Raw genomic sequence first — 572,024 nt, forward strand, 5'->3', positions numbered from 1 at the left:
AAATGTGCTCATTTCCTTGACTGCAGCATTGGTTTTAGGTGGGATTTTATACCTCCAGAGCTTTCCTCCTTCTCGCAGGTCACTATTTGCTGTTTCTGAATGTTGTCTTCTCTCAACATTGTTTACTTTTAGTTTGAGGAGTCTCAGTGTTGAATTCCTATCTATGCAGTATTCAAATAATGGCAAACATCTGAAACTCTCCATCTGGATTTTCAGACATTATTGAAGCCTTACCACCCTTTTCTTCAGTCTATTCTATCAATTGCCAATTACCTCTGCAATTTTTCTAGTTTGTTTGGGTCTTTACTGTCTATAGGGTGATTGCTATAAATTAGTTATTGCTTGTGCAATATTTTAAGATCAGCCCATACACATAGGCCATATGCAGGCTGCATATGATGGCACCTAAGATAAATGGAGGCATGTAACTTCATGAGCACAATGACCAATTGAGAGCACTAATGATATAGTTAGTGGATCTTGCTGGAAGACAGGAAAGCAGGAAAGTATAACATGATCAGGTGGTCTGGATATGGCTCTGGGTATGCACCCTCACCCACAGAAACTGATACTGCCATATAGCAGGGCTGACATCAAGGCTGAAGATCAGCAGGCATAGTATAGTTTCATGTTACTGAAGTGTGCTGCCAGATGATGGCCAGAATCTTCACAGCCTTGGAGACTTAATGTATAGAGCAGATAACATCCTACTACAACTAGGCACCCTGCCCAACCATGGCAACTTAATTCTTTCCTGGATAGGCAAATCCACGACAGAATAGCCTAGACTTTTTCATAAGCAAGCCATGGGTTTTGTACAGTTATTGACCTTTTTATAGCAAGCAATACAGCTTGCTTTCAAGCCAGGCCCCAGGAATCACTTGTTGAGACTGTCTGAGGCCACAGGACGCATCCTGCTGTTCTCCTCCTGCAGAGCTTTTACCTCACTTCTGTCACATCGACAATTCCCTGGCATATTTTGAAGGAAAATATGTTTCTGACCCAAAGCTATGTGGACTTTCAATGCTTCTTCCAAATCACAGAAAAACAAACTGCTTGAATGAAAGAGTTCCTACCAATAGCAAATAACCAGGACAGAAGCTAAGATCTCACAGCAATCCTTTCTTACATTAAATGCCCTACAATAGCACCTAATCTTGAAATATCAGTCAGCAAAAGTCAATTGAGAGGCTGTTGACAAGTCCCTCCACAGTCCTGTTGTCTATGCCAGCTTCTGTGTAATGCTGGAAAGAGTTCAGTTCTAATAAATCCTTTGTTCACATAAGCAAAGTTTTTATTAGGCCAGTGAAGCATGCATTCTGCAATGTTGTAGTGTACAGCACTGTCTGTTGTGGAGGGGCAAGTGCAGCTGAAGACAGAGGCAGAAATGAAACATGTGAGGGGGACACAGCCCACACTCACCTGATGGCCTTAAAACCACTACAGTTCTACAGCAGCTCACTACAGCTCTTGGTTCTCAGGACAGTAATTATTTCAAATGTTAGTGAGCAAAATCTGGCAATTCAATGTTTTCCACTCAAATCCTTTCCTGAACATCTAACTCCAGTGCTTTTCTGCCCTCCCTTAATAAAAACATCAATTTCTGATGCTGGGCAGCTTCACCTCAGTGTTGTGCTCCACCTCAAGCTGGCTGCATTTAAGGGAGAGCGGCACGTAGCATTCTTGGTCTGTGAGGTGTTCTGAATCCTTCAGGATAGAGAACACTACACATTTTACACATCACCCCCAACCCCCCATCTTACACAAGCCAATAACCTACCTTTTTTTTCCCCTGCAGTTTTCAATACCTTGCAAGACACTGTTATTTTATGGAGAGCTGACAAATACTCATAAGTAAGTTAGAGGCAAATAATAATCCCCAATCAGTTCACCACTAGAAACCCTATGAAGATTTTCTCTTTCCACAAGACCCAGCAATATCCTGTGCAAGAGAGATGGCCTGCTGCTACCATTTTAGAGGTGCAATCTCTTCTCTTTTTTTCATCCTTCCTGCTGCAGAAAATTCTTCATCAGCTCCTGGTAAACACTATTTCTGTTTTACCCTGTTGTGCTGCATGGGGAAACACACTGCTGGGTGCAGGATCTTCCTGCCATCTATTTTACGCCTCTGGGAGTTTTCCAGCAGCTGGCAATAATATAAAAAAGATCACCATGGACTGTGATGTGACCAATTACAGCAGACAGCAGTTATTTATAGAAAAGTCAGCAGCACTGAAGCTTTAACACCAGCCAGCAGACCCCTCTGCTTCCCATCACTTAGTGTGTGTGCTGGCATCCTGCAACACCCTGTGTAGCAAGGAGTTTTAAGGCAATTACCTTGGTACCTCACAAAACTGTAGAGACACATGGCATATGCCCACAGGACAACGAAGGACTAGCACTTTACATACACCGTATCTTCGAACTGCCACAGCATATTTCATTTTCATAAATGGCTGACCTCAGATGTCACTTTCATTCTAAAATCCTTGTCCACCTACTCAGCGGCATAGCACATTAGGGCACAGCACAGTCAATGTGTGTAAGAACCTGTAACACACACCTTCCCGATTCCTGGCTCTTTGCAAAGTATCTCTTCTCATCTTCTCCAGGACCTGCTATAAGGTCTGTCCAAATATTACAGTACAAAGAAAGACAACATGTTACCCAGCTACCTTTCTGAACTTCCTCAGTCATGATATAAACTAAACTAGTTGATACAGCTTTCAGTCTCTTGATGCAAAGATGGAAAATCCACCAGAAAGCTGGACAAATCACAGTAACCAAGGGGCAAATGTTACTTCCAAGGGTCATACATTGCCTCATTGAATCCCTGTTATGAGACAGACAATGCTGATGGTCCCTAACATGCAAATGCTCATTCTCAGAGCTGACATGCAGGATCAGGACCGGTTTGATGCTGCAGTTTGTAACTTGGGCACCTGCCACCAGTCACTGCAAAAATTTGGATTCAAAATGAAATTGCGAATTATTTTGCTTCTGGAATATTTAATACACTATGTAAGTGCAAACCCACTCTTGGAAGCTGAGGGAAAAAGTTCATGGCCCCTTTCTGAGGTGAGCATTTATAGCAGAGCACACTGCAGAATGAAATGCAATATTGCCATCTATTGCCCAGACCTGGAACCAGCCCCTCGCTGTCTGACACATTCAGCTGAAGATGAGATCAATGTTTCAGGACAAGGAATCTTTTAATCATAATGAAAATGTGACCTTGACTGATCCGAGGTCACGTTACATTAATGCAGTCTTCAAAGCTTTTTTTAATAATACAATTAACGATTTCTGCCATGCCAGGAAGAGAATTAAAGACCAAAACTCTTAAGGAGTATTGACCTATTCAGTTTCAGTTTTTAAAATAACCTCAAAGCAACATGGACTTTTTTGCTTTTTTTACCCCCCCACCCCCCTTTAAATTCCCAGATACATAACTGTTAGATATTTTGTTCTATTTGTGTTCATGGGTATCACACTTCTAGTAAAGATGTGGATAAGACAGTAGGAGGGATCTCCACTCCGAGTAGCTAACCCTGTCTTGAGAACCAATAGGTCAGGCTAGGACACCTTGCACTACACTAAGAACAAAACCAACAACATTAATTAGGAAGGTTGCAACTACAGTTTGATGCAGAAAGAGACTTACTTCCACAAAGGCGCTTTAATTCATCACTCCCTTTCTCCATACCAATAGTCGCATTCTCTTCCTTAACGTACCATGTCAAGAAAGGTCTCATCTGCGCTTTTGCAAATGACTTGGAAATCTTTAAAGGAATTTAATAAGCCCAAAATATATCCTGTCTAATTTTTGCTCAAAATGCATTCACTTCTCAGCACCAGAAGCCACAGATTCAAATGGCATTTCTCAACAAGTAGTGCTATTAGTTAGCTACTAACTTTAGTCTGAGCATCCTTGGTTCAAACTAGCGGCAGTGCACAGCATGTGACGCTGGCTCCCATGAAGATCCACTATCAGGACACAGTGGGGCCCAAACTACCCAGAAGCTGTGGTCAGAAAGGCGGGACTGATGTGCATCAATATGATTGTGTTTCACCCTGGATGAGTTGTAGCATTCAGGAAAGATTTTAGCTAAACTGGCATTATATCATGTAGAATCATAGAATCATAGAATTGTTTGGGTTGTAAAAGACCTTTAAGATATCAAGTCCAACCATTAACCCAGCACTGCCAAATAAATGCCTCTGTATCAACTGTTCTGTTCTGTGCTTGGTCGCTTTCTTTTTTATTATTATGATGATGTATTCATTTTCAGGCATTATATATAAAACCTGGCAGTTCATGTCTATTTTTAAGGATGGATGAGTGAATCCAGGGTAAGTCATTTTGAATCAATTGAAGACACTGGCAGGGTTTTGTGAGGGAAAGCAGACTCATCTGAGACTCCATGCAGGGTACAAGAGGAGAGAAGCAGAACTGCGCCTGTGCATGAAAAATTTCAGATGAAACCAGGGGACTGTGAAAAATCTGTAACAACAATGAAGAATACAACTCGGCCCATGTCATCACCATATGAGCTTATTGTCCCGGGCAGGGGTTCAACTATGGGATTTGTCAAAGATGATCCTTTCTGATCAGTTACACCACTCCACTGCTACAAATATAAAGAATACTCTATCATCAAAGCTGCCAGGGTTGTATTTCCCTGCATTTCTAGGTCCTCAGCAGCAGAATACTGGCTGCCTCCCAGATTTCTAATACCAGTGGCTTTTTCCCTTGGCTAGGGCAGGCAATATTGTTTGTCCTGACCCTGCTAAGTTTAGAGGTGAATTATCAGAGTGTGTCTTACCTCCTGCTCCAGATACCATTGCTGGAATGGGAGGGGACAGGGAATCATCTCTGTCATTGTAATTATACTGCATCAAAGAGACTGGCTGGTCTGAGAGTAAGCCACTGGAAGGCTGTGACCAGGCAGAAATACAGAAGCAAAAATCAAGCACTGCCATTGCTTGTAACTGATATCAGCTCTTTTTGGTAGAAACCTGCCTTCCCATTCCTCTGCACGACCACAGCACCACTCCGTAAGCTTAGGCCTGTAAGTCAAAAGCCAGGCAAGGACATCGCACAGCATGGTATATCCATCTGTTGGAAGCAAAGGCTCTCTGAAGCTCTCAGTCTCAGTTACCTCAATGAGAGAAAGACGTAAGGTCCTTCCCTCCCATCCACAGCATGGCCGAGCAACGTGCTTTGCGATCTATTTGACGACTCACAAGGATATTACCTATCGAAGTGCTAGTGGCTTTGATGCCTTAACTGTTCAGGCAGGACATGCTAAATATCATTTTGCAGAAACTTCTGATGTCTACAGGGAGCAAGACCCCTTCTTGACCTTTTCTCTTGCTATTTTTCTGGTTTTGTTCTGTGCTTCTCGGAGCTGCTCCTCCATTCCAGATGCACAAAAGAGGTCAAACTAGCAGAGGTGGCTTGTGCCAAAGGCTTTGGCTTCTACCAAGAGACACTTTAAAAGGAAGATATTTGTGCTTGTGACATAGAGCAAAGAGGAACAATATGTCTTTCACTCCAATTGATTTACCCACCAACCTTCTACGCAAACAAGGATAAAAGCAGCATTTCAGTCTGTATTACAGCAGATGGGCTCTGCATGCAGCACAAGAGAAATAGCTTTAAAAAAGATTGAACCAGCCCCAAGATCTGGAAAGGGTGGGGGAATCAGAAGGCTCTTTTATATCATGCAGCTTGAACACAGCATTTACCTAAAATGCATCTTAGTTAAGATACTTATGAAAGGCTTGGAGGAGAGGGGACATGCCAAGCAAGGAGAAACTTCGAAAATTAATCAGCTGAACTAATCCTTTTAGGAAGGGTTTTTCCCTTCTCCCCCCTCCCCAGCTCCTTGCAGACAGCTGGGATGAGATTACTTGTTCCAGGTAGGACTGAAGGTATGCTGCACATCGGTATCTTTTAAAAGCAGCATGAAATTAATTCCATTAAGCCAAGGCCACTCCAGTTGACCAGAGGGCACCCATAGCTCTGAAGTGTTTCTTCTCTCATGGTCACTGACCTTTAACATACCACAGCCCAGAGAGTCTGAGCTATTAATTTACAAATCAGATGTTAGTGAATGAATACCGACATCCCCAAATGTACTCATCATGGTGAATGCAACCTCTGATCTCCTCCCCTGAGAATTAAAAATAAAATAAATTAAAAAAACAACTTCATCTAAATGTCAGGTGGCTGGGAGAAAAGAATTCTTCCAGATGGAGTTTATTGATCTTCCAAAAATGGAGCCTTCAGTTTAAATTAAAACCAAAAAGATTCCTTTAAAAAAAAAACAAAAACACACACACAAAAAAAAGACAAACCAACAACCTTCAAGCCAGAAAAATTCAATAAAGCAAGGATAAAGTCTAAGGCAAACAGAGAAGATTAAACTGAGACTTTACCATCAAGTTGGATTGCAAGAGGAAACAAATTGAAAACCAGGCTAATTACAAACTCCTAATTTTGTCTCCTGTGTACTTAAACTTTATTGCATGCTCATCTGTAACAAGAAATATATAAAGGAAGGCCTAAGTCAATACTAAACAACTAACTATAGCTGGATGCATTCTTTGTTTATACAATTGAGAAATAAATTAACAAAAGAGAAATTCTATTTGGACATGTTAATTTCACCTTTTTTCTGCAACACCCTTGATAGGGAAATGTTAAGAAGTATCACGCTAGGTACTGAAGTTTAGCCTGTTCCCTCCCTTCTTCATCTGTAGGAAAGGACACTAAAATGTGCATTTGAACACCCCTGTGACTCCAAATTGACTGCTGTGTTTTACTGACCTGCCAAGGCTTTCTTTAGGAACATGGGTCACTCAATCAAACCCAATTATATCAGCTAGGCACTCAGCTCTAAGGACGTCACTGAGCCTTTGTTTGGACACAGTCAACACAAAGGTGCCAAGTTAGTCTGGTTTTCAAACTAATGAGTTCAGACACGTTAACTGTTTTTTCCTCCTTTGGCACCTACTTATAAGGCAGCCTTCTGGATGGCCCAGCTCTCATAATCAAGCAATACAAGTGAAAAGTGGTTATTTAGAGTGTTTAATTTGTATTTCTAAACCTCTAAAAATTTTCCACAAAAACCATAGCAGAAAGAAGGCACCAGAAGTTTCTATAAGTTGACTTCTAGCTGATCCTTGAGGAGCAGTCCGTGAGTGTCCAAACAAATCCCATAATACATTAATGTCATCACAGAGGTGGGAGGGATGGATATTGGCCCAAGTTACTGATGTGATGAACTCTTACGAGTTGCACAGTGCTGCTGCCATTCAGCAGACAGATGTATCATGCCACACTAATCATGGAGAGTGATATTGTAGCCTGGAAGACTGGGAAATCACCCCAAAAATAGACTTAGCATTGGACTTTCTAGAACCAAGTGAAAGAACAGAGAACGAGTTGCTTTGAAATGTTTGCATTACAGTCTTTGATTAGGATGGAGAGCTGCCTTTAATGTACAATTTTATCTTTGCACTGAAGTTTTTATTTTATCAGTGAAATGAAACATTAAACATTTCAAAAAAATTAAGAAGAAAAATTAGATTAAATTGTCTGCTTACTAAATCTGCTCTTCTCTCCTTTGGAATGGTCACATATAAACCACTTAGCCTTTAGGGGCAAATATAGACCACCCCTGCTTTTCTAATGCTGAGAATATTAACAGCGTATTACATGGTAGCTGCTGTCACAGGAAAAGAAGTCAAAGAAAGTGCTCAGTGGTACTCTGATGCAAAGTACATAGTAGACAGAGAAGGGACAGAACTGGAAAATTAGATGTTCAATTTAACCTTCAAACAACTGAGACAGAACCATCTTGCGATAGGAAACCATGAAATACAACATGGAAAAGTCCCACCCAGGCTTCCTGATGAGACAAGAGTACAAAGGGACACAACCTGGGAGCAGTTTGCATTTTGTGCTACTCTTTGACTTTATCTTGGCTTCATGAATATTTGAAAACATCAACCCAGGCCCACCCGAGATAAACTCCACACATACAATGAGACTGGATGGCAAACACAAGCCAAGCCTTACCACAACCTCACCTTGCTTTCTCTGAACTGGTAACCTTTCTCTGAAGAAGTCAAGCCAACCAGTGATGTATTTAAATCTTGGGCACCATCCCAAGCGCCCAAGAGATGACAACGACGTTACGCTATGTCATGGTGCCACCTCGTGGTAACAATAAAGATGACGCTGGACAGACCGTTTTCAGTAGTATGCTGCAGCCATTGTGGGCACTAAAGACAACGCGTTAAGATAGATACCTCTTAATTCCTCCGCGTCATCTAAGTTTTACAGTGCATGCTCACTATTAAGACACCCACAAGGTCAAAAGAATCCCATGAAGATTACAACCACGGGTCATAGCAGCTGGGAAGTGCTAAACCATAATGGCCAGCGTGATTGTAAATGGAATTTGGTCTCTGATGATGTCCAGGCTTCTAAGAGGAATTTGAAAAATTGAAAATCTCTCTTGGAGGACAAGAAGAATTAATCAAGGTCAGGAAAATCTGCCTCACAGAGATAGATCCAAAAACCAGTGCTGTTCACTGATGCTATGATGGACCACAAGGTATCCATCCCCACACTGAAAGAATCTTGGTAGTACCAGAGCCATAGCTCAGCATTGAACAGAAAAGCAAAATCCATCTTAGGAGACTAAACCAAAATAAATTCAGACTGAAAAAATCAGGTGCACCTGTAAACACAAAACTTGAGAACAACTTGCCAACGGATGTGGCAGATTTCCCACTGCTCAACACCTGAAAATCAAAACTATCAAATCAAAATAATCTTTCTAAAAAATGGGTTGTTTCAACCAAAACCAATGATTTTTGATACAGCAGCCATACATGAAATTTTCTGGCTTACATTATGTGAAACATCATGACAGATTAATGCAATGAAATTTCTGGCCTTAAAATCCGTATGTTTACTTGTCATGAGAGCAATTAAATACCTCATTTAGTTGGCACACACACACACACAGATCACGGCTAACACTAATGCTGATGTCTAACATCTTACTTATAGGCCACACTTAAGTGTCTATGCTTATATGAACAATAGGTACAAATTTCCTTTCAGCAGGTCTGCCATCTCTCTCACACGCACACACTTACCTTGTCTCCTCAGCAGAAACAACATTGCGTCAAGCCAGAACCATCTGAGTGTAGATTCAGAAAGGGATTAAATCCAAGGTTTTGAAAAATTAACTCCAAACACTGGAATGCTCTTTTAAGCCTTTGCCAACTTTTCCAGCACTCTGAAACCATCCTATCCTTGAGTCATCGCAGATTTCTTTTAAATAAAAACTTCCCCTGTGAGAAAAAGGTGATTGTGCTGTTTTTTTGGGTGGGGTTGGTGTTTTTTTCTGTTATGTTCTATTAGACAGTGAAGATACTGGATCTGTTTCTGCTTCAGACCCTCTTAGGCTTCTTGTGATCTCACTAAGAAGCGCTTCAGATTGCCAAGAACAAGTTGCAGGTCTAAGCTTCTAAATTAATCAGATACCTTAAATCAGTAATACATCAAACAAACAAAAAAAAACCCCAAAATCAATATTCAGTCTAATTGTTCTGTAAGTCAGCATTACTGAAATAATATGGAACAAGTCATGTATCCTCATGTAGCCCATGAGCTTAGTACTAGGTAGGACCTCAGAACTCCTGAGTCTAGCTCTGTACTGGATATAGATAGTGGGCAAATGTCTGTAACCTCTTACTCTACTGCTTCTGCTCTGTGTGTTTCATTTATCAGGGAGGGCGGGTGAACTGAATGTAGAACATCCCTAACTGTCTTAAGTTTTGATTAGAAGGATGATGTGATCACTTTCTTTGATTAGGAAGTACTGAGCCACTTGCCAACACCACCTCATCAAATGTACCTTTGCTTACTTCTATAATATGCCCAGTTGCCATCATGAGAGTTTTTGATGAAAAAGCTTTACTTAGAAAACAAAAAGCTAAACATGATCAAGGAAGACAATGGTTGCACAGAGGAAAGAAGCAACTTTTCTGTGAGAACAGCCAGTAAAGTAACTGTGGAGCAGCCACTGGATCACTGGGTAAGAGAGGTGAAAAAGAAATTCATTTTGAGGATATTGAAAAATTGCTGTTTTTTTCTGTGGCTCAAAGTGTCCCCAGATACAGAATGAATTTAATCTGCTTAGGTGTCTGCCCATTCCACACACAGTACCCTATCCATCTTCTTTATTCTATTACAAATTCATATAGAGTTTCCCGGAGCCTTCTTAGAAAAAGTTTTTTTGAAAGACTTAAACCAGATTAAACTTCTTTAGTGCCCACTTGCTAGAACAACTCCAGTTTACTTCACCCTGGCAATTATAATACAGGCTGTTAAGTGCAAACTAGACATGAGGCTAGTTAACCAGGCTACTGCAACTCCAGAATGAGCTTTCATGACAAGAGATGTAATCATTTTCTAATCATACGTAGAAGCAACTGGTATTGCAGCTTTTCACAAACATTGTATTTAAAAAATAAATAAATATAAAGGTATATACTTAACCATACATTAAGTAAGAATATAGGCTGCTGCACAGGAGGGCACACAGCTTTTAGCAGTCTTTATAGCACACCCTTTGCAACATGATGAATTAACAACCTGAAGATCAACTGATTATAAACTTAGTCCTAAATGCATTCTCTTTGAGACAAGAGAACCATAGCAACACGATTAAGGTTGGCACACAATTCAGTGTTTTAATTCTCTTGGCAAAAACTTGTAAGTTCCAATTATAGCATTTTTTAATTATTTTTTTTAAAAAAAAGATGCCTAGAAAGGTCTGATTTTGACGTGTCTGAGGCATATGGTTTACTGAGCGGCTCAACCAAGGAGGAGTTACTTGGATACACGAATAAATGCTATGTTAAATCACGACCTTAAACAAAAACCGGGGGACAGGGCTATGTGTGAGCGACTATCCCATACAGGGGGAGGAAATATACATCCCTACAGTGTATCGATAATGCCTGCCCACGGAACTGTCTCCCTGGAAATGCTGGATTAGTTTCCTGGGGGGAGGGAAGCTACCTCTCCCTGTTTCAAGTCACCCGCTTAAGAATTACAGGCTGCTGGATCTGCTCAGGTTCATCAAGACCCTACCGCTGGTCACCACTGAGCCCACCTTTTTGCAAAGCCTTCTCTGCCACTGGACTAACGATCTGATCCTTAAGAGCTTCACCTGTAATCATTAATACAACATTGAAAAAGTAAAAAAAAAAAAAAAATAGCTAATATAGAAACAGCTTGTGGTGACAGAACAAAATTTCTTTACCAAACCATAACATGAGTAACCTAGTGACATATGTTATACTTCCAATTGAATTAAATGTAAAACATTAGGAAAGAGCCTACAGGAAAGAAAACATGTAATATGTAATCTACACAAAGTTCTACACTCTGAATTTACACATAGCATGATCACAGAGCCTGAATTTAAAGGCAGTTTAAAGCCTGTAGCTCGCTCACTGTTTTTTCTGCACCAAACTTTTTCTGCGTTAATGGAGTTTGTATGCCATCCTGTCCACCACAGGGTTTACGGCAGATTTTTCTGCTAGAAAAGATCAAATGAAAGCAATTCAGGATCAAATGTTCACTTTGAAAGGAAGGTTACAGCTGTCATTCTGATAGCGATGTGTGTTGTGGTATCTCTCTTCCATAATGCAAGATCTGGTTTCCATAGAAATATCTTCTTATATCAGTATCTACAAGCCCTCCAATTATCCCCTTTTGGACATCTCATGCAATCCAATAAAATATTTTCAGAGCAGGGAAATAACTAGGCTCAACTACTACTTAATTACTTGGTGAGAAGAAAAAGAAAAGGACAATTAGCAAAGAAAAGCTTTATTTAAAACAAAACACAAGATGGAGAACGTGTCTTGCAAAAAAAAAAGAAGTATCTTACCTGAAGAAATCTCTCCAATGTTACAAATTATGAACAGCCAATTACATTCTTAAGACTATACTGAGATTTTTCTCATTTTTCAAAGTGCAATTATGCCATAATTCTAAATTATTTGGTGGCCTTGTCTCCAGCTAAGCCCTCAGGGTCTGCTCTGCTCATTTTCTGAATCCTTTGCATTGCTAAGTATTGCCTGCACCTTGTTCCAAGTCCTCTTGTTCAGGATCCTGTGAGTTTAGAGTCCTTGCTGCTGCTGTGTCATCTTATTTTTCTGTGGCATCTCCTGCCACTTGCGCATCACCAGGAATGTATTCAACACCCTGAAATTAGAAACAAGACAGAGGGAACACCAAATTACACACAAACAACATAAACAGTGTGTTGATCCTAATACAAAATGCCTCTGTCAACCAAGGCCACCATAAACATGCCAGGCAAGAAACTTAGCTGCATTGCTTGTATAGAACAGCTTCATTCCTGCTGCTCTGCCTGAGTTCCCAGAAGTGTCAGCACAAAGAAAACTGGGAATACACGGAGCCTTGATCTGGCTGGGTGGGCTCCGCAGCCATGACCACAGCACATAACGCAAGAGTGTGCACCACAGGGGCCAGTGCTGTCATAGTTCCCCCAGGAGACCCATGTCTGAAGAAAACAAACTGATTTAATTGTGTGGCAACCAAAGTGTGCTGGGGAAACAACCCCTACAGCTCTTTGTTTTGCTTCCACTCGTCTCTCCTTTTTCTTTATTACTTGAAAAAGCTTAATTACTGTGATTTGTTTTCTCACATACATGTACCCCTAACTAGGTTTAAGCTTTATTCAAACCTCTCAGTCTGTTTTAGGCCTTCGTCCTGCAAAAAGCTAACCATAGTCAGATCTGCAGCTCAGTAGCGAGATAAAGTAATTAGGACTGTAAAGAGCTTGGCTTACTCATTCTAAAGGTGTCAGACTCAAGCCCCTGTACAGGCACAGGAAAAATCACAGTTCTGTTCAGAAAGCCATTGCATACGTATCCTAAAAACCCATATCCCTTCCTCTCTTTCAGAAAATGCAGATCTCTGACCAATTCAGATACAGGATTATAAGTAATCATTTGAAATTGATTTTAATTCTTGCTCAGTCTGCTTATTTTTTGCATTAGCTTCACAGTTACATGCTTTGTGTATATTACTAAACTACTTTAAACACCTCAGTCCACTGCCTGGTAGATTTAGCCACTAGGATCAAATCATGTTCAATGATTTCAGCTCCTCCAGTTCACCCCAGAAGAGAAACATCACTGTGTTCCTATTACTGAGACTATTTGCTGTAAATAAATATCTCCATTTTTCAAACAATAAGAATTAATTTGAATGAATTATTGCAGCTCTGTGTGACAACATGCTAAAGAGCTTTCTTTTTATAGATATATGTATACATGCAGGCAGAAATACGTGTATGTATATGTATGTCTATGTACCTGTGCACATCCACATTGAACTATCAGTTGCAGTAAACAGAGTGCTGCAGTTTATCTGTACTGCCACTAGATGCAGCCACATAACCTTGCAAAATTTAAAATTCTGACCTCAGGGTTATAGAAACCTTTTTTGGAATATCTATGATTGCAGAATTCTTACAACAACGTTAATAATATTCAATCCTGTGTACTGGTGGGAAAAAATGTAATATGATCAGAATTTTCAATTTTTCTTCTCAATAATTTTGTTCCAAAGCATAGCATTGCAAAAGTCAATGGAGATCTAAGGAAACAGAGCAGAGTAAGACTCGTCTGTTTTCATGGTTGTTGCCATAGATCCAGATTGGAGCTGACAATATTGAATTACATTGTGTTTTGCTTTCTACATAACAGAGCAAGTAGGAATGAAGCACTATGTTCCCAAGTGACCCCCTAAAGATAGAATCATAGAATCATAGAATAGTTTGGGTTGGAAGGGACCTTTAAAGGTCATCTAGTCCAACCCTCCTGCCATGAGCAGGGAAATTTTCAACTAGATCAGGTTGCTCAGAGCCTTGTCCAACCTGACCTTGAATGTTTCCAGGAATGGGGCATCTACCACCTATCTGGGCAACCTGTTCCAATGTTTCACCACCCTAACTGTAATTTTTTTTCCCTTATATCTAGTCTAAATCTACCCTCTCTTAGTTTAAAACCATTATTCCTTGTTCTATTGCAACAGGCCCTGCTACAGGATTTGTTCCCATCATTCTTATCGGCCACATTTAAGTACTGAAAGGCCACAATAAGGTCTCCCCAGAGCCTTGTCTTCTCCAGGCTGGACAACCCCAACTCTCTCAGCTTTTTGTTATAGGAGAGGTGCTCCAACCCTCTGATCATTTTTGTGGCCTCCTCTGGAATCGCTCCAACAGGTCCATGTCCTTCTTATGTTGAGGGCCCCAGAGCTGAATGTGGTATTCCAGGCAGAGCCTCACTAGCGCAGAGTAGAGGGGAAGAATCACCTCCTTTGACCAACACTCTTTTGAAGTAGTCCAGGATATGGCTGGCCTTCTGGGCATGGCCCTGGCTCATGACCAGCTTTTCATTCACCAGTATCCTCAAGCCCTTCTCAGCAGGGCTGCTCTCAGTCCCTTCATCCCCTGCCTGTATTGATACAGGCCATTGCCCCAGCCCAAGCGCAGGACCTTGCGCTTGGCCTTCTTGAACCTCATGAGGCTCATACAGGCCCTCTTCTTAAGCTTATCCAGATCCCTCAGGTATGTCAACCGCACCATTTAGCCTGGTGTCATCTGCAAACTTGCAGAAGATCTAAAGGACTGTGCATGTATGGAACACATAAGCATATAACTCAGTAGCTTCTATTCTATGCCACCTCACTTTCCTCTCTGCATCCCTATACCACAACTCTGGAAGCACAAGCAGCACACTAGGTCAGATGACAAAGTATTCCTGCACACAGAAAATGCTTCTGCTTTATCTACTATTAAGAGACAGCATGAAGCCCTGGAAAATTCTCTTGTTATTTCCTCACCAGCTATCAGACAGAGCTACGCAGGAGTAATCCTGCCTTTAGGACAAAGCAAAACCAGGGAAACTCTCCCCTAGTTTTAGCAGGCATTCTCTGTCCCGTACTCTCCCTTGGTATTTTCCTGGGTGCATAATATGCACGGTACTGTGATAATACAAGCACAAGAAGAACACAAGTAGATTTCATATGTAAAACATATATAGTAAACGTATTACACACTGGTTTAAATACTGTTTATACAGTGGGTTGATTTTCCACTGAAGATAGATGAAATAAAGCCTGTTCAGCACATTCAGTGTAAAGGAAAGTGATGCCCAGTGAGCTGTGCACCAGAGTGGAGAATATAATTTAAAACACAGATTTTTATTACATATTTTAGTGCCAAATTCACTTGCTTCTGCTCCCTTCCACTATAAAGATCACATTGTAATTCACGATCCATATAAATATATATACAACATACCTCTCCCCACCCCACCCCCATTTCTGGTTTATACTTTCCCTCCTTCCTCTTTTTGTAGATATATCTCATTTACGTGCATAACTGGCTAAGGCAGCTCCAGGCCTTACACCTATTTTTTACTGACAGCCACTCTGGTGGAATTATATTTGCCCATGTTTTGGCTCATTTCTCTTTGTTTGTTTATTTGTTTTTGTAGAAGACAGCAAAAAGAAGAAAGAAAAAAAGAAAGTATACTGTCCTCCAGGAGCTGCTTTCTCTTTGCTGATCTGATCATAGCTCTCTTCAACTGCCATTAATAAACTGAACTTAGCAAGATGGATTAAAAGGAAAGAGCAACACCAGTTTTTGTTGGTTTAAAGCATGAAGGAACATAAATATAATGGCTTCAGAGGAGCCCAGCCTAGGGCTAAATTCTGACTTAACTCTCCTGTGGGGTGCTGCAGACAAGATGAAACGCAATGTCTCAACTGAAGGTCCCCATGCCAATACAAAGCAGGATAGATGTGGGAAGGCATGGGAGCAATTTGCTCTGCAGCACTCCTTGCTGCACTTCCAGAAAGAGACAATGTGTGCCCTTCTTTTGGAGCCTAGTGTTTATCACAGCTTGTGTGCATGCAGCAGAGGGGCCTGTCTGGATGCCCGAGTCAGCTGAACAGATTACATCAACAAGATCCCCATATGAACTGTCAAATGGTTTTCCCACTCTGTCACTATCTTTTGTGAAGTAGGCAAAAAATTCTCCCAGCATGAAGGAATTACCCTGTAGAAGAGTACTTGGAATCTTCGAAAAGCCATAATGAAAATGTTTGTGTTTCCATCCGAGAGTGGTATTGGCAGAAAATTGAAGGTAATTAAACACATTGCCTGGTGGCCATACAAATTTCTTCTTTGTAGCAATTTCGGAGAAACAAACCCCTCTCTATAACCCACACATTGTGTTGTGCAACAGGAATTTTTTGGGCTAACATCTACCCTGCTGTAAGTGCACTGCAATGGGAGTTACAGCCACTTTATGCCAAGACTGTGCTTTGTTCAGTACCTCTCAGATGCTCTGTAGTTCAATTTCATTACTTCAAAATTTGTAAGAATTGTCCTGTTTACTGGGAAAAGACCAGTGAACTAGACTGCACACTCAGTAGTTCCGCCATGTGCAAACAACAGAGAAACCACCTATCTATTATCGCTACCTAACCCTTGATTTTCTTTCTTATCTTTATATAACTAACATGGCCAATTTCACACTGTTTATTTTTACTCACTTCCTGAAGGGGATGACTCCATCTGAATTTTTAACCAGATATTCACTCGTTGGCTCCAATCTCCTGGTGCTTCCACCTCCCACAGTCGCTTCTGCTCCTCAGGATAAGTCTGCAAGAATTTCTGGCAAACTGAATAGGAGAAACAAAGGGGTAAAAGCATGAATGAGTGGAAAGTACAGTTGAAGAGGGAGTGTATTCTACCCCAGAAATGCTCTCAGACCTACTTTCATTAGTTCCTTTGGAAATCTTTTCTTCTCTCTTCTCACCTTCCTTTTCTTTCTTTTAGCTGGGGTTTTTAGGAGAAGTCTATGTGGAAACAACCTAAACAGGCACAAGTGAATCCTGTCCATCTGCTTCAGTCTAGATTGCTTCCTTGTGAGCACAGAAATACAGGGCTTGAAATTACTTACTGATCCACCTTCTTCTGGCATTGCATCACAGAACTGTCTCCAGGCACTTAGGTTTTAGACGAACAGAAATGCAGGTTTTTTCACCCTCACCACTCTGCGATGAAAGGTGTTTCAGTATCTTCCAGCTTTAACCATTAAGAATGCTACTCTAATTTCTATTTATAAACAAAAGCTTTGTATCGGTTTGTTCTTGGACCAATAACACCCTCCATTTTACTACTTCTACCCTGTACTCCATCGCTGAAGTTCACTTACTTCTTTGGGTGTGGAAAACAGGAAGAGCTGACAGAGGAGTAATAGGGGTACCTGTATCAGATGTACAATTGCCTTTAGAAACCATATACCCACAGACTCCTACCATTGTCAGTACACACTTAATGCTAATACAATTTGGATAAACAATCAAATTTATGATTGCTTATGTTGTCAAACTGAAATCTGTCTTATTTAGAGGTTTCTTTAGAATGTCTGCAGAGCCAAGAGGAGGCATATGTTGTAGAACAAACAGTTCAAAAAATTTAAAGGGCATTTTGAAACTCCTTAACCACCATTCTATCAGTTCCATCAACTGTACTCTGACAGCAATCTGTAAACAACAGAATTATTTTCATGCTCTCTTCTGTCCATTATATTTCATCATACTACAGAATGGGTAATTTATCTTCAACATTCCGTTGACTTTAACAATGGGTTATTGAAACAAAAACCCTAATTCTGGTATGTAAACATTTGCCTTACAGTAATGAGCAGATCATCATTAATTTTATTCAAGGATATCCAAACTATAGTAACCATTTCAATAGAAGCTACTGAAAGTAACGTATATACCAAAACAGAGATATCTGATAAATGTCTTTTTACTTCCTTTTAGGCCTCTGTAGTGCATTAAATAAGATACTAGTGAAAACTGTATTTAGTACAGAGATTTAGACTAAAAGGTTGCACTTAAAAGGTTTGTTAAAAGTATGAGATTGTGGTTCAAATGAAATTAAAAACAGGCAGTGACTTCACTATACTCAAAATTTAACTTACAGCATTAGTATAAAAGCAGGACCCAGAAAATCTAATTAAAACACGATACAAGTGAAATTTATTCACTCTTAGCTTTAAACTTCATTGAGATGAAAGCAGAGTCTTGCAGTATATTGGCTAGCATTAACACAAGAACAATGCAGCTTTCTCATCTATAGTGTCTGAATCATTAATGCCTGGTGTAGGAAAAATGAACATTACTGGGAGAAGAGAAAGAATGTTGTCAATACTATTCCTTCCTGAATTTAGAAGTAGCAGTATCTAAGAAACTCCTAGAGTACATTTGTATGCATTCAATGGCACATACTGACCAAGAGAAAGAACAGATACAGTCAAAATGTTGTTGCCACTTACTAGGAAATGGCTGTAAAGCCATAAGTTAAGAGAAACATCTCCCAGAAAATTATAGTAAAGACTGTATACCATACAGAGAGCAACTTTAGGAAAAAATGCTTTCCTGAAGAAAACAGTTTTATAAATAATGTGAGCACAGATATTTTGTGTAAATTTTACTAGCAAAACCAGAACTTCAACCTGAACACAGAGAAGATATATAACTACTCGGTGATCTTTTAAAAGCACCAAATGTTCAAAGACAGTCAATACAAAACAAGTACTGATGTGACTAGATGAATGAGCAGAGTCTAGGTATATGGCTCATTAAATCTAATTTCTTATAAATGCAGTATCTACAAGAGCATTATGTGCACAGTGTAGGCTTGACAAACATCTTACGATTCTTTTCCCTCGTGTCAAATAAAATGGGTACGTCTGTCTAGGGCAATGACACAGTTCTATTTCTAAGAGACAGTGAGATAAGTGAGATGAAAATGTCAAACAGGCAGTATAAGTTTTATGCTTCCCATTGTTTTACACAAATATTGGCCTACGGGAAATTCGTGATGTCTTAAGAAAAGTAACTAGTTGCACACTAACAACAGTTCAGTTCAGTTCAGACAAGTGCACTGAACTCTTACACAGTTAAGAAAATCCTGCCCAAGACCATATTGAAATTTATACATTATACATGACCCTTACCTAACATTTCCACATCAAATGATTTACCTTGATACATGGCAGCAGAAATAGGGCAGCTGATCCCCAAGGCATCCTCAGCCACGAAAGACTGACAGAAATCATGCAGCATTTTCATCCCTAGGCCACCTCTTCTGTACCTTCTCCGGACAAAAATAGTATCCAAAACCGGCAGCAAGTAACAATGATGGGTTGTACCATGACATAGGCTCCCTGAAAGCAGGCAGTAAAAAACACATGAATTTGAAATCAAAATCTGTATTGCTACACTAACTGCTGTGTGATTCTAGCCACAAATATTGCTCTGATACTTTTCCAGAGGCTACGAGGACCCTAACTGAAGTATATTTGCATAGACAGTAGAACACTTTCCAAGAGGAAGATTTGTGCCATCAAACTGAGAGGCCTGCTTAACACGTGGTTGACAGGTCTCACCCTAGTATTTTCCAGACTGATTCTTCATAATCAGACTATCTAGGTACACAGCTAACGTACAGAAGAAAGTTCACCAAAAAGATGTAACTGGGCTGCAGCCCAAGAGGTATAAATATTCTGAATGTAAACTCAGTATATTCCTTAAGCTTTTTGCTATTCTGGTAAATCATCCCAAACCCTCTTTTTATGAAATACACTGAACCACACAATGCAGCATGATCTAAATGCTCAGAAGGTCCATCCTGCCTGATGCAGCTGGACAGTGGAGAAGGCCTCCAGAAAAAACTCCTAATACTGTTTAAGCTATAGTGACCGCAGGGAGGGAAGAGAGGCTCTTTTTGGCCTCTGCATACATTGCTGTTGTGTCTTCCCAAATGGTATAATAATACTCCTAAAGTATGAAATTTGACTAGCCCCATCATGTACATCTCTTTCTGACTTTTAGGGGTCAGAATGTTATACAACCCCTTTACTGCATATTCAGTCTTTGATCCAGTCCTAGTTGACTAAATTCCGTGCAAAAGAATATTTCTCTCTTTCAGTTAACTGTCAGCACATACCCAGGAGTCGTCTTCAAGCCTTTGTTGGTAAAAGAACCACACAATAAGCATTGAGGTTGCTCCACCTGAAACTGGAAACAGACCCCTAACTGCTCATGCGCACAGTGACTCCAGGCCAGAAGGGAAGTCCATCACTCGCCTCCTTCAGAAAACAGAGCAGGGGCCAGGCAGCCCCAACAACCCAGGACATAACAGGAAGGCAAATGACTTTCCAAAGAGGAAGAATCATGTCTGAGAAAGCAGCAAGTAGAATCCAAGTGACAGCTAAACTCACAGCAGCAGCTTAGGTTCAACCTTACACTGCAGCACACAAAAGTCACATCTCTGTAGGAAGATGAGTACAGACACTAATCAAGGCATTTGGGTACAAAGCCATAAACAACTGAGTGGTGCATTGTAAAAAAGTACTGTAAGTGCTCCTTTGTAAGTCACTTGATTTCTACCAAGTAGTAATTTATCACACATGCATGTGCTTCTAGTCCATCACCTGAATTACTACTTTCAGTGTTAAACTAGGGTTTTCACTCAAGGACAGTCCTTGCTAATAAACATATTAAGTCAGTCACTTGAAATCATGGGGACATGACATAATGCTCTACATTGGGACAAAATACAGAGTCCAGTATAAGCCTCCAAACTATTAAAACTCAGTTCTCAGCGAAAACTGTCAAAACCAATTAGAACCAAGGGATTTATTTTGCAATCATGTATAGTAAACTCAAACTGGAGTCAAGAGAAAGTAGATTAAAGACAGACATTCAGGGTCCACAATTTTAATGTTCACCCTAAAGAACTTTGGGTCCTATTGCAGAGATACATTAGCAATTCACTGTTCAACCTCCATTGATTGCAGAATACCATAAAAACAGAACCTCAAACTACTTGACAGCCTAAGCCATTCAACCCTAAAATGAATGACCAACATCAGTTCACCAATTACCTACATACAGGATAAGGTCACCACAGAAACATCTCACTGATTTATTTTCACTTGAAAAAAATATATTTACAAAGATTTTACACTGCTTCTATCTGGGTCCATGGCAGTTTAAACAGAAACGGGTATCATGCCTTTGTAACAAAAAAATTTACATTTTCTTACTTTGTTGCTTAAATCTCACCAAGACCACCTCAGTTTTCTTTCTTACCACTTACAAGTGTACCACTCAATCTAGTTTTCAGTGTCTTGAGACATGAAACTTCCATCACTTCATTAAGTCACAGATCTCCTATTGAATGGCTGTTCCTAAATGCCAGTATAAACTTTTTACTTAATAGATCCCTTTTTTCTTTATCACATCCCCATAGCTATCTTAAACTAAGGTCTACTTCTCTTCCTTGAGTTGGTGTTTAGCACCTTTTGCTGATAGTCACCAGGCCTGACTGAGTACTTCTTTTCTAGGATGCCGATTCAGCAAAGGATGCATGACTATATTTAATTCTAGACCCTGATTTGTCAAGGCTGTAGCTCTTCATTTAGCAAGAATCCACCATCATACATACGCAGCCATACAACAAGAGTACGTAGCTACATAACCAATCCATTCACATCCAGGCTTGGTCCACCCCTCTTAATCAAAGTGCATGCTTAACTTCAAACACATGTTCAAGCACATTGTTGGAAAAGGATGGTTTGTGGTGGCGTTTATAACCTTTCAATATTTGTAACACATGATGAGTAGTCACTCTTTTTTCATGAGCCAAAAAATTGAGTATATCCCCAGTCCCATTGTTAGCTGCCAGCCCAACAGAGATGTTGGATTCCAGCAGTATTGCACCATACATTCTAAGAAAGGGACAAACTCTTCCTCATGAAGTCAACAGCTTTAAGAATTCCGGCATGTTCTAAGGGTCCTTATAAGTTTATTATTATCTCATATAGTCTGTCTCCTATAAATCCTGATGAGACTGCGGTGCAGCAATCCCAGGAGCTGAGTGATTTATGTCTGCGCTCCTAATTTTGTGTTGAGGACAAAAACTTGCAATGTCTAAAGGCACTGTAAATAAAGAAACCATGAAGCCATTCTTCACCTTGTCTCTGGGAAACATATTAGAAGAGTCATAACCCACAGCCATTTGAAATAAAATAAACCATCCAACCTTTGGAACAAAGGCCACTTTGTCTCTAGTTCCCATCCAATGGCACAGAGGTTACCGTAAGCTAATGGTGGCCTAGAGGTGACCACTAGGTTCTCAAACATTTGGTTCAGAGGTTTGTTTCATTGTTGAATCACACAAATAGACTAAGTTTTGGGGTGAGGGAGGAGACAGGGAAAATAAGGGCATTGGCAATGAAGATGGAAGTATTCATACAGTCTGCCCTTTGAAAGCCTTTGATCTGTTTGGTTAGGTCACGGGTGCCAAACGACCAACTTATGAGCCAGCAAAATGGTAAACAGATATTACAAGGGCAGGAAAGCAGACAGCCATTAGCATTCCCAAAGAGCCACAAACTAGAAAAAACCCAATCCAGTCCCCACATCCAACAGACCCAAACAAAACAAGGTTGTGCATACTGACTATTTCCCTGCTGAACAAGTTGGCTTGGCACACACATGTTTGGACAGGCCTTAAGCAAGCTGAGTGCTTGTGTAAAGGGTGGGGAATATTTCTGCTGAATAGAACTCAAGGTCAACCCATTGTGTGAGTTTGTATGTGAGAAGGGGAACAAAGGTTCTGGCTTCAATAAAATTAAATTAATTCATGTCTTGACTGGTATGTAGTCATTTAATTTTTATTACAGCCAGGACCTTCAGTCTGTCTCAGAAATGCACATTAAAAATATTATTGCTAGAAAACAGAGGGAGACAAAAGCAATTATCCAACAAGATTTCAGCTAATTGTCAGGTTAACTTTAATTTTGATTTCATTTTTCCCCCCCCTAAAAGAAATGTATGTAATCAGTGAAAAAAAAAATACTCTATTTTCTTTTTAGGGATCTATTTCTAGAGAATACCACCTGGGCCACCAAAGTATTAAAAGAAATTTGTGAAGACATGTATGAAGAAAGTTGTTAGCTTTGGTAGCCACTTCCAAAGACCATCTCTAAGGCTTTGGGGTAGGAAAAAACAGAGACTGGGCCAGGGTTGCTTTGCTGCCTACTTTGTATCATCTTAGAGTTTCTGCAGTCAGGTGTTCCCAAACTGTGATTTGTGGAGCATCTCTGAGGAATGAATGGTAAGCCAACAATGCATTTACTCTTGATTCAACTGCATGTTTTACAGTCTTCTCAGAGGACCAAATTTTTTAAGGCTGGTTTGACTCACATCACAGAGAACACCATTTTTCTCCACAGTTTTACTACTAAGGTTTGACAAAAGGGACACAGCAAGCTTGCGAGCCTGGGAAGGGACAAGCTTTGACAACCTGACTCCTTTGCTTTTTGTACCGCAGGCAGCTTGGTCTGCAACTGGGCAGCTCCTCTGTGTTATAGAAACAGTAATACATAATAGTAGGAAAAAAGCTGTACATAAAAAAGGGGGTTTGTTCTGTTTTGTTCTTGAAGGGACTAAGACACTCCTGGCTCATGGTATCCTCCAACTTCCTTACTGATTTATTTGTGTTATGAATCTTCTACATTCTCCTGACATTTATGTGAAGGTGGTAAAAGCCCATTTTCAGTAATTACTAGTCCTCAGTAAATAAAAAATAAAAAACTTTCAGGGAGTTATATGGTCTCATTACACAAAAAAAAATAGTGTCAGTAACCATGGTCATTAATCCTACATCACTACACAAAACACATTCTTTCTGAGGTTTTCACACAGATTTAGGGCATGCCAAGAAAAAAAAATCTGAAAGAAATAATTAAAAGAATATAAAACAGATCTCAAAACCAAAGAATCTATATGAAGGCTTGCTGCAAAATATTTCATTTTCATGTTGCTGTCTGCAAAGAAATGCACTGGGACAGGGAAATATCATTTCCCATTGTACCTTTAAGTAGTTACATTTGGTGAGGTCTAACTCCTCAGCTGTCTAATATGGAAGCTGCTGACATCGATAAAATTGGAGACATTTATCTTGGCACGTGACAAAGTGTCTTATCAGCCTCATTAGTGGCTTAGTACGTCTCATCAATCTTTAGTACACCCAGTGGTAAATGCTGCATGCCTGTCATTGGACAGGAATAGGCACATACCAGAGAAGCTAGGTTGATGATCTGTGTAGTCATGAATAAATTTTGTTTTAATAAAGGTGTTTAATGCTCACGAAAAGCGATAGCCTTGAAGAATGAGTCTTCTGTTTATCTACACAACAGGTGCAGGACGGCCAGTGTCAGTAGTTGCCAACTTGTCTCAAAACCTTGACTTGCAGTTACTGTGTCTCTGAGCAAGGCGGGTGCTCAAGACCATCTGTCCCTCTTCAGCTAGACTATCAAAAGAGATCCAGTTAAGGATGTTTATAAGATGGATGGATGTGTGGAACTGGACCAAAATTACCAAGTTCACTTTGCACAGGCCACCTAGGAACTGGCACATGGAAATGACTTTACAATATTGCCAAGACAGTTAATTGGAGTCACTGAAGTACATTGAAAATTTGGTTTGCATAGCAGCATACTAAATCTGTAGCAAAGACAGAACAGACTCCCTCCTCCTTGGTCACCAATTCTATGATTCACGCAGATGACTTAGGTTTGAAAGAGCCATGCTCTACAGCTCTGTTCTGGCTTTTTTGACTCCACTGATGCATGTTTTTTGTCATACTGTAGGTAATGGAAAATTCACAGATGAGAAATACAGTTGAATATAACATCAGCATGAGAGTCTCAATTACCTAATGAAGGAAATATAACTATAAAGAATGGCCAGGTAATTGCAGAGTATGGAAATAAAGGGAACCAGAATCACATGGTGGGCACACAGGAAAAAAATTTCTTTGTCAGACCAGAAGCTGTAACAGAGGTCCAGCACAACATGAAGTCCTGCACTTAAAGCTGCCCCTACTAAATGTTCTGACCAGGACAGTAAAAGGAAAAAGATCTTACATTATAATAAAAAAAAAGGACAAGTTAAAAAGATAATATCTAAAACAACCATGTGAAATACAACTTCTAAGACAGTATATTTATCTTAGCCTGTTTTGGACCTAATAAATCCATGGCTCTTCTAGAAAGTAGAGAGAATAGGATCAGCCAGAGCATGGCTGGTATGAAATTGAAATCACAGAACTTCAGAAAGCGGAATTATTTTCTAAATGCATACAGCAAATAGCAAAAAGGGGCAAAACCAATTGGTTTCAAGCTTCCCGAAAAGGCTTTGGCAAAAGACTGCAGTAATTTGTGAAACAGGCCAAAACCTAACAAATATAGCTGCCCAGAGAAAAAAAAACAAAACACACTGGCAACAAAAGACAGATGCTGACAAAGCTGGACTTGAAGAATTTGTATTTTATGTGGACCTGGTTTAAAACCAAACTGTGACTCTCAGCTTACTCAGAAATGGTTTCAACTTGGCTAATACTCCACCCATAACAGACTACTGTGCAAATTTATTTTACTGGAGCATGAATCATTACAGCCTATACAAGTGTTTCTTTCCAAAAGCTTTGCTCAGAAATATTTATGGACTTAAAGGAAAATGTACTATGGCAATTGAAGTGTTTGCCAATTACAAACCAGTTAATCAGCATATTCACAGATACATACAAGATTCCTTTATCATAGCCTGTGACTTAAGTCATCACTGATACTACGGTAGTGCTGTACCTGCACAGTGGTGTACAAGCTACACCTCAGTCTAAGTATTTTGCACATCCCAAGGCAGAGTAAGAGTAGAGCATCTCTTATTGTTGCTGGCCTTTGAGACTCCATCAGACAAGGCACCTTCAGACTGTCCTCTGGAATCCAAAGCAATCCATATTTGTACAGGTGTCCAGCTGTTTCTTACTCTCCTCTTTTGGACAGATAGCTACTGATTGCTGATTGAACAATACATTTATCTCCAAAGATACCAACTTCTTTAGGTTTAAGCTGATGGTATCAAGGTGACACCCATGAATCTTAAACACAGACGGGTAACCAGCTCCTACATGGGGATACATACTCAGCTGCATACCTGGAGTTATTCTAATGAAACATTTTCCACTCTAGACTTAGAGTTAATAGCAATGTACCTGCATTAAAACAAACGCTATTTGATAAAAGACTTTCACTAAAGCTTATACCGGTGCAAGTATCCCTAAAAATCAAATGCATTTTGTTTCTTTTCTACGCTAGTTCATCAATTAATGATTAAATCAATTAAACATCCTTTAAACTGGGAGTACCACAACTGAACAAAGCATTCCAGGATGGAACTAGTGCATACACCACCTTCCTTTACACATCCCAGCCACTGCCCCTTATGCATCCAAGGACATTGCTACTTTTTGACACCATCCATTCCTGATACACTGGTTTTCCACTGTGAACTGTACTCCTTTCTTCAGATATCATTCTTTCCAGGATGCAGCCCTCCTTTCTGTGGGTAGGCCCTACATTCTTTGTTCCTAGATGTACAACCTTCTGTTTGGCTGCATTAAAGCGTATTTCATTGGAATAAGCTAGTACCTCAGATCACTCAGTGTAACTGAGAATAGAGTTTGGAACCATAGTGTTTAAATGAAAGTAATATGGATGGATTCCAAATTCTGGGAAGGTTTGTTCCCCAGATTCATTCTGAGAGAGATTTGATATAAAAATGTAAATGAGAGCCAGGGTTATTTATACTGAAAGATAAACAAAAGGATTACATTTCTAGCTATTAGGAACCAATGGAAACGTGTCTCTAAAATGACCTTACCTTTCATCTTGACCGAGTAAAATGCAACAGCCTCGCCATTTCTCCAGAGTATCTTGGCACACTCAGTGGCAGAGTGAGGTAGAAAGAATGCATCATTAGCCGAACTCCCTTCCAGCATTCCAAAAATAATGTAGTTCAGAACAAAGAGGACAATCCTTTCTCCAAATGTCTGGACCTTAGAGAAAAAACAAAAACAGACCAAGGAAAAATGAAGCAGAGAATAGTATTTTGTGTTTCATAAAAGGCTTTAAAATTAAAAGGGGCTGGGAATGAGGAGGTCAGTAAACATGTGCACTTAATGTGGTGAAAATACCTCATGAACTGGTTCAGATGGAATAGCAAAAACAGTTTCTCCCAGTGTTCCACCCTATATCCAGAGGGCATAGAATAATTTAGTAACAATTTATAAAGCTTGACATATATCTTCTTGTCACAGAGAGGAATTCTAAAGCAGCAGGAAAAGAAGTATCTCGACTGTAGTCACAGTGAACTAGTCACAGATTTTGAAACAGGATCAAGGCAATCTAATCCTACCCAAATGTGAAACAAAGACAGGATTCACTGTGCTACCCTGGTCACCTCTCCCCTACTACCTGTCTTGCCACAGCATCAAAGAACTTTAGTGGGCCAGGACCTTACTGAGGTAGACACTATACAAAACAGAATAAATACAGGCTGTCCCAAACAGCTTAGAATCTAGGTGTAACATGAACAATTAGTTTTTATGCCATGCTTCTTACTAGACAACCAACAAGACAGGGAGATGAAGAAATATAAAGGAACAAGATTGTATTGATAATCAAGGTTAAAAGTAGTGCCAACATGCTTTATATGAATGCTGAAAAAGAAAATGTGTTTCTACAAATAATGATAACCTACATCTTGGCAATGAGCTAGAAGGGGCAAGTTGTCTATTTTCAGATATTTTTTCATTCTCTGTTGATTCAGCAGATGCTTGAACGCCTGAAGGCCTGTGTTTCTGCTCCTAAGTTCTATCTTGCAAGGATTTGTATCTCAAAATCCCTCCAGTTCAGTTACCCACAAAAAAGCCTACTTAATTCTGTGAATAATTAAGCAGATACTAGGGAAAGATGATAAAGGAACAGAGTCGTTAAGGACCAAAGCTGGACACAGAGGGTTGGATAGGAAACAGAACTGACTTAATATTGTCATGGCAACAAAAAGCTCACATGCAATAGGCATCAGACTTCTTAGTTGAAAAGAGACTATAGGCTACCCAAATCTCTCAAATTATGAAAAAGTAGTTGTATCCTACTAAGATAATTTATTTGGGAAAAGGATTACAGATATAGAAACTGTTAAATAACAACCATTTCATAAAATTAACACAGCATAAACATTATCCAAGGCAAAAAAAGAAATTGTAAAAGAAATCATAACTAGCTAGTAAGACATTGTTCCAAGCGGTAGTAACATCTCCCATCAGTCAGTCAAGCAACACTGACATGAAGAGTTATTACTAATGTAGTTCATTCAGTTTTTCTGATTATTCCTTTATTAAGCAGTAAGGGTAAACTAAAACCAAAGCAAAATCAATCCCACAGATTAATCAAACTGCATGCAGAAAATTGTTTGGAGAGGGTTAATGCGCATGTCACTGTGCAACGGGAGACCTGAAGTACTTGGTGAACCACATAGCCCAAATCCCACAGGTTATAAAGCATTTGCTGTAGGAGACCACAGACAACTACATACAATTGTTCTAGCTGGGAAGTTCCAGGATAAAGGCAACTATTTAAAATAGCATCCTTACCAAAATCAGCCCATCTCTAGAAGGATCAGCTGTCTTGACTACTTCTTCAACAGGCCACCAACACTGGTTCAAATAAACTGCCAAAACTACAAAAAAGAAAAAGACAAAGGAACATGTTACCAGCAAATAAATACAAAGTTGGTTCTGAACCTCTCCACAAGCAGCCTCAGATCTACTTCTCCCCACAGCTGACTCCAGTTTGATGTGCTGCAAGACAGCAGAACAACAATTGTATTTCAATTTCATCTCCACGTCCCTTGACATCCAATTTTCAGTACTGCACAAGGCATCAAGTAAAGGTAACTTTTCTCATGAATTGATGTGACTTTGCTGTGACAACCTGTGCGCCATATGAATAAAGCATTTCCTGCGTAACACCTGTTCAGTAGCACAGTAACTTGAGTGGCATTTAGGACAGAGGGAGTACCTACTCAAAGGTTACATTTTTGAAGTTTTTTTCAGACTTTCCCCTGTCCACATGCATACATGCCCGTATTTGTACCCACACAAGTCAAACGCAAAAGTTTTCATATGTGCTTTATCAAATAGCTTTTCAGCTGCCTATGTGATTGGATTTCTATATACCTGTACCTTTACAGTACAGACTCCTAAATCTCTGCATAGATAAATATTCACAGAAGTTCAAATCATATAGAGAGGTTTCTATCACCACAAGACAGACATATACATGTAAGAAAGATACACTTTGCCCTGAAGCAAAAGTGTATGACCAACCTACACGTAAGTCAAGTCCTTGTGTGGATGTTATACAAAACTTGCACCCCACTTCTTCCCATCCTTCCTGAACTTTTCACATATGCAGAAATAAGTATTTAAACCCTACTTCTATGTGTTCATCTACAGAATTCATTGCCTGCCGTTAGATTTACAAGAGAAAGACTGAAGTAGCAACAGTGACACTGAAATTGCTCCCAAGCCCTGTTCAGAAAGAAAAGGTTTAACACAGGGTCATTTCAAAGCATATAGACGAGATTTGAAGAGTTCACATCACATTTTAGAATAATCACAGAAATATGATAATTTATGACCACGAACACATCAAGCAGCAAATATTTCAGCAAAAAGAGCTTTTATTATCTATACAGTGGTGAAATCCAACTAAAGAAAGTACATGGCCACAATTCCAGGACTGCTCAAGAACACCACTATCTTTACTATCTTCCAACAGGACAGCTAGCATCCCTATTTTTAGACAAAAAGATAAATTATTATATAGGAATTATGTTGCAAGGAACAGCATGGAGTTCACATCTCTTGAGTCCTAAAAGAGCGTGCTGTCTACTGGTTTTCTAAGCTACCCAACTAGGGACAAACAAAAGAAAATTTTAAAACCATCTATGAGTGAGAGACAAATTCAAACACAAGGAAGTGAAATCACTTTAACAGGATTTACCTGTTTTAGCCTCAGGTTATACAAATCACACTGATGCACACAGGTTAGCTTCCCTTTTTGCTTCAGCCTCCACCAGTTCCCACTGGCTTTAAGGGTGGACATTCTGCTTAGCTAACTTATATTTAAAATAAATTATTAAAGCATATGCCAAAAAGCATTACAATTTGTATACTGGGTTAACAATGAAGCAAGTATTACACGCAAGGGCAGATGCCTGTTTATAGCACCAGATTCAATTCATTAAATATTATGCACTTACTTGCATGGGAGTTTCATACTCCTTCTATGATGGATTCAGTCTGTTCCCTCAGTCCCTTCACTCTGCTTTCAAATGCAAGCAGCCACTGCTCCATTACATACCCATGAAACATGCAGCTACAAGGGGAGCTGAGTCAGACAAAGGGGACATAATGCGCCAAATGCTGACTTTAATGGGAGCTGCACAGAGGTTTGGCACATAGTTCAGACACATACAAGACACACAGTAAAGGTCAGAAAAGTTTATAAAAGCTTTGAGGAAAACAGAAAGATAAATAACCGTGTTATAAGGAGCTACTTTTATGAACATTTACTCTGCTATTCAATAATTTAAATGTGTGAAAGGGAACACTAGTTGACATAGCAACTGTCACATCACATTACTTGAGCAACCTTATCTATATGGATGCCTTCCTTGAAGGAAAAACATTTCTCCAGATTTCACACAAAGATATGTACTTTGCTTTTTGTTATCATTTTTCAAGTCAACATCTGGTCTGCTGTTAAATCCATCCATGCTTCCCCATATTCTCATTTTCATTTTATAATCAACTTTGAGGAACACTATTTCAAATGCAAACATGTTTTGTGAGACCACATGTTCCTTCACTCTCCTTTCCCAGTCTTGCTGTTCTTTCCAAGACATTTGGTTATGTTCACTTGATCATAAGAGATCAAGCTATTGTGAACAGTAAGATAACACACATCGGCTGAACCCTGTGAATCGTGATGCATACAATTACAATGATCTTGCAATTGCAAGACTTGATGTGCTTGATCTTGCAATTGCAAGGCTAGGTGAAATGGATTAAGCCCAATCATTTCAGTTCACTATTAATGGAGTATATACATGCTCACTTAGGTGGCTTGCCCTGTAAGCACTAGCTTGCTAAACCTCAGTACTTTCATCACTTGCAGTCAAACAAACATATTCAGAGTGTTGCAAGAAGCTGAGAGCCCATGAAGCACACAATTCCACACCACTACGGGTATCTGGAATACAGTACTGAAAAACACTGAGTTGAATTAGGCACTAAGCAAAATGCAATTGTGATTATAAAATGTATGAAATGGCTCCTTTTGCTAGGCAAACATGGATCCCTTCCCAATCCAGGTCTGGATTATATTTTTACTTTCTAGGCTATGCTGGCCAAATGTTCCCACACTGGTGTGCAAGTATTTGAATGAAATGTGCACATCCCAGGACTCTACACACAAAGTAAAGCAGAAAAATTAAAGCAACATCCAGCTTGGTACTTCTTTTTCCCCAGCCTTCATCTGAATTGCTGAAATGCATTCCTCGGTCACAAACTAAATTAAAGGCAATGCTCTATCTGAGATGTAATTTGAGTTTGTTTAATAAAAATAGAATGTACCAGTTCTTTATCTTAAAGTCATCTTGACTTTAATTTTGGCAGTATTTCAGATTAATGACACCCTTACAGAGGCTGTTTTTACCAAACTTCCACCTTGGAAGGAGAATGGTAAATTACCCCAAAAAGTAGTTGCATGCAACCAAGCCTAAGTCAGCTCTGATACTGCAGCAAGCTCAGAGATCCTATATTAAACAGCATCCTGCAACACTGACATACCCTGAATAGCTGTGTCCCTCAGTTCCCTGTCTTTAAGATGGAATAAGAGCATTTCTCTCTCTTTTCCTAAGAGTCTTATCAAAATAAATACATTACATCTTGGGAGGCATGCAGATGCTGCAGTAATTGCAGCCATTCAAGTATCTAAGATAGATATCTTTCCTGCAACCAATTACATTTCCTTCTATAATTTGAGCTTTACTCAGTGATTTGTTGCAAATGTCTTGTGATAAATGTTCCATGGCATCTAACAGTTATTGTAAATTATTATATACAGCATACAGAAAATGCCACAATAGGGTATGTTTATTTAGTGTTATAAAGATGTTAATCACCCATGCTATGCTCTGGAAGCCCTTACAACACAATTTACATTCTCATAAAAATATCTGTGCAGATATACTAACAGAACAGAACACTCAGCCCATCAAAAATAAATTAAAAATGCTCCCAACCAAGACCAAGTCCTGTGGAAAAGCTGCCATACCCATCTTCTCTTTGAAATATGCAGGTCATTTCAGACCACAAGCTATGCATCACTTCTGGACAACCCATCTGATCAAGATGTTGTTGGAATCAACCCTCTTTAACTTACGTTCAAGAATTAAATGCCATCAAACTTTACAGCTCTTCACAGGCAAACTTATAGCTAGACTGCTAAACCCGGTATTTTTCCTGAGTCTATATTATTTTTCAAACATAAATTATTAGACTTACAATATTTTCTTTGGGAACTGGGGGGAAATAAGTATGAAATAATATCCACTGCAAAATAAGAATTATATACATCATTTTATCTATGCAATGCTTAACCATTATAGAGGTAAACACATATGAAGCTAAAGAGGAAATCCCATCACATATGAACTTAAGACATAGAAGGTATACAGCTTTCTCAGGGAGATTACAGTACTACCTAGGTGTGTGGCTACCCCCAGCAACTGTCAAGGCATTGTAAAAGTTCATTTTAGGGGGGTGAGGGATGGTGGGGAGCTACCAGAAACAAAGCTGAAGGAACTGATGGTGTCAGGGATACAGCTAGAGAGGAGAACTAAATCAAAAAAGGCCACCAGGGTTTTGGCAGTCACCAGTCAGCAGAACCACTGGAGCAGAGGAAGGTTGTGGTTCACAGGAGCAATATGATATGGTCTTAGAGCATCATGTGAGCTGTGGCAGAACAAAGCAATGAGGATTCTAACACTTGTTGCTGCTTCACTATCCACACTAGGACCTGAGAAATATACAATTAAACATGCCCTACACCCTCACTAGCTGCACCTTCTACTCTGTTTCCAATAGCTTCTCAGTAAAGCACATCTGCCCCAGCATATCCTGGGACACCCTTGGCTGCATTCCCCCACTGGACTTTGGAAATGTCCAAATGCATCGCAAGAGGAAAAAATCAGTGGGCCATGTCTGCATTAGCAAGACTGAATTCACAGAGCAAAATAATTTGGTGCAGAGAACCTGATGTTCACAAATTCTACCCTAATGCTGGAAACTAAAAGCCCATCAGTGTGCTTCTGGAATGCATCCTCTCATTCCATTTCAGCCAAAAGTAACCCAGTTCATGCACTCTGAGACAGCCCCTTGATATGAAATAAAGCACAGTACAAGGGACAACTGGGAAATCTGCTTCTAAGAGCACTCCTGGTGTGAAGTAAAACTAAAATGCAGACACATCGGACAGCACACGAGAAAGAGAAGAGATCAGCTATAGCAAGACTGTTTGCCTGTCCCATATGAATGAAACTCAAGTTCACAAGAAAAGTGTAAAGCTCAAGGGAAGAAAAAAAAAAAAAAAAAGAAGTCATGCAACCTGCTTAGTGTTTCAACTTTCTGCCCATGTCCTTGAGTAACAATGACTGAGTTAATAAATACTGCTTTTCTGTGAAGGAATTAGTTTTGAAACAATTTGATCTGTTTACTGGTCAGAACAAAAGGTCATATAGGCAAGCAAATCCACATGGACTTTGCCACATTAACAGTCTCCTGCCTTAAGAGTCAATTCCAAATCTGTGGGAAAAATATTTGGACAAAATACTTCAAACGTATATGCCCATATGTATAGGTATGTATACACACCAGCAGACTTTAGATAAGTAATGAAAATTTATTAAAACTCTAGATCTAAAGAAAAAAATCACATCAGTCAAATTTGATGTGTGTAGGAAGGCTGGCCACATGTTTATAGCATATAAAATCCACAAACAAAGAACTTTTAGTAAAATCTTTTAAATCATGCTTTTTAAAGGAAATACTAAAAGCCAGTGGATGTAGGCCTTACTTAAATAACTAGATTTACTGATCCGTGTGAGACTGTTTCTGTGACTATGAGCTGGTGACTCAAGCTGAAGTTTTGCGAGGGGGTCACAGTAGTCAGTCAGTCTGTTATAATATAAATTATATTATTTATAATATAATAAGATGTTTATTCTGCTAGCTTTAAGCTTTTAATGTAGATAGCTATCATATAATTTAGGCTCCAATGTGGACTTGTTTGACTTGTTCCTGTGGGAAATCATTTTCTCCTTGTGAACATGTATCTCATTAATACTTGTTGTTCCTAATACTATTAGATCATTTAACTGAAGATTTGTGCTAAATGCACTTTCACCTGCATTTATTTAATAATTCTTAATTTTTGCATTTGCATTTTGAAGTTGCTGCAGATCCCCATTCCTCTTGCGCAGTCTAAACTAAATGCAGTTTTCCACTACATTCCTGTGAACATACAACTGCATTCATAGACGCTTCCCTCCTTTATCACACTGTACCTATCTCTCTTCAGAAAAAATGTTAATGGAATATATAAATTAATGTCAGGAAAGTAATGCTACATTAATAGTTTTAGACAGACCAGAAAGTCTTGACTACACTTGTAACTTGGAAAGGTCTCCTACCTTCAACTATGTGAATCACAACCCGCTAACAAACATCCAATTGAAACTGTATGTAAAAGGAGCTGGAAAACCGCAGAGTTCACCTCTAACCACAGATTATTTTAATCTGTTTTTTGTTCTCAAAAGAAATTGCCTCATTACAGGGTTTGTACTGAACAATGAACATTACTTACACTAGGAGTGTAACATCGGTACCTGACACACTTTAGAACCAAACACAGAGTGCTAAACTTCTTTCCTTGCCTTTGTTGTATTGTTAAGAATATTGGCTATTAAAGCCTTTCAGGCATAATTTATAGCTTATCCTTTAAAAAAAAAAATTAAGTTTTTAATGACAGATGTCATTAATTTGCTGCCTCATTTGGAAGCTGAAAGTTTAAAAGGTTTTGTGTATTCTGTATTCCCTGACACAATGGGTCAATGCATAGGTTCATGTCTTTGTCATAGATGTTCCAAAAATTCTGTAACTCATTGCTTCACAACAGTTCCAACACACCTCACTGAATTTAGGTGGGTCACAATGTGGGCTTTTAGTACTATGCAACATGGAGTCAAGTCTCCTGTCAATGACAGGGCTATCAAGAATTATTACTTGTTTTACATTGCATTTTTTCACATTCCATAGTCAAAGACACTGGAAGAGTCTTTGCCTAAGAGTGTAAGTAGGAAGAAATCAGGCTGTGTCTGAAGATCCTGATTGATAGCAGTAAGATAAAACTTAGGCACAATTATTGATCAAATCTTTAAAACGTGTTGATACTCTAAGCAATGACTCGTGAAACAGAAACAAAAGTAAGCACATGCTGACTTCTACTGCCAGTAACACAATTGTAGTGTATCCCTGTCAGGCTGACACAAGGCTGTAATAGGAAAAAACCAGCATTACTAGCAGTAAGCAAGGCAAAGCTGGTGGAGTTTAAAGAATATATTGGGAAAACTGCCAAACAAAATGGATTTAACTCAATTGCTGGGTAGGGTATCACTCCAAATTTACCCCTCACACACCAGTACTGGAAATAGGAGGCAACTAAACCTGGGACTGAAGAAGATATCAAAAAGTAAAAATAATATGAATAAGAATCAGTAAGACCTAATACAATTTCACATATATATTTCCTCTTGTTTAAGGATTTCAGAATTCTGTCCAAATTATAATGCATTAAATTTCTCATCATCCCGAACTAGCAAAATACTACCCCATTGAACAAACTCAGAAAGAATAGCTGATTTACCCAAGGTGATTTTTCAGCTACCAGCAGAGAATTATGCACAGAATTTAAAAGCCCTGATTGTCGATCCTCCCTTCCAATCAGTAACCCACCAACACAAATCCTGACAGGTAAACTGAATCCACTTCATACTCAATACAAAACCCAAAATATTTAAATACAAACAAGCAGACCATCTTAAAAGTAAACAAAGTACAACTACTCAAATTTCAAAATGTTTTGATCAATTCTAACCTGTCTTCTTATCCTTTGGATCAGTTAACAGCAACAGTTTGCGAGTAGGATTATTTCGGTAGAGGGGGACAAAACACACACAGGAATCTTCAAGTTTAACCTAGAAAACAAATAAGCTGTTTTGTACTGCAGAGCACATGAGAAGTATTTCATGTATTACACGCACTTATGATGTGTTTTACTAACATACATGGTGTAAGCTTAGCACAACACCCTCTCAGTCCTGGACTTTGAGGCACTGAAACATACCTAATATTCTAATATTATCAGTAAGTAATGTTATTTTAAAAGAAATCAAGCTACCGTAGTGAAGACCTTAATGCCAACTTACTATGATTAGTACATAACCTAGCTTTGAACACTGTTACACGCAGACAAATGGTGTTACGAAAGAGGAGACACATCAAATAAAAACAAATACAACTTGCACTTCTTACAGCATTGTCCAGCTGAGTACTTGTGGTGTTTTGCAAACAATGAATTAAGCCTCAGGGTACAGGGAGTATCAAAGCATTAGGGCAGTGCCTGGGCAGTTTATCTGTGAGGCACAGGGAGGGTAGATAATTGGCACAAGGTGGTTAATGTTGAAGGCAAAGCTAAAATCAAAATGCAGCTCTCATGCTCTGTCTTAGACTAAACTTCTAAATGATGTGACACATAAACACAAAATTACTGTGCTCAAACAGTTCTATATGCATAGAGATTACGATTTCCATATGAATATTGCAAATGCTCTCATGTAAGTTTAGGTACAGGCAAAGAGCGTGCATAATTTAGCACAGTATGTACTGTACTTTCAAAAATCTGGTCCATTGTATATGTGTGGGTGTGCCTCTCTCTCTAATTGCACCCATTTGTCAGTTTGCTATGAAACTCAAATCAGTCATGTGATACATTTAATATTTCTTGGTGCATGGAAGGAGTAGTATGAATATGGATTATACAAGATAACAACTTTAAGTTGAAAACAGTGTTCACTAGTTTGAGTGCCAGAATCCTGGGATCATCTATGCAAACACTGGACTGCAGGAAAAAAAGCTGAAAACTGCCTGAAATCTGTATTCATGAGCTTTCCGAAATCTCAGTATGTTCTAGGGATCCAGTCATTCTTTGCATGCTTCAAATATAACAGCACTGATGTCATCACGTCACCTGGGAGCATTACTGTAATGAAAAGGGCAGTACTATTTCCAATACTGCTATGGTTGTTACTTTGTTTTATAAGGTAATGTGCACTTTCACAGGTGCTAACAACAAGCCAAGTATAGCTTTCTGTGTATGAATGCTGCCAATGTGCTTCCATCCCGACTTGCAATAATCCTTGCTATTTGTGTACTGAAGGCTTGACCAAGAAGAAGTTCTGTGACTGGAGCAAGTGGGATGACAGCCACTTAACACTTGCTAAATAATTATTCACGGCTGCTGATCCTGCCACTTGAAACCTCCTTTAATTCAGATGCACAGAGAAAAAAAAAAAAAAAAAAAAAAAAAAGCCTGGTAACCACAGCGGTTATTCAAACACCAAAATCCTCATCCTTCAGGGTGTGGGCATACAATAGAGATTATTAGCTGAGATGTTCACTGTGGATGGGAGCTCTATCTTATTTTATTTTTAATTACAAAATATCAACATTCTTTGAACTACTTATTATAGAGCATAAGGAAAAAAACAATACAGCAAGAACATTACCATTACTTATGTCCTTGACTAGCTGTCTGACTGCAGATTAGATTAGCCCTGAATTAAATGAATGCAAAGGGAAACGTGTTGCTATGAGACTCAAATCAGTCATGTGATATATTTAAGGTCTGATGACAAGCCACAAAAGACAGTTCTGAATCAAAAGGCAGAAGTCCACCTTGAACGGATCTCACTATGTCTAGCTATTGCAGAAATACGCATAGGACTGCTTGGGATTTTAACTTACTCTCCCTTCTAAAGGAACAGTAAATGAGCCTCTAAAAGTACAACCAAGCCTGAAAGGCTGAGGTAAGGGCACAGAAGCCCTAAACTGGGGGGACCTCTGCATTTTCAGGTTTGTTCGTATTTAACCCTACCTGGCCCACTAGAGGGCATTAAAAGAGTATTTAAAGCTGGTTACATTCATGGCTCAAAGATTAAGCTACCCACCTGAAACACATTTTTCTGGAAACTACTGCATATTATTTTCCTAAATTGTAGAAAAGCCACCATATTCCAACTAATTAACTTACTGGTTTGATAGTACAGTAACAGTTAGCCCAGTACACGTTTTATGATCTAGAAAATGCCCAGAATGCAAAGTTTCATTGGTTGACTGAAGTTAGAATTTTTAATAGGCCTGCTCAGTCATCTCCAATGCATTCCACCCAGGTGGCTTAGGAATGGATCCTAAAGCTTTGGCACCTACAGTATCTATACCATCTATTAATCACATCTGATCAGAATTCCTTTGGGAGAACCCATATTCAAAATTGTCAGCATAAGTATTGGAAAGAATGGAAACAAAAGATAAACTATATCATAATACCTGTGTGTAAACTGTGCAGTAGAGGCAGAATATAGAGCTGCACCATGGTATAAAGGTCTATCAAATTCATTCTTGATCCAGTCCTATAAGGAAGCAGATCAAGATGCGAAGTTCAGCTAAGTACTTCAAACCCTCATCCACACTCAGAAGGTTTTAGACTTGTAGTTTAAGCTTATCTCTCATTTGTAGAATGCAAACTATTGGAAATAATGCAGAATTTGCTGATTTTAGGAGATTTCTAATCTGGCCACACCAGTTTACCCCTATTCACAGACAGACTTATGAACACAACCAACAAACTAGTTGGCAAGTATCTAACTTGCGGTATGAAAAACATCAGCCTACTACCTTTTCTCCTCCAGGGCTCAAAAAAACATCATGAATGGACAATGATTTCTTCAAGAGTTTTTCATAGTACGTTTCAGCATCTACTTGCAGAACCTCTGGATCTCCCGCTAACGTATCTACCAAGTAAAGGCAACCTGTAGTTAAAACAAAACACAAGATAGATTTACTTTTTGAATGAACTAAGAAAACATAAGCTTTAAAACCTCTATTTCCCCAGCAGATGCTTGGTGTAGTTGGGCCCTTATTGTTCCCATTAGATCCTTTTGTATAATCCTAGTTTAAAATAGTAAGGCTGCTAAAAAGTCATCTATATGTTATTTACCTCTTGCAATGCAATTTTACAAAGTAGAACCATGACAACATCAAATCACATTTGTGTCCTTCGAATTGAACAAGGACAGTCTCAAATTTCTTTAGGTGTAAGTAAATTGCTTTAAAGCTGCAAGAGTAAAAATGCTTCTTCAAAACAGAGCCCGAGTTTTAGTACTGTCCAGAAAGATAACAGGAAAAGAATTCCAAAGCTTCCACTCTTACTTGGAAGACTGCCCTTTCATGGGTCAGTCCGCAATCTGTTGTATATCATTAGTTTTTTCTTTTTTAAGTAACTTCAATTGGGCACTTTCAAAACAATGAAATAATACAAAAAATATTAAAATATTTACCTACATAAGAGTTCCCAAAATAGTAATCATCATCTTTTATGCAACCTAACTTTTAATCCATGTGACTCTATGCTGAAGGGTATTCACGCAAGCTATTTGTTAATTGCATGGAAACAAAAATTACATACATCTGATGCCTGTTACCTAAACGCAAAGTCCAACTTGGTGCTCATGAGGAACCAAGCAACCTCCTTCCGATATAACAACCCAGATTCATTGGTGGTTCATCACCAGCTCAAGGTAAAGAACATCTGAAGAAATGGGTTCACAGTCTAAATACGCTTCTGCCAGTCTTCTATCATAGGAAAGAAACAGTTTCAATTTAAGAGGCTTTCAATCAACAAGCTACACTTGGAACGCTTGTGAGGCCGGAACTGAGGACTAAATCTGCTACCACATTGCTACAGTTGGAATCTTATTCTGAATGCTCAATTTTTAATCATAGCTTGCTCTCACATGGCTGCTCCTGTGACCCAAGTTTAATGTGAGATAACTGCATTGATACTAAGTGCCAAGTAAACAGCTGAGACAATGAACAGTCCTATGAGGGCCATTTCAAGAACTGTCTGTATTAAGATTCAGAAACTATGAATCATAAAAGTACCATATTGAAAATGATACCTTACCATGTAAAAGTAGCATGGGATTTGCAGTACCAGGTCAGAATATTCACCCACGGTGCCACCATTTCTCTGGCTGTGATCGGTATCTGATTCCTCAGCAAAAGGGTAAGAAACTAGAACTGATAATTCACCACCACCCAGCACTGCTTAAAATGCTTTAAACACTCTTTTCCTGCCCTTTGCAGGCAATCAGCTCACATCCTGAGGCTTGACAGCAAAGCTATGTACTCAGAATGCTGAACAGAAGTTACTCTCTAAATGGTTTTCATAGTGTGTTTGCATGTGACAAAATGGGAGAGAAAACAGCATTGCAACACTGGCAAGTTGAGTCACACAATAAAATCCCAGCCAGTACTTAGCAGTGGCAGTTTTCTTCTGCAGCAGCCTTCCCGAGCGTGCTATGTAACACCACCAAGCAAAGAAGCCATATAAGGGAAAGAAAGTAAAGATTATTATTAAAAACTTCAGTAGTTTACTGCAGTAAATTTACTAGTAAATTAATTCTTTGCAAAAGAGCAGCATGTAAGACTTAAGTTTAGCACAAAGAAAAACATTTGCCATGCTAATAAATACTATTCATGAGATGGCTGTTTACAAGGCTGCTTACAAGGCTGCATCCTGCCACTGTTAAGCCAAAGCAACTTAATAAGCACAATCATGTTTTCTCCTCACTGAACAAAACAACTAGTGCCTTCAAAGTTACACTAACTTTCTGGTACATAATATGCTTGTCTTCTAAGGTAACAGTGACCATTTGAAGGATGAAATAACATTACAGATTAAATAAAGAACCATTAAGAGAAAACTTCTGATCAACTTTCCATTAATACAGCTTTCCACAGAAGTAATTTTTTCTCTACAAAATGCTTTTAGACTTTCAGTTAACTTGTTTTTCCTGTGTAACACTCTGAAATGTGAGCTAGGAGCACATATCCCAAACCTGTCTTGGCTTCTATACATAAGGGAGGCGGGGAAAAGTGTGAGAGTGAGGTTCTTTTAGGGACAATACAGAGAAGAAGCCTAACTTTAGGTGTCCTGGAGTGTCCTCAAGAAGTCAGTTGTGCTAAGGCTAGCTTTTGGGAACATCCCTCCAAAACTTGCACCCACATGCACGTAAGACTAATACTGTTCTGCTGCCATAAGCAGGAGAAAAATCACTTCGAAATTTTTTTGACGTTAACTAATGTGTTTCCGAGTTTTCCCCAGTACAAAGTGACGAAATTATATTTGCCCTCCTGTATATGCCCTTTTATCTTTTTTGTGTATACAGAAACAAACAAACAAACAAACCCCTCGACAAAGTCTACCCGTAACTATTGTTACTAGGCATTTGACTACAATGATAATTATTGCTGGCTAACAGGATGTTTTAAAGGTTCCAAAATCAAATGCAAAATAATCTGTTAACTTCACTTTAAAAGACAAGCAGTGCTATTCTTCTGTGAGTGCTGTAGTCCGAGGCCCCTGTCAGCATCTTGTGATACCAAAACTGCAAACTTTCAAGAACAGCCTTTTAACCTCATTTGAATTACAGCATTTCATTCAAATTTCATCTTACCTAGCGGCAACAAAAGAGCACATTGTGGCAGCCAATCTGCTAGACACCCAGCGAGCACTTCTTTCAAACAGGCGATGTGCACAAAGGGTTACCGTCTGCGGGAGGGAGGGAGGGAGGGTGGGAGCAAAGGGGAGCAGGAGGGGGGAGTCATAAAAAGGGGGCCTCTTGCTGCAGCCACAGAGGAGGGGCCATAAACCCTAAGGAGAGTAAATTTAGAACGGGAGGCCTACTGCATTAGAGGGATTCCTGACATTCGTGCTGAAGTGGCTGACATCTTAAATAGCCAAAGCTGGGAAACAAGGTCAAGACATCATCTAGGTGGATTCTACAGCAGCAGTGACAATGAAGACAGGCACCAGAAGGTCTTTCACTGGGCACCAGCATCCAGGGCAAAGGAGGAGGATTTGTATGCAATTCCAGTGAAAAAAACTTACCTAGAGATAAATAAAGGAGAAATCTTACTGGGCATATTTCTATTTCAAGCATAGAGAATAGATTTTAAAGCAAAAACTAACACTGCTTCTGCTTCTCCTCTCTTTTGTTTCCATGGAGCAGTCTGGGCCACATTCTCAAGCAAGGATGTGTTAGTGCGTCTCCTCTCACTCTCGTGATCTGTCATCAATTTGCACTAAGAATCTGATTTCTCAAATGAAATGTGACAGCTAAAACTAGCTATACAAACAAGCAGCCACTGCCCATACAATTCAGTCATCTTTATGAGGTACTACCCTCCAGCACCTATAGGTACCTCATAGAACATCACGCAGCTCTGCCAAGAAGGCATACACCAAGGCCCCTGTGTCAGTCCAGATCCCTAAAGTCAGCTTTTTTTAAACCCACTGCTATTCCACTTCTGATCTTCTCTAGAAGAGAGAGATGAGTTTTATGGTGGTTTCATGAAGGGGACAAATATTCCTCTTGAGAGGTAAAAGTCAGACAAAGTTTACTTCACTTAAGGTCCAAAAAGATCAGTATGTGGGAATCCAGATAGATCTGATTAACATACTTATGTTCTGCATCAGGTAGATAAAGAACAAATGCAATCACAAAATAGAAGACAATATTCTACCTTAAACTAGAAACTAATTTTTGTAGATTAGAGACAGACCCACATCATTACAGATTCAGCAAGAATTTCATTCTATCAGTTATAGCGAGCAGGAAATATTTTTCTGTGGGCAAAAGAATTTATTCTCAATACAACAGAAAACACATGGTGGACACACTTGTATGTGAAATTCCACAAGTGAAACTACAGACTGCTGTAAAGGCCAAAGGCAAACGACATGCTTCAATCTAATCAGATATTCTGAAGGTTCTTTTTGGTGATCTTTCTATAGCCTCTGCAACTAAACCCTGTGCCATAATAGAAATAATTTACCAGCTTATGGATAGCCACACTTATTAATATAATGCTACAGCAATTCAAATAGTCATTATATCCCCCCCAGCTCTCTTTCACTAGACTAATCATTTTAGTACCTATGTATTAGTTTTACTATTTTGCCATTATCTAACAAACCAGTTACAACCTGGGACAATCAACTCTGTCTCTTTGTAAAGATGGTTTAAATGCTCATTTAAGTTTCAAATGAGTATGTACCGCCAATATACTTAAGTTCTTTATGACCATGAAGCCAATGCACAATTTATTAAACAAGTGATACCTGCTTTCACTGTCAAGATTTTCTATTCCTGCATTCATGTGTAGCTTATTAATACTATTTCCTTTAACCATCAAAGTTGGTGATGCAGTTTTTTCAGACTAGATACACCACTGGGTTGATTAAGATGCATTGAGGTATTCCTGGTACTCCCAGGAAAGACTTGTTGAAAAGCCCATTTCAGAGATTTGTAAGGACGTTTAGAATGCAGCCAGATTGCAAAGCAAAATACATCAACCTCACCACAGATGAAGCATGAAAAGTGTTACGTCTGAAGTGAATTAATCATTTATCCTACAACTACTTTTTCATGTTCTACAAACACAGAGAATGATACTACACACATCCATTAAGAATTGTATGTTTACAGAAGAGACATCAGTCACCACAGGATTTGTATCTGGAATGTGTATCGTTGTACATTTGTGTAAATCTGTGTATAATTTTACATGTAAAAATATGAAAAATACTTAAGCCTGATTTCTAGTGGTCCAGAAACAAGGTAGATAAAAAGAAATTAACATTTCTAACTTTCAAATTTCATTACTTCTTATTGTTTTGCCATTTCTAATGCTTGCAAATAGCAGTACTAGTTTTATTTACTTTTATTTTCATGCCAATATATTTCACAATTTAAAACAAACAAACAAAATTTCAGCAGGTTTTAAGTGTTTCTTACAGCATTGTGAGGTTTTTTTGTCCAAGAACTACTCCCCTTCCCCCCCGCCCCCCCCCCCCCTTTTTTTTTTTAAATCAAAACCCACTTTGCAATATGAGACAAGCAGGTACCAAAACAAAATGACAGTATATCATGTCAATATTTAGGAAGGAGCATTTTTGTAACCAAACCAGGCAACTGAGACCAGAACTCCTAAGATTTATTCTCAACACAGGTGTGCTTTTGTGGCTCCCAACAAATCACTTCATCTTCTGTCTGGTTTCTTATCAGTTAAGCGTATGCCTTATCTACCACTTCAAAAGGGTGTGATGTTTTTTTCCTTATCAGTGCCTCTGAAGTCACAACATAAAAAGACAAAGAAGTCATAAAACACGAATCGTTCTCTGTTCCCCTGTGGAATTCACTGCCACACTATGGCAGCACAACCACGACAGTGCCTAGGATCTAAAGACAACTTCTTCTGCCCTTCTAAATCGTGCACATACAACAAAAGTGCTTTCCATTACCCTCTCACAGGAATGGAAGCTCTGTGTTTAACAGCAGTGCTTTACATCAACTCTTCTTTCCTTCCAATGAGCTTGAACAACTCTATGCATGTGGTTATCATTAGGCAACCATATTTGTTTAACCTTTCAAAGGAAGGAAGAGGTCTTTGGCACGTTCCTGGGAGTACATGCAGAACCCGTCTCTCATGTCCTGAATTTAATTGAGCAAGTACATGTTAAAACCCCAGGTTCTAGTGTAAGTGAAACTTCAGTATCATAATGTGTGGTGGCAATGGAACTAGTGGGCAAATGCTGTGGTGTGGTGTCTGTCCAACGCAACAAGGCAGCTCTTAACCACAAGCTGTACAACATTAATGAAAACAATGTTCTTCCCCACTGCATTGCTTTTCACCATTACTAATAGAGCAATCACTCTTGAAATAAAGGACAAAAACAATGCATTAGTGTTAACAGGTTTCTACGTTTCAATCCAAAGATGCCATTTGTGTACCATTTACTATTCTATCTATCACTTATACTATCACAATTCAAACGGCAATAAGAGTTTTAGAAGACAAACTAAATACAAGTTTCTGCCTGTAAATAATTTTCTGCTGTGGAATCAATAAATGAAGGCAGAAGGCAAATAAATAATCCTAATCCCATTCCCAATTAAGAAACCAAACAGATTAAACAGATGAGTTTAGCTGTAGCTATACATGTCATCACTACAAATTCTGTCACTCGAATGAAGGGCAGACCAAATGTCAGGCATCTCAAATGCAGGATGCTACCATATTAGCCATCCCATTCCCCCTAACACATTTTTTCTACTCATTTCAGAAAAGGGAAGAAAAAAGCTTGAGGTATACGTATATATTTAGAAGAACATAGATGAGCAAAGGCAGAGACTAGACAAGCCTAACTCTGAAAAATGTCAAACACCTTCAATTTCCACTTGCTTCAATGAGCTCTGAAGGCCCTCAGAATCTCCTATGACCAGGGTCTATAAAACACGTTACTTGTTTTCCAAAACTTAAAATAATCCACACCTTATGAAATGGGGGGGGGGAACTAAAACAAAAATGGGAGTTAATTTATTTAATGATTTAGCTCTTTTTGGAAAAATACCTAGATGAAACCACATTATTTAAAGTGTTTTCAAAGCTAGAAAAGCAAGTGCATATTGAAAGAATCACATAATGGCAAGTGCATATTGAAGGGATATTTCCCCCACTCTATCCTGCAGTACTCCTGTACTGAAAGTTTCAGCAAACAGGTTCCAACTATACCCACTTTGCCTCCGTCACTTACAAAAATAAAGCCACACCCAACTCATAGTACAGATAAATTAAAATACATCAGTGTAAACAGGCTATCCCCTGTCCTATTATACACAGAACGCACATCTGGACTGGCATGTTTTGCATAGAACTTTGCAAAGTTCTAATCTAATGTAATTGAAAAAAGCTGAGGTATTATGGCCCGGAAACAGACTTTATAAATAAAAACTGTAGCATACTGTTAAACCATGGAAGTGCTACCAGCTGTAACTATGACATACCAGGAATTCATACTTCCGCACATTTAACCCTCTTTTTCACAGAGCTTAGATATAAAAAAGGAGGACACTTACACCATAATTAAGAGAAGATATAGTCCTAAAGAAAAGGGATATTCAGGTTTGTAATTAATTAAGGCTTTAAGGTTCCTGTTCACATCAGGTTTTCATCAAAGAAATTCCATTGATTCAGTGGGATTGCTGCTATTACCTCTGAACCTGTGAACATCAGAATTGAGTTCTTAACGTGTACTGGTTTTCATACAACCAAGAAATGGGTAGAAATGTTCCTGGAAAAGTCCAACATCAACTACTGGAGGCAGCGGTAAGGATTTTCTTGATTAGGTAAGACAAAAATCTAAATTTGACAGCTTAATTATTTGTCTACCCCCTAAACAAAATAAAATATACAAGAGAAATATGCAAGTTTTCCAGAACAACTGTGTCCATATCAGGGGCTTTTTCCAACAGTTAGTTATGTCAGTGCTACATCTCACTTCATCATATCCATAGCCAAAATAGCTATGCCAGAAGAAGTTCATAGTCCAGGTGCGACCTCAAATTAAAGTCTGACTCTTCAAATTTAAGCAAAGAAGAAATGGGAGGCCCTGAATGACACTGAAATACATCACAGAAGTTTCTCATTATTCAAAGAGACTGATTTGAAAGGAAATTGACAGAAAAGATTCTGTGAACAGCAGCTGAGCTTTTACGAATCACAAGTTCAAATGCAGATAGTGGTAATTCAATCCTTTATAAAGACGGAAGACAGAAAGGAGGATGCACTGGTCAGAAGTCATCCTACAACTTAAGGGAAAAGAGGAAGACAATATCACTCACAGCAACAGACAAGGAATAGTGAAATGGCAGGAAATGACAACTGAGTTTGGCAAATGGTCTAGCATAAAGATGATTTCACTCCATAGGGAGAAGCCAGACAGACTGACAGGACAGTTTCAGAAAACAGCTGTATTTTAAGATCAAGGAGCATTTGAAATTATTACTGAAACATCCGCTGTCACAATCTGGCACCAGGGCCAGTATTTAAGTACCACAAGAAATACATTTCCTTGTTACTACCATATTCAAAAGGTGGAGAAACCTAAGGCCGCACTAAACACGGCCTTTATCTTCATGTCATACAAACTACAGCAGTGTGTGGCATACCAAGAGTACCTGAAAGCCCTGGTTTCCTGCCAGAAAAGACAATATTCCCCAGACAAATGAAGTAGTGATGAAAATACGAGACAACTGTCTAGATTTTCAGGGATACCAGTTTCAGATACCACATAATTTGAGTTGCAAATGCTCCCACCAGCAGAGTGCATAAGTCTGCCTAAAAAAGCCCAGCAGCCTTTCTCCAAATTACTTGCAAGAAGCAATTTGTACAGCCAGAATAATCTCCAAATAAAGCAACTAGTTTGAGAAAAAAAAGGAAAAAAAAGAAACAACAACAAAAAAATCCCTTCCCCCAGTAATTTCAACTTTGCTAAGTTTATTATGTGGCTGCAAATTAATACATCACCTGCACTAGCTATCAGAAGTCTCTTAGCCTGTCTCAGACCTCACTTTAATAAAAGGCTGCAAGTAGTGGAGGAAGTATGTAAACATCTCTTGTTTGTGCTGTTGTGTCAGCTATTCTACATGTCTTTGAGGGTGCTCCAAAATCAGCATGGCTTTGCTTTTCCCTTTTTCTCCTTTGGGGAGAAAGAAGAAGCAGAGAAGGAAGGACAGGCTGGCAACAGAAGACTAACTCTTTGCTTGTTGTGCTCTTGACAGTAAGAGCTGAGAGTGTTCAAATTCAGCTTACACAGGTTCTTCTGTAAGGACAAAAGAAACCACTGGTGGTGGTTAAAAATGCAAAAGATTTTGATTGTAATGGCTTGACAATCAGCCAAAGATTTGACCAGGGAGAAAAACACAGCAAGGCAGCTATGACCAGAATGGAAGAAACAAGGAAAAACACATGGCTTGACTTCAGAGCAGAAAATTGACTTAGGCTTTGCATAAACGACAGCATACCTCCAAGCTTGCCTGATCCACAGTCTGCCTGGAATGAGAACATGCAGTCTAAAAGCAGAACCTATTAAAAGGCATAATGTTTCTAAACGGCATCTGTTACGTACTAATAAGCATTACTTAAAGGACACAGGCCTTAAATTGCTACCAAACGTGCACTTATCTAAAACTGCTGCAAGGCAATCATTACAAAAATGTCACATGACACCATGGGAATTTGAATAATATAAAATGTTTTTATTTAGTTTGGCTTGAAATCATTATGCAGAAAAAATATGGAGGCACCTTCTGAGATTTTGAAACTCTGCAACTTCACAGGAATGAAACACTAGCAAGAATTACATCAGCGGAGCCATTTGCCATCTGTTGTCAGTAATACTATAAAGACCAGCCACCAGACAGCAGTTTCAAAGGTTACGAACACAACGTTTTTAAGCATCCACAGACCTCTCAGTAGCTGAGCGGGACATGGTTTACTTCAGATACGTGCAACCTGAGGGTCTGCCAATCACTTTGCAAAGACAACACACCAGAATTGTGAATTGCCGTGCAAAGCGTTCGGGAGTCTCTCAGTATGCAACCATTATACAACGTGGAAAATACATACCAGGCTGCTCTATATAGGTTCTTATAACATACAAGCATAATGTCTGCACACCTCCCACTTGCAAATTTAAACTGGCTAGACTTTCTCTTGTGGTGTTTGTTTTCTCGTACTTTCCCCCAAGGGAAGGAGTGTATTCACTGCAATGCTGTTATGCAAAAAGACTCAGGTTTGTTTGCTGGGTTTTGGACTGTATTTTTCCTTTGAGGGAAGTAGTTAGGATTTTGTTTCCTGTTTTCTTTCCTTCTAGAACCTAACTACTTATGTTAAAAAAAGCAAGGTTTCAATAACTTGCCTTACCTGGAACATGGAAAGCAAGGAGGTTATAACTCCTCAGCGTGAGTAAAATTCTACCTGTTCCATACAGGATATTTTAGTTATACTGAAGCAGTATGCTTGTTGATAAGCCCCATCTCAGATGAGTAGCTTTTCCAGATGTGGGGACCATATTCATGATACATAGCTCCTACATGCTACCTGAATTTTGTGGTTCTACCTTCCAGGCTGCTGACCCCATGCCTGTAAATTGATTTAACATGGATTCCACAGAGGGCAGGGAGATTTCCATCTTCCTAGAGAGACAGATGGAAATTTAAGGCTTCATTAATGCAATTTTTAAACTAGACATACAGGTTTCTCATCTGGTAACTATTTCTCAGGCTCCAGAAGTCACACATACGTTTGTTACTCACTGAACGTCCTTCACATACAAATCTGACTTTCAGAGTGTTCTTAAGAGAAAAAGAACTTGTGACAAGGTGGAATTGAAAACAAGAACCTCAAGTTCTAGGTCAACAGCTGGCCTGCTTCTTAATGGTAACATTTGCCTAGGCCTATTAAGGGGCTTAGAAACCTGGAAGTATAAGCAATCTTGCCCTGTGAGAAACAGTTACAGGAAAAGACCTCAAGATCTAGTTGTAGCATCTCAATTACAACATAAACTGAAAAGCATCATTTGCACAAGAAGAGCTAATGGTGGACACTCATATGCTCTTAAAGTGTGGTGTATACTCAGCCTTTTGCCAACTGTTCCATAATTATTTTAAACATAAGTATATACAATTAAACAACTAAGCCAAAACTTGGACAATACCTAAAAACAACAGCAGCTGTCCTAAAAGAGGAAGGGGATAGAAGAACTGTCCTAAACATTCAATGTCAGAGTAATGAAAAACTCAGGGGAAAACCACAGACATTAACTGAAGTGCCCAACAGTACAACATTTGCTTGGACATGAAAAACCAAGGCCCATTCATCTAGAGATATTTTATTTAAAAACATCAGCAGAATTCAGAGTCTTCCAAAAAAAATCCAATAGCATTATTACAAATGTTTGACTTTCCAAAGTGGCTGATAGGAAGGCAAAAATAGAGCAATCTGACTATGGCACATTTAGCCATGAGCAGCTAGAGGAACTAATGAACAACATCATTATTTTACTGAAGGGGATGAAGTAGGTGCTTTAGATAAATGGCAGCAACTTGAAATGTGTTTCAGAAGATAAATTCACTTTCTCTCCATTTACCTGCTAGCGTGACAAATTAAGAAAGAAGAGTATAAAAACAGAGCAGGAGGGAAAGCAGTGCAAAAGCTAACTGAGGTGATGCAATGGGCCCTTATCCAAACAAGTGCGTGAACAAGAGATTCTTGGAAGTGCTCCTAGTCAAATATAAACCAGGAACACTACACACGCCAGACTCCCTTGGAAATCCATGGCGGAGCATGTGCAGAAGATCCACCTGTCTTAAAATCAGCTCCCTTCCCAAGCACTAAGAGTGTTGCCATTTGGGAAACTAACAACGTTTGCTCATTTCAAAGCAGTGTAAGTCCAGCACTTACTGAATGGCTGAGCTCTCTTTATTGGCCTCTGCTGGGCAGCAGCCCTTTGCCTACTGTCAGAAACACCAGCAAACTAACTTCTGCCGAAAGGAGATGAGGAGCGAGTGGCTTCTTTCCCAAAAAATTCATCACTGAAGACCATGTATTTCCCTGTTCCGCAGTCAGCTCATGATCAACAAATTTTACTGAATGCTTTTTAAAGAAAGGGTAGTATAGAAAGTCTTTTACATCTCATCTGTACACCACAATAATCCAACTAATTATTTGTCTGTGGTAAAGAAGCAACGTTTACTGCTTCTGCCCGTTAAACTACGCTGCTTTCGTCAAACCATGTTCTTGCTCAGTTTGGGTAAACACTCGCTGACACTGCCTGAGATGGTAGCCTTTAAAAAAAAAATAATTTTTTACACAGTATTGCCTCAGCTCATTAGTCGTTCTCAAGTACTTGGCCATTAAAGTGCCAAAGCTGTGCACCTGTACTGTGAGACCTCTGAAGATGCCCTGGTAGCGGGCACTCCGAGATAGGCCTTTCACCGGCATCACCTGCTGAGCCAAAGCTGATGGAAATCATCAGGCCAGGCCCCCTCTACTTCAGGACAGGTTTGGACTAGTCTAAAATCTGGGAAAGTTACCCGTAGTGTGCCTTGGGAAGAATGCAAAAACCCCGGTGGCGGCCAGCTCTGGTTGACCCTGCCTTGTGCAGGGGGTCGGGGCTAGACCGTCTGCCCCTGGCGACCCCATGAAAGCAGGGCGCTGGGAGCACGGCAGTGCAGAGCCCGCTCAGCGCCGCAAGCCACCGAGCAAAGTTCTCCTGGAAGGGCCCGAGCGTGCTGCGGCGTTCTGGCCGCCCCTGGCAAGCCCGGCGGCGGGGAGCCCGCCATTTCGGGGCGGCGGGCGGGCACAGGAGGCGCCCCCGGACAGCCCGGGCGGGCGGTGCGTCAGCCCAGCAGCGTGTCCAGCCTCTGCGGGCAGGCGGCCGGCCCGGCGTGAGGGCCGGAGCAGGAGGGAGGCGAAGCGACCGCCGTGAGGAGAGAGACGGGGCAGGGCCGGCGCGGGGGGAGAAGAGGAGGCCTGGCCGCGGGAGAGCTCCCGAGCGCGCTCCTTCCCCTCTTACCAGCGGCGGCTCTTCCTCCTCCCTCGGTCTCCATCACTTCCTCTGAGGCGGGCTCCCGCCGCCGCGGCCCGCCCCCGCCCGGACGGGCTGGCGGTGGGGCCCGGGCCCGGGGCAGCCGCTGAGGGCGGGCCGGGGCTCGGTTGACTGGAAAAGTGGCCGTCGGAAGGCCGGGATGGCGGTCGGGGGCCGGCTAGGGAAACCAAAGGACGGGGGAGGCGCTGGTGAAGTCTGGCGAAGTTTCCGTGGGGGCGAAGGCCGGAGGGCGAGGGAGGGCGGCGGCAGGCTGAGGGGCGGCCCGCGCCTGCCGCCACCGGGGCCCAGCCGTCGGCAGGTGCTTAACTTACAGAACTCCCACCACCAGTTCCAGGTTCTTCAGAAATCTGGAGACATAGAAAACATAGATTGTGACAAACAATCTATGTTTGTCACAGAATAACAAATCATAGAGCTGAAGCCAGTGTCTTTTAACTCGGGTGGCACAAGGCAAAAGGTCTGTGAGGGAAAGCAAGTCCAAAAATGGCATTTTTATAGCATCGTTCAGCCACATACTTCAGTGATCGCTGTAAATGTGAAAGAGGCTTTTGGAAAACCTAGGTGAGCAGCCTGCCGTTCATTACTACAAATGGTAAAATTGAAGTGCAGAGATTAAAACGAACACACAGTTGCCCAAATTAGAAAGTAGAACCCAGGTGTTGACTCCTGGGAGCCTTCCTATCCTAAGTGTTCCAGGGCTTAATTATTTTTAAAAAAGGAGATACAAGTATCAAAGTCAAAGAGGTGAAAAGTACATGGAAATGACAGGATGTTTGCAAAGAAACAGACTGACCTTTGTACTTCAGTCAGCTGGGAACATGGCTGCGACGTGGTGACAGGGTTTGAAGAGAGCGTCCCCAGTGCCTCACATAAGTAGGCGCTCCATTGCCTGTCAGCACAGCCACCAAAAACTCCATAAGGTTGCCTCTCCTTTCGAATGGTTTTAAACACATACTAAAGTAGATTTGTACTTTCTTTACTCAACAGGACAAAGTGATCTCAGCCCATACAATGACACTCCCAAAACGCAGATGTCACACAACCGCACTGCACATCATTGGATTTCAGCACATTGTCACGATCAGCTGAAGCTGTGCACTTTCCCCGACTCCCCATGTCACACACAGACCAGAGGTCTGGCTGTACCATGCTCCAGGGCCTAGTCTGATGCAGCACTGCTGTGTGACCTTGCCAGTGTTTTACTGAGAAAATTCTTAAGCTATGAGAAAGTATCCAAGCTAAAGTCATGAAAGATAAGAAGCTAAAGACACAGAAGTGCTGTTGTTGGGATGACAGTAATTAGCTGGTGAAAGATTCAAGAGAAAAGATATATAAGGAAAGAAAAGCAGAAATGCTAAGATAGCTCAGTAATGCTGAGGATCAGCTCATACCAACAAATGGCAGAGACCAGCTTTCCCCAGTGTATTGGAAACTTCCTGGCCAGGTAAGACTCATCAGTTTTCTTAGCAAGAATGGTAAACATATTACTGTTTGGCCCAGTAATCTGTTAGCCCTAGCTATCTATTTTGCATATTGGCTGATAAATAATTACTTAAATTGTGTGTATCCTGCTTGCAGAGTCTCTTTGTGCATGATAAATGACACCTGAACAAAAGCTACCCATTGATCGTGAGTTGCATGCTCTCTTGCTAATGTACTTTCTCCCTGCATTAAACTATTATAAACAATTAAAAATAAAATTTAAAAGTCTGTTCATGCACAGCAGTTAGTTTTTGCTAATACTGCAAGAAGACCAGAATAGAAATTATAACAGTCACCCAACAGCTTGACTACAATGAAATGATATACAATTTCAAATTTTTCATTATTGCTAAGCACTGGGTATACACCAATGGTATCAATTGCAGAAGAACTAATACAAATAAGGCAACAACATAAAATATATAACATTTTCTATCCAAAAAAAAAAAGGTAAACGAAATTGCCATTACATTTTTTCATTCACATAGAGTTTGTTATAGAAGAGGCATTGGTCCACAGGGAATAGCAAGTTTTACACAAAAATCCTGTCTCCTCTCTCTTTTTGTGACATTGCATTCCATCTACCTAAAGACCAGCGCTAGTCTTTCCTGAGGATCATTTATTTTTATTAGAAAAGAAATATAGGATGTTAGATCCCAAAAACTCTATTTAAAGTCCCATTACAGTATAATGTTAAATAGCCTCTCCCTCCTCTCATTAAATGTTGAGCAGCTGAGATAAAAATTGGAATATATTAAACACTCCCACTTAACAGTTTGAAACACTGGTCAGTGCCTGTCAATAACAAGAAATTAAACAATCTATACGTAAGTAATAATAAAAGAGATAAAAATTAAAGAGCTGTTTCTAAATGAAAGGCCATATTCAGTTCCTGTTACCATCAGCACTAAAAAGCTCTTCAAGCAGTATTCTGGCAGGTCTGCAATGTGGTCAGAATGCATTTGCAGAAAATAGGTCTTTCTCTTACTCGGCAGTTGAAATAATTTTTAAATGTATCAGACAGCTGTACAGAAAAATACTCAAGGTGATAACCAGGGCTTTCATAGTTGAGTTGCTTCCATTTCTTCTTTACCTCAAGATGAGTGCCTTGCCAATCACATTTGTCTATAGCAAGAAGAAAAACAACCAGTGTTCAGCTGAGTCAGCTGTGTCTCTGACTTGCCTTCAAATACCCAGGGCTTGGTTTCTTAATTATGGATGGGGAGATGAATTCGCACAGACCTCAAATATCCAGTGACCTGGGTGACTATTGTTACAGTCAATATATGCATATGACTGCTAATATTAAAGCTACAATCATACTTTCACAAAAATTTCAAGCATAGCTTTGACTTCAGCTGAAGAAATGGTAAAGCAAAAAAAGGTTTAATTTCTGAATAAAATTCTCAGTAGAACTTAGGCCTAACCATAAGATTTTTAAATTCTTTTTTGAACTACCATATCCTTTATTTTCTGCTTGCTACAGAAATTTAATGCAGCTGCAATACATGCATTATTCCTCCAAGTATACTACCATGCACATAAAGCATGAGAACAAAGCAATCAATTAAATCAGTGCAAACACTAATTTCAGTGCACTCTGTCAAATTCCTGGTTTACTCAAACCACCAGCATTCCTCCCACATTTCAACAAGTATATAACAACACTGGAAAGGTCTTGGAATCTCTACTACCATATCACCAAACCTCTAATTTTGGAAAGGGACTAAACTGTTGGAAGACAATGCTTAAATGAAAGTCATTAAAGTGTCAGGGTGTGTGGGGGTGTGTGTGGATGTCCCCCCAATTTTCTGCTATCAGCTTCTTCATGAAGGATTACTGAAATAATCTTCCTTGGTTTATATTTTTTCTACTCTCTTTAGAGTAGATAACAGTTGTTTCAGAGTGCATGGATCTAACGGACATATCTATGCTACACAAGAGTATCTAATAAAATACCTAGTACTTTACAGCATTCAAGCAATACCCTTCATATATATCTACAAAGCAGCTATAATGTCCCAAGCAAACCACATAATTTCTCATGCAGGAAATTAATTAAGCAACTATAGACCTTAAATCTTGCTTTATTCCTTGCATGTGCTTTGTTCATTAGACCACCCTGTACTTAGATTTAATCACCGAAAAAAAAAAAAAAAAAAAGGCAGCACAAATCAGAAATAACTAGGAGAAGACTGGTATGTCATTGTCCTGTTCAGTGTCACAGGAAGAGTTCTACTAACTGGTCACACAGAAAAATTATTTGGTACAAACTGACACGGGAGAATGAAAGATGAATTTTTAGATGTAATTCACAGATGTCAGTGGCAGATTTTGCCTTATTTAAAACTGCAGAAGAGTCTGTGTTTATTGTATTAGCTGCTCCTTCAGCCTCAGTAGCTAGCAAAAGTTACTTTTGCAACTTGTGTTAGTCAGGGAAAGAAATGGATGGAGGAATCAGGGTCTTTATATTTAAAAGAATACACCAGTTCCTTTGTGTCTCAGAATAGGAGGATTTAAATGACCCACAGCTCATAGCTCCAAACCTCATTCAGCCACCAATCAATCCCAGAGGTTTCTTCAGAGATTTTTTTTTTTTTTTTTTCTTTCCTAAGGTCTCACAATTACCAGCTCTCTTGAGATTATATAGTGGCTTTCTATTCTTAGCTTCCCTTCCCTCTCTCTCTCTCTCACATGCACACACATACACTTCCTACTCAAAACAAGACCCAGCGAAACCCTCTGCCCACATAGTTATAATTCCCAAGAGAACTTTCATATGCTTTTGTTTTGGGCAGTGACAATGTGCATATGTTTTGATTTCAGGCCCCCCCATTGGTTCTCATGCTTCAGTTTAATGAAGACAGACCAGCTATTAAACTCGCTAGTTTCAGCAAGCTATAACCCAGCTTCTGGAGTTCCTTTGACCTTGTGAGACTTTTGAACACATAGCTTATTCAAGGATATTACCAAGTAAATATTTTGGTTTAGCAAATATACATGTTTTCCTATTGGTGTTTGGTTTTAAAAGTGTAAGGTGCTAGAACTCTCTTACAAAAAGCATAAGATAAAGATCAAGATTAGTAAATTAGATAACTGGTATAAGAACGAACAGCAAAGTTACCCCTGAGTTTTTTAAGTAATAAAAAGTTTAAGAACAGTGCAAATAGACAGATATGTTTTTGTAGTTGTCATTCCTCATTATTAAAGTGAATTACAACTGTGTTAAAAATAGAATATCCACAGAGATATAATAAAATTGATTCAATTTTCTGTTTACTTGTACATAAATAGGTTTCTAATGAAAAATATTGCTGAATATTTTGCAAGAAGTTTCTTTAAGCCTTTCCTCCTCTTGCTAAATACAGTTGCATGCCTGAAGAAAGGAAAAGAAGTTTGGGGCAGTCCCAGTCAGTCAGCCGGTCAGTCAGCCTTCTATCTTTAATACAGAGCCGTAACAATTTTTGCTTTGAAAGTTACATGAATCAGAAATCATCCCTTTCATTTGAATCCAGACACATCACAGCTTGGAGAAAACAAGGTGCCCCAAATGAAGAAGTTTGCCACAGACACATGAATTATAATACTGTTTGGAACTGAAAGACAACAAGATTTCACCTTCTGAAGCATAGATTTAATGGATTCAAATTCCAGCACTGTGGTTGTAACTGGTAAGATTTTTATTTTTATTAATCTTTTAGCTAGCTACAGTATGCACACATGCTTGAACTTTGTTGTAAACAGTTCCCTGGAGGGAAAAACAGTAGCAAATGGTCATACTAACAACTCCAAATGGAAAATAACTTGCTGCTGTGCCTTCCTCAGAAAAATCAGATGCATGTCAGAGGAAACAGACTGCAGTCTGCCCTCTTTACTGCCATCCAGTTTGGTTTGTTGTTCATTCTCCCCATGTTTTAATCTTTGTTGACATTCTCTCTGATCCAAACCACATAGCTCAAGGCAGTGCAGGCTAGTATTAGATAAAGCTTACCCAAAAGGAGCTCTGAAGCAAGAAAACCGGGTTGCATCACAAAGTCACATAGTCAGTGTCCAGAATTAGAGCAACACATGGCAAGTTTCAGGGTCTCAGTTTCATGCCAAGGTAAGGCAGTTTTAAACAGGAGATGCTGCCTCATCACTGCTAGATCATTAAATTTAAATATACCGAAGGAGCATGCCTGAACATGCAGCACACACACAAGGGACCAGATTTGGCATTTCTCTTGCTGGCTATAACTAGTGCTGAATCACAGTGGCAGAACCACCAGCTAGAAACTTCTGAGCTTTAAAATGTTAAAGCTCTTAAGGAATGCTGCAACTCGCTGTTCCTCTTGTTGCCACTGGCTCATCTAAAAGCAATCATTACACATTTCTTGACATGTGAGTTGCTGGATAATTTTCCACTGCAGGTCATCTGAGGACATAGGAATGAGGTTGAAGCTACATCAAAGAGATTCGCATCTTGCTGTTTTCAATTAAACACTTTTTTTTTTTTTAATAGCTGCAAGATGGGCAGAACTAGTTTGGCTTGCTCTAGACATAACTGGCATTGAGCTGAATGGGAGTGCAGGAGACAGCAAGAGGTATTTGCTAACCTCTTAAAAGGTTGATAATCTGGTTCTATCCCATGATATTTACGGCACGTACCCTTGATGTGCACACTTCTTAGCATCCTATTAGTTTTTTTCCCCCCCTTAGATAGTGATTTAGGTGCAGAAATATACTTGTTCAAATAATTGTAGACTAGTGTGTTCCATTAAAGACACAGGTGCATCTTTAAGAGATTAATTACAGAGATCATCACAGCATGCCTCTTGTCACATTTTCACCTGCCCATAATATAAACCTGCTGGCAGTGAGCCCAGTTTTTTATATAGTGCCTGATACTGTTCACTCAATTAGGTCTCCAAGTTGTTGCAGGTATTTCAGTACTGTACAACTCTTACATTTAGTGATTTCTTTTCATAGAACAATTTTATCCTAAGCAGTAGTTTCTTACGGCCACCAGTGAGATGCATGTGTTTAATTGTGACCTTTATTGTTATAATTCTACAGTTCTGCACACACAGGTACAGAAACACGCACAACAACTACAGCTTCAAAATGGAGTAGGCATCACCCTCATTTTGCGCTGAAAGCAGAGTGGGACCAGTGAGGCTGTGAGGTTTTATGTTCCCTGTTAATGTGAAATGAGTCTTGTTTCCCCGATTCCCTCTCCATAGTACCAACTCGAACCTGGGGAAAACACCGTCAAAAATATCAGCACCATCAGGCTTTTCATAATATAAAAAAAGAAAAGACTGAGCAGTTATGATATAAGTATTAACAAATTGAGAAATGCTTAAAGCCTAGCATTAATTTTCCTGCCACCCAGCCTTGGCAATACTCTGCATTAAGAACAGTCATAGAGATTAATAAAGATAGTGGGAGATTACCATCAAACTTTTTCATGACAAAATACCCATCTAGCTCTAAATGAGATGTTTTGCCTTTTTATTTAAAAAAAGCATTTCACCAAAAAAAAAAGAATGCATAAAATTAAGTGTAGTACTTTGGACTCAAAGAGTCCTTTTACCTTTCCTCCTCTCTTTTCCTGTGGGAAAAAAGTGAAGGAAGAGATTTTGCCCCGCACCACAAAAAGCCCATTTTCCCTGACAGAAAAGTTAAGTTTCCATTACTTGGGGTTAAAAAAAAAAAAAAAAATCACAAACGAAATAGTATTTTACTCTTTCAGAAATCTTCATTAAATATGCATATCTTCATCTTCATGAGCTTTAACAATAAGAATGGTACATTGACTGTGATCTGGGAGTATTTAACACCAGATCTTTTAGTAGCAGTATTTCTATGGATGATTATCCTTGCCCAAAATAATCATTTACATGGTCTGTCCTATTGGCTCCAGTGTATTTGCCAGCTTCAGTTAAGGTTATCTCATAAGAAAGCCTTGACATGAAGGAAGATTGCAGGATTAGTTCTTATGTTAGCGCATATAAAAAATGAAAATACTATTCCCTGAAGTGTTATAAAGGCTAAATCACTCCATCTCCATAACCAAAAAATACGAAGATAAAGAACAAATATGTGTGCGCACACATGCCGGCACCTAAGCTACAATTGCAAAGCACACATGGGTTAAAATCACCTTTCTTTCTTTTCAGGTTTTGGTCCATTTAGACAATACCTGGTTAATTCTAGCTGGGAAGCTGTGAAGGTAAGCATAAAAAAGCGGAGGGAGGGATTTCATGAAGATCCCAATGCAAACTGTTTTCAGGCTTTCCATTTCCTTCAAAAAAGTCAATTTTCATGACTCGTTAAACAGAATTGTGCCTTATGGAGAACACTCCCAACATGGAAGAAAAAGGATAATTAAGAAGTGAAATGTAATTTTATTTGCAAGATTTTTTTTTTTGTGCTATTTAAGCACTTTTCAAAATATTATCTTTGATTTTTAAAAAAAGGGTATTTTTTTAACCCGGGTGCCTTCTCTGCAGTTAATGCGTATGCCACAGGTTATCTCTCTCTTTAGTAAACACATCATCTCATACCACAACGCATTGTATCATGCCTGTGCAAGGTGATTTCTTTCTCATACAAGTGTAACCTATTGAGTTCTTACTGCCTACTTCAGGAACACAAAACCTAAAGCATGACAATTCTAAGTATGTGTTCACATTTCCGTGTAGTCTTCCACTTTCAAATGACAGTGAAGTCTGTAGTTAAAACTGAAAACAAGGTGATTTGGATTCCTTCCCCCTCCATACAGCTTGAAAAGCAGTTACAGGTCTAAGAGTCTTGAAAGTTCCTGCGTATTTCCTAAATATATGTATTAGAACAAATTTAGCTGGGTGATACAAAGACGTGGCTTGGATACTTGGCTTTCAGCATAAACTTTTCTGTATAGAATTGTTTATTTTTAAATTATTCTTTGTGTGAACCCACATTTTGTGGGACACACCAGAAGTTTCTATAGATAGATGGATTTTTCAGGAACAACGTTACTTGTCTTTTAAAGTATTATCTAAGTTTTAACAGTAACGTAACTTCTGTCTTTAAATATGTCTCACAAAATAATACATACAACCATTGTACGTAAGAGTATGTCTGCTGCAATTAAATAGTTTACTAGTTTGCTATTTTAGTACTCTAGCTCAATATAAAGTACGAAAGGTCATATCATTGCATGTATGTTCAGACAGTTAGGAAGAGCTGCAGAGATTTGCTGAGTATGCATACAAGTCACATGTAAGGTTAATTCATTCTCCCTAGCCCAGACAATGGCCTTTCCTTGAGTTCAGTTACTCTCATAAGGTATTTATGAACAGAGTTATTTTGAGAGGGTCTTTCACACAAGTTCTCAGCAATTCCAAGGTAGGAAGAAGGTTAACACAATGAAATCTGAAACTAGTTGCAGAGTAGTCAAGATAGTAAAACTGAATTAGAACATTGGTCCAATATCTGCAAGAAACAATAGATACTACTGGTAAAAATAGAAAGTAAGACATTTAAAACAAACTGAGGGGACTATGTTCTATTACAGAGACTGAAATTAGCCCATAAATATTTAAATTCTTCTGGACACTGAAACGAAAAAGGTAGCTGTAAGAAAGCATTAATAGTGATAGAAAGATAATCATATTACAAGTTTTGGTGACAGCTACTGAAGATCTGTCTTGAAAATTAAGTGCAGTCGCAGCAAGAAGATTGAAAAACAAGGAGCTAGTACATTTTTCCAAAGACCAAAGCTATAGCAACTCTACCAAACCATACATATTTTTGATTCTAATTTTGTTGGGTGAAGACCACTGCGTGCAACTTGGTGTTTGGTAGAAGAAATCTATTACCCACTCAAAGTCATGAGGGACGTTATCTTTGCAGGCTAACAAGAAACAAAAATACTTCTGTGATACCTTTCCATACCCCAGTCATCACAGGAGACCCATAAATTATCTTAACTCCAACTTAACATGTGCCCTAAACCGCAAATATTGGTCAGTTGACAATGTTCTCACTCATTATTTCCTGATCCCTATTGGTTTTAATTTTGGGTGCAAGATCATCCTCTTCCGGCTGAAAATAAAAATCGTTCTTTATCTGCAAGCAAAACAGCCTAAAGTGAAAACACAGGATGAGATGAGTTTTCTGTAACAATGCCATGTGCTGGCTACACCAGGAAGTTAAATATCAAGGGCTACAGCATTCCATAACGACACAGATGTCAGTCCTTGCGTACGGAGGAGAACAAACCCTTTTCCCTCTGATGCGATACCCTCTGTGTGGAATTAAGTTGCATTCATACTAGGGATTCTGCTTTAGTTTCCTATTCCCTGGCAAAGGTGGTTAATCCAGACAATTCAGAGAAATTTGCTGCAAATCTGGAAGTACTTTGAATTTTGATAGGCTTCCCCACGCTAAACAGCAATCTCACGGTATTGTTCCATTGGCCTTGTTCATAAGAGTAGCCCTATGGTCTTTGGGAAGCTTATGCACATCTATTAAAGATAGCAAAATTTAGTATTTACAGCTGGAAGTAATCCTGTCTTGGCTTGGGGTTCCTGCATGGATCACTAAATTGACATAAAGCCCTCCTGCCGAGGATCTTTTCTGAGAACCAAGCAAAAGTGCACTCAGACTCATCCTTGAGAAAGTACTGAGCAGCCAGAGCTCAGCTACTAAACATGATTGCTCAGGCTTAATGCCTTTGTAGCATTACCCAGAGCTATCTTAATTAGAACCTCAAAATGAACTGGTTCCTTATCAAAAGCTTGGATACTGTGGCACACTCAGTGATGTTGTAACGCTGATACATGTAATTCAAGGGTTCACATCCCAGAAGGGTCATACCAGAAACATCCAAAACCCTGTAAAAATACATGTAACAGGAGTTCCCGGGCCCTAATTCTCAAAGCATAGCCTTGCTTCCCGTGGTTTTTTGCAGCCTTTGCCAAAGAGCAATAGCTTCCCTTCTGTGAGCAACACTTAATGCACAACTGCTTCTTTAAAATCCCCATTAGCAGCTTCCCTGCAAGATGCTGTGGCACTCTGCCTTGCCTATGGATCAGCTGTTTTCCTGAACCTCTTTTCTTGCCGTAGGGAGGATCAGAGGTCGATCCAGAGAGCACACAGACCATTCCAATGGTTGCGTCCCTTCTATGACCTCCTTGGGCGCTCAGAAAAATACTTGTGTGATATTATTTCTCTTACAAAGTAACTATTCACTACTACTGTTTTTGGTGAATAAGCCAATTTCCATTTTCTGAAATCCCCGGGAATCAGATGATAAATGTTAATCTCTATTTCTGTTGTTTTAGACAGCGTATTTGTTCTGCATTCTTGGATTTCTTACCAATACTGTGTAGCAGTGCATTGTCCCACATTGCCCGTTTTATCATATGAAAAAATAATTGTCCAAGAACGTGAGGAGCACCCTGGTTTTGCATGAACCCAAGTTCTCATCACAGCACCACCCAGTACACACAAGGCATTCACGAGCATGGCATCCACGGAGTTGGAGTCCTCATTCCTCAGCAAGTACCCCTCCAGTGTTCAGGGAAAAGAGGATAGTCCGATGGCTCTGAAAGTACAGGTGAACGTGTCAGTTCAGGGTGATCGAGAAAAGCTTCAGAGCTTTTATAGACACTGTCACATGGCCCAATATGGTTGTCTAGCACTAGTAAGACAGCTTCTCCTTCAGAAACCTGTCTCACTAAGTTCTTCATGGTTCTCAAACTCCATTCACCTCCTAAAACACGCAGGAAGGCTCCACCACCAGCAGCCTTAACTGTGGAAGTGCAGGACATTCTCTCTTAAACGAAAACACCACCAAGTATTTACTTCACTTTTGCTGACAGATCACATTGAGTTACCATGATGCGTTAGTTCTTCAGCACCATACAGGACCCTCAGAATCCCACATCCCCCGAATTATTTATTCCACATTCCACATTGATGGGGTCATCTAATAACCCTTGATCTGACCCTGCTTCTGTGTAGCCTGCAGAAACTCCTGTCTGTGACTTGGCAGCTACATAACCTATCAGGGCAGCCTACCATCAAGGTCAGAGTCCCCAGTTAATAGGGCACAAATGTAAGTTGAGTGACAACATTCATAGTAATTAAACTGTTAGTGCAAAGAACAGGTCACATTTCCAACTGCTTCTGGGAACTGTGTTTGCTATCGGGAGATGAGGATCAGATCTCTGAGTGCAGTTTTTCATCCTGCCACTAACCATGTGGTCTTTGGAGATTTGTCATTTAATCTGTCTGTCTCTCCCTCTCCGCTTTAGTTTCATCACCTGTGAAACTAAGGAGACATTGCTATTTAGTGCCTTCATTTCTGTTCTGGAACTGTCTGACATCCCTAAAGCTTTAAAAAAAGGTTTCTGCAGGATTAAAAAAAAAAAAGAAAGAAAACAAAAAAAGGGAATAAAACCACTGAACAAACAAACAAAGAAACTTTGTTAGCAACATACTTGCAGACTGACTGGGTCAACTGGTAACTTCCGGTTTTCTTTCTGCACCAAGGCAAGCCTTTTTGAATGAGGTTCACAAAATTAACACAGGCAGCCCCCTGCGCCCCTCCCCAGCAACCCAAACTGATGAAAACTCAGGCAAACTCAGTAAAATTTTCTAGAAGTTGAAGTTGCTTCTAACACCCTGTGTGACACAAACCCACTGCATCTGAGCACTGTTCTGTGCAAATCACTTCTCTTTGGGGAGGGCCGTGTAACAACGTGGGCCAGAAGTCCAGTAAACTGAGCCTATGACCACAACTCAGCAGCAACTCAAGGTCATCAGCTGATAATGCTGGATTTGATTTCCCTTTTAGAAGAAATTACCGAAGAATCTTCATGCTTTCTTTTGAACCACTTTTCATACAAAAAGGTCCTCCAAAACTTTTGTCCTCCTTTGAAGTTTCCTTTGCTGTTTCAACTACAAGACAAGCACTGGTTTACTGAACTAACTGACCAGTTCTCATTTCCAGATGCAGTTATTCTCCTTTAACCATCTCCAGTCTCTCACCTTAAACACAAAAATGGTTTTGGTTAAGGCTGAGACTTGGCCAAGTCAAGGAACAACCCTTGTTTTTTCTTCCACATTTGCACAACATCTGGTTTAATGGGGTGTAAGCCCATAGTTAGGATTCTTAGACAACAAAGTAATACACATTATTGGCAACATGCTGAAAGCGCTTAGGACATAGTGAACTATCTTCCTTTGACATAAATTCTCAGCCCTTTGCTATTAGCCAGCTTCTGGTTTTGTCCTGCACAGAAGTATTTCTGCATGTTTCTCCCATGACAAATGGTGACAAGAGAACCTGAGTCCAGAGAGCACAAGGAGAACATCCTAACAACTTACTGCAGCTCTCCACATTCTGTACCAAAGTTATGGGTAGTCGAGTCCTCTAGGCCTTACATTTAAAAAGGAAGAATCTCATTAAAATTAATTTTAAGAATCTCATTAAAATTAAAGATGCTTTAGAAAAGAAAATGCTAATTGTGAGCCAGCTGGGGTTTTCTTTTTTGGATGCTAAGACACAGTACATCATTCTTAGGCAAGATGATGCAATGGTCTCTTAAAGACTGTCAGCGCCCAGAGGAAAAAAGGCTGGCACTGTTCTCTAAATGTGTTTACTTCCCTGCAGGCATTGTTTCCTTGCTTGTGTCAAATAGTGTATTGAGCATAGCTAATCAATGCTTCCGCTGACAAGAACATTGGAACAGTTTATATAGGAAGCCAGCGTTGAAGGGCAAATTTCCCAGTTAGCACAGCTTAGAACTGTGGGCCTCATCCACATGAGTATCCATAGTGAGTAATGAAAATTGAAGACAACAACAGCATTCAGTGAGAAGTTACGGGTTTCTTGGGCTAACCAGGTACCTCTGCTGCTGACGTTTTGCCTACACCCCCCTCAGAAACTTCATCTGTACCCTCCTTTGGTAGTGATCTACTCAAACGCAACTGGGATTTTCAGCCATCATTTTACTTCTGTGGGACCAAGCTTTCTACCTCAGATGCATTCCTTCTGCATCCTGCCATTGCAGCTGCCAGTCTTCTATTTAGAGGCTTATGCCTTGTTAGCCCTGTTCCACCAACAAAATAAATTCCAAGTCATTTCCACATGACATTTATTCTTCAGAACATCTTCCAACAATGTGGGCAGTCTGCTGCTCTGAAGGGTGCCTTAGTTCCTTTCACTTCAATTCTGGGCATAATTTTTTGTTTTCTTTAGGAAAATGACAAAGAAAAAGAAAATGACAGAGAAATAACATCCCAGTACGTAACATTTCCTTTTACTAGAGAAACATATTCTAGACCAAAAAAGAAATTAAACTCATTCTAAATATGACTCTCCTTGGCAAGTCACCACCAGCACAGCTTACCTGAACCAGTTCAAGCCAGCAGGTCACGTGTCACTGGAGCAGACAGCTCCTTCGTCTCTTGATAGTGCAGGTTTACCTACTAGAACTTTCAGAGGAACATCTCATACCTGTATCAAAGCCTATTTAGATGCTTTCAAGCATGGACCTTTTCTGAGAGATTTGGTATTTCATGGCTCCCCAGGCAATACCACTCCCACCCATTGGAGACCAAGTATCCCTTTGGAAAACACAACAATGGCTCCACATGGATATAACATTAGGAAATTGTTTTGCATATTTTAGTCTCTTCCAGCTAAAAAAGGGGGAGCTAGCACAAAACAAATGACTCTCACTGCAGACCAATGTTTAGAAGCACAGGTTTAGACAACATTACATTGCTCTTTCAGATGTTTTCTTAGTTGGATCAGCCTCATTTCTTTACCACAGTCTGAGAAATCCAATGCTCCTGTAAGTCCATGGTGGCTTTTTTGTACACACAGGAGCTGTCCAAGAGAGGCCTTGGTAAAAACATCAGTCTCCATATCATGCAGCTACCGGTGGTTTACCAAAAAGCAAAGGAGCAAGTCTTCAAGATATGGACAACTCTTCAGCCACTGGTAAGTAATTGGAAAGTTACAGAAATTGTTCCCTTCATGAACATTACTGTTCTCTGTGGATCTTTAAAAAGATCTCCGAGAGAGTACCGCACAGTATGTGCATCAGACAACTCTGAAAAGCAACTATTAAAACTGTGATAAAGGTTTCAAACTGAAATTTGGAGCACACAATAATTAGCATGCTGGTTTAACCCCATGCCATTTAAACAACATAACCACATGCTGAAAACGGGAGGGGGGGGGAATCCACCGTAAACTGCAAAAACAATACCGCAGCTCTGAAGTCCTGAGCTGACTAGACACAACAAAAACAAACTACAGCATAATTTTGTTCTCATTTATAATCTCTTATCGAAGATTTCTTTAGGCATCAGCTACAGCAAGACTCCCTACCTTGAAGCTTGGCACTATTGCATTACATGTTTTTAAAAACAGGTCTCATTTTTAATTTCCTGTTATTCACTCTGGTGGGAAAAAAACAGCTTACTGTTCACGTCGGGCTGGCTTCATCTGCCAAAGCACTCATCATCCTTGAGCAGTGTGGGAAGAACAAAGGCTACCAAGAGAGAGATGCTTGTGGTTTTCACCCAGAAGGTGCCTGTTGCATGGTAGATGGCCCAGAAAAGATTGAATCTACAATTAATATGAAGACTCTCTGGAAAAACATTTCAGTGGAAGGCATTGATATCACCTTTTCCAGAGATGCGGGAAGGTAAACCTTGCGTATCGGGGTCTCACAGTAAAAGCAGAAGTAACTCGATCAGCCCATTTAACCTCAAAGAATCTTTGCAATGACTTTTCCTCCAACCAAAATCACTTTGAAAGCAAGGTCTTCAGAAAGGTAGAAGTATGAAATTGGGATACATTTAAATGTTATGTAAAGCAGCCTTCATGAAAAACTACAGCCAGTAGATTATTTTTCCATGGATTTGTAAATTCCAAAAGAAACAAGTTTCAACACAGCATACCCTGTGATTAACAACCCCAGTAAGCCTGAGCTATTAAGAAAGTCTGAAAGCAATACTGACTAGTAGCAGATTTTAATCTATTTTTCCCAACTGGGAGGGATACCAAATGTAAATACATACACTGAAGAACAGAGCAATTACATGCACCTTTAGAACGATGTCTGTGATCTCATTATGTGTTTCAGTAGTACTGAGGCAATTTTCTATTATGCTGGCCTTCATTTAAAAGGAAAACAAAGAAAACAGTAAGTGATCTCATTTAAAAAAATCAGCTAAATCTCGGCCCTTAATTTCAGGATTTGCACCTGCTAGTTAGAAGGTAGGGTGATAAGAAAAAAACCCTCCAGATGGTGAGACTGTATGACTTACACAAAAAACTGTATTACTAGGCTGTAGTTTCCAGTGGGCTGTGTTACCTTTCCCATCTCACATAGCTTACAGAAGCTTGTAAAAGAATGGATGTCTTGTGATTTTTTTATTTAAAGTTCCTTCTGGGTGGGTGTCTGAGAAACCAAACCATCAGATAAGGAACATTTGTTTCTCAAACAAGGTTTATTTCAGCATTTCTTTTATTTGCATGTTTTTAGTAATTTAATAAACCAGATCTGATTTGGCTACTTAATGAATATTTAAATTTAATCAAAGTTTACTGTTCCTTAATTCAGGTTTCTGGTTTTGTTTTGTTCATAATATTGCAGGTATATCTGTGATTACACCTACTACACTTCCCTGTATTATGGCAATGGAAGAGCAGCTTTCATCCATGTGCCTCCATTATCCAGATCAGTAACAGCAGACTTTCTAGGAAAAGCATTACAGACAATTATCTTAGAGATGTTAAAACAGTGTGCAGAAGAAAGAGAGTAAGATGGATGATGTAAGAAAGAAAGAACAAAACCCCGAAAGATTTCTTAGAATGCAATTCCTTACCTTTTAAATGAAGTGAATCCCAAAATTTTGTAAACCCCTACATCAAGGATTTTACATTCTGTGTTATTTTCAGTGAAATTTCCTTACAAAAACCAAACAAGTGCTTACAGCTCTTGCTGGTGTAAAAAGCTTGAGAGAAAAAGCAAATGATTAGCAGTCTGTATTGCTAACAATGGTAAAGTTGCTTCAGATTTAAGATAGCGTGAAACTGGATTGAAAACATTTTAGATGCTTAATCCCAGTTCTGATAGAAACATTATTAAAGACCTGCTGAACCAAGCTGGCTACTTACAGCCGTAAGGACCTTCAGCACCGGATGGATGGAACAGAGGTTCCCCTCAGCCCCTGTCCAAATCCAGAGACACAGGCCAGCCATATGAAGTGCCTACATTAAAAAAAAAAACTTAAATATGGGGGAAAACAAAACACATGTAGGGATCCTCTTATGAAGTTTTACAGTTATCTTCGTGACCTGCTGTAAATGCTTGTTTCCGCATCAAAAACGGGCTGGGAACCCAGGGCAACTTAAAAAAAAAAAAAAAAAGTAAAGAAAAAGCTGGAACCCGGTAAAAGCTAAAAAGCTATTAGTAACTCGGGCTTCAACTGCTTGAAAACACCACTTACCCCAAATTCTCAGTGCCTGTCCCAAAGGAGAACACCATCGTCCTTCCACAGAGCACAGCACAAAGACAAGTCTTTCAGGAGAACGGGTCATGGCTATTCATGGACCTGCGCGTCAAAATCGGAAAGCTACCTTCTCCCAGGAAAGGCAACTGCTGAAGGCCGGTGCTGTGGGAAGCGTTACGGCATGCAATGCTACTGACAAAACAGGAACCACATGAGACCTCAAATTGTAAGACGTGGAATGGGTCAGGGACAGACCACTGCTGTGCCTCCCGCGCCAGGCCGGGCTCCTCCCTGCCCACGCACAGCTCTGTACAGGAGCCCCGCGCCCTGGAAGCTGGGCACGGCACAGGAGTGCTGCACCGCCCCTTCGGTGCACCGGGAATGTCAACGCACGCTCTCTTTGCTGATCTTGCTAGCACCGTGACAAGGCAAGGACGAGATAAAATGGGCAGGTAATTTTCAAAAACGGTCACTGCAACAGGACAGCAGCAGCTTGATCTGGACACCTGGGATTTCTCCAGGGAAACAAAAGCCCGTTCCTCAGGCATCATGTCAGCAAAACGGACAACCAACAAACCCGACAGCGCCGACAGCTGATGAAGCTCTGGGCTACCACTGTACCTTATTTCAGTCAACACTTTGATGGCAAGAGTCAGAGGAACCAGAAACGCCAAGATAATGCTCATTTTCTTGCCACTTGCCTTTTCCAATGACTGTTACAGAAAGCTGACAACCACATGCTGGATGGCTGAATGCCTCATCTAGGGATTGCTGTAAGTGTAAATAAATAGGTTTTCTTCAAATAAATAAAAAATAATGCAAATGCTTACCTTATCAAAGGGAAGTACCTACTGCAAAACACTACTCCAAGTCCCATGGAAAAAGCGCCCACAAGCTTGGTCTCACTGGACAAAAATACTTTTGATTTCAACACAACATAATGGAAGTACTGACCTCTACAAGATTTATTCAGAGTAGCTCAATTAAATGTAACTAGAAAGGGTAGAAGAAAACCAGAGAAGATTTACTCTGAATTTTCTAACCTGTACTTGCTTTGGTTAAGGAGCAACAAATTCAGAAACGGGCAAATGCATACAGAATTCTTTTATTTAACTTAAATCATGTAGTACTGAAACTACTAGAAAAAAGCAGAGTAAGAGAAACTAAAGGAGCCTTAGCTTCAGCCATTCAAAATAGACAAAGTTTCTTCTTTTCATAATGTAAAGAATCCCGAGTATATCGCAATAACAGGAATAAATTCTTACAACAGAATATACAAAAACATTTTGAAATTTTTTTTTTATCTACTGATTCATTTTAATATAAACACAGGAATTTCTTTAGGAATAATTTATACACAGCAAGTCTTTTCATGTAATAAATTGGCCATGTTATTGTTTAATTTTCTCTTAAAAAAATTTAAACAAGAAAAATCGGAAAATGTATTTGCAACTGCATCCATTCCTTAGCACTTTCTAGTTTTGTTTTTGTCCCAGAGGTAGACAACTCTGGCCAATCCTTTCATCTCAAACCTCACTGGTTCAGAAAACAGAAGAGCTGATTTTTAAACAGTATCTAAATCATCAGAACCCTTCAGCAATGTGGTTAGTCAAATTTGGGAGGGTGAAGGTGAAGGGATCTTCAATATTCTTAAATAAAAATAAATAGGGACCCTGCCCTGCTCATTTCAACAGAGCTTCAAATGGTGCTCAACATCTTTAGAGGCTGCACACAAACTCTTAAAGTGATATCTGCAAATAGTTCTTCAATAGTAATTATGAAAACTGTCTTCCCTCTTTCTCTTATGCAGTCACATCCTTCAAACCACATGGCCACCGTGAAGCAGGTGCTGAACAGCACAAGTGAGACTGGGTAGCAGCAAACCCCGTTCTGTTTCCCTGACCAGTGAGGTTCTTGTAATCCATTAAGTTAACTGCCCTAGACAGTAAAGTGAAATGACCAGTTAAGATGATCCCACCCCAACCAGAGGGCTCTGGAAGACCAGGATACTGAAGATACAGAACATTTCCCCAACTCCTTTATATTCGTTCGCTGTATACTGGGACACAAAGCTTGGGCGGGTAGGGGGAGAAGGACAAGCCATGAATTGGACAAGTTAGCGATCCTTTTTGGCATATTGTAAAGCTAGCTAGTAAACTGGTACCATGAAAAAAAACCTGATAACAGACAGACACACCCATACACAGACACAGAAAAGTGCCCTTAAATTATATTTTAGGCATTTATAAACTACAAACATTTTATAAAATTATTCTACGTACTTACAAAATGCAATGAAACATTTAATTAGTTCTTGTAAACCAGATCTTCGTCAACTGACTACCCGTAATCTACTGGACTTAAAGCCCTATTGAAAATGCTAATGGATTACTAATCAACGAAACGCATACAACAACAACAAAAAAAAAAAAAAAAAAAAAGATGAGCACACACGCATATGCACACACACAAACTACACAAACTAGTGATAGTCTTAAGGTACTTGCAAAACAGACCAACTGCAAGTCGAGACCGATTCATACAGACTGATGGCAACAACCATCACACTCCTGGTAATGAATTCAGCGCTCCAGCTGGGAAGTCAGAGGTTTATTTACAAGTACCAACGATCAGAATTGTGATACCTGAGCTCTGACACTGTCCCACATATTAAGCTCAGGAAACTACCTCCAACTCCTGCCAAGCCCTGTGTCTCTGTAAATACCCATCTCCATCTCTTTGTGTTCGCGTGTCTCCACGCAAACACTTCTCAATTCTGATTTACCTGGCTGGGCCCTATTTCAGGGGCCATCCACCGGCCCTGAGCACCCAGCGCCTGAACTGAGGCATCCTTCAAAGCCCTCCTACCTATTTACAGTTCTGTATCTTCAGCACCCCTGGCCACTAGTGTTGTTTCTACACATCATTCTTAAATTCTTGTCTGCACAGCTACTCATGGGTTAAGTTGCAACATCTGGCTTTTATCACTGGTTAGTAAGGAGTGGATCCCTTGCACCTTCCTCCACTGTTGTTCAGCCCAGTGATTAAATACATGGTTGACAAACAACATAAGAATAACAGGAAACAAGTGTTACTTATCCTAATGGAATGAAAAGGGTTTCAATATATATCTATATTATAGATATACATATGCAGATATATATATGTATATATAGATATATATGTATGGAGTTATACCAACAATAGGAGTGTCATTCACTTAGACTCAGCTTGTACCGAACACCCCTCAGCAGTTCCCAAGGACCCGGCAACAGTTCCACCTGGTGACCAGTTGTCCTGGGCATACTGGGCTTGCTTTCCTTTGTTTTTAAAGGCCAAGAGGAGCATCAGTGCGAACAGGCCTAGAATCATCCATCACTTAGAACCAGCTTTAAAGAGCAGAGGCATCACGCCGAGAAAGGCTTGGTGCCCATGGGCTGGCCTCGCTTTCCATCGCGCTCGGCTTGTGTGTCTAGTTTAGCGCTCCCCCAAAAGAGCACCTTATTTAGTACCACGCAGCTGACACTTCTGTGTTTACATGGGAGCCACATTCCTTTGCAACCAAACTACCTTCTGTGCCACCGAGCAGCTTTTAAATGCGAGTCAGGTGAAAGCAATGGCCGAGCACTAAAACCAAAGCTGCCTGCTCCCCACAGTGACGCCAATTTGTTATCCTACTTCATTAAAACATCTTGGTACCATTTGTCACAATGCTGGTTTTCAGGGCTGGGTGGGCTTTTGTTTTCAATTTACAAACAAACTGGATTACTTTAACTTTATTCAAACATAGCTGAAGTTCTAAATAAATTTTCCATACCAGACAAGCCAGTGGTCTCAGGGAAGAACAACATTACAAACCATATTATGACTCTATCAAGCCAACATTAATTCTCAGTTGTTCACATGCACAAACAACTTGATTTACTGTCCAAGGGAAGGCTGCATGAAAAACCCATGTGAATAAAGCTATTCAAAATGCACAAAACACAACAACGACGACAAAAAAAAGCTATGGAAACAAACAGAACAAAAAAGGAATTAAGCTTGAATTGCAAACACAGAACGCAATGGTATCATGAAGGTGGTTTGGTCCAGGAGAGCTGACTGCCATCACGCGTGCGTATGTGATGCCACGTGACTGTCTTCTACTGAAGTGCTTTTTGAAAAGTTTACCATGATGGGTGCTAAGTCATTAGTGTTTCTTCCTAATGCATTTTAAAACCACCTACATACAATTATAAAAACCAGTAACTCGGACAGTTTTAACAAAACCCTCCTAGCCAGCTGAAAGATCTGAGGATCTCCAGTTGTGGTAATCAGTATGTGCAAGAGAGGGGAAGAGCCACTGCACCAAAGGGTCACCGGAACTGAATATAACATGGCAAACCAAAACAACCTAGGAAAAACTTTAAATTTTGCCGGGTTCTCGGGGCTGGAGAGAAATGCTCCCTCTGAAAACTCTGTAGTCCTTAACCACAGCACTGTGCATGCACGAGGCCTCATACAACCCGAAGTAGCCAAGCACCGCATTATTCAGATACCACAAGCAACACCTGCACGAACAGCTGCCAGAGCTGGAAAAAGAGAAACATTATACATCAAGTTGATGGCAAGCTCGTGTTAGTCCTGTGTGCTTGTAAACCAGTTACACGCTGTCAGAGGGCAGTTAAAATGCAATGGCTGGTCCATCAGAATCCACAGTTATGAAGCATATAAACGGGGGAAGAAAAGAGAACTGGATTTTTACTGGCACGTTAAAAGAAATCAATTCAATGTTAGTTGTGGAAAAAAAAAAAAAAATCAGTGCTCTCATCAAACAGAAGCAGCAAAGATCCAAAGCTGTAAACTCGATGTAGTAGTATCAACAGGCAGCCTGTGACAGGTTTTTTCACTGTTTTTTCGGTCAGGAAAGCAATGCTGTTGCTGTACGAGCCAATTTATTTTTAGGTGCTGATTCAGCCAAATGTCTTTTTGGTGCTTGTGGCATCTGAGGAAAAACTGGCAGGAATGACTTAGCCCATTCTACAGGCCAAACAGGAAGACCATTCCCTTTACTCCAGTACTTCTTCTGGACCTTCAAACATTGTAGACAATAGATTTCTGTAAAAGATTTCATCAAACGATCTGAAGTCCTCTTATCAGGTCAGCTACGCCTCCGGCTCATCTAAACACACAGCATTTTGTTGCTGACCTGAGGACTGCCGTGACAGCACATTAAAAAGCCTTCGTGTTTCCTTAACAGAATGGTCACCCTAAGTCAGACAGCTCTTGGATTTCTCCACACAATGATGAATCTGAACCAAAAAGTTGGGAGAAACTCCTTGGAATTGAGGCAAATATCCTGAAGTGACCCTTTGTGACAGGCAGTGACTGTTCCCCTCCAGAACCTAGAGCATGTGGTATATGGAGTGAGAGGTTACCAGTATCAACGGCATTTATTGGCTGCTGAGAGATGTGAGATGTATTTTTTTTATATACACACATATAAAAAAAATAAGAGTGAGGTAGATAAATGTTTGAAAAAAATCAAAAACTGTCCCCTGTCATACTCAAAAACCCTTATCTCAGTATTTAGATTTATTATGGGGCATCTCTACAGTGATTTAAACTGATATCACAAAAATAAATAAAAAATCCTACATAGAATACCTTCTTAATTAACTTTTTTGTCTTTTTCATTTTTAAAAGGGAAAAATAACTATGGGACAGAGGCAAGAGAAGATAATGGGACCTAAACTACACAAGCAAAAAGCACTACAAACTTTTTAAAATCTCCAGTCAAAACTAGCAATCAGTATATTTTAATTCTTTGTTCTTACTCAAAAGATTTAAACATTTCCATCCCAGAACCACCTCTTCACTGCCATCATTTGGTTGGATCAGTGCTAAACAAAGGCTTCGATGCTGTAACTAACGTAAGATGAGCAACTGGTATGGCTCCTTGGTTGTAGACTGTCTGATGGCCCCCTCCTTCCCCTTTCACCAAGGCTTCTGCAACTGAACAAACAAGCTTACTCATTTTCTTTTGTTCTGAGGTTTGGTCTATGATTTAAGCAACGAGCTTGCACTTGTACAGGTTTCCATAGCTGCCAACACTTAACCGTTTGCCAGCCAAGCCACTGGCCCCAGCTCCATGCTTTCTACCCAGCCCCATGGAAATGGCATGGTGGGTTTGGTTTGGTTTTGGTGGCGGGTTTATTTTGGTGGCTTGTTTTTGTCACCAAGGGCATGAAGTGCAGCCCAGGGTGCCCTCCGTGAGGGCTTCCTCATTAGGAAGGTGAGGAGCTGGGTTTTCTGGAGCCAAGCGTTCAATGGCCACCCTAAGAATGCCTGGCATCACCAGCTGCAACTGGTATAGCTCTTGTCCACAGGGTGGAAGGGTTAAAATAGTCTTCTGAAAAAAATCAATGACCCAAAAGCCTGGTGTCTGCTGTTGTACCCAACAATTTTTTTTTTTTTAAAAAAAAAACCAACAAAAAAAAAACCAACAACAAACAACATATACTTGTGTGTGTGTGTCTGTGTGGGGAGTGTGTGTGGGGATGGGTGGGTGGATGTGTGCCACAACCAAAACAAGCGGGGAGGGAAGGAGGGGTAGGACCCTTGTACAACAATGAATATAAACACTGAACAAGAATGTACTAAATATTTAACCTTTTTTTTCTGACCTGAGTTTGTATCATGCCTTGCACTGTAAGAGACTCGCATGCTGTCTGGGCAGAGGTTAGTGGGAAGGAAGGAAAACCAGGGTTTAAAAACACCACAGCACAGCACAGCTTGTGTTTCTGCGTGGGGTGTCCCTTCTTTCTCCATGTCCCCCTCAAAAGCCCTGTAGCCCACACAGCCAAGATGTTGTAAAACAACTAAGGGGGGGGTGGGGTGGGGAAGAGGAAACATATTTATAAAAAGGCATTAAACAGTTCATGGCAAATCATATGAAAGGTATCAGTTACTGGGAAGGAGGAAGTAAAAGTTACACACTATAGTAACAAAGCATAAGAAAATTTGTTGAAGTGGGAGGGAAGGGAAGGAGGGCAGACCTGAAGGTTTTCATAGATTAAATCCACAAAGATAAAGAACAAAAAAAATAGCAGCTTTTTTCTGTACAGACATATAGATGAGTATCTGAACCGTAAAAAAGTTATAAAAGTGACACAAAAGACAATGTGTATGCAAATGATCCATGGTCTAACATAGAACTGCAAGACCCTTCGAGAAGTCTTAATAATAAAGAGAAAAGGTCAACAAAGCATCATATACTTGAATCCGGTTACTGCTTTTTTTGTCTTCTCCAATTTATGTTTCTAGGTGTTTTTTTCCTTGCAAGCCTGTGAAGGAAGGCAGGCTGCAACGATGGAGATCTCTGCCGGTTATTTTCGTGTTTCATTTTTGGCGTGCAGTTAATTTTTTTTTTTTTGTAGGTAATGTACATGTTTATTTAGCTCACCACTGCCAGTTTTGTCCAGAATTCATTGGGATGGGGACAGGAGTGGAGGGAGGGCTGTTTCTTAACCCCATCCCTTTTATCTTCTCCATCACAAGAAAAAAAAATAATCACATTTTGTCCAGTTTAGAAAAAAGATTTAGACAATTTGATTTTTTTTTTTTTTAAATACCAGTGTATGATTGAATAGAATGTATTGGTCAGGATCTCTTTTAAACAGAGCAGTTGATTACTGTGCTCCTTCTATGCCTACAAAAAAAAAAAAAAACAACAAAAAAAACAACAAAAAACCCAAAGAGTTCAGTTTTTTGGCAAAATTTGGCAGCGTTGAAAATGTTAACAACCTTGGACGAATGATGGCCCTTTTTATTCTTTTACATGTTCCTAAAAAGATTAAAGAGCAACATTAAAAATCCAGTCTTTTTTAGTTTGTGGTGGGTTTTTTTTCTTTTTTTTTTTGTATTTTTTTTTGTTTGGTTTTTTTTGTTTTTTGTTTTTTGTTTTTTGTTTTTTTTTTATATAAAGACCTACAGTGTTAGGCAGGTGCTTGCAAGGGTACCAGGGAGCCACCTGGCCTGCGATATCTTTGATCTGATAAAAGTGCTGTACGGTTGAACTTGCACGCAGATATGTTTCCCATTACGAAGCAAAGAGAGAGAGAGAGAGAAAGAAAGAGAAAGAAGAGAGAGGAGAGAGAGACATCAGATCTCAAGTTTTCTGTTGCTATTAAGTGTTAACATTAGAGTTTTAAAAGGCCAACTGTGCGCCCCATGAATGGAGTCCTTTACTGAAACAAACATCTGCTTGCATATTGAAAAAAGAAAAATACGATAACTTGTTTACTGAAAAAAGGGTTCTCCCAAGTGCAGCTATGGCAGTTCTGAAGATCCACTGAGGTACAGTAGGCTTTTGAATATATTGTATTTTTCTTTCTTTCTTCCCCCAATGCACGTGTTTTTCTGTGTTTTATTTCTGTGAGATTCTGGTTCTAAGGATCAGCAGGCCGAAGACTGGGGCAACGGTAAGGCCCTCTCATTCTTGCGTCCCCCGTTCATGTGTGCGTACGGCTGTCTCTCCTCGAAGCTGGCCCGAAGGACCACCACACCTGGGCCGTTCTCGGCTTTGTGTCCTGAGTGCTTGTCAGTGGGTTGGAGGGTGGAGGAGGGATCTAAAGGAATGCTCTCCATGTTTTCAGTCTCCAGGTCAAGCTCCTCTGTATCCGGAGGCTTGTTCTCTTCACTGTAGAAGAAGGAGACCTCTTTGAATGCTGGATCCAGCTCGTCTTTAATGCTACCGATGATCTCCAGGAAGGAGGGCCTCATCTTCGGATTGTACTGCCAGCACATGCGCATCAGTTCAAACCTGCACAGGAAACACACAGCAAAGCCCGTTACTGAGGTGTTTTACGAGCCCTGGCTGGAGCCTAACCATCCGTGACCCAATCGGACCACGCAGTTTAGAAAATTGTTCAATTCTGATGGAAGACGAAGTGACAGAATTTTTACAGGCTGAGAACCCTGTGTCACATCTCGACCTCCTTTCCAATCACTGATTTACTTCTATAGCTCCTAGCGCAACCTCCTCTGCTCCCGTCCACACGCTCGCCCATGAACAGTCTTGTGGGTGCCTGACATCCAGAAGCATTTTGTACTTTTATTCTGAATTGACATTTCTCTCTTTTTCCTCCAAAATATCCTGTGCTTACTCAGCCATACAGCTACATGAGAGTGCCTCTCAGAGTATCTTTTTCAAACTACCAGTCCCTCTCCTATCAGTGTTGTCTTGGAGAGAATTAAAATAGGAAACACACAAAGTAAAGCACTGCTTTTTTTCCTCCTGAAGAACAAAAAATTACATTAAAATTAATTGTAATCCCCAAAAGACATTTGCCAATCTCAAAGACATTCTCTAATCTTTTATTTGAAAATTATGTTGTTTTCATTTATGGCCAGGGATGCATTAATATTTTAGGGAGTGTGAGATCATCTGTTTAAGCACATCCATGATTAGATCAGTACAACGTCCCATGCTGGCAAAACAAAACCACAAAATGAAACAGTAATACATACATAATGAAAACAGCATTTTCATGACACAGCAAAATTGGATATTCCTGAGAGATCACCCTGAGCTTTGAACACAACACAAGAAAGGATTTCACTGTTTGTGAAGGTGGAATAAGGATGACTTCTGTTAAGGCAGCACAAGTAATAAGACAAATTTAAATAAGAAAAGGAAGATTAACATTAATTCTTCGAGCCAATCCTCTGTGTAAACGGTACTCAGAGGAACATGCCGTGTGTAGGAAGTCGCCACTGGCCAAAACTACTACCTTCTGTAGTAGAATAAGAAAGGCTCTGAAAAAAACCACCGAAGACAACTCTTTCAGTTAAGGGAATGTACTGGAGAATCCTTCACGTACCCTCCAGCACTGCGACCTGCAGTCCCAGTACAGCCCCTTTCCTTGCCCGGCCAGCAGCCTGGTCCAGCGGCCAGCCTGGGTGCCTTTCCCCATCCCTGCCAGCCTTCCCGTCTAAGGTCACCCAGGGTCACCTAAGCCTTTAAGTTTGATTCTATAAAACAACAATACCATTTTCCTACCTGCCACAGATTTTCATAAAGCAAGCAAGCAATTCGATTTTATGCTTTCATTATCCCTCACTGCCTTATGCCCCAGCAGCAGTTTACTAGATCTCTGCATCAGTGCACGGAATGGTTTTATTTCTTAATAAAAAGACAAAAACAAATGAACAAAAAAATCACTCCTTTTTTTGAGTAACACTTCAGTCCACCACAGAGTAACGTCTTACACAGTCTCCACAGTCCCTGTCTAGAACAAACCTTTTGACAGAACTGTCATCGAGCTGGAAAACCCTGGACTCTGAAGCCTGTTGCTGTGCACCACTGCCCACCCACAGTGGGTCCGGAGCGTCTGGGAACCCTGGCCTGAAAAAAACCCAAAGGAAAACAATCCCCTCCCGCCAGAAACTCACTCCTTGGGCAATAGCGTTGCATTTCCTCACAGGGTGCACTGTTCTCAGCTGCTGCATTCGGGATGCAAACACTGCTGAGAGCTCGTAACCAAAACAAAGGCAATCTCATTTGAAGTGCATTTAAAGTCACAAATATTCCTGTTGGAGCTCAGCTGGCACAACTGTGCATGAACAAAAGTCAGCCACCTGAGCACAGCCTTGTGTCACCAAAAAAGAAGCTGGCAAAACCAGTCTGTGCTGGGCGAACTCCCCAGGTACTCAATCCTGTATTGTAACAGGCACGTAGACACGTAAACACTGCTAAACCAACCGCTTGTTTTTGAGTCTTTAATAAGTCTTTCATAGCGAAAGTGAAGCCGAACTATAAAACCGCACTATACCCTCACCCACAAACGAGGAGGAAAGCTCGAGACATAAATATATAAAATCCATTTCTGTTACTTCATGGCTGTTTCCTTTCCAGCTGACTGCTGCGTCCCTGAATAGAAGCCTTAGCGGGAGCCAAGAACACTGGGTATTCGCTGGCGCTTCGCCCTGAGGCCTAAGGGCAATGCTAAGGAGATACCACAAGCAGCGGAGTAATGCATGTGACATCAGCACAAACAAGGACACGTGATGTTTCTTGTAAGCCATTCCAGATTTAAAAACCCTACAGAGTTCCCATAAAAGGATTTTTTTTTTCTTTCTAACTCTGTGGGTTCAAAGGCCTTGTTTACGTTATCTTAAACAAAAAAAACCCCAACTTTCCAGTAGACAATGGAAGAATTTACAGGCTGTTAATACGACCTGAGCGGTTTTAACAAGTATGTTTCTGACTGGTGGCAAGCGAGCTCAAGGAAGCTGGAAGCATCATCATGAGATACAGGAATAGCCAGGGTCTCTCTCATGCATCTTTTGCTCAAAGAACTGAGCAGAAACAGAGTTACTTTTTGTACCGAGAAAACAAAAAAACAGAAAATGCAAAGTTACTATAGAAGCTGCATTCCATTTGAGTGTGGTGTTCGTACTTTGCATCAGAACCAATTTGGCGGGGGAAAGTGAAAGGATCTCTCCCATTCTGCTGTTGCTACATGCTGACATTACCTCTGCACAGCAGACCCTGCTTTCTAACAGAGTGCTCACCAGAACAAAGGGAAAATCAGCAATGCGTAAATAGTCTAGTCATCTACAATACATGTGGGGGAAGCAATTTTTGCTTCAAAAACAGAGTGGAATTCCAGCCTCCACAACTTTTAAAAGCCCCATGGGAACACACTGTCTGAGAGCTTCAGCTGTAACAAACCTTCTTGCCACACAGCCATCACCTGATGAACACTGCCATAACAATGGTAGTACATAAAAACAGAATTTATTACACAGGAAGAGAAGAAAAACAGCAAAGCTTCTCCTGGCACTGTCTTATTGAACCATCTGTCTTACTGCATGGTTCTGTCTGTAAAACCATGCAAACTATGCCAAGAGGGTGTAGCATAAACAGAACTGAGTCTTGTTTCACCCTGTGCAAGAATAAAAAGCCTCTCGAAATACCGTCCCCCCTGTGCTTAGCCCTTTGACAGGGATTTACCACCTCTCTGAACTGCGAGACAATTGTGCCGTAAAATCCCCCTTTGCACAAGCCCCCGATACAACCAGGCTGCAGAACAGAACCCCTCCAGTTCTTCAAGTTCCTTGGTCTCTAATCCAGCTAGAAGCTACCGACGCGCTGCTGCCAGGGGCTAGGAAAGCACAGCCGCTAACAAGCGTTACTAACATCGCAGTCCTAGGAGAGATGGAACATCCAAGACTGCTTGCACCACCTAGCAGTTATGTGGGGTGTGGGGGGGGGTGGGGGCAACACGAGGCCCGTACGAAAACCGCTGCGCTGGATGGAGCGTGCACGGCTGTGTCCCCACTCATGTGATCGTCGAGGTTAAAACCAGTAGATTGTTCTCTCTCTCATCTCTCCGTTCTCATCTACGCTTCCCCACAGCAGCCCACCTCCTCCAACCGCTCTGGAGGTTTTTGTCTGTCAGTGTACCCCCCTCTCTACAGAAAGGTAAATTTGTGTTCTGCCCATAATTTTAGTTGTTTCCCAGGCAAACCGATTTAAAGAAAAAAATAATCTCTACATTTGTAGCCTACCACATGAGATATTTGGAATTGCGGCTCCTGGCCCCCTTTCTCACTTGCTTGCACACAGTACCAAGCACAAGAAGCATACTGACTTCCCTGCAGCAGGTGGGCTTCGCTTTCCTGAATTAATGAACTATCACAGACCAGTCAGCCTCCAACAGTAAGGATCTGTGCTAAGAAATACCTTCCACTGGCACAGACATGCCCAAGAAACCTGTCTTTCAACAGAATTTTTTAGCAGCCTCCAAAAAAAACCCCACCAAGAGGACCCCCTATTTTACGAAGGGTTTCATAAAGTGCTTGACAAAGCCGTTGCCTGAAACATGCTGGGGATGCACGGCAAGATCCACACGCCATTTCAGGGCTCTTGGCAACTCTGTTCCAAGCACCCTTCTGTCCGTTCAGTAGTTTTCCTGTTACCTGAGGTGCTGAGAAGCCGGTTATCAGACAGCTGGAGAGGAACTCTGCCTACAGACCAGGTCTCCGGGCCTGCCAGCAGCGACACGCGCCAGGCTCAAGACTGGCAGCAGTTGTCAGGTTACCGAGTGTTGCACAGCATCTTAACAGCATCTTGGGAAAACGGGATGGAAGACAGGGAAAGAGGCAAAAACATGCAAAGAAAAAAGCACCATAGTAACGCAAAAGCCGTTCTTTGAGTGCCGAATGCATGTGCATAGAACAAAGGTGAAGATTATTCCTGGAGCTCCCTACTGTTATTCCTACAACTGCCTATTTGAATTTCAGCAGGCTTAGGGGTCTGTCCTAATACATAAGACCAAACAAGCTGAAAGGGAGCTAAAGCAAGTCGCAATAAGCTTCTAAGCTCAATATGTTCAAATGTTTTTGTTTTGGTTTTTTTTTTTTTGCATTTTTGACAGAGTCAGGACATTTTATACACAGCTATATCACCAAAGAAAGATGCCACACGCCACTGGATGTGCCTTAGTTCCGAATTCAGCACTGTTCCTTGCTCTGATGGAAAGAAGTGGCTAAATCCAAAGGAAGATTCTATTTCTTTTACTCTGTATCTCTGCGATGTCAGGGTAACGTCTTGGTAGACACAACTAACATGTGAAGAGCTTCTTCATTAAAATCAGCACAAAAAAGGCCTTTGCTCTTAAACACTGGTGCAAAGATTTGCCCTGCCAGACATTAACCAAATTCTCCCGCTTGCAAGCCGGTTTCCCTGGAAGTGGGTTCGTCCAGAAGCAACACCCAGCGGGCAGGGGGGTGTCTCTGAGGAGGAAAGAGAGCGGCCGGTGGGCTGCAGTAAAGAGAGCTTCTCGCGGTGACTCCCCGCCGTCGCCCTGCTCATACCACACACACCCCAGGTTAACGGGGAATTTCTAACGCTGAATCTCTTGCTGAGTTCGTTCTCACCGTAGACTTGTGTGTTTTTTCCTGCGGGCTCGGGGAGCTGACCCCCTTCACACCCCCTGTTGTTCCCCCATTTCTGCCTGCTCCCCCCCTCCACTACACCGCTCTGTGTTAAACAATCCCCAGTCAATCCGACTGCCAGAAATTCTCCACAGCGTAGTGGAAGGGAAAGAATGTGAAACTGAGGAATCACATGGCAGCTACACCTCCCCCTGCATATACCACCCACCCCCCTCAAACAACAAAACAACGCTGCCTGTCATCTGAAACCAAAGCCAGCGCTCCAGCCAAAAAAGCTCTTTTCCTAAGAATCCCAAGCAGCTGAGGCCCTTAAGTGATTGTATCCCTTCTGTGGGCCTCCAACAAATTTCAATAACTGCAAGACGCAGTATTTCCTCCCCAAAAGCCAGTTTGGGAAGTATATCAAAGTAATAAAGTCTGAACAACCGAAACGGCTGTACACAAAAGCCAGCAGAAGTATTTCAACAATGTAAAGCTAAAAACCGAAGCCCGCTGCATCACACCCCTCCCCGGCCGCAAGGCTTTCTATCGATTCCAGGGGCAGGCAAAGGTTTTTCTGTGCGCTGCTCTCTGCGTTTACGGGAAAGGGAACTGTTACCAGGGGAGATTTGTTTATCTCCATGTGATGAGCACTGTGACTGAAATAGCAGATCCAGCGCTGCTTCAGACAAAGGAACGATACATTCATTTATCTGTGTGCTGAACTAAAAAGTTGAATTCCACAGCATTTATGCACAATGCATTCCCCTTGTCCTATGCTCTTTTTTCTCTTCACACTTGACAGAATTACTTTAAGCAGAAGAGACAAGATTGAGACACAAAGTCTTCTGCTGTGCAAACGTCGCTTATGAACTTGTATTAAGTCTAATTTTATTCAGGAACATAAAAATTAGGTTTTGTTTCCTTATTAGAGGAGATAGCCCAAAGCGAGATTCTGGCCACAAGCAAAATTGTTTGCCAGTATGTCTAACTACTATAAAGTACTAGATTGACGGAGACTGTTCAAGCAGCACCTCACATTATGATCACTCTTCAATAACCCCTCCTGTGGTAGACAGGGCAGAAGAGGACATCGAAGGGATCAGGAAGAACAAACGGCACTGAGCACAGCAGTAACTGGTGACACTTACAGCATATCAGGGCAATTGTCTGGCTTTTCCAGCAGACCTCCTTCCATCACAAAGCGGAGCACTTGTTCATTGGTCATGCCTTGGTACGGCTGCTCCGCTAACGTTGCGATCTCCCAAAGTACAACACCGAAAGACCTGGAAAACAAATCAGACCTTTAGAAAGCCAAGCAATCTTTACAAGGATATTTTTCCTAGATGATGCTGAGCAAGTAGGTGTCCATGGGTATTTTCTTTTACCAAAAAATTCCAACTGCTCAAAAATATGCAACTATGGTGACAGCCACATCACCTAGCGTAAGAGACTGTTGACTTCAAACACCTCTAGCTGATGGTGAGAAACAGGCTTCCAGTTCTGAATGACTCTTCAGAATGACCTCTGTAAGAAAAGACTGGTAATACTATATCTCCATTTTTCACACCATACAGCTCAGAGCTGGCCATGATTACGATCGCTCAGTGGTCCAACACCATTTGGTTACACTGGTTCTGTACAGGTCAATCCCTGAAAACAGCTCACTGCACTGACCAGAAGCCTCCTAACCCAGAGGAGGTTTAAGCTGTGAGCTTGACAAGAATCAGCTTGCATCTCGCCTCCCTCTCCCATGGCTTTGAGTTCAGACTTCAGGCATACCGCGAGGTGGGAAGAACAGTGGAGAGGGGAAAAGGAAAAATGCAGGTATGGGGCGAAGAAAAAGAATTTAAAACCTCTGTTCCTATCTCTGTGCTTCCTGTACAGAGGACCTCAGACTGGATAGACATCTGATTGTTAAAGTCCGCAAAAAGATCCCTGTGTGGCTGGGTGCAGGGAATCAAACCTTCCAAGCAGGTAGAGAAGCTGCAAAGACTGGTTATTGAAAGGTAGCTCAACAAGCCCTGCTCCCCCAAGCCCAGAGATAGCAAGAAAAAAATCAATATATTAAAAAACCTAAACTCAAATTCTTCATGTAACATATCTCAGGTACTCCTGATAGCCGTTGAGAAGGCAATAAACACAGAACTGTAAGCTCTCATTCCAGTGGAAGCTGCTTTTCATCTGAAATACTTGAGTCACACAAATCCGATTTGAAAGCTGCGTCTTTTCCCCTACCGCTCAAGCAAGCCGAGAGCTAGACAGCAAATGCACGCCACACACCTGTGCATCCCGCCGCCCTGGCCACTAAAAGCAAGCAAACCAACCAACCTCTGCTCCCCAGACACAAACCCACTTCCTTGGGTAATACTTTCCACTTATCCCTCTGCTTTGGTTTCTTCCACACTCTAAGTCAAAGGTGCAAAGTAAGGATCAAGGCATTTGGCACAGCAGCAAGCAACAAAGCCAATTTTTGAAAAACACATGGAAGAAATGTGAACGTTCTCTGGCTTCTTGTACCAAGGGCCTAAATTTGCTGCTTCAGCAGCAAAACATGTAAGCCTCCAGGAGAAACTCAGTTATCCCTTTTGCAACATGTATGTAACTGCTCCTGAAAGGGAGCCTTCTGGCTCCTTCCACTAACTACAAAGGACCGCAGAAGTGAAAAAAGAAGCTTGTCTAATAATAGCAATTGATTACTGGTGAAGAAAGATAAACACAGTTATGTAATTGGGTAGTTTGAACTTACGTATTGACACTTTCTAAAAATATCTCCATTTAAAATTAGTTTATTGAGCAGACATGGCTCAAATTGTCTGTCCTGCACTGAAGAGTCATCTACTTTTAGAGCTGCTGCGTGTGCAAAGAAAATCTAGATGCAGTCTTGCCTTCTGTGGCTAAAATGCTGAGTCAAGTTTAGAGAAAAAAAAAGCGTAGTTTCAATGGGGTATTGTTATGAAAACAGGAGTCCAGTATTATTAGCTGGCAGTTACGGTAGAGTGGTTTTATCTTTCAGTTATCCACTGTATCTAAAATGGTTTGTATTTGGAGCCAGAAGCCACAGACAGGCTTGCAATTGTTTGCCTTCCAGGGGAGGGAGGGACAGAGGGTCAACTCAACATTCTGGTGCCTTTGAAGCTGCTTTGATCACTGCAGGAATAATGAGACCAAGCCTTGCACACCTACTAGTCATATTATCATAACAAACAAACATGTTGCTCCTTCAAGATAACTACCAGCCCTGAAAGAATGCAAGGCGCTGAAGACTTATAGAAATACACCCTCACCCTGAACAGTATTACCTCAATTTTAAAATGTTCTCCTTCCCTAACTACAACAGAAACAGTCTTGTTTAATTACCTCATTCTTCAGTCTGAAAAGCAATAAAAGAATGAATTGCTAAAATAAAGTTCCACCATTCAAAACCTCCAGATATTCCTTTTGCAGTTTGCATTTTCACCTTACGGCTAGTAAATACCGGGCTCTGACCACTCGCGCAGTTTTGTCTTTTTGACATTCTGTTTCCTAAAACTGATCTTGAAGAACATAGAACCAGATGTCAAAATAACCTACCAAAAAGGCAGGAAAAAACAATCTCAACATTTTTTACTGTTTGATGAAAAAAAATGGCCCCCAAAACGGCCAAGCTACACAGTTTACATGAAGCAGCTTCAAAACCTGAACCAATACCAGCAGTCAGGTGATTTTTCCTGGCACGAAGAGACCTTCAAGGTACAGTGTTTGGTCAAAAAGTTATCGAGAAGTAAACTGGAATGATCGCTTTGGGCATAAGCAAATCAGGTAAATAGACACTACTTCATGAGAGTGATGAGTCAAGCTCCATTACATTGCAAATTCAGATGGAAAACTCTGAATCTATAGCTGTAGATACCCACGGCAAACGCAAATGTATTTGTGTTCTAAACAAGCAGCATATTCCTCACGCTGAACCAGGGGTTTTTTGTACCTTAAGATACTACACCTATGTAAACCAAATTTCAGAATAAGTCACTTCCAACAATTAAGCTGACAAACCATCCCAAGGGGTAGCTGTCTGAAATACTGATGAGAGCTGTGGAGCTAGTCTTCATAGAACATTTTCTTCCTCTCGGTGCTTTCAAGTCAGATTTTACTCCTCCTCCTCCTAAGTTTTCCAGCCTTATAATCAGTAAGCTACTTTCCTTGGTGTGATTCTGGCTAGAATATTTCGCACAGACTGTCCCACTGATAAACTGCCATACTGTTTGCTCAACCCTGCTTTGGACCGATGAATGCCAAATCTTGTTCGCACTGCAAGGAGAGCTCATGTACTTCCTGCAACAGCTAAAGCACTAATTTAACTCCTGATGCTTGATTTGGCATCATATCTGGGTGGGGGGGTGTGCGTGTGTGTGTCTAGAATTTGAGTTATGTTTAAACAATAACGTCACTTAATATTTAGAGGTTAAAAGGAAAGCATGTATGGAACAAGTGCAGTACGTCAAAGCTGAACACCTGACCCGCTGCAGTCCCACTTTTGATACAATGGCTGGAGATGACGGCTGGACTTGAAAAGTTATGGTTGTGCGGTAAGAACGGGCAGGTCTGCCAGCTCTTCAACTCCAGGCTCACTCAGCTTTACATCTGCAGATTTTCTAGCAATATATTCCAAATTTACGTCTGCTTTGTGAAGCCATTACAAGTCCCAAAATTCTTCTACTGCAGGGGGACTGCCAAAAGCATGCCTGCACTGTTCCATTAGATAAATGGCCGATACAGGGCTTCCCCCCTTCAACTCCAAGTGGTTATTTTCATCTATTTCCAAGTTTGAGGGTTACTGGATTCATAAATAAGTTACTAGCCGTACACAAAAAAATTAAAGTAATGTTCTGGTGCTGTGTTTTTTCATGTGCTATATTAATTCCTCTTATGACCCTTTCACTTGAAGCTAGTGCTGTGGACGACAGTCCACTGACTCCCAAATCCTCCAGCTGTTAAAGAAAATGCAGTTTACTACTAAAATACCATTCCTACTGACTTCTAGCCATTTGGAGGCAATCAGCTGCCAATTCTGTAACAGATCAGCAGTAAAAAGATCTTGTTAGGAAGGCAGAGAAACCATAAAAGACAGAGCAGAGGTTTTGCCAGTACACGTTCATCTTCTGCCAAGTTCTCCCTACCTATCTGCAGAATTTTGGGGGTGTGTGTGGAGGGGGAATTGTTCCAGAGTATTATTTCTTCTAAGAAGAATATTTTGAAAGCTCCTGAATGCCTCTATTAATAACTTCACAAATACAGCAACTAGGCAATGTGCTTTTAAAGAAAAAAACCAATTTCTGCATTTTGCGGTATATAAAACAAGCAAACAAAGCTCCAAATGGATATACGCAAGGGAGAACTCCCAAGAAAAAACCTGCTAGTGTACACAAACCATCTGCGGGAAAGCGGAGTTATTTACACAGAAGGTTTTGATAGAAAAGCAGGTCAGCACTATGAACCTTTCTATATTCTTGGCAACTTTTAATGCTTTTCTTGAAGGAGGGCAATTTGAAAAATGACAACTTGCTCTTCCAGGTGAAGGTAATGTTTTTCACTGCACAACTGATTTTACAACCCACAGCAGGAAACAGGCCGCCACTTCCAGTTTTGGAAATCCATGTAATTCTGCTCTCTCCGAGAGCAGAATTTAACCTCACAAGTTTTTGATTTTTGCAATGTAAACACAAGATATAAAGCAGAAAGCTTCACAGTGGAAAAAAGTTACCTTTGAAGAGACAGGAGAAGCAGTATAGTTAAGTCTACTACAACAAGAGAAGAGGCTAGAAAGAAGAGGGACTAAAACAGTTTTTCGAGGCCCTTTTTTTGTTACCAGACATCGGAGTGCGTTGTGAAGACTCCATCTTTCAGTGATTCAGGGGACATCCAGCGGACAGGCAGCAAACCTTTCCCTCCTTTACGATAATAATCTGTCTCGTAGATATCTCTTGTCATGCCAAAATCTAGAAGGTATAAATGTTTTGAGTTTGCATAATAACACGATGAACATTTCCGCTTATTACAAGCCACTGTGGCCAGCAGAGAATCACAATTTTGTGCAAACAATCTGCAATCCGTTACCACAACACTTTACTTTGCAGGCACTTTAGATGCTGCCTTAGGGCTGGTTAGCTTCCCTCCCAACAAAACCAACAGATGTTTTTACCGCTGACTTCAGGGGGTGAGAAGTTGGAACGACATAAATGTATTAATATTAAAAGTTCCAGGATTTATGCTCAAGCTTTGCAGTAAGCTAAATCTTCTGAAGGCCATGTAATTCACTACTCTGTTCCCAACATTCAGTGACTGACTCTCCTTTTCGAAGAGTGTAAAGAGCTCCTTTAGCACTTAATACTATTGTCTTTAACTGAAGAATCTCACCTAAAGTAGTAAATGCTTCTCTCCCATTTTTTTCCTCTCCCCAAAGGTAATTTCCAGTTCCCATGTAATACACCGTTCCAAATACTACAGAGGATTAGGCTATTCATTCGTGACTAACACAGACGATTATTAAAGACATACTTCGGGTTATAAGCATGTCCTTATCTGTAAATGCATAAGCATTTGCAAGACTTGGATGTAACAATGCTCATCTCCTGATGGTAACAGACTCATTCCAGCATTTTCTGTCTGTACAATCAGTTTGATGCACACATAACTGCTGGGTCTTGGACTAGCTTATTGAAACCAGTTACTAAGTTTTTGGACACGAATGAAAAAGTTAATAAATCAGGTGGCATCACATCTCTTGCTATTATTAAATGCTGTATGCTAACATAACAGAGCTAGGGCAAAATTCATTTTATCAATAGACCTGTAGGTGCCCGTTTTTTTCCTGGGAAAAGTGGAGTGGAAAGAGGACAGGACCCCTCCAGTTCTCAGTCATTATTACCACTGCATGGATGTCATTGTTACCAGGCTTGGATGAGTGATCCAACACTGATCCTCCTCATTCCTGGTCTGCTACGGACACCGGTACCCTCAGTGATTATGACTAAAAAGCCCATCTGTGCAGCTATTCCATCACTCCCACATACCAGGGTGACTATCCTGGCTGAATGGAAAATTCTTTAAAAATGTAATGCAAATAAGAAAAAGATACACAACGAGCATAGGATAGTGTAGCATAAAGCTCCTCTTCTGAGATAGAAACACTCTGAGTTGGCGTGTTCTAGTCAAGATGCTGCTAAACTGTTTCTATACGAAGGGATTTTCAATACTAGTACACAAATGAGAGCAGTGCAGCATATTTCATGAAATGCTTTCGGGGTAACCATGTACCATATTAAAGGGAAGAAATACACCATCTTCAGTTCGAAGAATTGTAAAACATGCTGGGGAGGGGAGGAGTGGAATGGGAAGGATTCAGGCTGACTTCCCTCAAACCTGCAGAAAATGCACAAAATCCCCCAAAGACCTTATTTCCTAATTAACTGACTCAAAATGAAATCATTTTTTCTTTTTCCCAAATGACAGGATTACTTACACAAATTATCAAAATAGCTGAGTTAAGCTTAGAGAAAAAGAATTAGTTTCCTACAGCAGAAGGCTGTTGCTATACATGTTATTTTAATATGCACAACTCGAAAACAGCCAAAAGCTTAAAATCACCCTCTCTGGAGAGAATTCTGAAAAAACTCATCTGACACTATTTTGGAGGGGTGGTGAAGGGAAAAAAAAGTGGTGTTCTAACAGCAGAGCAGAAGAAAAGCCATTCTGTTGCCCGGAAAGCAGAACTTCCAGTTCAGACTGGAAAGCACCCAGCTGAAGTCAAGCCTTACATTCCACTTCCAAATCAGATATGCTTTAAAATACTCCTAAAATTCTTATTCCTGTATCAACAAACAGGAGGTGGAATTATTTTTGCACACAAACAAAAAAAGCAAATGACACACCAGTGGCAACTACGCCATCCACCCAGATGTCTGCAGCATCTGCACCTCAAATCACTGCTGCACTAGCTCTTTTTAAACCCCCACACTATACTACTTCCTCACTGGAACGTAGAGGTATTCCAAGAGCTTCAACTCAGTGTTGACTGCTCACAGGTCTTAAATCACAGCAACCCTTCATAAGGAACACATTTCGTTCTGCAGAAATTTGAAATAGAGCTAAGTTGTAAAAGCTCTTTCAAGCAGCTTTCAAAAAATTAAAATGCCTTCTAAGATACTGATTTTTCAGGATGATGCTTTTAGTTTGCGTAAAAGTCACCAAAGCCCACCTCCAATTTTCACTGTGAAGTCTTCTGCCACCATGCAGTTTCTCGCAGCAAGGTCTCTGTGAACAAATTTGTTGGCGTTGAGGTATGCCATCCCATCAGCAATCTCTCCTGCCATCTGAATCATCTTCTTCAGAGTTGGAGGTGTCTGGCCAGGATTATTCTGAGCAAGATTAAGAAGATAAAACAGGTGGGGTGAAAGAAAAAGTGACTATACTATTTCTACATCAAACTGTAACGTATTATTTTTTAAAATTTTTACTTACCCTTACCCCCCTTGCAAAAAAAAAAAAAAAAAATTCACATTATCACAATTCAGCCTGCCACGATCCAGGCTGAAGAGAAACTCATGATTACATACACTATAGCATCTGCTTAGTGGGAAAACTGGCCATACCAAGCTGGGTTACAAACTGAACTCCTAAACAGCTATTTTATTACAGGACATTCTGTTTCAGGGAATACAAGCCAGAAAGACTTTTTGGTATAAGGGTGTTATCTTACGCCTATGAAATGTCCGTCCTTCTGCCACACAAGTTCTGAGACACAAAGCAGAGCGCTTATTTTAGAGACTTCTGCTGTTCTACCATCTTCACAAACAACCAGATAATGTTAAATGATTTCATTACTTGCTCCCCATTTCTCCATAACCAGATGTCTCTTGAATTGTTTCTATTTGTAAATAGGAGAAAAAGCTTATGGGATAATTTCTTCTGAAGCCAATTCGCTCTTTAGTACCATGGATACATGGCTTCTGCCATTCTCATCTCATGGATGAAGGAGTTCAGGTACTTATACGCAATCAGTTAAGTCCCACCATCCTTACCAGTATGAATTTGCCTAAGCCTTACACCCTCTGAATAACTATCGCTGACGGAGTAAACCGCAACCATGGCGTTACATACTAAATGCTGCTAATGACAAAGATCCTAAAGCGCACAGATCGAGTCACTGAACTTCTTCACATTCCCACCCAGAGATTAAACAGTCCCTTACCCAGCCTTCCACGGAAAGTGTTCGTGTCCAGTCCCGCAACCACTTTCAAACTGTGTTACTTTGTGTTGCGATAACAAGACATACCCACTACTTCCAGGCTCCCAAGAGCTGAGTGCAACATACCTCATGGGAGCCCAGAAGATCCAACCAAGAAAGCCCAGATGGACCACCATGAGTTGAATCCCCAGGGGGCATAGGTATGGAAGCTGCATGGTTAAATTATCAGTAATGCCAGCGGTCAGGCAAGTCCTCCATCCACACCTTGTCGAAGCATCATGCCTTCCTCCTCATACAGGTCCTCAGATGACTTTATTCCATGCTTTACATGCATATCAAGGAAGGCAAGGAATTTAGGCACAGGCCTAAATTCAGACTGCTTTGGAGAGCATCAGCATACAAGACAGAAAAGCCAGGTACAGAGCTCTTCGTTTTGGTAATTTCTATATAATACCACTGTCTTTTTTATCAACTTTGTTGAATTCAACCAAAACTATTTCGTATAAGCTGAAACATTAATAATAATAAATGCTAGTTGTTTACTTTGGCATTTTCTGAATCCTGTACTCAGTATGGTTATTTTCTGTATCCAATCTCTCAAGCAACTGTTCTTGCTACGTGCAGTGCCCTCATTCTCTTGTGCACATATAATGCTCGTGTTCTGTTCCTTTAAGTTACTCACATCAGAATTTCTAGACCAAGGACAAAAGCTGCTGAGCTAATTTCCTATATAGTCTACACTATGATTTCAGTGGCAAGTGACCTATGCGTCATCTATATTCTTCAGACCCTGTATCATATGTGGCAATTGTAGCTGTTACACTGATGGTCAATGTGTTAGACTAGACATATTAGCTAAGATACTAGATTTTTACTTTCCAGCAGAGACAGTAGGCAGGGTATACAACATGAAACAACTACCCAAACATGCACCCTTCATATAGCCAATTTTTTGTTTAACATCTTGACAAGAAATTAAATTAGACAAGAGACTTAATCCAAATCTGGAAAACAGGACGCAGTAACACAGGAAGGGACCTACTCCATGCAGTACATGACTGTTTGCAATGGCTACCTCATGAAACAAAGGTGTTGCAAATCAGAGCAGCCCATGTTTTGTTATTAAAGCTTAAGGAGAAGGACAAGAAAGGGTAATTGCCTGCTGCTTCCAACGTGATGCTGTTTCATTCAAGACGATTCTAACTGAAGAAAGAAAAAAACATCCAGCGGCTCACGACTCACCTCTGTGTCTGGCCTCAATGATCTCAAGTAACTTTTGAGGTCTCCACGTGTCATCAGCTCCATAATAACCAGCGTAGGCTGGCCCTGAGAAACAACGCCAAGCAGCCGAACCTGGAAGAGAAAAACAAATGTTCAGTTACAAATACAGCTAATTAAACTGCAGTAATCGTTACTCATGTTGATATGTAGCCCCAAATACCTGTGAACCTGTGGGAAAGGTTTGAAAGTAGATTCGATTCCACCTTCTGACTCCTGTTTCACAATATTATCAAGTAGCGCAGAGCTGAAGCTAGAATTCCAAGTTCCCACTTCAGTGAGCGAAGACATGCCCTGGCCGCCCTCACGCCAATAAGCACCACAGCCTCGTTACATTTTCATGACTTACCACGTGGTGACAGTTGAACTCCTTCATTACCGAGGCCTCGTTTAAGAACTCTATCCTCTCACGCATGCTTGCGGACTCATTGACGGTCTTGATGGCCACCCGGGTCTCCGGCTCGTCCTTCACCACTCCCTTGGCTATCCCCTCGTACACCATTCCAAAGGAGCCCTGCCCAAGCTCCCGACACATGGTGATCTTCTCACGGGGCACCTCCCATTCATCTGGAACATACACTAAGGAGAGAAAAAACAGGCCACGTGTTTCACTTCTGCGAGTGGTGCGATCACTCACTGCTTTACGATACCAACTGCCCAAACAATTTTACTGTAAAAAACGCTACGCACAATGCTGAGACCTTGCACCATACATGTAAATAGTCCGTGGTCTTTCCCAGACATAGGTAAGTAGATGCTTGGCACGCCAACAATCTTGAAGAAATGTGTAGATGGACCTGAAGTGGCCTCACTAGGCTACTGATGCAAGGGGACAAAAATAAGGAACCTCAAAGCACAAAACAAGGGTGGGAAAGAGGCCTGAATCAATACTTCAGGCCTGAGCTTTTCTTGGGATCCTTGATTTTCTAATTCCTCCAGACAGCATCAAAGATACTTGATCATCTGTATCAGTTCAGTGCCTGCTGTATTCTCCATTAAACAGATTGATTTTATGACTAGAGGGAAACAGACTCTCTGATCTAGTAGGCTCTTCGCATGAAACTATTCTAATCACTTGCACACACACTGTTGCACCAGTAAAGGCAGAACTTGCTGCCGCTGCAAGTCTTTGATCTGAGGCAGAAGAGAGATCTCAGAAGGTGACTGCCACGAGGGAGGACTGCCTCAGGCAAGAAGACATCCGAGTAGTCACTGATGCTGCTGCCTATCAGTCACTGAAGGAGGGGACAGTTGTGTCACATGCTCTGGATGGGTGAAATGACAGGATGCAAAAATAGAGGATTATAGCATGAACACTGACAGACCTTTAACCCTAACGGTGCTGCTATAAAAAAATAACCATAAAGTCTTCCACTGCTACTCCAGCTCAACCCATGAGCCTCCTGGGGGCTTTTGGAAACACTGTTCTGGCAAGAAGCCTACAGCAGTAGCACCAAACTAAACCATAAGCAGAAGAAATGATGCCTCAAGGAAATTAATCTAATATTCCAATTTCCTCCTGCGCTCGAAGAGCTCCACAGGCACATAATCCATACAGTACAGGCCCATGCTCATTACAGACAACCACACCTCAAGGTGGGGGTGGGGATTAATTATCTAACAAGCAAGGGTTCCAGTAAGAACACAGTTGCTTTTTGTATTATTTTTTTACTTCATTCATTTAGCCAGAAAGCTGAATTTCCAGAGTTCTCCATTCTACAACAATCACAGCACAAGGGCTTTCTGGAGACGCCGAGGATCCCTGGACTGCCAAGCTATTCAGGTCCTGCTGCTGCTCAGGGACAGCAAGACAAGAACTGGCAAGCTCATCTACACCATCAGCAGGCACAGCTTCCTGCAGTGGTGAAGTACAGGAAAGTAACACAGACATACGGAAAGCAAAACTAAGAAAGCACACTGTTCTAGCAACAGCAATTTTGCTTTAAAGAATTTTTATTTCCTGGATGGTTTTAAACACTTGAGCATGATCCACATTGTGTCTCTCACAGAAAACTTTAAGAAATTAAAGATGCCCCCCAACCCCCCACATCTGATTTTAGAACTACAGTTATTTCGCTCTTTTAGCGGAGCACTCAGCACCAATACACCAGCTGGGATCTAAACACTGCCACAGTCTAAAACCTCTGAATACTGTCATTGCCAAATATATACATCAGTCACAAATACATTAGGGCAGTCTGAAACTAGCTTTAAAGAAAACAGTTTGCCAGCTAGAGACAAACAGGGTTATCTATACTCCAGATAAGAGAAACAAATATGAATTACACTAAACATCCGAGTTCATTTTACGACAAAATTTCTGCATGTGGTGTGTCTAGAAGCCCAGAATATTGCTTTTCTCTTTCTCTAACTGTGAAAGGTTGTTGGAGAGCTTTATTGACATGGGAAGTAAGGAGAAAGTATTTTTTAAGCGCTACCCTTTTCCACATGAGCAGTACCCAGAAACAAGCAGCGGGTTTGTTCCAATAGGTCAAAACAGGGCTTAAAAGGGCAAACATTAAAGATTAATTCATGAATTCCTCCTTCACTCCAGTGAAAACACCACTGGATGAGTAGATAATCTGACAGTGAAACTAATGCATCCAAATTAGCCTCAGCTGAATAATCTACAGAAAAAAACCCTCAGAAACTCCCCAGTTTCAATAGACAGGTGACATTCACTTATTATCAGTGATGGATTCCATGGCTATGCTAATAAAACAAAGAGAGAAAGGTGTTTTACAACATCCCTTTCAGAGTTTCATACCTTTCAAAGTCAGATACAGACTATGCGAAAGTAAAAGCATCACAAGCGTATGGCCACACTTACCATCTGAAGCGCTGAAGTACTCGGGGTTCACAGAAGCATAAAGTACTCCATTGCCCAGTCTGTCACTGTTCCTGTTGAAATATATTTTTTCTTTTTTAATCTTTAAGCCTAAGTAAATTTCAGACCACCTCTTCTACAGCTTTTCCACCATTTGCTCAACCACAGAGTATTATGTACTGTATGTGGAGAGCTTTTCAGACAAAGGGGACAACCCGATTTCTTATTTTACCTCACATAATCAATGGGAAAACATCCCAGAATAGCTTTCCCAGGAAAACTGCAGCCTTCTCTACGCCAAACCAGTACCAGAAAAACGTAAACACAAGGTACTTTGAGCTGCTGAGTAAACTTCGTTTAAGAAAGGCTGCTGTACAGTAATACAACCCAGGAGACTTGGGGCTGCGAACACACTTTGACATCATCTGCTCTACTGTGGGAGAGAGGTGATCTAGCAAAGTGCAAGGCTGTTTTCAATGTGAAATCCCATTCAACTATTTTATAAGTGTTTCTATTTTATTTTACAAACACACGCATACTGTCCCTAGCTGTGTCCTTCCCCGCCCAGTTTTACTGGGGTAATGCGGGGTGATTTTCAGAATAAGATTTATTAATTCAGTGTGAGAGCTCTTGCAGAAGGCAGGCTGTAGAAATCACATTATCAACCAGCTGTCAAAAAATCAAAGACAAAACTTTCTTGTGGGTTAGAACAACAGTTTGAAGAAGTAGTTATCAGGCATTTCACCTAGGAGAGCCCAAGGGAAGGCCAAGCAGCTATTGTACTTCACTAGATATAAAGCCCTTTCTAGAGTACTTGAGAAGAACTGGTACTACTGTCTGCGATACTACAAGTGACTTAAAGCTGGAAATAACAGGATACTCAACGAGCATAATTTATGAGTGTAATAAAAAATCTCCATACCTAGAAAGTTGCAAGGCTGAACATTTGCACTGACTTCTATTAAGTTATCATTATTTATTTCAATTAAATAGATTAAAAAAGAAACAAACTAGTTACAAAAAAGAAAACTGAGGAAAACAGATTAATAGAACTGCTCCCAAGACTGCTCTGTCCAGAAAGTAATTTTTCAAGTGGATATAAAGACTTCAAAAAACCTCTAGAATTTGCAAGAAATCAAATTAGCCTAAACAGAACTAAGTTTCTGTGATTTATACTGACTCATACTTCAGTCAAATCTTCTGATGATATAGGTTCAGTGTCTGCCATCATTGTCCCAGTAGATATGTTCCTGACAAGCCCTCCTCTTCCCTCTCAAACATGATACTGTAATAAAAAGCCTCTTCATATCTCAAGCAGCAGCCAGATGCTCACTGGTAACTCTAAACCACCCCCTTTTACACACCAACAAGGCAGAATCTACTTCAGCTTCTCGAGTCCTCTGAATGCCATTTCTCTTTTTAATTTGTAACTTGCTCTACGAGCACAGATTTGAAAATAAGCATTCCTCTCCTGCAGTTGTAATGTAGAGCATATACAACTCACCTCTTTTTGTTAAAGACATACAGCATTATCAGCAGTCCCCCAATGATGAGCAGGAAAGCAATAGGGAGCACTATTATCAAGTGCAGGAAGTTCCCATAGTTTGCTGCTGCAACCAACAAGAAAACAATTGTATTAGGGTTTGTATAAAATCTCCATTAACAAAGAAACATTCAAAACCCACTCAGTGTATTTCCATACAGGGAAGAAATCAAAGTACTCATTTCCTTGTCTGATGTGGAAAAATGTACTCAGAAACGCTCCCTGACTGCAGATGAGTAGAACAAGGAAACAGACAGTAAAAAGCATCAATTTTGTACAGAACAGCATCTGTCTGGGGTTTCACAAGTTATGCTTAAGGACTTAGATTCCTCAGTGAACAATATGTAATTATTTACTTGCATATTCACCTTTTTTCCACCTTTTGTTCAACTTGCAAACACTGATACTTATATTCAGAATATACACACACTGCTCTTAACTTCAAGTTCTTCCAAGTCCAGCAATTCGAAATCCAAAAAGGAACAGAAGATGGGGGTTTCAGTTTTCTGTGGGTACATCTGCTCTACAACTAAATACGGAAGTTCTTGATGGGGTCTCTGTGGACACTACGGTGGTGTTCTTCCAAAGTATAAACCATTCCCACTGCCAGGACCAGCATCAGGATGTTATCTTTATGTAACATCACTCGGAGTAGGTCATATGAAAAAGCGTTTTGATATTCAAAAAAAATCTGCCAGCCAAAAATCTAAACAAATGATTTGCTTCTTGAATTATTTTGCAATTTAAAGCAGGTGTGCCTTATTGCCAGGGTTTTGTACAATCCAGCTCCATGTTATGGCTAACATTACATTCCCAACATAGCTGCACATCACAGGAAGCTACAACAGTGTGGAAATGCATGCATTTTGCACAAAAGAAAAGGACCACACCTCAGATACACCTCCTGGATTGTCAACACTTGCCAAAAAAAAAAATGGAACAGGAAAGAGTTCCCAAAGAACCATCAGTAAATAAGAGGAGTATTCAGAGTATAGGCAAGAGGCTCATGCACCCAGCTACATACGTAAACATCAGGAATTATTAAAAAAAGACAGTAGTCCCCCAGTTTGACACAGCCAAAACCCATTTTTGTCTTACATTTGGGTTGCACATAGAAAGAGACTGGCTCAGTCCATGACCCATTTCCAGCCAACGAAGTGGCCTGAACTCTAGCAGAATAGTTTCCAGGGTTCAGATGAGTGAGTTTAGCTCCTCCAAGCTTCTTGTATTCCTGCCTGGAAACACATTCCCGCTTTTCCTAAAACAAAAAAAGCAGTTTACAGTTCATGTTAGTATCTTCACATTCCTTCACTCTTGAGAAAACAATACAGCTGCAGGCTAAGCTAGTTTTTCTAAGTAAAAGCCCCATCTGATTAGCTGTTCTTCACGCACCTTAAGGAGGTAAGTGGAATTAAAAAACCATCAAAATAAACAAAATGAAGGGCACGCTGGTTGATGCTGGGTGTTTGAAATCACAGTTTCTATCTTTGGTCTGCTGCACTGCACAGAAGCATGTTAAGAAAGATCCCACCTTGTGTATAAATTATGAGTTACAAGACGTAACTCTTAACAGACACATGTCAAATCCTCACCTCTCCATGCTGACCATATTTGATTTCATACATTAGTATCAGCCCATTTGGATTCACAGGCTCTAACCACTTCAGGTAGACAGTGTTTTCTTCTTTTGCTTCCCATGCTACTGTTCCTGGAATGTTATCTGCTCCCTCTGTAAAATATTTACAAGCAATGTGAGAAGAATACCTATGTCTGAAACAGGAACTTCGGCAACAGCTGAGGAAAATAAGAGGTTCTTAGTACTCTGTAGGCATCAAAGCATTGCAGTGGGCACTATTCAAAGATGCAGAGAACAAAACACATTGGGCTAGGGGCCCACTGGAGAGATTAGCCGTCCCTGAACTGCTGGTGGCCAGAAAAACAGCGCAGCATACACAGCTTCACCAGGTATGGGCTCTGTGTTAGTCACTGCGCTCAGGGTGCCAAAAAACCCCTGTTTATCAGCATCTGATTCTTTCTTCCAAACTTTGCACCACACCAAAACGGTGCTGGTGGCCGTTCCCACCAAATGTGGGATACCTGTCTGCAAGCAGCTATGAACGCACCAGGTCTGCCCCACTGACATCCCTTTCCTAAAACACTCCATCTTAGGAAACTTAGCACAGCTTGAAGCCAAGTCTCATCGCAATTCAGGAACTGCTTTATCCCTATTTAATTCCTGATAATTTTATGTGGTTTATTCAAAATTTAACAGAAATATAAAGACCATTTCAGTCTAAGAAAAAAAGACCAATTCTTAAAAAATACAGTTGATAAGTTTAGAAGAAAACAGAATTGTTTAGCCTTTAATTTTCAGAGCCATGCGCTAAAAATCTGGGAACACTTATTTCCTTTTCCCTGATCTCACAGATTTCCTTATTTCCTTGAAATAAGCAATACTTTTTGCTTTTTTACAGGCACAGCTGGATCTGGATTATGATACTCTTTCCTTCCAGAAACAAAACAAAATTGCTACCATTCTGCATCAAATATTCCCAGACATCTGCTAGAGTCAGAAGCTCTTTGCTGGATGCAATGAGCTTACACTAAAATCATCTCTATTCTTCTCAGAAGAAGTACAATCTGTAGAAGTCCCAAACACGAGTAGAGCATTCAATGCCTCCTATTTGAAATACTCTAGATGCCAGCGATTGGGCACAAAGCAACACAGTAGCCCTCCTGTTTCCAGGCTGGACAAATGCATGGTCATTCTGTGACGGAAGAAACATTTGGCAAACATTCCCACCAGCAAAACTAACATCTGCAAACAGTTCAGAGTGAACACAGCAAAACTAAACATTAGCTGAGAAATGTTCCCCTGTCTCCATTCAGCGTACAGGGAACTGCAGGATAAAACCTTTGAACCCACCATGTCTGTGGGTCTCACCTGTATATCTGGGAAACAGATTCTCTCATAATTGTCTCAGTAGTCAATGCACGCACTTCTACCCTTCTCCCGATCACAGGACAGGCTCAGTATGTCTCGCTCAGTACACACAAGAGACCAGTCAAGGACATTAAACTACTGTAACAAAGTTTTATATAGTTCCAGTTTATCTTCTTGCATAGAATTTTTTTATTATACCCCAATGTTTTCGTACAGTACATCCTCCCCGAGATGGATCTCTCCCCAGAAAATAAAACGAAGCTGTATACTTGTGAGAGCGTACCTGAAGGCATGGTTCTTGCAAAGACAAAGTTGGAAGCACTACAACCAAGCGTGTCAGCTTCATGGTTGCAGCTGTGAATATCAATGCGGTAAAGAGTAAAAGGCTGGAGATGGGAGATCACAGTTCTCTCCTTGCCATCCACTTTGGTCTCAAAGAACGGGTATTCCACCTCACTCTCCTCTGTGTCAGAAGCGTTGGTGAAGTGATCTGTCCCAGTCGCATTCCTGTTTCGAGCAGCCAAAGTGGCATTTGCGATTCGGAACACGTCCCTCCGCTTCCGATCGGGTCTGTGAAGCAGACAGGTAGGTACAGAAAAGGTCTCTTTAGAGAGAATCTGGTTTTTCGCCAGCTCCAGGGAAACTGTGCAAAAAGACCCGGTAAAACGGGTAACTCTGCTATTAAAAAAGATAAATAAAGGAAACTGCAAAAGAAGATGAAAGCTTTCTCTCAACCTGAACCTGCAGGACGTCAGTACATCCCATTACCCTCTCGTCTGGTCAGAAACCAACCAAAACTCTGAAGCTCACACTGTGCCCCAAGATTCACACACAAACTTCTGACCTCACACAATAAACCAGATAGCAAAAATAGCTTCACTGTTGCCTAGATTAGTATTTAATGACAGTTATGTTGATGCTAAAGGTTGAAAAGGTTTGAAGAAAAAATTGATTTGAGGTTTGCTGGACAAGCAAAGCTAACTCTCAATAGGTTGAACTTTCTTTTCAGTTGCAATGAAATTACAGACCTTTGAATGTATTGTGCTGAGAAACGAAACTTTGGAAGGCGGCTGAAGACTGCGAATGTTAACCACTGCTAACGTGTGGTAATCTGTATCTACTTCTCTCACCCAAAAGCTCTGCAAAGGAACAATCTTCTTATATGAGAAAATACAGCACTAATACTGTGTATAGCAAAGAGTTCACCGAGCAGTTTGCTTTGCTTTACTGGCATCCGTATGAAATTTAGGCAGAGTTAAAAATTTGAGGATTTACAGCAACACTACTACTTTGTCATTCTAAGAAACTGTTGCAGTGGACAGGCCTGACGATCAGCGCAAGCGTCAATATGAAAATACTCTTACAATCATCTGGATGGTATTAGCTAACCAACACATGACTGCCACACGTTTGACTTGTCACTTGGTCTTGTGTCAGATCCAAGGCTGTTTTGCACAGGGGCACTAACTACAGAGGGCAAGCTGGCTTCTCCAGCTCCTGCTCTTTCAGTCTCCGTGGTCTGCAGGACTGCTCACACCTGGAAAGCAATGCACCTGGGGAGTTAAAGAAGAATGTAAGAGTCACACTACAAAAACAGCTCTGGCTTGAATCCTAGCCCACCTGAAATCCCTTAGCCAGTGCCCCTGTAGCACCAGGTCAGTGCAAGGTTATCAGGGACAGAGGTGAAGTCTAACACATTTCTATGAGAGAGCGAGTTACAAACCAGGCAGCTAGGGCCTCCCTCACACAACAGGAAGATGACTCAACAGGAGAAGTTCATTCACTGTCAAATATACTGTCTTAGTACACTCAGCCACAAAACAGCATGCTGCAGACAGAGCCAAAACCAGGCTGACTTGGTTTTGAAATCTTCTGGCAGAGGTTGGATGAAATTTTTTTTTAGGACTTCACTACAAAATTTTCCAAAATCCTTTTACTATGTCTTCGGTAGTCGTTTTGACACTCTCAGATGCCATGTAAACCACAGCACAGAAATAAACGAAGAGAAGGAAAAAAAGCTTCCTAAGTTACGAAGAAATTGTTTTTTAGCAACATACAAGCAAATGTCTTAACTTGTCTGTGGGGTATGGGGGAATTTCATAGGAGAGGTAAGCACTTGCACCTCCTTTACACTGGTATTTATGGACATTACTAAACCTATTCACCTTGCTGAAGATGAGTATTCATTTACTGCTTTAACTCAGTGAAAAAGAACTTCTGAACCACTAAAAGCGCATGGGATGCCAACAACAAAAGCATATGCCAATGCAAGAACCCAAAAAGCATGACTTAACCTATTACTGCTTTTATGGGATGCATGAAGTTTCAACTCTTTGGTGGTATCTGGGTGGAAGAGGAAAAAAACCCAGAAGTATTACAGGCCTACCTTGCCTTTGGGGGAAAAGATAAAGCAACACAAAACTTGCTGAGAAAACTACAGTTCTATCAGAAAGAAAAAAAGACCTGCAGGATAACCACAAGGCAAACATGATTAAAACATCAAGAGATTTGACACCACTGCTTTTTGGTCAAGCAGCTTCCTGCTTTCATGAAAGGCACAGATAAAGACAAAAAACAAGCATCCAAGGAAATAAGAAAAAGTCTAGAGATAAAAACATGAGAATTCATCTATACTGTTAAGGGAGAGGAAGGAAGAGAAATGCAAGACAAAAACTAAAAATAACACTATAAAAAACAAAATCAAATTGAAAAAAAAAAGGTGGGTCATTAACATAAAACTAGGACTTCTCATACTTTATGGCAATTTTTACGTTACTTCTCAAATACCTTCTGCTACACACAGAGGCCGTCTCATCCTGCTCATTAGAGAACCAAAAAACTTGAAGAATAACTCCTCCTCCTGTGGTTGTGAATTTTCAAGACTAACCAGTCCTAATGTTTGAAAGCTACCTCACCACTGCAGTAATACACTTGGGGTCATCCAGAAGTTGCACACAAGATTAGATCAACAGGTTTTTTGAACAACCTTAAAGCCATTCAGTCAAATATTTTCATGCTGTATTATATGCTGCATCTCTTTCATAATTTCCTGGAGACAGGTACAACACTGGAAACAAATACCACTATTGAGGCTTGCATTAACACATCAATTACAATCTCCCTTGGGAAAGAAAGTGAAAAGAACAGAAAAAAAAAAAAGGCATCAGCAAGTAATGAACTGCTTAGATTTGTCCCATGGAGATGTCTCACTAGCTCATAATCTTTAATTTCCCTGACATACAGCCTCTTTAAAGTTGCTTGGCTATGCAGCTATTTTCTCAGCATTGTACTTTCCTTATCTGCCCTTGCTCTTGACAAAACATACCCTTATGACAGTAAGTTAAGAAAAAAGGGAAACAGACAAGTTATCAGGAAATTCTTTGTGAATTGGACAGTTTGTTTGTTACCGAGTTCAAGGTTCTATGAATTTCCTTTGGGAGGGGGGGAATGCAAGAGAATTTGAGCGTAGGTAACATTTTAAATGACAAAGCTTTGGTGAAATAGAAAAATTCCTTTGCAACAGACTTGCAAATAGTTTAGACCCAATATGTGCCTTTCAAAACTCCTTGCAGTGCTATTTCATGAAGTTCAAAATCAGATCACATTTACAAACTTTTCACTTTGCTCAGGAATTACACCCTGGCCAGTTACGGTGGCTGTTACTTCTCTGTACCTCATCTTTGCTGCTGGTTCTCAACATCAGTAGGGAAACGCTGCAGAAGTTCAACCACAAATGCTACGTGTGACTCAAACCCAGCTCAGACAGAACACGTACCACTTCCAAAGAGAGACAGTACTTAGTTCCTAATTTTCTGGATAATGCCAAGAAGCACTGCACATATCACAGTCCCGACCCCAAACAAGTCAACCCAACACATCCTTGAATAAAGGTCCAAAAAACCACAACAGAGTGTAGCATCAACCATTTTTAATGAGCAGCAACCATACACTTTCGAGTTCTCAAACACAACACTACACCATACACTTCACCTGCCAACAAAGACAACAAGATAACATACACGACTAAAATCTGATTGCTTATAGACTGTAACATAACAGCTACGCACTGTGTGCTAGGCCCCAGGATCCAATTATCTAAAGCAAGAACAGCTTACATGAAGGATAAATTGGAAACTCAAGGATCAAAATCGCCAATTAATTCAGTAGTAACTACTCTATGTTGCAGCATAAAATCATTACTATTCCACTTAATGTGTAAGCGGTCGTGTTTATCATGGAGGAGTGGGCGTATTTAATACTTCTCTGCAGCACAGACCCAGGAAACCAATACGCCCTTTGCAATTAGTGCAGTGAGAAAGGAAGACCAGTTTCAATTCTGTGAGGTGACTATGCCCTCCATTTCAAAGCCAAATAAATCTTCAGATTAGGAACACAAGCACTTAAATGGCTATTCAGAGAAAGATCACATTTGAAACATTTTGTCTGCCACATGTTGCTCACCTCCGAAATCCTTATAGACAAAGAGCTCCTCAAGTGACTCTTGACTTGGAAAAGAAAGCATCACTAAAGTCCTTCAATGACACAGCTAAGAACACTCACTATTAGCTAAAACTGAGAAAGATACAAAAATAATAAAAAGAAACTGCAAAGTAAGGCTGCGGATTGTATCGCATAAAAGGAAAGGTGATGTCTATGTGTTTCAGGTGTTATCTATGTATACTTTCATGTCCAGGAAGCCTCAGCTCTAGGAAATTCTCATTATTAGCCCCACTTGCAAAGAGAAAGTGTCCAAAGTCCATTACCTGGGGACAAAGATGGAGTTGTGAAGGAAGTTCTCAAAGACTTTCCGGTACTCTGCTTCTTCCTTCTCAGCTTGCTTTTCTGCCTCTGTCTTGGGACAAGCACAACAAGGTCCTTTTTCTCCACCACATCCCTCTGGCTTGGTGGGTTCAGTAGCTTCTTCTGTATCAATGGTCCCATCAGCATATCTTCGAATTGGGACTTTATCTTAAAAGAGAAGAACAGAGGCAGCTCGTTTCTTTTCTCTCTGTATTACAAATACAGCAATAATCCCATGTTTACCCATTCCTTTCTACTTGCTGTTACACACAAAAGAGTTGCAAAGCAGGGTACAGGCTTTAGCTCTGGTCAGTAAAAGCGCACCGGCAGGCTGAGTCACAGGCATTTCAACACAAGCGTGTTTTGTTTTCCTACCTTTGGAGCAGTAATTGTGTCTGTAAAGGTAACTGTCCTGAGGCTGCTGCTGCCATCGCACGATGTAGTATGAAAGGTTGCCATTGGGAAGAGAGGGAGGATTCCATTTCACAATCAGTTGGGATGAGGAGTTGGATGCTGAAATAACATCCAAGGGAATGGAGGGCACTGGAGGACGAAAAAGAAAAAGGGAAGTATTTACATCTACGGCATCTCCAGTGTATTTCGATGCAAGCTTTTGAAGTGAATCCCAATCCATTTCTAGACTGCAAGAAAAAAAACACTATCCTATTTCAAAGAAAAGATTTTCTACTTATGACCCACTAACAACACTTACTAAGGGTTCGACTGCAACCACATACAGCTGCAATCCCAAGCCGTACTTCAGTTTACCTTGACCAGCAGAACAAAGTCTGGAATCCTAACTCCAAAACACTCACACAGTTCCCAATGAAAATAAAGTATAAACCACCACAGTTCTAATTCAAATCTTAATGCTGCTTTCATAATTACTGAAACCTTCTAGCATTATGCATGTCATCTGCACATAAATTAAACTTCTGTATTAACAATAGAACTTGCATAATAATACAATAAGCAAACTTGCAGCATTACCAACCTCTTACCCAAGAGCCCAAGATCTCACCTGCAGCATTGGTTCGGATATATACAATTTCACTTTTTGCTCCATGAATATGGTGGTTTTCCATCATTGTGAGGGTAACAGCCTTGACATAAATGGCATATTGAGTCCAAGGTTTCAATCCCTGCAGTAGAATTCCAGGGTTGTTCTCTTTGTTTGGTGGCAGGTCAACATCGACCATGTTCCAGCTATTAGAGCCACACGCATCTTGCCCATCGTACTCTGTCACATTTTTGAATGGTCTGAAACATTAAAGGTAAAAAATAGTACAAGATATTTATTTTTTCTTTAAAATTGTCATATATTTTTAAGTGTGCCTCACTACAATGTTGCTCAATAAAACAAATAAAGCTTACTAGCCTTCCATAGCAGAATAAAACAGAATAAAATCTGTATTTATTTCCAGGCAATACAAAATCAGAGTTCAGCTTTAGCTGCTTATTGCAATAAGGTAAAGTTCTCCATGAAAAGGCTGAATTTACCTTTTTTTATCCAAACAGACAGTGAAACGCTTCAGACATATTTAGACTTCAGCTAAGCATATATGAAACAGAAGCAGCTCAGAACAGTTATTGATGGTGGGTGAGCTTTTTACCATAAACAACGCTAACTTCCATGACTGGACTTGACTAGTCCATCCAACAGGCTTTTTTCCCCCCCTTTTATTTCCACACAATACAAGCACATTATAGTAGTCATGCAGTCCTGCTTTTCCTACCTTGCAACACTGCTGCAAGAGGACATAAAGTACTAATCTTGTCATTAGTTACTATAGACTCATCAGCACTAAGTTTACTGCACCACAGTACACCATCACAATGACATTCTTTTTCAAGCCACGCTGGACATAACGATCTGTGCTTCTGTGTCTCGCAGCCTTGCTCCGTATGTCATTACCAGCATTCTGAACCTCCCTTTTCACACCTCCATACTGCTTGGAGAGTATTAGTGTGCTCATTTTTATTTTTTACTACTTTAAATTTGAGACACTACGAGCATGTGCAAAGGCAGAGAGACACCTCCCAAGAAATCGGGCTCTCTCCATTAACCACCTCGCTCCTTCATTATCAGGAGACAGTAATACAGAAAACTACCAAAGCTAGATAATCTAAATAACCCCAAACCCTGAGCAGACATGTCGTCAAGATGATTGGGCAAACTCCTGACCTGTGGTACTCTCTAGTCAGTACTACAACTTGAGAAGGAAATATCTCAGTGAACATGACTTAGAAGAGCTCCGCATTAGACCCCTGGATTTGGAATCCATTTGTAAGCTTCAATCAAAGCCATCCTCTCTTGCTCCACCAAGAAAAGCACTTGAACAAAAGCAGGACTTGAGGGTGAAATATGCAAACTGGACGAGCTATCCAACAGTCAGAACAGAACTGTCTACTACCTCTCAGACTGCCCCAGTTAGCCTCTGACGACGTCTACTTACGCTTCTTTGTAGTAAACAGTGAAACTAATGAGATCTCTATAATCTGGAGGGCGATACCGTTCCCATGTTAGTTTAATCCGATTCTTGAGCGTAGTGTTGGAAACGAAACGCAGAATGTGGCTTTCACCTGCAATACAGAAGGACAGGACAGGACAGAGCATCACATCACCCGTCAGTTTTTCCTGTTTCTTAGGTATCAGTTTTAGCTAATTAGCCTTTCCAGTAACGCCTGTGATACCACAGTATACAGCAGCCTTTGTCTCTGTAGAGCTTCATATTTCATCCTACTACATTTGAGTGCTTAAGGGTAAGCAGTGACCTGGGCAATCATTTCAGAATGTGCTGGAGCTACTTGTTACTTTCTCTGAAGTAGATTTTCTTTCAATGCATCATCAGAAAGCTCTTGAAAACTACTTCAGACTCTCCCCGAGTGAGGAGTGGAAGTCCTGTATATTCACACGACTGATTTAAAAGCACTGAATTCATCACTGAACTCCAAGGCACATGCAGAACTGTACCTGGCCTCTACATTCTCACTTTCCGGGACAACTTTTGACAACTACAATTTGTTTTGCTGGGGAATGGACAACATGGAAAGGACAAAGGAGTTCACATTCCCACTCATGAGGCCGGACCAAGAACTCCAAAACTCAGTTCATATACGGCACAACCATTTGATGGCAGCAGCTTCCAGCTACTCTTCTGAACAGAGCTGGATGGAAGCCGGCAAGCTTTGAAATGAATGGCTTCCCACTACCAACTCACTGAGCTTTCCAATTCAAAACAAAATAGCATTTTAAAAACTAATTCTTGGATGAAGAAATAGTGTTCTAAGTGTCAACTGTGAGTTAGTTTCTTATGTTCCACAGAAACCTCTGAAAATAAAGGGGTTTTCACCCTCATGTACACTGGCACTATTGGTGCTATCTTTTCAAAGGCAGTTTAGCTTTTGTTGATTCTTTTCCCCTTCTCAGAGTCAGAAAGCTTTCTGTAATGTTTTTTTAAAAAAAAACAGGCAGCGGCTGGCACTAGCCTCAGTGATAGTAAGGACTGGCTGTGTGTCTGTAACTCCTCCAGGACTGCAAGCCTTTGCTCTATTGAATGTGCAAAGAATGGAGTGTGCTTACAACAAGGATCCATGCCATCTGCATTTATGCATCAGGCCTAAAGAGACATTCAGCAGAGTACGTGTCCTAGTTTTGTAAACACCATCCAGGACAAGGGGACTTGACTTATACACAAGACCCATTTTAATTTACTCGGCTCCAAGAACACCACAAATAGACCAAAGAAAAATGCACCGTCAGTTCTAACAGTTTGATCATGAGGTCAAGTCTGTAAGCATTCTGTCATCTTAATTCCTAGATGAGCGACTGCTTTTAAATGTGTTGGTTACACCTGGAGACCTGATGTGCAGACCACCAAAGCCAAAAGAGGACTTTCCAATAGCTTTAACCGTTGCAGAATCCAAAATTAAATGCAGAGACACCGAAGTTTAGGAATAGTGCAGAGCACTAAAAAGTGTTACCAATTCAAAAGCAAATAATTTGAAAATAAAGCACAGAAAACAGTTTACAAGCATTTCTAGCAATCAGGTACAATATTTGGCAGGAGCTGAAATTAAGCTTGAACATAACAGAAACAGTTTGTTTTGGTGTCTATGCAATCGTTATTCAGCACCCTCATTAGTATCAAGAAACAGTAGATATCAGAGAGTAAAATAGCTATAATGATGTACATTTGTGATGGAAACTGAGAAACTGTTCCTCCTTGGATATACCAAAACACTAGATTTTATTTCTCGTTTCCCAGGTATGTTCCTGTTGTTATAGGATGCTGCTGCCACAAAAAAAAAGGTGTTTGGAAAGCAGTCATCTTCATTGAATGGTTTTTATAGATGAATTGGTGACTACGTAACCACCTCATTTTCACGCATGCAAACAGACTCTCACAGCTACATTTTAAAAACTGAAAAAGTAGAACAACTGAAAGTCTACTGTAATTTCTAAACTTTAACTATTGCAATGGTCAGCAACATGGCAGTGTGTTTGGGTGTTTTTTTGTGACACCCTCCTATGCAGTTAACCTTGAGATTTTTTTTTTTTGGTTTTTTTACTTACAAGATGCTCTCTCTCCATTGTTCCTTGGATTTATATCTCCTTTGCTTTGTCGTCCCTTGGTTCCTGAAACTTCCTCCATACGGTAAATCTCAGAAACACACAGTTTAGGATTAAATGCAAAGTACATTTTCCCCTCCTTGATCGTCAAGTTATGATGGTTCCAGTCCCACAGCTGCTGAAGATTGTGGTTGTCAAGCACATAGAAAGAATAATTCCTAGAAGGAAATTTTTGAAGAAAAAATACTGGTTTTAATTCATAGCAAATTCCAATGAAGAATACCTTAAAATAAGAAAATTTTAAAACACTGTTTCCTTTTAATAACCAAGAGTTAAATCAGTGTTTAGCAGAATACAGGATTTTCTTCTCCCATGTAGCAAGTTTTCCCTGAGTGCTTACTTTGGTCAGAGCGCAGGGAAATGACTGTAACACAGGACTCCAAGGCTGGCACCACACCATGTAAAGCCCGCTCCAACATGCGTTTTAATAATTGTATAGAAGCTACTATGAGAAATATAAATTCATGTCCTCTGAACAGCAGATCTCTACACTGGATTTTCCATGTTGTGGCAAACGGGAAACAATAACCTCACATACCTTATGGGAGGAAACAAATGGTGCAGTTCTGCAAATACAATTGTGAACACAGCTGTCTTGCTTACATTTACAAAAGCAACTATACGAGTTTGCATAGTGACATTTCTTTGCCTGTCTTAGCTTACCTCTTGGCTCAATGAAAATTTCCTACAATGTGTCAAGTACAATTGCACCTACACATCAAAACCTGACAGTAAACAGTTGCGCTGACTGCACAGCACAGGATCCATGCTTCAAAGTACAGAACTAACAGCGCAGGCAGCAGCATGTGCTGAGCCTAGCCCCTGAGCACAACAGTGGAATAACACGAACATCCTCTATTTCCACAGATACTAAATGCAAAGTTATGTGTGTAATCCTAGTATATATTAAGAAGAAATTCCTGGTACCACTCAATTGTGCTGAATTAGAAAAAAAAAAAAAAACACCAACCAACAAAAACCAAACAACCCACAACCAAAAAACAGCAGGTGCAGCAGAAGATTATAAGCTCTGTATCAGCAGCAAGGCAACACCTACAAAGACACTTCGATTTTGGAATAGTAGGAACAGGAATGCACAATTGCAAAATGAGTTAAAGGTCTGTGCAGCTGATGAATCTAAATCAAACCAACCCATCACACAGCATTTATTATACTTTTGTAGAAAGTCCCACCAACGTTAAGTACATCAACATAAAAACCATTATTAACACAATAAAGCCTTGCAACTTCTGCAAGCCACTTTGCATTGGTAAGCCCACATCAACATAGTTAAACTAGGCTTTCTACAAATCCTTTTAACCACAGTTACTGCATAACATGTTGGAAAACCCATGAGGCTCAAAAGAAGCTGACATACTACTCATTTATCATTTTCCTTCAACTACTTGATTTGAAATTTTTCATTAATTCCTCCCTCACCCAACCTCAAGTGAAAATTGTACATTCTGGTTGCAATCTGTGTAGACACAGTTGCAGCTTCTCATAACATACCAAAATGTTGACTGTGTTTTCAGAATAGTGTGAAAAAGATTTTTTTTTTCTATTTCTAACTGTCCCCTAACTATCTGGGACTTGATTGTTAATGAAGTTGATATACCTGGTACTGCTTCAGATGGATGCTGAGAATAACATGCTCACAGCTGACAAGGGAGCACACGCATACTTGTGCTTTAAATGCATCTTGCCAGGAGAGAACAAGGATGCTAAACTGCATGTGGAATTTGACAGACATCACCAAAACCTGTGTTTGAGACACATACTACTCTTGTTACAGCTGACTAAAATCCCTGCAGCTCCCTGTGCACTGCTGAAAAGATGACACTTCACCATAATTAACTGCATGATTAAGCGATGGCAACTAAGCTTTCCAGGGAAGACCCAAAAAGCTGGACTCAGATTGAACACAATAAACAGAGGTGTGTATAAAAACCACCTCAGATGTTTACTGACAGCCTAGCCTGTCTCCTGCTCACAACTGTGGCAATTATGCTTTAGACAGTAGAGATAAATCTTATATTTAAGCAATGTGACTAAGCTTTCAAGAGTGTGAATAAACGAGGCAAATGAAGCACGTAGCGATTTACACAAGTGGGCCAGAGTTGGGAGCTGCTGCAGCTCATACTTTAAAGCCATCTACACAAGTCTGAGCAGCCATCTGAGACAAAGAAAACAGGTCCTAAGGCTTCATACATACACTGAAAATATCAATTAGTGGAAGTTATTCCAGCACCATTCAAAGCACCAGGGAAACCACATTTAGAGGGCTATACACAGTCTCAGTCACAGGAGAGGTGCAGCGCTGCATGGCTTGAAAGGTGGAGCAAAGGGCAACTGGAGTGCACTTAGGGCTTAGGTTATAAATAAAGATTATATCAGACTTCGGCTCTAACAGCTGCGGAAAAAATCAGGATGCCAAGGAAGATAGCATGGAAAGAATAAAAGATTCACTGTAGGAAAACAAAGCGCTGCCAATCAAACCCTGGAGACAGTAACTAAGGCAATGACTGGAGATTATGGCCTGAAGGACGGGCAAAACCTCTGAGCAGGAACAGGAGGCACATCTGGTCCCAGGCTTGCCATAAAAAGCCTCAAGGCAACCTGCATAACCCATGTGCGCCCACAGGAGAGAATTCCCACAACACGATGCGTATCCCCCACTGCACAACACCCGCAGTGACTTCATTACTGACTGGATACATTAAAAACCTGCTCACACTGTATCTGCACACAATGCTACACCTGTGCACGTTCACCCACTGTAAAGCTATGAGGCAGAACATGAGAGCCAAACCAAAAGGAGATCTAGGTGATGAAAACACTTCAACAAGCTTTCAATCATCCCTTATCCCCCTCCACAGTGTACAGGACACAAAAAGCTCCTGAAAGGGGTAATGACCAGGTAGGTACACTGTTAGCAAGAGAGCAATGTGTAAAGACAAGTGACTTGCACCAAAAAGGGAATGAGAACTGACAGAGGACTGTGAATGAGAGTGGTGGATAAGCTGGCTACAGAAGATGACCAGGCAGTAGAGGTTTATGGCGGACTGACCACTGTGGGACAAGGTGAGCAACCCTACAGGACACACAGACCAGAAAATGTTCGCCTCTCAGTGCCACAGTGATGAGAAAGACAGAACATCCCACTAGAGTGAAGAGCTGGGACATCAATCAGTAAGGGACAGGAGAAAAGGAAAACCCTTATTGCTTTACATACATGCAACATGCCACATGTTGGCTAGAAACTGTCTATTAACATGGCACATGTTCTACACCTGCATCACGGGGTGACCCTGATCCTTCACGAGGACGTGACAACAGAATCAAACATATAGAACACACCACCACAATGGAGAACAGTGCAGAGGACAATACGTGAACAAAACGCTCCATTTCAAGGTCTCTCTAAAACTGGTCTGTTCTTCAGCATTTCTTTATAAGCCTGAAATTTATCAAATTTCCAAAACATTGCGGATGTTTTAATAATGGTGGTATATTCTTTTGCTTGTGCTTGCCCACCAGCACTTCAAACAGAACCACTGAGGTTACTAACAGAATACCTGTCTCTAACAGATACATACGCACACCCTGCTAACGTAAATTTTAAGCAACTTAGAAACAGCTGGTTTTGGCCAAGGATCGCCATCTCCACCGGCAAATAAATGGGTAGGAAACTAGAGGCTTTTATATTAACCCATGGATTTGGAAGCAATGCCCCTTACTGAAGTTCTGTGTTTTCTTGTCCAGTTCGAAAAGGTAAACTGACGAGTTTCTTAAACCCCCACACAAACCCAGCCTCACACCGCAGTGTGCAAACTTCCCAATTCCCTTTTTGAAACTTCACATACACATCGACAGGTGAGAAAGTGTCTACACAGCCTCCTGTAAAACAGAAACAAAGACAAGGAGCATTCCCCCTGGGACCCTGCCACTGCACACATACCTTCCACCACATTTACTACCAGTCCAGAGGGCGTCACTCATTCCTAAAACACTCTCACACACAGGGTGACTGCTTTGTTGAAATGCTGCGGCTAGAACAAGCCTTGCTGCTCTCGTGCTGACTGTCTGAATCCACCATAATCAGGAAAACAAACCGTGAAGTCTTCAGTGAGGAGCCATACAACAGCTACAGAACCTACTCACACCTTCCCACAAGCCTGACAGCTACTGATGCCTCTGCTTCAAAATGATGTAGAAAATGGGTGGGGGGGTGGTGTGTGTTTGAGACTGTCCCAAATTTGCTGCAGAACTTGAAACACAACATCAGCAGCTGGTCAGTGTCACAACAGGAACTCTTCCACAGTCACCATCACCTCACTTGCTCTTGAAGGCCACAAATTACTCATTTTCCAGATACCCAACCTGGAGATGCTTTGAGAAGTGCCTCACAGCAGCCACAGTTGATGACAGCAATGCACACACAGCAGCCCAGCAGAGGACAGAGGAGTCCAGCAGCATGAATGCCAGACTAGGAACCAAACTCCTGCATCAGACACTGAGACCCCTCCAGCACATCTCCATTTCTGGTTCCCTACCACAGAGAGAATTTTTTTCCTTGTTGCGAGAGCACATGCACTACAGACAGGGTGTTCAAAAGAGGCGATGAACACTCTGAAAACAAAGTAAATCCCCTCTAAATTTTCCATTTTCTGTGATAACCAAGACAGGCACCAGCAACTGAATAAGGAAGGAAGAAACTGTTTTGTTAGCCCAGTTCAATTAAAAAAAAAAAAAAAAAAAAAAAAAAAAGAAGAAAAAAGGACAGAGGTGGTGGGGTCAGTCGTGTAATGAACAACTATCATAATGGACCTTAAGTTAAACTCCCTCTCATCCCCGAGGCAATGCTGGCATAAACAGCTACTATTCCAGCAGCCCAGTACTTCCCAGGTTAAGACCCCCTCCCTGTGGTTCATAACTCTGCCAACGGAACTGTTCAAGCTCAGTCCTTCCTTGCCAGGTGCCTACTTCCACCTAGTATTTTTGGAAACTCTGTTTAGACCGTGGCAATGCCTAAATCACATTAGGCATTTTCCAAGTAAAAAGACTGCCCCCGACCCAAAATATGCAACTGCAGTAATTCCCTAGCATGGGTGAATTTCAGCACAAGTAGCTCTTTAGTATAATCTATTTTACCTCCCGCAGCCCGCCCTGCTTCCCTCGTCAAAGCTGCACCTATTTACTTCTCTATTTGGGAATCTGACCGAAGAACTTGCCACTTCCCTTCATATCAGCTCTGCCTGCTGACATACAAGGTACCATAAATGTAATTACTACTTGAAACACAAAGCTAAACTCCAATTTGAAGAGAGCAAAGGAGAGAGGGGGAGAGAATAAAAGACAAATCGGTAACTGGAGTATCTGTGAGAGCATGCCGCATCCTAAGTGGGCTGAATGAGCCTTGTGCTCAGCAGCGACAAGCCTCTAGGATTTGCAAATAGAAAACAAGCTTTTCTGCAGAGCCAGTGTTCTTACTGAAAAAGACAGCGTGCTGTTCAAGTGCAGGATGAAGAGCTGCCCTTTGACTTGCTCTGTCAGATGGTGGAATTTGAAGAATTTAAGGCTGACCAAAGACCAGCCTGAGAGAACGACAGAGGTTGTGAAGAATCCCTCGCGCTGTAACTTTACCCTGTCAGGGCAGATAAATCAGACAACAAGTAGCCTTTCCCAGGACCCTCCCACCACTTTTTCTTACAAGATTGCCCCAAATTGTTCATTTAACAGTTCTGTCATTACTGAGGGAGGCTTAATTCTCCCAGAGAACACTGGTTTAAACCTGGGATGACTATTTGATTCAGGAAGAGGAAGAGCAAGGCAGGTTGCTGGAGAATCATCACCACACCTAAGCACTTCAAGTTTTGCAGAGATAAGAACTTTTGTCCCTACTATCTCCTAGCATCATAGGAAAACAGGAGTTAGATACAGCAAAACATATCACGCACTGTAATTATACGAACATATAACCCACAGATCAACTTTACTTTTCCTGACCAGTCTTTTTTCTGCTTGACAGATAATTCATTTAATATCAGCATTTCAAGGAGCTGCAAACAATTGCAACTTGTAAACTATTGGGCTACTTCCAGTTGCACTCCCTGGTAAGTAAAGTTCAAGTTTCCTTCCAGCAGACATTCTCCATAAAACTCTGATAAAAGCCAACAGTAAAAAACTGCAAGGAAATCCAACAGTTTCTGAACAAACTCTTTTCGCAAACAGAGCAAAAAGAACAAACGATAGAAAGATGCTTTCTAGAAAAACCTAAAGTGAAAAGCAACAGCAAAGTTTCCACAAAAATACTTTTAACATACTGAATTTAACATTTTAATTTGGATAGTAATCCAAATGAGCGATGACTGCACAATGGTATTCATTAGGAGAAAAACACTGCATATTAGTGGAAGAAAAGATTCTATAAATGGTATGTGAATATTTTTTAGGAGACTTATTCTCTCTGGCTTTCTATTAAAGTGAAATTGCCTCTACAAATGTCTGAACACTTACCCGTCCACCTGTTCCTCTCCCAGAATATACCGCAGGTTCTTCAAGAAAGACAGGGAGACTAATGCATGGGAATGACGAATTTTCACATACCCTGTTACTGTCTCAATCAGACCCATAAAATTCTCCAGTTCTGAGGCGATGTTATCTACAGCAAGAAAAACACAATTTTATTATTGTAGAATTCACAGCTTTAGCTGCTGTTCTGATAAATGCAGTATTAGCTCAGTAAGAGAAAATTTATTTGTTGCTTTTGAAAACGTGAGACACTGGTATTCCCTCCCCCAGTAACAGTTGCCTGTGTGGACAGATGGTTGGAGGGCAAACTAAAGCCACAGAGCAACAGTGGAAAACCAGTCTTGCTTTTCCATACTGGTATACCTGCTTTTTCCATGGACATTGCACTTTGAAGCCAGCACCAAATGTTGAGCCAGCGTTCTGGCAGGGATGAAAAGACCCTTGTATAAGTGTACACATCCATGAGACTGGAATTGCTCTTCGGCTCAGGCAGAAAGTTCCATTGGAAAACAGAGATGGAGACTGAAGATGAAGAGGTGGAAGTATACTACCGCTCTTCTCTGGGACATAAAGCATCGCTTTCAGTGACCCTTAAAAAGCTTTGGCTATAAAACCGAGGGGCTCTTGATCAAACAGCAAAGATAAAACCGAAAGGATGTCCTCAAGCCACGGAGCATGTTCCACATAGCTCGCTAAAGGTGACCTTCTATAATAAATTATTATAACAACTGCAGACCAAGCTCTACTTTTTAATGCTGCCCCCTCCGTAGGAACTGTTCTGTTCCTGCCTAGGTCAGCAACACCCCATCCTTCACAAGGCTCAAGCTTTGCAGTCTTTAGCACCCAGCAAACCCTGGCCCATGCCCACTGCCTGGTGTCATTCTCCTGTGAGGTTACACGGCAGTTGTGAGGGTAAGTTTTTAAGCACTCGGGATGGGAGAAGCTGCTATGGGGTATGCTGCCATAAAACCCCCGGGGTCCTAACTGATGGCTGGGAAGCCCCATTACCGAATGCCAGTGGTTGGTGCCTGTACCAAATAAGCTGGGAGGAAGCTGATGCTCTTCAGTAGTCTAAGGTAACACTTCAAAAATTAATAAAAAATATCCCACACTTGCCCCAGGTAACTGAACATCTCTCATAAGGGGAGACTGTACCTGTAGCAGTGGGACCATGAGTGAAATAATCCACGTGCTGCTGTTTCTAAACCCTGAAATTTTCATTCAGCAGGAGAAAAGGAATCAAATATATCTCAATCTTTCAACCTTATTCATGAAACCAAAAGGGACGTTCCATAGGGAGATACATTTCCAATAAAAACTAACAGTGATTTTCACTCTGCTTTTAAGAGCTCATCAGCTGTCAACACTTCCCTGACTGATGAATCACTACTCTGACAAATTTAATCCAGAGCTTGTTCAAGACATGTGACAAAGGTAGCCTGCTCGCCAACGATGACCATCCAGAGGCACAGTGCTAGGCTTTATATGAGCTCTCAACACTCTGGATTCCATGTTTTAGCAAGACACCGCACCTTGCCTTGGAAGGGGAGGATATGCAGTCTTACAGTGCCCTGCCCTACTTGCAGCCGAGTTATTTACCTACCCAGATGCAAGGATTTTCAACTTTTCCACCTTCTTAGGCCTTTATTATTCCTTTGGGACTACTGCTCATCTCACTGCCTAATCCTGGTTCCCTGTCCTGCCAAAACTCCCAACAAAAATACTTTCACTGCCTTATAACTTGGTAGCTGAATACCTATTCCATCCGCACGTTGGAGAATGGTGCTACAGTCAGCGGGCCAAACCAAACAGGAGTACTGCATGGGGCTGGACAGCAGTTTGCTGAGTTTTTAATGTTCTTATCACTATGCTGACAGACAAAAAGAAAAATATTAAAAGCAGCCTTATCAGAGGTTCATAAAGAGAGGGTAACCACTTACTTCCACGACGGATGTTAATCAGCAGATTTCCCTTCAGAATTGTGCATCCCTGCAACATTTGTGCTGATGTGACGGAGTCAATCGTCTTTGTTTTCCCATCCTCACATATTTTGGGGCAAGGCCCCTCACAAGGGCTGCAGAACATGCTGTTAGGAGAAAAAGGGAGACTGAAAATATGCAATGATATCCAACTCTAAGTCCACAGACTGCTTTGAGTTAAATTTTGAAAGACATTTCCCTCTAAACCTTAAGACAAATCCTTCAAGCTAGAATTAAAGTTACCATACTTCTCCAGAGGGCTGCAGGTAACATAGTACACGTGGCTGATCGACTCCAGAGAGGCTGGTGCATCACAGCTCCTGTTTACAGCACCACAGGAGTGAACGAATGGACCCATACCCACCATCTGCCAGCTTCTGAAAGGCTCTGTGGTCCTTCCAAAGTTGAAGGCACTTCAGGTAAAACCCAGCACCTTTGCATCTGTGCATTTACTCTAACTTCATTATACCCAGAAAGACCTCCCTTCTCATTTTCATTTATACAGACAGCCTCAGAGTGCTGCGAAATTTCGTGCTAATCCAGGCTCAGTCTCCAAAAAACAGGCCAGCCAGGAATCGGAGATGGGAAAATACTCTTCAAGTTCTTATGACGCTTGTCTCCGTGCCCTTAAACCAACATCTGAAGCTCAGCACAAGGGAATTCCATACTCCTGGTCATTTTAACTTGGGAAAGAAAACTGTGGGAGCACAACACGTTCATTCATGAATGACGTGGAAAAAGGGAGCTGTGATTTAGTCACTATTTCTTATAACTTAAGAGGTATTAAAGCAGCAAGTTTAAACAAACAGAAGGATGCATCTTGATGCAAGGCAAAAGTAATTTTCAACAGGAATTGGGAGAAACAGGCTGGAAGTCTAAGCAGGTTCAAAATGGATTATACAGATGGCAGCAAGAGAACATGTCCACTAGTGACTACAAAACACGACGACAGACACAGCCCCGAACTCAGAAATCAGATCGCCAGAAGCTGGAAGGAAACACTGAAGCACAGGATCACTTCCCCTGCTTCTATACTTACAAGCATTCTTAAGTATTTTTTAATGGTCAAACCTAAGGAACAAGAACTCAAGCCAGCCTAGACTTTGGCTACAACACGTTTTTAAAGGCTCAATATTATACTGTCTGCATACCCACCTCAAAACTGAACACTTCATGTGTGCACAAAACATGCCCTCTGATCACCCCTCCTGGTAGATGTCTTTCCCGATTTAAGATAACTTTTATTTTCCAATTTATTCTAGTACTGTCCTTTGTATTTCATTATTACTTACTCCACCTTATCACTTCAGAGGGGAGAAATGAACAAGAAAACAACCCAAACCCAGCTCCAAAGACAACAATAATGAACATGGACTTACTATTTATTCTTTTAAAAAGAAACTGAACCCACTTTCTTCTGAGGCTTAAAGAAACATGTAAATTGATAACAAGTTTTTAATGCATAAACAATACAAGAAAGATGCCTCCTTTTCTTAGTAGTAAGCTCCTATTTCAAAATCCTGCACTATAACGTGCCATAAACCACTAAAAGCTGCAGACACAAGCAAAAGGCATTCAGCTAAATGTACAAAGAATGCTGGAAATGCTTTCCATTCACAACTATTTGTTAGCATCACCTCTGGGAACAAAACATTCACTGGCCTTGAGTTACAGCTCCTTTCAATCTTTGCAGCAGAGCACACCACACCACCGAGACAGGATGGCCATGCGTTTCAGCGTAAGCGGTTCAAACAGCTGGTACTACAACCTCAAGTAGATGACAACAGAAAAATTCCTCAGGTGAATATCTGCGTTTGAGCAAAGGCAATGTTAAGGTGCTTACATTCAAATATCCACCAGAGATTGCCTTACTATTTGACCAAAATGACTGATGACACACAAGCGGTGCTGGTTATCATCACAACGGCCTATCCAAAAAACCCCAGCATCTTAGAACAGCCTACAAAGACATCTTTTTAGCGCAGTACTGAAGCACTGTGAATCTTAGCACACTACCCTTTACTCAAAGTCTATGACTTCCAAGGGTCAATAGGCAACTAAGGCTGCTTGCTTAAACCACTGACAAAAGAAGAAAATCATAAGCATGCATCACTCCAACTGCTAGAATTAAGAGCAGATGAGTGACAGTCTCACAAGAAATTATGCTGTATAATGTTGTCAGCTGCTGCATTATTTTTGTCACCATCTACATGATTGCTCCCTTTTAAAACAGCATTGTTATCTTCTGAAAACAGTGAGAAAAGGGAAGTAAAATTAAATACGCTGAAGAATAGATGTGTCTAAAATGCAAGCATACATAAAACAAATAATATGCGAAGCTAGATAACTCCTTATGGTTTGTTCTGTGTGATAATGGTCATCAGCCAACCTCCAACCTTGTGTTCCTGGGCTTTCGCCGTGATTTTGCTATTGTCTACTTGAAGATCTGGTTCCGCATTGCACTGACCTTCGCAAGTCCTTCAGAAGAATCAGGGGCAACTGCTAACGCACAGGACCACACGCAATCAGACCTTTCAACAGTGAATTCGCCTAAGTAAGCCTTTACCAGGAAATCATGCAATTCTCCATCATATGTTCTCATATCTACGCAATAATTTGCATCATAAGCTGCCACAGAACAAGGGGTGGAAAAACCCAAACGTGACAACTTTCCCAAAACCCAATGGACTTTCCAGAAGCTGCATTACCTTTGGCTCCCATTGCGTATGAATCCGGAGGGGCATTCTGCCATGCACTCATCGTTGTGAATCACAAATCTCTCATATTCACTTGTTTCGGTGGCAGGGACTTTGGAGCAAAACTCTTTAGTCACGCAGCGCCAGCCCTCGAACTTGTAGGTGTTGGGAGGGCAGGTGGGCATGCAGACTCCTTCGTAGTAGTAATTGCGGCAGGCCACGCAAGCGGTGTTGTTGTCGGGTGCCGTGCAGCTCCCCAAGCATTCGGGATGGCAACACTCATTTTGGTCTGTGCAGGCTCGCTTGCCACATGAGCTGGGGCACACTACAAGACAGAAGGCAAGGTAGCATGAACAACAGCTATTAAACAAAGTGAACGGCATTAAAGCGAACACCCTGACCCATACAACTCTATGCTTTCATTCCCTGGGCTCTAGAGTATCTCTGCAAAAGAACAGCTCCTGTAAAAATGACAAATTAAATTCTCTTTTTCTCAGTTTTAGTAGCCTGAAAATAATTTTTCCTCAAATCAAATTTATAACATAAAACAATTAAATAATAAGGAAAACTGCTGGAAGCAAGACCAATATAAGGATAATGGAAACAGGCAAGTACTGGAATCTTCTCCATAGCCCTAGTATTATGGGAGGTTTTTTTGTTTGGGTTGGTGGCTGGTTTTTGGTGGGATTTTTTGTGGGTGGGTTTTTTGGGGGGTTTTTTTTTTGGTTGGGTTTTTTTTGTTTTTAGTGCTGACTTACTGTCTTTCTAAGCGTTTCTTGTCTTTCCTATTTGTACTTCAAATTGGTCTTTTACTGGCAAGAAAACAAGCTCCCTTTAAACTACTTAATTACACTTGTACAATAAAGCACTGCTATACTGTAGCACACATGGTTAGGTTGACCCCAATGTAGCATCCCAATGTTGCTTAAGTATGCAAAATGAGGTTTAACAAAGTACAGATGGTACACATCAAATACTGTGGAATCATGGAGCTACTATTTTCCCTTGAAGAGTGTAACAGAATTCTGCCTTATCCCCAGTTTCTGGGTTCAGAGAACAAAATATGAAAGGAAGAAAAAAAAAAAATGGGGTGCAAACTTATGGAGACATTCGTTTCACGTGAAAGCATTTCAGCTTGGAAGACATGAACAAAGAGCAGAACTGTCAGCAGACAAGCTAACCACCACTACATCAAAAGAAGTGGCAGCATTATATTTATGTAACAACAACATTTTGATTACAGCATTGTATGGCCTTTTAGCCATGTGAGTTTGTGTGCCAGAGGCTCTGTAAACAAACACAGATAGGAAATCTGGTTTGCATTAAGTAACTGTTTTCCACTTTCTTACTTAGCTAAAACACAGTACCAGTAATAACAGCATAAAACAAAATTTCAGTAGTACAACTATAGTGAGATCCAAGCAAAGCACCACAAGACATTTAAACTGAACAATTTGAGCAAAAAGCATACAACCAGCAAAGAAGTTAACATTGCAGCAAAGAAGTTAATAGCCCAAAATGAACACAGAAGCAGCAGAGCCCAGCCTGTAGAGAAAGACAATGTTTATGAAAAGTTCTGCACTGCAATTTATCGCTCAGTTTGCAACTAACTACAGTGTCGTTCTAACGCAGGGCTAAACACCCTAAAATCTTGAACCCCTCCTCTTCCCATAACTAAGATCTAGGCTTTCCAGTATGTTTTTACAGTGCTGTTGAGCAGAGCACCACAATCATGAGACAGGACCAAAAAAGCCTGACAGTGCTATTAAGTAGTAATTTAAAAAAATAACACAAAACCCCCAAACTCTGCTCTGCGTCAGGACCTAGACATCCTACACCACGTTTTGATTGTAAGAAGCCATTTTCTGCCAGCTTTAAGGTAGTGCCCATGTTGAAAAGGACTCGTAAAACTGCCATCGGAGAAGTTTGACCCTCTCCCATCAAAATGGTTCTACATTAATCTTGCTTAATTTTATTCATTTTGTTTTTGTTTTTTTTTAAAACCCTAACTGCCAACCTTGCAAGTTTAAGCTTCTGGGTAGGAAGCTGGGTTCTCCTTACACAACCAAGGCTAAGAAAAGCTTTGTGGAAGAAATTCCACCTGCACACAGTCTCCAAGTAACCCAAGAGCCTGTATTAGCAGGTAGCTATGAAGTACCGTCAGCAGACCTGCTTACAACATCTGACAGTGCTATTACTTGTATATATGTAGCTGCACATCGCTAACACAAGAGGCTTGCATTAAAGACAGCTTGGATACACTGGATTGAATGCAGCAGGTCTACTGCGTGAGAAGATACTACTGAAGTTGCCCAAGAGCTCATCTGTCTTTTCCAACTAGACAAGAACCATTACTTATCCCTGCAGCCCTCTCCTTGCACATACTGCTATTATAACCCAACAGCTGTGCTCTTACCACTACTGCTCCGTACCTGTACAGTCATTTTTTCAGAGTGAAACCAGGCAGAATAGCACAGAGGGGCGGAGGGGGGAGACTATGGAAACAAGAAGGTGGCAGCATGAGGATGGCTGGGGTTTGCCCAGGTAGCACATGTATCACACGCAGGCCAAATTAAAGAGAATTCTTGCAGACCCAGTTACTTCTAAGACTACTGAGAGCAGGAATGCAGAGGAAATCACTGCTAAATAATGATTGTGTAAAGATGCTGCATTTTTTTTTTCATGAAAATGAAAACAACATATGCACCAAACTGTTACCCGAGAACAAACAAGCATGTTAAGTGAATAATCTTTTCTCAATGGTAACCTGCAATGGAGCAAAGCCTGCCCCAATGCACCTTAGTAAGGCTTCATCAATTGCCTTTCACCTTAAGATATACAGTACTACTTGCATTTGCGACTACAAAGGGATTAAAAATAAAATAAATAAATCAGTGTGCCTTGCTAGCAGATGGACTGGTGTTCTGAGTGGGTGCCAGAACTCGGATTTCACATGGTAGCTACATTCCCAGTTCAAAGCCCTAAGAAAAATAATACAAACACATCCCTGATGCCTCCACAAAGTTCATTGCTAGATGCATTGATTAATGACATAATTTTTTTTGTTTTCGTCTAGACAATGTGCTAAAAAACAAATGCTGCTACACTAAGTATTGAGATAAATACAGTAGAAAAAGACTGAGTTTATTTCATTCTTAGAAAAAACTTTTGTATTCCCTTGAAGTCTCTGCCATTCATGAACAGTCCGCTACATAAATAGGATTCCCTGCATCTCCTGGTAAATCTGCTGACTCTCGTCTACAGTAATATAAATTGAAGTACAGAAGGATACACAGGTTCACAAGAAAAAGGCAATCAGTGAAACAGGTTTTCCAAACCACAGTGATATTTTAATCACAACCATTTTAAAAAGAACTGTTGAAAACTTTTTAAAGATAATTTTTTAAAAGCTCAGCAAACCTTGCTTTTCACTCAGTCCTATTTTTTGCCTGTTCTTGCTAACGTTGGCATAGTTTTCAGCCTGGAGACAATACGGGTATCCCGTTTCTTTGAAGAGGCAGAACAAGAACTTTTGTGCATGTAGGATACGTTGTGAACAACAAAAAGTCTCACCTGCCTTACACCCAGCTTCCCTCAGATATTCCTGTCACAAAAATCTTACTAAACAACACTGGCTGGCCCTACAATCCCATGGGCCCCATCCACTCTCCCAGCCTGTGCTACTTGGGCTGCTAGATTTGTACCAAAGCATTTCAAATGCATGTTCCAAAACACTGTTGCCAAAGAAAACCCTGAAATACGCTCGGTAACTTGTTGACTTTAGTCCACAAGAACATTAGAGACACAAACATGAGCAAACAGTGGGCTGACATTTGGGGACAGAAATTATCAGCCAGGTACAACAGTGCCCTGGATCATGAAGGCTGATGACTGCATACAAAAAATACCCCAACCCCCTGAACAAATCCTTGCTGACAAGTACAAGGGCAAAAAATGCTTAATTGTCATCACATGGAGCTAACCAAGATAATGGAAAATTTCAGAGACCCTGGAGGGCAGCCATGGAAGAAGTCAAAGCAAGACCTGGAGAAGGGCAGACCTAAAGCAGCTTCATGACTTTAATAAAGAGATGATAGAGGCTTGACTAGACCTGAGTGTCCACTTACATTTAGGCAGTGAAAGTACTGAAAAATCATCAGATCTTCAGAGAAGGACATTACAAGAGTAGCAGTGGCTAAAAAAATCCAATTTACTGGAGCAACACCAGCAGCAGTAGTTTCTTTGATCATCCGTGCTTCACCTTCTGATTCCTTCAAATAAGCTTGCCTCATCAACAAAATTCAGATATTCCAAATATTATTAAAAGACTATGATCACACACAAAAAAAGGCAACACATTTCATTCCAAGGTGCCCACTTAGCAAATTAGATTCAGACCTCACACACAGAAAGGAGATACTTTAAAACCAAATGTAAAGATCTTACAAACAAGAGGAGCTCCAAGAGAATCTGACTCAGAAACTCATTATTCTCAATTAAAATCCCCAAGATGCTAAACCAAAATTGCAAACACAAAGCAAGGTTGGGACACCCTCAAACGCAACTCTCCAAAAAAAAAAAAGCTAGAAACAAATCATCTCTTTGTATTGACGGCAGTTCCTTTTTGGACAGCCTCGCACTAAGGAGGTGGCAGTTCATCTGACATCTAATACCTCCCTGCTATTGGAAATGCGCACAAAGCTAAAGCTTGCTGCAAACACTCTGCATTGACATCACGGCTACTGTACAGTTTGGACAGACCAAGTGTTCTTATCTCCAAGATGCCATGACTTCAGCAATGCTGAAACAGAAGAATCAGGTGAATAAACAATCAGTCACAGGGAGTGAAAACGCAGCCAGAAGAGGAAGACTTCTGGCAAGCTGAGGCACCAGCCGCTGCCAAGGATGGCACTGTGCCAGTCACATGCGGGCAAGCAAAAGGTTGCCAAGTGTGGGATAAATATTTTTTAAAAATACTTTCTCTCCTTGTAAAACGATATTTGATCCTTCCTTTTTTTATACTGTTTCTGCTTTTTTAGAGCATCCTTCACATAAAATAATGTTTCAGAAAGAAAAGGGGGGAAGAAAAGCCTAGTTTTGAGCAGAAACCAGGGGAGGAAGGGAGTGTTTTCTCCTAGCCAACTACCAAAACAATCAGCGGTCTAAATTTATCCACAAAGACAGAAAAAAAAAGGTCATTTTTGGAATGTTAATCCCTCTACAGGACAGAATTTTAAAAATATTGCATTTCAACGGCCTAAACTTTGGTACGATCCTTCAAACAGCTGACTTCAAATGCTCAAACAGCCTATACAGGACCCGATCTCTTTTGCCCAGTGTACTGTGAGAACAGGGAGACTGCAGATACGTTACTTAGAAAATCCAGTTCCAGTGATTCATGGCCAGGACTGGAATCGAGTAACTACAGAATAAAAGCTGCAATAAGGTAATATATGTATTAAATACATGCAGAAATGTGTTCCAATCACAGAAATGTGGGTACAAGTCATCTCCAAAGAACTGAAGAGGACCACTTAAAGCAGTTGTATAAAATCTTTATATTGCCACAGAAACACACATTAGCTACATAGTAACAACTGTACATTTCTTGCCTTTTCTGTTTCCCCCCAGCACTCAAACTTGGTCTCTCACATTCAGTGAAATTCTGAAGGAAAAAAAACACCGCTGTATCGAACTGCTTTCTAGTAGTTTATGCATAAACTTTGGGAGATTTTGAGATTAACTGCCAGATCTCAAAGGTTCAGTCCAACCCAGCACCGATACTAGGACCTGGAAGTGATCATCTCCTTCCTCTTTAAACCCCTAGTACGTAACAACCATGCCCACCAGTGAATTGTTTGGACAGGTCTATACAAACTTCCACCAAGAAGCAAGAAGGCGGCATGAAGTCTACAGCCTACAAGCTACTTCTGACTTGAGATCATCGCACTAGTCACGTGTTTCTGTGTTTACATCCTAATCACTACCATCCCATTTTTGTCTGGCAGATCTTTCCAAGGACCTTGAAATTATTCCGAAATTGTTTTGTGAATTACTTTCTTGCCACAATACAAATACAGCTGAAGTTTAACTGTATGTGGTTGGCTTCCACAGAAAGCTCTTTGGCCTTTTGCTTCCTGGTATTTCAGTTTGTCACAGATACCGTACACCACATCCCATAAGTGAAGGGGTAGGTGTGATGGAACATCCACAGCCTCAAAAAAACCTCAGAAGATTTGCCCAACCTGACATCAGTCCACTAACTGCTCAACTTATGAAAAATCGATAAAGGAATCTACTCTTGCATCTCTTTCTTCAGGACTTTATGACTGAAAAACACCACCGCACTAAATGCCTGCATAGCGAGCTGTGCAGCAGTTGGATCAAACTGCTCAGATCGAAGCACCTGTAGATGAGTCCCAAGCAAAGGAAGCAGAAGAAAGGAGGGGAGGCAGGTTAGGAGAAGAAAGCCCAGCACCACTCAGGACCTGGAGACCCTCAAGATGCCACCAGATGTGGTACGGTCTACGCAACGGAGAGAAATCGTTCATCGTTCAACGAAACACTTTGCTAGGACATACGTCGTGGTGAGGTACTCCATGCCCTCCAGTTTTACAATTTCTTTCCTTCTCCGTTACTATTTTCCCTTCCCCTCATAACAGTTTCAGTACATAACGCATTTCAGACTAGCACACCCATCAGCACAGCCCCGAGGAGCCAGAGCCCGTGGCATGGTTTGTAACCCCTCAAACACACAAATGCCTCAGCGTAACATACCTGCAGCTCTCCTTCCCTACTGAAAACAACAGAACAGCCCATTAAAACATGGATGAAAGCAACCCAAAGCATGTTTCAGTTGGATACACGGGAGTTTGATCACACAACCCCCCCTCTTTTGGCCACCTATCGTTCATTCCTTCCCCTAGAAGTTACCTCAAAACAGCTTCCGGGCTTCCCAGATGAGACAGATAACAACATGTGTACTAAAACCATTTTCTTGAAAGTAACTAGAGGACGTGGGGACACTATTTGGCACTGTATAACCTCCCATCCCTTCAGGTTTTCTGCAACTGAAGCAATCAACCCTGCTAAAAGCTCCAGCAGCGTTACAGCTATTCACATTGCACCAAAATTAGAGCAAATGGAAACCCAAGTGAAGAAAACAACTACCTTAAGACCACAGTCAACAGGAACCGATAGATAGCACAGTCACTCCATTTGCTCCAAAATGCGTAATACTAACGACCAGCAAGGTGCAAATAAACATGACTTATTGACAAACCTAGGCAGCACAAATTGCATTCTCTTTCAAAGCAGTTTATTGCTCAGCACAACCCAGACTGGCATCATTGCAGCTGGCACTGGAGAGAAAGAGGAAAAAAACAAGTCCATTTTGTCCCTTCCCCACCAGTATGAATTCAGTACATAAACAAACCCAACTGAGGCATATACACAAGCATCTATCAGGCCTTCAGGCCAGTTTTACTCTATCTTCAACGCTAGGTAAACAAACCAGTTGGGAATGTTTTACCATCAGTACTGCACTGTTCTAGAAATATTTCCTCTACAAAAAGGGAAATTTCCCACTGGAAGTTGCAAATCAGAACAGTAATGTCGATGCCAGTGGGGGTGAAAGCAGGAATGCAAGGGTGACCCCACAGCAGTGAAAGCTGCTCCCCATCCACTGCACTGACCCACCACGAACGCTCACAAATTTGTTCACATTTCTGAAAGGGCAAGTAAAGTTCCTGAACTCTTCAGTAACACCCAAGGAAAGAAAAGAGCTGCTGCAGAATAGCTCTGAAGCAAATGACTTTTCTTTTTGCTTCAGATTATGAGCAATATACTGGGGCTTTGCTGCTTGTCGCTTAAAGCTAGATTTAATCTACCTGTCTTCCAAGTGCTGCAAGTGTAAGGAAATAAGCTTTAGAGGATTTAATTAATATACTGCAAGCAAGGAGTGCTGGTCAGTCACCTCCTGGCAAAACTCCAGCTGGAGGAAGAATACTGTTCACATTTCCAGATTTATTCTGAAGGAGGAAGACAGTTTGATAACATTTATCGTGCTGGCCTAAATTCCGTAGTTCTCTTAATGCTGAAGAATAACAGCAGTTTAATCTTGGGCAAAAAAACATTCCGCAGTTCAGAGGGATTCAACTCCTGCTTCACTTCAGGAATGCCCTTTGCATTTATGCATTAAGCCCATCAATAGGCTTAACCATGCTGGCACAAGCAATGAAACATAATGCTCGTCTTAGAGGCAGACATCAACACTGCCCCAGCCGAAGGCTAATTACTCTAAAAATGAAGAGAGAAGAGGGGCTGGAAGCACTTTGGTAAAACTACTGTTTACAATATATACAGTAGGGAAAATGTAAAAAGATTTTGCTCATCTCCAACTAGGATACCCCTGTTAACAACAAACAACAAAACCTGTTAAGTTTTCATCATCAAAATGATTAAAACTGAAGGGAACAGCCAGAGAGAACAAGAACATGGAAAATATTTCACTACAGAGTAAGTTTTTTTCAAGCTGTTCACCTGCTAGTGGGATAGCCCACTAAAAAAAAGATTAAGATCTACATACCCAGGAACCTGAGAAAAGAAAAGAATTACAATGGAAGGGCAAAACAAGATACCAGAACACTGATGGTTTGGACAGTTACCAGTCACACCTGGGTGCATTTTTTTTAAATTACAGACTAGTAAGTCTGGGAGTACGTCATCACTTACGATGTTTGCACATTGCAAGTGAAGGCATCCTGCTAAGATCAACATCACCTCAAATAATATTCAGGCAATTATGTTCAAAACAATTAAACAAAGTATTTCCTTCATGACTTCCAGAAATACAAGAGACTGTAAACAAATCTGACAGCTACTGAAGGTTGTGCTCTTCAGATCCACAACAAAAGGTGAGCTCTTTCCTTGGTTTTCATAATCATGAAATAATTTTTTCATTCTAAATCATTCCTTAATTATAAACACAGAGGGAATACAGGTGCCTGAGTTTGGAGGACCCAAAAGCAGACTGGAAGATTGCGCATTAATCCACCTCTTAATGCATTTTAACAAATTTACAGGCAACACGGACAGCAGAAGGAATGCAACTGACCTGAAATCTGTATTACAATTAGTTTCTACTCATACAACACAACTGTGGATGGAAGTGTTTCAGAGGGACACGGGAAAACATCGAGTATCTTTTCAGACTCGATGCAAATTGCTTTCATAGTCTGTAAATCATCAACTGCCTGTACAGGAATTTGTAACTCCATCCTAAACGGTTCAGTCTCCAACAAACAAGAACTGCTGCAATGGCTGCCTGTTTGCTTGTGGGTTACTGAACAGCTCTGTGGCTAGAAAAGGCTGAGCCGAGTCGCAGAGCCTGCTTTGAAAGTCACAAGGATGCTCCTGCTCCGAAGGCACTGGACATTTCTGCAGCCCCAATGAAAGCCCCAAGTGAACTGCTGCACATCCAGCAGCTCCGAATCCTCAGCTTGCTCAAGCCAAGCAAAGGACTGACTGGAGCAACTGAAGTAGAAGACACTGGAAAGAAGTGACTTGGGTCAGTGAGATGCACTTGATGGGAAAAGGACATAGGCTTGCTCAGTACTTTCTTCTAACCTCAGTGGATGATACTATGTTGTCCAGACTGCACTTAGTCCACTGTCTTTACAAACATCCTCCTTTATGAGATGGAACTATTTCAGTTCTTCCAACACATTTATAAAATAAACTGAACGAGGAAAACCATGCTTGACTATGCCACCTCCCAGAAACTGCACACAGCACGATATACTCGGGGGACAAATGGCATAGACATCACTGCTGGCCATGTACTCAAACACACGGAGTTAATAGTTAGATACGTGAATTGTCTCTGCTCATACACATGCTTTTGAGGAATTCCTGTTAGTATGACTGGGAAAAAAATAACAACATTGCTGCGAACTTTCTAAATCCTTTCCCATAGTAAGGATTTGTGATCAGATTAGGGAGTATCAAGCATTTTTATTTATTTATTTATTTATTTATAGGAAGGACAGTCAAGGTGAGCTGTATCACTGGATCCGATGGGCTCCAGCCTGCAGCAAAACCAGCTCAGCAATACTGCCCAGCTGCTCTGAAGTTGGAGACGGCATCAGATGGCACTTATTAAAGAAAAAGAGGGGATACACGTTTGTGATACTGGCACAAAGTGGAAAGCACGCTGCTTCCCACTCTGTTTCTGCTAGAGTTTGGCACGTTTGAGCTACACTTTTCTCCTCCGGTACCTTTTTTTGTCATCTCAAGTCACATTCACATGAACATATAAATACACAGATCCTTACACTCTGTGTATAGCAGATACTTACATGGATGGTCTCAAAAAAGAATATTCTTTTCACACACTAAAAAAATTATACAGAGTTATTTTAAATTCAGAACTGTTTGTATATTCCTTATAAGTTTATAAAACTCTCACTGTCCTCCCATGACTAACGAAACTGGAATTGAGAGAGTATTCTATATTTATAACTCGTCTGGTTGCTCATGCCTATGGCCCTATTTCCACCCTCCGTTACTGTACACAGAGCTATGTGAGGTATTGTGGGTTCCCAAACTTCACCGATTTCCTAACAAGGCAGGCCTGTGTCCCGGAGGAACAAGCTGGGGGCTGTTTTGCTCCGGCATTGGCCGAACTCAGAGGGAGAGGCCTTGAGCGCTGTGGTTTTGGCAGCTCTTCTTGAAACTGGTATTAGAGGCCATTTCTGTGCAATTACATGCCTAACTGGCACCGGATTGTGTATCGATGCTCCTGATACACCATCTACAGCCCAGGTCCATTTACAGCCCAAACCGTACAGCTACTGCTCCACACCCTATTTATTTCAGCAGCGCCCGCAAGCCAAGGCACTTGGATGCTTAGCTGAGTAGCTCCAGTCACCTACGTTACAGACACACCAGAAGTACCAGGCAAACCCAAACCACTGCAGCAAAGTCCAACAGATCGTTCGTCGCTCTCTCAAAAACAAAAGGAGACAAAACCCTCAAACTTTATACAAAATCCACCCGAGACCACGCAGTGTTCAGTGATGCTGGTACACCACAGGCCTCAAACGGGCAGCAGAGAAAGAGACCATATCAGGTATCTACAAATGCAGCAAAATGAGGAAAAAGATGGATTTCATACAAACGAGGGCTGGGTGACACTTATAATTTGTATGGATATCTTAAGGTCTGCCCAAGAATCACACAACTACATCTCAACTTCTAAACAAAAATGCCTCGCCGGGTAGTAAAGAAAAGTCTAAGACTTCGTCATAAAAAGAGGCACCTTGTAATCAATGGATTTTTAAGATGTGCTGGGCACCTGTGAGGCACAGAAACTCTTTCTCATTTGCAGGTCCTAGGTATGTTCAATATAAATAAATATTCATACAGAAAGCAGATAGACATAGGCAGATTTTTTCAAATTCAGAGTATGTTGTGGTGGCTGGGATTAGGGTCTAACTCTCATGGAGTCAGATTAATTACGGTATTTGAGCTATCAGGGAAAAAAAAAATATCAAAAAAGCCACAACTCTTCCTATGAAGCTTTGCAAAGTCCAGAGACTCTGTCAAACCAGGAATTGAAAGAAAGCAGAAAGAGTACTGGCCAGCACTGAAAGGGAAAGGAAGCACGGAGAACATTTTTCTCTTTCCATATCATTGCCTTGTACTCTAGCCTCCACCTAACAACTCAGGTCATTTCCACAACCCCCTCGCCCAGTGCAGAGCGGGAGTCAGACCACATTCAAGTTCAGGACAATGCATCTGGGAATCTCCGCACATCACATACAGAAGCGTAGAAAGGTCTGAATTATGTGTAAGATGATAAAGCCTCCATACCTACTAACCAAAAAAAAAAACAACATTGCCAGGAAACAAGTGGCCACAATGGCTAAATTTATTCAACTCAACTGAAAAAGTTTTGCTCTAGCAAAATGAATTTGTCTTTAGAAAATTCTAGGTGAGAGAGAGACAAGTCACCTAAATCACCCTATAAAGTAAAATGAGATTTCAAAAGAAAAAAAAAATGGCACAGGTCAACAAAGAGACATTTTGGTTCAGCCAAAATAGCTGCTGCTTTGAAAGCTCAGCAGAGTAACACACCGCACCTGAAGACACAGATACTTGCAACATGGAAACATTACCTTAAACCCTCATGGCACGCGGTGTCTGGTTTGTTTGCACATTATACCTATGCTCAGAACAAGTGCTGGCATGGGGAGAGCCGCCAAACACATTTTGCAAACAATTACAACAACCTGAAACAACATGCTGCGGCGGAAGTCATCTCGGCAAAGGCCCCAGCCTCCCGAAGTGGCACCATTTGCAAATCCAGTTCTCAAAGGCACGTAATGGGAACACCCGCCTCTCCTTCCCTCTTATCCCAGAGTCACAATCTTTGCTGCAGGTAGGCAGTAGTGCTGCAATTTTTTTCCCAGTTTATTCAGCCGCTTTCTTTGCTTTGCAATAAAGCTGTCAAGATTAACGGACAACTCTGGTGAGTCAGATGTTCAAAGAAAAAAACATAACCCGTACTCTCACCATCTAAACAGTAATGCTACTGGTGTAATTGCTTTCCGTCACTTTGCATACCCGTAACACAAGACAAACTTTTAAAAGCTATTAAAAAGTCCTCCTACTTTACAAGAAGAAAAATGATCTAAATTTATCCCAAGAAGCTAAAGTTCACTTCACTTTGAGGGAAGGATTTAAATATGGAATATTTTTTCTTCAATCAAAATCTGGGAGGAAAATTATAAAAAGGTCTTTGAAGAACTAAATACAGTAAAGCTTAGTATTATCTTCTGAAATTGTGAGAAAAACAGGTTCCAAATATTTATACTTTTTTTAAAAAATAACGTTTATGTTCCAGTAATTAAAGTACAGATGTTCTTCCACAAAAGCATTCAAATTTGACTGACCCTTTTCTAGAGTTCCCAAAACAAATATGTACTATACAATTCAGTAATGAAAGTTCTTACAGCTTCTTCGTGCAGAATGTGCAGACTCCAAACAGACTGTAAAGACTTCTCACAACCTCATTTACCCTAGAAATTATTAGATTTATAGGACACCTACACACAGAAAATTTAACGAATTTAAGCTTTATTTCTCAATAATACTGCAATAAACAAGATGGCAATTACCTTTTCTTCCAGTTACAGGTCTCCTTGAGCCAATATCTGCAGATATCTCTGGTTATAGAGGTCAAGTGGGTGAAAGCAGCATCATCCTTTCCATCTTCAAACTGCTCATGATGCTACGCTGTCTTTTTACTACACAAAAGTGCATCCTTCTCCTTTTACCGAACTATTCTGAACACACCAGCCATGCCATTCAGTAAGCTCTCTAGATGTATACTTACAACACACAAAGCAGACCAAGAACAAAATATTTCTGGCTGTGCTAAGAGTTATCAATACGGTATCATCCCAGAAACATTTAATGCTAACACTGAAAAGTATTGTGACAAAGTTAACTGCCACCTCTGGTCCAGATACTTGTTGTTACAGAACGAGCCCAGCAGTGGCTGGGTTTGGGCAGCCGCGGGGGGACAACGCAGTATTGCCATCAGATCACACTCGGAATTGGAAATTGTTTCTCAAATTATGATTAAGAAAAAAAGATTTCTCTTTCAATGTTTACAACTGCAAAATGAAACAATGCATCTGTGTCTACTTCAGGCAGGGAAGACTCTGCCCCCTCTGCAGTTATATCAGCCTAAACTTCCATACGCATTAAATACTAAGTTTTCTGTAATTATGCAAACACTAACCTGAACAAACTTTACAAATCACACTGATATAAAAAAAATAAAAATCACAGAAATCCAAATTTACAGACAGAATCTTCATTGAAAAAACAGTAAAAGGGAAGTACCAAATAATAGCAAATCCTGCTTGTTGATAGTTATGAAACAAGAAAGAGGGAGGGGGAAAAATAATTAGTATTCCAGGATGTCCCCCACACACACCCCAAAACTAAAAGCGTTACATTGGATGGGAATAGAACAGCCGATTTTGCCTGCAGTCAAATCCATAGAAATATCATTTAAATTGCAAATTATAGAGCAACAGATAATTGCACAAAGTTCAAGGGTTTTCAGTGGTTTAGTTTTTATGAATTAGGAATGACATGGGGAAAAATAAGGGGGTCGGGCTAGCTACTACCCTTAGTACATATTTCAGCTTAAATATTTCTCAGATTCATTTGATGCACTTGGCACTGCAGCTTGTTAAAGTGATAGAAAGTAAAGCAGCTTCTCAGAGATCATCCCTAAGGATGTAGTATCAGCTGGTGGCCACGCTGGCGCTGGAGGATTAACTGCTACAGATGGATCTCCAAACTGACTAATTACTCCCTCCTCCCCACATCATGTCTTTCCCCACAAGGGAAACTTTTAATCCATTTATACCTTTCCTGGGAAGTGCTTTTCAACCAATAGTTCCTTTGACAAACCTTCCATTTCCCCTTCCTAGGTTTTAAATAGCTCCTACCTACTAATACCAGCTTCTTGGCTGTGGTTCCTAAAAATTAAACTTCACAAATGCATAGTGACAGAAAAACATATACTTCACATTTGTACGGTGTTTGTTAATCAGCAGTTCTCAAAATGCTTTACAAAGCATGAAATCTAATAGAGTGGTTGTTTTCGACACCCATTTTAAAGCAGGGGGGAAACAGATGCAGTAAAAAATGACCAGTTACTCAAAGCTACAGCAAAAGATTTACTAACACAGGCAGCTGTTAAGTCTTAATATGCAAAAGCCCCTGACACTACATGACTGTAATAATTTTCTTTTAAAATATAACAAGTCCTGAATTACAGACTTCAGTACATGATTATAGAACACTATTCAGGGGGCCAGGGGCTCACATATTTCCTTGCCAGGCTGTTAGTACATAACAGACAAAAGACAAAGCAGAAGTCAGATTACCTTTTAAAAATTGTTTTCAAAATCGGCTTGTTTGGGGGATATTTGCAAAAAAAAAAATCTACCAGTGGATACGGCAGTAACTACCAACAGTGGACCACAGCCTAGCCTGATACGTAAAATACCTTTACAGTATCGGAGTTGGGTCCTCTGTGACAAACTATTAAGATATTCCAGTGAAGCTTCCACAGACTTTAAAGGGTGACAACAAATTATCAACATCTTCAGCATGGAAAGAAGTGACACTTGTCTGACAAAACAGTACTGAGCCAACGGCTTTACAGTGATACATGACAGATCCATACAAGCCAGCACCATGCCACTTAACTGTGAGATTTCGCTGGACTGAGTATTATAAACTGCATTAGTGAAAGGGATGTAAAACAGAATCTTGGGATTCTTATAAGAAAATGTACACAAGGTATCTCTTCCAAAAGTTTCTATCTTTTATATTTTGACTCAAGGGCTTTTGGGTTTTGGAGGGTTTTTTATATAGTAAGCCAAATGGCTTAACAACTTATTTTCACTTTTTGAACAACATTGTTTCATTTGTTTTGTTCTCCTGGTTTAAGTCATTGATGCAGATGATGCCACCTGGGCAAGTTTACATGCTTACCCCATAGAGTGTCTTCAAATTAACTTCATGCCAATAATTGTTTTTAAGAGGTATCACTGCCGAATTCGGCACTTGGGGAAAAAAAAAAGGTTAATCTAATCCTGCTTTTTGTGCTCACTGGAGAGAGATGGTGGCCTCTTCCATCGTGGGATGGACACACGTATGCACAGCGTTAGTTTAGCCACCTTCAGACACACATGACTCCCATCATCTCAGTCCCATCCTTTTACCTCTGGTCCCCACTTAACTCCGCTGATCAATGTCTGATACAACCTCTACTACACAACCAGTGTCAATCACTATCAGATTTTCTCAGCCACGGCATTAAAGTACCCTGCAGTCACTGGCAGATTCATCTGCCTTACTCTACACACTAGTGGTGAAGTGACAGGATTTCACCCACGGCATAAATAAGGAACCTGGATTCTATGTGACCTGCCCACAGCTGCACAGCTTTGGACACAGTCCAAACCATCTGCATCATTAACTGGGAAGATTTCTCCAAACAGCCTTTTTTAAGATTAATGAATGTATCTGGCTTGAAAATTATCATTTAGGGAAAGACACTACCAGGTCAATGTGTTCCTGAGCATTAAGTACCTCCGAGAAAAGACAATTTTAAAAAGCATCTTCTGGTTCTTGGTGCAACGGATAACAAAAAAAGAATAGGCTCAGCACAAATAACTTCATAGCAATGTCTCTGGAAACCAAAATCTTTTTAAATGTAGTGTGAAATCTGCCAAGCTAAACTTGAAAGAAACCTCCAAGTCCACAAGCCCCTTGGACAGCTTCTCATTCCCTCAGATTTCATCTTGTTTGTGCAGCAGTGTATAGCTTTGCTCACATCTGTCTCATCTCTGGATAAATGAGGACCGTATGCTGTTTACTCCACCATCTCCTGCTGTACATGAGCTTTTCCCCTGCTCCCCTGTTGGCCTAAATTATCCTTCAGGAGCTTGTACACTTTGCAGTCTCTTCCTTGAGCTCTTAAATCACTCCTCAAGCCTCCTCCCTACTCCAGACTCCTAAAAATCCAACCTCATGAGTTATTCCCTACAAACCACTAATAAAGTGAACCTGGTACTTCCCAAATGTCAATGCAGTCTACTGGCAACCCTATCAATAACCAGAAGCTACAAAGTTCACACAAGTGCGCATCTAGTTTTTGCTGGTTTAGATCAGGCTTAGCTTGGCCAATCAGCAATGTTGACACACACCCAATAAACTAAAGGATTGCTGAGCTCCAGTATCTGAAGATGAAGTTTACAGCTAAGAAGTATTCAGCTGTAAGTCTGATCTCATGATCTAAGTTACGCTCTTAGTGAATTACTACAGCCTATATTGTTTTATGGGCAGTATGCTACTCATTTGTAATATGTAAATCAAAAGACTTCACACAGAAACTGAGCTATAATTACATTTTCAGATAAATGCTTGTGAAGTCCAATCCTTCACAGACAAAGGTTAGCAGACTGGTCCAAAGAATCACCTCGCACCCAGAGTGCTGCGGCTTCCACCAAGTAGACAGCGGGTCTAATGAACTACATGCCAGCAAACAGAGAAATCCATTTTTAATAAAACCTCTGCTAATGCGAAAGAAATGGGTTAAATAGGAAGAAAAAAAATGAGACGCATGGAACAAAACTCTTTAAAATCTCAAGTATAATAACTATTTCATGTGCACCTGCATACTACCCCATGTGACTGTAAGCGTACAGTGCTTGCTCATGCTAACGTATTTTTGTCACAAAAGAAAAGCAGGCTGCAGTGCAAGTACCTGCATTTAAGAAGCTTCTTACAGGTTCAGTGACTCTTTGCGCATCCTAAACCCCACAAGTGAGAAGGGAAAATAAAAAGAAAAGGAAAAAAAAAAAACAGGAAAAGGCTGGGGGGAGGAGGCACCTTGTGTTGTTTCATTCACCGCTCTGTCCAAAACATTCAAATCAGCACCAGCTCGGAGAGGAAATCCAATAAGGATAATGCTCTCGCTGTCTATCCCTGCCCGCACGCCGCTCTGCAGGGCTGTGCAGCCACGTGATGGTTTGTTTATGAGTCTGAAGCAGCATCACATGAGGCACATCCCTGCTGCACCCCACGGGGACCTGCTCTGCGGGCAGGGGACAGCCACCGCCCCCACACCAAATCAAACCAAGGTGGCACAGCAGATCTTCATTAAAAATATCCATTCAAAACTTGGCGCATCTACCCAGTACATTATTACATAGGACGGAACGTTTTTATAGTGTTAACTTTTCAGCACACATTTCTTGATTTCGGACTTAAAATGAAAAGGAAGCAGAAGCAGCCATTCAAGGCACGGGGGGGGGGGGGGGGAAGTGCTTTTAAAAAGCACACATGCACAAAACAAAGCAAAATTTAAAGGCAAATCTTACCATAACTTCAGTTAGATTCTGCAGGTACAGATTTCTCTCCATAAAAAAAATCAATAAAAGATTCTTTTAAGCCATTTGATTTCATTACCCTGTATCAAATCTCTGCTCTGAATGGAACATCTGAATCAATCTGTAAAGCTCCTACAGGCTATGCTGTTGTAGGCTTTCGAGTGTCTTTACCTCTCTCACCACAAAGGCAGCAAGATAAAATTTCCAACTGGAGATTATTTGCTATTTCTAAACAAGTACCAGCAGATTATTATTTTTTTTTCTCTCTTTAGCCCTCCCACTCTTTACACTGACGTTTCAGGAGGCAATGAAAAACCAACCACAAACTGTACAGAAGAGAGGGCCGGTTCAAAACTGCAGAAATCAGCTTCCTTGGGTGTGATTTCTTCAAGACGCACCTAGCTGTGAGAGCTGCTCACAAAAAGCTAAGGGGCTTTGCGTGTGTAAGAGATGCAAAAGGCGCACCTGTGAGCAATGCACCGTGTGCCTTTCCTGCCCTTTCCTATCGCCCCGCGCGCTCTCAGAAATGCAGCGCTTTGCTGCAGTGGTGGCTGAAGAACTAAAATGTCCTATTTCCAGTACTGAAAGAGGGAAACATGCTGAATTAAACAAAGGCACATGTACGCTGTGCGCTCCTCATGCTGAAGCAATGAGGTTTCACCACAAAAGAAACACACTGTAGATCATTTAATGCATTAAAAAAAGATGGCACAGCGGAGTTCTGTGCAGTGCTCTGAATAACAACGAGAGGCTTACCAAAAACTGAGCACACACAAAACCAAGTGTCACAGTAATAGGTTTATTTTTTATCTGTTTTAGTCAGTATGTTACAACATAAAACCCCTAGAGTTTCAGTCTCTGGGATTCTCTGATTCCCTCCCCCATCCCTAAATTATGTCCCTTTAGTTAAATTGCTGCCTTCATAATCCAGTCCCAAGCTCCACATTCAGAAAGGTTATGATCCCATTTGTTTCCCATTCTAAGATTGCCAGCAAGAGGGAGTGCACAGCGTAGCACAGCCTCCACATGCACCCCAAACTCTCCAGATCCACGCAGGAGTCACCCCACTACCCAGCTCCGCACCACAAAAGGCTGCACTTGTAGGAAAGTCAAACAAGCTTCTCATTCCTCTTTCTTGCATTGTCGTCAGAATCACTTAAAAGGATGAAAAATGTGAAGCATTCGCCTCTTTGGTACACAGACACCTCCTGATACAATCAGTATGAACAATTTGCAATGTTGAGAAAAAAATAAAACAATTCAAATAAACCTACATGACTAAAGTCAGACATAATCTGTTAAGTAACTGCTATGAAATCTATTACTGGGGATGGGGGGTGGTTTGGGTTTTTTTTTTTTTGGGGGGGGGGGGGGGAGGTTGGTTGGTTGGTTGTTGGGGGGTTGATTTTTGTTTTGGTTTGGTTTTAATATGGCTGTTCCAGATTACTGGAAAACTGCATTGTTTTACAGAATAGGGACACTTCTGTTACCTGTTACACCGTTCTGGTGAGCTGATGCATGTAACACACCACTAGTAAATACTCTAAATCATGTATCGGCACATGTATTTACATTTCAGGGGAGGCAGGACTCAGTGGGGCTGTAGGGGGGGTATTTGTTTTTTGTATTCAGAATAAGAAAGTGAAAATGAATGCAAATACCTCCTTTCTTGGCAGCAGGCAGTGCATTGTTAGCTTCTAAGCCTACTAGTCTGAGCACTGCAGCTGCCGAGAGGAAGAAATAAATAAATAAGAGCCCAACCCTAACAGCAAGGCATTTCAAAGGACAAAGGATATAAAAAGAGCAGCTGCAATAGAGATTTCAGTACAGCCACAAGTGAGATATCCTGAATTCCTGCAAGTTACAGCCACTCTCAGGTTATTCCTTTTTTTAAAGCTCCTTACCTTAAGTGCTACTTATCAGCCATATGCTATCCACCCCTCATTTTCCACCCTGTTTTCATTTGCTGCAAAGGCCATCAACCATCCATCAACTCTCAGCAGATATTTCTCTTTCTCTGAGAAGTCATCCAATGAATCCAGAGATCCAGGTAGCAAACCCAGCGGGCTTTAGATGCACTCTTATTTTAAGTGCACTGAACAACAATTTACACCAATGCTTTTCAGGGCTGATGTTGTGGTGATGGACTTCAAGGCTTTGGCTTTGTTTTTTTACAACATCCGAGGAGCCCAGGTCCCTCTCTAAGCCAGGTGAGCGATGCAGGAGCATTGGGCACCATGGCCTCCTGCTCTGGGTTAGAAAAGCCAGACAAGAACCAGATGAGACCCAGACAGAACCCGCTCCAGTACTTCTGATGTCTGCATTTGTTTTACTTGGGTTGTCTCATCACCTAGAAATGTACACATTAGCTGGAAGACTGATAGGACTTTATCCCTTTCTGACGCAGTGAGGAAATGACAACCTTGAAGATACAGGTCACAGCCTGGAGCCTTCACAGGAGCAGGGACTCCTTTCCAAATGAAAGCTTAACAAACACTGCTCGCAGAAACCCACGTGTGCTGAGCTCTGAACACAACGCGAAGCCCATCAGCCCACATTGCCTGGAGCACCCCAACACAAAGGCAAAGTGGCATTGGGTACAGTCACACAAGTCAAGCATAGGAAACTGCCACAGAGGCGATGCCCAGTGCGGACAAGGGGCAGGGAGACACACCACACGGAGAGCTTCACACCAGCGATTCGCTCCACTTTACATCATGTAGCCTCGAGTGGTACAATTTGAGGGGGAATTACAGAAAGGAGACCAGTTAGTAGCATATACTCACATTTAAAAGCTTTTTAAGAATCCACCTATCACATTTTTGAAATACCACAGAAATAGTGCTGGCCCACAAGGTGGGAGATCAATTAATTGTAACAAAAACCACATTGCCAAGGCTTTCACTTATCTAAATTTTACATAACCTGGACAAGTCCAAATGAAAAGTACGTATCTTATTAAATACTGGCAGAAATTTAGTAACACAAGGCAGAAAACATTTTTAAGGGTTTTTTTTTTTTTTTTTGGGGGGGGGGGGAGGTTAAACTTTTTTTTTTAAAGCAGTACTTAATTCATGACTTCTCAAAAGTCAATACAGTTTGATACTGAAAACATGATGATTAGGATGATCACCTAGGGTAGAAATGCTCTGTCTAGTCTTGCACAGCATGAAGAATAGGAATGGAGTAGAAATTATTTTCTGAAGAATTTTTGCTGATTATTTTGAAAGCCAGAAATATGATCACAGACAAATACTATTTGTGTCCCTTCACTATCAATGCAAAGATGCGATACTTTACATACATGCACCATACAGTACACGAAAAACATTTTTTTTCTTGTAAAAGAAGAAATGACATACCTGTAATTTTTACCTAGAAAAGAGGGGTGTGTGTGTGTGTGTGTGTGTGTTTGTGGGTAACAAAAAAAAGTTAGGAGAGTAACCTCAGTGATTTAATACTGCTCGAAAAATTCACTAAGTAGAAATATTAACTGCTACCCTAGTCATACAGATCTTAACTTCCCAGAAGTTGGGCCTAATTCCTTACAAGTGATTTTATCGGATCCACAATACTCCACACATTTTAGGAGGGCTGCTACAAAATATTAGACCACAAGTCAAAGGGATAAACACTAACATAATTCTTCAGCTTCTACCTAAAGACCTGTCAGGTTTGTTCATTGATAAATATGTGAAGTAACTCCTCATACTCTGGGGCTCAAAGCAGCACGTTTCACTTCTCACAGAAAAACACATTTCAAAAGCCACTGGTAAACTACCACCTGTCACTACCAATAATTTGCATTTAATTAAAAATTAGTTAAGTACATCTGTCCTAGAAACGAGTGCTATCACAACAGAGCAAGATTCTTCCATACACATATTGCCTCCGGAATCTGCTGCTTCCTCTGGAACACGTGCATCATTTATGCAACACACTGAAATTCATATCGAACAAATAATTCCTGCAAAAACTCCACAGAAGTTTCACAAAAGGCAAGTAAGTTTTATGCAAAGCAAATCCTAGTAACGAAGCTAACCTTCACTACAGAAAGCTACTAGAAATGAAAACAGAAAAAAATCCCCACTTATTTCAGCATATACGGACAGAAGGGTAGCTAAGCTGTAGGGTTTAGTAACTGGAATGGTCTAATGACATAAGCAAGGAATTTTTACAACAGAAAAATCTTTTATCAGATGCTGTTGGAGAAGTTGTGGTGGTGAGGGGAAGTAAATTTTGGAACATACAAGTAATTTTTCAGGTCAGATGCATCTGTTCTATTAAGGGATTTCACTGGTACTGGTTTTCAGCACAGTTTCTCTTTAGCCAGAAGATAATGCTTGTCCCATTTGACCCTGGAATGGAGCAGAGTAAAATATTTAGAAGACTTGACAAAACTGGTAACAAGAAGAAGGTGTTCAAAATGACAGTGGAATTAAAACACCAGTAAACTAGGTCAAATTACTGGAGGGGAGAGTATCCTGAAATACAGCAAAAAGTAACTATTATAATTGTAATTTCCATCTCAGATAATTTAAATTATTAATAGCAGGAGTTAGCAAAAATGAATTAATTCCTGCAACTAATTCAATTTTCTGTATTTCCTTAGGGTGTCTGGATTTTTAAGCCTAGTACCCAAAGTCCTTTATGCTTTTACGGCAATACCCTAATGGACTCATATTTTTACTTTTTCTTTTTTTCTTTTTTTTTTTTTTTTTTTGGCCTAAATCTCTTTCACATTGTTTGTATTTATTAGCATTTTCTCTGAAACTTTACTTCCGTGAGGACCTGCACAGTGGTACCTAAAGGATCCAGCCATGCTCCATATGCTGCTGTAACTGGAAGTAATTACTGCAAATCATCAGTTGCACAGATGCAAAGGTCTCTGCCGGTCATTACATCAAAGCTGGATGTGTGCAGCAGCCCAGGTCACTAGGACACCACCAGCAGATGAAACCACCAGGCCCTTCAGCCTCCCCGATGGGTACAGCAATGTTCAAATCCGGTCCACTGCCACCCGTATCCCAAGTGTAACCCTGCCACAGAAGTGAGCCGATTTAGAAACACACCCCTGGCACTCGAAATCTATTTGAGCACTGAACCCAGCAAAAGCAGCGCAACAGAGCACAGCACAGCTCCACTCCACACGTTCCCAACCGCCCCTACGCAAGGAATTCGTGTCCACTGCTCCCCTCCATCACACCCACTGCAAGCACATCACGCTGCTGCAAAGGGGGAAACCCGATTCAGGCCATGGCAAACGGTAAAACCTTCTTCAAAAAGGTAAAAAATTATTTTAACATGACGCCGCCACGCTTCCTTCCCGACGCTCCGCCGGTGCGGGGACAATCGCTTCCCTGCGGAAAGCCCCAAGGCTGCCTTTGCCCTGGGAAGGGGAGACAGAGATACCAAGGTACAGATCCCCCTCCCACCACACCGCCATTCCTCACGTCTCCGCAGCCATCTCTGCCTCAACACCTTTACCAGTGAGCAGAGGAGCTGCCCCCCGTTCCATGCCCCCCTCGGCAGGCAGAGGGGAGGTGAAGGGACGCACGGGGCTCTGTGCCACACAAAGGAGCTCAGAAGAGCAGACCCTCCCTCCCAGCCTCCACCCTTTCCCTCGCCTCCAGTCCTCTAAAACAGACCTTGGCCTTTTATAAAAGGTGGAAAAAAACCACCCAAAATAACCCACCCTACAGCAAGCCCATGTTTTTCCCTACAGGGCGATTAAAACAAGCTCCTGTATTAATGAGGAGAAACCAAATTTAGAAGAGGCGCAACATCCAAATATAGGCTTAAACACACCTCACTCCTGAAAAGGGTCTCACTGTTTTCTCCCCCCTCGCCCGCCCCTGAGAGGAGATGCGGGCTGAACTCACACTGCCGGGGCTCTGCTTCCCCTGCTGCTCAGCAGCATCCCGCATCCCACTGGCAGCGTCCCGGTGGGCAACATCCTGCTGCCCCATGAGCACCAGACCCATGCCCAGCATCCCGCTACCCCCTCAACAACATCCCAAGGGCAGCACCCTGCCACCACCAGCCGGCAGCCAGGCCCGGCACAGAGGTGGTATTTTGGGAGAAGCCAATAATCCTGCTCCTCAGGGAGGATCCCTGGGACTCGCCTGTTATTCCAGGCAGAAAGCAGTAAACAACCTCCTAGGGGCTGGAGACAGAGGTAAACCCCAAAGATGTCATGTCCTTGCTCAGGCGAGTGTTATTACAGGACAAATACAACACCGAGCTTTTCTGAGGCTGTGCTAAAAAATTGTAAGGCAAAAGTTAAGAATGCTGCTCCCTTAAGAGGGAAAAAAAAAATAATATCCAAGTAATCTGTTTCTCCAGAAGGACTTTATGAATTTGTTTACAACAAACTATGTTCACAAACACTCTGAAATTCAGAAAGTAATTTAACTTATTTTCCATGCAGGTAAATTTTTAGAAAGATCTTACTCTCCCATCTTACCAACAGCATTTGCTTTTGTTCTGAGAAAGAAAAGAGGGGAGGAAAAATATCAACACAATGAAATCAGCAGTGGGTTTTTTTCTATGTATATAGAAACATTCTAGCAAAACCAAGACGTGGTATTTAGCTTGATAACATACAGATGAAGGAAGAACATTCCCAACAAATCCACCCCACAGGGGAGGATTTTAAAATTTGTTTAAAATGGTATTTGACCACATTATGTTGCTATATTTGTGTGATGTCACGCTTGTTGCAAGACAGACAATGTGCTGCTCAGACTAACATCTAAAGCAGCTCTAACCAGGATGGGAGGATTAGTTTGGCCTCTTTCAAGAGAATAAATTATTGCTGAAGATGTTTACACAATGCAGCTTCATGAGCCTGAAAGGTTGCTTTCAAGAGGCCCGGGCCCCGGCTGGAGGAATGCAAGCGCAGCCCCTGTGGGGAGACAGCCCAGCAGGGCAGCCCGAAACCCAGCAGCTCCGTTTCATCCTCTGCGTTCCACTCCAGGTGACTATTTCTGGGAAGCACAGCGTTGTGAGCGTTGGTGCTCCAAGTAGCTAGCTTTGAAAACATCTGGAATGTTTTAGACGTGAATAGCGTCCATATCATGTTTTAAGACCAATTTGCATTGTAGGAAATGTTGAATAAGGAAAAAAAAAAAAAAAAAAAAAAAAAAAAGAAGTCCACCAGTGGCAGCCTGAAAATAAATAAATAGTTTCAAAAAATCAGATCACCAAGAAAAATGCTGTCCTCCCTTATACCACTACACAACTATACAAAGGCAAAAAAGCCTAGCTGTTCTGAAGTCGATGGCAACACACAGAGTATCATAAGGGAGCACAAATTTGGCCTCAATTTATTCCTCAAGTGCTCTAAAAGAACACAGCATTTCCTAATTTTTGCACAGCTGTATGCAGACATCACTACCACCACTGCCTACATATCACACATCAAGAAACACTAAATTAAACACAAATCTAAATGAAACATCATTGACATTTCACTTCCATCGTCTCAAAACAGAGAAGCACACTTTTGTAACACTCAAAATCAGTGTACTTAAAAAAAGGTGTGGGTGTGTGCGGGAAAGGAGAAAAAGGTGCTCTCAAGTTTGTCCCTAGCTCCCTCACTACCTATTCTTTTGTTCAAATACACAGTGTTAGACAGCATCCTGACAATCCCACATCTCCCCGAGATTCAAAACAGAAGGGCTTACAAGGAGGTCTGAAGAAACCTGCTGTAAAGCACCTGCAAAGTAAGTAGGGACTGAAATTAAAGTGAGTAAGTACTAGGTTGAAATCTTGCCCAATAAATTCCTGATACAGTGAAGACCAGAAAACCCCTGACCGACTTCAAGGCTACAAAGAACCTCTATTACATCTCACGGCATTACTTGTGCTTAAAATTAAGAAGTCACTTCAGGACCTTGGCAAACAAGAGCCCAAGCCACCAGGCCTGCTGCGCTCACCACCAGCTGATGCCTAAAACCCCCCAGAGCAGGGAACCTCAACCTGGGCTGCACAGGCTCCAGGGAAAAATAAAGTCTTAAGAACGTAACAGTTAACAAAAGTAAGCTTATTGTCTGTAGGCTTAGTGAAGTTTGCACTTCCACTGTTTTGTGGGGGTTTTGTGTTTGTTTTGTTTTTTTAAGGAGGACAGTGCCACAAAGAAGGCTGAAGCTATTCCACATGCACTGCAACAACCGCACTGGGAAAGAGAAACAGATGTCAGCATACCTTTTTCTGTATCCGATAATAAAACATTTATAAATCATTCTCCTTTCCTCCCTCTCCCAATTCCCTTTGCTCTCCTGGACATACATAGCCTCTCAAAACTTACTCTTTCAGCTACTTAAGCCTGAGTTTACAGTTTACAGTTGGACTCTATGATCTTTAAAGGTCTTTTCCAACCTAAATGATTCCATGACTCTGGTATCACTTGCTTCCTAGAGACGCTCTCCTGAGTCCCCACACAACACTGCCTGTGTGAGCTGTTGCCTTCCATCCCCAAAGGCCAAAGCTATTGTAACCGCTGTCCTAACAGGTTCTTTGACAAGGAAGCTTGGGAAAGTGGTATGATAATCTCTGGGGATCAGGCAAGGTTCGACATGCCGAGCTACTCGGAAGGAATGACACTATATCAAGTAACAAAATACCTGCAAAGCCGTATTTCATGCATCCACCTAGTCGCGAGGAGAGCAGCAACATACAGCACCTGACTTTATGGTGTAACCTTCCATTATCCATCTCACACCAAACACTGCGGTCCCCTCATTCCCACACTTCCTTCTTTCACTCCTCAAAAAAGGGGTGAACAGGGGGGATGAAGGAAGGTAAGTCTCCTTTTGTAAGAGGAAAACTTTTTAAAAAGAAATTAAAACATTAAACCTTCATCTAGCAAGAGAATATTCTGAATTTATGGCTTAAATTTGTAAGCCTGCAGGCAAATCAGAGGCAAGACACCTCTGATTAACTATGCAATTCTTACCTCCCTTAAACAAAGAAACACCTCCATCAAGCATATGGATCATCAGTGTGCCTTTTGGAAGGACAAGAGAGATTAGCTATCACCAGTTACACAAGCTGCACTTCACAAATCCCGTGTCAATTAAAAGATGCTGTGTATTCTGAAACTCCCACACTCCTCATGCCTACACATCTTCTGTAGGCTTTATTGGCAGCAAAAGTAGCGGCATTTGGCCCAAAAACTGAGCGGATGCTAAAGCTTAATTCAATCCTCTTCCCTGCACTCTGGGTGCAAACAAAACTAACAAACAGAACAAGTCAAAGCTGGCCAAAAAGTTTTCTCAACTACTACTACATCATTTGTGCACAACAAATGGTCCAGCATTTTTTATCACATAACAGAAAGCCACAGTGCCCGAGCCCACCAGAATACATATCTTTATTCTTACCACAGTTGCATCCTACCTTTGGGACCCAGAGGTGTGACCTCACCAAAATCCACACCAGTGAGGACTTTGCATTGCAGACACTACTAAAAAATTTGTTGAAACAGTGGGAAAAGAAATTCAATTATAACACTAAATGTGCAGGTTGCTCATATCTCAAATACAGACTGCAACTCTGATCCCTTCAGCTCAAAAACGGATGGAATAAAACTAGAAAGGGTACAAAGAAACATAACAAAGACCCCAAACTGTTTGCATGAAAACAAAGACTTTTTCTTCAGTACTTCAGCCTGAAGAAAAAAGCCAAAGAGAATTAAAATTCACAATTACTGACAGACTAATTGCAAGTAAAATGCTTAAACGCACATTTAATTCTTAGGAATGACCGGACTGTAGCTCCACAATTCCTTCTACTGCCCAGAGATACTGTTAGCGTACAGAAATTAATTTTGCTTTTTATAAGCTTTTCCAAAACGTATTATTTTCTAGACCAAGGGGGGAAAAGAAAGCATACCATACTCCAGTTTTGTGTTTAGGGTTTTTTGTTGTTTTGTTTGTTTGTTTGGGGGGTGGGGGGGTGGGTTTGGTTTTTTGGGGTTTGTTTTGTTTTGGTTTTTTTCTATGCCAGCTTTGAGTAAAAATGAAGTCTGAGAGCCAACAGGTCTCCTGGCAAGTCCTATTGTCAAGTGGTGTAAATTCACATCACTGTACCAGAATCAACTACAGCTCCCAAAAGCTTACAAGAAAGCTGTAAGGCAACATTCATAGCATGGAAGGCCCTAAAATTGTTGCATGGCTCGTTTCAAATAAAAGTAATACAATTATATTAATCAATGTTCTTATAAGCCAGCTGTCTTTATTACCATTTAAACACTGCGTTTGATTAATATACAGATCAGCATTTCACTTCAGCTTTATCACACAACCAGCAGGTATGCTGCAATTGGGACGGCAGAACTCACTGCTTCACACAGCAGTGAGCTTTTAACTGTACACATAATGAACGGCACATCAGCTTTCCCACTGTAAAATTTAGCAGCATTACCCTGACAGTCTAACGGGCATCTAGATCCAAATGGCAACTCTGGTATCTCAATCCCTTTTTCCCTACAAAAACAGACTAAAACATGAAAAAGGAATCCAAGTCAGAAGCAAAGCCCAGCAGGTACATCATTACACTGACTAGCTTTTAATAATCCTGTACAATACTCAACAGCAGCATTTCTTTTCCCATTTCCTAATGTCATCTGGAGCTGGACTCTGAATAACAGGGGGACACACAAACACGTTGGAAGGTGCAGTCACTGCCACTTACGCTCCCCTCTGCTCTGAGAAGCTGAATGAACCCGAGATGCAGCTGCTCTCTCTGCCCAGCCTTGAAACAACCACTCCATACTGGCTCTTATTGCAGGCTTACAGTTCGGTATCTCACTGCTCTGTACTTCAGCCTCAAACATCAAGAGATTGCGTTTGGTATTGTAATGACCACCAAAGTATTAGTACTTCCATAATAAGCAACCACTGGCAAAACTGGTTTGGCAATTCAGTCTAACAGGAAAACAGCCTCCCCAGCTACCCTCAAGCCAGCAGCTGTACTTGAAATTAATTTGTATTTGTTTGTTAGAGTTCTCAAGGGTAGGTGTTCAGTTCACCTTTGAAGTGAGAATCAGAGCATTCAGACCCAAAATCCTGTGGCCTGACCAAACTGTCCATCATCCTCAAGGTTACACTTCACATACTCAGTCCTATCTCCTCCTCACTCACAAAACAAGAGGATTTTTTTCTATTGAAAAGTCTCTCAAGTCTTATTTTTATGCTCTTTTGCATAACATGTAGATGTTCAGTTCCATTAAGATTTTTATCCTGCTACAGTTAAACTAAATATTCTCATAAAATAAGAACACATTCAACTATGAAATCTGCAATTTTAATTACAATTTTCTCTTCCAATCTACTTTTAAACTCAAACCAAGCCAATACTGTTGTTTGTTCATGTTTGAACAATGTTTTTATTTACCATGGATAAAAGGAGAATTATCCAATACCACTTACACAGAGTCATAATTGATTTTTGATTAATGTTTAATCAAAACCAAAGAGACTCATCTGTGAAAAAAAGAAAAATGCAGGGAAGCAAAGCCCTGTTCATGGGAATGTCTTCTGTGTCAGCTCTCTCTAGCTCTGGGTGACAACACTAGATCCTTCCTCTTCTGCTGCTATGAGGATAAAGTACTGTTGACAGAACACTTTACAATAGCCATAGCTTCCTCTGGGAAACACTAATTTAAAACAAGGTTATTTATTTTCAATACAAAGACTCTACCGCTGAAAACATGGAGTAAACATTTTAAATCTCAAGCGCTCATAAAAATTAAAAGCATCAATGACCACCTTCCCTATTCCTGGCAGGCAACCAGCCGTCAAGTTGAAGGTGAACAAGCCTGAGGTACCTTCAGCTGCCTCCATCCCCAGCACCATCACCTGACAGGGTCACATGTAAAAACAGCATTAAAATTCGATGCCTCACCAAGAATGAAGTCACTTGAAATGAAAACGGAGTATTAAAGCCTTCATTGGAGTGCATGTGACTTCTCCATCAGGAGACTCAAAGAATCAGGGAAGCATCAGCATTTAGAAGCAGTCAGCATTCAAGATCAATACTGTGTATGAAAAAATACCCAAGAAAAATGAACACTTCTAATCGTAATCAAAATAATAAGAGACTATTTAACCTCAAAAGGAGGCGCTCTCCTTCAAAGCAGAAGCATATATACTACTTGGTGGTTTAAATGCCTTGTCAGCACGCCCTCGGGAGGGATGCAGGGGGGCGTGTGTGTGCACACACGTGTGATCCCAAAGCAATCCGGCATATTTGGGGTGATCCAAAAGCAATGGGTGAGCAGAAAATTTTTAAGAAGCTAGTAGTCAAATGGTCCCTTCCACTTCTGGATGGAGCCTGAGCAACACTTGAGTTAATCCACAGGATCTTTTCAATCCTTTCTCAATTTCTCTCTCTCATATTGATTTAAGAGTCCAGGAAAGCCAATGGTGCTGCTTTAAAACATTCGGTCCCCAAGCCTCTTTTTGCCAAATGTAAGTACACGGTAATTTTTTTTTCAATAATTAAGGTCTCCCAGAAGAAGATGGTATATTAAAAAAGTGACAAGAACAATCTTAATTATAGCTGTGTTAACACATTATGATAATGAGTACTTGTTCTTTATCAGACTTTTTAAAAAAATTATTATTGTTCTGAATTATACAAAGGCTGGTCTAAAGAACAAGGATCTTTGTCTCTTCTGTCAGAAGAAATGGCAGCTTCTGAGGCCTGTTTCTGCCTTCAACTAACAGTTTTGATTTTGGCTTCAGAAAAATAACTGCATGTCCTCAGCGGGAGAGGAAAAAAAGTTCCCTCCTTCCCCCTTTCCCAGATGCTCACAGGAGAGAGGCATCACCATTTGTAATAACACTGTGTTTCATTAGCCTTGGGGAGGGGGGAGAAAAGACTAAACCTCTGGCTTGTTCAGGTAAACAATGGGAGCTTATTACAGAGTTAATACTTTGGTTTGTTCATCATCATCTTCCTTTTCACCTCCCGTTGGAGCCCCAGACTAGAATTACAGCCCAAGAATAGCCCAATTGTCGCCCCCGGCAGCAACTTCAAACAATAGATCCTTCCCTCTTTTCTCCACCCAAAGTAAAATTAATACGGAAAAAAATTCTCTGATTACAGGGTAAAGAAAAACATTTTTAAGGCGGAAGACAGAGAGACCCATGTATACCAGGGGATTCTGAGCTTCCTTTGTACAGAAGAATGTGTGCTCCCTTTCCCAGGCTCCTTTGTATCCCACAGCCGCTCCTATGCAGGGGAAGAGATGGGGAGGAAGGTTATGTGCTCTGGCACGAATGGCATTTCCTAAGAAGGTCATTTTAACCACTACACTGGGGTCCTTCCCTTAAGAAGTCTCACCTGTTCTTACAAATATGTGGGGGAGAGCTGGGAGCCCACTTTATTTCGGCACCACGATAACCTGGAAGTGCACGTGCACTGCCTCCGAAAGGGAGCTCACAGGAATTCACGCTACCAGGAGAAAACCAGACTGGATTTACAAAGCAAACATTTTTTTGTGGGAAAAGAGTATTTACATATAGGAACAAATATGGTTTTTTTCCCACTTTTAAGATGAAAAAATACACGTTACTACACTGCAAATATTTTGGTAACATGTGCCAAAAGCCAAAAATGAGGAGAGAAGCCCCTCCTTTCAAGTAGAAAAAAAATCTCCACCTACTATAGCCATAGCTGCAAAAAGTCCAGCATCAGGTTCATTTGGTTTTGTCTGCTGAAGAGCCCAACATTTATTTCGGAAACAAAGCGATAACAAACAGTCAAATCTGCTTTCCAAAGAAGTTCTCAAGTATTCCAAGAATTTTCTTGTGCTCTGCCAATTACCAGTCTGCTCCTCACAGGGCTCTACCGCTGCAACCAGGGCAACATCTGTTGGTTGTGGGCTGACAAGAGAAGGGAACTGGATAGTTTGTGATTTCGCAGTAACTGCAGAAGCTGCCCAACATGAAATTCACATTGATATTAATTTCAGCTTCTGCCTGCGTAGTATTTACTCATGCAACAGCTAGTTAAAAGTTCTGTCCAAGTGCCTTTAAGTATTTGAGATTTGTCTCCGCTAATCAAGGTTTATTCTCCTTTAGGTTTAAGAACTTACTAAATCACTGCTCTCAGTAGTTCTGACATCTGATTTCTCCCTACTAAAACTATTAAAAGAGGTTCTGTCATTTGGCTATTGCAACTGGGAATATTTACAAAAGAAGGTTTGCTATCTTACTGATTTCAGTAAAAAAAATCTTGTTGATTGCCAGTAAGAAAATACGCATAGAAAAACCCAGTACTACAAATGCGCGCAGAGGCTGCCTCACCAGCGGGGCTCCAATGTTCGCTGAAATCCCCATGCCAGTCCAAGGTAGCATGTTCTAACAACTACAAAGTTTAATAGAAGCTTGCAGCTCACCAGGAACATCTCCACCTGCGCCTAAGGGAACCTCCAGGAACCACCCGAGGGGGTCGGGCCAGAATTTTTGAGTCTTGCTCAGGACACCCCTGCAGCCGCGCAGGAGCTGGGCACCAGCAGCGTGCAGCTCTCAGGCAACACTGCACAAATCCCATTTAGTATCCCATACAGCATCCCAGATCCTCCACAGGTGTTTGGGTGAATGTGCCCAGTGCCATAATCGGTAATGATAGTCTAAGGGAAAACGCATAATAGATAATGTGCTTGTAAGATGTAAAGTAACTGAAGAGAAACCTACCCCTTGCTGATACAGTCTCCTTTACTGCTTTGAATGCCAAACCAGTCAGAGAAGGAAATGTGGGGAGATGGAGGACGGAAGAGGTTCTTGCTTGGGATATCCCACCTGGACTGTCCCTGTACTGAACCAACTATTAATATGGTAAGGTAGTCCCCATTTCACACAGACAACAGTAACAGACCTACAACACAGTTTACTACAGAAGCTGTGCTTACGCTATGTAAGGAAATAGAACCCAGCATATAACATCAATTGTTTCAACAGAACACAAGATCCTTCCCTGCCTAGAAAAGCTGTTTGGCTATTATCCTTGCACATGTGTAGGAAACAAAGTAAACACATTAGAGGACAGACCAATGCTGAATTCACTGTATGTTTGACAAAAGGATCTGCAGTACAAGAAAGTCAGGGGCTTAGCACTGTCCCATACGCAGACGTTACTGGGTTTGCTGCTGATAAAACCATTTTTCACTGTGGTTCCTCATTCTGTCCTCCATACAACAGAATCCAGCTGCTTTCTCCTAGTGCCACAAGCTCACGAGGGGAAATACTTCCATCAGCAGGTGCCCGTGCACCAGAGCAGAGCAGCTCCTGCGCAGAGTTGACTGACACAAGGCATGGCTTCCCAACTGCCTGTTAACCTCCAGTAACAGTTACAAGTCCAGAGGTTTTGGCAATTAAAGGAGGGAGCAAGGAGGCACAGGGTATACAGTTGCTGTCCATAAAGTTTCACAAAGCTACCTGAGCCTCACAGTGTCAAAAGGCTGTGCTTGTATCACTTTCCAAGCATGCTTTACCTGCTCTTCAAGCAATTTCTCAGCGATATGTAGATCCTGAAGCTGTGATTTAGGTCCTAAATTTTGAGGAAAGGGCCCATTTTAAAAATTCCAAAGCAATGCCATACCAACGATCAGCAGGCATCACGTTCTGCCACGTTCACGAAAACTCTACGTCCACCAGAAAAACAACATTTTAACAGATGTCATGGTGTATTTTTTAAAGAATCAACACTGACATTGTTACTTACACTCCTTAAGGGGGATTACTAACATTTCCTTGCTTCATTTCCTTTTTGGTTTACATTTAAAGACAAGTATTTTGTTTATAGCTAACTGAGCACAGCTCCAGCTGATCTGTCTCAAGAGTACTTCCTGCAAGTTCACTGGGCAAAAGTCTCCAGACTGCCAAACACTGCCACACAGTCAAGTCAGATAACCAGGGAGTTGGCGGATTGGAAAATGAAACACGCCAGCTATTCTTCTTTCTCCAGCAAGGCATTTAATGAGGTGAAGATGTCATGCAGAAGTCCAGTATCTGCAACAGCTCATAAATAATGTGAAGTTTGACACTTCTCTCACAGACACAGTAAAAAAAAAAACACCCTACCACCAGTGGTTTGTTTATATAGGTAATTTTAAAATTAAATTCTAACTCCATTTCATTTTATGGTTGTGAATAATCCTCACTTCTGTCTGTCCTTTCCATACTTGCGACTATAAAGGAAGACACATGAGGAAACTATTCCTAGAGCTTAAGCTTCATCGCCAGCTTCTCTAATCTACCAAGAAAGGAACACACAGGTAAATGAAATTATTAGACTACACAGTGTTTCTCAAATTCAGAATATTTGTCCACGAGAAAGGGATTTTGCTTACAATTCAGCCCTCTACTTTCTGGAGTAGTTTAAACTCAGTTGCTACAATAGTTAGCTACGGTATCTCTCAAGAAGTTGTTTGAGTCTTTTAGATAGCTGAGGCCATTAGAAGACCATCCAGTGCATTTTTCAACTAATATCTGCAATTCTATAGTCAAGAAAAACACATTGACTTTTCCAGCAGATCTTTATAACGGTGGTTTAGAAAAGGAAATTGAAGCACCAAAATAGAGGGACTTGACCAAGATCCCCACAGTCCCCATGGTCTTCCCAATGCCTTGCATCCATTCCACAGAATGTCTGCAGGGTCCCAAAAAACTGACTATAAACCACATGTGGGCCATGCCTTCAGCAGACAGGGTATCTTTTAACTGTCTGAAGTTTCACTTAATCTTCTACCGTCTAATAGAGCCACCCTAAGCTCACAGAGCATGCGGAAATCAAAAACACAAAGCAAGGTAGAACAAGGGAACGCGACTTATGACAAACCTTGAGAAGCCTCAGACTGAGTCTCACGAGAGGGAGAAAAGACAGAAACAACCGTATCCTCTTCTATACAGTATCATTAATATTCTGGAAGGTGATATGGGAAGGTTGCTTTTAAAAGTACTGAAAATGATGTGTTCTGATTCTATCTTGCAGCCATTAAGTGCTCAGAGTAAAGACACAGCAAGGTCCTCCCTGCCTTTACTGATAACCCTTTACAAGCAAAAGTTTCCAGGTAGCCCTCAGCATCTTAGAGGCATTCCTCAACAAATATCTGTTTGACTCCAAAGGTCACCAATAACAGTGACATTTTCCTACAAGGCTTAACAGGTCTCAACCCAACCGGACAGAGGCCAGGACGCTGACCTGAGACACACATGCTGCACGTACAGAAGAGCCGCCTTTGACAGGGGGTGTTGCAGAAGAAAAAAGGGAGAGATAGTAAAGACAGCAAATAAAAATATCCACCACAGTGGTATGTTTGGCTCACATGCAACAGTCTATATTGGCCACCTTTCGACTTCTGTCAAGTTACAGCTACCTTGGTTTCTAGACTAGAGCAGACCACCTTTAAATCTCACTGCTAAAGCACCTTTCTTATACACCTCCAAGAAAAGTAACACTGAGAAGTAAGTGACCAGGAAACCCTGAACACCACCCAAGTCCCCACTCCTGAACTTCCCAACTCACACTTAGCTGCACTTACAGTTTTTAGCAGTCTGCTAGGGTAGCTATGATTCCTCACTTCAGTTCATTTAAGGACCTTCATTGTTTGTTTTGGCTCCAACTAGCAACCATGTTTATGAAAAACAGGTTAAGGTTTTGGCACCAAAATGTTTTCAAAAAGCCTCAGCCTTTGAAATAGTGCCTTCTTCAAAAAAAATTGCTTTTCTACCTTCAGACACTGCCATTTTCTCTTCAGAGAGACATACACCTCCACTTCTCACCATATTGGCGTTAGCTTTTTGTGTTCCCATTAATAACTCATTTTCCTCAACAGTTCATAACTCAATCCAAAAGATTCTAAGCTAAGATGCAACACATGACATTTCAGGGAAACCTGGAGTTATTATTTCTTAATAAAAATAGATAACACTCCTACCCCATGTGACTATTAATGGATTTCAAATTTTCACAGTAGGTTTGTATCAACTGGGTGGACTTGTACACTGTGGGTACCTCTAAATGGAGGTTAGCCTTTATAATTTATTCCTTTCATTCAAAGACACCCTCCTGATGCCTCATTGCATCTAGTGTATTGCTACTAAACACTGTATGAGACAGCTGTGTGTAACAAAAATCTCACCAGTCCAAAACTGGCCACGGGAGTTTACGCTCACATTGGAGTTTATAAAAGCAGATTTCACTCTACACTCAACAGCTTCTAGTGCCAGGGGAAAAAAAAAAACAAAAAACAAAACCACCCACAAAAAAACCCACACAGAAATCATGTCCCAGAATCATGTCCCAGAGTGAGAACCCATCATCCAAGGGCAGATCACGCTCCTGACGAAGGTCCATGTACAAAACGCATTAGGAAATTCTGAGTACAGGTCAGTCACTTTCTTAACTCATTAAAATGCTATTTTCATTATGTTTTGATATTAGTTTAATAACTTTCTAGAGTATTTTGTTAGTCTCAGTACTTGGAAGACTCATTTGGATGTAAAGGAAGGGCATCAGCTGTGACTCTTTTCTCCAGAAGGTATAGTCAGAAATGGAAGTCTCATGCTGGAAGTCTCAGCACTGTGAAAACACCAAAAGCCTCTATTAAAACAAGAACCACCAACCTTTCCACCAAAAAACAGGGTGAAAACAAATATCAACATGGAGCCTCACTGAGCCATACTATGATGTTAAGTGGCCTGATGTCATTTCTTGTCCATTTGAAATAATTTCTGTCTCCAGCATGAACATATCTAGGAAAAAATTTCCAATAGACTAATGCCAACACAATCACCCTCCTTCAGGACCATAATTGGTACACATGAGATTTAAAAGCTATAGCGTGTTCCCAAACAGCCTGAAGCCACTAGGACAATGCTCTCTTGGGACAAAAAAGAAAAACTTCCAATATTCTTCAGAGTCTACTTACTAGAGAAACAAAATTAATTAAAGCAGTCATCGTCCCTCTACAGGCAAGCATCTCAAAGTGCAACAAAGAATGAAATGCAGGCTAGAAAGGAGTACACACTTTCAAAAGGAACTGCCTGTCTCTCATCCGCACTGAAGGATTTGCATTAATTACGTTTTTGCACAGCACTGAAAGAATTAAAAGTATTTCGGGGGAAGGCAGGAAAGGCAGAGTGGGAATCAACAACCAGCACCTCACAGATAGCCATTTAAAAAACTTCTCCCATCACGCAGAGGTGTCAGGCAGCAACACCAACAGGAAGGATGCTCAGGCTGCTTCCAAGTAAGCATCCACTACGGATTTGAACCCTGGACCACATAAGCTGCATGTCCTGTGTCCTACCTTGCTCACTGCTCTTCCCATCTGTTTTGAAGCAATCAGAACTTATTCTGAGACCGCAAGGCTTCCTGCAGAGCATTTATATACCCCAGGGAAAGGCAAACTTTAGTGAGAGCGTAGCCAAGCTATCTTGTAGCACTCAGCTAAGACATCGAGCGCTTGGGGAACCGCCAGCTGTGCCACTTGTGACAGCTCTGCAGACACCTCCGCTTCAGCTGCCAACCACAGTGAAGTGGAAATGAGGAAGGAGAGAACAGAAAGCACAAATAGATCCAAGCCCTTTTAGTAACTCTGTCTATCAATTTAAATTTAGTATCAGCTTACTCAAAAGTGAAGTCCAACCTCAGAATACAGCTTTGGTCAAATTACTGACATTTAAATTAAAGCTCATGCAGAATGTTAGAAGACTCTGATGGAAACAGAAGCCGTATGGTTTCAACTCCCACACTAGCGTCAGCCTATGTTTTCTAACCAACTGCCTACAGTTAAGATCCCCAGCTCCTTTATATGCCCTCTTAAACAATGCCAGCCCATGTCTTACAAGGAGAATAACCTCACTACCACCCCGTTCTTCTACTGAAGCACCCTTGCTGTGAAAAGAAGGGTCTGCTCAAGGTGTAGTGCACAAGCTGAAAGTAGTATGGATGTCCAAACCATCTGGCAAAACCGGAGTCATCTCCACCTACCATTTGGGTGATCACCGCATCGCCTAACCCTGATGCTACAGCAGGAAATCTTCACTCCACAAATCACCACATTTAACTATTAAAAGAGAACCAGGCCATCAAGCACATGAGCAAAGTAAAACACATCAGTAATAGTTCAAAAATTCCTGACACACAACCCAAAAAGCAGAACCAGCATTCAAACGTGGACTTAAGAGCACTGCTGACACGCTTTCCAATTCATGCCACTCACAAATCCAACACAGTAACATAAAACTGGATTAAAGAACCTCAAAACTCAGTTTTGCAAAAGTTCAGCATATTAACATTTCAACAGTTTTACTTCACAAATAAGCCATTTCCTATGTCAGATTATTAATTCTATTACCACAATCAGAAAAACTGTTGACTGCTTACAATCGCCAAATACAAGTAAGGAGCAAGGACGCACATGCACTTAGCCACCGCGCTTGTGCCACACTGGATGGTGCAACTTTCTATGGTGCCTTTTCAAATACCCTTATCTACAGTCTTTGTGTTGGCAAACTCAGACCCACAACATCGCCAATTTGTGTTACAACACAAAAATTACCATTTTAATGCTTCAGGAATGACTTTGAGTCACAGTTGCGTGTAGCAAAAAGATCACTATGTCTAGTCTTCGGTTTTCAACTCAGCTATGTAAGACTTTCCCAGAATTAGATAGGCTAAAAAGGGAAACACTTAAAATGTATTGGTTTTGCTTTCAACTAACAAGTGTTCCTCCAGGAAACCGTAAGAGATACCCTATAAATTAAGATTTAAAAACCAACCAGTTGTTGATTTTCAACAATGCCCTAGCTCCTCTGTTTAAAGGAGACTCGAGATCTGTTTGGGCTTCACCTTGCTTGTTACAGAAGCCCTAAAGCATCCATCTAAGCTTGCCACAAGCAGAGGAAACAGCCAACAGCACAGTAGTAATGGTTCCTCTCAAAGCATTTTCCCCTGCTTATCCCACGTGAAACACTTCCTGTGCCTTTGGCTCATTTCATTTTCCTAGGAATGTGAAATCCATGCTCCATGTCTCTATAGACACACACACTTACATACAAGTATTCACACCGACAGCTGGAATATTTCACAGTCTTTTTAAGTGTTTTGAGCTGTTTTGGTACATAGTTGATAGTTTGACAGTTGTAAAATACGGTAAACTACTTCCTACCCTCAGCAACAATGCTGCTAAACCACCCAAGATGAACTTAAACGCATCACGTTATTTTAATTATTTTTCTAAAGCATTTTATTCTGATGTCAGTACTTGTCATTACAGCAGGATTCTTTACAACAAAGAAGAAAACTATGAAAAGGACCAAAACCTTAAATCTTCTCTCCTGTTAGCCTAACGATACAGGAGATGTCCATACACCTGGCAGCGAATTAAAAAAATAAATTCAGAGGTGCCTTTTGATTTATAGGTCCAGTGTGGTTTCTTAATAATACAGCTATCCTAAGCTGTTGCATACATTTAAAAAATAGTCCAACTTCTTCAGAGATGAATTACAGTAGCTGCATCTTTAACTGAAGCTCACATAAATCTCTTCTTTTTTCCTCCAAGAAAACAATTACAAACCATTAAATCACTTTTATATTGCACTATGAAAACAAAAACCTTTAATTTGGGTCATGACATGAATGGTTTTCCACGCCCACCAGAGGACATGCAGGCTGCTTCCCGGCTTCGCTTCCTGCCTGCAGCAACTCTGACTTACCAGCCACTTGCCACAGGTCAGGAGGAATCAGCTGCTCACAGCCTTTCACCTTGCAATTTCTGTTTCTAGAGACAATACGTCTCTTTTTATCTTCTCACTCCTCACAAAAGTCATCTGAAGCACAACCCTTAATACCACCTTTGTACTGTTTCCCAGGCCTCACGCTTAACTCTCATTCCAACAACAGTTTTAGGTATCCCAAATTGGGTTGCATGTCCATCCATAAAGCTGATCAAACATCTCCTGTACACGCCACGTGAAATCCAATCTAGACTAAAATAGGAAAGAGACTCCAGTACCTGGACTGGAGAAGATCATCTTACCCCTGAAAACCTGGAACTATCAATGCCCTCAACACTACTTCTCCTTATCCCAAATGCAGACAACACCTATATGACAAAACCTATAGCCTTCCTTCCTCCTTCTCACTGTTTACATTTCTGCAGGGAAAAAGAAAAAAAATAGGAGTAGCAGAAACAACAACACAGCACCCTACCTACCCTCTAAGACTAACTTTTTGTTCTAGGTCTGTTTGCCCACATCTTTCTGCTCTGGCTGGTGCCAGCAGTGCCCTCACACAGTATAGTATTTTCTTATTTTTTTTTAGCCTACCTCAAATTGTACATACAATGACTGTTTGGAGTATCAGAAAGGGTGCCTCAGCTCTCTGATTTGAAAACCTATTACATTTCACTCAATAAACATCTCTTAGAGCCTCCAACAGCTTGAACCGCCAAGATGTTCAATTCAACCTCCGCTAACACAGGTGGAAACAGAAATCCTGTGAATAACGCAGAGCTTATCTATCGGATTTGCTAACGAAAAAATAAAACTCAAACGTCTAGCACAAAATAAATAAGGAAAAAAGAATAGTGCACCATACATACCAAAGGTAGGAAACATATATCCTACCCAGCATGCAAAGTGCAGAAGAGCAAGCGCTGGAAAAAAAAAATAATTAGTTTGCCTGCTCATCATGTGTTTCATGAAAGAGCTGTAAGAGCTCCCACACAGCTCCACAGTCTGGGAAACTTCTGAATCTCTTGAACTGCAGCAGTGATGAATCACGTTTTATGTGCACTTAACTCCCAAATAATAAACTTCAAAAGGTTTGATCCTCAGCAGTTCCTGGTGGTGAGAAAGGGACAACTGGTGGGAAGGGGCTGCTGCTCTTGTCCTGCGGGCACGGGGGCTGCCATTGGCTGCCAGTGACATCATTTTATTATTCCGCCTGGTGTCTGCATTTGAGCTTCCCCCTTTCGGGGACCTCCAGACCTCCCACCGCTCTGCCAAGCCGAGAGGAGCCAGGCAGCATGCCCCAAGCAGCACACCAGAGCCCGGACCTGCCCTCCCCACCTTGGGGCTTCCCCGCACAAAAGCCACAGCAACACGGAGGGGCCTGCTGCTTCTGTTACACTGGTTTTCTGAACTGGAGAAAGGGGGATAGCGCTGGAAGGCTGACCAGGGGTCACCAGCTCATAGCAAGGCAGCAAGAGTTAAAGCAAAACTCTTGAAGGTATTTGTTGCAGAAAAAGACCTGAAGAGTGGAAAATGGAAACCATACGCAACGTAACAATGGAGACCCCGTTAACAACACCCATGCACACGCGGAATTATACACAGATATGCAACATGTGTGAGGAGCGTACAAGCAGGGCGAGTTCCCGCAGACTGCTCAAGAGCACCCCAGTATCCACCCTGCTGTCAGCATCCCTAAGGGATCTAACACGAAGCAGTCCCACCTCCTGTTTACCCCTCCGCAAGCCAGGCTGCCTTTGTTCCGACTGAACATCCTGCTTCCCCCTACCCGCTCGCCCCTTCTGAACTCCGATGCCTGTAACCTGATACAAAAGAATGTTAATTTCTCAAGTGATTTTATAAAAGCACAGAATGAAAGTAACTCGATATTTTCCCCATCTTGAAAAATATTATTTTATAGCACATACAACCATAGGAAAATATATCTGGTCTACAACAAAGCTTTGGAAAAATAAACTGAAAAATGGGCTGCTCTGCCTCTGTGTACCTACTAAACCGTATGTTTTCTATTTAGCACACACACGCACTAGGATGTGGGTGCATGCATATATACAAATGCATATATGTATGAATTATTCATGTGCACATGAACACAGATCAATGAGGCACAGTACAAAAATATGTTAACGCTGAGCTTGAGTTCATAACACGGCATGGAGAGCAAGTCATCTCAGACACAGCTTACTGTACTTGCCTAATAATGTATTAAAATGTTTAGACAACACCCACAATTTAAACATGTTTTATGAACACTTTAAGCAAAAATGATTAAGCAAATACAATCGTGCTCCCAGTAGCTCCTGGATTTACAAAATGCATTTTCTGCACACTTCTAGCACCATGCATTCGAAATGTATTTCCCGTAAAGCATGCAATCCATGTGTCCTGTGGAAAGAGTGCAACCCTAAAGGACAGCCAGTCTACAAATCCTGAGCCTATGACCTACTCCCATGCAGGTCAGACAGGCCAGCATCATGCCACACGGGAGCGTAACTTTCAGACAGGCTGCACTGCTATCCTAACACATCCTATGAAGAAAAGCTTTCAGAGAACTGCTTACACATGAAAGGTAGTACGATATGCCACTATATAAATTCGAGCCAACGTAACTTTAGTTCTACCTAAATTCATGCACAGAATCACTAGCCTAATCATCTTCACATTATGATGCCACTATTTCTTCTACATTAAGAGAGTATATTTCAAGACACTAAATTAATGTGTTTGGTTTTATTTTAAGAAGTAGCCCCAAAACCCCAGAACTACTTTTAAGACTGTGTCCTAATAGTTTAAGTTTTAATACATACTGCTTCCTACCTCAGCGCATTTTACCAGGACAGTAATTCAGCCCTCCTTAACGGCAAGGAAACTGAATGCTTTTATCTGCAAATGAAATAACAATGCTATAAAACTGTTCTGCCTTAAACTTCCAGCCAGTCACAAGGTGGGGGGAAAAACGCTGGTGAAATTAAACAAATACAGAAGTGAGATCTTCTGTTTACCTTGTGTGGTTTGGAATATGGTAGCTCATAGGGGTATTTTCCACCAACTGTGACCTCAGAAATCAAAGTTTCCTTGCTGCCATGTGAGAAATGACTTGCAAACGCAGAATCTGTTCTCATCAATGCATGTCAGTAGGGGTTAACAGAGTAAACTCCACATGCATCAGGGACAACACAGGTACAGCTCAGTCTGTCTGATCTTCTGCAGCCGACACCAGACAGCTGCCAGAAGATAGATACACTCTTTGCTACTACCGCAAGGGAGTAGGGTCACAGAGCACCGCAGCGAGCCTTCTGGCTCGGCAGGCTTTTCCTGACTTCAGCAAAACAGGCTGCAAACATTAAGCAGGACCTGAAACATAACAACCTCTTCATTTATCACACACTTTCCAGAATGCTCTAGAAGTCTAAGTGGTCCATTTTGCACAAAGCAATGCATTTTCATCACTCACAAAAACACACATTCTTCCCCCACATGTCTCACAAAGAGCAACCCCAGCAACATCCAGCACTGCACCTGAGCACACCCTGTAGCAGGAACGGCCTTGGAGAGCTGTTCTACAGTTTCCAGTGCAACGGCACTTCTTTAGCTCCTTTGGCAATGAGAAAATGTTTGCTTCATGATCTGATATAATTATTTTCAAAGAATTATGAAGTTGAGCTGCTCTCGCTTTGATTTTGGCTATAAGGCTGTACATGTTTCCAAACCTTTCCTACTAACCACCACAATTTACGATGAGCCTTCATGACATTCCCACAGCCGATCAATTACAAGTGTCAGCCTAAAAGTGATTCAAGGAGGAGGACTGGAGGAGTCACAGCTGCAGGAGGACTCCTCCATCACATGCCAGAGGCAGGAACAGGCAAGACAAGGCATCATGAGCCAGGTCCTATAGAGAGGTCAAACACCACAAGCACGGAAGTTTGCAAATCCACCAGCTAAAATGTAGTTTCTCCACGAAGTACACATGAAGCAAGCTCCCACAATTTATGTGATGAAGTTATACCAGCGAACATCAGTCTCAGGTAGGTTTCTTTTGGAAACCATGCCATAGCAGCCCATCAGTCATCTGTAACTGAGTTTTTTGATTTCAATTAAAAAAAAAAAACCTAGAAGGACCACTTGGCCTTTAGGAAAATGGTTCTGAGACTTGTTTTGCGCAGTACTGCCACAAAGTGAAAGGTATTGGAAGCGCTGGGCATTTACTCCCTACTTTAATGTTTTATAGTTTAGTTCTCTTTTGCAAGTGTGTAAAGACTTGTAATTATTAGTATCACTTTTAACCTGCACATCTTCTATGTCACCTGCAAAGAGGGACTCAAGCTGAGAAAAACGTGTTCAAATTTTGTCATTTATTTAGACCCTCTCCATCAGGATCATCTTCTGGATCCTCCCTAGCTCCTTCCTTCTCTCACTACACCTACAAGGAAAACCAACGAAGATCACGATGCAGCGCATAGAGACATGGTTTAGCGGTGCACTTCGACTGCTGGGTTAATGGTTGGACCTGGTTATCTTAAAGGTCTTTTCCAACCTCTATGACTCTGATTCTGTAAGATGTAACATTTCCAAATGCTACCACTGTAAACCATACTAGACAAAAGCATAAAGGACATGAACGAAACCCCTAGAAGGGGCTTGTGGGTAGCTCTATTTACAATACCAAATGAAGTTCTGTAGAACTGGGGTGTGCGCATTTGTTTTAATAGCAAGACTTTCACCGTAGCACAGGCTACAGGCAGGGGCACCCTTTGCTCTTTAGAAAAGTTTTGGAACAACTGGACAGGAAGAACAAAAGGAAAAAAATACTAACTTCCAAATAAGAAGAGAGGTAAATTCAGTCTCCCCCACCCACTTCCACAAAAACATCAAATATTTTCTTTCATAAATAATTGCAATAGGATGCCGTAGACTTTTCCAAGCAAACAATAGCTAGATTGTGTAATGTTTTGCCCTAGGCAGGGCCTGGGGGGAGGGGGACACAAAGGCTGGCTTTCAGGGCTTGGGGCCTCTCGCTCCTGCTCCATCAGCGTTGCTCCCTTCCTATTCCTTCGCCTTCCCATGGCATCCCTCTGCTGGGACTTTGAAGTGGCAGCCATCTCAGGCTTCTGCTACCAAAAAAAAAAAAAAAAAAAAGAAGGGGGGCAGAAAAACAAACAAACAAAAGCTTGTCATAAAACCCCTCAGGCCCTGCCACAGACCTCACACAGAGCAACATTTCCTATTTCCCCAGAAGGGCACCCTACCTTGGGGGTGCTGGTGACCTAAAACAGCCATTGGCACGCACCCACCGACACGCACCCACTTTTGCATGTCTGCCCCGCCATGCTGCTCTCCCGGCTGGACAAGCAGCTCCTGAACGAGCACAGCCTCTTGCTTTTCCTTTTTTTTTTTTTTTTTTTTTTTTTTTAAGATAAAAGCTGTCTACGGGCAGCCACTACAGGCCAGGCAGGGCTGTTCCATGGATATTAAAAGAAAACAATGAAAGACCTTTTCTGCCTATAAGGTGTTTTGAAAGAGTCACCCATTTGAGATGGGAAACCTGAGAGCTGTAATTCCCGTACTGATTCACCTACCTCCTTCACATTAGCAATTAGAAAACAACCTGCCCCAGCAACATCAAAGGAGCACCAGTGCTCCCCAGTACCCAGCCAGCCACCACAGGCACTCCCGCCTGCTTCACGTCGCAGACAGTGCTGCCAGGACACAGCTAGTGAGGAACCCAAACCCCAGCTACAGGTCTAACCCTCCCGGGGCTCCAGCCAAATCACTTCTTCCAAACAGATTACTCAGCTGGCTACCCCACCTCGTAGATAAGCACGTTCAAAATGTATACATACATACATATATATGTATATGTCAACTGCATCAGGAAGTACGCAGGCTGGGGAAAGACCAAGCCGAAGTAAGAGGAGTGCCCAACCCTGCCTGCCTGCAATATGCATTAATTCTACTTAGCACTAGCAGCCCATGCTAGCCCTGTCTCAGCACTGTAATCTCCCCAAAGCTAAATGTTTACCATAGTACACTATTTATATACAACATAGAATATTACTCTGTGTAAACCAAACATAATAGCATTAAGTCAGCTATGACAGCAAATAGACTGCTCTTTATAACAAATGAAAGCAGAGTACACACGGCCAGTTGTAAGAGCACAGATAGTTACGCCAAGTTTGCATTAAATCAGGTTATTTTGTTTGCTTTTTGAAGCGCATCAGAAAGACTGCAATAAATGCACCGGTGCAGGTAAACTGATCTGAACTATACTTCCAAACACCCACCACACTAGGCATAAAGAAAACAACAGGTGCTAGCCAACAGCAATTAACCCGAACTTGCGCAAAATGCCTGCTTCAAAACTCACAGAAAAAACAGAATATACAATAAAAAAACATGGTCAGAAAACTTGCCAAGCTGCATCTACGAATGGAGACAGTGCCTGGTTTTCTATAAGCTAAGGCATAAAGAGGCATACAGAAAATGGGAAAAGCTAATGGAGCAAAACCACCTTATCACTGACCTTATCTGGTCATGCTTTTAAAAACATGCTTTGAGACATGACGGTGTATTTGAAAAACGTTCTCCTCTTCTACAAGAGAAGAATTTCTTTAAGTCACTCCATAACCACAGAGCACCCTTGAGCATCTGAAGGCTGACATGTCCCTCCTTGCCCCACATCAGGGCTGTCTGGCTTCACCTCCGCCAGCCCCAGCAAGGCAGCATTGGCTCCTCGGTACCCACCATCACCCTGGAGATACTTCAACCCCAGTTCCTGTCCACTTGATGACATTAACCCTTACAACATGTTGGAAGTTTGGATGCCCATACCAAGTAAACTAGTAGAGACTCAACCAAACTTCACTAAGGCATTTAAAAAAAAGACAAACCACAAACAACAACAGTTCTCTATGAAAGCACGATTGCGTTTTTTCGGTCAGAACTATCTTCCCAGCTCTCTACACATGTATTTCTATTTTTAACTTCAGACTCATTACTGGTAATTTGCAGAGAGATTTAAACCACCACCCATGAACCAAGTACTAACATGTTTCCACAGTACACATATTTAAGAGCTTAGTTTGGGAGCACGGTGATTCTACCCGTTTCCCTCTTCTCAGGTAACAGAAGGTTCTGGGTGAAGCTGGAACTTTTACAGGTATATTTGACAGATATAGTAATATCATGTATATATTAGAGTGAAAGACAAGTTGGATAAAAACAGTGTTCCTCAATGGCCTCTACAGGTAACCAAATTAATCAAAAACTGCTTCAGAGTTTCATTTAACAAACTACTTCAAACAACCCCTGTCATGACAAGCTCCAGCCTGGGCTCAAGTAAATCCCCTGCCCCTAATTCAGGCTTAGTAAAGAGCCAATTAGTATTTATTTTAAACAATAAAATTATATAAAATACAATTTAAACAAAAAAAATGTTTTAAAACTATGAATTTAGCAAGGCTGCCTTCCTTTTCTAATTTAATAAATAGAGTGATTTGACAATATGCAATGGCCTGCATTACAATGCATTAACTCATCAGATAGTATGCAAGCACTGCAACATAGAAGTGTGAGTAGAACAAAGGGCACCTTCACACGGGACTTTCCATACTTGCATTGCCCAAGTTCAAAAGGTTATCTGGACATCACAAAACCCTAAGCACAGTTAGAAATCACAACAGCCCATCCCATCCTCCTGTCTTGTTCTGCTCGTGGTGCCTGGGAGAGTTAGGGTAAGGCAGTCACACAGTGCAGTCACACCTCCCACCAACGCAGCGTGAAGGAGACAGAAACACTCTCCATCTCCAAAGCCAGCCTTCACCAAAACAGCTTCTTGGACAGAGGTCTGCAATCCTACAAATTTGGGCATAAAACTTTACTGAGCTTGGGAGAAGCACTTACTTTTCGAATTAACACCATGCTTAGTAGTAATAAAGATTTTTGTTAGAGACTCTTCATTATAGCTCCCAAAAAATTGAATCTTGTATCAGAATTTTGTAATGCACTTCTCTGCTTCTGACATGACACCTGGAACACAAACTCTCATACGCACAGGTAGGCAAGTTATCGGCAGAAACAAAGACAAAACAAAATATGAGTTAGAATTAACACCTGCCAATGGTTGCTCATGATTCATAAAACCTAGGCACTACTGATCCCCTGGATTTTCAATGGAAAAGATTACAATTTTCCATGAAAAAAATGAAAGCCATTATCCAGATCTCAACATGAATGTTCAGCATCTATTGGTGGTCTCTTCTGTTCTTTTTTGGTGGTTTGTTTGGGGTTTTTGTGTTTTTTTAAGTATTATTACCAGTTAAAAAAAGTTACATCACAAGTGGTATCCTCATTTACCAAACATACCATCTCAAAACATCACTAGAAGTTAAAAGGTTTCAGTGCAAGCGTTACCTTAACATTCTGAGGAAAATGTGCAAGGTATAAATACTTCCTACTGCAGGGGTCTCAGCTACGAGTTAAATCAAAAGATACAGGTGTGCATGGAAAATTTTTATGTATTTCTAATATTTCTAAGAGTGTGTTGGAAAAAGACTGACTCCACTTCCAATAGCTAACAAAAAAAACCCAACCATCCAAATGAATAATGAAGCAGATTTCTGCCTACTCCTACTGCTTTTTGCTTTTTTTACATGTTCACTACACTTTAAAATACATTCAGGAAACTCACGAGCACTTTAAGAAAAGCATTTAGTTAACAAAACATTTCATTTCTAACACCAAATTCTGTACTTCCTAAAAACCTTTATCCAGAGATCCTAACTAATATTTAGATGCAAGGCACACCTTATACCACCTCTGTTCAGCACAGGGATTGAATCCTTTAAAAGAAAGGCTACACGTGTGCTGTTCTTGACTAGTGGGAGTCTGGGCTTTACAAGGCATCTTATTGTGAGGACAGGTTCTCTCAAGATTCTCCAATCCAATTTCTAAACCAAAAAGATATAGATAAGTATCTGAGCATTTGCAATGCTTATCTGCTAGCTGCTCTTCTGTTCGTTTCTGCCTTGATGTTTTGTAGGCCTTCACAATGAATGTCTGCCTAACTCTAAAGAAAACATCGTGGTTATGCAAGTTAAAATACCTCCACACATACAGAAAATGTAGAAGGAAATCTCCAGTGTTTCTCCGGAGAATGTAGAAACTACATCTCCCTTATTTACATGTGGTGCAGCCCTTTGACAACACTGACAAGAACCTCCTACATCTCTGTGCATGACCAGTGTTATGGTCTCCATTAAGTTTGCCCTTAACTTGCATGCACAAATTGCCAGAAAAAGACGTAACTTTCTCTTGTAACTTAATTTTTTTAGTTCGACTACTTAAGAGCTAATTTCTTGGCATGCTTTATTTCCGTGATCTTGTAGGGTGAACTACTTACCACAGCAAGAAGCTTCTCACCTTTCTCAATCAAGCACAGCCCCTTAGGTAGCATGTTTGACCTGGTAACTTTCTTTCCCTCGTGATCCCGGTGTTTTTCCAGCTCTTAACATGTTGCCTTACTAATACAACTCTCGATGTCCAACAGCAAGATAGAGTATTTAGCCTGGGTTAGGACCATGTGCTTAGGCCTATCTGAATGTGGAAACCCTGTTTTGCAATGCAAGGTAGTAGTTCGTAATTACATAGCGAGGTGCTCTCCTTCAGAGGCAGGTACCTTGCTAACAAAAACACTTGGGGTACAAAACCAGAAAGACTGTGCAGCAGCTCGTAGCCAATCTGCAATACAAGCTCCACTCTGTGCAAGCCTGGCAACCCAAGGTTTTTATAAACCACTTCAGACCCACAAATACAGTGCCAGCTGGGAGAGGGCAGATCGCATGTTTAAGCTTTATAACGAAGTGAGAAGGTAAGATACAGCAGCTTCTGCAAAACACCTCCTAATGACAGCCCACACAGCCATTACAGAGGCCAAACATATCAGCTTCCCACTCAGCAAAGCTGCCAGAACTGAACTCAAAGCAAAATTTATATAAATGGAACAAACAGTATCATATTCAACTATCACTTATGACTGCCTTCACTTTGAGAGCAAGTAAACCAAAAGAATTTTGAATTGCCAAAAGAAGGGGGGATGTCCTTTCCCACCCTCACAAACAGAACAATCCTTCTGTTACCCCATTTTGAAATTTCTCAACACTCGAAAGCAGCTCTGCAGCCATAAGGACTTGCAGCATTTCAAGATAGTAGTTTCTTATCCTAAAAACAAATCAATGCACATAACTGAATGCTCTTAACATTAATTCTCCTTGTCTTCACACCCCAAATGTCATAAGCTTCATTAGCATCTTATTCCCTGTATTCTTCTTATTGCCCCTTATTCGTTAGATCAAAGACTTTACTGCGAGCATATCAGAACACTAATTGGAGGAGCATTAGTATCATACATGGAGAGCATCCTGGAAACTCACACTGCCCTTCCAAGTTCAAACTAAATCCCTACAATAACACGTGGCATTATCTTACCAATTGACACATTAAACAGAGTAACATGGTGACCACTATCTGGATGTTTTCAGGTATTATGTGTAGTCATGCTCAGTCTTGGGGTTTCTAGCATTTGAGACTAGGGAGGAAATGTTTCCGTGAGCATCAAAAAAAAGTTTGCTTATACATTGGACGTTTGTCAGATGGAAAAGGCTTGTGCATCTAATACTACTTATTTTTTACTTTGGTGAAGGGATGAGCTTACAGAACTTAAAATTTCCAGCACTTTGTTCTTAAATTACATGATACTACTGGAGTCAACAAGTTAGATCACACTTGTCTCGCACCCAAAATATATAGAAAGATACCACGATGAAATAAAGAGGGTGGTGCAAATAAAAACAAATGTTCCATGAATAAAAGCATTACCTAAGAGCCAGCTTCCCCTCTCAGTATTTTCAAGAAATTTCTATGAGGATTTGCAGAGTTAAAGATATGGTCCAGAAGAGAGATAACAGATGGCAATGGAAGGAAAACAGCATTTAATAACTTGATACGGTACATTCAGTACTCTAGTACATTAGAAGAAATCCAGAGACAACTTCCACGTACATGTTGCTTGGTTCCCTATTCATGAACAGTAACATGATCAAGGGCTCATCGCATAATATGTAGTTTTGTATCTACCCGTCTCTGTTTTAGCACAGAGAAGCGTATTATTCAGTTCCCGTCTTCCAGACCTTGATTATTGTTTATAAAGAGGCAGCATCCCAACGCCTGCTGGAAGAGGTACCACTTCAAGTGACAGAGATGGAGACAAACAACCAGCAGGAAGGAAATGCTGTATACTGTGTTGGTTTAAGATTTCACACACTGTGTGTTTAGAGTTTGAGCTTCACCCTAATTCCCCCCTCTCAGCTGCCAGATAACGCACAAAAGGCCAATGCCTACTAAACTTGCATTTACTTTCATGTTTCCGGAATCTATCCAAATAGTTTATTATTTCACAAACCGTTCAACCACATGGAGGTAGGGGGTAACAGTTTGTAAGCCAGTTGGCTCAGGCAATTACCCACCAAACAGGGCCTTCCTGATAGGTAAGGTCCTGTAAGAAGAGACTTTGAGCAGCTCTGCCTCAACACCACCTTGCCACCATCCTGGGCTCCTCATCCCACACAGAACCCATGCAAACAAAAGCTATGCCTTCAGTGAGAGGCACCTAAGCTAGTAACGTACTGCTTGCAAACGTCCAGCGTTGAACTCTTTTTGTTTCTGTTGTGGGGTTGGTTGGTTGGTTGTGGGATTTTGATGGGGGTTTTGTTGTTTTGTTTTTTCCAAGGCTGCATTTCAGAGCTCTGTGTTTTTGGAGAAGCAGCAGACATTCTCCTAGTCCTGCCAAGCAACCGAAATATCACTGGTCAACACCCTTCTCTGCCATCTCCACAATCATCACTTTTTTGTTTGCTTTAATTTCCCAGGCTACAAGTCGAGGCTTTCATAGGCAATACACTGCCGTTGAGGTAAAGGCTGGAGATCCTGCGTTTTTTTCTTTACATTACCAGCCTCACTGCCCTGCTAGAAACACTACTGAAAAACACAGCTACTTCTGCCTAACCAGTTTATCCTGGTCCACCCAAAGGAAGAAGTCAGTCTGTCATGGCAGGCACTGACAACCTCTATTCCTGGGCCCCCATGGTTGTTAATTCCAGAGCTAGAGGCACATGAGTGTCTACCCTGAAAAGCAGCAGCGAGCAAAGACAAAAAACAAAAAGCACATCTTGATCCCTGCATCAGTATTACAGCGCTACAGAAGAAAAATGGAATAGGTCCGAACCTGTACCTGGAGAACTGAAACAAGAAGATATTTTGCATCCACATAGCAGGGATACCAACACACACACAAGAGGCAAAGCTGCGAGCTGCATGTGTTTGGGCTGTGGAGGAAAGAGACACGCAAGGGAGACAAAACTGCCATAAACTTTTGCTGAAAACAAAATTCATTTATTTCTGAACAGAACTCCTTCAAGACCGTGTTACAGGAGCAAATTCCTAAACAGCACTGAAAAACTATGTGAACTGTACAATCCAAGGCTGCCATAGCGTTTTGTGCTGCCCTTCCCATGAGCCTGCTTCACAGAGTTTAGTCTTTCAGTGAAGTCAGGGTTTTCAAATTTTGATAAAAGACCCTCATCCTTGGCTGTGACACGTCAAGTCCCCAGTACAGTTATGATGATTTGAGAAAGACAAACTGCAAGGTTATTGTAGATGGGGCCAGTTTTAACCAAAGCAAGTCACTCCCAATTGTAAGCAATTGCAGTTCTGACCCACACCCAAGCTCATCTTTTCATTTGTGGAGAACACATGAGCACGGAGACAAGTAACAGTAATCTAAAAAAAACAAAACAAAAAAAAAAGGGGGGGGGGGGGGAACAACCAAACACCACACAAACAAATAATACTCAACCCCGCTCCAGCAACTGCAACACAGTCTACGCGTCCATGTGACCACAGAACACAGATGCACTTACCAAGCCAAGCCAGCACCTCCCTAACTGCACTTGTCCCTTCCAAGGTCACTTCAAAAAGCTCTCTAGGCTACCTGGCATAGCTTAAGCTGCTGTACAGGATCTGCTCTTAAATACATACATATATTTAAGAACCTTTTAGTACAATGCCAGCCATTTCTCGTGTTTATTATGTTTCTGTTCACCCAGCTGCACCCAGACATGCTTAGTAGAAAATACAGCTGTGTAGAAATCCCATTAAGGAGAACAGTTACACTGTTAATTACCTCCAAGGCAAAGATTCCAGCACACAAAAACACAGAAGGACCATGTTTTGCTTTGGTGGTAGGTTTTGGTTTGGTTTGGTTTGTTTTTTTAATTATTTTTTAGAAGTGCTCAAGTCAGTGGCAATTTAAAAATTCCTGCACTAGCTTAGAATCAATGAAACCCCAGAACAATCCATAATAATACCATACAATATCACCTTATTTATCAGCCCACTGCTGCCGAACCACAGATAAAAAAATTCTGCCCCAGACATAAATAAGCGAGGGCAAATATACGTCATGCAAGAAAACCTCTGCAATGAAAGAAATCTGTGAGACAAGCAGAGATACAGATAACATGTTTTTTTATGTTCAAAACAACAAACTGGTCTGGAAGCATTGCAGTAAGCGTGTATGCTACAGAAAAAAGAATTCACATAGAGATCACAGGGATATTTTAAAACCAGGTGCACTGAAGATACCCGAGGACTGAGTTTCTTCTGAAACGTGTGAACTGAGAACTGTATGCAAGCCAGCAGTTTGTGCAGCAAGGTCACAGCTCCACATACCTACACAGACTGCACAAGCGGCCAGCCTTGGCCCTCTCCACATGGTTTCTCTCTGAAAAATTTGAATAGTTCATCAGTTTACCCCACGGGATCATTTTGAATCTTTAATTTTGTTATGTTCAAGCTGCTCAAATGGAAATCACCCAACAAGCACAGAATAGAGGCTTAGCTCATACTAGATATAAAGGTTAGAAAATCCAGGATTTCCCCTATGACCTTTTAGTCTTCATTTAGTCTACCACTGGCAACAAATGAATTTAATTTCAAGAAAAAATAACCACAAAATAAAATAATATGTATTTTCCACATAACAAAAATAACTGACAATTGTTATGGGTTTGTTTGTTTAATAATATATTAATATGAGGAAACTAAGAGGTATTTTCCTTCTTTGTTTCAGCTCAGTTTCACTACATAGCTTATAAAACCCCCAAAGAACATGTCTGAAACTGCAAAGCCACAAACACATCCCTCCCCACTTCCCTTCCCAAATCCTAGTCCCTAACGTGCAGCTAGGTAAATCTCAGAGAAGGAGAAAGGAGTTTTATTAGCAGAGGGCTCAGAATTGGAGGGCAACCACTGAACATTGCCTGGAGCTAAACCTCTAAAGTTACTCTTTGGCTAAGTGTGCCTGCCTTTGATCGGCGGAGTTCAGAGCCCGCTTACTTAACCTCCACAGGAAGAGCTCACTTACGTGGTGCAAGATGAGCCCTTTCCTACACTTTCTTCATCAGTTTTATAAAAGTGGCATACTGACAGGCTTTGCACACTTCCAAATATTAAAAATAGCTAGGCAAGAATTTACAAGCAGCGGTATCGCTAACGACACAAACCATCTACCTCCCAAACTGTGTTTTTTTTCTGAGCCAGGTCCGCAGGAGATCACAAGGTTCCTGCATCAAGAATATCTCCTGAACCAAACCCGATAAGCCAAGCCTCACAAAATACTTAAGAAGTATGTGCTTGGTTGAGCATCCTACCAACATAAATGATACAAAACTGCTGAGAGACAGACTGAGAAGGTCCTTCCAGAAAAGAAACCCAAAACATTCCGCTATCTTCCTTGTTTATAGAAAACTTAACTAAAAACTGGCCCCAACAAACTCCCTGAAACATTCAGAGCAGGATTTTGCACATGACTGTGCAGCACTTTGGTGGGATCATATTAAATACTTCTGTAGCCTACATTCACACGGTTAACAAAGTGTCAATTTGGTTGACTCTCAGGGGAAAAAAAAAATATGCAAATAACACTATATGCAGGCTGGGGTGTAAGAACAGCCAAGTCTGCCTGGTTCTACAACTCAAAAGCTTTCAGTCTGCTGGGTCTTGAAGGTGCAACTCCTGTGTTCACACTATGCCCCAAGTACCTAATTCTTTACATGGAAGCTGATTTCTGCACTATGTTCCATTATTTGTGTATTGCTCATCATCAAAAAAACTAATATAATCTGCAGACATCTTTTGTAGCAACTTGAAGTCTCGTTCCAGTTGCTATTAGCCAGCCTTTCATAGCCCACAAGCCTCTCAAGTCATCTCAGCTTACTCATCCCGCAAGGCTTTTCTTCAGACAGAGATTTGTGTCTACATTAATGGATGTGAGTCACAAAGAAGCCCTTAACTCCAGTACCAAAAAGGATATGGATCTTTGGGAACCAGATTACTTCATTTTGCATCACTAGAAGTTTATCACCGCTTGCTTTGCTATCACCAGAATGAGAAGTGGCCTGGCCAGATTTTGCTCTGAGAAGAGGAGCTCATTTCAGCCCTGTCTGCCACAACCAACGGTGGTGTTTCCACCTTCCCCTCGCTCGGCAACAACTGCCATCAGCCATCAGAGCTGCTCAACGCCTTCAACCAACAGTTCAGCACTTGTCTTCAAAATGTAAAATGTCTAACCGGTTTAAAAAATACTTCACAATCCTAGTACTAACAGGAGGAAAGCAAGATGATCTTTTCCCCCCTACCCCTGGGACAATTTATTCCCACTAGATACAATTCCCAAAGGATCACGTACAAAAACCCAGGAAGTTAGTTTCCCTTCACCACACTTCCCAACCTTTTCATCAGTTTCTCATACCCAGACAAATAAGCCTTTTTAAAGTGTCTTTCTGAACTCACATGCGAGCCTGGAGATCCCTGCCCTTCACCGAGATTTTCCTTACTGGAATACTGCCCCCCTACATATATTAGGCACACCAGAATACGTACAGTTTTAAATATCTCTTAGAAAATTACCATTTACTTAACACAAGGTTAATTGGATTAAATCCTAGCACATCCTCAGATGTCTTCAAAATGCAAACTTCTTCGGAAATGACAATAAAAGGGTTTTGTTTATTGTTTTAATGCAGCATACGCTACCCTTTACTTCAGTATGGTCAGAAAAGAGACTGAGCTGTTAGTCAGGGGGACGATGAGCAGCAGCATCAACTTGCCACTAACTGGCACAAACACGTTCACTCCCCTACAGCTGATAAATGACCACTGCAGTGGAAATTACCTGTAAAGCTTCCCATCTAGGCTAGGAGGATGAACTTACATATGGAGTATTTTTGGCCGCTTTATGGCGGTTCTTAAGAGACTGGTTACAGAAAAACACTGCACTTAATATACTATAAGTGGAAGATGACTAATTATGTTTTGAGACTTCAAAAGACAGGAAAAACAACAGCTAACACCACAGCTTTATTGGGGCAAATGAAAACTGCAAGACAATATAAACCCAACCAAGCGCTGCCTCAGTATTTTTTCAAACCATTGGCTTAGCTGTCAAAGCTGAGGAGATACCCTTGATGTTGTAACTTGTCATCTCTTATGGACCTGGCTTGGGTTGTAAAAAAATAAAACAGAATTTGGTAAGTAGGTGGTTTGTGAGTTGGCATCAGTGATATCAGTACTTTTAAGTAACATTCAGTATTTAAAAAAACCAATAATAATTTAACTTGCAGGCCTTAAATTAAAGAGGGATGCTGCACTGGCTTTAAAAAGCTTACTGCTGGTAATTAGGTTTCTAGTCCTGAACAGCCTCCACTGTTACAGCTCAAACAAGCATCTTTAACTGAGTTGCCCATCTCTTTGTGTTTTTGTTTTGATAGAGGCTCAATTATGCTCAGGACAATGGCCTGTCTCTTCATTTTGCTGTGAATAGGAAGCAAGGGTGCCATTGTCACCCGGCTTCAATTCAGTCACAACAAAGGGGTCTGAAGTGCTGAAAATAATGGGCTACCTAAAGTAGCTCGAAGGAGGAAGGAGGGGGAGCTCTGCACTAGCCACAGTCCCCCTGCAGCCAGCCCTCCCAGTGCCTCAAACCAGACCGATGCTTCCTCTGGCAAGAACCGTTGTCAGGGGTGGTGATGCAGGACAGACGCAGGGCGCTGCTGGGGGGGGGGGGGGGGCACAGGAGGGGAGCTGAACCATAGGTGTGCAGCTCTGCCCCACACTTCCTAACGGCGGGAAACGAGAAATGGAGTAGCTGTGCGGTTTGTTGATTTGTGTTAAAAAGCAAAACCCGAAGCCATGACCTTTAGCATATGGGTGGGCTCCAGGGCGGAAAGGGAAAGACACACAGGAAGGCAACAACATGGAAGAAAAGTAAATCACACCACAGATTCAGTGAGAAAAAAAGGAGGAATGCGTTGTTTGAAGAAAAACGGGGCACAGTATTATTAAAATACAGCGTCAGTTACACTGAGATTGCAAGGAGTGAATGAAACCTAGTAGCAGGCTGTTACTGTAGCTGAAATCCCCTCCTCCCCCCTCTGGTGCCTCATTCATAAATGGCTGCTCGGGCGCTCCCGGTACCGGTGCGCACACGCAGCCACGCGTGCCCCTCGCTGTCACCCAGCCGCAGGGACCAAACTCGCGTTAAGCAGCATTCAGTTACTTTTCCACAGTCGTTCCCTCTCCCTCTCCTCTCTCAGGCACCTTCCTCAACCTGGAATCCAGGGCGGTGGGAAGCCTTCGCAAGCTTCTAGCAAGCGCAGCTTTAGGGCTGGCACCCGGCGATGGAGGTGCCCGCGCACCGGACCAGAGGAATGGCAGCAGGCTCAGCCCCTGCCAGCCTGACTCCTCAAAGCTTGCCTTTCTCCTCGCTCTGTGTACGGGGTTGCTAAGAAAAGAACCTTTAGATAGATGTGATGTATATAGAGACACAAGACGAGACTTCAAGAAGAAATCATCACCTCGCATGTTGCTAGCTTAAAGGCAATGAAAAAGCTTTCCTATGCATCTCCATCCCGCATGCACGTATAGCTCTTATCACTCCTTACGTTTGTCTTGGTGTTTGCAGCTCAGAATTCCATCAGAACATTTTAAATCGGTAGAACAAGCCTCAAACGTGTCATAACAATATCAGTACTAATAAATCTTAAGTAATACAGTATCCTGTTTGTAGTTACAAAGGGGAATTTCCAAAATGTTAAAAAAAAACCCAAAAACCAACAGAAAATGTGCACAGGAGCGAGGAAGATGCAAAAGGAAGGTAAAGAACCTACCTGTTATGCTTAGGATTTACACAGATGTAGGAATGATAACAAAAACTTCTATAAGCGTTGCCCAAAACTTGGGTAACTAATGATAGATGGTATAGGAGGGCAAGGCCTAACCAAGGACCTTATTTCATTACCAGAAAATGAATTAACTTATTGAAATTGTCACCATCAGCATGAGTTATTAATTCCTGATTCTCCTGCTAAACAAATATAAATTCCTGCTGAACAATGAACAATTCTCCTGCTAAACAGTAAATCAGGAGTTTTAATCCACCTTTTACAAAGCTATTTAACAACAGACTTACTTTTACAGCCAACTTTCCAGGAAGGTAAGTAATTCCCTTAAGAAAACAGTTCCTTATTCCAAATTTTGAATAATTTGACAATGTAGAAAATGACAAATGATATCTCTCTTCCGTTTTGCTAAACCTCCAGAGGGGCCCCCAGCCCGAACAGCATGCCACTGAGAGCAGGCACCTGACCGACTCACAGCAGGAAAAGAAGGTCTGCCCTGTTAATTTGTTCATTTTAAATATAGAAAAAAGTAAGGATCACATTTACACTAGTGGGAAAGTAGGTATTGCAGAACTAATCCCAGATCCCTACAACCTTTATCAGCAAAACAATCTTCTCTTTAGACTGGGGGAGGGGGCCTTGAAGTATCACAAGTTCAAACTTGAATCAAATGGATTAAAGGTGCAGGTATTTCATTGTCAACATTTCATAAAAGTGCCCACAGAATACTTTGAGATGATGCAAGAGCCTAAGCAGTGATCCATCATCTCGCAGGCATTTAAAAAAAAAGCAGGGTTTCCAAACCTTCAGCCAGATAACCGTTACCACATCTGACCCACCTGGATGTATTCAGTTACCAAAAAGAGGCAGTAAGTCTCCAGAGAGATGACTGTTTACTCCATGTACATATCCATCAGCTCAGAGTCACAAAAAGGCACCCAAAAAATGCAGGAGCTGTCTCCACCACTCCCACCTCTTATCACCTCCCAGGTTCAATTCTTTCTTGTCACACACCCATGAAATCTGGAAGCCTTTTTTTACCCATAGTCATGGCCTCTGAATAGCAGACATATTGTTATGAGATCCAAATACATAAACCACAGCTGGCATCTCTCCCAAAAAAAACCTATTTGTAAAATATTTTGAGAGTTGCCTATATAAGTCTAAAGCATACTTCTGGGGTGAAATTCCCACTGGTATTTGATGGAAACCATTTGCAACTGTTGTTCCCCACAGGTGTGATCACCAAGGATTTTATAGTCCAGAATAAATGGTTGAACCCACAAGCTCTGCAGGAGAACATTTCTTGATGAATACTCCAGCACCAATTTTCTATGGACATGTTTTCCATTTATATTTATGTTTTAATTAAAACAGGACTCACACAGACAGAAAATTCTTAGAGTAGAACTGTAATACTGAACGTGTGGGTACATCACCTGTGCCTCCTGAAGTACAGGGCACTTCAACAGCAAGAAGGAAAAAAAACTCCATGCATAACTCGCTAAGCAGAACACATTCCTGTATCATTACTTTAAACAGAATAAGAGATAAATCAGGGGGTAGCACCCATTCAGCTGCTTGTTTGGCCTGATTTGTCTAGACTGATTTTTTTGTTTGGCCAAGACACACACACCAAACAGTTACACTTTCTCAATGCCCAAGGCCACATGCCTTGAGCTAAGCTATTGTGCAGTAACCACATTTTTAAAGTGCCAACTAAAGTTAGCACTAATATTTTATTTTTGTATGTGTATGTATATATACACACATAATACATATATACACTCACTATATATATGTATATATATATAAAAGAAGAACCACTTTTATGAGAAAAATGCAACACTGATCAACCTTTTTCATAGCGCTGCCTTGAAGCTTTTTTGTACATAAACCCATGATCATTGCTGCATAGCACACGTTTTAGGACAAAACCTAGTCAGAGAGGTTGCTTGATTTTCCTGAAATTTTGTGCATCTGCCCCCAAAGTAAGTGCTTTGGCAGAGGTATTATGCGATGAGAGAAAAATCTCTGAAGAGCCTCAGAGGTAAGTGAAGCAGCCTGTTCAAATCACAACACTCCTCACCACCCCACCCCATCCCCCAAGAGAAACCAGAAACAAAAAAACAAAAAACAAAATAAAACATACCAAAAAAACCCCGAAACACCCCAACCACACACAAACAAAAACCAAATCAAACTTTGGAGTATGGTAACCTTTAAACCTCTGCAATACCCTGCTCTTTAGTACCAAAAGCAGATCAAACTTTTCAGATAAACAATACATTTGGTTGTTTTTGTAACCTATAAATCACAGTTCTTCCTCTAGCTCATGAATCAGATAATTTCGGTATGGAAAGTATGACAATCTGAAAGAGTCACTCTCTGTCTTAACCTCAGTCCTCCACAACTTCAAGCTGCACAGAGATATGCTTTTTGTCCTGGAAGGTCCACAGGATAGCCACATCACATGTACCCAAACATCACCAGCCACAAACCACTCCCAAACACCTGATAGCGAACTGAAAACTTCTAGTACAAAAACTAGAAGCCACAAACTGAAAGTGTCAGTGATTATATCTTGCAAAAGGAAACCTGGTCTCAAATCTCAGCAATCTACCAAGACTCAAGACAACATTTAGCAACAGAAATAACTTGTTCACCTTGAACCAGAAACTCTCGAGAAGCCAGCTTAGTATTTAGTAGTCATCAAAAATATTAAGTTTTGCATCCAGCCAGAAAGCCCACATATTTTTCTATTTTTTTTTTTCCTGGGGGTGTCAGCTCAAAGTCTCTTACATCGGCTGAGCACTGGCTTCTGACTAGTAAACCAGCTTCGACACATTCTTCTTCCACTTAAACATCATTATGTACCTCCTTGGAACTTCACCATGATCAAAGTCCTCACTAAACAGCAAAAGAAAATGACAGACAGGATGTACACTTAGAACTCCAGTTTGTGCTGGCAAAACACGATACCATTTACATTTCACTTCAGACCAGTTTCTCCAAAAAGTAACCACCACAAACCATATTATGTTCATTTTGACAGAAGGAAAAAAAAGAAGGATATGATACACAAAAACAGGAAAGCAAATAAGTTTCCATCTCTATCAAGAAATAAGAACTTTGCTTTCTGTTAGCAAAGATAGAGCAGCTAAAGACAGAAGTAAGGAATTAACATTTCCTGTCACACTGACAACAACCGGTAGCGTCAGAAGGTGTACAGTTAGGAGCCAGACTTTTCTGCAAAATACTGGAGAGATCACATGCAAGAATCAAGCAGTATCAGCTGCTTCCCGTGTCCAAACACTGAACTCTTGAGCACAGTGCTCGAGTCACAGCTGGAACAGGAACTTCACTTACCTCCATTTTATCTCAGCAACAGGTCACCCATTTTATTGCTACTCGGACACCGATATTCTTGTACTTCCAATCTTTTCAGTCACCTGTCAGTCCACTCATCATCACCTATAGTTAATATTTCAACACTGTACTGATAACTGGGACTGCAGGCATCACCACTTTATCTACAAGCATCTGTGTGCAGCTCACTCAAAAATCCACTGGAGCATCCCAGTACTTTCCACAACTGATACCAGAAAAGAGAAGCTGGACACCTTACAGAGCACGCGTTTGTTTTTGTATGGAAAGAACCAGTGCCAAATGAAGTTAGTTCTCACATCCCTGGAGCACTAAACTGGTATCAACAGGACTACTCACAAATTTGAAGTGTAGTACATTCTTAAAGCGTTTGCTTAAGACAAACGTTCACATACCAGTTTCTTTTTTTAACTGAAACTCTCAAGTAAATGATTTTGCTGTGTATGGCCACAACAGGCCAGATGGAACAGCAGGGGAACTGGCTTTCTCTGTGTGTGTGTCATGTTCTGATACTGTTAGAGAGCTGCTTCATAATATGATTACATTTACCTATCAATTTCAGATCATTTTTTTTGTGCTGTCATACTCCTACAGGAACTCCCTGGGCATCCTTTTTCCTTCTATTCCACCACATGGAAGACTCTCCCTCCTGACTCACCAGTTATCTTCCAATTTTTAGGAAGTTCTCTTCCAGACCCTTGTTTTTCATGTTGAGCACGAGTCACCCAACGTACCATGCACAGTACGCATGCAGATAGCTCACCACTGCTATACTAGCAAGATTTGGATGTACCTACAAGGAGGGAGATCATATGACTGCTGTAATACTTAATCCTGCTTTCTCCCTGCAGCTCAGTACCTCAACTTGCTGCGGCAACAACAGCTATCAAAGTGGAATTTTCCTATTTAGCTCAAGAATTACCCAATGCATACAATAGTTTTAGCAATTACCATAAACCAGTTTTGCCCCAAACTGTCAGCTCTTAACAAACAGTATGTCCAAGGCGGGGGAACTTCCCCAAACTTATTTGGGCACAGTATTTAGCTGACTTAATTTGAAGCTGCTTTTCCTTTCAAAACATGCACGCCTACTCAGCAAACCGTAACCACAGCTGACTCAGAGAAGGAGGACAGGCTCCTCAGCTTTCTTCTTCCTGTACAAGAGAAAAACAAGAGGGCACAATATTCATTCCTCCCTCCTTCCTCCCAATCACAGCCAGCTCAAACAGCACTGGCGTATAAATAGAGCCAGGAGAAACCTCTTTCTGGGATGCAAGCAACAATAAAACCTCTGGTCTAATGGCAAACAAGCATCCTCAGTTCAAGCCTGGGGAGGCTACGGGTTTAAAAAGCTGTGTGGAAGGCCAAACGCCATGTCATTCCTCTTCACGCACACACACACACACACACACACAAAGGGCAGAAACAGGCCACCCTTCTCCTACCCCCCTTTCGAGGTGCCTCACACTGACACGCTTGCTGAGGCCCGGTTGCAGTGCCTGGAGCAGCTTAAAACAGACACAGGGCCTCGCACAGGCGGGAGAAGGAGGCACCCAGTTACCCTCCCTAATCACCACTTATAAAAACACACACTCCCTTGGTCTCCTCAGTGCTTCATCTGCTGCACCCCTTTTGTTGTTGCTGTTTTCTTGACTTCCAGTACAGAAAGAGCCAGCCTGCTACAACCACACCCTGAATTTAAAAAAAAAATAAATCATAAACACAGACTTATTTACATGCATGCATTTCTTTGAAAAACACATCCTTGGCACATAAAAATCCTCTGGTACAGGAGTACAGGAAAACACCACCTCTACCCAGACAGCAGCAGCACAGAGAACCTGACTGCGCAGTCAGCCACCTGGAGCAGAAATCCCACTTCCAGCCTCCCAGTAACACGGAGCAGGAATCCTCCCCAGGTATGTGTGAAAGCAGCAACTCTGGAGAGACATCACAAGCCTTTTAGAGGAGACACTCAACAATCTTTATGCAAAAGAAACTCTGATCTCTCATAAAAGTGCAAGGAAGGAAAAAAAAAAAAAAAAAAATCACACCAGAAATACAATCACAGAAACCTGCTCTCTGAAGCATTAAACTGACTTTCAGTCAACAACATTTACTTTCTAAGGAATCAAGACGGCAAATGAAGCACAGAACACAGCTTTTTCTGAGGATACAAAAGCATTTTCTGTGTACAAGATTTCAAAACACTCCAAGATGGCCACTTTTCATTTCAGAAGGCGTATCTATGTTTCCATTTTCCCCTATGGTACCACACAATTTCCAAGCCATCAAAACAAGCAGGGAAGACAAACAGTTCAGACTTTGTCTCATCACTCCCTCACTCTAACCTCATGCATTAAACCCGAAGTGTATTACCAAGGTTTCCAACTGTTGCTTTAATTATTGATTAGACTCAGGAAAAGCACCCCACAAGGCTCTGATGCTCCCATCACACCAGACTCATTCCTCGGGCTGCTGACCGTTCCCTGCAATGCTGTATACCAGACACACAAGCCTTTGAACCGACCATCTCATTACGGGACCCATTTACAAAATGACAATGATGAAGACCTACTCGCCATCGACGCTTTTATACTTCTGAAAGTCAGTAGAAACTTACTTTTCCTAGCACTTTTGACTTTGCAGTGCTTTAAAATCCACACACCAAATAAAACAGCAGCACACTATTTCTGTATGGGGTGCAAATCCATTTCAACCCCACTTGGCTACTCTTCCAATTTCACGGATTTTAATAACCACTGGAAAATGTAGTACTGCTAGTTATAGCTACATTTAGATCACTGTATAGAGAGGTGTAAGCAGCACAGCCCTCTGCCCAGGGGCTACACAAGCAGGATTTGCATAGAGGAACTTGTCATTTTGCCCTTGCAAGACAATGAGACACTCTGTCAGGCTGCCATAAGCCATCCACTTGGGCGGATCCTTACTTAGCTCCCAAGCCACAATAACTAACTTATTTCAGCAGCCCAAGGTTGCATGTTACCACCAATGCACTATCTTAAGCACTTTCTTCCACACTTTGAAATGTGGTTAAGTTCTTTCAGCCAAAGCACAGTATCAGGGAAACCAGCTATTTTCAGAATAAAGAAGTCCAACTTAACCAATTTGCCTATTACTAAGACACGATTTCCAAAACTGCATTTTAGTTTAACAACCACCACTAATGCTACTACAGTTAAAAACTTGCATTATGAAACCTATTCTAAGTAGTTTACTGCTTAGCTTTCACAGGACTTCCTTTGGGCTGTAAGTTACTCTTAAGTCTTAGCCCAGAAGTATTTTTAACCAAAAATCTTTGGTTTAAAGATCTCTCATTTAACTTATGTCAAGTACAAGAGAAGCTTTGGGGACAGCTTAAAATTACAATGATGTTATCTTTTTTACAGGTCATAAACTCAATGCAGAAGACTAACCATATCTGACATTTGGGAAGTAGATTAAAAGACAATAGTTCCTCCAAAGATGTCATAGCAGCTAGCAAAAAAGAAACAAATGACCATACTTACAGTACACCCATGCCATATGCAGTTTTACTTCAAGTACCTATTTCTTCATTCCTCAAACACCTCCCTGATTTTGAACAGAGCATTACTTTCCTCTGAATGACATAATTAACGTTATCAGCATTTACTGACAACTATTTTTCAGATGTTTCCCAAATCACACCTCAGAAATTCAGGGAAAAACGCCAAGGCTGGAAGGGATCTCCTGGATCTCTAAGCCTTACCCTCACCCACTCTCCCCACCACAGCATGGGCTAGATCACAGCTTATACACCACCTTCCTCCAGTTTCAGAAGCAACAGAACCTTTCTAGCTACTATTAGGAATCCTCCAGTACAGCACAGAGCTGTGCATACTGCGGATGAGTTGCTGAAGAACTATTTCCAGCAATGTGATGTGAAAAGATGTCCTGAAACCGTAAGATATTTGTATCAAATATTCCACTAAGATCAACTTAGATTTCTCTGAATTCCCACCCCCACCTTTCCCCCCCCCCCCTCAACACAACCATTCAGAGCTCTCTACCTAACAGCACCCACTCCCGGCCTGCTCTCCTGCATGGTGGATTTCCTGGATTTTCATGTTCAAGGTAGAAGAAGCTGTTGGAGTTATTATGACCTTAATTACACTACTGAGCTGCTCATCATTATCAGCTCAATTTCTGGCAGCAGTAGGTCCCCACTGAGCAGACGCTTACAGCTGTTAGGCTTGCTGCTACTCAGTGATGCTGAGATTATGAAAAGCAGTTTCAGTTCCCCCCCCCCCCCCCCCCCCCCCAAATTAATACAATACTACTAGGGGAAAAAATAAATATTAACTGACAAACTGCCATCTACTCCACTCCTCTTCCCCTCCTCTCCTGCCCCAAGTTCTTACCAGTACAGACTTGTATGGACTACTGAAAGCTAGAGAAAATGGTGTCATCACCAGATAATATAAAATATCAGACTACCTGCTCATTTCAGCTACAGAAAGAACTTGTTCATAGAAACGGGAACTAATAGAGAGCGATACAAGTTCTGAGCAATTGGTGGCTCCAAGACGCCCAGCCACGTGTTCAAGCTCAAGCTTCTCAAAAGCCGAGGACATACAGAGCTCAGGTCTCAGCCTTTCAAAGGTGCTTCTGTGTACAACAAAGAGACAGGAATCAGTAACTTGCCTAACAGGTAGGAAAACACATTGATCCTATACTCAAAATACCAGCACTGCTATCTGATCACACAGGCATTGCTGTCTGCGGCTTTATATGTAGTAATACAGGTTGCTTCTGTACCATCAACAATCCCTAAGTTAAATTAAAAAGATAAATTAGACCACTGACCACTCTGGAAAGATGGCATTCCTAATGCAGGCTCATGCAAGGGTGGGCATGTGAAATGAAACTGCCCTCAGTAACTGAAAACAAAGCAGCTTAGCAATCAAAGCCAGCAAGTCCTGCACTGCAAATCAAGTCTTCAAATCTCCCCCATATTATTTCCCCAAATTTCTATTTGGCCTCATCTGTGCATTTAATTCATCACCACAAAATCATCCAGGCTCTTACAGACAGATAAAAAAAGCAACACTTCGGTCTGCACATCCTTTACAGCCAGAGGAAAAAGAAAAAAAGAAAAACCAAAAGAGACACAACCAAAACCAACCAGTCCCCATTTCATCAGTTTTCCAAGCCCAGTCTCTCAATTCCACACAGCTGAGCAGTTAGTTAAGCAGCAGATACACACTACGCATTACATACCCCTTCTGTAAGAAGGGTACCGTTCAACATGCCACACCATTATCTGTTGCTACCAAAACTAAGGACAGACTGGGTAAGTCAGGAAGTTCAGGTGTTTGAAGCCACGATAAGAACTTAAATTTTAAACATGGAAATCTTCACAATGTGTTTTGTTAACTCTAATTGCACAATGAAAACAAAACCCTCCATAAAACAATTACTTTGAATACAAGAACCATCAAGACTTTTCAGTAAGAAGTAATTGCTAATGTTAAAGAGCTTCCTTGGGGGATTATTAACTCTTATTCAAAAGAATAACACAGTTAAAATTTTAAGATTATTTCCTGCAGCCAGTTAGGCTAAAGATGCAGTTAGCTCTGCACCTCCTCAAGCAGGCGGTGCCAGAGCTAGGGGGTTAGGTAGTTCTTGAGCTACCATCTAGACTGTTGTCAGCTGTGACAATACTTTTTTTCCTCCCCGCTCCCCCCCCTTTTTCAAAAAATAAAATAAAATAAAACAGTCATTCACAAGTAATAGATTGACTGACCTGAAAATTTTTTCCACATGCTATACTTCATTGTCCTTCACTTCAAAGCTCTGGAAATTTAGAAGCCTGAAATACGGGAAGTACTATTAACTGCAGTGTTTCCTAGATCTAATTACAACTTAAGCCACCACTGCAAGTTAACTTCTACTCTGTTTTGGCTCTTCCACTACCCAAAACAAAGTTCCCGTTTATATTCTGAATTCACTGACTACATTTGCCTAATATAAATTAGCAGAAGTTATTTTTATTGTTAAAAATAACTACCATAAATCAGTTGGGAGTTGCACTTAAAATGCCACTTCACTGTATGATAACTAAACAATAAGAAAAGCAGATGATACAGACTGCAACCAGACAAAGCAGAACTTTTTTCTCTTTTCTAAAATAAAGACCTAGAAACAAACTACTTACCAAGAATAAACGCATTATTCATTTATATGTAAGGCTGCACACAGGCACAGAAGCCACTATATACTCATACAGGATCACAATATATTCCATCTGTAAATTGAATTAATGCATTTGAATACCTTATATTTTGAACTGGTCAGCAGCACCTAACAGCCACAATGGAACAGCCAAAGAGGGGGTTATTTTCACCCCATTGAGGGGAAAGCTCTGATCACAAATGATCAGTAACTCTACTAAATGCAACACAGAACTGAAAAGTCTGAACAATTAGAGAAGTACTGAGATTAAAGGCTGAAGAGTCCAAATGCCAACTACTGTAGCAGTGAGAGATCCCAATGAGAGAATTCTGCTAGAGGGGAGGGGAAGTATCTTTCCCTGGACAACAGAAGTTGAAATGGTTTCTACAAAATAGCATATTAGGTAGATTCAAGGTCAGGAAAAGTTACAACCTGCAACATTGCTTAGCAATGGAAGGAAAGGACTTACCAGTTCTGTTTGACCCCACTTCGAAGCATGTGCTAGTAGTCCTATGGCCATCAGAAGTTTGGCAAAATTTAAACATATTAAACTGTCTGGATGAGAAAAAAACACCAGTAACATGAGGAAAGTAAAACAGCAAAAGGATGGACAAACCAGCACCCCATAACTGCGACTGGCCAGTGAAGTGTGTGGAGAAGTAAAACTCTCCACCCTCCGCCCCCCTTAGAAACAGGAATAGTTGTCCTGTGGACCAGTCATCAGGAAACCGTAGAGGAAACGAGCAGGTTTATCTCACTGAGCCCCTAAAGACTTTTCAGGAAGTAGTCCAGGAAGCAATGAAAGGCTTCCCAAGCCAGCCGTGGCTGCCAGGAGAGATCCAGCAGCCAAGTGAGGTCTAAGAAGGGAGGGGCAGGGGTCCAGGTGGTAGATCTGAAGCCTCCTTCCCTCCAGGGAGCAATAAAGAGGCTTTACCATGTGGGATGTACTCCATCCTCTCTCAACAGGCTGATTTGGCCAAGTGCAAAAACCTGCCACTGATTACCGACAAGAATCTTAGCCAACATACAAAGGAATTAAACTTGAGTAAAAAAAAGAAAATAACACATTTACAGTCTATTTCCATCTCTTTCTATAACATGAGACACTGCTTATTCCAACAACAAGCAAATGCTTTCAACAGAGTGCACAAAACATTAATATCTTCTGTTGTATGGATTTCAGAAGTCTTCTATTGCCTTAAGGGAAATGCAAAACCACTGTTCAGGTACTGTATGGCTTGCGAGCCATCCAAATCCTCTGCTCACCTCTCTAGCACCAGACAAAAATGCAACGTTCAGATGACTAAAGCCATCAGGTATGCTTCCAAGCGTTACCAACTGTTGCTCCAACTGCTGCTCTGGCAAAGCACTGAAATGGCATCTGACACATTTAGAGACATTTACCAGGCTCAGGAAATGGAACCAACCAATGTTGCTACTCTAAACGCAAAGCACTGGATTTCATACACCCATGTGGAATCAGGACACCAGTGAACAAAGCACGGAAGGAAAGTGGTCTCAGCAACATTTTGTAGACAAAAAGGGAAGAGCTGTGTTACAGGTCCTCCAGCTTGAAAAACTCTAATTGCAAGCACACCTGTATTTTTAAAACACTCAAGGCCATTTTCAAAACTTTTTTTTATTGATGTGTACACACACATCATCGATTCCTTACTAAATTCAGAAATACTGAAATGCATAGGTACATATTAAAACTGTATCCTGGGCTGCATCACAAGACGCATGGCCAGCAGGTTAGCAGAGGAGATTCTCACCCTCTCTCCTGCTCTCATGAGACCCCACCTAGAGTACTGCATTCAGCTCTGGGGGCCCCAGCGTAAGAAGGACATGGATTTGCTGGAGCAAGTCCAGAGGACACCACGGATGGATGAAACACCTCTCTGAAGAGAGAGTTGGGGTTGTGCAGCCTGGAAAAGAGTAGGCTCTGGGAAGACCTTCCAGCACCTTCCAGCACGTGAAGGGGCCGGCAAGAGAGCTGAAGAGGGGCTTCTTAAGGGGCATGGGTGACAGGACAAGGGGGGTGGCGCTGAGCTGGAAGAGGGCAGGTTTAGGTTAGATATCAGGAGGAAATTCTTTTCTGAGGGCAGCGAGGCGCTGGCACAGGCTGCCCAGAGCAGCTGTGGGTGCCCCGTCCCTGGCAGTGCTCAGCGCCAGGCTGGATGGGGCTGGGAGCAGCCTGGGCCAGCGGGAGGTGGAATGAGATGGTTTTTGAGGACCTTTCCAGCCCAAACCGTTCTGTGATTCTATGAAAAGCAATTCACCTACTCTTCACAATTTGTACAAAGCGAAAATCCTTGGCACATACACAGCACCCTTTGACTAGCAAATTTGCTTTGGGGAAAATAGATGCTGTGCCCTCTCTCCAAGGCCATCTTACAGGGAGCTGTTGGACACCAAAGGGAGTCAAATCTGCAGATTAAGTTTACCTAACTTAAGTGACTGGGAGAGTTGCGAAGGCTTTTTGACTCATATCCTGTTGCAGTGTTCCAAGAGGCTTTCAAAATATATAGTGATTCTAGAATTCCAGAAACTGAAGAAAAGGGCGATATAGATGTTCGCACAACTCAGGACAAACTCCTTAGAGCTATGAGATACTCAAGGGAAAAACACTCTCCTTCCACTGCTCCCTTCAAGAGCTTGAAGTGAAATCGCCATAGGAACAAAACCCATCCGAGTCAAGAGTGTGCTTAAAAGACAGTTGGTTAGTCATAATAAAACAAAATGCCTATGCCAGATAACAGCCACATAAAAACACCCACCACACATGCACACACACCAAGCAAAACTTCTACAATAAATTTGTAAATAAGTGACACAACTTTGTTGGTGGTGTTTTGGTGTTGTTTTTTTTTTTTTTTCAAATCACCCATTTTTTGTCTACCCTGGCAATAAAGTAGTACCACAATACACTACACTGCTGCTTGTTGTGTTGGCATTTGGGGAATTTCAAGAACAGTACATCAAAATTAGTATAGATCAGCAACACATAAGACTAAAAGACAAGTACTGAGATTATTTGATAGCTGAATACATGTGGCACAGGCTCTGCTTCTAATACAGCCACAATGCAAACTACAATTCTTGAAGGGAAAAAACTCCAGAAGCAAGACCACCACAGGAAGCTGTGCCATGCCCACAACCCAGCCTCTGAATGCACGGTATTTTACATCACTCCACTGGGTTACCAAACTGCCCAAAGTACAAGCATGTCTGTGAACCTCTAAAACTGCAGCTGAATCCCTCCTCCTCCTTTCCTCTCACTGCGTCCTTTTCCCAGAACAAGCCGCAAATCTACTGGACACCCAACAACAAGGAAAAAAAAAAAAAAAAAAAGAAAAGAAAAAAAAAAGGGTTGTATTCATCTCATGCATTAGCTTTTCACAAGCTCTGTTACAAGCTGTCCATATAGCAACAAAAATTTACCCGTTAACCTTAACTCCTAGCAAAATAATAAAATTCTGGTAGCAGCACCTTTGATGCTTTGAAATCTATGCTGACTTTTAGACTCAGTGGAAAACATATCTATGCATTGCAAGTCAATATTTTTCATTTCTTGTATTCAAACTCTACAAATTATTTCTGCAGTTGAAGATTTTAGTTTTAGCCAAGAGGGAAAAAGCTTTGCTATACCTCAATAAGGAAAAACAGCAGGCAGAGTGCAGACAACCGGACACCAAAATAAATCCTTGACAAAGTCTACATTCGTTCAAGTAATTCATCAAGAGCAGAAAGAATTTGAGGAATACCTGCTTGATAGATCAAAATTCAAGTAAAACAGTAACAGAAACATTTAACTGTTTACATTCACTATGTTTTCAGCCTTTTTTTTTTTTTTTTTTTTTTTTTTTTGCAACTGCTGTACTACATTAAGCAAACTGACTGACTTCAAGAAAACTGCCAATTCCTCACCCTGTTTTATCAGGCGGATCATGTTCTCCATTACATCCTGTAACACCTATACCTTCACCTGACTGTATAAGGCCTTTCATACTCAAAACATGCTCTGTGCTTAACTAAAACTGTGGCTGGTGAAACTTCCATCATTACTTCTCCATGCAGCTTTCTCATGTTCTCAAGTTAGGAGCAGTCATCACTGCTCTAGAATGCACTGGGGAAAAATGTGTCTGGTGGTTATGTCAGAGGACAGCGCGTCTGCCATTGGACGTCTATTTCAAGCGATGCCAAGGGCTGTGACCTTGAACGAGTCACTTCACCAGATATTAAGGTACTTCAACGTGCAAGGAGGTGTTGTGATGCTAAAAGTTTTAGATTCTCCTTTCAAAAGCAAGGGGTTACTCTAAGAAAGGAGTGTTTATTGGATAAATCATACTGTAGATACTGGGTTTTTTTCCTTCACTCAAATTCACACATCCAAAGAGAATGAAAATATGCAAAGCTTGTGCCTATAAAATACTACATTTTTTAAAGCTAGTTTTACAAACTGTTGCTCCTAATTGTTCCCCTACTTTTAGTCAACCATGATAACTGAAATCACCTTGAAATGCATTTTGCCTCTTTCCTTCATCACTACTTTTTTTCTACTGCTTTTCAGTAAAGTTAAACTTTCCCCACCTCAAAAAGTCACACTTAGCAGTTTCACCTTTCAGATTGCAAAAGCATTCCAGATCAGTGCTGCTTAGCTGGGGCTGATCCCTCCATGTCTGAGAACATAAACCAACACTTTTTAATTAAAATAGAAAACATTCTTACTCCTATCAAGCAATTCTACTGCCTTCTTTCTTTTCTTACTTTTTAAGTAAACAGGACTTTAGATCTAAAACTAAATTGACAGTGACCTTGTTATAATAACAGTACTTAAAATGCCTTACCGTCCAGTGCCAGTTCAAAGTTTAGATTCTGGCCAACTGACCATTGGAGAAGTAAATTAGTATTTCATTACAAAACCAAATTTAAATAAACTATTGTGGTTTTAACTCCACATTTTTATCAGGAACACAAGGCAAGGCAAACATACTTTTTTCAGAAAAAAAACATCCATAAGTTCAAAAGCAAACTGTAGGTTTCAGTGATGGAAAAATATTATTCAGCATCCCAGTTAACCACAGAATGTCACTGCTGTTCAGCTCTCAGCACACCAGCAGAGAGGTACTTAATTCTTACTGGGATTTGTTTCAGCCCCTTTGCTCTATGTAGATCGGAGCTGTCAGATTATCAGAAACGAGTTTAAAGATCATTTATCAAATACACAATGTTGTTTGACACCACCACCACCACCCCCAGTCAATCCACAATTTCAATTTCTTTTTAACCACAGAAGTGCAGAAAACACTAGTCTTAAAAACAGGGCTGTGATTACAAGCCTCTGACAACACACAGAGGGAAAAGGCTGCTCTGTACTTTGGTGGATTCACATGTCATTCCAGACAAGGTTCCTTTATTTACAAAATTTGTGTGGCAGAACACAGCTTCAGTCTGGGATTATTTTCTATTTCCAGGTAGCAAAGCTGTCCCCGAACAAACTGCACTATTTCACAGCTATCTATAGCACATACCAGGCAGCAAGTAATTTTAATCCCAAATCCTCTTCCCCCTTCATTATCCCCAAACTGACACCAACAGCTTTCAGAAAAAGCATCTCTGACTGAGCAACTTTGATGAAACAGAGTCTTTGGATAAAAACAACACTAGATTATTTCCTGCACTTGAATGTTAACCATATAGGCTTTGTCATGGTCTTTACTTTTGCTCTTGCTATCACACAGAAAAGGGCAAGCCTCCGAAAGCAATGCCTTTTGTTTGCATCTGGAAAACTAGAATCACCAAGCCCCCAAACTCCAACAGCTTTACATAAATGTATCTCAGCCAATGATACCAATCCAGCCTTCTCAATGCATGTAAAAACAACTCCACCTGTTCACCTGAAACCAACGAAACACCCTGCCACCCTGATCAGCCCATTCATACCCTTTTCAGATTTCATTATTTATATAGCATCACAGGATGCTGTTTTCATGGAGTCATCTTACACAGTCTGCGACTTCCCCACAAGTTCCACATCTTCCTTTCTTGCCTTCATACCACCTCACTCTCAGCAAATCTCCCAAAAAGAAAATAAGGTGTGGACAGATTTATTTGCCAAGTTAAGTATCCGTAACTTGTTCCATGTCCCTAAACCCTGCTTAGAAAACATAACCTTCATAACTGAGAATTAAATATATGCAAGAGGATAGACCAATGCAAAAAGCAGCCTCTAATTTTAGGTATCAAGTTCATACTAGTCACATCTATTAACCTATAAAAAGTATTTCAGCCACTTCACCTTAGGGTGGTTTTTTTTTCAGTAAATACTGATAAAGTTTTGTTAAAGCTTCCCCCTTAGTCAAAGCTTAATAAATAATAGCCTGGGGTTTTTTTTAATTTAGGAGTAAGAGCATTTACAGAGCTCAGAGATGCCCCAAGAGCAAGACTGCCAGAATGAAGAAAATTATAGATTATTTCTTTTTCTTATTTTGAAGAATTCTGTAACTACATTTTACTGACTAGCCAATGGGTGCTAGTCTTCGTGTACTTCAGCAATGGTCTATTTTCCTGTATCAATTACTAAGAAGTTCACAAGTGAGAACTGAGCTTTACATCACAAGTTCTCACACTCCCACTGAGTAGCTACTACAACTGAAGAACTGCAGAATTTCAGTATTCCAGCACAAGCAGAGGAAAAGAGAGCAAGAAGGAGGGGAGAGAAGACAGACCACACACAACTAGCTCCTCTGTCCACAGAGTGGCAGAAGCTACACTGCAATCAATGGCACCAGTCTTAACCTGTGTTACTGAAATTATAGCTGATTGGGAAGGAAGATTTCTTTAGAGAGGGAAAGAATCCTAAAAAATTAAATTCTTCTCTGTTTTTCCTTGAGGACTCAAAAAAACTCCAGGATTCTGAGAGATTTCTGACTAATACTTCTACTTTTATGCCTACTCTCATTCCAGCTGAACCTATAGTATTTCATGACTAATACAGACCGATGGATAGAGATGCTCTAGAGCTGGCTACATTTCAGTAACGAGAGCACAAATTTGGATCACTTTCTCCATTTAAAACCATTTCCAGGTTACAACTACAAGTCTATTCCATGTTCCCATCACCCAGCCAACGCTAACTGAACACAGACTTAGAGGCTTCCCTGTACTCCAGACAAAAAGGTCACATAAAAACAGCTTAAGATCTCCAAACACTCAGAGCCACAGACCAGGTTTCAGCCCTGCCTCTCAAATCCTTGTGTTTCAAACCAAATCATAATAATCCCTTAGATACTTAAGAGTTTCCTAAGGTTGTGTTTGCTAAAAAACAGAGCGCTAAACAAAATTCCTAGGGATTTTGTCCCTGTACTTTGACTACCTCCAAATTAATAAAGACATTCTGTCTTCACAAAGACTCCATCAAAAGATTTTTACTAAAAGAGGGACAAAATAACTAAAAAGAAAGACTGGCTTTTCAGTCCATGACAAGTAATCTGTGGGAAATGCAGATTTTTTTTCTTCACTCTTTGAAAAAGACATAGAATACATTCTGTAGTATACCAGTCCTGTAGGACTGATTTGAATACAGAAGTCATCACCAAGATTATCGACTGATCTTTACAAAGCCCAAATCGTCCTCCTTTATAGACATCATGGGACAGAGAACCTTTAACCTGGACAGTACAACCAGCACATCGAAAAGAACAGAAACCTCAACTCATCTTTTCTCTTTTCTGGAAATTTGCACCCTCTGGGATAAACACCTGTTTAAGCTCCTACTCTTTTACTAACAACAGTCTTCCTACCACAACATGCAAAAGCCCTGTTTCACACAGGTTTAAGTATTACCATGACATTCTTGTCTCTTACTGCCTCCAGGAAATCTGAGCAATTTGTAGAAAGCATTCCTACTGTTTCCCTCCTCCTCTACTACAGCAAGCTGCTAGAGCACTCGAACACTGGTGCATTTCAGTGTATTTAAAAAAAAAAAAAAAAAAGGCTCCCAAGGATATAAAAATCCTTTCTCTAAATGCAGTTAATGGCAACGACAGAAGCCACTGCCACCCCAACTGCAAAGACGAAGGAGGAGCTGCAGGAGCACTCCCAACCCACTGCAGAAGCCTGAGCCAGCCCCACTCTTGCCATCACTTAGGAGGTTTAGGGAAACCTGACTGATTTTGCCTGGAGGAAGTTAGCACTCAGATTATTCCACCAGCTCTGGAGAGGAGGTGGAGCAACTGCTGACACAGGAGCAATAGAAAACAGCTGGGAATCAGCAAAGTCTCAACAAGCACAGGATGTAGATGGACAACAGCTAAATTCATTTACTAAAATGACTTAAGCTCTTTTGTAAGCTTTAGCACTGGCCTCAGCTACGCCAGATGATACCCTGGTTACTCAATCTCAAGCATTCCAGGCGAGGGAGAAGGAAAACATCAAACACCCTCCCCTTCTGCAGCTCATCTCACCCAACCCCCGAAAATCCCCTTACAGACTCTACACAGGTTTAGGGTTTCTCCAAGGGAAGGAAAAAAAAAAAAAAAAAAAAAAAGAGAGAGAGGGGGAGGGGGGGGGGGGAAAGAAAAAAACAAGGAGGTAAAAAAAAAAAGAGTTGCAATTCCCTCTATACTGCTTCTTAAGGAGGACTTATTTAAAAGCCTTAAAAGAACCCATAAACTATTACATCAGGGAGAGGTAACCCAGTATCTTGCTCAGAAAAGTCAGAAGCAGCCAGTTCAGGCAGTCAGAATTTCCACTGACAGTTAACCCTCACCGAGACAGCATTTGGAGGGAAAGGTATCTGTGCCAGACAGCAGGAGTGGCAAAATGGTAATCCAAGTGGGGCATACAACGTGTCTTAGTGAGAACTCTGTGCAGAAGAGGAGACAACTTCAATTTCCTCCAGCTCAGCTGCAATCTGTCATCCTTTTTACCAATATACCTACTTGACCCCCACAATATAATCGCTATTTTTACTAAGAGTGACAGATGCATTTGATATATCTAACTCACCTGTTTGTAAACAAGCCTTCTTACTGATCACGAGGAAAAACATGACAATAATAATCAGACCTCAGTATGACTTAGCAGCAGTCCAATATAATGGTACCTGTTCTGCACTCAACGGTTCAAACTTTGAAATTCCCTCTCTACAGCAGACTTGTGCTTTGGAACCATTAGCAAGAAGATTACTCCTAGATGGTATTTCAGTATCGGCAACATTTTTACTACACTTATCTCCTACTTCTGCCTGACACGTCTTTACTAAATTTAACCCACTAATCCTAACACACCTGAGAAAGAGAGCAGCAGCTAACACTATCACTCCTTGCTTAAACAGGAAAGCAAACCACAAAGTAAGATTACTCAGATTAAGCGATTGACTTGAGGTCACAGGAAGTATATTGTCTATCCCAAATTTGAGCTTTGGATGCACTAACCTCCAGCCCTGAGCTTGAACCAGCAGACCACTCCGGCTTTTTGCGTGCAAGCTGCTCTAGCAACCGAACACCTCCTTTCCCGCTCCCCCTCTCAGCACCACCGATACTCATGCATACCTGCTTCCGCGCTTCAGCACAGCAGATTTAGGGGCTGTGGCTGCCTCTGTTACTATTACGCGGGCCAACGCATGCTCTGAGAAAGAGCCACACAGCTGCACAGTCCCCCTCAACACAGAGCACAGAGCTACGCTTAGCTCTAAAACTACGCAGCCCCACACTAATTGGCTTTCCACAGCCAGCGAGACACCCTCTCCTCCTCAAAGCAAATTTTTTTCACCATGCACTGGCCCCTAAGGCAGCAGCCCCTCCCTGCCAGCCCCCCTGTCCCACCAGCAGCCACACAGTAGTCAAAGGAGAGAAAGGAGGAAACGTCAGCGAGACCACTTAACTTGGTCTGAAGGAACTCACTGACGTTTCCACCAAGCAAGCCGACTTCATGGGGTTTTTTAAACCATTAGGACAAAGAGGTATTGGCAGCATCTCATAGCACACCAGCTTGCAGCAGGAGTCCAAAAGGGCAAAGCAAAACCATTCATTTCTAGTATGCAAGGAGGATGAAAGAGCTCATAATCTGGAGCAGCACTTGGCATAGTATGATTCGATATATAACCAGCTTTTCCAGTCACCTTGGAAAAGACAAGAGACCTCCACATCTACCACAGTACTTCAAGATACTGACCAGTGCAACTAAACAGCATCTGGGCACTATGGGCTGACCAGACAAGTCCCTGGTTAAGATTAGAAATAAAGTATAAGCAACAATTAAAGTAACATCAGACGTGATCAATGACTACTAGCTTGGAATTACTCAGCCATGTAAACTGACAGTCTTTAGGGTGACAGAGAATAATTAAAATACAAAGGATTCACTAGATCAATCACCATGCACATGACAAAAACATGTTGTGTGCATATTATATGGTTTTTGTTTTGTTTTTCAAAAATACAAAACAAAGATGTCTGCATGTATCACACAAACCTCTCCTACACGCAGTACGGTACATTCAAGAACATGAATGTAACAGTCTGGTGAGCTCCACAAGGTATGTCAAAATTCTTCATGCTTAGAAGGTTGCATTGGGCCTACAAAAAGAAAACGTTGTACATTAAAACAAGATGTCAACTTTTGCTGCTCGCCTGATAATGTTGTTCTTCCCTCTAAGGCTGTCAGGGGAGTACCTCAGCTACAGATGCAATGGGAGACATACACCCTGAAGCCCCTGTTCGAAGGGAGTACTGTAATAATACAAACACACAGGTCAATGAAGCACTCTGATATGCTGGAAAGGTTCTGCTGGACAAGATTCATCATGCAACCAGATATTTAAAAGACTCTTATTTCTGCTTGAACTCACAGATACAAAGACTTTAAAAACCTTGCTCGGGAGACAAGACCATGTATGTTGTATGCCTAAACAAAAAAGCTACATATTTTATTCACTAGCCACCCTTTTTCTCTCATTTCTTTTTCATTCCCTTCCTGCCAAAGCATCAAAATCACAGGAAAAATAATTCCCCAATACCAAGTTTCATCAAGTAGTCATCTGCACACCACCACCATACCAGATGCTTTTGAGATACTATGCTCTTTACAAGTGATAATCCAAATTATTGAGATGGGTCAAAGTAATAAAGAAATAACAGCTCTGAAAGTCACCAGAGAGATAAGTGTTTTCTCATCTTATTACTTGTCCCCCTCTTACTTTTCACAGAACAAAACAAATATGGCATGAGAAAGAATTTTTTTAAATCACTGATCTTAATATTGTTCTCATTTGTAGTTGCTATGGATACAGGATTTTGTTCTACTCAGATGCAACAGTCTGACTTTTTAGTCTTACTTGACTCATGCATCCTAAGAATGTGGAGATGCTGGAAACCATCATCATTAAGCATACGGGAAGGTGGGACCATACAGGATTCAGCACTAACTCCGAAAATTCGTTGTTCATCTTCAACAAATTACTGTGGTGCAGATACTCTTGGTGTAGAATTTTAAACATAAGGAAGGAGTACACTTTAATATTAAAAATTTAAGGACCTAACACTTTTCCACATACTTTTAATTCAAATCTGCCGGAAGAAGCAAAGAATGAAAAAATCCCCATACAAACAGCTTTTCTCTTGCCTGATGCATCTTGGTCCAACAGCTTCCTGCTGATTTCTGTAGTTAAATGTTTGACCCTTGCCAGGAATGGGACCCAAAGTGAAAAGAGTCATAGTTTGCCAAGTGAAGCAGAATCCACAAACAAGCATCTCACACTGGCTACACATTGTTTCCTTTGAGAGATTTAAGACAGCGAAGGGACGGAAGCCATACTGCGTTAAGTCTGTGTATTCTTATGAAACTTATTATTTACAAAATAGAAATTAATAAACAAAAATATATTAGCAATGACAGGAAGGCACCCAAGCTTACTCTCCAAAGCCCAGTATGTTTTTCATCTCATCTCCCCCCACTCCCACAAACGCACATTTGCTCCCCAGCAGCCAATGCCAAACACTGTCTAACCAGAGAAAATTGCCACAGAAAAAATTCAGTTTCTCAAGATGAAGTCTTTTCTCTGTCTATACACTGTTGAGTTGTACAAGTCCACTGGAAAATAATGTGCATTATTTATTATACGTAACACTAGGAAATCTGTAACACTTACAAAGACCATTATGATGCCATTAAAAAGATTTCATGTTCAGCTTTCTAGGCATCTTGGGCACACAGCCATCGCTACAATAATTATTATATTTATCACTATGTAAACTAACTGTAATGCTTCATTAAGATAGAGAAAAATGATATCACTGAGGTCCCTGCAAGAGCCAGTAACATTCTCCTCTGTTTATGTAGTTTCCTATCTGCAGCTACTTACTGCATCTACTGGACTGCTCAAGAAGATTTTATTCTGGTAAGCAACACACGCTGAAGAGGGTTCTGAGCTACCATGTATGGCCTGTGAAGGCATTTATGGAGTAACTGTGCATACTGGGCTCTCCTGAACACCATGGTATATAGTTTTAAGCTTGGGTGGTATACTGCTCATATGAAAGATGCTGACCTATAGCCATGTATCTTTTAATACCAAAAATCCTTGACAGAAGCCTTTTAAGATCATCCGAGAAGTGAGGGAAGCCTCAGTGTTACATACATATGCTGTACATCCATGCTGAACTGGGAAGAGAAGGCAACAGTTCTGGGCCTCAATGGGTTAAAAAAATCAGACCTATGGGCATGGAAAACCACAGCTTCCTGCTATCTGTTTGACCTAACAGCCTGGCAGGCACAGGCAGCTATTGTCTACTGAACTGTCCTGACACATGCATCCAGTTTGAATCAGAAGGATCCCTTCTAATGTGGAAAACTACTGACGTGGACTTCAACGTAAGCTATAAGCTTTTCAAACACATTTGACACTGACGTGATACTAACTTAAAACTCTTAAGATCCACAGGGACAAAGAGTTGCTGGCAAAGCCTCACTCTCCCTTTTGAGTTTGTGCAACCGGAGCCTTCAAACACAGTGACATTTTCCAACAACGACAAAAAAAAAAAAAAACCAAAAAAAAACCCCAAACAACAAAAAAAAAAAACACCACCACTGGTGTGTTCTCTGTTTTCCCTCTCCCTCCCCAGAAGACTCTGGTATAAGTCAGAGAGCAGACTGAGCCCTTTGCTGATGGATTTACAAAACCACTTAACACCAGGTTTTCTCGTTCCTCACGAAGTGATAGGGACAGTCACCAAACCCAGCCACAGGACACCGAGGCCTCGGTGCCTGACCTTACAATTACAAGCTGGACATTCTCCATACAGGTTCCACCTAGCCTATCAATAAAAAAAAAAAAATAATAAAAAACCAAAACCAATACCCCACACCAAAACCAACACTTAACTTCTAACCCAAAACTTATAAATGTGCCACCTTTGGAATTTTATGTGATTAAAGGGGTGGTGGTGAACAAAGCTAAACAAGGCAACTGAATCATCATCAGTTAACTGTGTCCTCCGCACCAACAGAATTTATATCAGCCCAACCACCACAGGTACTGGATTTGCTTGAATTTATATTACTAGTAATGACAGAGATGTTTACCGCCCCCATATTCAACCACCAGAAAGGCATGTAGTCTAAAAGACCCAAATCCTTTTTTTTTTTCCCCCAAGCATTCTTATCTAAAAACTGTTATCCTCCTTCTAAAGCAGGATTCAAACAGACAGAAAGTCAGCAAGAACTGCAGTAATTTCCATTTATGACCAGCAAAATTTGCTCTCAAAATCAAGTCAGTGTGGCAAGGTAAGAGAGAGTGGCCACCCAGATCCAGATCGACTGGTCACTAAAGCCCTGTCACTACAGATAAGGGTCATTTAGGAAACACAAGCACAGAAGAGGAATGGGGATTTGCAGCATGAGGAATTCCTGAGGAGTGACAGTTTTAACCTTCTAAAGACAGGAAAAACAGGAGAGTTGATAAGTGTTGCAGTTCCTCCCTGCCCGCACACAGCAAACACTTCTAACCAGGCCACGGTGATAAAGCTTTTCCAAGCAGACCAGATTATCAGAGAAGGATGGGGAGAGGCTTCCTGCCTCAAGTCACCCCCCTCATTACTGTCAGAGGGAACAAAGGATCAACTTCAGCATATTTTGTTACAGGCAGCACTATGTAGCAGAACACCGAGCATCTAGCCCAGCTGATAAAACCCCCAGACCTACTTCACTTCATTCTGCATGAAAAGGACAGAGGGGTGTTTCTTCTCCAGGGCAGAGAAGTGGGAAGACAATGTAAATTTCAAGCGCTTGATATGCAACAAAGAGCTGAAGTACAACCTCACAAACGGACTTCACAGCCTGCTCGCCTCCCTGCACAGAAAGCAGAAGCAGCTGCTACACAGAAAGCAAGCACCCCGACTCCTGCATTTGGGCCTCACGCATTTCCTTACTCAAACCCCAAACAGTATTTTACAGTCAAATACTGTTATTTACTGAGGAATGCAAGAACTAAAGAATATGACCAAGATTCCATAAACGTTCTTGCTTTCAAGGGCAGGATTCCGAGCAGCAGCAACATCATGGGTATTTCTACAGCCTCTCCACCAAGAGAGGCACCCCAGCATCTGCATGCTAACTGAAATGTGGCTACCATCGGAGAACATGCCACATGCTACACAACAGGAGTGGATTTCTGTACAAGAGAGAACATCATCAGGGGAAAAAAAAAAAAAAAGGAAAAAAACAAACCACTGCAATGTCAGCTACAGGCACGGGAGTCAAGCAAAGTTCAGTTCTTATACATGAGGAAAAAAAATACACACCCTCAGCTCACAGATAAAATGGTTATGTTTCAGACAGAGCAGCACACAGAACAAGCCCATCATCTATTCCAAGACATAAAATTCCACATCTCTGCTCTAAATCCTGCTGCCCAGGTAAACCACAACACACTATTTCCTAAGCTAAGTACATAATGCCAATACCATCGGATTTTTTTTTTATCCCTTATCAGTAAAAAATACAAGACAAATACTGGAAGCTTTAGAAACCTTTTCTTATTGCAATATGAGTCTCTTTTAACCTGACACCACAGGGATGGGGACATGAGAATACACACATACATGCTACGCAGCTCGCCAACCACACTGCTTTCTGCAAGGTAAAAAAAAAAAAAAAAAAAAATTAAATGTCACAGTGACCTGGAGTTACTGCACATCTGCTCCTAACCACATAAACATTTTTTAAAAATGGTGATTATCAGTGCTAAACTGTCACTGTGTCCAATAGGGCTCTTGCTAGCTACACTCTTAGTTCACTGAACTTGATGGAGACTCCCTCCTCCCCACCACACAGATCTCAGTGATGCTGCAGAGAGCAGGGACATCTCTGACTTTGCATTCAACGAAAGCAGCAGGATCTGAGATGGAAAGGAAGCCCAGAACAATCAATAATTCATGGATTAATGTGAAAAACTACTCTTCTATCTGTAAATGCATGAGTGGGAAAGCAATTTGATTCAATTCTTCATAAAAATACATCAGTAGACTAATTTAATTGGTGTAGAGTCTATCCCTATAAATCTAGGCTGGGGAAGGAAAGGCAGCACAAGCAGCAAGGCTGATTTCCTGGCTGGCACGGTGGCAGGCAGCACCGAGCACTGCAGTACGGCAGGCGATGCAGGGAGCCCCATCTACTCAGAGGAGCAATGTTCAATGTCCCCTGTGCCTGGAAGAGGGAGTAAGGATGCAAAAAGATCAGCTCACAGCCTTGGGCAGTAGTCATCTACCCTGGCAACATTTAAAGCAGCTTCTCAGACCTGGGTAACTCCAGGAGTGATTACAAGGTTCATGCACAACAAGGCAAGGCAACGATCAGCAGTTGCAGCCAGTCAAGTGGAAGAAACTCCACTGCACAGAACAGTGACACATGTTTCTCAATTAAAAAAAATATATATACTCAAAGTTCACAGATTGTAGCTTTATTCATCTCATAAGTCAGAATAAGCATTTATCAGGGTGCTATGCCTTTCATCTGCAGTGCCAATTACACTCCATTCCCAACATAAAATTTCTCCTAATGTAAAATAACTGCCCAAACCAAGAAAGTCTGCTACCAGTCCCATTTTATTGACGGGGCAAGTCGATGCTGGTCTCAGAGATGCATGACAAAGAACAAAATGGAACTCTTAACTGGAGTTTTTGTTTATTGCCTTTTCTCTTTTTAATATGAAATCAACGCAAAAAAACCTGGAAAATGCAGTGTCTTTATGACAATCAGAGTGTCCTATAAATGGCAACCTGTTACCCTAATCCAGTCCACAAACCTAGACACAATACACTGAGCAAAAGCTATCACACTACCCCCATATCCCTACAATTAAAGCCAAAATTGGAATTTATTTCTGGGACAAACTGAGATCACATTCCCCAAACAAATGGGACACAACAGCTTCTAGCACTTGGATTTTTCTAGTTACCATAATCACTTCTCAGCATCAATAATGAGTATGAGAAAAAACCCGTATGAACTGAACTAGGACACAAACTCACTCCAGCAAGGGCACAGATTCGCACAGCATTTGCCTCCCAGAACTCAAGATGGCCCCGTTACAGAACACTCACTGTTCAAAGCCTTTGCAGAAAAGGTAACAGATTTTACAAACTTCATAAACTTTAGCCTCGCTGTTCTTCTTTGCTTAGGTAGTGTGACTCACTAGCTTGCCAGATCTGGCACAGCACTAGGAGAAATCAGCAAGGTGCAGTCTGCCCAAATCACCCCCTAGCCCTCAAACGACAAAGTACCCTACGAACCAGCTCTGTCAGCAGCGTGATGGCCTTTGGGAAACAAAGCAGGAGGCACACTCTTCATTTCAACTTAAAATCACAGCTACTTGCAGCGTTTGCCTGTCCCAGCTGCAAAGCTATCCTCAAACTGTTGCACCCATCCTGTGCCGGAGATGCCCAGAGGCACTCCAAGACTTCAGACTAGTATCATCCGTGTTTTGGCACTGCAATGAAGCAGAGTTTGGCCAGGGAAACATTGGAAAACACTCATCCTGATGGCTGCAGAAGGAGAACTGCAGAAAGGCACAACAAAGGCTTGAGAAGCACAGTCTGAGGTAACCCCAAGCAAACAGATTTTCACTTCAAGTGAGGACCCTGCTGGTTTTCAGCTCTGACTCGGGTCAGGCCAGCAGTAAATGTGAATGCAGATCCATACTAGGCGTAATCCCCAAAGGAATACCAAAATATGAGTAGGATCCAGAGTTAACTCTGCAAAGACTGTTCCTAGTAAAGACTACAGAGAAAAACCAGGGCAGCTGCCATCAAAGAGTTTAGATAGAAAAGGATGGCCTTGAGTAACTATTTCTACAGCTTTCACTCAGAAGCCATGGCCCAAAGTCAACGGTTTCTTCTGAACTGCTAGCATTGCCTCTTTTTATCCATCCCACTGAAACTTGCATTCTATTACTCCACCAAAACCCATTTGATGCTTGCTACTACTGTCCCTCTCTATTTCATACCCAAACTGAGACCTTACATGTTAGGTTCTTAGGAAACCCACCACATCAATGTCACCACACAAAATTTCTCACTTGGATACTATAAACAATATTGCCCAGTTTGGTCAGGTAAACAATTTATGGCAGACACCTGATCAAAGAGTCAAAGACTAAGAACCACTCATCTAATCTCTTTTTCCTAAGTATTCAAGGAAAGACCCTCTTGAACTTGGAAGGCAATGTGGCCTAATATGTGTATTTAAAAAAAAAACCAAACCAAACCAAAACAACAAACCAGCATATTTCTGAAATCAGCATTTTGAAATTACACAGATGGCCCTAATAACCAGCTCCTACATTACAACAACAGTCCAAAGTTTTGAAACAGGTTGCAAGCCCAACCACGAAACCAAAGAGCACAGGTTGAAAAGGAGCCTCCAACAGTGACACGTAAGAGTGTGCTCCTGTTAAGAAACATGGGCAAGCATCAAAGTGCAGGTACAGGACAAACTTAAGGAAGAAAGCAAACAATCTGAACTGTTTTCAAATGAAGTGCTAAATCAAGGATAATTCCCCCACACTAGGAACAGAATGATTAGGAAGGAATTCTCTCCTTGTTACTGGTAACCAAAGCGCTACATACATCAACCGTAAAGTAAACAACAAAACCTGCTAAGTTTAAAAAAAAAAAAATTACTGTGCACCCTTATTATAAACCCATGCAGGTCAATCTCCAGCAGAAACTAGCCCCCGAGGAACCAACCATACTAATTAGAAAGACACAAACAAAACTACACTAGAGAAGGACTTTATTTACTCTGATACTGTCATAATAAATTTCTTCTCCAGGGTGCACTGATCTTCAAACAAACATTGTTCTCTCCACCTCCTCCACTGCTGCTACTCTGAAGTTTTTTGTCAAACATGTTAGTCTCTAATATGCAACACACATTTTTCTTTTGGTAGCACACATCCACAAGTAGTTTCAATTTTTATCCATGAGAGCTTTCAGGAACTTAGGTTTATTTATTCTCACCTGAGAAATGGAAGGGAGTGTGAAATCGGGATACCTCTGAAAACCATACACATCTACCAAGCCAGCAGCTAGTCAGCACTTCTTACAAGCGACTACTTAAAAGTTATGCTGATGACAGAGGCAAGACGACAGATAATTTTGACTACAGCAAAACAGGATAAATATATTTCTTAACAGGAGAAAAAAAAAAAATCAGACATAGAAAAACATGATAGTTACGTGAAAAAAACTGAAGCCCTGAAGAATCAGATAATATTCAGGTATTGGGACAAAGAAACTCTCTTTATAAAGTCCCCTCACTTGGAGTATTCTACTAGTAGCAGTGCAGATAAACCTTCTGTAAAACCAACTTTCTCATTGTTTCATCCTAAAAACTGTAAAATCCAGGCTCAGGCTCATATCATACAAAACAGAGTTCCAAGCTAAGTGCTGCCAAGAAAGCTCATCACCCCTAGATAGTATCTCTTTAAGTCCTGTCCGCTTGGAGCCCCTGATTACTGTTTCATTCCAGACCACAGACTGAAACTGCCTCCAAAATAACCAGGGCCAGTTCCACAAGAGCTTTGCAGATTACAAACCAGACCTAAAAAACACGTCTGATAACATACAGGAAGCAGATGTAGTATCTGCCATATTAGGAATCAAGGCATCCCATTGCTAGACCCTAACTGAACTAAAAGGAGATTTTGCCATGCTACAAGAGTTTTGTGAAACACAAAAGGGAAATTGTTTCACTCCGCTTTCCACTTCTAACATTTTAAATCACATCGCTTAAAAAAAAGAAAAAAAACAAACCAAAAAAACCAACAAAACAAAAAACAAAGAACACCCCCTCACATATACCAACTTTCCCCCTACCCCAAACCCAACCCTACATCCTAAATGGACTCACTGTTTCTAAAGTGCTGATGGCTGAGCTGGGAGGTGACATTCAGCTCTCCCTCCCAACTGACCCAAGGCAGACTCAGTTGTCTCAACCAGACGGATTTTCAAGACCATGAAAGCAAAATCCTACAAGCCCACGGTGCACACCTTCACCCTCCTCCCCACACCCTGAAACAGGATAATGATTTAAGCTGTACCACAGAGAAGCCTGAAATTAATATCCACATTCATAAGAGCCCTCTTGCAGAATTTACATGTGAAAGGCAAGATGTGGCTCACTCCTTACCAACTACATGTTCGTTTCTTTTTTCCCCTCAAGTGTATGGGAAGCAGGGCTCTTCTTTGTGCTAGAACTGAAAATGAGGCATTTTTTCCTTTAGAAAAAAATCCAATTTTCACCTGCTAAAAGCAAGTCCAACAGACCCGGATTGTTTCTGTAATACTGCTGGGGCTAGGAGATGGCTCAGCACATTTTTTTCTAGGGAGCGAAAGACATGTGAAAAAGGCCACCTAGGGTGGGTGACAGGAGACAACAGACAGGCAACTCATGAACCGGCACATCCGATCAAGTGGATGACACGCACTTACACCAAAGGTCTCCACTGAGTGACACACAGTTCACTGGCAGCCCTTCGACATCTCTAAAAGGTACGGTATTCTGTCCCCGCTTGACAGGCCTTGAAAACCATCCTACCTCTTCAGCAGAGACCCACTAAGTACCGGAGAAGAATGCAACACGTACAACTACTTCGCGAGCCTCCGGATTTTAGCATTTCTCCCTCCCGTCGTGCACCAGATGCTCCCAAAGCCATTCCACGAAAATACCTCCCTATTAAAGAAGATAAGACTTTTGTTTTCACAATTATTATTGCTGAAAAATAGGCCTTACTGCTTAAATACGACAATATAAAACATGCTACTTGGTTAACAGAATACTTAGCCCTCAAAGAAGCCCCAAACATCCACAAAGCGTATTCCTCTGCTGCAAGCTGGGTAAAGAGGAGAAATTTATTTCCTTATCTGCTCGCCAAGCCTACTGCACTTGGGGTATAGCACAAAACCCGGCTTAAAGCGCCCCAGTTGCACCCAAGGACCCCTGCAGCACCTTCACACTTGTGTCACTACAAGTGTCTGCAGGGCTGCACAGTGTTCTGGATCAGGAAACTTGATCCAGGTTAAAAATACAGTTTATTTTTTGGGATCAAGTTATTTTTAACCCAGATGGAGTTCTCTGCTCCTAGTCACTGCTTGAGCCCATAAACAATTGTACCACCACAGAGGTTGGTACAGGGCTGGGAAGCATTTAAGCCAGTCATGCTACTGAGAGAATGAAAATTGAAAAAATGAGGGAGGGAAATACAAGCTCTTTCTGTACCACTGTACTTGGGATTGATGATTGGCATCTTCCAGGTATCTTCCTTTAATACCAATGAAATATCAATTTCATTGCCACTGCAGTAACCCTCATGCAATTCTTATATTCTCAGTTCCTACAAGAAAGTTATCAGATGTTCTACCAACTCTTCTCTCTTCTGTGACCATTAACAACTATGGCTCCATTTAAGACAAGGTCCCTAGAATTCAAACCAGGGGTCAAGGGGGGAGAATGGGGGCAAATAAACACAAACGCAAAAAAACCCCACAAGCCAAAAAAAACCACCCATACATCAAGACTTATTTCCAACTCCACAGGTTTTAGTTTCCACACTGTCTCTTCTTTTCTGAAGGTTTTCCTCGCAGTGGTAACAGCGAAAGGATTTTTGGTATGTCAGCCTGACTCTGTGCAACAGGCAAAACCCCCCACCCCCCAGCCCCATGCTGGGAAGCATAAGCTCATGTCCTCCTGCCCAGCTGTGTGGAGGAGCATCAGCTTCAATGGAGACACAGTGAGCCAGTATGGCCTTCGCTTTGATACCAAATTTAAGTAGTCACAGGCCTAAAATATTTTCACTACTGTTTCAAACTTATACCAGTAGAGAACTATGTCTGTACCCTAAATTAACACTGAGCAGCAGCAATCAGCCTTTTTGCTAGAGATTGTTTTGTTTTAAAGGAAGTCTTCTCTTTGCAGGTGCTGATGGGACACACACAAAGAAAGCATATTTTCCTTTGTAATTTGATACTTATAAAGAAGATCAGGACATGAGTCTTCAAATACAGATGTAACAGTGTCTTTACTCTTACAAACTCAAAGTGCTCTGCCTTTTTTAATATTTCTAATCTTGTACCTCACTCCACTGGTACTTCAAAAGTAGATTTGCACATTGCAAGACAGGTTTGGAGTTTTCACTATTTCAGCATGCATTACAAACAAAGATAATCCCCCAGATGAAGTTTTGTTACTTCCAACACAATCCCAAAAACTAACATTCAACACTGATTTACGTAGGTGTGGTCACAAACAGCAACTGAATGCATGCAGCTGCTGGAGCACGTTTCCCTGTGATTATGCTGCAACCCAGCACAAAATAAAGGAATTTATCTTGTGGTGGGTGTGGCAAACTTGAAAAAACAATGGGGTTTGGTTTGTGTTTTGGGTGGTTTTTTTTTAAATAAAATTGCTCCCAACTACAAGGATGAAACTTATTTTTTGCATTTCAAAGTTCAAGAAATTTTAAAGGCAGCTATGGGCAGATGAGTCAGAAAAACTAATGTGGATTAGAGCTGAAGCAACAAAAGAGTCTTTTAGCTCAATAAATGCCTTTATGGTTACTTCAAAAAATTGCCAGGTTAAGTATGACTAATTTGTAAAATATTTAATTGTTTGAAAGAATGCATTGTTTTCCTGCAAATCTGAAATCCCAATACCTCACACCATCTACTTAAGCACATATAAGCATGGGTATTTTTTTTTTTTACTTGCTTGATTTGCAATGACTTTTTTTTAAAATAAGCATCACAAATGGAACTTCAAGCATTTTAGGGCTTCAGATTAGGCAATATGCAAAGGTAATCTCTTGCAGAATATTAACATGATCCTCACATACAAGCATTCTCAAACATTACATTGTTGGGTTTTATGTGATGGGGATACTTTCTTTTTTAAACACAAAACTACCATTCTAATCCTAATTTCATGTCTCAGAACATCATTTTGTAGCACATGGATCAAATCCTTCACAAAAAGACTGTCTGATCTAAATGTTTAAGAGCTTTGCATTTCAGAATGTCCCAATATGCTCTGCAAACAATATCACTGTTTTCACTCACTTCTTGAGAGCAACATAGCAGCTGCTCTTGAAGTGATTAATAGTACATCACAGTTAAGTCTACAAAGCCACGATGACACTACTTAATTGAAAAAGTAAGGAAAACGTGAAATAGTCGCATACTCTGAACTACTTACGCTTACAGCTTCTAAAACTCTAAAAAAATAAAAAAAGTACCTTCATTAAGTGCTGATTCAAGCAGTGAAGATCTCCACTGAATAATACTCAGCCAAAAAGATACCATTTGGAGCACAACAATGCCTCCAGTACCAAGCTGCAGCATCAGTAATTAAAAATAGAATACCAATTTCAACCAGTCAAGTTTAAGCTTTCTTTGAAGTTCTCCCTTCCAGTACTGAGCAAGCCTGACCCTCCTTTGCTTACAAGATCTGACAAGGTAGCAGCCCAAGGTAGCACGCCTGCAGTAGAAGAACACAAATATGCCCACAGCACATCTAAAATGGAACTCTTAAAATGCAAAAAACTTTGTAGCTCAGCACACTGGTACTCACAAGCTTTGGAATGCTTTGCATATTTTTAAAGGTTTACTATTTTTGGCAGGAATATGAAGGGAATTTAGTAATCTTGCTCACAGTTCTGCAAGTGTTGTCTGAAGTTTGCAACCTTCACCTTGCTGGTGCATGGAAACAATAACACTACCCAATTCAGAGGAAGGAGGAGCAATTAAAATAGTAAAATAGTTTCTTCCTCACTATCCACAGTCTTCCTTTCCTGTAAGTCTCATCCAAAAAGCAAATCAAGCCAAATGAAATGAATAAATTCACAGAACTGTGCCAGTAATACTCAAATTGGCCCAGTTTTAGTAAAGCTTAACTGCTTTCAACAACCAGCCACCTCCAACCCCTCTTTTTTTTCCCCTAGGCATTTCCAGGAGAGATCTCCATGTAAAACAGGGACAAGGAAGATTACTAAGTAAACTTCTGCCAGTCACAGGTTCAATACTGCCCAGCCTTAGACTTTGGCAAAGCAGCCACGCCAGCCCGAAGAGCTTAGTCCATGTGTGTCAGATAAGAAGAAAACACCAAGCTACAGCCCAGAAACAGCAATCCTGATGCCTCATCTGCAAGCCACAGCAAAACAGAGAACTAACTCTTCACCACCTGCGAGCTGCAAAAACAGCCCATTGTTTCCTCCATTTGTTTGGATTCACTTTCATTGCATTGATAAAAATTTTGCCGGCTGAACTCATCTGCTGCATAGCTAACGTAGGCTTTCTTTGTGAGTAAACTAAAGGATGATGCTCAGACAGTGGATTACAAGCCACACAAAAGCGATGTGCTTTGCAGCCATACAAACCCAGCTACGGGGAATCCAAACAGAGCAAAGAGACCACTTACAGTGCTCCAGCCAACTCGCAGGGAAAAGAGCCTTTATAAACAAAGCATTATGAATTCCAACTAGGGCCTTGGAAAACATGTTTGTTTCTACAAATGTAACCTGACCAAGTCAATCTTTTTCAGTCAATGCAGTACACAAAGATGACTCCCCAGAGAATTTGACAGACTTAAGCTTCTTTAGAATTAAAGTTTCTGCTTCTTTCTTCTAGTTTCAAATGACATGCTCGCTATCTGCGCACACTTTGGTAAATCCCCAATTTTAGCAAGTGAATAAAGGAGCAAGAGAAGCAAACCCTGCCACCGTCTCACATTAGTGTGTAGATTGCAGTTACATTTGAAACAAATGCACAACAAAGGTTTTTTTAGTTTAAAAATCCACAGGTATAACACGTTCACAGAGGGAACTCACAGAAAGCCACGTCCTTGTCATTGCTACTAAACTGGCAAAGCACAACCTTCTAGCTGGATTACCAGACAAGCAGCATGTGATTCTCCTTCCGCTATTACTTTCTTAGGCATGTGAATCTGATCAAGTCACTTAAGTATTTTGTATCTCATTCTCCCTATACACAAGCACAAATTTCCCCCTGTCCCTCCAATGGCATTAACTCACAGCCAAATACTTTGCAAAATCATTATCTTTTCCCCAATGCGTAGATTAAGACTCACTCATTCTAGTTGACTTGACCTTCACCTTTTTGAGCTATACCGTATTTTCTGAAAATGGATCCTGCAGGAAGAACTTTGGTAACGTTCACTCCTAGAATGTACACAGACCTCAGTCTTTCCAATGTTCTTCCACCACAACATTCAAATTTCTGTATTTGCTACCCACAATCCTGTTATTCCCAACAGAAATTGTTCCACTGAAAACAAACAGAATCCCCTCTAAAGAAAATTTTTGCTTGCTAAAGGCTTATTACAGGAAAACCCTTCCCAACTCTTCTATGCTCCAAAGAATAGTCATGCTCCTAGAAGACTACAAAAGGATGCTTCTAGATACCAGGTGACTAGAGCAGACTATAAAAAAAAAAAAACATATCAGCAGCATTGTTTTGTTTCTTTAAAATTGAAATAAATATGCATCAAAACCTTATTCATAATATATTCCTGAGTGATATCTGCATCAAATGAATCTGACCAAATTTCTCCTCTCGTGTCAAATGGGGCTTTTTCTGCACTGTCTGGAGTGGCCTCTTGATGACCGATGGCAGATCAGACAGCAAGTCAGACATTGCAGGATGCAGGACTGCGGCAAGGCTGACATGTTTATGAAAAAACAGAAGTCAGTCACTCTTCCTTTCTGCAGGGTACCCACTAACTACCACTGAAAGACAGACTTTATGTACAGAACTGACCTATTTTCCTAGGCCAAATATAAGTTACTCCTTCATAATTGAACTTGGTTTGATAAATACACTAAAAGGAAACAAAGTTTTTATGCCACTTAATAAAACTGAAAGAACAGGGACATTTTGGCTACACATTCAACAAAAAGAGAGTTCATTTGTGGTTCTTTTTTGGCAGTCATGTCAGGTGTTATTTTATTAAACATCTATTCCCCCTCACAATGAGGAAAAAGCAGTGTCAGGACGCATACACATTGCAAGCTTCTTAGCAAATACCAGAACAACAGTTCATGTCCCCAAAGACATACCTGCATTTTAGCAGATAATTGACTTCACCTTCCCATTCACCTTGACCATTCAATTCTAGATTAACATTGCTTACATACTTTTTACTCCTAACTACTAGACTGGGCTTAGAGATGAGAAAAGAGTCTGAAAATTGTCTCATTTTTAATGCAGACAGCATTAAGTAAAACAGATCATTTCCTAATAGAGCTGGATCATGAATGAATTATAAAATAAGATGCTTTACTTATTTTCAACCTTTTAGAAGAGATGGAGTTTTATTCATACAGCGTTTCATTCAAGCTGCTATCAGGTAACATTAGCCTCTCTTGCTGAGACGCATTTTTAAAAAGCAAACAAAAAACCCTGCAAAAACCCTAAAAAAAATTTTAGGGATTTCGGATTTACCAGAGCAAATACAGTTCATTCACATTAGCTATTTCTCCACTGGCAGTGATAGAGCAATATGCATTAATATGATAAAAATTAAGGTAATCATAATATTATCTAAAAAGGCTATTTGTGTTCCCTTACTCCAAAAAACTTAAGTGTATTCTGTTCTTGCCTTAGGTATACAAGTAGCCACATGAAAGAAAACAGGGAGTTAAAAAAAACTAACAGAGAAGCAAGTGTTCCTTCTTGTGTATATTTCCTTCCTCTACAATACCTCAACTCTTTAAGAAGTATGCTGGAAGAAAAATCTGTAAGCTGTCCTGCTGGGCATTTATGCTCAAGTGATGAATGTAAGTCTCTTTCGCTTAAATGTGCTTTACATGTGTTTCCAAAAAACCTCTAGCATACCCACCCAAACAGATTTATTTTCCACAAGCAGAAAGCTTCATAACTGTAATATAGTCCTGCACATCACTGGTCCGGTGCAATATAAGGAAATAAGGTTATATGGAAATTTTATTGTTAAATTCATTTTTGTTACTAAGCAAGATGCTCATCAAGCCTTTACGTTGTATGTAAAAAGCATGTACAACCACTCACAAACATTAATTGGTGCACCACAATACTCACATTAAATAAGATTATCCTCCTTATTGGACAGATGGAACACTCCAACTTAAGTGACTTTCCCGTAAAGCAAGCATAGGGGACAGATATAAACTGAGCCCAGTCTAACATCTTAAAGTGCAAGATCATTTTAAACAGCCACCCATACACAGAACCAACAGATACAACACATCAACCAGAAGATTGGCAAAGACCTTCAAAATGCAGACACGTGACAGCAAGTTCAGATTAATCTAAATACTGTGATATAATTAATGATTTAAAAATAGTAGAAAAGGGAATTAAAAAAAAATTAGTTTGGGCATTATCCAAAGTATTTTATGTAGTGAACAATAGTAATAAATTAGCTTACTTCTTTTACCAGGGATTTAAAACCCATAGCTATGTAAATTTCTGTATACAGAAAACATTAAATATCAAACAAGCTGACATGTTTCAAATCATTATCAACAGTATTTAGCATATAAATTAACACAGACACAAAGCATTGACAAACATTTATTTTAAACTGTTGGGAACACAGTAAATTAAGTATTTTTCTTTTTACACACAGGAAAAATGCAAGAATATAGAGCACCAGGAGCATTGCTCAGCATCTTTCTAAAACTAATACATTTAATACACATCAAATGTGCTGGGAGAAAGGGCTTACTCTTGCAGAAAAGTATCTTTCAAAAAACCAACCAAATAAAAAATATGGCAAGGCAAGACTAAACATTCATCAGTTGTGTCTGTTGATATTTTAATGATACCAATCATCTAACGATCAAGCTTTTGAAAGATGTAACAAGATAAAACTAAGTTATTCTTTGAAGAAAAGTATATAAGGCTTCTTTCACAAACTTCAAGATTAGCCACTCCAGCTCTCTGCACTTTTGTTTTAGATGCTTAAAAGCAGGCAGCATTATTTTCCCCCTTCCCAAATCAAAACTTTCCAAATGAGGCATGACAAAACAAGACGAAGTCCTGAGTTAACTTTCACAGCAAGCTACAGGCACGCAGGGGAATCTGTTGTGCCAGTGCGGTTCTCAACAACATTGTTATCAGAGAAAGCGCTGACATCCAACATTTAATCTACCATCAAAACTGAACTCTACGGTCTCTCTCACCAGCACCTCCAAAACTCATCTGCAGTACAGACGGACCCATGCTTTAACAAGACATATTAGAAAGTAATTAAATTTATTTTCTGGTTGATTTTTGGACTCAAATAAAACATGTCCCTAGGCTATAACCAGCAAGAGATTTTTCACTTGGAATTAAATTACTGGTTACTTTTCTGCACTCCTTGTTGGGGTTTGAAAAGAAAAAACAAGTAGTGCCTGAGGTTCCACAAGGCCTTTCTCCTGCCATAAAACAATCAAAGCTCCATGGCCATTTTCCCACCCAAACAATAAAAGCAATAAACACTATTCAGACATTCCCAAAACTCATGGATTAACAAAAGAGGATGAAGGGCGTGGGGGGTAAAATAAGGTCTGACAACAACAAACCCTGGGGAACGCACAGGACTGGGGAGATTCCACAAACCCAATTACAGCCACCTGACCCATGCACAGGGTGAAACTTCTCTCAAACCTACAAAATCGGAGGGGACTTTACACATGGGGACAGAGCACAGCCTGCCTCTCCGTTTTCATCACATATTGGTGAAAGGCAGAACAAGACAGAGCCTGCACAGGTGCTGACTCTAACCAGGTAGATGCGGGAGGTGGAAGCAAAGGCAAGGGGGGAGAGGAAAAGCTCTCCTGTCACACTGACAAGAGGCATCAGCTGCTACAAGAGGGCTGTACTAACTCCTAACTTCCCCCAAAACTGAATTATTCTGGCTGCTGGAGGGGGAGCAACTCTGGCAGGCATGCTTCTAAAAACAGCAGCAGCATTTCTGACGGGATTGCTCCACACTGGGATCCGAGTGCAGCATCTTTGCAGTCTCTCTCCACTTCCAGGGCAGATCAAGACGCAGATGCCGGTTTTGGAGCTTCCATCACTGTAACAGTGAAATCACAGTGTATACCCACCGGCAGGCTCCAGTGGGAGTTGAATGGGACTCAATTCCTCAGTTAGGCTGTTTGGGTTATTTTCCCCAGCTACCTTCAGAAAAAGCCACAATAATCAAAAGCTCTATGCCTTCCAGGTTTAATAAAAACAAAACAAACAAAGAAAAAAAAACACACAAAAAATAAACAGGAAAGAAGGAATGGAAAGGCCCAATAAAACTCCTGTTGAAGTCAACTGGAAGATTAGTTTTAAGGTGCCTGCTTAAATAAATAAATCCAGTGTAAATCAGCAATCTAGGAGTTACTACTATAGATTAAATAAGCCCCTTTTGGTTGGCCTGCTCTAAACCAACCAATTTAAAAATCAATCAGATATACAAATGGCATAAAAGCCTGGGTATAAATACCCATGTCAAACGCATTGTCTATCTTCAAGTAAATTATATTAATGAACTAAAATTGTTTGGTTCCTTTTCACACGAGACAATGTTTACACTTGGCAAAATCCCCTGGCCTAGATTTTCAAACAGGACTACCGGTTTCAGGCACCTTACATTTGAGCTGTCACCCTGCCCATCAGAGATCTGTGGACCAGAACACTTCTCAATATAAAACAAAAATCAATCAATCAGGATATCTCACTGAAAAACCCAAACTTTACCACTTTCTTTTTTAATTACCATATGCAGAAAGAGCTGAGCCTCTCCTCCAGGAAATGTTCGTAACGCACATGAATCATAAAAAACGAGAACCCAAATGTTACATTACAGTATGACACCACTGCTTCATACATAAAACAAACCCCACTGATGACACCAGGAGTAGGAAAGGAGGTAAGAAATCAGTGGCAAGGCTGCGGCACATTTCTGTCAATGATATAAAGCTGATATATACAAAAATCTTTCCTATAGATTGAAAGATGCCTTTTATTTTATCAATATTGTCCTGGGATGGAGCAAGACGCAACACAATGCATTCACAGAGACATAACTTTGCATGGGTTTAGAAGCCCAGGTTTGCGAACTGGTTTTGGCAGACTGCCCAGAGCATAAGAACATGACAGGAGCAAGAGATGCTTCTGTAATGAAGGTTTCCTTGATGAGGACAGACCTCTACAAACTCATCTCCATCTACGCTTTACCTGAAGCTGCTGATAAGCACGCCATCCTGACTCAAGCTGCCAGTTTGTCCATCCACGGCACAGCCCAAAACAGCAGCAATCAGGGATGTACAAAAAGGCTTGTGCAAAATAATATTAAACACTCTTTCTCTGTCATTTTAGTCAGGCAGTAGCCCACAGATGCAACCTTTCTGAAGATTGCTTGCACTCTTCGTGTTTTATCAATATCTGCAAAGGCCTTTCACACCAGTGAACTGGAGATCAGCATTTCATTTGTTTTGACAGGAAGCAACAAGTTTGTCAGTGATGTGTCATTTCAGTTATTCCACACTATAGAATGCAAAGGTTTTGAACCATTACTCTACTCTGGAGGCTTTCTACAGCTCCAATTCAAAAAACACAGTGCTGAAGACAAATCTAACAGCCCTCTGTAATGTGCTACAAAGCAGACCATCTGGCCCAGATATTTTTCTCTCCAATTACTATTTTCTTGCCTAGTCCCATACAATAGGTAATGAGAAAACAGACTAAAACATGTCAATAGAGCTCTTCCAAAGGAAATGCATATAGAACAGACCTTCAGGAATACTCTCCTCACCTGGACACAGAACTGCTACAGATATCAGTGTCATTCAAGTACAGATAATGATTTATCTAGAAGTCACTTTAAGAAGCAATTCCCTCATATTATTAAGGCAGCTTGGCTCAGGAAGCACTGAGGCAAAGTCAAACAAACAAGTCTGCAATCACTGTCTGACTTGTATCCATTGCTTGTGATCAGAATAGAATGGCTTGCTAAACCAGAGTGCCTGGGCCCTGTTTAACTGGTTCATCACTTGCCTCTGGGTGTCCTATTAGCTCTCGCATCTGCAGCAGCAAAAACACTGTGCTTTTATTATTTCTGCTAATCTTATTTTCCACATGTTATATAAAACAGTCTAACTGTTCATTACTGCAATATATAGGTAGGTTAAGCCACACCTGCTCCACAAGAATGGAAAAATTACTAGCACAACAAAGAACTTAAGAAAATAACAAAAATAGTTCAATACCTGCTTCCCCTAATTTTACTCAAGAACACATTACTATAATCACATCTGTAAACTCTTCCTGTATTGGTTACTGCAATCACTACACTTCTTCAATTATCATAACCTAGAAAGCTACTGTTTGCAGACTGTCTTTCCAAAAGTACGACAACATCTACCTTCTGTATCCACTCCTCTCGGTTCAAGGTCTCTCTAGATACTTGAAATGCTTCATGACAACAGCCCAACCTACCCGAGAGATTACCTCTCATTGCTCTCTGACTGCAACCTCCCACAGCAGCTGCATTTTTACTAGACAGTCACTGGGAACCACAAAAAAAAAAAAAAAAAAAAAAAAAACAAACCTTAAAAGCATAAAAAGCAGAACTTTCATGTAAACTGACTCCTGAAAGTAAAATGACCAAAGCCCTCACGCTTCCAAACTGACACAGAAACATTTTCCTCCGACTCTAGCTCTCCTGCAATTACTTTTTCATCCACGAGACACACCCACTCACCCACACAAACCAAAACAAGCCCAACATAACCCCTATAAATTTAATCAAGGAAGGAAGAGCAAGCATGAAATGTTTATTTCTATTTTTAAATACTTGGGAGGCGCCCCAAAGCTCCTTGCCTGGGTAGATAACCAAGTAGGTGCTCCAGAACAGTGAGATCCAGTGCACGATCTGGCACAGGCAGGCACATCCAAACAGCAAAACATCAGAGCAGCTAAAAAGGCTATTAAGAAAACTATTAAGAAAGGCTTTTGAAATAATTGCTTCCTCTAAGCCAGGACAGACAGTAACTTGGGGTGTTGTTGCAGAAAAGCGTGTGTGTGAGTATACAAATACACACACACATATATATCTGTACGTATTCAAGCACACCAAAATGCTCTAAGCAGCACTATGGTTTATGAAGAATAAGACAGTCTCCTCCTTGTTCCCACAGTTCGTTTCTGCCTCAAGCAAAGTTGGTTGCCACTCTGGTTGCTCTCTCCCTCACCCAAATGGTTTGCATAGCAGATTTGCTGAAACATCAAGTTTTAACCAGGCCCTAATCCTGCTGACTTTTCTCGCAAAACTGCTGGAAAGGAATTCCTCCTGGCAGCTGCAGAGCCTCTGCTCATTAGTTTACCAAGCAGCAGCAGAATGAAACAGACAGGCACATCATTTCTGTACTGCTGCAAAGAACAGCAATAAGGACCAGGCAGGCAAAGGGAAGGCCCCCAGTTTCTCAAACACGTATGGTAAGGGGAGGACAGAAAAGGCAGAGGTCTTTAAGGAAGACAGGAGCAGGGCTTGCAAGAACCCAGGCAAGTTACTGCCACACTTGCCACTGTTGCTGGGAATACAAGCTAGGAAGAAACTCTCCTTTCCCTTGAAGCATTTACTAGTAAGATTTGGGGGTGGGGGATGTCATCACTGTAGGTTGGTGGCGGTTGGTTTTTTTGGGGGTTTTTTTCTAACTCCTGCTTTAAGGCTTCGTGTTTAACCAGGCACGGCACAGAGTTAGACGCACCAATTCCAATGTCTCCTGGTTACTTGAAGAATGAGCAGGGTAACATTGCAGAATAGCTGTCCACTTGCTCACGACATTCTTTGTCCAGACAGCACACTCGCGTACAGGTCAGATCATGCAGCCCACTCAGCAGATACAGAAAAGGAAATGTGTTTACTTCTTGCTATGTAATTTCATTGAAGTAACCTTATTACAGATACTGTTTATTAAGCTTGCTGAACGTAAACAAAGTACAATCTCTTGAGAGGATCTGCGCAGAGCTTTGCACCATTTATGGTGACTGGTAAGCCCTGTGTTGTTCAATAACACTTCCTCCTCCTCCCTCATCCCAGGCTGGCTACGATTTTAATAAATATTTAATAAGTAGACAAGAAAAACAAGAAAGCTTCACAGCTTGAAGTTTTCAGATACTACATGCATGATGTTGAATTTACCTAACTGGGAAGCATATGGACACTGTATCCAGAGCCCTAACAGCACACCACAGCTACAGCACACTGATTTGAGTGCAAGTAAAACAGTGCCATGCTACAGCCACTGGTTCACAGAGCAGAATGTTCCTTTTAGACCAGGCAGCCCAGTTCTCAAGTCACAAGAAGATAGAGGCTGGGACCCACGATCACCACAGATTTCAGTGGCCTGCCACTTTCTCTAGGCATTGCCCTACTGAAAGATTTCTGCAGCATTCCCCACTCCACAAATGTGCATGTGTGCACACACACACACACACACCCCCCACTCTTTCTTACATGTATTTCACTTCTCTCCTAAAAAGATCATCTGCCACGTGCAGACAATTCTAATCATGTGAAAAAGCTTCCTAAGGGTAGAAAAGAATAAAATCTTTGCCCAGGAAGAATATGAATTTTTCAGTCTGTAAGATATATTAAATTACTTATATTCTCCTGTAAACCAATTGATCCTAAACCAGCCCTTGAATTTAAAAAACTCTACAGCTGGTTTGCTGGAAGGGGTATTTTTTTTCCCTGCCACCACTCTCTTCCTTTACTGGAGCAAGGTATTACTGATTATTTTACTTTCTGTTCTACAGAAGAGAAATGGATGCACACGAACAACTGCAGAGAGTAGAAGAGGAAGAACGCTTGATCTCTGAATTAAGGATTTGCATACTGGGTTTTATCTTTAACACCCACTGCAGTATTTTATCCCAGACTCTCTGATCACAAAAGACAGAGCAGACAGTGACTCACTGCAATTTCAGTTCTGCATGTAGTGTTTCACGTGGACCAGTCAATTCTGATTCTGCCAAGCAGACTTCATTAAGCACTTAAAAGTGAACCATCTTCTCTAAGAGAGAATTCCTATTCATCTGCTGCCTTCATGAGAAAAGCTCCAGAGATGGAAGGGAATTTACTCAATGTTTCCCCTTTGTGTTGTAATGATTTAAGATTCAATTAATACTACATGGGGAGGCGCTAATTCTGAAACACCTGCCTTCGTGATAACCGGATTAAGACCTCCAAACTTGCTCCACTCCGAACAGCAACAGCCTGCCAAATGACAGCAGTTGTCAATATCAACCAACTGGAGGCTGGGTTTTCCGTTACATCCTAGACCACTTTTTAAAGAGGATTCCCTGCAAAACAGGAGGAGGAAAAAAAGAATTTCGTTAAAAAAAAAAAAATAAAGAAAAACACACTTGACAGCTCTGAATTTGTTTAGCCAGAAGTCACAGCTCCTCCTCTGCACACTTTGAAGGCTGGAGACTGGCAAAGCTCCTATCAGATCCTTTCAAACCCCTCACAGGGAAGAGATAAAGCCAAATAAAGGGTAACGCCACCCACAGACACAGACCCGCTCTCCTGCGCACTGGAGGGAACAGCCTGAAGACAGGTTTTGGGGCAGAAGGCTGGGCAGAGTGGGAGCAGCGGGGCTGAGCAGCTGGTTTCATTGTGAGAAAAACCAGGAGGTTGGGGTTTGGTGCACTGTTCTTCCTTCTCCACCCCCTCCCCTACAACACAGGGGTTTCTCTGGATGAGTTAGGGCAGCATGAAGCTTACCGCACGAACGCAAAGTGCCTCAAAATTAAGACCATGCTTGTCTGAAATGTAGAGAGAAATCTCTAGACCGCTGTGCCAGCCCAGCAATTAACACAGCAAAACACTTTCCCACCTTTTTAATGCCACAGAAGCTATTTCAACCACAGAACAAGGAGCAGGTTTTTGGGTTTGTGTTTTTGTTTTTGGTTTGGCTTTTTTTTTTTTTTTAACCTTTACACCCCTTCACCACACTTGCATATTGTGACCTATTTGAACCACACTTAAAAGCTGGATCCAAGTGCTCAGTGATACATAACTTCCATTTTAGTGAAACAATCCATCTGCTCCATGTGACTCGGAGCCTGCTTTAAGAATGCAATACTGTTTAGGCCAACGGTTGCACCGCACAAAGTGTTTTGTTCACATGCATTCCTTTGGGATGACAGAGCCTATCCACGGCCTGTAACGGTTGGGGCCTGTGGTTTTTTTCCCCCTCATCCGCTGAATGCTGCAGTGACTAAGCTGACAAAAATTCCTAGCCAATTATAAACCCACTTAAAGAGACAGGCAGTCCCCCTGCAACCTTCTCTTGCCATCCTATACGGGAAGTTTCTATACATAGAAAAACATCTCCTCCTCCCAAGGCCTGCATTGATATAAAAGACTTCTCTCTGCGCGCTCAACACTTCAAACATGCTTCCTAAATGGCATCATTTCCCAAAACTATAACCTTCAATCATCCATATATATCACTCACATATCAACCAGAAAAAAAAACCAAAATAGGAGAAACAGACGCTAGTAAAAACTTAAGAGAAGCCATTAATGGAGGGACGATGAGTGTGCTGGGAAGAGATGAGTCTCGGCAGCTATAGAGCACTGTTTATAAAGAAGAGAACGGCTAAGCGCCTATAAACCCAATAATGTTGCAACAAGGAAAAAACACATCAGGAAGGTCACACTGGTGTACAAAGTAGGAGTCTGATCCACCTAAGAGCATAAGCTGAACTTTAACTAGCAAAACAAGAACTTTTGAGTTGACTCTCAAATCCCGCTGAAGATGCAAATCAGCAACCAAATTCCAAAATACTCCAGCCTTCCCAAGAGGGATCCTCAAGTCATGTGCTCAATTCATCCTCGCCTGCACTGTCAAGGGCTATACAAATGCACTTAATAATTCACCAGGGCATCCAGAACTACACTTTGGGCAGGTAACTACAAGTTCACTTTGTCCAGCAAGAAACAGTAAACAAAAAAACCCAAAACACAGAGAATGGCATATGGTTTCCAGTTTTGAAAACTCAGGTTATGGGCACCTCAGACCCTTACTATTTTATGGTGGGCAAACTACTTGCTAAATCATTTTTAGCACTCGGCTGATAGCACATGCACATTCCATCCCAAATGCTGAAAACTTTGCTGGGGAGGGGGGGGAAGAGTCAGTCAACAGCAGAACAGGCTGAGCTCACCTTAGAAGAAAGAGGCAATTGAACAATCTGTATTAACATACTATTATCCAAGCATCTTCTTTATTACAAGTTAATTCTCAGAGCCATAAACAGTCTTGAGAAGGAAATCACACTATTAGTGGGAAGGAAGGCTAAACAAAGGCTGTTTCATCACTGTTTAACACTGAAAAACTTGTTTGCCACATGAAAACAATTTATTAAAATGCTTAAGGACAATTCATTCCTGCATTCATGTGTGTTTGGGGAAGGAAAAACAGGAAAATGGTGCCTACAAATCAAAATTTTTAGAGGGCATGGTTTCTATCCAGACTTGAACCTCAATGTTACCTTTACGCCTTATGAAAAGTAGGCTGGCAAATTCAGTAAGTTTGCTCACATGCCTGTCCACCTCCAAGCCTCCTTCTGCCCATTTCAGCCAAATTCAATTGCAGGTAAGTCATCACAAAGGATGTATTTTCTACACAATCCATGGAAGTGGACAGCTGGGTGGAGGATAGCTCTCTTTAGGGCCCCAAAAAGATAAAAGACTACAGCTCAAGTTCACCCCTCGTTAGACATGCATACAAACATTAACTGTCAAAACAGAAATCTCCAGAAAAGCTAAGTCCTTGCATGGATAAGAGCCACAGACAGAACTGCAGAAAATACTAAGCCACGCTGAGTTTGCCTTGTCCCTGCGACATTTGCAAGAACACAGCAAAAACACAGCTTTCTGCTGGTTTTACACTTGACATTTCCCTGACATTTTCCCTATAATGCTACTAGCTATTCCCAGCTCTCAGTTGTTTTGCAAATTCATCATAAAAATAAAGTCTTACATTACATGTAATTAACTATCCAATACAACTGTCTATTCCATTAACAAACATTTGTCTAATATGTATCAATGGGCCCTGGAAGTCCACATTAAGCAGGTTAATCAAAGATTCAGTTCACGTTCAGATGCATATTTAATTTCAGAGATTTAAAATGGTACTGCTGCATAGGAAGGTAAAGCAAAAAATAATAAAAAATAATTCTCTAAACTTATCCTCAGTCTCCTGTAGGATGAAAGCAAGTTGCTAAGAACAGTAGATTTCAAGTAAAACCAAAAGCATTCTGGTTCCAATCCCACCTAGCACAAGATTATCAGACTTGAGAAACATCACTAAGTACCTTTAGAACGGTACTGAGGTTTTTAAGCTCTTTTTTGTTCGTTTGGAATAAACAAGTAACATCTTAGAAACCCTCACTGAATATGACTGTAGACATCATTTACCTATCTCCCTTTGCTCCACAGCCTCAGGCCCACTGAGCTAGGAAGCCCATTCCCTTTTCCCATGAGCCCCCATATAATGAAAGGTTAGACCAGGACTTCTTTTCAAGCACTACACATTAAAAGACTGAACACTGTATGCGTGACAATCTAGTGATGCTTTTGTATCTTCTTCTAAGAAGGACTGGCATTGTTTGTCTTCCCCACCCTTTACCACAGAGCATCAGAGAAACTGAACTGAGAAATTAACATACATGCAACCCATAAAACCAAGGAATGGCTGTTTCCTGTAAGTGATCTCCAATTATATTTTTATAGTTGTTTTTCTGACAGTGAAGCAGTTGCTTGGCATGAGATAATTCAAGCAAGTCCATATTGTAGTAGCAATAAAGATTACTCAGGATTTCAAAGTTTCATGAGGCAAAAATCTGAAGCCATGGAATGACAGGCACAGTATGGATCCAGAAGGTCTTTCTGTCCGGCCAGGTTTCAACCACAGCACACTCTTGTTCAATTAGAAGTATATGGTGCGTTTACATAAAGCACAAAAAATTGCCTCTGCTTCCTAGCTCCAGCAAGTTTGTTGTGGGATTAACTTTAGCACCGCTGATCTTCATTTTTCCTAAATCAGTACGGTGTCTATGCAAAACAGATTTAATACTACTCAGAATAAATGGGCATATACATTTAACCACAGTGACTACCACTTACAAGGTACTGCATTCCACTGAAATCATGGCAACATTTACTGTATCATTCTGCAGCACATTGACTACCCCTCCACATTATCAGAAACAATACAAAAAGAAATAAATTTCTCCAACAGCATAGACAGTCACTACAGTATGTCTACACATCACCTGGTGAACATAAACACACCTCTGGACTGACAAAGCAAGTCAAAGGAAGTGTGAAATACAATGTAGAACACTAACTTTTTTTTATTCTTTATTCCAGAAAGTGGGGAAAAGGTCTAAGGTTTTTAAGGCTTTTTAAAAGTTGGGGTTTTTTTAACCTACAGCAAAGTGTCATTGATGGACCTAGTTAATTACATCAAGTCTTTCAATACTGGAAAACAAAATTCTGAAATGTGAAGTAATCTCAAAAACACCACACATCTTTGTGCCAAAAGGAACTAGGAAGCCAAGGTGAGTATTCAACATTAGCACCTAATTTTTGGTGACTAGGGCAGGCTGCAAGATTCAAGATATTCTACCCAGGTTATGGCATTGTGCACCAGAACAAAGAAAAATGGCAAGTATATATTTGTTTAATTTTAGTCCTTTTCTCAGAATATAAACCACTGCTACAGTAATTAACTGCAGATTGGCCTCAACTGCTCTGCGGCCATTCCAGCTTACTAATTAAACATGCACTCACAGCCATAATAAAAATTCTGGGAAACCTCTGGGCTGAAGAGCAGGTTTTGCAGGAGGGGAGCAAAAGTCAGGCAAAAAACTTCATTCAGAACAAAAACACTAACAAATTTTTTTAACATGCTCCAGATTTTTCTAACTCAGTGACACCAGTCACTGTGTTAGTGCCTCTTACAAATATTTTTTTCTACCCTTCTTGTTTATTCCTTTCAGCAGATATTTTTTTGCTAGAGAGTTTGCTTACCAACCAAATGGACAAACAACCTGTCCATTTCAAAGTAAGTTCAGGTTTATATGGTACTTTTATTTTTTAACACAACAGAGGTAGGATTGGCAATACACATACTAGCTTTGCTTAACATTATACCACATCAAATTCATTTGCTAGAAGAGTAAAACTTTTTATATATCAGCAGAGGCCAAGATGCTTTAAATTTCTACTACGTTTCAGAGTTAAAAAAAAACAACAACCAACACAGAAAACCTTAAATGAAGCAAACAGAAAAAAAGCATGCTGATGTAAGTAAAAGCACAATAAGTGTAATCTGATTCAGTACCTCCGGCTCCCAACTTTTTCCTCTCTCTGCATGTCTACACAGTTTGTGCAATTTCTGAAGGACTGGAGAATGTAGTGAATACTGCTCAGAGAGGGAAAAACAAGGAGAGAAGGGGGGGGGAAAATTCCAAAACATGGTTTTCACCGCTACTCTGCTGAAATCAACAGGGAGCAGATTCCCAGATGGCGTACACTGGTAAGTAATGCACAAGTCAATGAAGCTATGTCAAATGACACCACTCAACTGCATTATCTTTTGAGCTCCGTGTAAACAAACAGGAGCAGATTCTGAATATTTGTGAGAATACATCATGTTACTGTCTCCATATGTTTAAACATTTTAGTAGAAGTTACATATGGACCGCTCTTCCCACTCACTGTCATTCTCTCCCTCCCATTCCTCATTCCCCACATAGACCATATCTTTTCAGGCCACTGTCAAACCAATTCAAAAAGGAATAAGGATACATTTTCATTAAAAACATTTTGTGCTTAGCTGCCATCTGCTTCTTTATCAGCCTCCAAATCCTCACATGTCTTTTCCATGGTCCTCAGTTTCACACATTCAGAAGCTGAAAGTTTTCTTCTGTTGTTACTGCAAAGCACAGTCTATGGGAGCTATTGTTTTTCACATCAAATTTGCCTCTTTCAAAACAAGTTTTTAATGCTTATGACCCTAACCCATGTTCTCTCTACAATGCCAATTTAAACCCACATTCTTTTATGCCAGTGGCAAATCTAATCTTGGAGATCCCTCATGCACTTCAGATACTCACCTCCACTGTTTTTATGGGAAGCACGGTTATTTCACCCCTTTTGTGTGGCACTGTAACTTGCTCTGGACCGAGACTTCCAAACTGCACTCTTAGCTTCAACTGCAGCTTCTGTGCCAGAGGACATTACCCCTTATAGCGAGTATTAACACTCTGCCCTCCCGGTAACCAGACCCCTAGTCTTTCTTTTATCCAAGTAGGAAAGGAAGGGTTTCTGCTAATACCTGACAGAGAGCATCTCTAATTTAACTGGGGGGTGGATGGAGAGCAGAAGAATAATTAGGATGAAGTTAAAAAGAAAGAAAAAAACCCCACCCATACACTACATATACATGGATCACTGCTAGTTTTGCTATTATTCCCACATAAACACTTGGATTAGTTCATTTCTCATGGCCCCAGCAAAGGCAAAAGTGTCTTATGAAGGGTTAGCTGGACTTGTCTGAAAAACAACACAAGGGTTAGGGTAGACAAGGGATCCTGCAGGCAGGCTTTCAAGGTTTTAATTTACATTTGATTTCTGCAGGCTTACAAAGGCCTAGTGACTAAGGCAGCAGACCTCAAAAATTAATTATCAGCAAAAGGAATACAGAAAACAATGAAAGTTTTCTTTACAGTAGATCAATGGACAGGCAAAGCAAGCATGTCAGAGACTAGCCTTTCAATAGGTACAGCAGGAACCGTTTTTCTGTGTGATGAACCATCACATCAATCGCTGAGCAAGATGCAGGCAGCTTCTATAAACATTTCCAGCAGTCACAACTGCCAGGAGGGGAAAAAAAAAAAAAAAAAAAAAAAGAAGGAGAAAAAAAACCCAAACAAAACACAACACAAAAGGCCATAATCTTATTTGTATGTCTGGACACTCAGGTTTTATCTTTTCCAACTCCACCTGTGCCCCAAAGCACAACCACTGATGCCAACAACTTCAGTACTCTCCTTCTATCTTGGAAGATTCTTCCAGGTGGCCCCGCAACCCCAGTGAAGTACAGCTGGCATTTGATAAGGTAAAAGAAAAGTAGGTGCAAGTCAGAGAGATGATAGCACGCCAAACCCAACACAGGATGCCACAGCTCCAAAGTGTGCAAACTAGTAAGGCTGCTGCCTTGGGGCACTTAAAGGTAAAGGAATGAATACTACGCAGAAACCAGGGCAAGAAACTGGCAGAAAAGCTGCTGATCCTTAAAAAAATAAAATAAGTTACAGCTTCTTTGTAGCTTGTTCTGCTATAGAAATGTCAATGGATTATTCTGTCAAACGCAGCATATCCTTCCCTCTCTCCTCCCTCCACCCTCAACATTGTTCCTGCACAAGTTATATTGAAGGAAGCACAGGGTTCTTCCTTTGTTTGTGAGCAAGAAAAAGAAGGAAAAAAACAACTTCCACTCAACAGCAAAACTAAACAGAAGCCAGACTACTTAAAGTACTAAGTGTTCCCACACAACATTTACCCACCAACTTCAGATCTTTCAGCGTAAAACCTAAACAAGGACAAAAGAGATTTAATATACACTCCTCCACACATCCAGAGCGAAGAAAACTAAAAAGGCATAAAGGAACCCTGAGTGATAGACAGCATTTTCAGTTTAACATTACTGGGACACACAAGGAGAATGTCAGGGTTAAATTAAATAGTACACTAGGAAAATATTCCCTGGGAAATAACATAGGTGTCATCTCTCTACTGGTATGAAAATGCTGACTGAAACACTCAATAACTTAACAGTCCTTGCTCCTATTCTTTTTCATGTCTTGTGTCATTTTGTACTGCAAGAGCCCTCTCCAGATCAGGAAGGAGTTCATTGCCAAAGCGTCCAAGAAATGTTGCAGGAGAGACAAAAAGCTTCCTTTTGAACAACCGCACGTTTATACCTCCCTTGTGTTTCTTCAGAACAGGAGTACTTCTGGGTTTTGTGTTTGTTTTCTTTTTTTTAGATGAATGGCTGGCAAATTTAAAGTCTTCTTCCTTGAAGTCAATGGCTTATCACAGCAAACAGATTAAATAGGTCCAATTTGCTCACCCTTTTAATTGATTAGAACTTGATCATTTCTATACACACCCTGCATCCTGAAATACTCTAAACCTTCGTTGTTTTTCCACAGTGTAACGCTCTTAAACCTTTCAAGGCTCTTTTCCAATACCTTTCTTCTTCACAATCGCCCACGAAAGGAAGATGAAAGCATATAGGAAAAGAAAAACACTATCTACACCCCTGCCTTAAACATGCTGCCACCACAGTATAACTGATCTCATTTTACTTAAAAAATCTCTTCTCATGTTCATTTGGGATCCAAATTATTTTAACACTCCCCTAGAAGTCAACAAGCTTTTCTGCACATTATTTTTGCCTACTCCAAATAGCCAAAGCACACAACAGAAAACAAGTAAGTTGTTACAGGTCATTAAATACACTCTAGTTACATCCATTCAAACTACTGAAGGCAATGAGGTTGCACAGGAATCACATCGGTCACCCTCTGTAGACAACGGAGTTACACTCTTTTAAATCACAAAGTCTCCCAGTAACAGGCTGAGGAGTCTTCTTTTCTTTGTTTAAAAACAAACTTTATTTCCTATTAAAAGTATCTGCAAAAGCACAGCCCCACAAATGCCTTTATTCAGAGGTATTTTTGGCATGTGTTGACTGAAACTGCTCGACAGGGTGCTTCAATTTCAGTTCTAATTAAACATGAGGGCTTCACGTGTCCCTAAATGAAGGTAACCTGAACATAGCCCTGGTCCTGTTTTCTCACACCGTGGTGTTTCCTACCATTATAGCAGTTTTGGTCAAGACTGCATGCAGAATTTAGGGACTGTTCCTCCCAGTGATGAGTGCTTGTAATTAAGTCCTACTGATACTGCAGGGCTCAGCTTTCGTAAAGTTACAGGATGAACTCAAAAAGCCTGCCATATAATCATGTTATTTGAGTAAACTATGTATTTGTTTATTTTTAAAAAGTGAGAAGAGATCAGGTTTTGCTTTTGCTAATACTTACTATCAGAAAGACATAAACCCTGTCATGCCAGGTAAGAACAAAACGGGCAAGGATAATTTCACTGAGTCAAGATATCCATTGACTCTCTGACACTACAGACTGTAACGTAAAAATTGACTTCAGTAAAAAAGTTCTTACATACACAATTTACCATAACAGGAATTTCTGAAGGTGCATGCCAAGGGAAGGAAAGAAAAAAGTCAAAGTCTGGTTAACAGCTTCAGTACAGCAATGACTGGCACACACATAATGTCACTTCAGCAAGGAGGAGACAGCATTCAACAGCCACCTCCTGCCAAAGTCCTCAAGGAAGGTAAAACTGGTTCCAGCTTTGCTATAATGGGTTTAGTTTTACACTTCCTTTGCATCTTTTCCATAGGGAAGTAACCCAGAAAGTTTTGGGGGTTTTGTTTTGGTGGTGGGTTTGGTTGTTGTTGTGGTTTTTTGTGGTTTTTTTTTTTTTTAATGAAGTGAGATGATCCTATACTGGTTAAGAGGGAATCTATTTGTGGGGTAACTGGATACCTCATTACGTGGACTACATACAACTACAACAGAAGTTTAAGTTGCTAAAGAATTTAAAATAATCAGAAAATTAAACCTTTACTTCAGCAAGAGGTGACAAAAACACACTATCTACTCAAATCTTACTTTTCTGGCAGTGGTTCGTGGTCCAGCAGCGGTAGTTGTACTCATTGTTAATAGATGTCTTCTCACACAATGGCTTCTCTTCCATCGTGCCTGGGCACAAGTCCCCACATTCCTTTGGAGGTTTATTCCCAACGATGTAGTTATTGGACACTGCATCTAGGATGAGAGACCAGTCCACTGTGGAGAGGTAACACAGGTCAGAGTTCTTCTCAATCCGTATGGCCCCGCGGGTTATGTTCCTCAAGTTGTGAAGCCCAATCTCTTTAAGATTTGTCATTTCAAAGATAACCAAGGCATAATTGTAGAAGAGGTTCCTCCCACGAATGACTGTGAGGTTGGGGAAGAGATCACTGAGGCTTTCCAAGCCTGCCACACGGAACAGCAGCAAATAGTCAGTTATGACAGTGAGCTTTGGGAAGCGGAAGTTGCGGTAATCCTCTGCTTTAGAGATGAGCAGAATTTGAAGGAAACCCTCAATTACCGTACAGTTCTCCAGGCGTTTCAGCTCATGGATATCATTGCGAATGTCAACATTTGGCCCGCAAACTGAAAAATGTAAAAGGAGAAAGAAAAGTTAGTAAATGAGGCCATTGAAAGCTTATGAAATTGGAATGCAAGTAGGTTATTCTGATGGCCATAATTTTTTTTTTTAACTTCTTAATGAGGATGCAATGTTAAAATAGGAATTGAGTACTTGATTTACACCTACGTTGAATATTCATCTCATTTAACCTATCACTATAAACACTACCAGGACCAGCGCAGAGATGTAAGCTATCTATATTCTGCAACAGACGGAGAAATGTTTTATTGTTGCTGTTGAAAAGAGCTGCATTAGACTGAAGAACGTAAAGATAAAAGATAAACCTAATGCATTTGCACACCCTGCTTCAAGTAACATCATGACATGTATGACCACACCAGGGGTTCAGCCACGTGACTTCAAACAAGTTCGGCAGCAGAGTGATCCACTGCTCGTTACACTACTAATATCCCCCCACTCCCTCTAAGATACACGCACATAAAGGGGAACACTTTCCGGAAAATAACAACATATTTCTCAAATCAGTCTTTCTTCCCAAGGTCACAAGCCAAACTAGCCCTAATTCTTGAATGCTAGTCTCGCAATAGATTAGCAACAACACAAAATGCATAGAAAGCTGGTCAGCACTTCACACACTGTGACTGGGAAGAAAAGGAAGTGCTTGGACTTGTAGCTAATGCACAAAATTCCAGTTTGCATGTTCCAGGGAACCAAGTTTCGCTGATTTTGACACCAAGACTAAAAAAAAAACTTCTTGAGTTCTAAGAAACACAGGATACATTTATTTACAAGAACATACAGCATCATAGTGAGGAATTTCCCTTGTAAGCAGCAGACTGAACTCAATGCACTCAAGAAAAGAATGACCAAAAGGATTATTCCCTAATAAATCTGTGTATTAGGTTTTTCATACTAGACATATACACAAAATAAAAATTTTAAAGGAGCTGGAAGAAAAGTGTACTAATAATGTAATAATAAGACAAATAAAATGCATTTTAATGTAAAACAAAGTACTACGGAATGTAGAAAGCTGTTGTACTTGGAAAACCTCAGAACCGGTCTTCTGTGGAAAACATGGAAAAAAGATTCCCTGGAATAGACAGTAAGTTGCTTGTAAGCAAAAACAGTAAAATGCCCATTTAAGCAACCCAAAACTTAAATAAACCCCAAGCAATTCAATTTTGTGGAAAGGTTCTCTTTTTATGCATGCTAGGCTTAATTATTTTAACAACGTCTTTTCCTCAGACAAGGAAAAGGTCTAAACAAACACTGGAGCCAAAAAACTTAAATTCTAACCCAGACAAATTGTCCAGAGATTCAGAAATTGCACTGACACCACCAAGCAGCTCTTCCATCCCACAACACTTATCTAAGGCTAATAACTTAAGCTAACAAAGGATCCAGAACATGAGCATGCTAAAACCACAGCAACTCCAATGCCCGACAAGGACTTAAAGACTTTTAAGTCTTTAAAAGACTAAAGGACTTTGTTGTTAGAGGGACAACGTAAAAAAACAACAGGCGAGATCTTTGTTAAGAAACAGATGTTTTCCACACAAACTATTACCTAATCTTCCTTCTGTGAAGTTCCAAGCTGAAAGCAGAGCCTAAATGTGACTTGCTGAACTAGAAGCAGCTATGTGCAAGAAAGTTCATTCCCTAAAGCTTTAAAAAAAAAAAAGTAAAATACACACCACCAAAACTAACATACCAACAGTAACACATGGCCATCACGACAGGAAAATCCCCATTTTAGTATATACTGACTACAGAACAACTGTGTATTACTGCCTGGAGTACGTGTCAAGGCTAACTTCAGGAAAACACTAGAAAAGGTGAATGGGTTGGCATTACCCAGCTTTAAAAGCCAGATGGGAGAGAGGAAACGGTAAAAGAACTCCAAGGTAGCAGGATCTGGTAAGAGACACACTGGCTGCATGCAGCCGACGTGTGGGCTTCTCTCCTGACTCTGCAGGAAAGAGAACCTCAACTCAGATCAAATTCCTTTAGTAAGCTGGCACCCATGTCTTGCTTTCAGCTTCTGAAATTTTCTTCTAGAGCAACCATCCCTCCATCCACCCTCAAGGGGCTGTGTCCTCTGCCCAAAGCACAGCCCAACAATAAAACGAGTATATTTACACTTCGACATTCAACTTTTAAAAAGACAAGTTACAACACACAGTCTTTTTCCAATTAAACTGTTTTGGTTTCTGTCTCTACCTGCTGGTAGGACAAGGTGAACAGTATGGTTCTTGTTATGGCAAAGCAAAAGTAGCAAAATTTATTTTACTGCCATAAAACTTTAGAAAGCCTAACTGCTCCAAGCCCTTTATTTTGTTAAAGAAATAAAATTTGCACTTGTGCTGACATTTTGTAGGCAAGGTTCCAGAGTGATGGGTTTAAAAACAGCTGAGTTACAATACCCTAAAGAACAATTTGTAAGAGAAATGGCAGCAACCGTTAACTAAAGCATTATATATCTCTTCATGCATCTATTCTGAGGCTGGGCTTTAAAAGTCCTATTGCTTTTAGCTTTATGTTTGTTTCAGCTTGAAAGTTACTTAATTTTGCATGTTTAATGCTTTTATAAATCAATGAGATTTCTAGAACTTTATGGCGAAAGTATGCACTCCCTTGCCTCAATTATGAAACATCATCCCCTTAATATGGAAAAGGATAAAGTCCAGTGGGCTCCAATATTAGAAATTGATTACAGATGAGCATGCTGTTGACATTTTTTATTTAAGAACTTATTAATTCATCTACTGAGTTATGCTTTGCAGAACTTCACGCATATAATGAGAACTGCAGAGACTCAAACATGAAATAGGGCAAGCACCTTGGTCCATACTAACATTTGGAAAAAACAGTTCCAATTAAAGTAGATGTTTTGTTTGGGTGGGTGGTTGGGGTTTTTTAAAATAATTTTCTTTAAAGTTCATATCGTTCACGGAAGTTAACTGCACCACAATGCATCATCTTCTTCTCACGTTTTTCTTGCTGCCCAGAAAAGGATTATATGAAAAACAAATTAATCAGAGCTCAAAGTCAACTACAGTTTCCATTTGGCTGTGCTATGTTTTCTTTGGATCCCATTTTAGAGAAAGCATATATGGACTTACAATATAAACTGGTCTGTCAGACACAATAAAGTCCACATAAAATGCTCTTTGGAGCATTTATATTCCATTTAACAGTTTCTGATATTCAACCTTATAGGGCTTTTTTAATGTGACTAGTGCAACTCACCTCTGTTTCATGTTCAAATCAGAATTGGAAAATAACTAGTATGTATTTATTTTGGTAACAGAAAATAAAATGCAACATCTGTTTATTAACCTGTCCAGTACTTTTGGGTAGTTTATAAACACCCAGGATAATTATCAGTAGTCTGACTCATGCTGTGGTCATTCAGCTGCTTACAGATTTCCAAGCATTTCCTTCAACTGCCTATCATTTCTCAGATTTATTGTAAACTAAGCACCTTATTCTCAGCAAGAAATTAGTTCTTTAAAGAAATACGTATTTATTTGTTTAACAGGTAACTCCAACACAGTAAAATACTGAAAAGCAGCAATGTGTTCTCTACCTAGATGAACACAAATGCCTCCCTGGAAGTAGCACTTCAGTCCAGAAGTCCTAAGCTTCACCTACTATCCAACAAGAAGCCCACCTGTGCTTTTTTTTTTTTTTTTCTCTTTTCTGAGAGCATCCCATGGGCAAGCTGCAGGGCACATAAACTTCCAAAGATAACAGAAAAACACACACTCCACGCTACAGTCTTCCTGAGGACCTACAGCACATTCCTAGTCAGAAGACAGATCCAAGCCTGATCATGTAACTGAGACGGGGTCAATGAACTACCAGGAAAAATGATTGCACGTAACAGGTTCATACGATGAGAGTAATTAATGCGACCTGCAGCCTATTCCTTGCTCTGGCAGAATCTCCTGGCAAGTCTCCTTTCTAAGTGCTGCTCCAGGCTGTGGCACCAAGGAGCAGCACAGAGGCTGTGAACGAACACACACGCTGCACAGCACACAGACAGTGAGTTCACACTACTGAGCGCACACAGATGCGCAGATTAATGCAAAGCTGCGTGTGACGCTAAGAACTCAGAGTACAGTGATCCAGTAGTTTCTCCTCACCCTTAAGTATGATTTGCTAATGCTCACTTTGACAATTACAAACATTTTGACCTGGAGAAGAACCTTGCCACCTTGAGAAACACCTGCCATTTAATCATCATCTATCATCAAATCATCATTTACTCCATGCAGCAAGTCTTTATTCTTTTTATATATCCACTAGTTATTTCAAGTCGCTAGCTATTCCTAAAAGGACTTGGCTGTTGCCCTTCAGTGTTTCACAGGAACCATTCTTTTTACAAAATGGCATGCTACAAAACACAAATCAGCAGAAAGTCTGCTGTTCAACATTCAGCCTCTAATATAACTTATGCACAGCTGTAATTCATAGCAGCTAATTTGTTATCTGTACCAAGGTGTTAAAGAGGGGTAGGACTGACAATTCACACATTCACTGTTTTTAATAACTGAAATAATTTCCTACAAGAAATCATGTAATCATGGTGTAGTTCTTGCTTCCAAATTTTGTATTCCTCCCAATGACTCCATTTAGAAGTTCTAAAGGAACACAACTGTTCAAGTTTTGCTTGAAAAAATACACACCTGCACATTTTAAGCCTTGCCTTTGACACTTTTGCAGGGGGGTGTGGGGTGTAGTGTTAAAGGGCTGTACTGCACTGGGTGGTCTCAGTATCCTCTCAACTAGCCAAAGGTTAAAGACAGAGCAACCATCACTATCTGGCTCTCCCAACAGCAAAAAGTCTTGGACAAAAGCAACACTCTTTGAGTCATCAAGTCAACCCAGCACAACCCTTTCGCAAGTTTAAGGCCTTTTCAACCTGAGTCTGCTCCAGCTGGGTCAGGCTTTCCCCAGCAACAGAGACCTGTTCAGCCTGTGCAGTCATTTACATTTCTGAAACGACAATCAGCATAGACTGCTTGCCGCCAACATGTAAGTAGCAATCTTGAAATCGGCTCCCATTCACCTTTCTCCTGGTTTGTATACTCACCAACTGCTACTGAAGTTACTATTTCCCTTAATTTCCCCTCTTCTCACTTCCCTCTGGTGAAAATTGCTTCCTTTACTTCAGAGGAGAGATGCAATGTTAAGATAAATGAGGAGCCTGGACACCTTCCACTTTTCCATTTAAAAAAAAAAAAGTTATCCCCTTACACCGGTTGCTTAAAGTAGGTGCAGAAATTGTTCTAATTCCACATCGTCTTCCTGGCCAGGGGTCAAAACACCCATTCTGAGGACAAAGTCTGTGATCCACAAGGTTCAAAAGGGTTCTTTTAAGGGAGGGCATGAGATTGCTCATCTTCTCATCAACTTTCACCCTGAAATTCTGCACAGTGGTAACATGTACAGTATGTTACCACCAGCGCTGGATGATTTCCTACACAAAGAAGGAACTACAAGGCTTAATACAAAACACAATTGTGGCTAGTTCTACTTTTAGAGTAGCTTGCTCACACTACCACCACCACAAGAAAAACCTCACTTGGCCAGTAATGGCTTTCTCTGAGCACACTCCAGTGAGAGGTCTGCTTTCCCAGACAGCTACTGCTAGCTACTCTCTGGTCAGCTAAGAGCTGCTGTTACTGAACACAGCAACGCTGCTCTCTCCCAAACTCCTCTAATGACAGAGGCTTGACAACATCACCCTACAGCAATGTCAGCTCAGAGCTGTGGGTCTTACTGGGAGACCAGCACATCTTCTAAACACCGTTGTTGATTATTCCCAACAAAGCCACTCACTTTTCATCATGTGTTTTTTAGTTTTTATCTATGGCAGGTCCTTATACATAAGAAGGGTCCAAAGCAGCTCCTGAGTGGGGCTGAAGTCCAGCAGCCCTCATCCCAGATCCACAGCATGCAACACCCTTTGTGAAGCAAGCATCCCCAGAGTTACCATCCCTCTCTAATAATGATAAAGAGCAGGTTTATTGCATTGGGTGGATTTAGATCTGCATAATGTATAATGGCCTGCATATTGACATGTTTACTATATATACTGGATCAACTCAATAGAAGGGCTGTCTGGCACACTGGAAAAAACCCAATGGCTCAAAAACCCCCAAATCCTTGCAGATGCTTGAAGGTTAAAGAACAACATTGGCTGATGACAGCATCCTAGTCTCCGTGTTATCTGAAAAACTGGTTTGAATCGAATTAGGAAAAAGGAACTAAACATATGATAAAACCCATCAGCAGACTTAAAAGGAACCTCTTTTCTACACAACTGCAGCTGCTCAGAAGAAAAGCAGAAGGACACATCAGTGGCCAGAGAGAGAATAGTCTGAAAATGTTACTCCTATACAGAATATAAACAGCGAAAAGTAAAACTTGACCTTAACCTCTCTCTTCATTCTTACTGCTAAGTATTATGCTCGTTTGAAAAAAAACATCAGGACTGTCATACAGCCCTGAAGAAGAAAAGTCTTTAAGCATTCTTATTCAGTCATCAGTGAACAGGGAGGTACTGCAGTCCATGGCCTGGTCTTAAGCCTAATTTGCTCCTGCAGTTTCACTCCAAGACTTGGAAGGCAGAGGTAGAAAGACTGAGAAGGAACAGATTAGCAACCACAATTTCCCTTCAAGCCTGTGAAAAATTTCAGAATAGTTGCACCATCTGCAGACACAGGGAAAAAAAATTACTACAGAAGTCTAAGGATTCTTTAATTGCATACTATGCAAAGAAGAAATTAAATGTGGAGTTCACAGAAATCAGTGGTTGGAGAGATTGCTTATGACACTTTACATTAACACAGGATTCCACCACCCACTGAGCTCTTGGTTTTGCCTTCGTAGTGACACTATGAATGAAATATATATTTTAGTGTCTTTAATGTACTTACACAACCTCCCACAAAATTTCTGTACTATCTAAGCTCACCTATCCTGCATGCGTCACATCAATCACTAGATCTCTTCCCAGGGAAGCCAGCTTCTGTATTACCTCTTGGGATGTCAGAACCAGTAACAAGGAGAGAACTAAATCTACACCCCACAAGCCAAGCTGTCTCCCTAACCACTGAACTACTACTCATCATCAAACATACTACATAAACCTCATTACATTTACCAAGATTTCATGATGTTACACCTCTCTGCTGGGGGTATAAAAGATAACAGGCACCCCACAATCCAGAGAACACCAAACATTTTCACTTTTGCTAAGCAAGCTGATTTTCAACTTCTGTGCTCCTAGCACAACGCTGCCATCTTTGGCTTGCAAAACATGGAAGGGAATACTCAAACCCAAACAAAAAAAAACCTTCCATTTAAATGTAAGTCTTGAGAACATTCTTGTTTATACATCTAAGGCCCAGGAAGAGGGCTTGGGGTTTTTCTTCATTTAATTAGAAGTTAAACTTTGGAGGAGAAAGCCAGACCACTATGATCTTCTAAACACTCAAGGGACTGGAGATTATATTACAAAGTAGCTTGTCATTTCTGAGAAATACAGTCTATTATCATTAACGTACCTTGTGTCACTCATCAATCCAAACAACCTTTTACCAAATTATTCTCTCCCAGATTTGGAAAGAAAAAGTGGTGTCACAAGAGGCCAACCAAATCTCGTGCAAATACCTCAAAAAGCGACCAGATTCCCTTTCTCCACAGATGTTCTCGCTCTCTCCCATAGCCATTAGGAAAATACACACATCCTATTTTAACTTTCTCTTCTACCGCTCACTAACTATATATTCCAGATCCAAGAGCCACTGTGTTACCAGGCTGACCAGAACAAAACATTCACAAAAATAACACACAGAAGGACTGCGACCCACATCACAAACTCAAAACTGTCTCTGCCTTTTTGCTCTTGCAATTTCAGCTGTCATTGGCTAAAGATATCTCTGGCATTGCTGCTTTCCATGAACTTCCTCTAACTTCCCCATAAGTTTACATTAAAAAAATTTCAGAATAAATCACATTTCTGTCCCTCATCTCACTTGCTTTCTCTCTGCCAACATTTTACTTTGAATGTCAACAGGAACAGCAGCTTAGCAAAAATGGAGCCAACAAAATGAACTGCATCCCTTTAATAATATTGATTGATGCCTTCTCTGCACAGCTCACCAGAGCAAGTGGGTCTAGATTTAGCCTAGCTCACGTGAAAGCATCCTCATGACAAAGTCATCCCCAAATTAATCCTCCCTCACCAAGACTGCACTGACCCAGCTTCAAGGGTTCCTCTGAAGCCACATCTGTTACCTACTACTACTGAAATAGCATAACATGAGTGGCTCAGTTGGCATGAATTTGTTTGTCCTCGTGGGTACACAGGGCAAAAATGGAGGAATGTATTACAGAGCTAATAAAATCCATGTGGCTGAGCTTGCATGATCACTCCAGAAACCCTAGCTACCTAACCAAGTAAAAGTAGCACTAAATTTTTAACCCTGATCTGTATGGACAAAGCCTGCAAGATTCTCTGCCGCTCAACCGAAGAACAAGCTAAAAGAGACAAAAAGCTAACAGAAAGATCAAACCTACAGTAAATTCCTCACCCATTAATGCCCAGTATACATCAGACATTGAAAGCCACTGTTTGAACATTACGGTTGCAGCTGGATGCTCCAATCTCTGGCAAGATGCTCCTGTGTATTTACAAGGAAGGGAAAGCTGTTTGAAGCACCAGCTGAATGCAATGCCAAAGTAATTCCACCAACTACACTGCAACACTTCAGAGCCACAGTATGGTCAAGTTTGCCAGCCTGCAAGAAAATTACTGAAGTCAAATGAAAAAAACCTGCAGAAGAAAGCAAGTAATGTCTAAATCACTGAAGATGAGCCCCATCCTCACAGGAGGGCAGATTTCAAACCTCTGCACTCTTTCTCATCCTGCATTATCACTTTTCTGATAGCGTCACAAATTAAGAGCATGCCGTTCTATACAAAATACGTAACATAGAAGTGAGTAGGTGGCGTGTTATGATCAATAACATTTGAGAGTAAAACATTTTTTTAACTGTGATAATAATGTTTAAACCCCTATGCCAGCAGCTTCAGTCTAATGCCTGCTAAAGCAAAAATGGAAGACTAAAATTACAAGCTGTTTATAACATGAATTTATGTTTCACAATCTGTGATGACAATAGAGCTTAACAGAAATTGTCTCTCCTGGGGACTGTTCTTCTCCACCTTTAAAAAAAAAAAAAAGTTGAGTGCATGATTTTATTTATTTATTTTTAAAACAGTTGTCTACAAATCCCAAGTGACTCAGCAACTGGCTGACAGAAACCTATGGGATATACATTTAGGTAGCCGGGATAAGCAGCCAATTCTTTCAGAATGAAAATTCATCATGTATGTGGCTGGGCTCAGCAACTCATATTTAAGGAGGCTTTACTACGCTTTTAGCTGCCTGCTGAGTTGCCATCCTGCAGTCATCTAGGAAACTTTTTTTTTTTTTTTTTTTTTTGGGGGGGGGGGGGGGGGGGGGAGGGGGAAGACTTGCCAACCAGGCCAGATTATTTAAGCTTCATTAGACCAAACCGACAAAACAGTATCATAAGATATAATCACATCCATAATGGTCAGCGAAAGGATTTAATAGAGTCATCAAGAAATTCTACTTGGATATACAGAAAAATTAGAAGTCTGATGCAATTACTCTTAACAATATGCAACACGTGTCCCTACTATCCTGTGCTAACCATGTGACGAAACACAGAAATCCTACACAGCATTCTCTGGCTTTCCACAGTAATGTTTCTATTCTAACAAACTGAACTAAGACTTGCATTAATCCTATATTTCCACCTGAAGAGAGATTTAAGATAGTGCAAAAAAAAAAAAAAAAATCATCTCAATCCACAAAAGAAAAAGATAGTGCTGTCAAACTTGATTTAACAGAACAGGGAGCTCTCCTACCCCCCCCTTCACACAGCAGCTACGCAGCTTAAGATCACATAAGTCGTGCTGTAACCTGCTTTCTCAAGGCAGTTGAAATACTACCAGCTTGCAATCCCCAAAAAGGGCTTTAAAAGTATTAAATTACATATATGCAGGTGCTGTGGGGTTTTCCAGTCATGAGCTAACTAGATTGAAAAAAGAACCTTCCTCTCCAAATACAAGGTAAAACACGTGGGTTGGCACCAGAGAGAAGGTGACTAGTAGTTCAGGTCTTATCCACCAAAAACAGTTCCTCCAGAACACAATTTAAGGCAAATACAAACCAAAGTAGCTACACCAGTAGGAATGAACTCACTCTTCTGTGAGTGGATGCATTTGACTCACTTTTAGCATCACAAGCACAGCCCAACCAAGGAAAGTGTCCTTTATGCTAGAAGCAACATTCACACAGGGTGTTTATTATCTGAGGCATCACAACACAAAAACCAGGGAGTAGGGAGGAAAACCACCTCTGTGATACCAGTCAAGGCGAGTCTTGTCACAAAGCACCCTTAAAGCACACAAGTGAGAAGCACCCAGATAAACAGGGTTAAGCATGGACAACTAGAGCCCTCCCAGGCACAGTCAACCACCACAACTTCAAGGTTTTCTTTTCACTGAAGATAAAGAAAGGCTTCCAATCCTAAGTATAGGATTTTCAACCTATCTATGCAGATCTTCTGTTCAGCAATTAATTGACCTTCACTGTAAAATAGTGAAAATTAAAAAAAAAAACAAAGCCACACACAAAAAACCCCCAACAAAACAACAACCACATGAAAACTAAATATATACCTCATTAAAAAAAAGTGCCACAATGGTTTACTCCAAGTCACTTGCTCACCCTTGGCTTTTAGGTTCAAGGTGACATTTCAGCCTATGATCTCCATTTTACATTTATATACTACCCAAGGCATTGGATTTCCAACCCTATATACAATTTTTTAGACACTGCGTATAAGCACTGTGGGTGATGCACAGTGTTATAATTCTGGTTAACAAAACAGTTTAGGTATTTAATCAGCCTAGCTGTACTGACTGCTATTGCTTGGCAACTGCAATTATTGTCACCATATCCACTTTTGTTATAAGAGGACTGGAATGGCAGAGCAAGCAAGAGGATTACTATTCATCCTCTGACAGGTACTTCTGGAGAACCTGGGGTGCAAAAGGTTACCCTAATGCATTTCTAATAAATCTACCCATGAGAAAGAGGTGGGTCTAACTGGGTGAGAGAAATACAGCCACAGCACATTTCATTCAGCAGCTCATCACCAGGGTTTGGCTATTCTGCTCCTCTTCTAGCCAAAAATAGGGAGTGCTGGAAGAAAGGGATGCAAGAAGTTACAGATGGGACTTAGAGGCAAACCAAACAGCAATATCAAACCTGGATGCCTGAGGCACTCCCAGCTTCAGGCACCTCCCTCCACTGGGATCTGCAGCTGCACACACTTACTCCAGAAGGCACACCAAGGCAAGGCAGGGATGGAGATCTCAGTCTTCATCATCATTTTTACCTTCTTACTTGCATATACAAACCAGTCCTAGCTGAAGGTGCAGCTGGAGAACATGTACCTAAGCTGAATTTTCCTAACTCCCTGGTATTATTTCACTATTTTTTCTGGTCATCAAGATGACAACATAAGAAATCTGAAGATATTTGAGCCAGAAAGAAAAGACTGATAACTTCAAGGAGAGAAAAACAACCAAGTGAAAGAGCATAACAGTGGACTAGCTCTAACCAAAACAACTCAATAATTAAGTTACAGTTTTTTAAATAAATAAGCATAATCATTTGACACCAAAGTTAACTATTTTACTTTGCATTTATGGGGGGGGGGGGGGGGGGTGCGCACACTGGTTGGCAGTTTTTAAGTTTATTGGGATTTAGTAACTATTAAATGATGCCAATTTTTCACTAAAAATAGATTCTTTGTTCACTTGGTACTTCTGCTAAACCAAAAGATTAGTAGTATACTTACTTAGTACTAACATATTTGTCGAATTCTACAGCTATACATTTATTGAGAACAACACAAAATTAGAAATCAGAAGAAGGGAATGCAGGACATTTTTTAAAGCAGGTTTCAGTTTCTTTTTACAGTGGATATTTACAAAGAGAAATATACAAAACAAGATCTTAGCTTGGAAAAACAACCTTAAGGTCACCTTTAAACTTAACTTGTTGCATTAACTAGGAAAAAGTGGATCTAAACATGCGTTACTAGGTTTAACCTGAACTGATTCTTGAAAAGCACAATTATTGCAAAGATCATGATCTTAAAAGATGTCCTCCTCACAAAAGTCAGTTTTCATCGGGAAGGGGGGATGGGGATGTGGGGGGGGGAACAGACAGGACACAACACGGACAATCTCTCCAGACTCAATTTTTCAGAACTGAAATAGAACTTATCAACCAACATGACCTGGCTGACCGAATTAAAAGAAAAATGTCCCTCCTGGAAACTTGTGAAGTGGGCTACTGCTGCCAAAGCTGGTTTAACACTAGAACACCTGGAACCACAGCCTGCTGAGCAAGTGTGTTTCTTCAGCAATGCGTCTTTGTTAACAAGTGTGTTCTACTTTTATTTAAATTATTACAGTATTTTTATAATTAACCTATGATAAGAAAGCCTTCCTTAGAGAACTTAAAACATAACCTTAAATAATCAACTTCATCCACTGCAACAAATAAGGAGCTAGACAAGAAAAGGGAAGGAAAAGAAACCACATGAACCCTGTAATACCCTCTTAAATTTATAAATCTAAATGACATGTTCTTTTGTTTCACTGATTTCTGAAACACTTTTATCATGAGTAATTATACAGCCACGTTGTACTGTGCAAGATAGACAATAAGTATTACCTGATGTTCAATAACTACCACCTCTCAAACGAAGGGACCATCAGCAGAGGTAATTCTGCAAATCCCTTCACAAGAAGGGAACTATCGTATGGGTAGAAGCTGCTCTCAAGACTTCAGAATTAGGCTACAGGATTGTGTCAAAGTAAATCTCTCTCTGGATCCAGACTACTTTATATTCAACGAAGTGTTGGCAAGACAGCTTCCTTTGGACACCAGGTTTCACCAAGCTCCAAAATCCCGGAACTAATTATAGCATCCCGCATCCTCCCCTGCCAATGTATAGTAAAATCAGCTGCCAATCCTGTAAGCTAAAAGAATCTAATCTTCACTGCAAAGGATGTGCCACTACAGCCACCACAATAAAAAAAATGAAAAAAAAAATTTAAAAAGAGAAACGGGGAGAAAAAAAAAAAAAAGTTGTTCTGTCCCAACAACATTAAGCCACACCAGCCAAACAGCTCCTGCCAACATAAACTGCACCTACGGGGTGGGTGTTCGATGGCATAACTACATTGGGTAACAGTGCCACATATGCGCTTACACACAGCTATATTGCAAAGCTTTCAACTAAGTCTGATCCGAAAAAGAAAAACATAAATGAACAGAAGAAAAAAGAGCTTAGGTAAATATGAACTGAACAAGACAACACCAAAAACCCTTCTTTCCAACTGCCAGCTTGAAGGCAAAAAATCATGGGGAGAGCAGGGCTGATGGACAGCCCCTGGCCTGTCCTCACGTGTCTGACAGCTCCACTAGCCTCTCGCTGTTGTTGTGAAAGAAAACCACGGTATTTGTCCAAGGCTAGTTGGTTCCATGTTAAGAAAACACATCTGAGCGGACTGTGCTTTGCTTTACCACATGCCAGCTTCCTTCAACTTCAGATTCAGAAACCAGGACTTAGTCTCCCTATTTCCTCCAGTTAACCAGCAATTCACGACGCAGAGAAAGTCCTGAACTCCTGAACTGGCCCCAGGGCCATGAAAGGTCACACACCACCTTGAAGGGAAAATTTTCTATTCTGATTTGGAAAAGGCAGACACACAAAAAAGGGGGTCTCCCGGTGACAGGCAGGACTGTGTCAGGTGGCACCACAGCCACAGTCATCTCTGGTGAACTCTGTGAACAACAAACGCAGACTTGCCCCCACATCATCTCCCCTTCCCGTACTCAGACTGACAGAAGAGATCTACCTGCCCTTCCTTCTCACACTCTTTTTCCTCTCTACTTGACCAAGACACCAGCTCACCCTGACAGAGCCAACAGCTGCGACACGTAAAAGTGATTTTTTGCACCACTGCATCAGGGCTGACAGTCACACATACTAGTGTGCCAGCTGCCCTGGTTTCGCACAGCATCTTTGCAAAAGCCCATACCTATTAGCCACCTCAGTTGAGACAAAGCCGCAAATTACGAAGTCAGCATACCAATGTATTTCCAAGCTGTAGAGGACACAGGAAGACAGTATTCTGTAAACCACGCTGAAGAGCCATGCTTTAATCTCAATTCAGATACCCAAAGTCGAGTTAAACCAAAAACGAAAAAAAAAGATAGCACAGATCAATCGCAATGGAACTTTTAAGTGCCAAAGTGGAGTCCCTGAAGTTACGCTTGCCAAGGTCTGAATGATCTAACTCCCAACCCAGGTCATATTTTGATATTCCATACCGAATTAATAATAATAAAAAAAAAAAACACCAAAAAAACACAACTAAGACTTGTGCAGGAAAAGGGAAAAGGCGAAAAAAGGGGAAAAAGAAGAGGTCATCTGAAGTAACACACCAGTCAGTGTTCCTCTTCAAAATGCAACACATGGAACAGACTCTACTGAAAGAAGTTTATAATGGAAAAGATAAAACAAGCAATTCAGTGAGAGACTGGGAAGTAATTTTTTGTGTGTGAGAATATGGAAACAACCATGCTGGGTGAGGTGAGAGACAAGGAATGGATCTTTGCGAAAGCTGTTAACTTATTACAATGTCAAAATAAAACTAGAGTAGTGAACTAACAGATCAAGTGAGCTCCAGTCACACTAACCAGTCCAAAGGATGACATTTTGACTGAAAGAAAAGGCCAGTCAAAAGGAAGTAATGAACAAGATATCCATCAAAGAACAAAAAGTAGGTCTGAGCATAGAGCCAGCAGCAAGACCGCACCAAAACTTGCAAATGAAATGTAAAACATCAGACTTTGTAATCCTGCTGCCAAGGAATTACGCACCACATGACGATCAATATTACAATACACACAGAGATATGTATTTTTATCTCAACCTCTATTTGACCCCGTGGGAGCTACAGACACTTTCTCACACTAATTCACATTCTTCAAGGAGAGTCAAGATGGGGAAAAAACGTTGGAAGTGTATCAGGTTCTGTCTCCTTTCAGCCGATTTTCACTGAACTGTACCAAAACTCTCTCAACAGTTCAGAACCTATCTGTCCTACTTGAACACCTGGTCAGTAAAACAACACACTTCAGGATCACAGCAAGACGTTTTGTTCATGCAATAAGCCAAGCCCTGGCTTCGCTGTCAGTCCTTTCAAGTCGTTGCCCTTCCCTCATTCCATCAAAGGCAAAGCATCTTAAAAAAATTCCTCTGAAAGGCCTGAACAAGTGCCTAAACTTCCAAGATCTGTTCTCTATAGCCTTGAGCAAGAGCGACAGGAAATAAACTTCTCTCTTCAATGGCTGCTTTTAAGGTTTTTAAAAAACAAAACAAAAAAAAACAAAAAAAAAAAAAACCACCGCAATCAGCACTAGACTACTACAAAACTGGGAACTGCAGATCAGGAAACAGAGAAGGAAGGGAAGGCAACAGAGAGAGGAAGAAGAGGGTTTGATTTTTAGACAACCTGAAAAATCCTTACTTCAGTGAACTGGTAAATAAGCAATTTCAGTTATTTTACACATCTTGCATTACTTTCTGAAGCATAACCAAGCTCAAGTGAAAAGGGTTAATTATATCCCTTATGCTCCAGAGTATTTCAGCAGGCTACGCATTATGTTCTTCTGAAGGGCAACTTGTTCTTTTGTTTATTGTTTAAAACAACAACAAAAACACAATGTGTCCAACACTGAGGTGGTGATTACCAGTTTTACTAAAAGAAATACAAGACTGCGGGCTTTCTGCTGCTATAAAGCATTTAAACCTGTTCTGTTTCTCTGACACTTTTTTTCCCCTTGCTCTTCTCTGATAGAGATCACGAAAACAACTAAGACATCTGACATACAGGAGTACATCCTGCTGATTAAGAAAAAACAAGAGCACATTACTCTTGAGAGGATACAAAGCACCACTTCCTAATGCATTCTACTTCATCAGCACAACAGGCTTCTTGTCATTTCAAAGAGAAACTGGCCGTATTGATTTTTCCAAAACACAAGTATTATAAAAATATTACGCATTTAACTGGTTTAACAAAGCACTTTTGTACTGGGACGTATCAACACAGACCCTGTAAGACAAGGTATAAGGTATCAAGGTGTGGCTTTAAGTATTTGAAGATTCTCTACAAGAAACAGCTTTGAGAACTGCCATGATCACTCCCGACAAAGCTCTCCTGCCACTACTATAACCTCAAGACAGACATGTCTTTTAAGTGCAGCAACTCTCACTTCTGAATTCACAACGCCCTGAAGAAACATCATACTTCTCTGAAAACTGGTGTCTTTCCACACTTCACCAAATTTCAACCACTCAACTCAGTGCTCCATGTTTGCCCAACTTTTTCCTAGAGGAAAGTTCTTTACACCCTCTCAGAGCGATTTATTTCTTTAGTTGTCACCTTGCAAACGCCAAACCAACGTGAATGTGTTTTTCTGAATGTGAAAACCACACACCTGGCTTGTCAAGAAGTCTGGAATTTTTTTTTCCTGTTTTGTTTATAAATTTGAAAACCAAACTGCTCCCAGACAGCAAGATTAACTATCTCTTCCCCCCCCTTCTCAGCTTTCTACAATCCTAAATATGGCAACATTGGAAAAACCTTCTATACACTTTCCAAGGGAAAAGTATATTTCTCCTTCTCCTAGTTCTTCATTTCGTTTTCATACAGTGTATCAGACTGTACATCCATGGCAAGTTCCAATGGTTCAAAGACCTTCCAAAAAGTTGTAAGACAGAACACAGACTGTTATTTTGCCTTCCAAAACACCACTTCAGAAAAATTCTTGAAGTATCAAAATTTTGTGAGGGATGCAATAAACAGAGGAGAAGGGACAGTCTTACCTCCCACCTCCTCTTATTCCTCCAAGGAACTAAACTCAGTTTTCTCATCCTGAAGTGATACTTCAAGACTTCTTTGTAGCTTGCTTTCAAATGTAACTCAGAACAGTATATATCCTCCCTTTAACTTCTTCCAACAAATACTCTTTCAGCAGAATTTATTCTCACATATGCAGTGTGGGCAGAGTCTAGTAATGTGAGTTAACAGTCCCTAACAACAAAAAAAGAATAATTTTTTTTTTTTTTTGCTAACAGTAAGTTCTAGGAAGGAGGAAATAAAAAAATAAGCTTTTAAATCTCACTTGCACATTACCAGTTTGCAATTAGTATCTCTGAAAGAGCATTAACCCCATACAACCCATAATAAGAACAAAGCTGCAGAATGACAAGATCAAGGAATCATCAAAAGATAATTATAAATAATAACGGAGAAATGCAAGGTTTTCTCGCTCCCGCAACACTGATGTCCCTACATCCCATTCTCTGTCACTGTGCAGTCTGACATGCATTCTGCAGTCACGCTGCAAAGCGCAGGAGACTTTCACAAGTACCTGGGAGCAAAGGGATTTCAGAATAGAATCTTCTGAACCAAGTCACAGAAACACAGGTCAACCAGAAGAGATCTCCAATACTGAGGAGACTAATGAAAAGTTTAAGATTACGCTTCTATCAGTAGCTACTTAAGAAGCCTCTTCCCCCCCTTACCTTGCTGAAAAGCATATTTTAGTGCCCAGACTATCCTAGGCAAATGAGCTAGCCAGACCATCACACTTCAAAGCCTCCCATCTCAGACACACACCTGTTCTCACTATAGACATTTTTGTACTAACACCCAGGGCAGCATTGAATTACTTCAGATAGAGTCACTTCCACATTCCACCCTCAAACTCCCCTCCAAGAAGTCATCAGTCACTCTCGGCTTTCACACTTCAGTAATTTTGGAATCAACAGGAAATGGAGATCAATTGTGATTTTACTAACTCAATAATGACTCATCATTCAACTCCCCTTAGCCTTCAAAATCATCTGCGAGGAGACATGATAGCGAGGCCAAATTAAAAATAGCTAATCTGGCTTGCACGCAATTAACACTCACTTGTCCATCAGATATGCCACAGATTGTAACATATTCAGGCATCTTGAGATATCGCCACATTATGACCATCTTTCTTATCTCCTTGTCAGATTCCAAATGCAGTTACAATTTGGCTTTCTTAGCTTAACCAGGAAGAACAATCAATTAATAAAATTTATTATATAAACTCATTGTACCACATTCTGTAACATCCATCACTCAGTTTGAACATGTCTAAGTAAGTTAACTCTGCCTACCAGTGTCCCTAGCTAATGACAATTAATCTCCTATTCTTTATCATTAATATCTTTCTGCTTACATAACCTCCAAGCAAAAAAAGAAATTGCATGAAATTAAAAGTCAATAAAAAACAATTATTTCATTTATAAAAATAGAAAATCATTTTATATAAACCATTCAATGCATTCTTCTAAAAATAAACTTAATTACAAATCTAACATGAAATTATAACAGCATATATTAGGGCAAATGCCTACCGTAATTTAAATAAAATAAAAATAGTAAGCATGTAATTTACACAAAGAACGTTTGGACTGGTGAATTTACTGTTCAGTGCTCTCTTGGAGCCACCCTTTGTTGAAATGCTAAGATAGCTTTTACATTCAACAGCTACTTCTGCAAGTGCCTCATTTCAGTTTACTCAAATGGTTCAGTTCAACAAGCACTTAATCCCAAATTAAAAACGACTCCTGCATAGGAACTTGAGAAACACTCTGAGCAAGATCTATTAGCTCTGAACTTCTGAGAAACAACAACAAACTATTTTTTTCTGCTGATGTTTGGGGTTTTTTTTAGATCATGCCTGTCCATCCATCATATTTTAAGTTTTAAATTGTCTCAAAATACAGATGATCTGCATTTCAATTAAAACTCCATTTTTCATCCAAACAAAAAAGTAACCCAAATGAGAAGTAATCTACCAGAAAATAAATGTGAAAAATTAAGGATCCAAGTAAATGTATCCAAGGCATCTAATTATTTACATGAATGTGTAGAAAAGGGCAAACACTACTCATCAGCAAAAAAGCTTGTATTTTCCAAAAAGGTTGTATTTGTGAATCAAGGTGTTCTAACAGCTGTCAGCCAATTAAAAAAAAAATCCAAAATCTCATTTTGCATATTTTTAGCTAGACTAAAAACTGTGTACTTAAAGCAAGCTCTCCCAGCTTGCTGTTTTAAGTCACTATGAAAATCACTCAATCTCAATAAAAGAAAAAAATTGTAATATGCTAGTAGTGCTCTAAGGCCTTCACACTAAAGAGAAAACAAGCTCTGAAGGACAAATTGGACCAAAATTCACATTTCCACCAGTGTTACAAAGCTACACAGAGTTGCAGTGCCCAGTGGAAGCATCAGAATTGTTTTTAGTTATGTAAAACTATTAGATTCATCAAGCACTCAAGTCTACATCTCTCACCAAAGCATACCTTTGCTAAACCAACTCCCCATATTCCAATAAAAAGGATTCAGCTGCTTCGAGAAGACGGCTGGATGGTGACACACTGATCCTCACATTTAGATTCACAGCCATTTCAATAATCGGCCCCTGCCTTTGCCAGCAGCTGCCCCTGGGCAGCGAGGGTGGACTGCAACGCTGCACCGCAGAGACTTTCACCTGTGTCCCAAACACTCCCCAACTCAGAGGAAGCATTTCCCCTTCCAGTCCCAGAGCCCACGATGAAGGGCTAAGCCACCAAAACCCAGCTCTCATGCTACAGACACAGAAACGCAGAGTACTGCTCGCTGGAGAACTGCACTACACCATTTGTTTTGTTTCTGCTTTAACCCGTTCTCAACCACATGATGCCATCCCCTCAGGCTCTTATCGAACCCTTCTACCAGAGCCGCCGTAACTCGCATCAGCTGAGAGGAAAATGAACTCTCGGACCATCTCAGCAGTTGTGATCACATGCAGCATCCCACCAACCCACAGCCTAAAACTATATTCGTCACTTCCTAGGCACCAGGCTCGACACCAAAACCAGCCCTGCAGTCATGGTCTTCTTCAACTAAATCATCAAGGAACCACAAAGCGAGCATGTGATACCATCAAAGGCTGAGTATTGATGAAGAGGGAGAACAGAAGGGGACACACCCAATGAAGGTATGTAGATGTCTTAAACGGAACATTCCTCCCTCCCCTGCAAAAATCAGTGGACATGACAATTATGTCCTCAGCCCCTCTGCTCTTCACTTGTTCCTCACCCACTTCCCCCTGTTAAACAGGATTCACATCATCTCATCAGGTCTGAGGGAAGCTGCGAGGGTGTTGAAGACTAACTCGAGGCATGAGACACTATGGACAGTGACAGTCACCCTGAGGACAGAACAGTATTTTGATACTGCAGTAAACAAGGCCCAGGGCCACCCATGCAACAAGCAAGACACTGAGTAGCTGCATACTTCTGTGGCCAGTTGCTCCTGAAGAATGAAGAGCAGTCCTACAGAACAAACAGAGAACATCCCAGCACGTACGTCCTCATAGGGTGGCCAAACCACGCTCAACCAACACCAAGCTTTGTTCTTTTCTAGCTACATGTGACACCAGGTATTCTTCAACAGTCACCTGTGAAGATCCAGGGTTTATTATTAGTGTAATATACTGTCTCCTTATCAGCCAGCTGATTCCAACACCTCCACCCCTATACTTCTGCTAACTTCTTCTAACACCTGACAATGCACAGCCTCCCAGTGAAAGTGCCTTCACCTGGATGACAAAGTCACATGAGCATCTGAAGTCACATCAGTGTTCTAGAAAACCAAAACCAACCCTCAAGGATAGCATTTCTCTGTATTTTACCAGTGGGGAGGAGCATACAAACACCCGGAGGAGGAATACAATTTCTTCCCAACCCTTGTATACTGTCAGCTTCTGCAACAAGAGACGTGATCACTCCCTATTTTAGCATGCATGACTACTAATGCTGTTGCTCACAAAAATTATCCGGTCTTTTTTAAAATCCAGTTGTAATATTTAACTTCAGGCTTTTCTACCCAGCTAGGGGATGGATACAGGTGAATACAATGATAGCAGCATCTTGCTCTGCTTTATTTGCTGTTCATTAAAAATAAAAAATAAAAAAATGGGGGTGACCTTTGATCTCAATTTATACTTGTCAAATCAGTATTCAAACAAAACCCAATCTGGAAAGAAAAACAAATGCGAACACAACTGTGTGGCATTATGATACAACATCTGATTCCCACATTCCAATTCTCTTGCTCTCTAACACTGCAAGGTATTGTGGACAAATGTAAAAATAAAGTCACTGATCTCAACTACAAAAACACCAAGAAAATCCTCAGACAATGCTGGCTTAGCTAGTGGAATGTGTAATTCCTGTCTTCACACTATCAGTTTCTTTCATGAAAAATACTGGAAATATCTTTTTGCCAGGTTAACCAACTCTGACTTCAATCTCACTGACAAGAAAAGTACAGCTGAATAATTCCATTCATATGCAAATTGTACAGTAAGCCGCCAGTAGCAGCACTTGCAGAGACTCCCTCGCAGAGATGAGCATTTATTCTGCCCAAATCTAATCTGTACTGACGTATCTGAAATGAAACAAGGCCGAAAACATACAGCCCCAACAATTTACAGGAGGTGTATTTTCAGCCTTGATGTTGTTTTTTTTCTTTTACTTTGTGGGGTATTTTTAAATATTAAAGAGATGAAAGAATAGAGAACTGAGATTGCATCTGTTGCCATCACAATTTAACCACAGTCCATGTATTTATACAGTGGAATCTCCAAAATAACACTGCATCTGTTAAGATGACAGTGTTTTTCCATGGGCTGTGCTGTGTTATAGTGGAGTTACTCCAAAGCTATTGCTTTTGAAGTGCTGATTGCGATCCACCCCAAATTCTTTTTGTAATCTTCCTCAAATGTATTGAATTGTAAAGCTGTTGTTTCTCAGTATGGCTTGGGAACAACAAAACCCTAACACATCTCATCAGCAGGCATTTGGCACTGAAGCCTTACTGCTAATGCAACATGTTTATTTAAACAATGAACTACCAAAAGAGATACACAAAACACAAACCATGTAAAAACAGATGTCCATTTCACATGTGTTTCTGCTGAAGTCCAGAACCACCACCGCATACACACACACTCGAAGGCATTTTTCTCTCTCTGTGCCTGATTTCTGTAGGATAACAACAAAACCAACTTGAAACGACCCTGGTTCATTCACTGGTAACGCTAGCCACATTTTAGAACCACAGCCCATCAAAGCATATACAAGCTCAAATTTTAAGAAGGACTCTCATGATCTGATTTAAGTATTAAATACATATTGCATGCCTATTGTTGAGACACAGTATCAATGAAAGTATTTACCCACATAATCACCTTACTCGAACGTGACAAAAATACTAACATTTTAAAGCACACACACAAGAAATCCAACAATCAAAACCTTCAGTCACTCCTAGACAGCATCCAGGCAGGCTCAAATCAGAGTCTCAAACCAAGCCAAGTCTCAAGTTTGCAAGAACAAATGTGCTTTCCTTACGTCCCCTTTTTGGGCTTTTGTACAGTGACAACTGCATAGACTCAGCCCCCATCATGGGTGTAGCCACTGGAAGAACTGCACGGGAATATCAATGTAACTTAATAAAACAAATTCAAGGTGCAGGAGCAACAGGACTAACAGACCCTTCCGGCATCCTCCTCCACAAAAATGGTCAGACATCCTATTGGTTTGCAACTTTCCTTCCCCCAGTCTCAGTACTTCTCAGGTCTGAGAAAGAGGAGCAAAGTACACACAGTAACAGCATCTTTACACAGCTGGGTGTTCACTCTCTCCAGCCTTTCCAGGAGGCATGACACTGGCAATGGGCCAATAAAATGTACACCCATCTGAAAAAAAAACAACAAAAACCAAACAAAACAACAACAAAACAACAACAAAACATCCAAAAAAACACACTTCAGCCACAACAAACTGGAAAAATGTTAACTGCAATCAATACAGAACCACAAGCTGCTTCCACCTGCTGCGGACACAGAACCACCAGAGAGAAGCAGTAGCTAAAAATCCCATTGTGGGACCAGAAACCATCGCAATTCCGGTAGGCTCCCCACTCCACCCCAATGGGTCCGTGAACTCTTAACACAGTTTTCGACATCATCATGTTAAGGTGTCTCTCTTAACGCTGGTTCTCAGCTAAAAGAAAGGTAAAGCCACCTGAAAACAAGAACCTTCCACGTTACTTAACCCCATCAGTATCTTGGAGAACAAATCACATCCCCAGTGGGATACATGAAATTTGACTAGAGAAGGCAACAGTAACAATGTAACTAAACATCAAAGGCCCCAGGAGAAAGCAACAAAAACATGGCAATAAAACTAATTTCTGCACCTGGGAAGAGCACAGGGGACAGGACAAACAAGGTACTTCCACTGCAACTTCAACAAGAACACCACAGCCAGATGTTACTTCAGATCAGCTGAGCAGTGCAAATACATGCTTGTTCCTACAACGCAGTGTCACTCCGCACACAAGAGGTCTGCAACGTGCTTTTAAGCCCTTCAAGGTTCGTACTACTACAGATGGACCCAAAGGAATGTGACAGGAGCGGCAGGGAAGCAACACGTACCATGTGTAGAAGGACAAAACGTGGAGGCAACTCTAAACTGAAGCCAATGTAAATAATGAGGAAACCACCCTAGTGAGATCGATCCAGGGGTAAAGCCCTTCCACAGCACAAGCCAATTCCCTTTTAAAAGTTTGGTTACAGATGGTTTCCAGGAGCAGCTGTCACCAGACCTTTCTCCAAAATGCTGTATCCACTTGGTTAAGACTCAAGATTTGAACTATCCATCTTCATAAGACGACCTTCCACTTCCAGAAAAACTTCTGATTATTTTTGAGGGCTGCTCTACCACACACCATTTTAGGGTCTTTTCTACATTATCAACTACTTCGGGAGCTTGCTTCTCAAATATAACAAGCTGCCTGTCTACAAGATCAGGAAAACCAGCACCATGTCAATTTATGTTTGGGGAAGCTGCTTTTGCATCCAGGAGATCTGGAATTCTCACTCCCCACCAATAACCTTTTCCAAACACAACACTTTAGCTCTTGCGAAGTTTCCCTCTGCATATATATCAGGAAGACTTCTCAAGCAGAGTACCATGATCCATAAGCAAACCAGATATAGTGTCCCAGTAAATATAAGGGAAAATCTCCTACCACCTTGCTGAAACACTTCTTACAAACCCACAGCACCCTAACAAAAAAAAAAAAAAAACCCACAAAACTAACTATGTGATGCCATCCTAACCTTGCTAACACACAGTTACTAGCAGACCCTTTCAACTGCTGTGCTTAGGGAAGTTTCATCCCATCAATACTCTCCAGGTTTCAGCAGAAATGTGTATATAACTAAATACAGAGTGAACACCTCAGTCCGCCCTGCTACTTCATCTCATCCATCTTATCTAAAAACTGCCACTATAACACAGTTTGAAGATAATGATGTACTCCATACTTGAGAATCACACATTCAGCTGCAGCTACCTACTGTATTCCAGTAGTAACAAATGGAAGAGGTACTTCAAAGAGCACATTATCCCAGCTCTAATTTATGCATGCTCCCTCTTACCATCAAGCCATTTATTTTAAACCTGTCAGATATACTTGTAATGTAGCATCATGAATAATTTAAAAAGTAATCTGTATAAACCAAGTTTATAAACTTAACAGCAGGTACAGTACCTTTCATTCAAGCAGACTGCTCTCTGATAAAGTACAAGGGATCTTTGACTACTTCAGCATGTATTCATTTCATGCATTCTGAACTTCAAAAAATTCTTCTTTCCTGCCTCCAATCAAATCCTCTGCTATTTGAACTGTATTGTATAAGTAGCTGACTTAAATGAGTAGTGTACTAATTTGTGAACTGTTCATATTGAAGGAAAAAAACTAGAAAGTTTCTGGAAACCATCAGTAAAAGTGACCCGCCAACCCATTCAACAGCAGGAAAAAAAACCACACACATGTGAAGTTTGCCTCCATCATTAAGAAATCCAATGCTCTCTGCACGTCCCTGATGTTGTCACATTTAGACACTGCTCCCCTCCACAGAGAGAAAGGATGTGCAGCAAAAAACTCCAAAACAGCCCACCTGTTAAGAGAAAGTGTTTTGATCAGAGGTGATGCTCACGCTTCCAGGTAAACAGAACTATCTTTACAGCATGTAATGGCACCAATAAGAGGTTTGCAGATAACATTCGTTCGGACTGGTCACAGAGCTATTTCAGTAGCATGTGCCTCACTGGCAACACACAGCAAACAAACTCATTAGGTCACTGGACTTGCCCAAACACACATTTTCACAAACGAAGTAGTCACAAAAGCAGGACACACATGTATTTTAAACTATTACAATAAAGCACATACATGTGCCGTTCACCTATTTCCTGCTTAAAAAGTTTCTTATTTGTATAGCGCACACTTCTTTTTAAGTCAACTGCATAGCATGAAGTTCTTGAAGCACAACTTGGTTAGCACTTCTCTTCAGTGTCAATCTTCACGTGAATTACTGCTCCCAGTTATTATTAAAATGACTTTGTGTTGCTACAAAAGCATACATGTGCTGTTTTACCAAAGTATTTACTAGTGGATTTGTTCCTCTAGAGAAACAAACTTTGCACTTCAGTGGGGTGTGAGGTTCCTTCTCCCCAGGTAGGTCAAAGATGACAAGCGTCCTTGAAGAACTATCTGGGGAGGCACTCAAACATACAAAGTGCTTATTTCTGCTCATACCACCAAGTTTACCACAAAAGGAACACTGTGGTAGGAAATGCACACATCTGGATATTCCAAAATTAATAAACAAAATTTTATTACATTAAAGCTTACAAGTCATATGCAAATCAATCTGCAAATAAACAACAACTTTGTTTTTCAGCACATTTTAAATAATCTTGTGCCACAACAGCAACTTCTTGAGGATATCAACACTGAAGAAGTTAATTGGTGTCTTGAAAGATATCCCTAAGGGAACTGTTCATATTTAGCATTTGCAAAGGTTAAAAAGAAAAATTTTCAGTAATAAATGCAAGCTAAACCTTCAGAATACACCACCATGCTAACACTGGTTTTGCCAGAATGCATCTCCTTAATTAATGAATATGCCAAACTATTATCAAACTTATTTAGCAAAAACAAGTAGTCCTGCCTAAAAGAACTAGAGCCTATTTTTGAGTCTGAGGACTTGGTCCAGCTCTGTTTGCAAGCACAGAACTATACGAATGAACACTGTGTGCTGCTCATCATTTGCTGGTCCTCGAAGTTTGTCTCAGACGGTTCAGGACACAAGACAAATATATTACAACAGAAATCAGTCCAGACTGTACCTGTCATGGCTTGGCTATGAGGGAAAAAAAAAACAACGCAAAGAAACCACACACAAGACAGGCTGGCTAACAACCACAAACATGTCTTCATCAACTACTGTTTGTTGAGTTCTGCTTTTGTACAATAAAAAAATTTTTGAAACTATTCTTTTTAAAGTGGCTTTCATAAATCATAAAAACTAATCCAACTAACCTACACAAAGAAGCTGTCTATACAATTTACAGTGATAGAAAAATTATACATGTCAAATATATCAAAATACTAAAACAGTATTTCTACCTTTCAAACACATAATTGCATTCCCAAACACAAAACTCTTAAAAGCAGCATGTTCCATTACCACCTAAGCCCAGGAACCTTAAATGCTCAACTTTGTCAAAAAGATCTGAAATAAACTGAAACTACAAATCTGCAACAACTTTAATTATGAGACTCTTGAGACAATTACTCAAACTGCAGCTTTTTTAAAAATTTAGCATACACAATAGTTTAATAATAAACTGCAGATTACCCATTCCTATGTGCACACTCACACATATAAATAAAATACAGCTGATACTTGATAACATCACAAAGCCAAATGTGAAAGCTTTAGACTAAAACCCAAATAAGAATGTATTTCATTCCAGAAATCAACATTCAGAAAGTCGTCATTGCTTGTCAGTCATCACCTTTTCAAGAAAACAAAATAATGCTCACCAACTGTAATAATTTAACTACAGGTAATCTAGATAAATACTCCTTATTTAAATTATTAATTTAATTCAGTACATTTTGTAAGTTCTGATCTTCAGGGCCATTACTTACAGATGATGAGGTAGATAAGTTGTTTTCTGTGTGGGATCACAAAGTTAACTTCCAGTGTGAGAAAAACAGGTTTCCTGCATACATTATTTCCTCTCTCTCAAAGTCCAGGACCATAAACAAACTTCTCTACAATGAAGTCTGTGGTAGCTCACAATTCACGCAGATTGAATATACACACAATATAATTAATCATTTAACAAAACTGCCTCTTCTGGTCTCACCGACTTAATAGTTCCAGTGATCACTGGTAAAATCTACCACAAAGTAAAAAGGAAAAAAAAATTATTTGAGAAGAGAAAAAAAAGCTTCAGTTAAACATGAATTGAAATTGTCCTTTAAAGCTAAGAGTTTCAGCTCTAAAATGTATTTTAATTCTAAATGTTAGATGCTTAAAAAAAAAATAAATTCTCACTGAAGACATTTTCTTCCAGTATCTTCTTAGTAAATGTCAGTTTAGCAGAAAATTAAACAGCGTTTGAAACAACTTTTCCCAAGGTAACATATATTGATATAAATTAATTATTCACCAACGAAGACAGATTCAAAAATCACCGTATGGTAACTGCTCAACACTAGATTTTGAACATGTATTTCAAGATGACAACTACTTCAGCATTACAGCAGTTGCGCTTTAGCTATACTCTAGAATCAGGCTGAAGGAACAACTGGTCAGGGAAAAACTGACATAAAAATTAACAAAATAGTTTATCAAATCTGAGTGATTTCCTTATTGAATCAAATAAATCATGCCTTCTGTTGTACTGAATTTAAACTAATTTATCTGTCTTCTCGCTCTCTGCAGCCCCTTCCTCACCCCACTTCTCACAACCTACTTAAGAACCAAGGTAAATGTCCTTCACTTTACACACAGAATATTTCTCTCTCTCAAATGTTGGTTCAGCACTGAAGCTTCTAACACACATCATCTTTCCACACCCATTCCTCTGCTTTCTCATGTTCTCAACACATTTTGCCTGTTATTAGCTAAGTCACTACCATTTCCTAACCCTTTCAGTTTCTGAGTCATGCAAGCCTTTGCTCCAATTCTGGTATGGGAACACTTTGAAAGTACAATCTAACACAATCAAAAAACTCAAAGTACGGCCTGGCTCACCGCTCCTTCCCATGGACCCCAATCCCCATCACTCCCCTGAACACTTTCCTCCTCTCCTCTTTCTGGTGAGCCAGACTGACACCAATTCCTTAAATGCGCTGGCATTTTCTATTCACAACCTCAATTAGAGAAGGAATTATCCAACTCTCATTTAACAACATTCACTAACCACTAGGCGTATATGAAAACGCTGATGTTAAAGCTAGGTGTGCTTAACACTGGCACTCAGGAGGTCATAAGGGTTTTTACTAAGCAACCTGGGAGAGAGATTAAACATACAGCACGAGCTACTGTTTATTAACATCAGAAACATAAAATATAGCCTGGATAGACAAACAAAAGCTTGGAGCTAACATGAACAGATCCATCAAGATATCTATCAGTCTCAAGTATTATCAGACATAAAAACATAATTTTTATACTGAATGTTTAACCCATTCCCTTTCTAAATGTACATGAGGGTGAAAATCGGAACCCCACCACGTTCAAAGTAGAAAAGGAAGAAAACATCACGTTTATGCTTCATCTTTAACCCACCCCTATGATGAAATAGCCTCCAACAGCTGTAGTTCTACACATCAAATGCACTGTTACACCAGCATACACTTTATCTTAATGAAGGGTCTTTTTTTATTTTTGTGGTGTTCTAACAAAATCTCAGGGAAATCTCAGAAATTTAAAAGGCTTTTTTTTTTTTTTTTTTAAATCAGAAGCTTTCCACGGAAGCTACCTGTATTTTAAAGAGGTTTCTGTCACAGAGCACGAACAGATTTTATATGATTTAGCATTAAAGGGATGGGTCTCTCCCCTCCAGTTGTAACTCCTTTGTATTCCTATTTAGGAATGCCTTGCTTGTTTGACCGAAAATGGAAGTGCCTTTTAGCTATGACACAGTATATATGAAAAACAAATAAAAATTAAGATTAATCTTCCTTCCACTATTGTGGGGAAAGAGAAGAATATGAAGAGATGCAAAACATCTGCTCTGGAGATCATTTTTCCCCCTAACAGCAAAATTCTTTCAGCAATAACTCGTGAAAACAAAGGCTATTAAACTGTAAACTACAAAGACGATCGATTAGAGGCAGTATTCAGCTAAGACAAGTTTTTCAGCCTATGTTCCCACATTTAAATGCCTAGATCATCTTCTTCAGAAGATATTTCATTTGGGAGGTTTTTAATCGGGTCATTTTAGCTAATTGGCAACTGCAAACACTTCAGAGGACTGGAACCTAAAATCCTAAGATACTGTTCCTGCATTGTTTTATTGACAGAGCTGGGCAAGCATTTTTATTTGAAGGTGTTCTGTACCAGGTAAGACAAGAAAAAGAAAAAATTCTAAGTGTGTATCCTAGTAGTTTAAGGATACACCAGATCTCCTCCCTCCTCCTCCCCTGTTTCTCCACACTACTCCATCCTTTGTAAGCCCTTCCCCAAAGAAGGGTACTGGGGTTTTGTTTTTAAACTTAACAAATTAATCTTCCCTCTTGACAACAGCTCTAGCCAAAAAGTTCAACTCGTGGAAGTAAGTCTGCAGCTCTCCAGCTCTAGCTGGCCCTGCCACTACAACGCAACAGCCAGAGCTGGGCCTTAATTTGCAAGGAGTTAATTGGCATTCGCTGGCTAATGAAACACAATATTACTCAACATGCATTACAGACTCCATCTATGCCTTCTTGCTCGCCTCTTTTTTTGTTTGTTTGTAGTTAGTCTCACTGTCAGTGCACCCAAAGAACTTGCCTTTCTTTTCAACCTGAAACTACTACTTTTAGAGAAGCCTCTCCAGGCTCCCGAATTCCTTCCCTTTACATTTAAAATGGAGAAAATTGATCTCTCCGTTCCTTCCCTCCGACAACGGCATATCTTTTTGAAAGCGAGAGGCACACAACAACGGCTCATGGAGCACGCTGAAAAACACACAGCCGAAGAAACTGAAGCATCAAGATGCAGTAAAGGAACATCCCCGTTTCTGCAGACACCGAAGGAGAAGGAGCAGTTTTTAAAATGGTTGGGCTCCAAGACACATTCACCATCTCCCTGTCTACAGAGATACTCCAGAAAACAAGGGATGGCTAATTCCATGCAAGAGAACCTCAATCCAGCGTGAGCCCGACATACCAGAAGAAAACCCATCAGCACCGGGATTAATATGGTGATGATTGCAGTCTAATCAATTGCAGCGCCAGCCATCCATCCCTGCCCCCTTTATTTCCCCTGCGCCCGAAGGGGGCGGGCACTGCAATATAATCACAGGTTTGAAACGCACAAAAACAAAGCCGGGGCTTTTGCAACTCCCAAGCAAGACAGACAGACAGGGCGATCCGCAGACGATAAACGAGGGAGGGATCCAGACATCTCGGTGCGCTGGGGACCCGGCTGCTGGCAGCGCGGTCACGCACAATGAACCACGTTTTTCTCGGTGCAGCACTCGCACACACGGAGGAAGCAGCTCGCACGCTGCCAAGTCAACTGCACAAACCTTAATGCTAAACGCAACACAGCTGCTTGGAAGAAAAAAAAAAACAGTAAGAAAATCACCTTTAAGAATACAGCCCATCCGGCCGTCAGGCGTTTATGCGCAAACGTGAAGTATCAACCTAGACGCTAATTTAAATAATAAAATAAAAAAATAACCAAACACCAAACCAAGAGCAGACTGTGACCTTTAGATTGCGGGATGCCACCTTAATTTTGCACCCCGAGCACAGCGAGTGAAACCCTTCCTCGGGAGTAAAGCGGCAATAAAAGGCAAGGCGCTTATTTCCAGGAATTCTTCACTCGCTATGGCAGGTTATTGCATACAGCCTCTAAACACTGCCAAAGATCAAGCTCTTTCCATGCGGGGAAAGCAAGCACGGCTCTTCCCTGCCTGCAAGTGTTTACTACGCAGCTCGCAGCCCTGGCTGCAGAGGTCTAAACACTGCACCGGGCTCCGGAGGGGGTCAGGAGTAGTAACGCGGGTCAGGTGGGGGGAAACACAAAGGAGGGGTGGGATGGGCATCACGACCCCCTCCTCCGGCTCGGGGGCTGCGGCTCCGCCGACCCCGCGTGTAAAACCAGCCGGGCACCCCCGGGGGAAGGAAGGGATGGGAGGGAGGAAGGAGACGTGCAGCCCCGGGTTGTTCAACGTGCCGGAGGAGCAGACGCGTAACAGGAGGAAAACACACACATCCCCGCGGGCAGGGGCGAACCCGCTCACCGCGGCGGGAAACGGCCCCTCACGGCCCCCCCCGCACACCCCGCCGCAGCCCCCCGCCGCCCCACGGCCGCCCCTCACGCACAACGCCAGGAGCCCCTCACACACACCCCCCCCTACGGCAGCCCCTCCTCACACCTATTCAGGCAGGGACCCCCCCTCACACACGCACGGAGGCAGCCGACGCCCTCGCAGGCAGCCCCTCACACCGGGCACCCCCGGGGGCCCCTCGCCGCCCCCCCCGCCGACACGCACCGTACTCACTTTCCCCATTTGTTGGCCACAGACAAAGTGCGGCGAAGACGAGCAGGAACCCCCAGAAGACGGCGAGGGACCCTCCTCCAGCGCCAGACTTCATTCCTCTTTTTTTAATTGGACAAAATCCCCTTTTCCGAAAACAAGGAAAAAAAAAAAAAAAGTCCGAAATTGTTCGCTTTCTTTTCTCTCCCCCTCCTCTAAAAATAACGAAGGAGGCAAAAGGCGGACGAGAAGCGAGGCAGGATAAATAAATCCACGTTGCCTGAAGAAATGAAAAAAACAAGACCCTTCGGACTGGTAAACCGGAGGGTTTTTGAGGTCCCTGGGTGTTGATCTTCCGGAGCAACCACACCAAAAATACACAGATACTCAAGATGTATTAACGGCAACAACAACAAGGCATGAAAGCCCCGGGGCGACGCTGTCTCCGGGGCGGCGGGGCGGGCTCCGGGGCGGGGGGCGCCGCCGTCTCCCCTCAGCGCTGGCTGCAGTGGTACATCGTGTACAGGAGTCGCAAACATGAGGCACATCGGGGCTGGCAGTCTGCATCTTCAACCTCCATTTTCAAACACCGCACACAGAGGCAGCGAGCACACACAGACACAAAAACTGGGAGGGCTGCGGGGGAAAAAGGGCGGGGGGGGGGGGGGGGGGCGACCCAGACAATCTTATTACAAAACAACAACAGCTTCTTCGTCCCCCCCGCGCGGGGACGGGGCTGCCCTGGCGGGATCCCCGCGGCTCCTCTCCCCGCTCGGCGAGGAGGGGAGAGGGGGGGGAACACCCCACGCAAAACCACCACCCACAACAACAACAACGCCACAAGTCCGGCTGGCTGCAGAGGCTCGAAATGCAGAATTTGGAACGAAAATGAATTAAAAAAGCTCCCCCCCTACTCCTCCTCTTCCTCTCCTCGGCGCCGCTGCCACAGGCTCCTTCTCAAAAAAAAAAAAAAAAAAAAAAAAAAAGAAATCCAGGACACACACACAAAGCAGCAGCAGGGCGAGCGGAGCAGCTCAGCACCCCGCCTCCTCCCCCCGCAGCTCTCCTCCTCGCATCCCTCCGAGCCGCCTTGCCATCGCGGCGGGGGCGGGGGGGGGACGACGACGACAACAACAACAACAACAACAACAAAAACCACCCAGCGAATTTGTAAATCCTTTTCCTTTTTTTTTTTTTTTTTCCCTCCTCCTCTGGGTGTGCGCGCGCTGCAAACCTTCCCCTCGCGCTGCCCAGCCCAAGGCAGGGGGAGGGGGAGCGGGGAAGAGGTGGGGGGGGGTGGGTGTGTGCGCGTGTGTAAGCCGGGGGGGCGGCGGGGGGACGAGGAAGGCGATCCGGTTTGCTGAAGGTCAAAGCCCAGGAGCTTGTTGCGAAGGGTCTGTAATTCCTCCGGGGAGGGAAGGGGAGGGGGGGAAGGGTCTGCTGCTCCTCCCAATTAATTCGCCGCTCGCTCGCAGCAGGGTTCGCGGCGCTCTGCCGCCGCGTCTCCCCCGTCTCCTCCTCCGCGCTGGCTCCCTTCGCACGACGGAGAGTGAGCGCTGGTAAACAAGAGCCCCGGCGTCGCTCCGCCGCGCCTGCCGCCGCCGCTGCTTCTCCTCTCTGCGGCCGCACGGGGACGGGGCTCGCGCCCGCCCTCCCTCTCCCGCGCGCGCGCGCACGCGCCCTCTCTCTCACAGAGGCGCGCGCTCACGTCCCCCCCCCGCGGGCTCCCCTCGCCCAGGCGGCGGCGGCGGCGGCGGCGGCAGCGGCGCGCGCGGAGGCGGCGGCGGCGGCGGCGGGGCGCGAGCGGGCGCGAGGCAAAAGCCGGAGCGGGCGCGCGCGGAGCGGAGCGGGGCGGCTGCAGCCCGGGCGGCGGCGGGCAGGGGCGGCCGCCGCGCAGGGCCCCGCCGCTCGGTCCCGCTCCTGCCTCTGCGCCGGCGTCCCCCTAACGGGGACGGGGGAGCAGGCGGCGGCGCCCTGGCGGCTGCTCCGAGCATCTTGCGGGCGCAGGGGGGAGGTTCGGCGGGGGAGGCGGCGGGCGGCCCCGGCTAGTGGGAGCGCCTCCGTGTTCTTCGGAAAGGAAAAAAAAAATATGGGTGCACGTGTATGTGAAAAGGGACCGCGTTCGGGGGAGTGAAACGCGCAGCGCTGATCTGCACATGGTGCGTTTATTTATCTGCCGCATGCAACCGCAGGCGCTGCTCGGGCCGGACACCGGCGGGCGCAGGCGGAGGGCCGCGCCGAGGCGCGCTGCTCCCGGGGCGCAGCGTGCGCGGCTGGGCTCACCTGCGGGGCCACGCACTCGCACCCGCAGCCTGCGGCCGCTGCTCCTATGCTGCCTGTGCCACGGCGCTTCCCCGCCGTGCGCTGGGCAGGGGCAGGGGCACCGTCACCCAGGCCCCAGGTGGGGGGGACTCCGGGGCAGTGACACCGTCACCCAGGCCCCAGGTGGGGGGGACTCCGGGGCAGTGACACCGTCACCCAGGCCCCAGGTGGGGGGGACAGGCCCAGCTGAAGCGGCGGAGGTTCGGGCTTCTCAGAATCGGGAACCGCGGGCCGTGTTCCCACTGTTGCACCGAAGCTCATAGTAGCCATGCTGCACGGCATATGGATGTCCTGGGTAATCACAGATTTGTTGCAATACTTTGGCAGGGGGAGATACCAAAATGATGCTGAAGTATAAGAAAGCAGACATCTGTGAGCATTAGCTACACTGGTGTTGCGGGGTTTTTTAAAAGCTACATTAAGAACTCTGCTAATGTCACATTATTAATGGAAATGTCAAAATTAAGTTTTTGCATTTAAATTCTTGAACATTTTGTATTGCAATACCCTTCGCTTACATTACTGCATCATTTTCCACAACCTTATACAAGCTTCTCTTCTGGTAGTGTCTCCATCCATTTTCATACCATTTGCCCCATCAGAACGGTCCGGTATTCCTGTCTTAGTTACACATTAGCTCTCATACCCCTTAGGAAAGATGGAAAGGCTTTACTCTGCGTCACAGCACTTAGGGGGAAAATCATCACTGAATACAGCAGGGGCAGAATTGCCACACAGGCACGTGTACCCAGGACTGTGTCAGCATCCCAACAGTAAGTCAAAGCACAGGCACACGTCCTTCTGGGTGTAGCACAACCCCCTCGAGGTTCAGTGCAGGAGAATCAGGCATTTACATATGAAACTCTCCTGGACTGCCATGTGTGTGTCTGCCATAGACTTTATCAACTGGACACAGGCTTTCAAGGCTTCACTTAAATGGGACCAGAAAGACCTTCGTGTCCAGTAAATTTTTCCTATTGCTGTGTACAGCTGTGCGTATTACTAGTCCTGGATACTGAGCAGAACAAGTGTCCTTTCTGTGCGTACTATGGTGTTGATGCAGTATAAATTGTAACGTGTTATTTACAAATTAATGTATTGTTGTCTAAAGACAGAGCTGAAGTGAGAGCTGGGTGTCTATCATTTATCATGCTGCTGTCATAAAGAACTTTTATTATTGTAAAATAGCCTTTCTTTCATTACTTTGAAGAATAGGGTAAGTCGTGGACAAGCGCGTTGTACTGGATGCTGTACAAACAGAGAACAAAAAATCTGCTGTGCCCCCAAAGAGCTCACAGTCTCACACAGACACAGTCCTACAGGTGTTGTAGCGAAGTTTGTTTCTAGAATCCATCAGGTTCCTTTAAAAGGGAAAGAAAAAAAAAAAAAGATTATGCCAACAGCACAGTGTTGAACTGGAGGCATTCGCAGTGCTTTCCATCCTCCCGAGGTACCAATGTGAAATTCAGAATTTGGAATTACCTGGCTGGATTCTGCTGGGATGTCTTTGCCTTTTGTGCTATGGAATACACAGGAAGAAGTGCTTTTTCTGTAAATGCTGAGGCACCCATAGCTCTGTACTCTTAAGAGGTTAAGAGGAGAGCTGTGCGCAGTGTTCACCTTTCCTCACCTTTGACATGTTCAGCAGCATTCAGAGCCAGCCGTGCGCATTCACGTGCGCAGCTGCAGTGCACACTTAATCAGATTCAGCTCCTGTATGTTCGCATCTTTCTCTGGGAGTGGTCCAGTTATTTTCAGTGGAAACATTTAAGTCCGGATCTTTCAACATGTACAACCACAGCGTGGTGACGATGAAAACCTCAAGCAAACTGTACTATGTGCACCATGTGTGAAATCGAAGAGTTATAATTTGGACAAATTTAAGTTAATTTTCATGATAATGTGCAGAGGTGCTTCATAATGAAATCTGTTTCCTTGTCAACAATGTCTGCCTCTGCTTTTATCTATAGACCTGGGCAAAAGTGGTTGATGTGAATGGTGAGAAGTTTTCATTTACTGGGAACCCAGATATGGCATCCTATGGCTGAACACCACCCAGATCCTAAAAGCAGCTTGAATAGCTTAAGCCTTTCTTTGAATCAAGGAGTGATTAAAAATGTTTTGTTGGAACTTCGTCACAGGAAGTATGAGTGCATATAAAAATACCCAACCCTAAAGGGAAATGCTTCAGCCAGTGGATTAAATGAGGTGGTCAAAATGCAAAATTCCTGTAGATCATAGCCTCCCCAAGTCCATCTGAATACATCAAGGATGTGTTAGAAGGCTTCCCGAGTTGTGGCCGTTCGCAGTCTTTGCTGAGATTTGGGAAAACCATCACTCCATTTTTTTCTAACTTATTTTCTCAGGTCATTCTCCCACTGACTTACACTTCATTTCCCCATTTTCTGCCCACTTCATCTTGCCCAACTGCAGCGGTCACTGTTCCTCTGTTACTACCTAGCAATTCACTGGGGTCCCAGTCCTTGACAATGTCTCCTGTACAAGGCCACCAGTAATAAATAAAACTTTTTTTTAAATAAGGTGTGCAATGTTTGATGTATATTGTGTGTCTAGATTTGTGCAAAGTTTTCCCCTCCTTTCTTTTTGCATGTTAAGTCTTAAACTGTAATTTTCATTAGTGTAAAAAATCATTTTGTCATGACTTAATCTTCCCTGATGATAGAAAATTTCTGCTCCGTCCTGTTGGTTCTACAATCGTTGCTCCTCTCTGTTTGCACTGGGCTTCATGCCTCCTCCCCTTTGTCCACTGCTGGTTTATGGTCCTTGAGATAGACAGATGGACAGAAAGAAACACATGAATAGGTACACACACACATCTTACCCTCTAGAGTGTGATGCCGAATGCCACCAGCATACCTGCGTCCTGTTTAAAATGCCGCTTAAGTGGAAAATTCAGGAAGTGTGGCAGTAGGGATGAAACAACGCGGTTAAAACAGCCACTGACCCCAGTCTCTCAAAACATATATCTGCCCAAGGCAAATATCCTAATACTCAGCCATATTTTAATTTTAACAGCAGCCTTTACCGCTGCTTTCTGGGGCCACCACTGGGGAGAAAGAGGCCTCACTATTTTCCCTGCCTCAGTGCTCGTACTCCGCATAGGCTTGACTAGACTTTATTTTGGCTTCTGCAATGCTTTCAGGGCAGACTGACCTCTTTAGCAGACGCTAGCTTGTCATAACCTTTAAGGATCTGAACATTTTGTATTACTGGCGTAAGGAAGTAGTTGAACTTTATTCTCCTGCCTTCTCCAGCCATGTCAGCTCCCCCGGACGAAGGTCAGCCGTCACAGAGCGTTGCTTGTAGCTGCTGAGGTGCTGCTGCTTCGGAGGTCTCTGCAGCTCCTTGCATGGCCTTTGCCAGGCTCGCCGCAGCAGAGAGCACCCTCCATAGCCACCTCCTCTTCTCCAGGGGCTCCTGACGCTGCCAGCTCACCTTGTTCAGGCTGTGGTTCAGGCTGAACATTTTTGTTGCAGGTAGTGTGGGTAGGTAAGTGTGCTGGGTAGGGACCATGTTTGGGCGACCGATACGTCTTTTACACAACTTGGTTCAGAGTGATTTGTACACCTGAAGGGCACATACAAATCCTTTCCCCCAAAAATCTCCACTTACAAACTGCGTTTTGTCGGTTCATAACAAGCCCTTCAGCATTAGACAAGATGTGGGTTGCCCATTTGTACCGTATCTTCCACGTTTTGCCACTTTTTGCTCTGCTGTGAACTGCATCACATACCAATGACCTTCATGGGCTCCCGAACGCAGGAAAATGCTCGGTCTCCTCTTGGCAAGGGGACAGGAGCACAGCACACACTGGGATGGATGCTGGGTGGGCAGGTCGCCGTTAATTCCTCTGCAGTGGTCAAGGTGTCTGTAGAGCCTCCCCATCCACCGGCTGTCTTTTCTTTCCCAGGTCTGCAGCGCTGGACAGGATCTGGGTAGAAGTCACCACCTTGCCGTAACAGCGAGAGGGCTGAGCAGAATCCCTGCAGCTGCAGGAGACCAACCTATTCAGACAAGTGGAGGCAGAAAAAAAAAAAAAAAAAAAAGATTGGACATGTTTGAGATGTGCAAGACTTAAATACCAGAGTAATAATCAGATAGACCCAAATGAAGTACACGTCTTTGGCTCTGAGTGATTTCTAATTCTCCTGGCCCTAATATTACTGGAAACCCTGGCTCAAGATTGGTCCCTTCTGGAGCAAATAAAAAGCAGAAGGGAAGAAAGGGTATTGTTTATGACTTTTTTCCCATACACGTCCCTCCTTCAAACAAAGAAGTATGCAGTTACATGGACGATTTAGGGGCAGCAGCTGAGCAGGAATAACTATAAAATTCATGTTTTAATAACAACAACAATAATAAGCACACAACAGCATTTATAACCCTAGTTACAGGCCTGAGATATCATATCCATAGCAACTGCAGCAAGTGGTGAATGCCATATATTTAGAGTTCCCGTGCACCTGCCTAAAATAGCCACCGATAAATTATGCTGATGTTTGTGCCTTTTTGACAGCATTTTAAAAGGCTGTCAGTGCACTCTGCAATCGCGCCGAGCCGCCGTGGCGCGGCACAGCAACGGCAATTTCACTTCCCTACCAAACCTCCGCGTTCTCGTGTTTGTCTTCCCTTTCGTGTTTCTGAATGTGACAAATTGGTCGAGAAAGACACCTCGAAGGTGAGTGCAGCGGCGTGAGTGAGCGATAGGTGCAGGGGAACAGCTGCCGCCTGCTTCCAGCAGTCTGTTGGCTTCCCCGCTCCAGCACCGCGGCTGTCAAAACGTGCCTACCGTTAATGTATTGAATTAATAAACTGTTGCAAGTAATTAGGGCTCTATCCTGCTCCTGTTGCAGACGGTGGCAACGTGATCACGCTGTATATTAATGGCGTGTGCGTAAATAGTTTGCAAAGGGTTAATGAATGACTGAGAGGTGTTAGAATACATGGCTAGTCAGTTGTGGAGATTGTTACAGAGTCCAACAGGTCAATTGTGTGCTTGTAACCATGGCTTATAAGCATCTACCAGACCATCTGTTGATGTGCGTATTACATTTTATAACACACAAACTCCTGATGTCTGCAGCATGCTTATAACAGTTATTAATCTTGCATTATTAACTCTTTCAAAACAAAATCTCTTTCAACTTTACTATGTAGTATTTACCAGCAAGAATTCCACCAATCTAACTGGGAGAGGGATCAGACTTTTACCCCATGTAGTGGGCAGAAAGGATCTGTCCCTGCTATATTATATGATGTTTGCGTTGAGCACTTTGGATTTTCACCTCTTAAGCTTTGCATGTGCACAAATCCCACTGAGCGTAAGCTGGGCCCACCCGGGTGCCCCCTGGGGTGATGCGATGCTGACCCACGGCAGCGGGGGGCACATGCTGGAATCGTACCAACACGTGGGAGAAACTTGCTGTGTTTTCCAATCGAATAGTAACATCCATCCCCAGATCTTAAAATGTGTTTATAGGCAATTAAGTCTCACAGTTCATTCGTAAGGAGGATAATTATTGCCACTGGGAAGAAAGAAACACAGGTGCAGATTGACTCTAGTGACTTTGAGCTCACCCCTTTTACCTGCAGGAGAATTAAAAGGACCAGGAATGCTTCCAGGCTTTTGGGGGTTGTGTTTTGGAGTTTTTTTAAACCTCAGGTATCCAATCATTAAAACAGATCTCAACATAAACTTCTTGTTTCTTTCTGTATTTGCAATTGGCTCCAGATTAGATGGATATATGAAAATTAAGATTATTTGCTCTAGTTTGACAGAACATATAAATGGAACCTAAAATAAAGTCAGTAGTGGGTTAAATTATGGACTGTAGTTATCCATTTATACCAAACCTTTGATAGCATTCTATACAGAATAAAAAGACCTAAACATTAGATGTGCACGATACAATATATATGTTTTCACTTATTCATGTTTCCGTCAGCACAATGACATGCTAGCATCAAAACTCCTTGAAACATAATGAAATCCAAACTATCTTGCATTTGCAAGGAGGAAAAAAAATGTTTATTCAAGAAGATTATGGAAAAGCACAGCCTTAAAACTAATAATTTGGACCTCCAGCATTAAAAGCAAAAAAATGTTTCTGAAAATTGTTGAAATAAAACCCCTGACTCCTTCTTGGTTGAAATAGGATTTTTGACTTCCTATAAAAACCAGGATTGGGCCAGATGTTTTTTCAAAGAGATCAAATTGTCGTTAGATTTTAGGGTAAATTAACGTACAACTGTGAATGGCTGCATATATATTTAAATGATACTGAAAATGTTTTAAAGCAGTTGGAACATATTTCCAGGTGGTTTGGGAATGTGTAAATATTAGCACATTCTGAAGGTTGGTTTTAAAAGGCCCTTCATACTCGATAGGTCTTGACATCAATTTTCCCCTAATTTACTCTGGCTGTGTGTGTGCGCGCGCGCACGTTAGCATACTGTACGACCACCACATATTTCAAAATGGGTGACTCATATAGGTTCAGTGGCAGCAGAAGGAATATTGGTCTAGTGGTGAAGGACGTGGAAAGAAGGTTGTTAATCATAAGCAGCTTGGAAAAGAAATTTCTGAAGTGTCTTTTCCAGAGCATGCCAAATACAAGAAATTACAATATTCCTTTGAAAGATGGCTTTCTGTCAGCACCTGGGTACTCACTGCCTTCACTCCGTTTCTCTACCTTTATTCTTTATACTACATATGAGCATTCCGAGCGGGCGCAATGCCCATGCTATGGACTGAATATGTCCTTCTCAATATGTTGCTTAGAAAACTACTGCATCTAAACAAGTAAGTTGAAGGTATAGAAAGCCCTTGTTTTCAGTATTAACGAAATGCGCTTGAACCAGAAATACCAACTTCAAATCTTTTCAAACTTCAGGCCAAATCAGAATATAGGATCTAATGTTGGTTTTGTTTAGAATGTCAAAAGAATTAAAACTGTCTTTGCTTTCTTTTTTTTTTTTTTTTTTAATGTCGGGGCTCCAAGATTCTTTCTTGCATTGTAGTCTTAGTTTTCTTTTGCTGTACTACCACTACCTACAAACAACTTGCCAAGAATGCATGTGCTGTGTGAGGAGACTGGTTCCATAATAGAGAAAGTACTTAAAAAATGGACTTTTCATCTCAGTTGTTTAAATCCCAGTTACCAGCCAATTACAACCCCAACAGAGACAAACTGTCTCCTTTACATAATGCTTTTGTTAACTCCTCTGTATTCAACGCCACGTGGATATGTTCAAGCTACTGTTTTTTTCTGGATGGACTCCTCTAGCCCTGTCTGCACTTTTATTCTGCCCCTGGAGACAGTCACAGCTAAAATTCAGTCCAAATTGGGAAGACGTAGCGTAGCAGCTCTTGAGACTAGCCATCAAATAGCTTGTATATATATAGTATACCTTCCTTAGTGACTTAGGACCACTATTGCTGCAAGATAAATAATATCTGGGATAATTAAAATATTTACCCCAATAATTTGGACAAACCAATCAAGGCATTTTCCTTAGCATCTCTCCCAGCCTCACACTCCACATTTTCTTCTCTCAAAGCATTTCTGAAGCTGGTATTCATGCAAATGAACTGGGGGAACACAGAGAATTTGTCCTTCAGCATCGTACGAGCTTCTGGATTTGTTTTGTGGGAGAGAGTTGTCATTTGCCTGGAAGTTCCCATAGTGAATTTATTGGTCTTCTGACGTTCCTGGCGCCAGGTCTGCGTTCCCATAAAACAAGCCAGAAGAAACTTTGGAAACAGAACCTTTATAGTATCCACATATTGGGCCATATTCAACTCCAAAGTCAGCAGGTGCAACTCCCATTGATTTCAGTGGGAATTCTGTCTGCTTACGCTGGAGCTGAACTTGGTCCATAGTATCTGGGCATGCTTCCCAAAAACTCTCTTCACTGAATGCAGGGAATGAACCAAAGCTTAATACACTTCTCTGCTGTCCCTAGGAAAAGAATCAGTCTGTCTTTTCAAGAGGTTGTAGGGAAAAAAAATACCTGCTAGTCTCGCAAATCTGCTTTTGCCATTGTACCCCCAGTGTGACTCCCTGAAATGTTCTCATGAACTCATGCCTCCCCTTGTTTGAAGATTGTCCTTCCAAGATCACCTTTTCTTTTGAGGCTTAAAAGGAAGAATTCATTTAGTCTCCTTTTCCTCCCCATGATGCAGTGTTTGTTATGCAATGATTTTTAAACGTCACTGAAAAAACCTTCTAACGCAAATAATTTAAGAAAGAACCTCTCCTGAAAAGGAACCTGATTTTGTCTGAAGAAATGCGTTTTCTGCTAAGTCTTACAGAGAAAAATGCTCAGTTGCATTAGATAATATTTTACTTACATCCCTGAGAGGGGAAGAACTCTCAAGTACATTTGTAAGACCCTCGGTCTTTAGGATGTGTCGCTGAAACTGAACATATGCTTAAGTGCATTCTTAAATAAGACACTTTTGAATGAGGTCTTACATAACCGTATCTTCGTAGCAGAGGATTTGCATTTTGTAGTATTTGCTACAGTAAGTGTAGAAAAATTAAAATAGCATTATAATCTCCAGGCAAAATGATGTGTGGGTTAAGGCATGAGGTTCCAATTCGTCAGCAAAATCTGGTGAGAGCAGATTTTTCGGGCGGATGTCGATCATCGCAGGGGCAGTATCTTATCAGAGAGGGCTGCTCTCACAAGAGTTTGGCATAGATTAGTTTATGTAAATTCAAGATAAACTGCCGAGTGAGATAGGAGGATGTCTGGCTACTTTCTCCACCTTCTCAATCCAGATGGAAATAACTGAGCTGAGGCCACGCTGTTACCTGCTCAAGTTGAGTCATCAAAAAGGTTCCTCCGATCATTTAGCTGCACCATATTCACTGTCAAACATGCCTTTGAAAAATCCCCTCGTATGCTTCCAGTTGGCATAAATCTGCCCGTGTCTGTTTATGAAATGTCATTTTCACTTTCCAACACACAAAACTGCAGGAATTTTCCCGAGGAGGCAGCAGGGGCAGCTCCATCCAGGAGAGCCGTCCTGGTGAGTAAGCAAGCTGCGCAGCAGGGCTGCTGGGGAGATGCGAGCTATTTTCTCCCTGCCCTTCTTTCTAGGTGGTGGCTTTTCCTTTGCTCCACTCCCAACACTCATAGTAGCAGCTATTAGTCACAAATCAAACAAAACCATGCCATAATTGTGGGATCTTCTAAATTGCTCTTAATCCAGGTTATTGTCTTTTGTAGGAGTACTCCTGAGAGCAGCTTTCTGGTGTAACATACTAGCTCTGCAGTCTCAAGAATCAAGAACAAATGTGTAGAAGATGCACCCCTGTCTGGTGTGTTGAGGGGAAACCACAGCAGAGGACTGACTGCCTTGAGCAGGAGGGAGGATTTCTACAAAGTGCCTTCCTACAAGGAGCCAGACGGCAGCAGTGCCACTCAGTGCATCATGCACCTTAAATACACCATTTAACTGATAAAATATATTAAAAAAAACCCAACAAAACCAAACAAAAAAACCCACTAGTAACTTCTTAGACAAAGCCAGAAGAACCATGAGCAAAATGCCCAGGAAAAAAAGTTATGAGTTTTCTGAGTCAAAAGATGGAGCAGGCAATGCTAGAAGACGTGGTTCGTAAAGGAGCCTTTTTCTTTTCAAACTTTTTCTGCTGGTGGTCCTAAACACCATTCTGCACCAGTTCACGCCAAAGGTTTTTCTCACTAGAGATATTTGTGCAGAGCCTGGCATGAGGAAAAAAGTATTTTATAAATCACTGTGAGAGGCATCTTCTGATCTTACCAGGTCTGAAGTACCTCAAGAAGAAGCTTTGAAGAATATTAGCCTTCCAGAGGATGTCATTGCTCCTGAAGAACAAGAGCGGACCTGTATAGTCACTTTTTTTTTCCTGATCCCGTGCATTAATCCTGGCATTTAAACACTGAAGCCTCCTTCCTGGCTTCCCCACGTGGCCGTGTCCCCACAGAGCACAGCATGAGCCACTCTGGCTGTACTAATGATACAGTAGTTTTATCACATGTACTGTAATATTGTCCCTTGTAAAGCATAGCACTCTTGAGTAGGCATAGTAAACTGAAGACAATCAAGATCTTAAAGGGTAATATGTTTTTATGTGTTTAGTAGCTTATGGTGCTATATAACTTCAGAGCCCAAATGCAGCAGCAGCCTCTCTAAATCACACTATTAAAATCATATAATGAGCAGTGCTGCTACTCTTGAATTCTGGCACACCAGAGGGTGATTTCCAGCACTTCTAGTCCCTAGTAAAAATGTTATCCTCTCTACTGTGGAGATGCTTAGTTTGTGCTGGGCAATGCTGCTCAGGATTGCAGTGGTGTCACTGTGACTGAAGGGGAGTTTTCTGCACTGATGCTGCTGTAACCAAAGATAGGAATTTGGCTTTTTTCTGCCTAGAGATTACCTAAATTGCAGTAGAAGAGACATTTTCAACTGCAGAATAAGTTTTCTTTGCTCATGGGACTTCTCCAGGATTTTTTCTTTTAAGAACTGGCTCTCCTCCCTGCTTTAACCCCGAGTCAGGACACAAAGCATCTCCAGCATTGCACAGTGTGACCTGACACGTCCCTGCAGTCTGAGCAAGGCTTTGGGCATCCTACCCAGCCTCCCAGATAGAATCAGCAGTTTTGAGAACTTCTTTCCCTTCTGCCCCGATGAGAGCACTCCTGGAGTGCTCCCGAGCGCTCGCTCAGCTTGTCCATGTCCACGCAGGGCTATATTGCTGTGTAGTGATGTATTGAGCACTGCAGTGTAGCCAACAGCCCTTTTCCCACCCAGCGTAGATGTCGATCATGCTCCTCTCAGCTCTGCCATTCGGCACTTGTGCAGCCTCTGGATTTTTGTGAGGGTCCAGAGAGCAGAACATGTCTCCATCTTCCCATCTGCTCTCTGAAAATAGCTGGAAATTAAGGTTAAAGACTGCCTTGCCTTTGGGGTTTACTTTGCCTCTCTGTAGGAGTCACAGGAGCATCGTGCCTGGTGCTACACAAGCCTTAGCAGCTGATCATGGGTTTGTGTGCCTGAAATCTTTTCTGAGATTCCACATGAAGATGTCTGTAGTACGCAAAAAAAAAAAAAAAAAAAAACTAAAAAAAAAAAACCACCCGAACTGAGAAACACCCAAAACCAAATAACCCCAAAAAATCTGCTGGAGAAGATTTTCAAGATTGCTGTTGGAGGGCAGGACCAAGCTCTGCACGGGCAATGCAAGCTGTTTTATAGGGTGCTACTGTACTTATGAAAAGTCAGTTTTAAATGACTCTTCTTTCTTTCCCTTTTTTTTTTTTTTTTTTTTTTTTTTGGAAGGATGACTGAGCAAGAAGCAGCATTGTGCCTGCAATGCGTCCCTTATTTGCCATCAGTAAGAGGTATGTGAACAGCAGTGGAAAACCACAGTAGCAGTGTTTAATGCATTGCCACTTCAGAAAATTTGGTTTCTGGTAATAAACTATCACATATGCAAGGCTAACACAAATTAAGTCTGTGATACACCAAATGTCATCACATTTTCAAATTGAGAGCATCTTGTTCAGAAAATCTCTTTCATTTTGGGTTCCCAATGCCTTAAAACAACTCCTCTGCAGCAAACACGTCCCAGCACCTGGGCAACGAGTACAGGACAGAACAGAATAGTAGAGAACAGTTTTTTTCCCCATTAGTGGTATTTTGCTCCTTCCCACAGTAATTGGAATTCAGATAATGTTAATGTTCCCATTCTTATGTTAAAATTAATAGTAGACTGCTGGTATTTCAGCTAGACATTAATTGTATAATATTCATACGAAAAATGCTATTAGTTTTAGAAATCTTCCAGATAAACTTATATAAATTTGTCACCACAAACCCATGAAAAAAAAAAAAACTTTTATGCATATTGATTAGGGCTTTTCTATAGTAATACCAGAATCCTGAATAGTCCAATGGTAGCTGCCTGCTTCTAAATAAAAAGGGGAATATCCAGCTGCATCACTCCATTCTTTCAGTCTTTTTTTTTTTTAATTGTAAGCCTGTCATTTCTCACCAGCATGTAACACTGGAGAAATTGCCTTCATACCAGGGCTTACTTCCACAAAACATGTTGTATAACAGGTTAATATTTTACAGTTATTATCTAATTATTGTTTGAATTTGAGTGATTAGGAAAGGAGAAGAAAATACATATTACACATAAGTCTTCTGTAGAGATTTGGTGAGTGGCTGACATAGGCTCTCTAAAAAACGGGATCTGCAGCAGGAGTTTCCACGACATTTCCAGCCATGGGGAACTCCAGGAGCCCAGCTCACCCCAGTAACACCTTCCTGCTAGCGGCAGCTTGCCAGGGGCCAGACGCCAAGCTGAGCGATGGCCCCTCATGTGGGAAGGAAAACAAAATCGTTGCAGACATGTGTCAGGGGGAAAGGTCCAGCCTTACGTGTCACACCAGCCATGTCCCAGCAGCCACTCTAGCCCATCCTTGTCAGCCCGGGTCTCCTCCGGGCGCTCAGCTGCCGCTCACATTCACAACAAACCAAGAATCGCCACCTTGGACATCCTCTGTGCTTCTCCTATTTTGGCCGTGGAGAGAAATGCTAACCACCTCCTTCCTACACCATACACACACAGGTATACTCTTATTGCCCCCTGCTCTTCACTCCAGCTGGGTTTTCTCCACATCACCCACACTTGCATGGTATCGTCATAAACCCCCCTCCGAGTCACACATAAGAGAAGATCCACAGCTGGCATAAGCTATCAGAGATCCATTGAAGTCACCTGGCTGATGATCTTCCTGGATATTCTATTGTAAAAACTTAATAGCATGTTTTATTGTTGTGCTATTTGCATTAGAGTTACAGGCCAGCTGTTAAGATCGTTATTCTGTTGTTCCTTGACGATTGTACCAACTATTCTTTTCTTCCAGCTCACTGCTATTTCCTCAGCTCTTCCATGGCTTACCCACACAAGTGTTTAAAGGGTCAACTTATTTTCAAGGCAAGCGTGCAGTTTTAGTCCAACCTTCTTCTCCTATAAAAGGATGCACCAGCCTGGCTATGAAGTGCAAACTGGTTCAGTAGAAAACGCACTCAAGAAAGTTTTTTACAAAACTCCAAAAAAACCAAACCAAAACAAAACCCAGAAAGTTGAAACTACTTATTTTAGTAGCTGAAATGTGGCATATTAAGGCAAATAAGTACATAGCAGCGTACAAAATCCCAGAGACTCATAGACCTCATGACCGCTAGAAAATTACTTTCACAAATGCTCTGCAATGCTTTGTGTAACCTGAGTTTTCCCTTCATTGTATTCCTTTGTGCAATTCAGATTTGTAAATCATTCCAGGAAACTTTTTATTAACTCACAAGAGCCCTCCGAGACAATATCCTGTAATTTCCACTGGTCTGAGTCAGACCTAGTCATATCAGCTGAGAAATATCCATGACCTTTTTCAGTCATTTTTCTTCTGGTGAGCACAAAAAACTAAAGTAACTTCTGGGGGAAGGTCTGCTTCACAATTTTGGAGGGGAAGGTCTTGCCCATTCGTGCAGCCCAGCTGAATTCACACTGAATAATTTCATTATGCCTCTGTAAATTCCTCTTACAGCTTAAAAGGCACCGAGTATTTTTCTTTCATTGATTACAGCTGAGTAGTCTAACGCAGCTGCATTTCAATGGAAGTGAAGTGATTCCTTTATATTACAGCTATTTTGCCAAGAGCATATGATGTGAGGTGGATAAAAAGGACAACGTTACAGACAGCCACAGCAGAACCTCAGCTGTCATACTCTGAACCTCCCATAGCACAGTTTTTGTGTCTCTCCATCACAAGCCGACTCCTCCTTGCCAGGATGCTCAGTGACAGCAGCACTCACAGTGTCCCCCAAGCAGCTCAGACATCAGATCCTCTGCTTCATTTCAAGCCCAGCTCAGCAGAACCCGTTCCCTTTCCCAGAGCAAGAAATGCCGGTACATTATGGCTGCAGGGGAAACATTAATGAGGGTGGCTGAGTTTTCCCATCCTCTCTTAGGCGATGTTACACAAGGTACCCCGGTGGGAAGCTGCTATTGATTTCGGGAGGGACTGGTGGCACAGGGATGTGAGGGCCTCTGTCCCACCAAAGCCACAGGCTCTCAGATCAATTTTCACTGTGAATATGCCCTGGGCAATGAACAACAGGCTTCAGGGCAGCCCTTCACACAGCGGGCTCATGTTTTATTTGTGGCAAACCCTGCTGGAGAACATTCACTGATGTACCCAAAACCTTCTCCTGACAAACAGGCTGCTTCCCAAGAAAGACAGAAACTCATCCTCTTTTGTTTTCATCCGTTTTCACAGTGTACTTCTGTTGAGCTGACTGACATTTGAATAAGCCCCAGGAGAATTATACCTAGGATGCTTCTACTAAATATTGCCATTGCAGTAGGAGGGTGCAAACGCAAGGGAGGCATTTGGAACAGACTTGTAAACAGTTGCCTTGGTACTACCTAATTAGAGTGTTACATTGTCTGGTGGGATCCACTCCCAGGAATGTGCATAGCCCGGAATAACTTTTCCAGAGCCAGGGTGGTAGACTGTAAGCAGTCAAGATCAAGAAATCATTTGTAAAAGGAGTTGGGTCACTTTTGAATCTCTTTTCCTGGGGACTTTTTTAGTGGTAAGCAGAAAAGGAGACGTTTTGCCTGACACTGCAGCAGCTGTGCCTGCACGACTGAGGGGTCCAGGTGCTTTAATGGGAAAACCTGACATTTATCCTGTCGATGGGGTTGCTCATATGGAAAGAAGCGTGGTCCAAGGAACCATCTCCAGAGGAGGATTTCAGAGTCCTGGCATTTTCTGTTAAGCTTGCTTTTGACCTGTTTGGCAACCTTGGCCAAGACACTTCTGCCCTTGCTCAGACTCTGTAAATTTTATTTTCCTGGTCCCGAGGCTCTCCAGGTGTCCTTATCTGTACAGGAGCCAGGGCATCTGAGGCACTGCTGCAGCTCAAAGTAATACAGGCACATGGTGACATGTCTGAGGAGATGTCAGGACTGTAAAATCTGGGTACCATTTGAAGCATCCTTCTCTCAACACTGCCAGGAACTCTTCCGCAGATCTTATCTATGGTCAAAATAAGCTTGTGCTTTTCAGCTCTTTTATATGTTCTTTTATTCACTTAGTCTATCGCACTTGCTTATGTCAGCACCCGTTATTCCTCCAGATTTTCCTACATACGTCTATGGAAGAGCCATGGGGTGAGTATGTTCTGAGCTGCTTCCCTCTCCGATATTAGTCAATGGCTTGGTACTTGAAGGCAGAAATCACATGGCCACCAGCTATACTGTCAGGGAATATGGTAGTGCTTCATCCCTGAGAACTCTAAGGAAAAAAGGATCCTGATTTTCTCCCCAGTCAGAATTCCCCAGAACTTTCTGGAAGTCTTCCCTAGGCAGAGGACTGCTGAGAACACGAGTGCAGGTACTTGAGGCTGGATAGAAGGCGTTGTGCGTGTAGGAGATGTCCTGGAAAAGGAAAAGAAGTGTTCTTATCCCTCAGGAGAGAATCAACAACACTAGGTGATCTTCCCTGTGCAAAAGATCAGACCCGACTTAGGATATATGAGAGATTTCATTAACACAGTCTAGCCATTTATTGCACATACTAATCACTTACTTAATGGTATTGCCATTTTTTTAATGGCTGTAGCATCCCTTTTGATCATTCTTTTGCACATGCTTAAGTGTAACAATTTCTAATCAATTACATGGCTTTGGATTTCATATTACTATTTTAAATTTTAAAAAGGGAGGTTAAAGATAGCCATTTCAATAAATTCTGGGATTCCTGAGATTTTTTTAAGTCTGTTTGCTCAGTTAAAGAGGAGAAGTATTTCCAGGTTCTGAATTCTGAACGTACAGAGATAAAAGTGCTGGAACCAGCTCAGCCCACAGAACCGAGAGCAATATTTCTACAGGGCTTCTGATAACCATTTTTGTGAAAAATTCTAGATGTGATTTCAGCAGCTTTCCCTGCCATGAATTTTTCTTCTGTAATGGCAGCTGAATTTGTTACTCACTGTATTTAAGGTGATTTAAAAATGTAAAAACTACCCCCAAAAATAAAATGCAAACTAAATGTCACGCAAACTTGACACCACAGATCTGACTGCGAGCTCATCTAGCAGAACATCCACTGGAAATTTAATCAATTCCACAATAAATTCTTTTATTAATGAGTAGCTGATTGGATTTGGTTTCTGTGAATTGACATGCATGAGTCCACCTGCCAGTTTCTGTGACTTTAACCAACATATTTTCGAAGGTTTTCCCTTCTCACTCCCTTTACATCATTATGAACACCCCCCCCCCCCCCCCGCCCGAAGAACAAAAGGAAACTACCTAAGTGACTGCACAGTGGAAACACTGAAACCAAACACCCTGTCCGCAAAGTGATACCACACAGACCAAGCAAACAACCTCGAAAGAAAGAGATAAACCCATTCTTCTCATCTCTTTCCATTTTAGTCATCTTAGATGTTCTTTTCGACCACAGCAAAAATCAGACAGAAAGGTAATTTTAAGAAGCTTTTAGAAAAAAATGCGGCAGGGCTGCAGTGGAGCTGCTGGCAGTTCAGCCCAGCGAGAGCCAAGCCAGGCTGGGCCGGGTCAGGATGTGTCCCTCGTCCCCAGGAGCCCCGGCTGGCGGCGAACTCAGGCGGTTCCTTGCTCGGTCTGAAACGGTTCCTTTATATTGGCGTTGAGTGAGTCACTAGCCAGGAACTGCATATCATGCGGACCATATGCAGGGAGCTGCAAAGATCTGACTCAGAGATGTAAATCTGTGTCGTGGTGAGGCACCGGGGGGTTTAGCGACACTTTATTCTTTCCGCCTTTCTTGCTGTTGTGGGGGTGGCAAGAAAAACCTTTTGTCATTTCAGGGACGTTTACTTTGGGAGAAATCAATTTCTTCTTTGTGGTTACGATCAGAGGCACGTGGAGAACGCGCCGGAGCTGGGATGCTCCCGGGGTCAATCGCCTACAGAAAAATCCCTGGAGGTCTCCAGCGCCGCGCTGAGCAGCAGCGAGATGATACATGAATCCGATCGCTCGCATTCCTCTCGCTGAGACCACCCACATCCGATGGGAGCCGTGGAGGCATGGAAATCATTTCGCTTGCGGGTGTGCGTGTGTGTGAGCGTGCAACCCCAGAGCTACCAGAGCCAGGCTCAGTTTTGGGGCACCAAAGCCAAGGCCAAGCCACCGACCCGTGGCTGGTCCTCAGCCGGCCGGGGATGGCTCAGGGGCTGCCGGGAGGTGCCCGGTGCTGCCCACATCCCATGGGAGTTGGTGGTGGTGGGGACCACCCGGGTGGCTTTCCCCAGCTGCTCGCCCTAGGGCTGCCCGTGGTGCCCAGCACCCATGGGTCTCCCTCCAGGTCCCGATCCCACCCGAGCAAGACTCCACTCCGGTTTTTAGGTCGCCGCATACTTTGCTCATGACATATGGACTGGCTGGGGGTTCACGCCAAGAGGTGGGGTGGACTTTGCTTCAGGAAACCTGGATCCTCATTGAAAAACCCTCATTCATCCGGAGCAAAGGGAGGAAAAAGAAAACCCAACCCAACCCAGCTGCAATGCCTGCAGGCAGGCTCTGCTCCGCTATAAATAGATGCTGTTTATTTTACACCAATTTACCGCACCGCACCACCGGATCGCGAAGCAGATTTCTCCGGGTGCGGGCTATCTCTGCCTTGGCTACCTGTGCTGGTGCCAGCGGGCTTTGCCTTGGTTCCTTTGTTTTGCTTTGATATGTGGAATTATTGGCTGATAAAATCTTCCAAGCTGGGATGCTGAGGAAGGAGGAAATGAAAGGTGTGGGGTGTTAAGGGGGATCACTCCGAAAGAGTGGCTTCTTCATGTTATTTGGAGTCCTTGCGACCAGACCGCAGGTGGGCAACCTGTTGACAAAGTCTTCCTTAGCACGAGCAAAATGTAATGCAGTGCCTTTCCCATACAAAATTGCCCTTGTGATCAGATAGAGAAGCTGCCGCAGGCTTCAGCTGGACAGAGGAAACCTAAACCAAAGAATCGGTTGGCCTTTTAAATCCCAACTATTAAAATCAGACCTAGGGAGGAAAGAAATTCTAAAAGAAACCGGCATTTCTATTGCCTTTTGTCTCATCTCTGAGGGCTGACAGGGCTGCTCAGGGCCCCCTGACGTGGCTTAAGGTTGGGTCCTTGGTATTGCAACTACCACAAAAACCTGTGCAAGAGCTGCTCTAGGCTGGACCATTGCATCACACCCGTGAACTGCAGATGGATTTTGCATAACTCTCCAGTTTTCCTTCTGTTGTTAGGCACGCTCTGGATGTCTGCAGTGGCTCCTCAGAGGAGTGCATGTTCAGAAGCTTTCCAGAGGCTGGAGCAGACAGATCTTAATCTCCGTGGTGCTGGAACTGCAGGGCTTGTGCCCTGGGGCTGTGCAGGAACTCGCTGGGGGCCTCCTGTATACTCGGGGAATTTCAGGACTGTCCTAATGTCTTTCTGCTTCTCCCTAACCCTCCAAGGCCGAGCAGACCCTGACAGAGTGAACGCAGGCTGCACATCTGGCTTTTCTGCCAGAGAAGCCCGTTAGCAGAGAATAAACTCAAACGGCCACGTCTTTCCAGAAATCCTGACAAGGAGGTATTGGTGCAAGACTGAAAATCAGATGACGGCTGCCGTGTCCAGAGGGATGCACAGGAGCGGGTGCAGCAGCCGCACCACGCGCAGGGCAAGAGGAGCTTGCGGAGCCCGTGTGCCTCCTTCCTCCCACCTCCTGCTGCCGGCCCTGCCAGGGAAAGTTGGATTTCACTTTGCCACTCTAGAGAAAAGCAACTGGAGGCTGAGGGTGCTTCCCGGCAGACAGGGCGCGGGACGGGTTGTGTAAGGCAGAAATGATGTGCAATGGCAGACAGAAAGAGGATGGGGGGAAGAGCAGGAGGTACAGGTCTGGGCACAGTCGTGCCTTTGGTAGGAATTTTGCAAGTCCCTGTCTGCATAGTGTTGTTGTTGATTTTGCCATCTTTGATCCAGGTAAACAGGACTTGTGTGCACAATGAAAACAAACAAGCCAGGCTGGAAAATATCATGAGTCAATAAGGCTCTTTTGGTGCCTCCACCTTTCTTAACTCTGAGTCAGCAAATGCTTAAGTGCTTGGCAAATGAAGGGAAGAGCCTAGGACTCCAAGCTTGGGGCAGCCCAGCCTCCACGCTGGGCTCCAGCCACCTTCTCCTGGTTAATTAAAAGACCATCAATGAAATGTTTAAATACTGGGCAATCAGCATCGTAGTGTGAATAATCATACTGACACTGCTGGGAAGCAGGTTCCCTCTGCTGCTGAGCACTATGCTGCCGGTGGAGGATCCTCCCAGACTGGACCTGGGGACCAGCGATGCGCGATTTCTCACTCGGCGGCCAGGCGGGTACCAAGCCATTGACTAGCACAGAAGAAGCAAGCAGCTCACTCTCAGTATTCCTTCTCACCTCTTTCACATAGATACCATCAGCCAGAACTCACACTTGTGCTCGGTGCAGATCTTTTCTGTCATCTGGAACCATCTCTCAGGATGATGCAGAATTTGGTTGTTTCTGAAAGTTTTCTACATCAGGCTGCTGATGAAAAAAAAAGGAAGAAAAAAAAAAGGGAAATCTGAAAACCATTCTCTCTTTTTGTATTTTACTTTGGCTGGATCACTTCCTACATTATTTTTATGATGAAGCACTCACGCTTTTTGACATCAAGACAAACGCTGGCAACTTTCCAGGAGCCCAGGAAGCACCATGCATGTTAAAGCTGCTCTGGCTGTCTTCTGGTGTGAATGGAAATCAGTTGGGGTAGAAGAAGTCTTTCCTGAGCACCAGCTCTATGCCCTCTAACACGCTCCCTCAGCTCTGCTCCTCAATACATCACTCAACTCTGCAGCCTGGGATGCTCAGAAAATTAAATGTATATTATTACCATGGCGCAGGCCAGTTGCGCATTATGTGGGTGCTTTAAATTTAGTTCTAGCAATCTTTATTCCCTTCTCAAAATGTGCTCACCCTCTCCCTGGTACAAGCCACAAGGGCCTGGCATCTCTGAGCAGCATTTAATTGCTCATAAACCTCTGTTTATTACTTTTTAAGTTGTTTTTTTTTTTAACTCTGAGGACAGTAAGAGTGAAACGCATACTTCTCACTATTAACCCTTTCCTGTTTTATCTGTAGGTAAAAACTGTGGCACCCTCCCCCACTCACCGGAGAGGCAACAGTGACTTCTTGGTCCTGCTGAACCTGTGTGGCACCGTAGGAGATGGGCCAGGGGACCCGTGATGGAAACTCCCCACATCCCCCCCACGGAACAGCTGCTCCCTCCTTAGTGCCCAGAGCATGAGGGACTTGTCTTTGCCCAGCATCATCCTCCCCCAAGGGGATGCCATGTCCCAGCCTTTCAAAAAGTGAAGCCAAACCCTGCTGGGAGCAGTTTGTCCTTTCCAGCATGGGCTTCACGGCTCTTTCCGCCCTCCTGATTTGCACCTATTTTCTCTCCTTCCTTGTAAGCGCGGCTGCTTCACCCTTACAGACCACAGACCAGCAACATGCCCCATTCATGGCTTATCAGCCCTGCTCCTTAACCGGCTTTTTCTAATGCCCCGATAACTCTGTGACAGCCTCACGAGAGAGAGCACAAAACACGTGCCTCCCATGTGGCAATACAGGACTATCGCGATGAAGGTTCAAGATTCCAGGAGGAAAAAGACATTGGAGATTGCTCCGAGACACCAGGGGTGGGTGTCACCTCGACACGCTGCTCCCCTCCCCATCATGCCCCACAGGCAGGGAACATCATTTCACTCGCAGGGAGACGCTGGTGTCAAAATGGCTCGATGGCAGAGTTTTTTTGTTACTTCAAGTTAATCATGAGTATTGGATATTTGGGAACCTACAAAGAGAACTCAGGCTCTGCATGTATTTTAAATTATATGTTCAGTTAAATAAATTAACACAAGGCACTGAACGCTTTCTCATTTCTGGGTGGTTTTGAATAGACAATAAAAAACCCCAAGATACCAGATAACATTTTATTGCAGAATATAAATTAATCTCTGTTTAGCTAAGCAGAGAATATACCACTCAAAAATTAAATGCTGAACTCCTAAAAAGGAATAAAATTATTAAAGAACATAACTAATAATAAGGATATCCCACAGAATTATCTCTGTTTCCATCATATGTAGCTCTTAGATGCACTTTTGATTATTCATCTATTTTGTTTTCTTGTTGGGGAAAAAACCCCCAGAATTTTATTTAGTTATTTCCATATTAAAAAACCTTGCCCACAAATGAATTCAAACTTTTTTTTATTGCATTGGTGAAATTAAGTAACATTATTTCTACCCCAAAAGCATCATATGTAGAAGTATGAAAACTGTAATAGGAAGAGAGCAGTGGAACTGGTCTTCTTTTTGCAACATTTGGTTTATTCTTTGGAACAGTTTTACCATTTTCAATAGAAATATGTGTCCGTCCATTTCATGAAGAGCCATTAATTGTAACTAGTTCCTCAGCAAGTATTTTAATATTTTCTTTTAAAAAATAAATTATTTTTAAGCACGTATTTAATGTAACGCTTACCTAGACCATCAATTGCTGTAGTTAAAGCATGACACGCCCATCAATTGACTAGAGAACCATACAGGTAATTCTTTTTTTTCAGACTAACAGAATATGTTGGTATTTTCTTTGTTTCCTCTAGAAAAAGAACAGGCTTTTGCAATTTAGGATTTTTAAGGGAATAGCCAGTAAGTGGAATTAAACATACTACGTTTTCCAAGAGACTTCTGCAGAGGCTTTGTGAAAAATGGTCCCATACCCAGGCTGTTCACAAAGTTCGTTTTCCATTGAGTGTAACAGGAATTTGTCTGAAAATAGGCATGAGGCTTTGCTTTGAGACAGAGCTGGTTTCTGCCTCAGTACTACAAGAGTAAATTGGGTGTAACTCTGCTGCACTCAGTGGAGTTGTACCTGTGTAAAATCACTGAGAGAAAAGCTACAAGGTGAGTACTTCAGAAACGCAGCTATTTTCTTAAACAGGAATCCAACTTGTAAAACTGATTTTCTCTGATAATCTTTAACTGCCTTGAACTTGTACCCCTTTATTTCTAAAGCCCAGAGCTTCCTGCTAAGTTCAGCCCCCGAATTCCCAACCAGCATCCAGCCCTGATGCGTTTTCACCCTCCGCAGCGGTGGTGGGGATGTTGCTGATGCTCATCCTGGTGCTGTGTGGGCTGGGTGCAGGCTGCGGGGTTAACGTGGTTTAAACCTCCCTTTAGGGACTGTGTTTGGATTTCAGCATGTGTAAAATACTTCCCTGAAGTTGAACTCCTAATTCCTATTCTACACTCTAGTTTTCATTTACAAGAAAAGACGCCCCAGTTACTTGCTTATAAAGATACCCAGTGCCAGTCGACACGGTGGCAGCAAACAGTTTTTGAGGAGAACAAATTCTGGCCCTCTGTATCCACCACAGGGGTAACCAGTAACCAGGGCCATGATAAAAAAATCTGAGTAATTCTGAACATGTGTTACGAGGAGTCACCAAAATACCAGTTGTTAAAGAGCAGTCATGGCTTTCCTGGCGGCAGGGGTCTGCCCTATCCCCGGAGCATCCAATCCTGGGGCCAAGCCTACGCCTCTTCCACTTAAAAAAATAAAGGCAGATGTGGCAGACTTAGTCTGTATAGTTTTATTAGCATGCTTTTTTTTTTTTAATTGCATAAATTGAGCCGTATGTATAAGTGAGGAGTCTTAAAAGCTTCCCTTCTGATACCTGCGTACAGTCCTTCCACGGCATGAACAGTCATCATTGGGATTATTAGAATAATGTCTGGAAAACCCAGCTATGAAACGTGATGCCAGTGTCCCAGAAGCTGCACAGACTCAGAGCCAAAAAGATAATCCTTGAATTCCCCAACCTAAATAAATCACAGTGGTTTTCAGGAACTGTTTGCAGGATCGGTAGGATTTGCTTTAAAATATTATTTGGATTTAAAATTTGTAATGGCAAAACTACTGGCTCAAATGAAATTAAAACAAAATCACACCCTTCTGTAGAGTCACTCAAAATTTTCCCATCACAGTTTTGTTGTATATATTTTATATATATATTATATATACTATGTTTAACATATTGTATTTATTATATATCATTTAATAAACATATTATTTAGACTTGCATCAAAATGGTAAATATAAATACTAATGTTCTGCATTACAGAAATTTTTAATAATCTGAAAAATAAAAAAAAAAGTGTAAAACTAATGGGGTTTAATTAACTTTTTTTTTTCCAAGTAAATTAGTAACTTTTCAATGTGATATGCTTTTTTCCCACTGTCTCCTGTGTTTCCTGATTGCAGCCTTGACCGAGGTCAGGAACAATAAAATTCAATGAGAAAGGACAATTCCCAGAGCTTTCTGAGCCGATGTTATCTGCCCCAGAGGTTGGGATCATTCAAATAAAGATCAGCATGATATCAGAACTCTCGGTTCTTTATCCAAACAGCTGAGCCTTTTCCAGCTGGCCCATCACAGCTCAATAATCATATAGAGTTATATCAGTGATGCTCATTCATATTTCACAGGCTATAATAAACACAGCAAAAATTAGATGAGGTTCCATTTGAGGTTAAATGTTTCCATGAGATAATAATTTCTGTTTATAACAAGGAAAAAAAAAAAAAAAGAAAAAAAGAAAAAAAAAAGACCACTGGTCTATTTTTAAAACCTAATTTAGACCCGGTATCCAAAATATCAGCTCACAACAGACCACGAATGAGACAGGACTATGCTCTCCTCTTCGTGGTTCTAGATGTAACTGAGGGCGCCCGCCGGGAGCCCCGCGGTGCAGGGGCTGAGCGAGAGGGAGCTGCGCGCCTGCATCTTCCCACTTTGCAGGTGGTTTTCATTGTGTCATGCCCAACGATTCTCACAGCAACAGATTTTCCTGCCCTGGCCAGGGCAGAGCCTTTACACCCTCGTGCCACGTTCTGGTTTGTTCCTAAAACTTGAAATCGTCCCAAGGAAAAGGCACTGCATCCCTTCTTGCTACTGTGCAGCCACTTGGGGGTCTTGGGGTCCAGCCCTGGGGACCTCCCACCGGTGCCACGGGGAGGTGGGACATCGGCGGCTGGGCCATCAGCATCACACACAAGCACAGAAAGAGAAACGGGGAAGAGACGACAGAGAGCTCATGCTGGGAAGGATGCAGCCTCCTCTGCCAGGGTGCTCACCCAGGGCCGGGGGACAAGGGAACGGACAACATCTGCCGAGAAGCGAAGGCTCCAAACCCAGGGCTGCCCAGTGTAGTTTGCTGTTTGATGGTGGGAACCTTCACACAAGCACTTAGAAAGGTCCCCCCACCAATTACACCAAAACACGCTGCTGTTCGGAGCTGTAGGTGAGCAGGAACCTAACAGGGAGAGCAATGCTGCTGTCGAGCTGGAGGAAAGCAGGACCAAAGAGTTATCATTAATTGGACCTTAGCGGTGTGTTCAAGGCTCAGCTGAAGTTTGAGCTGCAATGCGCTGGGTGCTGAGCAAATGCACCAGCAGAACACAATCCCTTGCTGTGAAGAGCTTCCCAGCGAGATCAAAGGGTGAGAGGTAAATGCATTAGTCTTGTTTTGCAGTTTGGAAACAGCGGCGGCAGAATGTTTGCCAGTGATTTTCCCCAAGGTCCTACTAAAAATCCAAGACAAAAGTTGAGCAGACCTCTGAGGCTGTGCTCAGCGCCATAACCACCTGGCTCTTCTCCCTGTGTTGAGCTTGCGGCCGCGTGTCCTGTCCTCTCCTTGACTTCGATAGATTTTTAGGGCACACAGAGAGTAAAACTTCCATAATTACAGGCCCTGATGTGTTAAAGAGCACTCCAAGTGCTTTCCTCCGGTTTTGTGCTGGAGCAAGAAGGTATAGTTTCTTTTTTCTCTAATTCATGCGCCTATTTGGAGTTTAGGTATTTCTGCCTACAGAGCTGTATGTTCAGGTTTTATGCCATGTTGCTCGTGAGCCATAGGCTGCAGTCTCTTTTCAATGAGAAAACAATAAAATTACTTGCTTTTGTTTCTTTTCAGACACAGAACATTATAGCAGCTGAAAAGCGCCTTTTAGAAACGCAGCTTTGCTGTAGAAGAGGGCTATTAACTTGTTACCCTGTCCTCCAGCAACTATAATTCATTGTGCCATTAAGATGGTGGCACGGGCTGATAGCAAAAAAAACAGCCATGAGAAAACATTCAGTAAATTATTTTGCAACTTGAGTTTATTAAAAGTGTGTCCTTTAGCCTGTCTGCCTTAGAAAATTCCGACAAGGCAATAGCAGTTGATCCTGCTTTTCCTGGAGCGGACGGAACGACGTCCTGGGCAGCCCAGCAGGTCCCACCACGATGGTGCTGCCAACCCGCCCGCGGGACGGAGCCCGGCGCGTGGCATGGCCTCCCTGGTCACGCTGAAGGTGGCTCAGGCACGAGGCTTAAATTCATGCTCTACAGAGCAGGTGGAAACCACCTTGGCATGGCAGGAGCGAAGGAATCTCGCCTAACTCCAGCAACCTGACCCCGCAAAAAACTCCAGTCAAGGGTCCCTGGGGGAAGGTGGGGAGGAGGCACCGTCACCTGCCATCGTTGTTGGGCACAAGTGTTTTTAAAAGCTGATAGCTTTTTTCATTTTTTTCCAGCTGATTTTTTTCCAAAAAAAAAAATTTGGAAAAACGGAGAGCTGGTTATGGAGTGTTCACATGAAAATCTCCAGTTCCAGAAGTTTTGTTGTCGTAGAGCCAGATCAGCTCAGAAACGTGAAGCCAAGGTTTCCAAATCAGACAGGCAGTAAGTGCTTTTTGAGAGCCTGCAATCTGGAAGCCCTGTCTCTAGAGACAAACGACGAAGCTTCTTTCCGCCGAGGAGGATCAGAAGCACCACGCTCCTGCTTAGCTGAGGGCACCAGCTGGGGGGTAGCTCGGGATTTTTCAGCCTCCAGGTAGCACTACCAAGAAAATTAATAAAATTAATATCCCCTGCAGTGTGTTTTCATGCCTCCTTCCAGTGAGACGTAGCTAAAAGAGACCATCTTATGTCATAATTTGAAAAAGAAAAATCGGGAATCGTGGGAGTTAAGGCTTCCTTCCAGAAAAATAAAGGCAGTTTGGCAGAGGAAGGTTTCCAGGCAGGACATAGCTGCCCATTCAGGCAGGCTGAGGGAGGCAGGGAGGGATCTGGGACACCTGAGCAGTGTTTGAATCTCATTAGACGTGGCTTTGTTTTAGAGCGAACAGGTAACCGGGAAAGTTAGACTCAGCCCAGTTTGGGACTGGAGATGCCCCACAAGCTTTGCGCAGCACCCTCACACTAACCATGCTCACCAGGGGCTCAGCCCCCCGATCTCTCTGCTCCAAACCCCCCCATGCACCAGCCCCCTCCCGCAGCCAGCCCCGCTTGGCTCCCCAGCCCCCGCGGTGTGGGCAGGGGGCCCGATCCTGGGCTCTGGGGGGTGGGGGGTTCCCACCAAGCCCAGCAGAAAACAAATCTCCCACAGGCAGATTTTACACTTCCAGGTGAAAAGGCTCAATGAGGTGGGAAACGAAAAAATCCTCAGCAATTTCGTTGGTTTAACAACTTCTAAATGGAATGGCATTGATTATTTTAGTGATGAAGTATATTTGGAAGATGGAGACAACACAAAAGCATGAATGAAGATTAACTCTTTTTTCCAACCCTAGAAAACGTTAAAAAGAGTTACCAGAGTATTTGAAAATATTTTTAATAGTTTGGAACAACTAAATTTAGCTAAGCTGCAGATAGGCCTCTCTTTATTACAGCTAGAGTTACTATGGCAACATGCTACAATTATTTATCGCCATGACGATCCACTGTAGATTTTTTAAATGCATTATCTATTTTTGTTTGCATTGTCATTCCTGCCAGGGGAGGGAAGACACCAATTTGGTGCGCTGTGAAATGGTCAACATTTCATCCAGGCGATCGCGGGGCGGAGGCTGGGGGAGATTTTAAAATGAGCAGCAGCAAAAGCCAGGGGACAGCCATGCTCAGGATTAATTTTTTCCCCCCCTTTTTTTAATCTAAAATAGGTTACTGCTTCTAACTGACAAGGGAATAGGAGCTTGGTCTTTGCTGGTCTTCCTCCTGGCTACTCTTTGATAATCTGAGGTACCAGAAACAAACGTGAATGAATGAAGTTCCGCGAGACCCATGACCTGTTATTATCTCTGCCACGGGGAAAGGGAAACGCAAACGAGCTATATTAGGCAATTTCTTTAAGGTCACATCACCAGGCAGCGGTAAGGACGTGATTAGGACCTGCTTCCTTGGCCACGTTCTCTGGTTGGTGGCAACATCACGACTGCAGTGCCACCGTCACAAGTGCTCTGTGTCTTTGCTTTATATATATATATATATATATGTATATATATATATATATATAAAAATAAATACACCAGGTCAGGGGAAACTGGAAAAGCCCGTTTATCCCTAGTTTTCAGGAGAAAAAGAAGGATACCTGCTACATACTGCAGCTTCAGTTGTTAAGCTGTGACAGTACAGGCACCCCACCAGCTCCCTAATGCTTGTGAGACTTTTTTGGGGGTGCAGAGAGGGTTTCCAATGGCCTTGCTCAGCCCACATCAGTGTTCCAGGGTGCTGGTAGCCATCTGCTCCAACCTGGAGATGTCTGGCCCTGGCAGAGGCACAGCAGACCTCCCTCCATCCTGGGACACAGTGCATGGGCAACCCTGTCTTGTGCAGGAGACAGACAGACCATCCACCTCCCTGTACCCTGCTGGGGAAGATGCTGGAGTGGAGCGGACATGCTTGAGGAAAGGTTGGTGGATATTGTTCTGACACATCCAAATAATGCCCTGCTGGTCTTGTCCGTAGTGATGGTTAAGTAATCCTAAGGAGGACTTGGAAAGAGCTCCCTTTGTGGCTCTCTGACTAATGAAAAGCCCTTTATATAATCCTGCAATCAACAGCATGGGGCTGCTGGGACTGGTAATTGGGCTACAGACGGGCGTCATTTACGGGAGATTATGTAATGTACCGTTCTGCCATCGTCCGCTCCCAAAACTGTGAGTCTTTCTCCAACACTTACATTCCCAGAGACACGAGTAATGATCAAGACCGGGCTCTTCGCATCTTAGATCACGAACAGAATCTTTACAGATGCAGCTAGTTTGGATTAAACCCGACTCCCCGGTGCACTAAGGAGCAGCCAGAGGCAGCTCCTGGTGGGAGATTCCAGGTTTTCGCTCTTGTACAGCACGTGTAGATGCAAAAGTGATGGGCACTCAAGAAATTATTAGACAGGCAAGCTAGACAGAGAAACAGGGGAGACAGTGCGGCTTGGACTGTATCCCAGCTTCTTTCTTATCAGTGGGTGTCCCCTGAGGGCTTTGTACCGCAGGTAAAATAAGAAAGGCATTTTAGGGGAAAGAAGTACCTCAGTAAATAAGGACACAGCATGCAGAGATAGAAAATGCTACATTACCATCCAAATATTGGGCTGGCAGAGAATTTGCAGAGCTGCTTGAATTAACAAAACATTAAAGAACACATAAGTGTTACTTTTATTAGATGAAATGTTCAGGGTCTACAGACAAACCATGACTGCCCACTAACGAATGCCAATGACAACCAGTGAAACTGGTGAGGAAAGCTCACCTGCATTACACGTTGGCAAAAATGCCCTGGAGAAGCAAGAATCATTTTGAAGTACCTCTGTACCCCTCTGAACCTAAACCACATCATTTTAATGCTTGAGAATATGGGCTTTATTGAAAAAAAAACCCAACACCAAAACACCCACTTATATAGCAGTTTTGAAATTATAATCCTGCAAAGACACCCTCCTGCTAGGGAGCTCTTGGGTCACACATCTCCTGCTCCTCAGTCTGATAAAGCAGACGGTGCTGGTGCTCCCCCAGTGTCTCCTGGTACGTTGTGCTGCAAAGCAACTGGAATTTGCTGCTTGTGAGGGTGTTGGAACCAGGTCTTTATCCGTTAGCAAAAAAGCAAGGCACTGTGCTTCCTCCTCCTCTGTTGCCAAACACGTACCCAGCAACATCAAAGCAGAGAAGAGTTTTTACAACAGCCCCAGCAGTGACTCACCCGTTTGCTTCCTGGTCCTTATCGGGGCAGATCCACTTGGCAGAAGCAGCACAGCGCTGCTCCGCATCCCTGGGCCCGCGCAGCTTCATCTTCACCACTGCCTCTATCTACAGGTTCCAAACTGCAGACAGGGCAGCATTCCCTGGAGCTGGCTCCCGTAATTTGCAAACTCAAGCCCGTGTGTGAAAGATGGAGGGAGAGAGCAAAGGGAGCGGGATGAAAGGGGGTCACGATAATCCCTGTGGGGTTTTGCATGGGTTTGGTAGGTGCCCAGCTTGCAGGGTGGCAACCTGCTGCTGTCAGGTGTACAGGGATTTATGTGAAATAACAAAAAAGCCTGACCTGACCGTCTCCAAGGCACAGTTTAGTGTTGGGCTGAGATGCTGGGACTAGCTCTAAGCAGGCTTGTGTGATGGGTAATTCATTCCACTTCTCAGAGAGGCCTTTCAGTCCAAGCCACACATCTCGTGAAAGCGGCTGTGGGACTTGCTGTGCCTGAGCGGAGCCAGACAGACATTCCCAGGGCGTCGCGCTCTATTTATGACACTATTTCCAATAGTCTTCAAGGGGGATTTTGCTGTATGTCAGCGCTGCAAGACCAATAACCAGACTGAAGAATATCAAAAACAAAAGTGAGAGAGGCTTGCTTTCCAGCCCTGTTTCTGGGGTGACGGTTCCCTACTTTTGGCACAGACACTCCCTCAGAGCAGTACGTGGTCCTGCCTGCCAAGCCCCCATCCTGTGGCAAATCCACCGAGATCCACGGTCAGAGTGAGCCCCAGCGCGCTCCTGCTGTCATGTCAATAATCCCTGGGCAAAATGAGTTTGGGAACTGCTGTTTTAGACCAGATGGGTTAACAGTCATCAGTTTAATATTTTTCCTGCACCTTCCAAAGCTGATCCATTGATGAGTAGATGCACTCTTTTGCTTTCTCCCCTGCCTATATGAACCACGGATCTGAGTACAAAACCCAGTGGTGATGCTAACAAAAGCCTGAGAAGCATTTGCAGAAAGCCTGAGCACACCCAGGCTCTGTGGCAGGAGCGTTTGGGGGGTAATGGTTGGGTTACACTGGAAACCAATCTCTTTTCCACCTGGCAATGGAAATACCACTTGAAGAAAAAGAAAGAAACAGCACCAGAACTGTTAAGACCTCCGAAGTTCATTGCTGCTGCGAGGGTCCATGAACGGGAGCATCTCTGTTGCCATGGTTGAGACCCTGAGGACAGGGAAGGTGAGTTGGACTGAGCAGGATTTCCCCGATTTTGCAGGCTTGGTGCCAGGATGGGGGCAGGGTGAGTGCACCCCTGATGTCGATGCCCGGGGGGACATGAAGCCACTTCTGCAATGCACGCCATGAGATGACAGCCACAGCACAAGCCCGCGCAAATGGGAACTCTGCAAGTCACTTCATCCCGGGAGTTGCTCTGCTCCTGTATGGGAAGGTGTGGATGTAGGTGGATTATGAGTTTTGGAGGACAACAGAAAAGCTATGAGGAGCTGGGCTCTCGTACTAAGCACTGCAAATATGCAAAGGGAAGGAGAGTATCTCTTTGCAGCTACTTATGATCTGTACAAAGAAAGGGTGGGATTTCAACAGGAAACTGGAAACATGGGTATATTGAGTGATTTTTCACAGGTGACACTCAACAGAGTGTTTTCTTTGCTCAGACTATTTACTGATGTGAAAAACAAAATCCTGCTTGTTTAGAAAAGTGTTTTCTAAGAATTAAATCTGTTTCAAGTCCTGAGCCAGTGTTTGCAGAGACGATTGCATTGGATGCAGGAGGACAGATTTCGTTTTAGGCCAGGTCTGTGGGGTTACAAGGAGCCTTCTGATGTTTCTCAAGTGATGAATTATTTCAGGGAACAACCTGGGCTATAGCAACCCCTGTGTCATGGTGGCAGGGTGAGAGAGAAAGACTTTTAAATGTTAATTAGTAGGGAAGAGCTGTCTTGCACACTAACCGCAAAGATCTCCGGTGGTGGCAGGAGGCAAAGGAGAGCAATAGAGCATTTCATTTGTAATGCATGTTTTTATTTCACCTTGGAGATCCGCTCATTGATGGATTTGGCATGCAGATAATGAAACTGCATTGCTGTAGGGTCCCTGACTGCAAGGTGCTTAAGCACAAAAGGAAGCCCCTAGGAAACCTCCTGGCAGGGGGCTGGAAGCCTGGCATTTGGCAGGGATTATGGGAAGAGGTAGCAGGAAGGTTGTACCTGCAAGCAGGTGAGAAACAGCAGATGCTGACGCTGCACAGTCCCCCGCTGGGCCAGGGGAGGGTGAAATGGCAGAGGGAGGATGAAGCAACCCTACACAAGACAGAAAGGATGAGCTGGGTAATGGCGCCAATTCAAGCTCACATGCTCCTTTCTGTTGCTTCCTTTTTCATACTGAGGTCTCATAAGCAAATCCCAGTCATGCACCGTTGCCATCAAGCTGGGACCACTTTCCAGCCCTCTGCCTTTGCTTCCCACACACACATCTTTTGCATTAAGTGGACAGAGGTGCCGCGGCTCCACAACGTGCAGTTTTTGAAACGTGGCCAAACTGGTGGCACGGTTCTCCTCCACCCTGCCCCGGCATCACATTTTGCTCCGGGGAGGAGCGGGTGGGGAACGCTGCTGTGTTGGAGCGGTTACGGCTCTGAGCGACATGCGGTTTGGCTGGGGTGGTGATGTGCCAAGCGCCGTACTGGCAGCCATCTGCTCGCAGCAGACTCCAGCTACTGCTCTGCTTTGGTTCCCTCCACCGGGGTCAAACTTGTGCTGCCGTGAGGGTCGCCCCTGCCCCGGGCTGCCCCATGGCACACAGTGGGGTAACACCACCCTGCACCCTGAGCCATGGGGCACCTCCCAGCCAGTGACAAAACCCACCTGCAGGCCCCTCCTAAACCGGTGTAAATCAGGAATGACTTCACTGACATTAGAAGGGCCAAACACAGCGTCAGACGAGAGTGAAGAAAAATATTCATGCCTGAATCCTTCCCTCTAATTAAAATCAAAAAAAAAAAAGAAAAAAAAAAAAAAAAAGGAATGGGCCAAGGAACGAGCTGTTACCGTGCACGGGACTGGTCCAGCTGCCGGTGGCACCTCACCTCAGCAGCAGTTGACTTCAGCGGCTGCATTTTGTTCAGTTGCACAGTTTTAAAAGTGCTTTTTGATCCCAGGATGAGAAGTGCTGTATAAGTGTAACATTCCCTGGTACAGCTGTCTGTCAATCCCCAGAGCACGGTCTGCAGCTCGCTTATTTTCTGCAGTTAAGGGGAACCGCAGTTACAGCACTCCTGCACGTTTAACACCATTTCAAAGTCCCTCTTGACTTCCCTTTTCATCCTTCTTCAGGGCTATGTTTAGACTCCGATTTCCAATCTCCTGGACTGAGATTGTTATTAAAATGCAGCACTGGTAATGCTCCATGCAGCCCAGCCATAACAAACCACTGCAGGCAAGCACAGCGCTGGGGATCTGGGGGCTCTGAGTGATCGCATCGTGTTTAGGCTTTAAAACCAGCCAGGCTTGCTTTGTTTATAGGGATCTAAAGACTATTCCCATCTACTATATACAAATATGGCAACAGGGAAAGGTGGGGAGAAAGGAGGGGTAAGAGTGTAATCTGCAGAACCAAATGTAAGGGCTATAATTAATCAGGTAATTGCAGTATTTGCATGGAGTGTCTGTAAATATTACCTTTATTTCTAAGTATAGTACTTTGGACCACGTATCTTATCGGGAAACAAACCGTCAAATAGAAAACACATCCACTTGACTGGAATATAATGAATATTAGGTCAGCCAAAATGCAAACTGGCTAAATTAATTTGTAGTTGTGTACCAACTGATGTTGGTGCGATACTCTAATGAAACCCTTCAAATAAATATCTGCTGGAAGAGCAATGCAGAGGAGTGAACGGAGTGTGCAGGGAAGGATTATGAGGGTTTTGTGTGATTGCAGACGGATGTCCCAGAGAGCAAAGAGAAAAGAGGGGTGATCTTGCAGAGCAGGGGGAGGATGCAAGGGCTGAGCAGGGAACCCCAGCAGTGCTTTGCAGAGAGCCTTGGACCTCAGAGCTGCCCCTGAAGGACCTCAGCTGGGACACCCACGGCTGGACTCAGCCCTCCAGAGCAAACGTGACGCAGGCGGAGGCTCCATGGGTGGCCCTTGGCTCACGTGGGGTTCCGGCTGCCCCGACACCATGCCGTGCCGCTCTCCGGGAAAGCCGTTGGTTGACATGACGGCAATTTGGAGCAGTTTGAGAAACGCTGTCTCAGTCCTGTGAGAAGTGCAAAGCAAAACACACAGGCTTGAATCCTGCTTTAAATGCTTTCGTTCCTCAGGCAGATGATTTAGGGATAACTGAAAACCAAAACGCTCTCTCTTTCTGCCTTTTTCATATCCCTCTGTTTCCTTTGGGCGAGGTCAAAATAATCACTGAAACAGTCCATTTGCAGAGCTGCAGTATGTTGATCCCAATGGGAATCTGGGGGCAGAATGAGCTCTTTCTTGTTGAAGGGATCCGACGTCTGGCATGGGAGGGATGCTGCCCATCACTCCACACAGGCTGGATGGGATGTTATTTTCACAGAAAAGCATAACTGAGAAATAGGGTGCACAGACAAGACCCTGAGCGGCGCAGCGGGGCGCAGGGCCACCCTCTCGCAGCAGCCCTTCAGCCCCCAGTGCAGGGCACAGGCCAGGCAGGGCTCCTGCTGGGAAAACCTCCCCAAGCACTCGTACTTGCTGGGGCTCTCACACCGTGCCAGTGACAGCACGGGAGCTCTGCAGGCTGGAGTCGCTCAGCAGGGGCGACGAGCAACCAGTGGGAAATGTGGGTCCTGATGGTGCCATTTCCCCCAAGCACCCCACTGGCAGGTGGGGACCCCAGCTGTCCCATGTGCTGCTAGGGTCCCAGCACAGCAACGCAGCACACCTACCCTGCAAAATCCAGACCCGTGGCCTGGGAACCCGTCTGCCTCTGAGCTGCCATATCTTCCATCGCCAACCTGCTCCTGCAGTGCCACGGGCCAAGAGCAGCTACAAGGCACCAGCTGCCTGCTCACAGCGGGGTCTGTTTCCTGCACTGCCCCCAGGGAATGCACTTTGCTCTATGTCCTGAAACTCAGTTTCAATTTGGATGGCACAGAGAAAGGAATGGGTGGCTTACAGCGAGAGAAATGGCTAAGGAATGACTTGTCCTATTCTAGTCGTTGGTGAGTGGAAAGTTCCCCCTAAGAGCTAAACACACGTCTTATCTCCAGCTCAGCATGAGCGTTTCACAGCGGTCAGAGCTGCTGCCCCATGGTCGCAGCAGCGAGGGGGGAATCCCTCTGACCCAAAAAATTCCAGTGCTGTGTTCCCAGGGGAGCACAGTAGCTAACTTAGTGATGTTGACATTGTAGAGATGCCCTTGAAGTGGGATTATAGGGCACATGCTGAATTTATTGGGGGGGGGGGTGTCTGTTAATTTGCCCACATGATGTGTCATACGACTATCTGCTAAGTTTACATCAGCTATTCACAGTAATATCAGGTGCACTTTATCAGATTCAGCATTAGTCACCTCGGAGTGAAACAGCAGAGGACCAACTGTTAAGGGCTAATAAAGTAACAGCTATAACGATAATGGGTAGCAGTAAATAACAGTCATGTTCGGGGGGTCCAATGTCAGCCCAAATCTGGGCAGAGTGGAGTCAGACAAACAAGTAATGGAAAGTCCAGGCAGGGTCATGCTAGCACAGACTGAGCTGGAGCTGCTGGGGGTCGCAGTCGGCCACACTGCTGACCCAGCACGTGTCCCACCAGGACAGCCTGAAGCAGAGGCCATGGAGGGCCTTGCTCCCACTGAGGAGGCTCCAAGCCACCTCTGCTCCTCTGGGATGCAGGGGATGATTGTGCAGACTGATGCTGGAGCGGCTGTGCAGGGTCTTTCCCGCAGCTCCAGGGCTTGTTGCTAAAGCAGCCAACGGGTAGGAGAGCAGCAGATGGCTGCAGGCAGAAGCAGGGAGCTGGGCTGAAGGCTGAGGAGCAGACAGGGTCATCCCAGGTACAGGGGCCCTGGTGGCCTGGGCTGCAGGAGGGGAGAGGGGCAGGGAGGAAGGCAAGCACACATTCAGGGACAGGCGTAGCTGCAAGACTGCACGAAATGCACCTTTGCCACAAACCAGAGGACCCAATATTAACTCTCAAACTCGTTATGATGAGAAATACCCTCCCATATCACCAAGGGGTGAGAGAAATAGGGTAAAAAAAAAAAAGATTAGGTGCATAAGGATAGCGAGAGAAGGAACTGAGGGGCTTTCTTAGCATGAAGGCACTTAACTCCGGCAATGAAGGTGTTACTGTCCCCACACAACCCAAGGCACTGCCATCCCCCTGTTGCTGCACTTTGGCTGGTGGCTGTGGGTATCCTTGACAGCTCCAGCCTCTACATTTACCCCATTTGGCAGGCGGGATTTGTTGGGTAAGCACTGTAGCTGCGTTCCCAAGGTGGCCCAGGGTGTGGGCCATGGGCTCTCCCTTCCCCCCGGCGATCCAGATGCTGCCCAGCGAGGTCCTGGGGAGGTTCTTTCTCGCCAGCCGGCTCTGCTGGCTCTGACATTAGCGTTGCCATAACTTGAAGAGCAGGAGGAGGAAGGAAGCTCTCCTCCTCACCTTGCTGCTCGGCTGTGGGGGCAGGGAGGGGAGGATGCTGTGGAAGGGCTTCTCCAAAAAGTGCCTCGGAGGCAGAGAGAACCACCTCTGTGCAGCAGCCTGCCTGTGCCAGTCCGGGCAGAGCCGCTCATGACATCAGCTCACAACCAGCTTCACAACAACACGCCGGAGGAGACCCTGCCGTGTGCTGCGGAGGGAACCTGCCCCCAGCCGCGGTGGGAGCATGCTGCAAACCAGAGACAGCCTGGCCCTGGGGAAGCTCAGGGAGATGCTCTGTTCTGTCCCCAAAGCCTCTGGGACTCTGCTCTGCCAGCCAGATCCCTGCCGGAGGCACAGGGGATGCTCCTGTGCGTACGGAGGTGGGCTTCATCTTAAGCAGTACTGGCCTAACGTCAGCTTGAAGCGCCCTGGGACAGGCCTTTCGATACCTGGGACTTTCCTATCAGTTTAACCGCTCCCTCAACCCCCCCAGTGAAACTGCCCCTTTTACTTGCACCTGATTTACACAGCAGCAGCCAAGGCCAGACCTGGCCCCCAGCCAGTGAACCAGGATGGTACCAATCCTGTTGTACTGATACTGATCTGGGGGAGCCCCGGAGAGCCTCTGGAGTACGGCTGGGGCTTCACAGCTGTGACGTTCCCTGGCCTCATTCAGGCAGAAGCTATCCCAGGAAAGCTGTTTTCATGCTTTTGCTTCTCCAGGTCCTCCCAGCCTTGCATTTAAGCCAGTCATCAAGCTGACTATAAAATGGCATCAGCTTAACCTGGCTGTGAGCACCTGTTTGCAAACGTGACCACTCTGGCTCTGCTTTGGGGTTGTTTCCTAAATGCACCCAGGAGAACTGAGCCTCCCACCCCATAATCCTTGCCAGGCAGGAGGCTTTGCTGGGAGCGGTCAGCCCGCATGGGCCCCGGCTGCCTGCCAGGGAACGAGCCCTGCCTGACTGCGGGCAAGGGCCTACAAGCCCACAGGAGCCCGGGACAGGTGTTTTTGCTGCTCTCGCTTGTGAAGGCATTGCAAAGTGTGGGAGGGTGCTGGAGACTCTGTAATTATAGCCTGTGAATTTAAATCCCACAGTGTGCAGGAGTTCTGGGATATTTCATGCAGCGTAAGCTCAGCAACACCTTCATGACAACATGAAGACTCATAAGTTTTTGCCTCACTGTAGCAAGGTGCAAGTTTTCAGTCATTAACCCTCACACAACCAGTGACGACTCCTCACCTTCTGTAAACGATGGGAAAAAAGACAGAAAAGAAAGAGGAAAAGGTGAAGGAAAACACCCAGAGATGACTGTAGCAACTGCAGAGCTCAGGAGATGCCTTGCCTGTTCCTGGTTGCCTGCTTGCGTTTGTTTCTGCCTCTGAGCACAGAGCAGTAAACAAGGTGAGAGGTTTACTTATTCACTTTGAATTTTCTCCACCTGAATTAATCCCGGCTGTCTGTACAGAGACACAGTTCCTACCACTCCGCATTAAATCCCCCCTCATGCTCATCTTCTTTTCTTTCAAAGCATTCCCTTCAGTTTAGAGGGGCTCGTACTGGGCTCCCAGATTCAGGGACATCATTTGGAAATGGGATCCTTCACTCCCTTCGTTTCAGTTTGCCTCCTGCTGGGGAGAGCAGCAGGACTCCACGGGTTGTTTGCTAATATGTGTAAAGCACTTGGAGAGGTTAATGATTTTCAAGCAACAAGCATTACTTATGCACATTGTTTCAGCATTGCCTATTATCTTAGCATTTTTATTTAATAAATATATCTGTACCCACTACTTCAGAGGCAACACTTTGCCCTGTTTGTCACCTGCAGCCTCAGCAAATGCTTTTGTTCACCCTCCTGCCATGGTGCTTCACTTGCTCTCTTTATTTATGCAGACTTTCTCCCGATAAATGCGCATGCCTTCACACCCCAGGTTTGCACACCAAATCGGGGATGAGGTGCATGGGGAGCAGCCGCAGGCAGCGCAGGCACCCTGGGCAGGTTTCCCACACCTCCTTGGCCTCCTGTGCTCAGCCAGGGGCTCCGGAGCCAAAGGCACCATCTCGCTGCCCCACCAAACTCCTCGGTGATGCTGATTACCACCAATGTTCCTGTGCTTTTTAGAATGTATTTAGCTTTGAAGAAAAATAGAAAAGCCATTTCCATCTGTGGCTTTATGCAGCACAAGGGAAGGAGGTTGTTGGCCACTTCTCTCGGAGGGCAGCTCACCCTGCAGCTATTGCCAAGCTCCTCAGCAGTCTCCAGCAGTCTCTCAGCTGTGCAGCCTTCTCCAGGAGCTATGGGAGATTTGCTGAAGGTAATTCCCACAGACTGGTGAGTACAGTAATGAATTATATCTTTATACCTGAGTTTTCCTTGCTGAAACTGAATATGCGGAGGCTCAGGCTGCCCCAAGTTTGAAAGTCCATCATTCACCCTCTTATCATTACTCATGGAGCCAACGGGCTGTTTCCTCCAGAATAATAAATATACCTTGAAATGGAGGTTAAAATAGGGCCAGAGAGCGCTGGGAGCACCAGGGCAGGCAGTGACATGTTCGTGTTGCTCCTTCTCCTCTCTCTGTATCAGCAGCTGCTCTTCCCACCTGAGTCCTGCCCCAGGCCTCGGATGGAGATGTGGGAACAGAGATTTTTGGTCCATCCTGGGCGAGGGGAGCATGAGGTGACAGCAAGGTAGGAGCTATGGTGTGCGAAGGTCTTCCCTGACCTGGTAAGGAAACCAAAGAGATGCATTGCAGCTAAGTAACATCACTGCACAAAGCTTTGCCTTAAGCATTTTGCTCTCCCTGTCCTGAACATGGATGGGGTGACCCACAGATGCAAAGATTAATGGAGGAGGGAATCTCCCCCATTCCCAAAACTGCTTGGAATTTGGGTTTTTACATTCCTAAGCACCGTTGGAAAATGTTTGTGAATAAGATACCTAAGTGACAGGTGATGATTCATATGTACTGGAACATCTCTGCTGCTCTGTCAAAAATGATAGTGAAGTTCAAAAACGACTGTGAGGGGAGAGGGGTGCTGGGAGACAGACATAGAAACTGTCCGTGTGTGACCAGAGAAAGAAGTAACAGCCTGCAAGAGGCAGGTGAAAACATTGGGTGAGCAATGATGAATTCTGCCTTTGTGTGTGCACATCTTTCTGCGCGGCTCTTCAATACACCCAGAGATGCAAAAAACAATATATGTGAGCTTGAACTTCCCCACAGTCTAGGTGTGAGTGCTTCAGACTGGTTAGTCGTAAGAAATAGCAGCTCAGTTGGGAGATGCTGGGAGGTTTTTTTAGTGTAGCATGATTCTACCCAGCACTTCAGCAAGGTCACGTCATAGATAAACGGCTATTTTTCCCCGTCATGGCTGGCGTTAGCTTGCACTGCATTTGTGAGAGCAGAGCGGCAGGTCTGAGCATCCATTGACGCGAACTGTGAGACTTGCACGAGTGAGAGCAGAGTTCGACCTCTGGTTTTGAAGTATCCTTGTCCCAACAGATTTATCACCGGGGCCACACGAAGGCCTTGAAAGAAAGGAAGCAGTTTTGTTTTGCAGCCCTTTCTCCCCACAAGTTTGTTTGCAGTTGTCCTTTTATCATTATTTTAGCTCCAGTGATTACACACGTGGGGCCCTTCGTGCTTTGAGGTCCTTCTGCTTTTTCAGAATCTCAGGGCTATTAATGAAAAGATTATTTTAGAAGAGAAATTGCTTGTTAAGTGGGTATAGCTCGTTGTGGACCTGGTATCTGATTTTACTTGGCAAGTCATACTTAGTCATTGCATAAGGACTGGTGAGTGGGAGGCAAAGGGTTACAAGCAAATGCTGGAGAAAGGAAAGATACGTATCATTAAATAAAAATGTGACCACCCATGATTACAAGTGTTGTAGTCCTCCTTTTAACAAGCACAGACCGTACTTCCATTAACCCGGGCCTGCCTGAATAGCAGCCTGTCTGGCCGAGGGGGCAGCAATTTTGTAAAAGCTGTCCCTAATGACAAAAACAGGCCACCTACCCTGAACTTTTCTCTATGACTTTATTCTTCAGCAGTGCTCAAGTGTAAATAAACTTGTTTACTCCCATCAGGATGGTAATGATAATGAAGCCTTATTTGTTTCACCACAATGACACAGTAATTTGTGCATAGCCCAAGCGGGGAATGGGGGGGTGGGGGGGTGGGGTGTGTGCGGCATGAGCGCAGCTCTGCTTTATGGTCTCTCCATAGGCAAAGTTGCTGCAGTCAGTGTTTTCCTTTGCTCTTCATTGTGTGTGACGGGTCAGCGAGGGAGAACTTCGCATCCTGAAGCTTGCGAAAACAGAGAAATAATAAGGCAGGAGTGAAGTGAGGAGTCAGACAAGCCTATCTGGGAGGGAGAGAGTGACTAAGTGAGAGGGAAGGGGAGTTATCTGGTCAGGCTTGTGAGTCACTATAGAAAATGTACAGAGCAGCATAACCTGATGTTTGGTTAGGTTTTTTGCATTCAGACTGGTGTCTCCGAAGCATTGATGAATCACAGCAAGGGCAGCGAGAGGATGTACACAAGGGGGAAGGGGAACCTGAGAGAGGATAGGCAGAGGATGCAGCCCAAGGCAAGCTGCAGAGGAGGGCCAAGGGCAGAGAGGCTGTAAGGGGACCGGGCTTCTCTAAGGGAAGAGGAAGATGAAGTGAGGGTGTACTCATGGGTGGCTCAAGCTGACCTTTGTGACAGCTGTGACAGAAAGGGCCCCTCCTGGCTACACTCACCCTGATTGTGCCCTGTTGCCTCTCCCTTGCCCGGTGTTTGGGCAGCCTTGCAGGTGAGGACCTGACCAAGATGGGAAACAATCCTTTCATTTTTTGGTATGGTTGGTCTTCAGCTGATCATGCCAAACTGGAGAAAGCCTGTATGGAAAAAGATTTGTTTTAAATGTTAAACCAAACAGTTTTAAACTGGCTTTTGTAATTGTTGCTGGAACTAAGAGCAGAGATGGGGCAATGCAGTCCCAGCTCACCATGCCCATAACAAGGCAGGCAGTGCTGATTTAGCGTGTGTTTATTATTTGTAACTTCCTGAAAATAACATGATTAGTTGAAAAGAAAACCATAATTTATAAAGAACACCACCACCCTGAAAAAAAGCCCGGAATTGCAGGAGGGAAGGAAAAAGCCAGCCCCGATGAAATACCCGTTGGCAGGCTCCTCAGGAAACCTAGTCAGCGGCTGCAGAGTCCTCTTCCAGACTTGGGGAGGCCGATGGGTCTAAAAGCTGGAGAGGATTTTGCAGGGGACCCATTCTGTGGGGTCTCCCACACAGGGGAGCAGATAGAGGAGCGAGGGATGGGGAACTGGAGGCCAGCTCATAGATGCAGAAGTACCCAGAGCTCTGCAGGTATTCCCAGGTACAAATGGGTTTAGCAGGAGTTTAGGTGGGGCTGGAGAGCAGCAGATACCTGAAAGGTGCTGAGACACCTGAAATGCAAAATCCCTTAGGCCACAGCATGTTACATTCCTGAATTACAGACAAGTATGTGGTATTACTCCACCACAGTGTCAGGGTGCAATCTGCTCCAAGCTATACCAGAGAGCTCTGCATTCACACTACCTGAGTCAGGACCCTCCTAACTGTAACTGGCTGAAGTGGCTATACACCCCTGAAGTGGCTGGAGATTTTAATAGCAGTCTTCTAACAGCACTTTTGGGGGTGACCCTTACATCCAAGGCAGCAGTGGATCCCCAGTCCCCCCGCTGTGCAAAGTGCTGTGAGCTCTCACCCAGTCTGTGCTGCTGGCTGCTGCCTAGGTCTGCACTAGACACGTGAACAGTGCAGTGCCATTTCTTCTTAGGAATTCCCTCCATTTTGCCTGTGTAAATCAAGCTGTTGAGCTTTCCAGAATGTATTCCCTGTCTGGCTGCAGTCGCAGAAGTTTTGCTCAGCCTTCCTCTTGGTGTCAAGGTGACTTTCTGCAGCGCGGGTGTGCTGGCAGAAGAACTCTCCGGGAGGCCATCGCTACAAGAGGACCTCACTCCCTTGTTCTGGCTTCCACTGAGTGCAGCGAACACTCACAGCCGTGACTCCTGGGCAAAACAGAAACAGTTAATCTGAGGTAATAACACTTTGCTCCTCTGTAGCACCTTCTTGAAGGACCTCAAAGTGCTTTTCAAACATTAATGCATTAAAGCTTTGCAGCCCTCCTGACGGAAGTGAAAAGGAAGGCGAAACACAGCACAGCAATGCTACACAAGCTCAAAACCTCTCCAAATTGTTTCCATGGGGACTGAAACGCAGTCCTCTTCGCTAACAGCAGTCCGGATCAGCCCACCCCTCCGAAATGCCAAGGGAGCAGGAGCATGGTGCTTGCCTGGTGGGAGATGGAAATCAGGGAGGGCGTGAGTAAGCCTGGCTGGGAAAAGACCTTTCTTCTGAGGAACATATTTGTGTAACTCTCTCTTTCTGGTCAAAGATGTCTAAAACCCAAATCACAGAATCCTCCTGCGCAAGCACCTGATCCAGCCCCTCTGAGAAATGGTGGTTTACATGAAGCTTCTTAATTTGTAAGAGCAAGAAAGTCCAGGCGAGGCTGAGAAGCTATGCGTGCAGCGTAGCCTTAAAAGCTTCCTGTGCTGCACAACACGCAGCTCTGCTCTAGCACCAGCCACCCAGCATCCCTAATGACCTTGTTTTCTCAGCTCACCTGAGACAGCACAATGCAACACCCTTCCCCACACCACCTCTGCTCTCGCTCAGAAAGAACAAGTGTCACCTACAAAACCTCTGGCACCACCTCTACACGCTTCTTTGACCTTCACCCCACACCTTTTTGTCTTGTTTTGACATTGCCAAGCAAGGAAAACCTGACAGGAACCCTAACACCGGGACATACAGGATCCAAATTCCCTGCACAAACCCCCTTTGCTGCATGACCAAGGATGCAGATGCCCTCAGGCATCTACACCCCAAAATCACAATATCTTCACGCCTCTTGCCTTTCCAGCAATCTGTCCAGAGCCAAGTGCTCTACTTGCCCTCATGTCTGCTACGAGCAGGGCTGAGTGTCTGGGTTTCCAGTTCTGCACCCTTCGACTGCAACACTGCAGCCTTCACCTGCAGAGTTGAGGCTGGTGACCAGGGCCAGGTGACTTTGCTCTCTGTGCCAGATTTAATATGGGAGAAAATGGTTCCAGAGCAAAAACTAAAAATTGGACTGGGACTCTGAAACATGAAAAAACAAAATAATTGCATGTATTAATCCCCCTGAACGACAAGAATTCATCACTCTGATGTGGCTAAGTGTTAGTTCCTAATTCAGATTTGTTTCATCCGGTGAACTGGAATAATAATTAAAATAGTAGATCCAGCCTGCTTCATAGGCTTCCCAGTACCAAACCAGAGCTAAATCTGACGAGCACCAGTAAGTAAATGAAAAGGCCAGACAGATTATTAGAAATGAGTGTAACAGACATAATAAGCACTGCGATCAATAAAAATAGCACAGTACAATTTATTGGTGGGGGTCTATTATAAATTATAGAGTTATTTGTATTTTGGAATTGATTGCCACAATAACTGCCTTGCAGATGTTCTTGTTAAATCTCAAGGCCTTGAGTGGGACAAATGGCTCAGATTACCATTTATAAAAGTGACTCCTTTCAAGGCTTTTTAAGCTTGTGATTAAATATTGTCCTAAATGAGGATCCAAGGTTAACCGTCAGTATTGCTGGAATAACAAATTAAACTCGCCTCCCTTAGCTGACTGTCAAAATAGGTAAGGGCATGGGAGGAGAAGCATTAAGATTTGTCCTGCAGATCTAATTGCTTGAACTTTATACAAGCCTGAGATAAAACTGGAGTAGAGCTGAGATGGTCTGTCCCACTACTGCCTTTTAGAAAGCTGGCAATAATTGCAGGGCTTGGAAAATGCCTTTCTTTGTGCATGAAGAAATTTAAGGCTTGCCTTCTATATGCATTCCCAGGCAGAACAATACAAAGGGCTGAATGGGGTGCCGAGAATTTTGGGGAGAAGAGGTTGTATCAGCACATGGGCTGAAAATATTAATTTTGAAGGTTTAAGCCAAGCTAGCAAGGCCAAGCGGAGACTAGAGCCCAGCCTGGCCCCTGCAAGCTGCCCTTACCAGGTGAAGTGGGACCACCAATGTGGGTGGACCTCTGCTAGGAGCACGAGGGCTTTTAATCTTAAATATAAATCACAGCTGATGCTAAGCCATGGCCAGAAGATTGTAAAGACACAGGAAAGCAAGATGATAAGGCTAGTGACAGAGGTGATGCATCTGTGTGAGCAGATCTACCACTTCTCCCCACGTTTGCCTGCACAGGCGCCTGGCTGACAGATGAGGATAAGAGAGCTGCTGCTGAGGCTTCTCTGAATATTTTGGGCCTGATTAAATTCTGAGTGCAAATGCTCTCAGCAGTTTCCTTGCAAACAACCTGCTGTTAAAAAATGTGATCAACAACCTCTCAGGTGTGTTTTTCAGAATCTAAAATAGCCTAGCTGTGGTGTGCCCTTCGTCAGCCCCCAAACAGGGGCAGCCAAAACGTGGCAGGAGGATGTTAGAGGCCAAAAAAGTGTAGAAGGCTGAAAAGGAGTGAGTGGCTGAAAAAGGGCTGCAATTGGGGTGCTGGGCCAAAAACAGGGTTACAGGCAGAAAGAAAAGGTGGCAGACTGAAAAGAGGTTTGCAGCCAAAAAGGATGGGAGGTTCAAAAAGGGGTGGGAGGCAGTAAGAGGGGCGGCTAGCCAAAAAAGGGGGTGGGAGATTAGGAGGGGTTGGGAAGCAGAAAATGGGTTGGAGGCTGGTGGTGGGTGGGAGGCTGAATAGTGGGGTGAGAGGCCAAAAAATAGCCAGAGGCCTGGAGGCAGTGGGAGCTGCAAAGGAGTTGGAGGCCAGGAAGGGTTGGGATCCCAAAGAGGGTATGGGGGAGTCTGGAAGGGAGTGGGAGGCCAGCAGTGAGTGGGAGGTTGAAGACTAGGAGGCCAAGAAGTAGGAGGGGGACAGAGGTGTCCTCTGAGGAGGCTCAGAGTGTTGTTTTTTCCCAATGCCTCCCATGTTGTGGCAACAAATGTCTATCATCCATGCTAAAACTGGGGGATATAACTCAGAAAAAAGAAAAAAACCCAAACACAAATGATATAAGAATGAATCTCCAAACCCACCTCCAGCATCTGAAACCGATGGAGGAGAACATTGCATTAAATCAGGACCCAGCAATAACCACGTGGTTGCTCAGCCCCCCTCACATCAAGCAAAAAACCAGGGTCTCGGCGGGAGAGGTACTTCTGATGGCATTTATGGGCCTCTCAGCAATCAGGAGGAAAAATCTCCTAGTAAAAAGCCAAATGAAACCCTCTAGCAACACACTGGGATAACCACATGAAAGCCTAATTCCTGTGTGGTGGCCTTTTGTCAGGAGTGTGAGATGTCGCATGCTGCAGTGAAGCAGCCCAGGTTGCACCGTCGCTCCTCCCTAGGCTGCTCCTGGAGAAAACAGGGTATTTAAGCAGATGTAACAAAGCTATTTATATCCTAAAGTGTTCTTTTATGCTTGGGAACTGAGACTGTAGCCTCAGCATCAAAGATAACTTCATAATAGCCTTTTAGTGGAAATAACCCTTATTTACAAGAAAGTTCTATCACTAAGCTGAGATGTAAAATAAAAGCAGTAGATATTACTCATAATGCACTAGAAAAGTTGACTCCATACCAGGCCTTTTTTTAAACTTGTAAAAGCAGTAATTTCAGGTTAGAATTTGTGGAGAAAATCCTGGACCCACTGAAGTCAGCACAAGCAATTTCCTTACCTGTGTTATGAAGAATATTTTAGCTTATGAAAGCCCAGCAGATTTTTTGATTTAATGTCTTCGTTACAATTTATTCTATTTGATTACTTTTTGTATGTTTCACTTGGATGTTACAAGCAGGTTGGTGTCTTTTCTGCTCCTAGTTAATTTCACTGTACCATTCCTATGCCCAAGAACAGTGAAGACAACTGTATGTTCTTTCGATTTCTTTAAAAAAAATCAAACAACCCCCCCCAGAACAAAAAGCAGCAAAACCAAATGGCCCTTATCCCTAGTCCCAAACTAGTGATACCAATTCTCTATGTCCTCCTTGCTGCTTTTCTAAAGTGACCAAAACTGGGGGTTTACTTTATCTCATGTTGTTTCTTGAAGCAGGGGAATGCTGACAGTCAGAAAGAAACCGCTCCATTTCAAGCAAGTCACAAACTGTATCTTGGCTACTTGGTTAACCAGGGTATATTGCTCACACTCATCTGGTATGGAAGGGTATTAGAGAGTTAAAACAGAATAACATAATCTGTGACGCTTGCTCTTCTCAGACATACTTCCGTAGACTTTTCCTCCACACTATTAAAAAACAGGTAATAAAATAACATGTCCAATGATAGATTTTGATTCTTACAAGAAGAGCAATTCTACAAGGTCTACAGTGCAGCCCAGCCTAGCCCTACACACGTCATGTGTAACTGCCTGGTTATTGCACACCCCACAGCAAAGTAAATCTTTACCTGCTGTCATCTTACCATCATGGTAAGAGTTGTGCCTGCTAAGACGCAAATTCAGACTTCAGGGAGTTGTGATTGTCCTCCATGACATAGATCTGAGAGTCATCTTCTTTATAGTCCGTCCTGAACTGTAGTGCTACGTATTTAGAGCAGCTGTGATGTGCTGAAAGGGGCCTGGGGTGTGAAGACCATGTTGGGATCACTTAATTTGCTTCGCAGAAAGTTTTAAAATCTTAATTAATATTTGGAAAGAGTTCTATAGCTTTTGGGGCACCGTGCTCCACAGAAACCATCTTAAAACAGTCAGGAATCAGAGAGCAGCATCCTACAGCTCTCACAGAGATTCAGAATTTTAATGTTAGACACTCGCTAAAATAGTTCTTTCCCTCCAGAGCTTCATAACTCCAATCTATGCTGCTGGAGAAAAGTAATATCAGTACTGTGGACGGAGTTAGCTATTGCAACACCACCACCATTTTAGCCTTGTGGCCTTACCCGTCTTTGCTCCTTCCATTTTTCTTTACATTCAAGTACAAGAGCAGAGGCATTGTACTCGAAAAAAATATTCTGTTTTAATTTGGTTAGCACAGGAATGAACCCGGAAGACGTGCAATGCCAGTAGATACGTTAAATAGTAGATACCTTACATGTCCAACCAAACGTGCCATGTGATACACCTTTCTGAAGCATCTAAGTAACATATTTTTAACGTTTTTGCATTACACTGCAGCTAGATTGTCATGTTAAGAAAACAAGGAAATACTAAAATCTGTGTGGTTTGGTTGGAGAGTATTTGCAACCTCAGACAGACAAGCAAAAGTTATGTAAAGGCCCAGGCGTAAAGTTCTTCTGAGTAAAACGCACCATCTAGAGGTGGACACCACTTCTGCAAGTGCTTTTCAAAAAAATTGCAGACAGGCGGTTAAACTGCTCACAGAAAATAAACCTCACCTTGATAGGGGCAACAAAAATACCTTAATCAGGACCTTTGCATTCTTTGAAATAAATATTTGAGGGAGTGTCTTAAAAAGACACTTTTGTACCAAGTGAAATAAGGGTCCTGTTTTCAAAGGCCTTTTGGAGAGAAAACCAGGTTACTGCTCAAGCTTCTAACACCCAAAGGTCACAGAAGGAAGGTGCTTACCCCCAGGGATGGTACAGCACAAACGCCTCTGCAGATAGGCTCGTGCTTTTAGGTTATATATCTGCAAAGATCTACCCAAAGAGGTGCAAATATGACAGCATGGCATATAGGGAATTGATCTTCCTAGGTACCTCATGCAGAAATCCTTAAACTGTGAAACTCCTGCTGAAGTCAGTGAGGGCAGTGGAGACACAGCAGGGACTGTGGGAGTGGCAAAGTACCCCCCCTGGTCTGGAAGCAGAGAGAGGTGACCCTCAGCTCCAGCCTGTGGAGAAACATTCCCTCCCCTGGTGGCGTTTTACCCAGTTTTTGAAGGTTTCCAAGCTCCATAAAGCCCAGCAAAGGGGATGCAGAGAGCTGAAGTCCAGCCTTCCCCAGTACTGAGGAAGTATCTGACATTAAAATAGTCAGTGGCTGGTGTTTGCTTTACTATGTCTATCATAAATGCAGGGTAGCCATGAAAGCCAAAAGGTGAGGGTATACTGCACTTCACATTCCTTCCTCACCCACCATGGGGGGAATATTCCTACACTGATCTAATTGCAGGAACTGTCTGTAAACAAACACGTGTTTTGAAACTCCCATGTAAATGGGAATCACAATATCTTGCACCATTTTAATAAACTATGTTGTCTTGGTGTCAATCTTTCTCAAGTATGTCAGAATCGGAACATTTCCCCAGTGACAGCTTCATCCTTTAAACTCCGCAGATGAGAGAGCATGCAGAACAATCTGTGCTGAAGTAGGATTGAGAGTTACCAGGGTGACACTTCGTAGTTTGTAGGATGCTGCCAATGAGCCTCTCAAAAGCACAAGACCTTCACTGGATCGGAAGAGACCACGGAGACCCAATTTGCCTCCACTATCACTGAAGTGGCAACAAAGATTGTAAATTCCCCTGCCCTCTCCCTCCCCAGATCTTCGCTACTACTGCCTGTGCATTACAATTGACTTCCTAAGGGCAGGATGTGGCCCCTGGCACCAGGGATTTGCTTCAGGAAGAGGGATGCTCCACACCATTGCTTGTTCCGGTTGTGCCAAGGGTCTGCTGCTTCGTGTTCTCTTCTGTCAGGCTCTCCTGCTGCCGTCTTCAATGTCAGTGACAGCAAAAAGTTGTGGCTCCACCACACTTCTTCCCACAAAGAAAGAGAAATATCTGTGGCAGCAAAAGCCTCTGGGTGTTTTTCATCTGCCCATCATCGGTACAGTCCATGGGGTTTCTTTCTTTCCCTTTTTCTGCAGGTGCAAATTAATTCATTAAAGTATTCAGGGAAAAGGACTCCGATGATCTGTTTGCATTTCAGGCCTCCACATAAATGCATTGGTCAGTGGATTCTCAACAGGCTACTGAGTGTTGAAACCCGGTTAACAGAACTTCAAGATGTTTCATAAATGGCTTGCCCAAACTTTGCCCATTTTCAGTCATTGCCTGTCCTAGACCACAGATTCCTTGCCTAGTTGCAGTATCAGGCCCAGGAATTACCTGCAGGCCATTTAGCAGACATCAGCATATACAGCTCTGATGGAGAAGTAGATGCCCCAGCCTGGAAAGCTATCCAACGTCTAGAAAGAAGTTTAAGTTGTTTTCTCAAGAAAAACAGAACTTCAGTCTCTACTGTGTTTCCAACAATGAAATCATAAAAGTTTATGAACACAGTTGCAGCAAAAAATTAGTCAAATTGTCAGTAAGAAAAGACAGTGATAGCTTGACATTTGCCAGGACATCTGCAGCGAAGCCCCAAAACCTTGCTTAAACCAGCTGCCCTGCTTCTGCCAATGCAGCAGTGTGGCTCTGTGCAGCATGCTGGCTGTCCGCGTGCTCTTTCCTTGGGGTTTGTAGGATAACAGTGACATCAGAGGTAGAAAAAGCCTCGTAAACCACAGGAACTTACCTCTTCCCAGAAGCATAGCGGTTTCCCTCATAAAAGAACAGCAGGTGTTAAAGTGTCACCAAGGGACTTGATTTTGACCACAAAGCCAAGAAAAAGCAAGTGTCTTTAGTAAATCTCAGCTTCTCAGTGACCTCTGACGGAGCAAATCTGCCAAGGCTAAATTGGCTGACTTTTAGGCCAAAGCCAATGATTTATCTATGTTGGTTGGGCTCAAATCCTGGAGGCTTTATTGAGATTAGAAAGAAACTCACTCAGCAGAGAGCAAAGCAGCAGCCAAAATTTGGCCTTTCTGACAGCATGGAGATGTGGCGCTGAGGTGGAACGTTTGAGAAGGGTGGGACAGAGCAGAGAAGGGGGTGCAATGCTCAGAGCAGATTGGTATGGTACAACTGCGCCCTGAGCCCAGCTTTGCAGGGCTCGTGCCAAATTCCCGTCCTTGCCAAATTCCCGTCCTTTCCCTGGGCGAGCTTTGGTTGGGAGCAGCCCTGAGAAGTAAATGCAGAGGTGGGAGCTGTGGTGCCTTATGCCAAGCAGCAAACCTCTGCAAAACTCTCAGTGCTGCAGCACTGGGTGAAATATAAGTGTGTGTGCATGTCTGAGAAAGGGAAGGAGAGAAAGGATGCCTGGGGAGATGAAAAAGGTTGAAATGAGTCACTCCTCGTCTTTTTGTCTAATTTGGTAGATAATACAGGGTGTGATGCTTCACTGCCTCCTTGCTGAGCAGCTCCTGCAGAGCCAGTTCCAGTGCAGTCAGTGACAGGACCTCTCTGGATCCAACCCATATATGGTGCAAAATAAGGCAGAGGAGAACTGGGCACGGGGATGCCCCGGCTGCCGGCGCTTCTGCCGAACGTGTGTTGAGCCCGGGAGGTGGGATGCTTGTCTGTTGTGCAAAGATTTTGTGAGTTGTGACACCAGCTGAAAATTGGAGGCATTTCAGTGGCTTCCTCAACTTAAAAGTGGCGTTTTGAAAAGGCATTTGACACTTTATATTGACTTAAGCCCTGCCACGGTACAGTTACAGCAGCAGATGGATCACAAACCAAATAAATACCTCCCGGGAAAGAGAGTCTGTACAGCACTGTGATGGAAAAGCAGGTTGAGCCCTAGGCGGTACGGCCCCACATCGGGGCAGAGCAAGAGAGCCGAGGAAGGAGTTTCATGAGAGTGGGGCTCTGCTCCCTGAGTGGGGCTTTGCTCCCTAAGCCGTGCCCCGCTCCCTCAGCCCGGCTCTGCTCCCTGAGTGGGGATCTGCTCCCTCAGCCGGACCCAGCTCCCTCAGCCCGGCTCTGCCCCCTCAGCCCGGCTCTGCCCCCTCAGCCCGGCTCTGCTCCCTGAGTGGGGATCTGCTCCCTCAGCCGGACCCAGCTCCCTCAGCCCGGCTCTGCCCCCTCAGCCCGGCTCTGCTCCCTGAGTGGGGATCTGCTCCCTCAGCCGGACCCCGCTCCCTCAGCCCGGCTCTGCCCCCTCAGCCGGGTTCTGCTCCCTCAGCCCGGCTCTGCTCCCTCAGCCCGGCTCTGCTCCCTCAGTGGGGATCTGCTCCCTCAGCCGGACCCCGCTCCCTCAGCCCGGCTCTGCCCCCTCAGCCCGGCTCTGCTCCCTCAGTGGGGATCTGCTCCCTCAGCCGGACCCAGCTCCCTCAGCCGTACCCAGCTCCCTCAGCCGGACCCAGCTCCCTCAGCCGGACCCAGCTCCCTCAGCCCGGCTCTGCCCCCTCAGCCCGGCTCTGCTCCCTCAGCCCGGCTCTGCTCCCTCAGCCGGGCCCTGCTTCCTAAGACGGCCCCTGCTCCAGAATTCGGGCCCTGCCTGCCCTCTTGGAGAGGCTTGACGCAGACGCGCGGATCCCGGCAGGGGGCGCCACAGGGCAGCAGCGGGGACGCGGGGCGGGGCTGGGCGCGGGGGCTGGGCGCGGGGGCGGGGCGGGACGGGGCCGAGCGGGCGGCGGGACGGGCGCGCAGAGCCCGCGCGAGGCGGCAGCTGCGCGGAGCCGTCAGCGGAGGGGCCACCGCGGCCCCGACCCCCACCCCGGACACGATGTGGCGGCGCTGGGAAGCGGGATGGGACGAGAAGAGGGAACTGCAGGAGCTGAACTCCCGGCTGCGGGTCTTCGTGTCCCGCGTGCGGGAGCTGGAGGAGGAGAACCGCTTTCTGGCGCGGGAGCTGGCGGAGCTGCGGGAGCAGGAGCTGATCGGGCTCCGGGTGCCCGAGCAGGAGCTGGCCTGGCTGCGGATGCAGCTGGAGGAGCTGAGTCGGGCGAAGCTGGAAGCGGAGCTGGAGCGGGACGGGCTGCGGCGGGAGCTGGAGCAGCTGCAGCTGCTGGGCGCCGAGGTGCTGGCGATGCGGCGCCGCCTGCAGCCCGAGCTGGCCGGGCAGCGGGAGCTGCTGGAGCGGCTGCGGGGCGAGTGCGTCGCCCTGGAGGAGCTGCTGCTGCAGCTGCGGGCCGAGCACGGGCACCTGGCGGAACGGCAGCGGCGGGAGGCCGCGGAGATGCGGGAGCTGCGCATCAGCCTGGCCGCCTTGCCGCCGCCCTTGGCCGGGCTGAGCCTGGAGGAGCTGGAGGAGACCTATGAGATGCTGCTCAGCCAGAGCTGCCGGGAGACCCTGCTGCGCTACCAGGAGCAGATCCAGGTGCTGCAGGAGCAGGAGGCGCAGCGGAGCCGGGAGGACCTGGAGCTTCTGCGGGCCGAGAGCCGGCAGTGCCGCCAGCACCTGGAGGACCTCCACCGCCAGGGCCGGGAGCTGTGCGGGCTCCGGGAGCGGCTGGAGCAGGAGCTGCTCGCCTTGCAGGACCGCCACGGCGCCGAGGTGGAGGAGTACCAGGTGCGTGGCAGTGCCCCGCCGCGTCGGGCAGGTCCCCGGCCCCTGTCCCCGCGGTGCCGGGCCTCTCCGAGCCCCCGCCGCCAGCACTCTCTAGCCGTGCCGCTTCCTTTGGTGCTCGTATGAGACCTCCCCCGCCCCGCTGGCTTTTCCCCTTCAGTCCTGGCCCAGGGTGGGATGCGCGCCCACCTCCCCTGACCCTGGCGCTCCGCTCCCATGGACGAGCTCCCCTCCCTCCCGCCCCCCTGCTGCGGCATGTGCCTAACCCCCCTGCGGGCTCCCTGCGGCGGCCAGGGCCAGGGCTCCCCCTTTGGTGCCCCGCAGTAGGACCCCCCCCAGGCTGCGAGAGGCGGTGGCCCAGCAAGCACTTGCTGCTGCTGAGCCCTCTGGATGGAGCGGGGAGTCCCTCTGAGACCCACTGCTCTGTCTGGGGAGAACTGGCTGCGAAGGGTGGGGATGGAAATGGAGACAGTGACCCTGAGGACATCCTCCTGGTGACAGGTGCTCCATTCCCAACCTGCCCCTGGCAAGTACCCAAAAGCATGGAGCTGGCGCGTGGGCTTGCCAGGGCCCCTGCCTGGCTTGGCATGAGCACATGGGACATGGAGCAGTTCCTGGGAGCGGATGAACCGAGTCCCTGTGTGGTGGGATGCGAAGCTTCCCCTTTAGCTTGAGGCCCAAGGTTGACCTGTTGAGATCAGAGAAATGATCTAAATTTTCTTCCTGCTTTGCATATGCTCTCGTGTGCCTTGAACCTAGAGAAAAGCTTGTGGGCCCCAGCGCAAAGAAAACTTGTAGTTGTTTAAAGGCAGGAAGACTCATTACTGTGCTGCAGGCAGTGAACAAGTGGGAATCTTTTGAAATAAAACTTCATTGATGGAATCTGTTCAAGGTGGATGTTTGGTGGTGATAAACAGAGAGTTAGAGCTTCTGTAGCTGAGAACTTGTTTGCTGACAGAATAACGTTTGATACAACAATGTATAATCACCTTATGAAACTGCTGGAACAGCAAAATACTGTTAATCAGATTTAGAGTGGAGAGCTCATATTAGATCATCCAGACCATCGATCAGTTTCCTGAGGGCAACATCTCTTTTGTTCATTGTTAGACCTTTTATTAACACTCTGCTGCAGCTCGGTGTTTGCTTGAACCCCGTGTGCTAATGATAACATTGTGTCCAACAGCCACGGTAGATTATGGAGATGCTGGCAACTGGGAAAAGGACTGGGACCTGTTGCTGTATATGTGTCTGGTTTTCGTATGTTGCTAGATTGTTTGCAAGTTGCATAGTTTGCAGATGATGTGAACTGAGGCAGATTAGGTATGTAAGAAGTAATCAGGCTTTTAACTTTTAAATTTTTCTTTTCCACTTTTGGACAGGACAATTCATTCTTCAAGTCATGTATGTAAATGTTTCCAAAGCTTTACAAGAAGATGTTGTATGTAAAGCTCTCACTAATTAAATCTGTCAGTCAAAGCCAGGTGAAAATGTAAAGAAGAAAAAGAACCTCTTTTTTTTTCCTCTGCTTTTTAAGGTGTATGAGTTTATATGAATGTACGTAAACCTACCAATATTTAAAGTTACTTTGATTTCCAAACTACATCCTCCTTGCTGTCTGTATTTGTTAGGGATTTATAATGTCAATGATTTTTCCATCATCATTGCCCAAATTAAAAACCTTTAAATATGGTGTTATTTTAATAAGAGCATTTTGTATAGTTCACTATCCATGCTACAAGTTTTTCTTCCAAAGCTGGTTAGAATATGTGTGTTCATATATCTAACTCTTTCAACTCAGCAATGTGTTTTCATACCACTGTGTTGTCTCCGCAACCGGTTGTATTATTCAAGAATTTTATTCAGAAGAGCAAGTGGAGGCAGACCAACCCGTTGTAGAAGTCAGATAATAAAAATCAATGCATGCCTTTGAATTGCCCTGATTCAATATTCAAAAATAATGTTATATTGATACCAACATAACAAACTTCTGGTTTACTCTCATGAGCTTTTGGCATGCTTTGCATTTCACAGCAACAAGAGTTTCAAATCTTGGTAATACAAGAAGGAAGAAGTGCTTTGATAGCCAACCTGAAAACATGTGAACTGTCTTATCTAGATAATATTTACATTCTGGTGAAAATTATATCATAAGGTTTATAACTTCTGAACAATTTCATATTTAAAATGTTTGGTTTCTAATGAGAAAGGCCTTTTCCAGTAGCCAGCCTACTGCATATGAGAAATATCTTTTGCTCACATCCAGGAAGACAAATTACAGAATGTGTAGAAGCAGCTGTTCCAGGTTTTGTTCATGTGATAAACATCTTTTTTTCCTCCCTCTATTTCTTTTATTGGTTAAAGTATGTTCAGCATGGATTTTAAACTACTCCTTTTTAAAAGGTATCTATTCCATGCTAATTTATTGTGAAGTGTCACATAAAAATAATCTGTATGTACAGATTTAAGTCAAGTGATTATTGTTTGTTGCAGCTGCAATGACAATGAGATTTATTCATATTTTCCATATATCATCCAGTCGCCTTATATGTCCATCTTTCCCTCCTGCACTGTCCTTACCCTCACTAAAGCTTTCAGCTATGTTAAATAGAAATATGTATTTGGAGTTACAGTTTAGCTGAACCAGGCAAGCTGTAAATCATACATTGTTTGGAAAATTTTTGCTGCGCCTGGGTGCTAAAGGGATGAACTCAGTAAGTCTCTTACTTGCATAATTTTAGCTATGTGCTGTGACAATACTTTAGCAAAAACTCTCAGTGATTTGAGAAAGCTCTGTATTTTTTGGATGTAAAAATGGCCATGGCTCATCCTGCTGCTTTGAAATGAGGTAGATGTTTTTCACTAATGCGGTGGGTTTAGGATCGGTTCCTGTGTCGGTGTTGTCAGCTCCAGAGAAGAAGAAAACATCTTGTCAGTGAACATATAGTATCAATATGTCATGTGCATTTTTTGTTGTACCAGTTTCTAGCCAGCTAAGTGGGGAGTGTCAGTTCCTCCCCTGCTGAGCCACAGAATGTGCTTTGGGATCGGTAAATAGTACCAGATGGAAAGGACTGGAGCCTGGAATCCTCTCTTTATTCCCTGAGTAGGTGCTGCTTGGACAACCCAAGTAAATTCTTTTCCCCCTACTGTCCTTCTAAAATTTCCCTCTGCTGCCTGGAAAGGAACATCTGGAGGATGAGAAAATTACTTCTGTGCAGTTACTTAGTTCTAGCAGGACATCACTGGGATTTGGGGGGACATGGGATTGATGGGCTTGAGAAACAAACCTTTCCAAGAAAGCTGTGTGTGAAGCAAACACAGCTGTAACAGTACAGGTTACTTTTTGCAAAATGCAAGTTTGTCAGCTTGCAGTCTCCTGAAATTTGCCGGAGTGGTTTAGGTACTTTTTGGCATGCCTGGAAGCAGGACTTAAGACCGATTGTCCTCCACATTATGTTTAAGCATCAGTGACTGGAGGGCTAGACAACTGGCTGTCTGCCATTGAGTCTATACAATATCTGCCCCTGTTGGAATGAATTCCTCTGTAACCGTGACACAGCTGACTGAGTTATGTAGCCCCTTATGGCAATCATTACCTCAAAACTTTTGGATCCTGAGTGCTCTCCCAATCCAGTGGGTAGAATCTAGGTAGTTTTTCAAATCCAGACTACAGAACTTGGGGGTGAGGTATTGAAGCTTGTGTGTCTTTAGGTAGGTGTGAATATCACCAGTCTTTCAGAGCTCTGCAGGCTGTAGTCCCAAGTGTACAGATTCTTCTGGGACATAGTGCAAGGCCTGTGCACTGTGAAGCTCTTTTTAACATAAGCATGCACATGTGTAGTTTAGTCTTTTATGTTTAATTGAGGAGGCAAAAAGTACCTGAATCACTTCATGTTTTGTATTGGAGCTCTTACCACCTTCAGGGGTTGGTCCCGTAGAGATTCAGTCTTGTCTTTTGCTCCTTTTGCTGACTCCTCTGGTTCTGTCAACACCCTGCCCATTCTTGCTTGATAGCCTTTTCTTTTAAAAACAGAGCCTGGTGCTTTTCTTCCCTTCTCATCTTGGGATTTTGCTTTGTGGTAGTTCTTGAAGAGGATTGTTGCCTCAAAGCCACTAAAGGTCAGTGGTTCTGCTTGTCACTGTGCATGACCATACAGGATGTTACCTCTGCTGCAGTCTGGATGAGGCTGTTGGATGGCTTTTTCAGATATACAGATGTGATTTGTCTTCTGTCATAAAAAAGGAGTCTTAGGTACACCGAAGACTGTAGGCAAGGTTTTTAATGTCAAAGAAAACATCAATGTAAACATTTAACAACAGTTGCAAATGAAGAAATAGATTAACGTGTGTTATATAGACAGATATACCCACATGTATATGAAGATACAGGCAGCTTCCTTAATAAAGTTTTCTTCTTACTTTTACCTAAAAAAAAAAAGCCCCAACTATGAGTGTTTGAAATGCCAGCATTTTGTGTTCTTAGTTCTTAAATCTTACTTCTGCCTAGGATATCATACTGGCATTATCCAATCTGGAGAGTCCCCTGCTGTATCTTGATTTTTATGCTCTTGCCCATACTGTCAACTTGAACACTTACTGCATATAAATGATGTATTTTGACTTTTTTAGAAGTCCACTATTAGTGTCTTGATTTTCCAGTTTGTATTGCAAAGCGTTTGTTACAATGCAATCTAAAATATGCTGTCATGAATTCCTGTCCAGTGTTGTACGTGTGTATAAGATTTTGCTCTGTAAATGACAGTTCGGTGTCCTTTCAAAGTGCAGAGTGATGTGGACAAAATAGAATCAGGCGTTTGTTGAGATTTAATTTTTGTGTTCTCAGTTCCCAGAGCAAAATGTGATCTATAGCATTTCAGTTAGCATCCATCTGCTGGCTGAGGAGGATTGATCTGCATTAGTAGATTCTATCCACAGCGAGAAAGCGAACCACGCTTAATAACTAATCCTGATACTTGTAGTTCTGAGCCTGTACTGAACAAGTTCCTCTCAGTTGTCAGGGGAGGGTTTATTTCCCAGAAGATGGAAGTTTGCCCCTCATGTGAGAGGTAACACCAGGGATTAAAGCATTTGCTTTCTGCAATGTTCATTTCAAGAGTGTGAGACTGCTGTCCTGGTCTAAATCAGATCTTGATGTTCTGTTGGGAAGTCTTCATTGCTTTTTCTGTTGCGTACAGTTATTCAGCATCTAATCTTCCATTAAGCATTTCGGAGTATGTACAAATTTAGTTCATTTTGGACTTGGCTATTTTTCTGCTCATCAGTCCCTTTCTCCATTTCCAAAACTTGTTAAAGAAAGGTGGGCAGGCCTTCCTACAATCTTATCAGTGCTGCCGCTCTCAAGTTACCTGTGGGTGCCATATAAACGGCACTCTTCCCATACACACACAGAGCTATGGAGGAACAAAGTTATATTTAGTAATCAAGATGAAAATGAGCAATCTTCTGAGTAACAGTTAGGACAATGCTGCATGGGCTACGAAGCAGGTGTCCAAAAATTGTAGAAAACTTGGCTTGAAGGAACTGCTGGAGGTTTATCCTTTGCCTTCTAGACACTATGAATATCTCCAGACGCTAGAATCCAAAAACTGATTTGGACCCCCATGTCTATAGAACTGAAAATACTGATGGAGAGAAATAGGCCAGGTTCTCATAGCAAAGCAATCGCTGAAATTCCTGATCTCAAGTATGATTTAAGCATGTGCATCTACGCTCTTAAAATGACAAAATGAATCATGTTTATAAAGGAGCTTATTTTACTTGTTATGTATACTTGATAAATATCTCAGTAAAACCCATTCAGGTGCCCTACACAAAAGTTAACTAGCTTAGTAAGGCATAAAATGAAATCTTAGCCTAAAACTCTGCTTCAGTAACAGTCCCTTTTAGATAGTATATGGGGGAGGTCATAGAGCTGATTTATTCTCGTTTTTGAAGTAATGGGACACACTGATTTATTGTTCTCTCAGATGATTTTTTTAATTAAAAGTTTTAGATTATTAAGCATTCAAGTGTATAGAATCTAATGCTAGTTCTAAACTAAAAATCAGTATTTTTGTTTAGAGGATAATCGACACTCTTGAAGAAGAAAAGCAGTTCCTGACCAAGTCGATCACAGATTACCTGAAGGACTATCAAGAATTGCTGCAGGTGAAAGCAGGCCTCATCCTTGAAATTGAAACCTACAGGTAAGAAATGCAATCACACTCAGTTGTCTAATCGGAGGAGAATTTAAATCCCTTTTTATAGATAGGGGAGCCCGATTCATCCTCTTTCCAGCATATAAAATACAGACAGTTACTTGTAGAGTCTCAGATCAAGACTCCTTGTATGTATTCAATATCTTTAGCAACTATCTGGATGAGAGGATCGAGTGTACGCTCAGTAAGCTGCAGAGAACACCAAGCTGGGTGGGAGTGTTGACCTGCTCAAGGGCAGGGAGGAAGGCTCTGCAGAGGGGTCTGGGCAGGCTGGATCGATGGGCTGAGGCTGGTTGTGTGAGGTTCAACGAGGCTCAGTGCCTGGTCCTGCACTTGGGTCACAGTAACCCCATGCAGTGCTACAGGCTTGGGGAGGAGCGGCTAGAAAGCTGCCTGCTGGAGAAGGACCTGAGGGTACTGATTGATGACTGGCTGAACACGAGCCAGCAGGGTGCCCAGGTGGCCAAGACGGCCAAGGGCATCCTGGCTTGTATCCAAAGCAGTGTGGCCCGCAAGACCAGGGCAGTGACTGTCCCCCTGTACTCGGCACTGGTGAGGCTGCACCTCGAATCCTGTGTTCAGTTTTGGGTCCCTCACTGCAAGAGGGACATTGAAATGCTGAGGCGTGCCCAGAGAAGGGCAATGAGGCCGGTGAAGGGTCTGGAAGCAGCTGAGGGAACTGGGGGTGTTTAGTCTGGAGAGGAGGAGACTCAGGGGAGACCTTATCGCTCCCTACAACTACCTGACAGGGGCTGTAGGCAGGGGGGGGTCAGTCTCTTCTCCCAGGTAACAAGTGACAGGACAGGAGAAATGGCCAGAAGAAATAAACCAGGGGAGTTTTAGCTTGGATATTGGGGAAAATTTCTTCACTGAAAGGGTGGTCAAGCATTGGAACAGGCTGCCCAGGGAGGGGTGTGGTTTAGTGGTGGACTTGGCAGTCCTGGATTAATGGTTGGACTTGATGATCTCAGCGGTCTTTTCCAACCTAAATGATTCTACGATTCTATTGTGGTTTGTTACATGATGCAAATGGGCCCCTCGTGACAGTTATTACCTTGCTGTTGGCTTGTTCTGTGACATGGGTCACCATGCCATTCTGTGCTTGACTGTGCTGTCTGTGAAAGGAGGATAACACCCCTTCAGAAGGCTGCTGAAAGATGTGGAGTTGCCTGAGATCTCTGGGAAAACTGTAAGAATAGTAAAATACTCTTACTCATTAGTAACACTGATAAGAATTAGCAGTGGGCAGAAGTGACTGAAATTAGATCACCTAGGCAAAACTATCTCTGGTAGTAATTCATTCTACTCCTCTGTCCTCAGAAGAACATGTTGAACAAGCCAATAAAATTGATAGGAATCCTATTAACTTTGTACAGATATAGTGATATGTAAAAACCCTTCTTAGTTCTGATCAAGTTGATATCAAATTGATCTGAATTGTTGATGCAATATTTGATTACAAGCTGAGGAGCCAGTATCCCTCAATTGCAATTAATAAAACATGAGGTAGTATAGTTGCCATCTGTCAACTTATACGGCACATGTCATTGTTTGAATATGTTGATTATTGTCTGAAGTAGTGAGTTCCCCATTCTTGTTTCAGTTATAGGATAGTGGGAAGATAACAGAAAAGTCTGATTAAATCCTAGCTTTCTCCATCCTTGGTTTGTTACGGAAACATGTTTGGATCAAGTGTGAGATACCAGCAAACTTCTCTGCTAATGAATCTTCAGTACTGTTTATCTCTCCAGCCACTTAGTAGCTGTGGAGTTGAAAAGCCAGAGTAACTCTCCTGTCTGGAGAATCATGATGTATCAGTTCACATGTGACATAAAAGTGATTAGGAAGGAAAAAAAACCAAACTAACTAGAGCCTATGAACTGGAGGAAGATGCTACCTTATTATAAAGATCATGGGTTTTTTTCTATAACTAGCAAAATATTTTCATTACATTTCATGGAGACACTTATCTTCAAATACAGAGAAGTGCAATTCTTATTGAGCAAAGTAATAATTTGCAAAAATTTAATGTCAGCCTACTTTTGTATTCTTTTTAAGGAGTATGCCTCAGTCATTAGCTTGTCTATATTATGTGCGTTATTCATATTCAGTCTGTGTAAACTGACAGTGGTATTAACAGTTATATATGATATATGCTTCTGTGTCCTAAAGCGTTAATGTTGTGTACCGAATGTGTAACATTGCTATGAACCAGTAAGGATCTAGGTCTGGATCAAGATGGCAGCAGCTGAATTATGGGTGAAATGTGTAGACTAAAGCAGTCCACTGATAAATATGAAATTTAATTGTAGTTGCATAACTTAACTGAAAGTATAAGAAGCTTGAAACAAATTAGTGAGCCAAGAATGTCTGTAGTCCATTAAACGGTCTGTTCAAGATGCCCTGAGTATTGTGTGCTATGAGGTACAGACCGAGGATGAGATGAAATCTTAGGCAGTATGTGGAACAAGTAATTTGTAGTCAGCTAGAGAGCAACAGTACCTGGATGTTTGTTGGCAGAGTGGGATCCCTGTGATCCTTGGAAAGCCAGTAGTTCTGGAGCATTACTAGTAGAAGAGAAACTGGAAATGGTAGAGTTGTGATCCTTACATCTGCGTGTTAATTCTGTTAATTTTGCTAAAACCTATGATTCTTCTAAGTTTAATCCTAGCTCTGATGTTGACTTTTACTGTTGTCACTTAAACATTCTCCCTCAGTTTATTCATCTGCAAAATGGGATTAGCGCTTTCACAGTAACAGAATTGTTTCAATGATTAGTATTCATCCAGCAGTAGGAATGATAATGCCCAGATATTTTGTTGTTGGGACACGCTCTCAGTCAACAAGTGAACCATCAGTGCTTCTGCTCTGTAAAACCTTGTAAGCCCATTAAATTCTGGAAATTCACCAGAGGTTGTATCACTGGATTCCCTGCCCTCACTAATGAAAGGAGAACAATTCATTATCACCTGCAGCATGTGTTTGTTGTCCAGTTAAGAAGCCCCTTAACCTGTAGGGTTTCTTATCCGATTGCAGTGAATGCAACTTGTATCACTGATGGCATTGGCAAGGCAGACTTCTGTGGACAAATGAGCACCTACCTACTGAAAAAGGTCTACAGATAAAAATGGAGAAATGGGCCTTGCTACAGATCAGAAAACATGCTATCTAATCCCTGTAAACAAAATTCATTTAAAATATCAGAAGCTGAAAAGTGATTGTTTTGATTTGTGTTTTTACATTTATGCAGTTTTACCTACTCTTCTTCTTATTCTCCCTTCACTTAAGAAAATAATGCTTTCCCTACTGTATGCCTTTATCAGCGCTGCTGTGGGAGGGAATCAGTACGGATCCAGTTAGTAAGCTGTCTAGTAGGGGAATTCTGGACTGCTCCTCAATGTACTTTTTCAAGTCTTGTTCCTCTCCCAGATATTTTTATCTGCTACAGCCAGGGCATGTGAAGCCAGCTTCAGTTTGTTTTCAGAAAGGATGCTGGCCTATATCCTTGCTTATGTATATTGGAAATGAAAGGCACCTAGTCACACTTAGTTCAACATCCTGAAGTTTCCATGAGGGCCTTGGTACCTCCTCTCCTCCTGGCATTATAGGTTAAGGGTGTGGTATCTGTTTTACTTCTTGGAGCCACCATTTTCTCTTGATTTTACAATTCCCACAGATCCTGTTTTTAAGTCAGTTCTTTCCGTTAGTCAACATTGCTCCTGGACTGGCAAGAAGGGTTATTGTGGCAGAGAACGCCCTTTCCCAAGGATCAAGTGTACTTCCTCTCTGATTCTGCTCACCCTTCCTGCCCTGGGAGCTGAAGCTCACTCAGGAAGGGAAATATATGTGGCTTTATGAAGTTATACCTCATGGGAATCTTCGTTCCCAATACTTCTTCACCAGTGTTGAAGTAAATATTTATCAAGTGTGTTGCAGTTTTAGTTTTTAGTTGCAAAACTCTAACTACTTAAACTATGCTTAGATTTTATTTCTAGAGAGAAGTGGTGAATTATTCACTGTGTAACACTCTTGATTTTAAAAAGAGACAGAAAATCTGCCTAAGATCAGAATTACTATCAAGCCTTTCTCCTCAGCTGTCAGAAGCTGCTTCTCTGCAAATAGTAGAGGTTGCCCAGAGCCTCTACTATAGGTTAAGTAGTTTTTCTCCCCTCTCTAAAATTTGTTGTTGTTTAAGCGTAAAAAGTTTTACTTTGAAATGCTAGTGTCATGCAAACGTTCTGTTCTAGGTTATTACCCTGCATTGTGAAGCAATGGAGGCTACCAAAGCTTTTTTTTTTTTTTTTTTTTTTCTTTTAGCTCTTCCCTCCCCTCCCCACCCCTTTCCTTTTTTTTTGTCAGGGTTATTGTCAGGATCTCTTAATACACTTGTCAGGCATACTTTCTAATCCTCCTTCAGCTGGTTTCCTCCATCAACACTTGTTCTGACCCTTTCCATGCTTTCCTCTCAAGAAATCATCACCAGCATTAAGGCCTCCTCAGCTACTCATCACAGCTTTTTCAGTTAGTTTCGTTATTCCCTGTTTACAACTTGTACCATCCAGTATATCTGATTCCTGTATTTGTTTTATTTTGAGAACATTCTGAATTTTCTACACCCCGGGAGTTTAACATGCAGTCAGTTACCTGCTGTTCTTAATGCAATCCTTGTCCTCCCATACTGTGATGGAAAAAAAGATGTGAAGTGGCCTTTACCCCTAAAAATGGTCCTTACATTCCACTTCCTGGAAAGTTTGGGGTTTTTTTTCTAACTTCTTACCAATACACAGGATAGAGAGGATGAGTTTTTATGGCTTGCTGGCTAACTGCCGCCATCAAAGATTTTGGGGGTTTGTAGCTGAAACAAAGTCATTGCTGTTGTGAATGACCATGATAACATTTGCGCTGCATCCTTTTTTCTTTGTAACTTCTCCCCAGTCCAACCAGTTTATCTCATCCACCTGCTTTCACAGAGTTATTTCTGTTGTTGCCCAGCACACTGCTGGGCTGCAGGCTGACTAGCATGTTGCTGCTAACTTTAGATAAATGACATTAAAGATGAGGTGAGGTAAAGGTGCAGCTGGAGTGTTTTCTGGCAACACTTAAATGAAATATTAACAAAATGTATATATGTGTCACTTGGGATCTGATTTCCAGGAAGTAGCTGGCATGGTTGTTTTTTAGAAGAGTGCTGCCTGAGGAATTTTTTTTGTTATTACTGTGAATACTTCAGAGTTCATACAGTTACAATTAACACCCTATTCTTCAGGCAGTTTAAGTTTAAAAGCAATCCTCACCACAGAGAGGTTATATTTTAAATTACTAGTATTAGGAAAGGATGCAAAGGAACAGAGATGCAAAATTACTTTTATAAATTGAGGTTATGGAACATAGCTGAGGAACATAACCAGAGTTTGCTGGCTTCCAAGCCAGTGCTCAGTACACTACAGTTTCTCATGCTGGTTTATTAAGCCAAAGTCAGTTTGACATTTTCTTGTTTATCTGATAAGCTTGAGGACATACATATTATGAACTGTGTACAGTAAAACACTGACTCACTGCCCGGTTTTATAGAGGTTTCATGAAGCTTTGCCTTTCGTTTTCAAATACAACACATTTTCAGTAGTAATATTTCAGATCCAGCTTTTCTGTGTGCTGTTGCCCTTTGCCATATATAGTTACCTCTTGGAACTTATTTTTAGTGACTTCATAGGTTGCTGCAGCAACCGAACAACTGTTGTTTTAACAGCAGCCAGAAATCCTTAGTCAAACTACCCACATTCCTAGTTTCCTTCATCATGGTTAACGCTTTCATTGCCAGCTCCCTGATACGTTTCTGCAATGTCACCACCAGCTTCTCTAGTGGGTGTCTATTGGAGCAATTTGTTTGGCCCTCACTAGCTGCATCAGATCAGATATTTGGTCTTGGGAATATTCTCTGTATATTTTCAAGTCATCTAATTCCTGTAAAGCTGCTCCTAACACAGAGAAAGATAAATTGTGTTCACTTTGGTTTTTTGACTAACAAAATAGAAATAAAGATGTCCATCTGAGCCAGTTTTAAGGGGAAAGTAACCTGTAAATATGTTGGGTAATTCTAACATGGCTTTTCTGAATCTAGGCAAATCCATAATTGCCAAGAAAACCTTATTAATGATATTTTGAGTCGCATTGCTCTACTGAATCTAGAGGCAGTCAGAAACCAAAAGAAGCATAAAAAGTCCGAAGTGATCAGTCATGTGAAGTGTGAAATCTACAGGTGACACTTAAAATGCCACCCTTTTTAGGTGGCATTTGTTATTAATTTTGACAGAAATGCCCAGCAAATGTGTTTATAACACAGTCCTAAATTGCTTTCAGCTCCCCCTCTTAGGGAGTCAGAAGCCTTGGCTATCATAATCTTCCAGCCTCACTCTTGACAACTTTCATGTTGCAGCTGTATGTTATCAGTGCAAAACATCTGGCATTTCCAAAACTGGAAGTGATGAAACAGGTTTCTCACTAGTAGAAGTGAGTATAAAAACACTAAAGTTACTGTACTGATTACAGCATTCCAGTGCATATTGAAAGAACCTGCTACAGAATTCTAGGCTGTTGCACCAGAATGCTGCAGTTGAGCACTTTTTTTTGTCGGATAACATAGCTTGTGGCCCTGCAAAAGTAGAAAAGGGGCAAATAGTTTTGGTTTTGTTGTTTGTTTTTTTTTTAAAAAAAGCAAGCTGAACATGTTTTATGTCAGGCAGAACAAACATATAGACAGCAGAAGGGAAGGAAAGCATACAAAAATTTCCAGAGAATTTATCAGGAATTCTGAGACTTAGTCTTACTGGATAACCATCTCTAAAACTTCTAGGACTGAGTAAGATCACCCTAATACCTAGTTTCTGTATTTGATATATGGGAGAAGCCAACAGTTTTGGTTTTTTAGAGCAATCGAGTAATTCTAGAGAATGCATCTAGTCCTTCCTGTCACCCATGAGGACAAAAGTATGCTGTGTGCCTATTTGAATATTTTTAATGCAGTGCAATTACTCTTGAAAATATTTTGCCCCTCAGCGGTGCTAATCTCTGTGGAAAACATATCTCTGAGTATCTTTCACCATTGTAGAAAGGAGAAAATGTAGGGTAGTAATCTTATGCAGGAACAGAACAAGCCTGTGGCTGCTGTCAGATGGGTCATGAGTGAGTGCGGTCCTTGTACGTGCTTGCTGTACAGGGAACAAAGTTTGTCGTGAAGGAAGGATAGCCAGTGTTCTCAAGCTATCAGCTGGGTATGATGTCTCCAAGTACAGCTACTGTGTCACCAGCATAAAGAGGCAAATCAAAGTCTCCATTCTGTGCATCAGCACACCAAAAATAGGTAGTAGACAAAATTATGAAGCAGATTATCCACAGTTGTTGCCTGCTTCTTCTATTTGCTTTTAGTGATATAATTTCCATAATGTAACGGTAAGCAAATTGGTGTCCAGTCCATTCTGATCAACTGTTGCTGAGCTAACATGATGCCTTGGTTGGTTGACAAGAGGAAGCCTTGACCACAATAGTCCTGTGGAAATGCTGGCTTTCTGGAACTACAGAAGCTATTAGAGAGCCACTACAAAGAAAGAATGACTGGAAGGCTGAGGAACAGAGGGGAGAAGCACAGATGTCATTCAAAGAAACCAAGCAGTTTCTGTCACAAACAAATTTCTTAGTCCTTTGTTGTAAAATATGTTGTGTTGATTTCCCATTGAATCGGAACTAATAGTTACTTTAATACTGTAAGTTGTTTCTTCCAGCACTAGCCAGTGTTTGACAGTAGAAGTAATCCTTTCCTTCAATTTCCATTTCAAAAGGATAGAACTTACAAATCCTGGCTGTAAGAGTTCCCTCACATGTCATACTGCAACAACACCTTTAGTACTGTATTACCAGCTGGAAAGATGCTGACTAAGTGCTTGCAAATACTTTTTTTTATTTTTGCCTTTTCTTTATAAAACATCTCCATGTGTTTCTTTGAAAAAGTGTTACTGAATCTCTGTTAACTTTTATGTGGCTGTATAAGTTTGTTATATAACAGAGTTTGTATAACTCTTTTATAAGATCATAATTCTGGAAAAAACTTGTTAGCTTGTACGATTCCATAGTGGAAATCAGTAGATACTGCTTCCTGACATGAACAATATATTGGCTAATGTGGAAGACTGGATCTAAAATTATACCATTACTGTGGCTGTCACCTGCTGTAAGATTATTGCATTGTTTGCAGGGACTGGACTCTGCAAACTAAGAGTCTGGAAGATGCTAAGGATTTCTCATTCCCAGTAATAAAAATGTGGGGTGTTAAAAACACTCAGGATCTGACCCAGCTGCAGGATAACAGTTTCAGTTTATAAGACTTGTAAATATTAAGCATGATGATTATTCTTCTCAATATTTTAATGGAATGTCTTTTTGTTTGTTTTGCAGAGCTTTGTTAGAAGGGGAGAGCAACCAGTGGATTATTACACAGAGAGATCTATATACACGGAAATTGCCTCAAGGTAAAAAATTAATATTGAATGAAATTAAATATAAATGGAAACTATTTTTATAATATTCCTGAAGAATGCTTCTTATTAGTGTATTGAAAAGTGAATATTGAATTGGGTTTGAGTATTATTATTTTAAATCAATGTAGTGCTACTCTATGAGCTAATTTATAAAATCAAGATTTGAGAAGGTAAGTAGGGAGTGATGGATGTTTCATGGCTCTAATAGTGCAAGAACTTTTGGATGCGCATAGGTCTTAAGAAAGAAAGTTTTTAAGTATAAAGGAAGAGGCATTTAACAAAACATGTAGTTAAAAGCACGGAATTCATCATCATGAGGCATTGTGAGTGCTGAAAAGTTTATGTGGGTTTATAGAGAAATTTTAGCAGAGTAATGAAAGAAAAATCAAAGGCTTACTAAACATAAAGATACCATTTCTATCTTAGGAGCTGCAAATCTCTGGAGGCTGTGAGAGTATACCAGGGAAGTATCACTATTTACTTGCCCTGTTCTTATGCTCTTCCCTATGTACCTATTGTTGGTCACTGTAAACAGGTTACTAGATAAGATGGACCTTCAATCTGACTGCTATGGCCATTGTTATTAATAACAGAATTAGTTTTGGTAATATTCCTGAGTTTAATAAGTTGTGGTCTTAAAATTCTAGACTATCGTAGACAGTAGTCCCAGAAGAGATTTGAAGGCTGTGTGTGTAGTAGTAAATTAAACAGACTAGGGCCTCGGCTGAAACACTCACATAGAATTGCCTATGCTTTTAAATTCTTAGCGCTGTCCCTGGCACAGTGTTAATCTGGACTAGTCAGTACTTCTGCAGACGATGCTCAGGCATAACCAGTGGTTACCACAGACCAGGAAACACTACGAAAAGTCAAAGCAGATGTGTCTAGCTTTTTAGGAGTAGGAGATTTGAGTTGTGCAGTACTGGTTGGTCTTAGAGCCAGACAATGACTCCTGGTACATTTTATTAAATTGTACAGATATAGCCTAAAAGGTTCTTTGTCTCTCATCCTTGTTGTACCTTGTTGTGTTGTGTGGCTGTAAAGAGTTGTATTTGTGTCTTTGATTTCCAGTATGTGGTGGCAGGTATGCCATAAATTCTTAATAGGAACTGAGAAATTTCAGGCCACTTGGACTAATGAAGCAAAAAAAGAAGCCTAGGCTATTAACATACAATATTTAATAAGAAGTTGTAAATGTAAGTGAACATTAATATAAATACGAAAGGTGTAATTCTTAAGTGCCATAATACCCAGTAGCTCCGAACAGGTAAAATTAGCAAGAACTTCCAACTTCGTAAAAAGCTTCGCTTTCAGCTTTGATATAATTGATACGTAGACATTAATTATCATGCAAAACCTACAGGAATGCCTTTACAAAGCTCCACTGAAAATGAAACCATTGTTTCTTTCAAAAATGTAGTACAAAATTTCTTAGTTTGTGCCCTCTATTTTATATTATTTTAATAGAAGCCATTATTTTAATGTTTTACCTATGCTCTTTTTGCAGATATTATAAACACTTCATATAACTACACTGATACATACTCTACTTATCAAGAAAGAAATAGAAATAAAGCTTCACCAGCTATCAGGATCACTGATACAAAACATAGAATGCCCATGAGAAATACTAGGGGTTTTGCACATTATTCAGCTCGATCAACACAGACTGGATCAGACACAACAGCTAGTGGAAGAGCTTTTGGAAAAGATGTACTTGGTTCAATATATCGCCCTTCAACAACTGTTATGAAGGATGAAAGGATTATAACAGACCACAAAGAACTAAGAACATTTAGTCCAGCCTACAGTAGCTGGAAAAACACTGAAATGCAGCAGAAAAAGATTCCAGAAAGAAAGAAAACTGAAGTTACAACTTCATCCACAGTATCTTTTTCAAAAGAATCAGCACATCCTGAAAAATCAGACAAGGACCACAAGCCCAACACAGAGCCAGGGATTTCTGAAAATATAAGAACAAAACCAAGCTTCACTAGATTTCCAGCTTATGAGCTAAATACCAATTTTAAACCATCTAAATATGAAGAAATCATAACTGAAACTCGGACCACGCTAAAAGAAAAAAGAGGCAGCAGCAAACCAACTGAAGAGAAAAAATCTCTGCTGAAAGAAAAGGATAAGCTAGAGAAACAAACAAAGGAGGAGATAAAGAAAACAGATGAGAAACCTTTTATAGAAGAAAGAAGTGTTGATTTTGGAAGGAAAACTGAGCAGAAAAAATATATCCACGAGGAAGCCATTAACGAGAAATTAACAAGGAGTGATATTTCTAATTCAAGGACTTGGAAAAGCGAATCAACTAAGAAGGATACAAATGTGACCTTGGAATCAAGAGGCAAAGAAGTCATTGAGATACCTATCAGTCTTGAAATGCCTGCTCCCAGCAAAGAATCTCAGAGTAATAAAGAAATAAGGTTACAAAGTTTTAAAACTTCCATAGGGAGAGAAATAGATGACCATATAACTAAGCCTGCTGAAATTCACAAAGTGAATATTTCAGAAGCAGAATCCAGCCTGAAAAATGAAGAGCGAATTAGTGACAGAAGTCGTAAAATGGGAACTCTATCAACTGAAAACATAGCAGAGAACATTGTTGCTGACATTCTTAAAAGTTTTACACAGCCTTCTAGTTCACAGATATCAACAGACACAAAAGTGACCTATTTTAATAAGAAAAAACAACCAGATGATGGGAAAATAAAGACTGAGATCACAGTGCAATCTCAAGTTCAAGAAAACATAGATATTTCTGACGAAGCTGGTGTAGGGGGTCTATCAAACCAGGATGTTAGAAAAGTAGTTCGAGAGGGTGTTGAGGGAACTCCTTCCAAAGAGGAGATAGAAGATATAGTACATCATGGCCTGAAAGGAAATGAGGGCAGAAAGAATGTATCTGTTAATGTAGAGATTGTTGAGGAGCCACTAGATTATGCTACTGATGAAAGGACTGATTTTTCAACACCTTTTGAAGTAGAGGAAGTGGAAGATACATACCCTGAGAGAGAGAGACGTTATGGTGATGAGGAGGAAACATTCACATATGAAGATGTTAAAAAGAAGAAACGCCATGAGAGTTTCACTCATGTGGAAGAAGTAACTGCGGAAGATGACTCGCCTATTGAACAAAAATATTTTGTATCTGTTCCTGATGATCACCCTATTAATGAAAAAGATAATGACTCAGTCTATGGGCAAATTCATATAGAAGAAGAATCAACTATTAAATATTCTTGGCAAGATGAATTTTTGCAAGGCACACAAACTAAGAGAGATGAAGGTGTAAGCTCTCCAGAAGAAACATATCAAGTGGTAGGGGAGGAAGCAAGTGCACATATTTTAAAAGAGCATCCTGAAGAAACATCCCATGTTGAATCCATTGTTATTGAAAAAGAAATTAAAATTCCTCATGAATTTCAGACTTCAATAAAAGGGCTTTTATCAAAGGAAACAGAGGACCCTAAACATCAATTGAAGGAAGCTTTGGAGCAGTTGGAGGGCAGTCTCCCAGAAAGTGTCAAAGAGGAGCTGTCTGTATTAACAAAAGAAACTAAAGCTGACTCTAGTAGCTTAGAATTTGATATCAAAAAAGTTGATCAAACTGGGGAGGGTGGCTTGGTGACAATTGTTGCTGAAGTCAATCTGTCACAGACCCTTAATACTGATGAATTCGATGTAGCTGATCTTGATGAAGTAATTGCAAGTGAGAAGGAGAAGGCAACATTGCACTCCCTGAAAAAAGAGAGCTCCAGGAGAGCTGCTGATGGTAGAAGCAATATAGAAGTAGATGTTTCTTCCTGCAGTGATAAATACACTCCTTTGGCTGATCAAGAAATCTATAACTCATCCACAGTAAGGAGGAGTGGTGGCACAGGGTATCATACCACTGAAAAAGTTATTTATGGCGGTTCGGTTTTGGAAACTGCAGATTTTGGAGAAGTCTCTCGCTCATCACAATCAACTGATGAGAGCAAATCCATAAGGCATATTAAAGTTCATCCAGCAGAAGTTCAGAGATTTGAGCAGATTGCATATGAAGGGCCTGGTTCTGAAACCCTGGAGCTCAGTGCTACAGAAGATCTTGTTCAGGCAGAAGGATCATCAGAGTTTAGCCGATCTGTGAAGCATTTTAAGCTGGGTCCTAAAGAAATGCAAACCACAGAAGAAGTAATTTATACAGGCCCTATTACTACAACTGTAGAAGAGACTGATTCTGGAAATCTTTCCCAGAAGTTTTCAACAGACTTCAACAGGTCCACAAGACATGTCACAGTAGGAACAAGGCAAGTAACTGAGGAGGTCTCTTTTGAAGGGCCTGTTTCAGACTCTCTGGAGCTCAATAGCTTGGGTAACCTTTCTCAGACAGAAGGGTCTGTGGATGTCAGCAGATCAGTAAGGCACTTCAGGTTAGGTCCAAAAGAGATTCATACTGAGCAAGTTATCTTTGAAGGACCAGTCTGCAGTAAAGTGGAGGTCAGTGACACTAGAGACTTCGCACAGACAGAAAGTTCAGTCAGCCACATTCAGTTGGGTCCCCAAGAGTTTATGACTGCTGAAGAAATCATCTACCATGGACCCACCTCTGAGCACGTTAAAATAAGCCCTGTAGAAACTCATGCTGAGCAAATAATCTTTACAAGACCTATTTCTGAAACGCTGGAAGGTCTTTCACAAACAGAAGAGTTGTCTGAGAGCAGCAGGTCTATAAAGCATATTAAAGTAGGATCCAAGGAAACATCTTTCACTTTTCAAATGGATGTTTCCAATATAGGTGGAATATCTGTAGTAAAAAGTGGAGAGCAGCAAGCAACAACACTCATGTCCAATAAGCAAGACCCTTCTGTTAGTCAGTCACAGACTGTAGTTGAAAGTGACCAGATTGTAGAAAATGAAGGAGGAGGCTATGTTCGCTCCAATTTTTCTCAAGATCATGGTGAAAAGGTAGTGGAAAAATCATTTTTTGATAAATCTGTGCAGTTGCAAAGAATGGTAGACCAAAGATCAGTTATTTCTGATGAAAAGAAAGTTGCTCTTCTCTATCTGGACCATGAGGAGGAAGATGATGATGATAATGATGGACAGTGGTTCTGAAGGGACTTTTTAATGAAGTCTACTTAGTGATTTGTTTATACATATTTTTGATCATCCTTTTTCTTTTTTTAAAGAGAAAAAAGGGATGGGGAAAAGCTCGAAGTATTTAGATTATTAACAGTGGACTGAGAAGTACTGAATCCAAGACTCTACCTATTCAGCACACTCTTTATTGGAGATTTTATTTTTGGGAGAAATCATGCTTAGAGACCTGTGTCAAATAATTTCAGATTTTTCCACTCAAAGAGACAGGAATTTGCTATTGGGGAATTAAAAGGATTATATTTTTTGTTTGGTTTATAGCAGGTCCATTAATATGTGTGTTCTTGAATAGGACTTTACTATTATTTTTTTAAATACTGTATTGTATTTGGTTACTAAAATACTCTGCAATCCTATCTAAACCTCAAGCTACTAACCACAAATATAACAATATAATATAACAATATAAGACTAACAAGAGTGGTAAGTAGCTAATTTTCAGTTTTGTTTCTGTGTACTTACATGGAATACCTAATGAAAACATTTTAAGATACAGTTATTACAGCTATAAAATAAATATGATTCTGTAGGATCAAACTAAACATAGCAAGAATTGACAAAAATTATATAATTTGTATAGCTAGAATGCAGTGCAAAAAAGACAGAGGTAACACTGAAGCAAGAATTTCTCACACTATTCCTAAGGAGAAATAGTGATTTTTCTGGTTAGACAGTAGTACATTTAATACCTTTCATAAGAAAACAAATTTAAAAGATATGCTGGATAGTATTTCCACTGAAGTAAGAATTCTTTATAGCTTCAGTGGCTATGTACACTAATAACATCAACTTACTTTGCAGTATATGGGTTACCTTGATACTAGGTATTGTTAAAGGTAAGTGTGAAGTGTCAAACATTATTACACGATGCCTAATTTCTTAACACAGTGAAATTAATATGTGTTCTGTTTTGAAGAAAACTTGTAAAAATGGCATTGATGACATTTATGATCATTGTGTGTCAATAGTTTCCAGATAATCCTTTCTTTGTTTACAAATGAGAAGATGCCTTTTTCAATTACTAGCCCTGCAAACCCAACCTGAGATAAGATTTTATTTGTTCTTGTTGTTTTGGGGTTGTAATATATTCCTCAGGCCAAAGCTAGTTTCTACTTAAATCATTTGAAAATAAGCTAATTTAACTTGGATTGCACATTGGTTAAATGAAGGACATAATTTAACTTTATAATTATAATTCAGTGCCTTCGAAGTCCAGATCGGAAGCCAGCACCATTAACTGTACTAACTGTGCAGTGCTAGCAGAACCAAAAATAGCAGCCAAAATATTTTTGTCACAGGGGCAAGAAAATACCATACTGGACACATACAAGAAATAAGATACACAAATGAGAAGCTGCTATTTTTCATGCACACACACGCACATTCACTTGCTCACTCTCCACTTCTGCAGAGCAGAAATATGCCTGTATCCGAAAGGCTGTGTTGTGCGTCCGGTCGTTGCTGACTCAGATACTTTTATTTTTTTTTTCTTCCTGTGGTTGTAAGCATAGTTTTGTGTGTGTTAAATCCATATTAGGATCCAGTTAAACTATCTTAGTCTGGCATGGCTAGTCACTTTTCAGATTCCTGAATATTAACAGAAGCTGGATTTTTGAAAACTGCTACTTTATAATATGAATGTAAATGCAAAGCAAAAGAGAAGCTCTTTGCTGACTGACATAGCATGCTGTTTCAGATATGGGACAGTTTAATTGTGTGCCTTGGTTACTAAGTTTGAAACTGTACAAAGCTATTAATGTTCCAAAGATTAACTCATGAGGTTTGTCTGCACTGCAGAATTTTCTGTATGTTTTCCTCATTTTGTGTAAGTGCGAGTACCAGTGTACTCGGGATTGGATATTTTTCAGTCATGTACTGTGAAATCATTTGTTGAACTTGGAAGTGTAACCAACAGCTAGAAAATGAACAGGAAGTGGGAGTTGTGTAGAAGCACTAAAGGCATGTATGCTAAGTTTATTTATACTGTTCACTGTGCAATGGATAATATTTTTTCAGAATTTCTCACATATGCTCAAAAAAGTTGTGCTTACATTTATAAATGGGGTGTTATTAACTGTAATACTTTTAATATCATCTTATACTATTGTTGCCTTAGCTGACCCTGTGATTTTAATAATTGTGTATAAACCAGAATTTTCCAGATATATTCCTAACAGCAAGCAGTCAGATTCTTTACTTGACGTATTAAATAACTGCATAAAGAAAAAAGTCAAGTCTGTAATAAGCAATGGAGTTCAAAAAAATGTCACCAGTGTTAGTTTTTTGAAGTTTCATTCTGAGCTGAAACTAAACATTCTCTGTAAAACAGATATGGAAATATCTGCAAAAGAAGTATTTTTTAATGAATGAAGAGCTACTTACAATGTCAAACCCATTTATTGATGCCTTGTGGAATGCTCCTTGTGACATGCTCCTTAGGAACAACTATACCAACACTCGGTTCCATGTTTATCTTCACCTGCTCAGAGGATTATGTCAGATGAAGGAATAAACCAGTAAGGAGCAAATGAATCATAAAATGGAGACGGCCTTAGCATTGAAGGAAGGTGGGGTGGGAAATCGTATTGTTCTCACTAAGCTCTTCAAAAACTCCTTTATGCATCACTGTCAGATGTAATAGGTTATACCAAGATATATTTCTGTTTTGATTGTCTGGAGGGGAAAATTTGTTCTGTGTACTTCAGTTCTATTTTAGATCAGGATTTTAATTAACTGTTGGAAAGTTAGTTTATTGTAGGGAATTGGAAATGTGCATGGCATTTAAAGATATGCACAGTTCCTTTGCATGAATACTTTCAGGCAGTGAACACAAAGATATCTCATGTAAAAAGGATTTAAGTTTTAAAAATGTTTGTGTAAGCAGCCCATTTTCTGTTTTATTCTTGTTAACATGAGACACTTTTGACATCATGATAGCTCTTGGATAATACTACCTTGAGGCAACAAAATGTAGTTAGGTGGACAACTGCATCCTGCAGGCCTAATGGCTGCATTTGCAGAATTGAGGCCATAGGTACATGCGTTACTAGTGAGAGCAAATATAACCTGTCTGATGTATTGACTGATCCTATATGATCACTTTCTGCATAAGTATTATAACCTATGGCTGAAAGGATTGGCTATATAACTGCGGTCAGCATGCACTTCTGAAGCTTACTCATATAAATTATGCTTTTCTTTAAATAGAAGTGAGAACTTTACTGCTGAGTTTGGATTAAACAAAATGCTTTTAAAATACCATTAGTAATTTGGGGTGGGGGGGTGGGGGGGTAAAAACTATGTATTTATATGCTGATACAGATCAGAAGTGGGGCACTGTTTTCCAAATGGGTAAACCACTGGTCTAGAAAGCAAATATAGCATAGAATATAAAGAAAGGTGTGTGAGAATAGAAGTCTATTGACTGATGTTTGTGACTAGCAAGTGTTTAAAAAGACGGTAAGAATGTTGAAACTGGGTTTGCTGATGTCAGCTGCGTGAAACTTTGCAGGCAGCTCGTGTTTTGGTCATTTGCAATGAAACTGCATTTTTGTGGTGGTATAAGCTTTGTGATTTTACACTTTTTCACTCTTGAGTATTAAACAATCAGAATCAATGCACATGTTTCTCTTTCTTCCTATCTGATGTTTTAAAGGCTGCATTATCCAAGAAAAAGGACTTTGTGTCTATAAATGCCTTGCCCTAAGGCCTCAGACTGATGAGTTAATTTCAGTTCAAAGAATGAACATAATTTTTCATTCCAGCAAAGGCTCTTTCATGTTGATAATAGAAATGATGGCAAAATACAGCATATTCTTTATTGCAACTGCACACAACATGGGTGGACAAGCAGTGGTTCTTGAGTTCAACAGCAGGTAGTGGGAGAGGCAGAGTATAAACCAACACAGAAGGCGGAACTCCTGGAGCTGCCAGCATCATAGTTGTCCTTGGATCCTGGGATTTGACTAAGGTAAGACTTAACTTACACAGTTTTCTAGCAGAGGACCATTTTATGCATGTTTAGACCTTTGATGGAAAAAGGTATTTTTTTTCCCCCATGGTACCTATGCTGTGAAGTTAATTTCTCTCTTTAACCACATATTTGATCTGTAATGAGGAAAATCTTAACCTTTAACCTGATTTTCTCTGGATTAAAGAAACAGGGTGGTAATGAGCTTTTTTATATGAAAGAGTGAGATTTTTCTAGAGAGATCATCCATTTATAATATGCTAGAGAAAAAACACATAGTTTTCCATTTCTTGCAGAACAGGGGCAAACTGTAACTGAAGCTACTGGCTAAATCATAGCATATTCTGAAGGTGGTTGAGATCAGCAGAATAATTTCCAGCAAATCTAGCAGCCTCTGTCAGAAAAACATATTTTCAGCCTATATCCACTAAGTTAAGTAGTATTTCTGTTCAAACTGTGACTGGTGAAGATCTCATTTCTCTGAAACTTGAAGCCTGTCTCTGAATAGTAAGGAATGGGACTCACGGTGGGTTGGTGTTCAATACACTGTTTAAGATTTCTTTTCAGTTTTCTGGTTTTGACACACTTGTCAGTTGTGATAACAATTCAAAGATGCAGTGAAAATATGGGGGGGGTCTCAATGTTAAATTCTAGAAAGGAGTGCTTAAAATTAATTATTCATACTCCAAATTCAAATAGTTCCAAAGGTAAAACTTTTTTCATGATGTATCCCTGCAACCAAATATGAGCAAAATAACAAGCAACATGTCCATCAAACAAGAAGTTTTTCTTCAGCTAGGAAAAACTCTGGCTTTTGAAAGCTGTTATCTCCAGCTATTGTGTTATCACAAACCACTGGTATTAGTTTTGGCTTTCATTTCCAAATCACAATGTGAAGTTGGTGTGGCAGGAATTCACAGCTGGAATCAGGCCTACTTTTTGTTCAAATACAGACCCTTTTTCAGATGAGAAAGTTAAGAGATGCTGATCACTGTTACTAGGTACAATTTGCTTCAGGTTTTATCGATGGGATAGGAAAAGCAATATACTTTAACCAAAATGCTTTGACAGGCTAAAATTTCTACTTTCTTTTTACTTTTGTGATTCATTCTACAGTAAAGAAATTGCCTTGAATAGACTATAAAACTAAAATCTAGATGTGTATAAGGAGGAGTTATGTGGATTTGTAATCCACAAGCAGATATGGCTGCCTGAATTATATCTTTATTTTACTTTTGTACTGAATTTCAGGGTTTTTTTTTTTACTAAAGGAAATAAAAAGTGACTCATCTTCTGAAAACACAAAGAATGTAAGAAATATGCTCAAGCGTAAGAACTATGCTCACCTACATTAATTATATTCTTGTACTCATCTATGTGACCAATCAGTCTTCAGGGAATGGTTTTAAATTTTTTTTCAGTAGTTCATGCAAAAGGGACACTGGGTCTTCATGATGAATCAATTTGTTCCCTTTCTCCAATCCATCTTTGTTAAGAATGAGAAGCTTGTCATACTGACCTTGTTCCCTGGTAGTAATGTGTTTGGGGACAACAGAAGGAGACTCATGGTGGGTTGGTGTTTCAGTGTATTGGTCTATCTTACTTGATCTTTGTTTTGTCAGCTTTTTTTGTGGCCCTGAAAAACAGGCAGGGGGATGCAGGTTATAGCTTATTGTCCGGTCAACGTTGTTTGCCGTTTTAATTTTGTGTTGCAGAGAATGTATGCCTGCATGATACCCAGCTATTTCGTACAACTCTTTTAAAAGGCAAATTCTTTTTGTAATTTTGTAGTTGGAATCTGCTGCTTTCAGTTGGTTGATTTTTCTCATTATTTTGGCTTTACTTTCGGTTAATGTTGTTGCATTGTCCTGTGAGAACAATGAGATGCTGTAGGACCACCTCTGTCACTATTTGCTATTATCAATTAAGCAGAGGAGTTAACTAAGAGAATTACTGATTTTTTTTCCTACGAGTTAGAAATAAAACTGAAGCTGAACACATTCTCTTCTTATTTTTCACTTGCTGCTTTGATTAATCAAGAGGAGTGATGGTGGCACATAATCACATCTCTTCAGGCAGTGGCTGTTAAATCAGTGACACATCTGACATTTAGTGGAGGGAAAAGTCTGAAGAGGTAGTGATCTGAACTGCTGCCCTGGGAACTTTCCAGCAGTTTGACTCATCTGTCTTTTCCATCAGGCATTTATGTGACTCTTGTGCCTAAATATGTCTGAGAAGTGGAAAGGAACATAGATTCTAACAAGATGCAAAAAGATGCTCAGCCAAGAAGAGATCTAATTAAAAACTCACTCTGAATGTCAGCAGTTCCTTGAATTGCTATCAGTCCTTTTTTTTTCATTGTGGGTGCCAAATGAGACTTGTAAGTGAAGGCAATACAACATAGAATTCAACGACATACATTTCTTAGACTCTCGCTGGAGCAAACTGATAGAACTCAAATACAACTATTTTCCACTAGTATATACAGATTTATTGAAAAATACTGTTACTCTGAGTAATACAGTTAGCCCTATCACAGTCCAACTAAATAAGGATACGGTTAATTTCATCAAACTTCTCAGCTTTCATAAAAACATTGCCTCTGGAGCTGTGTATTGAGACAGAAGTGTGATTAAGATAACTGTATTTGCTATCACATTACTGGGAATAAAGTATCTTTATTGTAAATTACTTTGACTATACAGTGGTGATATATAAATACTGGTTGTTACTTGGCTATCATTGACAGTGAAGACCAGGTTCTCTTCAGCAAGGGGTTTTGGCAAGAGCTTGGCCAAAGGATTATATATTTTATTCCAGGCAAAGGAAACTGCTCTTACAGCAGAGCCCTAGAAATTTGCATTAGGATTTTTAAAAAGAAATTGCTCTAAAATCCTTAGATTACCAACCAAAGTCAGGAAAGAACACCCCAAAAGTGAGTAAGTTACAGTATTGCTACCATGGTTTTGGTTTTTCTGTTGAACCCAAGCTGATGTTTGTCTTTTCCGTCATTTATCGTGGAAATTTTTACAAGTCAAAGAATGTTTAGAGGGACTGAATAATCTGGGGTTACAGTATTAGTCTTTAGGGAGTTGGGGGGTGAGAGAGAGTTTTGAGGCTCAATGTTTTAAAGCTGCATTTACTAAATCTGAAAGTAAAGGTTGCAGAAGAAAAATAGGTCTCTCCAGATGAACTCATGCAGTTAGAAAAGAAAACAAATGTTTTTACATACATGGTTCTTTCCCGTTCTTGGGAGACGGGCAAAATTATTTATTCTCATTTATGTGATACTTTCCTGTTGAATGTAGCATGTGCGTACTGTGGGTCTTATACATCAACAAAGGTGATGTGGTGCTATTCATTCAGAGCCTGCTTCATACACATTTTAAACAAATAGTACAATAAAATGATTTTTAATAACTAGTTTATGATTGGTTTTACATGTGATACTATAAAGCATTAACCTTTAATTTTGGTGTTATCACTTAGACAAACTTCTGAGTTTTCAGAGATCCATCTCTCAAATGCCAGTGGTGCTTCATAGAAAGGTAGATCTTGTTCCTGTAGTGGGAGGAAATCGGAATGCTTTCAGCCCACTAGCTTTAAAAGTCAAGGTTTAATTTCAACACTTAGTGTGTTTAAAATAAATCATTTGCAAGCACCTCCACATACTTGTGAGTGGCAGTAACTGAGAGATGGACATTAATAATGTGATAACTGGCACTTTACATCTGAAAAATCAAATGGGTTTCACCATCTGACTGACTGTTCATGGTATAATGTACATTTAAGCATCCTGCCTGGTTTAGGGAGTGGGGACAGCGGGAGAGTAGGAAGAGGAAAAAAAGCATCTGGAAACTAGTACTGCAAAAATACTCTACGGAACACCAGAGAATATACATATCTCCCTCTCTGTGAATACTCTTCTAATAAAATAGTCTGAATTCCAGATTAGGTGAGCGAATTGAAAAGCTGTACCTTTTTCAATGAGTTTTTTAAGCTACTCCTCTAATTCAGCAGGTACTTCACAATTGACATACAGTAACAGAATAGGATAATCTACAATGGTAGACTATACTCACCAAAACTTCAGGTAATTGTAAGGTAATGCACAGACACTGGTCTGTGTTAAACATCAGTGTTTCTTTGAAGGGGGAAAGAGATAGAGTTTAGAATTCCTATAACCTAAGAACTAGCAATGTTATAACAATGCTTTTCTGAAAGGTACATTGTACATTTGCAGAATTTATTTATTCCATAAGCTCCCATCTCATTGTGTGGTAAGTAATTTCATTGGTTGGATAGCTGGTAATCTTTCTTTGTGTGAAAGAGTAATTGTACATAACATACAGCATTAGGGGGTACTTTTTATGTGTTGTGAGTATAAAATCCATTTTCTGAAGCCTCAGTAGAAATCCTTCTAACTTAATATAGATTATTAGAAAATTTGTATTACTGAGAGGGAAAAAGAAAACCTTGGGGGGTGTGGGTGGTGAAGAAGGCTTTGACATATTTTTTTCGTATCACTCTCCAAATCAAGCCCTGTGGAAACTATTCCAGTCTTTCAGAGCAGGGAGGTTCTTTGAGCTGAGCACTGATTAAAGCTGCTTACCGCTAAAGCACCATAGTCTCAACTTGCAATTTGTTTTTTTTGCTGAAGAGCCAGGCCATTTGGCACACTTGAACCTTATATCTGGAAAAACTTCTATTGAAATGGTTTCCAAACAGCTATGCTGGAAACTACCCCTGCAGCTGCTGTTACAATGCAGAATGGACAGTTAAAATAGTCCACAAAAACAGCCTATGCTAAGGGACTACTGGCCTCGCTTTTTGAATCCTGAATCAGGCAACTTTCGCAGCTTGGATTCAGCTTTGTGAGTTTTGTCTTTTTGTTAGATGCTGCTACTCAGCATCAGATTAGTTTTTACAAAGGAACAGTTTGCACAGTTCTTATTGAAAAATCTATTTCTAAAAGTTGGTCAAGTTTAATAAATTTCTTCCCATTAGACCAGTAACAGCATATTATGGTGTAGAATAGTAGAATTTTCTTGCAGAAGGGAAAGATCAGCTTTTGAGCAATGTAATGTGAAAAAAACCCCCAACTTACTATAGTGTTCTGCATTCTTAAAAAAAAAAAAATAAAACCGAAGTGAGCCATAGTATTTCTTAGACTGCTGTAGATGCTTTTGAAATAAAGTAAAAGACTGCACCTCTATAAAATCCAACAAGCTACTTTCATTTTTTTCCAGGAAATGTTTGTAACAAGTGATTGTTACTTTGAATACTGAATTTACCAAAGAGGGGAGGACTAGCGGGCTGATTTCTTGCTTTCTTTTAAAGAAAGAAAATAAACAAAATATAAAACATTATATTAAATCCTTAAAGGGAAATGTTACACAGCCCATTTTTTCTTTAATAACTAGCTGTACATCTTATTTTTCACTATGGTTCAATTAAGAGTAAATAACATAGCAATAGGTTAAACTGCTGTTAAAATATTAATTGGAGATCTGCTGTTTATTCTATGTGACACCAAATATGGTTTTTTTTATTTGTAGCTGAAAATAGATTAACCTCCTTTGAAGCATGGGAATTCACTTTAAGTGTAATTAACACTAGGAAAAATCAAAAAGATCAGTAAAACTTGTGCTAGCATTCCTAAGTGGATCTAATTATCTGTCAGAACAAAACCATAGGGTTCTGCAATAAATGTATTAGTTTTCCCTTTTCAGAAAACTTAAAAATGACATGCTCATTATTAAAATCACTCTGCTGAATTACTAAATGAAAGTAAAATTGTTTCATGTAAACCAGTTTCAGGCATGCCATTCAATATATCGATGGCTTACTGGTCCCTCTTATCCTGGTATAAATGCCTTTCAGCTCGGGGAAGCTGTGGGGAGAAGAAAAAAAGCATGTTTCCTAGCAATTATTTGAATATTGTATGATTTGCAAAGAATGGCTGATAGCTGGGCCCTGATCCCACATATTTAAACAGGAAGTGGTACAAGTAAGAAAGAGATGTTAAGTAAGCAAGAAATGAGCAAACCCATAGCAATGTAACCTGGAGACTCCCTTTTAGGACTTGTATTCAGAGGAATAAAATTGAAAAAGATGATTTTTGTGAAGGAAGCAGTGACAACCCCTCTTCTTTTGTCTTGAAGTAGAGCAAATATTTTGTGATATCATAAATAAAACACTTCCTGCTAGCAATAGCAGAGGAGAGGAGCCTCCCATTATCAGTGCCTGTGAACCAGCAGCCAAATTCCCAAGAGTGTAGGAGGGCTCTGGCAGATGGGTTCTGTCACTTGAGGAGATTATTGCTCCCAGTTATCTGCCAACAATTAGCTAGCGCTGTATCAAGGACAACGGAAGGGGACACATGCAACTTCTTCAGCTTCTGCAGTTCACAGACATGCGTGTCAGTGTCAGCTTAGACTGAAATAGGTAATGGTTAAATGTCTGTTTAAACTGTATAGCTGGCTATGAGTTCCGGATCTGAGCAGATGAACAGCCTTCTATGCTGCTCCAGCAGGAACCTGCTTTCTCAGTCTTGTACATCTATGTTCGAACTGATGTCTGCTTGTGGCTACAATGTCATGATTCACAGCAGGGGAAAGTAGGGAAGTTAGCAGAGTTCGTGATGAAGTCTAGTGTCCCCTACAGAAAAGAGTACCTGTCTCCTATGACAGCAAAGTTTTCAGAAGTGTTGACAGAATAAGAAATAAATTGGATACAGGTTAATGTTAGATGGCATAGCTGAAAAGCGTAACTTTTTCCATGAGTTAGACTGCAGATGCCAGCGTCAGATTCTCCAGCAGAATCAGTCAGCAGCAACTACAAATATGCGATTTATCTTCGCTGCTTGCTTTCGCACTTCCCTAGTTCTGTGGATGATTTGGATGAGCCAAGTTCCTGTTACTGAGATGAAGAACCCTGGTTTATTACAAAGAGTCAGCCAGAATAAGGTCTGCCAGGGTATAAATTGCCCATCTGAAAAGCATCTTTATAACATTGCCAACTCTTAGGCTAATGGTTGTACCTGGTTAGGTTTCACTGTGGTGTATTTGTGTGCCCTTTTACCCATTCTGTCACTTCTAGGTGCCCCTCTGTCTTGGTAACTTCTGGGCTAAGATCCCTGTATGTAGCCATTCTCATTCCTGGCCCTTCTTTCAGAAGCACAGCTGCTTTTTGTAAAAAAACAGTGACCAAAACATTTAAGAACTTGTGGTCAGAGATGAGAGGGCAAAAATACCAACTCTTACACAAGCTAATTAATTTCAATTTTTGTTATGAAAGATGATGAAAATAAATCCTACTTATTATGAAACCCAAATCTTCTCTCAGTGGTCTAATATTAAAATGCTGTCAGTTAAGACAGGACATGAGTACCTCAACTGTATGTGCTATATAACATCAGGTGTTGCCACCTAAATTTCTTTATTTTAACACAGCGGAGCCGTTAAGAGAACATGCTTTGTGATTCTTTATTTCTGTTGTGCTGTCCCTGTGCCCTCAAAATTGTGGATATGTTATATTTTCTCTTGTATGTCAAATGCTTTGTTTACCTTTCAGCACACTTTAGACAAGCTTTTCACTTGCTTCCAGAGAAGGTTTAGGGCAGCAGATGGGTGATGACTGATCTTGTACACTTTCAAAGAGGTATGTGTAACATCTGTGCTTCATTTGCTCAATTACAAAGGAAACTAAATTATTTGTGCATGTACATCTGAAATCTTATTTTTCTAACTGAAATGAAGCTAAGAAACATTTAACATGGTCCTGTTCAAAGCAAATAATCAATTGTTACTTCTGTGTTCATGTTACTGAGTAGCGTTAAGTTCTGTTCTTGACTCATCAGTTACCCAATTAGAGCATTAGCTCACTTTCTAAGCCCTTGGCATTTGGGCCAGTCTGTAACTGGTACCTCAGTGGTAGCTATTTTAATCTTTACTATGATTACTAGTCACTACCTGGCGAAGTTAGTTCTTTCTTAATTTTATTCAGGTGCTATGCAAGTGGAAGGAAGCATTACTTCTGCAACTCTTCATAGTTATCTTAATTCTGTAAATGATAACTGAGCTCTGTGAAGAAGGGGTTAGTTGCTATTCTGATATACTCTGTTTTGTGACATTTGTTTGTACGTACAAATATATGCATCAGAAGTGCCTTTCTAGTTTGTTGTACTCAAGCACATGCTATTTTAGGCTGACATTTTCCAACCAGGCCTGAGGGAGTTAGATGTCTAAATTAAATTCAGTTTGACTGATTTGGACACTGAACATCTCTGAACTAAAATCCTAGTGATAGACAGTGGGTCTGTGTTAGAATTACATTATTAGTTCTTCAATAATGCAAAAATGTACATCTATATCTATTTTTTTTCAAAAAAATGTCCATGTAATTGAATTGTGAATACAAATATAGGACTTGAATACTGGGATATTTTAAGTGAACAAGCAAGATACATACACTGAAAGTGAAGCTGCCATAGTGTTAAAACCACTGAGCTGTTTTTATTTGGAGATGATATAAGCACTTCCTACGAAAACACCTATGTTTACATCGACATGTATGTATTTTATTGAGTGACGAGAAAGTAACTCTATAGCTGGGTCTCTCATGAAAAAGAATTTGTATTTTTGATGGTTGGCTATTGATGGTAGAGATTAAATGTTGAAAACCAATGGCATTATACACGATCCATGTTAAACCTCTGATCATTGCCGCAGACTAGTATTATACCATGATATTCTGGACAGAAGTGAGAACAATAGTTTGGTTCTATTCCCAGTTATGAGCATTTTTAGCAAATGATAGGAGTACTCTGAATCCCAGTTTAACCATCTCTCAAATGAGTTAAAAGAACCAAACAGGCTTAGTGAGGCATAATAGTATTTAGGAAATGTTTTTTAGATCATCGTATCAAAGGTGCCACAAAATTGTAATACTATATTTTATATCATAAATTTTAAGGAAAGTACTAATGTAAGTGTTTTGCATAGCATAAGGGATGACATATATAATAAGCGTGAAATATAATTTGGGAAAGTTTACAGCAAATAGAACTGATTCAAAAATGAGTGTGAATATGGCCCAAATCTGCTATTGAAATCCAGTACAATTAGCTTTGTACTGAACTGTGACAAGTGCAACCTGGGGAAGAACAGCAGGGTTAAAGAAATGTGTCTCTGTCTGGTGCCTGCTGTGTTGTGCGGACTCTGTATTCAAAATGCTCTTTAAAGAACACAGTCTGGAAGGGCTCAAGCATTGAAAAACAAAGGAGACAATTCCAAACAAGGCTGCCTGTGTGCAGCTCTGTTTCTGGTATCCCCCTCTGAAGGTTTCAGCTGAAGTACTCTGCCTCACAAGCAACTTCAGATTAATATCTTTTATGGAAAGAGCTATAAACAACAGGCAAATGTCTTGAATGCTTTTCAGTGCTGGGGAGAAGTGTTATTACAAAAGTCTGACACCAGCTGACATTGGACACCCTGGTAAGGCTAGTCTACCTCAGGTTATCATCATTTTGCAGGCTAGCATAGTAGAAAACAACTACAAGACTGTAATCAGTTTACTTCCCCTCTCTAAACTGACTGTGCATTCAGAAGAATTGTACTGAAAAAAAAAAGATGACCAAAATTTGTCTGATATAGCTGTTTCTGCAGTCATCTAAACCAGTATGAGCAGTTACTCAATACAGCCTGTAAAACTTGAAACTGGGACTGAATGCATTTACATTCTAAAGGTTTAGGGAAGATGATTATTTGTGGTCTGTATGTCTTTGTGAGTATTAGGAAGTCTAATAGAAATAGTGGTGATAATGACCTCAGAATGGACATCTGTGCCCTTGCATGCAGACCAGCCAGCCACCACAAGCGTATATAAGCATTAAAACTTGTTTTGAAATGAACCAAAATTTAGGATGGGTGAAGTTGCCAACATATTCTACCTAAATGTACACTATCAGTTTGCTTTTGGTGCAATTCAATTACCATTTCATAAGCCCCGATTGTTCTGAAAGCTGGTTTATCTGTGTGATCCCCTCTCATCAGCCCTGTTAATTAAGAAAATCAGGACATTACTTTTAATGTCATCTACAACTGACTGTCTTTTGGAATTGACAAAAAAGTCTTTGCAGAAAGTTCTCACCTCAGGGAATGACTGTTCACAGGACTTCTGTGCTTCAGGATGTAGCCGAAAACATTTTTAATTTTTTTCACCCTCTTTCTTCCATCAGCCGAACAACAGAAGGACAGTGTGACCACAGAAACTTTTCTGGCTGCAGTAAGAGCAGTGGGTTTTCTTACCCTTTTAAGGAATTTCTCTTTGTGGTCTCTAAGACTTGTAAATAGCTCCAGGAAATTAAAGCACTTAAAAATCTCAAGTGGACAATTTACATGTGCAGTTGCAGTTTTCTGGGAAAAGAGCTGACTAGCAAGCTGTGCCTAGAATTTATATGGTACTGCAGTCATCAAATATTGCTAACCTTATCAGCTGCACAGGTGAATTTGACTTTGGATCGTATGCCATCTTAAAATGTTTGTCACTGTCACCACAATGGAGATTCAGTGCAGCTGTATAGTCCCAGCAGTGATACAAGTCTAACCCAGGGTTTATCTATATTGGTATGTTAGTCTGGAGCCCAAACTTTGATCACTGCACTGGCTATATATGGGTTCCTTCCTGTCTCTCCAGGGAGGGTTAGACATGGAGAAAGGCTTGTACCCAAGCCCTGTATCTAAGGGTTGTGTGGGTGCCAATAGTTGGAAATATACAGAGCCATCAGCAAGAGTGCTCTTCTGAATATAACACAGATAGAACCAATGGTAGATATGCCCAGAGCTGCAAATTTGCTGGAACAGAACAAAAGTGGAAGGGGTATGGTGCTAGCTCATGAGGGGACAGCCCCCGTTAAAAAACAAACAAACAAACAAAAAACCCCAAACTACAGGAAAGCTCTAGGAGGCAATAGATGAGGTATGAAAAAGGAGGACAAAGATACTGTTGTTCCATTCACCATGAGTTTGGGATTGAATCAAGCCTGTAGTATCCTGATGTAACCAAAGCTCCTTTCTCTGCCGCAGTGCTCAACAAAAATAAAGAATTTTCTGCTTGGAAGACATTGCTGTGTTTCTTCCAAAGTTCTTGAAGCAAGAAAGCAAAACTCCTAATAATCTAATTACTAAGTTAAAATAAGAAGGCAAATACACAGAAAAGCACAAGGGAAATAAAATGGTTTGTTGGCTAAAACACTGGTAGGAATAATGTAAACTTAGATATGATAATTATCTTTTCTGATTAATGCGTATTTCTACTTCTGTAATTTCACCGGACTTAATATCTAAGCCTTTTGAAGATAACTTATCTCTTCACTGAGCAAAAGAAGAAAAGTCTAAAGGATCTGAAAACAGCAGAGAGTGGCTAAGTGTCATGAACAGTGCTACAGGTTTGTTTATGTCTATCACATGGGTTGGAAAAGTCAAATATTGCTGCAAAGGGGTTTTATTTCCCTAGCATTTACTTTCCTTTTATAAACTTGCAATCTACAAATCTTTCATGGCCTTCCTGTCTCTGGTCACTTGAAATAGCCTTTTAAAATATGCATGAAACTACCTTGCTAGCAGCGCTCATATAAACCAATGCAATACTGAGCATAAATCATTCCGTGGAAATACAATCTTCCTCCTACATGTTGCATTTAACTGATCTGCTTGAACTGGATAGCTAGTGCATGCAGGAAGGTTAAAGGATATGGGCCTATCTTTATCTTTGAGTGACTCTGTCTGCAGCAAATGAATTAGAAATATTTTAAAATAATTTACTCGGTTCTGCAAAATCCCTGTTTTACCTTGGTTCCTTCTTGATACCAATTCCTATTAAATAAATGTAGTTTCTTCCTTGCAGTAATATTCACTGGAGTTTGCTTTCATTGTACTTCCAGAGATGAGAGACTCTGTGCAACCCCTTGGCCATTTCACAGTATCGCAGTTAGAGCTATAATGTGGAAAGCAATACTATGAAGGAAATTGTGGTGTTCTCTGCATTGACATGAATTTCAGTTTTACTGAGTAATGTCTTTTTTGCAAAAAGATCCTCCCCTATTCTAGCTTTATATAAATAAAAGCATAGAGAAATAGTACTAGCTTTTGAGTAGAGTTGCAATGTTGTTCTTAAAATATCTACATATTGCCAAGCTTTCTGACACAGACAGAATTTAAGGTAGGAAAAGAAAACTGAAAAATCCCAAGAAAATTTAAAAAAATCAAATAGGACAATATGCTAATTGTGGAGGAATCCTAAACAGACATTAGTTAAGATGGGAAAAATTGATGTTGCTGCCCTCAAGATCAATGTTCTTCAGCTGCAGCAAAATTGTCCAGCAATTTACTCAAACATGTGGTTAGTTTGATGTTAACACAAAGCTAAGCCTTATCATTATTTTACGACCTGTCCCAAAGTAGCTGGGCATGTTATTTTTAGTCCCTCTATAGCTCTATCCTTTAACTTAGATGATGCTTATAAAAGCCACGGATTAGATGAGTAATACATAGCACAGAAAACTGCCAAGATGCCCTGAGAAAAAACAATATTCCATCAAAAGTACCATGGAAAATGAAGTAAGAGATTTTAAAAGTTGAGATATTTGACTTAATGACACAAATATGATTGCATTCTGTGGGATAAGAAAAAAAATAAGCCAGCAGTAGGAATATCTTTTTTGAGGAAATCAAACTTAATAAATGCAATGTTGTATGCATTCCAACATGGTTTATCTCATTGCCGTCAGCTGACTTCATTAGTCATATGAACCAGCTTCATTCTGAAGTAAAGGGTAGTTTACAGAGCAGCTTCTTATCAACTTGCCAAATTAACTAAATAGCTATGTCATTTATGAGACATAAACTCACCTACTTTGTAACAGTCACTGAAATGTTTAACAGAGGGGAAAATAGCTAATTTGTTCTTACTTACATACCTGAGTTACTGTTGTTCACAGAAAAGTGTATATATTACAGCAACCAAAAAACCAAATTCAGCAGTATTTTGAAAAACTCAAATCAGCAACATGAATGGCAGTGATCATTTTTAACATATTACAGAACTTCTGTTGTGAGTTAACTCCAGCAGGCAGCTAAGCACCGCATAGAAAGAAAACTTGGGAGTTGAAATAAAAATTGTTTAATAAATGAAGGAGAAGCGGAAGAAGACAGAAATCCATTGCACAGGTTATTAATGAATGTGAAACACCGCATAAATAAACAAGCCAAGTGAGGAAAGCCTCTCCAGTATAAAGGACTGTGGCTGCGATAACCATACAGGCAGGCCTTGCAGATTGATTACATCACACTGCCCTGAGCCTGCCAAGGAAAGTGTCATTGCAGGCCTCGATGCTATGCAAATGCTGTTCAGCAATAGCTAAGACATTAGTGTGCTATCAGGGTTGTTTTGGTCACAATTCTAAAACACAGCACACTGAGCTGCTATGAAGAAAAACAACTATCTCAGCCAGGCCCAGTACATTTTTTAAATCTGCCAGATGCAAAAATATTTTTAAACTAGTATACAAACTGTGCAAAAATACTCTTCTTACAATATTGAAATTAAACAGTTCAAGGACTCAAGAGTGCTGTGTTATAATTCACAACAAAGACTGAAAAATAAAACTCTCTCCTTGAAGAAGGAGAAGGAGCATACTTAAATATCTTAGCATGGAGCCACAGCACTAAATTTAATAGAGTGTTTTACAACAAATGCTCATTGCTAGTTCTTTGAAAGATGGTGCTTCTGTCTGAATAGGGCTTCCATGCTTACTTAACAAGAAAATTCCCCTTTACATGCTACATCTTCTGTGGGTTTTGGATTCTTCTTCTATTAGGTATTGCACAAACTCAAATGCTTTATGACAGCAGCAGAGGTCAGAACATTAAGACTCATCCATGCACTTATATTCTGATGCTTTTATCTACTTAACTTTGCTCCTTTCCCCTTTTGCTCTTACCTTTCGGTGTTGCTGATGTGCATTGATCCTTGACTTTCAGCAAGGAAAAGTACTGTCCTCCCCCCTAAGGAAGTGAAGGAAAACAATCAGATATTTTTCAGATGCAAAGGATTTAACATTCAGCCTGTATGGCTTTGAAAATCATGTACATGTGGTGAAAGAGGTCAGGGAGGGAACATCTGCAAACGGAAGTAGGAAAAAATTATGTGCTTCATTGACAGAGCTTTCTCTGCATCAGGGATGGCCAAGTCAGTGAGAGCTAAGCCCTGTCTTCAGCAAAATAAAACTTACCTTGTCATCAACCCATACAAACTTGACATATGCTATTAAATGCTGGCATGCTGTACCACATATATCATCTGTGGAAGTGTGCTTCTTCATTTCTTAATATCAAAACACATTATCAGTTTCCTCTCTTTCTCCACTTATATGTATTTTTTTATATATATACCACGTATACTCAGTGCAAACTGGTTTCCCCAGTCTATAACAAGGATTGATTAATGCTATACAATGACCACATTAGTTATAGTAGCAGCAAAATCACTGTCCCCATAAGGGAACTCAGGAGGCCAACTGGCCCACCCCCATTCTGCTTTGAGCAGAACAAATACAGTGTTAAATCAGGTTTCTCACTACCCTATTTTCTCACTACCCTATTTCCCCTTATTTATAAATTATCTAAAATATAAGCAAGGGTGTGGAGATTGTCTATTATAATGAACAACTTCTCTGCAAAGTTCTGTGTCTACAGCTTAGAAATAGAATTCCTGTCAGATGGCTATTTAGCAGCCTGATCAAAGTGTTCAGGAACACACACAAGAGAACAGTAACAGAACTGATAAATCTAGCGCAAGCCTGTGTTTCTTTAACTATATACTTTGTTTTTCCTGATTTTTGCTTTATTTCCCTAGATTATATTAGCCTGCAGAACTTGGTCAGCTGTTCTTTACATAGGCAAAGGAAAAAAAAAATTTCTATTGTTGTTTCCATAAAGTAATTGGGACGTGCCAAAAGAGTAAATGATTAAATGAATGGTCCCTTTGTTTGTTGAGTAGAATGTAAAAGTCATATAGTAGTTACAGTACTTAAAGAGGAAAAGTAATGATATCATCTTGGAAGTTTTGTATCCCAAAAAACACCTGAGGGGGAAACATGAAATGAACAGATCTTCAACTGTGTCAAAATAAGGAATGAAGCTGTAGCAGTTTCATAGTTTACTTTACCTGATCAGTCCAAGGAACTATAACAAAGTGACCAATCCATAAACAAATTCCAAGATACACATCTTTCATTGCACTTTCTATGGAGAGATTAACCAAAGCATTTTTACATGTTGTGCCAAGTTTTGGGTTAAAATAGTCTCTGCTGTGGTGCCTATGTGTCACCTGAAGCTGTATTTCCTTTGTCTACCAATATCAAATTCCTCAAGTTAGAATGCAGTCTGAATTATGGCTCTATTTACAGCTTGATTCTTCAAAACATTTACTGCTATGATTAGACTTTAATGTAGGGCATACTACTGCTCACATACAAGATTATTGAGTACTGGTGTGCTTGAGATACTGAGTACAAAAAGGGTTATTTGATTAAAGCAAGAAGTAAATTTTTTTTAGAGATTTTTACCCCACATTTGATAATGGTAACAGAAACATACACTGAACCAATATACACTCTAAAATATTTGTATTCATGAATGTATTGATAAACTCAGATCCCAATTTAGTTCTTTTTTTTCCTGCAATGCAATAAAAGGAAAAATTGCTTTTGACTTTAAATTACAAATTCTAGCCCTGATTAAATTAGAAACATTATAATCTTGTGGCAAAATAACAAATAGGTGGGTCAAAGCATATTTTAAATTCATCTTTCCTATTGTTCTAAGAGATTCACAGTAATTTACTGAGGACACACTGGCTGACTGATCCACCAATTCAAGGCAGGGTAAAATTAAAGAGAAACAAAAGTCCCATCTATGAAAATTCCTTTTCAGTTGCACAAAAGAACTGCAGCATTGGTACACTGACAGATGTATTCTCCAGCAGCCAAATTTTGTAAGTGTTTTGTATGTGGTTGTCTGTCTCACTTCTATTTTATGAAAGCTACAAATATTAATCTAAGCATTATAATAAAGTAGCAGCTATGCTTCTTTGGTAGTCTGTATTGGTAGGGCTATCTCTAATTTGTCACTCTATGTATCGATGGATTACTGTCATAAAGGTGCAATCATTCACTAGAGGGCAGCTGTTCTAAGTATATCAATGTGTATTTAAGAAACTTGAACTCACAGAGCATGACTTTAATGCTAAAAGCACTAGGTCACTAAAAGGGTTTAATAGACCTAATTACTTCACTGTTCCAGAATTATGGGGCATTAATCCCTGGAAGACAATGAAAAGCACATGACTGTTTTTCCTGTGCCATTGGTAAAAAAAATAGTTTCAGTGTGAGGGTCTAGTTATACTCATCTGAAGTTACCCTGAGTCTCTATTTCAGATTTTGAATGGAGGCCAAATTAGCTTCTTTTGTCAGACAGAACATGTTAACCTGCTACAGGCATATGGTCTGGAATAGTTCCTAGGAGCAGAGCTGGTGCCAGGCACAATGCCACGTTGTCCAAAACACTCCTTACATAAGGAAAATGGGAGCTGGTAGTTAATCTTATGCCACAATTTTATAATTTGGAAAGGTCTTTATCAATGCTGTACTGCAAATGTGACAAAACCAGCAAGGAGGTAAGAACTCAAAAAAAAAGTACATACGCTAGTCAAGATTGCAAGACTCTTAACTGACCACTGCCTAAGAGCCTCCTCAAACCCAATTGTATGATGTCTTTTGTTACCTGTTTTAGCTCAAATATTGACTGTTAGACTTCCCAGTAACAAAGTGCTCAGGAATTCACATGAAAATTTTCTGAAAGGATACACAGAGCATAACAAGACAACAAGTACCTTTGACTCTTCTAGTTTGCTCTTGAAAACTAAAAATTCTGCATTTAACAGAAAGCAGTCTATTGAGTGTCTCCCCAACATGTGGAACACCTAGGCATATATTTAAGCTATTCCTAGTTTGCTCAATAAAAAGAAAGGTCAGACCCCAGCTTTAACCAGATGGATGATTTATATGAAAAGGAGAAGCCCTGCAAGATCTCTAAACGCAAATGGCCCACTGGTCTCAGGAACAGAAGATTTCTATATCTGACAGCACTATAACAGGTTCCACAATATGCTTGCATAAATCAAAGAGCTGTGTATACACCATGCTTCCCCCTTTCACTATTTATATTCACTCGGAATGAAAAATAGCTCAGCACCTGCCCCATTTCTATCATAATGCAACAGGCCACAGAGTTAACACCTTTCTGATATGAATGGCAGAATAAAATTTCAAAAATGGTTGCTCTAACACAACCAAGATATCTGTTACCTTGCTTGGAACTTTTCCATAAGAAATACAAACATCTCATAAATATATGAAAATGTTATTTCAAGTATGTGTATTGTCACTAAAAAAAAAATTGCAACACAATTCCATTTCAAGATTACATGTAATAAAATTGTGGAACTGTGTGGACAAGAGTATAAGGATTTAATATTTTATCAAAGGTTTTAAGTAAATTTATATGAACAATGAAGTTTTACTGACCATATGGAGTCTCTCTACAAGGTACGACTTTGTTCCAGCACACAGAAAAACATGAGACTTCTCCCTCAGAAATATAAATGGCTGAGAGAGGAGGAATAAAATGACATTAGGCAGCCATAGTCATATCAGATTAAGGAAATGGAGTAAGTTTGGTACCTGGAATAGGAACAGCTTCAGAATAAGCTTAAAATCACTGTTTTCAGGTGAATGAATAACAACTTTTGGTTGATTAGATCCAATGAATCCTTAGAAATACCCAAGAATCTTTTGACAATTATTGCAAGCTCAGCAAATGTGTGGGTTGAACTGAAGTGCAGTGAAGATGAAAGGAAAGCAGATCTTGGGCCAGGCAGGCAGAGAGATAACCACGATACAGCCTCAATAACAGCAGAGGGCAGTAGTAAAAAATGTTACTGAGGTCATATAAAAATAGACCAAAGAACATTTAATGTCATTTGCTGCCTGAAACTAATAAACATCCGTGGGCTGGCTAAATTTTCTTTCTAAGTTTTACTACTTTTCTAGTTTAAAGTGAAGCAAAACTGGAGAAAATACTCAAAGTGGCTTTAATTGAACCAAATCCACCAAGTTCAAGGAGTTTCACAAGGTGAATTCCAAAAGGCAAAATTTTATTCAATAATGCATTTGTGACATACAGCACTGTTGATAAGTTGAAAAATAATACTTGGTTAATCAAAATTAATTTTAAAAGTCTTGATTATCTTTTCAACAAGAGGTAGCACAAAATATCTCCGTATCAGCTAGACGCACTTTTAACAGTCATTTAAGAAGGACTAACAACTGAATAAGCCACGGAGAGCTGGCTGATTTGTGGTCATCCCATATTGAGATTTCTCGATGAAGCGGAGGCAGAAATGTTGATTCTACCTATTGTTATATTTGCTTAGCGCATTAACAGAGGAATTTGGTTTCTGGGGCAGTCAGTGAGGCATTGTTCTTTTCCCAATTGAGATTAATTAGATCAGTGGGAATTTAGAATGAGCAGAAACTGCATGATCAGGGCCCAAATCCACTGCTCGTTTATTCTGTGTTAGGGTTGTTCCATTCAAACTGCAGTTTGTCCAAACTACTAGTACTTTCCATTACTTCTTAGGAAATCTATTCCACAACATAATCAATGTGACTACCAGGAAATTTCCCACAAAAATTAATTCAGCCCAAACTAGCGATACTCTTAAAAGCTGCTATTTTGAGCAAGGCTGATTTGAACCATACCAGCAGTACAAGTAACTTTTTTTCAAATTAGTTTTTTCATTAGCATTATTGTGCCATTGAAAAAGGGGTCAGTTAAAGTTTAAAAATACAGAAACAAATAAACTTAAAACAAAAAGACTTCAGCCGAAGTCTAAATGTCTATGTTTAGACATCAATGGATCATGTCTAAACATTAAATACTGGCATGTTGGCACTTGGCATGCAGGAGCTCCATCTGCCTTCCAGTTTTCGGTACTGCTGCAAAAGCCAGTTTTAAATAAAAGGTTTATGGAATCAAAGTTAGCAGTACTGTGATGAGTCACTGTAACTTTATCCCACTCAAATAAGACAGCTTTGTCACTACACAAAAATTACTAACTGGAAGTTAGGAAAAACTTTATAAGAAGATTCAGGACTTTCTGGAAAACAGATTCTTTCTCCATCAGTAAAACTAGAACATTTTAGTGAGTTTATTTCTTCCTGGTATGAAAGGGGAATCAGTGCATGTATGTGTAATTAAAAAAAAACCCTCCTATGGAAGGAACAGATCCTAAATTCTCAAAATTTATACCAACTGAGATATTGTATCATTGTATATATGAAAGCTGTATATACTGGAAAAGCGTTATGTAAGACATGGTACAGTGAAAGCAAAGGTAAGTAGAATTAATAGAATTGAAATTCCAGAAGAATACAAATGCAAAAAAACTTAGCAGCAACAATCACACTGGCATATATTGTCTCCAGTACAGTAGGAGTATACTTCTTAAGAAGTAGGAAAGTATACTTCTTAAAGTCTCAGTTTGCAGAATCTCGTGATGACACAAGGCCCTCAGCTCTTGTTTGAAGAAAAATGTAAGTCAGTAGTCCTCATAGATGAGGGGAAAAAAAACACCCTCAGTGTCTGCAAGAGCAGAAAAATGAAATTGTGTACTCAACTGCACGAGAACTGTCAAAATTTTAAGCAATGTATATTTTCTAGGGATAAGCAGAAGTCAAAAGGACAGCACAAACCATCGAGCCCCCATACTGGAATCCTGCCATGTAAGGGAGAGCTCTGCCATTTTCCTAGAGTATTTCAAATATCCCAAGCATGTGTTAAGCAGATTCTTCTCCTGTCTGACCACAGAAAAGAAGTTCACTAGCTGTGAGACCTGGCAGATGTTCCAGACAGTCCACTGAGTTACTACTGCTTTCCATGCTTGTGCATGTCATATGCTAACACTAGTACACACCAGCCCTTCAGTAAGCAGAACCTAAAGACAGCTGAAACTGCATCTGTTGATCACTCATCAGTTGTTTCCTTGTGCCTACAAGATTCCTCCAACCCTCTGGACCTCTCTGTACCAGGTATAACTGCATGGGTTTCATGTTTAGTGATGGATTTTTGCTTCACTGTAATTCTCAGAATACAGTGATGTCCCAGAAAACCCATCTTGTACTGCTAGTTAACGCACTAAAGAGTGATGGTTAACAACATTTGTTAATTATCCAGCCTTAAAGGAGAAGCACACTTCCTGTCATGCATCAGCCACACTAAAGTTTCCTGCTGCTAAAAAATTACTTTTAATTGCTCAGTGAATATTTTGATCATAATCCAAACTTACACCATCTAATTTAATGCACATGATTCAGTGTAAGTGGTATCCACAGTACTGGGTGGAAAAGACTTACCCAGGATTAGGGAGGCTGAACCTCAGAGTGTTCAGAACTCAAATTCAGAAGCTCAGTAAGACATTTTGGATCTCCTAGTTCTGTGAAATTGAGAGCTAGGAATCTTGTCACAAAAACCTCAATAAAAATAATTTCTTCATGTTTCACTTGGCAAAACAAAAGAAAATGGTTGCATAAAGCTTTACTATATAAAGATATTTCCAATTGCATCTTCTCAAAGTTGTTAGTCTCAAATAAAGACCTTGTGTAATAAATCTGGTAATGTATCATCACCTCTTTTTATTCACACCACATTCATCTGGCTTGTGTAAGTCTGCCACAAACAAGGGATCACCAGCGAAGCTGTGCCCGTTTGCTCCAGCTACTGGATTTGTTCCAGTAAACCAACTGATGAAGATGCTCTTCAAGACACTGGCAACTGCAAATTACTTAAATAGATCTACTTCTTAAAAGCTGCACTTCAAAACAAGTTTTATGAGTTTCTTTATGTAGGCTCAGTTAAGATCAGACATCCTTCTGAGCAAGATGTAAATTTCAAGCCCTTTTGTTCCTTGCTCTCGATTAAACTAGGGTAAAGAAACAGTTAACGTATACTTAGCAAAGGGTATCCCACTAGTCTCACTTGTTAAATGGGAATGACTTGGCAACCACGAGGCAACCTTAACGCAAGATCAGATTCCAACGCCCCCTACTCTGCTCATCATTTTTAGCCCTATGACTACACAGGCAAGACTGTACACCTGTGCTGTGCAGGATCAGAGCTTCAGGGATTGGCTTTCAGATCTGAGAGAGCAGTGCTTTTTAGAAGCATTGCACAAAATTTGATGACACAAGCCTGGGAGAGCGTGATGACATTGGTTAAGGAGAAAAAAAATCAGACTGAGAATGAATGAGTGTGACAATTGCAAGCTATGCAAGACTAAATAAAGACAGAATCCCGAGTGACTGCTTAAGGAGAAAAGATACAAGATAAAATAATGTCTGAACACTCAAATCATACTAGAAATTCTAATGAATATCATAAAGCTACAAGGTAACTGGCACTTACCTCCACATAGCTCATATGAAGCTGATACAACTCTAGAACAAGCAAGAAAAATGTAATATATTTGATGTGGGTGAGGATGTTTATTTGTCTTGGCAAAGAATAGTTCATCTCATTCTACAGACTTCTGAAAAGCAGTCTGGAGGGAATCATATACATTACTATTATCAGTAGGAAGAAGATACTTTAAATGCTGCTAGTAGAAACCCTCTCACTCATAAAACATAAAGGAGATTTAAAAAAAAATCTTTCAAATCCTCAGTTTTAAATCTCCCCACTGAAATATTGACAGACCCAGTACTTTATAAGTATTATTAATATCATTAACAGTTTCAGTGATCCTAAACTGCTCCTGTAGTTGTAGTTTACGTTGAATCCATGTGTATATTATGCTTTATAATCACTGAAGGCACACTCTGAGAGATGAATTTGTTTCCTTGACAGAGCAGAACCAAAGACATTTTAGTATTGCTGTAATCTCTTTAGTCCCTTTGTTGGTGTGAGCAGAAAAGAAGAAATAGACAAAAGGTTGCTCTCAAAAATATCAGAGTTCATTAATCTTATCTCCTCCCTCTTACTGTCCCCAAAAAATCCCCAGTGAAAAAAGCCAAAAACTTTGGAACCTATGTGTAAAGAAACACATTAAGTATCCTGCCTCTGTTAAGAGCCGGTCTGCAAAGAAGAAAGCTTCATCTTTCCTGTCTGTACTTTAGTGGACAAAGGCAGAAACAGTTTCTGTCCTGATCAATGACAATCCTGGAGAGGAACATTTGGTTTGACACATCACTGAATTCCCTTTGAGGAATGTGTTGCTAACTGTGCTCATATTCAGCTTCTACTTTGGTCTGAAATATGCTTAACTTGGAATTTCTCAAACATCTATAATGTGGGACCAAAGTGACATTAAGAAGTGTGATGTAATTGCTGTTTTTATAACAATGGTGGTATACAAGCAGGCCACTTCCTGGAGTTTAACATCCGGCTGAGAAAAACAATCACATCAATAGGCAAAAACATCAATCACAGTAAGAACAAATGTGTGCAATATGATATGATAATGTCCTGGTTTCAGCTAGGATAGAATTAATTTTCTTCTTAGTAGCTGATACAGTGCTGTGTTTTGGATTTAGTATGAGAATAATGTTGTTATCAATACCAGTGTTTCAGTTGTTGCTAAGTAGTGCTTGCTTACTCCAAGTCAAGGACTTTTCAGTTTCCCATGCTCTGCCAGTGAGCAGGTGCACCAGAAGCCGGGAGGGACCTGAGCCAGGACAGCTGACCTGAACAAGCCAAAGGGATATTCCATACCATAGAACATTAAGCTTAGTATATAAACCAGGGGAGTTGGCCAGGAGCCACTGATCACTTCCTGGGGACTGCTGGGCATCGATCAGTGGGTGATGAGTAATTGTATTGTGCATCACTTGAGTTTTTTTCCCCTTGGGTTTTATTCCTCTCTCTCTCCCCCCTCTTTATTACAATTAGTAGTATTGTTGTTGGGTTTGGGTTTTTTTGTTTCGGGTTTTTAACTTTACTTCAATTATTAAACTGTTCTTATCTCAACCCATGGGTTCTACCTTTTTCCAGTTCTCCTACACATGGGATGGGGTGGGTGGAGGTAGGGTGGTGAGCAAGTGGCTGCGTGGTACTTAGCTGCTGGCAGGGTTAAACTGTGACAGATGAATATGGAGAATGTTGAATGCTGAAGGGTAAATTATTTCATCTCAAATTATTTCAACAAAATCCAATCTATTTATCTGAAAAAACAATCCCCAAAAGACTGCAAGTGGCAAGGAAGACTGATCAAGTATGCTTGTCAAAACCAATTATTGCCTTTCAAGTGCAGGAAAATGACAAATGAGCAACTAAGGACTTCTATTCTTTATTTAGAACTGAAAAAAAAGAGATAAATGAGTTTGCAATAAAATATCTTAAGTTTTTTCTCCATGTTGCTTTGCTTCAAGTCAAAGTTCTGTGAATACATCGGAAAGAAGAAATGCCTTCTGCATGGTACTCATCTTCTACATTCAGATTCTTGGTTCCCCTGCAGACCTGCTATGTGAATCTTGTTAAGACAAGTTTATGTTAATTAGTCTGTGGGAACTAGAAAGAGGATTTCTGCAGCTAGGATTCCTTTTTTAGGTAGATGATAGGGCTAATATTCAGTAAAGAAGCACTTTTTGATACCCAGTAATATTAAATATTCTGAGTATAAGGGACTTTGCTGTCATTACAGTACTGACGTAACAGAAGAGCTTCCCTAGGATAGGGTTGATATATTGGGTCACCTCAGATGTGTAAATACACATAAAATTAAAATCAGGTGAACAGCATGTAGGTAAACTGAGCTTCCAGAATTCCCTTACCTGTTTCAGCAAGTCAACTGTCGTGGGTAAAAAAGGTTGTGATAGGCAAGTTGTGGGTGTAGGCCGCATTGCCTAAGGATCTGCTGTTAAGAAAACTGCGGCACCAAAACTGGGCTGGGAAGATGGTCTCTGTCCACCACAACTTTTACCTGCAGATGACGTTCTCCCTCAAAAGCTATTAAGCAGGGATAACTCTTGTTGACTCTGCATTACAAACCTGGGAAGATGAACCGCGCCTACGCGCCGCCCCAAGCCCGCCCGAGAGGGAAAGACCTGCCCGCCCCCAGAGCCGGTCAGGCCCTCACAGCCGGCCCCGGGCCGCAGCGGGAGGCAGGCGAGGCGCTGAGGTGGGGCGCCCTCCCATTGGCTGATGGAGTGCGATAGGTGAGGGAGGAACTTGTGATTGGGTGGTGGGCGGTGGGGTGCCTTGTGATTGGCTGAGAGGCGGGGGGGGCGGTGTTGTGGCGGGGCGCGAGGAGGGGTGGTGTCTCGCGAGAGTCGTGTGGCGGCCGCGGTCTCGCGCGGCTGCGGCCCGCTCCGCCCCCGGGTGCTTGTGCTGGCGGCGGTGCCCAGCAGAGCCGCTCCCCGCTCCGGCGGCACCGGTGAGTGGCTCGTTCTGCGCCTGGGAGAGGGACAGCGACAGCCCGGGTCGGGTTCTGGGGTGGGTGGGCGTGGGTGCCTCCGCCGCTCTGCCCTCTGCGGGCACGGAGCCTTCCCGCCGCCGGGCCGAGGCGCTTTCCTCCTTGCCCCTCTCCGGCGCCCCGCAGCCCTGGGGGCGGCCTCCCGCCGCCTCCTCAGCCCTCACAGGCCACTGCCTGTGGCGGCCGCCCTCACACATCGGCACAGCCGGGGCAGGCCGGTTCCCCTGCACCCACTCGTGACAAACTGGTCTCCCCCAGTTCCCGGGCCCAAGGAGCACGGCCACGGCGGCCCCGTGCACCCCCCCGCAGCTTGGTTCTCTTGTGCCCTGCGGCTCCTCCAAAGTTTTCGTCCGGCTGCCTTCGCGCTTTCCCCCCGCTCGGCTGGCAGAGGCCCGCAGGTTCGGCGGGGTCTCCTCAGCCTCCCGCTGTCATCCCTTGGCCAGTCTGCCCATCGCCCCCGCTCCCTGTGTTGTGCTCAGCGCCGGCTTCTGTCTCCGCCATCCTCTGCGAAACGCCGGGGTCCTCCGAGTGCCCTGGCTCTTCACAGGCCATCATCACTGGGTGTTATCTGTCCTCATCCTCCCTTTCTGCCTTCCTTCAAGACCACGATTGTGTGTCTTCCTTTTTGGGAGTGCTGTGTCTTATCGCTGGAAAAAAAGATGATTTAGAGAGAAAAAGTTTGGCTGCTGGTGGAAGGGAGTGGGAGGTTTTTCCTTTGAAGTAAGAGCCAAAATAGAGTACGTTACGGAATTTGCATGTGTGGGCTTGCATGTCTGTGTATTCATGAATGCCATGGCTAAATGTGGTCCACTTGGTAAATGGAGGCACAACACTGAAGAGAAGTCCGCAAGTGCAGAGCACCTAAAAAGCACCTCTGGACAAATGGAAAGGCGATTGGATGTTTACGCATGTGTCTTGTGACTTTGTAGCTTTTCATTTGGAAAAAATACCTTAGGGAAAGATGAGCTTTCCTTTACTGTTTCTTACATTGCAGCAGTTAAAGCTCAAATACTCTCAGACTGTGCATGTTAAAAATTCTAATGCTTTTCCTTGAATTATTTTAATGTTATAGATGTGGAGTTTGTAATCGTAGGAGCTTAATTTCCTTTATCTGTTCAGCTAAAGTAGCTTTAATGTTGCTAGTGCCAAGGGTCAGTAGCATGTGCACCCTGTCTCCTTAAGATAGCTGATGAAGGCATCTGTTACAGCCACGGTTCTTCTCATACCAATACTGTTTGACCAAAGTTGGACTGATACTTAGTAATCTTATAAGGGATTCTCATAATCATTTGCTTACAGCACTGATCATACCATGGCTTGAATTGGGCATAACTCAAGACTAGAAAAGGTGTGCAGGGTATTATACCTAAGTGTGATTGGTAATGCTTATGGGACTCTCAAGAAAATAAATGCTGTATCCTTCAAGAAGGACATGGGTCACTGGTAAAAGCTGCTTATCTGCATATCAAGGGAATTACTGAAACTGATGAAGTCGCTTGATTTACATGTATAGTCCGATTGTCAGTCTTCAACTGGGTAAGGAGTTTTGTTTACGACTACCATATAGTCAGACAGGGTTCTTGACTGTAACTCAGTACCTTCACTTCCAATATCTGTTATGATTCAAATCTGTCCTTCAGTGAAGGAGTGAACTAAAATAGGAAATGTTATTGGTGGAAAGCAGTTAACACCTTGTCTTTCATTAATGGCAGTAGATTTATACAGATAAATCTGAAGCAAAAACTGTTAGCTTCACATTATAAATGGTCTGGATTTATTGTGTTCTCCTGACTTCTGAGACAGTTGAGAAGATACAGCATTGCTGCTGTTATCTAAATCTAGACAACATAATAATGACTAGAATTTTGGCTAGACATAAAAACAAGCTAAATAAAGTCTTGTTTCAGGTATGAGTTAATTTTTATGTCTTCATATGTATGTTCAAAAGTATGCCTTCATACTTTTGGTTTTTTTGAAATTATGACTTGAAGCTTGACATTTAGTTCTTTCTGGTATTTTTAGTAAAGAGTGCTGAAAATCTGCTGTCACATCTAGTGCTCTATAAATTACTGCAAGTTTCGGATTTCTCACATATTAATTTATTATTTTAAAATGGCCTTACTGACTGACCATCCCCAATAACTTTTCCAACTGATAAATTGTTCTGGTAGTCTTATATGGGAAAGCTTAACAGACTTTCGTTGCCTTTTGTCATTCAGGTTTAAAAGCTACATAAAGGCATTTTAGTCACCTGCGTTCTAAGTCCTCTAATAAATTGTGCATTTTTCTTATCTGTGGGTTCTTCTTTTTAGCGTACTTCACAGAATAGATGTAGGACGTAGGTAATGTTTTTTAGGGAGAGGTTTCTTCCTTCCGCCCTGCCACTTCTTGTGGTGGCAACTTTAACAAAATTATCTGAAAGGTCCTTTGAAGATGGATGAAGAAGAGCATTATACCTTAAAATCTTTGTATTGACAGTCCAATAACATGCTAAAACTTAATCCAGAAAATATTGTGTGGATGTTCTGGATACTTTATGTATTAACTGAAACAAGTGTCTTTAGGTAAATTATCAGATAATACGTAATAACTAATTCTGCAAAAGAATGCATGGCATACACCTTGATAATGGTGGGGTCTTTTTCTCTTTTTGTTTCTTAGAAATGGGTCTGCTTTCAGAAGACGCAATGCACTAGATGTGGTGCTTGGAACAGGATTAGTCATGGCGTCAGAACTATGTAAAACAATCTCTGAGGCAAAACTGGAAAAGCACAAGAACTTGTTCTTAAATTACCGAAATCTCCATCACTTCCCTTTGGAGTTACTGAAAGATGAGGGGCTGCAGTACTTGGAGAGACTTTATATGAAAAGAAATTCCCTGACCACATTGGTACGACAACCTCTTTATTGTAATGTTTACTGTCTGTATGTTTTAGGAATTCTGATATTTTGGAACAGAAAAACCAAGATAATTTTTAAAAAAGTAATGATAATCTTACAGCGAATCTGATCTTGAATGATGTCATCCTTTGTGAAATATGAGTATTTGCTTGTATTATGTTTGAACTTGCGTAGGTAATGTAGAGAATAATAAATGAAACTTTGACATTTTATGGTTACCCTTTTGAAGCTCTGTGAAGATCTGCTGGGGGTTTTCTTGTGAAGTTTGTTGTTTTTTCGTTTGTGTTTTTGGTTTTTTTTAACTGCCATAAATTTTGCTCATGTAAATCATCAGGCCTTTCTACTCTTAGGTGATGCTATTCAGTCTAGTCTACATTCCTTCATTAGGCTAAACAGCCTTTACTTTGGTGCGTGCCTGATTTGAAAGGCATCATCAGTCCTACTGATTTAATTAATCTTATTGGCTGTAATTTGAAGCTTACTGTTAAGGTGCCAATGAAAATTTATGTCTGTGGGCTGCTGTTGATAGAACAAACAGTCATGGTTGTGGGATTTTCTGTGGTGGTGTCTTCTTGTTTTGTTGTTTTTCCTTGAACTGAAGAAATTCTCACCCTGAATGAATGTTGTGACCTCAGAATTCAGTGTGGCATAGTTAAATAGCTGTGTAACACATCCTGAGCTGGTAAGACTATAGAGAGTCAAAACTTGCCACTGTCAACAGGCTCAAGTCTCCAAGTAATTCATGGGCTTTTTTGTTTGATTGTTCTTTGGGGGGGGGGGTGTGTGGTTTTTTGTTTTTTGTTTTTTTTCCTTGGGCTCTTCCATGGCATGATTGGTAAAATAATAGCCAGGGCAGAAGTGCTGGAGGGCCTGACTAGTTAAAATTCACCAAAATTAGATGGTTTTCAGTGCTTCCTAGAAAAGAGTCCAGTGTTCTAGTTTAAGGAAGAGTATCACTGTCAAACCTTTACACACATTGGAAATCTTCAATAAAGGTTTCACTTCATGGGCCAGAGCTGAAAGGATTCTGAAGATTTTATGCCTTTTCGTCATCTTGAATGGGTCACTTCAGTTTGCATGTACTGTAGAGAATTATTTTGGCACTCGCCATTTTCTGGGCAAGTCCTTTGCTTAATAATTTATAGGATTCATGGTTACAAATTAAAGCTGCCTTAATAATTAAACAAAGACTGTAAACAGTTATGTTCTGACACATTGTGAAATTCAGTTATTATTGGGACTTGTAAGGTTCATGAACTGCACTGCTCAAAAGATGAAACAACAATAATGAGGAGAGTTTTGCATATCACTTTCTTTATGTATGTGTTAAGACCCTGGTTTTGTTTTCCTCAATGCAAAACAGAAACCAAAACAAAGTCTTGCAAGTAACGGTTTAGTTCCCTTTTCCTCTTAATGTCTGTTAATAGTACCAGCCAACAGATGTGTATAATGGCATAAGAGTAATTACCCATGGTTACTGTCAACAGAAGATCTAGCAAATATGGAAGGCAGCTCTTGCCCAATACTGTTAAGTACGGTAATTGAGGCCTGGGATAAAGGAACTGAAACAATACTTAAAATGTAGATCATACCTAGGCAAAGTGACTTGCAAATAGTGTGAAGTAGAGCATTAGGATTCGGAATGATCAGGATAACTTGCTCATAATAGACTTGGTGGAATATCATTCAAATGCATAGCACTGTGGCTAGGAACTAGGCAAACAAAACAGGTTCTCATTCACTGAGCAGCAGAATAGATGTTGGAAGTTGCAGTGGACCAAAACAGATGAAACATGTTATTAAGAAAGGCAGATGTCTTTGTGAAATTTTCTGTGTTCCAAAATCTCCATTGAACGCAGAAGGAAATAATTATTGGATACTGTTAAAGCATAAGCTGGGGCAAGGAGTCTCGAGTTTCGTACCTGGGAACAACCTAGGTAAATTGGAAAGAACCTAGAAAGCAGCAACAAGGGATCTTTAGAGAACGTGCTGCAGGAGAGAAGGTTGAGAGATTTGGGTTAATTCCTCTTGCAAAAAGAGAAGATGGAGAGGGGAAAAAATAGGAGGAATGGGGGACAGCAGCGATTGTCAGTATTTCTACAAAGCAGTATTTTCATAATGAATTTTTTTTTACATTCTTTGCTGGTAGGACAAGTAATACTCTCATTTTCAGTAAAGAAGTAATGTTACACTGTGGGAGGGGGAGAGCTTATCTTATCTGAACAGTTGAAAACAAATGGGTTATTGAAGGAAGAAGTTTCTTTTGGTCTTGTACTCTTTATTGATTGCAAGATGATGAGTATTAGCTCATCAGGAAATACTTTAAGCTGTGTATGCATTATGAGCAATCATTGCAACTAAATCTGCACCATATTTTTTAAAATTTAGATGGTGTTTTTGTAGCATCAGTTCATCCTTCAGCGTTCTGAAAAATGTTTACTAAATCAGCTTTTGTTCTTTGCTCTACCAAAATGACTAGTCCTTGACAGATGGCTCATGTGAAAACATCTGGAATAGTTATGCTGACAGAATTTACATATACTTTCCCTAAGAATAATTTCATTTTTGTCTTCATTGGCAAGATGGAAATGATAGAGGGCTATGACATAATGGATTGAAAAGCTTATATAGCACACCTGTATCCCAGCATCAAGTCTTCTAGCTTCTCATTTAATGTTTGACTGATAACATTAGCCCTCCAGTAATCCTATTTCCCCATTTATTAAATGGAAATATGAATTTGGCTTGATGGCTCTGTCAGAATCACGATCTACCCATATCAAAGAACAATTGTTCTTAATTTACTAACTCAGAATATGCAGTGCTGTCCTGTTCAAACTGATCAGGTTTACTTTTTGAATTATGTCCACTGGGTGTGAGGGCAAGACAGGCTTCACTAAACTGGTGGCAGAATGATGAATCCTTTATCATCCTTGTTTGTTGTCATGTTGGCAGTAGAGAGCAGAGTTTGTTTAACCTCTCAATTGATGAATAATGCATAGCGTTTTTTAATTTTAATTTCATTGTGGGATGTTATATTGAACAATTTTTACTCAGACCCATTGTTTTTGTGGTACTCAAGAAGATAAGCAGGACTTCTAGTATAGAATTGCTAAACTGTAGTCTCATGAGTTTAGCTGGCTTACAGTAAGAAGCAGTTAAAACAAGAATAAAAGTATAACCTTAGTGTATAGTGTGAAAATAGTTTGCGATTCAGGTCAGCATCCTTATTCTAAAGGGTGTAGGATGAAAGTGCTTTTGTTTTTTCACATTCCCTCTTCATTTTTTTAAATTAAAACTTGAGCTTTTTTTCTGTGCTTGAGCGTGTTGCAGCCTTTGCGTATTTTCCCAGCCTAGGCGTTTCCCGTTGACCAAATAAAATTCTGTGCCGAGAAGATGACTGTCCTGTGACAAACCTGCCAGTAGGTGGCAACAACTGATTAGTTATAGCCTGTTTCTTGAGTCTTGACGTCAACGGTTTCATTTATTGAGCCATCGTTTGCTGCTCCATAGTTAAAAGCAGACTATTTTTTGTACTGAGATCTGGGATGTGGCATGTATGCTACAAAAGAATATTTTGATATTACTTTTTCAGGTTAGTGAATTCAGTCATAATAAATTTATACACACAAAGTATTTTAGATAATAATATACCTTAAGTTTACATGACAGTGAAAATTGCTAGGGTTTTTTTGGACAGGAAATTGACTATGTGATCAAGCTGCTCTTAAAATTTGTTTGGTTTTGCATATATGTGTGTTGTAAAAACTTTTTTCAATAAAACATATCTATGTTTAAAATAGATCTCTTAAGCAATAAAACTGTCTTAACTTTGAATAATTTTGAGTACATACAGTTCCCGACATGACATGTGAAACTTGTGAAGCTGATTTTGTGATACATGTTCATGGTTATTAATGCCATCAAGGAAAAGAATTGCAGGTAGGGATCACTCAGCAGTTAGAAAATTATATGCATGTTAATATGTAAATATGGAAATCTAGTTTGATGGATTCAGCACTTCTGGCTTGGTGATAATTGATTAAGCTACACAAAAGTTTGTAGGTCATTTACCATTTAGCAGCATTATGAAGTAAAACACATTGTGGTTAGACATCTTGCATAATTCTTTTTCTGCTTTAAGTCTGTAAAGGCTGCAGCTTCTTAGCAGTCTCTTGGCTTCACCGAACAGTTATTTGAATTATTTTCAAAAGTAAGGTTTTGGTAATCCATCTTTTTAGCCTCAGAATTCTGACTACTGTTTGATTGAGGACATGTTAATGTCACTTCTGGGCTGTAGTTCCATTTCAGTAGTAGAAATTGCTCACCCTTGATATATCCCAGATTGCACTGATGGAGAGTGTGCGGGGGTGTGGAAATAGGGTATTGTATGCAAACTCCTTGCTGCCCTTTTTTCTGTGATTGGCTGCTGACATGTTTTAGTATGGTTATTAAAATGAGTTGGGTACACAATATGTGTGTGTCTGTTTTTTGTTTTGAAACCTAAAAAAAATCTCTAACTCTTTTTCAGCCAGAAAACCTTGCACAGAAGCTTCCAAACCTCGTGGAATTGTGAGTTTCTGTAGGAGTTCTAATGTTTTTATTATGCTGATCCATCTTACCTAAAAAAAATTCTAGAATGTATTGCTTGCATATAACCTATCTCTTTAAGTGTGAAAGGTTTTCTTGGAGGGCAGGAAAGGGTTATTTTTTGGTTGTTTTTGTTTTGTTTTGTTTTTTTAAGGCAGTATATCCAGATGTATTCCTTTGCATGTTAATATTTTGTATAATTTCTTGTTTATTTTATAACAAGAACTGTTACGCAAATGTCTGCGCTGCTGAGGGAAAAAACAATTAGCCCCCAACTCCTGTGTAGATTGTTGTCACCCTGATACAGCACTAGAACCTCCAGATTTAATGGTCAGATGGTTGTGACAGAGCCAGAGGAACAGGTTACTGCCTCCAGCCCAGCCCTAGTTGCTCATTTCCACCCCAGCTACCAGGGGTATTATGATTTCAGTTTTGGTGATTGCAGTAATAAGTTTTTTTGGAACCAAGTCACAGATTGTCAAATAGGAGCAGGAATGAGCAAGCAGGGGTAGTAACTATTGATGATTGCTGTAGGCAGAGTAGTTTATCCAATCTTGTCCAAAGAGTAGATGTCACATGAACTGTATAATTTTGGCAATTAATTTTAAGCTTTAAGCCCCTGAGTCAAGGTTTTCTTCCCTCCCCTTTTCTTGTAAGGTTATGATTTCCTTGTGTCGTAGCATGGGAGGGGGATGGGGAGGTGGGGTTGGTGGGTAAAAGGGACATCCTCTTTTTCCCTTTTAACTCATTTGACTCACTTTAAGTTGAGTAACTGATGAACCATTGATTCTGTTTATTTAATGAAAAGCTCCAAACAGGAGGAGGTGTCTATCTGAGTAGTTTTAATGTATTCAGCTGTCTGATCTTGTCATCTTAATTTGGCTCTTGAAACCACACCTTTCTGGTACACGCGACCGCAGTATAATTGAGCTGTTTTGTAGGTCACTGCAGTCTCCTACTTGCTTAAGAGACAGTCGTGTCTCATCATGCCTTGGTCTTGAGAGTAAGTTTATGCTCTGAAGCAGTAAAATAAACATTTCTGTATTTGATATACTCTAGTACGTAGTTATTTGCCATGGGGTATCAGGAAATCTCCTTGTTATCTGATGGTGCCTTTCGGAAAACCTGGATAAATTACAGCTTAAAAGAATCTCTTACAGACGCTGAATTGTAGGAGTCAAATCTAATTAATTGGTGTTCAGTAAGCTTAGTTGTACCACCATTATCCCACACATTCTGGTGGTCTAGGGAGGACTGTGGTAGGCCTGTAGTTTGTGTAGCTGTGATAATACGTCAGTTTTTAATCAGACGGTAAGAGATGTTTTGTTGACAGAGACCACAAAATACAAAGATTTATTTAAAGAATTATTTGTTACAGTAGCTTTACATTTTTAAAGACAAACTTAACTAATTTTCATTTTCCTGAAAGTTAACATTCTTGGTGATTTCACTTTTCAAAACTTTCACTGTTGTCTTTGTTTCTTTATATATCATGTCCCTCATGCTGGGAATACTAGATGTAGATCCTCATATTTATTTTTTCGTGCTTGAGTGAAACAGGTCACAAGTATTTATGTCTTTTTCCTTGTTCTGCCTGTATCTCCCCCAAAAGACAGGCTTCTACTTTAGGAAGTGGTGTTTGAATATAGTGGAAAAAATAATGCTGTGCAAATAATTCCCATGTGTGTCTAAGCAATTGGACATTGAGTACGCAGTATTCCTTTACAATTAGAGATCAATATTTGAAAATTTTGCTACCGTTATTTTCTAAAAGACGCATTTGTTCATTTGAAGCAACATTGATTGAAAACTAAAATGTGTAAAATCTAAGAAGAGTTTTGATGTTACTGGTAGTACTAGAAGTGCTTCAGCAGAGGGTGCTGAGTATTCTTAGTGAGAGATCTGGTCACCTTCAGTATCTACCTACATGACCATGGGCAAGATCAGGTTTTTCTTTTGAAAAGTGTACTCTAGGTTTGAAAAACCCACTTGCAGTGAGTAGATCATGTGCTTGTTTCTTCAGTCAGTAGAGTTGTAACAGTTTATGTGTAGGGGAAAGTGTTTGTAATCTTATAACTTGTGTGGGTTTGGGTTTTTTTCATTTCTTGCCCAGCATTTAGTATGGAATAACCGGGTGATCAAATATGGTTCACTCTGGTTATTCCATCTGCTTTATTCTTTTTACTTTTTTTTTTTTTTCTCCCTCTTAGGACTCTCAAAACTAAAGCCCTTTATTACTATAACTGTGAATGCTTTGTTTTAAATAATTATATGTAATTCTCTTTTATTTTTGTATTAATCATTTAATAGTCTAAGTGAAGCTTAAGTACCTGTCCATTGCTGGTTTATACAGTTTCCACAGCTTTTGTGGTCATAGAGAGGAATGGCTTTTGAGGGTGCTCTTTCAGTCTGAAATTGGATATTTTGCAAACTGATTATGTAGCAGAAGTCCTTGAGGGTAACAGGTGGTGTCCTCTGCTTTTTTTCTCCTCCCCCCAGGTACCTTCATTCAAATAACATAGTTGTTGTACCTGAAGGTAAGTAATCTACCAGCTCACAATAAGTGGCAGGAATCATAAAATATTCATTTTTCTTCTTTGAAGAGGCCTATTTTTCCTTTATTTTCCCATAAACCAGAAAAGATTTTCATACAAAATATGCCAGTGTGGCCCTTTGTCAATAATATCCTTGTTTATACTATGTTAAATTATTTTAATGAATTCTCAAATGCACCTTAATGCTCTTTGCTTCAGTTATAATTGCAGAAAGTGAAAAAGCTAAATGGTACTCATTGACAGAAGCAAAAATGGGGAGTGTTTTCTGCTTTCAGCCAGTTACCACACAGAATACTCTGCTGGTTTAGCACATGACAGATTAAAAACCTAAAGTATCAAGAACTTGTACTAGTTTCTCTTTCTTGTCTTAATTATAGAGTTATGTGCTCGAGTTCGGGGAAGTACTTCCGGCGCGCTCTGAATATATAAATTGGATAGACTCAGAGCAAAGGAGTGGGAGAAGTGACTTCAGAGCAGAATCGTTTGAGGATAATCTAGAAATGAGAGTATTCTGTACATCACTTTTTTTCTTCCCTGTCTCACTGCCAGCAGTACTGTTTGTTAGATAGATAAGCATTTTCACAAATGATGTCAATCAGTTGTGAGACTGGCTTTAATATGTCAAAATCTCCTCAGATACAGTTGTTAGGTACTGTGGCTTTTTATCCTCTCATAGTCCTATTAGGATTTTAATGTTAATGTTGGGTCACATTCATGTTTTAATCTGTTCTCTCACAAGCCATTGGCTCCCTCGTTAAACTGCAGTTTCTGGATCTAAGTGATAATGCCCTTGAAATTGTGTGTCCAGAGATTGGCCGCCTGAGATCTTTACGTCATCTTCGCTTAGCTAACAACCAGCTGAAATATTTACCTGCAGGTGAGTACAAATGGGTGCGGGATTACAGTAATGACAAATTCCATTTGAACTTAATATGCATGGTGATCTGCTCTGTGTTTATTCGTATCTTACAGTTGAAGCATGGTAAAACTTGTACTTAAAGACTAGGCATGGATTGCCATTGTGTATGTATTGTATTAAATATACTCTGTAGTTAGAAAAAAGTCATGCTGTATGTACTTGAGGTAAAGTCCTGAAAAATGCTTCTCAAGTGGGGAAAAAATGTAACTGTTGAACAGTCTTTGTCGTTGTATCAAGAAAATATTGAACTGCCTTGAGAAGAACCAAAATGCCAGTGACAACTGTCATTATGATAAAATGACGTGATATTTCTCCCAGTTTTCCGGACTATAAAGGATTCCAGGCCTTCCTTTCTTTCTATTTGCCCAACAGCACTGTTCTTGTATTTTGTACGAAGACACATGTCTAGTAGGTTTGCCTATGGCAGTTATATTTTACTATGACAGTAAATAACAAATGTTAGTCTTGCTAGTTTATTATAAAAAAGCAAAATTTCTTCAAATTAAATGTGATACAAGGCCAGAAAAAGTTGGCCATAGGCAGATTTTGAATAAATTTTTTTTGCTATTTAAATACTTTGATAAGCAGACATAACTTCTTCCATTGCCCTTATATCTTTCCAGATAAGGTGATGGTGATTTTAAAATATTTTAAAATTATATTATTTTTTAATCTTTCTCGGGCATATTTGCATTTTCTGATCTGCAGAGATGATAAAAATCCAAAGCCAGCTTTTAAAAAAACTTGTCTAACTTAACAGGATTATCTTTTGGCCCTAGTTTTAACTAACTTCTCAATGTGACCTTTGTATGTTTGTAAGTTCGTATTATTCTCAAGAAATGTATTGCAATTGCTCCTTGAAGTTTTGGGTACAGAAATCTAGCTGTCCTTTCCTTGTACTTTTCTAGGTATAATAAGCTTAAGAACATGTCAAAGGATGGTTATGATTAGAAAGAAGAAAATTTATATGACTATGTAAATGCTCTGGAATGAAATTAGATAAACCTGTTAAACATTATGACCCAAGGCCAATAAAATTTCCATCAATTCTCAGATGTCCTACATTCAAAAGGAAGGGGTGATTGGAGTGCTTTATGTTCCTGAAAGATAATTTACCTTATGGTGCTGTACCATGAAAGAAAGACTTGTTCAAAGAAAAAGTGACACATTTTCTGCAAAACTTCACACATAACTTAAAAAGGTTCCAAAAAAGACTTTCAAAAGGATAATTTACATTACTGAAGAGTTGATTTCGAGTCTACCACATTTGATTAGGAACTGGTATCAGCTGCATAGGCATGCTGCATTTAACTTCTCCTGAAGCTCACAAAATTTGGTATGGATCATTGTTGCTAAGTGCGTTTTAGTTTTGTGTGCATGGAAATTTCGCATGCTTAGTAATAATACTACTATTGCCTACTTTTGAATCGGAGAATCCAGTGGTGACTGGTTTTGCTTTTCTTGCTGGTAGTGTACCGTCAGTTTATATATATGCCATTACTGCTGTCTTTACTAATCCTGTCTTTCAAATGCTGTCGCTATCAACATGACTGGATGTCATACAGCTTGAGTGTTACCAGTCTGAGCAAGATTAGTCGTTCACTTATACTGGAGAGTTTGCCCACTGGAGAGTTTGCCCACTGGAGAGTTAATCTGCTGCACTGAGAGTTTTCCGAAACACAACACTTCCTGAATAGGGCTTCCAAGCATATTTTCATAGTTTATTCTTTGTAAAATTGCGAAGATTTCAAAGGTGATTTTATAACAAAATCTTCTGAAAAGAACACTTACATTCAACAGCTGAAAAAATAGAGCAAAATAGTAAGTTTTGATGCATTTTTTTATCCTTAATTATATTGGTAACAGAATCTTCATAGTAGTGTTAAGTATCATTCTGTCAGAAAACCTAGGAAAGTTAATCAAATAAACTAGCATGGGACGTGATTTTACTGCAGTACATCATTTTACTGTGTGTTAACTGCTGTCTTTACAGCAGATACTGCATTGTAATGCATTGTTAAGGAAAGACAGCACTTAATTACTCTTTATAATGAGTAACCATTTAAGATATAATTTAGCTCCTACTAGTGCAGCTTGTGCAGAATTTAAACATCTGCATTAAAAAATAGCTTTCAGCTATAAGTGATGGTCATTTACAGAAGTAACTTTTCAAAACTTGTGGCCATCATTTTCTTCCAGACTTAGTTCTGCACTTATCACACAAATGGCAGTGAACGGTTTATCACAGCAGAGGACCCAGTTAAGGAAGGCTGATCAGTATTCACCTTGTATAACTACATAGGCCAACTTGCAGCATAATGATGTCATCGCATAAAAAGCTTACTTCAGAGTTGTTGCTGTCATTCCTCTTGTGTCTCTTTTCCCAGTGTCTGGTGTTCTAAGTACCCTCAGTTTTTGTTGAAACTACAATGGATATCTAGGAGGATCATCTTAGTAGTATCCTTAATTGTTAAAAAAATTATCTCCCTTAAAACTGCTGAACAGTGAGGTGGTAAATGTTTGCCATTAAGAGCCTGAACACCCATGCTTTTCTATTGCATTTTATATTTTAAGAATTTTTCTCTGTTGTGTTTTCCTCGCGAATAAGAACTGAAAGGAACAGTTCAATTAATAGTATATGTTGATTCATTATCCATTTTTAATGGTTTTGTTCCACAAATGTGCTCTTAATATTCATTTTTAGTATTTAAGATATGCCTAGCGTAACTCTAATTTTAAAACAACTGAAATGATATGCATAATGAAGGACTATAAAGATTTATGTCTTCAGTCTGATCGTAGACATTTTTCAGGCTCTAATAGAGGTTGAGCCCGTGGTGTGGTTTACCTTCAATGTGATGAGCAAGATTTCAGTCTCCAGGTATAAATTTTCATAAAACTTGTGAGAGTTTAGTAATGAAGGCCTCACTTCTTTTTTCAGGTTTGGTCATGATTGTCCAACTAGTTTTATAAAGTTACTTCTAAGGGAGGAGGTTGGGGAGAGTGATGAAAATATATGCATACAGCATGATTATGTAAGCCTTAGTTTGCTGAAGAAATTGGGCAATACAGGACTGATGAGGGGGAAAAAGGGCATTGGGTGAAGCATGGAAATTGTGTTCCTTGGAGATCAGAAAGCACATTCTATGCTGTGGCACTCTTGTAGTGCAAATAATAATCCTACCTTTGTGCTAAGCAAACACTAACAAATCAGTGTCACTCATGGATAAGATCATGTACTTTGGCCTCAAGGCACTTGGTTTAATTGTGCACTGCCACTGAAACAATGGGACTTCCATCATGCATCATTAAATTTTTGTGAGGATTTTTTGAAAGGTCCCTAAGCTAAACCTGATGAGAAGTAAAGGGAAAAATTTGGTCAGAATAACCATGTTGAAATGGAAATATAATATAAAATGGCTGGAAGAAAATGGTTTGAAACTCTTGAAGTCATGTTTTGAATATACTTTGGGTAAGGTTAATAATTGGACCTGCTTCTGCTAATGCAGTCATCAATATCTAGGTTCTATTGTAATCAGAATCACTAAGAGACTCTGAGAGGAGAGCTGATCAGAAGGATTGCAGATAGGTAAGAAGATGAGATTTAATATTAAAAAGTTCATGGAGTACTTTCCGTTGTTGAATTGCACAGCATTTTTTTGTTCTGCAAAATGAAAATCTTGTAGCTTCTGTCTAACAATTTCTTGGTTCTTTTATTTGGCTCTGGTATATGTAGTTTTTGAACACAAAATTTTCTGTTATTTAACTGTAGCACCAGTAATCTAAATTGTGATTTGGCCATCTGGAAATATGTAATGATGGATCTTGTTTGAAAAAATCTTAAAGAGTTGCAGCATGAAAAAAGGTGGTTATTATTTCATGTTATTATATTTATGTATAAGCTTGACTTAGTTTTGAGATTGTTTTCATAGTAACTTACCTTTTTTGTAGAGATTTCTTTTTATTCAAAGAATTGAGCTAATTTTAATTTAGAACTGTAGAATTAGTTCTATACAAATGTGCTGTCAGAAGTAAATTTTCTAATCTTCTCGCTTATGATTGAATAATTTGAAAGTTCCCCTTAGTTTCTGATGTTTGTAATGCATATGATAATTCAACTCCTGTTTTTTCTTTCTGTAAGAATTACTGCATTATTTGAGGGGGAAAAAAACCCCACAGTGAGCTGTACTGTAAAATTATATTTACAGCATCCCAAAGCCAAGGTCATCTCTCAGTTTTGCTTGCTGCCATTTATATTTGAGTTCACTTCAGCCTTGGAAACTTTTTTTGTGAAGTGATGGCTCTTCAGGTTTACATTTTGGTCTTGTAGTTGGTGAATGCATGTTTGGACAACAGATGACTTGAAAGAGGGTGGGTTGTACTCAAAGTTGGACTTCAGTTTCACATCTGACAAGGATTAGATTTTTTTATTGCACATTACTTAGGAGATACTTCTCCTTAGAAATGGCAAGTTGTATTATCTTGTTCTAAGATTTAATTAAAAATGAGGTTATGTTTACTCAGCACATGTTGGAGTTAATTATAGATTTACTAAAATGAAAAGGTTAATGTTTTGCCAAGTCAGGAGCAAAAGCTAAGTAACTGAACAAAGAATAGGGTATGGTTTATGATCCCAGCCCATCTTTTGGCAAAGTTCCCTTTAAGAAAGGGAGGAGGGAAAAAATAAAAATCGGCAGTTGTCTTTACATGGCCTAGACCAACTTTCCCTTTGTGTGTGTTTAACAGGAACTTTAAAAACCAAAAGTTGAGTATGTTGATCAGGCCAACCCCCCCCAAAAAAAGCAAAATGCCATTAAGTAATACCAAACTTCATGTAAACTGTGCAGTGCTATTTCTTCAATCCGTAAAGTGAAAGTGCAGGGAGCACCAGCAGCTGCTGTTGCTGAAGGGGGATATAGATCTCTGCAAGAGTCAAAGGCAGGGTTAGCAAATGCCTGTTCTTCCCCACATGAGGAAATGTGTGGCTTCCATTTCAAATTGACATTTCTGTGTTGTCTCTTGAGACTTCTGCATATTGCATCCACTTGTTGCTGTTTTGCTTCATTTAGGTAGAATCCGAAGGAAAATTTATTCATCTGCCTTTGGTGTTTTTTAAAGTACAAACTGCAACAATATTCAGGGAGGTTAATAGCACATATACTCTTCCTTTCATTTCTGTTCAAATCTTTTGCCTTTCTAAGGCAAATTGTTTTAGAAATATAGTCAGTTTAAGCCTCATTAAAATACATTTGTAGGCTTATAAAACTTCATCTTCAAAGCACTTGAGAAAGATCCTGTGAAGCTGATAAGGGAGTGTTATCCTCCCTCATTTTACAGAATGGAAAAAAGTGTTTTTAACAGAAGTGATTTGCTCCAGGCCACAGCAGGAGTCAGTGTTAGCCAGAAATAGAACTTGGGTGTTCCCATTCCATTTGTTAAGACCACACCTTTTTGAGGTTGATCATATTTAATATTGGGGAGGATTGAGTCTTTCCACCCATTATTAGGAAATTAATAATTATCTCTCCTTAATAAATAACCCTCTAAGTTAATAGGAAATTAATAGTGGTAAGGTCAGTGAGATTTTGTAATTGAAACAACTTGTACTTCTGGAAGGCTCGAAGAGGTCATGCAGAGGAATTTTGAAAAATACAGCTTACAGATAAATATTAATTTTTTTTCCCCTTGTGTAGGTAACTTCAATGGTAGTGACAAGAAGGGTTCAGTTGTTATTAAAACTAGACATCAAACTATAATTGTTGATTACTGCTTTGTCTATTTATAAAGTAATCCTCCAAATGTTAACTGATTGTTGCCAAGCCTTTTGCTTAGGGATTTGCTTTGCAAATTGGGGGCAAGAGAAACCTTAAGACATGAAAACTGCATATTCATTTCTCTCACTTTTTTAAAGTTGCTATAAAGTACAATATCTGTATTTACTATTCATACTGGTATTTCACTGGTAAAGACTTCTTGAATACTCAACGTAGTGATTCTGAATAGAGCTTAATATAAGGTATTTCAGTAAGTCTTAATTAAAGGCATATAAACACAACTTCTTACTTAACCTCCTTTTCACAGTAGATTTCCACTGATCGTAGGTACAGCATGCCAGTTATTCTGTTCTGGCATTAAAATATGTAGTCCAAACTAATTTTTTAAACTTGTTTACCGTATTTGCATTTAGAGCCTTCAAGGGGGGGTGGGGTGGGATATAAATTTGTCTCTCCCCCCCCCCCCCCCCCCCCCCCCAAGTATTTCCCTTTTGCTTTTATTACCGTCTCTGATTAGAGTAGATTGCTTTGATACTTAGGTTCAGTTTTTGTAGTAATGATTGTGACTTTAAAAGTAGAGGCACAAACTGACGCAGACCCTGTTCTTTTTTCAGAGTTGGCATAACCTTAGTCCACTCTGCTTTCCTAACTTAGTAACATGTATAAAAATATGCACGACAGGACAGGTTTGGTACACCAGGCACCCATCCAGGAGTGTGGTGTTTTTAAGTAAATCGACTTGTGGGGATTTGAGAAAAACATTGACTAGGTTACATGAGCTTTGTACTTTATGAGTATGTGACTATTTAAAGGAGCATGGACTCCTAAATAAAAATATCTTTTAATTATTATCATGATACATTGTTTTCCTTGAGGTAGGTTGGTGTCTGATTATTAAAAATAGGTTTCTTTGCACAGATCTGAAAAATACATGCTCTGTTTTATAATTCATTTCTAGATTCAGTCTACTGTGTAAAACTGAGTCAGTGTCCTCAGGATTATGTTAGCTCTTAGGTTCAACAACAATAATATTTTTGTCTTCCCCCCCTTCCCCTTAAATCGATGCCTGTTAACTGCATTGTGTTTTTCACATCAGGATTAGTAAGGCTTTGGTAATTATGCTGTAGTAATGTAGAAGCACAATGATAATACCTGATAGTATCTTGAAGACATTCTTTGCATTTCCAGGAGGAAAAGATATTTTACATGTTTTGATCTTACGTAAACTTCAATAAGGAGTAAGGACTTTGAAATTATAGCAGTCATTTATTCAGAGCTAGGAAGAAAATGGCAATGTGGATGGTTACTGATTGTCATTGGACTTTGTGACCTAATGGGAGGTGACCCAAGCACAGGTAGTATATTGTACCAGTGGTATCCTTACAGATTAGCTTTCACGCATGTCCGAGCACAGTGGTACCTATTTAATTAAAGGATGTTGGTTGTGTGAGATTTTATAACAGTCTGCCTTGCTCAAACATTTGGTTTGGGTTAAATTGTCAGGAGGTCTACTAGTGCTTCTGAGAGCTTTAAACTTAGGTGGAGGGAAGTGAAGACAAAGAATAAAAAAAAAATCCATTAAATTCCTGGAAATTTTCACTAGCAGAAGTTTTTCCTTTATACTCTCACCTGTATAGTGTGTCAGACTGAGTCACCTGTGTATAGAGAGCTGCACACTATTCTGTGTTTGTCTGCTTGCCTGTTCTTACAGTTGTGTTGTGGGTTGTTTCCCCCCCTCCCCCATCGAGGGGCTTTTAAAAGCCTCTTTGTTCATATCATACAACTTTCTACTATACCACAGAAGATTTGTAATGTCACTGGATGCTGGTAGCAAAAACCATATAAACATATAGTCAGAAAAATCCTAGAGCTATTTTTTAAGCTTAAAATGTTTTTCTAATGTATGCTTTTGTCCCAACACTTCTTGCAGATATGCTTCTATTGGGTGTACTGGAACTGAAATATTTCCCGTAACTGTAGCAGAAATGACGTTAAGAAACAAAAAAACCCAACAAAACTATCTCTTTCAACAATGGTTTGTGGCATTCCTCATTATGGTGTTGCACAGCAGGTTTTCAAAAATGCATGTGCTAAGTATGTATGTGTTGTAATTCATTAATCTGAAAACTAATAGGAAACAGTTGGAAGAAGCCATCAATGTCTTTCATTGTAACATTTAAATTATGTATTCAAATATTGCTTTGTGTACTAGGCTTATTGGACTAGAAAATTCCATCTTCAAATTTGCTATTCTAATTTAGTGCAATCACTGGAAAAATATTTGGAAATTAAGCTGTTTTAATGAGCATGGTTTTAGTTAAGAAATCATGATACAGCTCAGTGCATCATATTTCCAAGTACCTGCAGATTTAGAAAACACGGATCTTAAAACAGCTTCTGTGGTGATTACGTATCTAGAAAAGTGATCAGGGGCAAACTGAAACTGGCATTGAGGTTTCATGTCAATAAATTGAAAGCTAAAATCCTGTTGTAGCAAAAGGCAAATGACCAAGCTTTTGAGTTTTCTAAGGTTAGTTCTTACAATATTGAAAAGTCGCTCGAAGTTGTAACATAACTACTGATTCCAGGTTTTTTCTTCTTACGTATTTTAGAAAGATAATGATTTTGGATCAATGACACTTTTTCTTAAGTCCATACTTTAGGTTTGGTGATGCCTTAACTTGGAAGAAACTGCCTGCTTGAGTTTTGACTGTATTTAAAACACAGTGTGCTCATGTAATTACTGAGCTCAAGAACAGATCCAAAAGTGTCCGAAAGCTGAGTGCTGTGCATCAGTGTTTCAGACCATGTTAATTTAATTTGAGTTCTTCATGTGATCTGGGCAGAGACTGACCTGTAAAGGTTCCCTTTTTATGTGACAATTCTTACTGGCCACAGAATCTTAGTGAAAGTTATGGTGGCATCACGTGTCTGGAAAGAGACACCTCTTGGAATGACACCACGTGAGTTCTGATCACTAAAATACTTCTTTATTATATTAATGGATTTGATTTTAGAGGGTAAGACTATGTCAGTGCAAGGCTGCCGGTGATCTGCTGTTGCCCAGTTATTTATTTTCAGTCTTTTATTTCCTCTAAGCATCCAGATGCCTCTTTTCAGTGCTTTGATACTACTTTCTGAGAATGGGCCAATGTTGCTGTTTGTTCCTTACTAGTCCATGTGGTATCCTTGTGAAAGATACTATGCATCAAACTTGCAGCATCTGGCTCCACCAGCCCCATAATTACACCCCCAGCCTCTGCACTGTTCCTTTCCTTCTCTGAAAAGGAGTTAGTAAGAAACCTGGTGAAGTATAGGTAAAATAAGGATGGAGCAGAGAAGAGCCAACCTAATTATTTATTACCAGTGGTTCTCTCAAGCTTGTTGTGCTTCTGGCTTTGCAGTACTCGTGAAATGTAAAATCTTTGCAGGAACACATATTTTCTAAGCTCTGGGCCATGGGCTTTTCCCCTGGTAGATGTCCCCCTCAAGGGCTTTTAGATAGGAGATGAAGGAGTTGTGCCAATATAAAGGCGTTTGAGTGCTGCTTCTAATGGTGAGGTATTTGGACGATTTGTGCATTCCTGAGAGTATGGGAGCAGATTTAACTGGATTCTCTATTGTTATGAGATTTGGTACTGCCTCTTGAATACTGGCTCATGCTTCTCTTCAGCAGTCCTTGATTTCTCAAGTCACTGTAAGTGTTGTTTCTCCAGAGGTTTTCCTTTTGTGTGGGAGAGGGGGTGGACAGGAATTCTGAAGATTTTTTTAGAGTCCTTTAAGTAATTGTGACAAGCATTCTATGGAGTGGTTGGAGATAGTACATGTAACTGTGGAAGCATGGTAGTTACGTCGCTTGTTCTTATGCCTTTTTATTAAATAGGGGGTCTTAAGCAGAACTCATTTCAACACAGTTCATTAAACATAAAATTGCATAATGTTTTTCTAGTAAACTCAATTTGATATTTCTCAGTAAATTGTTAAAATACAGATTTTTAAAAAGTTTTGCATGTCCAAGTATCTTCACAACTTTGCTTTGAAAAGTCAGCCAGTCACATGGGATATGCAAAATAATTAATTGAAAGGAATTTATAATGAAGTACTGATTTCAGTACTAGAGTGAGAAAAGGTCTTTAGATGACAATAAAATCAGTAATAGGGTAACATGGAAATGCTGCTACCACATACAAATAGTTCATACAGTAATGTACAAAGTAATCTTTCAAACATCTGACAGAAGAAATTACAACCTGAAGTTTCTAGGGTATATGACAACAGAGCCCTGATGGAATTATCTACCCTGCTCTACTCTCCATTCCTGCAGTCATTAGAACTGCCACTTGGGAACGGAGGGCTTCTGAAAGAAAGTCTCTTGACCTTTGAATATACTCCCAATGACATGCTGAGCCGGAGGCCACAAGACAAAAGTGGGAAGTTTATGCTTCAATATATAACTTTAAAGAACATTAAGTTGTCATTGCTGCTTTGATCAGTGATAGAGTATACTTTGATAAAACTCAGTTAAAGGGCTTCAGGCTGTAGCATCAAAACAATGCATTCTGTTCCTTTTAGTTTGAAAAATGTATTTCTACAGTCTGTTTTTAAAAAGTGGATTGTGCATGTGAGAACTGATTAAACCTGGCACAGACCCCCAAATAATGAAGGTCAAATAGAATTACTTGTTTTTTCATGTTGTGATTGTTTGAGATTTATGGAGAGGACTCATAGTGACACAGTTATATACCACAGAAAAAAATAACTCTGGAAGTGGCCACATTTGTGTTTGAATTCAGTAATTATTCCATTTGTGGTGTTTGTTTTATGTGAGTTTATCGACGGCGTAGCAGAGGAGAGGAAGGAAAAGTGGACCATATTTAGCTGCTTTTGTTCAGTCTTACTCCTGTGGAGTTGAATCTAGGATGTAATAAAGCAGACTAGCAGGAATTTAATTTTGTAGGTATGTAGTTGTGCATTGTAGTCTTGTTCTGAGTGCTTGAAGGTGTAAGTTACAGAAATGTATCTAAAAAATGAACATTCCTAGTTGCTTTAATTTTACGTATTACCTGTGTGGGCTCTAAAGCTCTACAGATTGATTCATAGCTATGGCAAATCTTTTCCTGCCCCTCAAATTCTTGGTTGCATCTCTATAATCTTCATAACTGAGAAAGTATGATACTTCATTGCTTGTCCAGCTGATTTGCTGTACAGCTGTTTTCAGTACTGCTGAAAATGAATGCAGTCACTGTTGTGTTAATTGTAAGAGAAGGCTTGGATCTATGTTAAGATATGGGGGAGGAGGTGTTTGCTTTTGTGCGTAAAAAAAACCACCCTGAAACGGAATCTTTGGCATTTTTCAACTTTATCCTACATAAGAAAAAGCTACATAAAAATAAAATTCACACAAGTTACTGTAACTTTTTTTTAAGGTGTCAGTCCCCTCCTTTTGGAAGTTCCCTCAACATGCTGAATCTTCTACTGAGAGCACAGCAAAGCCTCTTCTTTGGAATTTGATACAAGGGGTTTTCCATGTTATGGCTGGGAACAGTCATGTTCTGAGTAACATACCTTGGGGCTGTCATGAGGTGGATTCTCCTTCTTGCGCAACGCGTGTATTAGCCTGTCTTTACATTGTGCGAGGAAGAATGTGGGACTTCTAGTAAGTCTTTTCCCTTTGACTGTTCTTAAAAAAAGCATCGCTTATTGACAGTTAACGTATTTCAAGAAATTAACCTGAACTTGAGTGGTCATACAGAGGCTAATATCAGACTAGCTTCGTAAGTAAAGGAATTCCATTAAAAGTTGGTTTGTAACTCGTCTGCCAGCACTGAATTCTTCTGATGATGATTCTGATAGTAAAGATACGACTTTACTGATTGCCTGGTTCAGGACACGTGTGATATATATGAAGTTCACTTCTGAAGCTTCAGAACAGATGTTCTTTAAAATATTTCTAAGTGTCTTTGTTTTAGAACTGGTTCTGAACGTAAAACTGTACTTAGAGAGTTTTAAGATGCTCAGGGCCTCTCTCATAAACATTTTCCAATAGCTGTTCACATGGGTGAAGACAGATGTGTATTGACAGGGCTGAGACTAAACCACAGAGATGGAAAGTTGGATGTGTGCTGAGAAAGATGTGTTTCATATACAAATGGTGTTTGTGTTTTTGTATTATGAAAACTTCTTTAATACAGACAATCTGTTCAATAGTGTTTAGTCAGGCTTTCAAAGAACCTCAGCTTTGAACAGATATTAAACTCAAGGTCTTTTTTTCTCTGAAATTTTTCATCGGTTTGTAAATGTGTGAAAAAGGAAATGGCAGTAGTAACTGCTTTGCAAATGCCAGTTTACAGTAGAAATGCTTTACTGATTTCAGTCTGCTGTACTGCCAAAGGTCTCTAACTTTGTTTTGCTGCACTGACTTAATTCAGGAGGGTCCTAAGCAAAGGCAAAGTAAGCCATACAAGCAAAATCAGCTTTTCAAGAAGATTATGTCCATGCTTACTGCCTTTACCACTGTTGTTTTAAAGGCAAAAAAAAAAAAAAAAACCAGTGGTCAACAGCACAGTTCATTGTAGCTATCAACACTGTAACAAGGCTGGTAAAAGTTAAGAGTGTATATCCGCTATGGCAGCGCATGGTTGCAAACTTGATCATGAAATTCAGTAGATGTTAGTTGATAGAACATATTCAGCTATTTAGTTCTCAGAAGAAAATTATCTGTTAACTAAAATAATCGGCTACTAATTTTTTTCATGTAAAACCTCTTAATAATTTGAAGTTGTCAAGATTCTTTTCTGTTGCACCAAATTAACATTTGTGACAGAAAAAGTTAGCTCTTGAAGCTTAGTTTTTGTAGTTTTTAGGGTTGGGTGCTAAAAGTTAACTTGTTTTCCCCTTAAACTCTGAAGTCTTTATAAATAGTTATCTATGAATGTACTTTGTCTCTTTGGTTCCCTTGTTTGATTGGGGTTTTTTTGTTCCCTAAGCTCTCTGTAACTTATGTGCAGTGATTAGGTATATTAACGGGTAGTTAATTTTACTTGTGCATTAAGCAAATGCAATTTACTAGTAGTACTTGAGTGTTCAGGGAAGATTGGAGAACAAAGTCATTCAGTCTTAGAAAGTGAACAAACACAGATTGTTAGTGCTGTGCAATAGAGGAATTTTATAATGTATTGATTTCCATTTTGACCTTGCTGGCCAAATACAATTTTCTTTTATACTTACTGTTGTGAGAGTGTTAAAGTGCTACTTATCGACATCCTTGTTTTTACTCAGGTAGTCTATTAAATAAACTGAGGCAAAATAAAATGCGTCATTTACTGACACTAGATCTAAATGGAAAAAGCCTTTAAAGAGAATGTGTAGAACTGGAGGTGTTATGTGAGATTAACTTTCCTGTGGTTCATGTCACACACACAGAGTTTGATACCTGTATTTCAGTTATCTTAATTTTATTGCAGTAGTATTTAAAATAAAGACCTGTTTACACCTTAGTGTTGTCCAAATCAGCATTAAATTGTCATTCTTTATGGAAGGCTTTGATACCAAGCAACTGCAAGTAGACTCCAGTTGGTAATTATTTGATGTTTGAGAGCTTTATGAACTAAGACTACTTATTGGTGTAGCTAAAGGTATGTAGTTCGTAATGACAGAGTGAGGGGTTTGGGGTATAATTGCAAGCCTTACTTGTCTACTTGGTGCTGATTTGAAACACTGAACAGCAGTATCTTCCACTGATTAAGATAAGGCTTGTAGTTCTCTCAGCTTTTTGAAAATCAGGACATTGCTAGTAGAGTTTGAAGTCAAATGTCATCTTTTTGGGTGATAATGTTAGTTAGAAGCTGTTAGTAGTTGGTACATACCATTTTCTCAGTAACCACATCATTATATTAGTAGCTCCTGCCTACCCTTTTCAGCTGGTGAATTAGCTAGTTTGCTAGGTGACTGCAAAGACACTGCTCAGCACAAACAGTGTGGGCAAGTGAGGAGGAGCAAGAGAAGCTACTGCTGCTAGAAAAGGTCATTTGGATCCATAGTCCATATTTGAGAAGGATGCGCCTCTATTATAGTGGGCCTATTTGCTGTGAATGTTTAGTTAGTCCCTTCTCTGTAATTACTGTGGCAATTTGTAGTAACTTCCAGTGGCGTGGTAGAACGCTTTGTATTTTTTTAATAGGACTTTCAGTTAAGACAATCCCATCCATTAGTATTCCTTCGAAAAACAAATACAGTGGCTCCACTGCCATAGGTGTTGTTCCAAACTTAAGTTCTTGCTTTGAGTCTTTTCCTTTCCCTCACCCTACTCAAATTTGTAGCTGCTTTTTTTGTTGGGGTTTTTTGGGGGTTTTTTTGTTTTGTTTTTTGTGTTTTTTTTGTTATAGAGGCAGAGGTTACCTTCAGGGAAGAGGGTTCTTTGATATCTTCCAGTATTAAGATTGAGCATAACTTGGCTTGATATAGCATAATACTTCCACTGAAAGATGAAAGTCTAACCTGGGCCTATTGCTTTTGTTATGCATTTAGGTACTTCTTGGGGGGGGGGGCGGAGAAGAACCTCACTAACCTCAAGAAAAGGAAAGAAAGATGTGCCTGTTTTGACTTGGTTGGAAACAATTGATATTAACAGTCACAACAGCTAGGTCTTTGCTTGGGTTATTTAGATACCAGTGTAGTAATGGGTTAGGAGCTACTAATCTGTGTTTGTCAGAGACCAGTCCATTGTGTTCATCTGAAGTTTTTCCTTTGAAGAAGAAGAAAGGAAAAAGCTGTCCTATAATTTATAGCCAGGACTGGCCCTGTCTCTGTGGCTTCCTGAGCTATCCTTAATCTCTCTTTAGTATGCTTATTTTGTTTGCCTTAGTTTTAAGTGATTACTGGTTTGTTGTACTTAATCAAAACAGGCACTTAAGTAGCCATCTCTAGCTGGCCAGCATCTTGAGTTCAAATCATTTATCTCTTTATTTTTATGCACAGAGTTTTTCTGGAGGGCTTTTTTCCCCTTTCTATACACTGATATTAGTGCATAGTGAATTGTAGACAATGTGCAGCAGTGAAGATGGCAAGACATAAACAAGAGAAACATAACAGGTCTCATGCTTTATTCATGTCACATTTGTTTATGTTCGTACCACCCAGGAACACCTAGAAAAAGGAAAGCAGCTGCTCCTCAAAGGAAACACAAAAGCAAAAATACATCACTGCCTAAATAAGAGACTTTTCTGTAAGGTGCTAGCAGAACTTTTCATGCAATGTACTATTCTATCTCTTCACACTTCATTTTGACTCCTTTATAAAAAATTTGGGATATCAATTAGTAAAGCCATAGAATAATATTTATATATTAATTTCACATCTATTATTTATTTGCATAGCAATAGTACCTTGCGGTGGGGCACTAAAGTGCTAGGCAGAGTACACTAGAACAAAACAAAAGGATAAGTTGTTGTCTTACAGGAAAAAAAAAAAACAACAAAAAACCAACCAAACCCTTAAACAAACAAAATCTAAAACCAAACAAAAAACCCAGCAAACCTGATGGTTTCATGGCCTTGAGTTACCTTTGTGCATAAACAATTTGTTCCCTCCCCTACCCCTCTTGCCCTTCCACCCACCTTTTCCACTTTTCTCATGCATGTTAATTTCTGGTATTTTTATCATCTGTTTTGTTCTGAGTGTTCTCATTGAGACCATCAAATTATGGAAGAAAATGGAATTCCAAACCTGCACTGAGGGGAAATACAGAGCACAACCTAATAAGCACTCTGGATCTGTTCTGTGGTGCTTCAGTGCTGATGGGCTGATGTTGAGGAAAGCACAGACTGCTGGACCCGTAAAATACAGAAGGCTGCCAGTTTTGTTAATTGAAGTTTAATTGTGGTAAAAGATGGGGTACCACTGACCTTTGGAAGAGTTTGACTTAATGAGACCCTCATGCTTGTTGTCTGTTTTCGGCTGGTTTTAGCTGAACTAAAATTACTGATTGGATTTAGAGAGCCTCTTCTCTCACCTTTGCCTGTGAATGATGGTACGAAATAAATAGGGCTTGGTACTGAATTTGCATGTGACATTTAGCAAGGCTGAGAAAAAAAAAAAGATTCTGTTTGGGTGTGTTCAGAAGTATGTATCTTTCACTTGGGTTTTGTTTGCTGCTTTGGTGTTTTGGAGAAGAGACAATACGGTTTATGGTTGAAGTAGATGGAACTGAGAATTGGGTTACATGGCTATGTTTATTCACAAGACAATCCTGCCCCAGAAAAATCTTTTGCCCTGTTCTTTCCAGCTAGGATATTTATGTGAAGAGCAGCCATGAGTATTGCCTTAAAAGTAATAGATTAAAGTTTGATCAGCTGGGATAGAGGTACTTTTTTTAAATAGATTTATTTTATGGGTTTGAACTCATACTCAGGACCTTACTTAAAAACAGATTATTTGTAAAATAGTTGCTGCAGTATCACAACATCTCTTCCAGTTCCTCTTCTTTGTTAAAATATTGAGCAAATATTAGGCTACATGGGAAAAATACAAAAGAAAAAAAACATCTTCAGGTCTCTTAGTGAGAGAGTTTCTGTTCTGTTCTGTTTCTCAAGCCTAACAATACAGTAAAAGATCTGCATAGAGTAGTGTCAAAATGTAAATGTGATTCAGTTTGCCTCCCCCTTTCTTTGTCCTTAAATCTAATGATACCAGTTTTCAGTTACTGTCAAACTTCCTTGTTTGAGGATGGCAAAAGTCTATCATAAGTGCCAATTTGTGCTAGAAAATTTAATTTTTATAGGCTATGAAATGTGAGCTGTGTGGTAGGACAGTAAATGTAATGTAATATATAATAGGCTATTTAATTTGTTTTAACCATCTTAAAATCTATTTAAGTCCTCCTGAGACTTCCCAGAACAGATCTGAAGGAGATCTTTTCCATCAAGCTCTTAGTGATTTAAACATGTATTTCCTGTCCATTACAGTCTTAAACTGATAATAGTATCACAATTCAAATTCACAGGCATGTACAGACTTGCGTTTTTTGTTTCTAATGGGACAGGTAATAAGCTTTGTAAGTATTAAAGACTTCTAACACCTTTTACTCACCATTGCATGGTTTTACAGGTCTAATAGGGAAGTGCAACTTGTACTTGGGTTCGTGGAAGTTGATTAATACATTATTTCAAGGGTGAAGTACAGTAGTCACTTTTAGCACTTCTTTTCCCAAAGCCACCAACTTTCTTCTTGGGTCCCAGGACAGGAAAGGATCACTGGTGCGTGAAGTCCAGTGCTTCACAATTGCAGCAGTCATTACAGTGCCTGATTCTGTAAGGGTGCGTAAGAGTACATCCCTTCAGGTACCACAAGTGGGGAAAACATTACTCGGTGGTATACAGCGGAGATTTTTAGTATAGAGTGCTGCAGCCTTGGAATGGCGACATGCTGCTGGCGTTGCAGAGTGGATGGCAGGCAAGAGAGAGGATCACCCCCGTGTTAGAACCCTTTGGTAGCGGAGTGTTACATGTGAATGTTCGTATGATAACAGCAAAACTATCATTGTTGCCTTCAATACAAAGGTATATTAACATACTTCATTGCTCCTAATAAGATGCTGTCTATAAATAGAAATTCCTTATTTTCACTGGTGGCTTATTTCCATTCAATAGTGAACAGGTAAGCCCAGTCTCTGCCTTGATTGTTTCAGAGGCCTGACTTGAGGCACCTTCTTACCATGCTTAGTTTGTTATTCTTCATTCCATTTCAGTCACTTAAGTCTAAAAGTTCTTGCTCTTTTTCCTGTATGATACTTCAGTTCTCTACCACGTTACCCGTAATTTAAATGCTTGTGTTGACAGCAAACCAAAACCTAGTGGTTTTTTGTTTTTTTTTTTTACCAAGGTACAAAATGGAAATTATAAACAAAGTAGACCCTTGAGGAACAGCACCACGAGTAATTTTTTTCCATCTGAGTAATTTGCCATGAGATGTGATACTTAGGTGTTACCATTAACCAGGAAATTGTATCACAGAAAGATAAGCAAGTACAATATGATCTACACTCAGAAAGATCCAGGTTGCACTTACATTCTGCTTTCTATGTTCCAATCATTGGTTACTCTGGGTTGCTCTTTCCCCTTAGCACAGTTGTTACGCTGAAGAGTGCCAAGTTCAGGCTTCTTTGAACACAGGTTCTACATTTCTTCTCCAACCCTAGGCTGTCACCCCAGAAAATTCATTGAGAATCCTCATGCCTGAGTTTGCAATTTTGATATATAACCCATTTTTTTCAGTATTCTTGGATGAAAATTTTTAAGCAGCCTCATTTCATTTTCATAATGGATGTGGTAATTTCCAGTGCTTTGTCCTTGTTCCTGTGAGGTATTCTGTCTCTGTCCTCTTATGCAGCATTATTCTTACAGGAAAAATGATGCAAAAAGCTGATTTAATATTTGGTCTGTCCTCCAAATTTCTACCCCTTATTGACACCAGTTCTTCATTCCTTGGTCTTTATTTCTTGTTGAGAAACCTTTTGTTTGTGAGTTCCCATTTTCTTGGCCTCCTGGCAGTTTTCATTAAATGCCTGCAGCCTGACCGCTAAGTGCCAGCTCCCTTTGCTGATCAGTCCCTTTTTCCATTCCTTGTAGGTTGTCTGCTTACTCTTAATATCCTGCTTTGAGGTGCATTCTCATGCAGGTAGGTCTGTAGCCCTTTCCTCTCCCCCTTTTTTCCTTTGCTTAGATGGAAAGACTTAGATACCATTTGATTTAAAGTAAATCTATGCCTTCCATGCACTCAAATCCAATTGTGTATGTGTTTCATATATCTTTGGATGAAATTTTGGGTTATGGCCCATCAGGGAAAGGTGGGATTGCTCTTGAAATGTGAAGAAAACTGTTAGTTATTTTTGAGTCATGCAGCTGGTGAGGCCTGTGCCCCCAGAAGGTTAAGGAAGTTTGAATTGCCTTTGGCAATTACTGTATGTTGCATAGGCTGCTTACTTCCAGATGTGTTTTTTTTCCTTCACATAAGCCCGTGAGAATTAATTTTAAAAAGTGGTGCCTAAACCCCCTGAATCAGAAATAGATTATTTTTTTTTTTCCCTGATGCGATGCTCGGTATGTTTATACAAATGCATTTAGTTTTGTTGGAAGGCCAATACTTTTGGAAATTTTCTGAAATTCGAGGTTTCACTTTATTTTGTTTTTTAAAGGCAATTTTTCTTTTTTCTTTGAGTTGAGAGACAGATCTATTTGGCAGTTACCTTTTGAAGACCCAAACACATAAGATGACAGTTCACTTGTCCCTTTCTCCAAGTGGTTGGGAAAGCTGTTACAATGAATGCAAAGGCTGCTTTTTGGAGCCACGGTAATTGGTTCTGAATGTTCATGTTACTGAGGATGAAAAAGATAGAATTAATTACGCAAGCACTGGCAGTTTTAGAATACAGCTTGAAGTATTTATATGTATGTCTGTGTCACTGAAACTACCTTCAGAAGGCTGTAGGAGGACTCTCACTATAAGCCTGTATTTAAGTTTCTATGAGGTAAGGTAGTGTGTGGATTTACAGTCTGTCAACCACTTTGTGTGTACTACGCCATGAACACATTTGTACCATATGGCCAAGCCACAGAGTTGCCCAGCTATATGTGAAGGCAGTAATCCGTGCAGATGGACACAGCTGAAATAGTTGAGTCCAAGAACCAGCACAGGAATTTCACATTTGGACTCTGTGTGCCTCCACAAATCTGGATCACGCTGAGTTGGGGGTTTAGCAAAGCTACTGAGGACTTTTTTTTTTTTTTTTTTTTTTTTTTCCTGGGCTTCTGGTACCAAAATGGGGCTGAGTGCTCTGCCATGTTGATTTTGATAGTGTTAATCCTAGAGCTAATAGAAGTTTAAAATTACACATATATGAATTTCATTGAAATGTAATTGGAACTCCTCAGTGTGTTTTAATGGTGATGTGTAATAATTGTCTCTTTCTTATCCTTTTGGGGTGGTGGTGGTGTAGGAATCTGAATAAAAGCCCCTTTGTCAGTTCTTTTTGTCTGGGAATAGCTGTTCTCTTTTCTGGGTATGTCTGAAATTTCCAAAGTCCACCTCTCATGTGTCTTGGTGCTTGATGAGGTGATAGCAGGAGAGGGATTTGTTAGTCTGTGTTTGTTAGCTAAGGCATTCTTCAGTGTTTATGTTGCAAGATTTTTAAAGCATGGATAATAGTATTTATTAACTAAAAGCTTGGAAAACTTATTAATGGGCTATTTAGATTTTGTGTTATTCCTCTTTATGGTTTTCCTTTGCTTTAATGAGATTGATATCAATTTATTTTCATTAGTGAATGTCTGAGCATGTTCTTCAAAATGAGCTTTCAACACCATGGTGGGGAGTCTGGGGGTTATATCTTTAATCTGATGGCACTTGAAGTTGTTCAGTTTACTTTTTAACTTCATTATGGGTCGGTGGGTGTTTCTGTAACATATGGTGCTGTATGTTGAAAGTAGATGTTTACATCTGGTACACATTGGAAGATTAAGGTAGAGAGGATGAAGTTTTGGGCAAGTATGTGTTTTTTGGATGAAGGATAAAGCGAGAATACTTTTATTTCCGCTTAGATTTGAAACATATCATTCTAGCAATGCCTTTGAAACTCTGCCAGCTTTGCCAACCATAACATTTATGGGCTTTTGGACCTAAACTGAACTAGAAAACTGTTTTTAGTGGCAGAGAAAAAGATTAGTGCATGAAAATAGCTAGGTCTATTATTGACTGCATGTGGTCAGTGGTTTGGCTGAATGTAGGTGGCTCTCTTCCTGTCACTGTTTTCAAGCATATGGCTTTGTGATGAATATAAAACTCTTTAAAAATGAGCTCTACTGCAGTTCTTTTGCACAGTAGTCTTTCGCTATTTAGTAGTGATTATTTTGTTTTGCCATTCATTTTCAAACTTGTAGTTAAAAACCCACACACAACAAACTTTTAAAATCTTATGATACCTCTGACATCAAAACTAAGGTTTGAACAATATGATTGTCTGTGTATAGCAGCTGCTTCTGTCAGTAATGTTTTATAAAAGGATGCGCATACTATGTTGATTCTTTGTTGTAGTTAATGCTGGGATTGTGGTGGGTAGAAACTCCTTTTAAAATGTGCACACACATTTTGTTTAATTAGTAGTTCGAAAATCTCTAATACTGAATTAAAACTTTCATTTTTTTCCTTTTTGTGTTTTCAGTCTTGAAAGTAAAGTTTATAGCTGCCTTTCCCAAGGTCAACTTCAGATCGGCCATTTCTTTTTCCTGTTGTGTAGAAGACAGCTTGCAGTGAACCTAGTGTTTTGTTTTCTTCTTTGGGTGTAGTATACAAGGTGCTACCTCAGAGCTCAGGGAATAGCAAATTTTCTAGCTCCTGCTGCAGAGAAAGCTTAAGGGCACAACAGGTTCTATTTAGTTTTAACTTGAACAGTGTTACCCTATTTATATCTTTTTTTAAAAATTCTGGATGATAGGTTGTAAATTGTGCAGATTGTCTGGTGTTTTCAGTGTACAACATTCTAGTGAGTCTTGTTTTAGTAGCTATCAGATGCAAGATGCAAGAACTGGTTTCATTCAGACAAGAGCCAAGTACGTTTGGCTCTGCGAGATGCTGAAAACTGTAGTAGGACTTGGGGGCACCAAGCATTTAATGAGTTGCATCCATTGCTGTAGAATATTTAAAAAGAAAGCAAAACTGTTTACAGTTTCCCCATGTTTGGGGAAAATAATTTATAGAATTACCCGATTTTTAGAGGAACTGTTAAAGAATAACTAAATCCACTGAGAGTTTCATGTTCTGATCACCCCATGCCTACTTCCAAGAAGGCTTTTGGGGGTTTTGGTGGTGTTTTTTTTGGTGTGAAGGAGATAGCCTGTAAAGCTGCTTAATATATTTGTCAGTCAGTCCTTGAAGAAGTGCATCCTGGTCCCACAGGCCAGACACAGGGAAAATCACTCTGTTGTACAAGTGAGGCTACTTGTGTAATCACATCTTGCAGACTTAAAAACTTGTTACCTACATAAAAAAACCCTATACAATACTACTTAAAATACAAAATCTACTTTTAAAATTCTCAAAATGTTAAAAAAGAATCTTTGTAAGCTGTTAATTATTGGAACTATAGGTTAGAACTTACTGTAGTATCTTCCTACAAATATAACATAACAATATAACTTACAGGTTATTAAGAATTCTTTTTCCTAATTTAAACTAGCCTTTTGAATTGTATTATGAATAGAGAGCTGTTGTTTCGAAGTGTGCTTGGGTGAAAGACTGTCACTAAGCAAGAAATACTATGCATGTGTTTGTAAGTCTCATTGCAAGAGAATCTTAAGTAAGATGGATATGAGCAGTGCATCCTCAAATGTTTTTAAAAAAAAATTAGAATTTGCATGAATTTGGGGTCGTGCAAAACACCATCAATAACAGCAAGCTATGTATTATGTTTTGTTTCGGATTGTTTTTTCCAGTTCTGATTTAGGACCAGGAAATTGCTTGATATTTTTGACAGTAGTAATTGTCACAATTCAGGAATGCTCTGTCTTGAGAGATGTCATGTTTAAACCTACAGCCTAACTGTTCTTTGTCAAAAAGATTTTAAATATGAAGATGATGGAGATAATTAGTTTCGGTTCTCAACAGGGATTGATAGAACAGTATCTTAAGAAAAAACCACAACAGCTAGGTGATGAACTTCTGATTTTGATCTATGTGAGTGTTTTTTTTTTTTTTGCAGTCATGTTTGTGAGAACAGTTACGTGAATAATTCCGAATGCCTTCTGTTTGGATTGTAGAGGTTGGAGACCTGAGGGAGCTGCAAACATTGGACATCTCGACCAACCGTTTGATAACATTACCTGAAAGGCTGCATATGTGCCTTTCGCTGCAGTACTTGACTGCAGACAGAAACCACCTGTGGTATGTTCCCCGCCACCTGTGCCAACTACCAAGCCTCAATGAGCTCTCCATGGCTGGAAACCGCCTTGCATTTTTGCCACTTGGTGAGTCACCACTGTTGCTGGGCTGGAGAGTGGGTTAGAGAAGAGACAGGAAAACAAACTTTCCATCACACCCCACACACTCCCCCCACCCCACCCCCCTCAAAAAAAAATAAAAAAAAAGGGGAGTACCAAGTGATTTTCTTCGGCAGTCTCTGCAAACTGTTTATGGAGTTGTCACAGTGATCATATTGTTGGAAAATATGTTAATTCAAAAAAAATTCAGGTTGAGGTTTCATGTCTGTTTTAAAGCAATAGGTCAGCAATCAAATTTGCTTTATTTTTAACTAACTGAGGGGGAAAAAAGCTTAAACAATGTTGTGTTTAAATATAGTACTATGTAATCTGAATTGTACCACTTTGGGTAATGATCTGTTTCTGTTTGCTGGATCTGATGATTTAACTTAAGATTCTTCATCTCTAGTTTAAAACTTGTTGTGGAAGTCCAGTAATACCACATAAATTATTTTTCATCATTTAGGAATGTCAGTAGTGAAAGTTTAGTTTGTGCTGTGTGTAGGCATCCATCAAAATTTCCATGGTAGTAGTGCAGGAGAGAATTTATCTGCCATTCCTCAATCCTTTTGGAGTTCGGAAGTGTTGAAGCAGGTCTTCATGAGTAGGAGGTGCAGTCAGTGTGTGGTGGTTTATTGTGGGAAATAGCTGTGTTGTCACTAAGTGTGGATTGTATATTCTGCTTGTGAAAAGCAAGTTCTCGTCAGTTTTTGTTACTTTTTAGCCCTGCCATGGGCTAATCTCTGCTGAAATATAGACATGCATACAGATCTGACATGTCGTTTGAATAGACATTAATAATTTTTCTGAGAATATAATCAGAGTTTGGTGTTAATTAGGTGCAGATGAAATTATGATAATCACGTTGAAAAGAAGCTGGAAATTGAGGTGGCTAAAACTGAGATAATTTCTAATTTAATTACATTGTGTGGGTTTAACTTAATTTTTTTAGTACTTGCAGTTTAGTCTTCAAAGAAGTCTATGAACTTCTTAATTTTTTTTTTTAAATGTTTTTTTAGCACCTTAGTTTATATTACTGGAGAGTAAGTGCAAATAATACCTCCAGACATTGTGTTTTAGTGATGTCCCAACATATATCATTCTATAAATGAGAAAACGAGGTCCAGGGTGCATCATCCAGCTTCCACAGTACTAACTAAAACAACTGAAGTAACTTCTGCTATGTTGGCAAATATTTCTAGCTCCCTTTCATGAGACAGGAAGTTGAATCTTTTTAATTTTGCAAAAATGAGATGCTGTTCAGTAAGACGAGATATGAAATATTAAAGGGTAAAAGTTTTTGCTACTTCTGCTCTAGTAGCTTATCTGTGAGTGAGCTATGACCTGGATGAGCCATAGATCTGCTGAAGTGTTTTAAGTTCAAAAGGAGGAAATAAATCTCTAATATAATGACACACCTTCTTTTTTCTTTATTTTTAGACTCAAATTCAAAACATTCAAAAGGAACTTTTAAAATAACGGGGAACATCAAAGACTGTCAATTGACCTTGTTCAGTAGTTCTTAATAGTGACTCACTGGTGAACATTTGGAGATAATTTGCTATCTGTGGATATGAAACTGAATCATAAATCCTAGAGTTCAGAGGAAAAGCAGCACAGTATAAATGTAAATGTTTAATCCTTCCTCTGAAGAATCAGGCAGCTTCAGAGTGGTCAAGATGTGATGAAATAAAGTAGAAGAGAAAGTTAGTGCATTGAAAAGCAAAAAGATTAAATCTGTCTTCTGTTGTATGGGAAAATATTTTTCTTGGAGTATTACTGAAGTTAAGGCATAATTGTAGCATTTTTTCTGCTAGCTGCACATGTTGTTGAAGTTTTTTGTGTGTGTGTGTATTCTTACATCCAACTTCACTTTACTAGTTAATGACTGAGTAAGGACATAAAATAATAGTGAAGGATACTGTAGAAATATCTATGATATCTATAAGTGATATTCAAGCCAGGGTTGTCAATTTTTTTGATGAGGGAGTTGATTTCAGAAGCAGACATCTTATTCATCTGACAGAATATGGGTTTTTTTCTCTTTCTCATCTCCATGTTAGAAGAAATAAGTTTGTAACATACTGCTTAATGTTTCTTAAAGTGTGTTTTATTTCATATAGTGGTTGACGTCTAGTATGCCAAGGAATCCATTCTTCCTCATCTAAGTATGTCCCTTGTAGCTGCTAGTAGAACTTGTTAAGTGTAATGGAAATCTGTGTTTTCCTGTTCCTAGATTGATAGGTGTAAGATTTATTTCAGCAGTACACACTCACGGCACTGCAGGATAAGGTGCTCTTGTAGCATTTTGTCCTGTATGATCTTCTAAGGTTGCAGGCACATGTGTCACAGGAAAAAAAACAACTGTAACACCATTAGCCAATTTTACAAAATACAATAAAAATACCTGATCCCATACTCTGACTTTCAGAACTGGTATAGAGACAAGGAGATGGGTAAACAATAATGAATTAGAAAACACTTAATTCTTGGATATGCCAGTATTTTTTTTAAAAAAATATTATTTTTCTGCTGTTGAATATTCCACTCCAGTTTCAAAGAAACAAGACTGTGTGGATCTGAGCCTTTGGACCTTCCTAATAAATTTATTTTTTAAAAAAAAGTAATTTCTATGTGTAAGTTGAACTGGAAACTGCATCCTGGACAATCCTGTTATTGTTAGGATAGCTTTCATGCTGCCCTAATATATGGTCTTAGGAATTCTGTTCTTGAATGGCAGATGGAACTCCTGGTTATTTTATATCGATCTACTTAAAATATAAATTATCCCTTGACAGAAATTTAACTTTAAAATTTTACTGTTAGCAAATGCTTCAATGCCTGAAAACAAATTCCATTGCAAGCAGAAATGTGAATCTAATGACATTGCAGAAATAAAAATGATTTATGTAATAAAGTACAAATATAATTAAAATAGGCCATAAATTCTCAAGTGTACTGGCAGCACAGGGGATGTTATGACAGCAAATATTCAGTGTTATATCACTTTATTGAGGGTTTATGTGCACTTTTTGTTTAGAAAATGGGTCTAGTAATTATCAGTGCACAGTAAACAATGGTCTTATTCTACCTCAGTATATGCTGCTTTTGTGTCCTTGCCCTCACATTATGGTTAAAAGAGCATCAGTACAGACACACAAGAGCTTTTGTTCCATCTTCAGCCATGTGGAATGCATATGCCAGGCCCCCGAGGTTAAAAAAAAAAAAAAAAAAAAGGAGAAAAAGAAAAAAAAATAGAATTGGGGTTTGTTCAGGACTCATGGCATTTGGTCATTTCTGGGAGAAAGGTCTTTGATCTGGGAGCCTGGAAGGAGGAAAGTGGAAATGTTTTAGACACAGTACAGTGCTTGCAAAAGCCACATGAAAACCTTCTTTGTAGCTTTAGCCTTTTCATAGATGGACAGCTTCCTTATTTTACCAAGTTCTTCAGAAGCGTGTTTCTTAGAGAACTTTTAACAATATTTGTTGACTGATACAAGACATAAAAATCAATGTGGATGTGGTACAAAGAACTTCTTAAAAAGTGATTTATTTAAATTTCAACTTCATGGATAGTGTTTGAAACTGGAAAAAAATCTTTTGGGGACTGGAAGATGCTTGGTTATTTAATGCAAAGAAACTATATCAAAGGAACATTTATAGTTACAGGCTATTTGGCTTTAGGAATTGAATTTTTCCTACAGAGATATTTTGTCTAACATCCAAAAATTTGCTTTAATTACCTAGGAAATGCAGTCAGCTCAGAACTTAGAATAAAACTTAGCATAAGATAAAGACAGAGGGAAGAGATGAGATGCAGCCTAACTCCCCCCCTCAATGTATATGAAAAGAACAGCTTTAGGGCTTTTTTTGAATTGCCTGATTTTCAGCCCATTTGCATACATCTGTGTAGACATTAGCAAGATGAGCCTCTTTTAAAAATTTTCTTCCATTCTCTAAATTAATAAGTTAAACAGTAGCATATGCAAGCTACCCCAGCAACCCATAGTTTTCTGCTCCTTTTGGTGTAATTGGCTTCTGCAACATGAGGAAATATTCTCTTAAGTGTTAGGTGTGCCATGCACATGCTATCTGCTTCAGATTTTATTGCCTGACCCTTTTCCAGCCTTACAATATTTTATGGTGTTATAGCACTTCAGTATTGCAATATTTCTATTCATTGTAGGATAACAATGATTTTGTTTCATCTAAAAATATCCCAGAACTTTACTAAACTATTTTCAGCCTGCAGCACTGAGCCAAAATAAATCATCTTTTTGAGGTGTTAGCTCATAATGATGCACAGCAGCATCTCACAGCAGCGCCCATCAGTCAGCAGAGATATTTGTACTTGTTGGGGCAGGACCGTTGATGGATGCAGCATGTTTTTGGGACAGGGTCAAAGAAGGATGTGATGGTTAAATGTGTCCCATGATGTCCAGTGAATCTGGTTGGAACAAAGCCCAGATTATGGTCCCTGAAACCTCCATAGATGGTTGCAGGGTAAGGGCCTGTATTAAAAGAAAACCCCCAAAACTCAGTTTTTCTATGTTAACATTTTTATTTCAGAAAAGGAATCTATTCGTTTTCTGTTGGTATCATCATTTGTTCTTTGTATCAAAGATTTGATAATGTGACACCCTCTGAAGCTCCTCCTCGGCGTGAGCTTTTAAGGTTTCTGGTGCTTATGGCTGCCATTCAAGTGAGTGACAGCTGAAGACATTCTGTATATTCTAAGATGGTCAAACGTTTTTTTTGGGGGGATCACTCAAAATATCATTTGCTTTATCTGAGCTAAGTGATTTCCAGAGCTTTTGTGTACAATAAAACTGTTCAATTATAAAGAAGGGATTGTATTACCTATTGTCATAGTAGGGAATGATAAGAGCTCATTATTCAGAATAGAATTTCTGAATAGAAATATCATGGAAATTGTTTTAATTTTTATTCTCTTCTTGGCCAAGATTACAAAAGGGACAGAACCTATGCTAATTTCTTTGTTTATCCTTAACTTTATGTCAACCAAGGTAATTGACAGTTGATAAAGATAGGAAGTCAGCATTAGTTGATATTAGTATCGTCTTGCAATGTGACTGATGCAGCCAAATGCTTGATTATCTTGCCTAGTTTCTATAGCATACTCATAAAAGTTTTCAGAAGTTGAGAGGCATACAGATTAATTTATACTTTTTTCATAATGCAATTGGTCTGGGTTGCAGCTATCCCCTCCCAGGCAGAAGGCTTTCAAACGTTGTTCGCTTGATTTGTGCTTTGTATTAAACACGTATGTCTTTCCCTAATCCGGCATCTTGAACAGTGTAGGAGCTGCAGATGAAATGGCCTGCCCAGATGATTCTACATATCAGCTTTCTTGCCAGTTCAAAACTCTTTTAGACTATTCTTTTTAGTTCACAATTTGCTTTGGTTTTTTTTTTTTTTTTTAAATGTCTCGAGCATGTTTTTCACTACTTCTCGTAGCAGGCAGTTTTACCACTGACTAGATCTTGCTGATAAGCATCATTCTTATTTCTGAGAATTCTTCCTAAAAGCCTACATTTTCCCTTTTATTTTTTCTCCATTTCCCCACTTTAATTTTCTAAACAAAATAAAATTATTCCATACCTATATGCTCTATGTGGAGGTATTTTAATGTGTTTCTAGTCTATGAAGGTATTGCTTAAACATGCTGTACTTGCTGCTTTTGACTGCCAGCCATGAATATTTTAATAGAAATAATGTAAGAATCACACCTTCAGATGTATCGATTGTTTACTTGTACCAGAACTTGTAGTATAATATTCTGCACTTTATTGTATATTTTCCTGTGTTTTGTAGTTTACTGCACACAGAGACTTGTTTCTGAGTGATATCTGGTTGGGTTTGGTTATGGCTAATTGAATTGAACAAGTATCTTTTCTTGGAGAGTGGTACAGGCTAGATTCTTGTTTGTGTCTTTACCACGTTAGCAAAGATAGTGAAGCTGCGATTTCATTGACATGAGGCCAGTTAATGAAAGCAGGTTTGACCTTATGAACTTGGAAGTATGCACTGTAGACTTGAAATCAGTTGTCCCTTTGCTTCTTCAGACTGACTTCAGAGTTTGTCACTGTTAAAATTTAATTATTTATAATGGGATTTTCAGGAATACTGAAAAGGGGTTTGGTTTTGTTTTAGTGGTATTTGCTAAACATCTTTTCAGCTCATCCATAATAAAACCACTGGCTGAAATTTTACAACTGAGAAGCACTAATTTGTTTGCTTACATTTAAGTCTGATTAGCTTATTTATAATTAAAGAGAATTGCTTTGCTTATAATTGTCACTGTCATCCCTTCTCGCCCTGACTTTTCTTGTTTTCTAAACCCAGATTTAGGTCGTTCTCGGGAGCTACAGTATGTTTATGTGGATAACAATATTCATCTGAAAGGCCTCCCATCTTATCTGTATAATAAAGTCATTGGTTGCAGTGGGTAGGTATGAATTAATTCAGATGTCTAGCATACCTGTTCCTTGTAAAATTTCTCATAAATATCTTCCTGTATGATACAAATGATTATTTTTGTGTGTGTGACTGATACAGAACTGATGTTACTTTGAGGGGATTACTGGAGCTCCTAGTTCTGTTTTATTTTTGTAATAAATCTTTTGTGTTAATTGCTGACATGGAATATTTTAGTATTAAGTTGTAACAGTCAGTGCAGTTATTCTGAGGGAATTTGTAATGATAATGTAAGGCCTAAAGCTGAATCCTAGCTGCATTTAAAGGTTCTCCAAAAACGTAGCCTTAATAGAATTTTCAGGACTAGAGAATTAAAAAAATGTGTTTTTTAATGTGTTGCAGCATCTGTCTAGTTCATAAGTTCTCAAGTTTCTGTAAGTGATGGGCCATATCTTGGAATGTCACATGCAGCTGCTTCACTCATTTTACATCCCAGTATCAGCTTCTTGTAGGTCTTGGTACCTACTAACTAAAATAAGTAACTTTTTTTAGGAGTTACGGATTGACAGGTATATTTTTACATGTGGATTTTAAAAATATCCTAGGCTGTCTCATGTTTGTGGTTAGGATGTGAGAAAAAAGTGGTCTGTCTAGGACACTGGCTTAATTCTTTTTCTACTGACACTAGCATAAATTAGGATCAGCACCACTGATGAATGGAGCCTTACTGATGTAAAACTGATCAGAAGAGGATTGTCCCCGTTACCATCTAATTATAAATTTCTGGTACGCTCACTCTCAGCAAATCTTGCATTAAATATAAATTCCCTCTCTACAGCCTGCACTCTACTGCAATATGCGAGATGCTGAGTCTTGGCATTTTAAGGTTTTGCTGATATTCCCATGTCAGCTGGTTGTGTGATATTTAAATACTTGCAGTTGGATTATAGTTCTGATGAACCGTGTGCAGTCAGTCTCAAGATTCTACTAATTTTATTTTTCAGAAAAGAAAATCTAGTCTTTGTTCCTTCAGAACTGATTGTAAATTGTAAGACAGATATTAAATTGACCCTAAAGGTAATAACTGTATTGATTGCGACCAAAAACATTAGTGACAAGGCAGGAAATGTTCCAACCATTTGGTCCAATTGTCCTGCCTATTTCAGGTGGTTTTAAACAACCATGTCTTATTTTTTTTTAATGTTTTAAGTCCTTATTTTATACTTGGTTGAAAAAAAATTTATCTTTGCACTGACCTTTTGAGAAGATGTTACCAGTTCTTTTTGCTGTGATTACACGTACGCTGCTGGTGAGGCTAGCTGCTAGTATCTCTGATGGAGAGTATTAAAAATCTAGTAGAGAAGAAACCAAAAAAGTTGGAAGTGTTGCAATGAAACTGATTCTTGTAATGCTTCTGTGGTATAAAAAAATTATCATTTCTTTTCCTTAATAAAGTATATAAAAAAATCTGTTATTAGTAAGCGAAATAGTACTTGTGTTTGTCTACCAAGCAGGTATTTGTCTTTATGATGTGAAACCATCCTGAAACATCATAGATTATAAAGAAAATTTTCAACATAGGAAGGGCACTATTTAAGTTATTATGTTATTAAGAAACCAAAGGTTTTATTTTATAATGTGCTGAGTGATGTTACAATCGTGGACTAATGGTTATGTGAAGAATTTCTGTGTTCTTTCCAAGAAAGCATTAATAACCAATGCAAGGTTTTCGTGGGTCAGGCAAGAGTTGACAATCCAGCCTTCAGTGCTCTGTCTGGTCATCCACTGGAGAATAAAATCTGACATGCTGCTGTTACTAACATAAAGCTAGATTTCTGAAAATAGAATATAAATTGCATTGTGTAAGTAATGAATCTCTGTCTGGGAATCCTGCAGTCAGACGGACTGAAAAAGTCTTTTATGTAAGAGGTGATGATCTCAGCACTCAAAATAAATTTTGATCTTATTTTTTGCAGATTGGATTTCATAGTCTCCAGCTAGGTATCTGTCAGTCTTGTTGAAGGCAGCAAATAGGTGTCATGGATTTCCCCCACCCCACCCCCCGGTTATTTATTCACCAGAGTTCTTCTGCGGCTCCATTTTTTTCCAGCTAGTTAGACCATCCTCTATTCCACCCATTAACTTCAGTGGATTTTTGAGTGGGTTTTCTTTTTAATTCTTTGCTCTTTTGCACCAAGTGTTACTTGTACGTTGAGATGCCTTCCCTAATCCATCCTGATTTAAGACGGTATATGTCTTGCATTATTCCTCTTGGTGGTGTGTTTTGCTCGTTTACTCTATTTTTCAGCCTTGTGATCTGGTGTTAGTAGCCTCACCCTTTACGTAAAATAGACCAAATGGCCCAGCTCTGAACTGCAGAAACTGTAGTGAGTTTATGGATGTGTCTTCTAGTTCGGTTGGTAAGGGGTTAATCAGCTTGAAAATACAACATTATAGATCTATTTGTTGATAGCTGATTCATTGGGAAGGGATTGTTGGAATATTGGATCTCTGAATTTCCAATTATATATTAAACTTGTTAATGGTTTGTAGGAAAGTATTAAGTATTTAAGAAGAGGCTTATTGACTTGCTGTTTGATGCAGCCCTTTTTTTGTTTTTCCAGGGAAAAACTCTAGGCTGTTTTTTCCTTTAATCAGAAGAGAAGAGATTGTTTGTTATCAGAGGAGTGCTATGAGATTTCTTTAATATCTGATAAGGTTGAGTGTAGTTACCTCAGTTTTAGGTCCAATATCTGGGAAGGCTGACAAATTTGGGTTTCTGTTCCAGTTATTAAGACTGGCCCTAACAAGTTGCTCTTGGCTTCAAATTTAAGTTGTCATAAACAATTCCGATTCCCCTGTTGACTTCCCCAACCTCTTAGTAGAATTTTCCTATGCGTGTCTCTTTGGTATGATAGCTTGCAACAGGGATCATCTAAAGAGTTGTTATTTTTACTACAAGCTAAGTTTCTCTTCTTGGATCCAAATAACCTTCCTTTTCCTTGTATGATTTGGAAAGGACAAGGCTAGTAGACTTATTAGAGTATTTTCTCACTACAGCTTAGTTTGTTGTTCTTATTTTCCCTTCACCCGTCCCCCTGCGCCCACCAAGGGGACTCTGTGGATGGGGAAAGGTGTGTTACAGAATCACCCAGTGGCACTTTAAATGATATTTTTTGGTGGTCGTATTTTGCCTCATGTATTACACTTGAGAAGACTTTTACCATTCTCAGCTGCTTGATCCAAGACACAAGAAGCTAACTGTTAGGTATGAAATGCTCCCCTATGTAAAAAATTTAGTAATAATGGTATTCAGAGGCTAAAAGAGATGAATATATTGGCAAAGCAAGGGACACATAGTGCACTTGGTTCACCTCCTTGGGATTGCGTCCTCATTTCTCCAGCTTTTGAATGTTGTTTGATAAGTAAAGATCTCCAGATGTCCCATGATTAACCTGTCACAGAAGATGGGAATCCATAGAAAATGTGTGTCAGCACAGAACTACAGAGCAGTTTGGGTTGGAAAGGACCTTTAAAGGTCATCTAGTCCAACCCCAGCACGTATTGCACTCTGCAAAGGCTCCCTGAATGGTGCTGCACTGAAAAACAGTATCAGGCTTAGTTTGGGTTGGTCATCTAGGTTCCCCTGTAAAGCTGCTTTTACTATTTTTTTTCTAACCACTTTCTAAATGTCTTGTGTCCTTCTAGTTGTGGTTCTCCAATTCAAGTTTCAGAGGTGAAACTGCTCTCTTTTTCATCAGGCCAGTTAACTGTGTTCCTGCCAGCAGAGGTGAAATCTATAGGGACAGAAACAGATCATGTGCTGCCTTTGCAAGAACTGGCCATGAGGACCCTCTATAACACCTACTACAGGATTTTAAAAGGTATGAAATTTATGCATTCTCCCGATTACAGAAGGAGTGGAAGTGATTTTCTGGCAGTGATAATAGGAACATTACAAATAGCCCTTCAAAGAGCTTGGCAAGGATTAGTATTTTAAAAGACTTATTTAATCAAATTGTTAGAAATGCTGTATTAGAACAAAAATGTCCAATATCAAAATACAGAGATCCAAAGACTATTTCTAAGGTCGAGTGGTGCTTACAGATGGTTTCTTCTTCAGGACTGTATAAAGAAGGATGTTTTTTGCAGGAGAAGCTCTTTAATAGAAATATGAGATGAGAAATACAGTTCCTGAGGCGAGATTAGATGCATTGGCCAACAATGCAACTTCTTGCCAGGCAGCACGGCTCCCAAACTGGCAGACTTGTTACACATAAGGCAAAAAAAATGCTAGCAGCCCTTGGCCATTTCAGTACAGCGTGACAGCTGAGCTGTTTTAGTTCTGCCCCAGTTCAGACTCTTTGCTGTAAAGAGGCCCTTGGCTCATCTGGTTATGCATCATGCAGTCACGTGAGTTAGCAATACCTGATGATAACCTGCAGATTTGGATTTTGTCAGATTTAGTTGTGTTGTGACTCCCCCCTATTCACAGCACCTTGGGAATTCATCCGCTTTAGAGGTGGAAGTAGAAAGCAGAAGGGTGAAGAGTTACAATGGAAAGATTAGAGGGTTTGTGCTAAGGAGTGGCTGGTGCCTTGGCTGCTAGAGTAAATCCTAACTGCTGAACCATTGCTTTGCCAGGAAAAGGTACAAGGAGCAAACATGCTGTAGGGAAGAAGCTTCATGTTGAGGGATGGGACAACCATACAAGGCTGTTTCCATAGGAAATGGCACTGCTTCATGGAGAATGTATTTGGTGACGTAGAGAACGTATTCATTGACCAGTTTGTGGTTGTGTAGTTTTTCTATTTCTGCACATGGTGAGGAGAGGGTTTTAGTTGTTTATTATCTGGATATCAGCTGCACCAAAATTACACGGTGCCAAATGCTGTTTTGTTTTGATTTGCAAAACTGTAGTCTTTGAAAAGGACTTTGAGAGCATCAGGTATGGAATCTTTTAAATGATCAGTAACTACTTTTCTCACCAGTTATAACTTGCACATTAATTTCTGGAATATGACTCTTATGAATGTGGTTCCTGAAGATACTGATGAAGTTTGGCTTGGGAACAGCAAGATAGTATTGCAAGATCAGTTTAAGAAATGGTTTGTAGATGGTTTATGCAAGGCTGTGAGGGTTATACCCAGTTGCAGCCAAGGTGCAGAACCTGAAAAAGATGGTGATTTTTTTTTTTTTAAATGTCTTGCCTATTTCTAGTTTGCTACGCTGGACTATGTAGTCTTTTTTTATATTTAGATATACATACACACACATACATATCTATATGTAGATCTTATTCTGAGTGACATTATTAAACACTATGTGCATGACCACTGGTGACGCCCACATTTCAGTGAGGCAGGAGTAATGCATAGTTCAGACAGGTGTAAGACAATGTTGTGCTGGGGAAGCAGGTGGCACATTTCATTACAGTAGCAGATTTGATCTATCACTGCCTAAATTTGCAGTTTGAAGGGTGCTGTTAAATACCTGGTGGCTACTAGGTATGACAGAAGTGACTGGACTACTTTTCCTCAGTCTTCGCTTGGTTATAGAATGTGACCTTTTCTTTCTGACGCAAATGTACTATTCATCATGCTTGTCATCTCAATTGAGGCTGTTGTGGTACATTGTGTATGGGGTTAAACCTTACAGTGTTTGAAAGCTGAAACTAGTGTGACATTGGAAAGCTGATTTATCAGGTACTGCATCTTGTCTTGATTACTCAGCACCTAAACTCATTCACCTGTCTTGGCTGTCTCAGTTTCTAGATGGAGATTAGCATGTTGGTTTTAATGTATAAAACACTATGTGGCTTGGGCCAAGCCTGAGAAAATGATTGCTCTTCCCCATGAAGTGACCCTGGAGTCTCTTTTGGTGAAAATGATGGCATCTTGTAAACTGTGGGGGCACACTTAAGAGATTATGAATGTATTGATCTTTTTAGAGTGGTCTCTTTGGACCTATGAGACTTATGCTGGGCTGGATTGTATTTCAAGTAATTTTAAGTATTTCCGATCCCTTTTTGCTGATGGTAGAGTTTGGGCTTTTTAGTGAGCTTAGCCAGCCTGCTGGATTGGGTGCTGAAAGATTTTAGTAAAATACTACTGATGGCCTTTTCAGAATATTGTATTGTTTTTAATTACTAAACACCTTTCTAGATCATCTTTGTGTCTAAAAATGCTTTATGATATATTGCTGGATTTTATTATTTGCTTGAGCTGCAATATTTTCACCTGGGTATTGGGGCTCAGTTCATCTTATGCCCACAGATGGTAAACTTATGCATTTAATTTTAACTTTTTTGAACTTAAGCATGGAAAGCACCATGTGGTTCACCCTAATTGTGGTAATTTGTATTACCTTGCTGGTTTTTTGACAAAGTCTTAAGAATGTAAGACAGCTGATTTTCTGAGTTGTTCATGGATCATGCTTGTGCTTGACTTTATCGTGCTATTGCAATTGTTCTGTTACAAGCCTTTTTTGTTTCTTTTCTTCTTTAGATTTGAACTTTTTGACTCCAGTCTCGCTACCCAAAAGCCTCTTGGAGTTGCTGCACTGTCCTTTGGGACACTGCCACCGTTGCAGCCAGCCTATGTTTACCATCGTCTACCCAAAGCTCTTTCCCTTGAGGGAAACTCCAATGGCAGGATTGCATCAAGGGTAATTATACAGGAAATTACACTGGGGTTTCATTTAGGAAGAAAAACACCTTATGATACAGAGCATATTCTTAAGTTGTTTTTTTTTTTTTAACTTAGCAGCCTTTCAGTTGTAAAGCCCCTGTCTTATGATTGCATGTAAAAGTCGACAAATCTTTTATTTTACAATACAACCAGAATACTGCTGTTAGATAACAAGGGCTACCACACTTGCCTGTACTAGGCAGCTGTAAGATAGTGAAGGGTTTTGATATGATGGGACTGACTTGTTTGTGGTAGTGTAGCACCCTGACTTCAGGAGAATGTCACCACCAAACAAAAGTGCTGTAGGACTAAAGATGGAGGAAAGCTCTAAAGCCACAGCTTAGTTAAAATATTCTGCGGTAAAATTCTCTTGTTTTTCTTTCCACAGTAATTAACTTGAGATACACTGTGGAAGCCTTCTGCATTGTTACACACATTTTGTAGCAATACATCTTTCTAAAAGTGTCTCGGTTTGTGGTTGTAACAGTCGTGGATGTGTCTGCAGGATTCACAAGTCAAGTAGACAAGCCTACACAGGCTTCCTGACCTGCTGGACAGTAGTGTCATACAAGGGACTCAAAACTGGGATAGGGTTCAGGGACTATTGCCCTCATGTAGATAAAGATTTAAAATATCTTTAAGGTGAGCACTGATTGCTTTGCAGCTCTAACCCTTATTAGTCTGAGTTGATACTGTAGTGTGCCATGAGCCATAATAGCAATAAATCCATTTTCTGCAATGGAAAAGCATCAGCAGAGAAATTTCATCTGGCTCTACCTGGACAAAAGTACACTACTGTTAGAAACATAATAAGGTTTAAAGAAGAGTCAGTTGGAGTTAAGCAAGCACATGTGATGTGTAGGTTCTTTTTGGAGGATTCAAGTCAAGCCATTAGTTACGAAGCATAAGCCTAAAGGTGGGGAGCGTAAAAGAAAGGTGCTTAAAAAAGGAATGTTACTGAAATTACTTGTCAGTATATATAATGCACAGGAATTCTACTTAGTTCTTGTCCTGCTGAAATCTATTTATTTGATAGTTATCTTCCATAAAAATAAGAAACTGCTTTTCAAGAGGAAGATCTTTAAGAAAAAAGACGAGACTAATTGGTGTTTCAGGTTGATGGTGCCTATTTTTCACTGCTGTATCGCAGGTTATTTTGCTCTGAATTCATGGCATAAAGGGTATCTGATTTGTAAGCAATTCAGCTTTATGAAATGAGAACAACTTAGGTATGCCAGATCTGGACAGCAGCCAGAAGGCTGCATAAATGCTATTTTGGAAAAGTCATCTTTCTTAGAAAGATGTGATTGTAGAGATAGCATACTTCAACTTGCCATTCCGTTACACTTTAGTCTTACGTTGAAATGCAATGGATTATATGTTGAGTAAAATAAATTGCTTCCACATTACAGTCTTAATATTCAGAATGGCATAAGATGTTATAATCGTGCTGTAAAGAATTTCAAGCATTGGACAGTATAATTTTCTAAGAGAGTGATGGAAAACTACTTGCTGGTCATAAATCCTTATATTATCTCAAATAATCCAACAACAGGAGAGTCTGGACTAGAGAGTTCAACTTAATAATTGCTAAGCATTACTCATTGTAGAACCTAGTTACGAGATGATAGACATGTCTGTAGACAACTTTAAGAACTATTAAAGTTACGGCTCAGCAGAAACACACTTCAGGGCTATTTTGGAAGAACACTATATTAATATTCTAAAATATATTAATTGAAAATACACATTTCTGCATGGTTTTCACTTGTTTAAGTAATGGTTATAATTTCTTCCTTTAGGCAATAATGTACTGTTCTGCAAAATGCTTTAATGAATACAGTGTTAAGTAGCTGACATTTGATGCAAATCCACAAAAAATGAGATGTAAACAGGGTAGCCTGTCATCCTTATCTCTGTAGCTTGTGCACTTGACATGGTAAGATTATATGCAATTGTGGAGGTGTGATAGCTGGTTTAGAAAGACATGAAGGACGGGGTTTCTGTTCTAAAGAGCTTACAGTGACCATGAAAACACACACAGTAGGGATCCAGAACGTTTGAACAGCACTGATTAGCACATGCCACATCCATGCCAGTAACTTCTGTCTGGATTTCCATATCACACTCTGTATCCTCTTATAGGAAAGGATAGTTAAGTGTTGAAATGGATTTCTGTATCTGAAAAAGCACAGATGACATGAGCACTGGGTAAACTGTGCTTTCTGGGTTAGTAAAAAACAGATGTTAACTTTTTTAAAGCGGGTATCTAGGTCCCTGCCAGGATGGGGGCAGGAGGAGGGTCACAGGGAGCTAGTATCATGCTTTCATGTTGCCACCCCTGCTGCAGTACCTGGCACAATGCAACAGCGCTGCCCGTCGATCGTCCTTTCTGAAGATCTGGGCCCTGTTTGTTCACTTGGCTGAATCAAAGGAGGACACCGGACTTCAGTTATTTCATGCCTACAAGCAGTCATTTAAGAAACACATGAGCAAAGCTGAAGCAAAGAATTACCCAGCTATTTTCCTTTTAGCTGTTAAACCTACTGGCTGTAACACTCAGCCACACCCTCCACAGAAAGAAAAACCACATGCTGCTTCGTTAAACTGAATACAAGAAACCAGGAAGGTTTTTGAGAACCCCTGCAGCGTTTCCCTGCCTTTTTATCAGGCACTCATATAGAGCAAATGAACCTTCTTTTTCTGAAGTGGTGAGATCTGCTAATCCTGTACTTTACAAACCAGCATATTGTCTGCTGTGGAATGGGGCCAGGAGCTTTAATCTTTACTGACAACTGTTCCCCCCCCCCCCCCCTTTCTTTTTTTCTAGGAGGACAACTGTTAGTTTTGTGGCATACTGCTGCTCCACCCAGTGTCTGCAGACTTTTGACCTACTGAGTTGATAAACATTTAAAACTGCTCAGGAGTGCTGCCAGTGTAAAGCTGCATTAGATGTCGTATCCCATTGGTACTGGAATACTGTGTGTGTGCGCGTGTGTGCCAAAGCAGCAGAAGTGCCCAGTCGGGAACACTAAGAGGCACTTAAATCATGTCCTATCAAATTTGGATGAACTGCAGAAACTTTTTGGAAGTGTAAATACCAAGCTTTTAAAAGTATTAACTTCTCCTCTACGACAGCATACAAACCAAACAAATTCACAAGCTCTGACTTCAGGATTTCCAGTATTTTTCAAATGTGGCTGTCTTCAGGTTGACTTACGGCATCATTTGAGGCAGTTTTCATTCCTCTAACAGGAAAACAACAAAAAAAGGGGGATTCAGATATGACAAAGGAGTTTTTGCTTACCTCCCCACCATCCTCTTCATCCTTTCAGCTGGATTCAGGTGTATAGATCTAAGCCTACAGAAATCTTTGGTGGATCCCAGTGACTTTTCCATAGAATTTAGCCTTATTTTCTCTCTCTCATCTTCATACTTTCTCCAGCAGAGTTAATCCTAGTTGTATACCAAGTCTTTGACAGTTAAATGTAGTATTTAAATCCACATATTAAAAGCAGATCTATCTTTATGGTATCATTGGAAGCCGCACTGATTTATTTGGAGTAACAAGGATATGTCTGGAGACTAAAGATCCTGTTTCAGTGAGGAAGGCTGGAACTGATGCCTGCACCGAGTGGTCTTGCTCCAGCATGTTTGAGGGTGTGTTTTCTTTATTTTCATTGCCTGAGTTTTTTGTTTTTTAAAAACACTTCCCCTCTTGCTTCTTTGAGTTTTTCAGGAAGAAGATGACTTTGTGTCAATTTCACTTGAAAAGAATAGTAATATGGTAGTAAATATTTATCTATATTTATTATATTTTTACAGTTGCAGGCTGTAGATCTGCAAAGAGTTGGTCATCTTTTTCTAAGTTCAGCATTTGGCTGACTTGAGGAGATCTTATCAGTGGAGCGTCTGCCTCAGAGAAGGCTGGCAATACCAGGGGAGGTATATATAGCTCCATGCATAGGTATAGATGCATACATAGATCTTCACAGAAGAGCTGTAACATACATTTTTGTATACGATTGGCAGATTTAGCGCAAATTTCCACTCACTGTCATATTTGTGGAAATACTTTTTTCTTAGATCTTGTTCATTTCAAATGAAGGACTAAGGATGGAAAAAAGGCCCAAAATGCCTGCATGACTTAAAATTTTAATTTTACAGTGAAACAGTTAATAGAAAATTAGCCTCTCTTGACTTGTTTTGGAATATATAACTATTTTCCTGTAATATAATGTGTTCTTTTTTTTTACTTTCTATTTCTTAGCTATAAGCTACTTGTTGGTTTAGCACAGTGTGCTGCTCTGCGCAGTAGGTAGTTACAAGCTGAAATAGATATGAATGAAACAGTTTGTTATAAAAATGGCAAGATAAAGAGACTTATTTGGTAGTATATTAGCATATGTTGTGGTGAGGTGTGCATAGTTTGAAGGGAGGAGGCATTAAAATGTTTTCCTTTTGCCAAAGAAGCATTTGTTCCCGCTGCAGGCTTCCTGGCATCTCTTCAATAAATAGAGTATCTTAAGAGCTTAGAAGAGTACCAAAAAGGCAGTTTTGAGGGTGGAATTTTTAGGTTGTGCATGTTACTTGTAAAAGCTCTGCTGGTTTTATTGGGTTGGTTTTAGAGAGTTGAATTAGCATTAAGAAATGTAGAACTTAATCCTTCAGGAATGCAAGTATCATCTGCTGTTTAAGAATTGTGAAACTTTCTAAAATAAATCCCATTTATTAGAACTGCTTTGCAGTAGGGGAAAGAGCCATGTCCAAGCAGGCTTTGTACTATTGGATTTCTGACTCTGTCATTTCACTAACTTGTTTCAATGTTGTATCCCCAACAGGCCTTCCCACCCAGCGGGGTTTACTGCTGAAGCAGCAAAATGAATCTTCAGCTTTTTTCTTTTCCTTCAGTAGCTTGCCCCTGTACAATTATGCCTATATCAGAAATGTACAAGTATAGTACAGAATCCATTTTTTTAAAATGGTTGATGAAAGAGCTGTGGTAGTGTTACAAACACTAGGTTTTGATAGAATACTCTGATCAGGAATTTTCAGTATTGTTTTTACTTCTTTGAAGGAGATGTTTTGGTGGCAGTTTATTTGTCCTCTTTTTATAGCAGTTTACAGACTTTAGAACAGTTTCTTGAATTCAGTCTGTAAATATTATTTTGGAGTTAAATCTTTCTATTACCTAAAAGGCATTAGCATTTGTTTTATTAGGAGTCAGATAGTAAGAGTTGAGCTTGATTATTTTTTATTTTTTATTTTCTTTATTCTTCCCATAATCATTATTTTTTATTGATTTCATATCAGTCTATTATTGTCTCAAGTGCAGTTCAGAAGAAATTCAGTCTGTTCTATAAGCAGGATGAATCTTAACGAACACTTTAATAGATGATATTTCAAGAATGGAATGTTCAATGAATAAATGACTTAAACATGCAGTTAAAGCTGAAATGTCATACCCTATTTTTATAAAACAAGGAAGAGGAAAGCGAATATATAGACTGGAAATGCAGCTTAAATTCATGTTTCTCTGATTTATTTTTTTTAATACAAACAGTGTTTGTATTCATCTGTATCTTTGGGTGATACTGTTCTAGATTAAAATAACTCCATTCTCACTTGTCCACATTTTTGTAAAGTTGTTCTACTATAAGAGTATTTCATAAACAGCTGACATGAAAGCGGGCTATGCAAGTTGCAGAGGGGAGATGGAGCTTGTTGCTGATGGAACTGCATCATTTTTTTTTCAATACAAGATGTCACAGTACTTGGACTTTTTTTAATGCATTTACTGCTAGGTAATTTTTGATTGCTTGCTCTTGTCAGGTTAGTTCACACTGAAATAAATCTTCCCTTATACTGCAAACAGGTTCAAGCCATTGGAAAAAAATGACCGTTTTTGAACGTTTTTTGCCATAAAAGTATGTCTTAACTGTTCGCTTGGGGTGATAGCAGGAGAAGTTTCTGGAGTTTTTTTCTAGGTGTTATAAAGCGGTGCAGATAGAAATGAGAGGGGAAAAAAGGTCTTTAACCCATTTATATTGGTATAAATTTTTCTGAGTAAAGATGAATGATGTGATTAGGGAGCATAGGCATAATTTTAATGTGATAACAAGTAACGTGTTCGTAACATTGGGACCCTACTGCTTATAGAGATAACTTTTTGTTCTGCCACAAAGGAATCTGGAATCTCTGGCTTTGTTTAAAAAAACCTACTTGAGCAGTTTTACCATGAACACTGCTACATTTGGGAACCTTCTTGTTACTCCCCCAGAGGATCAGAAATACAAATGTCCTTTCCTGTGTGAAGAACAAGGTCTAATATCAAGATGTATTTTTCTGTTTTGGCGTGATGTTTCTCTTGGGCTTTTGCTGAAGTTCATTACAAACCACCTATTTTCTTCGTTGCGGTGAGGTTAAGATCTTACACTGAGCAGAGTGGAGCTGTTGATTGCCAAGTTGGCTTCAATTGTTATATATCGAATTCTGCTGAATCCCGTTTTCTGGCATGAAGGGAGGATGAGACTGTTCCAACACCCGTGTGGTAACAGCGTGTCAGGTTTTACTGACATCAAAGCCAAACTGAAGCTTGGAGAGTGACAAACCTTGCACTAGGGGATGACTTTTTTTTTTTTTTTTTTTTTTTAAGGCCATTGTGGCCTCATCAGAGTACCACTGATAACAGAAGAAGTTTTGCTGGGATGTCAGTGGAGGATGGGTCAAGTTTTAATTGATGAGAGAGAAGAATATGGTTTACCATGTTTCTATTTCTTCAAAAAACTGGGACAATGACACTGAAGCCCATGCTGCTTGCTGCTAGGCAGCCTCTCGATCTGCAGCTGAACTTAAAGACGTAGCTATCTTTGCCTCTTGCCTCCCTGTTAATACAGCTCATGTTGCTGCAAAATGTTACAGTTAACTTGTGATGGAAGAGGCTGAGTAAATTGAATCCAGAGTTTTTATTACTTTTTGTATTACAGACCTATTTTGTAAGAGACCAAAGGTCTGGTGGAAAGAAATGGCAAGGTTCCTGTGAAGTCGTCTTTGCTTTTGCTTTTGTGTGCCCTTCTTTGGATTACAGCTTGAACTTGGATTGCAACTGAATTCATTCTGTGTCTGTTGAAAGCACGTATATATATTGCTTTTTTGCTCTGTATTAACCAAATGTCACTTAGTGTGAAGGTGAGCTTGCTAGATGTTTTCTTTAAAGTTAGTGGTGCAATTTATTGTATGTGTATGCTTGTTAATAAACTATATTTTTGGATAGAATTGCAGTCCATTAAGGTTAACTAAATTCTTGCTCCTGGAGCTATTAAGCTATGTTAGGATGTAGTATTTAATTTACATTTTAGTTCATTTGCAGAGTAATTAGCTTATCATAATCTCTTGTCCCAGGGCTGAAGAGGTGGGGTGGAGACACCTCTTAAAAGACTACCAAACCCAAGGCACTACTTTAATTCACTTAATCCCTTTGTCTCAGACAATGTAGTTCACCAGACCTTGCATAATAGGAACAAAACTCATATAGAAACATTACTTTAGACCCTTCTGTGGATTGCTGAAAAGAAAAATAACTTTCAATAGGCCTGTATGAAGTGCCACCCTGATAATCCATAGATGTGGCTGTGGTTCATCTATTATTGACTAAGCAGCATTCAGCAGCTTTTTTTCCCTCATCTAGCAGATATCATAGGAACAAGGCTGCCAAAAATAAGTAGAAATCAAGCATCTGGTTTTCCAGTTATTTCACTGCTTGTGGTGCAGCATTTTGCTTCAGTCGGAGCTGCTACTCTGTATGTGTTCTGATGAGTTCTTTTGAGTTGGATGCAGTCTGAATTGTTGTATGTGTATTGGGTGAACACTAGCATAGTCATTCTTAAAGGATGCGTATGTTGGTCACGGTGACTCTGAACATCAGTTATAATGCATTATCTCGAAGGGTTTAGGTATCATTCAGACTCCTCTGATGCTTGTTTGCTACTGAATTTACAATGATTTGCCTTTTTAGTATTTTACGGATGGCAACGTAAATTCTCCTACCCCTGCAGTATCGGTAACCTCTGTTTGTGAGGCAGCAGGAGGAGGATGCAAGTCTGTTATTAAGCGAGATGGGGGGGAGAACAGCCCTTAACCTATAACTTTTACCAGCCACTGCTGTGTCCCTTATGAATTAGAAAGAAAAAAATGGGAGAGCTTAACATCCTTTTCCTTTGCAATTAAAAGTACTTGGCATAAATGCAAGCTAAGTGGAAACTTCAGTGGCTGAATAATGCCATTGTATGCAGGAAATGAGAGGAGCCGAGATCTCACTTGGAAAGGCACTGGATGTTTTGTGACTTCTAAGCCAAGATTTAGGGCTGTTCAGTGTGGTGACATTTTGGGAACTTGAGAGCTGAATTGAACGACTGCATCTGCATCCCCCAGCTTCAGCGATCACTGGCTACTACAGTAGAGCCCTCTCTCTTCTGCAGTGAAGAGCCCTACCGCTGTTCCCTGTAGCTGGCTCAGGAGCCTAGTAGTGGCCGTTTAGAACTATCAGATTTCTGTCTGCTTTTTCAGTAAGAAAGAGAGCAAGAGCTGACCAAATTCTTTCTTCATCTTTTGACGTTTTAAATAATAAAACCCTTATAGCATGCTTTTTCAGCACCCGTTATGCCCTTCAGACATCTCCCACTTCCAGGCAAAAGACCTTGACACATCTGTGAGAGTTCTTGAGTCTCAAGAATGAAAGCAGTTCTGTTGTTGGAGGTGCTGAAGTGATTTGACTTTCTGATGATGCCTTCCGAGTGGCAATCAAGGGCTAATTTCTCAAGTACCCTGATGCTCTTTTGTATGTTCATGAGGAATGTAAATATTGACTGGCGCTTTCTGTCAAATAAAGCTGTCAGTCATGGATGCCTGTTCTGTTGCTAAATATGACTACAACCGCAGTATGAGAACCAGTGCCTTGAAGGTGTTCTGCTGTCATTATCTGTGAACCTCATGAAGTTATGAGGTTTATGGTTGGGTTGTTTTGTTGGGTTGGTTTTTTTTCAGATCAATTGAGAAAGCTTTCTTGTAATGAAAAATGCAATACTAAGTTTGTTTATTGATTGGTACTATGAATGGTCTCTAAGTGCACTATTGTAACAGCAAATCAAGCTATCCTAGTAAGAAAGCAAAAACCGCGTTGTTAAATTCCATTTTGGTGCAGGTAATGTCCACTGGCAAGCTAACATTTTAAGAATGATGAACAGCTGGGGCACATAATTCATGATAAAATAGAGGTACAGTCTGGAGATGCTGATGACATTGCCTAGATCTTATGAAAACAAATGTTTCAAAAGATAACCAGTGTTCCTTTTAGGGGTAAGTATTAATTAATGGTGGTATCAGATATGCCCTATTCTGGTTTTGTTGATCCACCTTCTAGCTCCTATAATTCTGCACTTGTAGTTACTATATCAATCTTAGTAGGTTTCTTGTATACTTTAGAGTTCTAACCATTGATTTTTATTGTTAAAGCAATTAGAAAAATCAAGCTGAATATTGTTAAAGCAATTAGAAAAATCAAGCTGAATATTTTTGGGTCAGTTTGTGATAACTGTGATTGCTTGGCTGGCACTGAAGTTTTAGAACAGTCTGAGCAGGGACTTGAATTTGGCTGCCTTTGCTTTTGCCTTGTCTCTCTGTCAGTGCTCTGATTTCATTTTGCAAAAAGCCAGATCAATGTAGGTAATACATGAAGATTAGAATTACTAAGAAAAACAGCTTTAACTTTATTCAGAAGGCCTAGCTTGGAGGGCTGGCAGAGTCCCTGACATGAATTTGAGGTAAGTGCTCCTTTTAAAGTAGGATGAAAAACAGTGAGCTGTCTAGGCAGTAGAGAGCCCCATGTCTAAAAGTACAAGGATTAAATGTTTTGTGTATTCACACCTCACCGTTCTGTATCTTTTTGTCCTAAAAAAAACCTAACTGCCACAATAGGGAGTTAGTTTGTATCTTGTATCTTTGTAGAATTAAGGTTGACTTTATACTTCTGCTGATGCACTCATTACTCTTCCAGTGTAATACCTGTCTCTGTTTCTTTTCCTCTGTAGTTGCAAATAACAGCCCTTCTTTCTCAGTCTCCACTCCTGACTAGAAAATGATGCTCTGTTCTCTAGTCAGTAAAACTTTTGCTGTGGTCCCGTTTTCACTAACATTAAAACAGTGTGTTAACCTGCACAGTGACATGGGTTTGTTCTTCTTCAGGCAAAAGCACTTAATCACATTTCTGTAAAATTGCCTAGATCACAAATATGCATTCTATTCTGGCTGCAGATGAATAGAGGGTATCTAACTTAAATTAATGGATTCATTTATATTAAATCACTATTTCCTATCGTTTTTTTAGATCTAGCATTATCTAATCCTGGCTCTAAAGCCTGCATTATGAAACATGGGGGCCTGAATTTCTCTAGTAGCTCTGTCTAAACTGCAGCCAAACTCATTTCTGATTCCTGTAAGAATAGTTGGGAGAAGGTTTGAACTGAAACCCTCTATTTAATTACCTCCTTTCTCCCTCCTCTGTCAAGGAAGACAAGTGGTGCAGGAACCGATACCTACTAGCTAGAAGTTTCTTTCCAGGTCAGTGCTGAGCCAGTTCCCCTCCCTGCTGTGTCAGGTGGCACGCTGTCTGACATCGCTGCCCAACTTGCTGTTCTCTGGCCCCAAGCTGCAAAGATGAAAAACTCTGATTCCAGTCCATCTCATTGAAGTATTATCATGAGGTGTTCATAGATGTGCTGGGACTAGTTTTTTACTTACAGGAACATTTATCCAGGGGATCTAGTGTATTCCGTAGCAAGAAGCTGCAAGAGGGAGAATGAATTTAATGTTTTCATTTACAGTCAGTAGCCTGAGACTTTACTGTGGCTTTAGCTATTGTTGATTAATTTCATATGTGGATGCTCCTATTCCAGAATAGAAGTGCCTTGTTGCGAAAGAATTTAATTCCTTTAATTTCATTTGGGAATAAGCATATCCACACACCTGGTATTTAAGTCTGAGATAACTATTTCTTTATGAATTTACATGCTGCTCTGTTCTGGATCAGATCTCGTGTGTAGCTAAATCCTTGTATTCATTTTAACAGGACCTGATTTCTTGTTTAAAATACATTCTTCTGGGAAGTACCTGGTTACCTGGTTGGAAAATAAAAATTCTGCTTGCAAGGATAAGACTGGGAGCAGGGGAAAATATGAAAATTCTAAGAACAATTGGTTTGGAAGCACTGCACTGGAAAACATTGTTACATGTTAGATCTTATGTTACTGCTTCATTCTGAAACATCTGTCTTTTGACATTTCAAAAATATTTACTTCGATATATTTCAAATTGAGAAATACAGCTTTAAAACAGGGCTTGGAATATTTAAGTGTTCTGCCATGAAAATGTCTTTTATGTCTCCACCACCACATTTTCTGATGAAAACACAACTGGCAGGAAGGGTTTGGAGTGACTTTGCTCTGCCCAGATGGCAAGGTAAGAAGCTGCATTCAGAACGTGTTATCTTATGCAGCCCGCCTTGCTGGATGTGGTTTGAGTTCCCTTGACACAACCCAAGGCTGCTGCGGGGTCTCAGCAACTGCTGTTAGCTCTGTGTCCCTTGTGAGGCTGGTAAGGGAGGAACTGATCAGGGGATGTTTTCCTCCCTGACCTGCCTTCCTCCTCTGGCTCTGAGTAGCAGTGTCCTCAGGCCTGTTTGAGGAGCGTGGTGGTGCTGGTGATGTGTTTCCCTCTTGCCCAATGTGGCTTGCTGCGCTGGTGCAATGCTTTAGTTTAAAGCTTACTGCTTTTGAGCTGCATGGATCCGGTTCAGCTGCCGGAGGGGTCTTGCTGTCAGAGGAAGGATGTGCATTTCCATAGTGCAGCATGTGCACCGTGAATGCGTAAGCACAGGGGAGAGCTTTCCTGAAGATGTATTGCTAAGCTCTTTAAGATTTAATACTGTCTTGAAGTTCAAACCAGTGTAAGGGAAGGCTTAAGCAGCTTAATGGGTTAAAATGATGCATGACTGTGTCTTTCAGATAGTTTAAAGACCCTGCAGCAACCCAAGCGGGCCACCTGTTCCTCTCCCAGACAAACAGGTTACCCTCCTGACCTTTATTCTGCCACCCTTCAGTTTTGCCTGGCCTGGCTCCATGTGTGGAGTGATTGTTCTGAGGTTTGTCATTGTTTAAAATGCCACTTGCCAGAGTTTAATGTGCACAGCTGCAACCTGAGCCGTTGCCGTGTGTTAATAAGACTAAAACCATTGGGCTGACACCAAAAGATCTGCTTGCACTTGGCATGTCATAAATTAACATCATTCTTACCTGCCAGGGATGATTCAGTGCTGGCTTAAAGCGTATTTAAACTTTAGAGGATGCCAACAAACTGGGCGGTGGTTTGACCTGCCACGTGGCCCTAGACTGCTGCTTTTCTCTCTGCCTCCGCCTTCCCTCCCTTGCAGTGTGTTGGGAAACAGAAGCTCTTTATAGCATTATGAGAGCTTGTGTTTGTGTGCTGCCCTGGCCCTCCTGCCCCCATCTGCCAAAGGGCCGGCTGGTTTGTGGGAAGATCCTCACTGGCTTTCAAATCCTAACTGGATTGTTACCACTGGTTTTGGGAGTGGTCCTGGGGGTTAATGCTCGACTAGACTGTAGCCTGCTGTTGCAGCAGCTTCTGAAGGCTGTCTACCCACACATCCCGTCTACCCTAGGCAGGCAGGGTTGTGATGGCCGCTTAGCATCCCAGAAACTGCGTATAAATTTCATGTTAGAGGAGCACAGTTGACCAGCTAACAGCTCACAGCAGGTGGGTGAAGCTGGTGCCCAGGCTGGGTAGCTTAGGAGGCGGAAAGGGATGCCCCACGTGGAAACGGTGGAGATCGTATTGCAGGGTTATATGCCAGAGGTTGAACGTGCTCCTTGGAGCCCAGACTCCTGGGCTCCAGTGTCACGGTGACTGCCCAGCAGTGGGGTGCTGGTCTGTCCCGAGGGACTTGCTGAGAGCGGAGCGTTGCTGCTCACACGTTGATTCACTTGCTTCCCTCCGGCACCCAGGCAGCTGCAGTGCCGCCCTGGGAGCGGGAACAGGTCCCCTGGGATGTTGCAGGGCAGAGAGAAATAGGAGATACCAAAGGGACGGGAGACACATAAACAGGGTTTTGCCCTTCCTCACTGAAGTCCATGGCTTAGGGGAGGAGGTGGGTGTCTCTGGTGGACGCAGGAGGTATTTGTCTCCTAATAGAGACCAGGTCTTTTTACAATGAGATTTATCTCTTCACACTTCTCCCTCAGGGCTAATGTGTTCCTCATAAAATAATGTGAAGGCATAATGTGCTCCTTCAGTTAAAAGTGCTCCTTAGTTTTCCGATGGTGTCTGCATTGCCTATTTACCTTGTCTCATCCAAATCATTTGTTAAATACCAAGTTTGCATAAGCAGCCCTGTGTGGACTTTGGACCCTTGAAGTCTCGCAATAGACATCAGGAGGGATAGAAACAGGCCTCGTATCTGTCTGAGATGTGTTTGAATCTGGAAATCTTAAGTGTTGTATGGAACAGGGTGTAACCATGAGTTGGTTAGGGGTAATTATGGTAGGCAATGCCAACAGCAGCCTGCAGTCCTTCTCATGTTCCCCACCACAACTGCACACAGGCTGGCAATTTAACCCTGATGTAACTATTTCAATTATAGTCATCACTTCATCCACTACCTTTTGGTTTTTTTTCCAGCAGGAGAGGAAAAAAAAAAAAAAAATCACAAATGGTCCACTATGTATAGGTAAGAAATGAAGAATCCTGGAAATGGGTCATCCTATTCAGCAGGAAGGACTGGAGACCTGAGCCTGCAGCCCCAGCTGACCTAATGACACGATTCGGACTGCAGCGCGTTCACCTCCTGCATCAGCACAGCTGAAGCACACTCAGAGCAGGAGCAGAGGTTAGACAGTGTCTAGGACAAGGACTGCGTCTCTCCTCTGCTCAGCTTGCAGACACATGGTGTTTGCTGCCTTAGCTGCATAAAGGCTTATGCTGTCTATATTTTATTTTGTGTGTAGTGCGGGTTGTTGGGTTTTATTATTTTCTCTTTATGCAAGGCTAACATGGAGCGCAGAGCTGGTTGCTGGGCAGTGGGGATTGCAGTTGGTAATAAAGGTCTGTTTTCTCACTTCCTCTATTTTTGTCTCTGGGCAGGATGAGGCACATCAGGGGAAAATCTGACTTGAAACAGAAGCTCAATTTTAAGTTGGAGTTAGACAGTCCTGCTGGGAGAGGTTTTCTTACACCACAGCTGTCTGTCATCTCAGGACACACTGCTGTGACTACTCACGAAATGGTCACCCCTGGGGCTGGGTGCCACTTCTGTCCTGGACAAAAGGTCTAAAGTAGGATACAGTATTACAGCAAACCCTCATCCCCTCATTAGTGTGCGAAGGGGTGTTTTGACTCCTGGGTAAGGATGCCTGCCTGGTTGTCCCCCAGCTCCCGCAGGTCTTGTGAGCATGCTGGAAAGGTAACATATATCCTCCTGTAATGAGGGGGTGGTCTTTATCAGGCATTGGAGTCAGGACTCCTGGGTCGTACACCTTTTCATCCTGTTTCAGGCATCTACAGAAATTCTGTGTATCCTGTCGGCACTGAGATGCCTCTCTGTCTGTGAGACCCTGCTGGTGGTCTGTTATTTGCAGAAGCATTTTTTGCTTGCAAGGAGAATTTTGCAACCACCAAGTGAAAACTGCTCGTGGGAAGAACTCTGGTTTTGGTACAAGCCTCTGAATCTCTTCAGGTGAGTCTGTTTTCAAAAAGGTCACTGGATATCCTCTCATCTGCTCAGATGAGGAGATGAGTAAATCCAGCTGAGCTGCGTTTTCACTGTGCCCTCTCTAAAATGAACTGCAGAGCTGATAAATTCTTTACCCCTCACCCCTGCCAGCTCTGCGAATTGCAGCTTCTTTCAAAGCTCAAGTGAAAAGTGCCAGACTGCCGCAGCACCATTGCAAGTGTCAGCTGAGAGACAGGCTGCAACAAGCCTAGACACATACTGGAGTCACAGCTGGGTCTGGGGGGGAGATGCCAGCCATGCTGCTCCATGGACAGCGCTGGGACGTTTTCTTGGAGCTTCAGTTTGAGGCAAGGGAGGGTCGGTGCCCAGCACTGGTGGAGGTGGAGAAAGGGCTTGACCCCTCTGAATTGCTGGTCAGTAGGTGTTGCAGCAAGAGTCTGGGGCTGATATTACTGGATTTTGGTTTTTTGCTGGTATAAAGAAGATCAGAATCTGGCCTAGGGTGAGGGTGTTTGTGCTTTGGCAGAGGGTGTGAAAGGAGAAACTCCAGAGGGTTGGGCGGCAACATGCTAGTTCTGTTCTCTTCCGTAGATGGCCTTCCGGAGACATGCTGGGTGAGTGGAAAATGTAATGAAATTCCCAGAGCCTCCTGGTGCAGTACCAAGGTATTCCTGCCAGCTTTCCAGCCCGAGATGTTGGTGCAGCTGTAGGGGCCCGCTCTGCAGATAGAGCTGATTGCAGATTAACCCCCCACCATAGCAGGAGGATTACTGGGAGAGAGGTTTTCCTCACCTGAGAAACAGCACACGCTATAGCCATGGTTGCCTTTGGGGTAAAATGAGCTGTTTAAAGGGCTCACAGTAGATCGAGCTCTTTTCAAGCTGCCTTTCTTTTTTGAATGCTCGTTTGTTTGTTCTGGTTCACAAACTGAGCAGTACAAACAGCAGTAAAAATGTGATGCATCCCAAATTCTAGCTGTGAGGATGGGTTTCATGACCACTGCAGTCTGCACAAGGTCTTTTAGATCTAAACCATCTGTGGGGCTCAGACTGTGCAAACTATTCATGTTGTCTTAAAGATTTAGCAGCGAACAGGGCCTTAATGTGCCAGAATCTGTAAGAAAACAGAGACCTGCACCACTGACAGTGCTGAGGGTCTTGTTTTAAGCTTCTATTGAATAGATTGATCATTGTCCTGCAGCATTTAGTGGTGGAGAAAAAAGCAGAAAGGGGGTTTAACAAGTGTCTCATATGGTTTGTGTTGCCTCCGCTATGCTGAACCTTTCTTTCTGCTCACACAGCAGGGTTTTTCTTTGCCTCTATTTCCTTTGTGCAGATGGTTGCAATAGGTTTCGTTCCCCCCCGGCCCCCCAGCTGTCAAATTAATGGCCTTGGCGAGCTTTCATTTGCTGGCTGGTTTTGGGTGGTGCTGGAGGATTGCTCCACTCAGTACATTTCCAAGACTGGCTTTTTAACCCAAGCTCTATGAAAACAAACTTGTTTGTTTGTTTGTTTGAGAGAAGGGACCTTGGGAAAGCAGATACGAAGTTTTCTCCGACTGTATTTTGTCTGCTGAAGGAGTTGGCTTTGAGTTGCATTAGAATAGCAGATTGGTTTGTTGCACAAATCTGCCACAAGCAATGGGCTGAATTGGGAAAAGCTGGTGGGCAGAGAGGTACTGGAAACAATCTTCTGCAGTGTTAAAGCACCCGCAGGAGAGGCTAATGAAAACTCCAGCCTGGTATCTCCAAACTCCACAGTAAAGCTTTCCAGTCCACAGTTGCACTGATCTGCTGTAAAATATTCAGATATTCATAAAATATCTTGAGCTTGTAAATTTGCAATGGGATTTTCTTTTCTTTCCCCCAGTCACAATCATCCAGTACGATATCAAAGAGCAATTGCAGAATGGCAGCCCCTCAGCGTTCTCCAGTGGTGCTAGCAGCAATGTTAAGCTTGCAGAGAAATTAGTGGTCAGAACTGCTCCATTGATACACATGCTGATGCAAGTGGATCCTAACTAGGAACAGGTGAAGAATTTTTTGTTGTTTATAAATGTAACAACCTAACCCAAAGGAAGTCAGGGGAAGTAGGTTTCCTAAACCTTTATGGAAGGCCTATGGGAGCGACATAAACTAAGCTAAGTGCTCCCAAGTCCCTTGTGTCTTTACTATATATAAATAAATTGTGTGTCTGTGTATACTTATAGTATGCGTGGTTTATATGCTAAGGAAATCTAGCACAAATCTAAAGTTCTTTTCATTGCCTGCCTGCGTGCCTTTCTGTCTTAAAAAGCTCTGCTCTTGGCATCTGTCTGTAGTACAGCAGCATGTGTGGGCACATCTATATTGGCAGCTTTGTGCATATTTGGTGCGTCTTCACCTTTTGGGGTTTACTTTGTGGCAGAGGCCTGTAACATGCCAGAGACTGCAGGACCCAGGCTTTTGGCTATCTCCTCTATCTTGAGGATGTACTTGGAAATATTCACTCATCAGGTGTTTCATTTAAACTTGGTTCTACTTGAAAAAGAACCTATATATCCAGCATACTGCCATGCCAGGAACAACAAAAGGTACAGAGCCACTGCTCAGCCTTGCATTTGTTCCTCACATGTGTTCCAGGACTGCTCTCCTCAAACCTCCTCAATGGTTGTTTTCATCTGTTGGTAGCGCCGTATGTCTCCAAAGGAAGGACCAGCTCTGCCATTTGAACAATCCTCCTCCATCTGCTGCTACTGCTCCTATTACTGTAGCTCTGTGTGAAGTGGCAACTCAGTGACACCAGGCTTGCAGACACTTCATCAGTCTATCTGTCATTGCTTGTGTGTTTCCAATAAACCGTGCTAGGTGAGGTCATCACAGACTTGTATTTTAGTGCTAAGCTTCAATGGTTTAAGTTTGTTCGGAATAAGACCCCTGCCATCGGCGATTAGGCTAGCTAGGATAAAAATTCACTGGGTGTTCAGACCTGCTGTTGTTGGGGAAACAGCAAAGTGCTGTTGCTGTGAGTTAGCTCCCAAGTGTGATCTTTATAAGCCTGTCCTCAGTGTGAGGCATAAGACCGTGGTCAAAAATTAGTCAGATCTATTCCATAGTTTGAGTTCTTTGTAGGCTAAACCTATGCTCTAGGTTTAATTCCCACCTTCAGCTAGACTTCTACGTCGGTGGAAATGGTCTGCACAGCTGGCCTCAGATTTCACGGGAGGGTATGTAAAAAGGAGTCAAAGATGCTTCTGAACATTTCTGTCCTTATCAATGTGCAATACTAAGAGTAAACCAAGGGATCTCTTAGAGCGTCAGAGAGGCCAGAAGGTCTCCTTTGCTCTGTGTGGGGTTTTATTGAGATGGATGTGGGCAGCGCAGCCTGGAATGCAAGTTGTTTTTAATTTACAAATTAAAAATAAAACTGTGTTTATTTGCATCAGTTGAGGGGTCTTTTTCTCACAGCTGCTTGAAAAGTGAGCTCTAGCTGCCAAGTAAAATAAGGTTTAATGTTACAGTGTGCGTTGGGAAGGGCAGAGCTGGTAATTACTCTGCAAGCAGCAGGCTATTAGTAGGTACAATATATAGGAATCCATGTGAAATGCAGAACTCTGCTGTTGCTTGTGGCATACACGAGACTGAGGTGCAGGAAGGTGTTGTAAAATGGCAGCTTACCTACAGCGAGTAACCCCTGTGACTGTGTAGGTGGGGAAGCTGCGTCCTTGGGGAGGCTCTTGGGAGCAGTTGTCTCTTGCCACACACTAGCTGCCAACCTGTGTCTGGCATTCCCGTTAGGAAAGCCAGTCGGGAGGGGACTGGAATCCCTGGTTTCCTTTTAGTCCTCTCTTGTCACGCTTTGTTCTCTGGCGAACGCTGGAAAACATGCCTGTTATGTTGGGCAGTGGCTTGCTCCTAAACATTGATGAGGAGAAAGCTCATCTTCCCAGGTCTGCTTTCTCCTTTTGCTGTGTGGACGTGTGCAGTCTCTGTGAGGTCTGCGTGGGCTTGGCGTTGGGGACATCGCTTTGCCTGCGAGATGCCCACAAGCCTGCAGGGAGGGCAGTTGTCAGACAGGGATCTGGGTTTTTTTCCATCTCTGTTCGATGCCGATGAAGCGGTTTGTGGGGCAGTGATGGCTGGTGTGGTCTCAGCTGTATTTCATCTGACTCATCTGGTACAGTGGAATAAATGACCAGGATCTAAATGTTGTTCTACTGTGGCTGAATCTGAAAGCCCGAATATCAGTACGCAGTGTGGTGCTAGGTACTGTATTTATTTACAGACAGAGACTTCCCCTGCCTTTAGGGGATAAATGCAGGAAAAAGGGAGTAGGCAAGTCAGACGTGGCCCGGAGAGGCTGGACTGCTTGACAGCTACATGTAGGAGGCAGAAGTTCAAGCCAGATCTTTTGACACCTACCAGGAACACTGTCGTTTCTCTTGTCAATGACAAGGAAACATGGAAGAGTCTGATGGATAGCCCAGAGTACATGGAGATGCTGTTCTCTCAAACTGGCCAGAGGGTCTCAGACTGGTTGTATTGACTGGACTGAATGAGGAGAGTTGTCTGCAGAGCAGCATACAGTTTTATTACCTGCATCTTGTAGCACAAGGCTTATGCCTGTTCTGTCTTGGTGCAGCCAAAACTCTTCTGTTGCTGGCTCTCCTCGGCTCTGGATTGCTTTGTGACCAGAATTTAGCAAGGCAGTTTACAGTGGCTTTGACACCATTTGGCTAGATGAAGCTGGCTCAAAATGCATCCACCCACTTGCTAAACAATGCCTCAGGCTCTGAATGCATTAACCTGTTGCTCTGCTGCCTACATGCAGCCTTCCAGGTGGAGTTTGGTTTTGATGTTATCCATCCCCCGTGATGGCTTGTGAGCCGGCTAACTCTGACTCCACCTCCCATCTCTCCTGTCTGTAATTTGTATTATAATTTTTGGGAGCTTCCTTGTTGTGAATTCTTGTGCAGACAAAGAACAGTCTTTGTTTCAGAAAATGTCTCCGTCCTTTCAACTGGTCAGTGAGTGAAAAACCAGGAGCCAAGACTAATAAAAAAACTAAAGGACGCTGTACGTATTTGTTAGAAAACCCTGTGCGTCTGGTTAAGCGCTCATCTCGTAGGGATGCTAAGATGGCCAGCATTACTGCAAATTCTATCCCTATTTTGTTTAAGAATTGGTGACTTGGTGCTGGATTTGAGTTACTGGAATTGCAGAGACATGACATTTTGCAGAAACCTTGATTTAAGTTCGGTTTGATGTGACAGAGATTCCAATTCTGAGTAAAGCTTTTTTTTTTTTTTTTTAAAAAAAAAAACAAAACACAAACAAACAACCCAACAATCATCCTACCAACAACTACTTTCTTTTTTTAACCAGAAGCATATAATCTTCCTTGGAACTTCTCTTAAGCACCAGAAGGATGAAGAGGTAGATACTGTGCGCTAGCAAAACTGGTGACAAGGATCATGCTTTTTTTGGACTTTACTAATGTAGATCAACGTGTATATATGTTGAAACTTACAGTGAATAAAGAACAAACAGCTGTCTGCCATATTGCCAGAGTTGGCTGGGAAATGGCCCAAACACAGAAAAGTGTTGGTTTTTTTTTTTTAAATAAAGAGAGAGAAAAGTAGCAGTCTTCAAGTATGTTTGAAATAAGGAAAAGAACTGATGTGCAAAGCGATTAAGAGATCTTTGAGGATCAAAAGCCTTGATTCAGTTTTGCCAATGGAACGAAACTTTTCATCTGTTCTTATGTGGACCTTAAAGTAGGGCAGAAGGGTTTAGTTTTTAAATTATTTCATTTCAAAATTTACTTTGGGCAGGGGGAAAGGGTTCTTTCTGTTTGTTCTTGCTCTTGTTATTCAGTGTCCTTAACACAAAAGGCCAGCCTGGCTCTGAAATGAAGAGCAGGGTCGTTCTATGAACTGGTGGTTCATTAGTCTCCTTTTGATATGTCAGAACAGTAAGGGACCCTTTTATTTTTTTCCCCTTTCTAGTAATGCCTGTGTTCTTAAATCAAGACATCTTCCCTCATCATGCTGCAGTGGCTGAATCTTTTTCAGAGCTTTCCTAAGTGGGTTGTAGCAATAACGCTAATCGTGTGCAGACAGACCATAGAGTCAAAAGTGGGATGCATAAGGAAGTCAAAACCAAAGGTTTTCAGTGCTCCGGGCAGTGAATCCTACTTCACAGCTTCATGTTTATTTGGAGCTGGATGCCCCCCACCAGGTTAGCTCTTGTGTTTGTTTTCCCTAGTAGCTTCTTGCCAGCAGGACCATAGAGCAAGCATAGCCTTGGGAAGGCGCGATAAGGGAGGCTCAGAAGTGCAAATTGCTGGATTCTAGCACTTCGAGCTGATGAGCAATGTGTCCTTTCTTTGGGAAGGGGTGATGGAAGTAGCAACAAAAGAAGGTTGAGGGATGCGGGGCTGTGAGAGCAAAGACAAGAGATTGGGAAGGAGAGGACAAAACTCAGGAATGTCCTTGTCTTTGTGTTTCTGCAGGGGACAGTGGAAGAGCTCCCTCTTCCTGCTTCAGCCTGCTCTAACCGTTGCAGAAAAAGCCTTCCTTGCAGGCTGGAGTGTCTCAGTGGTCCCCGCATCCATGAGGCACTGTATTTCTTGCAGCATGGATTTGCATACTGAAGGTTCCACAGGACAGTGTGGATTTGCTCTGTAGGTTCACCAGACCAGCTCTGCTGCATCACACACTGCCACCAAAGGGTTAGTTCTCAGCGCATTCGTGGCTGAACCCAACAAACCTGCAACTCGGTGACAGAAATCATCTTGATGGTGGAAGCTGTGCGTTGATCTTCTCTCCTTGCAAAAGAACTGGTGACAGCAGAGGGGTTATGTGGTTTTGTTTCCATTGCAGATACTTTATTAAGTGGGCATCTGGCGCCACAGCAGCACACGTGCTTCCTGAGACCTGGAGGTAATGTACTTCTGCTGCGTGGTTTCCTGATCTGTCCTAACTCGGGTCAGGCAGTAGGTGTGCTCTAACCTGTTCAGTGGGGCTTCTGTGATAAACTGGTTTAAAGCCTGTTCTCTCCTCTAAAACTTTCATTAATACAAGTCATATTTTGTTGCCACATGTGCAACAGAGATGGCAGCTCCCATTTAGGCTGCTACGGGAACCACATCCATATGCTACACAGACTCTGTCATGCTCTAGCGACATACCAATAGCAATAGGCGGAAACCTGAGGACAACATCAGCAAAAGCTGAGAACTCTGTATTCCCATGGCAGAGCAACGTTGTCAGTTGCGGGCTGGAAATGTTTTGCTCATGAAAATTTCTAGCAAGGTGTGGAGCGCAGAATGAATTAACCTGCTTTCTTCTTTGACCTGTTTTTTAGACTGGCTCTTTCTGGCTGTTCCTAGTACTCCTATGCCCGTATCAGTGGCAGGAATGCAATGTCACCATTGATACAAGCCTGGTGTAAAAGTTTGTAATTACAAGCCATTTTGTGAGCAATATGATGGGTGAAAAAACGACCTCCAGTGGTCTGGTGATCCCCACCCTCTTGCACTTCAAAGCAGGCATATGTTAAATCGCTGCATACATAAATTTGCTGCGTCATTTTTGTACTGCTGTAACATCATTGGAAGCATGCGTCATTTCAGCATATTATCAATACTAGTACAGCTGTGAGCATCAAAAGAGAGTAAAGAGAGTCTTCGTGCCTGCCTTTGGGGTTGAGGGGTGGAGATTAGATTGTCCGTGTATTATGTTTTGACAGTAGCTTCTCTCCTGGTATTCACGTAAATAGTTATTTTTAGGAACATCATATATTTCCCTGTAATTGTTTTAAATGCATCAAAGAGCTCACTGATACAAAGCCTGTGATTTATGGGTTCCCGCTACTTTTTAATAGCTGAATTTAAATCCTGGATTCACTGAAGCCATTTGGAAAATTGGGATTATTCCAAGCTGGAGCAAAGGGAGGGAGACTGGTGTTTTGCCAAGATCAGCAGTGATTCATTCCTACATTCATGCTCAGCATCCAGTGAAGGGCAGAAGCTGGGAATGCTGTAAGGAGAGCTAGCAAGAGATTATCGTGTTGAAGGTGAATCTGCCCTACTCACTCCCTCTGCTGCTAGATAAGGTCTTTTGAATGAGAAGGACCAAATTCTGTCATGGTTTTTCTTTCATCCTCTCCAAAAGCTGATTTATTCATAGAAGCCCCAAGCCAACTAACTTGCCTCCTGTCTGTAAGGCAGAGACAGAACGGAGTGCTTGCTGTCCTGAAGAATGTCCCCATAGGGGTGAAGGACTGGAGGAGCACCTTAGGATAAAATATACTTTGGAAATCCCTCACAAAGAGATGTTTTAGTGACTGCTTGGAATGAAGCAATGCCCCTATCAGGTTAGCCCAGCAGTCTCTGGCAGTGTGAGCAGGAGCCCTGAGGGGACCTGTAAAGGGACAGGGTGGACCCAGGACTCACTGCTGGCACATTCTGTCACGCTCCAGTGATATTTGGCCCCTGGACACCCTGAGTGAGAGGCGATCAGAGAAGAAACTAGGTTGGTGATAGTATAATTAAAATTAGGGGGTAAATCTTGAAGTAATACAAAAAGTGGAAACTTGCTGTGGTGTAAGATTTACTAGGTTTTGTTTAGCCTGAGGATGTTTATGCTCTCAGTGCCTGCACCAGGGTTCAGATTCCATCTCCTAGGGCATACAGCTAGACAAATAGTCATTAATACATGGGTGTGAGGAATGAAAGGGGCTGTTGGTCCATCCAGGAGCCTGTCCTTGCTCTTTCCCTCCCTTGTCTGCGCAGCTTTCAGGGGCTGTGCTCCTGCTGCGTGTCCAGTAGCCATAGCTGTGCTTATGGGGAGAGCGAGGCTTTTACAGCAGCGCAGCTGAAATACTTCTCAGTTGTGAGCCCCTTGGGAACTGTCTTTCCTCAGAGAGATCTGTCCTCCTTGTCCTCAGGCCAGCTGACAGTGGAGTAAAATTTCTCATCGTGTTTTAGTTCTCCTAGCCCTGGGAGAGAAGCTCGGGGAGATGGTAGTGTTAATGGAGCCAAGTATCCCAGCATGGTTCAGTCCCAGCAAAAAGGAAAGGACTTCTTTTTTTTTTCCTCTCCTGCAGAGCAGGGGCACAGCCAAAAGAAGTGTTTTCTTCTTTTCCTGATGTGATCATCCCGGTTGTGTATGTTTGAAATACAGTAATTCTGAGAGCACTGCTGTCGTGATCAGGAGGCAAAAATAAGCACATTTATATTTGTGGATAAGAGGCAGTAATAAACCCCTGAATTTCCAAAGACATAAAGGAGCATTGACATCTAAATACCAGAAATTCTAAGCCCTTACCTTGCTAATTCATGTGGCATTTGGAGGGGCTGTGGATTTTTATTTCATCCTGGTATTTGAGGTATTTCCTGCTATTAGTATAGGAAAACCCTTGTGTGGTAAATGCTGGCTTTTTCCTCCGTTGGTAGCCACTGAGACTTGGGTTCATGAAAGGCAAACCATCCTTGTCAATACTGAAGGATCTCAGAGGTACCTGGGAAGGAGAAATCTCACTGGGGTTGAATAAGGGTGTTGGTACTGTGAGTGGCTGCTAGCTGAATGGCTGTGAGCAACATGAAATCTTGTCTCGAGGTCCAGGAGTCAGGGGCTTAAAGTTCGTTGAGTGGTTTCAAAAGCTATAGTTTGTAAAAACTGTTGATAGTCATTTTATCGCAGCCTCTTAAAAGTGATCTGCTTATAAAGGTTTCAGGTACAAGCGTTGGCCCGGGTCAGTAACCCAGGCCTTCAGAAATTGCTGGTTTTATTGCAGATTAAGCTGTAGATTGGGCCATTTAGATCTGTAATGGAAAAATATTAGCCAACGTACTTTCCTCCCCTCCACCCTCTATCATCAGGGCATATATCAAATTGCACTATCTGGCAGGGAGTTCCAAATGTTATTTGAGAAGAGAGAGGAATGCAAGCGATGTCAGCAGAAAACAGCTGAGTAGCGGTTAAATTTCTTTGGCCTGAACCTGCTCCACAGGGAAAAAGAAACGCAACAACTGGACCTGTTTCATTTCACCCCAGCACAAACCATCCTTTGGAAACAGATGATGTTTGTGAGCAACTTCTCTACAGAAGCTGGAGTTTTGGGATGCGGCTAGGTGGACAAATCCTGCTCTGCTGTGGACGTGGCAGGTTGAGCTCCACAGGGCCAGCACTGGCTACGGTCCCTCAGGGAAAGCACCGGCCCTTGCGGGGCACCGGCTATTACTGTTCCTTTGTCCAGCTGGAGCCTGTTACTTTAGAGGGGCAGCTTTAGGTTGCATCTCCATGGCCTGTTAAAACTTTTTATCTATGCTGGCTTCAAAGATAAAAGCTTTTAAGAGCTGGCTCAAGTGAACTTGCCCGATGCTGCGAAAGAGCAGTGGAGGTGCGTGCAAGGAGACTGTTAGCTGAGAAGTTGGACTGAGTTAAATGGTACCCTTAATCCCCTCGATACTGGCAGAGTCAAGTTAAAAGGTCTTCCCCACTTGGGGTGAAGGCTTTGCACGTGTAGGTGCTGGTTCACTTCAGGGCAACGCTGTCTCCACGGTGGAAGAGCCCTCTACCCTGCTGGCATTTGCTTTACTGCTGAGGGGAGAAGTCCCTTCCGCAGTGTCTCGTGTCAAAGGCTGGGGATGTGTGTTGAATTTTTGGTCCGTGGAGGCTTTTTAAATAAACAACAATGGAGCCAGCAAATGGCTAGAAGCAGAATAGCTGAACAGGAGGAGAAAACAAAAGTAAATACAGCCCTTGGTTCTTTTCTACCAGTCAGTCTACAGTGTTATCTGACTTCTTTGTCTTGCACTCCCTGTTTTAGCTGGATTCTGCCTGGTTAGTCACATAGCAAAGATCCACATTTTTCTTCTGATGCTCACAGCTGTTGCAAGCAACAGGAGGTTGCAGTCCCCTGACATGGTCCTTCTGGGGATCTTTCTTGTCTGACTGGCGTTTAGGGTCCCTTCCCTTGCTGTCGTCTTCAGTTTGCCCCATTTCCTGCCTCTGGATGCTCTGATGGAACAGCGTGGTGGTCTCTAGGATGAAAACCCAGGTGAGCAAGGGAACAGGAGACAGCTTTTCTCCGATTCCTTCCCAGCTCTGTTACAGCTCCCAGAGAGAGATTTTCAGCAACAGCTACCCAGCAGTCCTACTTAGATACCAGAGTCTGTTGTTTTGGTTTTTTTAAACTTGTTCCGGATCTTTAGGGTTGTCTCTAGTGTAAACCTGTGTCTGTGCTTCACAAATGTTTCCTACTGAAATATTTTCCAGGTGTGGTGCCCAAAATGCATCAGGTACCTTGGCCTAATTCCCATTGACTTCAGTAGGAGTTAGGCAGCTGTCATTGCAGAAAGTGTGGACAGGTGTTAAGGGCAGGTTTGGGAGATTTTGTAACTCCATGCAAGAGGAGCAAAACAGACCGAAGGAAGCCATGGTTTCTGTGATTCTAATTCTATTGCAGTCAGAGGAAGTTCCTCCATTAATTTTAATAAAAAGAGAAATAAAGTACAAATTGGGAAATCAGAGGGAAGTCAGAGAATTTGCCAACGAGTTTACTTTTCTTAAGGGTATGGAATAATTTTCATAAACCAAGGGAATATTCCTGATTGTTGAGATCTTCATTCTACATTAGAAATAGTGTGGCTAAGTATTTTTGTATGTGAAATTAAATTCTTCAAAAAAACCTGTTTGAATAATTTTTCACAAGCAACTGCAGGAATAATTCTGACATACTGGAATGATATAGTCAAGATCCTAAACTAAATCCTACTTAGTACTCTGAATCTTTTGTGTTTGAATGTATTTCCTCTCTTCCTCAACCCCGTTGCTGGTGCACCGGTTATATTGCCTAGTACGGCCTTCTGAAACAGACACATTTTTATTTGCATGCAAATTGGTAGGAGGCAGCTTGCCTCTAAATACTGTGCTAATCATTACAGGTTCCTTGGTTCATCAGGACTCTGATGCCTAATTGGCTGCAGGATTGCCTGTAACTCTCGACAGCCTGATTCCGAGCAATAGGAATTGTTGAATCTACATAATAAAGCAAGTGTGATGAAAGGTGAGTGCACACCTACTTTTTATGTGCGTTATCATTCTCGTCAAGGTCAAATAATTTTTTTCATTCCAGATATACATATTCATAGAGCCTGTGCACAACTAATGAGTTGGAAGATTAAATGGTTGTGGATTAAGAACAAACCCTACTGTTCTCCTAATTAGACTAAAAGTTACTTAGTTCATCTGATTAGAATTCGGAATTCAAACCAGCTAACGCACCAGCACAGTGCACCAGCACAGTGCTCCTCGGCTCCTTGCAAAACCTGAGTGTAGGAGTCACTGGAGCAGATGAACAGTCGATTTCATCCAGTGCCCCCACATGTCAGAGAGCCCAGTGCCACCTCTGAAGGATCACTGGAATCCCCCCCAAATTTCTACAGGAGAAAATTGACCCGGGGCAGAGGGGCCGTGCTGACAGCGTTAGCTGACACACAAGATCTCCAGCCAGGATCAATTTCATGTCAGGCTTTAATATTGTAGCAGGGACATTACTTCTTCTAGTTCCTGGTAATGGACATATTACCCAAGATACCAAGATAAGTCCTTGCTCTTGCTACTGCCATACATTAAAATGTGTCTTTTCGATACGTACTAAGTTATATAATTACCAACCGTTACTCCAAGGAGTCCTTGCCCTAAGCTTCGAGTGTCACACTTTTCCCCTAAGCTTGGAAGCAGTTGTACTGGTCCCAGGGCTGGGAAGGGGCTGCAGCAGCATCCTCGGGCTTAGAAAACCTTGGGAGACAAATAGCCAGGTCTAACAATAGGCGTGAGTCAGTCATTTTGCAGCTAGGTGATTTGATTTCCTGTTGCTCTGCATGTTTTGGGGAACAAAGCTTTATTAATGCTTTATCTGCAACATCCTCACTTCCACCAAAAGGATCCCTCTGTGCATTATTTTCCTGACGTGTGCCGTGTATCACTTCCTCCCGCTCCCCAGCCGCGCAGCTGCTCCTGCTCCAGCTGCCTGCGCAAGGAGTTTTGGCAGAGCTCCTTAATGAATGCGGCTCCAAGATGCTTGGCTCAACTTCATGGCACCCATGGACATTTGTCCTTTGCCTCTAATCTTCTGAACTGCAGGAGTGTTCAGTTTTTGGGCTTCAGATGCTTCCTGGTTTTATTCAGGTGTAGGAAAGGGGAGAAGGGAGGGTAATAGAGGGTCTGTTTAAATGTAAAGGAAAAAGATAATGGTTTGGGGCTAGGTTGTCCTAGTTCTTTCTTTTTTTTTTTTTTCTTTTTTTTATCGTGTGTGTGTGTGTGCGCGCATGCATTTATTTCAACTTCTCTGTTTGAAGGGGGGAGCAGACCACAGGGTCTGACCTGTGTATTTAACGAAAGGAGAGCACTGAATGAGAGAATTTCAAGAAGTTTTCACAGGTGTATTAAAATAGCATAAGCTTCGTGTTTCCTTAATGAAAATGGGAGCAATGTGTGTCTTTCCACAACAGATATGAAACAAAGAGAACTAAGAAATGTGTTGGCATTCACAAGAGCAGGAAAGTAATGCTGTTCCTGTCGCTGTTAGAAGGTTAAAATCCTGCCTGGCAGCCTATAAACTATTTAAACGATCCTACAGAAATTTCACTTACTGAATCATCTTTGGGATTTATAGCTAAATCCTTCACCCCAATTGAAGACCCAATGTACTCACAGTCCTGCCGGAAAATGCACCTTAATGAGGGGAAATTGTAACACCGGACTGAAAAAAAAAAAAAAAAAAAAAAAAAAAGAAAAAAAAAAGCCCTCTTCAGCAGAGGTCCTTGCTGCAGTCCTCACTTCACATGGCCATTGAGATGATGGCAGCTGTGCTGCTGTGATCATATGTGACCTAGATTTTCCTCACAGTAGTCCTGTGCTCTCCCTGATCTTGTGTAGACCTGAATGAATTGAATAGAAACATTTCTGGATGCTTTCAGAGAGCAATGATCTCTTTTTCTTCTTCTCTCTCTCTTTGTCTTCAAACCACAGCATCTGTTCCCCTTGTGGTTTTGTCTCTTTGCTCTCACGCGGCGGTGGTGAAAGAGGACAGGGCTGGCGGAGCTTTAATTTGGGTAATGGTGGATGGGGAAATCGGGGCAGGTGCAATTCCTCCTCAGTGTATGGCGGTAAGACTCGAGCCTGTGGATTTTAGCACGGAATGTGTACAGAGGAGGATAGGAGGGCTGTTGGGAAGGTATCTTGGAGGGGTGAGACTTACAGCGTGAGGAAGCCCTGAGTTTCTGCACTGACCGTGGGGCTGAGCCTGGTCAGGAGTGCTTTTGGATGCTATTCATAAACTCTCCTGCCCAGACTCAGAGATTACCCTGATTCTCTGTGGGAGAAAGCCTGGAGAGGCTCAGCTCCTCGCTCATGCCCAGGCTCTTGTTTGTGCTGTTTGGCTGGATGAGGCGTGGGCAGGAATAAGCTGTTGCGTTACAGCTCCTAGCAGAGAGTCCGAGGCCATCCCCGGCTGGTGGTACGGGGGCTGCTGGTCCTCAGACCCGTGGTTCTCCTGAACATAGCTTTTTGACTCCTCACTCCCCAGCTCAGACACCAGTACCATCTGTGTACGTGAACAGAAATCACTCCATTTGGCGGGGCAAGGGGGGTCTTGGTTAAGGTACTTGGAGGAAACGAGACAGATCTGGTTTGATTTCCCTAGGGGGGACAACAAGGCCTTGCAGCAAAAAAGGCTGCAGCAATCTGTAGGGCAGACTGCTAGTATTTCCTTCCTTCCTTCCTTCCTTCCATGCAGATCCTGCTGAGTCTGTTGAAATTTCAAGTTTCTAGGATTGGATGCAAGTTTTTTTTAAACTTAAATCAAGCAACTAGCACTTAACAGTCAGAGTCCGGTGGAGACTTTTAGACAGCATTCTGATAGGAACAAAAATAAACACTTCTTCTCTGCTTGGGCTCATATGTAAAATAAATTGTAATGATCCCATCATTTGCTTTGCAGAGAGCTGTGAGGACGACTTCTCTTTAGTGCTGTCTTCAGTTACAGAGCTGTTCTGACAGTGGCGAGTCAGTGTTACAGGTGGTGGGTGGGGGTTCCTTCCGAAATTTTATATAACTCCAATATTATCTGTTTCTGTGATTGACTTGACACATGAATTCAAAACAGTTGGAGCTTCTCTCCCACTCTGGTGTAGCAAACTGGATGTGAAAATGACACTTCCCCCTGGGAGCTGATAGTTTGCCATGCGGTGCATGGTGTTGGGTTCCTTTGTTCGCTGAATGTGGCACTTGGCAAGTGTTTTTTGCCACTTCAGGATTGTCAGTTCTGTCTGCTGAAGGCCAAGATAAAGCTTCGCAAAAAGCCTTTCTCTCCAAACAAATCTTCTCCGTAATGTACTGACTCAATGACAAAGGAACCAGGGGCTTAGAGGTGGTTTGGATATTTTTCCACCTCAAAGTGTGCACTCTTCCCTTGTCATGCTTTTATTTTAATGTGGTATTTCCTACCCTGCTGTAAACACCAGGGTGGTGTTTTTTGTCTTGTGACTCGGCAGCGTTTTGCCATGACATTCCTTTCATAACGTGTTGCTGATAGCACTAGATGTGCTGCTGGCTGCTTCCAAGGCTTATCAGAGGGTTTGTACCGAGAGCACTTAGATAATCCCATGAGGGGATGCATTAGCAATAAGAAACCTGTATGAAGCACTGTTGTGATACATTTGCGACAGAGGGGTATAAAATAGATGGGAACAAATCTGTGGTCCTCTAGAAAGTTGTGATTTCAATACAGCATGGTGAAGCAACCTGCATAAAGTGTCTTGGTCCGTAATGGTGCTGGTTCATCTCTAAAGTGACCTCGGTTGCTTACTGACAGCGTAGTGCCAGGGGTGTAAGGCTGGGCAGCAGCATCTGTTCTTCGGAAGCCCAGTGTGAAAGGCACGTTGGTCATTATAAATGTAAGTAACAGAAATGTGAGAAGTATTCTTACCAATGAAACTTGCTCGGCTCTTGGTTTTGGTCGAAGAAAACAGATCAGATTTGTCGTAGGGTTCACAAAGGTGTCTGAATACTTCAGTGATCCTCAGCAGCTGTGACTTGATCCACCTTAGTGGAATTTTTCACCTCAGCAGCTTTGCCTGTTGAGGTGAAGCCTCACCATTTTTTCATTGGGTTTTATTCTGCGGTATTATTCCTTACGCACCAACAGCTTGAGGCATCAGACATGCATTCAGAATTACTGTGCTTTCAAATCATATGCAAATGTTCCAACCGAAGTCATAAATTGGTGTTTTGGCTTGGTTTTACTGGCTCCTATAACACAGAATACAAATCACAAGCCACCCGAAGATACTGAATCCTATTTTGTGCACCATGTTTTTCCCTGCAATTTGGAATTTGTATGCTCAGCTCCTAATGGGGGAGCGAGGGTGATATGTGTATAGGGACAAGGCAAAAGCCATAATTCATGGTCAAACAGGAGTGAAAGGAAACACTTGTACTGAAGGGGACCTCTCCTGTGTGTCGTCAGGACTGCCACAACCTCCAGCTGCCAGAACAACCTCTAGGGCAGTGGGATAAATGTCTAAATGTAGGAAGACTGCAGCAGTCGGCAACAAATCTGCAAAAGTGGAGGTAAAATACATGCAGTCCAACTGCAGATCCAATTATAATCAATGTAGGTTGTTTTAGGGACTTTGCAGAAACCAGGATTTGACTTCACAAGATAAAATGAGAAATTTAACAGGGATGAAGAAAGGCGTTACCACGCTATTCATAACACTCCTTGTTAGAAGCTGCCAGCTTCTTCCTGCATAAAATGAAGGAAGCTACAGGTGATGGAAAAATAAATTGGTCCCTGTGGGCACGGTGCTTTTGACTATACATGTGTATTAGGGATGAGGCTGGTGTGCTCCGAACTGCAGGTGAAATGGCAGCAGTGGTGCATGGAAACCTGGTGTGCCTCAGTGATGCTGGAGAGCTGCTCAGAAATGGTCAGGGTAATGCCACATTTTATTCAGGCTGAGGCTAAAATAAACCTTTCCAAGAACACAGAAGTTGCTTGTTGCCAGAGTAAGTGGCAGATTGTGTGAATGCTGCTGAATTTTCTGCTCCCTTCTCACAGTTGTGCCTTGCAGTGTGGGGCTTGCCGAAGCTGTAGGAGAACATTGTGGTACAATGAGGAATTGGATGTAGCTTCCCATGGGTCAACCCAGCTCCTCATTGCTGGCTCATCTCCTTGGGTGCACTTTTGAAGCACTGAGTTGTACATGCTGCTGAAAAATGTCTGCAGCTTTTAATACACACACACACCCCCCCCCCCATACAGCTTTGGCTTCAGTGTGAGGCACAGTTACGTGGGCAGGGAGAAAATGTTCTCTGAATTAATCCATCATAAACATAGCGCCTGTCCTGTAATAGTTGGGATTGGAGAATAACAAACTAATAAACCAAAGTCTTCCATTTCATCCCTTCTTGTAGATCGCATGCTGAAGGCTTCTGAAAAGTGCCTCTGTCTCAGCCACAAGCTAGTAGCAGAGACGACCTTACAGCTTGCATTAGTCAGATGTGCTGAAGAAGAAATATTTGCTGGCTTTGCCTGGAAGCTCGCAGCTGGGGTAGGTTTTAAATTTAATTGTGCTGGGCCAAAGTTTTACAGTAGCTTTCTCTTGTCTAGAACAGCAATATTTAGAGCAGGACACTTCTGATCACCCCACTGAGGCTCTCTAGTCTCATGAAGGCTTTCTGGCCTGTAGTTATCCCTGGATATTTCACACTGTGTAATACCACGGAGCTACTGCCATGCTCCTGTGGCCATACAGAGCAGCTGTAACTGGGCTATGGGTACTGGACTGGCGTGGTTTTGTCTGGACTGGTATGAGGTGAGTGAATGGTGACAGAAAGGGAGCAGGCTTGTCTGGAGGACCTGGATTTGCTTTCCAAGATGTTGAAGTCCCAGCAAAATGTGAGATATTTGAAAGCTGCTTTCATGTCTGTCTGTGCTGCCCAGAAAGAGCTGAGTGTGGCCAGATCTCGTCCGCACTGCAGGTTTCCCAGTGAGCTGAAGGTGAAAAATAGCTTTCCTTAATCCTGTTCCACCAGGAGTGTGTGTGATAAGCCCAGTCCTCGAAAACACAAATGCTTGGCTGGTTATATGTGTGAAATATATATATATACACATGCATGCATGCACACACGTGTGTGTGTGTGTGTATATATCAATATATAATGGTCCTGCTATCTAAGAGAACTTAGCACCTCTGTTCTCTACCCTTTCAGATGGTGTCTTTTTATCTTTCCTGTGGCCAGTTTTGAGTTGACAGCTTTTTTTTTTTTTTTTTTTTTTTTTGGTCCGTGGAGTCTTGTGAAGCTTCTCTCAGCTGTGTTACAAACATGAAGGTTCTCTCATACGATTCAGGTGCACAAAGCTAATAACTAAATGGCAGAGGAGAACTGGCCTTAGGGGGTTAATTTAGTGCCTTCTTTCAAGCTACAGCTGTGATACTCTTCTTTAGTAACAGGGCTCTAAGCTCACCTAGGGTAGTCTGTGGGCCTTCTGATGATAGTCTGTAGGCTTAAACCAGTTTAAGGAGTACAATGTCCCCTTCCGAGGGAGCTCAACATATATAGGCGGTGCTCGAAATCATCTGGATGCCAAAGCAGTGCTTGTATTATAACAAGAAAGACTGGAAATTTTAATCTGGGTATCCAGGTTCATATCAAATTCAAACAGGTTCTACTTCAGCTATGGAAAATAAGACTTTCCATGGCAGCCTGAAGGCCAATGAAATCACAAGAATTACTGTCCTTTTCTCCAGGATGATTTCATATTGTGGTTTATTGCATTAATCATGTGCTCTGCACCCCAAATCAATGGGAAATTGACTTTGCAGTGAATTGCTGTTCATTCACAAGATAAGATCCGTGGTTGTGTTGGCTTTTGGCAGTACCAGTCTCCTCTTCTGTGGCCTCTGAACTCCTGCCTGGCTTGTCCCAGTTTTTTATAAAATCATCCACTTGTCCTGTTGGCCACATCCATCAGCTTATTCAATCCCTAAGGAGCTGATACATTCCCTTCAAGTTCCACAGCTCTCCCATCTGTTCTATTGTCCTTCTGTTTTCTTCCTCACTATCTTTCCTCTGCAAAAATTGTACCCAGAATGGGGCAGTAGATTTTGCATAGAGGAGAAATCACACAGGGTGTATCTACCAAGTTGTTGCTTCTCCCTCAAGTTATTTCTTTCACTGTCACTTTTCACCCCAAGCTCTTGCTGGCCTCCATAGACTAAGGACAGAGATATCAGGAAAGTGCAGCCTCAGATGAGTTTTTTCTCTCCAGTCCTCCTCCTGTATCTCCACGTTTTCTCTGTCTGGTTTCTTGCATGTGGGGACAAAAATTTTTTGATTCTGTGTGGATAATATGATGGTGAAATACAACATTTGCTAAGTGGACCACCTGTAATCTTGTCTTCACAGCTCCTCTTCTTATGCTTACATCTTGAATGTGAGATGCAGATTTGTACTTTTTCCTTCCCCTGCAGCAGAGCCACCCTGGAACAAAGCACTGGCTTTATTGTATGTAACAGGTCCTAGAAAGTTGCTTAGATCTTTATTTCTGAGCTTGGCACAAATAATGTGGCGTGAGCATTTTCAATGGTGTTCTCATTATGAAGGTAGAACTTTTCCCTGGAACTGTACAATCATTTTTAGAAAAGAATTGGGAGCAATAAAATGAGGATGGAAGCTCTTCCCTCAAACCTTTTCTGTTAACTGACAAGAAAGGATGCCATTTGCTTCCTTTGCAAATAAAATGGATAAAATGGTACTAGTGATACCTGAAAATATCACATAAAATGTGGTAATAAAAGGCAGCCTTGGTATCTGTTGAGAATGGGCATTGTTCTTATTCAGTCTCAGTTGTGATGAGAAACTTGTCTTCCAGACCTGACTGCATAACAGGCTATTTTGAGGAGATTGTCTCTTTACATTGCTTGACTGTGTTTTTACAGGCTTTTAAAAATATATATTTAAAGCAGGCAAAAGGATTATGTTACAAAAAATTGCACATGGAAATGAAAGCTGCTTCAATCTTTGAAAAATCTTTCTTAATATTATATAATAAGAAATACATAACTGTGCCTATTTTTGCCATAATTTGCTTTCATTTGATGATATTCAGCAGTAAGATTTATTGTTACCCACATGGAAAATATCTTGCCTGGGGGTGGTTGAAATAGATCCTGCAGACAAGTCATCAATCAGCTCGTGTTTATCTCTTCAGAGATCAGTGATATCAGTGACAGGAACAATTTCAGCCAATCCAAGAGTATTTACTGATAATAAAAGGAAATGTTCATGTGGATTTATACTGCATCTCTCACCAGAGGTCACACAACATTTTTGCAGGAGGGCCAATTTATTGAGCTTCATTTAACGATAAGGCATGGGGGGCTTGGAGGTGCCCGAGCCCCCTGCTCAGGCAGGGGCAGCAGCCCTTACCCCGACACGTGCTCTGGCCCTTGCTCTCTTCCTGGGAGAGGGTCTAACTTTGCCTGTGGAGGGTGGCATCCAGAGAGCTTTAGTGGTAGCACTGGTCTCCCTGTCCCTATCGCTAACGAGTTCAAAGGATTTAAGACTAAGGCAGACAAAAAGATCTTTTACGTCAGATGAATAGCATGCAAAATGGTTGCCTTACATTTTGATGAAGTGAATTGTAGCTTCGAACTTAACTCTGCTATAATTTTAAAGCACAAGGTCTTATATTTGTGTCCCTGATAGAGAGGGTTTTCAAAATTTTATGACAACATGCAGAATATTTATAGGTATTGACTGCAGGGTTCAGGACAAAGATCTGTTGTCCTTGAGGCAAAATAACAACCCTGACTTTACCTACTATTTGCCTCGCAGTGTAATCAGCCTGGAACTAAGACTGCAGTTGTTATTTAACCTGTGTATGACAGAAGTTTTCTTTCTCTCACTTCTGCTTTATTTCTTTGTAAAAATCAGTATTTATACTTACTGAAACAAAGAGCACTTTGAATCACAACATGAAGTGTGTGTTCTTTAAAAAGTTATAAAGGAGTCTTTTTTTTGTTTGATTTTTGTGTTACTGGAACATTCATTTCTGTTTGAGAGGAAACTTGCTCGATGTGGACAATAGAGATGTTAAGATCAGGATGAATGTCTGAGAGATAATAATAGTGAATAAAAAAAATGCAGCAGTTCGGGACTCATATTTTCCAGGGACTGCAAGAACTCAGTTCTGGGCTGTGTTTTAAATCTAAGCCCCATTGTTCCTGACTGGGTTCTGAGTCTGTCCGAAAGACGACTTCTTTGTTGCTTTGAGCAGCTTCAATCTGAAGCACTTGAACTGGTTTCATATTGTAAGCAAAAAATTTTAAGATGTACGTGTATTTTCATTCTTCCAGCTACAGGATGTAAAGCAAAGCATCTTTTCACTGTTTCCTGTTGAACATGAGCGGAGTACGCTGACACTGGCAAAAGTAATTTGACCTACGGTGAGCCTGTGTGTGGGGTGGCCAGCAGTTATCAATGGTACGTGATATGTGCCATTAATATATTGCTCCTCTTATGCCAGGGAACATGCCTTGTGAGGCAACACAGCGCTAGCGAAAGCTTCACCTCAGGCATCCCGACAGCCTGGCTTATGTGTTGTGGCGATGCCGGCTGTACAAGCTGACAGGATTTGTTCTCCCGAGAGATACGAGGTAGGCGAGAACATTTTTTTTTTTTCCTCTTGACTGTGTTGCACTTGGTAGCAATAATCATACACTTGCAGTGTCAGGACCAGAATTTAGTTGTGCCCTTTTACAGGTGAATACCCTAGGCTGGCAGTACAGGGTTGTTTTTCTTCTTTTCTTTCTCAGTCAGTATGATTGTGTTTGGGGTTTTTTTACAAAGCAAATGGTACTTCAGCTGTGAAACACTGAGCGTGACCCACCCTTGGATGCTTTGCCATTCACCCTGGCTGTGTGCAGGACCCTGGGAAGCTGCTTCCCGTTCACGGACGGGATTTGTTAGTGGGTAAAGTTATTCTCCTTGTAAGAAGTTATTTGGAAATGCTGTCACCCACCCTTTTAACACTCACCAGTTAAACTTCTTCCCTTTCAAAATGCCCCCACAACATTTCCTGGCCCAGCCCAGCACCTCCCTTTTGCTTCTGTGTCTGTGCCTGTCTCCAGTGTCACATCATGTGTGAAACAGCCTTTCATACCAAGAACTACGAGAGTCCCAGATTCCTGTGTCACACTGCATTTGTAAGCCTAACTCTGCTATTGACAGATTGCTGGTCTGTGAGACGGCTGTGACAATACAACCTGGCAAATATTAGCCTGGAAGATACTCGGGGGGGCTTGTTGCCATCAGCAAACCTGGGGTCCCTAAGAGGTCATTGTCACCATCAGCAGGGGTGAAGCCATCCGGTAGGATCGTGTTAGTGCTAGCACAGAGCATGAACTTCTGAGAGGGGACTTGGCACTGGCTGATGCTCAAGGGCAACTGTTGGAGCAGCTTGTGAACAGGCAGCTTGCCAGCTAGACGGGCATAGCTGTGGACAGCTAATAGACCGTGTGTGTGTGGGGAAGGCAAGATGCACAGCTGGGAAATGGGGAAGAGATTTCTGTAAACTTCTGCTCTGAGGGGTAAGAGTACGTTCAGGCGATGCCAATCCATGGAGGAGTAAAGAAATGATTTCTGGCAGCTAAGACAGGTTCTTGGTCCGGCTGAGTCTGACAGAATGCTGTGGGGGAGAACTGGAGATGTCATGGTTAATGAGTATGGAAATTATATCAGTAGCTTGGCCATCTAGGTTTTAAATGTTGTCAATCTATAACATACAGTACTTCAGTCTAACATTTTCTGGCTGCCTAGTTTAAGGCATAAAAGCAGGCAGCCTCTCTGTAATGAGTCAGTATCTATAGACAGCAGGCTGTTGCTAGCAAAGCAGAAATCTTGGCTTGTCATCTCAACATGTTTAAATTAATCAGAAAAGATGGGGGGGGGCAGGAGAGGAAGAGGGGTGGGTTTCTTTTGTTTTCAAGTCTTTGACTCACCTGACAAACTGAATTCCCCATGATTTTTATGTCTCCCTGCTAGGCCCGCAGGAGTGTTATCTTAATTCCTCTCTTCTCAGCTGTGTGCACTCCAGCTCATGAGCTATTCGGTGACCCTCTTGCCCAGGTCATCTTTACATCCTGGAGTGGTTTTAGAATCTGTGCCACCAATGCTGGGATAAGGCAAAACCCATTTACTGTAAACACATTGCCACCCAGCATTTCGGTCCTGCAAAGGATAATTACCGAAACTCCAAGGCAAAGGTGTTGTGTATTTTTTCAACTGGTGTATGGAAAGGATCCTCTTCGAGTCTAATGAGTCTGTGGCTCTTGCAGACATCCAAGTGAGCCTTGCTGTCTCCAGAAGAGACAGAAAGTGACTCTGGGAAGGCAGAGTGTGGAATCTGACACTACTGTGTAATTGAGGAAAAAGAGGCCGTATGCATTATTTATGAGCCTAAGGCTGGGCTTAATGTTAACAAGTGAGAAGAAAGCGGCTTCAAAACACTGGCTTTCTGCTCTTCCCTGTAAGAAAGGCTTCTGTTTTAAATTGCTTGCATTTTAGAGCAGGAGGGAGACAGAGCTGTTATTTATACCGTGCCTTATTTCATGTGCGTGGTGGTGTACAGGATTGAGGGAGAGGCAAGGATTGCCCCAAGGAGCGCACTCTGTTCGCTCATGCTGTGGCAAAGATGTGTCACACATGCTGCCCTATAACTAGCTAATCCCAATCAGCTCCAGGCAAAAGATTTCACTGCAAGAGAGAAGCAGGCAGAGTTGCTACCCATTTGGCATTTCCATTGGGCCGGGACGGTTTTAAAAAGCTGAGGCATTTTCTCTGAATCACTCTATCCACCAGATGCCCTCTCCTTGCAATCACTGTCCAACTTTGGAGTTAGATGAGCTGGTCTTGTGGCTTTTGTTCTCTTATGGATCCCCTGTCAGCAGGGTCTATCCTGTCTGGTGTTAGGGTACAGGCTGGAAATGGCATGAGCAGTCCAGCTCAGGCTTTTGCGAAGTCTCACTGCAAAATTCCGCAGATGTGCTGGGGGTTTGGGTTTTTTAGCTGTTGTTTTCTAGAGAAACCAGGCCTGGCTGGCTAATGTGAAGTTTTGCTATCAGTGATGGCAATGTGTGATTATGGGCAGCAAAAGGTATTAGGTACTAAAGAGCATGGGATGCTGAGCTGCCTCTTTTCCTGGGAAAACACGGTGCGGGCAGAGGTGTAGGGCAAGTGTCTCCCTGTGGAGAGTTCACCTTCCTTACTGAGCAAGTGTTGCAGTCGCTGTCTGCATGGCAGTTGCACCTGGAGGCCCCAAGCAGAGCTTGAACTCTTGCTGGACTTCTTTCCAGGTAAGCATATCCATTAAAGACCTCACCACAGCAGGGTGAAGCTCTTCTCTCAGTCCCACCCGGCAGATGTAAGTGACACTGCCTGTTGGTACCCACTGGATGTAGCCCTGCTTGGGTTGGAGCCTGTGGTTGGCATGTTTCTGTTGCAGATCTGACACCCAGCACTAATCCATGGGCTTGTATTTCCAAAAGTTGTATCCTGGTATTTTCTGCAGGCCCTAAAAGGTAAAAATACCCACCAAAACAACCCACTTTCTGCTCTTTGTAAAGGCCACGGGCTTATCTTGTCGCCATTGCTGCATTACAGCCAGCTGTCCTTTCTATGGTACAAAATTTAGGTGCTTTTTTGCTTCCTGGTGTGATCCTGAGCAGCTGGTGCTTTGTTTCTAGGAGGAAAATTAGCCCGGTGGGGTAAGTTGAGAATAACTAGGTTTCTGTAAAAGTCAGGAAGCAAAAAGTGAACACCATTGCGCTGGAACTGATGGGGGGAAAAGTACTCTGTGCCTTGATTTCTAATACTGGCTCATTGATTCTTCTCTTGGTTCAATCAGCAGTTACTGCTTCTCCTTAATCCAGGTTTATAACTACTTGGTGGAGTGGGTTCTTAACAGAGATACCCCTGAGAAATCCGAACAGCGGGGTGGCGGGGAAGCTGAAGAACACTGGGATCTCACCTGCGGCCCAGAACCAATGTATTAGGGCAGGGAATTGGTGTTTCTAATGGGCTCCACTTGAAAGCCACTTTGCAGGCAGCTTTGTGGCTGCACAGCTTGCATGATGTCCAGAGGGACCAGAAGGCACACACCTGAGTGGGGAAAACCAATAGCACTTTTTTTCTAATATGAAAACAGGAGTAGTGTGAAGTTTTCCCTGCCCCCGAGCTTATTACAGCAAAGAAGGTAATGGCAGGAAGGACTAAAGAATAAGGATGATTTTTGTAAAGGTGGGGTTGGAATAGGAGAGGCTGGAGGTGAGGCACGGTGGGGGAGGAGGCAGCCTGTGTGGGGACTAGTGAGTCACGCATCCTCCAGCAAGCAGCACTGACTCACTGGGAAGATGATCGTGCTGCTGTTCCCTTTCTGCTGAGGCTGAGGAGCAGTCAATTGATTCTCAACTTTACTTTGCAGGCTCCCCAGTTAGAGAGCGAGATGTAAAAGGGAAGAAGCTGGAGATAATGGAAAACTAAAGCGAGAAGCAAAGGTGAAGCCAAGGCAAGTGCAGCCTGAGCGGCTGGCGTTTCTGCAGGGGATCCCTGCCGCAGGGGGAGGGGAGAATCCCCTGGTGCATGGGCTGGATGCCGAACAGTGGTTCAGCTCCTGCAGCCAGGCTATACACCAGGTGTCCAATGCCCGTTTGTGTTCTCTGTGCTGCAGGGTCCAGGCTCGGGTGCTTTCAGCACTGCTGCTCCCAGCGAGCCAGACTTCGTAGCATGCCACCTGGGAGAGGTGCCACCCACCTCTGCTGCAGATTACAGTTAAGTGCGATCAGTGAGGGTGTAATTCTGGTGTTTGTTTTCTCCTGTCCAGCTTGTAATGCTTAATAGCTAAGGAGAGCCATCACTTAATCTGCAGTATCTGCAGATTTCTAGAAGAAAATGTATCTTTTTATTACTTGGGTACACAGGAGACTAATTCTGCGTGGCTGAGGAAGGGGACCAGAAGGCCATGTGGTTTCTTCCTCCTCTGCGAAAGGAGGAAAGAAAATGTCTAAAAAGAATCCAAAACGATCCTAAAAGCTGGCTCACACTCAGCTTGTTACAGCTTGAGAGAGATTTCTTATGACCACAGTGTGAAGAGCCCTAATACACAATGTGGTGGTGTAATTATTTTCAAAGCAGCGAATGACTCTGGGTGTGTTTGTGCAGCGAGTGTTGAGGGCAGGGGCTGTAACTGCCCAGTACAGCCAGTCCCCAGCTCTGGGATCAGAAAAAGTGATAGCAATTGCAAGTCGGTGCTGCAATTTTCTTTCGCTTTACAAGTTTTATGTGGGTAATGTGAAGTAATTAATGAAGCAGAGCAGTGCTGCAGAGGGGGAATAATTTTAACGCTCTTTTTAAAGACACTACTAAATCAATGGGGCAGTTTAAAAAGGAATGATAGCCTGGAGATTAGGGAACGTAATACAAGAAATTAGGCAGGGTTTCGAGAGCGATCAGATCTCAAGTAGGCCAGTGCGTTGTGATCTGCTGCGTGGACATTTGTATGTTTGGCACACACCAGCAAAGGCAGAACTTGCTGACTTTTAGGCCTAACTAGTCAGACTTAGTCAGAAGTAAAGATCCCCAGGACTTCGAAAAGGCACTGAGAGATTGCAGAGCACAAGCTACACTCCGGCTTTCTACTGTGCAGGAGCAGTATTTTTCCACTCCTGTCGTAGGTCTTCTGACTACCAGCTACAGAAGCGATGTCTACATGGTCTTTTGAAGGCAGATACGAGCTTACTCTGGCTGCTGTCCAAGAGAACCAGAAGCCATGTAGCTGCAGCTAATGTGCTACATGCCCAAATTATTGTGGCCTGCTGAGAGGCAGGATATTAGCTTGAGCTCAGGTCTCTGGCCGACGCAGACCATGAGTAAAGCAAGTTTTCACGTGCATGCGGAAAAGCATGTAGCCAAGGATAGGCAACTTGCATAGGGTTTGGAAAGCCATTTTTATTATCAGTGAGGGCGGGTTAGCTGACCCTGTGAAGATCAGGCAAGCACAGCTCGCTGTGCATCCTGCCCTGAGCACAAAGAGCAACACCATGTGGCTGGCCTCGGAGCCAGCCAGCTTCTCAGGGGCCAAAGAAAACTCCTGCGTGAGCCTGGTCCAAATTCTGTGGGCCTCCAGTTGGCTATCCCTGTTGTAGGCATACCCAGAGTTTCTCTTCTGTTTTGGATAGCAGTGACTCGTTACGGACAGGGAGGGTTTGAATTCAGTCCTCACTGGCTCTGTGAGTTTCTGCAGGAGCTGTATAATGTGGCACCTGATTGTCCGCGTTGAATTCTGAACGGTGAAGGTGTACGTGCGTGTATAATGTGTTTGTGCAGTCCAGCTCTTAGGAAAGACTATCTCCGTTTTGGATGGATGTCTTTGCTGGTTTTTTTCTTCCTAAAATTTTTGATTTTGTTAATTTTGAAGACTGCTTTGCTTAGGAAAGTTCACCATGTATTATTATTTAATGTTAATGAAGGAAGCACTGTGTGCGTACGTATATGTGCGCATGTACACATGTATAATACAAGAAAGCAGGTATGTCTGTGTGTAAGTATGTACATAAAATTGAGGTTTGCCTATCTTAGAGCGATACATAAAGATATTAAGGATCCACATCAAAAACTAGGAAAGCTTTGTACTGTGTACTAGGCAGTGCCATGGTATGGTGAATCAGGGACCTTTTTTACCTTTCACTCAAAACGTGTAGCCCTCATCTCTTGCTCTTATATTTCCCCATCTGCAGCATTTCTGGAAAGCCAGAGCATTTGAAAAGCAGGAATTTGTCTCGGTTAGTGAGGACAGAACCACAATTTGAACAGGAATAATGTTTAATAAAAACAGAGCCATCAGGTGAAATCCTGGACCTATTGGGGTCAAGGGCACAACTCTCATTGTTCCTCCACAGACTCAGGATTTTGCTCATGTCTTGTTAACATTTGCCTTTTCTGAATTTGAGGCATTAGTCCTATAATGGAATAGATAAGCTAAAAATAGAAAACAGTCTGACCTAAAATAGTTTGACATCCATATCATAGTACTTATTGTCTGAGAATACATCTAAATGACATGTTGATTAATCCTGAACCGAGGAAAATGTGATTCATTGGAAAGAACTAGGATTGTACCAATAATTCACTACCAGAAGCTACACAGCCATCGACTCAGTGTGCACTGTTTCCAGTAAAACTTTTTATTTGCAAGCTGTCAGATTCATCTGCCATTTTCCCAGCTACTTTGGTTCACTTCTGAGTGGCCTGGCCAAAATACTCCAATCCAGTTCATGTGGGCTATCAGCTACTTTAGTAAAGCAACTTTTCCCCCTGCCTTTTATTGAAAACAAAACAGTCACATCAAGTCAGGTTGCTGTGAGCAGCTTTTAAGAGAGACGTCGGTTGCACTTAGTGCACAGCTGGGGCCAAAGTGAAGCTGTGTAAGTGCCTGAGCTATTCAGCTGGAAATTACATCTTGTGCAGGAACCGAAATGTCAAGTTCCCCAGTCCCCCTCACAGCCAGAACTCTGACAACTCCCCTTTTCCCATGACTCTTCCTCACTTTCTTACAGATGTAACTGTGCTTTCCTTCAGATACAATAAATCATATATGGGAATGCCACAATCTAAAGCAAAGCGAGCTGTCACCCAGGACTTCGGATGACAGCCACATTAACGAGTAAACAGAGCCCACAGGAAAGATGCCTTTTGAAATGCACTGTTTGTGTCAGCAGTGCTAGAACTAAGAAACCAAGAAAACAATGAGGGGGCAAAAAGGGAATCATCAGATGCACCTAAAGCTATGAGCTATAAAGTCAGATCGGTCAAGAAAAGCTCAAACATGAGCAAATCATTGGGACAACACATAAATTATATTTTCCATAAGCAGTAAGACAGCGTTGTGATGAGAGGAAAGCACTAAAAGAAAGACTAAATGTAACCATGTGAAGAGAAGGGAGCAGGAATGAATGTGTTTCTTATTTTGGAACCTTCTCATGGCAAACAAGCAAGACTTGAGCCAAAAATCTTCAGGACACAGAAGGAAGTTGGAACCGTTACACTGCCGCATGGCTCACGAGCAAGCTGGCATGAAGAAAGGGATCAGCTATACATTGTTTAGAAGGAGCCACGCAGAGCATGCAGTATTACATGCATCCCCAGGGCATTTGGAGGCAATGACTATCAACAGTTAGTGGAACTGGTCCAAATTTATAGCAGTGTAACTGAATGATAATTTCATTCTTGATGGAGAAGCAAAAATGTGCACCAGAACAAAAGAAACAACTGGTGGTAGGGTATAGAAATGGTGCTGGGGAAATGGCTTGGCTTTACTTGCTATTGCAAGTTCCCTCAATTCTGACTCCTGTAGCATATGCTCTGAAACTAGTTACTCTTCCATTGAACCAGTCCTTGAATAATAATTCTCTGAAGGAGCCTTTCAGATCAACATGATGAGAGGCAAACAGTATTAGCTGCAGTTCTCGTATTTGTGGTTACTTCATGTTGATACAAACAAAAGTGCTTGGTCTTGGATTAACAATAGCTGTGGTTTAGGTTTTATTCTTTCAGTGATCCCCAAATTATGCTTGCGTGCATAATTTGGTACTAGAGGCAGAATAAGCATCAACTGTAATAGCTGAATTTTTAAGGTTAATATTAAGGCTAAGTACATAACATTCATCTTCTGCTGAAGAAAGCACGTATACTCTGGTTGAGGGGGAACATGAAAACCATGTCTGAGAGAGCAATGGCTGATGGCTTAGTTCTGCATGATAAAATAAATAACTTCGATTAACTTCAAGCTCCAGTACCTCAGATGTTTGTTGTCACAGAGCAGCAGCTTGGCTGATTTGCAGCTCTGGTTTAGTCGACATGTGTTAACAGAAATTGCTCAATTTACATGGAGTACTTCAATCTGCTGTTTTAGAAGTTTGTCTCACATAGGCTAGCATTTCAGCTTTTGAATAAATGGAGGACTTGTAAGGGTCATTACAGAAATTGCTAAAGCTTCTGCAAATGTTATAGGCCAGATTGCTGGCTGAGATGCATAGCATGCACATGTCCCTGCAGATACTTCCCAGGTAATGGTACTGATTGAGATTTTAATCTGGACAAAGTGCTGGAGGCAACTTTCTTTCCGACACTCTATTATCCTGATAATAATATGCTTAATTTTTTCCTGTTCAGAATGTGTGGTCTGCTGCAACTGTGCAGTGTGCACACAGTGCTGTTTGGAGCAGGGGGGGGAACAGCAAACAAAATTCACGCTGCAGCAAAGGGCACTTACAGCACAAGTCCCATCGCATGGAGGACAATGTATTTTTACCTTGGATGGATAAGCCAAGTAACCACCACGGGAAAGGGCTGCGTTTCTTCCCACAGGCTGCAGGGCGACTCCTTGCTGGTTCTCAACAGCCACGTAGGAATACATTTGAAGCACAGCCTGCTGCTGGGACTATGTAGTGTGTTGTAAGGGCATATCATTTTATTGTGCATATGCATCTTGCATCCTCCCTAGTGAGATGCTGATCCATAACAGAGTCTTCTAAAATCTCACACTACACAAAGAATTCAGACTAGTTTCCCACGACATTCTCCATAAAAAAATTTCTTAGAAAAGATAACTCAGTCAGGAAGTGGGAACTAGGGGGCTAAATTCCTTCATTCAAGTCAGTCTCCCATTGGTAAAGGATTTAAAAAACTGTCCCTATATGACTACTCCCAACTATGCTTCCCTAACTTCAGTAACAGTTTCTAGAGATGGAGGGTGAAGCTATTTGAGAAAATCAAGCTTTATTTGCTTTTTATTCATTAGAGATTTTTCTGCTAGATTGAATTACTAATAACACTTCATTATTAAAATTTATGAAACCTAGATTTACTTTTCTGTATCTGTATCATCTTCTGATCCTTAGTACTTTTCATCAAGCTCAAGGAATGAAAACAAACTCAGCTGTCCCATGTTTGTTCGCAATTACTTTGACCAGGATCATGTTAGCATTGTTACATACTTGTTATTAAATGATGGCAGAGTGCACGTTTCTGGGACAATGCAGAAAACCCGTTCTTACCTTCAGCAGTTTACAGCTGAAAATGGTGGAGTGTACCAAATCTGCTGGAAGAGCCAGAGAAGGTATTGCTGCTTTTACAGCTACTTCTGTACCTCTCTCTACATTGTCTGCAGAGATAGCTGTGAATTTGGCAAACTTTCTTTATGTGTCCAGTTGTATCTGTTGCTTGAAGTGAATGCACATACCCTAGGCAATGCACATAAGATTTCTGGGTTTTTTATGGCTAGTTGAAAGTCTTTCAATTTAAGTTAGATTAAGCTGTATTGGATTTAGTTAAGCTAGCGCTGGGTAGCCAGTTCTATTCTGGACTAAGAGTGATTTGTGTCAATTTACCTTAAATCCGTTCCTAATTGACTTGTGCTGAACTGAACTAACACCTGATTTATGCCCTCAATTATCCCATTTTAACCAACAGCTCAGGCACGCTGTCCGGTTCCAGCAGCCTAACGAGTTACCGCACATCGGTTGAGGCATGGTAGCTGCAGCATGCCTTTCTTTAGCCTGCAGCAAACGTGAGGTTCAGTGTGTCAGCTTAACCTCAGGGCCAAGAAAAAGAGAAGTCTAAACTGGTTTCTTCCATCTGAGATCGCCACAGGCTAAGAGCAAACACACATGGTCAATTACTGTGGCTCGGTTGGTGCATGGTAAGTTGTCAAGCATGTCAGTACGTGAATGAGATCACTCATTCATGTATTCAGACTCTGAAAGTATCTTTTTAAACTGGTGTTACATAAACAAGTGTAACTATGGACATGGACACATGGACAAATTAGTGTGGGGATAACAAGTCTTTATGTGTCAGCTTTTTCCATATGCATACCTGCATGAGATGCAGGGTCACTTGAGGTAGCCTCATCCTCTTTTACCCAGGGGGAAGGTATAGCTAAGGCATGGTAAATTCAGAGCCTGGCGTCCATTGCAGTAATGGTTTTAATCTAGTCTAGAACAGTTCAGCTTGGTTAAAGTGTAATAAGACAGATTTAAACCACTTCTACACCAATTAAACTATACCTATTGTGTATTTTACTCTCTGCTTAGGTGGCACAGTTCTGCAGGTCTAATCTCTGAATTAATAGGAGACTTTCCATTGATTTTACAGAGCAGTTTGAAGACCCTTCATTTTAGAGTCTAATTTAAAGATGAACTTGCATCTTTTTTTAAAAACCATTGAAAAAACAAGCTCCAAGGCGAACAAAAGAAACCCAACAATCCCAAACTTTCAGCTTTCCTCCCAGATAACACTAGTTTTCTTACTCCACCCTGTGGGAGAGCTAAGAAGAAATTCGCTTTTTTTCCAGAGGAACACAACAGGATGTGTTAAACTGAAATTAAAGATGCAAAAGTACCAAACCCAGGATGAGTCTGGACCCTTTCAAACTAGGACCGGGGCCAATGAAACACAGGATCAAACAGCAAAATTTTGGATACTTTTCCTTTTTATTCAATAACTTGAACACAATCTCAGTTATCTCTCTCTGCTTTGGTATAATGAAAGATGATTGATTAGGTTGTATGAGATCAGGGGACTGATCCAACACATGGCTGCAGGAGCAGGCATTATTATCTTGGCTAACTTGGACACATTTTAAATGCTGCTTCTCACTCTGCTATCAGCCACCACCACCTCTGCAGTAATGTGACAGCAAGAGAAAAAGGATGGGAAGGCGATAAAGTTTGCCCACGCAAGTAGAAAAGAACTTTCTGTCTAAAGCCAGCTGGCTTGGCTTGGAAATGAAATGGCATTTTAGCACGAGGTGACCTGTTTACATGTGTATTGGAGCTTTGTCTCAAAACACTTGTCCTAGATGCAACAACAGGGTCTGTGAAGTAGTTTATCATCAAGTAACCACAGAAAACAGGTGAGCTGCCTCAGTGCCAGTTTGTCTTCTAAACTGTTTGACAGATAAGAAACCCTCCCCAGAGACTGCAACAAATGTGCTGCCGCATTTCATGGTTAGAACTGAGCATATTTTTAGTAAAGGGTTGAGAAAGTATGCAATATTCCTAAATCACAGCCAAGAAAACCATAAACCCCTTAACAAATGCCTGTTCAGATACAGCACTCAGAAACGCGCACCAGTTGATCCATGTTAATGCTTTGGTTACATCTTTAAGGCTTGTTTTCCAGACCTCCAGCAGAGGATGAATGGCATTTTTGCCTTTTACCTGAAAGGGCCAGAAGGAGCAGGGCAGCTGATGTCAGTTATTTATCCTGCGGGACACAGACCAAACAGCCTATGTGTACCCCCAGAGAAATCAGTGGGAAATACGCAAATGACATATTTGTACTGAGGAGTCTGGACACCATTATAAAAGACCCAAAATCCAAAACTGCCCCAATTTCGTAAGTTAGCTGCTTTAAAAGTTTATTTGTTATGCCTTGTATGTTGTAACAGATCATGGAGAGCCATTGTAGGCTCTGTATATGAAGCTTAGGAGATCAGGGCAATAAAATATGCCTTTTCATATGTGCAGTTTGGTCAGTGGAGTTTACAGTGAAGCAGATAAAAAAACCCCGAACACTTAAACTTGCATTTTAAGAGCAGCACTAGCTGGTTGCTGCGGGAGAGCTGAGGGCGCTCTGCACAAGTCAGGAGCAACCTATCTGGCTTTTAAGAGTTCCACAAGTCTTTTGTCACTTGAAGAGGCCCCATCATCTTCAAATCTACTTTAAAAAGTAGTTCAAAGGCTTTTCAGGTATTATGGTCTCCTGCATCTATTTCTGTCCCTTTTGTTTCCTAACAGCATGGGATACTGACCACACATACTGCTGTCAAATATAGAAATTAAACTTAGAGGACAAAAGGAGACATTTTCTCTTTAATCTCTGGGAAAATTTTCCAGAATAAAGCAAAGTTCTTAAATTGATAATATCCCTTTAAGAATTTATTTGCCAGGTAATGTTAGAAGAAAAAAGACTTTAAGGTCAGTTTGAACATTAAAAAGACCCCCTTTTAAATCAATTTCTAATCTATATTAGAGATAATGGCAAGCAGTGTTTGAACAGGTCTCCAAATGAAAAAATATATTCTACGCCTTAAAAATGCAAATAACTTTAAAATCCTTTAAAGTGATTTCTAGCTCTTTGGCAAAAAGGCAAGATCTATCCTAAGAAATATTTTGTTGTGTAAAAATAGTTTGGTGTTACAATATATGACAGTCATAATATGTGTTAAGCTACAAAATTGCTAACAGATGAAGGCCTGCAGTTTTTGAATAATGTGGTAAATATGATTGGTTTTTTTAGAGGGATGAAATAATATGATACCATCAAAAGAGAAAAGTACATTTTAATAATGAAAATATTGAACATAACTATTTTTCTTTAGATCTGCTAAGCAATCTGTGTGTTCTCTATAAGATGTCAAACTATACTGTGCATATGTACACTTTGCTCTCTCTATAAATATACATGTGCATGACACATTTCTAAAAGCAGTAAATGAGTGCTGGGGAAATACAGAAACAATGAAGTTCCTAAGAGAGGAGGCTTATTTTTTCAAGTTATTAAAAGAAGGTGGCAAGCATTCATGAGGATATGAAAATTTAAAGCTGTCTGCAGGAAACTCTGAAAACCTCTGGTTAAGGCTGCTGCCAAAAAATCTCAGCTATGTTATGTCAGAATGGTTAATTGCAAGCTGCAATTTTAATGAATGGAAAGATATGGCAAAAGCAGGAAGTTTCTGAGGCAACAAAGAGCAACCATGAAAATAAAATACCAAAGGTTGTAATCTTGAATGCTGTTGGATGCAGGAATTTCCATCCCTGCTCTGACTCCTTTTCCTACTGTGCAGTTTGCCAGCTGTCTGGCTAAGGGAAGAGGTAAGCTGTTCTGGATATCATCTCCTGGGCTCAAGGCAGCACTTGTTATGTCTGCGTGAAGAAGTCAACTTTTTTGCGTTTGTCATCATGGGTGTTTACAGAAATGCAGCTTAGGAATAAGGGGAGGAAAGGCAAATGTCAGAGTGCATTAAATAATGTATTTTCTTTACTTTCCAAGAAGCTTGCTCGCAGCACGATGTTACTATTTATATCAGAACTCTTAAACCCAGCTGTTGGTTCATGTTAACATGCAGGATGGTGAGAAAATCCCAGCAGAAGAGCGTGAATCCCTGAGAGACTTGTGTTCTGTCGTTGTGAGGACCTATAAAATACCACAAGTTTTGCTGAGGTATGGATCAAGCGTGCAGTCGGTGATACATGCAGTGCAAATATTTCCCGTGTTGATCCTCCAGTATTAGAAGGCCAACAGCAAAGGAAAACAAGAAGTGCCAAATGCTGCAGCAGACAACTTCAGATAACTGAGCTTGAACCCCTGGCTGGAAAAGTTTGAAAGAGAACTTTTACCTGTATCTAAAAATGAGCAAATATACTGTACACCCACATTACAGCATTCTTAGACAAGCTGTGTCTGATCTAATCTTATGTACCTTGGCCACAAGTTTTGGAAAAACAAATATTCCCAAGGCAATCAGATTACTGAATGTACTGTATAACGATGTGGAAATATTAGTGGTTTACAGAGAGCAGTTTATGAAATGGATTGAGTGAATTTAATTCATGCATTGTCAGGCAATTTCGACTTAACTAAAATAAGAAAATCCTTATTTGATTGTATCTGTCTTGAGTGGAACATCAGAGCCAAACAGTAGTGTAACAGCAGTGCTCCGAAGCCCAGACAGGGAGGTCAGGGGAGTTTGTTCCAGGCCAGCTTTCTGAGCGCGAGAAGTCTGTGTCTGTACTGAAGCGGTCATTCTGGGGTTAACAGCGTTACCCAAAGCCTTAATGGAAAGAAACCATTATCTGTTCCTCTCTGATTTCCTGCTCCCTAGGTGGGAGTCCCCCCTGCTCCTATCCTTTGTTTCTAACACAAGTTCCCATCCTGAAATGCTGTGAGTACAATTTGGTTTTGTTGCAATAAGTAGTGCTTTACAAAATCTTCATTCATAAGAGTATTTCCACCATTGTAAGTGAAACAATGTTAGGAATTAATCTGGCCTATGATTTTAAGAAACCTTGTTCTTAGACCCTCCTTCCCTGTGAAGGATAACTTAATTATTAGGTAAATACACAAAAGCAAAGTGACATTCCCTATTCCTCTTACCTATAATTTTAAAAGTCCTGCATTTTGTTTTTATACAAAGTTCACCTTTAGAAGCTTGAGGCCAAGAATTTTTCTCCAGGGCATAAGATGAAAAAGCTGATTTCTAGACTATGAGGAACATTTGAAAGGAGGCCTGAGGAACAGCCATGGTACATCTCTGGAGCGTTTTGTAAGAAGGTCCTAAAATGTAAGCTAAAAGTTAGTGGAGATAATGATTTTGGTGGTAGTGCCTCCAAAGTACCTTGAATGAGTGGGTGGAAATGCACTGGAATAGAGATGCAAGGGAAAGCTTTATTGCCATAACAACTGCTGGATGATGCTTCTGACTGTGAGGCTATTCAGTTACAATTAAGAATACTGGTGTCTCTTTCCCCCCCTATATTTTTCTTCATATTTCTGTTGCATATTTCTCCTTGCATATCATGGAAGTCACAGTGTCTATTATTTGGTGGAGGGAAGAGATGTCAGGTGGTTCTTCTTTGTCTCTGGGTTGTACATAAGATGGGCAGGAATGTGTTCAGCAGTTATTCTTTTATATCTCAAGAGTGATCCTAGCAGATGCTTGTGATAATTTTTACTCGTCATATTGAAACTCAAGTGTGATGTTCTCTGGGGTTTTGTTATGTTCTAAGGTCTTATAAAGATCGTAACTTTTTTCTCTGTAGTCTGGATTTTTTTCCTAATCCAAGAAGCTTTGGATTATCCAGGTGCGTTTGGCCTTTGCAGTTGTCCTGGAAATCAAACCTAATGCAGAATGTGGCCACCAAGCCATGCAGTGATTTTAGTCATTTCGATACGTAATTTCTTCTACAGTTTTATTTGTGTCACCCTAAGGGGTGGTATTTTTCATTTATGCTGTTGTGACATGTGAGAACATCTGTGACCTCCCCGCCACCCGTTCTTTTTTGCTAGCAGTCCCAAGAGGAGTCTGCAGAAGCAGATGTAGCAGCACATCATCGCATATGGAAAACAACATCTGTACTTTCAATTGGATACCGTATTTTGCACTTCCTTTTCTCAATTGTTACATAGAACAGTGTTTCAATTGAGGGAGGAATGCATTTCAGTGGGAAGGACACTGCTGTGTACCCCTTAACTATTGTTTGCAAGGCGTATATGGAAATCCCTTGAGCAACACATGCTACGCTTATTCTTGTAGTGCCACTGAAAAGGATAGGTTAGAACCAATTATTTATCTCTTTGCTTTCCTCCTTTTTTTTTTTTTTTGACATCTTAGAATAATGTGGTTATGTACTGAAAATAATTAATGAGTATATCCAGAAGCCCTTGTTCGGGCCTTGCTTCAGTGTCTTGCTCAGTCTCCCACTGACTTTTATAATTAAAGAGTTCAGGATTTCATCTAACATCTTTTCAGCATATTGCTGTCCGGGAAGATTTCATAGTATTAATTATTAGATTCTAGTAGTGGACCTTACAGATATTATGGATGATAGGTATAGTGATGAAGAAGAGAATAAGCCATATTCATATAAAAATCAATGACACCTGGACTGTTCATGTTGAGAATTGTAAGAAAACTGTATGTATTAAAATATCTTCCTGATTATTATACTTTAGTAACAATCGGCTCGAAAAGAGGATAGTAGATGGCAATATTTGTATTTGATTTTTTCTTTGTCTTCCACACCTCTTACTACCTTTTTCCCAGATCCACAGTGAGAAGTGCATAGATCTACATTTTGCCTTTCAATCGTGTGGCTGTCACACTGCATGTTGGGTGTTCTTGTCATCATTTTTTGCATCCTGTTTTCTAACCATTTGTGGAGCTACTTTTTTTTTTTTTTTGTACTCAGTTAATGATAACAGTCTTCCAAATATAAAAAAAAACAAACACCCTCTGTTTTCAGTTTTCCAGAGAAAGCCCCTTTGGTTCTGGTGCCCTGAGGCAGAGACGTGCAGGTGCCACCAGTGATGCAGTGCGCTGCAATGGCTCCCACTGTTTCACTCCGAGACTGCGGGTATCTTTCAGGATAAATCCAGAGAAGCTGTAGAGTGCAGATGATTTTTGGCAAGTATCTTTTGATCATCCGAATTTTATTTTTGGGTCATTCTTCAGCTGCTCCCTTCTGTGAAGGAGAAAGATGCCAGTTTTATGTCTTTTATTATGTATTCCCGACTAGTCTTTTCTACTTAAAGCAAAAATTAACGGGACCTCTAACAAAAGATAATGTGAGCTGGAGATGGATGGAGGAGGAACTAAGGTGGGCCGCCACCATTGCCTGAAAGTGAAGACAAAGCTCATGTGCTTATAAAGCAGTGATTTCCACACGCAGCCCGTCCGCCAAAAAAAAAAAAAAAAAAATAAAAAAGAAGAAAATTATAGTGGGGGTGGTGGGTTCTGTGAAGGTGATAGAGGTTGTGGGTGGCAACTGGTGTTGGAGGATGTAGCCAGAGACCTAGTGATCAGGCCTTGGAAGAGGAGCGGGTACCGCTTACTGAGATAGTTTTAATTAACTTTAGGCCGGGCTTTGGCCCCCGGGTGCAAAGCTTTGCCTCGCTGACAGCAGGGGAATCCGCCTTCCCCCTTCAGGCTGCCCCTCCGGGGGGGCCGCGGGCCCCGACGTGTCGGCGGGCGCCGGCCGAGCCTCGGCCCGGCCGCTGCCGTTGCCCCCGGCAACCCCTCAGCACGTCGCTGCGGGGCCCGGCCCGGCCCGGCCCTGCCCTGGGCGGGCGCCTTGGCGCATGCGCCGCTCCCCGCTAGGGCGGGCCTGGCCGCGTGCGTCACTGGCGGCGAGGCGAGGGACGGAGCGGCGCGGAGCGCGGCGGCACCCTTGCACGCATGCGCCGTGCCAAGGTTGGGCAGGAGGGGGCACGGCCAAGGGCTTCCTCGGCGGTAGGCCCGCACACGCTCGGCTTTGATTGGCTGCTGCGTCCCTCTCCGCCTTTCTGGTTGAGCGCTCTGCCGTCACTCAAAGCCCCCGTTTGGCTTCGCCCCGCCCACCAACTGCTCTCGGGTTGGCCGGCCCCCTTCATTTGCTGGCACCGCGATTGGCGCCTTCGCCCCGTCACTCCGGCGCGCTGCCCTATCGGCTCGCGGCGCCGCGGGATTGGGTCGGCGGTGAAGAATGTAGACCCGGCCGCTCCCCATGGTAAAACAAAATAATCCGGCGATGTTGGGTGTCCAACCCGGGGCGTTGCCAGCCCCGCCGCCGGGCGCAGCCTCCCGCCCCGCTTCCCTACGCTGCTCTCTTCTTCCCGCCCCTGCCTGGCTCGGCTGAGCTCCCGCGGCGACGTACGAGCCGCCCGGAGAAAAGAGCGGAAGGATATTGTTGGGAGACGGCTGCGCCTGAGGAGAGAGTGTGACAGAGGAAGTAGTTCCGGCCCCGATTGGGCCTTGTTTCCCAAAAATAGCGCCCAGCGGGTATCCGTGCGCCGGTGTCAGTGTCTCCTGAGGAGCCTCTGCGGGGAGGAGGCAGGAGCGGCGGCGGCGGCGGGGAGCGAGGGGACGCGGGCGGGTGAGTGAGCGAGGGGGGGTCCCTGCTTTTGGGGGCGACCGTGAGGGCGTTCTCCGCGCCCGGCGCCTTGGGCTGGTGGCGAGGAGCGGCGGCGAGCGAGCGAGCGGGGTCGGGGGCTGGGGCAGCGGGTGACGGGCGGGGGCAGTCGCCTCGGGGGGCGGCCCGGGGTTGCGGGGGTGGGGAAGGAGGGTCCCCCCAGCGCCCGTTCCCGCCGAGCCGAGCGGGGCGGGGGGCGCCGGCGGGGAAGTTGGTGCGGGGGGCGGGCGGGGGAGGGGCGCGGGCCGGCGGCGCGGGGGCGGCGGGCGCGGGGTCCCGCGGGTGGGCAGGTTCCCCGCGGCCGGGGCCGCGCCACAGGGTCCTGCAGCGCTGCCGGGGGCAGAGGATGGACATTTATGGGCCAGGCGAGCGGAGCCTGCCTGGGGGCTGGGGCTCCGGGACCGGAGGGTGGGGTGCGGGGCCCTGGCGTGCGGGGAGCACCCAGGCACGATCGCCTTCGCCTGGGTGGCCAACTTCTCCGCGCGGGGTGTGCGTGGCTGCAGAGGCGGGGAGGAAAAGTACCTTTTGTCCTGCTTTTCGGCAGCCACGTTGGGAAAGCGATATCACGTTGAAAAACAAACAAACAAACAAACAAATCCTTCTCCGAGTCGTTCATGTTGTACGCTAGCGATCGGGGGGGAGGGGGGCGGGAGGTGAAGGTAGGGACTGTTAAAGTAGTTGTGCACCGCATAAAGGTGTGCGGCGGATGGGAGGAGAAACTGTTCGCTAATGGATAAACTAGAGGGTGTTTTGTCCAGAGGAAGAAGACTGAAGGTCCAGCAGTGTCGTACTGCAAGTAGGTTTTTGTGTTCGGCAGCTCTGTGCAGAAGTCATGAGGGTAAGAAAAGCAGCTGCTGGGTTTCTGGCTGTAAAGACAGTGCATTTTACGACTTTATGGAGCTGTTTTTTCCAATAAATTTTTACCTGCTTTTGAGATGCTAGGTGGTGAGGAGGGTGGAATTGCTTAGAAAAACTAAGCCGCGGTGACTTGTTTGACAGGTGATTAATTTCAGTGTTGAGAACCTGGAGCTCTACAGGGGAAAAAAGACAATTTAAGAAGGATTTTTTTTGTGCTTAGCATAAAGCTGTTGTGTCCCATAGTCATACAAAGATCAGATTTATTACGAACAGTGGGGGAAGGAGGTTTTGGGAAGTACAAAGGAGTTACAAAAAAGAATAATTTGTAAACAGTAGTAAGGAAAAGAAAAAAAATGGGTTTGTATGGAAATGGTAATATACACAGTGTTTATATTAAACCTTTTTCAGAGTCTGGTAGATTTTTAGGTAACATACGGGAAGCTCTAAGCTTTCAGACTTCATTATGTTAGCTGTCTACACATGATTATACAAGTCTTTTTTTCATTTTTAGGAGCTAGGTATCTATATTTTGGTAGATATTTATGTTGTCTTGTTACTGCTAGGTAGTGTTCAAACAACGTGTGCAAAAGGTGTCAGAGCAATATTCCTATAATCTATTCTGGTGTTTTTGTTTTTTAAATTATTTAAAATGTTTGGCTCTTACAGTTCAGAGTGTGACATCTGGGGTTTTTTTTGTTTGTGACTTATATTCGGGGGAGAAGCGTGATGTTCCTCTCTTAAACTATGGTTTTTTCATTTAGGTGCTAGAGTATGTGCAAAATTACATGTCTTTCAGTTATGTAATTTGGAAGAATTGCAATAAAGGGTGTAATGTTAACACTTTTGGTCACTAAAAGGCGTAATTATAAAACGGTATTTTAAAATTCTGTACTTGTTTAGCTAGCAAAACCAAAACAAGAGCATGAAACAATTTGCATTGATAGTAGGGGATTATAGTAGTGCTGGACAGATGAAGATGAGCCGTTTTTTGATTGAGGGCATTCAGTTTGGAATTTAGGAAGGAAAATAACCCAGTGCCCTGGTTAGTTATTTTTCTCCTCCACAGTTCTTTTCTGAATCTGTAGTTGACGTAGTCCACCAGTAGTAGTAGAGGAGTATCATCAGTAAATGAGAAGAATCCTTCAATGAGAGGGACAGGATCTACTTCAGAACAATTATAGCATAGATGGCAGTCTCTTTCTGCCAGTGCAGCTCGTCTAAACCAGTTTTAGTATTATAGCATTTCTAATTTCTGAGATGTTTGCAGATTGTAAACTACGGTAGAAATATATTAGCCTTTAGTTTTTACATTTGCTTTTTTTGTTCCGTTTTTGAAGTGTGAATTTAAACTCGGGTGGTTACAGCTCATCTCTACAAATGGCCCATAGAATGCTTTGCTTATGTGTAGATACCTAGATTTAGATTCCTGCGATTTCACATAACTTCAGTTTCTTTGTGAAACAAGGGATGAAGAAATGAGTGAACACTGACTTTTATGAAGCTAGGTGAATTGAGTCATGTTGGACTAGTAAGATGAGAAAGATATGGTTGAATTAAAACTCGAAATAATTCTGGACAATAAAATGACTTATTATGGTAGAAGACCTGTCTTATTTAGATACCTTATTTGAGCTGAAGTGTGTGCGGTTTACCTTAGACTGGTTAATGTGGCAGCAGAGCTTTTACGGGGTTTATTTTAGAATGTTAGCCAAGTTTCTCAGATAACTTGTTGATGTCATTCTAAGTATTCTGGGCCGAAGTGCTGCTTCAGAGAGAGTAGAAGCACCATGCAAGTCTGTGAACAATGCCATGCTACCTTGCCTGCGCTCAGTCATGGCATGCGTAATGGAATATAGCCGATTAATTCTCTAACATTAATAAAAGTAGTGTCGTATGACTAATGCTGTGTAGTGTGCGTATCTGTATTAGCTTGGGAACTAAGTTTCTTGCCTAAATAAGAAATATCTTGAGTTAGTAATAGCTGTAGTTTGCTATGCCTTGCATGAGAGATGTCTGTGTATTTCAGCTCACTTTTTAAAAAATGTTTTTTTAAAAATAGTATGAGCATGTTTTATTCACCTCACCAAATTCTTCATTTTTATTTTTAAAGACCACAGGATTAAATACTCTGCATTAAAACTTAGGCTTTGGGCCTATTCAGTCATGCCAGCAGTCTGATCATGTATGCAAAACACTGGGATGTACTTTTCCTTATCATTAAAATGAAACTTATTTTGAATTAATTGGAATATCGTGTGGTAACGTATATGCTGGGACGTTAATGCACAAAGTCACTGTATCTAAGTTTTCACATTTCTTGTATTTGAAATATTATTTCATGTGTGTAATAATGTGTTCTTCAATTGATCAAATGGAACAAAAGTAAAATGTCTGTCTGTGATAATACAGGTGAATTTTGGTGCCTCTTGTCGTGTGTTCAGATTTGATTCCTTCAGCTCTGGTAAACTAACCAGGGAAAATAAATGCGCCATTCCACTTTCTCTCTTGTATGCTTTGCTGCTAGCACTGAAAGGCTAATGCAATAATTATTTGAATGGACTTGCCACTGTGTTACTGAAGTGGTACTGAATGTGGGCTTAGTTTAACTCTTTCTCCTCTCACGTGGAATGAATAGTGTCTCTAAAGGTGCAGTCAGATCCTGAAATAACGGAGTGAAGCTGGCTTTTCCTCTGAATGTTTACAATTACAAAACAAGGTGGTTTTGACGTCTTACGAAGTTTGTGAGGTTACAGCAAGGCAGCCTTTTGTGCTTTTTCCCCAAGTTAATTTTGTTGACCTTCCTTCTAGTCAAAGACTTCAGGAACTTTTTTGGGCAGCTAATCAAAGTATTTTTTAGGTCATTGATACAGTGTCTAGTGAATGAACAAAGTAGTATGATTAAGAGTTAAAACCAGATTTCAACTGTGTAATATGACAGTTAACCTCCCCTCCCCCAGCATGTGTTCTGTGATAGAGTACCAGTTAATAAATAATGCTGTGGACGGTTAAGTTTGCAGCCTGCAATAGTGTATTTTGCTTTGTTTATTTTGAAGTAAGCATCTGATCTAGATTTCTCCCTCTTACCAGCCCCCTCATATGGTGCATTCTTATTTTAACACTTGATCTTTCAAGTTACTGCTTATGAAGTTGAAGGGATTTTTTTTCTTCCATATTAAGGGACTCCTTATTTTTCTTTATCAACTGTATTGTTTCGTCTTCTCTTCAGTGGGTTCTGAGAGATTTTTTTATACATTATTTTTAACTCCTGTCTTTTCCTTTAGGAATGTAAACCCTGGTACTGTATGCTGTTATTTCCATTTGACACAAAAGAGGAATTAAGATCTTGCAAGACAACTTTTCCTGAGATATCAGTTCCTCCTCACCAGAACAGTCACTGAGTTGTTGGAATATTTTAAATGGTATATATGGTAATATTCCTTTCTCCTTTTATCCTTAATCTGAGGCTGTAGTGAAGAATTAGGCAGGAATCACTGTTGGGTGAGGACAGCTAAATTTTGTGGCTAGTCCTTTTTCAAAATCTCGATGCAGGGGGAATACAGAACCTTTCCTACAGAAAGCACTATGCTTTTTGTTCCCCATGTGTTATAACAGTGCAAGCATGCCTATGTGGTGAGAAGAAAATAGAGCCTTCCTAATAAGAGTGTGATTAATTGAATTATTTTTCAGGGAATTAACTACTTTATATTCAAAATGTTAGTGATGCTTAATTAGGTAGGTCTCCCAGTTATATTTGCCTCTGTCCCTGAAGGGCTTTCGAATTCTGCCAAAGTCCTTATTGGCCAACCTAGAGACTTACAAGTGCATTCTGTATTGCTTTGTGCTCAGCTGGATTTCACTGGTAGTTACTTAGTATTGTTGCATGCTTATTTTAAGTATACCAAGATAAAAAGTAAGTGTTAGGAAATACTAGCCAAGCATAGTTGTGGAAAGGTGCTTGCTTTAAGTACCTGTGTACCAGACATTGATGACAAAGCATCTTTTACTGTCGTTTATGACTTTTTTTTTTTTCCAAAAAAAAATTAAGTAAAGAGCTAAATAACTGGGAGAAAAATGTATTTGTCTTCATTGTGGTGGCTGGAGATCACCTAAAAGTGAGGTGTAGAACGGGTGGGATTGTGCCCATGATCCTTTTACGATGATAATAGAGGGGAAGAATGACTTCTTCCATTTACTTTAGATCCTTTCAAGTGTTTTTGAAACTTACCTTCATTTGAAAATCAGATTGCTTCCAACACTGTAATTTAGGATTTTGTGGGTTAGACTAATGTTATTTTTATTGTTTGAAAGCTAACCATAGATGTGTGAGACTATGTAAAGCGGATATACCATACCTGCAGTAATACTTGGCAAGTTGTGGTCAGTGTCAGCATGGAGTGCTGCACCAATGTACACAAGCCTGATCTTGTACTTTTCTGTGATCACTTAAAGTGTATGGAAGGTCGAGGGGGATAATTTATTAAACCTTTAGCTATGTAATTATATAAACACATCTATAACTGAGCTGTGCTGTAACTTTGCTGTTAAACATTTCTTTCTTGAAGATATTGGCGTATGGGGTTGAGAGAAAGAATTCAGAGGAGATCATTTTAATATCCCTTAAGATGTATATGGAGATATTGTACGTGTAAAAAGATGGGATATGGAAGCATTACAAACAGTTGTACAAGAGAGTAAGCAAGTAGTTGAACCTTGAGAGACTCAACAGTTGTACACATGCATGCAAAAAGATGAGGGGTCTTAAAAGGCAGAACAGACTTGCCTTGGCAGTGTCTGTGAAGGAAACTGTTGAAGGATGTCAAGACACCTTATACCAGCCCCCCGCTGCTGTATCATGCAAAATCTGCAATGCTTTTGAGTTGTATTTAATTGACCATCTCACTGTTGTGGAAAACTTGGATAGCATAGCTGAGAACACATTGTGTGAGGTTATCAACATTAAGGACAACTTCTTTTTGGTATCATCCTTTCACAGCAACTGCCCTCTTCCTGATATGACTGCATGCATCCTGTTTTAAAAACTGTAAGCTGACAAGGATGACTGCTAATAAGTTGGTGTATATAGCAATTAAAAAATGTTGCTTTTTCCAGTGTGAGCTTTCAAAGCACAGAGTCTTCTGAGAATATTTGAGAAAACGGGATGTTCCATCATCACTGTGCTTGTATTACATTGTCATCCAGTGAGGGTAACAAACTAAATTTTTCAGTAACTAAATATTTTTATTTTTCCTTGAAGCTGTTAAAATTGGTGTGTAATGACATGATACGCAATTCAGGTGTCATAAGCTTATGCTCAGAAGCCCCTTGGTTTCAGGGTAAAAGAGGGGAAAGTAAAAGGTACAACAAGAGATAAACTGTTCTACTTGATGTGTACAGAAAGGGAAAGTGCCTTCTGCTAAAATTTTTGAGCCTATAGGCTGTCAAATTATGTTTGTTAGCCTGAGTTTGATAATACACACATTAACTTGCTAGTTGGCTTTTGGGATTTGAAGTTTTTGAATGCGGAAGAAGGATTTCCTCTGAGAGACTTCCTTAATATCCTCCCATGTTTCTTTTGGAGCATTAGGGGTTTTGTGGTTTGTGTGTTGTTGATTTGTTTTGTTTTGTCCTTTTCTTGTTCTCCTTACCTTTGTTTGTAGCATTGCAGATGGTGGTGTCTTAACTTTTTATCACTGAAACATACATGAAGATCTTTGCTTTGAGAGATGTTGGGCTAGACTATGAAAAAAATGCCAGCAGTAGAAGTATTAATTGTTTCCATTAGAAAGCACTGAATTAGAAAGGAAAGGAGGCAACATTGTGGGTGGCTGAAGAGAGGTGTGGTCAGTAGGTGGAGGCAGGTATTCACTGGATATTGGAGATAGGGATATGGGTATATTTGCAGAATTTCTAGTTATTAACACAAATACTCTGAGAATTCACGAGGATTGTGTAAAACATGTAATAGCATTGTAGAATATCAAAGAATAATACTGAGTTTTATGTAGCTGCTTGTTGTTTTCTTGGTCACAAATGTGCTAACCTGGATAACTGTCCAAAAAAGTAATGGGAAACTATTGACTGAATTAACTGAAATTTACAAAACCATTGTATTTCACCAAATCTGTGTTACAAAATCGGACAGAAATACAAAACACTTGTTCTCAGTGAAAGACACACAAATTCAAGAACTTCCCCAGACTTTGTCATGGGTTTCATACAAATTGAAATTTGAGGGGAGGGAGGAGAAACCAAGAGTTATAATAAGATAATTGTCAAATGATTTTTTTGTTTTTTTTAAAAAAAGCTATTGGTCAGTGTTTCTGTTCACCACTGTTAATTCAGTAGCTTCAAGGAACTGGTAAAATGCGATGTTCAAATGATTGAAAGTTCTGAGTTTTAAAACATAAGTTATTAATGCTTCTGAATACTGGAGTCATTTAGATGCATTATGCAAAATAGGAGCTAAGTACTTTATAAGACTAATGAGTTGTTCAGGAGCTGAAATAGGGTTATAGGAGAGTTGACAATTTCAACTGCTATTACTGTCTTAGCATTCTGAAGGATGCTTTTGGTGAATCCTAGTTGAATTGTTCTTTACAGGCTTATCTACCCAGGAGATTTGGATTCACAGTAAGATGAAATGTAACCTGATAGCCCACAGTTACCCCACTAGCTACTTTTCAGTAAATATTTCTGTGGATACTTCTAGCATGCCCTATATAGGAGACTTCTCTAGTTCAGTGGGTTGCAGCATTTTTTTTCTCTATTTGTAGATTCTCCATATGTTTTTGCTGAGGAGATGGTCTTCTGTACTGTCAAGTTAAGCCTAGAGGTGACATGCTTGTTTTTATAGTTGTCTTTTGAGGGTGCCCTAGAATTAGTCCATGAACACTGTTGTTGTCAAGTACGTGCATATTTACAATGAGTAGTGTGTTAGCACAAGATGCTTGTATAAAATTTGCACCAGATTCTATCAGAAAATAAGTCATTCTCTTCAGAAGAGGTGATTGGAGAGGAGATCAAAATGTTATGACTACTAAAAGACCAAAGTAAAAACCTCTTTTTTAAACTAAAACTGAGAAGAGCACTTGCCCCATATTAGAAAGTTGTGATCCAAGCCCCAATCTACTTTGTAGTCACGTTCTGAGCCCCTGCAGCACCCTCTGGTGATCCAAACGTGCTTGTGCAGCAGTTGGGGTCCTGGGTGAGCTTCTGAATGACTGTAACCATTAGGTCTTGCTACAGGGCTGAAGAAATACTTCAGAACAAGCCTAGGCTACAACCAATTTGATCTTACTGATGGGTGATGTTTGGTTTTGCTGCCCTTTTCTTTTTTTTTCTTTCCACCTTCTAATTTTTGTCTAAGCGGAGATGGAAGTCATTGAAGGATCTGTAGACTGTTAATATTGGCTCTATTCAAGCATAACCAGGGTGATTGCATGAGATAAAAGGATTCCAGCTTTATGGCTGGGTTGCTGAGGAGCAAATGAAGCATGGTATGGGGAAGAGGGAAGAACAAAGACAATGTGTGTACAAATTCTTTTTTTCCTGTTTACTATAGCCCATTTTATTTACAGTATTAAAGTACGGCTTGGTGGAGTGGTGGAAATAAATTTAAAGATAGTAAAGTAGTGGTTTTGCAAGTAATAAAACATCTGTAACTTCCATTTCCCTTATTTTTTTACTCTTCTGTTATTCCCTGATCTTTCAGAGCATCCACTCTGTACAGTGTATTTCTCTTACGTTCTTTAAGTATCTTAAATGGCCTGCTAGCTGTGGCCAGCGTGGGTGCAGGTGCCTGCTGACTGCCTGAGTGATCCAACAGAATCTGCTGCCTCTCTGGTCACTGCAGAGCAGTGCTTTGCTTGGGGGCTGTGTGCAACCACCAAGTCAAAAATTCTGCAGCACTTCTCATAAAGTCTTAAAAATAATTGATACTTTTGTTGTTGCACTTGGTTGTAACTGGGCGATTAAATCAGAAGCTCTTAAAGAGGGACAATAGACTGTGATCGTGTAAACCTCATTTTATTAGAAAAGTAGGTTTAGAAAGCTGTGGGTAATAGACAGTTCTGTCTTCAGTATTTTAGTGCCATCATTGGTAATGCCCTAATCTTATATCAGTAAACACTGTTATTTTCTTAAGTGTTTTCATTTAATTTTATGAAAATAAACTTAAAGGTAGGATGATCTAAAACTCTTCATTCAGTTTCCTAATTTGCTTTGCTTTTAATGTATTTGATTTGATCTAAATGGCCTATTAGGCTGTGATTCATTCAGTCAGCAGAATAAAGTTAAATAGATCTTCATTTTGATGATACCTCTTTGTAAGTGTATGGAAAGATAGTTTTGTAGACCACTTGTGATTTCTTCCTACCTCCTACCCAGAGAGTCTGGTTGGGATGGTGTTTGCAAAATTCTGTAATGGTTTGGGGATTTTGTGCAGGAAATTAACTATGCAGCATTTGTACTTGGGATTTGATTCTTGTGGTCTAGAATAGAAGCTCAGTAGGTTGTTACTGCAGTGATCTGTCCTCTGCTTTTCCCCTGCCAGACTTTGGACCGTAACAGTATATGGTTTTGGACAGCAGTTTGCTTCTTTTATGCATATGTACTAGAGGTTGGGGAGCAGGAGCTTATTTGCATCAGAGTAAGTCAGAAGACCTGTTTGTCTAGAAACCATTTAGATGTTTCCATTTGAACACCTTGTCCCCTGCACTCCACCCTCTCTCCCCCTGCAAAAAAAAGAACAGAGGAGTGGAGGGAATACCTTGTTTTGTTCTTAAGGTACTAATAATTTCTTTAAAATCCCTCTCCCCACCCCTCTGTGCAAGGCTTCATTGAAGTTTTAGGATACAGGATCCTGTTTTTTTAAACTTGGTATTTTTAAGGCTGAATTGTTCAGTGATAAAACCAACCACAATATTCTGAAGATATAGGCTGACTAGTTTGCAGAAGAAGTTTCAACCTGCTTTTCCATCATGCATTCCTTTAATGAAATGTTAATGAGGAGATGATGTGATAAAATTCTTGAAAACTTTCTGTACAACAAACTCACTTATAATCTGAGGATTTTTCTTCAGATCTATTTCTTTTAAGGCATCTGTGTTTCAGTAGCTGTCTGCCTTGCATGCATGTAGATAATGCCAGCAAACAAGCTGCAAAGTATTGTTCTTCTAAGGCTTGAATGCCTTAATTTTTGAAGGTGTAAGGAACAACAGCCCTTCATGTGAAGTTTCTTTTGTGCTTGTTAGAACTGTTAGAAGCAGGAAAAAGTACACACTAAAATTGGGAGTTACAATCTTGATGAGGAATCTCCAGGCTTCTTCTTGTGAATAGTTCAGATCACAATTCTTGCTTCTGTCTTATCTGTACTTCACTGCTTCTAATTCTTCATGGGCTCTTCTGCCTAATCTTAATGGCTTGTAAGATACTTCACTGGCATAATTAGCTTATCTTAAAATAGTCTGATCTGTTAGCAATATTGGAACAGTGAAGGGACAGCCATCCCAATCACTGGGTTTCATGTAGTGCACCCACAGAGATGTGTCAGTGTTTGGGCCACAGGGGAGGAACGAAGGAGTAGATGGGAATTTTTTGAAAATATAACTGGATCTTGAACATGAATGCTTCAGCCCACCTGTGTGAGGATTTACAGATGTTTTCCTTCAGGATTTTGACAATAACCAGTTAAAATGACTAGAAAGCAGCTTGTGTTCTGTTTCAACCATGTTACAAGTGGAATGAAGATAGAAAATTGAGTTCCAGGGGTGTTCCTTTGCTAATGTTGTTTTCTGTATTTGCAGCTTGAGTTATGGCTGGCTTTGTTTGTCAGCTTTTCTGGTTGAGAACGAGTGATCCTCATCTTTCCTGAAACTTAGGAATATATCTGGTCTCATACCTTTAAACTTTGAAGTCATTGTTGTATTACTTACAATGTCCTGTCATTGTTGTATTGCTTACTTGAGACTTTGTATCTGAGTTTGACTACTTTCTGTAATTGTCTTGTCCTCTTTTTCCATTTCCATCTCCTTAGACAAATACAAATTTGGGCAAGGAAACAACTGCATATATTAATGAAAAAGATTGTAGTAGGTGTATTGATTCTGAAGGGTAAGCTCCATGTCTAAAATACATATTGTTGGAAGAGCTTGTGCTACAATTGTCAATATCATAGCAACTACAATAACTAGTAGAATACTACTTGTTTCTTGTTACTATACAGGAGAAATAACATGATACACAGTGCGTTCTGGATGCTGCTCGTGATGTGATTTATTCCATATTTTCTGGAAGATGTCTTTTTTGTTTGGATTTCTGTAGAAAAGTACTTTCTCTGAAGTTCATAAAACCCCAAAATTCTGTGCCAAGTTGCCATGCTCTTTGTAGATTAAAAATGGATTTCAGCATTCAGTGTGATATAACTGGCCATTTGGTGAAATATTCAGATCCTCAGTAGCTGATGCTAGGTGTACAAATACTGGCTGCTCTTGACTTTAACCAGAAAATGTAGTTTTGTTATTTCAGTGTGTAAAATGCTTTTTAGGGAAAGTTTGTTCTGTGTTTGGATTGTTAACTCTGTTCGTTCTGGAGTCTAATAAAACTTCTATTTTGACATTTTTAGGTCCTGTATTTTGATCCCTCAAATCCTGCAAAAAAACCCTTATAAGAAATGCTTTTATTATGTAGTGTTTGACTTTACAGACCATCATTGAAAGACTTAACTTGGACTCTGTAAGATGCAGTTAAAAACAAATTCTCCTGATAATGTTTGAGTTGTATTTCCAAGTAGATTTTATATACTGACTCCATGCAGGAAGTGAGAAAAGTAGTTTTAACTGTACGTTAATGTCTTGCGTGGGCTGTAAGACTTCTTGAGCTTTCCTGTAAATGGCAGGAACTTGGCAGGTCCTATGTGTAGAATAGGTGTTTAATGTTTAAACTAACCGTAGTTTTATTTTGCTGGTATTGCTGGTGATCTTATGTATACAGATAGAATTGCAATATAACTGAAGACTGGGAGGTGGAACTTGCTTTTCTTCCTGTTAGAGCTATGCATCCCAAAGGCTTGGTATAGGTGTCGTTTTAGTATTGTTCAGTTTCCTACAACAAAATGCATCTGGTGAAAACTTCTAGATCAGGTTAGATGAAGTCAGCTTTCAACTGATTTTGGTACATTTCTTGTAATGCTTGGGCTTTTTGTGTTCTCTGTGTGACTCCCCCTGCCCCCCTTGTTTCTTGTTTCTCCCACACTCATTAACTGTGCTTACAATGAGTTTTCAGTGAATTAGTTTCAGTGTTGGAGCTAAATCCTTGGCTGTAGTGATGGCTAGTAGTGGAGATCTGATTCTGGTATTCTTTCACCACGTTTCCTTGTGTCTGTTCGACCTATTTAGATGAAAATGCTGTAAGCTGACAACATTGCCTGTGTGCTGGTTCCCCATTATAGTATTAACTTTTATGTCTTATTAGTAGAGGAAGTCCAGTGCAGAAAAGCTTCCTGTACACCACTTGAAATAGTGGTGAATTCTAATGGGGTTCCCATGGTAGTGAATGTGTTTTAACACACAATAGTTAGGTCGTGCTCTTGTCTATAATACAGCATGTTGGCTGTATTACAGTCAGTACGCAAGCTGCCTTAGCAAAACGTTCTGAAACACTGAACCCCCCCCCAAAAAATGTAAACCCATGTTTGGCCAAAACCACTAATGGTTCCTGAGTGTGTAGGGAACTGTCTTTCTCTCTTTTTGGCATTTACCTAGGCTTTTTAATCCAAGTCTTAGTCTCTTTCTCCTCTGCTGTATTCCTGTACTAAATTAAATTATTTAACTTTTATTTTAGCAATAGAAGATAATTTGAGCGTAATTAAAGTAATGTAGCTGTCTAAATGAGTGATACCTAATTGGATTATCATTGTTTAGAGAACAGATCTGTAATCATTCATTGCGAAACTGTACATTTGTGTTTGAGAGCTACAATAAATACCGAAGTCTCACTGTTCAATCTAATAAATGTAGCTTTAGATCTGCACTTTCATTACCACTTTTAATTTCCAGAATATGCTAGTGAGTCGAGGTGCTGTCCTGGAATTCCAGGACTTTGGTGAAGGGAGCTCTGGCTGGAGTTTAGTGGCAGAGAGAGGCACACACCATTTGCCCACTCAACCCTGTCAGCACATGGCCAGCCCTTCTCTCCTACTTTGTCTGCTGTACCTGTTACAGGAGGTTTCAACCCTTCTGCTGCCCAGGGTTCATACTCTGCCTGCAGGAAGATGCGCTGCACCTAGAGATGCTTAGAGTCATTTGGCTAATGAGGGAAGACAACATCCATACTGTTGCCATAATTTTTCTTTAAAAGGTGTTTCTGGGTTATAGTGCTCTCTTTGCTTGTCCTAGGCAATTTATATAAGAAATCTCTCCTAAACCCAGGAGATTCTTCACTCAGACCTTAGACCTGTGCATCTGATAGGTCTGTGCAGCGTGGTTAGATAAGTTACAAGCTTATAGACCTTGCCAATTTTTCCTATATGGCAGCTTCCTTGGCTTATCTTAATAATGCTGTCATTAGAAAGACTGGCTAAGGTACTATACTAAACAACGTATGATGGGAAAATGTTACTAAGTAGATCTGTCTTCTAGATTAGAGACCAAATTCAGGAAGATAGTCTCTGGGTCTGTTTAGCTGCATTTCCTGAGTTCCCCTCAAGTCAAGGGGAAAGCTGTGTTGTGATAGATATGTGTAGGTAGATGTATGCAGGCTACCTTTAAATTAATTTAATGTAGCTGTGTAAGTCAATAGCATGGTACAATACCCACACAGAGAAGGCTTTTATTTTTTATCCCTACCACTTCAAAATCCATGGTGTCACAAAATGCTCTTTAACTGTAGTGCCTAAAATGGGGCAAACCTGTTTCCTAATGGAGAACACACCTTAGGAGTAATATTTGATATCTCTTAAGTCTGTGGGAAACTGGGTTAATATGTTCAGTTATGACTATTCACTAGCAAGATGTGGATGGCAATGCACCTGCATTTTGAGGTGGGTATGTCTTGTCACGTGGTCTGATGTGGTTTGTAGCTGTGAATTCCTGTTTCAGCTTTTCTTCATATCTTTAGGAGAAGAGTACTGAAACTATTTTGATATGTTCCAGTAACACAAGTGACAGTCAGCACCCACCGACTTCTATTCTTTCTCCATTTGTTTCGTTATTCAATGTGGTTTGGTCATTTTTTTATATATTGCAAGAACATATTAAGGGTTTTTGATTTAACAGGCCTTGCTGCATTAAATGCCTTCAAAAGTAGGCTTGAAATTCTTTGTAATTATTGTGTGACAAACTTAAATCAGTCATCCTTAAAAAAGAAAAAATACTGGATCTGTGTATGTATTTCATTTAGATGATTAGACTACAATGAAGTTTGTGGCTTTCAGTAAAAACTGTTGTTCCCAAATTTGTCTGTGGTCTAGATTGATGCCTCTATTCTAAGAAGAAAGTTGTGGCCTTTAATAAATCGGGAAAACTGGGAAGGCAGAAAATTTTGTTTCATTTTGATCTGTATGTATGACAGGCTTCTAAACTGTCCCGTGTACAGGACTTGTGCTGTTGGTAATGGTTGGATGATGATGGTGGTAGTTTCTACTGTTGTGATTTGACCTGACCAATTGGATGCCTGGCTCTGAGAAGTCTTAGATTTAACTGCGGACTTTATTCTGCCCAGTGTAACTTCTGTTAGCTCTTGCTATTTACAAATATGAAAGATAAAAAATAAGAATCTTCTAGTGAGAGTGCTGCATTTTTGTGTTTGATTTCAGTTTTCCAGTTGATACCTGTAGGTTAAATTAAAAGTTCAAATTGTGACCTGGAGGACTTCTGTGCCTCAAAGCTTATCTCCTAATCTATTGCTGTAGTAGCAAATGTTACTTTTATTGGCAAACCTTGCCTTCTTTTGAGTGTTCTGCTGACGAGGAAATTTAAGTTCGGTGTCTTGCCTTGCCTTTGAAGTTGGTTGATTGCTTTCTGACCCTGGTGCAAATGCCTTAATCGTCGTCTCCCTGCCTAGGTGCAATTTAGCAATGTCTTGTCCTGTTTTTTGTCAGTGTGACAGGGCAGAACAGTATTTTGAAGAGGAAGTATGGCATGCTGGGTCACTTGGCAGAAATGAAGCGGTGTGAACAATTAAAGCTATGTTGCATATGATTTTTGGTGTGAGGATCTGGGAAGAGTGAATATGTCAGATTTCAGCTGTTTATAATTTGTTGGGGTTTTTTGGAGAGAGTTGCAAGGAAACCAGAAGTATTTCTGCCACCCCCCACCCCTTCTATCTCTCTGCTATTTTTTTGGAGCTTTCATTCTCAGTGGGTAGATTAATAGATAGATCTGACAGAAAACTCATAAAGTGCTAGTGGTTTTTCTCCTGAGGAAGAAAGAGCATATCTTGCATATTCTACTCTCAGTAAGTATCTATTTTTTTATTTAATATCTTCCCTTCCATTTTTGGTTTGTCTTCTAATGCTGTCATGAATAAAGTTCCAGATCAGTCAGCCAGGTGTGTTGCGCGAAGAGATTTTTGTTCCTTATTTCCACTTGGGGTCTTGAAAAGTACATCCTCCAGAACTGACCAATTGTATACCAACACTTTTGGAAAAACAAAACAGTTACTATCTGATCTTAAAAACAGAGCATCTGCATAGTTTTACATTATAGGAGCTATGCTTTTATTATCATGTTAGGTAGGTTTTGATTTCTGTTGTTGTGCTTTTGTTTGCTTCTGAAATAAGAGTAACTTGTAACCCATCAAACAGTTGCAGATAGTCCTCACCAAGGTTATTTACTGTTCTTAGTCAAAACATGTTTCATGTGATCTGTTAAGACCGTAATTTTTCTCTGTAGGACCCTAATATTTGATTGCAGTAGAAACACTGTTTCTTTAGTTTTTACTATATTAGTGAAATTTGGAAGCTGTATTTTTAATGGTACAGTCAGAAACCTGTTAATTAGGTCAAACCCATGTGTTTTTGCAGACAAGTTTTATTTGTTGATCCCATTTTCTAGTTTTGTCTTCATGTCGTAGTTTACTGGTTTAGTTATGTCGTTACTTTTCTGTACATTTATCTGTAGCTCTTGGTTTTAGTCATGAGTTTGTTTTCTTTGTGAAAGGAATCCAATAAAAGACTGCTCTAAATGTGTTAACTTTTGTATACTTCTAATGTGCTGGTACTTTTTTTTTTGGTGTGTGTTCTTTAATGCTGTGACTCTGCTAATAGCAGGCCAGAATAGTATGTAACTCTTAAGTCATCAAGATGGAAATAAATTCTAGATAAGATGTAATGAAAAAATGCATTTAGATCTGATGCAGGTAAGGAAGTGACAGCTTAAATGTTTCAGCAGTTACAAGTCAAATTGTTGTGGTTTAACCACGCAGCTGCTTGCTCACTCCTTACCCGTGGCAGTGGGATGGGGAGGAGAATCTGGAAGAAGGTAAAACTCATGGCTTGAGATAAGAACAATTTAATAATTGAAATAAGTTTAAATGTTATAATAGTAGTAATGAAAAGGAGAGAGAGGGAGAGAGGGGGGAATAACCCCCACCCCAAAAAAAAAAAAAAAAAAAAAAGTGATGCACAATACAACTTCTCGCTGCCTGCTGACTGATGCCCAGCTAGTCCCTGAGCAGTGATCAGCAGGCCCTGGCCAGCCCTCTCCCGGTTACTGAGCGTGAAGTTCCATGGTATGGAATATCCCTTTGGCTTGTTCGGGTCAGCCATCCTAGCTCTGCTCCCTCCCGGCTTCTTGTGCACCTGCTCACTGGCAGAGCATGGAAAACTGAAAAGTCCTTGACTTAAGAGTAAGCACTACTTAGCAACAACTAAAACATCAGTGTGTTATCAACATTATTTTCATACTAAATCCAAAACACAGCACTATGTCAGCTACTAAGAAGGAAATTAACACTATCCCAGGCAAAACCAGGACACAAATGCAAATTTTAGCAGAAGTAAACAATTGGAACATGATAATTCAGCTAGGCTCACGTTTTGACAGTCATGCAGAGGTGGAGCATGGTTCTTGAGGAAGTGTGTGGCATGTGGTTCTTTCTTTTTTTTTTTTTTCTTTGCAGTGACAGCTTCTATGCTCCCATGGGTTGGGGGGTGGGGAATTCTTACCAGCAGCTGCACAGAAACCTGTAAGTGCAAAGATGGCCCAGATTTCATGTTAAAGCTCTCAGGCAGAGTACTGCTGTATATTAGCACTTAGTCAATACTACAGTATTTGACCAGATAAAGTATCTCAATTGTGCTTCTGTGTGACACTACGTGAATACATATTCTGCGTGCAGCTAGTATAAATGTTTCTCCTGGTTCATTAAAAAAAAATCTCTTCTATATTAGAGATGATTTGGTGCCTCCAATGCAGTCCCATAGTGCAGAAGTTGTAATGTCAAAATGAAACCTGGTCAATGTATCAGGACCATACTGTAGACTTCAGATAGTTGGGTGCTTAACCTCTGAGTGACTAAAAGTGCAAGTGTTATAATACATGTCTTCTGTAAAAATGTGGTCTTCTGTATCTTTCTGTCTGTATTATTTGATAAATGCTGGTGTTCTCTGCAGACTAATTAAGGAATGACTCTGAGTAATGAGCTAGTTTAAAGTATCATCTACTCAAAATCCAACCATTTATTACAGCATACTTGTACCTTTGGCTCTTTGTTCTCTTGATATGCCCATAGCATATCTTTATTGCGGATAACTCCGTTAACTGTTGATAGTTCTGTCTGGTTTTCAGGTGGCCCCCAGCCAGTGGGAGGGGAGGATCAGTCGTATATGAACAATCTTGCAAAGTTTCTACTTAAGAACAGCAGCGTCAGGATGTGCATATAGCAGCAAACATTCAGTTGCAGCTTAAGTAGGTATATGAGATAACTTTAAACTAGCCACTGTGGATATGGTTTCACTAGAGGAGCAACAGCCGGAGATTGTGGGCTAGCCAGCTGCCTAAATACTGACCAAAGGTCTGTATGATTCCCCCTGCCTTCAACTTCAGTGCCGAGGCTTACTGTGGTTATACTCTTACTGATAAGTACTTGAGTTAGACTTTCCTCTATGCTTATGATGAAGAGGATTAATGTGTGTTCTTCCAGCAGAATACAGATACTCTTCTAAACCAATCTTGATCTCTGTGATCAGGTCTATCCCCTTTTATTTTAGCATTCTCCAAGACAGCAGTCTGAAGCTATGAAACACATCGTCTGAGATGTCCCTCTATGTTAGTTTTATAGGCAGCTTTCAGAAGAGATTGCCTTCCTTTCCCCATTAGGTTGGCATTCTCTGTAGCGGTATCCTGGTTTGTAGTATGACATAGGAAAGCATTGTGACAGAGGTTGATAAAATATTTCTAGTGTGCGCTCCATTAATTTTGACAACTCATATTTGTTTGTACTTTTTATATGCCAGTGTGTATATTTCTGTATATGTCAATATATGTAGAGACAATGTGTGGGTTTTTTTGTATGTCAGTATCTTTTATAGAGAACATCTGCTATGAAATTTTTAGCACAATATGCAATGATACTTATTTAAAATGTGTTCTCGTACTTACTGTGTACCCAGTTGGTTTAATAAACCAGCAAAATATTTCAAATGTAGCTGAATATCCTACCTAGTTAATAACATGTACTGTTTTGAATTTCATCAGTCTTACATGTCACGTATTAGACTATAGTCTTGTGACCTTTTCCTTAAATTTTCATAGCAAGAGAGTAAGACAAACCAGTTAGCTTTGGAGTTTTGAATCTTAAAAATTCATAATGTAGATAACATAAATGTAAGGCTTACATGTGTGTTTTAAAATAGTAAATGGGTTAAAGTAGCACTGGCATACTTAGTGCTCTGTTGGCATACCTTTTCCCTTCAGATGGTTGTTTGGAATGCAAGGCCTCTTCCTGTATTTGCAGTAGCAAAGCTAAATTCTAATGTCACTTATAGGAGAAATTTAATACAAGCAGCTTGTACAGAACTGACCTGCTGCCATGATAGCATGCAGTATATTTAGCATGCATGTGTCTAGTAACCATGTGATCTTATGCAGGTTAATAAAACAGTGAGACTCTCAAAAGTTGTAATTTCTCTGAATGTTTTCAGAGTTCTGTTAATTAAATAAAATGTTATCAAATTATTTGAAGAGGCTTAGTTTGTAACTGAGGTGTAACCAACTGCAGAATTTGGAATGCTGCAGCATTGTGTCTGCATATCAGAGTTAGAGAGGACCGAGAATTCAAAAGTAGTTGGATTTCTTAATCCACCATGATTTTTGGAGTATTTTGGTTTTTAGACTGTTAAGCTTTAAAGATTAATTTGTAAATGAAATCTGAAAATAGCAGTCTGAGCCTCAGGTGCTTAATCTTTAAGAAAAGCTACAAATGTAAATTCTGGCAATGCTGTGATATTGTCAGAATTTCTTGGTATCACCTGTGCTTAAAAGCTAATGTGTCACATGCCTTCTGCAGATTTAACAAGTCATCATTTGGGAGATGATATGAAGGGAAGAGTGGCATGCATAAGTCCCCTGTCAGGATAATGTTACAAGGTGAATAATCTCTTTAATGGAATATAATCTCTCTTATGCAAAATCCTGATAAAGTTGAATAACATTTTCTCTGCTGGTTTGTTGCAGAAAGAATGATATTGATGTTGTTTTACCATTTCAAGTTTCTTCACATCTTGTGCTGAGCAGAAAGAGTGACATGGCTTGCTCACCGTCTCCTGCTTGTTGCACAATACCATTTAGCATGCGGTAGCAGGATTCTTCTTGGACTGCATCTGTGGGCCCAAATGAATAAAATGTCCTAGGTGGGATCAAAGCACCAGAGTGCAGCTTAAATACTGAATTATGGGACAGTGTCTCTCTAACAACCCATTGCTAAGGGATTTCCTTAGTCTCAGACTTGCACGATTGCATTCCTTAAGTTTGAAAGATGCAAGTGGGTTCTGAATGCTTTGGGAGTTCTTTTCTTCTTCGGGTCCACTGGTCACATGTCATGCCAATGAGGCTTGGCTAAAAGCAGAGGAACAAAGGCTTCTATCTCCCCCAGCTGTGACTTAACTTGTAGGTCTTCCAGATGGTAGCTTTTTCCACCTCTTCCAGTTGAGGAGACTCCGTAGGCACGTTCTTCCAGATAATGGGTTGTTGGATTTTGGTTTCTGATAGTGTATGTCTAGAAACACCGTCATTATGGACTAGAAAGCACCTTCAAAAATTGATGATACTTTCTGCCAAATTCTCTGGGTTTGGTAGATGCTGCATTTGCAGAAAAATTACATGGAAGCTCAGTGGATTTTCTTTTGAGTTCTTTAAGGGCACACATAGTAAAGCAGCATTACATTGTCTTAAACATAATAGAGAACCAAAATTATTCCATAAAGCATAATGTTACTGTGCACGCAGAGTTACATACCTTAGCATACATACTGTTTCTTAGCCCTGCAGAGTGTTATTGTGTTGGAAGCTGTTGTTGGTCTATTTAAGTGTTCCAAAATATCCATAATTCTCTTGCCCAAGCTTCTGAGTTAATAGTGTATGAAAACAACAAGGTCCCTTTAGAGTTCCCATTTTGTTTTCCCTTAGCAGCCTGGATCCTGGATCTGACACATTGCAGAACCACTAGTGGAAACTCAGATCTCTAGCAAAAGCTGTGACTTTTTTGTTGTGGGTTTGTCAGTGCTGTTGACAAATACTTATTAATTTCAGTTTCACGATTTAGCTTGGTTTTTCTCATGTCTCTTCTAAATTTTTATTGCAAGAACTGAGTCTTGTGCTTAATTGATTTTGCTTTTAGAAGGCCAAAGAATACCATGTGTATCCTTGAAAGACCTTCCCTTAAGGTGAAATCCTTAAAAGTGAATGAGAACCAGTTTCTTTTTAATGTCTCTTTCAATCTATTGAATTTAAAAAGCCATGTTCGTGTCTTTGTTCTACACTTCATGGCATCAAATTGGATAAAAAGGCAGACGTAAAACTCCCTACAGATAAACCTATTGTTAACTCTTTCTCTGTCATGGTTTTTCCTCTGCTTTTGGGGATTTCCCCTTCTCTTTAATGCTTTTCTTCCAGCTCTATGGGGTGAGCATCTTCAGTGAAGTGGACTTGGACTCATTCTGTAAAAGAACAGTGAGACTTAAGAGCCATCTCACCTCTATATGGGAAGATTGTAGGGAATATTACCATGCTGTTCAGGAATATTTTGGCTTCAGTTCCACCTACTGAAATAATTAGGCAAGAACAACAATTTGAATAAAATGAGATTTTTGCGTCTGAGGATTTGCTAGCTAGACCAAGTACTGCTTTTCCATGGCCAAAATGAGATCTTGGAAAAAATGTAAATGGACTGACTTGGTAGCCTTAAAGTGAAACAGCAGAAATCTTAATTTACTGTGTTTAAACCAAAGCTCAGTGCCTTGCTGCTTTCTAGATGCCCCATACCTATGCAATAAACCTAGCTCATGCATGCTTATCTATTACCGAACTGTGTGTTCATGGAAGTTTTAAGATTTTATGTGGTAATTTTTCTGATGTGGAATATTAAATGGTCTGCATTTTTTTTTAGTGATGCATAGAAGGGGGAGTGCCTGCCATCTGTAAAGCCATTGCTGATGTTGTTACTCAGATATTACCATCAAAATTAAATATATTCAGTGGTAGACAAAGAGGAAGGAAAGAGCTACAAGAAGTTAGAAGGAAGAATCTCTACAAATACTGGTTGACATAACATGTTACGAGTAGTGGCTGCTAGAAGTACAGGGTAAGCTTGTTTTGATTCCTATCTTCCTTTTGAAAGCAGGCAAATGTTTGTAGTGTGGAGGATGTCTCCACCCCTCCCCTTAGTGGAGCTGTGTGCGGGAGAAAATGATGACACTGTATGTTGGTGAATTCTTACAAATCTAAACATAGACCATAATCACAGGTGTGTCTGTGTAGGTGCAGAAATCTGTTGGCTTCAGATGAAATCATAAGCTGAAGTTTTGAGAACTAGGTCTGACTCAGTGGTCAACATTTTCGGTTATACTAAGAAGTCTTTGTTTCAAATCTGACTTTTAAGAATCTGTTGGCTTTGCAGCTGGGGGAAGTCTGCTAAAGAGCAATTATCAGTCTGCAGTTTATCAGAACTGCAGAGTAAATTGCTGGAAAGATACCATTCTTCCAGTGGGAAGGGGGATAGAATTTTGTAGTCATAGAATCATTGTGTTTTGTTTTGGGTTTGATTTTCTTTGCTTTAAGTCTGAATGCATTTCCTTAGAGCTTCTGTAATCCTGCCTCAAAGCAGAGGGTATGAGATAAGAACTGAGAGAAAAGTAGAGCTCAGTCACCAATACAATTGCTTAATTAAAATCTGTTTTACTAATTCTTTCTTCCATTTGTTATGTGCTGTCAGGAGTATCTCATATTTTGGCATGCAGCTTTTCCTCTGTTTGCTGTGAGTTGGCTAGTTTTTGTTAAGCAATGTGTGGCCTCCTATGCAAAACTTGTAAAGCATCAGTTACGGGAGAAGGAGCTAAGCTATGCAAGAGCATGAAAGGCTGGGACAGGATGCTGGAATTTTCTTGCAATATGATTTGTGGCCAGAGTTAGAGCTTTGTTACTGTGTATCTGTGTGTTGCAATGAGAATTAATAGATAATCAAAGGTTTTGGCATGGTATACCAAAGCAGGTGTGCTCAAAGGTACACCAGTCTTATTGAGGGGAAAATAAGCTTTTAACCCGGGCAAAAGCAGCAGTAATGCAGATCAACATTAGGCCCTGGTTACGCTGTCCCTTCTAGGCTCTGTCTTTGCTGATGCAGGTGAAATTGGAGACTACAAGCGCTGGTATCTCTACTGTTTGCCAGCTAGCTGTCAATATTTATTGCTTCAGCTGCTGCAAGGCTTCCAGTCAACATGTAAAAAGAAGATGGTTTTAATGTCCTGAAGGCCAAGAGTACTCAACAATAACTTTTTAAAAAGAGAAGTTAAGATTTCTTGCAGGTGCAAGAATACTTCAAAGCAGGTTCTTGAAAGCTGTGTATAAACTGCTTGCCAGTTCACTGTGGTTCACTTTTTCATTCATACAAGTCCTTGCAGTTATGTTCAGAGATCATTTACTTAGAATTAATAAAATGAGGTGTTGTAAAATAATTAAGATAGCATCTGAATCCAGTATACAGAATCCACTTTCATGAATATAGTTAATATGTGAGAATTTTTTGCTTAGGGAAATTTGTATATAGGGTTTGTCATGAAGAGAAAATGCTTTATTGTCATACCAGAAAAGAATGTAAAAGATTGCAGAGTCTTCCTCAAGTGCTCTAGCTGATACTGTTAGAATAAAAAAAAAAAATAAATCATTTCTGTGTCTAAGTAAGCCTGTCGCTTCACATGAAGGAATTTAACAGGAGCTTTAACCACTCATTCAACTGATGTGTCTGAACTTGCACATTGCATTTTCATCTACCAGGACTACAGGCAGTATCAAAGTTTTATAGTGGGATGCAACTGCTCTTACCAAAATAAGATGTTGCTGTTAACATTAAGTGCAGCAAGTAGAAGTAATACCTTCAAGGAGAAGACATTCATGTCTGACTGCTGCATCTTTGCTTTACAACTGAAATACAGTTTGTAGGTCTCTTAGCTAGGTTTTTGTCAGAGGTGAATGAAAAGATAGTGTGGATGGAAGGATTCCAGCATTTGTTTTCTGTAATTTTCCTAGTGGGTTTAAAAAATTGATGCAATAATTAAATGCCGAGATGTCCACTTTGACCATCTAATAGTGCAAGAGGCAGAGGCTGGTAGTGCAGTCTTCCCTTCTGAAGTGGTTTCAGAGCTGCTTCTTGGCTCTTCTGGCAGTTTCTTTGATAGTGACGATAATTATTTTCTCCTTTTCTGAAATCAGGATAGTAAGCTGTGCGTGACTGGGGGTTTTGTTTGTTTGTTTTTGTTTTTTTAAAAGTTTTTAATAATAATGGCAGGTCTGGATGGTCATCTCTGGTTCCTGACTGATCCTGCTTATTGTCAGGCAGTCATGCATCAGATAGTGCTTGGCTGACTAAGTAGGAAAGACAGAGATGTCTACCTTAGAGTTTCAAAAAGCTTGCATTTGCATCTGGTGTTTCATGTCAAAGTTAAATGAATATACTTGTTTAAATGGAAGAGGTTTTCAGTGAGGGAAGTCTACGATAATTTGAGCCTGTCTGGGCTTCTGCTTCAGATTCCTGGCTACTTAATGCAATTGAAAATAGGCCAGCTGCCTTTCGAATACATTAAGATCCAGCTTTTGCGATACCTTGTTTTTCTCAGTGTTCCTTGCTCTTGCATAACTCTTCAGTGATGTAGTAGTTTATCAGAAGGGCTTTGTATATTTACATATGGATCACTTAATTGATTCTTGCTTGGTGCCTCGATTAAATTTTTCTGGGCCTTCACTTAAACTTGTCAGCTGTATCTTCTCATAAAGACTTTTTTGGTGGCTCTGTTCATGTAAGATGTGTGTCAGGGTTTGTTGACAGAAACAGAAATTGAGGTCTTTTTGAAGTTTTGCAGATTTCTGTTTTTGATACAATAATGGGAACAAATGCATCAGACCGCTCTCTTGTTTATAATCATGGAGTATTTCGTTCCAGAAGCTATTGAAACAGATACTTTAATACATTTTGCTGTCCACCACTTGAATCATGTAGCTTCACTATGAAGCAGTAATGTTAGTTAGGGTCAAATGACTTAAGTTTTCTATGTGCAGCAATCTGCAAGAAAGATGAAATAAATAGATTTTATCATTTGCTCTGCCTTGCAGGTATGGCAAGTAACAGTTACTGTAGCATCGTGAATTTTCACTTGTCAACTAAACCTCATTAACTGCCTGTACACTGGTTTGTTGCCATTGCTAAGGAAAAAATAGGTTCAAAGTTAGTTTTAGAATTAGGTTTCTATTTAGAGAACAGTTTATATTCAGAAACAGTTCTTATCTGAAGATGCAGTGTACTGTAATCTGTGTAGCTTAGGTAACGCTTTTGCAAGTGAATCAAAGTGGCTAGTTAATGTTAATGACATGGATGTCCAGACTACCAGACATCATCTGCCAATAAAGGAAAAAATGTATATGCAGGAGCAGAAAATGTTCTAAATAATATTGTCACCTCTTTTTGTAGTAAAAACTGAGTTTACTACAGTATGTTTAGGTGTTCTGGTATGTATCGTAATGTAGTTAATTTTGTTTTTAGTGGCCTACCCCATGCTTGATTGGGACAGCCTTACATGTGATTGCTTTAAACAATACAGACATCAAAATGGAGGGCAGTAACACCAGCCTTGGAGGTAGGGTGGGGGGAAGAAAGAGGGTTGTGAAGGACTTGGATCAGTGACATGTTTTAGGTTGTAAGGAATTTCATTCCAGGCTGCTTTTAAAAGTGGCTGTTGAAATTAGAGAGTTCGTGGGAATTGGACTGTGTCTTGGTCATGGGTGCCTAGTGCCATCTTCCTGAGTTCACTGATGTTATTTAATCACCTGTATTTAATCTTTTTCCAATATATCACTCCTGTGATGTGGCTGAGTGAATCCTTCTCACTTGTATGTTATTTTAGTTAGTTGTCACTTGCCTGGCTCAGATTCTGACATCTTTAGATTATAAAGCAGCAGTCTCCATGCATGTCTGGAAACCACCTGCCCTGTGATCTGCTGTAGCACCACCCCCTACCCCCCAACAGTAATGGTGTTTTATTTTACTTAATTATAAAATGACTGTTTGTTTAAAAGGATGCAGGGAAGGGAATAATTCAATGACATTTGCTTGTGATATTTCTGAAGCACAGTGTGGTGATGATGATGGTAATTATTATTATTTTTGTTTAGAACTTTGAACTGGTGTATCTGAATATTAAGAGATACGAGTTTTGAACAAAGGCTGTGGCAGCCACAGAAAAAGAATCTTGCCGCTAATCTTTGTTAGAAATGTGTAGGCGTCTTCATGGTTTATTGAATGTCTTACTGAGGCATGCAGGCTGTTTGAAGCATTATGTTGTCGTGTCTGTCTGGTTTATAATTGCACTTCAACAATATGACTGCATGCTGTCGTTTAATCAGACATCGAATAAATTATCAAGAAAGCTTTCTGGATAATTGTTGAGTGATTTAAAGCTTCTTATGGATTCTTTGGTGTGTGATATTTCTTCTATTTGTTCTTGGTTTTCCTGTCCTGTTACCTTTAAAAGGGAGGGTGTGCCTGTATCATGTGGAATCTTCTGGAAGACTGGAAATGTGTATTTGGTAAGAGAGTATGCTGGGGAGGGAAATAGTTATGGAGACTACCTGTCATAGCAGGTAAACAAAAACAGAAAACCCACCAAAAACCCCACCACAAATGGGAGTTGAGCAAGAAGCTTGGCGCCTGCAGCTTGTGCAGAGCATGAGGAAAAGCCGATATGTAGGATTGGCAAGAAGCAGTTGGTTAAGAATGAGCTAAACCTCAGGAAGAAGTTTCCCAAGTACGAAATGGGAACGTATGGTGCTCGGTGTCACAGAGCCACTGTTGGCTGAAGCCAAACTGGGAAATGAAGACCTGTCTTGCAAGAACACAATGTGCAAGGAAGAATCATGTTTATAATCCTTCTATATTTCTATTCCGTCATCTACTCACATTTCTCCCTTGCTAACAACTTCAGTAAAATCTGGCATTTTTAAGTTTGAAATCTGGTTTGAGGAAGCTCTGTATAGGACAAGGTGTAAGCAGAACCATGTGAAAGCTATGGCTCGCCTTGTATCCCATTACATTCCTGAAGTCAGCTGTAAATGTTTTTGATTGCTGTAATGTTTGTTCAGTAACATGTGTTGAAGTTGCTGTCATGTGGCTGTTTGTTGCATTACCTCAACAGTTTGTGCTTTGTAAGCGGAGTGGATAATTTTCCTCATAGTGAAATGTAACAATGAATTACTAGAAGTTTAGTCATTGCTGAGTGTTCAGAATTTCACTGAGTTTTGGAAGTCTTGCTGCAAATCACAAGGTCAGTGTGCTGGAGTACCAAGCTTGTACAGTTTTCAATATTAGCTAAACGCAGTGTTAAATAAGACTACCTCATAATTTACGTTCTTTGTTTCTTCCAGTAGAAGAATCTAAAGAACAGGGACAATCAAATGCTTTTTATATACATACTTCCAAAAGAAATACCTGCCTTGGTTTCTACTCTTGCCTTGGGAAACTGTGCCAGTAATACACCAGTCAGTTTTAACATATTGAGAACAGACACTTAACCAGAGAATTGCTTATTTGGCGTTTGCTACAAGGAAACTTACGTGCAGCCTGCAAAATTTGAATACAATTTTAAAGAGTAGTTGAAAGATCAGAGTAATAAATCTCATAACATTGCCCTACAGTATGTGCTGCATTTTGAATATGTTTTCTACCTGTCTTCATTTCTATAAATTTTAAATCTTATGTCAGAATGCTGTTAGAGATAGCTCAGTTGGCACCTTGTTTAATTTTGTTTACTGTGTGTGAGTGTAGTACTTTTCTGATGTTGCTTTCAGGTGTTTATTTTATTGATGAAGAATCTAGCTGTGAGATGTGGTTGTGGTGCTTCAGAACTTATATATAGAGATATTTTTGTCTAGTATTTGGTTTGTGAATGTTCAGGTTTTTACGTGTAGGTTATTTGTTGAGGTCCTAAATGACGGTAAAATTAGCCTCCCTCAGAAAGCACTTACTAAAAACTTTGGTGGTACTTGGAAAGGATAATCTATATAAATCATGTAGTTCTCAGAGCCAGAAAGAAGGACAGTACTCCTTACAGAAAAGGGTGTCCAAATAGAAATGCCAGGGACCTGAATTTTTAAGGTTACTTTGATATGTTGTTGCTTATGTTTAAAGTGCTGCTCCCACTGAATTCTGCCTGGCATGGCCATGTTAAAATCAGAACAAAGCTTTCAATTTAATTATCTAGAAAATGATAAAAACAATGAGTGACCACATACATGAAAAAAATAGGTGGTGGAACTTGTCTAGAATGTCACAGAAATCTGACCAAAACAATTTAGTGCTTTAGAGCAGTATTCAGCTGTGGCAACTGAAAACATCTTCTGTCCACTTGCAGTCCCCAGTCTTACTCACTGTATGTACTCAGATTTGCTCTACTGATTTCCGTAGAGATAAATATAGATGTGACAAGTGGGGCAGAGATACTGTGGGAGTTCAGAGATAGTGAGCTATACCTTTGCCAGATGCATGTTGTTATGCAAAGTAAGATTATCTGTATTCTCCTATCTATTGATAAACTGAAGTTGAGATGGGAAAAGTAATGAGCCAAGATAGCAGTAATTAAAGCTGGAGTGTCACTGCGGTAACTGATGAAATATGAAGACTTCTGGAAATAGATTTCCCAATGATAATACTTTTTCTTAAAGCCATGACTTAACTTAGCAGTATGTAACATGTTTTAAGTGTTATCTAAAGATGCAATAATGAGCCTGAAGAAGATTGATCAAGTTTTAACATGTTGGAAAACCAGAAGAAAGCTCCTTTCTGGTTGGTAAGTGTATTAATTGGAAACTGAACAGTCCTGTGTGTGTATATTTTATTTTCTCTTATTGTAAGAGGAAGAAAACCACTAAAAGTGAACCTTTCAGTTTTCCACACTGTTAGGTGTGTGTTGTTCAGTTAATTACCAGTGAAGGTACTTGTGAAGGTGTCTTTTCAGCTGATTCTTGCTGAGTCATTAGGCTGGCTTTAAAGAAGGGAAATTATTTTCCCAGCTGAGAATAGCAGCATGGTTTTTGGTGATTTCCAGCCTGCTTCCACCCTGCCCCCTGCCCCCCACAATGTAAAAAGGTTGTTTCACAGGGTTCTGTTTTGTCTTCTGTAACAGAGGAGAGCTCTTTCGTAGCAGCTTTTTGTTGCGTGTGAAATGGTGTATAATTTAAAGCTATGTCTAGTAGACATGGTCCTGTCCGCGTTTTGAAAGGTACATCCTGGTGGCTCCCTTCTTCGGAGGCAGAAAGGAGTTTTGATAAGAAGACGTGTGTGGCTGTGTGCCACATGGTAGTTAAGTTCCACAGCCATTACGGATTCATAATAACCTTGAGGCAGATGTTTTTGATCTTCAAAAACGTTTAATATATTTTATATCTATATTTAACTTCAGGAAAGAAAGCCTGCCTTCTGTGGGTTTAAAACCTGTGCTTAAATGCTTTTAGTTGCACTAAAACTTTTTAGTTGCTTTTAGTTTAGCTTGTCATTGAAAATTATGAAACATGTAATGAGTTTTAAAATAACTAAATACCCACCAGTACTCTTCTATTTTGTTATGGAGCAATCATGCCTAAACTTAAATTTTAGATTTTTGCATCTAATTCATTAATTTTCCAAGATCTGTAAATGGCAAAAAAGGGAGGATTATCCTGCCAAAAGATCAAAAATTGTGATCAAACTGATGCAGTTGTTGTAAAAGCTGTGCTTCATTCACTAGGAAGTTAGTCTTTCTAGCCATAGCTTTTAAATATTGGGGTTTTTTTTGTTAACAGTGTCCAGAATCATCTTTGTGGCTATTTTTGTGTAACATGGAAAAGTCCTATCTTTCAACAAATTATGATAAATAAAGAACAAGTTTCTTCAGAAACACTCTGGAGCATGTTTTCCAGACTGCTATTCAGTAATGTAGTTAGTTTCTTGATCTGTTTGTAGAAGTCTGGCAACAGAATTCTTGTGATGACTTAAAATATTAAGTTCTGCTTCTATCTAAATTTGGATTTTAATCCAGTATTGAAAGTTCAGTTCTCTTTTTGTGGTCTTCTTTCTCCACTGTTAGCTCATCAGTTTCTAGATCCTATTTTCCAACTGCATTCTAACATGTATTTGAGAATGCAAAGATAAATCATTTTAGAAAATATCAAGATTTAGAAAATATCAAAATATCAAATTTATGGATGGGAATGATAAAATAGAATTTAATACCACTTGAAAATATGTGGTTAAGATGTACGCTTTTAGAGATAGCATAATGGCTGTTTTGCTTCTAGAGAGGGTATAAATGCTCGGAATAGGACAATTTGGACTTAAACAGTAGTCCAAGAACAAAGTTTATTGCAATACAACAGTGTGAAAAATAGTTGGGTGTTGAGTTTAACAGAAATGTGAACCAACTGAATTTGAAATAATTAACTAGAGCAGAATTTGTGGTTGTGCCTGATCCTGCACAAAGCCACATTTGTCATATTATCTAGGAGTGCAGATACTGTCATAGCTGGCGCTGATAGTCTGTCAGCTTGGGAAAATCCATCTTTTCTTAAAAAAGTGCATTCTAGGAGTAATAAAACTTGTTTTAAAAATAGACATCTGAATCTTAGTTCATTTTTCATACAGCTTAGATTTCTGTAGTTCTGTTCGCAAGAAAATACAGTTATTCAGCATTATCTTAGGACTTACTGCATGGAAAAGAACGGCAGAAAAGGCCATTTTGAGCAACAGTATATTTAAATAGCATTTGGAAGTTGCAGTTCTTCAGTAAGACCATATTTTTTGATAGTACTTTGAGGTCTTTTTTCTAATATGCCTTCAAAACTTAATTTGAAAAGCTGTATAACTTAAAAAAAAATAGAAGAAAAAAATAGATTTGATTTTAATGTGGAAAATGAGTACACGTTCAGTTGCAAAACTCCACAAATCCATCCTTAGAAGTACAATTTACTTAAATGATCTAGTATCAAAGATACTTGTTGTTCTTCCCAGCTGAAAGAAACAAGTGTTTTGTGATGCATAAAAAAAGAATATCAATAAAGAATTGTTTATGGCTTCCTGCTTTTTATGTTGTACCACTTTTTAAAGAAAGTTATTTTGGCTAAGGGTTGTATTATTGTTTTGTAACAATGCGTGTGTATCACTTGCTAGCTGAGGACCTTGGAGCTCTGAGGCCAGTGTCATATACTGTAATACTCTTCTTGGATGCAGAAGAATGGCTTCTAAACTGAGGATGGAAAATAAGATTTATTTCCTAATATTGTGATACAGCAAGAAGTGTGAGATAAATGACAACATGTAGCCTTGTTCCGAAGGGGCAGGCCATGCTATTTGCATTACTTACAGCAATGTATGATGACAGGGCTATAGAAATGTGGCTGCAGGAGACGTTTTTGTTACTGTTTTTGCACACCTCTGCAAAATCCCCAGCAAGAATCTGACAGAGTGATCTCTGTTAAAGTGCAAACATATAGGTAGGTGGTGCCTTTGCTTGAAATCTCGATTTTAAAATCTAACTTCGAAGTGGTAGCAATGAATTTTGGAGCAGGGGTGGTAGAATAGAGCGCGGTAATAACATCCCATGGCTCTTGACGTGGTTCAGTGCAGATTTTAAGTCTGAGTGAATATGTTCTGTATAATTAGTGGGGGATTTAGGAAAAAGAAAAGGTGTCTGGAGTTGTATACTTACTTTACATGGGTTTGCATTCTTTTTGAGGTTACGAAGAAGGAAATGTTCTTATCTTTCACTTCTGGACAGTGAAATGGAATCTGAGAATCATGTTTGACCCAGCTCCGTACAGCCTTTTGATTAATTATTTTGATGAAGACATTATTTGACTCTTAATTATTTTTTTTCCTAAATATTTCCGCTTAGTGCTACAGTGCAGGGAGGAAGGACACTTACGTGTTTGTAGGTACTATGGAATAATGAGATATTCTGTGTTATCTGCCTTGTTAACATAGAACAGTCGACACGTGGTGATGGGCCTCATCTCCATCTTGATACATATGGGAATATTTTTATCCTGGTCACATCCATGGTAAGCATGTGAAGTGTTAGAATTAGCAGTGGGTATGCAGTTTGGCCATGATTTGGTTGTGCAGTCTATGCCCATCATTTCGCGCTTAGGGACCAAATCTACAGAAATACCTGCACAGGCTCCTTTTAAGACTAGAAAAAGACTTACTAACTTTGATTTGGTAAAAACTACTGTCTGCTATTTAGTGAGCCTTACCTAAAAGCTTACCAGTGTAAGATGCATCTATACAGATCTGTGTTTTCATGCAGCTGTGGCTTTTGAGAGTTATCATGCAAATTATCTGACGTCATGACACTGATCTCTTTGTGTGCATTGCAGTAAATGAGCTGTGATGAGACTCTTGCTGTCAAGTGTAACCTGCAACCGTGATGGTGAAATGGAAGCTCAAGGAAACAGAGGCAGAGGGAAATTAAGGGAAAATAAGTGGAAGGAGTCTAATTCTGACACAGTTTTTCCTAACCTGTTCTGCCAGAAGGCTTCCAGACCTTGTGGAGTTCTGCACAGACATAATGTGTTTCCACTGAACCCTTGAAATAATCTTTTTAAATAGGTCAAATACAGTTTTCTTGCTTTAAAGTTACATATCTCTCACTATTTATGAAACCATAAGCAACCTTGACAACAAACGAACTGATCTGAGTTCCTGAAAATATGCAGTCATGTAGGTATATTTTTGCATATGGTTCTGTTGTCTTTCAGTACTTAGTATTGTGTTTTCACGTGTTGGGACAGGGAGTAAATCCAGAAAACTTGGAATAAATTTTACTTTTATACAATAGTAGAGATCTTTACTTGGACAGTTAGAAATATAATTTTTCTTGCTATTATTGCAAGCTGCCATTATTTTATGTTTGAAGCTGATAATGAAACTCATGGGTTTTTTCCTTTTTCTCTGCTTATTGTTTTTTTAATAAATGCCTGGAAGTAATCTTAAAAAGAAAAAAATTCCTTCTGTGTGCTCATGCAAGTAGTGCAAAGCAGTTTTGGTGGCTGTAGTAGGATTCTGTCACTTAAGGAAGTAGAACTTTACCTTCGTCAGGGTTACTTCAGATGAGTTTCATGTTTACTTTCAGAAATAAATACGCATTCAGCTTCACATATGTCTGCTAGATTTCTTTTATTTGGGCACAAGTTTGTTGATGGTCTAGATGAAATGGCTTTAATTTATGAATTTTACTTAAGTATGTTTGCAATACAACTAGGGCTTAGCAGAATTAAAACTTTGCTAGTTACACCTTTTAGGTAACCATGTAATGGACATAGCCGTATATCTTACCTTGCATAGTTTTATTGCTAGTCAGAATGGAAAATAAAACAGCAACTCTGACATAATCAAGGATTAGAAAAAGGAAAAGTCATTGCTCCCATGAGAAATGTAATGTGGGTTTGTCATTGGTGGTAACTTCCCATTTGGATGTTCTGAGCACACAAGAAAACTGGCTTTTTCTGGCCAATTTACTCCGATTTTGCAGTTACTGTCAAGAACCTTTCTACCCTAAGCTCATACCATACTTATGTTTCAGCTTTTAGCTTTGAAATTGTCTCGTATGTGACTTCAAACTGAAAGAGATGCTGTATCTCAGAGCTAGGTTGCCTTTGGCAAATGTGTTTCGAAGCCAGGTTTCTGGTGTCCATAGCAACCTGTGGGAGAGGAGGAGAGGCTGGACGAAGATGGGGACAGACATGCAAATAGGAATTTGCTGAGTGAGAAAAACGCTTGAGGTTGAAGAAGGTAGCAGACCTGAGAGGCAGCAGTGGACCGATTAAAGAGGGCAAAGCAGAGGTTGTAAATGGGAAATGGGTTGAAGCATTTATACCTAACGGAGCATACTAATTTAAAAAGACCTGAAATAACACCCCAAAACTTTAACAATGTTGGTGAAAATTAACTGTCAGTTTTCCCATTACCCTTTGTGTGATGGTACATGGAGCAGATAAGTGTTCCCCTGCTGTTGTTTCTTCCATTAGCTCGTGGAAAACATTTGTGCATCTCTTATTTGGTATCCTTAAATATGATGTGAAATTATGCAATATATATATACTTCTTTTTCTCTCTACCCTGTTCTCCCATGAGCCTCTTTATTCACTGCATAGACTTGCTTTTGAAATAGGTATTGCAGAAGAGCTGAGTTAATGAGAAAGACTGTATGAAGAAAGTGTGTGGTCCCACACAGGTCTGTTTCCTTAGGTAGATTTTAAGAACTGTAAGTTTACCTGGGTGTAAGTCTAGTGTAGTGGAACATAACGTATTGTTATGCTGCTGCACAAATTTATGGTAGTTTATGATAAAATTTTATATAACTTTTATACTTTACACCGTAGATGTCCTTCTGTTTCAGAAAGAACAGTGTGTAACTGGAAAGGGTAGAGAGGAGGACAGGATGGCTGGCCAGAGAATGGCTTTTGTGTAGAACTGGTTGATTGGACTAGGGTTCTTTAGTTTTGAGTAAAGAAGGAAGGAAGATAAAACGCAGGCATCAAAATCAGGACTGACATGAAAGGCGAAGATGACAGTTTACTGCCTTGTATAATGAAAAATCTGTGGATACCAAATACAGTTAGTAGGATGTGGCTTAAATGAAAGGATGTATCTTGTACTCTGATGCATAACTAAGCTGTGGAACTCCTTGCTTCTAGGTGCTAAAACATTATACAGATTCAAAAAGATCTATTGAAAAGCTTTAAATACAAGATTTGATATATGACTCTAGAAGTTCCGATTCAAAAATCACTGAATGTCTGGAGAAAATGGCTTATAAATATTGCTTTTAAATGGTACATGTTTATTCTATTCCTGTGTCCCTCCTTTACCATCCTAGTGATATTTGCTAATAACCACAGATAAAATGCTGGACAAGATGGACCTTTGGTCTCACGTGTGATGGTTATTGGTAGCTACTAGCTATGATGATGAGTGCTTTTAAAAAGCAGAGAAAGGAATGTGGTAATTCTGTATTCAGAGAACTGTTTCAATAATGTATGGTATATGTGAAAAAGGAAGCCATACATGAAGGAGATGACAGATTTTAAGAGCTCCTTATAGAGACCCTCATATTTGGTATGTTCAAGGAATGCAACCAGATTTTTGTGGAACTAAATGTAATGTATGATCATAGCATGAGCTGAGATTATTTTTTTTATTATTATTTTAATAGTGTAGGGCAGCTGACTTAAGACTAAATGTTTTATGAATTGAAGCTTAGTGTCCAGTGGATATTCTTAGAGCATGGCCGTTTTTTTGTTGGTTTTTTGTTTGTTTGTTTGTTTAACAAAAAAAGGTATGAATTCATATGCCAGTGTTGCTTTCCATGTTCATCTTGGAGGCTCATTCATCTGGACATAGCTACCTGTTAATACCTTTTTAGGAGTACATTGGAAGTAATTTTTTTTTCTTGAAGAAAATAAAAGGAATATGATGCTGATGTATGCTTGTAAGTGTTTTACCGTATAAACAAGATGCATATTCTTTTGATCAGTGGACATCATATAATCTTGGTGTTGATTTGATCTTAAACTCCATGGCTAATCTTAAACTCTATGGAACAGTATTTCTAAACACTGTTGGGCATTTTATGATGTTTTACTAAAGCAGTCCTTTGTTGATATCAGGTAAATGTAAAATGACATTCCTTCATTTTGTCATGTTCTTCCACCTCTTTTTTTTTTTTTTTCTTTTTTTTTCTCCCAAGCTGCATCAGAATGTCATAGTAGTTTCCTCAGTGTAAATTGAATGTATTGTGAAGTGTAGCCTGTGACTAATCACCTCTTGCTGTCTCTACTTATTAACTCTCTGATGGTGATGTGGTTGCACTGCTTTCTACACATGGCCTCAAGGATATGGCATTGTGACACCCATATTAAAATATGCAAGGCTTGATTTCACAAGACATTTTGGGTTGGAAAGTTAAGAGAGGTTATAAGCTAATATTGTGGCTGGTTTTACTCCTTTTATTTTAATGAATATTATGTGGTAATAGAATAAGGTGTATCTATTTCATGTTTATACATTCTAGTATACAACTGATGTTTTAGAGGCTATTTATTTTCAATTGTTCTCCAGTTTTTTTGAATTAATGTTATCCTACAGTCTAAGCAGTATGTTTGGAATATGGTTTAACAATTTTTTTTAACCAAAAATTACTTTAAAGTTTTCTAAATATCAGTGTTTTACAAGTCACTTTGGTGCATTAGTACCAGATTAAAAAACAAAGACGGCACATTGGCTTTTCAAGTTGCATGCACCTTTATCTTTCTAAACAATATAATAAATTAAAACAAGTGCTGGACTGGTAATTGGGTATTGGCAAATGTGGAACTTACTAGTTCTTGTAGAGAGTGTAACTGTGTGAATGTGTTTATTATTCATTGGTCTTGGTAGCTGTGAAATAGTTCTGTCGTGAAGATATTTCTGTGGTCTTCATCCTTTTCAAGTAAAGATATTCCCTCTTTCCTTTTTTTCTCCCTGCTGCTTCCCAGTGTCTTACCAAATGAGATGTAATTTAGTTTAGGAACAGAAACTCCATATTCTTGTGGCTTTGTTTTGTTATTGTGATGATAATTTTACAAAAGGAACAGGAAACACAAAGTGGTTTCTCTATAAGGTTTCCTAAAATAATGGAGTTTACCAGAACCTTGTGGGTAAATTTTTGAAACCTCAGATAACTCAAGGCCTAAAGTGCAGAGTGGTGAGCACCACCCCCTCTTAAAATGGTAAATTTTTAAAGCATCTGTTTGGAAGTGTATGAAATTATTGGTCATTTTAAACCTGTAGTGTGTAGATTGAATCTGGCAAACTAATTGGAGTCTGTTTAATTGGAACAAAATACGTAGTATAATATTTTACCAATGAAAATACTTGGTTCTTCACTGAAATTATTTATTTCAAAATTTTATTTTTTAGGTGCTAATAAGAAGAAATAGGAACCTTTTCTCAAGCTGAAGACAAAGTAAAAGAAAACTATATCATGTGTTAGAATACTGAAGAGTGATATTTCTTGGATTAGTGTATTTCTGGATTGCAAAACAAAAGAAAGAAGAGGCTGAAAATGGGGAGAAAGAAAATACAGATTACAAGAATAATGGATGAACGGAACAGACAGGTGAGAAAGGAGGAGCCTGCATGAACAAGTTAATCAGTAATCCTGAAAATGAATGCAAACTTTGACTATCTTCATCTTAATTCACTCTTCTAAAGCCAAGCTTTGTCTTCCTGTATCTACAGATGGCATTACCAGAATACAAATAAGAAATAACATCTCAATGGTTGTACTACTGTTTGAGGGAAAACTGTTAATTAAAATAATATCAATTACTACTTTAAATCAAATTCACTGTAAAACTACTATTCTTATTTAAATGGTACACTAATCTACTTCCAGTAGACTGGAGGATTGTGTTGAAAGAGACACCTTACTTGATCTGATCGCTACTAGGAAAATTTAGTCATAAAGATAGAGAAAGGATGAGAAATTCAGAAAGGATGTAATAAAAGTATTTGCCTGCAGCCTCTTTGAGAGAGACATTTGACATAGCTTTGGACAGTGATCTACAGTGCTTTAGGTACAGTAATGAATTTTGTTAACATGATTCTCTTTTAAAAGCATTGATTTATATTCCTTGTAAGAGCTGTTTTCTACAAGTCTTTAAAAATGGTCAGCCAAAAGGGCAGAGTACTCAGAATTGCAGTGTTTTGGGGAAAGCTGCTTACTTGGCTGCTCTTTGCCCTATTAAAGAGGTGTCCTATGAACTAGAAAAATACAAAATCAAGGACACTGTGGAAGTAGTGTTTCCTCTCAACTTCAAAATTGCTACATGAGATAGGAAATAACATTTTAATAGGTTATTGAAATGTAGAGTGGGGTCTCTGGAAGCTACCATTTTTGAGGAATAGTGTTGTAGATAACTTAGGATCTTTAAGAACAGTCATAGTGGGTCAGACCAAAGATGCTGCTAGGCCAGTATCTTTTGTCCAATGATGGTCATAAGCAAGTAAGTGTAGGATGGAGATACACATGTTACACTACTCCTGTAATCCTCTTCCAGCTTCTAACTATTCTTAGCTCAGGGATTTCCTGAGCTGGATGTGGTTTCCGTATATTTAGTAACCATTAATGGATTTTTTTTTTTTGCTTTGTTTTGTTTCCCCATCCCCTGCCAGTGAACTTGTTCAGTTATCCTTTGAGCCCTTATAAAGTTGCAGCATTTACAACATCTTTTGTGTAGGATTTCCTATAGGTCTATTATCTGTTGTTTCAAGAAACACAGTTTCATTTACACTTTGTCATGATTCTGCTGCTTGTTTAGCCCCTGGATGGAAGAGGCAGCAGACACTTCCTATCCAGTCTGTTCATCTTGTTTGTTATTCTATGGAACTCTGCCATTTTTTCTCACTTTCTCTTCAAGTAACTTTGTCCCCCTGAAGCACCCTTGCTTACTTAGCTGCTTTAATACAGAGTTTATTCCACACCTTTGAACATTCTTGCTACTTTTTACTAAACCTTCTTGACTGTTGCTACATTGGTTTTGGTGGCAAAGGGACCCAGAACTGCAATGCTCAAGATGCATGCAAAACGGGGACTTGCAGAATGGTATACTGATGTTTGTTCTCCGTTCCCCTCCTAGTATTTGATTTGCTTTTTCTAATTTCTCCTGAGTACCAGCTTGATGTTGGTGTAGTGTCAGAATTCCATGGGACTGTCTTGCTGCTGACACATCAGCTCAGAGCCCATTGTTTTGTTTGTGAAATCAGGATTGTTTTTGTCCCTGTATCACTTCAAAGCAGTGTAAACTTGGAGAAGACTATATATAGCAAGAAAAGTATTATTGGAGTTTGGGAGAAAGCCAAGTATTGTGTTTGAACAGCTTTAATCACACAGTGACTGTATGTTTGATGTAGATAAATGTCTTAAGTACAAGTAGTAAAAGTAGATGAATTAATAAATTAAGTTCTTTCACTCTTGCTCTAGGACTTCGGGCACATTGAAGAGGTGGAAAATGACCCACCTCCCACCTTTTTTTAACTTGTTTGGAGTAAGTTGGACAGCCTTGGTTTTGTTCCACTTGAAATACAAATATTGTTAATACTGTAATGGTGGTGTTAGGTTTTTTCCAAGGGAATTTTTATCAAATTTTAGCCCACTTGTACCATTGCTGTGACTGAAGTAAAATATGGGGATTAAATTCTAAGTTTTGTTTCTGGCTGTCCTTTGGCTAACATTATTTTTGAGGGGGGGAGTTAGTGACTAGGAAGAGGCTTTAAACTTTTAACTTAAAAGTGGAATTAGGCTTGCCCTACCTTTTTTCTGTAGAAACTTAGAGATGATAACATACTGCATCTTGTTTTTAAAAGGTCTTAAAGAGATTAAATAGCTTTTGTTAGTGGAGCCAAATTTTTTTTTTGTCTGTGTAGAGGTGCTGGTTATGTTCTTTAACCCCACTGGTGTCCTGTGGTTTTGGTAGCTAGTATATAGAGGTTTAACCTATGAAAACGTACTGGTGCATTGAGTATTTGTTAGGTATTAATCTACTTGTGAGAGTTTTTATCATTGACCCAGAAGAAGGGCATTTAGTTATGGTGGGTTTTTTTTATGCAAAATGGGAAGTATAGTTCAGTTGTGTTTTGTCAGTTTTTGTGTGGCATACATAGCTGGTCAGTAGGTCATTCATGAACATGCATATGATGCCCTGTTTAGATGTTTAGTATAAAGGTTAGGGTTTTTTGTTTGAAAATGTGAGTAGAATGTGTAGAGCTTTTCCTGCAGAGCAAGTTCATATAACTTATGTGGGAAGAAGAGCTATTGTTTTATCAGAAGCATCTTATTTTTGATGGGATTATATGTGAGCTCAAAACAGAATATATAGATCGTTACTCTGGGGGATTACAATTGTCATGAGACTGTCATTGTATTATTAATTAATCTGCTTGAATGAGCAGTAGGACTTTTGTCTTCATTAAGCTGAAAAGAATAAAGTACAGTAAATTAGATATCAAAGGAGCTCAGTCTTGCTGCTTTTCTCTCTCCTCCTCACCCATTTTTTGAGAAGCAGTATCAGAATAGTTCTGAGGATGCCATTGGCCCACAGTAAAGAGATATATTTTTTATTTTAGTGTGGTCCTAAATGGCACACTAAATGGCAAGGGGAAAAAAAAAAGAAATTTGCAGAACTAATTCTGCTTTCTGAGTTTATAATAATCTATGTGCATTAAAGTAAGGCTTGGGTCTCCAGTGGTAGTGGGGTTTGTGCTAAGCACTGTCCAAACACAAAGTGAGAAACTGATGCTAGCTGAGAATCTCAAAAGTAAAACAGCCTTACAAGAGGCAAGAAAGGTAACGTTTCAGTAGAGTAGTTAAGATCTCTTGTCCAGGATCATATGGTCCTCAGTGGAACTAAGCCTTCAGTCTTCTCGTTTAACGACTTCTGAAAGTAATGTAGTGCACACACACATTTTGTTTATGATGCCTTTTTCCTGATAAAACCTAAACAGTAGTACCAGTCTATACCTGCTCATACTCAGGTAATAATTTCTTAAGTGTCTTCTAATTAAAGTGTCAAAAGAACAACAGCTATTTAGGAAAAAAACACCACATTTTCTCCAAATCCACAGAGGAATCCAGACAAAAAGTAATTCTTTATGTTCCCATCCAAGACAGGATAAATAAATACCAAGTGTTCTGAAAGAAGGCATGTGTAAAGTGACAGAACTGCTAGGAGACTTATGCAAGACTTTTTTTTTTTAAAAAAAAAGCAGCTGTATTGTATTATATGTGGATTGTAAAATTTCCACCTGCATTTGGGGAAAGTACATCCCAGTAAAACCTACATTTGTACTTGGTCAACTTGTTGAATTGATAACTGAAAATACTGACAGAAGATGCATTGGGGTAAAGTCTCAGATTTTTTTGGCATTTTGTCTCACTAATGTACTGTAAGTGTTAAACAATAAGTAGGTGAAAAGATCTGCTTACCCTAGTTTAACTTTGAATGTCTTACAGCAGTCTTACATAAAATTGTTTCAGAGGTAGTGCTGTATCTTAATGGAGCTTCTCACCAAATGTGCCTCAAAAAGGTTGAATAAAAAAAGTAATGGTAAGTACTCACTTTTCGTCTGAACACAGATTATTCATGCCTCACAAAGGGCTCTGTGATTAGTGGTCTTCAAACCCTGTGAAGTTTGAAAGTTGAAACACTGCACAGGAACTGAGTGGAACTATAGTTATCATAATATGCCCGACATTCCATGTCTCATCTTTCTAGGTCTTCTGCTCCATTCTTACTGTGGCTAAGTTTTAACAATCCAGGTTTTCAAAAATCATAGGCACGGTGCATTTTTGGCGGGAGGGGCACATGTTAAAACAGTTTTGTGTTGTGTTTTTTTTGGTTTTATGGTTTATTGTTTTAGACATGGATACTGTTTCATAGCTGAAGAGGTATCTCAGGTTCACAGGGCACTTTGCAAAGTGCATATACTGGTTTAATAATACAGTTATAGTCAGCATGCTGAGTACACAATGGTGTTAGTATATGTGTCTCTATCCCTCTGATGCTGTATCGTGGGAAGGGTAGTATGTGTTTTGTATTATGGATAGTATTAAAAAAGTTAATAGGCATGAGATACTCATCTCTGGAAAAATGCCTTGAGGTGTGTATACTCAGAATTTTCCCACCTATCGTCCAAAAACTTGATGTACACCTAAGTAATTAACATGTTAAACTATAAACCCCAATAAAACAGGTTTGATTGTTTCTTGTCTTTTACTTCATTCCTGTCTTGCAAAAGTGTACTGATTATTGTCTGTTAAACATATAGAGCATATAGGTCCCTCCCTTGTCACAGAGGCATATACTTTGAATTGTAATATGGGGGTGTGAATATGGCCATAGGCAGGGGTGTTCCATTTTATGCTGAACTTCGGATTGAAATGATAGATCCGAAAAGAGCATCTTTATTTAAAAGGTGTCAGAACATTAACTTTGTAGTAGTAGATTAAGTGCCTTTTTGAGACACTTAAGAGGATGTTTAGTAAAAATACAGTCCTTTAGAAGTTGACCTTAGCATCAAACCTGTGTTTGATGCAACTTGATGTTGAATACATTGATATTTTATATCCTTAACTAACCGAAATCTTGTGAAAGGAATAATTTTTTTAAAACTATTTTTTCATAATTGATGGTGATTTTTAGAACTAAGTGTCTTTCCTCCTTCCCTGATGGGCACATGTTCCTCAGTGATGGTCTGTAATGGGTTTATTTCCCCACAGTGGTTTTGACTGGACAGAATAATCGTTTCGTGATCTTCCCAAGTGGCAGGAAAACAACTCAACATTAGAAATGAATCTAATTAGATGGGGGTTTTGAGTTTATTAGGTTTAAGGTTGTAACTTGTAAACTAGTTACAGAATAACCAGTTGTCACAAAAGAAAATAATGTAATACCTGGAAAGACAGTGTTGGTTGAACAGAAGGTAATATGGTTAGAGGATCCTACAAACGTTAATTCTCCTTGATAGCTATACCAGTGGAATAGTTGGGAGGGTGTAGTTGTTTAACTTAGTCTTACATAGAGTATTAGCCCTAAAAGTGACACTCAAATGTGATGGCCAGTTAGATAGTATGTTAGGCTTATACATGTTTGTGTTACTTATTAGTAGGAATAAATAGTGTAGGCTCAACTGGTATATTCCTTGAATGCTGGATTATAGTCCTTCAAATGGCGGTCGTGTTTTTTTAAAAAAAATTAAATCATTATTCTTTCTTCTCCAGGTCACCTTTACAAAGAGGAAGTTTGGATTAATGAAGAAGGCATATGAGTTGAGTGTACTCTGTGACTGTGAAATAGCACTCATCATTTTTAACAGCTCTAACAAACTTTTTCAGTATGCCAGCACTGATATGGACAAAGTTCTACTTAAATACACAGAATACAACGAGCCCCATGAAAGCAGAACCAACTCAGATATCGTTGAGGTAACAATTTGAAAAGATGTGTCAGTTTTCTTATCTCCTTAATAGTTAAATTATAGAGCAATATAGAGTATTGTAAGACACTTTAATCAAACGTGTTTTAATAACTTGAAAACGTTGTCATAAAATGTAAACTACTGCTTTTAGCCTGGTTTCTCTAAGGCAATGTCATCTTTACAGCCATGTTTTTTCCCATCTGCCCTCCACCCCCCTGCCGGTTTCTGGGAATCATGTTTGATTTCAGCCAGACTTGGCAGTGGAAATAGAGGTGTGGAAGATAGTTGTTTTTCCAGGGGAGGGAGGGGGTGAAGTGTTCAAGGTTTTCATGGAAATAATTGATTGGATGGAGAATGAGGTAAGAAGAGTGCCCTCCACCTGACAGTTACAGTTGGCCCCTTTTCTGAGGTAGTAGCCGCTTCATGGGTCAAACGCTGCACACAGATCAAATCAGTCACAGCCTCTGCTGCCCCTTGCTCAGCCACCCCCCCTGCCCCTGGCCCTTTCCCCCCCGGCCCAAAAAGTGAACGTGTAGAGCAAGCGAACTTAATTAAATTTGTTGCCCCGTCGCTCTGTATGTCAGTTACAACATAGCAGTAGAACTACTTCAGTTTCTGCAGTAATAGAATAGCATGAATATATTTACTTGAAGGTATTGGTTTCATCTGCTTTTATTGTGCTTTAAATAGAAACTCTTTACAGTACATAACTTCTAAATTAGATGCAGTAGAAATCAAGGATTTTCTTGGCAGTTGGAGCCTTTATATACTGTAACTGCGTTTCAGATAAGTCATGTCTCCAGTAGTCCTGTAAATAGACCAAAACAGGTGGCTGACTTAAGTGTTTCATTTAAATTCTGAAGTTGTCTTCTGAACAAATGCCTTGCTTTTTAGGAATGATTTAGAAATAGTGATTAACCTTGTATAGCTGAATAGTTTATTGCCGAGGGGACCACAGAGTATACAGGGAGGATACTAGCTGATCTTGTAAATAAATTTTCAAGCAAAAGTCAGATTGACAAAACAGAGAAACAGACAAAAGCCTTATTTCTTCCTGAGAAGATTCTCTGCTCATTTGTCAGCTGCGTTTTATGATCAGAAAGAATACTTGCCCAACTCGTGTCTTCAGCATTGAGTACTAGTGAGAGGGTTAATAGACACTGTGAAGAGTTGAAGCAGTATTACTTCATCACTGGCATAGTATAAAGGATAGCTACTGTAGAGGAAGGGAAAACCTCATTCTTTCAAGATGAGCTTTTGATTGTGACAGATGTGAATTTGAGATAGGGATGCAGGTAAGACAGCCAGGCTGATTTTTGTTCTGTATCTAAGGCCTCTTTGTGTTAAGACTTGTGGTAATAGTGCTTCCTCATGTCACGAGATTAAGAACTTCTTCCAAAATAATTTCTATGCAAGGCTGCCTTGTAGCTTTTCTTGGAATTTTTTGTTGGTGGGCTTTTTTACCAGTGTCAAGCATTTGACTCCTGGAAACTACATAAAAAAGTGCCGTTCATATGCAAGTGCTCATCTGGTTTCTGTTCTGGGGGAACATGCAAGGACTTATCTGCAGATTCTTTCTAATTTTCCTCTGTAGGTTTACTGTATTACACAAGTGTGGGAGTTGGAACTCTACTCTCAGTTTTCAAACATAGTCCAATTAAGGAGTGCATCTTCGAGTCTCTCCATATTAGCTCTGTGCACTCCTCAGTCTGAAATGTTTTTGTTTCTGTTCTTTCTTCTTGGGAAGAAGTTACTTAGCCCGAAAGGGGGAGTGTATACCTTTTTGTAGGAAAATACGGTCTTTAAACTTACGGCTATGTTGTGAATAGAGTTAAATTGGTAGGATGAAATATTTACAAGCTCATTATATGTAAGGTAGAGTGATGTTTTCTCTCTGTTGGATTGCAGGAAAAAAAAGGATGTGTGCAGTATTTCAGAGAGATACTCTGCAATTTCATTTTTTGCAACTGATTGCACTTCAGATTTGCTCCACCTGTGTGGTAACTGTGTAGTATATTAGCTATTGTTCTTCAGGCAATTAAGAGGTATCATTCGTGGTTGGGATTGGATGGTTTGCTTTCCATTATAAGTAAACTATGTCTTTAATTTAGAAAAACATACTCAGTGGAAAACTATCTACTACTTTGCTTTACAACAGAGCTGAATAGGTTCAGTGGAGAATATGCTGTGCTTTGGAGCAGCTGCAGTGGCAGGTACAGCGTAGGTAGGGAGGAACATGGGAGACGAGATGGGGAGAGTAAGACTCCTGTATTGAAGCAGTAGCAAGCTGCCAAAAGCTCACTGTTTCATGTAATGTCACCGTTGATGGATGCTTGTGGTGTGACAGAGGTAAGGTTACAGCACCAGCCTTTTGGAAATGTTCTGAAAGAACAGCATGAAATGGCTTCTCTTTATTGTGCCTATGTAGAAATATGGTTTTAACAAACATTACAAAAAAACCCACCACCTGAAAATCTGTCAAGCTTATTCTAAATTGATTTAGTATATGTAATTGTATTTTATGGAGTTATAGCTGATGTATATATCTTAATAATTCACTTGCCTCCTTGAATATGACAAATGGTATTGTGATGTAGGCTCACCATGAGACTAGTCTTGATCCACTGTAGTCCTGATATGTTCGACAGCAGGGTTGTGGGGGTTTTTTGTTGTTGTGTGCATTGTTCTGTACTAGAAGGAAAGCTAATTCTACACAGTTCAGAAGCTGTATAAGAGAAGAAACAAATCTACTGATACTCATTTTCAGTACTGGATAGATGGCAATGTTGTAACTGATTAAGTGAAATCGATGAGACATCTTCCCCTTATAGTTGCCTCCTGTTCAATTTTGGCATAGGAATTGCTTTTATATGCCCAGAGCTTGGTATCTTCTGTTGCTGCTGGAACGTTTGTGTGAAAACATAGTAGGAGGGAGAGCACTGACATCTTAAATGAATACTAGGAATTTTTTTGATACTTACCCTTATGTCTTTCACTGTACATGTTATTGTAATGTGAATGCTCTGTTGCTGTCCTGTACCTATTATTTTCTAATTTCTTTTGTCTCTTCTATGTGTTTTTGGTGGTCCCTTTTTCTTTTCAATTTCTGTTAATATTTCCTTGTACCCCCACTACTTCTTTTTTTTTTTTTTTTTCCCCCTCCATTCAGTTTCTAAACAGGTTACCTATCAAATCGTTGGCTTCTGTACCTATTTCTTGCTATGGGTATTTCTCATAACATTTTTTTTTTCTTTCATAGCTGTTTGGTGACTAGTAACTTATAGGGGTGTAAGGAATATGGTTTTTCGGCCATCTTGGCAGAATCATAGACTTTTGAATAGCTGGAATTGGAAGTTACAGAATTTCATTTTAACGTAAGTTTTTAGTTTTCTAACTATCAGTAGTATACTTGGAGACAGTCCATTCCCTGAAATTTGGTACTTTTAAGGGAGAAGATCTTGCAATAGCTGGCCTGCAAGCAGTTTTAAAGGATAATTTGTGTGGCATTTTTGCACTGGTGCTTAACCTCTGTGATGTGTGACTTTTTTTGCTGTCTGAATATGTTTTACAGCATTGGGAAAGAAGAGGTAAATAGGGTAAAACATGATTGTGTGAAATGCTTAAAAATCTTCAGAAATACATAAGTCTGTGAAAAAACTTCCTTGCTGATCAGGACCAGGCACAACTGGTCTAATGGGGTTTTTTTTTTAGATTAATTTCGGCATCCCTTTGAAATATGAAAGGTGAAAACAGGTGATGTTGGTGAGGACAGTGAAATTTTGCTTATGATGGCTGATCTCCTGACCTTTTAGTAAAAGACATTTACTCAAGATGTAATATTTCCTTTAAGCCTCATGAAAGGGAAAAAGAATTCCAAAATAACCTCTTAATACAATTTCAGAAATATAAATTATAATTCAAAACGATTCTTTTATGTTTTTTCCTCTTGGATAATATGGTCCTTTTCACGTCAGATGAGAGAGGTTTTGTTCTGTTGCACAGTCAGGTTTAAATCGTCTTGTTTTTTTTATAGTTGAGTTGAAAGCTAGTGGTCTTGCATAGGTTAGATGGGCCATGTAGGGATATTGAATAAAGTGTAACTCTCATTCAGTGTGTGCTTTGAATTCTTGAAATATTAGGATCATGTATTTAGTTCTACAAAGCCATAATGGCACAGTTGAAGGTTGTTACACTGAAGCACTGTCTATGATTTGAAGGACTTGCCGTAGGTGTTACAGAATTTTATGCTTTAATATTCATGGACTTTTTTCTGTAACACATTATTCTTGGCAAGTAATTATTTTTCCTGAGGAAAGAAGTAGAGTACTTCTGCAGAGTAAAGTGGGAAGAATTTCAGGTTTTAGCAGGATTCTGTATCCATATGGTCAACAAAATGTTTTAATGTGTAGAAGGCAGTTTGAGACATTGAGTGTTCATTCTTTTTTGATTGAAAGGAAAAGAAGGAAATGAACATGCAGTCACACTCAATCTTCTTTAGTGTAGGGTGTGTTAAGATTATTACAGATTATCTGCAAGGTCACACTTCAATGTTGGGTCCTTCTGTCCCTCAAGAGGGCCTCAGAAAGCAGCAGTTGTTTAGTTGTTCCCTCTCTTCCAGCCTCGCCTTTTCTGGGAGTCAACAGCTGAAGACAGGCTCTTCTTGCCTGTGTAGCTCAGATTTTTTTTTTTATTGTTGTTGTTTTTTTTTTTAATCTCTTTTTGGCGGTTTGGTGTTCCTTGAGTGAATACAGCAAAACAGGGTTTATTTTACCTACACTTGGCCGTGGGCGGGTTGTGCATGTTCCATTATATCACCTCATCAAACTGAAGTGATTTCATTTTTTTAGGAGCCTGTCTAAAATGTGACCTACTTTGCCAGTTGGCATCTGTGCCCATGGGAATTTCAGAGGTGTCAGTTAATGAGCCTCTTTGTGCTGTATAGTTTAATGCTGTTTTCAGTGTAGTGTAATGTGCCATATAATGCTTAGGTTATATCCCAGATATTGACAGCTGTCCTTGAAATTTGCTATAATCTGTAATAAAAATCGTAACTAAAAAGTATATATATAAGTATTTTCTCCTAAACTGTATCGTGTAATTACGGTAAACGTACTCGTTCTTGTAAAAAGACTGGTGCATTGGAATAACCGTAATTGTTTCTTCATGTAAGTTACAGCAAGTGATTTAGATGTTTGTGTTAAATCTCTTTAACATGGGAAGTGCTGACTCTGATAGGAAGTAATGTTTGTGATGGCTTGGTGTGATGGTGGTCATGTCATAGTTTTGACAGAAACAAGACAGAAAGCAGGTAAATGTACCTGCTACTGTTTACAGTAGTGTAAATAAGTAAGTTTAGTCTTAGAGAAGCTGTATTCAGTGCATCATCTGGCATTAAAATACCAAATGGGCACTCTATTTCTCTGCCTTTTCACAAAATTTTAATGAAGAGCTGTTACAGGAGCAATATGTGTTCTTTAGTCATAGACATATATATAGCATCAGAGATGCGATTGTCAGATCATAGCTTTGAGTAAGCATGTAGAGCTCATCAGCACATGTAGAGCCTGTAGCATAAAGAAGCAGATGCATCTCCACAGCCAGATGGAGCATACGCCAAGAGAAAAGTGTAACAGTGTGGGGAACATAAACAGAAAAGTTGGTGTTGAAACACTATGTTTATAAACCAAAAGCTTTTGGGTTTTGTTTTTTATCCGGTTTTGTCCACCTCCCCAGCATTCCTGCTTTTCCAGGCTATGGATTACCAACGTGTATTTTGAACTGTTATTTATATGTCATACAGTACAGTAGTTTGTTAACCATGGATGTTACGGTATTTTGGTAGCATTTGAATTGGTTCATAGTTTCTTTTTTTGAATTTGAGTGAACTTCATATGAAATTGGAGATCTGGGAATTGTGTCTCTGTACATGGATGTACACAGATGAGGAAGACATTCAGTTGACTGATCCTGTTCCCTTCCTTGGTGGATACCTGGTGTAGCCGATCTAGATACACATTTGGCAAGCAGTTTGGGCTTCCATATGTTACTGTTGAAAGTTAAAAAGTAAGATGGTGGAAACTGGATCACATCCTTCAGAAATACATTTCTTTGAAATGTTCTGTAAGAGAAGTTATATGGTAAGTTTTTAAACATATTTTTAAAAAGGAAGAGAATGCTCTACAACCAGCTTCAGTTGAAAATGAAAACCGATGCTTAATGTAGGTGACTAAAATCTCCAAATTTACATGAAATATCAACACAGCTTTATAGAACTGAGTTAGTACTGAGAGGCGGGTACCATGCATATTGATGGTTAGACACACGCTAGAGACTGTAGGAAGGTTGACAATGCCAGTTAGTTACTGTTGTGTTGCCTTCGTATTTGATAGGTGGAGAATTGCCAGTTGTGGGCTGGGGGGGGGGGGGGGGGGGGGAGAAAAAAAAGCAAAAAGCTTTGAGCTGATAAAAGAATATGTGTGAGTACTATGAATAGCATTGTCATGTGGTTTTGTTGTTTGGACCAGTTGCGCTGGTCTCCAAATAGCATGGACCACACTGGAAATCAGCGGTATACATTTAAAAGAAGGAAGAAGCTTAAAAATGGTTTCAGTGAAGTAAGGAAATGACTTTGTAATCTGCAATCTGCTCATGATGCTGAGAAAATGTAGGCATTATTGGACTTGATTTGCTAAATGATTATGTAAATGTAATTATACTGCATATAACGTTTCAAATAATTTGAGACGGCACACAAATGCCTTTGAGATATTTTAAGGAGGTGATTGAGGAGGATTTATGTATGGTTAAGGACTAAAACCTCACTTTTAGCTTACCTTAAAAAGAGAGAAAATGCATAAAAACTCTAATGGTCTGGAATATGTTTAATCAGAAACTTGGATATCTAAAAATGTATGTGTGTGTATATACATGCACAGTAGCTTTAATCTATTTTTTTCTAGTAAAGTATGTACTATAAACAGGGCTTCTAAGCAGGTTATGCTTTTTCCCACTCAGGGTTCAGGAAGAAATGGCTTCCTTGAAAAGTTCAAAATGTGGTCAAGGTACCAGATATTTATTTAGAATATAGTGACAGAAGACACCTGTGTATTTTGTGCTGTGCAGAACAGTTACCAGTCACAGTGGTGTCTGGCTCTGCCTCTTCCCCTTCTCCCTGCCTTTTTTGTTAAAAAATTTGTCAGATGAAGTCTAGCACTTTATCCCCGAAGTTGTTTTATTTGAGCTGTTCACTGTTACCATTAATTTTTCCGTATCTTGCATTTGGTAATATTGTTCTACTTTAGCATACTCTTGTAATTATTTGGCTGTGCTGCAGTTGCTTTGGGCAAACTGGTGACTAATGTTGATATGTCTTTTTTTTTTTTTTAATGACAGATTGTTGGGTGACTTGAAGAAAGCTGACAGTGCTAGAAAAAAGTTTTTCTTCCTAGTTACTGTCATTTTGTGTTCCTTTATTTCTGATACATGTAAAGAACTGCCAGAAGTAGAATAGACTTTTTTTTTTTTTCTAAACAGCTTTGTCTTGCCTGCAAATAATATAAAGCTACACTTTCCTCATCTAAACCAGTGATTAAATTTAATGTTTGACAAGGGTTAAGAATGCTAGATTTCTTCTACCTCTTAAAACAATGCTGATGTTTCAAATTTACTGTGCTATACTGGTATTCTGAATTTTTGAATTCCAGCTTTAGTAGCTAATTAAAGTGCATATATATATGCATGCATATGCTTCATTTGAAGTTTGTCTAGAATGCATCTTTTATATACAAAGTTTCAGAAGTCTCTTGCTAATAATGGTTGTGCTTAGCTGTTGTATTACTACTGGTAATTTTATGTAGCTCCAGTTCAGATTGCTCTGTGTCCTATGACAGTTACATTAGTGAGATTATCTTAAAGGTGTGAAATCAAATTTGCTGTGATGTTCTAATTTTTTTAATAAACTAACAGAAAAAGCTCATCACTTAACTGATGAATGACAGCTTACTTGGCTGTACATCAGTAGAATCTCAAATCACATCAGATGGCTTTCCAGGAGGCTGTGCTGCTGAGAGGACCAGAATCTTAAATCTGTGTCAAAAACTTGTAGAGGGCCTTTGTACAGTACTTGTCTACCAAAAACTCTGCAGAAGCAACCCTGCAATAGGTGACATGGATGTACTTTAGGAGCCAGGATAACTACGTGTTTCATCTAGAAGAGACAGCAAGAGTTGGAGGTGGTCGTAACAGCACGCTTTTCTCTTCAAGAATTCCCCCCCCCCCCCCTTTATGTTAATCTCTCTTCAGAGGGGAATGAATGATGTAGGTCCAAATATCATTAGTAAAAAGAAAATAGCTGCATCTTTCTAGGCCTCATTACAAGCTGTCAGTGGTTTGACCTGGTTGTCTTAATTAAATGGTTAATTGTCCTGTGAGCTAGATATTTGGCCAGTGTTTTAAATTCTGTTCATGGACGGGAGATCATTTCTTCCCCTCTTTTCCGCCAGCTTCTTAGAGTTACCTGATGAGAAAACGTAACTAATATACTAAACTTTCTCCCTTCTCCTCCTACTTGCTTCCATCAAATGCTGTTAACTTTTTTTTCTGAATTTGACATGAAACTCAACATAACAATAAATAGGTGTAGCTATTAGTAAGTGAATTGTTACAAGTCATAGTCTGGAAGAAGTAAGTTCTAAGCAGAGCTGGAGTGGTGCTTTTTGGGGCATTTAGGAAGCAATATTTCTGAGCACAGATAACTATTTTCTTTAGAACAGTTTAAAGCATCGCTTGATACAGTTCCCGTCGCTACCTGTGTGTGCAGCTACAGAGTACTTCTAACCAGTAAAGTTCCCAGGGATGTGCTTTAGTTCTTGGAACAGTTCTGAATGTGACAGACATGACTGTTCAGTGTCCTGCCCTGCCAGTCCGTGGTATAAGCCTGTCATTGTAACCCTGAAGTGTAGGCTACATCTAGCCAGCAAGCAGTACTATTGAAAGCTGCTTTCCTCAGTTTCTAGCGGTAACATGGGCTGTCAGTATTTCAGTTTGGATGATGTAAAATTTTCTGTCTCGTTGAACTCCAGACATATTAACCATTAAAGATAGACATAGCTAACAGTGCTAATGAATATAATGAATATTTTGGATTCAAGTTACTTAACTGCTTTTAGTTTGTGTGATTTTTGTGCTTTCCTTTGCAGTGTGCAGTATCTAGATGTAATTAGAATAAATCAAATTATCTGGCAGCCTGAAGCAATATGAGCAAAACTTGTTTTCATTGCACCTGTGTAAGTTACTAGGATGAGGTTTGAATAAAGAAAACTTTCGCTTTTGCTCATTTCATTGTAGGAAACTTAGGCTGTTGTGCTTTTGAATGAGGTCTTACAATGTAAAACTTTCTGTTATGTGGAATCTGTGTCATTTTTTTAGGTTACGGCTATTGTAAGTATTTCTCATGTGTTTCCTATGAAAACTACTCTTGACTTCGGTTTACATTGCAAATTAGCTGATAATAGTAGTATATTTACTCCATTTTTCCTCACAAATCTTTATTAAAATATAAATTTTGAACTGTAGAAGCTAGAATGTGTCAAACGTTCTAGACATTTGTAAAATAAAGATCCACTTGAAAGTGGAGGAACTATGAGTGTTTTGAGAAGTTCTTCAAGGATCCATCTTGCACTCTGGCTCATGAGGGTTTGTTGGAGTGATTCCTATATCCTATACCTCTTACTTGCCAACCTCTTTAGAAGCAAAGGGCGATTAAGGCTCCATGTTTATATATTTGTCTTTAGTACAGACTTGGGTAACACATTCCAAAGAATCAAAACTTAATGAAGGAAGCTTTTTTTCTAATATTGCATATAGCTTGTATTCTTGGTGAATAACACATACTTCTCATTTTCTTTGGAGTCTGTTTTTAGTGATAGGTGCTGTCAGTCAACTACATAAAACCAGTGATTCTCCTCTGTTACAAAACCCTGTATTTGTTTCTCAGCGGTGCAAGTGATGTTTTTCCAACTGATTCTGCAGTGTGGTTGGAGAATTTTTTTTTATTTTTGAAATACATAGGGCAGACATACGAAGTCCAGTTCTCACACCCACTGCTTGCGAAATGCATGTCAAAGATCCAGTTTTGGATTTAGCTGTTGTGGAGATGTTCTGTTAAGTAGAACTGAAAATCGACTGCAAGAAAATCTGTAACAGCTCACTGCTTGTTAATGCTGGAGTTCATGCAGGCAGTCACACAAAGACATAATTATTTACTCGTATTAACAAGTTCTTCAAGCTGTGCTGGTCTCACATATTCTGAAGCCCTTGTGTTGCTGCAGAATTCGATGCTTTTGAAATTCTGCACTGACAGTTAGAAGAGTGTATTTTTACTTCACAATTTCAAAGCGAGGACCGTGGCATCTGTTAACCAAGAGTGAGTGACTTTACCCAAGCTGTGCATGGAGGAATAGACCCCAGAACAATGTGTCTCCTGGAACTACAGTAAGATGAATAACTGTTCTTTCTGATGATACTCTTGATTTCAGTGAAGAGTTAATGTAACCCAGCTCTTGACTTTCAAGCTTATGGGTTTGGTAGGTTCAACTGTCAGCCCTGCCAATCTTGCAGAAGGGACTGCAGAAGTGCTAGCTTCTTGATCGTTGCTGTTCACCAGCCAGTGTTTTAGCATAAACTTAAAAAGGAGGGAGAGTGTAATCTATAGGATGCTTCACTCTTGCTTGCCTTTTGGACCTCAGCGTGTTTACATGCTGTGTCTCTGTTGAGAAGGTTTTAAATACTTTGCTTTTGAATAATCTTCTTTTTTGGGCCTTAAACTGATGGTGCTTCAGCAGAAAAGGTCTGGGGGAGTCTCTAGCCTCCAAGAAAAAATGGTCTAGATCCTCATAATACTTCCCAGTCACGTAACCAAGATGTGGGTGTGATGAGATGCTTCTGATCATAAAATGGAGATTGTGGTTTGTTCGTTGCCAGTGTTCTACTGCAAGTAGTGTGGCCCATCTAGGCAGTAACATTCTCAACAGTCACGTGAACAAAAGACTTCATGTTGATCCTTTCACCTGGTATGTTTTGGCATAGTAACTGTTTTATCACCTGACTGAAGAAAGCATTTATGGTGATAGTTCTTGTGGTACAGACCTATGAATCTCCTAACAGTCGTTATAATATCACATCATTCTTGTTCTTCATAATATTTATAAATCAATACCCATATAGCATTAATGTCTTTTTGTGAGTTACCAGTGATAGTTATTAGATCTTGTTAATGTCATATCAGTGATGTAATATTTCATGTGGGAGCTTCTGTAATTCATAGTGTAGCTATGGAATGCTAGTTAACTTAGTTAAATTAACAGTAGTGTGAATATTAATATTTAAATGCTGTTTTACTGGAATTATTTATCTGTTACTTTCAGTAGGAAGTGAATAATATATTTTTAATTAAAACCTCCCAGATTCATTGGGAATATTGTAAAGATTTTTTTTCTAGATCAAAGCTCTTACACGTTGTCCTACTGGAAGCTCTTCTAACTGTAACAAACTAATGCCATTTAAAGCCCTGCTCGTTTTTGCATTAACTTACTGTTCAGTACTTGCTGAGCGTAGTGACTTGTTAGAAAGAAAAAAATCAAGCATGCCAGACCCAGCCTTTGTCCAATGTTGACATGAATTACACATGATAAGACTAAAGCTTACTCATATTTCACTGTCCCTGATTCCCATATAGTCTTTCTAACTCTCTAGATCCCACCTTTGATTTCCCACCCCCTTTTCAGGTTAGGTAAGGACAGTCTTCAAAGAAGTGCTTTGGCTTTAGAATGACTTGCTCTTAAGTGAGGGTTATGCAAGGAAAACCATATTAAGTGTATTCCTTCAACACCTAACTGAGAAGTTCAGTATTCAAAACATGGGTTGTGACATACTTATTACTGCTTTGTGTCTTGAAGTTCTACATTCTAATTATTTTAGTTCAGTAAAAATAGTGATGTGTCTGCTTGTACCCTACTTTTTATTTCTGGAGGGGCTCACTGCTTCCCGTTGTACATACCTCAGCTGGTGTTTCAAGTTATCTTGAATACCAAGACTTTTGAAATAGTTTCTGTTATCCTTTCTAATTTTCAGTCTGTAAGGAGAAATTCAGGATGAGAAATGTCTGAAATAGCGATACTGTATATGCAGGTAGACCAAAACAAACCCATTCTTTTTATACCATTGAATGGTAATTGGAGTTTAGAATTTTTTTCTTGCCAAACTATGAGTAGGAGATAATATTTTTACTACAGAAGTTCTAAACGATTATGAAGGATATTATGCAGATGGGTTGCTATGCTTGGAAACTTTTCATGTTCCATATGGCTTATCTGCAGTATACTGTTGCTGAAAGGAGGCATTCAGTTGACTACTGCTGTTGCTGATTTATATTTTTAACTATTGCAAGTATGTGAAGAGATATATATGGGAGGATGTGTATGTACATATGTGTGTTGTCACTTGAGTAAGGATTGAAAAAAGTATTTACGTACCATAAAATATGGTTTTGAACATTTTAACATAGAACTGTTTTGCTTGGTTTTACCATTAAATTTGTTTGTTGCAGACTGCTTTTCCTGAAAGGACTATAAAATATATAATATTTGATGTTAAGGAATAGTTTCTTCTTCTTGAAGATGAACACTGATCTACTTTGTCTTTTGTTTTTAATAAAAAGATTAAGATCAACTTAGACTAGCAATTCAGTACTCTCTCTGGAAAAATCTAGTTGATGGTACTTTCTGTAAAACATGTAAAATGAAAACCTGCTCAGCGATAGAAAATTTAATGATCTAGTAAGTTGTATAGAAAGTAAAACAAAAATCAATGCATCAAATATCATATTTTGAGAGCTTGACTTAGCTTTCACTGTAGAAACAGTAGTATCAGTGCTCATGGATTAGTAATAATTTTAAGTCTCAAGAAGTTCATTTAGGAATGAGCAATCCAGCTTGTTGGTAGGTCAGCAACTACATTGTAAAGTCTACAGTTTACAGATAGTGTTTCTCTAAAATTACAAGTAAATTCCCTGCCTATACCTTCTAGTCCGGTGCATTGTGTAATATTCAGGGGGTAAAAAGAGGAGTGGATTTTATAGCCCATAAAACTGTTATTCTTTAGTAATTGCTTGTGGTTTACCTATTTAAAATAATGTTTCACAGCAAAGATGGTTCAAGCTAGGATTTAAGCTTCATACCATATCATGTCTAAAAACCTTTTGTATGTGTTATTTTATATAAACGAGAGTTTGAATCCTGAGTGCCATCTTTATCATATCTTGGAGGAATTTGACAGCTAGCTTTCATGCAAGCCAGGGATACATGTTAAAATTTGCCAGATACTGGAAGTGCTCCAACATTTGCAACAAGACTGTCTTTTCTTAGAGTGGTATATAACAGGGACACTGATAAAACTTCAGATCATGAACATTTTTCATCTGTAAATGATGAATACCTTTGCCTAAAACTGAACATGGCAGAGCATTACTTGGAAGGGCTCTTCCTTTTATTTTATGGGCTAATGCTAGGCAGGCCTACAGTTTTTTTGTTTGTAAAACCCTTTGGCCAAAAAATCTTGTCATTGTAGCAAACTTCTGTTACTGTACTTTGGTTTACTGTAGGGTTTTTGATGTCTAGATATTTTTGCATAATTTCAGTTGCTTACTTTTGAAATGCCACTACTAATAGAGCACAAGAATGGAAAATACTATTGAAGTAAGCTAAAAGTAGAGTATGTGAATTTTTCAGATTTGACTTAGTACACATTATTTTGGTTGGGGAGCCTATCAGAAAGATTGGTGAAGTCTTGTTTGTAAGGAGGTTAGCTCTCCAAATTGCTTAGCTCGTGGAAATGTCTGTCATAATCTAATTTGACCTCCTGTGCATTTCAACTGAAGTTTTGAAAGCTGGGCACCACTATGCTTTGGGCTGTTTTGGGATGTATGTATTTGTGGCTATATTTAGAACGTGAAATTCTAACTGATAGCATAGCAAAATATAATTGAAAGTGTGTCAGGGGTACTGAAAGGATTAGTATTAGGGCTAAACTTAAGTAACTTCCTAACTTAAAGGAAAGGAAAACAGCTTCATAATGAAATTTGCAGATGCTTCAGTGGTTGAAGTTGAGAATATTAATAGAGCCTAAGGAAAATTTGTAAACATTACATAGATTAATCCAGTACATCTAACTATGGAAAAAGAAATTGAAGCCTACAGAAATGATATTGATGAGCTTCAGACACAAACCTATGTTACTGAATTGAATTATAAGTTTTTTCTTTGGCTGTTCCCTTTTGATGTCTATGCTGCACGTAGGATTCAGTCCTGCTTGTATTTTAGACAGTGCTAAAATTTGTATATTGAGCAGTGCAGAGTCGAGGTCTGACTTTGCAGAACTATGTTGCTACTTTAGAGAAAAGAAATTACGTGCTTCAGAAGCCAAACTGACCTGCAGGAAGCGCAGAAACTATACACAACTTTCAGTGACTAAGAATACTCCTTGGATACTTGAATATGTTTTATATATAATAGCGGAGAAATTACTGTATGTAAAGGATGGTACACCATAGTATTGTTCAGGGTGATCAAAGTGAAGTATATTGTGTTATAAAAGAAGAAAAATCCAGTCTGATTTTGGGCTCAACTTCTTGGCAATAGTATAACAGGAAGCAAATAATAAAGCAGTTGTCATGCTTTCAGCATGACTTTTTGCTGTATGTAAAGTCTGTAGTGATCCATGCAGTTCTTGCCAGCTGAACTCTTTTCTCCACTGTGGGAGGGGAGCTGAACTGCATTAAAGGAATATGCCCTGTTTTCTCTAACTGATGTTTCACGTTATAAGAATGAAAAAACTGGGTGGGAGTCCAGTGCTGTGACTACTGTATTTGTCCTTTGGTTTGTGACTATCTCAGAAAACAGGTGTGACTTTTAAAGTAGGATGTGATTATCAGTGGTGGCTGAGGCAATGGTTTGCTGCTGTCAGAAAGGACCAGACCATTCCTTCTGCCTACTTCGTATCTGCCTATGGTGCTCAGCCTATAGATTGGAAAACCATGTTATTCCTGCTACAACTGAAAACAAACCCAGCAAAAATAAGTTAAATAAAGAATGGTCAAGGAGAATTTTCTGTCATTTTAGTGAAAAGAAAAATTACTTATTTCAGGCTGGAGCAAACATCAGAGTTGGCGTAGGGATGGTCTCTAGGATCCTGCACTTTCTGTGGCAGTAAGTTGTTACTGTCAGTCAGCTTGTCAAACTGCTCCCACAGAGATTTCAGCCGTTCCCTTAAAGCATGGAGAAATAACCTTAAAGCACAGATCTCTCTAATCATCTACAGAGATGGAATGTGAGACTGATCCTGAAGGCTGTGGGTACCACTAAATAGCTCGTGGTTATCCTGGGATCTCTATTTTAGGAGTTCGTTTTCTTTGTTCCTGAACACTGATAGGAAAGGCACTGTTGCAGCCTGGGCTAATGCTACTGGCTTTTGCATTTTATTGGTGTGACTGCAACTTCACAATCTTTTGCCTCAGTGATCTTATCGCTGTTCCCATCGCAGATGACCATGTGATGCTTAGTCCTGTCCTGCACAGAGCTGCGTGAGTGCTTGGCAGCTGTGTTTGTGGGTGAGGAGCCTTTGGAATTTGATGCAAGTGGCACTAGAGTCCTCTCAGGGTCCGCTATTGCATGGCAGCTCTCTCCAGCATCAGGAACAGTTTAATTGGTTATCCTTTTGATAACCATGCTGTACGTGCCTACTGGAGAAACAGTAATATTTGGCAGTACTGGTGCAGCCTTTCCATTACTTCAAGCCTGAGGAATACTTACACTTAATGAAATTACAATTTTTTAGAAAGTATTTACTCCAAATTTGGGCTGCTTCACAGCTTTTCTGTGCTCTGACTGCAACAGCAGAAACAGCAGAACTAGACACAGGTTTTAAGTCAAAGGTTTGTTTTTCCAAGGGAAATCACTTTTCATTTCAATCTTAGTCAAATTTTGGAAATGTTTTTCCTGGTGATTTGGGGTGAAACACACAACAAAAATCCTGTTTGGCCGGCTCCAATAGTAAGTGCAAAAAATAGAGCTGTTAACATGATACATAGTAGCATTGATAGCAACAACCATTTCCTTTTTGTGTAATATTACAAGAAACCTAACACTGAAAATGTTATAAATGAACTGACACTTTTTTTGCACTACATAATACTTCATGTATGAGATCATCCTACTTTTTTGTTTTAAGGCAGAAAAATATTATTTCCTGAGGTGGCGATGAATATAATCAAGGTCTCTATGGTTTTGCCAAAGCTGGCAAGGAGCTCAGATCACTAATATCAGAAGTCTTGGCTTTTTAACCACACTCACTCAATCGGAGCACAAAACATGCCGATTGTGCTGTTTTAACCATTAGCAACATGTCCTTTCAGAGTTGGATATAAACCCCAGGATCTTTCATGGGGAGGAGGACAGTTGGGGGTTGTCACTTAACTTCATCTCTGGTAGCAGTAATCTGTGTTTATTAGTTCAGAGTTTCTGGTTTCCAGAACTGCTGCTGACCGGTCGATTGAGCCAGTTTAAGTTTTTGTGTGAGAGAAGCTGTGTGCAGCTGGGCTGGAAGGAGCCGTGGAGAAGGTGGTGACTTGATTTCATGCTGTGGAGACTCAGCAGGCTTAAAGCTCCTGCATTTCATGTTTCTCCGTTGGATTTTGTGGAAGGAAGCTTATGCTAAGATAATTACACTGTGGTGGTTGAATATCGTCTTTGTTTCCTTATGGATCATACAATAAATAACTTTATTGTATTTTTATACTCTTTGGTATCTGTATTATTGGTTTCAGTAAAATTTTATGTTGAACTGTAGCGAGAAGCTAATTTTTTTGTTATTTTCCAAGCAGCCCTTCTTCTGTTTCTTAGATGCTTCCTGCCAACGCATGATTCTTTTCTTAAATTAGCAAAATGCAGTGCAATTCAAAAAGTAGTTTGCAGATGTGTGGGCGAGTTCAGAAAAATATTGGGGCTCTTTCACCATGTGCTTGAATTTAATACTTAAACCTGTCATAGTTAGTCCAGCTGTTTTCTAAACTCTGCCATTTAATTTTTTAAAAATAAAATAATATTTATCTAATAGTTTTAATATTTGCATATTTCAGTTTTATACCATGGAACAAAAGCAGTTTAAAACTTCTGGGTCGTTCTGCAATATCAAGATGACCACAGCTGTCTGAAACACTTGTAATAGTAACTCTGTGTATCACAGAACTATATTGTTGTGTTTGCTTCATTCTTTAAAAAAAACCAAAAAAAATCATACCTATCTAGGTTCCTCATTTTTTTCCTTTGCATTATTTTCTGACAAAAATCAGTACTTTTCCCTCATCGGTGAGTTAATCCAGTCTTAATATCAAAGTGACACAATCTCAGTTACTGAAGGCACAATACAGTGCGTTGGCAAACATATTGGAACAATTTCCAGTGATTTTGGCCAAGTCTTAGAGGAAGTGGAAAGTAATACAGTTTAACTCAAAAGGCTGCACATTTCCTTAAATGATCTGGCTTTTTTTTTCTGTTAACGCTCCCCCCGCAACCCCCACTCCAGTCTTCAGAGTTAATAAAATTGCAGTCTCCGTGATATCTTGGAAATAGCTCAAAGTGGCGAGTTATTTACGTTAATCAGAGAAATAACAAATTTTAGTTATAGAGAATGTCGAAGGCGGAGTCAGCACTTGTTTATGGAGTCTGGCTTTCCTGCATCCCCACAGAGTGATTCCCAGCAGTCATGGCCTTCCTTGTTTTCCCGTGAGCAAGGGCCTGTTATCATGTCTTGCTCTGTAGCCTGTGAGAAAGCTGAGGCTGGGCTGTTTCGCGTAGGCTTCGCCTGGCTGTGTGAACAGATTACAGCATTCCCTTGTTAGTACGAGCCATGGAGCAGAAATGTTTTACTATTATGTTACTGGGCAATGATAAAGTTGGCAGTCTTTTTATGGTTAGGTCCTCAAAGTGACAGTTCATGTTTTAGTGATAAGGAGACAGAGCTTTGGATATCAGACCCAGACTTATTATCTGTAACAGTGAACCGTGGCTTAAATCCTTCCACAATGACAGGAACCCCATCTGGAGTGAAGGTTTCCAGAATCTGAAACAGGAGATACTGAGGCATTTTCCTTCCTCATGAGTCAAAGCAGAGTTAACCCCATTGTTAGCAAAACCAAACAAAAAATACCAGTTGCCAAGAGGAAGGATGCATTTTTGTTTAACTAAATCTCTTCCTTTATATTAGAACTTTGGAGTCTAATTTTCAGAGAGATCCGGGAGGATGAATCGGCAGCATTATGCTTAAAAGCTTTCATTTGATCGTTTTAGAATGTTGAAAGGAGGAGCGCTAATGAAACTCTCACGCTGCAATAAAAATTGCTCTAATGTGTTTATCAAAGGAGGTGAACTAGGCAGTATGTGTATTTCTTGCAAGATATTTCTTTATAGTATCTAAATGCAGTGTCTAATTACGTCTTGGGCACTGCGCGTGCTTGTTGACACTGGGCACCATATAAAGACATATTTGGATTCTATTTCCAGAATTCCGTGGGTTGCAGGGGTTAAGTGTAATCCAGATTATACAGTGTTAACATTTTTCCTACTGATATCAAAGTGTAGAAGACTGGCAGGCTGACTTGTTGGGAAGGGCTGGGAGAGGGATAACAGGCTCCGACCTTGAGAGGCCGAGCAGCCGGCCCTTGTATGGCCAAGTCCATATACGTGTCCAGCTGATTGGTTCGAGGAGCAGGATCAGTGCCGTGACAGGTGTTAGAGGGAGCTACACCTGTTTTCCCCATATGCTGATTTAGTGATTACATTTTTGTGGGAGTTCCAGATACTGTGTGGGATCCACGGAGCAAGCCAAGAAACTTGAGAAGGAATTATAGCTTATGGTGATCTGTGATATTGAAGAATTTCAGATGGCGTAATTGAATTTGCAAAGTACTGCTTTAAAACTGAAGTAGAAGCAGGCAGTATTTTTCATGTATATGAATAGTGGGAAAGTCTTGTGTACTTTTTATTGTGCTGAAAATTAGTAGACAGCGCTTTAAGAAAAAATGCCGAATACTATAAACTAAAATGTTTGGGTTTTTTAATCAGAAATTCAGTGTGTTATGGAAATGTAGTTTCTGTAGAACAAATGAAATTTCTTGATGGTGCAGAAAAGTCATCTTGCAGATTTCAAATCTCTAGGGGTTTTAGTGTAAAAATTACAGAATGTAGATAATTCCTCACAAAAAAAACCAAAACACACAACCCCTCTCATGCCTGTATAGTCCTGCTGCTGCCTTATGTACTGCTAATGTGTACCTGTTTAAAAATTTATATTGCTTTCGTTTTGAAACTTTTGAAACACTGAAGATTTTTCCATGGGTAATATTTTTAATCTTGTTCTGTTATAAATGAGAACTTGCAAAGAAAGATTTTGGATTGTGTAACAGGATGAAAAAGGGAAACCAACAAGGAATACAAATATCCTTTTAAATCTGGTCCCGAGACCTGCAGTTTCATATCCTGTCTTTCAGTAGCTTATGGGTAATGCCTAGGTTGTAGACAAGGTTGAGGTTTTTTTTTCCAGGGGATGTTGATGTGAGTTCTCTATCAGAAAACAGGAACTCCAATAAAGCAGTTGCCTCAAGTTAGTCTGAAGGAGTCTGAAAAAAACTTATATTTAGCAAACTAAGGCATTTTAGAGAGGGATTATGTAATTCCTTTTTATACGTTTTTGCAGTTCTTGTTATCATACAGGATGACAGAAGCGCAGGAAAATCCTGCCTTTACAAACTACTGAGACCGTGTTACATATATTAATGTACTGCAGTTACTGGAGTTGATCTAAAATTTTAGCTACTGTGTTTCTCAGAGTTTAACTGTGTTCTTTAAAACCTGAACATTATTGGATCTTTAATAAATTGATTTTTTTAAATTGGCCTTTAATTACCAGTGATGACATTAACTCCTTTGCCATAGGCTTTAATGTTCCTTGTGTATCAGGTGACTTTACTCCATCAGCCAGTGTCTGAAAATGGTTTTGCATGGGACACTGGAGAGATGAAGTAGTTGTAGGTTAAAGTTACCCATGAGATGGCACCTGGGAGAGTCTGTGCCTCTGAATGAGCCGTTTCTCTTTGTGTACTATGCCACTATTTTGAAAGACTAAGCCTGTCTGTTGAACAGTGAGTTTTGTCTGTGAAAGTTTCATGTAGTTTCAGTGGCTCTGAATGATTCAGTAGTATACAGAACTTCTTGGCAAGTTAGTATGATTTGTATGTGAATTTTCCAATTGTATTTCAGACCTTAAGAAAGAAAGGCCTTAATGGTTGTGAGAGCCCTGATGCTGACGATTACTTTGAGCACAGTCCACTATCGGAGGACAGATTCAGCAAACTAAATGAAGATAGTGATTTTATTTTCAAGCGAGGCCCTGTAAGTACTTTTATTTTATCTCTACTTTTTATTTGTTGATCCTTTTTATTAACTTCATTATTTAGGCTCTGAACAAGAAGGAACACAGAGGGTGCGACAGCCCGGACCCTGACACTTCATATGTGCTCACGCCACATACAGAAGAAAAATATAAAAAAATTAATGAAGAGTTTGATAATATGATGCGGAATCATAAAATCGCAGTGAGTACTAAAGTATGGTTTGTGCTTCTATTACATGCATGAGAATTTTCATGGTGTTTGCTTACCACTGAAAACCACTGAAAAAACTAGAGGATGTGACGGTTTGAGAAGGGAATATGGAGTTTTGAGGGAAAACGAGATGCTGATACTTGATCTTGTTAAAATACATTTTATCTTAAAGAATAAGAAGATTTATCTCTAGCTTCTGGTTTGCACTCACAGTTGTTCATAACTTGTGAACATGAGGTAACGTTTCTGAATTTCAGGAGCCTAACTGCATTGCCTAATCCTACCTGATATATTTTTATAAAGACAGATTTTTGTTGTGGGATGTAGGATAGTTTATTTAAATCTTGTAGCTCTTTATCTGTCTGTGATCAACATAAGTTTTACAGTACATTACAAGCAGGCAGATAGAATTGGATTAATTTTGTCAACAAATCAATGGAATTTATTTTGCTGAAGGCTGGATTTAGAAAGCTATTTAGATATTTAAAGATAAAGACTGGTGCACAATGGGAGCCTGAAAAGATTGGTGTCTTACTCCTGTTGAAATTCTAACAGATACTTCCTTGGACACTGAAATATCTTTGAAAAGATCCCAAGTGCCTAACCCATTTGCAGCCATTAAGTCACTTGGCTCCAGAACCCAAGAAGTTTGGGGATAACAGCAGAGCAGATTTTGCATGGTTTTCACAGAGGTGTACATGATGACATTTAATTCCCATCTACAAAACCCAATTAGTGTTGAGTATTACAGGGGAAGTATTTTCAAAGAAAACTAATACAGGTCTCTACCACAGCCTTTGAATTTTTAACACTGCAAATCTTGTAGCAATTAAAGTAAATGGACTGGCTAGGTTAATCGGCACAGACCCTGGGGCAATCGAGTACTGCGTCCCCGAATGACTTGCTTATGCTAGAAATTATGTCATTGTTCAGAGCAGTAAGGCCATCTCCGGGGATTTAACAGCGAATGACACCCAGCATCACTTGTTTTAGCAAGTTCTTTATGCTTGAATGAAGCCAATATCTTTTGTTCTTGCTTTGCTTTGAAGCTTTTGATACCCAACATTTCTGTGTTGAGACATCTTCAGGCTTCATCTCTCAGTAGTTACAGCTGAATTGCTCTGCCTTGATTTTCTGTGGACTTCATGAACAGCCTAAATTGTCTGTGCCAACATCAGTGTAAATAAGAGAGACCACACATAATTTTTTTTGCTTTTTCGTTCTGTAATTATAGCTTAAATTGGACCTGTTATGGTTATATTTCCAGTACTTCTGGGTCTGTATATGAACATAGTTTCTTTTGCGCTAGTGCACTCGTTACTGTCAAAGGATAGGAATGAGGCAAAGCGTGAGGAATTCAGTCATAACCAAATGAGTACCATAGATGGGCAGAGGCAGCATTTATTGTAAGGTGTGGGGGGAAGCTGTCATTTATTAGTTCTATATTGAGAAACCTACAGAAAAAATGTTCCAACTGTTAGCTTCTGGCATTGTTTTAAAGCATACTGCAGGTATTTCCAGTTTAGTTTGAATTACTTGACAGCATGCTGTTTAAAAACCTTTTTTTTTTTTGTAGATATTTAATAGCTTCTTGAAGTAGTTTCCCGTGAAAACAAATACCAGTACAACTTGTCATTAGATAGATACTGTGAATGATTTGCTAGCATTATGTTGCTGTGCTTCATTACTTTTTCCTTCTGCCTGTGCCAAAAATTGGTAATTATTCTTAGAATGCTTCAGTAGGGACACTGTTGTTGGCTCTCACCAGTAAGAGATTTTGTTTCTTGTAGAAAATGTATTCTGCTCTTTTAATTAGCACAGTTATTGTTATGTTTCTAATATTAATCAAAATTGTTGTCCACAAGTATCATTCTAAGTAAATATTAAGCTGCATGTGACAAAAGTGCCTCTTTTTATGTATACTTGCAAGGTCGTGAATGTTTGTCATATGCATTTGACCTCTAAATCAAAGCTATTATCTCTGTCTTCTGTCAACAAATACTACTGAATTTTTACCCTTAAATTGTACCTGTCATTGTTTTGTTTTCAGTAATTACGAGAGTTGTGAAACAAAATAGTCCCTTTTGTTTCAGAAATCCATCACTGTCAAAGGATAGGAATGAGACAAAGGCCAAAGAAGTTAGTCATAACCAAATGAGTACCATAGATGGGCAGGCAGCTAAGCTTTTGATTCAAACAGCTGTTCAATAACAAACGTATATACTTCAGAAAAATACTTGCCTTTTAAATAATGTTGTAAAAATTAGAATTTAAAAAAAATAATGAAATTTGCAGAAAAGAAAGATGGTTATACATAGCTCAGAATAATGACAACTGAAATGTTTAAATTCAATTACTGAACTTAATTTTCTAAAGATCTGTTTACCTTTTTTAGTCTGTTGAAAAAGATTAGCAGCAATATTTTGGCAAGGTTAATAGAAAATGTTATACTAACTTTCTTTTTTGTGTAATAACTGACTATTTTATATATGTGCATGTTCATGCTTACATTTTGAGGGTGCAACAGTTCATTGATTTGTAGACATGTTTAGCTTGTCATTGCTTTGTAATAATCCAAATTAACTGGTAAAACTGTATTTCTGAGCTTGTGAATTCATGTGAATATCTTCAAATTTTTGTATTTGAACTTAGAGTATTTTAGGAGTTCATGACTAATTCTATTGAAACTGTATTTATATGATGTGTAAGAGTTAAACACGATACTCTGCAACAAATTGATGTTTTACAATTGTATGCTTAATAGAGTTTAAAAACTAACATAATTAACTTTTTTTTTTAACCTGAGTAATTCTTGGCAAACTTTAATATGTATTTTTATAATGTGCTGCTACTGCAAACATAGTTGATGCTAATGTTGTTGTCTTGTGTGTGTTCCTCATCTTCTTTTCTCCAGCCTGGCTTGCCTGCTCAGAACTTCTCGATGTCGGTTACAGTTCCGGTGTCCAATCCCAACACTCTAACCTACAGTAACCCAGGGAGTTCCCTCGTATCCCCATCACTGGCAGCCAGTTCATCATTAACGGACACGACCATGCTCTCCCCACCTCAGACCACCCTGCATCGGAACGTATCACCTGGGGCCCCTCAGAGACCACCAAGTACTGGCAATGCAGGTAAGATTTCAGTACTGTTATGCTTTCTTTTTATATTCTCTTTTTTTTTTTAATTAAAAACCCCACAAACAAAAAAACCCCAAGTAACAAGTTCTTAATGGTATCAGTGCATTTTCTGTTTTTTAATGGCTTAAGTACAAAATGATAATGATCCTGTAAGGGGGGAGAGCAAGTTAGTTTAATGCTGTGGCTTGCTTTTATTAGGTGGAATGCTGGGGACAACTGACCTCACAGTGCCAAATGGAGCTGGTACCAGTCCAGTTGGTAAGTGCAGTATCATGCCTTTGTTGAAAAATAGTATTCTGGTTTTAGTTTCACAGTTATTAAAAAACAATTTTGTATTTTGACTCCTTTTTCAAAAGTGGTTCTGGAAGAGCAAAGGTTGTAATTTTCTTAGTTGCTTTCTAATTGTCAAGTCGTGTAAATTCTTACCAGGCATTTAACTTTTTTTCTGCCATGCCCTTTAGACTTCAGTTATGTTTGCATTTTTTTATTTTAGTGGTTTTCAGTAGTAGCTTGCTGCTGCTCTTGCTTTTGTATTTCTCTACAGCTATAATTACAGTGCTCTAAAGAGATCTTATGTTCGCCAAATTTCTTACTTTTGAATTAAATTCACTGTGCTAACTAAACTATTACACTAAAGACAACCCGGCTGTGTTCTCAACCTTAGTATTCCAAGACCTGGATGTTTGATACTGGTTGTGGTGCCAATCAAAATGAAGAAAACACAGACTGTATTGTTTGTGTTGCCATGTGTATCTTGCTAATGGTTTTCTAGCAGTTATACAAAGAAAGCAATAAATCTTGGAAGCTGATAGTCTTAATTTTGGAGGATGATCAGAATTTCTTTCAAAAACAAAAGAGAGATATTGCCAAAAATCAAATTCACAGTATCTTTTGGTGTTTGGTAAAAAGATGTGATAGCACTTTTTCATTTAAATAGTATTTTTGTCTGCCCTAAAAATTTAGTGCTATGATAGAAGGCAAGCAGCCATTGAAATTTATCACACCACAGAAGGACAAAACAAATGACAGTTCACGCACTTCCTTCATGTTCTGTCCATGCCTGGGTGACTGAAGTTTGCACATACACATAACTCTCATTGGTATGTGTTCATAGCAAGGAATTAGAGAAGCAACTGTTGACCTTTAAGTATTTGCCCACTGGCTACTTACTGTGGCAACTGGGGAAAAAGTTCTTCTAAAATAGTCAGGCAATTGAATTTATGAATAAAAAATGCTGCAACTACAAGGCTGAAAGCACAGGATTGACTTTCCGCTCTTTATCCATTCTTTGGCTATGTGCAGCAAAGATATGAAATATTAAAGTGTGGTTTCCATCAGGTAAGCAAGATTCTAAATGGAGGAAACTTCCTCAGCTGAAAAAAAGGTGGCTATTTTTAGAAACTCTGGAGGTCAGATGTTGATTTCCATAGTATTTCTCAAGTCAAACTAAATAAGTTTATTATCACGCCGTTTCAGGCCTCTTCCAAAATCAGGCTTTAGTAACAGCAGCCTCAGATTTAAGACTCCTCCTTTCGATAGGCAAATAAAACAGTTGTTTACAGCACTTGCTATAGAGTAGTAAACTGTCAAAATACCCAGTTACAGTAGCTTGGTGAACATATTTAATGCAGTAAAATGTTCTTCTTCTTGCATTTATTAATAGTTTATGTGAAAAGTCAAAATCCATCACTTATCTCTTCACTTTCCAGAACATCGCACCCAAAATGTTATACCCACTCATTTCTAGAAAGATTTTTCAGACAAGTAAGAGTTGTGGCTATACAAGAACAGTGGAACATGGATAAGAAGTACCTCTAGCAAAACTCAGATACCTAATTAATGCCAGAATGCTAAGCCACAGAGCACCCCAGGTTGTGAGAGCTCCTCTTTCTACTAGGATATTGTATGGCTGCTTCTGAATACTGTCAGGTGCACAGTAACCTTCTCAATTGCAGCCAGAATCACAAAACCATATATAACCAGATTGAGTAAATCTGCTAACTTGTCAATTTGAGCTTGACAGCTGCCATTGAAGTGTGTATATCAAGTTAATTATGTCTGCAGACAGCAATGGTTTTAGTTTCTTGCTACATGTGTTATAGAATTCACTTTAAAAAAAAATTCTTCTTCTAGCTTTCAGTCTTTTAAACTTCTCAGAAATGGAGAATTCTGCTCTGGCTATAGTTGTGAAAGGTCATGTGTCAAATTTCCAGCTCACAATTTATAGGAGAGATGTCAAAGGTGGAGTACTGTCATACCCATATTCCCAGATATTTTCTCATAGACAAAGGAAAAACCCAAATCTTACTAGAGATTATGGAGTTTGGAGCATTGGAGATTTTGTTCTCATTTCATTGAAAGGTACATCTTTATCTCCTAGGTAAAAAGCAAGTAAAGGTTATCTTGCATAGTTGGGACCCAGTTCAAAGCAAGATGTTGCATAAAATGGCTCGTATTTAGTTCACATGAGTCTTTTTCTCAAGTCCTGTGTAACTTGATTGGAATAGGTAATGATTTGCTTTAGCAGTCAATCTGCCAGCTTAACAGTTTTTCTGTGGAAAATAACTTTGAGTAAAAATATCTGTGTGTTGTAGCAAAGATTGGTAGGTGGTTTTTTATGTCTATAAAATGATCGCAAAATTTTCTGTTCTAATACTGAGAGCTTACTTCACATGCAGCTGTCATAACTCTGAAAAAGCATTTTTATTTTGTAATATTTTTAACATTATACCCACCATAGAAAAAACATCACTGAAAATCTTTACTTGCCAAGTATATCAGGTTTTTTTTTGGGGGGTGGAGGAGGGAGAAGTACAGTGTTACAACAGTGTTTGCTTTTGAGCTAATTTTTTTACCCCCCTGTTAATTAGAGCAAATGTTTTGGAGCTAGAATTGTCATGATACTGTTGCCCCTGGTTGGTGTTAAACCTTGGTCAGTCTGTGGTGGGTATCTAGTATGCTTCAAGAATCTCGTATCACCAGGATGCATCCAACTTGCTATCTGTTGTCAGCGTCATCATGGCTTGAACACGTGCTGCGTGTCTGCGTTACTCCTTTCAAAGGGCCGTGCATTCTGATCAGGCAAAGTATAGCCTCGCTTCCTGAGTACCCAAATGTGGGGGAGAGCTTCTTTGAACTGAAGGGACTTGATGGAGGGATCACTTCCGAATTTGTCACGAGGAGGGCTGCTTCACTGCATTCCAGGCGATTTCAGCATTACACCTTGAATCATCCAGAGGCTGCCAATGAAGTTGCACTTCCCGTGAAGGAAGTTGTCGCGTCCTTGGGGACTTCTGAGAATCAGAAGGGCTCAAAAGAAGTACCACTGTTACCCAATCTGTACTTTTTCTTCCATACCTTTCACATACGGCTTTGAGCTAAAACCATGCAAAGGACCTGAGCTGGCTTTCATTGCCAAGGCTGCATGAAAACCATCAACCCTGAGACCTTTAGTGTTAGATGAGTTTCCCAAGTTCTCCCCAGTCCTAGGTGATTCTGAAGTTGTTGGAAAAGGAAGAGGAGGCTCTTAGGATCTCAGAAAGACACAATGTTACTGTCTGTGCATGTCCTTGTCAGTGAAGTAGCCCTTCTGGTCAGTAATGCAGATTATGGATACATTTAATCTTCTGGGAAATTATCTTTACTTTTACAGTTTTATCATCCAGAGAATGGATAAGAAAGATCTAGACTTCTTGAGTACTGAATTACTCCTCTTTGTTCTAGAGCTGTATTTTCTCTAATATTCTTGCTAATCTTCAGATTCTGAGAATGCAAAGTAACTTTAGGAATACTGAATTTCTTTGGAATAGAGCTGAAGGATATACCTGCTTGAAAAACTGTTTTGTGAGCTATTGGATCTCTATTAAGACCCAGTCTAGATCACGTGTGATCTTTTATCCTGGCCTCAGGAAGGATTATGCAGAGGTACAACTGACAGCTTGCATGCATCTGTAAACTGCTTGTATGTTTCCAGAAAGGGATCAAGACAAAGAACTGTGAAAGGCCACACCTGTAAATGGTTCCTTTTTGTCTTGAGGGCTTGGCTGGTTGGGAGAGCCTTTTTCTGCATGTCTAAGGATAAAAGAACCTTTCAGCTTGGTCTTTCACAAGTCTTGAGTCAAGTGGCTAGTACGCTGCAATACACCAGAAGGCTTCAATAACAAAACAGCTTTTTGTGCATACCTTTTTATTCATGTTGTTTTCTTTATTAAATGAGAGACAACCCAATGAGAAGTATCCAACTACACTCTGGAAAAACATACCTCTTGCAGGAATTTTTCTTGAAACTGGGTTGGTGCTATCAGCCTCTTCCTTAAGAAGACAGACTTTCTTCTCCTTCCACCCCCACTCTCAGATTCCCCAGCCTGTGAGTTTTGAGCATCAGCTCAAAGAATGTATGTTCAACTGATGCTAAATATAGTGAACAAAGGATCTTCCTCTGTAATGTCAGTAGTGTTGGCATAATGTATTGCCTTGTTTTGACCTTTAAGATTATGCAGGTAAATACAACAGTCAGTGTTTCACCCTTCTCCAGGGAAGAAGTTGAAGGATCCTTGAAGAACACTGAGAGCAGTCTATTTACTCTTACAACTTCCAAGCTCTTCTCAAGGAAAGGAGTACTGAAAGCGCACTGCAGACCAGCAGTTTCACAGGGTGCAAGCTGAATCCTTTTCCTTTGCCAGACATTGTCAGCACATAACAAAGTTTGATCCATCAATCATATTCTGATTAGATCAGCTCACAAGAAGTGGCTGGCTGAAATCAGCATGAAAAATACGGTGGTGGAGGAAAGCATTTGAGTTTGTTTTTTTGTGTTTGGGGTTTTTTGTTTGTTTTAAACTGTAGCAATTTCTCATCGGAAACCACCCATTCAGATGTACTCAGTTCAGCCCCTGAACTACCCATAGGTTTTAGTTGAAGTTTGATATATCGTTATGTGTGTTCATTATCTCACCATAGTTCCTGATCTGTTAAGAGGTAGAAGGCAATTCCAGTTAGAATTTGCCACTTTTGTAACAAACCATTCATCTCCTAGCTGGATTAAAGTATTGCAGCATATCTGTTTGTGTGAAGTCTCAACATTTATATAATGTCACCTTGGCAGGATATACCATCGCACATCCTCAGATATTCTAAACATATCCCTGCTGTCATCCGTTCTTCACCGTTCTTTACATTGGCTTTGTATAGTTACACAGAAATCAACAAGTTCAGAAAGCAGAACTCCGATTTCATTAACTGTAAAACTGTTCAGTTGACAAAAGACCTAAAAGGCAGCCAAGTGCTACTGCTAATGTTTCACAAGAAGTTGAATAACATTTAGATGCAATAGCAGTTATGTCTTGGTTTGTTGCTGCATTCTGAATAATAATCCTGGTTTTTAAGAAAGCCCATTTAAATTCTAAATATCCTTGAAAATTGTTTCTCCTTTTATGTAGCTTTAGGCAAAAAAAATTAAAAAATAGTCAAGCAACCTGGGAAATGAGGGTTTTTTTTATATTTTGTAACATGAGTAAGCATTCCCTTGACACTTAGTCATGTGTATTTCTTTTTGCTGCATTTTGATATCTAAAATACTGGCTTAGAAGTATAAATCTTACACATTAGACATGGTTCAAAATCTTATATTACTGTCAGAGGTATATTTTAAGTCTAATCATAGTACTATCTGAAGCACTGATTTGTAAAGATCAGTGGAAATACACTTAACTTTAGCTTCCACAAGATGTCACAGTAAATTCTTTCCAAAGCTAGCAGAGAATTTAGGCTTTTTGAAATGATGGCAATATCAGCAGTGATTTCTGTGCAAAGCTGAAAATTATATGAATGGCATATGCAGTTTTGTGTGTGGTGTTTTGCTTTTTTTTAAATCTCCACTTAAAGCTGTCCTATAAAAAAAATAAGTAGAGCAACTAATACACATAGAAGTGCTATTGTTGTATTTACTTGCAGTATGGTGTGTGTATAAGAGTGTGTGTCTGTCCCAGGGTCCTGCATGTAAATGTTTTTCTTCAATAGATTTTGTCTGGTTGTCTAGATGCATAGTGAATCAATGGCTTATTGCAAACACAATTTTCAGTGAAATTTCTTGGGTTGTATGATGTCATTTGAGGCATAAATATTTATTTAATGCCATTCTTATTTTTGCTTAATCTTACATTGCTTAGCTGCTTGACCACAATTTTTTTCCAAAACTGTATGACTGATCAGTTTCTTGAAAGGTGAACCACAGAAAAAGATTAATGGCATCAATGACTATAACTTATTCCCTGAGTAGTAAAAAGTACATGGAGTACTTTCCAGCCACATGTGTTCATTGTTTCAGCTGATGTGATTTATATAGTGAAATATGAGTCTGGCTCACGTAATTTAATGCTACGTCTTGGGCTGCAGGACAGTAAATGAGATTAAGCTGTATGACGTTTCTGAAGGCAGAACACACAGTTGTTAGAATTGGTGGGGTTTAACATTTAGCTTCAGAGAAGAAGTTACTTCAAAAGCAAACATATTCTGACTAACAAAGAAGTAGGCTAATGTACGTTGGCAGTGTTTGTTATCATAAAATCTAATGAAATTATGATTCATAATTGAGAGCCTGTTATCTTTGCATTTGTGTCTGTTTTCCAAAGAAGTGTTTCGAACATGCTTTAATAGTCTGCTTTAAAGAATTAGAGTTAAATAAAACTCTTCCGATGGAAGTAAAAACAGGAGTCTTATTTTACACTTGCATAAGATTTTGTATTCTGTTTCCATTTCTCAGTTTGATGGTATTTTTAAACATAAAGCAATTGTCTTTGGGGAAGATCTGTAGTGGGTGGGGTAGATACAATTTCTGTATTACACAAAATAGTAAGTAGTATTTATGGGGTTATTAAAGCCTCAGCTTGGCAAACTGCTGTATAGTTGCATCATCCTGTAAGCATTATCTTTTTCTGGCTCCTGACCTTACTCTAAGAAATACTGTGCTTTTAGTTATCCTTTCACTCCTAACTTATAATTTGATTCTCTTATTAGATTATTAACAGGAAAAAAGGCTTTACGTTTCATATTAAAAATGAATATTCTACAGTCTTATTGCAACCCCAGCATATGATTCTTCAAATAATCGATATAGATACTCCAGTGTTTGCTAAATGTTCAGTTCTTGCTGTTTGTAACAAAGGGCTGCTACTGGATTAATACCCATGGTATTACACTTGTGACATTTTTCGTTTCTCCCATTCGTAATGTATTTTTTCTAAACCCTCATTTTAAGAAGTGCTCAGGCTTTTGTCAGAGCAAATGCTTTGACTCTGCCCTGATGCCACATGATATTGTGCAGAGAGAAGGCAGTGGCAAGGACTTTGTTGTTTTTGACAGCACCACTGAAAGCATGAAATGTTTCTGAAGGATTGGCAGAGCCTTGTAATAAGGGCTGCAGGAAATGACTGTATTGGGTGTGGAAGAAAGACACTGTCCAGATTTAACACATGAGCTACTGAAACACTCGAAAACAGAGGACAGGAAATGGTATCATAGGATAGACTAAAACGCTGTACAGAACTCCATTGTTTATACAGGGTGTTATTGTTCTGAAGTTTAAATTCAACTGAGAACACTGCAGCTTTGGCATATAAAAGGTAACGCTGACAGCCTAGTGAGTAATAAAATGCTGTTTGTTATTAAATTAAAGCCCAGACTTCACTTTTTTTATAACAGTAAGTTCTTGAAATGTTCTGGCATTTTTGCTGAAAATGGAAGATACCGTAACAATTTTAAGATAGAATTTGGTGAAAATTGTGCTATTTTCTAATGTTTTTTTCCTTTACATCTCTTTCCAAATCCACTTAATGTTTGCACCTGTCCATTGTGCAAGATTTCTCGTGCAATCTGGTGCTATGTAGGCCGTCTTTAACTAATGTTTACAGTCATTTATAATGGATAGGTATTGACCTATAACTGTATTTAACAAAACCATGTTTCTATGAAAACTGTCTCACAGTTTCATGAACTGTAGGGGTAGTACAGAACTTAATTTCTCTTAGTTAAAGAGTTAAAGGCTGGTTAGTTTTGCTGTGTCGCCTAGCTGTGGCTAGTTTTTCCTTAGCAGTCAAGAGTATATTTAGCTCTAGTATATATTCTCAGCTCCAGCCCAACTTTTCAGCCACTTTACATTTTATCACCAACCTAGAAGGATCCAATAAATTCTGCTGTTTTCTGCTGAGGAATGTAGATGCTTTAATCACGAAATGAGGTTTTTCTGTGGTTTTTAATACAGAAGGAAGAATGCTGACATAAAAAGCTGTTTCTTCTTTCTACTGTCTGTGCTCCTTTTTTCCCCCCTAACTTCTGAATTAAATGATAGAATTCTCAGAAAACGTATTCCCATACCTCCCATACAAATGCTTCAGGAAAGTACTAAATTAGAATAACTCCTCCTCGCTCTGTTAACCTTGAAAAACTCAAGGGACATACCAGATCATTCGTATATGGTCAGGCTTTTGACATAGTAGGAAATCCACAAAGACAGTAAATCCAGAATTTGAAATCCTGGCTTTAAAGTTGTGAATTTACTGTAATGTGAAATAACATACTCATCCATATGAGAACAAGAATACTGTGGTTGCAAAGTCCAGTAAGTTTTACCTGCTTCAAATTATTTTCTTTTAAAATATTTAGCAGTAACTTTCTTTCCAAAAGACCTTAATAAAACTCGCTAGAATATCTTCAGATCAGCACAAGAGCTTTGTTACAGTTTTTACATTAATCTTTGCTTTTTCCATTTCTAACTTGATAAAACGGTATGCCGGGTGCCGTTTATGGTGGACGGGGAAAAGGTGAGGATTGCATTTGGCAGTTCCCCCACCCCATCACACTGGCATTCCGGTGAATTCACACCCAGCAGTACCAGTCCCCTTCATGAAGTGTTGTGCGGTTACCGATACATGTTACTGTTCTTCGTTCTTCCTGAGATTTTAAAAGGCATTAACATTCTTGCTAAAGAAGCTAGAATGTGACGCTGACAACTTTCTTATTTTAATTGCTTTTAGATTAATATGTACTTAATGTAATAAAATTGGATTGGGCATAGGGGCCTATTCAAATTAGAATAATAATACAAAATTCATACCGGCATGGCGCTACAGGCTATTAGAAGAGATATTCCCACACAGTGAACTTTGTGTAATGGACTTTTTCCCTGAATTGTGACTATAAAGGCTGCTTTCAGAACTGCAATGTTAGTGTAAACATAATCTTGCTATGAATTGTATTTATTTATCCACACACACAAGTTCTGTAGTGTGAACTGTAGGGTTCCCTGTTGCAAAATTCCCCTTGCTTAACAACCTTTCTTCATTTGCAGCTGAATAAGGTGTTTGTATTTTGGGAATTGTTGCTATAAATATGCTAAAATCGTTGGAATGTGGCTTTAAATTTTTTTCTGAGAAATACATTTTGGGTAACATGATTGGTGCTGTTGTCTGTACAGGAAGGCAGAATACTAGGCGCTTAACTGTTTGACTGTCTTGTTACTTTTTTCCGGTCTGTGTTGAGTGTAAACTAAGGCCCGTATCGGGAACGTGTTCTGCTTTTTGGAGATTTCAGTGCTGCAGCCAGTGCCTGTAGGTTTTGGCTTTCTAGTTCTACTTAGAATGAGCATCGGGAGTAAGGTAGAGAAAGACCTGTGTAACATAAATCGATGGGCATAAATGGCACGTGTATCTGTGTCCAGAGCTTGGAATGAATTTGAAGGGAAAGGATTTGTTCCTCCTGGTTGCTGAATATAATAATTGGACAGTATATATTTTTGAGATGGAAATTAATTTTATTAGAGGCTAGGTACAAGAGCCCTGCAGATCTTGGAGATATTTGAAGAATACATTTTAGAAACAGAGACTTTAAGAGCTGATTTTTTTGATTTTCACAGGCAACAATACAGTATGATTGATGTTCTGTGGGGGTGGGGATGAAGTGAGGTTGTGCAAAAGTGCACACTTTTTTGCAAGCTCAGCCTGGAGGAACTTCGAAGGGCAAAATTAAAAAAAACACAACAGATGTTATTAGAAGTGGTTCTTCGGCAATACGCTCTTCTCAGCGTTTAAGCTGCCACAGTGTGCCCTTGAGGTGATATTACCTTTACGTATTGATCTTCTGGTGAAAGTGGCTTTTGTTTGTTCAATTATTCAATAATGCATGTCTTGCGAGGAGTTTGTTACTGGAAGTTTAAAAAAAAAAAAAGTCTGTAATTTGTACACGTGCACCAAAATTTTGTATTGCTCCTTCTCTTTAGTCTTAAGGTACGTTTGGTTTTCCTCTTTCAGGAAATGGGTTTGTGAATTCTCGAGCTTCACCAAGTCTGCTCGGAACTACTGGTGGTGGGAATGGTTTAGGCAAAGTCATGCCTACAAAGTCTCCACCTCCACCTGGAGGAGGTAGTCTTGGAATGAACAATCGCAAACCTGACCTCCGTGTTGTCATCCCACCCTCCAGCAAGGGTATGATGCCACCATTGGTAAGTTAAAGCATTGGTTCTCTGGTTGGCTTTGTAAAAATGAACTGTGCTGTCCACATATAGGAGAAACTATCTCGTCTGTTTACCATAGGTTACAGTAATAGAAGTCTGTATTCTGAAATATGACTAACAAACATCTAACTTAGAAGTTGTTGCCTGGGGAGAAGTTAAATTTGTAAGGAATTTTCTTTCTAAAAAAAAGTGTAAAATAGCAGTCTGACCCAAATGCTGTTTGAGTGCAATCCTAGAGGCATAGAGTAGGATTTTGTTGTTTTGATTTGATATCTCACTGACTCACTACCGAGAACTTTGTTGCTTTGGAGGATGTGGCTTTTAAAAAGGGTTATGCATTATTCTGTGGAGGAATGGCTGATCTTATTGGTGATGTGAACTGTATTAATGTGCCCTAAAGCACACTTTGTACCTGTTTTTCCTGGGTCGTAATGGTTGTGGGATGTGAAATGTAGCTTCAGTGGTAATGATGGTCTGAGAGAAACGCTTGTTTGATGTGGTGTGCTGGAGTGCAACCTTGTGTGTCCTGTGGTAGATGTCATGTCTTCAATGAAGGCATAAAAGAGTAATGAGGATTGGGCTCAGTCCCTGTTTGTGTACTTTTCAGTACTACTGTGCAGTTTGGCGTGTGGGTAGTGATGTTTGTTCAGCCTGAATTTGGAATAGCACACAAGTTTCGTGTCAGGCATGAGGCAACCCACAACACTGAGACCAGAACAGGTCTTACAGGAAGAGTTACTCTGTTCCTCCTTTAATTTGGTTGGCCAGATCCTTTGGTCTTGGTCTTTCACTGTCACGTAGAAATTTTAAAACATCAATGTGTATTTTCTGGTTTCTGTGTATGGAAGAACAAACCGTAACCAAGAGGAGCAGGATATAAACAATAACAAGTACTCTCTGTATAATTCTTACTACTTTTTAAGATGCCACAAGTGCTTACATTCGTTACTGGTATTCATGGTGAATAATACGAAATTAGTCCGAGCAACAAAAGCTGTAATTATCCTTAGAGGGATGATTCTTGAAGTTTCAGGTTTTTCTAAGACTACTGAAGCGTAGAAGACCTAGGAAATACACTGGTTTATTGTTAAAGTGAAAGTTAAACTTTTAAATTAATTGGAAATAGATACAAGAAGAGGATCTCAACGCAGTCGTTCTAATGTTAGTAGTGTACAGTAGCTATTTACTGTTGTGGTGTTAAAAACCCAATTAAATACTCAGTTTAGGTTTTGTCTATCTTTTTGAGAAAATTGGAAAGAGATTTTTGGCATAGAAATGCTGGTATGGTAGGATGGTTGTATGTGAAAAAGTATCATTTTCATGATATATTTTTGTATGTGAAAAATGTATGTGAAAAAAAATAAGTTTTTTACAGAGCTGGACGTTTACTGGATTGGTCCAGCCAGAAACTGCTGTGCTCCATATCTACGTGTGTCATCAGTGTGTAGCAGGGTCCTTGTTTTTTCAGACCTCTTCCTGCAGTAATTTTGCCAAAGTGTGTGTGCTTTCAGTATGGTATTTTTTAATTGACCTGAATTACATGAAGTATTTTACTTCCTAGTAGTATTATTTACAGAATCAGGTGGCAAATTCACATTATTAATTAAAATAAATGGAAATCCTGATCACAAACATGACTTTCTCTTTCATTTTTGAAAGCAATGCTATTTTTAGTAACTGTGTTATCCCTCTTGTTTGCTGAGTACAGTCGGAGGAGGATGAATTGGAGTTGGTGAGTTTGGGCTACTGTTTGATGAGAGAGTGCAAGATGCTGAAAATGTCTTTTACTACAGCTTTTTAACTGTAGTTTCATTACATATTTTAAATAATTCCAGTGTTCCCTTGGTAGCAGACAAAAATACATTTGTTTTATCAAACTCAAAACCCAACCAATTCAAGTTTAAAACACATCCAAAGTCTAGTGCTTTCCATTTGTAAACTCCTGGGTTTTTTTCCTGAAAATATTTCTGTTTTTCTTGGAGGGAACATTGGAAAAGAGCCTTACAGAGTAACTGTCCATGTGTATAGGATATTTACTGCCTTTTATGTAAAATAGAAATAACCACTTATGTTCTAAATTATTGGAATATTTTTAGAAAGTGGCTTCACTCATGAAGTTCTTCAGATTGTAATACAAGCCCTGTATTACTTCTCTTATTTTCAAAGAGATTACATCATTGCTGGTGAGGTCACCTTTTTGGAGTCTAGAATTATTTCATCCTGTGTGAGATTATCAAACCACAGGGGTGTTCCCTGTTTACCAAAAGGAATAGAGAATTGCAAATGAATATTTCTGCCTTTTTCCAGTGGAAAGGTACTCTGCTTTTGAAAGGAAGCTCTTGGGATTCGTGTCTTCTCTATTTTTTCCAAAAGGTTTTAATGTTTGGCATTCTGTCTGGAAAATTAACGTAAGGCTAAAATAATTCGTAACTTACTTTTAGAGCAATTTGCAAATTGCTTAGCTGCTGTAGCACAAACCATGCAGAAGATGCAGCATCAGAGCGCAACCGTAAAGATACACAAAGAAGTCTGCTTATTTACATACCTTGATTCACTTTCGAACATGGACCTGTTGCTAATATGAGGCTCTAATTGCATGAAAGCATGGAAAATATAGTGATGTAGATAAATCTGTTGTTGAATGCATGCTGTGGGTTGTTTTTTATTTTAAACGTGAGCAATAGATTTACGGAAGTAAGGGGAAGTGATTTCTGGAAGTCAGTAGTGAAGTTTTGAAGGTTTATTGGAATGACTTGCTAGTTGAGCAGCTGAACAGCTGTCATGCATGGTCTTCTCACCTTAATAGAGAAGTGTCTGGTTTCCAGTGCAAGAAATAAAGCACTAATTGAGCTTAAAAACACTTAAGTATCATTGCAACCGGAATTAATGCTAAAGCCCTTGAATGAAGGTGGCCGTACCTGCTAGAGATGGCAGTGCTGGCCGCCGCGGTGATGGGTCCCGTGTGGAGGTGGGACATCTAGTGGCGGCGGGGCCCGGCCTGGCAGGGCAGGGAGCGCGCACAAGCGCAGCAGTGGCTTCCTCGGAGGCGGCGAAGCAGGTACACCTGCAGGGTTCCGTCGCTCGCTGCGCTGATTCCAGCGGCAGCAAGCAGCTCCAGGCGAGGGCTGCGAACGCTGATTCCACACGGTTGGAGCTGAGGACTGAATAGGGAAAAAAGATACGAACAGTAGCATAGCATGAAATACAGATGCTGAATAATTCCTGTTACTGCTATCGTTAGTACCAGTTTTAAAAAAAAAAAAAATGTTCTGAAATTTGTCATGAATTTTTGGCTGAATCTCCACGTACAATGAATATTGGACACGTCTAAATATTTCTTACTGACACTGTGGCCGAGTGTTTGGGAATTATATTCACAAATAAATGACCTCAGAAAACCACCTTTATTAGTTACTTAAAAAAAAAAGGGGGGGGGGGGGGGGGGATAAAAATCCCATGGGGAAATCCTTTGGTCTGGATTGTTTCCCAGTATACTCCTCTTAACTTTTCCATTATACCGTAATCCCAACTTTATAGGCTGCCATCCAAGAAAGCTTTGGAAAAAGGTCAATTCCTGACAGACACAAAAATCTGCTCTAATAACATATCTTTATGCCAGATAAACTTGGTCTAGCAGAGATTTTCAGAGGTACGTAAGTGATTTAAAGGGATAAATTACACAGAAAATCGGTGGGACTTTCTCTGTGACTTGATCTGCTGAACAAATGCCAAAGAGCCTCCAAATTCCTGCAAAGCTCAAAGGTGGGCTTTCGACAGCAGCCAGACAAAAGAGGGATCAGAAGCTGGCAGCCTGTGGAAGGTTGTCGTTAATTTTATTATGGTAGCTGTGGTATACTTTTTTCTTTAAATTGGAAAGATAGAAGCCAAAGATTGATAACCTTCAATTCATCTTCACAGGTTTAAGCTTAAGATTGATTACAGGCCTGTTTCTGTACCTGCTCATCCCATTATTATAAAGGGAATCATGCATTTTTAATAGTGCTCGCTCTCTCAAGATCAGAGTGGAGAAAAAGAATTAAGTGCTGCAGATACTGAAATACTTATATACCTGTCCAAAACACGGAAAAAGTGGTAGTAGCGTCAGTCTTTTAAAGCTAGGAAATGGAACTCTACCAAAGAGATGAAAACCTGCTACTTTTGTAGCAAATATTTTTTTTTTTTCAGAGAGAGAGAGAGAGGCTTGCTTTAAAAACCTATTTTCAGCAGTTTGAAATCCAGCTCCCTTAATCAGAATGGTTCTGTAGGAATGTAGAAATGCAGGGTGTAGAGTGTTCTACACCTCTAGAATTTTTGAGACTTCTACAGGTAAAACTAAGTATCTGTTGTTTAAAACTGAAAAATGTGGCGTTTCCTGTTCTTGACAGTATCTGGCATGGCTAAACGGCGTTGAACTACATATTTTGAAGAGAGATTTCAGTTGCCTTCATGAAGAGCAGTACATTCTGTGACAGAGCAGCTTTGCTGTCTGGTGGTACTCACCACGGCATTTAATACAAGGTTTTCCAAACATCAAATTTGGGTAAAGTGCTTAATGTGAGTGATAGGTTTGCTACAGATGTTCGTCCTGGTGTATGGGAAAGAAAGACTGTTGCTTAAAAAGCCACATTGTGCCTGCAGTCGGATAATCTGAGACAATCTAGTTTAGCAATTTTTCTTGTAAAAAAGCACAGTTGCTCTGTGTGAGCTCAAATGTCATTTGCTTTGAAATGTATCTGCATTATAACAAGTACTCTCTCGGTTTCTCAGGAACCATGGGAACAGCAAGATTATTTTATCACTGAAGTCTTATCAACACAAATTTAGAAGATCTCTGTGTTCCTTTCAGGACAGGTGTAGTCAGCACAGTGTCAAAACTGGCAGCTAAAATTTTGAAAACTGGATGAACAACAGGGAAGTGGGAGACTCTTTTCTGGTGGAACTGCACCTCACCATCTGCACTAAAACCCCTTTAAAAATTAAGGCTAAAAACTCTTAAATCACTTAAGAACTTCTGAGAATTGTAGTGTATATCCCTAAGAAACTGCATTTATTTTTATGTCCTACGACTCTTAACCCCGTTGAAATCTGCATGCACAGGAAGTGGATCAGTGAGTCTTAATTAAATTTTCATTTCAGTTTGCCAGGATCATTTTGGTTGTCTTGAAATGTTTTGGCTTGTTTAGAAAATCTATCCTGACAAAAAGAATGTATTCATAACTAAAGCAAAGAAACACATGTTAATTGAATGCTATTTTAATACTAGCACTTGATTATTTTTTTTTCATTATTTTAACTGATATAACAAGACATGTTATTTTTAATCATTTTAGAATACCCAAAGGATAAGTAGTTCTCAGTCTACACAGCCTCTTGCTACCCCTGTGGTGTCTGTGACAACTCCAAGCTTGCCTCCGCAGGGACTGGTGTATTCGGCCATGCCTACTGCCTACAACACTGGTAAGCGTTGTTTTTAATAAGTGGCTTGATTTGTCAGGTGTACAAGGCTTTTGTGATTCGTAAGCCCAGAAAATTAGCATTTCTGTGACACTTCACTTTATTTTCCTATTCAGTTCAAATGAAGGCTCTTATTCATCAAAAATGAGCCTTTGACTTGTAAAATGTGTAAATGTTGAGACTTACATCAGGGAGAAGCTTTCAGTCAGTCAGGTTGCACGCAGCAGAATGCAGAGGCACAGAGAAAGGCATCGCTTACAGCAGTAGTGTTCAGGCTCTCCGTCTGAGAACTGGCACGCCTCACATTTAAGCCATAGTTGGTACTCCAGAGCATGCTGTCCCTTTCGATCCGCCCCGCTCAGCTCCGGCGGCAGGAGGGAATTGGATTCTGCTGGCACTTCCGATGTACGGAAAAGCGCAGGTAGGGCTTCCCGTCAGTAGCTGCCTCGAGAGCGAGGTGGGGACTCCAAGGAAGGCGCTGCCAGCGTTCCGCCATTGTGAGCCTGTTACCTGAAGGACCTTACGACTGTTATCTTATCCAAGATGGGTATGATGCGAGGAATTTGGTAATATAAGCGATAATTAATTTGCTGGTTTGGAAAGTAGTTCATGATGTGGTGCCTCCTACTTTTATCTCCCTAACAATAGGGATAATTTTGACTTCAATCTCAAGGTTCTTCATTTGTTGCAGACCCCGTATGTAATCAGTGAAGGAATTTTTGTAATCATTTCATCGAAAGGCTGCCGCCTTGATGGCGTCAGCTTGATTACCATTGATCTGTGATGCATAGTTTAATTTTCAAATGCACCTGCAGAGAAACTACATGGCAGATAAGTGTCAATAAATTTTCTAAGTCAGATGAAATAGCGATTAGTTAAAACTGAAAAGGGAAACAATGGTAGTAATTCCCCAGTTTGCTGTTCTTTTTAGATGAAGTCCAGTTAAAATGTTGACATATAAGTGCTGTAATTTGTTAAAACAGGAATTTCTGAATTGGGGACCACTGCTGGCAATGTTCAAGTCTTATTCTTAGGCTTTCAGATCCTTTAAAAAACCCATGTATCTTGTTGCTCCCTTCTGCAGTGATCGCTCTCGGGAACGGAGCTACACTAGCGAGCTTCCGTGTGTAGCTGGTCAGCCCTGGCCAGGCAGGAGGGCCTGGGGCAGTGTGCTCTCCTTTCTGTGGCGCTTAGGAAGACCCGTGCCTCCTTCCAGTAGAGGAGGTTCCCCAGGAGCATCTCTTCCCTCAGCCTGTACAGTCTTCCGCAGGTCGCTGGCAGGCACAAGATGCTCAAGACCCTGCAAGGCAGTGGAGGGCATACTGGGGGGGGATAAAATGCTTCTCCTTAAGGAGCCATTGCGTTGGGGTAAGGTGGCAAGGTTTTGGTGGCGGGGTGGACACACAGGCGTGCTGCAGGGGTGGCTTCTCTAAGATGGGATCAGGAGCAGTGTCAGCGCGCGTTTCAGCCAGCCTCAAGCTGCATCTGCTGCTGCTGCCCGAAGCTGAGCCCGTCAGCGATGCTGGTGGCATCTCTGTGATAACGTGTTAAAGAAAGGGTCAAAAACGCTGCGCTGGTCTCTTGTCAGTGACCTAATGTTCTTGCTGTTGTGCAAAGGTCAGGACAAATAAAAAACCTTCAAGGTTTGTAGAAAATGGCCAAAACCGAGTGATACAGAGGTTTTGTAATCTTCGTTTTCTGCAGGGCAGGACACCATCAGGTGTCTGTAATGTTGGCAGATGGAACAGATAGAGCAGCCATCCATCCGTCATAATTTCCTCCCCAAAAAAAGATGGGCTTTTATACATTTCTTCACTTTTTTTAGCTTTGAAAGTCTTCACTACAGTTTTTAATTTAGACTTGTAGCCGTCTTCTAGCCAGAAAACTCACCTCTTTTTGTATTTGCATCTTTTTGTATTAATGTGCCGCTCAGCTGCCCTTTACTGCCCCTCAGCCGCGTTCTGGGTTGGCTTGCCTGGGAGGTGCTGCCCCGGGCAGTACGGCAGGCGTGGGGTTCGCACTTCGGGAGGGACAATTTAGTCATCAGCAACAGTAAATATTTATACTGTGATAGCGCCCAACTGAATTGCTGAACACTTCTGCAAATAATCACTGCCCTGAGGGGGGTTAAAGTCTAAAGAAATGAATGAGGGAGAAGATGGGGTTGCAGTAACAGGAACACGAGTGGAGTGAAGAATTGAGCTTGGTGACTTGGATTGTAAGTTTAAATATGAATTTTCTGGGCACAGGGGTGTTGGTTTGATACTTGCCACAAAGATGGTTTATATATTGCGTGTAATGGCTGTTACAGGTAGTTCTGGGCCCTGCTTAGAGGACTCAACGTTGCGTTTTGCCTGTCACCTAACAAATCCCTTCAGCCTTTCACGCAGTCTGACGTTTCAGGAAGCAGTGTTGCCTGTGTCCCACATCCAGAAAATAACCTCCAAGCTGACGGCTAAAACAAGCTTAAAACGTCAAAAAGATGAGTGGCTGCAACTCAGATCTCAGGAAGCAGCAAAGACAGTTGAAACTGGTGTCCTATGCAATGGACAAGTGCTGTTATCATTGCGATATTATTTTAAAAACCAGCCTATTTCCTTGTGATAATGCAGTAACTTGTGAAAAGCTTTTAGCCTTTAATGTTTTTCAGACACTTTAAAATCGTTTCTATTAGATTGAGCCTTTCAGGGGGGTTGCAAAAAGAAATTTGACGTTGAAGCCAATTGTCATCTGGGTATTCTCAGGGTAGTCACCACTTACGTAGCAATTTCAGTTGTGCAGTTCAAGGACTAAGATAAAATTTAGATACCTAAATTGCTTTTCTGGATTGATAGGGTTGTTTTTCAGGGCTAGAGGGGATAGATTCAGCTCTTAGATCCTTAATTAAAATGTTGGCTACCGGTTTTGCAGAACTATGTTATTATCTAGGTTGTTTTGCTGGAGAAGTATTCTTTCTGCAGATTACTGGAGGAAGGGCCAGAACAAACAGTTACTTGTTCTAAAACAGGCTAGGCATTTTTATAAAATACTGAAAAAACCCCACAAGAGATCAGTTAAATATTAACTTGCATTTCAGCAGAGCGTGTGTAGCCATAAATTTTATTGCTGGCTTTAGGTCAGTTATTTTGCAAAGGCGCAAACTTCAAAGGTACCCCGTTGCCAGGGTCCCGGCAGTAACGGCTTCCATCGTGTGGAAGCTGCTCTTCCGTCCGTACGGCTTTTCCATCTCTCATCCGGTCACTCACGTACAGAAATCGGTGTCCTGCTTTTACTGCCCGCGGTGTGGGATTATTTAGGGGGACGATAATGCAGCTAATCGTGTGGTGGCATGTGCGTTCTTTGGAAAAGTATCTCCTCACCCCCCTGGCATCAGACGTGTTCTGTCTAAAGAAGTTAATTGTCTGTTATCATAAAAGCTGTAATTGCAAAGAAAAAAATACATGGAAACTGCACTCCTGTAAGCGTTTTCTTCAGGTCAGCTCTTCCAGAGATCCGCTTGGCACAACAGCACGTCCATCGCGTGCGTTTGCATGTACCGCACTTGCAGGCTGCCCTGCGTCTGGCTGCTTTGAAGGCTGAGCGGTGGCCGGGTCAGGGGAGGGCTGTATGTTTTCGGGGTTGTCTTAGTCTTGTAAAAAGGGCTTTGGATCCATCAGCTTAGGAGAAATCTTTCGGAATCTGTTCAGGAATACTTGTGAGGGTATTCTAGAGTTCCAGTAGGTGTCAGCGGAGAAGGAATGAAAGAGCACGCCAAGGGCAGCTTAAGTAGCTTCACCTGCTGGGTGAGCTGGGGTTCCCCAGGCCTTGGGGAAGGCTCTGGCAGCGGTGCGGGTGGGGGGCTGGCTGCTGCTGGCACCGGCTCTCCTGACCTTGCAGGCTGTTGAAAGGGAAGCCTGGGAGTGATCCACAGCAAACAAGCTGGTGGATGGGAATGGGGAAATTGTTCAAGAAAGTTTGATCTCAAGAGTGATAAATCATAACGGTGGTGTCATTTTAGGACAATGCTAAAAAAACCCCGCTGAACACACACCCCCCCCACCACACACCCACCCCTCCCCAAAGGGAGAAGATCAAACCCCAACCAAACACAAACCCTCTTAAGCAGTTTTTGGTTCACCTGCTGGCAGTATGAGATGAGTTTGGCTGCTAGCATTATGTTGCATTCTCAAGAGACTAGAAATTATTTTAAGCAAGCTGTACTACAGGATAATCAAAAGCAGAGAAGTGTCTGTGGCTTTGTTTTAAAACGTGAAAGAGAAGCATGAGTGATAATGATAAAGTGAAAATAACTGCACCTCTGTGAATGACGTGAGAACTGCCTAAGCTTTACAGCAGAGCCAAATAACAGCCAGTCGCTGACTGTTGATTAGGAATATATTGTGTCTTCCATTATCCATGTAAGTTGTATTTCTAAATAATTATACTTTTTGCCTTAAACAAAGAGGTTTCTTTTGTTTATTTGATACAGAGATGACATTTTTTAATCAGATACAAAATAAGGAGTGAAACTATTGTGGGGAGAGGGAAAATGCGGAGCGTGACAGTAGGACTGCACAAACGAGTGGACAGAGGGGTCGCTGGGGCTGCCAGCTGCAGTGACTTGGCTCGCACGGTGCCGTAGGCAGCCCCTGCCCCACGGGCTGGCTCCCCACAGAGGCCGTGGGGCTGTGAGCTGCCTCGTACCGTGAGCCAGCAAGGTGGTACCTGCGCCTTGTCCCACCGGCCGCTGCTCCCACGCGGGGACTGAACCAGAGCCAGGACAGCGGCATAAACTCTGTGCGAGAAACACCAGTCCCTTCAGTGACTTGCGTGCATTCTTCCCTTTTTCTTTCATTTTGGAATTTCCATACAGACAAAAATCTTTGCAAATACTTGTCTTACTGTAAGATGCATGTATTATTTATATATATATAAAAATTATATACACGCACAAATGCATCAGTGGGTTTGCACAATGCATAAATGGGTTTCGAGGAAGCTATACGAGATGGCACCGTGTAGGAATTGAAAGCAGAAAGTGCCAAACGAGAAAGGAAGTTAATCATTTGGGGGCTTAAGTCCTGTTACGCTCCTTGTGAAGTTAGGAGGACTGCACCCAGGCTTCATAGTTTACACATCTGGACTCCTTTGGGTCACTTGCCCTTACTGGTTTTGGGCAGAAGGCCTTTACATTTGCGTGTGTGTGCGCATGTATCACATACATCTTCATGTGTTTATACATACAGACAAATCTATAAACTGCTTTCTCGCTTACTTGTTTTTCCCTCTTAGATTACTCCTTGACTAGTGCAGACCTGTCTGCCTTGCAGGGATTTAACTCCCCCGGCATGCTGTCCTTGGGGCAGGTATCCGCCTGGCAACAGCACCATCTCGGCCCAGCAGCCCTCAGCTCTCTCGTGTAAGTACAGCCGGCAGCGCTGCAGTGCTGCACCGCGCGGGAGCTTCTGCCGCTTCAGGCTGCGCGGTCGGCACCAGGGAACGTTTAGCACGGGACCATTTTAATTTCTGTGTGCTGGAGACAGCGCGTTGCCTTTCAGGTTTGCTCCTCGGTTGCGGAAGCGTTTGTGTTTAGTGTTGTGCGTCCCTTCTGTCGGTTCAGTGCTCAAGCGGTGTCCCTGCCCGCCCAGCTGCTTACAGAGGAAGCACCTGAAATGTTTGGGAATGGGAAATGTTTCTGTTTGTTCTTAACGTCTAAATGCAGTTCAGGCCTTTTAATTAATGCTTTTTTCAACTTTGTTTCTATACCTCAGTAAGTTGCATTTATTTACATACTCATTTTGAGGGTGTCAAACCACGAGACCACAAAAATGTGAATTGTCACTTGCTTTTCCTTTTGTGTGTTTTCTTATTTCTGCCTTTTGGTTTTCTTTTTCCCAGTACTGGCAGCCAGCTATCTCAGGGTTCAAATTTATCCATTAATACCAACCAAAACATCAACATAAAATCTGAACCAATTTCACCTCCCCGGGACCGTGTAACTCCCTCTGGGTTCCCGCAGCAGCAGCCACAGCCGCAGCCACAGCCACCGCAGCAGCAGCAGCAGCAGCAGCAGCAGCAGTCGCGGCAGGAGATGGGTCGCTCTCCTGTTGACAGCCTCAGCAGCTCCAGCAGCTCCTATGATGGCAGCGACCGGGAAGACCCGCGGAGCGATTTCCATTCACCTGTCGTGCTGGGAAGGCCGCCGAATGCAGAAGATAGAGAGAGTCCGTCGGTAAAACGAATGAGGATGGACACGTGGGTGACATAAACTCGCAGTGTTGCCTCTCCAGTTTTGTGTTCTCAAAATGAACTGTCCTGACATATCTAAATTTATAAATAAGGACATAAGTATATTTATATGTATATACATACGTGCATATATATATCTTCACATGCATATATATGTGCTAGTGTGTGTAGCATACACAAAATCATCAGGCACTTATGACAAACTTCTTGTATAGCTGCAGATGTCCCATGGTAAAACGTAACAGAACAATCCTATAGGTATTGATCTAGTCTGGCACTTACCTGGACTTGTTGTTTTAATAATATAACCTGTTTTGCAAAGAAACGTTGTACCCGCATTATAATCCTACCACACTAGATTGCAGAAACCAAGAGGGCTCGCCTGTAGTAATGTCCCTGTGTGTTTTATTCAAGCTGTATGGTTACTTGTAGTTAAGAAATAATGCTTTGTAGCAGCAGAGCAGTAGAAAAGCAGGAAGAAGAAAGCAATACTGTACATAAAATGACCTTTATATTACCCAACCTGGCATGGGTCTCTATTGCAGAGGGTGCATGGAGAAGGGCTGATGCTATAAGAAATAAATAAAATAAAAAACCACAAAAACAAAAACCCTGTTTTGCACGTGCAAAAAAAAATAGTGTATTGGGTCAAAGAAGTGATTTTTTTAACGAGTGAAAGAGAGACATAGAGAACTCGCATGAAATATTCAGAAAATATTAGCCTAGAAAATAGAACGTTAACAAAATAAAATTAATATATTAAGTTATAATTGGAATATGTTTGACAAATTTGTTTTTACGTTCATACCTTTGAAAAATATAGAAACGGATTTTAGCTCATGTATATTTTATATTAAAGAAAACAATACCCTAATGAATTGAAGACTATATATAAAGTTATATACAGTACTTTTGAACACATTCTGCTATGAATTATTTATATAAGCCAAAGCTGTATGTTGTAGCTTTTTTGTAGAGTATAGTTTTATCTTATTTTGACTTTCTAGTTTTTGCTTTCAAAGATGAAAAGGAAAAACTTGCAGGCGGAACCTTGGGGGAAAAATAAGCCATGAACACTTATATGTAAATTTAAATTTGAGCCAAACTCTTTGTGTATATAGCATCCTAAATATATTATCACCTTTGGTGTAAGTACCTATGTATTGTACGTTCACCAGATTAAAAAGTATATTTTTGTGGATTGACGCCAACTTGAAAAAAGGCGAGGTCCTTATTAAGTAGAGTATTCACTGTTTAATATTTACTATTTTGTTAAATATACTGTACTTTCTTTGGATTTTAATTATTATTAATATTATTATCCAGATTTTTCAGAGGGTGTATAAAGGGGTCGTCCCCCTCACTGGTGGTGAATGTGTGCCGTTAAATTGTAATCTCTGTGCTGTATGGTTAAGCTTCATTATACATTTTATATATATGTATATAAATAGCAAAGTGGCAAAAAAAAAAAAAATCCGGTGTTAAGTTCATCCTGCATAAATATAAAAAATCTGTTACAACACATTTTAAGGCATCATTTTAAAGCTGCCTCTTCTGAGGAGGAAAAAAAAAAAAAAAAGTGGAAAAACTTGACCTAATTTCTCATGATAGGGAACCAACACATATCAGATGAGCACGGGAGGTTTTTTAAGTTGGTAAGTGGTTTGGGATAAAAGCCTGAGCCTCGGCCCTGCGTTTGCCGCTTCCGTCACAGGCAGCGAGGAACGCGGAGCCCCTTGTGCTGCCCGAGCAGGCTGGGGGACGGTTTGGTTGTGGACGCGGTTGGGTGGGTGATGTCCCTTGCGCAGTCTGGCTGTGTCCCAGCGAGGAGGAGGAGGAGGAGGAGGAAGGCAGTGGGGCAGCACCAGCTCCCCCCGTCGCTCCTAGGCCTGGCCCACGCCAGCCCCGTGCTGGGGCAGAAGGCGGGTGAGCAGCGGTGTCAGAGCCAGACGCGGAGCCGGCTCAGGCCAGCCCGGCGCGGTGGCCGGGGGCGCGGAGGGAGCGCTCTGGCCTGATCAGACTCCAGGCCCTTGCCCTGCCCTCTGCTCGCCCCACACACCGGCGGCGGGCGTTTGTGCTGGGGACTAAATTAACAGAGATGACTACAGCCGACTGCTGGTTCTAGTTCTGGGGGAAGAAACTACACTGCTCTTGTATTATCCAAAGTCCTTTAAAGTTATCCCTGGTATTTATTAAATTTTTGCTTGGGCTTTAATTTTTTTTTTAATTTAAAAATAACTATCACTTGATACTGTAACCAAGAAGTGTGAGAATTGGAAAGCCAAGGGGGGACGGCCCTCTGCTCAGCCCCTTGCTGCGCTGTGCGACTGAAGAACACACTTCAGTCCGTACCGCCAGCCCAGCCCCCTCGCCTGCTGTCACGGCGACTTTACAAGACACGCAGGTCCCGTTCCAGCCTCGCCCTCCATCTCCTGGGGGCAGTTCCTGGGTCACAGCCGCAGAGGGAAGGGCGACTCCTCCTCATGGCAACTCTATTCCCGCAGCGACCGAATTCACTTACCACCTCAGAGAACCTGTTCATGCTCTGAAAAGCTATGTGATTTTTTCATTATTTATGCACATATATGAACTTTGCTGTACATCTGAGTGGGAGTTCTGCATTCACATTTACTGTCTATTTTCTTGTGTGCCTTATAAGATGGCTTTGCTGACTGTATCTCAATAGTCTTTATTTCTATGCAGGTTTTTAAACAGTACTATTACTGTTTTCTTAAAGAAAAAAGCTACGTAAGGGTTAGAGTTTGTATTGAAATTGCACCGATGAGCTAAAAAAAACCGACCAACAAATAAATGATGGGTTCTTAAGAACTGCTCACGGGACTGTTCACGTTGCCCCAGACCCTCCAGCGGACTCGGCAGAACAAGCCTTTCCACAGCCCTGCGGCATCGGGGCCAGACTCATGCCGTTGAATAAATGGGAATCCTGATTTTTAATAACAAGCACCTAACTTTGGAACATACTTTTTTAGGAATTGTAAAAATGTTTTATAAAAATGAAATAATGACATAGCACAGGTATTTCAACAGGTAAAAAAATACTTTTTTAAATTAACAATACTGAATGAAGTTGCAAGTGGATCCAATCCTAGTCTGAACCCATTCAGGTCTGAATGATTTAAGATTTTTATCTCTGTTGTGACAAATCACCTCTCCATCTTCGAGCTCTCACTATAGTATTTAAAAATACACGTTATCAGGGATTCGTCAGAGACAAATGCTTTAGCCTTTCCTTTCACTTAAAGGACACTAATGCATCAGAAACTTGCGAATTACTGTGCGCACAAGAAATACATAGTAAATAAGGAACAAAATAACTCCTAACAATTGATCATGGGAAGAAGTTAAATTAGAATGTGAAAGAAAGACTTAACAAATGTAAACATTTAAATCTTAGTAGAAACTTTCTTCACTTTGCTGTGCAAGAGAACACTGCTTTGCTATATTTAAAATGGCTTTTTTAAAAGAGATTTATGTATTTGGTAAATGTTTGTAGTCAACAGTTCACAAAGAAGCTGTTCACGGTTTAATGATGATAAGCCGTTTGGCGGCACAAGCTGGACTTTGTTGCCATCCTTGAGACGAATCTTTTAAGAAAAAAATAAGTTAATCTCAATTTTTTTCCCTGAATGTGTTGTTTTTTCTTCAATATACAATAAATATTCTAGTGAACTTTTTATCAAATGGTTAAGAAAATGCTAGAGGTTGTTGTAAAATATTTGTATCCTGCATTCACTAAAGTAAAGATACTGGCTTTTACTGTGTACTCCAGCCTCTCTCGTATTTGCACGGCCCGTGTTCCTGTTGCGTTCGCCCATCTTTTGCCCCCTCGCCAGGTACCTGAAACACTCGTTGAGTTCCCTTGTGCAGTACCAGCTTTACGGTTCTTCTAACCAACACGGATTTGGGGGGCTCCATACACTGGCTCCGTTCCCGTTCTGAACCAACGCTCTGTAAGAACCTTACTACAGAACACTTCCAGGCATCTGCAGAACGCCCCGGGTAAATCCAGCGGGTCAGCTGAAGGCCAGACCTTCTCTGCCTGCCCCGCTCCACTGCCTTTGCTGCCACGGCTTCTGGTGCTTGCCGCAAGCGCTGCAGCAGGCCAGGCAGCGGGATGAGTGCAGGGACGCGGTGAGGTGGCTGAGGGCCCAGCGGCAGGGCCCCGCTCCCAGTGCCACTCTGCCTCAGAGGCCACAGCTCTGCGCTTTGAAACCGGCCACACTGAACCGGCGCTGCCCCCACGCGTACTGCGGGGCGCCGGAGCATCTTTCACCTGAGAAAAGTCCCTGCAGAGAAAGGTGTTCCCAGCTTCTGCTCCGTCTGGTGTGGGGTGGGCGTGCGGCAAGGCGCTCGGCTTTCCAGGGGAAGTGCTCAGCTGCGCGACAGCGGAGTCTCCCTGTGGTAACAAAAAAGCACAAGCCGGGGGTAGGTGGTGCTCCTAGTGCTTTTATTTAATTTTGCTTTATTTAAAAATGTCATAATGCCCCCCCCACCCCAAACAAAGATACATTTCCTTCATAGAAGAAAAATAGAAACTTTTGTTCAGTACAAGATACTTTAGAGACCTCGTTTACAAAATTAGGTTCCCCCAGGCTTTCCTGAGTACTATTTTTGATGGGTGCAGAAAACACAGGGTGTCATTACACCATCGCCTGGCTCTGGCTCCGCCTGCTTGGCCAGCTGTGCCTCATGTCCCTGGAGACACCTCAGTCCCTTTTTCCCTGTCCCATGCGGGTGCTCGTCCGCAGGCCAGGAGGTGGGCGCAGCTGTACGACAGGAGCTTGTGCCACAGCTCTCACCCTGCGCCACCTTCGCTCACAAAGCCACAAGCAACAAGACCCCCCAGAAACCAAACCAGCCCCTCCCAAATCCCGAGGCAGCACTGCCCTGGCCTCGCAAAAGGCGGCTCTGGCCAGGCTGCGGCCCCGCTGGTGGGGCAGGCCGGCTGCGTGGGGCAGGGCCCTGTGCTTCCTGTAGGCAGCGGGGACGCCAGTGTGTGTGGGGCAGAAGGGCCACTGCAGTGCGAGCGAGCGATGGCTTCAGCCACCTGCCCACGCGCTCTACCCTCAGCCTGGGGCGGATGGCAGCTGCCGGCTGAGCGGCAGCAGAGCCCCAGGCGCCCAGGAACGGGCCGGGGCCCTCACCACAATGGCATGCCGCTCTCAGCTGGCTGCTGTCGCCATTGGGCCTCACCCCGTCCCTGGCCGAGTTTCACACCACCACGCTCCCAAACGCCTTGGCAGGTGGCTCTAGGACAGCCATTACCTCTGCCCGCAGTCCCTGAATTAAATTTCAGAGGCAAATTCTTCTCTGCAGCAAAGCTCCCTCCCCCAGGCCTCAGCTTCTGCTCACTTCTAGCACGTAGCGTTGATTGACTCAGCCCAAACCACACGGGCCTCAGGCTGACCGACATCCCAGGACACCTCGAGCCACTGACGCATCACTGGACTTCCCTACGCAAACGTCAGCAGTTCACCAAAACGTTTAACGCTCTGCAGCCTCCCAGCCCCACCCTCTGAAGGATTCCTTCCTGGACCTTGCAATTAAACGCCATTTGGCAACACTCTCAGGTGAAGACAACAAACAAGGAAACTCAAGTCCATGACTGGAACCGAGTGTTTGAGATGCACCATTATGGATTATTATTACTTTTAAAAAAACCTTAACACCAGCTAGACCTCCCCCCAGCAAACGAGCCTTTCAGAGGCGCATACCACAGGCCGAACCCTACTCTCACCTCCTCCTCCAGTGCTCTCTGGCCACCCGTGGTCGCACTGACGTATTGGCCCTGGACAAGCAGCACCCTGGCGAAAGCACGATTCTGCACTGAGCTCTGCCTGCAGAGACACTGGATTTCGAGAGAAGTCTCTGAAGACTGCATCGAGGGGAAGAGGTCTGGGCTCACCCTTCACAGCGGTGGGCTTGAAGCACCCTAATAAACACAGCTTAAACACCTGCCCAAAAGGACGAAAAGGTGAGGTGCTGCCAGCATCCTCCTGCCGTGGCACACTTAGTGTGACACACTAGAAGTCACCGCCATCTTAGGCTTAAGTATGCCAAAACTGCCACAGTCTGAAAAAGATAAAAATGACAGTTTGGAGAAAAAGAAGAATCCCCGCTTCTACTCTAAGCATGAAGCATTTTCTCAAACCACCACCAGCCCCCAGCTTTCCCATCACATTAATACTGCACTCTTCATCTCAGCAGCAAAGGATCTGCTTCAGACAAGGCATAAATACCTGAAGCAATCAAGATGAGTGAATTGCTACAAAATACTTTCCCTCAACAAGAGTTCATGAATGTTAAGCCACCTGCCTGATGATATTTACAAGCAACAAAGCATCCTTATTTTTCTGTAAAAATCACCTCACCTCACTTTCAGTCAAGTTTGGGATTACAACATCAGCTACTTAAAAAAATAAAAATACTCTGTATTGTTATGCCCCTGAATGCACTCGAGTCAGTCACTGACGTACGGGCTTCAGTGCTGGGAGGACAGGCTGTTTGGCTGCTGCTCCCCTTTAGGATTTTTTTTCTACAGCTGAGCTTTGTGGTAATTTCCCTTCCAATCCATCTGTTGAAATATCTGAGGTTAGCATAGTGTTGGAGGTATGGGCCACCAGGCCTTGTGTTTTAAAATAGATGATATAAAATACTGGCAGGACAATTCCTATCAGGAGCATAATAAAAACTGCGTTCCACCACTGGATTCCACAGTCCGCACCATTACTGGTCTCCTGCTTCCCCAACTCAGGCGGCGGCCTCTCCAGCGCTTCCATGCAGTACTCTGTGTTTAGCTGGACCTCCGCCTGCACTGCGTCCTGAATGTTCTTGTCAATCCCCCTGAAGTAGTCGCTCAGGTGCCTGCCGTCAGCAGAGCTGCTCACACCGTCATCAGGCTCTGGCAAGTCCAAAACCGTCAGGCCGGTCTGGGAGGGCGCAGTTGGGAGCGGCTTTAGCTCTCTGCCGTTCTCCGTTAACAGCCCGTGGGGCTTCACGGGGATCTTGATGGACTTCAGTGCATACAAGTCCTGCTCCCGGATGAAGTTGTTGACGCGTTTGATATCTGCAACCTACAGAACCCAAAAAGGACACGAGTATTAGTGTAGGGCAACCCACTACCGAAGCAGGAAGGAGCTACAGAACTAGCGTTGCAAGCAGCCGTCAGGAAACAGAAGCAAGCCCTGGCTGCAAGTGGTTTAGTGTTTTGCAGAGACGTCCCGGCTGTTGCGGGGACCTTCCAGGTCCTGCAGGATAGAGACAGTCCCCTATTAAACCCGTCTATAACCTGCTCTAGCGCTCCCGTCTCTCTCATACGCTGTATTTTGCTTAGCACTGTTTTTCTTCCCTTTTGCTTTCTTTACCGTTCGCTCACCTACTTTCTAATCCAAGTTAAGGCAAGAAAAGCCTTCAGAACATGTTCCTTTTTAAAACAGTTTTCATACCTTGAATAACACTCAAGTGTTTAAGGTGAGAGGACAACACCAGTACAAGCAAGCAAAACCCTCCCCCCTGCTCAGAAAGTGATTTTGGAATGAACAGAGCTCTGTCTTCAGAGCACACTGCAGCCTGCAAAGCAAGATCACAGCCTGGAAGAGAGCAGGCGAGCATCTCTCCCACACAGGCATGAGCATCCCTCGCTCTTGTTCCCAAGCACCACCCCTCTCCTGCATGACAGCAGCTCCCCACAGCTCATTTCTCCACAGTTGGTACAGGCTCCTGCTGAAGGTAGCTTCAGGCAATAATCTCCGTGCATCTGTGATCATCTTTGGTGGTTCGTGTGGAGGGCTCCCATCTGTGACCGGTATTCCCACCCAGCTTGGGGATGCCAATAGCAGTAAGAGCAAGAAAGAACACACCATATGTACAGCATAAGTCACAAGGACAGCTGGTATTAAAGAAGAGACAGAGACAAGGCAGAGTTTCTCTGTTTAATGTTAAATGAAGAGAAGACAGCTTAATACAGTGTCCACTCACAACCACCTAATAAGTAAGTACATGAACTTCTCAGTTGCCCTGAATCCTCTGTCAAATAAAATGGACTGTCAGCATGTGCAAGGAGCTCTCCAAAGCATCCAAAGAGACATGGAAGAACCTCGAAGGAAAGGCTGGAGGACACAAACCAAAGAGAACAGCAAGACCCCAAACCAAAGAGAAAGGCAACATGAACAGGTTAACCACCTCTGACAGATCATACACAAGAGAGACAGAACGAGGACTGCACTTTTGCAGAAAGTTTTAATTTGTTCTTTTAGAAATCTAGTAAATTACTGTACAAACTGCATTCTCTGCACACTCACAAGCCTCAGGCTACCAATGAAACAGGGGAACTAAAAATAAGAAACCAAGAAAGCACTTCCTAAGCAAGCGTGTAAGTGCCATCAGCGCTAACACCGCTGATAGTTCAGGGCAAAGATCTCCTTTTAAAGGACAACACATGAATACACCAGAAGGGAGCCTGAACATCTCCCTCCCCATTGCCAACACGTGTTCAGGACTACTTGCAGGCTGCGCTGCTGCCAGGAGCAGGGCGGGGTGCCACCCCCCAGCAGCACAGAGGTGTCAAGGGAACAGCCATCCCTGCTGCCCTGCAGGGACTTCCTAGGGGAGAGAGGAGCTGCCTCTGGCATCAGATCTTCCAGCCCATACACGCTGACAGGGAACCACACATCGAGCTCATCTACCGTGCAGTCCCTGAAAGGTGGCAAGTCTGCCACATGGCAGCCAGAAAGCCAGACTCTGCTGAAAGGTAGAGATGAATGCCTGAATCTCACGCTTACTCTGCAAAGCTTGAGAAATCTGAAAATGGGACCTTTAACCAAGTTCCTAATCTGGTGCCCCTGAGGCAAAAGGAATCCTCAGTTGCCGGTTCAGACTCCTCACAGCTTGTCCCAGTGTAACGTCAGGACTTACACCCTGCAAAATAATTTAGTTATGAAATAACAATCTCACCCAAAGCCTCCTAACTGAGGTGGTGCTTCAATTTTTGGTTTTGTTCCAATGGAAACAAATTATCGGGATAGTAAATATCCCCTGCAGTGTCTCCAATGAAACATGGTAATGTTGTGCTAAGGCTCTAGAAACAGAAAGCGGAGCAGCACTCCCGCAGAAACAACAAACAAAGCTGATGGGAAGCATGCAAGCTGCACAAGCCATTTAGGCTTATTTTCTGTACCAATTTTTTTGGCTGCAGTGAGCTCCTCTTGTCCCAGCTAAGAACAATGCCAAAAGCAGGCCAGGACTATAAATGGTCAAGAGTAAAAATGATAATTTTGAAGTGCTTTGCATCTCTGCCAATTTATCTGTAGCGCACACAAAGCTGTTTGTTGCACTGTCTCAATACTCCCACCCTCAAGTCGACCCTGACCATTCCAAAACCAACAGCAAGTTCTTACTGATTTCAAGAGGCTCTTCCTGGATTTTTTTTAAACACAGTTGCATGTATTTGTGGCTACGAATCTTGTGCAAGCAAAATAACAATACATGAAAATTGATCAGTGCCAGTCTGTAAACAGACAAATACATGAATCTCCAATAAGGACTTCTGTACCCCTTCAATTTAACCAGAGCAGGTCAGAAATACCCCTTCTGGGAGAGAGGGAGGCAGCAGGACAGTTTTTTTCCTGTGGGAGGAGAACACTGACTACCTAGTCCTTCCCCATTAGTTTGCTTTCCCCACCAGACAAGGCCAGCTGCCTTGGGCAGGCCAGGCAGAGTAAATCCACCTGTACCTGCGAGGGCTGAAAGGCTCCAGGAGCCAGGCAGCAGAGAAGGCAGCTGAACAGCCACGGCTGGGACAGGCCCGAGTCCTCCTGAGTTACTGTACAGGGGGAACAGCAGGATTTTTCATGCCATAAACCAAAGGAGTTGTTTAGAATCTTCCTCCTTGGAGTTCACTGAACTGCTGGGATTCTGCATAAGTGGCAAGAACAACACAATTGCTGCAGCTTAGAGATGTGCATACAGTCACAACTATGAAGTCAACCGCTGCAGCCGAGTTCTCAGGCTTTGCTGGTGCCAATCAAGGCCTATTCAAGACCTACCAGACTTGCTTCTTCACACGCATCAGGCTTGTCAGCAGAACCTAGAAGGATTTCTTTTTTGTTTTGTTTTTGTTTCTAAGGGAATGGGAGGGGAGGAGAGGAATTGTCGCAATTCCTTTAAGCCCTCTTGCTTCAGCTGCACCACACAGCTGTTGTGTTGTTAAGCAAGACAGACTGCAATAGTATTGCAGCGGTTGAGCCAGTACTGTATCATTATCCCCATTCAGGTCACTGTCCAATTGTTTGCATCACGGAACTTTTTAATCACAGTCTAGCTTGCAGATAAAGGAGGCTCTAAAAATACAGCTTTAACTGCTAAACGACGGGGTACTTCTAATATTCAGATCAGGTAATTAAACTTTTCAACAGTTTTTCTATCAAGCACTCTGCTTTGGAACAAAGGGAACATATTTTGTACTATGTTCCAGCTCCAGAGAAAATTCACCGTGCACATGCGCTCCCTTCTGCCTGCAGACGGCTGAACCGCACATGCTTCTGGGTAGGACAGCAACAATGAAAACCCATACGCACGGACAGCACCTGGAGTCTGGGACCTGAACTTCAGCACCTCTTCTTCTCCAAGTCCACCTGTTAAGACTCGGGCCTTCCTTGCAATATGTAAACTCATACCTTTTGAGAAATAAATGAAAACAAACCAAAACCAAACCAGACCACACCAGAGTGACACTTCTTTGTATTGTTCAGCTTGTTTCAAAAACTGCATGCTCCTTGAGAGCAGGGCTCTGACCCTCACTTCTGTACTCAGCTTCTTAGTTTTTGCCCGCGCTTAAATAACCAAGTAGAAATCACAACTGCTACGCTGCACTTAGTCACTCAAATTAAGCAGGAAAGCAGGTCACACAGGGTGTGAGGTTGACAACACCTTCCTAAGCTGTCAGCTGAAGAAATCTTTTTGGGTTTTTTTTTTTTTATACCTTTCTCCAGCTCAGTTTTACCCAGATATTGACCATTCACGAAATACGTAGAGCAAACACTTGTCCGTGCCAAAAGTATTAGGAAACAGTGTGCCTTCCTTCTGGAAGCTAAGCTACACAGAAAACACCTCTGAAGTAATAAAACCCAACCAGAGACAGCTCTTACTTTACAACCATACTGCAAGGCTAGCTTGTTAAGATTATCATCCTCTGTAATCTCTCGTTCCAGAAGTACCACATCTCCAGCTCTGTCCTGAGAAGTGCTGCATCGCTGCTGCTCCTTGCCTCTTGGTCGCAATTCCATAACATTGAGTTCCTCCTCTGACTCTTCCGAATCAGACTGGCCATTGGGAAACACATACACCTGCCTGCCTGGGTAATTATGGATGGTGACAGGAGCCTGGAAGGATCTTGTCCGGCTCTCATTCAGCCTCATCTTTTATACCAGCACCTGGAAAAAAATCAGAAAACAAAACCCAAAAAATTTTGAATTTCCTTAATACCAGTGTTTATTTCTTAGCATGTAAGATTTGGGAGAATGGGCAAAAGCACAGTAGTTGCATGTGTGCGCACACACACAAAACTCTCCTTCTACCCAGACCTTCTCAGGGACATATCCAAAAGATGCCATTCTAACAGCAATGACAGAAATATTAAAAGGTTATGTACACAAACTTCAACAATGGGTATATTATTTTCAAACCTTTTTTTGTCTACCTGTGGACAAACCACTACATAACACTACTTTGCTATATATCTTAAATGCTACTTTCTGTAATTTCATAAAAAAAGGCAGCAGAGTCACTTGAGCAAAGTATCTTTAATTAGGGTAAAAAAAATCCATGGGACCGTATCAGCTCTCCTACCAATATGCATTAAAAACTGACCAAAATTGTCCTTTATATCATGATCCTTTCCAGAAGTACTTAATTTTCTACACTTTGAATCCACATTTTAATTTCAGGGAAATGTGCTTTTTTTTAAAAAAAAAAGAAAAGGACAGGTGAACCTACACTTAACTTCCACCTGAACAACTAGTCCACCTGAATGACTCTTGTACAAACGAGACCAGAACCTGCCCGAGCACTTTGTTCTAATTACTGCTAGACCTACAGCTGCAACTCATTTGGAATTTACTTCCCCCCCCCGGCCCTCCCCCCAGCCCCTTCAATCCTCAATTCCACAATCTGTTGTCAGGGTCAGGTATAGGTAAAAAACCACCACGTTGTCAGGGAACTCCATTGACCCTAGTATTCTCAACTTACCCATACAGGATTCTCATGGTGAAACCACTACCATTTTATGGCATCTCATTAGTACTGAGCACATCATCCCCACACTGCAGGCTCACAGCTGTGCTAGAAGAGCTTAAAATTTAAGACTAGTTTCTCCCTGGGCTGTCCGGTGGGACACCTCTGCCTTTGAAGCTGTAAGCCAGGCGGCCTCCTCAGAAGGTGCTCCCCTGACACACTGCCTGCTTCTCCCCAGGGAGGGCCACTTTTCTCCAGCCCGGCTCTGGCCACCCCTACCCTAGCACCCTGGGGTCAGCCAGGCGGGGTGAGGGCCTGGCTCCTGCCCCGCACCGAACCGGGTGCCAGCAACCACAGGGCGGCCCGGGCCCGCCCCCCCCCCGCTTCGGCAGGGCAGACGGGCACCCCGGCTGCGGGCTCGGGGGCCTCCTCAGGCCGCGGCCCGCCCGGAGCCTCACTCGGCCTCCGGGGGTCGGCCCGTCGCTCGCATCAACCCCGTGCCAGGGCGCCGCTCCCCCCAGCGCCTCACGCACCCGCCGCCCCCCTCAGCGCCTCAGGCACCCGGCGTCCAGCTCCCCTCAGCGCCTCAGGGGGGACCCCGCTCCCCTCTGCGCCTCAGGCACCCGGGGACCCCGCTCCCCTCAGCGTCCCAGGAACACGGGACCCGGTCCACGGTGAGTGGGCCCTGCCCCTCGCCCCTCAGACCCCGCGCCCCCAGGAGCGGCCGAGGCCTGTCCCCCGTGGCGGGCCCCGTCCCCGGCCCCCCTGCACTGACCCGCCGCTCGCCGGCCATCGGCCACACGCACCAACCTAACCCCGACTCTCCCCCAGCTCTCCTCCCATTGGCTAGAAGTGGCGAAAGGCGGGATCCTCAGCGCCGTCTGACCAATGGGCGGCGGCCAAGAGCGGTGGAGCGAGGTTGGTTGAGAGGTCAGCGCTGGAAGGCGTCGCGGGAGGGCGGGCCCCACTTAAAGGGCCCGCGCCCCCGGCCCGGGCGAGGCCTGTGCCCGGAGCACGCGCAGGGGCGGGCTGGCGGCGTGCACCCGGTAACATTCGTTGTACTCACCGTGACAACGTACATTGTACTGACTATAGGTACAGTTACAACAGAACTTCAGTTACTGCATTGCCAATATACCGATCACACACAGACGTAGATCCCTTCTCCCGCAACCCTGGCCCCGTTCCGGAGGAGCGAGCGCTGCCGGGGGGCTGCGGGGTCGCTGTGGGCCCCGGCCTGCACCCCTGGGCAGCGCAGGCCCCGCGCTGGCCGCTCCCCATGAAGGGCACTCCCCACTGGTATGTTTTCCATGGCCCATGCTGACTCATGGCTTATGTTTAAAGATCAAGCACGGGGCGATGTCTAACGAGTTCCGCATGCGAAGCTGCACGGGCTGGGGGCGGAGGGGAGAGATCGCCCATCGCCGGCTGCAGGCGTTAGCCAGACACCGCTGCCCAAGGGCTGGCGTGACGGTCTCGTGCGAGGGACGGCCCTGGGTTCGGTCGGAGGCATGAAGGGCTCTTGGCTCTGAAGGAGATGGACAAACCTACTTTTCAGTTAAATTAAAGCCAAGTGCCGTTTCCAGCTACGCCTTTGCCTTCCCTTGCGCAGCACAGGTGCTGCCGACAGGGAAGGCAAGAGGAGACAGTATTTCCCTCCAGCTCTTGCCACTGCTAGGTTAGATGCAACATCAGTTGACACGTCACATGTCAAGAGGAAGGAAGGCTCCCCAAGCATCGACATTATAT

The 572,024-nt window shown here is 41.1% G+C and overlaps 7 protein-coding genes and 1 long non-coding RNA gene across 28 annotated transcripts; 5 read left to right on the forward strand and 3 right to left on the reverse strand.

Moving 5' to 3' along the window:
- Positions 1-11,913: 11,913 nt before the first annotated feature.
- FAM169BP (Protein FAM169B) lies at positions 11,914-52,196 on the reverse strand. Of its 2 annotated transcripts, none has more exons than XM_055814267.1 (8): positions 52,024-52,196; positions 39,216-39,349; positions 36,358-36,457; positions 28,728-28,813; positions 26,954-27,128; positions 19,204-19,386; positions 16,697-16,825; positions 11,914-12,307 (listed from the first exon to the last, which is right to left on the reverse strand). In XM_055814267.1, exons 1-8 carry the CDS (start codon positions 52,055-52,057, stop codon positions 12,300-12,302), a joined length of 849 nt encoding a protein of 282 aa, XP_055670242.1. In that variant the 5' UTR covers positions 52,058-52,196; the 3' UTR covers positions 11,914-12,299. The 2 variants fall into 2 exon arrangements, with proteins under 2 accessions (XP_055670242.1, XP_027649773.2); XM_027793972.2 differs by lacking the exon at positions 52,024-52,196 and adding an exon at positions 40,504-40,734.
- A 156-nt stretch (positions 52,197-52,352) lies between these two features.
- PGPEP1L (pyroglutamyl-peptidase I like) lies at positions 52,353-70,317 on the forward strand. Of its 5 annotated transcripts, none has more exons than XM_055814283.1 (6): positions 52,353-53,500; positions 57,054-57,209; positions 59,700-59,752; positions 66,404-66,520; positions 67,003-67,232; positions 68,187-70,317. In XM_055814283.1, exons 2-6 carry the CDS (start codon positions 57,176-57,178, stop codon positions 68,353-68,355), a joined length of 603 nt encoding a protein of 200 aa, XP_055670258.1. In that variant the 5' UTR covers positions 52,353-53,500; positions 57,054-57,175; the 3' UTR covers positions 68,356-70,317. The 5 variants fall into 5 exon arrangements, with proteins under 5 accessions (XP_055670258.1, XP_055670267.1, XP_055670279.1 ...); XM_055814292.1 differs by having other exon boundaries at positions 66,455-66,520; XM_055814304.1 differs by lacking the exon at positions 52,353-53,500 and having other exon boundaries at positions 57,131-57,209; positions 66,455-66,520; positions 66,956-67,232.
- Positions 70,135-265,074, reverse strand: IGF1R (insulin like growth factor 1 receptor). Of its 2 annotated transcripts, none has more exons than XM_005242437.4 (21): positions 264,951-265,074; positions 232,467-233,012; positions 121,444-121,756; positions 118,697-118,842; positions 116,742-116,886; positions 110,166-110,380; positions 108,046-108,172; positions 106,611-106,849; positions 105,965-106,132; positions 105,553-105,757; positions 101,073-101,359; positions 99,438-99,574; positions 98,944-99,103; positions 97,807-97,909; positions 96,306-96,376; positions 93,825-94,054; positions 93,440-93,550; positions 91,208-91,367; positions 88,820-88,949; positions 84,123-84,257; positions 70,135-77,851 (listed from the first exon to the last, which is right to left on the reverse strand). In XM_005242437.4, the coding sequence occupies exons 1-21, from the start codon at positions 265,042-265,044 to the stop codon at positions 77,485-77,487; spliced, it is 4,089 nt and encodes a 1,362-aa protein (XP_005242494.2). In that variant the 5' UTR covers positions 265,045-265,074; the 3' UTR covers positions 70,135-77,484. The 2 variants fall into 2 exon arrangements, with proteins under 2 accessions (XP_005242494.2, XP_005242493.2); XM_005242436.4 differs by having other exon boundaries at positions 97,807-97,912.
- Positions 265,075-318,581: 53,507 nt separating this feature from the next.
- SYNM (synemin) lies at positions 318,582-342,979 on the forward strand. Its single transcript, XM_055814476.1, has 4 exons — positions 318,582-319,466; positions 325,548-325,672; positions 334,130-334,203; positions 335,720-342,979. The coding sequence occupies exons 1-4, from the start codon at positions 318,681-318,683 to the stop codon at positions 339,319-339,321; spliced, it is 4,587 nt and encodes a 1,528-aa protein (XP_055670451.1). The 5' UTR covers positions 318,582-318,680; the 3' UTR covers positions 339,322-342,979.
- Positions 342,980-367,765: 24,786 nt separating this feature from the next.
- On the forward strand, positions 367,766-422,086 carry LRRC28 (leucine rich repeat containing 28). Of its 3 annotated transcripts, none has more exons than XM_027793928.2 (10): positions 367,766-367,882; positions 370,583-370,811; positions 375,354-375,394; positions 377,912-377,949; positions 378,707-378,844; positions 401,466-401,672; positions 408,051-408,153; positions 411,831-412,006; positions 414,629-414,788; positions 417,642-422,086. In XM_027793928.2, the coding sequence occupies exons 2-10, from the start codon at positions 370,644-370,646 to the stop codon at positions 417,712-417,714; spliced, it is 1,104 nt and encodes a 367-aa protein (XP_027649729.1). In that variant the 5' UTR covers positions 367,766-367,882; positions 370,583-370,643; the 3' UTR covers positions 417,715-422,086. The 3 variants fall into 3 exon arrangements, with proteins under 3 accessions (XP_027649729.1, XP_055670466.1, XP_013158733.1); XM_013303279.3 differs by lacking the exon at positions 417,642-422,086 and adding an exon at positions 417,162-417,339 and having other exon boundaries at positions 367,778-367,882; XM_055814491.1 differs by lacking the exons at positions 411,831-412,006; positions 417,642-422,086 and adding an exon at positions 417,162-417,631.
- Positions 422,087-435,514: 13,428 nt separating this feature from the next.
- LOC114013578 (uncharacterized) lies at positions 435,515-455,339 on the forward strand. Of its 2 annotated transcripts, XR_008745028.1 has the most exons (5): positions 435,515-441,660; positions 447,075-447,211; positions 451,022-451,111; positions 451,192-451,321; positions 455,146-455,339. It is a non-coding gene; the product is annotated as an uncharacterized LOC114013578 (long non-coding RNA). The 2 variants fall into 2 exon arrangements; XR_003556632.2 differs by lacking the exon at positions 447,075-447,211.
- A 13,609-nt stretch (positions 455,340-468,948) lies between these two features.
- Positions 468,949-561,810, forward strand: MEF2A (myocyte enhancer factor 2A). 9 transcript variants are annotated; one of them, XM_055814626.1, is made up of 12 exons: positions 468,949-469,354; positions 505,934-506,132; positions 511,794-511,997; positions 532,357-532,488; positions 532,554-532,703; positions 535,615-535,834; positions 536,039-536,098; positions 546,142-546,332; positions 548,053-548,076; positions 551,675-551,801; positions 557,070-557,196; positions 557,676-561,810. In XM_055814626.1, exons 2-12 carry the CDS (start codon positions 506,079-506,081, stop codon positions 558,043-558,045), a joined length of 1,659 nt encoding a protein of 552 aa, XP_055670601.1. In that variant the 5' UTR covers positions 468,949-469,354; positions 505,934-506,078; the 3' UTR covers positions 558,046-561,810. The 9 variants fall into 9 exon arrangements, with proteins under 9 accessions (XP_055670601.1, XP_055670548.1, XP_055670562.1 ...); XM_055814573.1 differs by lacking the exon at positions 532,357-532,488 and having other exon boundaries at positions 468,950-469,354; XM_055814587.1 differs by lacking the exon at positions 532,357-532,488 and having other exon boundaries at positions 468,952-469,354; positions 532,554-532,691.
- An 88-nt stretch (positions 561,811-561,898) lies between these two features.
- Positions 561,899-571,106, reverse strand: LYSMD4 (LysM domain containing 4). 4 transcript variants are annotated; one of them, XM_055814640.1, is made up of 4 exons: positions 571,051-571,106; positions 569,192-569,476; positions 564,772-565,120; positions 561,899-562,443 (listed from the first exon to the last, which is right to left on the reverse strand). In XM_055814640.1, exons 2-4 carry the CDS (start codon positions 569,459-569,461, stop codon positions 562,232-562,234), a joined length of 831 nt encoding a protein of 276 aa, XP_055670615.1. In that variant the 5' UTR covers positions 569,462-569,476; positions 571,051-571,106; the 3' UTR covers positions 561,899-562,231. The 4 variants fall into 4 exon arrangements, with proteins under 4 accessions (XP_055670615.1, XP_055670622.1, XP_005242518.3 ...); XM_055814647.1 differs by having other exon boundaries at positions 571,082-571,105; XM_005242461.4 differs by lacking the exon at positions 571,051-571,106 and adding an exon at positions 570,291-570,967.
- Positions 571,107-572,024: the final 918 nt, after the last annotated feature.

Source organism: Falco peregrinus, chromosome 1, assembly GCF_023634155.1.
Source record: "Falco peregrinus isolate bFalPer1 chromosome 1, bFalPer1.pri, whole genome shotgun sequence".
NCBI classification, from domain to species: Eukaryota; Metazoa; Chordata; class Aves; order Falconiformes; family Falconidae; genus Falco; species Falco peregrinus.

Coding starts and splice junctions, on each gene's coding strand:
- FAM169BP (XM_055814267.1), bottom strand. CDS start 52,057: ATGGAGACCGAGGGAGGAGGAAGAGCCGCCGCTG. Junction 36,458..39,215: donor TGAGCCCTGGAGGAGAAAAG/GTAGTAGGCTGA, acceptor TTTGTTTTCTAG/GTTAAACTTGAAGATTCCTG. Junction 16,826..19,203: donor TTCTGCTGCCATGTATCAAG/GTAAATCATTTG, acceptor TCTCCTATTCAG/TTTGCCAGAAATTCTTGCAG.
- PGPEP1L (XM_055814283.1), top strand. CDS start 57,176: ATGGATTCAAATTCCAGCACTGTGGTTGTAACTG. Junction 66,521..67,002: donor GGACAACTCTTCAGCCACTG/GTAAGTAATTGG, acceptor GGAAAAAAACAG/CTTACTGTTCACGTCGGGCT. Junction 67,233..68,186: donor TTTTCCAGAGATGCGGGAAG/GTAAACCTTGCG, acceptor ATAATATTGCAG/GTATATCTGTGATTACACCT.
- IGF1R (XM_005242436.4), bottom strand. CDS start 265,044: ATGAAGTCTGGCGCTGGAGGAGGGTCCCTCGCCGTCTTCTGGGGGTTC. Junction 106,133..106,610: donor TATCCGAACCAATGCTGCAG/GTGAGATCTTGG, acceptor TTCGTCCTCCAG/TGCCCTCCATTCCCTTGGAT. Junction 99,575..101,072: donor TGCAAGAACCATGCCTTCAG/GTACGCTCTCAC, acceptor AATATTTTACAG/AGGGAGCAGATAACATTCCA.
- SYNM (XM_055814476.1), top strand. CDS start 318,681: ATGTGGCGGCGCTGGGAAGCGGGATGGGACGAGAAGAGGGAACTGCAG. Junction 325,673..334,129: donor CTTGAAATTGAAACCTACAG/GTAAGAAATGCA, acceptor TTTGTTTTGCAG/AGCTTTGTTAGAAGGGGAGA. Junction 334,204..335,719: donor TACACGGAAATTGCCTCAAG/GTAAAAAATTAA, acceptor CTCTTTTTGCAG/ATATTATAAACACTTCATAT.
- LRRC28 (XM_055814491.1), top strand. CDS start 370,644: ATGGCGTCAGAACTATGTAAAACAATCTCTGAGGCAAAACTGGAAAAG. Junction 375,395..377,911: donor CTTCCAAACCTCGTGGAATT/GTGAGTTTCTGT, acceptor TCCTCCCCCCAG/GTACCTTCATTCAAATAACA. Junction 378,845..401,465: donor GCTGAAATATTTACCTGCAG/GTGAGTACAAAT, acceptor TTTGGATTGTAG/AGGTTGGAGACCTGAGGGAG.
- MEF2A (XM_055814626.1), top strand. CDS start 506,079: ATGGGGAGAAAGAAAATACAGATTACAAGAATAATGGATGAACGGAAC. Junction 511,998..532,356: donor CCAACTCAGATATCGTTGAG/GTAACAATTTGA, acceptor ATTGTATTTCAG/ACCTTAAGAAAGAAAGGCCT. Junction 551,802..557,069: donor GCCTACTGCCTACAACACTG/GTAAGCGTTGTT, acceptor TTTCCCTCTTAG/ATTACTCCTTGACTAGTGCA.
- LYSMD4 (XM_055814640.1), bottom strand. CDS start 569,461: ATGAGGCTGAATGAGAGCCGGACAAGATCCTTCCAGGCTCCTGTCACC. Junction 565,121..569,191: donor CCTTGCAGTATGGTTGTAAA/GTAAGAGCTGTC, acceptor TGGGTTCTGTAG/GTTGCAGATATCAAACGCGT. Junction 562,444..564,771: donor GAAGCAGGAGACCAGTAATG/GTGCGGACTGTG, acceptor TTGTTACCACAG/GGAGACTCCGCTGTCGCGCA.